This window comes from Tiliqua scincoides, chromosome 1 (assembly GCF_035046505.1).
Source record: "Tiliqua scincoides isolate rTilSci1 chromosome 1, rTilSci1.hap2, whole genome shotgun sequence".
NCBI lineage: Eukaryota > Metazoa > Chordata > Lepidosauria > Squamata > Scincidae > Tiliqua > Tiliqua scincoides.
Window position 1 is genome coordinate 26,206,200 of NC_089821.1, and position 576,716 is coordinate 26,782,915.

General features: G+C 44.2%; 3 protein-coding genes and 6 pseudogenes across 5 annotated transcripts; 2 read left to right on the forward strand and 7 right to left on the reverse strand.

Moving 5' to 3' along the window:
• The first annotated feature begins 79,543 nt into the window (after positions 1-79,543).
• TP53I11 (tumor protein p53 inducible protein 11) lies at positions 79,544-140,071 on the forward strand. The gene is made up of 7 exons (XM_066633017.1): positions 79,544-79,687; positions 120,165-120,328; positions 130,220-130,278; positions 131,845-131,893; positions 132,152-132,248; positions 135,063-135,164; positions 137,274-140,071. Exons 2-7 carry the CDS (start codon positions 120,200-120,202, stop codon positions 137,405-137,407), a joined length of 570 nt encoding a protein of 189 aa, XP_066489114.1. The 5' UTR covers positions 79,544-79,687; positions 120,165-120,199; the 3' UTR covers positions 137,408-140,071.
• A 4,304-nt stretch (positions 140,072-144,375) lies between these two features.
• On the reverse strand, positions 144,376-362,948 carry TSPAN18 (tetraspanin 18). Of its 3 annotated transcripts, XM_066634387.1 has the most exons (11): positions 362,766-362,948; positions 326,382-326,479; positions 268,030-268,208; positions 189,037-189,114; positions 175,982-176,074; positions 174,534-174,728; positions 170,594-170,668; positions 153,878-153,976; positions 150,661-150,822; positions 148,097-148,180; positions 144,376-146,111 (listed from the first exon to the last, which is right to left on the reverse strand). In XM_066634387.1, the coding sequence occupies exons 5-11, from the start codon at positions 176,042-176,044 to the stop codon at positions 146,064-146,066; spliced, it is 726 nt and encodes a 241-aa protein (XP_066490484.1). In that variant the 5' UTR covers positions 176,045-176,074; positions 189,037-189,114; positions 268,030-268,208; positions 326,382-326,479; positions 362,766-362,948; the 3' UTR covers positions 144,376-146,063. The 3 variants fall into 3 exon arrangements, with proteins under 3 accessions (XP_066490484.1, XP_066490494.1, XP_066490502.1); XM_066634397.1 differs by lacking the exon at positions 268,030-268,208; XM_066634405.1 differs by lacking the exons at positions 268,030-268,208; positions 326,382-326,479; positions 362,766-362,948 and adding an exon at positions 194,840-194,901.
• Positions 199,112-203,418, forward strand: LOC136656370 (zinc finger protein 726-like; annotated as a pseudogene).
• On the reverse strand, positions 218,801-218,919 carry LOC136637903 (5S ribosomal RNA; annotated as a pseudogene).
• On the reverse strand, positions 255,930-256,049 carry LOC136637319 (5S ribosomal RNA; annotated as a pseudogene).
• Positions 362,949-380,510: 17,562 nt separating the features above from the next.
• LOC136637086 (5S ribosomal RNA) lies at positions 380,511-380,628 on the reverse strand (annotated as a pseudogene).
• Positions 380,629-395,930: 15,302 nt separating this feature from the next.
• LOC136638119 (5S ribosomal RNA) lies at positions 395,931-396,049 on the reverse strand (annotated as a pseudogene).
• A 72,958-nt stretch (positions 396,050-469,007) lies between these two features.
• LOC136638206 (5S ribosomal RNA) lies at positions 469,008-469,127 on the reverse strand (annotated as a pseudogene).
• An 11,450-nt stretch (positions 469,128-480,577) lies between these two features.
• CD82 (CD82 molecule) lies at positions 480,578-553,028 on the reverse strand. Its single transcript, XM_066631470.1, has 9 exons — positions 552,906-553,028; positions 514,809-514,889; positions 502,092-502,164; positions 498,642-498,766; positions 497,817-497,891; positions 489,266-489,373; positions 485,143-485,316; positions 484,359-484,442; positions 480,578-482,618 (listed from the first exon to the last, which is right to left on the reverse strand). Exons 2-9 carry the CDS (start codon positions 514,869-514,871, stop codon positions 482,541-482,543), a joined length of 780 nt encoding a protein of 259 aa, XP_066487567.1. The 5' UTR covers positions 514,872-514,889; positions 552,906-553,028; the 3' UTR covers positions 480,578-482,540.
• Between the last annotated feature and the right edge of the window lie 23,688 nt (positions 553,029-576,716).

Sequence of the window (576,716 nt, forward strand, 5' to 3'; positions counted from 1 at the left end):
GGGTTGAGAAGCATGGAAGAGCAAATAGGAAGGATCACCACAGACCCTTACTCCTTAAAAAGGAGGCAACATATCATACCAGAGGCTTTTAAACTACCTGGGGGGTTGCACTGGCCTCCGGCAGGCTGTGGAGGACTCACAGCACCCTCTGTGGGCCTCCTGCTGCTTGATAACTGGACGTGAGCTCCAATCAGCTATTGGATCTATTTTCAGCAGCAGGGAGGCCCATAGATGGCTTCCTTTTGACTTCCTTAACAGCTTCAGAACCTCTGGGGGTTCTAGCTGCATGCTATTAGTTTGACATCCCCGGATGTGCTGCTGGTCAGTCTTTGCCCTCTGTCCTTGCTTCAGGCCACTGTGTTCATCATTAGCTGGCTTCAGGGTCTTTGGGCCCTGATGCCGCTTAGGCCTGCCTCCTGTTCTGATCCTCTCTTCTCTCCCCCCCCCCCACATCCAGCTGTAGCATCCCAGTTGCCATGACATCCAGGAGCTATCCTATCCCAACAATTAGTCCATATGTCCTTTCAAGCCTTTTCACATTATTCACCCCATAGTCCATCATTCCACTCTGACTAACCTCCTGCTGCACATGTCCTTTGGGAGTTTATTTCATTCCAATTAGCTGGTTGTCCCTGTAGTTCAGATACCTAAGCAGGGATGTTTGCCTGACATATTTTGAAAAGGATTTCCTATAGAACAGTAGCCCATGCTAGTAGGAAATCCTCAACAACTCCAAGGTCATAAAGCACGTCAGTCAGAAAATTAGTGCACGACATAATCACTGCTGCTCACGGAGCTCAAGTAAAATGTTTTCCTCTAGGCTAAATATATCCTTCATTTTTTGACTTGCCTTAAGTGAGACTCTTTACTAGTCTACCAGATATCCTCTGAATTTGGATTGCTGACATGTATGTTGGCATCTTTCAGTCTCAGAAGACTATGGTATCGCGCTCTGAATAGTGGTTCTGGAACAGTGTCCTCTCCAGTGCGTGAAGCCTGGGTAAAGTAGGTATGGAGGATAGACTGTTACCCATGCAGCAAATCCCCCCTCTCCACATCGCTGAAATGGTCCATTGGAAAGGCAGAGGCCAATACAGTTCGTTCCAGCGGCGTCGGAGGAGTTGCCAGAACGTGACTGTGTTCAGCCATGAACTGCCTCAGGGATTCTGGCTCCGGATTTTGCCTTGAGGTTGACTCCTGAAGCCTTTTCCATAACTGGATGTAGCCACAAGGCAGTGGAGGTTTGGGATCAGAATTTTCCTTCTCTCAGATGAGCTGCCTTCCCAGGCTGACGAGTCCCATCTACCCGGTGAAAACACAGATTGAGACATCTGATTGCTGACAGATTGCTGACAAACTGTAACTAAAATGAAATTCAGGTCAGAATTGGCTCTTCCACTATTGCAAAATGGTATATTTCACCCATCAGTTTGTATTTATTTTTTTTTCAGTCAAGGAATAGGGTGGCTACATTGGGCAATTACACAAATTTTTTTTGGAAGTCTGCACAGTCCATCAGCTGCTGCCAGGTGACAAGTAAATCAGTAAGACAGCCAAAGATTGCACAGTGTAAGTTCACGGGCATCTATGAACAAGGAAGGGTTCACACATGCATGCAGCTGTGATGCCAGCACAAATCCATCCATGCCGTATGACACCCCCTAACAAACACAAAGCAAAGTTCAGCACTTGGAAGTGGTCCAGTGGTGATGACACATCGCTGAATTGCTTCCAGGGTGGCCATTTGCAGTGATTCTGAGTCAGAGGCGGGACGGCCCATCTTCTGCCAAACACAGCATGGGCCTCAACTAAACTGCTGCTTGGGTGGTCACCCCAACACAGCATGTCACCTGGGAAGGACCACCCCTATTCTCACTTGCTGCTCTACTGCATATGTGGCCATCAGTCAATGACAAAAACATCACATGATTACTTACACTATGAAGCACTTATCAAAGATCTAACACCACAGAACAGACCTATCAGATCATCTAACATTTTCAACAGCTGGTACATCACACATTTAGCTACAAGTCATTTTGTGATGATAAACAACAAGTTGCATGCTTAGATGTGTGAATCAGCCTTATGCTGCCTTGCATAAGCATTTTATGTGTCTGCAGCTATACTTGAGTGCCCTTGAGCACAGGAGAAACGTGGGGTATAACTTTTTTTATAATAAATACATAGGTCTTTCCTGTGTGGTCTTGATGTGGTTATCACAAGGCGAGTTGTCTGTATCGCGGGAAATCCACCCATCTCCCAAAGATTTGGAGTCCCAAAAGTTGACACCCAGAGTAAGTACAATTAGGGATCAGTGAATTTAAATACACAAGGTATTTAGAAGTGTTTGTAATCACCTGCTAGAATTTTGCTAAGGTCCATACAATGCTGAAGCCATTCATAAGCCTGCTCGTTATTTTGTTTTCCTTCTTGAATTATTTTTACTTTATCAGCTCCCCTCCCCCATTTCAACCGTTCACTTCTCTGCTGTCAGTTAAACTCAGTCGGAGTTTTGCCTTATCTGGTTTGACTGCTGACTGAATGCTTATTGTATAGGATTGACCTGGGGATTTGGAGCTCCTCCACATAATTGGGATACGTAGAAGCGCTCTCTCTCTCTCTCTCTCTCTCTCTCTCTCTCTCTCTCTCTGTCTTGCTGCTTTTTTGACTTCATGGTGACAATGCAAACCACCAGTTTTGGCCCTGGGAAAAGGTGGATCTGGGGGGAAGAAGGGGGCACTGGTGCACATATCCCACCTACAATCATCTGAAATGCCTATAAAGCATGCCGACTAACTTGCAGAATCATATGCTTTCTGACCAATGAGACATGATCAAAGTGAGCAATCAATCAATCCACTTGCTTGGGATTTTCAAGGAAATGTGCAGCAGGAGGTGAGTCACCTGAAAGTCAGAGTGGAATGATGGATTGTGGGGTGAGTAATGTGAAAAGGCTTGAAAGGACATATGGACTAATGGTTGGGATAGGACAGCTCCTGGATGCCATGGCAACTGGGATGCTACAGCTAGGTGTAGGGGTAGAAAGGAGGGCCGTAACAGGTGGCAGGCATAAGTGGCATCAGGGCTCAAAAGCCCTGAAGCCAGCTAATGATGAACACAGTGGCCTGAAGAAAGGGCAGAGGGCAAGATCTGACCCGCAGCACATCCAGGGATGCCAAACTAATAGGATCAGCTAGAACCCCCAGAGGTTCTGAAGCTGGTAAGGAGGTCAAAAGGAAGCCATCAACGGTCGCTCAGCAATGCTCCCCAATGCCTTAAGGAAGAGTACAAGGGTCTCATGGACTGCCACAACACCCAAAAAGAGGTATCCCACAACTGGTAATACCGGCCCCTGTGCTGCCCAAGGTCAGGACTGCAAAATGCTGTGACACCCCCCCCCCCCAACTAATTGACTTCCTTCCCACCAGGGGCCTTCTGAGTTTTCACCCCCAAACTGGAAGTGTGCTTTAAAGGCCCTCAGAAGTCTCAGAAGTCTCAGAAGTCTTTCGGAAGGTTGTGGAGTCTGTGCGCTGCCTCTCCAGCCCTCCAAAGGCCTTCACACTGAGCAAGGAAGGTGGCCGGGGGGTGATGAAGGTGGCGGGGCCCCTGGAGGCATTTGCCTCCTGACTCCCCTAGGCATGCCAATGTCCCGCCACATATGTGAACAGCCCTCCTATGGCTTCCAATCGATACCAATAAAAGTAGTAGGAATGAAAAGTACAGTGAAAGTGCAATGTTTGGTGAGAAAGAACAGTGAGTGCTAGCTGTGGGCTATGCAGCAGTCAAGGAACAGAAAAGCATCACCTAGTCAGTGTTCAGAATGTGGAGAGAACACGTTTGGGTAGCAAGATCAGTAATGTGAGAACTTGTTGCAGAATTTAATCATTGTAGTACAGAGGGCATCCGAAGCATTCCTTTTGCTCCATATTCTCAGCATATATATATATGAGTATACAAGATTTATCATTCTGAAAGATTTATCATTCTGAGACTGTCCACCACCATTTTTCCAATGAGTGGTAATCTGAGGAGTGCAGAAGGGTGTCATTTTAATTTTTACCCTCACTATTTCTTTCCCCAATCTGCCCATCACGAAAGTGTCTCTTCACCAGTGTTGGTGTAGGTGAGAGATTAGAACTTGGAAATGCCTGTGTGTGTGGGAGGGGGGGTATTTATAACTTGTTTTTAAATTTTGCACTCGGTTCCTTCTGAGGAGTTTATTATTACATTAAAAGCACTGATTGGGCTATAAACGGGAGAATATTTGCTTCTATATTTAAAAAAATAGCAAATGTGACTCCACTGGGGAGCACTGTAACGCTAACTGTGGTTGATACCAAAGGAAGTTCACATATACAAAATCTTTCCCTTCTGCTCTGCATTAATACATTCAGGACAATCGCTTCCTTTGGATTCCATCGTTGGCAATAAGTAACACAAATTAGAAACCCATAGAACCAAATCATATGGGGTATTCTGATGAACGGAGTTGTAAAAAAAAAAAAAGAAGGCACCAAAAGAAGAAGCTATGTTGGGACAGAGTTGGCTTCCCTATTTTGTTGTTGCTTAGCAACTACAAAAGGAAAAAGAGTGGAAAACCCTATGCCCTAATCCCCTGGAGCTTGGCATTCATTCAGGATAATTGACCTGCAAGGTAAGGAGGGGGAAGTGAATGTAGCAGTTTTGTGTGTAGATTTCTATCTGATGGAGAGCTTAGAAGATTTTCCCCATTCCATTTCCACAAGGTGCTATGGGTTCATTCTGCCCTGCGTTCCCTCCTCCTGAATCTGGTTGAACTTCTCTAAACTGAATTCGAGAATTGAAAACACACACACACACAATTCGATACAACCGTCTGTTTATTATGATCTTTTTTCCCTATCCCTGTGCATTTGTCCTATGGAAGTCAGGAAAAACTGCAGCAGTAACAAACCTGGCCTGGATTATAGGAGCCCTTCAGAGACCAAGGTGAAGCAGAAAACTGAAGCAAGGCGCAAAACCTCTCAACTGCCCCCCCCCCCAGAACCATTTACTCCACCACAATGCAGCAAAAGATACAGAGGACATCGGGCAGCCAATCACAGTCAGTGGCATAGCTAGAGGGGGTGCAAAGCCCTAAGTTTTGCAGGGAGCCTCACTGCACAGTGAAAGGGGAACCCTCCCCTTTGCAGTGTATGCCTCCGTTTTGCTCCCCTCCTGCCTGGAATGGCTCTGAAGGAGGGGGAGTGTCTGCTTGCACTGCCGTGAGGCTCCCTACAAAACATAGTGCTTTGCACCCTCTCTAGCTACGCCACTGATCACAGTGTATCTATCCACCCCAGCATATAAACTGCTGTCAGGGGCAGTCCCAGTCAGACCACAAGGCATGGGGCATAGAACAATACCCCTCTCTCAAAGAGGAGCTTTGCTATTGGAAACCATGGCGAAAGGGCACTTGGAGCATAAAGGGGGCACTTTGCAACCTCACATCCCACACAAAACGTTTGACAAGATATTGTGTTAGCCTTTGTCCTCCCAGAATTCTCATCACAAGTATTCTGCCCCTTCAGATCTCCCCATGCAAACAACCAACTGGTATCACCAGCTCAACAAAAGAAAGACAATGCACCCCACAGAGCTCAACAAAGTGGAGGGGAAGGAAGGAATCCCATCCTGTAAATATCAAGGCCAGAGTCCCATCCCATGGCTCCTCAGCACCGCACCCCCCCCCCGCATCACCCAAGGGGTCCCTGCCACAAACACAGTGCCCCCCATGACCAAGAGCAGGAGCCATCTTCTCCCCAGGAACACCTCAGACACCACCCATTGTGTGTTCTGGCAAAACACCCAAACCCCTTTTGATTTTCAGGACTGCAGCATTGCCACTGGGGGCCTGAGTAGTGATCCTCTGCAGAGGGCCACTGCAGCCCCCTACCCAGGAAAAAAAGGTAAGGATCCAAGCCATGATGCCCCCACCCTCCACAGAGCAACCCTGCATGTTCACGTGGCACCACCGGTCCTGGCAAACACTAAGTATGCATTTCAGACCAGAGAAAAGGTGTGACTGATGCTGTTGCCTATTCCATTTCTCTCCTTTCTTCCCAGGAGACAGGTAGCTGTCCTGCAGGTGCAGAATACCCCAAGCAAAGTTTCCAGCTCACCTCTAGTGGGACCCATCTGCCACTCAGCAAGGTTGCTGACTTTCTCATTACAGTCAAGTCCATGTGGCTTTGTCACTTCCACAGCAAACAGTGAACCAGCCAGTGCAGCCAGACCTCACTGGCACCTATTACATGGCTGTCTGTTGAAGCACTTGCAGTGGCATGACAGAGGAGATGGTTGGCAACCCCACCTGTGTATTCCTTTCAGATGCTGCTCTATCACTGATGCAATTCAATAGAAGCTTTGACTTGATCATGTTGTTATCTCTGTTAGCAGATAGGGAACCCTCCAGGGCCCCCTGCCTCAACCAGCCCCCATGTAGGGACTCTGGAGGGAGGGTCATGCAGGTCTCAAGCCTCCTCATCATCCAGGGCCCCAAGGAGGGAGTCCTCACAGGTGTCATGCATCCCTATTCTCTGCTGCTGGGATGCCCAGTGGGAATGTACAGAGGATCAGGGAGGGAGGCTGCACATGGCCATGCTACCAAGTGCTCAAGAGGTTGCCAGAGGGAGCAAGCATAGATGAATGGCTCCATGTGCACCATGGCCAGTGGGGGGCAGGCGTTGGCAGACAACCACTCATACAAGGGCGCAAGTGGACAGGCAGGTCATTGCAGCAGGTGTCCCATGGCACATGAATTCCCACAGGCTGGCTCATGCGGAGCCCATCCAAAAAGACCCAGGCACAGTATGCTGCAATGAGATACCCTGCACTACTACACAGTGGCCACTGCTGGACAACCCCTTATGAAACCTGGGGGAGGAGCTACAAGGGCAGGCTGGGAAAACCAGCAGCAACATGGGGTGAGAGGAAGAGGTCACCAGCTAGCAGCCCCGTGGAGCCAGCCAGCCAGCTCCAAGATACTAGGCAACCAGTAACCCTGAGGAGGCCGCCAGCTGCCTGTAACATGGGCCATGTCACAACTTAGGGGGAGCTCGGAAACTGGAGAGGTGCATCTACCACGTGGCTCTGACATCACCTAGATACCTTCCAGATGACATGAGAGATCAGGCCACCCTGCAGTGTGGTCAAAGGAGCTCGGAACTAGGCTGGTCATCACATGGAGGGGGCATTCCCCGCATCCTAGGCTTGTCCAGCATATGCCTATAAATGGGATGTGCTCATGATGCCTTCTGCATATCTGGTCCTCAGGGATGGTAGCCATCAGGGCGCTGTCCCAGTGGGGCCCAACCTTGATCCAGCTGCTGCTGCTGAGGAAGGGACCCAGACCTTCCATGCACCCAAATGGATGCAGGCCATAATTTAAATGCATTAAATTATGCCTTTAATGTCACATGTAATTTGGCCTTAAGTGTCAGGGGAAAGTGCTATAGAGCTTGCATTGCAAGACCACCCATATTTGTTCCCTCTTTCTGAAACCACCATGCTGCAAGCAAAAAGGGTTACATCTAAATGAGCAGCTCTTTTAGCAGTCGTGCCTCGCTCTGTGCCATGACTTTATGTAATCAGATTGGTAAAAGGAGTTGAGTGTGTTAGCCACAGAAAATTTCATTTTCAAATCCATCATTCCACTCCAGTCCATGCTACCAGCAATTTCAGGCTGTCTTTCTGCCAGCGGCCAGGTGCATTGGGACATATTCGGCCCTTTCCTCATACATTCACCTTCCCAACGTTTCTGTATCAAGGGATTCTGCCGTGCAGTGAGTGTAGAGGTCTATGGGCAGAAAGTCTAGTCAAGAAAGGGCACAAAGAGCAAGGAAGAGTGTTGTGTCCTTTTCCTTCAGTAAGGTAGATGTTTACAAGGTCATTTGCACTGCAGATGTGTTTCGTTCTACCTGAACATGTTCAACAGGAAAGTGAGAAAAGCAGGTCTCAGAGCTGGCTAGAATTTGGCTTGGAAAGGAAGGGTGTTGTGGTGACCTCTGGCAGGTAAGGTCACTGCTCCCTCCATTAGAGAGGTTTATAACCACTTGAGCAATCCACCCCACCCTATGACCTAATCAGGTGGGCAAGGATGCCAATTGGTGGGTTATTATAGGCAGGGGGATATTGTCCTACTGGATCCCAGATGATGGCGTCTCCACTGCAGCAGCTCTGTTTGTGATGTAGTCGAAGACTTCATGGTCAGAGAAGGGTTGTCAACTCTTGAAGGGGAAAATGAGCTGGGCGGGGCCTTAGGAGGGAGTTCAGAATGGGTCTGTAGGAAGAGCCCCACAGTCTCCTGTGGCTTGAAGGGCCCCAGTGAAACTTTTCCCCCTTTGCTTCACTATAACAACAACAGCATTTCCATACTATCTTTCTCACTAACTCTCACAATGCACCAGAGTCTTATAGACTCAGGGCACAATCCTAACCCACTTTCCAGCACTGACATAGCTGTGTGTGCACTGCATCCTGCAATGGGGAGGTAGTCAAGGGGGCCTCCTTAAGCTAAGGGCATGTTTGTGGCCTTACCTTGCAGGCTGCATTGCAGCTAAGCCAGTGCTGGAAAGTTGGTTAGGACTGAACCTTCAAGGCTGTAAGGTTCACATAGTCAGGCTATAGTAAACTCATTTTTTTTTACAAAAGAGTTTTTCTGATCATTGCTCTGTGAGCAATTTGTGGAACCCTTCATTTCCAGGGTGGAAATGGAACCCTTCACAGAGTGGTCATCATTCCTTTTGCTCCGTCTCTCTTCCAAACTTCAAGCAGGAACAGCTGCAGATCACTCAGGCTTTTAATCACTCTTCATGGAAGCTGACTTTCCACACTCCTCCACATTCCTGCAGCACCTTATCGCTGCAAGTCCATCACCCTCTCACAGTGAGGTCAGCAACAGCGACTCTTCCTGGTTCTGTCCTCTCTCAACAGTTTTTATTAGCTTCAGTCTCCCACCCAAGACTCAACCAGGACCGCTCCTGCTTAGCTTTCTTCAGGCAGCCTTCTGCTCAACCACCAGACCATGCCTCCTGCCCATGGCTTCTTAACCCATTTTGCCCAGCCCACAGGTGTACACGGTCCTTGTCACGTATATGCAATGTTGGGCAGAAATTGCTTTAAAAGCTTGGGGGAGGGAGGAGCAACTGAATTTGCCCCTTGCTTTTCTGGCAGCAAAACAAACCAATTTAATAAACAAATAAATAAACACACTTTTTTCTCTCCCCGGCTGGTTGGCAACTCCAGCTCAGAGCAAAATTGAATCATAATGTCAATAAGTCTGTGGGTCAGAAAGAACCAAGCGTATTCCGACAACACTCCATATGGCTTTGCAGCATCTGCCTTCCGCAAATTCTAGGATCTGGAGGCTAGAAATTTATATCTGTAAGAATGGGAAATAGGTTTTGAGCCTGCAAAATCCAGACCCTGTGATTACTCCAGCACCTTTAAGAGTCACACACAGAGCAGCATTGCACCAGGTGCAAGTGACGGGAGATCCCACACCTAGTGGAATATTATGTTCTAGGCAACTCTTCGATCTGCTTCACACTTTGCAGGGCAGTTATTTTTTGGGCGCCATCTGCTTCGGTGTTTTCACATCAGTGTTTCCTACAGTAAACATATGAAGTGTGAAGGGTAGGTGCAAGTTATGTGCAACCCCGCCCCCCCTCCCACCGCTCCCCGTTTGAAATGTATTTAGGCCACTAATCATGTGTTTCCTACAAGAAGGATAAAAAGAGAGCTTTTTAATGTTTGAAATTGGCTTGAAACATGCAGTATTTTTGCATGCATGTTCTCATGCACTTGAGAACTGTAGTGCAGGGCACACAAGTGGCTGCTTAATGCTCTTGCTTGTTTGTTTTACACACCATGTGTTTGTTGCACACCATAAGTCTTAATGCTCTGGCCCCTGACTGCTGGAACATGGAAGAAGAAGAGGGGGCAAAGGCACTGGGAACTCTAGCAGTAGCAGCAGAGTTCTCACTCAGAAGAGTGGACCGATGCCACTTTAAAGCAAGCATCTATCCCAGCAGAGTGCATGCTTCACTCTCCAGCCTTGTCCTACTTTCTATGCAGAAGTGCAGTGCAATGCTGGTCAATGACTGTGTTGGTTTCTGGTGGTTGGTAGAACTGCTAATCACAGGGACAGGGCAGAATTTGGAATGGTGCTGGGAAAACAACACCATGTTTTCCCAAGAACCATGTTGGTCTGGATCAGACCAAAGGCTGTCATTCAGCAGTGATGTTAAGGAGGCAACACTTGAAGCATGTGCTTTGCAGGTGCATTCTTGTTCTTAATTGAAATAACTGGACCAGGGCTCCATAGATTGTGACCATGATGGGGGAGATCAATGCTAGCTTGATCTGGGACCCCTCAACTGCTCTATGCCAAGGTGAAAACAGCTCTTTAATGCCAATGGAAACCCCTGGAAAGAAGCATCTCTCTCTCTCTCTCTCTCTCTCTCTCTCTCTCTCTCTCTCTCTTTCTCATACACACACACACACACTCACAGAAAGAAATGAAAGAAAGAGTAGGGGAGAGCAAGAGAGAGAGCGAGCATGTCTGGTCCAGATCAGGATCATGGTGAGGGAGGGTGATAGGTGGCCCCGGGGGTGGGTGGGCGGGCGGGCAAGGAGAGGGAGGCGGGGCTCGGATCCGGCAGTTATGCCAGATTCCAACCCCCGTCCCCAGGGAGAACAGAGCAGCTTCAAGCAGCTCCACTCTCCTCGGACTTTCACCACCTCAAGAGGTGGCACAAGTCCAAGGAGACCCATTGTGGCCAGCAGCCCTTACCCAGGGGTAAGGGGAAAAGATTCCCCTTGCCTCTGGCTAAGCCGCTGCTGGCCACAATCCTGCGCTGGAAACAGCGCAAGCCTCCTGGCTTGCCTGTTCCAGCGCAAATTAGGATTGTGCCCAAAGTTAATCAAGTTTGGAGCATATATCTGATAAAAGTTGACCACATTGGCTCAAAATCAGGGTGTCAGCTCAAATATGCCTCATTAATTCCAGAGGAAGAATGTCAGGATAAGGATGTCCAATGTATAAAAAAAGTGTATTGTGGGCAGTACAAATTCATATTACGAACCTTTTATTTATTATCTTTGTCAGCATCACTCACAGACATACATTTCTACATGTCTGGACATGCACCTGAGAACCAGTTATGGTTTTCACACTTACTGTGAAAGATGAGTATCACCCAATGGACTTGCAACAAACACTGCTGCTGTTTGAAAACGACAGAGTGGCTTGCAAAGCTAGAGGGCTCATTCATGGTTTGAATTTGGAAACCTCAAAGGCAAGGCCCGGAGCTTTCCCTACAGAAGTCCGATACAACCACTGCACCACCACTGTGGAGGACAATGTTCTTTATAAACAACTCTATTTTTGTTCCAGTGGTTCACCTAATTTACTGCCTTCTATTTATCCACACTTAGACAGAGCAATCGGTTTAGCAAAGGAAAGATAGTAATCTGTTCATTGACTGTTTTTCCATTGCAGCATGTCTTACATCATTAGGCGGAACCTGTACCTCTAAATAATACAAAGTACACACAATCTTTGTATGTGTGAATGGAGCTGTCCAGTGATAATCAATACATCATTTTAACAGCAGTTCTGGTTCATTATCGGGAGTCATTTTGGAGCAGGGGCACTTAGAGAATCAGGTGACACTTTGGTCTACTCTCTCTAATGCTGTAAGCAGTGATTAATGAAAAGCAGTGATTAATGAAACATGAAACACAATTCATAACAAACAAAGGTTCAAATTCTGAAGATTGTGAGTTCAATATACAACCTGAACAAATACAGAGACTGGCTGGTAGCCAATTACTTAAGAACATATGGACGCTCCTGCTGGATCAGACCAAAGGCCATCTAGTTCAGTATCCTGTTTTTCACAGTGATCCACCAGTTGGTTCTGGGAAGCCCCTAAGCAGAAGAGAAGTCATGCTTCCTTCCTGCCATTACTGCCTTCCAGTTAGCATGCAGAAGTATACTACCACTGGATCTGAAGGCAGCACAGCGTCATCATGACTAAAAGCTATTAATAGACATGTCATCAATGAAGTTGTCTAATCCCCTTTTAAATCCATGCAAGCTAGTGGTCATAACCGCATCTTATGGCAACAAATTATGTGCTGTGTGAAGAATCCCTTTGATTTTCTCCATCTTGAATTTCCATCAGCCAGTTTCATTGAATGATCCCTGGTTCTAGTGCTGTGAGACAAGGAGGAAAAACATTTACCTCTCCACATCATGCATAATTTTCTAGGCCTCACTCACGTCCCCCCTTAATCACCTTTTTTTCCCAAGCTAAAAAGTCCTAACCTTGTTGCCTTTCCTCATAAGAAAGCTGATCCATCCCTCTGATCATTTGGGTTGTCCTCTCTCTACCTTTTCCAGCTCTATATCTTTCTTGAGGTGTGGCACCGAGAATTGTGCGCAATATTCTAAATCTGTCCACCTCATAGATTTGTATAGGGGCAATATACATATTAACCCAATTCAAGAAATGTTCGCCACTGAATTTCTTCAATGGCTGAAATACAAGAGTTGCAGTATTCAGGTTCCAAAAAGAACAAACACTTCCTGGATTGTTAAACCCTGAAATACATTCCAGGGTACATTCCCTCAAGGCTTGGCAAAATGTTTCATCATGATCTAAATGTATAAATTTATGAAGGGTGTAGCTTGAGCAAGCTTTGCATCATGGCTTTAGGGGTTTAAATTAAATGCTGTTATTCCCAGAATGTGCTTGGTGAACTTATGAGACACAGTTCATCTTGCCAGCAATTTTGATTAGGATTTTTATTGAACTTGATGGAGCATATACCTGCCAATGAAGTAGGTTATACTGATTGCTGATGCCCTGATGGTTCTTGATCTTGTGGAAGATTTCTTGAGATGGGTGAGTGACCAGGAACCCCTCAATTTCAGTATTTTTTTTCCAGGGAATATGTCCTATGAATTTTCTGCACTCTCAGCAGTCTCAAGGATTTATAGCTGAAACCCTATGCATACTTAGCTGCTGAGAGTAAATCAGTCTGAACACAGTGGGATTTACTTCTGAATAACTCTGTATAGGAATGCATTGTGAGTCCTTGCCTATAGGAAGGGTTGGATTAACATAGTAGCAGCAAATGCAACAGGCCCCACATTTTAAGGGCCCTGCACCCAGGGGCATCACTAGCAGTGGGTTTTGCCATTAAAGGGGAGGAGGCTTCTGAATCAACAAAATGTCCATATTCTGCACAAATAAATGATGAGAGGCACCTTCTTTGGCCTGTTTTTTGTGCTTTACCCTTAAGGTGGGGAGTGGGGACAAATCCACTGAAATCCTATTTATGCCTTCCCAGAATAAGCATTTTGTTGTGTTTTCCTAGCTCCTCCAGCCTTGCTTTCTTCAACAACCCTTACCCTTGCTCTGAAGCTTAACCCTTTACTAAATTCCAGGAAGCAGTAGCCAGTTGATTGAGTATACAGAGGACTACAGTCAGTTATTGAACAAAGAGAGTGCTAGCATATTCTTTAAGTTTAGGGCCCCTTTATATGCTACAGGCTCCTCACTAGCTTAATCTGCCCTGCATATAGGGTGCTATAGAATTCAAGCCGTTTTTCCCCAAAATGTATTTCATCGCTGACTCCATTACAGCTGTTTGGGTGCTATGTTTTATTTCAGTGATATCAGATCATCTTTGTGGCTACTTTAGGTATTTGCATTATGACATTATCCATAGTGGTTCAGTCCTTCAGCTTTGAAAATAATCATAAGGACAACATAAGAACATAAGAAGAGCCCAGTTGGATCAGGCCAGAGGCTCATCTAGTCCGGCTTCCTGTTTCTCATAGTGGCCCACCAGATGCCCCAGGGAGCGTGCAAGACAACAAAGTACCTGCATCCTGGTGCCCTCCCCCGCATCTGGCGTTCTGAGGTAGCCTACTTCTAAAATCAGGAGGTTGCACATACACATCATGGTTTGTAACCTGTGATGGGCTTTTCCTCCAGAAATTTGTCCAATTCCCTTTTAAAGGCATCTAGGCCAGATGTCATCACCACATCCTGTGGCAAGGTGTTCCACAGGCTAATTACACTGGGTAAAGAAATATTTTCTTATGTCACTTCTAACTCTCCCAACACTCAGTTTTAGTGGATGCCCCCTGGTATCTTTGTATTTCAAAGACTTATATTTTTCTTTGCGTAGAAATAAACGGTGCATACTTTCAGATGGAAAAGCGCCAGATCCAATATGCATATATAGGTTGAATTTATACACATTTTATGTAGAAATTTCTTTCCCACAAATGGCAACACAAGGCTTAGGGAAGGCTTTGCCTTTATTTACTTCCTATCTTTCATGCTAGGGTAAGTGTGATTGTAACAGGATTTTGTGCATGTACTTTAGTTTTATCCTTGCAGGGGACCCATAACAACAAAATCCTCTTAATACAGATGGTGTGTTAGAAAGTAGAATACAAACAAATGGTCTTCTTGGTGTGCAGCCAGGCTCTGTAACGAAACATTTCATGCTGTGAAAGTGTCTATTAATAATGTAGCTGCCTGAGAGGCAGATGCCAAATGCTCTGTGTATACAAAAGGGTGCCAATATTATATTTAGTTGAAAGCTGATGATCGGTAAAGGAAAGTTCCTATATAAACTACTTGCATGTGGGCCTAGCAGTGGCCACAATGAATGTTCTTGCATTTTTCGACTCAAGCTTCATACATCCCTGTCGCCCTGCTACTGCTCCCTTGTTTCTATAACATGCCTGAACAGAGCACTGTGTACCACCCCCACCCCCACCCCAGGCACCTCCAGAGAAGATCTGTCATTTATGTACTGGCACAGCCCCGGAAGCCCTGCACCACTGCATATGCATTTTCAAATTAGATTGGCAAAAAGGAAGAGGGGTGAAGGACTCTCATCTACAGAAGATGAGGACCCTCTTTGGTTGTATGGAATATCATTTACAGTCAAGGATTACTCTAGACCTTTTCTCTGTAATTGAAATGACTGTTACCCTGCAGATGCCTGATCTTGTCTGATCTCAGAAGCTAAGCAGGGTCAGGCCTGGTTAGTACTTGGATGGGAGACTGCCAGAGAATACCAGGAGCTGTAGGCTTATACCATAGTCTTTCGAGACTGAAGGTTGCCAACCAACCAATGAAATGACTGGCCGACGCATGCACTCCCAACAATCTAGACACCATGTATGGCCAATTGTGTCTTTTGTGTGTGTTCCTCATCCCTCATTAGATTTGTGACATCAGATTAGTGATGGGTTTTTTTTTTAAAGTTACACCACTGCAGTAGGAGAATTTGATGTGCAGTTGACCTCTACCAGGCACAACTACTCAGGGGTTTGAAAAACCACAACTGAACATGGCCCCCCTTTTATGATTTATCTGGCTACTTTTGCCATTTTTTGACCACTGTAAGTCACATCTATAATGCTGAAGTCTTTCTATGGCCTGGGGGTTCCGGTTTTGGCTCCTAAAAGTTATATGTTGGGTGCTTCATCTTTGTGTCTCTCAGTGACAGAGAGGGGTTTGTTGTGCAACTTGTAGCTGACTGCTTTGCATTTGTATCTCAGGAACGAAAACTGCTATGAAGCCAATTTTATTGTGAACTGTGGTGATTCATGGGAGGAAGTAAAATGATGGCAGAAAATTCAAAAACACGAGTGCCCCTTACAGTGCAGACAGTTAAACATCTGACTTTAAATTGCGGCAAAGCAGTAGTCAAAATAGATACAATTACCATTGCCTGTCAAAAAATAGGATCTGTTTCAAAGAAGCTCTTTCAGGACAATCAGCTGCAGGAATTTATAAAGAGTAATTTTCAAAATTAAAGATTAAAGGGAGAAAAACACATGGGAATTCATACTCCTTTCAATGTTGTGGCAAGGTACAGCAGCCTGAAGCAGTTTAAAGTATCCCTGCTTCTGACCTCCACAATGTTGCATGGCAGAGAGTACTGGGTTTAGATGTGCAAGAGAAACTCAGGATTGCCATTCATTCACAATCCTGAGCAATTCTCAGCTGAGAGCCCCATCCTATCCAATTTTCCAGGGCCGGTGCAGCTATATCAATGGGGTGTGTGCTGCACCCTGCAGTGGGGGGACAGTCACATAGGCCTCCTCAAGGTATAGGGGCATTTGTTCCCTTACCTCAGGGCTGCATTGCGACTGCACTGGCGCTGGAAAGTTGGATAGGATTGGGCCCTGAATCTGCTATGAAAGAGAGGTTAGAAAATAGGTTAGATAAAGAAATTGAAAGCACTTAGTTTTCTGGAAAATGCTGTAGAGAAGAACAATTTAAGAATTCCTAATTATCTTAATTCTTAGTATAGTGTTGCCATTGTGTTACTCAAGCATCTCAGGACCATTCATATCTTTAATTTCCACAGTATCTCTTTTCCTATGCACAATTAATTGCAAAAATGCAGATTTTTTCCAAGCTTTTTGTAACAGGCAGCTGAAAAAAGCGGTGAGGGGAAAGGTGTTCAACAGTTGCCTGAATATTAATGGTGGTTAATATTTCTCTTTTCCCATAGTTGGCATCCTTCAGTCTCGGAAGACTATGGTGTCATGCTCTGAATGGTGGTTCTGGAACAGAGTGTCCTCTCCAGTGCGCAAAGCCTGGGTAAAGTAGGTATGGAGGATAGGCTGTTACCCATGCAGCAAATCCCCCCTCTCCACGTCGCTGAAATGGTCCAATGGAAAGGCAGAGGCCAATACGGTTGGTTCCAGCGGCGTCGCAGGAGTTGCCAGAACGTGACTGTGTTCAGCCATGAACTGCCTCAGGGACTCCGGCTCCGGATTTTGCCTGGAGGTTGACTCCTGAAGCCTTTTCCATAACTGGATGTAGCCACAAGGCAGTGGAGGTTTGGGATCAGAGTTTTCCTTCTCTCAGATGAGCTGCCTTCCCAGGCTGACGAGTCCCATCTACTCGGTTGCTGTTCAGTCGCCTCTTACGACAAGTACAGCCAAACTGAGGGCCTATTCCCATGTGGTCCTACAAAAAAACATTCCTGAATGGACTTCTGGAGAAATCACAGAACAATCTTCTGCCATCCCTTTTTTCCTGTCACTCTTCATCTTCAGGAAACTCACAAGAGTCCTCATTTTTTCTGAGTTGGTGTGATGGTGAGATGGTTTTCTCCTTTCTGTTTTGCAGGCAGAAGTTCCCAGGTTAAATCTGTGGCATCTCCAGGTAAGACTGGAAATAATTTCTGGCCCTGGAGAGCTACTTGGCTTTTCAATGTAGAGAATACTGGCCTATGTGGATCAATGGTCTGACCCTTCATATGTTCAACCATTTCGCTATCTCTACTAAATGAGTCTCGGCATAGAAATCTGAGTGATTTTACCCTGGATTCAGGGTAAAAATTTTCCCCTTTTAAATGTGCCTCTCAAAAACTGTGGGCACAATATTGAAACTGAAGGTAACAACAGATTATTTAACAGACTCCAGCTTGATATACTGTATGAGGCAGATTTTTGTCAAGTTGGATTGGTACATCATTTTGGCTTCTGAGATTCTCAGCTTTCTTTGCCTCCTTTTCAATTAGTACCTTTCTGCTTCTCATGTCCATTTCAGCACATAATCCCAAAAGTATGAGAATCGCCACTGGAAAAGACAGCTGTCTCTCCTCATGGGACACCCCCATGCCAATACTGGGAAGCAAAGTATGTTTATCATACCATTACATCATTGGTTGGTCAAGGATGACATATATAAGTGTGGAGTACCAGCATGAGATGAATGAACTTTGAATATCCAGTGGATGGCAGGGTTACCAAAGTAAGTACCATTCGTTCTTCACTTTGTGAAACCAAATCCTAGCCATGACATTCTGCCAGCCACTTTGAACTCATTCAAATAAATTCAGAACTCTTTCTCTATCGCTCCATGTCAGAGGAGCTAACATGTGGAGCTCTGTGAACCCAGCTCTCCAGTTTATCCTCTGATAAGCCACTTAGCCTTTGTGTCCAGCAGGCGATTACAGTCAATAAGTACTTTAAACATTCTAATTGGCTCAGTGATTCCAGCTGCTGTTTAGAACAGTGATTTTCAACATTTTTCATTACACAGCACACTGGCAAGGCATTAAAATTGTCAAGACACATTGTCGGTTTTTTGACAATTGATAAGGCACACTTTGCTGCTGGTGGGGGGCTTACACAGCCAGTGGCCCGCCTAATGAATGTACCTCCCCAAACTCCCGGAGCACACTTGCTGACCATTCACAGCAAACCAATATGCCGCAGCATAGTGGTTGAAAATATAAAACACAGCAGAGCTGAGCTTAAATCTATCTCATCAGCAACAGCCAAGATGAAAAGTTTCATACTAGCCTTTGGTCCTTTCCTCATTATGGCAAAGGGAAACTTAAAATGACATCGAAACAGCCGCCTCTTACATTGCCTTCCCACTCTTTAGCTTTTGTGCATGTGCAAAGAAATGAAACAGATAAGAGAAAATTAGGCCCTGCAGCTTCTTGCAGTTTTTCTCATGTATGAAATCCATTTATTAGATCTCTGAGTGCTCTGCATGCTAACACCAGCGCCATCAGTTTGCCGCCCCCCAGTGCTCTGTCTCTGTGAGTGACTTATGACCTTTTCTAATTATGTACTAAAAACTAAGACTGAATGACAACAAAAGTACACTGATGTCTGAGAAAATGCCTCCCTTAACAAGCTGATGTTGAATGCTCAGGCTTGATGTCCATGACTACAGAAGAAAAGAAACCTCTGTAATCAGGCTGACATAAATTGGATTTCAATCAAAGCTCAGCGGCTAAGCCCAAACCCACACATTTCTGGGCTGTTTTTGTTCGGAAGGGAGGGGGAGACTGTGGCAGGCAGTGTGCAGGCAGGCAGGACAGATACAGTACCAATTAAATAGACTGGATCAATTCACTGGATTAAAAAGTTGTCCCCACTTAATTCCAGCAGTAGCAAAAGCTATCAGAAAGGGGGTTTCTCCCATTTTTCCTTAAGAAACATAAGAAAAATACAAAGAGAGAGCTGTTCCTCTCCAAATGTGTGGGGTGGAGGATGGGGGGAGAAGCTCTCAGTGTTTTGAGCTTTCTTCCAGAGAAGATAAACGAATTGGAATTTTATAGATGCTTTCCCACCATTGTGAACTCAAGAAAAGAGCCTTTGGGTGTGCGGTTGTGTTTTTAAGTATCATAGATAATGTCAGCAAGAAATATTTGAGTTGGAGAAAATGGAACGGAATGTAAATGTTTTGTCCTTCAGGGATGGGAAAACCCTGCGGGGCTTGACTTGAATCGAGTCTCTGAGTCAACACCCCCCACAACTTGACTCGAAAAAGAATCCTAATGGGGGCACTTGCTGAGTCACCCTTTAGTGACTCTAATGGACTCAAGTCGAGTCGTTCCCCCCTTTAGAAAGTTCACTGTGAAAAAAACAGGGATGCTGCCGGGAAGTGTGTGTGGCGGAGCTCTCTTTGAACACTCCCCTGCTGTCCCAGCCCATCTGTAGAGAGGGGTGAGAGGGAATGAGAGAACCAGGACAGAAGTGACAAGAGGGAGGAGGGTCATGAGCAGTAGCTGGGAGGCTTACCAGGATGACCCAATCTTTGGCTGTCCTACTCAGAAGTAGCCCCACTGTAGCTGGTCATTCAATGAGGGTTGCCCTGCCCCTCCTCCTCCTCCTGCCCTCCCTCAGCCAATGGAAATATGAAAATCCCCATCTTTTGTCCAATGATCATCTGTTCCTTCCTTCCTATCAGAGACAGGAAAAGATAGCCCAGTCCTGCCTCCCCCTCCTGCTCACATTAGCCCTTTCCTGCCTCCCCACTGGAACTTCCCTGCTGCTTGCTGGATTGGAATGCTTGCCCCATGAGGTTTTCCACGCAGCAAAAACAGCAAGCATCCCCAGATACAGGCATACTAGAGTCAGCACACATTGGGACAAGTCAGGGGGCCCTGACTCAAGTCTTTTTCAGAGTCTTCCATGAGCATGCCTCATGAGTCGTGTTGGCATCCTTCAGTCTCAGAAGACTATGGTATCGCGCTCTGAATGGTGGTTCTGGAACAGAGTGTTGTCGAGGCGGGAGTAGCTCCTTATCTGTTTGTCCAGCAGAATGCAGCTTCAAGGACACAGCCCACAAAGTAGAGAGTACACAGACACAAGGAAATCCATGACCACTTCAGTCTGTATTTACAAATTTACAATAGCAGCAGCAGCATAGCAAAGAGTAGACAGCAAATTCACAACACACACGACCACCAACAACCCACACATGAGAGCTCTCACAGTCTCTTATAAAGCTCTGTGCACAAATCAGGATGGGTGGTGTCTCCTCCTCCTGCCACACCCTGTCTCATGATGCATGCCTCATCAGCTGGCTCACACTACACCTGAGTCCTGGTGACTCAGCGTGTTGGCAACCTTCAGTTTCGAAAGACTATGGTATCGCGCTCTGAATGGTGGTTCTGGAACAGCGTCTAGTGTGGCTGAAAAGGCCGATTCGGGAGTGACAATCCCTTCCACACTGGGAGCAAGTGCAGTCTGTCCCTGGTCTGTCTCCCTGGCTATGGGCCTTCCTTCTTTGCCTCTTTGCCTCAGCCTGTTGGCCAAGTGTCTCTTCAAACTGGGAAAGGCCATGCTGCACAGCCTGCCTCCAAGTGGGCCGCTCAGAGGCCAGGGTTTCCCACCTGTTGAGGTCCACTCCTAAGGCCTTCAGATCCCTCTTGCAATGTCCTTGTATCGCAGCTGTGGTCTACCTGTAGGGCGCTTTCCTTGCATGAGTTCTCCATAGAGGAGATCCTTTGGGATCCGGCCATCATCCATTCTCACAACATGACCAAGCCAACGCAGGCGTCTTTGTTTCAGCAGTGCATACATGCTAGGGATTCCAGCTCATTCCAGGACTGTGTTGTTTGGAACTTTGTCCTGCCAGGTGATGCCGAGGATGCGTCGGAGGCAGTGCATGTGGAATGTGTTCAGTTTCCTCTCCTGTTGTGAGCATCCATGACTCACTGCAGTACAGAAGTGTACTCAGGGCGCAAGCTCTGTAGACCTGGATCTTGGTTTCCGTCAGCTTCTTGTTGGACCAGACTCTCTTTGTGAGTCTGGAAAACGTGGTAGCTGCTTTACCAATGCGTTTGTTTAGCTCGGTATCGAGAGAACCGATAAGTGACTCAGCACTTCACAAACATTAGGCCCTACCTTATTCAGGCCTGCAAATTTAACCTGGGTTATGTTCTAACCCTGACAAGTGTCCTCTCCAGTGCACAAAGCCTGGGTAAAGTAGATATGGAGGATAGACTGTTTCCCATGCAGCAAATCCCCCCTCTCCACGTCGCTGGAATGGTCCAATGGAAAGGCAGAAGCCAATACAGTTGATTCCAGCGGTATCACAGGAGTTGCCAGAACGTGACTGTGTTCAGCCATGAACTGCCTCAGGGACTCCAGCTCCGGATTTTGCTTCAAGGTTGACTCCTGAAGCCTTTTCCATAACTGGATGTAGCCACAAGGCAGTGGAGGTTTGGGATCAGAGTTTTCCTTCTCTCAGATGAGCTGCCTTCCCAGGCTAATGAGTCCCAGCTACCTGGTGAATGTTTAGTCACCTCTTATGACAAGCACAGCCAAACTGAGGGCCTATTCTTATCCCCCAGCCCTCAGGGGAAACAATGAGTCGTAATCACCAATAATGCGCAATTTCACAACTTTCTGAGTCACCTGATTCAAGTTTCCATCACTGATGGCCGTGACAAAATCTTTGCAGAGAAATATGCACCCAATCCATCTGCCTTCCACCAAGACATTTGATTTTGCGCCTCATTGTTCCTCCACCCAGCTGCCTGAAGTTCTGCCTGTCAGCCACAAGGTGGTGCATGGACTTTCCCTCCCTATTGTCAGTCTCACCAATGAGGACTGATACAGAGTATAATATAATCTACTGTAATATATATGATAAACTGTGTGTGTATATATATATATAGTATATTAGACTATATATAATAATACTATTATTGTTTGTTGTTCTCAGAGAAGTGACACAAGTGATATATATATATCTCCCCCCCAAGTGGGTATTATCAGGCTGCCCTTAATACTACCACTTATTAAGAACATAAGAACAGCCCCACTGGATCAGGCCATAGGCCCATCTTGTCCAGTTTCTTGTATCTCACAGAGGCCCACCAAATGCCCCAGGGAGCACACCAGATAACAAGAGACCTGAGACCTTTTCTCAGAGAAGTGACACAACAGCGGTTGCTGCTGCCAGTTAAGGAGCTGTCCTCCCCCACACGGTCGGAAACTGTACTAGAAGTACAGTTTAAGACCATGGGGGAGCCTCAGACAGCTTCTCCAGTCGATCCTGGAGCTGCAAGAGGGTCTGTTGTGCTGCAGGTGAGTGGGGAGTGGTGGCTTTGCCCGGGGGGGGGGGGGCACCATTGCAGACCTTTGCCCCGGGGCGCCTTGAAGGCAGGTCTGCTACTGCACTAGCCTGACCTTAGGTGGTCCTGACTGGCCCCTCTTTTTCTCAAGCCACAAGCAAAAGCTGCACTCCCCACTGCCTCTTCCTGCTTGCTTTGCAGGCTCCTGGGAGAGAGCAGGAAATGGAGGTTATGGCAGAGCCTGAACTTCCTGCTAGCCAAAAGAAAGAAGCAGCAGCAGCTATGGAGCCACCAGAATCTGTGGGATGGGTAGGAAAAGAAGGTATCAGCAACTCTGTGGCCACAGTCCCTGCTGCATGTGCTTATCTAGCACAGTGGATCCTAACCTGGGGTATGTGTACCCCCAGGGGTACTTGCAAGGACCTTTAGGGTACTTGAAAAGAACTGAATAATGATGGGAAAAGGCATGTCTGTATTAGAATGCCTTGCAGGGCTAATATGAGGGGTACAGCTTATGGTAATGGGCTGCCAAGGGCTATGCAAATGAATAAACATTGGGAACCACTGAGCTAACAGAAGCTGCAGCTGCTACTGCTTCCACTTCCCACACACTTCCGAGTGCCTGTGAGTGGGAAGTGGCTGCTTGGGTTCTGCAACTTTTCAGTTTGCCCTCTGTCTGGGCCCTGGAGCAAGTTTATTTTCTTCCATAGGTCTTTGGATTTGGAAAGATGACTCAGGCAAAGGTGGGCTCATGCCTACCAGGAACCCAGGCTGAAAAAAACCTTTTCATTCATATGTGAATAGAAATGGTCTTTGTCTTTGCCAAAACTACCTACCAGGCAACACACAGCTCACAGGGAATCCTTGCAGCTTCCAGAATGAAGTCAGCAGAAAGGTGTCTATATAGGGAAATGACTTCTTCTTTGTAAAGGGCTCTTTTTTCCATTCTCTGTGCTTTGTCTCTTGTTCTTGATCCTAAAGGAGGAATAGGAACTTGATCAATATTGCTTTGGAGCGCAAGTCTGTGTTAGCGTTTGGAAGTACTGTTAATCCCACTATGATTAAGGGTCCAATCCTATCCAATTTTCTAGTGTTGGTGCTGCTGTGCCTATGGAATAGGCACTGCTTCCTGTGTTGAGGAGGCAGTCACAGAGGCCTCCTCAAGGTATGGGAACATTTGCTCTCTTACCTTGGGGCTGCATTGCAGCTGCCTCGGTGCTGGACAGTTGGATTTGATTGGGCCCTAAATCCCAGTTTGGTTTGCACAGGATTGCAGCTTCTTTAGTTCAAAGCCACTTGGGGGGGAGGGTCCAGCCTTTATTTTTGGGCAATCATGTACTAGACAGTGGCCAGTGAGTCTATAAACGTGTCTGAAAATGTGAAAGCATTTTAAAAAGTCTACTCCTTTCCCAGGTTTGGCACTCCTGCCCCACCACCAGTAACTGAGAAGTCTCCGCACCATATGATTACCCTTGTATGTAGTTTCACTCTGCATTAGCCAATATGCACCTGTGTAACTTGGATTCCCCACCCCATTCTCCAACAAAGGCTGGAGTGATAAGGGTTGGAAATAGCAAATTGCTTCTTGTCATAGGTGTGGAGTGAATTTGTATCACCTGCATTTTTTAAAATGGCGCCAAAAGATCAGATTAGGGTGGCTTCCCCACTAAAACTAAGCAACGTTGGAGCTTTTTTTGCCCTTGTGAAACCTCTTGTGACCTACGTAGAAGCCTTTCTAATGCAATTGCTAGAAAAGTCTAGCATTTTGGCTTTCAGGCCAAAAGGCACAGCAAGCAAGATTTGGCTGCAGTCAGCTGCTTGACCTTAGAGAACAGGCTGCATCACTCCCTCTCCCTTGCCTACAAAGTAGCCTTTTTTTGCCTAATCATCTTTGAGAGGGCCCAGCCGCCAACCTTAGGAGGGGCTCTAGCCTTCTACTGCCCCCCCAGCCATGACATTGCACAGCTGCTGCAAGGCACCCCTCCCCCCTGTTTGCCAAGCTTGAGCACAGCACAACCAATCTGTTATCTAGGGACTGATAGTTTTGGTTGGGGGAGAGAAGTAGTCCTATATGGCTGTGGTTGAAGAAGACTTTTTGTGGAATTTCCGTAGGAACGATGCCTCACATGCCTTGTGCTGTTTTGTGCCCCCTCAAACAAAATAGGTCACGTTCCCAAGATATCTGCCAAGCCAAGGGAAACAATTGTTCAAGGTGACCTTGGAAAAAGCGTTCATATATATATATATATATATATATATATATATATATATATATTAAAGAAACAGGGAGGGCTGCAACAGTTTCCAACAACCTGTAGTTTGTTTCCTCGTGTGTTTGTGCCCCAACAGACTGGGGGGATTTTTCTTCAGGTTTTCAATGTTATTTTGTTAAGTGTTTCTTAAATTCACTTGAGGCACAAAATGCTTAACCAGAGATGTCAAGACAGAAAGTGTGAAGCTGACAATCTGTGTGTCAATTTTGCTCCTCCTGCATTAAACCTGTGGCTTTTAATTAGTGTTCCATCCATGTTCCTGCTTTTAGTAGCCAAGGAGCTAAATGACTAAGCTGTTTCCTTCCCTGCCTCTTCAACCTTTATGACTTGCAATACCTGATAACATTATGGTTTGATTTATTTTCTCATTTTCACTCTGTGTAAGCCTCTGCGTGAGCATGAGACATTGCTGCAGCCTCTTTCCCACCCTCATCCCCCAAGCAGATTACTCCAGGTAGCCATGTTTTGGAAATGTTCTCCAGTCAGGCAAAGATCCCCACTTTCAATATGAAATGGTAGTAGCAGCACCTTCTCTTCTCCTAAGGTTTTATAACTAGGGCAATGTATGGAGTTAATCAGGATTAAGGGCTATTTATAGATTCCAATTATTTTTGCATCTATCAACAATTTGGGGGGGGGCACAAGCTCTGATGAATACTGACTTATTCACATTTGAGTTTGGTCAACATCAGTGTTGAAGTGGCTTTTTATTTCCCTTTAGAAAATCTAATTAACAAGGTGATCCTTAGCAAGGCAACTCAGGCTGTAATCCTATAATAAACACTTCCCTGAAAGTATATCCTGTTGAACTCAGTTGAACTTACTTCTGAGTAGACATGCCAGGATATTGCTAACAATCAACCAACCCTAACCATACATCATCCTTCAAGATCCGCAAATGAGCTACATATCAACCATATACCATAGCAACTGTTACCCTGCACATGCCTGATCTTGTCTGATCTTGGAAGGTAAGCAGGGTCAGGCCTGGTTAGTACTTGGATGGGAGACTGCCTGGGAATACCGGGTGCTGCAGGCTTATACCACAGTCTTTCAAGACTGAAGGTTTCCAACCAACCATATACCATACACACCAGTGCTTCCCAAACTGCTACAAGGGAGTTGGTAGCACTGTAAATATGTATGGGGGGAGAGGGAGGCATCAACACAATTCCCAGGATTGCATTGCCAAGGATGGAAGGGTTTTTGTTTTTTTTACTTACCTGCAGCCAGTACTACAGTCCTGGGGGGTCTAGGGAGGGTGCAGGGAACCTTCTTCAGGGCTCCCTGTACCTATAAAAGTGTTTAAAAAAGAAAAAAAATGGACACTTCCTGTTTCATCTCAAAAACAGGAAGTGCCTGGTGTTTGTTCCTTTTTTTGTTTGTCTTGCAGGCAAAGACCCCCACCCCTCAGGACTGCAGCACTGGCTGCAGGTAAGTAAAAAAGATCCATTCCCAGCAGCAGTGCTATCCTGGGGATCATGTTTCTGCTTTCCCCCTCCCCACCCCTTAAAGGGGCAGGTGCTTCCCAAGCTGGTGAGTTTGGGAACCACTGCCATACACACTTGCATACGCACCTGTGCATAATACTGTACGTAGATTGGAAACACAAAAAACATTGGTTGAACGTTGTTGTTTTAACTTCATCCACCCACAAAGAGTGGGACAAGTAATAAGATGATGGGGAAAAACAGTATTATTGAAGACTGAAAAGTGAGAAAACAAATAAACATGAGAAAAAGTTCAGAAGCATATTAGAACACAGAAGTAAATGTGGGGGGGGGGGCAGAATTAACCCACTGAAGAAAGGAGGAAAAAAAATTCCTGGTGCTGTTAAGTCAATGCTTTCTTTTCTGGTTCTCCCAATGCTCTGTGGCAGTTCAGCACATTTCTGGGACCGGGTAAAGGAGGTGAGGTATCTGCACCCGCCTGCCACACACCCACCTGTCTGCACGCCCAGTCCAAGCTGGTCCCAATCATCACCTCCTGTTCCCACCCACTCCACAGGTTCTGGGGAAAGAGTAGAACAAAGAAGCAGCAATGGCTCAAACTTCTGCTGCCCAAGAGTTGGCAGATGCAGCACCTCACAGTGGCCTCCTTCTCTTTTTATCCACAAGCTTGGAGGTAGGGTGGTACCCCATGAGCTTGTGAGCTGGTGAAGCCCTGGAAAAGGTTCCTATCTAACTACTTCCCCACTGCTCTCTAGACTTCAGCAAATTCTGGCAAATGCCTACTTTTGCCACTAATTCCATGGTTGTGATTCCAGGGCCCAAACCCCCTTGGTCTGAGAATGAGGTGGAGAAGACTGAGGAGGTGAAAATCCCTTGGAGCGGGAGATCAGAGCCACTCATCTAACCATATCCCTCAGTTCTAGGATGGTGATTGAAGCCTCTGTAAGCCAAGATTTGGCAGGGGCAGCAGCTGTAGATACCCCACCTCCTTTTCCAGCTCATTCTGCAATATCTGGGGCAGGGTGTCACATTCAGGAGTCTGCCACTTCAGCTGCTGAGTTAGCATAGGTGTGTAGTGCCCTGTGCAACCCACTACCTGCCCAACCTCAACTGGTCCCAGCAGGCAACTACTTTTCCTGTTCAGTCCACAGGCTCTAGGGAATAAGAATGAAGAGGAAGTAGCAACTACTGAAGCCTCCAAGCCTTGGCAGGAGCAGAGCCACAGAGCCATTACTGTCTTCCTTTTTGGCTTTCTCCACAGCTTGCTCCACTGGGATAGGGTGGAGAGACGGCATAGGCTTGGCTCAGCCTGGCTGAGGTGCCATCAGCACACCCTGTGTGTGCCCACTCCCTCACTTGGTTTCAGCTGCGACCTGCTCCCACCTCCTTCCCCATTTCCCTCCACAAGTTCTGGGGCAGAGCGTTACACCCATGAGGTCAGGCAAAGTGGCAAGCTCAGGTGGTGGAGTGTGTCTGTGTGTGTGTTGTGGGTTTTAAAATCTCCTTAAATCTGTATCACTACCATGCAGTGAAAGACAGAATGCAAAATAGTTGACATTTCAATCGTTTCTATTCAAATTGAAACAGCAATAGACTATCAACAGAAAAGGCAGGGTGCTCTTAAGCTACAAGAATACTTGAGTGAAGGAGAAGAAGCCCTTGTTGACCATCACTAATCATAGGAAGCCTCTCTCCAGTGAGCAGTTGATTCCTAAATACAAAATAGAGTCTAGATAGTTAATACATCAGCAGTGGAGGATATTGCAGTGGCTGGCATTCAGGATGCCAGGGCCTGTTCTGAAAGGAGACCCCTTTCAGTGCCTCTTCCATAAGTACTGTACACAAACCAGCCATCCAACATGGAAGCAGACAGAAAGCAAGAGGAGAACATGCCAATCTTCCAGTGTTCCAGGCCTGTCCATAGGGTTGCGATAATTGGAATCGCAGTCTATAATTGTCTCATGCGCATGCAAAAGCGACTGTGTTTGGAGAACTACACACATGCATCCACTCAACAGATGGTCAGGGCTCTGAGAGTGCAAATCCCCTTGGAGGGGGGATGATATTAAGGGATAGCCTGAGTCAGTCTCCCACGCACTTTGCGCAAATGATGACTGCTGTCAGAGGCACAAACCATCTGTTGGGGGAAGGGCAAGGGATTGACTGAGCTGGCACCTATTTCTGTATGGACTGCCCAAGGTGTTAGGATCAAGATTTTTTTTTAACCCACCCAGAACAGAATTGTGCCTGCAAGTGACATCCAGCAATGTGGACAATGGATGGAGGAGTCCATGTAGACAACATTCCTTGAAATTGTTGACTTAAAATCTTGCAGTGTTTGCGTAAGAAACCCATTAGCTCAGATTTTCCATGACTAGAGACATTTAAAGTGGAAATGATGGCATTTGTTTTTCTCAGCTCACCCTTGATGATGTGATTGGAGGCTATTTGCTTCTCCCCTCCCGGAGTAATCGAAGTAAGCAGATCAGACACTCTCTGTAACGATGATTAAATCTTGCAGAAGCAGCTTGGTAAGAATCATGCCAAAAATACTTCACCCGAGTCTACGGCATTAATTCATTCCAATGCAAAACCTCCCTGAAAATTATATATTACATTAAGTCATAAAGAGCCCAACAGGACAGACAGTTAAAGTAGACTGGGGATGCTTCTGCACCAAGAGATTATAATCATGATCTGCATGCTACATAACATTCTTGTATGACTCACTTTGTTCTCTTCATTGTTCACACAACAAACAAAAGAAGATCCTGGAATACATTAGTGGTGTTGCTGTTCGTGGAGGGTTGCAAAACAAACCAACTCTTTTCTGCATGGCTTTCCTGCTCTTTTATTCGATGCTAAAATGAACTGGAACCATGGAGAAGGTCCCATGCAGTGGTGTCACTATGGACATGCAGGGAGTGTGGGTCGTACAGGGTGGGTCGTACAGGGTGGGTCGTACAGGGTGGGTCGTACACAGGGCCGTGACACCACTACTGGCCAAAAATTTTAAAATCTTAGTACCTTCAAATAATGCTATCATGTTATACGTATATCATTTAATTTGTAATTTCATGCAAAATGCAGTTAAACAAACCACGTGGAAATATCTCTATTCTGTCAAAAGTTATAGCCAAAACACTAGCAGGGGCTGGGCGATGGTGTATTGCCACACCCACTGCCCGGGGCATTGCCCTGCCCACTGCATGGGAGGCGGTGTCTCATGGGGGTGATGCACTGGCCACCCACACCGGGTGACAATACCCTAGTGACGTCATTTGAGAATGAGAATCATCTATTGATTTATTTTGCTACGCAAACTGCTTTGTGAACTTCTTTTGGTTGAAAAGCATTATATCAATACTCTTAATGATACTAATAATACGAATGATAATGAGCACACATTCCTATCTCCATGTGGAGCAAACCGAAGCAGCTTTGTAAGCAGTGGATCTCTGTGTGAAGCAGGTCTGGGGGTTAGCGGCTAGTTTGATGTGATTTCTCCCTTTGTGACTGCCCCAGATAAACTCTGAGTTCCATTCTCCCAGGATATTGTCATGGTACACCCCGATAACTACAGCTCCGCAATTGCTGTCACCTCCATTTTTAATGTTCTCTCAAATAGTTCCATGAGAAGACTACAGGTTGAGACTAATTATTCCTGGGGGTTCCGTTCCAGGCACTCACATGGATGGCCAAAAAATGAACTATAGCAAATCAATTTAAAAAACAAAGTTCCTTTGCTCCGGTGATTTAAAAACAGCCTTGCTGACCTTTGTGATGTAAGATAAGAGTCATTAAGAAGACAATCCATCAATCAGTCCTCCTCAGCTAGCCCCTCCCTTCACCAATGCAAAGTGATCACCTTTCTTTCACTTGCTCAGGGGGAAGGGAGGGGTCCACTGGAGAGAGAAGGATTGATGGATTGTCAGCGCTGCCCTCTCTCTCTCTCTCTCTCTCTCTCTCTCTCTCTCTCATTAAGGAGGCTATTGTTAAAGGACTGTTCAGTTTTTACAACTGATTTTAAAGGGATGCATTTTCCCCCTTCTCCAGGGATCAGCACATTCCTTCTCATTTGCAGGGGCCATTCATGTTGAGTCAAATCAGTGTATAAATAAGCCGGACCTGTACTTGGTGCTCTTGGCTTCCACTCCATACATAAACACTCCTCCATACAAAGCCAACGGATGGAGGGTTTCTAAAGAGATTTAGAAATAAAACAGCAAAGGTGTTTTAATCTCCTCAATATAGGTTACACAATTTACACAATTTGCATTACACTGCATTTTTCACAGCACCAGTTACTTCCTCCTCCATTATTTCAGCTGTTGGATGGGTAATTAAAAGCATCTGAAGAGAAAAGAAAGCAGACTTGGTTCCTCCTCCAAGTTCTCAAGACTTTTTGGCTGTCAGATGTAGGAGTAACTAGCAACGGTTTATACCCCAGAACGTTGGTGGCCCGCAGTGCTGAGTGATGTACCCCCATGGTTTGTTATTTTATAAGCACTAGTCTACATTCTTAAAATGATGGGAAGCAAACAGCTGAGCATATAGCTATCTGCTTTGCCGTAACTATAATCATAACAAAAATTACATGCTAATTTCCCACTTCAGTTTGAACCACACAGAGTCACGGACAAACAGAGCTCCATGTCTCTATGAACTCTTGAGTGGATAACATAATGTACCACAGTCATTTTGGTTTCTAACATTCATGATTCAAAGAGCCCAAAATGTCCACTTGATCTGTGATTCCAAGAGATGAGATTAAACAATGGTGCAATACAAAATTCGACCTCAAGGGTCAAAATTCAGAGCTCTTAGATTTCAGGAGAGGACAGGTGAGTAATATAAAGCTGCACTTGGGAGCAAACTTTTAACTTATTTAGATTTCACAGAAACATATTTCAGCATGGAATGTAATAATTTCATTATTATTGAAAATATGTAACTGAAATTTGAGATTGGCACAATCTTTTTTAAAAATTTGAAATCCTTGAGTTTGAAAAAACTCTATGCAGATATATGCCATTTATGGATGGCAAATGTGTATGTGTGGGGGGGGGGGGAATGGGAGTGTACTGGTTAACCATACCCCTGCAGTGATGCAGTCCCTGCCATTCCTGCATTTAAGAACATAAGAACAGCCCCACTGGATCATACATAGGCCCATCTAGTCCAGCTTCCTGTATCTCACAGCAACCCACCAAATGCCCCAGGGAGCATACCAGATAACAAGAGACCTGCATCCTGGTGCCCTCCCTTGCATCTGGCATAGCCCATTTCTAAAATCAGGAGGTTGCACATACACATCATGGCTTGTAACCCACAATGGATTTTTCCTCCAGAAACTTGTCCAATCCCCTTTTAAAGGCATCCAGTCCAGACACCATCACCACATCCTGTGGCAAGGAGTTCCACAGACCAACCACACGCTGAGTAAAGTAATATTTTCTTTTGTCTGTTCTAACTCTCCTAACACTCAGTTTTAGTAGATGTCCCCTGGTTCTGGTGTTTAGTGCTGATCAGCAGAAGACTGTGTGAAGTGCAGGACAAAGTCTTTCCTGGGATTTAGAACCTGGCTGCCAGACTCTCAGCAGAAAGAATCACTGGAGTGACATGGGGCAGAGAGTATTTACATATATAATATATATTATATAAATATATTTAAATATTATATATTATATAAACTTATATAAATATATGTTTTATTCCACCCTTTCTCCAAGGAGCTCAGGGTGGTGCACTATGGTTCCTTCCCTCTTGTTGTCCTGACAACAACCCTGTGGAAGACACTATCAAGAATGAATAAGGGTTTATGGTGTCCTCAAAATGACTTCTCACACAGTCTCCAAATCCTGTGACATGATCCCCTAGTACAGCAGTTCCCAACCTTTATGTAAAGGTAAAGGAACTACTGATTACCTGCAGGGTCAGCACAGGGGAGTGGAGACTCTGTGGCAATGACACTTCTGTGATTGTGCTTAGAAAAAACGGGGAGTTCTCACTTACCTGGGGACATTATGGTCCTCAAGAGGGTGCTGGGGACCTGTTGTGTAATATTGTTGGGGCCTGTTGTTGTATAATATTCATTTTTTTTCCTTGTGGTTATACTGTTTTAATTTTTTTTTGTAAATGAACTTGGGTGCCTCCATTTTGGGAGGGGACAAATGGGATAAGAAATACTTACAGTTAGATTGTTTTCCTTAAGGATAAAATTTGCATTGAAGCTGTAAGCTGGGTTTCAGCTGATACGAGCTTCTGTGAAAGAAGAGATAATTTGTATAATCCCATTATAAATTTCATTTCTGTTACTGTGGCACTAATTGAGTTATTAGGAATCTTCCCTCGGCTGTTTTGCTGTCCTCTATTCACAGAACGTGAGTTGAAGATCTCTCCCAGGCTGACTGAAGGAATATGAAAACTGGTTTACCTTTTTAAACTACCTTTTTAAAAAAAAATTGCCAGCAGTCGCATGAATTTACTGTGGCTTTATGCTGAATTTGTTAACTGTCCTATTTTAAATTGCGCCTATGTTTTCTGATTTTAAATGGGTGACTGGCAAATGCGTAGCTAAACTTTCAGCTGCCTGGTGTGCTATTATGCCTAAGGGCAGAAACAATAAAATGGAGCTAAATTGAGCCAAAGTCAAAACGGAAACTTACACCTGTGATTGCTCAAGTTTGTGCTCTGCAAGTTCTCAGGGTTTCCCCCGCCCCCCCATGGAGTGTTTGCCCAGCTCCTAAAAGCTGGCTAAGGAACAGTTCTGTTAAAAATGGAACATTCCATCCCAAGCAAAAGACAGCATCATCATGATGAAGACTTATCCCTCCCAAGAGCTAAGCACAGAAATTTCAGCCCTGGTGAGGGGAACCTCAGTAAGATCAATCACATGGAGACAGAGTGATGTTTCACAGTCAGCACATCAGGCACCTTCTTGCTTGGTGTGGCAAAATCCCAATGGTTATTTAGTTAGTCACAGACCACTAGCATAATTGATTCATGCAGGTCATAAGCATCCCACTTTGGGGGCTGTCTGGTTTATTTCCATTAGCTTGTGTTCCTGGGAAGGAAATGTGGGTGGGCTATTTTTATTTTCTGCTTTATTTTTAGAGGGACACTCATCTGTAATGTGTCAGTCTGTTTACTCCCAGGATTCATGCAACCGAAAATGCCAGAGGAATTATGTCTTAGTTTTTCATTTCTCTGAATCCATCATGTCTCATTCTCTTGCCATAGTCACAGGGACCTCAATACTGAATGAGGGATGTAAGAATCCTACTATCCATCATCATGCACAGATTATTTTTTTTTATTGACTGAAGGTTATTGAAGGATACCATTGTATGGCAACACTTAATCCATGTCTATCTTTTGCTCATTTAAACATTATCACTGTTTCTTATTGCACAGTCGGGACAAGAGGCTAGTTGCAAAGCTATCAGTTGTGAATTCAAATGGTTTAGATCTATTCCCCCACCAGCCTAGCAGGTACAGCACCACTGATGGCGCATTGACTGAGCAGGAGACCAGACAGCAAAGGAGAGGTAAGTAAAGAATATTTTTGCTTACCTCTCTATAGGCTGCCTGGTCTCCAGTGGGTCTCCTCAGACCTATCCCAGCACTTTAGATAGTGTACGACTGGGGAGACTCTGAGGGTAAGCCCAGGCTGGAAAGGGGATATAGGATCCCAAGTGAACTCCTGCCACAGAGATCCACTCACGAACCACCCCTGGTCTGAACCACTCCTCATTCCAATCTGTTCATGATCCTTCCCTGAACTGCCCCACTACTGACAGCAGAGGATGGTCAAAGTTCTGCAGGCTGGTGATGCCTGCATTTGACCTCAGGCTTTTTAGGCTGGTGTGCCCAGCCCACAGAACAGTGGAGAAGCTTTCATGCTGTTGGCCCAGGACTTATGGTGGTGGATCATGAGATCCACCACTGTAAGCCCCAAGTAGCATTGGGCTATGAATCCCTTCCCCCTGTAGTTGACTTGTATATCATATGGCTCTTATGCAAATGGTTTAGATCTTATACAAAAGGTCCCAGGGCCAAGCTCCAGATAGGATAAAGGGAAAATTCTTGTCTGAAATCCTAGAGAGCAGCTACCAGACAGCATTTGGCTGAGCTAGAGAAAAATGCAGAGTCTGCCTCAATATAAAGCAGCTTTCTATGTTTGGCACTTGTAAACATCTGTGTGACCTTTGCCAGTAAATTAATTTACAAAGGCCTATTCATTACAACACTAGCTAAGCCTTCAATTCATATTCTTGTGCAAGACCAGCTTCCAAGCTACGATAGAGCTGTCGTTGGGCTTCAGGCTCAGTACAGCTCAGTATGTTTAAGGATAATATCATCTTGGGAGCACAGTAGAACCACAGAGCCCAGTTGCAAGAAGGAACAGGCCAACAGGGATGGAGCCTAGACCCAATGATCAGGGACATGTTTATTTTCCGTGAAAGATTTGAGTCGTTCAACTGTAATCATCTGTCCAAAGCTTTTCAATCACAAGTCTACGCATTAAAAGAATTAGGACAGCCCGTTTATTAATATTCCCCTCCATAAGAGCCGCAGCAATTTAACATCCCGTTCTGCTCTCTTTCCCAATCATTCTATGAGCATTTGGATTCATACTTGTAATCCACGTGCCTCTCTGTTTTAGTTCCATCTCTTTCTCTACCTTCTGTCACTGAATACTAGAACCTTTCATTCTGAGAGGAAGTGTAGGGACCTAGAAAGTTGAGGATTCTGCCCCGTGTGCGGAAAGAAATAAACAAAAACACCAGTGCTGTGTTTTAAAATCTTATATTGCAAAACAAGGACCCAAGTCAGCGGGTGCCTAAAAGGTTTGCGTGCCACCTGTCTCTTTCACCAGTTTTTTTATACATTCAAAAGGTCCATGCAGCACATTCTTAATGTGTTATTTGTACATAGTTACTTATTACTAGTAAATATATCATTAACTATTTTAATTCCTTCCAGGAAGAGGGATTATAGGTTCTCTCTTTTTTTCCCTTAGTAGACTAATAACATCTCCATATCACATATACGTGGGGTCCTTCTGAGGTCTCCCAGGAATGATACCTAAAATCAGTCGATGCCCCTACTTAACTGCTTGATGGACTTAACATGTTTCTTCTTGCAGCCCCTTATATTCTTGCAACACAAAGCTCTTCCCTAAATTTTCCATTGTCTACTCACTGTTTGCTCCCGAGGCAGCAGGAGTCATTCCTTAATTTACTTATTTACCCTTCTCTGGAAGACAAAGGAGGAACAAGGGATTATCCTGCTTTCCAGCCCTTTACCCTTCTACAGTTCTACAGTACTACAGTTCACGATGGGGTCTCTAAAATGTCTAATGACAGAATACATTTCATTCAGTTTGTTTTATAATATACTCTCACTTCACTTTATTTTGAGTTTGTTTGCTTTTTTTTGTTTTTTTTTTACATATTACCTCATACTCCAAAAATAGCAGCAAAGGCTATTTGAAGGAACAAAATGATACATTGTCACTATAATTGGATTTCCTAGCCTGCAAAAGCAGATCAAAATCAGAAATCTGTCAAATATGGTTCCAGAAGAGGTAACCATTTACTCTTTCCCCAGCGGGCTCAAAAGACTGTTATTTTTTATCATCTTTTTTCAAAGCTACTAATTTATTATACAGGTATTTATATACCGCCTTTCTTTGGTCGTCAGATTTCTCCTCAGACTTTAATCCAAGGCGGTTTACATATGAGAGGCATATTTAGCTTGATCATTAGACTGTTCAGCAGAAAAATTCAGCTGTTCAGGTTAGATGCTAGTCCATTTCATTGAAGCTGCAATTCATACACCCTTCCCTGGGTGTATACACCAATCCCATTAAGCTCAGTGGGACTCACTTCTGAGTGGACATGCATAAGATCGCACAATTAATGCTTAAATTCACATGTAGGAGATGGTTTGTTTGTTTTCTGAGACTGCATTCTACCTGACTCTAGTTACAGCCTTAACTTATAAAAAAAAGTTAAGAGTCTTGCAAACAACTCTTGAAAAAAGAGTCAAGACTCAAAATGACTCAAGTTCTGACTCTCTTTAGTGTGTATGTGTTCTTGTTTACTTATATACCCCACCACCACCTTCCTTTTTTTCCATGCATTTTTGCTTAAGGACTCACAACTCATGACTTAAAATGACTCAGGATGCAATCCTAACCAGCACTTATGCTGGCATAAGAGCCCCAGGAGGGTCACAAACGTGCTGTAAAGCATGTTTGCGCCTCTGAGGGAGGAAGCTGCATTTGCGCATCTAGATGCGCCAACGCATGGAGGCCAGCAGAAGCCTCCACGGCGGCTTCCTCCCCACGGCTTGTGCCGGCGCACCCACGCTGACACAAGTGGGGAAGGTAGGCATGGGGGGCATAGAGGAGGCAGGAGGGAGGCGTTTCTGGGCGGGGGGAGGGTGGGCGATGAATGGCCCTGGGGCTGGGCGCACAGGGAGACAGAGGCGGGGCTGGGACCCGGCGGTTATACCAGATCCAAACCCCCATCCCCCAGGAGAATGGAGGGCTTCAAGCCGCTCCGATCTCCTCGGACTTGTGCCACCTCCAGAGGTTGCGCAAGTCCAAGAAGACCCATTGTGGCATGCAGCCCTTACCCTTGCCTCTGGCTGAGCTGCTGCAGCCAACGAACCTGTGTTGGATGCAGTGCAAGTCTCCTGGATTGCCTGCTCCAGCGCAGGTTTGGATTGCACCCTCAGACTCACAACTCAAAGCACTTGAAATTTTTTCAAGTCAAGTCACAATGGGCACATGCTATGACTTGTGAGTAGAGCGATCAGTGACTCACAACTCGAATCACAAAGTGAACTTAGTGACCTGGGCACATCCCTGATGCTTAGCCAGCCACAAAGATGACTATGGGCGCAATCCTAACCCCTTATGTCAGTGCTTTCCAGCACTGACATAAGGGCAATGCAGCTCTGAGGTCAGGGAACAAACATTCCCTTACTTTAAGGAGGCCTCCGTGAGTGACACCCAACTGCAAGATGCAGCACATGTCCCATTGGCACTGCTATGCCAGTGCTGGAAAGCACTGACATAAGGGGTTAGAATTGCACCCTTAGTGACCTGAATCACAACTGACCTCACAGGGTTGATGTGAGGATAAAATACAACGACCATGTATATCACCATGAATTCCTTAGAAAAGGGTGGACTGGAAAAAAATGATAGAAATAACAACTGCAAGTGTGCAGTGAATTTTCCAGAATTCCAGTAGAATTTTCCAGGTAATTCAAAAGGTGTCCCCTTTTTGCCCCGCTGATGAGGGATAAGATGTTGCTGGAAAACAGAACTAATACCAAATACAATTCAGCTGGATGTGACTTGTCAGCTATTTGGAGCCTGCCTTCATCCATGGGCTAAAATCGTACAGCTACAATATACATGCTGATTGTTGGGTAGCAAAATAGCCAGCTGTTTCTCTCATCACCACTGATCCTACAGCACCTACAGTAGTGCTGTCCTAAAAAACGGAAAGCAAAGAAATACCAGGAAATACCAGAGAGGAGAAATACCAGGAAGCCATTGGTTGGTTGGCAACCTTCAGTCTCGAAAGACTATGGTATAAGCCTACAGCACCTGGTATACCCAAGCGGTCTCCCATCCAAGTACTAACCAGGCCTAACCCTGCTTAGCTTCCGAGATCAGACAAGATCAGGCATGAGTAAGACAAAGACAGCCCAGGCCCACTTGCATGCCCCTCCCTCCTCCTCAATGTGGCACTGGGACTCATTAACCAGCCCCTTTATCTATGGACTGTTGCACAAATTAATTTAGATTCATTTAGGAAGGCTGATTTATATCAGCTCAATAGGATTCAAATGCATTACGTCTATTCTGCACCAGTTGAAAACAGCATTGTTATTGTAATTCAGGAGTAGCTCTTTCTTGCACACATCAAACTTTTTTCAAACCTTTTTGTTGGTCCCACTGTGAGGCTGCCAGTACTCATATCTCTTTGTCTTTATTCTAGCAATAATATGGTACTAGCTTCAGCAGTCAGCAGCCATAAACAAAGGAAAGTTGGGTGCTGACTATGTAGGCTGAATTTTGTGTTAAAGGACAATTGGAATTTTAGAAAGATGGAGCTTATCAGGGCAGTGGTACCTGAAATAAATGCAATCTCTTCTGGGAGAATTTGGCATATACTGTGAGATCGCAAAATCTCTGGCAGCCTAGCAGTAGACTTTCCAAATGTCACTCTACCTAAATATTGGCAGAATTCGACTTGCACATAGGTTTTTGTGAATAGCAAAGAAAAAAGAAAATATAAATAGATATATAAACAGAACCCAGTCATGGTAAAAACAGTGTAAACAGAACCCAGTTACAGAACCCAATCACAGTATCCCAGAAAGCTGCGCATTCACTGTTGTATATGAAGAGCACACTTTCCACATAGTGGTGCTGTAAATTGCATTTATGTGAACACTTGGTTTTTGGTAGGCACCCCCTTATATATCTTAATAAGCTTGCTGCTGGATGTCACGTTGCTTTGGTGCGAGATTGGCAAGCATCCGTTTGAAGATTTTTCATTCTCAATATTGGGGCACGTGCTTTTGAACAGTCTCTAGCATTGGTTCAGTCGTGAGGGGGATGCAGAAGCACAGTGATGGGTGAGAGGACTTTCTAGTATCTCAGATTCAAACTACACATGATGCTCAATCATGTGATTCTTTCTGCTCATGGTTTGGGCTGGGAGGGTTTTCTTCTTCTGTTAATGCATAGTTTAAATGCAAAATAGCTTTGGATGTTGGGATCAAGAGTGAAGGGGGAGACAGGAAGAGGAGCTGCTTAACCTTTTCCCTTCCCTCAAGCACAGTTTTTTCGCTTCCCCTAAGTACTGAGCAAACAAACAGCAGGTAAGGAAATGGTGAAGTGGGGTCTTCCACCACAACTTTTCCCACAATTCTTCATAGGCTCCAAGGCTGCAGTACAATTAAAAAAAAAAAAAAATTCAGAGACAAGTGAAAGAATCCTACAACTTAGTGCAGTTTAAATCTCCCCCAGCCAAGAATATTCAGAATAAAATTGGGAATACTGAAGCCCTGATAATAGGAAGCTGCTGTACACCAAATCAGACCATCTGTCTAGCTCAGTATTACCTCCGTTACCTGGAAGCAGCTCACTTGAGCCAACCTGCCACTGCCAAGGATTAACAGCCCAATCCTATCCTCTGCCACCCTATAGCATTCAGCAGCACCAAAAAGGTCCAGGCTGCCTGCTATGGTGGAGTGGTGACATGAAAGGCAAGCTGACGGTAAGTAAAAAAACCAGACATTTTGGTGGCGTACATCCAAAGAGAGAAAAAAGAGCAGTGAGTTTTTAAAAAGAGAAGATAAAATATGGCATGCTCAACTCTTGCCAGATTCGTCCCCTTCCTCCCCAACATGCTCCCCATTCTTCCTCTGAAATGCCCCATTACACTCCCTCCCTGTCCCCAGCCCACGCCCTCTGCCACTTACCAGCTCCAGTGAAGACCTCCAACTGCAGTCATGGGCCTCTACTGGTTCTGTTGCTTTGCAGTAGCAGGTTGGAAATGGCCACCAGTGGATCGGTCCTCATTCATCGGCAGCTGATTTATGACAGCTAGACAGTATCCCGCTGTTGCACATTCAAGGTAAGGATTGGGCTGTGAATCTGGGATTGTGTGCATGCGACGTAGATGCTCTACTGCTGAGCTACAACCACCACCACCTCCAGTCTAAATAACTGGCATGCAGATTCCAAAATTGGCCACGTGGTTTTCACTCCTTTCTTGCCCCCTCCTACTCTTCATCTTATTACTTATCTCCCTGGCCTTAAGCCTCAATATGCAGTAGCCCAATGATGCCATACAACACAAGTATAGAGCTCTGTCATGGCAGGGAGTGAGGTTACCAATGTGGTGCCATACCATGCATGCCCCATTTTCTCTCTTTAAAAAGAGACATCACAGCTGCCTTATGACTCCTTCTATATACACAAGCCAATATCATGCAAATAAGTCCTTCACTGGTAGGCACAGTGGGACTGAGGCATGGATGAACATAAACGTCTCTTCCGCCACAAGGTTCTGTCTAACAGAAGCAAGCCAGCAGATTTTTCTTCTTCTTATATCTAATGTATTTCTGGTGAGCTTAAACACAGCAGGCAAGCCCAGTATGATAAAAGAAATGCATTTGGAACACAGTAGCTTAAATGCATTCTGAGTCTCCAAACAGATCAGAGTCACAGGAATGTTGCTATCACCAGTAGGGAGTGCCTCACCTTAGTAAAATTAAATGGGATGTGCAAAATAGTTCTCTTTTTTAAGACACAGAAATGTTAGTGAGAGTGCCAAGGGTTTGCACAGTGAAGAGTTGCCAAGGACTTTAGCTATCTCAGTTGACTTTTCCACATCCTCCTGTTTCAAACTTGGCCAGAACTTGTTTACTAAGAAAAATTTACAAGATAGTTCATTGTATCAGCTCTGTCCTATAGCCCATTTCCTTTTCTATGTTTGACCTCTCTATTCAGATAAGGGAGCACTTTAAAAGTGCAGTCACATGTCCAATATTTAGAGGGGAAGAATTTCTGAATGGCTGTTGTTAAATCTGCACATGACACTTAGCCTAGCAAGTGCATACATTTGAAAAGCACAAATTGTCTAATGTTAGGCTACTTTAAGTCACATTTACAAGACACTTGGTGGCTAAAGCTTGGGTGCCTCAGTTTGCTCTCTGAATGGTAACTTTGTTACTGCTTGTCTCTTGTTATGGATGTGTTTTTTTTTTCAGTTTGTGCAACCCAAAGATGTGGACAGGTTTTTGGAGGAGTGAGACAACCACTTGCACTTAACCCTTGCCCTTCCTGATGGATAAAGGCGGCTAGATGTAGTTTGGCTATATGGGTAGCAGGGGAGCAGAAAACATAGAATCTTGGAAGGGCATCTACAAGGTCATCTAATCCAACCCACTGCTGGTAGCAGGAAATCCTTCTTGAGCATCTCCAATAGGTGCTTGTCGAACCTCTGCTTGAAGATCTCTAGTGAGGGAGAGTCTACCACCTCCCTCAGCAATCTGTTCCACTTCTTAATAATACATAATAATAATACAGGTTTTTATATACCACCTTTCTTGGTCTTTATTCAAGACTTTATTCAAGGCGGTTTACATAGGCAGGCTGATTAAATCCCCATAGGGATTTTTACAATTGAAAGAAGGTTCTATCTTTCAAGAACCACAACATTCAGGTGTTTCATTCCGATCTGGCTTCACATTCTGGCCTCCATCCTCTCACGCTCAGAGCAGATGGAATAGCTTGACTTCAGCTTGTCAGCTGCTGCAAGGTCGCACGGTGCCAGTGGCCTCGAACTGGCGACCTTGTGGATGTTATCTTCAGGCAAATGGAGGCTCTACCCTCTAGACCAGACCTCCTGCCCTTAACTGCACTTACTGTAGGAATTTCTTCCTGATGATGTCCAGTCGGAATCTCTTCTCTTGCAATTTGCAAAACCTCTTGCAAAATGTCTCCTTATGGGAAAGTGTTTTGGGAAAGTGCTTTCCAGGAAGTTTCAAGGAGGTGTTAGTGGAAAGATTCCTTCTTGAATCCCACCATACTGTATAATTCCCAGCCAGCCTGGGAACATGAAAAAATGTCTTGTTTTCTCATGAAAACCTACTTCATGAGAATCAAACCAAAATATCACACATTTTCCATTTTACTGCAACCGACTGAAGGATAAAAAGACTGGAGCAGAAACAGGGAGAATTCAGTTTTCTCAAAAATCACAGACAATAAAGCAACCCAATTATTTCTTTCCAAGCAGGTTAGGTCAAGGGAAGGTTTAGCCTGTGAGATTCACTGACCTGTGGCATACCAGGCCCAAAACAATTGCTTTAGCTTTTGTCAAGGAAATAAATGAAGTACAAGACAAACCTTGTAATTATATCTCCAGATAAGAGATTTGCCACCTCAGTTAGCAGAGGTCTTTTTAGATTATTTGCTCTTTCCTGAGAGCCCTTAAATATTAATTGAATTGTTTCTCCCTCACATCCCATCTTTCCTGCAAGGCATTCTGTCAGAAGCCTATTTTAATTTCTTGCCCATTGTCTCCTTGACTACCTGGTTTTCTTTTCCTTCTGGGTCCCTGAGTAATGTCTTTTAATACTGTTCAGAGAAGCAACTGATGTTGTGTCCTAATGGTGCTTGACATACCATCTGTTTTTTGAGCAAGTTTAGATTAACCTACTGAAGATGCCCTTGATTCAGAGATCCTTCTAGGACCCACAGAAATCAATATCTTGCTCTCACAAGCAGCTGCGGACATAGCGCTGGGCAAACGGCACATGCCCCAGGCACTGGGTCCGCACGACTCTAGGATTTTGCTTGTGCACCATTACCCAGTTCAGGAGAAACCTTCAGAGAACAAGCCTCTCCAACCAAAGAACCTTCTGCCATACACAGCCAGAGTAATTCAAGCAATTCCTCTGACCCTTTTAAGAGGCTTTGGGCACAATCTTAACCAACTTTCCAACACTGGCATAGCTGTGTCAGTGGGACATGTGATGCAGAAGTCACAGAGGCCTCTTTAAGGTAAGGGAATGTTTGTTTCCTTACTTCAGAGTTGCATTGCCCTTACCTTGGTGCTGGAAAGTTGGTTAGGATTGTGCCCTTTATCATTGAGCTGAGCAACAGAGAGACTTGGGGCACAATCAGAAGTAAGTCCTATTTTGTTCAATAGGGCTTACTCTCAGGAAAGTGTGGTTAGGACTGCAGCCTGTGTCTTTCTGTTTGCAGACTCCCTTTTACCTTTTGCCACCCTTGGCTTAATTGAGGATCTTATACAGTATATTATTATAATTATACACAGTATAATATTTGAAACCACAGAAAGACCTTTGAAATTATTCACAATGAGACAGATATGTGACTTCGGGTGCAATCCTAACTGCGCCGTATGCCGGCCCAAGTCCCTTGGGCTGGCCTGGAAGGGTTGCAAATGTGCCGTAAAGCACATTTGCGCCTCCTTGGTAAGCGCCGGCTCCGTAAAGCACATTTGCGCTCCAAGAAGCGCTGGCCTGCGGAGGCTGACGGAGGCCTCTGCACCAGCTTCCCCCCCCCCCCGCTGAGCCGATGCAAGGACGAAAGGTAGGCATGGAGGGGGGTGGAGAGGAGGAGGGAAGGAGGCATTCCTGGGTGGGCGGAGGAAGGGAGGGTGATGGGCGACCCCGGGAGCAGGCGGGCAGGGAGTTATGCCGGATCCCAACCCCCGTCCCCGGGGAGAATGGAGCGACTTCAAACTGAATAGGATTAGGCCCTAAGTCCATATCAGCAACCATTTATTTACATTTTAAATAGAAAAAATATATGGTTGCATAGATAAAACACAGAGTGATCAAAATATATACAGGTGGGGCCTCAGTGTTCATGAGGGTTCCATTCTTGAACCCCTGCAGATACCAAAAACTGCAGATAAGCAAATCCACGGTTTTCAACCCCTTTTAGGTCTGCTCTAGTCGCCTCTGGAGGGCTTTCTAAAGCCTACAGAGGTCACGTGCATCTGCCAGAGGCCTCTACAGGCTTTCGAATGGCCGAAAAGGCAAAAAAATAATAATAATAAAGCTACTTCCCTTTTTGGAGGAAAACCAGAAGTGATGTTTGTAATGCCTTATAAGGCATTGGGAGGCCCAGGGAAGCCCCCCGTTTAGGCTTCCCCCCCTTTAGGCCATTCTGAAGCCCGCAGAAGCCTGACACGTGAATGTGTGCAACCTCAGAACACCCTCTGGAGCGACCAAAGCACAGCTCCAGTCCCCTTTGGAGGGTTCAGACAGAGCCAAGTCTGGCTCAACATGGGTTCGGGAGACGAGCATTGAGTCAGATCCGCGGATATAAAATGCACAGATTAACAGGCTCCACCTGTACCAAGATTCACAACCCAATCCTACCCTGGACTAAGCCATCGTGTGCAGCAGTGCTCATGCTGGTGCAGCCACCACTGCATGCTATGGGCTGGTTGGGGATCAGCCAATATCTTTGTTGTACTCCATTGTGCCAGGATCCCCAGCTTTTTGGCTGGCATATATCAAAGTGGGTTCGAGGTGTGTGTGTGTGTTGGGGCCAGCCATGGGCATAGGAGGTAGGTGGAGCTGCTGCTACTTGTATCCACGCCAGGCTGCTCTTGTCATGCCCCCAGAACACCCCTAAATGCTCCCTCTGTTGATTTCCCTGCTTTGCTGGAGGCTGGGCACTCTATTGTCACATACCCAGGGCTGCAAGCTATGCATGCTGGTGGCCCCGGCCTGTCATGTCAACATGCCAGTCATTGTACAGACAAAACAGAAGTTCCCTTAGTGTAAGGCCTGGATAGAAGTGAGCCAAAAAATAGGTCTATTAAGGATAATTTTTCACTATTCCAGATAGCAATGTAACCAGTAATGAGCAAAGTTCTCTCAACTTGATTTAGAACTGGTTTAGTACCCAGGTGGTGTCATCCATGCCCATCAAAGGGCCCACCTAGACAGGCCAAGCCCTGTACTCTCAATAACAAAGGCGGTGACAGCATCTAGAACACCATTAGAGTCTGAGCAGGGGTACCACGAGGGCCCAGTGCCATCCATTGCCCCAGAGCTCCCAGGAACCTGGTGCTGGCACTGGTTTTCAATATGTTGTGAGAATGGATGATGGCCGGATCCCAAAGGATCTCATCTATGGAGAATTCGTGCAAAGAAAGCGCCCTACAGGTAGACCACATCTGCGATACAAGGACATCTGCAAGAGGGATCTGAAGGCCTTAGGAGTGGACCTCAACAGGTGGGAAACCCTGGCCTCTGAGCGACCCGCTTGGAGGCAGGCTGTGCAGCATGGCCTTTCCCAGTTTGAAGAGACACTTGGCCAACAGTCTGAGGCTAAGAGGCAAAGAAGGAAGGCCCATAGCCAGGGAGACAGGCCAGGGACAGACTGCACTTGCTCCCGGTGTGGAAGGGATTGTCACTCCCGAATCGGCCTTTTCAGCCACACTAGACGCTGTTCCAGAACCACAATTCAGAGCGCAATACCATAGTCTTTCGAGACTGAAGGTTGCCTACATCCCCCAGCCCACAAGCTCATGGGGTACCACCCTACCTCCAAGCTTGTGGATAAAAAGAGAAGGAGGCCACTGTCAGGTGCTGCATCTGCCAATTCTTGGGCAGCAGAAGTTTGAGCCATTGCTGCTTCTTTGTTCTACTCTTTCCCCAGAACCTGTGGAGTGGGTGGGAACAGGAGGTGATGATTGGGACCAGCTTGGACTGGGCGTGCAGACAGGTGGGTGCGTGGCAGGCAGGTGCAGATACCTCACCTCCTTTACCCGGTCCCAGAAATGTGCTGAATTGCCACAGAGCATTGGGAGAGCCAGAAAAGAAAGCATTGACTTAACAGCACCAGGAATTTTTTTCCCTCCTTTCTTCAGTGGGTTATTTCTGCCCCCCCCCCACATTTACTTCTGTGTTCTAATATACTTCTGAACTGTTTGTTTTCTCATGTTTATTTGTTTTATCACTTTTCAGTCTTCAATAATACTTCTTATTACTTGTCCCACTCTTTGTGGGTGGATGAAATTAAAACAACAGTGTTCAACCCATGTTTTTTTGTGTTTCCAATCTATGTACATTATTATGCACAAGTGTGTATGCAAGTGTGTATGGCACTGGTTCCCAAACTCACCAGCTTGGGAAGCACCTGCCCCTTTAAGGGGTGGGGAGGAGGAAAGCAGAAACATGATCCCCAGGATAGCACTGCTGCTGGGAATGGATCTTTTTTATTTACCTGCAGCCAGTGCTGCAGTCCTGAGGGGGTGGGGTCTTTGCCTGCAAATGTCTAAAAAAAAAAAGGAACAAACACCAAGCACTTCCAGTTTTTGCGATGAAACAGGAGGTGTCCATTTTTTTTCTTTTTTAAACACTTTTATAGGTACAGGGAGCCCTGAAGAAGGTTCCCTGCACCCTCCCTAGACCCCCCAGGACTGTAATACTGGCTGCAGGTAAGTAAAAAAACAACCCTTCCATCCTTGGCAGTGCAATCCTGGGAATTGTGTTGATGCCTCCCTCTCCCTCCATACATATTTACAGTACTACCAACTCCCTTGTGTTGTGTTGGCAACCTTCAGTCTCGAAAGACTATGGTATCGCGCTCTGAAAGGTGGTTCTGGAACAGCGTCTAGTGTGGCTGAAAAGGCCAATTCGGGAGTGACAATCCCTTCCACACTGGGAGCAAGTGCAGTCTGTCCCTGGTCTGTCTCCCTGGCTATGGGCCTTCCTTCTTTGCCTCTTTGCTTCAGTCTGTTGACCAAGTGTCTCTTCAAACTGGGAAAGGCCATGCTGCACAGCCTGCCTCCAAGCGGGCCACTCAGAGGCCAGGGTTTCCCACCTGTTGAGGTCCACTCCTAAGGCCTTCAGATCCCTCTTGCAGATGTCCTTGTATCGCAGCTGGGGTCTACCTGTAGGGCGCTTTCCTTGCACGAGTTCTCCATAGAGGAGATCCTTTGGGATCCGGCCATCATCCATTCTCACAACATGACCGAGCCAACGCAGGCATCTCTGTTTCAGCAGTGCATACATGCTAGGGATTCCAGCATGTTCCAGGACTGTGTTGTTTGGAACTTTGTCCTGCCAGGTGATGCCGAGAATGTGTCGGAGGCAGCGCATGTGGAAAGCGTTCAGTTTCCTCTCCTGTTGTGAGTGAAGAGTCCATGACTTGCTGCAGTACAGAAGTTTACTCAGGACGCAAGCTCTGTAGACCTGGATCTTGGTATGTTCCGTCAGTTTCTTGTTGGACCAGACTTTCTTTGTGAGTCTGGAAAACGTGGTAGCTGCTTTACCGATGCGTTTGTTTAGCTCGGTATCAAGAGAAAGAGTGTCAGAGATAGTTGAGCCAAGGTACACAACATCATGGACAACCTCCAGTTCATGCGCAGAGCTGAGGGAGGTGAGTCCACATCCTGAACCATGACCTGTGTTTTCTTAAGGCTGATCGTCAGTCCAAAATCTTGGCAGGCCTTGCTAAAACAATCCATGAGCTGCTGGAGTTCTTTGGCAGAGTGGGTAGTGACAGCTGCATCGTCGGCAAAGAGGAAGTCACGCAGACATTTCAGCTGGACTTTGGACTTTGCTCTCAGTCTGGAGAGGTTGAAGAGCTTTCTGTCTGATCTGGTCCGGAGATAGATGCCTTCTGTTGCGGTTCCAAAGGCATGCTTCAGCAGAACAGCGAAGAAAATCCCAAACAAGGTTGGCGCAAGAACACAGCCCTGCTTCAAGCTGCTTCGGATGTCAAAGGGGTCTGATGTGGAGCCATCAAAGACAACAGTGCCCTTCATGTCCTTGTGGAAGGATCTGATGATGCTGAGGAGCCTAGGTGGACATCCAATCTTGGGGAGAATCTTGAAGAGGCCATCCCTGCTGACCAGGTCGAAGGCCTTTGTGAGATCTATGAAGGCTATAAAGAGTGGCTGTCGTTGTTCCCTGCATTTCTCCTGCAGTTGTCTAAGGGAGAATACCATATCAGTGGTGGACCTGTTGGCTCGGAATCCACACTGTGATTCTGGCTAAATGCTCTCTGCAAGTACCTGGAGCCTCTTTAGTGCAACTCGGGCAAACAACATTCCTACAACGCTAAGGAAAGAGATGCCACGGTAGTTGTTGCAGTCACCCCTGTCGCCTTTGTTCTTGTACAGCGTGATGATGTTTGCATCCCTCATGTCTTGAGGTACTCCACCTTCTCTCCAGCAGAGACAGAGGATGTCTCCCTTGAACAGGATGGATCCCTTGAACAGGATCCTTGAGAGGATGAACTCCCTTGTAGCAGTTTGGGAAGCACTGGTGTGTATGGTATATGGTTGGTGGGCAATCTTCAGTCTCGAAAGACTATGGTATAAGCCTACAGCACCCGGTATTCCCAAGCGGTCTCCCATCCAAGTACTAACCAGGCCTGACCCTGCTTACCTTCCAAGATCAGACAAGATCAGGCATGTGCAGGGTAACAGTTGCTATGGTATATGGTTGATATGTAGCTCATTTGCGGATCTTGAAGGATGACGTATGGTTAGGGTTGGTTGATTGTTAGCAATATCCTGGCATGTCTACTCAGAAGTAAGTTCAACTGAGTTCAACAGGACATACTTTCAGGGAAGTGTTTATTATAGGATTACAGTCTGAGTTGCCTTGCTAAGGATCACCTTGTTAATTAGATTTTCTAAAGGGAAATAAAAAGCCCCTTCAACACTGATGTTGACCAAACTCAAGTGTGAATAAGTCAGCATTCATCAGAGCTTGTGCCCCCCCCCAAAATTGTTGATAGATGCAAAAATAATTGGAATCTATAAATAGCCCTTAATCCTGATTAACTCCATACATTGCCCTAGTTATAAAACCTTAGGAGAAGAGAAGGTGCTGCTACTACCAGTTCATATTGAAAGTGGGGATCTTTGCCTGACTGGAGAAGATTCACATTTCCAAAACATGGCTACCTGGAGCAATCTGCTTGGGGGATGAGGGTGGGAAAGAGGCTGCAGCAATGTCTCAAGCCCACACAGAGGCTTACACAGAGTGAAAATGAGAAAATAAATCAAACCATAGTGTTATCAGGTATTGCAAGTCATAAAGGTTGAGGAGGCAGCTTAGTCATTTAGCTCCTTGGCTACTAAAAGCAGGAACATGGATGGAACACTAATTAAAAGCCACAGGTTTAATGCAGGAGGAGCAAAATTGACACACAGATTGTCAGCTTCACATTTTCTGTCTTGACATCTCTGGTTAAGCATTTTGTGCCTCAAGTGAATTTAAGAAACACTTTAACAAAATAACATTGAAAACCTGAAGAAAAATCCCCCCAGTCTGTTGGGGCACAAACACACGAGGAAACAAACTACAGGTTGTTGGAAACTGTTGCAGCCCTCCCTGTTTCTTTAAAAAATATATATATATGAATGCTTTTTCCAAGGCCACCTTGAACAATTGTTTCCCTTGGCTTGGCAGATATCTTGGGAACGTGACCTATTTTGTTTGAGGGGGCACAAAACAGCACAAGGCATGTGAGGCATCGTTCCTACGGAAATTCCACAAAAAGTCTTCTTCAACCACAGCCATATAGGACTACTTCTCTCCCCCAACCAAAACGATCAGTCCCTAGATAACAGATTGGTTGTGCTGTGCTCAAGCTTGGCAAACCGGGGGGAGGAGTGCCTTGCAGCAGCTGTGCAATGTCATGGCGGGGGGGCAGTAGAAGGCTAGAGCCCCTCCTAAGGTTGGTGGCTGGGCCCTCTCAAAGATGATTAGGCAAAAAAAGGCTACTTTGTAGGCAAGGGAGAGGGAGTGATGCAGCCTGTTCTCTAAGGTCAAGCAGCTGACTGCAGCCAAATCTTGCTTGCTGTGTCTTTTGGCCTGAAAGCCAAAATGCTAGACTTTTCTAGCAATTGCATTAGAAAGGCTTCTACGTAGGTCACAAGAGGTTTCACAAGGGCAAAAAAAGCTCCAACGTTGCTTAGTTTTAGTGGGGAAGCCACCCTAATCTGATCTTTTGGTGCCATTTTAAAAAATGCAGGTGATACAAATTCACTCCACACCTATGACAAGAAGCAATTTGCTATTTCCAACCCTCATCACTCCAGCCTTTATTGGAGAATGGGGTGGGGAACCCAAGTTACACAGGTGCATATTGGCTAATGCAGAGTGAAACTACATACATGGGTAATCATATGGGGCGGAGACTTCTCAGTTACTGGTGGTGGGGCAGGAGTGCCAAACCTGGGAAAGGGGTAGACTTTTTAAAATGCTTTCACATTTTCAGACATGTTTATAGACTCACTGGCCACTGTCTAGTACATGATCATCCAAAAAGAAAGGCTGGACCCCCCCCCCCCAAGTGCCTTTAAACTAAAGAAGCTGCAGTCCTGTGCAAACCAAACTGGGATTTAGGGCCCAATCAAATCCAACTGTCCAGCACCGAGGCAGCTGCAATGCAGCCCCAAGGTAAGAGAGCAAATGTTCCCATACCTTGAGGAAGCCTCTGTGACTGCCTCCTCAACACAGGAAGCAGTGCCTATTCCATAGGCACAGCAGCACCGACACTAGAAAAATTGGATAGGATTGGACCCTTAATCATAGTGGGATTAACAGTACTTCCAAACCCTAACACAGACTTGCGCTCCAAAGCAATATTGATCAAGTTCCTATTCCTCCTTTAGCATCAAGAACAAGAGACAAAGCACAGAGAATGGAAAAAAGAGCCCTTTACAAAGAAGAAGTCATTTCCCTATATAGACACCTTTCTGCTGACTTCATTCTGGAAACTGCAAGGATTCCCTGTGAGCTGTGTGTTGCCTGGTAGGTAGTTTTGGCAAAGACAAAGACCATTTCGGCCTTTTCAGCCACACTAGACGCTGTTCCAGAACCACCATTCAGAGCGTGATACCATGGTCTTTCGAGACTGAAGGTTGCCAACATATGCTGTCTCTGTGAATATTCAGAAAAGGTTGTTTTCTAAAAGTGCTCTCCTGGTTTGTAGCATAGGTCCACGTGTGCTTGTATTTCTGCGTGCATACGCATTCTTCTATTGCCTCCTGGGAATTGTAGCTTGTTTTCATCCACCTACATGCACCCCCTATCATCAGCCCTGGCAGAGAATTTGGAAATTCAACTCCCCTCCCAATAAGAAAGGGGTTTAGATCCAGATGGAAAGCAACCACTATATAAAATGTTTGCCAGACGCAATCAAGAGAAACAGATTGATCCCGATAGAAAAGTCACTCACCAAACAAAATGTGGGCTGGCTGGCTGGTTCACAGCAAACAGTGAGGGTTTTATCATAAGCTTTAAATGACTTCTGTGCTTGCACAGCTGGTTTTGGAAACCTGGGCTGCTGAGTGCTGGCTGCTCATGTACAGAATTGCATTTTACATTTCCTAGAACTTTTCAGGGAAACGGTGCCTTGCTTGTAACACAATTGAACATTACAAGATGGACAATCAAATAAAACTGTGTCTTTCTAAATTTCAGTGACATTCCTAAATGTAAATGAATCTTCTACAAATAAATTTGTTTTCTCTCTACTGTCCTTATCATCACACAGATAAATTTAGCCACGACTGCATATTCACGCAGCGATCATTCCAACATGGGCAACCATTTCCTATGAAACATGAACTAGCATTCCAGTGACTAGGGACCCAATCCTATGCAGTGCACACCAGGTCACCACCTGCTTGCACTGTCAGAAACATGCTGTAAGGCATGTTTGTGGGCCCCAGCGCTCTTGCTCTGCCAATCCTAGCCCATCGCTGGCCGGTTCTGGGCTAGCAGCAGTGGAGCTCTGCCACTCGGTGGTTGCATGGACCACCGGGCAGTGGAAAGGTAGGTGGGGGCGTGGGGGGAAGTGGCTTTCCGGAGCGGGGGAAGGATGGGGAGGAGGTGTGCCAGGGGAAAAGGAGAGGCGTGGGAGGGAGGCAAGACCGGTGGAGGTTTGCTCCACCGGATACTGAGCCTCCGTTTCGGGCCACCAACCCAACACAGAGGCTCAAAATTCTATGCCAACCCTTGGGCTGAAGTAGAATTGAGTAGCCCCATTGTGGAGTTACTCAGTTTACCCGAGGGAAGGGGACAAGAGTCCCGTTCTCCCAAGGAGCTGCCCGCACTGCCTGCGGAGCATGCAGGATGCAGCGACAGCCTTTTTTCAGCACCACTGCAGTCCTGTGTGCCGGGAGTGCAGGACTGGGCTGCCCAAGTGCTTTCTAGCCATCGCAAATGGCCTTCTGAAACTGTTCAGAGCCTTCTGAAACTGTTCTGGAATGCCAGCGGAGAGGCCAGAGAGGCCCTATGTATGGCATCAGGATATGGGGTGCCCACCAATGAAGGTCAGTCAGCAGGGGAAGGTGGAATGGGGGCAGGGAGGGAGAGAGCAGAATGGGGTGGTGATAGGGCAGGAAGGAAGGTGTATTGGGTCAATAGTGTCTGCTGAATCCAGACCCCCTTCCTGGACTTTATCCTGCAGCCTGGGTCCATACAGACCTGTGCCAGCTATTTCTCTGGTCCTAGCAGACCCGTCCAAGCCTTGGAGGCTTATCCCAGGAACATTCATTCCCCTACCCATGATATAGCATGAGTCTGTTTGGTGAAGTTGCATCAGTGGGGGTAGAATAAGATTGGACTGTTAGGACTGTTTTTTTCTCTGTGTGTGACACAGGTGGGTCTCATAATACATAGAATTCTGAAAAAGACTCCTGTTTGGGGGATAAAATTGTTCTTGGGGGGGGGGGGAGGAGAAAAGGCCAAACATGCTTATTAGGATTGAATTGCCTGTGATTTTGTGTAAATATAATTAATTTAAATTAAAGCAAACTGAAAATGTTCAAGAAAGGAGACTTAGTAGTTTTAAACAAAAATTGGATAGCAGGCATCTTCAACCAAATGAAAATTATTTCATTGATTTACTTGGACTGTTAATGTGTTTTCACCTGGATGATGTAGTGTGAATAAGATTAAACAAACACATGTTAAAAAAAATACATTACAGATTATGAAATACTTAAAGAGCTTGGAATATCCAGTGGCATAGCTAGAGGGGGTGCAAAGCATTTGCAGGGAGCCTCACCAAAGCGTGCAAGGGGCCCTTCTCCTCCATTTCAGAACATTTGCACCCATTTTGCTCCCCTGCCTGGAATGGCTCCGAAGGGGAAAGGAAGGGAACACTTGCATGCTGTGGTTAGGCACCCTGCAAAACTTAGTGCTTTGCACTCCTTCTGGATATGCCACTGGTAATATCCTTCCCCCCGAAAGATGCCCATTAAGAAACTGCATTTGCACATTCTTTTTTCTAATGCTTTATTTTTTATTCTGTGTAAATTTTTTAAAAATGATAGAAAAGGAGCATTGCAAAGATATGTTCTTCTCCAGTCACATATTTGCACATTCAAATTCTGCCTGGTGGCATTTGTACTCCCAGTATTTCCTTATTATAAATGATCACTTCAAGTAAAAGCCTGTGCATTTTTATTCACGGATGCCCATAGCTTGCACTGCACACAGTCCTCAGGATTTATCATCGATTAGGTGTTCTTGATGTGTATGCTCAATTTAACATTGTAATGCAACATCAGCATGCCAGAAATTAAACATTGCTGCAAAAGACTTTGCACATTCTTGTGAGTCATAGGTTGATGATAACGAAATCTGCCACACAGGAGTGAAACTGAAGTAAATTGGAGACTAAATGAGGTGTTTTTAAGTCAGTTTAAATGGAAAAGAGTAATCTTACCACATTATACAAGAACATAATTGAACTAGGAATAAATGTTTTAACAGGTCACTTGCATAACATGAGGATGTCAGAAATCAGCCCCATTTTCTCCGAGAAGCTGCACAAAGCTGCCCTTTTCCTCTACCCCAGCAGCTCCAAGCCGCTTCCTGTACCCCAACTGCTACAAGTTTCTTACCATCTCTCCCCCATTTTATGGATTACATACATGGCACATATATAGAAGCTTCAACAGAACAATCCCAGTACCAACCAGTTCATCAGAGTCCCGCACCTGGTAAGCACACAGCATTTTGTGGTCATTTGCAATGGATGAATAAAGGGAAATTACAATCCTGTATGATGTCGAAAAATATCTGGAAGAGATTAAAGGAAACATCTGAATTCAAGAATAAAGAAACTGTTGCTAACTTTTGGAATTCCAGCTCTTGGGATGCTGATGACTAGGGACTGTCTTTCACAATAAAGATGGTCACCCAGTATCAATCCAAAACAGGGGATCTTGAACAAATTCAAGTCATTATCAAACACTTTCTCTTCTCTCCCACCCCACTTCACCCAGTTTAGAAAAGCAGCCTCTTACCAAAAATCTGACCACCAAAGTAACTGAGCCAGTATAGTCCCATCTTTCTCCTTACTTTCAGCAGTGCTCACCTCAGTCTATAGCACCTTAAAGCACTCACAAATCTACAGTGACAAAAGCTTTCATAGACTAGTAGGGCATTTCTATGCATATCTACTCAGAATCCCACTGAATTCAGTGAAATGCACTCCCAGGTGAGTGTGTATAGGATTGCAGCCTATAATCAATTTTGCTGAAGGAAGGAAGTGCTCACCTTAATTGGCAGGTAAGAAAAAAGGTGCTTCTAAAGTAGGACCAAAAGGGCAAGCAACTGGGAAATGGGATTATTTCCTTGTCAATCGGTAGTTAGTTGTGCAGCCCATTTTAACTTCCATAAAACCCCAACTTCCCTCAAGCTCTGGAGCCCCCCTCCGAAGTACCAGACAAAACAGCTGTCACCTTAGGTCAGTTAGATTGACCTTCCTGTGGATGTTGTTCGCTATCTGAAATTTGGTTAGTAGTGATGCAGGGGAAGGTTTTCTCCATTGTGGGGCACCAATATGTGAAATTCCCTCCCCTTGGTGATTAGATTGTCCCCATCTCTCTCTCTCTCTTTCTCTGTGTATGTGTGTGTGCTTGCATACAAATAAAACTTATTTTATTCTCTTTGGTTTCTTTGATCTTGTTGACACCCCCGCCCCCTTGGTATTGTGTTGATGTTTGTGATTTTCTTTGGATCATTGGGGTTTTTTTTTTGTTGCTGTATTTTTCATAATTCCACTATTTTAATTATGCTGCAAGTCACTTTGGGTGCTTCTGCTGGATGGGGAAAAGCAAAATATATTTAAAAATACTGTCATCTCTTGCTTTGCTAGATTCTAGTATCTGGAAGCAGTGGTTCTTTGCCGAGGCCCCGAAAAGCATTCTCTCCCTCATCTTGCTTGTGCTACAGAAAGAGGGGAGAGTAATGGGTACTTGATTGGAAGCCCATGGCCCCAGAAGTATCTGAAGGAAAACCAACATGAGGAATTATACTAAAGTGTGGTGGAAGGCAACCAGTGTTTTGTTTTTAATTGTACTCGTACACCCCCAACTGACTGCTGGATACACTTAGCAGTACTTACATCACAGTGTGAAAATCATTGCCATAAATGTTTCACAACAATTATTATGAAATATTGTCATGGGTATATGTCTTAAAGAGAGGATAATTTTTCTTTTTGCTTTTGAACAGATATGGCCTGGGTATTAGTTTGTCCTCTATTGTGTAGTATTCTTGTTCTTCATCTCTTCCTCCTCCTCCTCCTCCTCCTTTTCATTATACAGTATTTATATACCACATTTCTCACTGACTCTCATAATGGGCAAGAGTCTTAGGGCACAATCCTGAAGCGCCCATGGGCCAACATAAGTCCCTTGTGCCGGCCCAGGAGGGTTGCAAACGTTCTGTAAGGCACACTTGTGCCTCCTCAGAAGTTAGCCAGGTAGGCATACAAAGGTGCGCCGACACACGGAGGCTGAATCCAGCCTCCACGCTGGCTTCCGATACAAGGCTCTGGGGTAGGAGGGAGGGAGGCAGGAGGAAGGCATTCCTGGGTGGGGGGAGGGTGGGCAGTGGGCAGCCCTAGGGGTGGGTGGGCGGGGAGCAGGAGGCAGGGCTGGGATCCGGCAGTTACGCCAGATCCCAATCCCCGTTCCCGGGAGATCGGAGCAACTTCAAGCTGCTTGCTCTCCCTGGACTTGTGCCACCTCAGGCCCCTTAAGGTAAGGTGCCTTACCCAGGGGTAAGGGGAAAAGTTTTCCCTTGCCTCTGGCTGAGCTGCCTTGGGCCCCTATCCTGCGCTGGATACAGCGCAAGCCTCTTGGGTATAGCGCAAGCCAGCACAGGGTAGGATTGCACCCTTACAGACTCAAGGCCGTTCACATAGGAAGACCAAACCCATTTTTTTTTTTTTTTTACAAATGAGTTTTTAAAATTATTGTTCTTTGAGAAACTGGTAGAACCCTTCATTTCCAGATGAATCCCTTCATGGTGTGGTCATCATTTATTTTTTCCTGGGTATGCCTTCCAAGCTTCCAGCATGAGCAGCTACAAGTCAGCCAGGCTGTTATTCATTCTTGGCTGCTGACCTCCACACTCCTCCACATTCTCATGGCAGCTTATCGCTATGAGTCCTTCACCCTCTCACAATGGGGTCACAGCGACTTCTCCTGGCTCCGTCCTCTCACAGTGGTTTCTTAGCTTCGGTCTCTCTTCCATGGCTTGACCACGTTACTCCTGCTTAGCTTTCTTCAGGCAGAGGACAGCTGAATCAGAACATACCTTCTGCAAGTATCTTGTGAGTTGGTGTTGCCTGCCATTTCTGGGAGCTTTTTAGATTAGCTAGTGCACATAAAATCTGTATTCTGGGAAGAGAAGAGGCTTTTGAAGCTATTAAAACAAAATTACTCTACTCACATTTTATTTTTCTGTTCTCTACAACAAAAAACAAATAATATTTCAATATTTTATTGATGATGACCAATCATAGGTTGCAGTTCCACAAGTATCTGGTCCCTTGGAAAGTCTGAAATTGCTCTCTGTGCCCTCTCTCTGAACACACTTGGCCCTAGTGGAATAGTCTCATTTGGAAAATAAAGTGTATTTCATTTGACAGAAGCTGTCAGAACACCCAGAGACACTGAGAGGCCAGATGCTGGAAGTCCTTTATTTATCCTAATGGGACTAAAAACAGGTTTAGCAGTTTGGCAAAATACACATGGAACTCAACATGCTGGAAAATATGGGAGCTGGCAACCGCAATCTTTTCATCATTAAAAAATTATAAGTGCACTAACAGAATTATTTATAACCCAGAAGAAGAGTGGGGATTTGTGCTTAAGTACTGCCTCATCCTGGCTTTCTTGGAAGGGGTGAATTGCTTTTGGCTCTTTCAATGACACCGCAACAAATCTCCACAGCATTGCAACACTCAGGTAGCTGCTGATGGAATAACTGAATTGCCTACTGGCTTCAATGATTTCTTTAAAAGAGGTAGTGTTAGAAGGGGACATGACACACGTGGCCAATTAAAAATGTGCTGGGGAGAATATAGCATGATAAAATATATACAGCATTCAGCCACCCAGTGAGTGTTGCTAAGAGAGTATGACAACCGAGTGGAATAAATAGAGCAAAGATTCCACGCTGGTACCAAATAGAGGGGGACGTGTGGAGGATGGGAAGATGATAGAATTCCTCCACTGAGAAATGCCAGTCTCTCAGATCCAAGAGAGAGAGAGAATAGTCTTCATCTACCACATACTATGAAAGACCTCCACAGGTATGTTTGGATGGGGATGGTCCAAAGAACAGGCGGGTAGATTACAAAGATAATATCCGTTTGTTCAATATGTTTTTCAATCTCTCGCCCAGCACCATGATGTTGTGCTACATTTTGAAGCGCAGGAGTTTGTCATGACATTTTCTATTGCCACACCCCACTAAGGACCACATGTTACCTAAAAGGCTGTTTTGTTTAGGGGAATTAGTATATTAGCCTTTTGGAAACTCTTAGGATCACAGGCTGGATAGCAAGACAGCGTAAAGCAAAGAGATCCCTTGTTTAGCTTAAAAAGGAGACTGGGAGAAAGGTAACTTTCAATCAAAGGATTATATTTTTATTGCAAAAACACACAAAGGTAAACATAATACACATGGAGAATTGATAAGTATAGATTTCTAGTACTTGTGTCTAGTGTACCTAGCTTATGGTGGCTGCATGTGCTATGTATTTGGGTGCATCCGAAAAGGAATCAGAAACGGATAGGTTGTAGGGAAGTATTTAGGGGTTCTTTAATCTGCTAAACCCAGTTTGCTAACTAAAGATGGGGGAAGAAGGGAGGAATAGATAGGGAAGAAGGGAGGGAGTTTTAAACGCAAGATATATTTACATGTCCAGGGAGCAGTTGGATGGGGAAGAGACCTAGGAAGGTCCATTCCCATGGGAGGGCAGCCAGAGAGAGAGAGAGAGAGAGAGACATGTGCCTGGAGCTTCTCTCTTAAGGGGTTGTGTTTGACCTGGAAGCTGATCTAGAATGACCGGATCCCAGAGCTGTGCACATGCTCAGTACACGCAATGATACACGTGGAGTATGTGATGAACCTGAAGGAAGTCAGCTTACCAGCCAGGCTGACCTTCTGGGGGAGGGAGGAAATTTGCATAAGGTGCTTAAGAGTGTTAAAGCTACAACAAAAGAACAATAGACTTCCTCTAGAGGTGCATGCTTGTTTTGCATAATCAGGAGACATTCCTAGACTGGAGGAGGGGATGTAATCACAACTTGTGACCTTTACCAGGTTTTTGGAAACTGGGCTTGTTTGCTTGGCCTATATGATATCTTAGTCCATAATATATATACAAAATCACAACTTGGAAGGGAAAAGGGGATTTTCACGTAACACACATGCTATCCAAGTTTCCAGCGCTGGTGCAGTCATGCCCACAGGGCATATGCTATGTCCTGTGGTGGAGAGAAGGCATGGAGGCCTCCTCCAGATAAGGGAAGATTTGTTCCCTTTTCTCAGGGATGCATTGCGGTTGCACCAGCACTGGGAAGTTGGATAGGATTCGGGCCCTAAGAGCCCAGTCAGAGTCTACTCAGAAGTAAGTCCCATTAGAGTCAATTGGTCTTACTCCCAGGAAAGTGTGGATAGGATTGGGCTGTAAGACTCTACAACAGTCTTTCTCAACCAGTGGTACGGGTTGTGATGACCCCTGGACACCTGCCGCCTGCCCCTAGACACCTGCCACCCAGCAGTGAGACCAGGAACATGATGCAACAAATGGGTAAGAAGCTTGACTCAGTGGGTAGAACTTCAAAGCATGCTTTTTTGTGCTTGAAAAAGCCCTCCTGTCAACCCTGAGCCTCTTACTGGTGTTTGTTGTGTTGCATCTAGCCTCCCAACCCAGAAGTTACTGCCATCGCCAGTTACTTCCAGTGGTACTTTGAATAGGTGGACCACGTGAAATGGTACGGCAGAGGGCAAACCTTGAGAAACGCTACTCGACAACAAAATGTTAACTTTACATTTCTTCATTAGAATGTCTTCTCCTGCCACTTATTTCTATTTTGAACCTCATCATATTCCTCTAACGATGTCGTTTATTTTATCCCACACTCATGGAGTGGGTTGCAGTAGTTTTAACACATAGTTATAAATGTGAAAAGGTGAGGTTAAAAATAGCAACTAGATATGTAAAAGGTATGTTTGACTGCAATCTTCTGCATGTTTAATCAGAAATAGGTTCCACTTATTTTCACTGCCTGTATTTCTTGGTCCAGCTCTTATCCAATGAGAGGAAGTGAACTAGCCCACTCCCCTTGTAGTTGCATGATCCAGTCTTGCCTTCTCCTTTCCATCAATCCGATGGTCCTGTTTTTATCCCCTCTCTGTGAGTCATCCGTCTGCATCTGGTGCAGGGCATACTGGCACTTACGTCCCTAGGCAAATTTCATAGTTTGCCTCCTGTTGAACCTGACACTTATTTTCTGCGCAGGTTTTTTAAAATAAAGTTTCAAAGGCAGCACCTGGATGTTCTTGCTTGTCACTGCTCCCACTGTAGGGGAAACCCAGCACTATGTTCTGTCCTGCCCTCTTCAGGTTTGGTCCATCCATGAGGCAGATTGAAGAGCCTGCTTTAAGTGACAAACTAGGGCAAGCAGTAAAATTGACAGGGCCCCCTACAAACCTGTTGCCTCTCTTGGCCCACCATTTCTCCATGTACTCCACCTAGCCATTCACTTCCCATCTTCTTTTCGCACTCTCCTTGAAGAGCAAGAGTGAAGAGGATGGAGCATGGCTTACCCCTTCCTTTATTGGCATTGTCAAGCATCATAGTTTTAGAGTTAGAGGAGGAAGTAGCCACTGCTGTGACCCTATCCCTAATTGCTCTTGTGTTTACTTTTCCTGTCCTTTTCCCTACTTCCTTTCCTCACTACCAATTGGCCAAATTCATGGAGGACAGGTCTGTTGATGGCTACTGAGTCATGATGGCTATGCACTACCTCCAGTTTCAGTGGCAGAATGCTTCTCAATAACACTGGCAGAGCAGCAATGGTGGAAGAGATGTATGCCTTTCTCTCCTGCTTGTGGGCTTCCCAGAGGTAGCTGGTGGGCCACTAGAGTGGATCACTGTCCAGGGCACTAGACTTGATTAGCCTTTGGGTGATTCAGCAGATCTTATCCTACATTTTTGTAGAGGGATTTTTGAATGCAAGTAACTAATTTTTGGCTTGGAAACCTAATAGCTCTGTAATTAATGAGATGTCACTATTTTTGGTTTGGCTGTGAAATCAGTGTGATCAGGATCTAGAATATGAAGAGGTTTATTTGAGAAGTTTCATTCTGCTGGGTCTGTTGGTCCCTAGTGGATGCCAAATACTCACAAACTCAAACAGAGAAGGAAAATGGAGTGGCCTTTATCTCAGAAGTCTTTGGATGTCTTCTGCTTCACTTATTTTTTGAGAGGAATGCTAGCATTTTTCCTCTGAAGGAATAATTCATTCTATCAAATCTGTCCAAGGCAATCTGTTCCCTATCACCCTTTGACAACAGAGCATCTTCTCCTTTGCCATGCAGCAAAAGATAGTAGTCTTGCAAAATGTAAAAGAACAAATGTATTTGTTCTGTTATCCAGGATATTTTGGGAGGTTCACTTTGATCCAACAAGGCCAACAATGAATATAATTAATACTTGTGAATATTTTCTTATTATGTTACTGGTTGTCAAATGCTCAGGCATTTTATGGTATTCAGAAATCCCTGACAATGCACAATAATGCTGCTGTTCCACAGCAGGGTGTCACAGGGTTCCATTGAGAGTTACTTTTTGTGTTGGTTGGGGGAGAGACACTCCAAGGACTTGAAAGACTCCTGTTAGATCACAAAAGGACTTGAAGGCTCCTGTTAGATGTAGCTTTCCGGTGACTCTAAGAGAGCAAGACAGAGAACAAAGTAGTTGCCACTGAAAATGAAATGAACTAAGATAGCAAAATGTCAGGATTCAAAGAGCTTGGGTAGTGATGGTGTTTTTTGTTTTTAAAAAGAACACAAGGCAATTTGTTTACTCCAGCTGCATTTTAAAAGAAAATGCAATAAAGCAGCATCTTGCAGATGTGAGCTGTCACATGGCTCCCTGTGGTGTTACAAGATATATAACTGCATAACTCTTGACAGACACCCGTAATTTTCCTCTATCAATTCATTGCATATCTGACACATCACAGCCCAAGCTCCCTGTCGATCAGAGAATGGTAAGAGAACTTAAGTCGTCTCAAACAGCTTGTTTGTCTTTTGGCAGACAGCTTAACCAACTCTGTGCTGATTGTTAAATCTGAGCCCCCTTCTATGTTCCAGTTTCATATGCAATTAAGGGCCCAATCCTATCTAACTTTTCAGCACTGGTGCAGCCATACCAACAGGGTGTGCACTACCTCTTCAGGTGGGGAGGCAGTCATGGAGGCCTTCTGAAGCTAAGGAAGCACTGGTTCCCTTACCTCGGGGCTGCATTGCGGCTGCACCAGCGCTGCAAAATTGGATAGGTTTGGGCCCTAAATTGGTTATATTTAATCATATGCAGGCTTATTGCCTCTATCATTTTCCTCCTGTGCTGTGTTATACATTGAGTGTGCTGAGTGTTGTGTGTTTGTGCGTATACATGTGAGTTTAACATTGCATTGCTTTTGTATTTTTTTATTCCCCTCCCCTACCACTGCGTTTTCACCCCCACACTAATGCTCTTGCTGTAGTATTTTCACCTTCGCCCCCCCTTTCCTTCTCTGCGGAACAACTGAGCTGTGCGGTCCTAGCATGCATATTATATCTCACCCATGTACATGTGTAGCACGTGCTCCAAAAAGCACACCTGGAATCAGCAACTAGGAAATGTTGCAGGGAAGCTCCTAAAGCTAACTTGGATAGATTAATGGTGCAATTCAGTGTAAGGCAGTTTCATGTACATCAGCTCAGATTTGGTGTTCATGTAACTGAGGCAATCTAGAACTCATTTAAGGAAGAGAGGGACTTCCATTAATTTGAACAAGATTTGCTTGACCTGTTCAAGTCCAATAGACGTAATTCAGCAGCTCAGGGTCAATCTATCCATGAGGTCAACTAAAGCGCTTACCTCCTTGACCTTCCACTCGCTGGACTGGAAAAGGAAAAGGGGGGAAAGAGGAAATGCTGAAGGGAACAGAGTGCTGGGCTAGAACATTGGCAAGTGGGAGGAGCATCGGCTGGCACATCGTTGAGTAAGGGGGGGCCAGCATTTTGCTTGTCATCTCAGGCACTAGGAGATCTCAGGCTGACCCTGATGCAGCTAAGAGCCCAGTTCTATCCAATTTTCCAGAGCTGGTGCAGCTGTGCTAATGGGACGTGCACTGCATCCTTTGGTGGGGAGGCAGACACAGAGGTCTCCTCAAGGTAAGGGAACATTTGTTCTCTTATCTTTGGGCTGCATTGCAGCTGCACCAGTGCTGGAAAGTTGGATAGGATTGAGCCCTAACACTCCACCAAAGAAAGCACTTCTTTCTGTCCCTGTCCATACTGGTTAACAGCTATTGGTGTACTATTGGTGTACAGCAGGGGTGGCCAAACATTTTGGCAGGAGGGTCACATCATCTCTCTGACACTGTCGGGGGTCAGGGAATTAATTAAAAAGAATTAATTAAAAAGAATTAATTTACATTTAAAATTTGAATAAATTTACATAAATGAATTTATTAGAGATGGAACTTATATGAATAAATGAAGGTCTTGCAGTAGCACAAGGCCTTGCACAAAGCAAGGCCAGCCTTTCCTTTTCTGCCATTGCTGCATCACAGATGTGAAACAGCAAGTAGTGGAGGGAGCCCTCGTCCCACAGCTCAGGTGTGAAGTCGAACAGTTGTCCTTACGCTGAGAGCAGTTACATTGGGCCAGCATGGGCTCCAGCAAGTCTCTGGAGGGCCAGAGGCTCATTGGAGACTGGGGGCTCCCCAAGGGCCTGATTGGGAGTCCCTGAGGACTGCAAGTGGCCCCCGGGCCGGGGTTTGGGCACCCTTGGTGTACAGCTATTGGTGTACTAAAAAAGTTGTAGGAAGAAGTACTTGGTCCTGGGTCATTACTGTGTGGTAACCTGGCATATTTTTTCCCCCAAACTGTATTATCTTTGTGCTCCATCAATATTTTAACATAAGAAGACCCCCTGCTGTATCAGGCCAAAGGCCCATCTAGTCCAGCTTCCTGTACCTCATACCAGATGCCTCAGAGAGTACACAAGACAGTTATATTTCAAATAACTGTGAAGGACCTTGTTGTTTAACCTTTCTCAGACTGGAGCTGGAATGGGAACTTAGCAGAAAACTGTCAGACTGTGAAAGAAGAGGTGCTTTTGTTTATTCCATCATAAATCCTAAGATCCTAATGAGTAATGTTGGTCCCTTTCCCCATTTTTCAGCAGAAGAAGCAGGCTCAGTTCTGTTCACTGTTTATCACTCTCCCCCCTGGAGAAACAAAATGCTGTTCTCCCAATTTCAATCTGTGATGTGTGTGTGTCCACATTTCTCCATATGTCCAAATGGAAGGGAAAACTGTTTGAAAACAGGGGAGGCAGGAGACAGCTGGGAAAGGGATAGATGGGAATCGGCCAAAATAGCAAACGTGAGGACTAGAAGCAATGGCTATGCCAGACTGACAGCCAGCCCTCCAAAAAAGAACAGTAATTTTGGTTTTTTCGAAGAGAGGTGATGGGTATAATTATGGCCGTTCAGGCATCAGTATCCAGAAAGTCAGCTTCTGGCAGGACTGGCCCATTCATAAGGCCAACTGAGACAGTTGCATGAGGCAGCAGATCGCAGGGAGCACACACCTCTGACTGCCACTTATCTCCACTGCTCTTCCACCTTAAAGTAGAGGAAGACGTTTGGAGGAAAAAGAGAGTGGTGGGTGTCTAGCTCCACAGTTTCCTTTAGATCTTTTCCAGTTCAGGAGGCAGGAGAAGCAGAAGCTGGCATATCACCAGGTAAGGACAGGTAAGCACTGGATAGGTCTCAGGTGTTCAGAGGCTTGGACTGGCCCTGGCTTCTAGCCTCAGGCTAGAGAAAAGATACCCGTGTTTTAATCAGTTTTTAAGGAGGGGAAGCATATCAGAAGGATTAAATAAAGAAGGCAACAAATCTTCCAGATCTCATTTGTAAACGTGTTGAGCTTGTAACACTACTAGGGGCCCAAACCTATTCTTGTCTGGAGCCACGCAGTACAGCCGTGTTGAAATGGCCGCCGCTGTATCCTGCATAGCCAGAGAAGCAGCCAGAGATATCTTTGTACTAAGGAAACATTGGTTCCCTTACCCTGTGTAGAGTTCTGGCAGCCCAGAGGGGTCTCCTTGGATGCAAAACCCTGATGGGTCTCCTCAGCAGCTCCAGTGGGTCTCCTATTTAGCTGACACCAAACCAAGGAAAGCCATGTTGAGGACTTAGGACGGGAGAATAGGATTTGGCAGCAGCTTTTGTTGCTGTGTCCGTCTGGTAACAGGAGCAGTAAAAAAAGCTGGCTGGCCAGCCAGGTTGGTAAACAGTCAGAGAAGTAGCCCAACCTGCTTCTGAGTGATGACCTGAACATAATACATGGAGACAGTTGAGGCAAGTGGGCAAAATGGGTGACTGCCTGGCCCTTTAAAATAGGCACAGTTTGGGGAAGGAGTTTGCAAAGAGAAGTCCCAACTGTGGAGCTTGCAAGCCACTCCTGTGCACAGTGGCTATCTCTGGTGGCAGTGATGGCATTTGTAAAAGTGGCACCTGGAAAAGGTAGTACTGTACTTTGAAAAGTGGTACCTGCAAAAAATAGAAAAGGAAAAGCCTTGTCCTATAGCAAGCACTTTCATTATTGTGTGATGATTGTTTTAAATGTTTTTGTATTTTTGTTTCGTGGTGTGAATGCTATACAGGGCCGATAAGAGGCAGAAACAAATAAGCCACCTATGGCTAGGAGACTTGGCGTGAATTATACCACTGAGACAGAAGGTTTTATAATTAAAAACCATTATATTTCCATAGTATTATGAACATGGGATTGATTTGAAAGTCACTCATGTTAGATAGGTTAAGGATTTGTGCATTAACAGAGGAAAATATTCCAAAGAGAATACATGTGATTTTATTTTTCCAGGTTATTCAGGATCACAAGTCAAGTATGGCCACATTTTACTCAGTTATGGTACATTTTCTTTTCAGCCAGCATCAGAGCCTTTCCTTAGAGCAATTTAGCAGTTGAGGCAGCGAGCAAGGAAAATAATTGAGCTGAAGATCTAGGTGGCCTATATATGCCAGAACCATTATAGTTTGATGTAAGGCTTATGCTGTTGGACTGCACTTCATCTACCAGTAGTTAAAACAGATCCCACTTATCAAGTATAACCAGCATTCCCTGCTACCAGATGTGCATGGCTTCAAGGATTCAGCCAGTAGCATCCTTGCGTGTCAGCTGTATTATCCCAGGAATAGGATGGGACTGTATAATTAAAATGTTAGCCAAAACATTTAACTTTTCAAAAGGAGAACAAGGGCATGGTTTTAAAATGCTGGATTTTACCTTCCCTCCATTTTCAAAATGTACAGCAAATTTGAATTCAGACAGATTCCTAGGTCCAAAATGCTAAATATCACTTCCTTCTTTCTGCACATCTTTTGATCCATCCAATAGCCAAAGAGAGCTATGTTAACATCTAGGCACCAGATTTTTAAACATCAAGGGCACAGAGAGAAGCATTTTCAACAATGCATGAAGTACCTCCCAGAGCTACAACTCTGTGCAGCCAGTTATCTGTTGGCCTGGATTAAGTATTAAAAAAAAGAAAAAAAAGTAAAAAAGTATTACTAGTCAGGCAAAGGTGTTATTTAAATTTGCACTGTGTTAGTTTGTGCTATTTTTAACTAATGCAATAATGCCAGCTTTGAGCCTCAAAGAAAAAGTTTTCCAAATAAGTGTGCATATATTTGTGGATGTTATCCAAACAGCTTTTTCAATGAAGTTGAAAGCCACCGATAACAATACAATCCGGAAACTCACTTCAGTACAATCATGTTGAACAGTTCTAGGTACAAATTCTATCCATGCTTATATACTACATTTTTAATATTCTACTAAAAGAAAACTTACATGTGCGAATTCAGAACAGTCAAAATATATGCTAAGGATGAAGTATGCACATGAATACATTTCTTTTTTCCCCACAACTCTTCTTCAATTTGCCTGCTGTGGTTTTTATTTTTTTTGAGATGGGTAAATTGTTGTCAGATTTTTCTTTGAAGAGTAGTGTGATTGGAGGAAGACTGATATTTATATTGAAGTGAAGGAGGATGGGTATGAGAAGCTAATCTGAGAAGCTGAGTCTGAACCTTCCTGCTCCCCAAAATTACTGTGTTTTGTCAAGTAACCTATATAACATGTCTAAAAATTCATTCAGGGTGGCCTAAGGTGTCTGCCAGTTCAGGCACTGGCCAAATTCCCCACGTGCTTCAGATGGCTAACTGGCCTTGCCACCCCTGCATCCTCAGTTATGGTGGCAGTGGTAGCACAATGCACTATCAAAGGTAGCTGGCGGGTGCCAAGGGGGACAGTGAGGGTTGCCAGCTGTAACTGAAGCTATTCATGGTGATTCCTCCCCCCCAACATGACATAATGTCATTAAGCCAAGGAGGCCCTGTTAAAACCATCTGCAAACCATTGCTTTCAGTAGCCATCTGATGCTGATCCCTGCAGGCTCTAAGCCAATCTTGGAGGGTTGGCAACCCTAAACTCAGTGTGGGGCCACTGAATCCATTAATCTCAGCATATTTTGCATGGGCTCTGCCCATATCCTATCTGATTCCGTCCTGGTTCCACTTCTGGCTATCAAATTCTGACTGGGTCCCATTGCCAGACTTTTAGCCTTTGTCCTGCTTAGTCATTCTGGCTATCAGCTGGCAGGGAGGAACTTTGGAACAAGGCCTGTGTACACACACCAAATTACAAGCACGCCCCAGATACCAGTGGCCCCTGCCCATAACAGCTACTTTGCAGTGGCTGCTAGTCCCCTCCGCATGAACCAATAATCCATGGACTCACATGCCCGATCTCATCTGATCTCAGAAGCGAAGCAGGGTCAGGCCTGGTTAGTACTTGGATGGGAGACCGCCTGGGTATACTGGTTGCTGTAGGCTTATACCACAGTCTTTCGAGACTGAAGGTTGCCAACCATACTTGGCAATGGGTGAAGAGCAGCAGCTAAAGTGAAGGAGATCCTGGCAGGAGATGGGAGAACTCTTTTCTCTTGCCTAGAAAAGTTGGGTGGTGAAAGAGGCAGATAAAGGCTCTCCTTTGCAATGGTTGTTGCTCTTCCCCCCCCCCCATCACTTGGCAAGGCATAGATTGCTTACAAAGGACTGGTAGAGTCTTCAGCGAAGGACATGGGCCCCTTCAAGGGATTTGAGCCACCATATTGCAGGCCCAATGTGTGACATCAGCGCTGGAGATGAGACTCAAAAGCTATACAGATTGCAGTAGAAACTGTTGTAGCTGCAACAAACATCAGGATGCAAGCAAGGATTCCTTGAAACTGTTGTAATCGGAAGCAGCTACACTGGAAATCTGTTCAACCGGAAAGTTCAGGTCCCACCTGGAGTCTGCACAGTGACATTAAAAGTCAGGTTGAAAGCATTTATTGATTTAAACACTGTGGCCACTGATTAAAATCTGTTCCCAAATAACAAGGCAGAACTGCAGGATTCAGGATTGTTAAAGGATCTGTCACCAGGCTGGCCTCCTGCATGCGTTGGCTTCCTTCTCCCTCCTTGAGATTTGGCAAAAACATTGAACAAAGGGTTTTCTTTCTAATTTTTTCTCTCCCGAGCTGACATACAACAACAACAACAACAACAGTATTTATATATCTCTTTCCAACAAAAAGTTCACAAAGCGGTTTAGAGAGAAAAATCCAATAACTAATGGCTTCCTGTCCCAAAAGGGCTCACTGTCTAAAAAGATGCAAAAGAACACCAGCAGACAGCCACTAGAAAAGACATTGCTGGGGTGAGGGTGGGCCAGTTACTCTTCCCCTACTAAATAAAAGAGGAGCACCCACAGCTTGTCTTTCAGAAGAGATTTTATTCTAAGGCTGCAATCTTATATGCACCTCACCTGAGAATAAGCCCCATTGAACAAAATGGGACTCACTTCTGAATAAACATGCATAGGGTTGTGTGTTAGTGTAAGAGTCATGGACAACAGAAGGGGACCATATTAAAGTTGAAATAAGTATCAAAATACTGCTACTTGCTTGTCCTCCACTTCTCTGAGTGGTTTGTGACGTTCCAGGAACTGCAGCAAAATACAGGTTCAGAATTCCTTTGGAAGAGAAAAAATGGAGGCTTGTGGTATCTTTGTAATATTGGTTTATTTACAAATAAATAGAACTGAGCAGTAGATCAAGTGGGCATCTTATAAACCACATCAACATCAGTGACATGAGTGTTCTAAATATGTCAGATGCCCATTCTTCTTTTTGCTTCCATTCCAGCCTCTGCCAAATCAAATCGTAAACCCCTTACCCCCGTCTGCCTTTTCCAGAAGGTTCCAGTTCAAACCAGCCCTATGTTTGTCTCACGAACTCAGAGAAGGGGAGGAATTGTCTGACACCTTAGTCATTCCTTTAAGGCAGCTGTAGTATTTGAAGATCTTGATGGCCCCAATGAAAGCTTCCATTCAGGACCATCAGTAAGTTAAGAACTATTCACTTGCCTCTTGGCTTAATAATTTAACTAGCATTTGTTGATCAGCATTTCTGACCACTGACTGTGACACTATGGTTTGTAACTACATCCTCAAAAGTATTGGTAGACCTTAAATGAACACAATTTTGAAATGTTGTTAAAAGGAGAAATACACGTGTAGGGTTTCTTTTGTTCTTTCTTTTTCTGAAATGTGTTATAATTCAGAGAAGGGTGGAGTAGTTACCAGGGGTAATGCCAGAAGTTGGTCAGGTTTGGCAGTAGCCAAGGGTCTACATGCAACCTGACAAATGGCCCAATTGTATCCCCTGTGGCTGTTGGTGCAACTAGCTTTGCACTGGCAAAGACTGCTTTATGGCAGTTGCAGAGCAGCCTTTATCAACACATACTATGGGACCAAAAAATAGTACAAATGTTTCAAATGGCAATTTCTACTAGCAATTAATGATAGCTTTTATGACTCATGTGTTGGTTAATTTCCATGAAGAAAATATTCCTTGTCCTTCAGGGGACCTTTGTGGAAGCTTTACCATACATATACTACATGTAATTAATACATTCATTAGTTAAATGCCAGACAATTAAGCAACTAGAATTTTTGATTTATCACCTTAATTAAAAGACCCTGAAAATTATTTAAAAATGTGAAGACGTCCACGGCAAGCAATTTGGGTGAGTAAAAACAAAAGCTTCCTAGTCTGATGAATACTGTATGTATTGGCAACCTTCAGTCTCGAAAGACTATGGTATCGCATTCTGAAAGGTGGTTCTGGAACAGCGTCTAGTGTGGCTGAAAAGGCCAATCTGGGAGTGACAATCCCTTCCACACCAGGAGCAAGTGCAGTCTGTCCCTGGTCTGTCTCCCTGGCTATGGGCCTTCCTTCTTTGCCTCTTAGCCTCAGACTGTTGGTCAAGTGTCTCTTCAAACTGGGAAAGGCCATGCTGCACAGCCTGCCTCCAAGCAGGCCGCTCAGAGGCCAGGGTTTCCCACTTGTTGAGGTCCATCCCTAAGGCCTTCAGATCCCTCTTGCAGATGTCCTTGTATCGCAGCTGTGGTCTACCTGTAGGGCGCTTTCCTTGCACGAGTTCTCCATAGAGGAAATCCTTTGGGATCCGCCCATCATTCATTCTCATGACATGAGAATATAAGATGATGAATATAAGAAAGCAAATGGTGCCTCATTAGTAGTTTCTTCAAGGTGATGATTCTGGGCACTTTGGGTAGGGCCTGGAGCAGTCCATGTCTCCATGCTGCCTGAATCCCTTAGTGATTTGTGGTGAGGACCAAGGCTAGGGAGGTACAGCACATGGAGGTATAGCATGTGGAGTGCCCAGGTGACTCATGCCACAAGGCGTTCTGGGGGCTGCCCAGGAGCCCCAACACCTGCACAACCAAAGCAGAGGCTGAGCTCTTGCTGCTGCTGCTGCTGCTGCTGCTTTAGGGCCCAAAATTCTAAGTGGGCTGAACATCGGCACTGAGCTCCAACACCAGTACTAGGTGTCACAAACATGCCGTAAGGCATGTCTGGGGCACCTGGAGAGGAGGGTCTGCCAGCGCTGGGCTGGTGCCAGTTGGCACTGAGCCTCAGTGCTGTGTGGAGGAACAGCCAGTGCTCCTGCAGTGCCTGCTGGCAGTTAATATTTTCAGTGCGGGGGGTGTTGGGGAGTGGGTAGAATGGGGCAGGGGGAGGAACCGGCCCAGGAGGAGGGTAGAACGGCAGAGCCCTACTCTACCTATCTTATCCTCCGTGTCAGGCTAAAAAGCCCAACATGGAGGCTTTCAAGTCTACACTGGCAAAATAGCCAGTGCAGATTTCAGAAGCCCCACTGCAGGGCCTGGGGCTTTCCCCAGGGGGAGGGGAAAAAAGCCCCCTTCTCCAGAGGAGACCTCTGGTGGCCTCAGTGGTGCTGCTAGATGCAATGGCAGCCATTTTGGCACTGCTGCACCTGACTGAGATAAGAATAGGCTGTTAATCTCTCAGGGAGACTGGAACAGTTCCAGGGAGTGTTTTGGATAGACTAGAACTTGTGGCAGCAACAGCTCAGCCTCCCCTGTGACTGCACAACCACTCAGACACTGGGTGGAGTGCATGTGCAATTACAGGGCAATCGGAGCTGACAACTTCTCCTGACCACATGTTCCTGATCCCTTCTAATTTTGCTGTCCCTGTGTGCTTGCCCATCTGCCCACCCCTTGCTTGTCTCCTCTTCTTATCCATGTGGGGGAGGACGAGTATGCATGTACTTATTCAAAGCAGAAGCAGCATGGAGGAGCCACTGGGAAGGGAAGGGAAGGTGGCAGGCTGTTGATCACCCCACCCTGCTCACTTGGTGCTTTGTAAGCACCAGGTGGGCCAGGAGAAGTGATTTGGAGCAATGGCAGCTTTTCCCCCTCTTCTTCCTCCAGCAGCTCTGGAGAATGAAGAGGACTCTTGCTGCCACAATGCTCTTCTGACTTATTCTCTGTGATCTGGAAGAGGATCAGTGCACTGATTGGAGTGGCAGGCTGGAGAAGGTGGCAGACAGAGGGGCAGGGGGTCATCAATTGGCAACCCCTCCCCTTTGTTGCTCCATGTGATGGTTTCGGTTTGCTTCATAGAAAGACGAGCCCATGTCTAGGGCATGAAACGTGCCTCTGGAATGGAACACCCACCTGTAGCAGAGATGGAACACACTCGTGCATGCCAACTAGATCTGGCCAAAGCTGGTTCAGTGCCTGAAGTGGTGCCGAAATTCCTCCCACCTCTCTTTCTTTCTTTTGCACACCCATTGCTACTGCTGTCTTCACTTTCCTACCTCCTCTGCCACCCAGCTGGACAAAGAGGATATTGGGAGCTCATGATCCTCTGTGGAGAGAAGAGCCATTGGGATCAGGATGTCAGTGGCCCCTACCTCCATCTCTTGCATTGCTGATGTGATTTTTCAGGAGGGGCAGTAGAGGAGGAGATGAGCCACCAGTCTCCATCCTCCTCCCTAAGACAATGTGGCAGTGGGCAGGTGGAACAGGTGGAACAGGTGAGCAGTTGGGCTGATGCAAGATGAGTCATGCCCCTGACAGTTTGCCACCTCCTCCATCCTAGTCTGGCCCTGATACGTACCCACTTAGGTAACCACTCCATGCATCTGATGAAGTGCATTTCATGCATCTCTGACTCACAAAAGCTTATTCTACCATAAATTTGCTATTTGCTGCAACAGACTCCCCGGCTGTCCCTTCTAGATCTCTTTGTTGTAACATTTGTTTCTAAGAATGTTTGAAGGCTCAGCATTTTTCATACTCATTTCTTTGGCAAGTAAATGATTTCCTGGCATTCGTGTTTTATATACATTTACAATAATGGCACTGTTTAAAAAAAACAACACCCATTTAAACCATTAATTCAGTGTGTGCGCTTGGAATGTTTTAGATTCATCCTACTTATAATGGGGCTGTATTGTCTAGAGATTTTCAAATCAGGTCAATGTTTCACATGCACCAAGAAGTGAATAAATAATGTATGTACCGTATGCTTGATAGAAAGTATCTGTCAGCAAATGAATGTGAATAATGTCTTCTACCACTCCCCCAACTGGGATTAGGCTATGGGTCTCAGTGGGTGTGACTTTTGAAATTAATAAAGCAGTCATGGAAAGATGAATCGCATTGGATTATAAAGGCAAAGGCACCTGCTGATGTCTTACTTGTGATACAACCATCTCCCCCCCCACCCCACCCACATGAAGAAAATGTCATCCTAACATTGGGAGGATGGAATGTTAGTAATTCTCAGTTATGTTCTTACTTACTGAAGGCCCAGTCCGTAACTAAAGGAAGCACTGTAAAGCGCTACAGCATAAGCAGTAGGCGTGTCGGTAGGAAGGCCAGAGCCTTCCTGCATGCGCGGGTGGATCTACAAAAACCTGCCAGTAAAGGTGAGCCCACACAGGGGCAGGGAGAGAGTGGGGAGGGGGTTGCACAGGGAGGGCAGAACAGGAAGGAGGCAGGGTGTGGTGGGAAGATTGGGCCTGAGAGGGCACTGCTAAATCATTTGGGTAGAATAGATTTTGTAAGCATTGTGGTTCTTCCTGTTGGGATGTCCCAGGTGTGATGCTGGGAGAATCTCCTTTGATGCTTTGGTCATCCACCCCCCTATGCTGTTTACATTTACATGAAATCACTGAATTAGGAAAATGTTATGCTTTATGAACATTTTTAGCATTGCGATATTGGGAGCAAATTAGCTCATTGGATAAGAGCTCATATCATAACACTTACACTCAGTGGCATAGCTAGAAGGGGTGCAAAGCACCATTCTGGGTGGGGGGGGAAGCAAAACAGAGGCATTTAAAATTCTGGCCAATTGCCTACCATAGGATGCTGATTTACTTGGAAGAATCGCCTCTCCTCATATGAGTCTGCCCTTCCTGTGAGGTCACTATGGTTGATTCGATTGTGGTCACCATCACTCAGTAGTGTAGCTGTAAGTCTTGAAGTGTAGAAGCTGGTCATGACCCTTCTCCCCCATAGCCTCACCTAACTAAGGCTGAAATCATATACACATTTTCCTGGAAGTAAATCCTATTGAACACAATGGATTTACATCTGACTAGACATTCCCAGGTTGGTGCTATAAGGCTATATAACAGAAAAATCAACTTCATATTTCTTTGTTAAGGGGGATTCTTCTCCTAACTTATACTCAGTTTAAAGATCTAGCTCATTTTATTCTAAACTCTAGAAATTGTATATTAGAATGTTAACCTCTGTACTGTGTTCAGTAGAACTTACTGTCAAGAAAGTTTGCCAAGGATTACAGCCTTAATGTAGAGCAGCCATTTTCAACCACTGTGCCTTGGCACACTGGTGTGCCGCGAATGGTCTCCAGGTGTGCCGCTGGAATTTGGGAGAGGGTCATTTATCAATAGGACCATTAGGGGATGTGAGCCCCCATTGACAGCACAGTGTGCCTTGTCAAATGTTAAAAAGCTGATGGTGTGCCTTGACCAATTTAGTGCCTTGCCAGTGTGCCACAAGATGAAAAAAGTTGAAAATCACTGATGTAGAGACAGGACGGACTATGTCCTGCCTCTCAGGCAACCTTTTAAAATGAAAATCTAGACATGAACATATGCCCCTAGAAAAATTTCTCTGTTTGCCTATTTCAGAGGCAACGCCTAAGAGTTCCTGCTAATGACAATGATGCTCCTTCTGTAGAGAAACCTTGCTCCTCCTCAGCCTGCTCCCTCCTACTCCTCCTCAGCTAAACCTCTTCCACCACCATTAGACATATGGATAGCGGTGACTCATGACAGGGCCTTTTCTGTCGTGGCACCTATGGAACTTGTTCCTGATTGAAATCAGAACTGCTCCCTCCATGTTGGCAATTCAAAGGGGAGTTAAAAATTTTCTGTTCTGCTGTACTTTAGATCGGGGTGCCCAAACCCTGGCCCTGGGGCCACTTGCGGGCCCTCAAGGACTGGGGCCCTGGGGCCCTTGAGGACTCCCAATGCAGCCCTCAGGGAGCCCCTAGTCTCCAATGAGCCTCTGGCCCTCTGGAGACTTGCTGGAGCCCATGCTGGCCTGACGCAACTGCTCTCAGCGTGACGGCCAACTGTTCGACCTCTCGCATGAACTGTGGGACCAGGGCTCCCTCCACTGCTTGCTGTTTCACATCTGTGATGCAGCAGCAGCAGAGGAAAGGCTGGCCTTGCTTTGTGCAAGGCCTGTTATAGGCCTTGAGCTATTGCAAGACCTTCATTCATTCATAGAAGTTCCATCTCTATTAATTTATGTAAAGTTATTCAAATTTTCTTCTTTCCCCTGGCCCCCTGCACAGTGTCAGAGATATGATGTGGCCCTCCTGCCAAAAAGTTTGGACACCCCTGCTTTAGATGATTGTTGTGTCTTACTCTGTAGATTTACATTGGCTCTAATTGTGGAATAGCAGCCTCTTTGTGTCTTCCACTGTTGTGGATTTTTGTGATGGCATTTTTTTTTTGTATTAGTTACATATTTTTACAGTTGTAGCCATCTGACAGCAGTTGGAAATTCTGCTTATAAATGCTTTCAACAAAATAAATGTATCTATAGTGGTTTAGATTCCTGACAAGGTCACCACAGTTGAAGCTGTCCGACAAAGATTGGCCTATGAGCTGCTTCTGCTCCTTTCACTTCTGTTTCAGAAAGAGAAATTTGCAGTCAGTTTGTCCTTTAATTAATTCCACTTGCAAAACATGGTGGTGGTGCTTACATGTTTGATTACTGATTTATTTTTAGCGAAATATTATAACAAAGAAAGCATATGCTCCTTACATTATCAATGCTTGAGATGCATCTTTAATTCTTGCTTATCTGGTGTCATAAATAATCCATGATCTGAGACATATAATAAAATTAATTTCCCACTTAATTAAAGGCTGGGGATGGAACAATGGGTTACGTGCTTCTCAGGAGGCTGTATGAGTTCTTTTGGGATTGCAAATTAGCATGTATTCTGTCGGGATTGCAAATGTGGTCCATCTATTTAAATTCACCTCATCTTGCACCAGCTGACATCTGTCATAGTTAAGAATTCAGATTGAGTTAACTAAAAATTATCATCCTTTTTTCCCAGTGTTGGCTATCAAGAAATAATCTTTTCAGGGCATTCATAGAAGCAATTAAACACACAGTCTCTGAAAGCTGGTTTAGCAGAGCTAAAAATAAGAATGAAATGATCTTGCCAGTTCAAAAATCCCTCAGTCATGAACTCTATGTACTGGTATATAGCACCAAGGCTGCAGTACAATACACTGGCTTATCTGGGAGAAAATGCCATGCAATTTACTTCTGAGTAGACACACCTAGGATTGTTCTAGAAGAGCATCAGTTGCAAGCCAGAAGACTATGAATTAGTGAGTGGTCCTAAACAAGACATTATGGGCCAGGATGGCATAGTAGTTCTGGCATTACACCTAGGTTCAAATCCCTGCTCAGTCATGAAGCTTCCTGGGTGACTTTGGGCCAGTCACTATCTGCTCAGCCTACCTCACAGGGTTGTTGAGAGGACAAGAGGAGGGAAGGAACCATGTACACCACCCTGAGGTCCTTGGAGAAAGGACCTTGGAGGTACAACATAAAAATGTGAAAAAAATAAATAGCTACTCACACTTTGCCCCTTTGCAGTTTGGGGATAATATTATACCCATTTTACAGTGTTGTTGTAAAGCATCAAGGAAATAATGTATGTGGCAGGCACTGAAAACTAAAAAATTTGCTACTGAAATGCTAAGAACCCTAGCAGAAATTCCAACTCAGTTATAGCTAGTAAGTGGCCTTTGAGCAAGTCAAAATCTTTTATCATCAGTTTTTCCATCTGTAGAATGGGATGGTGATTTACTTTTCAGGCAAATCATGTTTGGTTCTCACTCAGGGATAGCATCTAAGCAGATTGAGTCTCATTATTTTCAAGGGTTCCATTCCAAGAACTCAGGTGGATGGCAAAAAAATGCACTATAGCAAATCAATTTAAAAAACAAAGTTTCTTTGCTCTGGTGATTTAAAAACAGCCTTGCTGACTTTTGTAATGCACACAGAGGCAATCAGTCTTTCTCCAGGAGCTTGGGTTTCACTAGGAGAGAACAGTCCCTCCCTTCACCAGGAGCCCCAAGCAAGGGGGAAAGAATGGAAAAGGTGATAATCACTGCCATTTAGCCTTCTTTCACATGCTCAGGGGGGAGGGAGGAGTGAAGCCTGCAGAGAGAATGACTGATGGATTGTCAGCTGGCTGCCCTCTCAGGGATTATTAAACAACAAGGGCCCTTCTCATCAGCTTTGAGAAAGAAAAATCTGTGGATACTTAGGTTATATCTGTAATCACTTGTATGACTGTCTCTCTGCAACAGTAAAAAGCAGTTTTTTAAACTGTGGTTTTAAAGGGATGCATTTTTCCCCTTCTCCAGGGATCAGCACATTCCTTCTCATTTGCAGGGGCATTTCGCGTTGAGTCAAATCCATGTATAACAAATCTGTGTATAACAAGGCTGAACCTGTATTTTTAACTGTTCTGAAGCAGGATACAGCTGCCCAAGAGACTATTTCCATCCTTCTACTGTTGCTGTAGGTCAGGGGTCTCCAAACCCAGACTCGGGGGCCAAATGCAGCCCGTGGCCAGCCTTTATCAGGCCCACGGCCAGCCTCTGATCCCCTGAGAGCCTCTGGCCCAGTTGACCAAATACAAGCAGAGTTGTGCTTGTGGGGTGGGGGAATGGGGGTCCATTTAAGTGTGTGCTTTGGGCTGTGTTGGTATTTGGAGAAATCCTGGACATTTGAGCCCATTTATTCATTCATCTATGTTCCATCTCTAATGTATTTATTTAAATTTTATATTTAATTTTTTTTCCTGGCCCTTGACACTGTGCCAGATATTTGATGCTGCCCTTTGGCCGAAAAGTTTAGAGACCCCTGCTGTAGGTAAATGAGAGCGTATTGGTGAAGAATGAGAAACAGTGGCTCATCCCATCTCAGTATCTTGGAAAATTTTAAGATATACAGTACTGTCTCTGGATCTGTGAGCCATAAATGAGAGGGTGAATAAGACAGAGAAAAACCTGTATAACTGCCCTTCCCCCCTGCTCTATGCCTAAACAGCTGCACCACAGGCAGATGTTTAACAGATGAAGCTTTCCTAGCTATGCAGTTTCAATGACTGGGAAACTTTCACCTGCTCAATTTTTCCTTCTTGTGCAGCTTTACAGCAAAGAGCCATACCAGGGAAGAGGTGGCAGTGGATAATCTTGCTAATGGGGGGGACGGACCTTAATGTTCCCAAGCCCTTTCTTTCCATGCACTGGAAAAGGAGAGAGTTGTCTTTGAAAATGCAGCAGATAAAGTTTCCATCTGAACGGACACAACATCTCCCTGGAACCCTCTGCCAAAGATTTTACCATTTAAACCAGCTGTTCCCAAACTGTGGGTTGGGACCCACTGGTGGGGAGTGACCAGTGATATTTGATGGGTCCCACAGCAGCCAAGCAGAGCCTCCAATGAAAACACATGTAATGGAAAGATCAGAAAACTAACTGCCACAAGCACTGAGGCTTTTCAGAAATCAGATAGCTGCTAACTACCCTGCAAACAGCTCCTGCAGTTTACAAGCATGTGTAAATATAGGGAGATAAATGTTGGAGCATTTTTTTCCTGGTTATTATTACAGACAAATAAATAAAAATATTATTTCTTTCTAGATTTATTTTTAAAGTCTGGTAAACCCAGGTGGGTCCCTATAGAGTGTCATTTACAAAAGCGGGTCCCAATGCTAAAGTGTTTGACAACCACTGGCTTAAATGATGTATCAATCAACAAGCAAAAGGAGCCTATTTTTTCTGGGCTGTGGAAAATTTCCAAACCTGACCCAGACTGCTGCTCTCACATGTGTCCAGCCTTTCAGAATCAGCCGCTGTAATTAAACCACCACGCAGCTGGGAAGGAGGTGGAAGAAGACCCCTGCTGTATCAGGCCATAGGCACATCTAGTCCAGCTTCCTTTATCTCACAGCGGCCCACCAAATGCCTCAGGGAGCACACAAGACCACAAGAGACCTGAATCCTGGTGCCCTCCCTTGCAGCTGGCATTCTGAGGTAGCCTATTTCTAAAATCAGGAGCTGGCACATCATGGCTTGTAACCTGTGATGGACTTTTCCTGCAGAAATTTGTCCAATCCCCTTTTAAAGGCATCTAGGCCAGATGCCATCACCACATCCTGTGGCAAGGTGTTCCACAGACTAATTACACACTGGATAAAGACATGTTTTCTTTTGTTTGTCCTCAGTCTCCCAACACTCAATTTTAGCGGATGTGCCCTGGTTCTGGTGTTGTGTAAGAGGGAAAAGAGCATCCCTCTATCCATACCATGCATAGTTTTAAGGGAATCTAGGCCAGATGCAATCACCACAGCCGGCAGCAAGGAGTTCCACAGCCTAACTACATGCTGAGCAAAGACACATTTTCTTTTGTCTGTCCTCAGTCTCCCAACACTCAATTTTAGCAGATGTACCCTGGTTCTGGGGTTGTATGAGAGGGAAAAGGCATCCCTCTATCCACTCTATTCATCCCATACATATTTTTAAGGGCATCTAGGCCAGATCACCACATCCTGTGGCAAGGAGTTCCACAGACTAACTACACTTACAGTAAAGAAATATTTTTTTTGTCTGACCTAACTCTCCCAACACTCAATTTTAGTGGGCGTCCCCTGGTTCTGATGTTGTGTGAGAGGGAAAAGAGAATCTCTGTTCATTTTATCAGATGCATAGTTTTAAGGGTGTCTAGGCCAGATGCCATCACCACAGCTGGTGGCAAGGAGTTCGGCAGACCAACCACACACTGAGTAAAGAAATATCTTCTTTTGTCTGTCCTAACTCTCCCAACACTCAATTTTAGCAGATGTCCCCTGGTTCTGGGGTTGTATGAGAGGGAAAAGAGCATCCCTCTATCCCTTGCATAATTTTAAGGGCATCTGAGCCAGGATGCCATCCTGTGGCAAGGAGTTTCACAGCGGATGGGTGGGAAGCCCCCATCGGTGCAGCCTGGAATGAACGGCAGAGCCCCCTCCAGCGCAGGGGCGCCCGGCCCCGTCCCCGCGTCCTGCAGGTGTCGCTCGGCAGCGCCTCGGCAGCGCCGCGTGGGGGGCAGCGGCAGTCCAGGCTCTCCTCCCCGCGCGACTGATTTGAGATGGCAGAGCGGAGGCGGGGCTCCGCCTGGGCTCCTTTTCGCGGGGCGAGCGCGCAGGTTGCACGAAGCGCTGGTGAGCTCCGGCGGCCTCTGATGGGGGCGAGCCTCAGGATGTGAGCTGCGTCTCCAGGCTGGTGCTGCGGATCGCTTGCTGCTCTTGGTCCGGGGAGTCCTCCTCTCTCTCTGGCCCCCAGCGATCCCTTCTCCATCATGCGTTAAGCCTGTGTAAGTTTGATTTCGGTGCGTCTACTTTGTGCCTTGCTACTTTCCAGGCACTCTTGCTCTCCAGATGGACCTTCGTTGTCTCTCCAGCTTGGACTGAGTTGCAGCAGCTGTTGCAGGAACTCCGGGGGGGGGGGAGGCTCCCTGGGTCCTCAGGGGTCCCTGGGAATGGATTTGGCTGGTGTGGGGAGAGCAGGCATGTATGTATGCATGCATCCTCAGCTTCCACCCTAGGACATTGTTGCTTGGAAGCAAGCACCATAGGAATCAGTAGGGTCTGGGTCAAGGATTCCGGTTGTGGGTTTTCATTTTGCCTTCCCAGTGTTGCTGCTGTCTTTATTTTGGACTTGCAAAATGAAGCTGGAAAAATCTGACTCTGAAGTTGAGTGTGATTTGGTAGAGAGAGAACCCACTTCCTGTTTATAGGTAAAAAGTAGCGGAGGGGGGAGTAGGAACATGCAAAACCGGTATGTATTGTTTTGACATGCCTGACTTAAAGATTTTTTTTTTTTTTTTTTTTTTGCACTTGGGAGCTATTTTTGCAGCATTTCTTAGCACAGCCCACAAGAAAAAGAAGAAGAAAAGACTCAGAGAAAACAGTAATTCTGGCTGGGCTTAGAGTAGGCTTTTTGCAGGGGGTGTGTTTCAATGAAGGCAGGCTCTCCATAGAAGCTGAAGATCTAAGGTCGTGCAGTAGCATCCCAGCTGATAACTTGCCCACATATGCAACTGAGACATGTCACCGAGTGCATGCATGCATGCGTGTTGTATTCTGTTTTCGCAGTGTGGTGATTTCTCTGTAATCATTCCTGTAATGATGCCAGGAAGTGTCTAACAGCTTGAAGGGTGGAAGAGGGTGGGGGCTGGGAAGGGGCAGTTCCTTTGTTTGTGTTTCCTCTTTGTGCTTTCCCTGGACCGCTGCACAGCTGTGAAATGGCCTCTTGCTTCCCCCCCAAAGAAAAACTCTCTCCAACACGAATCATCTCTGTTGATGGGTCTGTGTCTCAGCCTACAGTGTCTCCGTCTACAGTATGACTGAGAATTCCCCTCTGATGCTGCCTCAGTGATCATTTCTTTTGCCTGAGGAGCATCCTCCAGTTCCTCATCATCTCATGAGTGGCTCTTCCTAATATTCTGATGCAAAGTTTCCCTTGGAACCAAGTGAGGGAGAGGATTCCCTTGCAGTTCATGCTGAGGCATTGGAACTGAAAAGACAAGCCAGTCTGGCCTTTGTTAGGCAGGGCTTGGTTTGTTTGGCCGTTGACACATCTGTCTTCTCACTTATCTTGAGAAGTTGTTATTATTTTTTATTCTGTCGCTAGGTTTCTATAATGTATGTACAGTATCTGGTTATAAACACACTCGGTTCAGTCCTGTGTGCAGCAGTTCATGCTAATAGGAAGAGACCTAGCTGCCTTTGCACCGCAGCCGTGGTTAGAAGAGCATGAGAACACAGTGTGGTGTTCTGGTTAAGACAGTGGGCAGGAAACAGGTTCAGATCTTATCTCACTGGGTTGTCTCGGCAAACCTCTGTCTTTCAGGCTCAGCCCCCTTTCCCAAGCATGTTGTAGTGGTGATGATAATAGGCTTATCTTTTACATGTATACAGTACTGTAAGAATTGCCTAGATGTACCTGGTGTGTCGGGCATGTTAGCAGAGTCCTGCTATGACTTAGCGTACCATGTGTGAAAGTAAGGCAGATTTTTGCATAGTGCAGGCTGTTGTCATACATGGCACTAAATGGCTGTCAGTTGAGTTTTATGCCACTTTTCTTGACCAAGGCAAGCCAAAGTGGTCACAAACCAATAATAATAAATATTCCTGAACTACTTTTCAACAAAAAGTGTGTAAAAGGTAACTCATAAAATTACAAGTATAAATAAATCCAACTTTAAAAGCGTAATTAACATACGTAAAACAGTAAAACATCTAGTTCCCAAATGCCTTGTGGGCAAAAAAAGTATTGACCTGCTCTCAGACTTTTTGGAGTATGTCCCATGACTATGATGCCATCATAGAAAAAGTCTTGGCAGGTGGCAGTAGTAGCCCTTCAGTGTTGTTCTTGGCTAGCAATATTTCAAAATCAGTTGGAAATTTTGGATTCTAGTAGTGAGTATTATTTGACTTGGGAAAGTTTGGTGCCTTGCATACCTAACTCGGAGCTTGGTGTTTGGTGCCTTGCATACCTAACTCGGAGCTTGTTTAAAAGTGCTCTTTATAATGAATTGAGAAGAGAAACAGTTCGATCTTGTCTGTGCTATTTGCTGTGTCCATCTAGTGCTTTATTGCAGTATTGGCTCAGGCATTGCCTTCAATTAATGTCACAGATCTGGAGGAGAAGAGTGACAGCTGATTGGAAGAAACTGAGTAGAGCAGGAAAATAGATATTTGCAGGGACATGACAGAGTCAACAGCAGAATGATATTCAAGAGAACTAATTCTGGGGAAATCTCTTGGGACAGAATGACATTTTTGCCACAACACAGGGTAGCTACTGCTACAGCTGCTTCGCATGTTGTCTTCTTTCCTGATGGCAGAATGAGTTACCATGTCCTGATGTCATGACATTGGGTGTTTTTGCCTCTGCCAGTGGTAACAAATGGGTGTGAGTGGGGGGGGGGGTGAGCGAACATGCAACGTGTCCTTATGATACAGGGTAAGCAATCCTATGTTTTACTAGGGAGAGGGGAATAAGGCAACATAAAAATGCTGTATTGTTCCACTCAGGTTTGGCTTTAGGGCAATCTGGCTGATTGAGTCTGTTGAGTCTGCACTGGGACAGCAAGTAGAGCACCTGCAGCCAACACCTCACTTTGTAGTTGACACTCCAGCATGGAATCTTCAATGCTAAGGCATTGTCAGGAGAGCATAGCAAGCAGAGTGTTGCTGGTGGACAGCCTGCCTGCCCTGGGTCCAGTCGGCCTGAAATCCCCCCAGAAGCAGTTGTCGGTAACGTCGGCATTGCTTCTGTGCTTCGTACATGGTGTCATCAGCCCCAGACTCACCACTGTTGCTTGTCCTGGTGAGCAGGGTGGGCCCCGTGGGGAGTGGGGCCCCACAAAAATGTTTTACATTGGGCCCCACAGCTCCTAAGGCTGACCCTGACACCCAGACCATATGTGCAGAACCCATGTGGAAACAAGCGTTTTCTGTAGAATAACTCATGCTTAGATGCAAAATCTACAGTGGTTTCCTTATCCGTGAGTGTTTTTCCACAAAATATCCAAGTACCTTTTGCACTTTTTATGCTCGGAGTTTTGAATCTTCCACATGGGTTTTGAATCTGTTTTCGTGCAGTGGCTTTGCAGAGCTTCATGCCGGGCAGCCACTTCTGTTGGGAAATTGGGGTGCGGAGCCTCCTGGGGCGATTGGCAGCGGGAGCAGCTGCCCAGCGCAAAGCTCTGCAAAGTCACAGCATGAAAATGGGTTGCTTTGTGCCAGAACGGTGTGGCTCCAGCACTATCAATACTGCTCCTGGATGCAGTCGTCAGGTGCGCCAGTTTCAGACTGTGGGCTGGAGTTTGGAGACCCTTGGTAGACTGCCATCTCATATCCTCTAAGAAGTCAAAACTCATGGAATGCAAAACACGTGAGGTTTCCTATCATGCATTTAAAACCAATGTGGAAGAGTCAGAACTCTTAGAATAAAAAGTACAAAAGGTACCTGAATATCTTGTCAGAAAACACTGGTGGATAAGGAAATCGCTGTAGGTTTTGCATCTAAACATGTAAAACTGACTGCTTTGTGCTGGAACAGTAAGGCTCTGGCACCATCATAATGAGCCTGGATGTGATTGCCGGGCACACCATGGTCTGCAGTTAGAAGGCAGCTGCTCTGGACTGACTTCCAGTGGAGTCCTCCATCATGAGAGCTTGTCCTCCCATCTCCTTCACCTTGCTTGTGGCCTCTGATTGATCTTTGGCTCTGTGAATCTGATTGAGAGAGCCCTTCTTTTTGGGACAGCCAATAGGGTAAGCCCCTCAGTGCTTCAATACTCTTCCTGCTGGAGGAAGAAGGGGGAGGATTGCCAGCACTGCTGCTTGTTTATAATACGCTATGCGTGTGTATGGGGAAGTGAGTTCCGTTGTGTGAAATGAGTAGAGGTGTCTGTTTCCAGTTGAACACAATAGGCTTATCTTCTGAGTAACGTAAATTGCACCATTTTCAAACATCTCTACAAGTGAGGCTTACTCCCAGGAAAATGTGTATCGGATTGCAGCCCAAGTTGCAGGGAAGGAAGCTCACAATTTATCTTTCAAACTACCACTTCTCCTTTTTCATCTGTCTCTTTTCTGAAAGTGGCTGCATTAAACAGTGGGCTTTCTTCCATCAAGCCAACCAGTTCTCCCCCACCTCTCCTCAGAGGAATTCTGAGGAGTAGTCTTCCAAACCATGGCTAAAGACACAGGAGGGATCTGGGGTGTGTGGTGTTGTGCCCACTCTTGCCTGGCATGTCCTGTTGAGTTTCTTCTTCCATCTTATCCACCCAGAGCTGTATGAATGCCATGAGAGCTCAGCTTCCCCTGTGATCACACAACTACTCAAACTGGGTGGAGCATGTGCCTAATCATAGGAAATCGCATTGCGCATGCGCTCTGCCCAGTTTCTGAGTGGTTGGGCAATCACAAGGGGGGCACTGCGTGGCTGACGAGAACTCAGTCAGCTGACATCAGCTGGTGAGCTGCTGGCGGTAAGAGTGCGAAAAGTGTCCCATCTTCCCCTGGAGCTTCCATGCAGTGGGAATGGGGTGGACTGGAAAGGGTGGGGATATGGGTTGATGTTACCAGTGTTGGTACTTAAGATAGACCATGAGAAGCGGTATATTGGGGAACAAAGGTTGAGAAACACTCTTTGGATTGTTTTTACAACATGCATCTAATTAAAGGGAGGTGTTTCAAAAATAAGCCTTAGAGGAGCATTTTGGATCTTCCCACTGTTCCTCTAAGGATGATTTTCTACTGAACTTTTTTTAGTTGTTGAGAACAAGTGCCAGTGGACATGGTGCAGTGTTGTAGCTGGATGGGGTATTTGAATATATTTTTATTCTATTTTTCTGTATAAAGCACACAAATGGCAAAATCAGAAGCCTTCAGAAATAAATGGGTCTTAACTGTTCCTTGAAAAGGAAGCAAGGCTGGCACCTGATAGACCTTCCTTCCCATAGTCCTACTGGCATGAAAGAAAGTCTACCTTTCATACATCCACTGTACTATCTAATGATGTGAGGGGGACACGGAGCAGGGTGTTCAATTCTCAGCTTAATGTATTTTATTACATCCATTTTTCAGCTTTCTTCATTGGGAAACTCTAGACTGTGTATGTGTGATTCTTAGGCAGTCACCTGCCAAGCACTGACTGTCTCCAGACTGTTTAGCTTCAACAAGGTGGCTGTATCATGGGTGTTACAGTCCATGCTGTCAAACATATTGAGCTGTCTACTACAGAGTATGAACATTTAGTTTGACACTGTCCGCTTTGACTTGCAATGATATTTCCCAGTCTTGCTTCCCAAGCCAGTTTGTCAGACTTGAAATTTTGACTGAAGCTGGAGTATCTGATGTTCAGTGATATGCTCTGTCACTGAGCTGTGTGTCTGCCTCTCCACCTTACCTATACCATTTGGAAACCAGTATACTCCACTAGGAGCAAGGTTGTGTCTTATGGCTAGGAACTTGTTTGCCATGCAGTGTGATCCTGAGCTGCCGTAAGGCACATTTGCGCCTCCTCAAAAGTCAGCAAAGCCGGTGCTCAGTGGCATGCCGGCCTGTGGAGGCTGGCAGAAGCCTCCGCACTGATAGAGGGAGAGAGCCTTGCATCAGCCTCAGGAGATGGCGCAAGTCCGAGAAGACCTGTTGGGACCAGGGCACCTCATCCAGGGATAAGGGGAAAGTTTCCCCTTGCCTCTGGCTGAGCCAGTTGTGGTCCCTATTCTGCTCTGGATACAGTGCAAGCCTCTTGGCTTTCCTGTTCCAGCACAGGATAGGATTGCGCCCTAAGTGTACTTATGAAGAACTATACCAATCCTGCATTATCACCCTGGAAAATATGATCAAGAAGAGCTAAGAAGGCGTTGCCTCCTGAATTGCAGACTTCAGCTAACTATTGCAGGAGAAAAATTATCACCAATGGTCTTCCTAAGGGGAAAGCAGTTCTTTCAAAGCGTTGGCTTCTTGGCTATGTTGCATTAATAAGGAAAACTGTCTGTGTTGCTCAGCTGAGTGCTTAGGCTGTGCTAACCAAATCATTGGATTATGTGAGCCTGCTCTCTAGTGAACCTGCTGAGCTTTGCAAATTTAGCTTCTTTAATCATGGTATGTTTCGCTTTCAATGGCAGAGACAAGAGAGGAAACTATCCTTAAAAAAAAAAAGCAAAATATTAAGCTGAATGGAAAAAAATGCTCTCCTCCATCCTCCCTGTACCCGTTAATTTGAAGTCTTTCTGCTGGGCAAGGAAGATCAAGTTGATTTGCAAGGTTTGCAAGGTTTATCAAGCCTCCTAATTAGAAAAGTATCATATTGCAGCACAGTGTTATCCCATTGCCTGGTGGCTTCATTTTGTAAACTTGCAGCTCAAGAACAACTGAGTGGTGATTTTTAAACATGCCCCTTCGGAAGGCTTTTATTCACCTTCTTAAGCACAATATGACCATCCTCTTTGCATGCCACTCTGATGCTTCTGTCCCCCACCCTCATGCCCTCATTGTGCATTCCAAGGAAAGATGAAATTAATGAGGTAAAATGTAGTCTTCAGGGCAGCCTCCATTCTTTTAATCTTGTTTCTTGGTTTGCTTCTTGCTGCTGCCTTTAGCATACAAACCTTGCACAGGGAACAAGGATGAGTGCCAGCTAGTAAAGATGCGGGCAGTTCCTAACCTTTGCTATGTCTCAGACCACCAGGGTTGTTTCTCACAAAGACGATTCTGGTTGGGTCAATTGTTCTACATATCTGATCAAACTGTACAGGCCAGTTCACTGCATATGTATGTCAGAGGGTGTTTTTTATTTTTATTTTTTTACTTTCTTCCTTTAAAAAAAAATTAAATTGTGCCTGTCTCAAATGGATTGTTGTTCCTATATTTATCAAAGGAACAAAAACAGACCCACCCACAACTTCTCTCTGACTATGCCACTTTTTTGGAATGGACCTTGAATGTAGCTGAGAATAGAACTTTGAAGTAAACTTGCATGGGAGAATCAAAACTTGCATGTCGTCTATCAAGTCAGTGTATTGTCTCATCTAGCTCAGTGCTGTCAGCAACACTGACTCACATGGACTTTCTAAGACAGGGGTGTCAAACATAAGGCCCTTGGGCCAGGTGTGGCCCACGGAAGCTCTTCATCCGGTTCTTGGGCTCCCCCAGGACCACCATCAGCTGCTTTGCTGTGCTGCGATGACCCTGCCAACAGGGTGGCCTGTATGATAACTGGGCTTGAAAATATGATCAAGATTTGCGTATTCTTTTCCGTCATTTGCAGCTAATCAGTTCCTAAGTGAGGCAAAAAAAGGCATTTCTGGTCATGACCTGCTTAATTACATCACTTCCAGCCCTTAGTGGGCATCATGAATGCTCTTTGGCCCTGTGCATGAAACAAGTTTGGTACCCTGTTCTAGTGTGTCTTCTACCACAGAGTTATTGCCTATTTATATGTGTTCATGGCGCATCTTTCAACATTTTATAATGACGAATGGAATGTTCTCTTTCACCCAATAACAGAAAAGAGCCTGTGTGCCTCCACATTGCATGTTCTTGGAGGCCCTTCCCTGCTGTTGTGTTGGACGACAGATTGTGACTTATTTCTTCAACTCCACCATCTCATCCTTTTAAGACTTACTATAAGAATAAATTGAAAAACCTCCGATCTCAGGACAAGTTTCAATGCATTAATATTAATAAAGCTGTGACTTCAGTTTAATCCAAGAGCTTGCACTGTGTCGCTTCATTCCTATGTCCATGTGCAGTGCTGTTGAGGAGATGGTGGATAACTTGCCTCCACCACTTTCCATATCATGGCAAACCCATCCTAGTTTGGAGCTCCAAAGCAGACATCAATTCTCTCCCTCATAGCCCAGGAGTCAAAGACTTGACTGAGTTAGCCAAGATTTTCCTCACTAAAGAACTTAGGTGGGTCAGTCATGTAAGCCCCAAGGGAGTTCTGGTCCCTCACGTTACTGCATCCTGAAAAGTAGATTTAAAAATATATATATATATTGGCTTCAAGTCATTTAACCACATAGATCTCACATCTTGTGGATCTAGCAATCTGATTTAAAAGCAGAGTCTTTCACTTCTAGGTTAAATATTCACTAAAAACACTTAATTGCCTTACGCTGTGGTGGTGTACTTTACAGTTCATTTGTTCTGTGGCTCTAAAAGCAGTCTCTAAAATTGACATTAGTATTTCTTGCGTAAGTGCAACCATACCATACATGTGCATTCAGATTGAACCATACATGTGCATTCAGATCACGATAAGCTTGCTCCTACTGCTCAGAGACTCTACTTCTAGAGCAGGGGTGTCCAAACTTTTTGGCAGGAGGGCCGCATCATCTCTCTAACAGTGTGTTGGGGGCCGAGAAAAAAAGAATTAATTTACTTTTCAAGTTTGAATAAATTTACATAAATGAATATATTGGAGATGGAACTTATATGAATGAACGAAGGACTTGCAATAGCTCAAGGCCTATAAAAGGCCTTGCACAAAGCAAGGCCAGTCTTTCCTTTGTTTTCACTGCTGCATCACAGATGTGAACAGCAAGCAGTAGAGGGAGCCCTTGTCCCACAGCTTACGCAAGAGGTCAAACAGTTGGCCATCGCAGTGAGAGCAGTTGCATCAGGCAAGTGTGGGCTCCAGCAAGTCTCTGGAGGGCCAGGGGCTCATTGGAGACTAGGGGCTCCCTGAGGGCAAGATTGGGAGTCCTCAAGGGCCGCAAGTGGCCCCAGGGCCGGGGTTTGGGCACCCCTGTTCTAGAGGCTCTGGAATGGATAGAGCTAATAACTTAAGAATGGTGACTCTTGTGAGCACTTTTGTTAGCATGCGAATATTATGAAAGCTTCTTCAGACTCTTTCTGAAAAAGCAACATATGAAGCTGTTTACCCATAACATTCTACATATGTTCTGTGTATGTATATTGTGTACAGATTGTTGATCTATATTTGCATATAATTTTTTTCCCCAAGTTCAACACACTTGGCAGTACAAGATGTAACCTTCATTTAAGTGTTCCAGTCTCTGGGTTCACTCTTAAAATGAATACATGTTCAGACACCTGTATGTAGCTAAATCTGCTGTAGCAGTGAAGTGGTCACGTGAGCAATTTGTCATAAGTTGGTAATTTTGGTAAACCCTTTTCAATATACACAAGCAGCCGCATTGTAAACAGCACATGAGATTCATTGTTCATGAGCACAACTTGCTCATGTATGAAAAATGTGCCATCTCCAAGCAACCTGCTTGGAGGCTGGATTGTGGGATGTGACCTCTGAAACTCTCTAGAACCATGGCTGTTTCAGTGCTGCTCATGATACACATGAAGAAAACACTAGCAGACATAGGGCTCCAAAGTGGCAGTAATTTTTCAGTTGCTTTGCTGTGTTAGAGCAGATTTATATGCTGTGGTAGTTGAAACACCAGCCACTGCCAATGCTTGGCCAACATCTGAGCTATCAGATGCGCACAGGAGCCAGTGTCAATGAGCAGTATACAGACAAGACGGCGCTGCTCTTGATTTGTATTATGTTGCAAATGCTCTCAAGCGCTGAGACCTTTATTCTTTTTCTCTTTTTTCCGGCCGTTTTTTAGGATGTTGCAGTGCTTTGATCCTTGAAGTCTACAGTAGTCATACATCACCCAGGCAGTGTAGAAGCAGCTTCCATGCCACTGTGGAAACATACCAATTGGCTCTTGGAAACTTTAACTTTTATTTGCATCCTGAAGTTCCTCAGGCAGCATAACCCTAACTTGTGCTGGAACAGGTGGGCCTGCGGACCTGCGCTGTATCCAGTGCAAATATTAGGCCGACAGACACTCAGCCTGAGGCCAGGGGAGAAAATTCCCCTTACCCTGGCGAGCTGCTTCACACTGCCTGGGAACAGGGCTAGGATCCGGCATAAGTGCTGGATCCTGGCCCCAACTCCCACTTCTTTGACATGGGCCCATCTGCCACCCACCCTCCCCACATCTCCCCACACCCCTGTGCCAGCCAAGCTTGGCTGGCGTGGACGTACCTTTCCCCGTCCGTGCAAAGGCTGGATGCAGCCTCTGTGGGCTGGTGTGCATCCTTGTGGTGGCCCAGCTGACTCAAACAGATGTGACTCTCTGGGTGTGGGGTTTGGATTGCACCCTAAGGAACTCAAGTAATATATTGCGGTTATCCCATTGTTTCACAGCAACCTTGTGAAGTGGCTGGCTCAAGGTCACCTAGTGTCCTTTGTGGCTGACCAGGGCCTTGAACCCAGTTTTCCTTGGTCTAGTTCTGGCACCTGATTTACTGCATCTTGCTGGTACTCCGTGTGCATCTTAATATGACAAGTTTCTTGTTTCATGTGGCCCTTGCAATATTTACCAAGAGTTTTCCTAAAAACATGGTTTTTTTCATGTGATGTTTGCTGTGACATGATACAAACTGGAATTGTCTGGTACATTTCAGACTTTTCCCTTGCACACTGAATTTCCTTAAAAAAACCAAACCCATCCCGTTAACTATTTAAAATTTGGCTTCTAAAGTTAACAGGAAAAAATCTGACTCTTATCCTGAGAAGACTGGGTGTGCATGTACACGTTAGAAAACTTTCTTTGCATTTTAAAATAGTGCTCTTATTCCTTTAGGGAGGGAAGGGATATTCAGTAGTTTTCTAAAATTGTAGTTTTAAAATTGATCAGAAAGTAGCACAAGTTAGACCCAATTGCAATCTGGTGTTTTGGGGGGGAGGTGTAAGCATAAACAGAATGCTAGATTCAGGGAGGTGGCAGCAAGATGCAAGTATCTTGTGGTCTTCCATGTGCTCCCTGAGTCATCTGGTGGGCTGCTATGAGATACAGGAAGCTGGACTAGATGGGCCTTGGGCTGATCCAACAGGGCTCTTCTTATGTTCTTACTCTGAATCAGTTTGAAAGATTAGCAGTAATGCAGTTGGATTTCCAACCTTCTTAGAATACTTTTTTTTTTAAAGATCCTTTCTTTCTCCTTAGTTTTAAAACTTGCATTTAATTGAATTAAGAAGAACTAATTGAACCAGGACTTTGTTAACCTTGTACCATGACATCAGAGATACTAACGAACAAGTATGCCATGAATGGCCTTGGGTGGTCATACATTTTACAGGTTTTGAAGTTTGAGCTGAACCAGAAGAATTCTATGAGGTATGTGGTCAATTTATTGCATTGGTTCTGGTGTTCCTGTACCAGGAAAAAGATCTTATAATTTTAATGATGGATGATGCATTCTCTATACCCCAGTTCATGTTGTACTAGAATGAAAAAAAAAATAAGCTGCTTCTCAGGTGCCACCAGTACCTCACATCCTAACTGTGAAGGAAGGAAACAACTGTGAAAGAGACTGGGCCCTAACACATTTCCCTCTGGCATAAGTGAAATCAACAAATAGACCAACTAAGAAACTAGCAACCCAAGTGTCCCTAGAGCACTCTTCCCAATCCAGTGATTAGACCATGACATTTTATGAACAAGGCAAGGTTTATTAAATAGCCAAACATCATACAATCAAAAAGCTGTACTCAAATAAGATGAATTTTAACAGGGAAAAATACCACCCATAACTTAAAACACTTAATCCTGACCTGACTTCCTCTAGACCAGACTACTTTCCAAAGGGTGCCCAACGAACTCCCAGAACCCATCCCTATAGCAAACTTAAGCTAAAGAAATGTAACCCAGCTGTCCCTTATCCCCCTAACAAACCAAGTTCCCTTAAAGGGAAAAAGGACTGTTCTTCCTAATCCTCTGATCACCACTTCTCATGAAAATGGCCTCTTTCCACAGCTGGATAGCTGCTGCAACTAAGAGGGATGCTTAAAGGAAAGGGGTAGGCAATTGAGGGGAACTGGAGGGCTGGGTTGGAGGGAATGGAGTTTGGGATTGAAGGCTAGTAGGAGAAAGTTAAGCACTCTCCTCATGCTCAGACTTTAATTGGAGCCAAAAAAGTGTCTCCTAATGTTCAGCTCTTCTTTGGGATGTGTGTTGCAGGCTTGTAACCAGATCACGAGGTGGTGAACTTTATTAGTACCTTTTTGTTTTAAAAATTTAACTGAACCAAATGATTGCATTCTCTAGCACTACAAAGTGTAGCATTTCACTACTTATTGAAAGGCACAGAAAAGTGTTTGACTTCTTTTACTCTGCCATGGTGCAGAAGTAGTTTTATACATGATTAGGTCATGGCTTGCTGAACTTAGAAGCCTTTCCATTAGAGCAGTGTTTCTCAAACTGTGGATCGGGACTCACTAGGTGGGTCGCAAGCCCATTTCAGGTGGGTCCCTATTCATTTCAATATTTTATTTTTAATATATTAGACCTGATGCTACAATGGGATGTGACTGCAAGTGGGGAAATGTTACAGACCTGCACATTTAACAAGCTACTGTGCATATTCTTGTAACAATGATAGCCAATGGGACTTATTCCTGAGTAAGTGTTGGTAGGATTGCAGCTGAGGATTTTCCTGCTTGATTATGTCACTTCTGGTCATGACATTACTTTCTGTGGGCCTTGACAGATTCTCATTCTAGAAAGTGGGTCCCTGTGCTAAAAGTGTGAGAACCACTGCATTAGAGAGTCTTATCCGTTGCTCTTTTTATTTTTATTTTCTTCAGTGTTGTGCCCCCCCCACCTGCCATTCAGCCTTCATTCATACATGTGTGCTGTTGAACAGGACTGGTAGCAGCAGTTCATCAAGGGGGCCTGTGGTACAAATTTGTCAATTTGTATTGTGGAGTTTGGTTGCTGAGGGCTTGGTTAATGTGAGGGAGTGTTTACTTTCACGGACTGTTCCTGTTGCTAAACCTAGAGAAATCTGTCATCCTCTTAAAGAGAAAAGTGTTTTGAACTCGGTGACCCAGAGCTAAAAAAGAAAAGGCCCTAAGCAAATGTACGAGGTGTGGCAGTGATTACCAGGGGAAGAGTCTCTCTCACAGTTGAACCATTTTCTGTCATAAAGCTGTCAAGCCTTACAGACACAACCTCATGATACCAGGCCAGCTCAAGAGCAGGTCTTTGAGGAAATTCACAAGACTCCAGGCATTTGTACTGTATTGGTGTCTCTGTAGCTGACATCACTGGCCGCCAAGCAAGAACTAGGTCACGGAGTGTAACCCTAAGGTGTGCTGGTTTGCTGTAACGGCAGTTTGTTAGTTTATTTAACCCATTTTTGCCTGGCCCACACGTGTACACATTTAGTCCCTGTTGCGTATATGCAACGTTGGGCAGAAATGATTTAAATTTTCTATCCTGCTTTCCTCCCATGACATGGAATGTTCGAGGCAGTGCACAAGGATGATTAAAATACAAGAATTAACAATAAAATAGAAAATACAAGAAGTACAGTAAAATAGGAGAGAACTGCAAACTAAAAGCAACAGAACAATATGTAATTAAAAAGTGGTGAAAAACAGCAGAGCAACGAATGAGAAAAACTAGCAACGATGAAATAGCAACTAACATCAAAAAGGCCTGGGAGGGGAGCAGAATGTTGAATGGAAGAGAAATGTCTTTTGCTCCTGCTGGATGGTTAACAGGGAGGGTGCTAATCCTGGCTCAAAAGGGAGAGAGTTCCAAAGTGGAGACGTCAGAGCAGAGAAGACCCTTCCCTGTGTCAGCTCAGCCAAGCATGCTTGATTGGATCTCTTTCTCTGCACATCTCTGTTTCTCTTGGACATTTTCTGGCCATTAACCCAGAGTTCTATATGGCTGTACGAGCCCAAGCAATGCAACCCATTCAGGCAGACTGCGATAGGTAAAGTCAGTGATGTAGACTCGAGTTCCTTGACCCACTCTTGAGTCTTGTCAGTCAGTGACTTGGACTGACTTGGGAGCAGGAGACTCGACTCGGGACTCAAAGGCTTTCTTCATCCGAGATACTGGGTGTTCTTGCTTACTTTACCAGTGCTTCTGAGTAGTGCTGCAAGACCTCCTGAGTGATCTGAAAGCAAGGCACCACCAAAGGATGACAGCAGAGGCGGTAATGGGTAGAAAGTTTTCAGAGTTTTTTTAGACAGACGGAAGGGGATGGATGTAGTTTTTTTAGGTGGGACGGGATGGATGTAGGATGGGGGAATGGTTTGTTTGCAGTATAGAAGAAGGCTTCTGCTCTTTTTGGCTCACTTTTCATTTGGCAACACATGTTCCTCCTGCTTCTGCCCTAACTTCCTAGGGTGGAAGACAACAACTTAAATACATAACTGGTGGCGATGATGACGTGTCTCCAAAAGTGGGGGGTGTCTACCATGCTAAGACATCATTTGCATCACTTGTCCAAAGTTCGCTGCTTTTTAAAGTCTTGTGCAGTTCAGTAGCTGCTTTTTTTTCCTATCGAGGCTATGAGAGCCTGAGGTGCTACTTGGGCTAAAATCGGCAGTTGGGGGGGGGGGGGTGTTATTAGGCATTTTCAGGGCAGACTACATTACACTGGGAGTGGGGTCATCAATTTATTTAGCCAAAGAAAGACTGTGTTGTTGTTGTTAAAAACCAGACTCTCAATCATTTTTCTAAAACGCAGTCTTGATAAATTTGAATGAACAGCACAGCTTTGTTTACATAAATCATGGTTGATGTATGGGACTTCAACCCATTGCTGAGTGAAGTGCAAATGGGAACATTGGGGGGTGTTTTAAAACTCTCCACACACCCTCCACCACTACCTCCTTTTTCTCTGTTAAATTTCTCTTAGGGACTTGAGATTTGACTCAAGACTTGGGGTTAGGAACTTAAGCACATCATTGGGTAAAACCACCTGGCCACTGGTCTCCTTTCTTTCCAAGTATAGCCCATTAACTCTTTGGTCTTTTACCAAAGAGGTATGTTCCCTTTTAATGTTTTAAGTGACTTTCTCTTTCAGCCCACGCGCTGAGTAAAGAAATATTTTCTTTTGTCTGTCCTAACCCGCCCAACACTCAATTTTAGTGGATGTCCCCTGGTTCTGGTATTATGTGAGAGTGTAAAGAGCATCTCCCTATCCACTCTGTCCATCCCCTGCATAATTTTGTATGTCTCAATCATGTCCCCCCTCAGGCGTCTCTTTTCTAGGCTGAAGAGGCCCAAACGCCGTAGCCTTTCCTCATAAGGAAGGTGCCCCAGCCCCGTAATCATCTTAGTCGCTCTCTTTTGCACCTTTTCCATTTCCACTATGTCTTTTTTGAGATGTGGCAACCAGAACTGGACACAATACTCCAGGTGTGGCCTTACCATAGATTTGTACAATGGCATTATAATACTAGCCGTTTTGTTCTCAATACCCTTCCTAATGATCCCAAGCATAGAATTGGCCTTCTTCACTGCCGCTGCACATTGGGTTGACACTTTCATCGACCTGTCCACCACCACCCCAAGATCTCTGTCCTGATCTGTCACAGATAGCTCAGAACCCATCAGCCTATATCTAAAATTTTGTTTTTTTGCCCCAATGTGCATGACTTTACACTTACTGACATTGAAGCGCATCTGCCATTTTGCTGCCCATTCTGCCAGTCTGGACAGATCCTTCTGGAGCTCCTTACAATCACTTCTGGTCTTCACCACTCGGAAAAGTTTGGTGTCGTCTGCAAACTTAGCCACTTCACTGCTCAACCCTGTCTCCAGGTCATTTATGAAGAGGTTGAAAAGCACCGGTCCCAGGACAGATCCTTGGGGCACACCACTTTTCACCTCTCTCCATTGTGAAAATTGCCCATTGACAATGTGAGAATCTGGAGAATCGACCTCTGGGGTCTTTCAGTCTAGCAAGGTCTCCATATGGAGTTTCTATTGTACAAACCCCTTCTCCCTTTATCTGTTTAGGAGCAAAGACCATCTCTGCTCACTCAGAGATGCTGGGGTATCAGTTAAGTGTCCTTGTAGTAGAGAGCAAGCTGCCTCACAATAGGTATATAGCAAAGCCCTCTAAGACTCTTAACTCTGTCCTCTGATTTATTGCATGTGTTGAGTCATTGATGTGCCCTCACCTGTGCTCGCGGTTTGCATCTCATCTTCAGTTATTTTAGTTCCTCCTTCCAGTATCATGAACAGTCCTTAGTAAACTGCATATTTCAATTTTGACATTTGGTGTCTTTTTCCCCTCCCCTAAAATATCTGTTGCCTCCATGCCACAACCAATGGTCAAAGAATCTTTCCCACTCTTTGGAGTGCATGTGTAGACCCACTCCTAAGGCTTCCTGGATAGCTGAACTGGTGGTGGGAAATTGCAGCCTGGAAAAGTCTATCTCATAGGTATTTACAGGAACCCAGCCCTAGTAGTTGTCCTGAGGAAGCTGTCATATACTGATTCAGACTTTTGATCCACCTGTCCCAGTTTTGTCTATTGGTAGTTCTTCTCTAGGATTGAACCTGGGACCTTCTGCATGCTAGGGAGTGAGCGAACACTTATAACTTTTCTGTGGCAGACTATTGGACAGGATTGGAATGTACTGTGTTTATGGTCTCTTCAAAAAAAAAAAAGATTAAAAATAGGTTTGCATTTTAGCTGTTTAGTAATGAAAGTTTTAGTCATCCTGCCCTGATCCTAAGGGCAATATTTTTTTTTTTTATGTTGCTGCAAGTTGAGCATCATGGAAATACTCACATGCCTCAATGGGTACTGTGGCTAGATGGAGAAATCGTTTGTTTCTGTACACAGATAGTGACCTGTCATTAGCTGGATTGTTTTGAATACTGACTTTGCTTTGTGACTTTCCCTAGAGATCCATAATCACTGGGTTGTACTTTGCTATATAGGGTGTGTACTTTTTGAAGTGTCTTTCTTACTGTTAACTCACAACAGCTTGTGAAATGACCACTTTTATTCCCATTTTGTCTATTGTGGTATTTTGTTTGCTGAAGACTGTTCGAAAGACGAACATTTGATGCTACTTATGACTTGGTTGGCTTCCATAGGGCTGGCTCCAAGTTTACTGAGTCCTTGGGAGGGGACTCCTTACTTTAGAGGTATCTCTTTCTGCTGCAATAGTGACACAATGATGCATTGTACCTGTACGTGTCACTTGGTGACCACTACTCCCCATTGCCCCATGATCTCCAACATAGCCAGTAATGCTGCACAGGTTGCGGGTTGCTGGGCAGTAGCTAAACAAATACCCAGTGTACTTCCAATGTCTGCTACCAAAGCGAGGGCCTCCCCATCCAATTGCTGGCTGGGCTCACTCTTCTCTAGTGGAGTAGGAGGGGCATGCACAGTGGGTCCAAGGCACACTGACAGGTGCCTGAGGATGTTGCTTCAAGGCAGTGGACCTGAATTTCCACTTACTAATCTTGCATTTCCTTTACTAAATATCATTACCAATTGTTGGTAGGCAGCTTATTGCCCAACAACACTACAGATGTGATAGCATCAGGGATGTGCAGTTAGGAGAGACAGTCTCACCAGACCCAACAAGTTTAAAAAAAAAAGTATCTTGCGTTTCCGATGTGCTCAGTGAGTTAGTGAGCTAAGCAGTACACATGCTGCAGTGCACAGGGAGGCAACTAGCAACTGATTCACTGCAATCATGGCTACTTCCAATGAAAAATAGGCAGGGAGCTTGTTTCAGTAATTGCTGGGGAGGCAGCAAGCAGAACAGCCTCAGCATGTAGACGTCAATCTCACAGATAAGTCTAGGGCAGGTTCTGAGCAAAAATAATGGAATTTTCTTTGACCCTTGGATAAGTTGGGGGGGGTAGTTAAACTTAGGGAGTGCCTGACTATAGTTTTGTCTGATTTTACCCAAGGCCAGATCCTAAAAAAGACCTACTGGTATTTGTTACCTAAGAACTGTACAGTCTCTTAATTTATTTTTAAAAAATAGTAAAAGATTATAAGACACATTTTTATTAATTTTTTAAATTCTGATCTCTGTGATCTTTTTGTATACACTTTTAGAGTAAGTGCACTGTAAACGACATACCAGTAGAACCGCTAATAAATCCTTCTTACATGTGCCTGGTGTGTTAAACCAGAGGCTCTACATATGACATAGAACATATAAACACATAACTGGGAGTGTGCAGTTTAGTTCACAGCAGAGACACAACAAGGACTGAGTGTGAGCAAGCACAGCTAGGCATAGTTGCAACCTGATTTACGAAAAAGTAGGTGCATTGCTTTCCCTGGGTGTTACTCTTAAGTCATGGTGCACTGAATTGTAGTCTGGGACTTTGTTTCAGATGGAAATGAGGATTACATCCTGGTGTTTTAAAAACCAGATCTTTGCCAAACATTTGCAAAATGGAACAAGGGTGCAGAAGGGCATGATCTTGCTAAGGAGAATGAGGCTTGCTTGCTTGAAATGGAAATGTTGAACCCTGGCTTACTTTTTTCTCAGGAGGAAGGAGTGAAAGGTTTAACTTTGGCTGTAGCTTGCAGAGACTGTTGCCCTGGTTGCTCTGGAGACTAATAGCTCTTTATTATCTCTGCTTTGTCCTCTTGCTCTCCTCTGCCTTCTCCTGGCTGACTGAATAGCCATGACTCCTGAGTGACCTGTGGATAAATCAAGTGTAGATTTATTGGCAGAAATTTCCCAACTTATAGGTGAGTATCTGCAGCAGGCTGCAGTCGTGTCTGACTTTCATTGGGGGGGGGGGAAGCAAGATGGCTGACTTCCAGTGGAAAAAAAAGGCAGGGCTCCTATGCTGGCAGTCACTGGGGAGGCAGCAGGCAGAGCTGCCTCAGATAGCTCCATATATAGTACAATGAAAGGACAGCAGCGGAGAGCCTGAGCAAGCTAGCTTGCTGCTGTATACTGCACCAGGGAAGCAGTTATTGAGCTGCTGCATTGAGAGAGTTTATCTTTTATCTTTGCTCTCTATAGCAGGAGAAGAAGAGATGAGACTTTTAAACTTTATTTCTGGATGGGGGGGAGAGAGATTGAGTGAGTGCATTCATGTGGCTGTGCCTCCCTGGGCCTTCACCTCTCCCCATGTCACTGGACAACACTACTTACTTTGCAGCCACTAATAATCTTAGATTCTGGATTCTGTTTGCATTCCAGATGCGTGTTCAGTTTCAATTTGTTGGCAGAGATAACCTTTTGCTCACAATGTTCCATAGTGTTGGCAGCTTGATTCAAGGTGTTTAAAGTTGCAATAATAAACATGCATGCTTTAGGAGCGAGTCTCTTGAGGTCTGGTGCAACCTACCCAAAGTGTGCTTATTTGGAAGTGACTGAATTCAGTGGAACCTATACTCATGTCGGTGTGTATAGAAGCATATCTAAACCTTATTTCTGCGAAGAGGACAAGGCATTTCCTTTTACTAAAGTTAAAACCTACAAGTTGGGCAAGAATGCTTTTTCAAGCACGTTCAGGTCTTGGGGAGAAAAATGAACAGTGGGCTGCTTCACACTTGGCAAATCTAGATCTGCTCAGTGCCTAGATGGGGGGGGGCGTGCCCTGGGAACCCCATGAATATCGCCTTCAGTGCCATGATGGCAGGCAGATGGGATTCAAGTGTAAAATAGAAAGACACAAATGAACATGCCTGACATAAAGGTGTGGCAACCCTATCCCAAGCAAAGTATTCTAGAATTGCCCCCTTTGATGTATATTGAGCACTAAGCACTTGACAGCCAGACATCTATGTCTTGATTTCCCAAGAAGTCTGCTTTGTTTCCTGGCCAAAGTCTGGAGAAGAGAGGTGACTCAGAGCATGTTGTTAGTAACAAACTACTATGGGAGAAGGCTGGCATCAGAAGGGCACCTAAACTTTGCAGTTGAGGTTTGCTTGGATATTTGCACAGTGTCTTAAAGTCTGCACTATATCTGGAAAAAAATTTGATAAAAATCTGAGCATTGAGTTGTTTAGTAACAGTTCATGGTCTGCCCAGAACCATCTTAATTTTTTACTAAGCACTAAGCACTTGACAGCCAGACATCTATGTCTTGATTTCCCAAGAAGTCTGCTTTGTTTCCTGGCCAAAGTCTGGAGAAGAGAGGTGATTCAGAGCATGTTGTTAGTAACAAACTACTATGGGAGAGGCTGGCATCAGAAGGGCACCTAAACTTTGCAGTTGAGGTTTGCTTGGATATTTGCACAGTGTCTTAAAGTCTGCACTATATCTGGAAAAAAATTTGATAAAAATCTGAGCATTGAGTTGTTTAGTAACAGTCCATGGTCTGCCCAGAACCATCTTAATTTTTTAGTGTGCCTGACTACCTAAAGTTGGCTGCAGAAGAAAGGTGATGGTGGGCAATAGAAATCCTGGATTTACTACTTCAATTGATCTCTAGATATATGAGCAGCAGAATGCTTGGGACATTTGGTAGTGAAGTATCACTTTGTATAAGACTGTGTTTGTCCCTTGTTTCCTGAATAATGAAAGCCTCTCTACATTGCAACTCAAGATGTTCCTAGCCTAACTTCTCCTGTTGGTCGGACTCCCCCATGAAAATGATCAGTCTTTTATACCTTCAGGACCTCTTCTCTCCTTCCCAGCAAATCAATAGTATAATTTTAACTTTTCTATTCATTCTTGGAAAGGAGAAAAATAAAGGCTGCTGTTCTTTCCTATAATATTTCAGGAACTCAGAAGAATGTTCATTTAAACTTGGAAATATTCTAGATGACAAAAAACGACCCTGACAAATCATTTAATGTGAATTCTACCCTAGCTAGATGTTGTTGCCACTTAGTGCAATATAAGGGGCTTGACGTTCTTTCCATCCTTGCCTATGTACATAAGAACATAAGAACAGCCCCACTGGATCAGGCCATAGGCCCATCTAGTCCAGCTTCCTGTATCTCACAGCGGCCCACCAAATGCCCCAGTCTTGGGGCAACATTGGGGCAACAATGTAGGCAGTCTTGGTGCAACATTTGGCCTGCAATCCTATACATGCTTGAAAGCAGTGGAACTTTTGAGTAGACAAGCATAGGATTGGGCTGTTAGACAGTTGTTTGGTTTGAGTTTAGTAACCTGCAGCTTATTTCAGTTTGACATAACCCCTGCTAATTGGGCAAAGAGGCACCTTTTAAAGTGGAGTCCTCTTATATTTAACAGAGGGAGGGCAACTGTCTCTCTTAACCCCAGCATAATGTCTTTTCAGGTGGCTATTGCTGGTGTCTCTTTATCTCTCTGTATTGTGAGCCCTTTGAAGACAGGGAGTCATTTATTGATTTGTTCTGCTGTGTAAACCGCTTTGTGAACTACTTTTTGTTGAAAAATGGTATATAACTATTATTATCAAAGTGAAACCTTGCCTGAAAATCTTAATTGCTACTGACTTGGGGATAACCAAAGTTTGATTATTCACAGTGCTTTCTAAATTTCTGAATGTGTAGCGCATAATAAGCACCTGCACGGTTGTGCATTGTTTGTACTAACTTAATTGCCTTGGATTCTTATGGCTTTTCCAATGGATTCTGAGAACTGAAGTTTGGTGGGGTGCTAAGAATTATTTGCTATATCTTGTGTTGTCTTTGCAGAATGTCAGTTTATATCTCCCTCTAGAGTAAGAAGGACTTCTAACTTAGGTGGTCTGTTTTGTGTAGACATGGGCTTAGAGTTTGAACCAGTTATGTTTTGGCACTGAAAATGCCTGGAAAATTTCAGAAGAAAACATTCCAAGATGATTTTTATTTTTTCCTTTTCCTTGTCCTCTTTCACATGACATTGTGTAAATAGTCCATGAGACCTTCCTTGATGCGCCTATTATTAATATTCCCTTACTTTTTTCTAGCTAGCATGCCTCTTTAATAGAATTTGTAACATTTGGCATTTCCTTAGAAGCATTTCCTTAAAAGCAGTTGATTATTCCCTCTCCCCACATACTTGGCCTCAAGTCTCCTCCTAGTTTTCTTGAAACTTTATTCTTCTCTTGGAAGGATCTAGGTATGGGAGATCTTCTAGCAGTATATATAAAAAATTATTTTGGGAATTTACTATCTTTACCATTTATGTATTCTCCTGAACTGACAACAGCTGCCTGTTGATGCAACTTTGAATGGAATTCAGAAGTTCTTGATTTCTGACTGTTGTGCTGTGTAACTGCCCACATGGCAAGTGCTTACACTTGATTGAGAGTGTGTGTAGAATTTAGCAATGCAAATAAAAGCAAAGTCCACTTTTTTGGTAAGAGATGCGGCATGGGCATTATTGTGGAAATGAGCTGTGCTTATCAAACAGGAGAAAAAACTATTCATAATACCGTAGGTGAATTAACAGTGAATTTGTACTTCCTAGCAGGAAGCTAAGATTGTGCTAAGATGATGTTAATAACTGTGGATGGAAAAACATTCTTTTTGTAGTGGATATACATGGCATGACAACGGAGGCATACCCTGCCCCATCCAATCTTGATAGCATTTAAATCTTGAAGATTGGCCTTGCTTAGAGAGACAAACTCCTAGGCCCATACTTGCTTAACCATTGAAGGCCAAACCAGATGTGGCAAGGCTTTCCTTCACATGTCCACTTTGTCCATATAAAGCAGGGTGGGTTACTTAACAGTAAAAAGGTACTCAGTGAGTGAGTGAGTGAGTGAGTGAGTGAGTCGTGCTGAACCACCTCCTACTGCATATTGTACAGGTTGAGCATGTTTATCCATGCATTTTTCATCTGTGGATCTGGCTCAATGCAGGTCCCCCAGACCCACATTGAACCAGACATGGCTCAACTTTTAATCCTCCAAAAGCGAGAGGAGCTGTGCTCACCTCTGGAGGGTGTTCGGAGCACCAGGGAGACTGTGCATGGTCTCCCTGATGCTCAGAAGCCCTTCTAAGTCCTCTGGGACTCCTGAGAAATCACTTCGGTTTTTTTTTAATTTTAAAAACCAGAAGTGACATTTTAAGGCCTTAAAAGGCCTTCAGAGGGTTTCATTACCTGCGGTTTTCTGTATCTGCAGGGTTTCTGGGAATGGAAATGGCTGGAGCAGTGCCCTGAGAGGAAAGTATGGCATGGAAGGATGCCCTCTTACTTTTACTGTTAAGATTCTCCACCCTCTCAGCCTCTGCTCTATATGTGAGCAGAATGGACACATGACCATTGGCATGCACATAATTGGTTCCCTTCTGCTTTGTTCCTGACAATGCATGTTAAAACAGAACTCTTTTCAGACACTATCAGGGCTTCTATGAGCACGTGGGTAAGCTGGGGGAGGACCCTGCTACCATGATCCTGTCCCTCCCCCATCTGTCTTCCATTGTGTTCCTGTCCTTGAAGGCATCCAAGTGATGATGGTTGTCAAGTCAGAAGAGCTTTGTTGCGCATCGTCTCTTGCTCATCTTGGGAATACATGTCTGATTTTATTTTTTTAGCTTAGATGCTTTCCTCTGTGTTGACTATGACTCAGTTGAAGCCCTAACCAGAAATATCTTTTGAAACAGTTCAGTTGCTTTTCTCCTAGTCATCTTGAATTAAGCATTGCTTCACCTGCTTCTCTTCCTCTCAGTCTGCTGTTAAGGTTTAGCTTCTTCATAAATCTATCCTTCCAGCCCTCCCGCAAACCTGTGCCACCTCTATTTGTATTCATTCTTTTTATGATCATGCAGGCAAGGGGATTCTACACCTAGAACTAATAATAAGTTGTTTGGAATAAGTGCGTTTCCATAGAAACAAAGACAGTGTCAAAAAGATGCAATAGCAACATCATAATTTAGGGATGCGGTACACGCAACTGGGTAGTAGGTTGCGTATATCTCTGCAAAGGAGGAAAGCTGAGTAAGCATCTTAGGCTCCAGAGCTCAAGCAGGGTTTGCTTGGACTGTGCAGAAAGTGGAAGATTTCCCTTAGGGACTGTGTAATACATGCCTGGGGTTTTGCAAGAGGCCATCAGTAACAGGTTCTAAGGCTGCTATTGGAGTGAAGGATCATGTTGAAGCCCCCTGAACAATCTACTAGTGTTGGAGATACACCCCCTAGTCTTTTGAATTGATGTCTTCACTTCCCCACTCAGCAGTTTTCTTTACAGCTCTGTCTGTTCATGGATAAAATATTTTAAATCTTTTCTTTAACGTTTCATGTTTTCAATGGCACAAATACATCTAAACAAAGATGAGTTGCAAATGGACTATAATTACAAACCAAAGATTGATCCTCTCAAAGAAAAGTAGCTCAGCAGGTTCATCCTTTTCAAGAGGTTGCTATGTGCATTGTCTTTGAAGCTCTTTCTGTAAGGGTTAGAGGTGTGTCTCTTGAGATCTAAGGTCCTAGACAGTCAGAATCACAGTGTGGAGTACTTTATAAAATGCAGAGATGGACAAACAGCAGACTGCATTTGGCCAGCTTTATTCAGAGGGCCACATGCATTAATTACATGAGGCTTCCTATAGTCATCATAGCTTGTAACCTGTGATGTACTTTTCTCCATACATCCACAGAGGGGTAACCCCAATATCAAAATAAATGTTATGTCAAAACAATGTGTTTGTCTTGAGTAGTACTAATACAAAAGGCAGCCAGCATTGCATGAGACTACTGCTATGTGCTGCAGTGTTAATCACAATTTTGGTCACCTTGCTGTGTGTGCTTGGTATCTACAGAGGAGAGTGAGAAAGAGATAGCGGTGGAGGAGTTTAAACTACATGCAGAATTTAAACTACATAATAATAATAATAATAATAATAATAATAATAATAACAGGTATTTATATACCGCCTTTCTTGGTCTTTATTCAAGACTTTATTCAAGGCGGTTTACATAGGCAGGCTTTATCTAAATCCCTATTAAATAGGGATTTTTACAATTTCAAAGAAGGTTCTTTCTTTCAAGAACTACTACATTCAAGGTGTTTCATTCCGATCTGGCTTTACATTCTGGCCTCCATCCTCCCACACTCAGAGCAGATGGAATTGCTCGGCTTCAGCTTGTCAGCTGTTCCAAGGTCGCACAGTGCCGGTGGCCTTGAACTGGCGACCTTGTGGATGTTATCTTCAGGCAGACAGACCAGACCTCCTACATGCAGCTGAGTCTTATGATCAGATTGGAAAGTGAGAATTGCAAACAGAGCTTGGCATTTATGTAGCATGTATGTCTTGCTGTGGTTGCTGACACTTTATTAAATCTCCTTTTCCACACCAGAACAGTACAGAGTCAAGCTTATATATTTAACAGCATTCAGAACAACTCTAGTCTGAAATAGCTCTGAAAACGTTGACATAAAAATCAAAAGAGTGATAGGGTTTGGTTATCTGTGTAAACTTTTCAAGCCCTTGCTAAAAAACATATTGTATGCAATAACTATGAGGTGCCCAGTGCTGTAATAGAACCAAATATAAAATCTGAGTTGCAGGGCCTTGATGGAGTGGGGGTGGGAGATAATAGGGTTCTCTGTAGTAACATACTAACCACAAAAAATAAAATAGAATTGCAGCCACAAACATTAGAGGAGAGAGAGAAAGATTGGACCACAAGTTAGATGTGTGTGAGAAATGAAAGATTATAGGTAGGGGTGTTTGAAAATAGTGAATGCAAAATATTGTGAAACACCATGATTTTCACTTCATAAAATGATAAAAAAACAAAATATAAAAATAAAGCACAATACTGTGATTTTACCAACTGCGGGCAAAGCATAGTCTGCTTAAATTGATGCAGGGGATCCCAGGTCAAGAAACAGGAAATCTCAGGTATAAGAGTTTTGGTGAGGCTTGGCAGTCAAGTCTAAAGTCCAGAGTATCCATTTTCAACCACTGTGCCATGGCACATTGGTGTGCTGTGAGTGGTTCAAGGTGTGCCACAGGAATTTGGCACAGGAATTTGGTGTGCCGCAGGAGGGGAGGTCATTTATTCGTAGGGCCAATGGGGGATGTGAGCGTCCCACTGGAGGCATGGTGTGCCTTTTCAATTGTCAAAAACCTGATGGTGTGAGATGAAAAAGGTTGAAAAATCACTGGTCCAGAGGTTAAATCCATAGAGGCACCTGGACTCTGGACTCAGGGAATGGTGAAGTTGGAGTTGCACAGAGCATTTCATATCCTGTATATGTATATATGGAGATCTGCTGCCAGCCTTCCAGAGGCTGAGTACAAAATTTGGGGATCCAAAACTCCCTTTATCCTTGCTGTTGCTAAACATTCCTGGCCTGAACAGACAATGCTCAATTCAGGATATGGTGCTGAGGCCATCTTTCCAACTTGATTGGGGTGGAGATGGGTCTCTGAGGAGAAATAGGTAATGCTTCTGGATGTAGCCTTAAACATTGGTTGAAGATGGGGATGTTGGCTGACATTGGGCATGAAACAAAGATCTGTAATTCTCTGTTGGTGGTATCTTGGTTGGGTTAAGGCAGTGTTTCTCAAACTGTGTCTCAGGACCCACTAGGTGGGATGTGGGCCAATTTCAGTGGGTCCCCATTCATTTCAATATTTTTAATATATTAGACTTGATGCTACCCTGGTATGTGACTGCATTTGGGGAAATGTTACAGACCTGTACTTTTAACAGGCTACTATGTATATGCTTTTAATAAAGGTAGTCAATGGGATTTAATTCTGGGTGTGGGTAGGATTGCAGCCTAGGATTGTTAAAAATTTTCCTGCTTGATGATGTCACTTCCCATCATGACATCACTTCCGGTGGTCCTGACAGATTCTCATTCTAAAAAGTGGGTCTTGATGCTAAATGTGTGAGAACCACTGGGTTTAAGCATTTTTCAAACTTGATCCTTGGAGTGGGTACAGGAGACTCATCTCACTCTTAAGGGGAAACCATAAAGAAATTATGGGTGTGTGATCAGGATCTGGGCAGGCAGTAGACAGAGGGTTTTTTCAAGAAACAGGTTACTATTAGATACTGCCTTTTGCTGTGGTCTGGCTTGAGTTGACTATGACTATTTCGCCAAAGAGGGGGGCTTGGCAACACAGTCTAGGTTGGTACGTTCTTCCATTGCACTTCCTCATTTGCTCAAATCCAGGGAGTTCAGGACCAGAGGAGGGTGTTGAGAGAGATTATAGCAGTGTACTTCCAGTCCTTCAGGTAACTGCCTCTATGGGTCAGTTGACTCCTAAGACATCTCACCCAGCAAGGAAACGCCTGGATAACTGGATCCTGTTCCCCGATTCATGTTTAAAATTGGAGGGGCTTTAATCCGTATCTTCGTAAAGTAGCATAAAGATTCTATTCAAACCAGTACAGCAAGAAGTCCTTTAGCTGCCAGGCTCGTTCTGAGGCTAACTTCAAGGAGCTGGTTTCTACCTGTAAAGTTATCTTGTATCCTGAGCAGGGCAGCGTAGAGAACCCATAAAGCAATGTTTCCCAGCCTGGGGGTTGCAACCCTCCGGGTCAATGAGAAATATAGTCTTCCCCCTTAAGGGGAGTGGTAATCCGGTGACTTGGCAGGATGGCAGCAATGGCATTTCTGAGTTTGCGCCACCACCACAGAAATTAAAAAAAGGGGGGGGGTTCAGACTTACCTGGCATCTATCTGATGTCTGGGGCATTTGTCCCCCTTGCCCCCCCCCCAAGTAGGACACAGATCTGAGCATTGTCTGTCATCGCCCTGGGTGGATGGAATATGATACCATTTGAGATTCACCAGATTTGAGAATCTGGTCTATTTAGATGGGCAATTAAGACTTTTTTGTTGTTGTTGTTTTTGAGCTGGTGTTAAGCTTCCCAAGTGTGATGTAATTAGTTTGGTTTATATTCTTCATGCCACTAAGATAATTATTAAATAATTGATTTAATTTGCATTAATTTTTTTTCTTGGTGTGTGTGTGTGTGTGTGTGTGTGTGTGTGTGTGTGTGTGTGTGTGATCTTAACAGTCTCCACTTTTGAGAAGTTCATGTACTTGTTAGGGCCTTGAAGTGGCATAAAACATGCGGGGAAATATATTTTTCAGTCGACTTTTCTTTGTAACATTTCTGTATTGTATCTGATGCCTCAGACAGTGAGCTCATAGCTGTCTAGTAATGATCAAAGTGATTAAGACTTCACAATAATAACCGTTTTAATCTTTACAGTTTATCAGTGAGCTAAGGAAATGGGGATCGTAGCATTGCTGTGAAGATTTTTGTACCATTTCTTTGCAAGGAGTTCGTCCCAGCCTGATGGAACGCATGGGACAGTGAAGAAATTTATGAGATGTTTGGCATTGGCAGCCCAATCAATTATTAAGGTTATTAACCAAGCTTTAGTGGAGGTTTGAGACAGGGAAATGCAGTTCCCTGAACTGTAAGCACTCCAGTAGCACGGCACTGATGGATTGAGGCAGTCAGTTTGAAGCTAAGGGCTGCCATGTTACCAGACAGAGAAATGGTAAGTGCAGTTTTGGAACTGAACCTACCAAACTAGCCAATGGCTAAAAGACTGATATCTTTTTGATGCTACATTTTAGAATACCATACCATGGTGCTGGTGTATAATGACCAGTGAAACAGAATAGGCTAATTTTTTACTAACAGTCTTGTGATGTAGAAAGGGAGACGCAACTGAGTCACTGAGAGAAGCCGGTTAAAGTGGTGTTAGGCGAGATCAAAGATGCTCATTTCTGATCATCACCTACTTAATGACAACACTTCTCACCCTCAACAGGTGCCATGAATGCTCTTTGGCCCATTGTATGAGACTCATACAATTTATGCATAAGGTCTTAAGCAATTTATGCATAAGACTCTTGCAGACTGGCAAGAGAGAAGTTTTTGTTCTTCCTCTCTCCAGAGTACTAGAAACAGGGGCCATCCAAAGACTTGAATGAAAGTGGACCAAAGGATGGCTCATAACTGGTCTGTGGAATATGTTGCCAAGAGATGTGGCAGTGTCAACTAGCTTGGAAAGCTTTAAAACTCTTGGGGGACAGGTATATGAATGATTATAGTCATGGTGCACTGCCTTGAAGATCAGCAGCAGAGAATCCCTGTGAATTCCAGTTTCAGGGGAGCAAGGCAGAAGAGAAGTATTCCTTTCTTTCCTGCTTGTGAGCTTTCCAGCCGGTTGTTGACCAAAGTGATTCCTGCTTCCAAACTTCTTACCTCTGCTAGAGTTCTGCCTCCCAGCCCAGTGGTTCCCATATCTCATAATGCTGCCTTTGTACAGAATGGATGGATAAGTAGACTAGTGACATAGCTAATGTTTGTAATGCCTGGAAGACTCATAATACACTTGCAGTACAAGGTGAGCATTGTGGCACCTCCAGTTCTTCTCTCCTCGGAATTAAAATCTGCACAAAAGAAGAAACCTTTCCAACTGTTTTCCTGGCTATTGCTATAGCCAAGAGGGAAGTTCTCCATCTCAGTGGTGGAAGTGTTCTATTTCTCTCATTTCCATGGCACTGAATGACAATCCAGATGCCGGGGACAAGGAGAGAGACCTCCCTCCTATTAACATTTCTGCCCAGCCCACAGGTGTACACGTTTGATTCCGGTTGCATTTATGCAACATTGGGCAGAAATGGTTTAAGGCTGGTGGGAAGAAGTGAGCTATCGCCACAACAGTAGCTCTAAAAAGTGAAGGTTCTTTCATCTTGCTCAAAATAATCTGTTCCAGCCGAGTCTGGAACAAATAGACTAAATACTGCTAAAATAGATGTAAAATGGGTGTAATTATATGCAAAACCTGGCAAGTTGGTGTGCATGCTTTTTGGACCACTTTGAAAGCATGAGAGTATATGTGTTTGTATGATGGAGCATGAGTCTGGGGTAGACTATGGATAACAATTGGCACTGTGCGCTATTTAGCATGAAGCGTGAAACATGACCAATCAGATGCAGAAAAAAAAACTTTGTAATTTCAAGACAGAATGCAGACGCCTTCTGTACATTTGGAAGTCCTGTCGCTTCCTTGCAGGGTGCAATTACGAGCCATGTAACAGCGTGGGTGTTGTGTTTAATTATAGCTGATACCTAGGGAGCCCAATAAAATAATTGAGGTGTCTCATTTTTCCATGAAGTGAGAAACCAATTTTTATTTAAAAGTTAAGGACTCTGAACATGAACAGTTTCAAAACAAAAAAGACTCTAGAGGAGACTGCCGTCACCCCACCCCACCCCTCTTATCACCATTATCTGCTGGCTGGCTTTATCAGACTTCCCAGCCATCTGCCCAATTTGTTTACAACTCAGATCACCTAACAGTGAAGTTGCATTGCTGGATCTCCAGATCGAAGCAGGGAGGCTCAACATACTGGGGAGGGTTGAAAGTAACAGAGTGAGATCTGGCAGTATTGAAGCATGGAGACTGCCACGTAGGATCAAGTTGGGTATAGTGATTGTAATTTAGGGACATGTCCTGGATATGGAACATGGGAATTTGCAGAGAATCCCTAGAGGTTTCTTTGAGAGTTCTATGACTCCTAGGAGTGAATTTCTGGAGGGTGAAGGTGGGGGGCTGCTGCCAAAAGGAGGAATCGGGGATATTTTACACACAAGACTTGGAGTGAAATAGGGCCACAATTTATTAAATGATACATGCAGCCAATTGAAGTATATAGTGCAGCAGGTCCTAATTTCTTGCTCTCATAACCCCTCCACCCCTCATTGTGGGGTCCTTACTGGGGAAAGGCAGCCAACTACTGTCTCTTTTTTTTTTTTCCTCCCTTAAATGAGCAATCCCACATTAACTCCAGGCTGCATATTGTTGGTAACAATAACGTTTTCTCAACATCGCCCCTGGAAAGGGGGTCCAGGAAACTGAAGTGCACCCCCTGCCTTAACATTAGCCTTGTTGAGGTTTCCTCTGGTGACTGGTTCTGGGTCTCCCTCTGGCCACTTGCATTCCATTCCTAATCCTAAACACTCCATTCTACTCTACTGCCAGGTGTGACCACCCCAGGTAGATAAGCACCCAGCCTCTTCCACAGACTGGAATATGCAGAAAAACTCCTACCACAAGCCAACCCTGTAGGAGCACTAAATTCTAGTGGCCTCTAAGAGGCGAGCAGCTAGGTTTTAGACTGTTTTCAGGGTGGGACGAAGAATTTTCATTGAGACCATAGAAGAGGATGGATGTTCCATTTTTGGAGGAGCAGTCTCGGAAATCCTGGTCCTCTGACAACTAACCTGATGGCCAATCAGATGACCTCTTTCCCTCTAATGAACCATTTGCATCAAACAAAAATGTAGCTCCTCCTTGGGGGGGAAAAATAGATTTGAAGACTACTTAAATTCAAAATGACTGAATGAACATTGAAAATTAATCCAATGTTGACTTGAGATGATGGATGCTTGTCACACAGATCTCAAAGCCTAGAGAAACCTGCTGATCTGGTGAAGAACTCACCATAATTGCAAGCATTTTGTGTGTCTGCACCCTTGGCAACATTTCCCAACTTTTTTCCTTCTCCTCCTCCTGCATGAATTCAAATTGTTTTTAGGTCTAATCCAGCCCAATTCTGGAATAGTCACAAACCCTTTCAAGCCTGTTCATAACAGTATATCATCTAGAGTCAGGCAACATCAAAACCAAGAGTGAGGGAACCAGTTTGACAGCATTACATAACCTGCTTTTCCAGAATGCAAATATGATTGAGCTAAAATGAAGGGAGGGGGAAAGGTTTTTGGCCAAACCTCGTAACTTCTGCAAATACTGTACCCTTCTCAATTTTTTCCAATCATTCTAAGAAGGTTACATTGGCCTCACTGATTTTATGTTTGAGACATTGCCATGTAATCAAACTTAGCTGCATGACAGCCTAATATCACACTGCTTGTGTGATCCTTGATTAGCTGTGATCATCATGGACTGAAATCCTCCCCGTCTTAAAAAGGGGGAGGGGGCAACTTAAGTGCATGAAAACAGTGCATGAAAAGGATAAGCAAGACAGGATCTCATAAGGCTTTTCTCACTTGTATGTGTCTACTTCTCCCTTTTGTCCGTCCCCCCATTGTTTCTGTTTTGGGTAAATATTCAACATAGCCCTGTCATCCTTGCTGAGACACTTGGGGAAGGAGGACTCTTGGTTGTCTTCTGTGGGACCCTTCTTGCATTTCACAAGGAATTACTGTGGCACAGAGGTCCCAGATTTTTTCTAACTTGCATACTAGGTCTGTATCAGACTATATTTGTAGCATTTGTTATATCACTTGGAAAGGCTAGTGGTGCCATTACTGTTCTGTTTTCTGAAGACTTCTCATGCTGCCTGGGTTAGTCCTCACAACTTATTGCTATAATAATAATAATAATAATAATAATAATACTGGCATTTCTATACCGCCTTTCTTGGTCCTCAGATTTCTCCTTAGACTTTATTCAAGGCGGTTTACATGGGCAGGCAATTTAAATCCCCGTAGGGATTTTTAAAATTTTGAAAGGTTCTATCTTTCAAGAAACCACAACATTCAGATGTTTCTTTCTTGATCTGGTTGCACATTCTGGCCTCCATCCTCCCACGCTCAGAGCAGATGGAATAGCTCGGCTCAGCTTGTCAGCTGCTTCAAGGTTGCACGGTGCCGGTGGCCTTGAACTGGCGACCTTCAGATGTTAATACACCCAATACTATCAATACACCCAGACACATACCAGTTAATGGAAAAGTAGGGGATATGAGACAACTTTCTTTTCTCCTATGTGGGCATACCAAACTTCAGATATAGCAAGGCTTCCAGATGATATGATTTTATCTGTTGTACCTTATCAGTAGTTGTATCTGTGATGTGCTGGAAATAACACCTGTCTGCTTTTCTTTTGAGCTATTTTCATAGGAGCACTGTATCATAGTGGCTTAGAAAACTGTGTCTCAGAAGTGTGTAATTTGTCACATTTTTCTACTGCTCATCCTCTAAGGAGCTCCAAGTGGTATACATGGTTTCCTCCCTCCTTCTGTCTTGCAACAACCCTGTGAGGTAGGTTAGGCTGAGAGCTAGTGAGTGGCCCAATATCCCTTAGGAAACTTCATTGCTTTTTGACTTAATTTCATTACTCCCCTAGGAAGCTTCATTACTTAATTTTATTTAATTTTGTCATATGGGGGTGTTAAAAATTTTCCTGCTTGATGTCACTTTGAGCCACGACATCACTTCCAGGTTAATGACATTCGGTGGGTCCTGACAGATTGTCATTCTAAAAAGTTGGTCCTGGTGCTAAAATGTTTGAGAATTCTAGAAGGGAAGGGAATTCTAGAAGGGTGGGAAAGGAAATGCAGCAGACGAGGAAGCCCCTCCCTTCCTGAACCTCTTCTTCGTATGCTGTCTGAAGACCATATGAGAAGAGGACGGGGTAGGGGTCAGGCTGGGGAGATAGTGAGTGGGCTCAAGTTGAATGACACCCTCTATCAGTTTGTTGCTTCCTCCAAGTGCCCAACTCAAACCAGCTGCCCAAATTGGTGGGGATCTCTTTCAACTAATCTTCGGTATAAAGACAGCACAGTCTGGAATACACTGCTTTTGGTGCCCTAAACAAGTCTACGAAGATATTTGCTAATCTAATACGCAGTGTAGGCAGGTTAATATGTCTGTAGCAGTGGCTTTGTAGTACCCTGAAAGATGGATTCTTAGCCTTTCTTCAGGCGGAAAGTGTTCTGGGGCCTTTGTGACTATGGAACAAACAGCTTTGCCATTTGGGTATTGTGTGTTGTGTTCCTTTTATGTCTGTCACGGAAGTCTCATTGGAGCTCTGTGCAAATCATGGGCAGTGATTTTTTTTCCCCCGACAGAACAAATGATGAAAGCCGACAGGCGCAGATGATGCGCAGTGCCCTCTTCCCCCGCCCCACAAATGGACCTAGGACTCTAGAGCTGGTGGCTGTTCTTGCATTTTTATTTTGGTCTAACTTCATTCCCCTTTACTCTATAAAATTCCAGGGTAGCTTATAACAGGCATTAAAAATCCTAATGAAATATCCTAAAACAATATTAAAGAAGCCATAGAACATAAAAAGAGGCAGTGCAGAATGACAAGAGAGGCACTGGGGATGGATAAAAGCTGGGTAAATCCTAGGATGGGCTTTCAGAAAAAGCCTATATTTCAAATAAGCAGCATCAAAGGCTGTCTTACTCTGGGGGGTGTGCTTAAGCCGCAACTTCTGAAAATGACTCCTTTATCTTATTTCCTTTATAAATATGAGATGTCGGATACAGTTTTCATTGAGAAGCTTATTAAAGGACAATGTTATCCACTACTTTTTTCACCTGTTCTTTTTTATCCCTTTAATGTCCCCTTAATGCCCCTTTGGGATAAACTTTTTAGATAGCTAACAACCCAATCCTGTCCACACTTTCCTGGGAGTAAGCCCCATTGAGTCTAATGGGACTTACTTCTGAGTAGACATGCATAGGATTGGGCTGTAAATCTTTTAAAATATTTATTTCACACAAGAAAATAAGACACTTATAAAGCCAACCAAAATACAAAATTTAAATAGTTCACAAACCAGTATCCACATTAAAAAACAAAAGCAAAAGCTAAATGTTATAGGTCCTCACAAAAAAATTTTTTTTAGTTGCTTAGAGACAAAGACCAGATTCTAAACACCCAGCCAAGGTATATAATTTAAATTGTTTACAGGCAAAACCAGAATAGCATGAACACATTTAAATTTTTTATAAATGAAAAGGAGACATGGTTTGGCATTTAGAACATAATCAAGTCATGAGGACAGCTAAACTGTTACACTGGCAGGATACAAATTTGCGTTCTGAAACATTCAGGTAATTAAATTTGGAAATGTTAAATATAGAGAATGTGTTGAACAGGTGCCTTTAAACAAAACAAAGTAATTGCTAAAGCAATAATATGACACAGACTACGAGATAGATGGAGATGGGTGCCTTCTATTCTTCTGAACCTTGAGGAGGGTGTGCAGAAGACTTTTGGTTTCTCAGGAGTTCTGGACTGTATCTCAGTCACCACATACTCTTGCCTGAGTTTACAATAAAGTTGGTGAGGGAAGCCACTACTTTTGTGCTCACCAACAACTTTGTTGACTTCCGTCAAGAGGCTTCCAGGATGTGACCTTGTTTACAGGCTCAAATCTGCTGAGTCTGCAAAATACCGCTGGTTGTTGGATTTCCCCCCAAAGGCAAGACTTTTCCTAAGTCAGCAAGCAGGGCTGTGGCTGCTCCGAGGAGGCCTGTGGGAATGTATAAGGAAGACTGGTAATATCTGTTCATTGCTTCCAACATCTTGTCTGCAGAAGAACAAAACCAGCGAAGCCACCCCAGGTTGAAGTTTTATTTGACATGCGTCTGCCACACGGACACCTGTGGGTTCGAGAAGAACGTATGCTGGCAGTGCAGTATTGCATTGAAAGTGTGGCTAATGTGCAGACCTGGTCTGATATCAAAGTTGTGTGTGTGTGTGTGTGTGTGTGTGTGTGTGTGTGGGTGGGTGGGTGGGTGGGTGGGTGCCAAACAGACCACAGCTGAACAGCTCTGAACACCCTCATGTTAAAACCATCAACAACACATGGACCAGCAAGCCTTTAACATTTATTCATTAAATTATAGGCAGATGTAAAGTGTCTTGTATAATAAGTGTTATATAATGATAAGTTCACTTACAGTGTTACATAACAATTTAAGCAAGATTTTTAGCATTTAAACAAATGAACTGTAATGTGTGTGTGTATATTTATACACATATATAACTATATATTTGCTATAGTTATGTAAAAGAGAAGGACCTGCATTGACAGATATGACAAAATTTAATCCTAAGGGTATCCTTGCAACCTGTTCCTATGTACCCATGCTTGGCAGTCCCATTTTATTCAATGGAACTTGGCTCCAAGTCACTGTGTGTACTGCAGCCTTAATAACCCTCCTCCAGTCTCCTGTTCATATATCTTTTAATAAGACACAATTAAAAGGAGATAAATTGGTAAGGGTTTTTCTCTTTTTAATTTTGTTTATGGAGCATGTGGCCCAATCCTGTTCTCATAGTCCACCGCCAGAACTGGCATTCTGATAGAAGAACAAACTTTACAGTGCTGTAAAATGCATTCCCGAAATGTGCAGAGCTGTGCGCTTCTGGACTGCTGTCAGTTACGGCAGAGTCCAGGTGCATGGCAGCGGATGTGAAGAAGGCCTGCTGACTTCAGTAAGTTGGCAGAGTAGATGTAATGGGGCAGGTTAGGCAGGCCAGGGAGAAGCTGAGGGGTGTGTCACAGGTGGGAGAGGTTGGCATGCAGTGCAGATGACTAGCTCTAGATCCTATCACCTCTGCTGCCAGCCAGCACACCCCCTCTGAATCAGACGTGCGCCTGCTGAAGAGCTGGTGCAGGTCCAAGGAGACCCATTGGTGGTCAAGGGGCTTACAGGGGGATAAGGCGAAAATATTTTCAGTTTTTCCCTACCAAGCCCACCCTGTCTTGGGTGGCAGCCCCCTGCCACCCAGGCCTCCTGATCAGCACTCTGCCTGGATCAGTCCATTTTGGTGTTGCTGCTGCATATTATGGTGGGAAAAACCATAGGTGTAGGCTTTAAATAACATACTGAGAGGGTTGATGTGATTGAGAGAGATAGCAATGGTTCCAATGAATTTCTGGATTTTATAAAAAAGACCCTAATTGGATCCAGGAAGTCTTTTGGAAGTCCTGTTATTCTCAAAGAACTGTCCAAAGGATTAAGCTGTGGTTCCCAAATGTTTTAGAGGCCCTAGAGGCTGCTGCCTGATTTATAAATGCCAAAGCTATAATGGTGATTGGACAGCATTCTCCCCCTCCCCCCCAAAATAGCAGTTTGTGCAATCCTTAATTCATAGCTTACTCTCCACGGTTAGTTTTGCGACCCAACAAAAATTGGGTCACACCCCATTGGTGAGTCCCAGACATACAGTTTGGGAACTACTGGATTAGTATGTTATCAGATACTGTTTAATTTTGGTATGGTCAGTTTATCAGTTCAAGATAAGGTGGGGAAACATAAGGGCTTTGTGGCTTGTATGAATCTATTATATTTAAGGCAGCCGGATTTGCCATATACTGTATTAGTCTTCAGAATGCAGAAGCTAGTATTTAACTCCTTAAAGGTGTAAACTGCTGATGGAGAACATAGACATTTTGCTTATACTGGGGATGTCCAACCTAAAAGTTTTGTTTCAAAATGTCTGTTCATGTCCTTCCAGTAAGCCTTGTAATATCTTTAACCACCCCTTCTCCCTTTAAGAAATAGGACTGTGAATGTAGTATAAATTGACTTAGTTGTAATGTGATAGTAGACTCTTAGTCTGTAACTAAATATACATCTAAATGGAAGATAGAATATGAAGTAACTAGCCCAAGCTCTTTCACCTCAGCAGCCTTTGCAACAAGATCTTTCTTATATGGGTACCTTCAGTCTTCACTGGGCTTCAATTTTAAGTACTCTTGCCCCAAAATAAGCCCCCACGGAACACAGTGGAAACCTGGTTTTGGATAAATGTATATATAATGAACTGTAAATTCACCGAGCTCTTCTCCCCTCCCCCCATTCTGTTTTAAGATTGCTGATTGGGTCTTCCCCCCTTCATTACACCCGCATGTATTTTGGGTTTTTCTTAATTGTCATTATTTTGAAGAATTGAAAAGTTTTGCCCTCTTATGACCTTCCAGTTTGTTCAAATAAAGATGAATGCTGCAATCGCCTTCTGATGTTTGTTTTTTCCTAGTGGAGTTGAAAAATCCATTCCATGAATGAAAAGTACAGCGCCCCCCCCCTTAGAATGAAAAGTATCTGCTAATTCACTTATCCACAGATTGGGTCCACAGGGCCCCCCTGAGGCGAGGGGAGTAGATCTCCCCTCACCTCCAGGGCATCCTCTGAGCCTAGCAGAGGCTGCGGACATCCGTCTGTGACCTTTGCTGGGCTCAGGCTGAGCCAGACAATAAAAAAAAAAATACAACTTCCAGTTTCTCTGTGAAATTGGAAGAGACATTTTAGTGCCTTAAAAGACATTAGGAGGCCCAAGGAAGCCCCGGAAGACCCTCTGGAGGTGAGCGGGCCTTCCTTGGCATCCGCAGTTTTAGTTAACCATGGCGGGATGGGGACGGGGTTCCAGAATGGAACGCCTGCAGATACCGGAGCAAGCCGGTATTCATTTGTTTAATATTCAAGTATATAATCTAGCTTCTGATTGTGGCAGTATTTGCTTGTTCTGGTTTGCTTATGGCTGTGTATTTAAATCTTTCTCTCTGTTTATACTAAAGCTCAGTATAACACGTCTACGAGGCTATTTGTGAGCCTAGTTCCAGCCCTTTGGCTGTTGTCTGATATAACAGGCATGTTTGAAATTTATATTGACTATCTTTAGAAAAGGGAAGGTTATACAGTAGATTATTTGCTATTTTCCTATCCCTTTATTGACTAAATCTCTTTCTCTAGGTCTTTGCTGTCCTAGTTTACTGCACTATGTTTAATGCCTGAGGGCAGTTGGGCTGTGCTGAACAGTGCAAAAACAACAACAACAAAATCACCCAGCAGTACAGTCAGAAAGTGGTACCCAGAAGCAATAGATTGTAGAACTGTTTCGACAGAAACCAATAAGTTATTCCTCATTAACCCTATGAGTGCTAGTCCTGGTTATGGTATTTTTTCCCCCAAATGGCTGACTGATAGAGATGCATTTCAACAATTGTGTAGGTTTTCTGAAGCAGCAGGCACCAAACCCCAACCTGCAGGCCAGATCCAGTGGCCCCCAAAATGCCTTCCCTACGCTGTGCGGTGCTTACTGTTTGCGCCACAGTGGCTTATCTTTTGAGCCGATCGCCACAGAAAGTCACTCTGGCCAGCTGCTTCCACCAGGAAGTCTGGGCTCATAGCCTGCTGAGGTGCTGGATAGTGGAAGTAGCTGCTTGGTGCAACTTTCTGGGGCCATTGGCTTGAAAGATAAGTTGCTGCGGTGCAGAATGGTACTACGTTGGCAGTCCTGCGGTTTGGAGACTGCAGTACTAGAGCAATGAAGTTGATTTTCAATGGTCCCAACATTGCCTCCAGGTTCGTACAGTTTTTCTCATGTTAGAGACTTTTGCATTGGCAACAGATTTTGGATGGTTTAAACAAAGATGAGGGGGTGATATTGGAAAGTGCACATCATCATTGTCTGAAATGAGATGACTGGTTTCATATGGCTTTTGGTGGCTTCTTGTAACTGTCCTGAAATTGCAAATGAGCTTGCTGTCTGTGATAATCACCCCCTTGCAACGTATGTGCTTACTCTTGGCCGCATAGTCACACCAGTGTGACCAAATGATATCATTTGTTGCCTTCTTAAGAGAGTTTAGAAATGGCTCATTTAGTACTTCTGTTTATCTTGGATACAAAAGCCTCCCCAGTTTTTGTGAGCTGGAGGAAGACAGGCTCCCAGCTGATAACCAAGCTCTCCCACCCACTATAATTAGTGAGAGAAAGGCACACAGAGCAGAAGTTTAATTGGAACAACGGAGAGAAGAAAGTTTGTATACTGAAGCTGCTTGAAATGGACTTTCACTTGTCAGACTTTGGCATTGGAACCTGAAGAAACTGCAGATGCCAAAAAAGATTGATCCATATGGTCAAGACCTGGTTAGGTTCAGGGTTTCTACCACTATATAACTGAAAGTCATTCATCAGGGTGGTTTGTGAAGGTTGTCAAGTTATTTGGGAAGCTATGATACAAAAATACCTGTCTAGCTGAGTTCATGAGTTCCTCCTTACTGCTGTACTCGGGATAAGCCAAAAATTAAAGCATGACACAGAATGGACACTTCTTTTTGCAAGGTGCAACTTGTAATAAAGACCTCCATGCCAAGACCAGTCTGTACTTTTGCTGCTTATTCTCAGCTACAGTACATGAAGAACTAGATACAACAAAGAATCCTGTCCAAGTCAAAAGGACAATGATGTTGGCCATTTCACCTCTGCCAACATTACACTTTTTCTTCTACAGAATTCCAGCTCTTGCTTCACTCCATCCATGAGATGAGGCAGGCTGCCTTGAACAGTGGATGGGCACAAGTGGATGGGCACTTGAACAGTAGATGGGCACAAGTGTCACCTTACCAAGCTCACCTCTTCTGCCCTACTTCCCCAAAAAACAACTTTGAGGAGGGCACATGTGCTAGCATGTGTGCATGCTAATAAGGGAGAAGGGATGACAGAACTTGAAGTAGGGCAGCACAGCAGCTTCAAGTGCCAAATGAGCTTGTTGCCCCTTTTTCGGCTCTGAGGAAGAGGTGACTGCTGCTACCTAAACTCATATGTTATCATCCTTAAAGTGAAGAGCTAAGAATCTTTAGCTCAGCATAAGTCAGGTGAGAATGTCTTCTAGACTTGCTCAGAGTGAACTGGTGCTCACTCTTTTCTTTCTTGTTTGAAGAATTTAACTGATTGGGGTACAAAAGAGCATTATTCTGTATCCTTTCGGGCTTAAAACATAATCTTGCTAAATATAACTAAGTCTAAAGAATGTTTTGTGATGGTTCATCATCTAACCTCTAGTCTCTGTCTCCCTTCAGCTTCTGCCCAACCCAGCAATCGCCCTTGAATCACCATGGCAACCAAGCAGCCACCCCCTCTAATGAAGAAGCACAGCCAGACGGACCTTGTGAGCCGTCTGAAGACACGGAAGATCCTAGGGGTTGGGGGAGAAGATGATGATGGAGAAGTTCATAGGTCAAAGGTAAACAGTTCTTTAATCTTCAGACTGTTCTGGTTGTTTGGGGTTGGGGAGGTGGGTATTAAGTCGAGATGGTGGGATTCTGAGTTGATTAGGACACATCTGCACAAATGCCTTGTGCTCTTGTGTGAATGTTCATGATAAAAGACAGGAGCAGGGGCAAGATAAAACACTCAACTTCAGACCTAAGGCAGGTTATTTCAACACAACCATTGCTCTCTCCAAAGTAACTCACGATTTGTGTTGTGGAGTCAGCCAACAAACAAGATACACATGTCAGCAGTACCATATTTTTATAAAACAATTCAAATACCTGAGGTCTCATGCTATGGAAGAAGGCAAACATACCTTATCACTGGAAAGTACCATGTGATTTGAACTGGGAGACAAATGTATTCATTTCCTCAGGTACGTTAATCAGTTAGAGTTTTTCAGCTTTCTTTCTTAAAACTGCGTATTTTTTCTTAATCAGTGCATATAAGGAGAAAAGGCCATCTAGAATCTGTGTTCAATGCAGGAGATTAAGTTGAGCAAAGACTCTTTTTGACTATGAAAAGTGATTGGGATGCATGCAAAACCAAACCAAAAAGAGAGAGATGGTTTAAGGTTATTAATGGTACAATTAAACTGAGGAATACCCCCCTCCTTTAGGAATAGGGAGGTGTCAACAATAGTCATACTTCCAGGAGAGATCCTCAAATATTTTGGCAGAAAGATACATGCTGGAAATGTTGGAGGCCACAAATGACTAAGACTTTGTTAGTACGTACTGTAACTCAGATTTGGGGAAGAGAACTCCATTTACAGAGAAATCGCCTAGATCAGGGGTGCTCAAACTTTCAACTTTAGGGATGCTGGACCTTTAACAAGTGTATAGAAGAGAGAATTTCAGCAGGTGCAACTTTTCATCCCACAGATGACAAGATGCACCTGCTGAAATTATCTCTCCTACACAATTTTAAAGGTCCAGGATCCCTAAAGTTGAAAGTTTGAGCACCCTTGGCCTAGATAATGGTCATGGGTAGTATAGAGTCCAACAAAGGAGAAGACTTAGGGGAACCTGACTACCGAATCACTGGGGCAGGGGAATTCCACACCCAAATTTAATACAGCGGATGTGGTATAGCCCTCCTGCTCAAAATGCTGAAGGTGATTTTGACTTGGGAGAAAGAAATTCAAATTGATTGGCGGTCTGCAAATGGTTGCTAGTCAAGATACCTATTGCGCTACCTTCAGATTTAGCAACGGTGTATCTCTGATTACCAGTTACAGGGGAGCAATGTCAGGCCTCTGGAAGGCGGTATGCTGGACTAGATGGGCTATTGGCTCAGTCTCCTATGAGTCTCTGGCTCTCTGGAGGCTTGCTGGAGCCCGCACTGGCCCTACACAACTGCTCTCATTCATATAAGTTCAATGTCTAATATATTCATTTATGTAAATATATGTAAATTTATTCAAATTTCAAATGTAAATGCTCCCCCCGCCCCTGACACAATGTCAGAGAGATGATGTGGCCCACCTGCCAAAAAGTTTGGACATCCCTGATCTAAAGCTTGCAAACAAAGACTGGCTTTCCCATCAGAAATAATGAACTGGGTTAGAGGAACTGTTAGTGAGTGCTTACGATGAATGGTGATTATAGTGGAAGCAGGAAAAAAAATACCCTGGCTAGAATTACAAGAAGCCTCTTAGCAGCAGCAACTGATTAGCAGCTAATGGGCCCAGGAGCTTTCTAGTGCACACAACAATAGGAAACTTATCTCATGGGATTCAAAGAGGGCTGGTTAGCAGCCTGTCTGTTCTAATCCTGCCCCTTTGCCTTAAAATAAACACAAACACACACACCCTTCACAAAATGAAAACCTGCTGTGCCAAAAAATCCCCACATCCCTTCTCCTGACAGTTCACTCAATACTTGCAAAACAGAAGGAGATACAGGGAAAGATGGACAGTGGGCCCTCCTTAAACATGGATTAACACAGATGCTGTACCTGTGCTGGACCACCTCAGAGGACTTCTCTGACACAACTGGAAGTGCCTTCCCATCACATCTGGGAGGCTTCTGAAGAGGCCGGAAGGTCAAGTGCAAGCTCTGCAGCCCCCAGATAAGCAGTTATGGCGCCATGCAACCCTCATGGACTTTGGTATATGCAGGGGGTCCTGGAACAGATAACCCGTGGATACTTGGGGGTCAGTGTATAAAACTTTAAGGGTACTCCCCACCACTGCACTCACTATTATTCAGGAGGGAGCAGCAGGCTTTGCATCACAAGCCTTTGCATTAAAGAGGGCTTTAGGAGAGTGAATGATTAACTCATTTTGCTGTCTATACTGGAAGTTAACAAGTCAGTCTCAGTCAGCACAGTAAATGCACAATTTCTAAAAACTAGTCACAGTAATTGCACTTCTGGTATTAATTTTTTCAATCATGCTATTTCAAAAATGGGTAAATTTTTGTGCTCAAAATCAAGACTTACCAGTATTTATTCAGTAAACATTGTATCTTATTGTACTTTTGAATTGATATTGAGTCTCCCAAAGGAAGGCAGATGGAGTAGAATTTTTTTTACATAATATTGAAGCTATAAAAAACTATACAAAAGGTAAGGGATACAAAAGTGTAAATGATGACAAGACAGAGCAACCCATTTGGGAGGCAAAGCAGCAGAGGTATAGCATTTTCCAGTTCTGATCTTGCTTCCATTTTGGGCTACATCTTATTATTTTTGTTGAACGCAACCCTGCTGTCTAGTTCATTGCACCAGCTCTTCTTTCCTTCCCAGTGGCTCTGCTGTAATCTGAATTAATTATAAAATCCTAGTGAGTGAGATGATAGATTCACAGTCGTGGGTAGAATTACTAGGCCTATGGGGGTGGTTGGTTGAAGCTGCTGTTCTCACCTCATTAGAGACATGTCTTTGTAGGTGTAGGAATACCCATAACTGTGTAAACTTGTTGTTCCCTCTAAGAACAGAGAAGCTTGGCTCCTGTGTACTTTATGCATGCTTCTCTTCAGTAATGCCACATGTCTCTTATCTTATCCTGCCCCCCCGCAGTCTGAAAATACCCATAGATTCCCCCCCCAGCTATTTCGTCATGTGCTGCATCCATCCCAGATAAAACTGTGCTCTGTGGCTTTTAAAAACACATGTAACATGCACATACAGGGGGAAGACAGTCCTGTTCAGGGGTCCTGTGTAGTGGCCAATGTCATAGCTGTATAATTCTGTGGGAAAATGACAGGTGAGGGTGATAAGTGCAACAAAAGGATTTATTTTAGTGCTTAAAGGGTTTAAAACTGGGGCCAAGCTGAACTCATGCTTTCAACTAGATGGAGGTTTCTGTGGCTAACATGCATTCGCTATGGAGCCCTAGGGGGAGGATGTTAGAAGGAGGGAAGAGAAACTCTTTAGAAGGAGCAATCTGAGGAGGAGTTTAGGTGGGGTTTCCCAAAGGAACCTGATACAAGGAAGGAAGGGCTTTTGGGGTATCGAAAAGAAGTGAGAACGTTAGTGGAGCAGAAGGAGCCTATCCAGGGGTGTCCAAACATTTTGGCAGGAAAAAAGTAATTTACATTTAAAATTTGAATAAATTTACGTAAATGAATTTATTAGAGATGGAACTTCTATGAATGAATGAAGGTCTTGCAGTAGCTCAAGGCTTATAAAAGGCCTTGCACAAAGCAAGACCAGCCTTTTGTTTGCTGCCACTGCTGCATCACAGACGTGAAACAGCAAGTAGTGGAGGGAGCCCTCGTCCCACAGCTCAGGTGAGAGGTCGAACAGTCGTCCTCATGCTGAGAGCAGTTGAGTCGGGCCGGCACAGGCTCCAGCAAGTCTCTGGCCAGCCAGAGGCTCATTGGAGACTGGGGACTCCCCAAAGGCCGGGTTCGGAGTCCCCAAGGGCCGCAAGTGGCCACTGGGCCAGGGCTTGGGCATCCCTGGTCCAGACCATGGTGAAATACTGTGGCTGGAAGTGGCTCTCTAGACTGAACTGAGGGCTACAGGCAAGGAGTGAGCCTAGACAGTCTGTGAAAGCCACTTGCGGTGTGTGGGGGGGAGGAGCTTCTCCCACGCAATAAGCATGCATAATTATTGCCCCAAGTCTCTGAAGGGAAACTTGAATAAGTTTCCAGCTTGCAGAGTCCTTAGTGTATTAAGGGGGTTTGTTTCAGGAGGAGTTTCCAAGGCTTGTCTTGGGTCTTCACTAAAAATGATGGGAAAAATGGACTAAAAATATGCACACTCACACATGCCACAGCACTCTCTATCATAGAAGAGAAAGCAACAAACACTAAGCCTGCAGCCCAATGCAGCTACCAGAAACTGTGGTTCTGGCCTTTGTTTCTGTTGGAGTGAACCTCTAGATAAGTCACCACAAAGGCAAAGCAGTGGAGACCTTAACTTGACAAATATTGGGACATAACTTTTCATGGGTTTGAGCTAGAAAAACAATTGCTCCACTAGGTTTTATTCCCAGTATGGACAGTGTAGCTCCAGAAGTTTGAACAAGTATTCTGGGTCCTATTCTTGATTCTGCACTCCTGTCTGGAAGGAAGAATTTATAAGTGGCTGAATGCACAAATCTTGGTGCAAGCTGGTCAGAGGAAAAATAATAGATGTGGCTGGATGTGCAATGTCTTGCTAAAGGTGGTAGGATTGAGCTTGGAGAGCTAAAGAGAGATCCCCTAAAATTGACAAGCTTCACCTGCAGAGAAGGGATTTTTCTTTCTGGGAGTTGGGAGAAGTTTCTTTCTTTGCAGCCATTGTACAGGGCCTGGATTATGAGCATTTAGTGCTGAAAATGTAAAATGTGGTGCAGATACCCAGGAAAATTGTACATCCATTTGCCCTGGCTCTCTCTACTGTAAAGCATATCACTTTGCAGAACTGCTCTAGTCAGACTTTTCTTAAATTGGAGCCAGACTACATGTTGCATCAAGCATTCCACTACATGCTTCTTTTGTAGTTTCCTAAAGAGCACGTGGGGTGCTTGATCAGGACTGCAACTGTGGCATGGGATGAGGGAGCTTTAGCTTGATCGGGGTCCCACGCTTGTGGTAGTCTACCCCAGGACGGGAAATTGTCATTGGGGCGGTGTAAGAGGTTAACAGTTGTAGCCCATGCTACAACCATGGCCCAGATCGTCCCTCGTAGCAGTTTATATAGGAGAAAATAATCTGGTACAGAAGAATTGGGTAATTTAGCCTTCAGCATTCATAAGCAAGTTTGATAGTGTAGAGCTCTTATTACACACATACGGATTTGAGTCTTCCTCTGAAAAGTTTTTGTTGGACTCTGGTGACTTTAAAGTCTGCTACAAAATATCTTGGGGGAGACTGAAATGATCCAAACGCAAGCTGGGGGGTTATCCTGTCTTTTCTCTTACGGAAACCAAAAGCAGACCAGTTTTCAACTTGAAACACAACAGGAAATGGGATAAGCAGCCACTCCATCCTGCCCCTCCTCTGCTCTTGATTTTAGCCCCCTGTGGGTTTTTTGTAATGAAAAAGAATTGGTGGGACTGCCTGTTATGTATAGTGTGCCCTGAAGGCTACTCAGACCTTGGAAGAAGGCTGTAAAGGAAAGGGACAAAAAATGGAAGGAAGCTCCAAGAGCGTAGAACTCGGCAAGAAGTTGCTGATGTTGATTCATCATTGAATGAATGCACTTTAATAGGGCCCCAGGGGGAAAAGGCCAGTGTTGCTAGATATTTTTTTCTCTTGATTTGCTTATAAAAATATTTGGAGCACAACTTCTAACTATGGGGAAACGATGGGAAAAATGGACTAAATGGGTGGATGACTACGATCTTATTCTGCTATGCCCAGCTCTGGAATTTGCCAGAAGAATATTTCCCCACCCACCCCTTGTGTATTGGCATGCTTCTCCCACATTTGTGGGAGCGCTGCCTGAAGACAGCATATGAAACCTCCACAGTGTGGCCTAGGTTGAGGTCTCTTGTTATCTGGTGTGCTCCCTGGGGCATTTGGTGGGCCGCTGTGAGATACAGGAAGCTGGACTAGATGGGCCTATGGCCTGATCCAGTGGGGCTGTTCTTATGTTCTTAACTACAATTCCCAGAAAGCCTTGCAGGTCTCTTGTTATCTGGTGTGCTCCCTGGGGCATTTGGTGGGCTGCTGTGAGATACAGGAAGCTGGACTAGATGGGCCTATGGCCTGATCCAGTGGGGCTGTTCTTATGTTCTTAGACCTGTGACTGCCCCTTCTAGGCTGTTTTTTTTTTTCTTTTCTTTTAAAGCAAGGACTGTGCATACTGGTCTGATCTTCATGTCATTTTTGCCTTCTGCTTTGGTTGAGGTGATGGGTTCTTGTATATATGTGACCTTAATGTCAATCACAGTGTAATCACTGAGCCTCTGTGAGATACAGGAAGCTGGACTAGATGGGTCTTTGGCCTGATCCAGTGGGGCTCTGATTGTGTTTTCATGTGCAAGAACACTGCTTGTTAAGCTGCTTTCTTATTAATGAATTTGGCCTTTTAACATTGAACCTAAGCTGTAGCCTAGCAACTCACTTCACAATGGCTTCCTTTGGGTGACTTTTGAGCTGGTGTCATTCATACATCAGATTTATAACACAATTGTTAGTTGGTGTGCTGCACTTATTCTAAAATTGGTTCTATCTATTAAAGGTAACTAAAACTGTAGTTTTCCACCCTTCGTGATTTTTATATGCCATCTATTGGGGATTTCCCCCACCCCCCAAGAAGCATGCCTTTAACTCACATATTATTTCATGCTATTTTATAATTCTTGTCATCATGCTTCCAAACAATTTTCTAAATCCACAAGGACTAGAAACTTAAGCATGAATTTTAAGTAAGACCTGCAAATGTTGACAGCTTGAACATTAGCACTAAGTAAGAAGGGGTTGTTTTACCCACTCCAGGTTAAAATGTATGCCCAGAGGTTAGATCTGAATTAAATGTTGGAGAACAAAAACAGCACATAATTAGTCTGTGGAATTCAGTGCCTCATGGTGTCATGATGGCTTTAAAAGTGAATTGGACAAATTCATAGAGGACATGTCTGTCAGTGGCTGCTACTCATGGTGACTGCACACTACCTCCAAGTTCATCGGTGGTATGTGACTGAGGGTACAGTCCTAACCAGGTCTACTCAGAAGTAAGTCCTATTGTGTTCAATGGGACTTACTCCCTGGAAAGTGAGGTTAGGATTGCAGCCTGAATTACCAATTGCAGGGGAGCCATGGTGGGAGAGAAGTCTGCCTTTATCTCCTGTTTGTGGGCTTCTAGGCACACCTCATGGGCCACTGTGGGAAACAGAACACTGGATCAGATGGGCTCAGTCTGATCCAGCAAAACAGTTCTTGAGTAAAACCTCCGCCATGGAGAAATAAGCCAAAAATGATAAACTGAAATTAGTTCTTATTTCTAATGTTTCTAATTAGTAACTAATTTCTAATTAGTTCTTATTTCTAATGTGGGAAAGTCAAAGAGTTGACTGGTACTGGCCACACCTACTGAAATAAAGCTGTCTCCACATTGCAACTTCTCATAAGCAGGGGTCTCCGGACTTTTCAGGACGAGGGCCACACTGTTTAATTTACAAATACCAACCTTTCCATCCCATCCTATACATACCATCACCTTTACATGTGGACGTGTTAGTAGGTTGCTGGTATTTTGCTTAAGGGAATCCCCGCAGGCGCAGAGCCTTCTGTGGGGATTTTCCATAGAAGCATCTCTCCGGTGAAAGGCTCTGGGTTTACTCAACATGTCAGCAGGTTGCTGTGCGCTGGAATGTTTTCTCTTCCAGCATGCTGCTGGCCAGGTACAATCTTCCAGTGGACCAGATGTGGCCCACAGCAACCTGTGTTGCTCAGGGCATAGTTCGGCCTCAGAACCTCGGCCATAGAACCTCAGGCCATAGTTTGGAGACTCCTTTCATAAAGGAAAGACACACTGAATTGAGCATGACTGACTGACCGACTAGCTCCACATTGGACAGAGTCCACTGCAACAAAAAAATGTTTGCTTGTATCTGCCTGATGGAAGGAGCTTGTCACCATGTTGGATTAAGGTTGCCTTTTGTTTGATACAGCCCACCTGCTCCTAACTGCCCCAGAATAATCCTTTTCTAAACATTCCCTGATCATGGCACTGTAACAGTGTTGTCTTGGCCCGCCCTGTGGCCCCTGAAAGGAGCCAAAGGAAGCAACATTCAGATTGTCTTGCCAGCATTAGAGCTGCCTTTGTGGGGCTGAATGCAGGAAATCACAAGAATGTGCAAATTGCCTTTCTCTCCCCAGCTGGCAGTGTTAAGTTGGAGATGGGCAGGAAGCCACCAAAGACTGTTTAAATCTCTTTTGTTCTCACTTCCTTAGTAAACGACTCTCTTTCCTGTGACTTGTGTGTACTTTGCTGATGTACCTGGAGAGAGTCATTGTTGCCAGTTGTCTTTTTTAGCATGATTATTGCTGAGATCATTTTCTGAAATACCAAACATCTTTGCAATTGGCAACAAAATAGTTTGCTGTTGATCTTGCTGCTCCATTCCTGTCTCTTTTTCTTTTAAAAAAGATCCTTTCTTCCTTTGGCCCTGGTAACATCTTAATAGGGGGGGAAGCTATCGGAGAAGTGGTCCGTCTTATCCTTCCAGTTCCCCACTTCAACATAAGCAGCCTCTGTCACAACCATTTTCAACCACTGTGCCATGGCACACTGGTGTGCCGCGAATTGTCCCAGGTGTGCCACGGGAATTTGGGAGAGGGTCATTTATTAATAGGACCATTGGGGAATTTGAGCCCCCATTGACAGCACAGTGTGCCTTTGTCAATTGTCAAAAAGCTGATGGTGTGCCTTGACCATTTTAGTGTGCGAGATAAAAAAGGTTGAAAATCACTGCTCTATCATGTTTATGCCTGTTAAAATCTCCCTATGAATTTTTATTAGCCTTGAGTTAATTGAGAATGTTCATGTTGGTTGGAATATCATCTGCCCTTTACCTGGCTCCAAAATTATCGTTATGGGGATTTGATTCTGTTTAGACAAGCCTTCTGAGTTCCTGGCCTTTTAAACATCTCTTTAACAACATCTGCTCACAGGCCTGATCCTTTTCTAATTTGCTGCCCTATGCTCTTACCGGATTAGTTTTTATCTGACTACTGTTTTTATGATATGTTATGTTTTTATCTGCTTTTAAATTATGTTGTTGTTTTAACCTTGTTTGTAAGCCACCTTGAGTCCCTTAGGGGAGAAAGGCGGGTTAAAAATAAAGTATAATAATAATAATAATAATAAATAATAATAGTAATAATAGTTCTTTGCACATATAACACAACTCTTTGGGATGGTTTATTCCTGCTCTTTGTAGAATAATACAAGAAGGCTCCTAATTGGAACAAGGAATTCAGACCCCTTTTTTGCCCCCTTTGGTCTGTGTTTTCATAGATGGAAACACAGCCCATTTACTACATCATGGCTGATTAACAACTTGCTGTGTGGCACTTACCACCTGGGGAGTCTGCAAACTGTATCTACCAGCCCTGTGATGAGTTGAACCTGACCATGCCCTCCACTTGCCTGGAGTTCTGGGTGAGGTTGCAGGAGCGTGGCAACACTCTGTTAATAGGTGTTGGTGGTGGTTCCCCTCTACATGTTTAGAGCAACAAATGCCGAGTATTTCAGTGGCCACAATTTCAACCATGGTTCCCATAGACTAGAAAGATCACCCCTGGAAGTGGAGAGTAGCATAACAAGGATTATTGCATGCCTTGTTTCATCTGGGAAGAAGACATGGCTTGTTTGTAGGTCGAGGAATCTTTTCTTATCCTCAAATGTTGTTCTAGTAGGCCATCTCTCCAAGGGGCTTGCTGAATCCGTCACCTAAATTCTTTCACTTGCATTTCAGATCAGTCAAGTCTTGGGCAACGAAATAAAGTTTGCAATGAGGGAACCCTTGGGTCTCAGGTAAGTTTCCAGGCAGAGCCTCTGCTTAGAAGCTTCTTGCTTCTTCCATCTCTTCTTAAATCTTGTCTTCTACACAAGACTTTTACTTTGTCAATGTTAACCATGACTTAGGGGTCTGGGGAAAGTCTCTTCGTAACTTGGTGTTGTGTGTGAAGTTATGTGTGAAGTAGCACGAGGAAGCAGGTCTCTTGTTGTCTTGTGTGCTCCCTGGGGCTTATGGTGGGCTACTGTGAGATACAGGAAGCTGGACTAGATGGGCCTATGGCCTGATCCAGCGGGGCTCTTTTTATGTTCTTAAGTTACACCAGATGCATCTCTCTGCTCTGTAGCTCTTACAGTAGCAGGAACCCACCATACATCTGTACACTGTTCAAGAAGCATCCCATGGATGCTTCCAATATATGACATGGGAGAAGGGCCTTCAGTGTTGGCATGTCCCTACCGTATGTTTCACCAATGCAGCTCAGTGCTCACCTATAAAGAGGAGAGATATGGGACCACCTTCCTTGTTCAACTGTAGAACATGTGGTTCATTTACAGTAACAACACTTTTCCATGAAGTTCTTCATCTGGGAGCTTTGCTTTGATGCCTACCTTGGTACTGGATTTTCAGTGTTGCCATGGTGCGTTATAAAGATTGAGAAAAATTCTGTGTTTAGCTGGAGTGTGAGAGAATCAAAGGGTGTGGTGGGATTATGTGTAAGCTCGGGATGTGCACATTTCTCCAAGTACACTGGGGATGTCCCTTGCTTCTTACATTCACTTTGACGAGCTGATGCAGCCTGTAGACTACTATGAACATTTTTAAACTGTTTCTGCCCAACCTTGCATATATGCAACAGGGATCAAATACGTACACCAGTAGGCTGGGCAAAAATGGGTTAAAAAACCACAATTAAGGGATTGCAAGAAGAATAAGCTGCCTCTTTCTCTTATTTGCAGAGTCTTCTTATGAAACTTTGCAAAGCAAATCAAGCTGGGAAAATTCAGGCAAGGCAGAAGTGTGTGTCCAAAGGGTGTTGTGGCTCTAGTATATGTACTTGCTATCAGCATTCTGTTCTTGGATTAAGAGAGAACTTCTTGGGATGTATTGTTGTGATAGCAGTGAGGACCTTTTCTCTTGAAACAGATCAGCCAGATGGAGAGACACTTCGCTAAGAGAAGTAAAGCTGATGATAACTAAATACATTTAAAATAACGTGTCTTCACTTATTAATTGGCTAATGTCTATCTTTAAGACTTCTCTGAGCCACCAGTGCTCTTATATAACCAGTGTACAAAATGTCCATTCTTTATGAGAACACCTGTTCTCTCTCCTTGTGGTCACTTCAACCTAATGTGTAGCTGAATGATTTTGCAAATGCTTTATAACCATTCAAGAGAAGCCCACTTCCTTTGCTCTTGCCCCTGCCTTTGGGGGGGGGGTGTACTCTACATATTGCTCATTTCAGGGACTGCCATATCGGCCATCCTGGTGGAAACAAACTTTTTAAAATACAAAACTAGCTGAGGGAGAGATTTGTCTTCAGACAATGACAAGCTTTTTGCATTTGATCTTTCTTTCAGGGTTTGGCAGTTTGTGTCAGCCATCATCTTTTCCGGGGTTGCCATCATGGTAAGTTCCCAGTCTGGGGCAGAACCTCTGGGGATCTGAAAGCCTAAGCAGCTGTGCTTGGCATAGCAAATGAACAGACTCCCCTTCCCATTACTATCTGTCGTTGCCAGTTCTTGGTTTTACCCAAGGGCCCCTTTGCTTCCCATTTGTCAGTGTCACACTTGGCACAACTGTGCCTGCTCTTGCTCTGCCGGAGTGAACCAGGCTCAGGCACAGGTGCTGAAGTTTCTCTCCTGCTGCTTTGTTTGCTGTCCTTAGGCTCTCACCTTTCCTGATCAGCTCTACGATGCTGTTTTTGAAGAAGAGTCTGTCAACAGCAAGACGCCTGTCCGTCTGTATGGAGGTGCCTTGCTTAGTGAGTAATGTTCTGTAGCCAAAAGGAGGAGAGGTCTGTGACTAGATTGGGGTGTGTGTGTGTGCAGTGCCACTACATGAAATGACTGTCTAGATTTGGTGTTCCACAGAACATTGTATTGTGGGAGGGGTGCAATGAGGGACAAATAAGGGCAGAAACTGACAACTGGCAAGTTAAGGAAAGATGAAGCTGGGAACCAGATAGAACTAAAAGCAGATTCAGATGAACCACTAAGATAACTGGCATTGGATGAAGCAACAACAACATGACCTTTTTTGGGCCCGGCAATGGCCCTTTGAGTGCTGGAACAAAAGCATGGGGAGAGATTGAGGCTCACTGCTGGTTTCAGAAGGTTGCAGTCTCCATAGTCAGACTGAGTAGTGATCTTGCTGACTAGCTGGAGCATTAAACGACTGTTTCCCCTGGCAGAAAGATTGGCCCATTGCAGATTTGCCATTTTAGTGGCTACCAAAACCGTTCGGACAAACATCAGAAAAGGTAGGAAAATTGCTCCTGACCTTAAGTGTTAGTGAGAATTAAAAAAATAATAATAGTAAGAATATCTTATACACATGTGTGCCTCAGAATCCCCCATGGTAAACTGAAGCCACGGATACCGGTTAATGTCCCCCCACCCTCAGGAGGCGAGGGGAGCTCCACTCCCCTTGCCTCCATAAGGTCCTCTGAGCCCAACAGTTTAAAAAAAATCTACTTCCAGTTTCTCAGCAAAAGCACAAATGGCATTTTTAATGCCTTTAAGGCATTAGGAGGGGCTTCCGGGGCTTCCCTGGGCCTCCTAATGCCTTAAAAGGCATCAAAATATCACTTCTGGTTTCTCCATGAACCCAGAAGTAGCGTGTTTTTTGTTTTTTTTTTTAAACTATTGGGCTCAGTTTGAACCTGTCCATCCACGGACTCTGCTGGGCTCTGAGGCACACCTGCCTGTAGCTTCTGCTGGGCTTAGGGGACACTCCAAAGGTGAGGGGAGCAGAGCTCCCCTTGCCTCTGAAGGGGGCCACGCGGCAACAAACCACAGGTAAGTGAATAGGTGGAGAATCAGTGGAGATTCCCTGTACTGCTTTTTAACAAACAAACAAAAAAATTCATAAAGCAGTTTTTGGAGAAAACCAGAATGGCTCCCTGTCCAAAAGGGCTCACAGTTTTAAAAGATGAAGAACAAACATCAGCAAATAGCTAGTAGAAAGATACTGTGCTGCGATATATAGGGGCAGATACTCTCTCCTGGCTAAGTATAAGAGGAACACCACTTGAAAAAATGCCTCTTTCCTCAGTAAGTAGGGTATAGATTTTCCTTTTAAAAAGCCAAAAAAACAAAAAACAAAACCAAAAACTTTACACCTAGAAAACTAAGCAGCCTTCTCCCTTGCTACTAGTAAGTGCATGGAGTCTTTCATGGGAGAATATTCAGCTATGCCATCTTCTGTTTGGGTGGAAGGACACCCTGACAGGACACCCTGTCTGGTGGGAGAACTTCTTGCTTGCTGCCTAAAATGAATCTGCTTTATGGACAAGTATAGGCTCGAATTTTCAGTTCCAACAGTGTTTAGTAGTTTCAGATTTCCTTGGGTACCTCATTCCCATTATCTTTTAGGGAGTGGTTTGGGGCAAAGCCAGGGTAAAGAGATTGTGCAAAGGGGTGCGGGCATAAGAGGGCAGGTAATGTAATCTTAGGTTTGCAGGGATGGTGGTGGTCAGGCTTGAATTTGGTAGGCACAGAGGGTTATAGTGCCACTAGAAAACTGTTCCTCTGCTTATTCTGTGAGCCTGCAGCGGCACCTGGTGGTACGTGATAGAAGTGCAGCAGTCTGTGGACATAGCTTTTGATACTTTAAACATGAATTACATGAGCAAATACAGGTCAAACCTCCTTATGCGCAAGGGTTTTGTTCTCCAAACCCCCCGCTTATGAAGAAATTTTCGTGTAGCCAAACCAGAAATGACGTTTCTCCAGCAGTGACAGAAATCTGTTATAAAAACATCCATATAATGTTTCTCAACAAAAAATGTGGGTGGGGGGGGAGGAGGAGCTTCACTTACCTCGTGCAGCAAGCTGGTTGATAGTCTCCAGGCGTTCGGGGAACCTATTTCCAGATCGTGCTACCCTCCATTGTGGAAGCTGCCCCATGGAAGGAGCTGCTGCACCTTGTGATTCCTGCTGGTCCGTTGGGATCTCTCTCACACACACACAAGGGTGTGCTTTCCTAAAGCCCTGTGGTCCCCTTCCCCCCTGCTGCTGCAACCACTCTGCGCTACTCATGGGGTTTGCCCCCTCCTCACAATCTGGTCTCAGCTCAGAGGAAAGTTTAAAGAGACACCCCAGCAGTGCTTCTGCGAAGTGACTGGCTGATGTCAGCGAGTCTCCTCGGCTGCCTGCTTGCTTTGGGGCTCACTCGTGTCCCCTTAAGAGCACTGAAACAAGTGGGCTTCGCCTGGTTCTGGTTCTTGGGTTCTGGTTCTGGGTCCTCCTCACCCACAAGTTGGAGCAGCAGCAAGAGCGAGGGGGGGAAAGGGCCGCGGGGCTTTGGGAAAGCACAGCCAGCTGACCGACCAACAGGAAACAGGGTGACTGTGCTGTGAGGTGCTGGGCAGATCTTTTTTCACACCTAGTCCCGGGCAGCACCAGGACCGCTACTAGGTCCCACTCTTAGATCTGCCAGTTCTGAATGTTGGAAGATTTAGAAGCAGAATACATCTTTAGACCAGAATCTATCTTCTGGTCTTGTTGATCTTTTTCTTTGGCTAACTGAAGCAGCTGCATCCTAACCTCTTGCTCTCTTTCATACTTCCCTTTAGGCATCTCCCTCATCATGTGGAATGCCCTGTATACAGCTGAAAAGGTCATCATTCGTTGGACTCTGTTGACAGAAGCATGTTACTTTGGGGTACAGTTCTTGGGTAAGTAGACCTCTTTAGAGACAGAATCAAAGGGAATACATGTGGAAGCTCTTAGAGTTTGTGTGTGTGTGTGAGGGAGAGAGAGTAAAGTAATGCTGGAACTACAGTTTCCTCCCCCCCCCCTGATTTAACTAAACAGTGCATGAAATGGGGTGTCACAAATGTAGAGAAGGGAATGGGCAGAGACTCTAAAGAGAAATGCTCCATTTATTTGATCTCTGGCGCTTGTTGTAGGTACCGAACCCTAAAATACCTTGATTAAAGTGGCTTTACAAGATCTGTTCAGAATGTTTGCTTTTTTTTTTTTTTGTATTTTTCTTTTCAAAAAGCTAGAAAGAAAATGAAGGTGCTGGTGGAAATTTTAGCCTTTGAGATCTTCTGCAATGGTAGTATCTCTCACGAAGACTACAGTTCTTATTGGGCTTTTACCTCTCTTTTCTAAAAGAAGGGGGGGGGAAATCTTTTAAAAAAATCCTGGTGCTGCAGCCTTTAACAGTGGCATGCTGTGACCAGAGCAATGAAGAGATGAGAGAAAAAAGCTCTTTGTTCAAGTGAAGGGTTGTTTAAGGTGGGGTGACAGGTTTGTGGATAGTGCTGGTGAAGTGGGACCAAGATTCTTCAAGCTTCTACTCAGTAGCTGGGTGTCTGTCCCACCTGGGACGGACAGACAGATACACACTCTCTCTCTCTCTCTCTCTCTCTCTCTCTCTCCCTCTCTCTCTCAAAAATTCTGAGTCTGGGGAACTTAGGTAGCATCTCTGCAGGAAAAGCATTTGGGAATCTTTTGCTTAAGGCCTGCCTAGAAGTTCTGCTTTCAATATTTTTTTGCAACAAGAATAGAGCTACATTAAAACCAAGTTTTCAGATGTTTGTTTTGTTCACTGTCAATTACTGAAGAGCACATACCATTTTCAGTATTTTTAAACTCATTTGGTCTCTCAGAAGATGCAGGTCTTGGATGCTAGAAGAAAATATGAAAAGGGCTTTCGGAGCTGGGTTGTTTTTTTTTTTTTTTAAACACACTTCCAGAAGACTGTGCCATTCCTGAACCCAAAGTACATAGAGAGGAAATTGTGTAGCTTTCCTGATTTCAATGAACTAAAGAATTTAGAGTCTTTTCTATATGCTTTAGTGCCTCGACCAATGTGACTGGTAACAGTCCTGGCTTAACTCTGCCACCAGCCCTCCATACAGTCACATGCACTGGGGTGGGACTTGCAGATTATGGTATATAAAGAACTCATGGTATATAAAAATGGTATATAAAGAACAAATGGAACTGTGTACCATTTGATTAGTTGCGCAAGAGGTCACCTGCTGTGAAGAGGCACATTTATATGCACAGCTATGAAAACCTGCGAAAGTTCAGCTCAGTTCTCAACTTGGAATGTTAGTTTGTTAAAATAAATTGAAAGTGAAGATACTTGAGCACAAAGCGAGTACCTTGGGTGTCAACTGAACTCTTCAGTTGCCTGGGACAAAACTTTCTGGTTGCCTTGACATTGTCTCCTTTAAATTGGGCATGTACACTTTATTCCAGCCATGTGCTTGCTTCTAAGAACCCAAACTGTTAGGGGCAGCCCATGTCATTCAGCCTGACCTGAAAATGACATGTTTCTCTGTGTCAGGTAACACAGGCTTACAAAACTGAGGGTCAGAAAAGTTTTCCCCAAACTTTATTGTGGTTTGATATGAATTTGGGGTGCCGATTCAAAAAATGACATCCGTTTTGCCCCATCACATAGTTTTGCCCTCTCTAGTTTTGGAGATAGAGTATAGCCTCATTAATGAATGGTTCAAGCAGCTTTCTCATGAGGAAGCCATGATGTAGGGCAGAATAAATGCCATTTTTTTTTAATCGGCGCCCCAAATATACCCAGGAACTGGTGTAACATTTAAGGAAGCAAAATGTGTGTTGGCCTGTGTAATTGACCAGGACACAGCTTCATATAAGCAATTAATTGCACAGACCAGGGGTGGGGGGAATTTCAGTTTAGTTTTGCTAAGCAATGATGTGAAACAAGCCGCACTGTGTTCTTGTTGCACTTTTGGGGGGGGGGGGATGGCACATGGATCTTTAACTTCCAACCTGTCTTCTTTCTCTTTCAGTGACCACCATCACTCTGGTAGAGACTGGCCAGGTATCCATGGGAGCTGCACTCCTTCTCACCAGCCGGGTTCTCTTTGTACTTATCAGCATTTATTATTATTACCAAGTTGGACGCCGACCCAAGAAAATCTAGTCTCCAAGGCTGCTGACAAAGGGGGGCAGAGGGGCTTTTCCATAAATTTTGCATTCCTTTTGTTAGTTCCTTTTTCCTTTTTCTTTTTGGTCTTAAATACAGACTTTCTCCTTTATTACGGCATGCATCAATGTGTAAATCCTGTGCTGGTGCCATAGCCAAATGAGGTATGGAGAGTTCCAAGCCAGGCTGGCTTCATGAAGCCTGACTGGAGAGGGAAAGAAGACAAGAGTGCAGGGATAAGAAGGGCTAGCAAGATTGAGGGACTGGATGGGAGAGGTGACTTTCTTGTAGCTATTTTTCCTCTGCAGAATTAGACTGTGGTAATGGTCAAGTAGGGAACATTGGAACTGAATTCAAATGACAACAGCAGTGAAGAAAGCGCTTCTGTGAGCAGAGGACCAGTGAGGAGCCTCCCCCATCCCTGGTCCTCTCTCACAGGCTCTCAGTAATACCATTCCAAATGCTGCAACCTGTGTTTTAACTAAGAGAGTGTTTTGCCAGGAATAGGGTTCCCTAAGTTGGATGTCATATTTTGCTAAATTTCTGGGGTGTTTATGAGTAGGTAGCCTTAAGAAATTGAGACTCATTAGTTTTCTAACGAGCATTAACCACAGTAACTTAAGAACTAATTATGGTGGATTTTTGATGGAGGCCTAGTAGAAAACATCTGGACTGTTGATGCTTTTTTGGAATTCTGGGTTTGTCCTCTTTTCCATCCCCACTGTAGTGTTTTTATTCGGTGGTGGCTTATTCTGTTCTTGACTGCTGGGGTACTACTTTTAGTACTAGACATTACAGAAATGCTTTCAGGGGATTCTTATACAGTACAGGATAGCAAGAAAAAAAAAAGAAAAAAAAAGAATACAATATCCTTTTCTGTCCCTCCAATGAATTCATACAATCACTGTTTGTTTTTTGTTTTGTTTTGACAAGGAACACAATATAAGTATGGATCACCAACCTTCTATGTTTGTATAAATTGCTGCCAGGCTCTGAATTCCTGAAAAGCAAACATTGTACTTTTATAAAATATGCTTCTAGGTAGATGAGTAGCCCTGGGAAAAATGTAGGAAAATGCCACCATAAAAATTGATTCTGTGAACACACCAGAGCTGGGACCAGACAGACAGCTGGCAGCTTAATCTATATCCTGGAGCATCTTCAGTGAAATGAAAATTAAGTGGTGCATGCACACCTTGATTCCTGAATTGCAACATTTACTAAATTACTAAGTGTGCATCATAGCTCTAAATCTGTAGAGTACTTGCATGTGGATAGCCTGCATAGACTACGATATAGCCACAAAATCCCCTAACTTGAGCTGCTTGGTTGGGGGATGTTGCTCAAGGTAGGGGCCTTTTGCGCTGCCCTCCCAGGTACAATTGTGTCTCCAGTGTCTGGTAGGAGAAAAGAAGAATGAGGTCAGTGTGCACATCAGAATGTAGGCCAGTAAAGATTTCCCCAAGGAGCACAATCTGTAATGATGTGACTCAGAAGGTAGGTAGAGCAAATACCATGCATAAAACTATGAGGAGTTTGCAAATACTAGTAGGCATATACTCAAATATGCATTCTGAACCCATTGGCCTAAAATCTTCCTACCACCAGCACAATGGCAACACAAACCCTTGAGGCATACTGGCATTGATTTTAAACAAGAATAGATCCTTGTAGTCTGGTCTTAAAATGAAACTTGTGATTGTTACTTCCTCAAACCTGGTAGTATTAATGATGTAAGAAAAGGCTAGTGTTTAGAATAGAAAATAGAGGTGTGTTCCTGTTATAGAGGGGCTGATGCTCTGGGAACCTGTTAGTCTTCCCCAAACTTGAATAGGCAAATGGACCAAAGTGAGAGAGAACTTCCTCCCTCTGGTTGGGACTCTTTGTAGATGCTCAAAATGAAATGATTGAATTCCAGTGAAATGAAGCTTGCTATTGTCAAAACAGACCACAAATAAACATAGATGAAGCCCTGTCATGCATTGCCAAAGGCATCGGGCTCTGTTCTACTATTGTAGCTTTGGATAAACCCGTTGAAGAGTTTCACATTTTCTTCCTCCATTTTAATATACAACTGACAGCAGTATTTTGTTTCTTGCCTTTGAACTGTGGGATTGCATATTTGACATGGATTTCAAGGCCATGTGCCAACACAAAAGACCAGCTGAGATGGACCTGCCCTTCTGAAGTGGATGCAACTACTTTGGAGTAAGAGCATTGGGTTGTGATGCTGAAGCTACAAGGAAATGACAACTATATCAGAATGCCTTTTGAAACTTGAGGCATTAAAAACCATGCATCTTCAGCAACAAGAACATTGGAAAATCAGTGACACCTTGTGGATGGTTGGTGACACGTACTGGCGCTTATCCTGCAACAGTCCTCCAAAGACTTCCTCCTTTACTGTATTCTGGCCTTTATCAAACCTGTGCATGAACTTGGCCGACTGTGTGAGTTGCCCTCAATGGCCGTCCAATGACCATGCATCAAATGGAAGTTCTCAAATTATTTGAACTGATTTTAAAGTACAGATGTTAGATGCCAAGGGAAGCGCCCGGTAGTCCAGTGTGAGGTTAGACTCCTCCACAGGAGCAATTTGGTTAATAATTCTAGTGTCATGCACAGTTATTGGTCTGTGGAAAAGATGATCTGTACACCATGTGAAATAAGTATGGTTTTCAGCAACTGCTGTCTCTGAGCATTTTGTTCCAAGGAGGGTGGGACCTGTGGGTGCATCTTTCTTTTCTGGTTGATTTGTTTTTAAAGCAATAAGTAAACTATAGGAGATTTTTCAGAGTTGCTAACTACTGGATTCCAAGGCAGAGTGTGGAGGGGAAACTTTACGATTGCATTTCAAAGCATGACGTTAGGGAGGTGTTGCACTCTGTTTTAGTTCTTGCGCTAGCTAGATCCCCAGTTTTAATACAGTAATGCTCTGGCATTAGGTGTTTTGTTTTGTTTGTCTTTTGAAAATGGTATAAGTCACTTCCTTTATCTGCACTGCAGTCTTAATCTCAATGTCAAAGCAACAACACATATCAAACAAGATTAGGAGCAAGGCTTGTGGGCACTTAACTCCTCTTCAGGAAAGACACCAGTAGTCTTAAGACAACTTTGCAGGAATAAGCATGCAGCTATGACTAGTTGCTCTTGCTAAGAGCCAAGTTATAAAATAAGTTACCAACTTATTTTAGACCATTTTATCCTGGATCCCAAATACTTCTGCTAGCACAGTAGCTCATAGGATTGAGATACTGGAACTTGGTATAGAGTTGTTGTCATTTTATTTTTGTTGTCAGCAGTGAGCTATTAATCATGATGCTCTGGAAGGGCAAAGCACAACTGAGATGCTGAGCTTGGCAAAGGTAGCCCTGACAACAGTATCAGTGCTTGGTATTTAAATTGCAGAGCAGCCAGGGATACTAACTTTTGCATGAGCTTGAATGAGACCTATTTAACCTGCTCTTTCAAGTATAAATGTGGTTAAGTTTCATTCCAGTTTTCAAAGAGGTAACTATAATTTTACAGCTGTCTGCACAACTGTCCAGGGGTGTTCAGAGTTGTATAACACTCAGGTAACATGGGCTTGAATTTTGAATGGCTTATTTCAGAGCCTTCATTATGACTTTACACTTAATTGAGAGTCTAAATATAAAGGGTACTTGGCAAGATTTCATTCCAATAGGGTATTTCAATGCTAGTACACATTATTTCCATGCAAAAATCCCCCCAGGCTCAATCCCAATCAAGTCGCGCTTGGGAAAGGCAGTTGCCTGAAACTCTAAAGCACATTCCTATGTGTCTAATCAAAAGTAAATCTCATTAGATTCAATGGGGCTTGCTCCCAGGAAAGTGTGTATAGGAGTGAGAACTAGTGCCAGTCAGCATTGAATTTGCTAAGCTAGAGGACCAAAGGTCTGATGTAGGATGCACCTATTTCCTACATAAACCACTGTGATATTGGAATTGGCATTTAAAATATGCAATATACACAACTTCTTGATAAAATCTACACTTCCTGTTTAGTCTGCTTCAATTGGAGAATACGGGCAATTCAGAAAAAGGAGGGTTTTGTAAAACTGGTCTCACTGAACAGGTTTACCAAACAAGTATTCACTTTTTTACAGGGCATAAAATTACGTCCAATTTTACAGGGCGTAATGAAATCCAGTACCGATGTAGGTAACCTTACTCAGTTCTTGTAGTCTTACATTGGTCTAAGAGATGAATGCTTAACAGATGCCAAAGGCTATAATTTTTTTTTTTGTTCAGCCTGAAGAATGAAAATAAGAATGGAACAGCCATAGTTCAATTTTGCATTTTCAGTTCATTATAGAGCCATTGTTCTATTGTGACTTTAATGTAAAGTTCACTTTTAAATTATATTTACACAGCAGCTCTTTTCCAGCGAGACTACACTATTTCAGACTTGTCTCTATGTACAACCCCATGAAAGATGTAAAGTAAAGCCACTCCACTGTCACAGTTTGTTTTATTTTTATTTTTAATTATTTTTTTTAAAAGAAATGCACACAAACTGTGCAGAATGCTTCAGGGTAGTGTTTCTGTTACAAAAAACCCTTTCCATATAAAAAGCATTATAATAAGGAATACAAGATAAATTAGCTCTACCTTTCTAATAAACAAACATTTAAAATCTTAAAATAACTTCAACATTTACTTCACAAGTAGCCTGTTTCCAAGGCACTTGCAACAGTGACGACAACAGACAGTGGAAGGGACTGGATGAATCTGGGTTCACAGAAACAAACAGAAAGTGGGTGGAAATGCAGCATGACCTTTTTCTGCACAAGCCCCATTGGAATGAATATGAGTTGCACTACATTTTAATGTGGGTTGTGCAGGGGACTTCATCTTAGATTGTGTCCCAAGGTGCATCAGCTCTGCCCTTGGTTATTATAGCATTGCAAGCTTAGCAACACGTCTGTTACTCTGCTCCTTTCAGTGCAATCCTATGTATATCTATCCAGAAGCCAGTCCAATTGTGTTCAGTGGGCTTATGAGCGGGAAACTTTATATAGAATTGCAGCCTTAGTTCATTGTTTGAAAGTTTCATTATTTCCAAACCAATATATTCAAGACTGCCATACCACTCCTAAAACCATTATAGCAAATAAATTATTTTGGAGTTAATGGCTATTCTTCCAAGTGTGCTTAGGAGTAGAGTAGGAAAGTTCTAGTTCACAACCTAACCTTAACTAAAACCCACACAGGACGCTATGCTCGTCTTGCTGAAGAGTCCTGATGCCAAACTGTTTCTATTTCCCTAGGAAAATACTAGACTATTTTCATCAGGGAGAGAAAGGGAGGGATGAACCAATAAGTTTACTATTTTAGAATTACGTTCAAGAAAATAACATGGAACACATTCATTACCTTTCCCTTCATGCTTCATTCTCACTATGAGTTGGGACTGGTGGACTTTGCAGTTGTCTATTGTTGCTTCCTTCTCTTGTCACCAAGACCTCTGAGGCCCCAGCCAGTTAGTTAATAACAGGAAGTGTTTATTACTGAAACAATTCCTTTCACTGCAGTAAAACTATTTACCACTCTACTTCCCTGCCCAAGATGAAAGTGGCTTGTCTTTTGGATTATTACGAGTGACTGTTCTAAAACACCATGTCGGGCAAGGCAGGTTAGTGCGAGAAGAGAGCTGAAAATTGAAAAGAAATTGGCAAATTGAGCAGAGACAGATTGCCAAAGAAAGAATTTCCATTAGGCAAGGGACGACAAAGAAAAGGTCACAGGAACTGAGACTCTAAAAGAGCAAGATGATACCAGGAACCTGCAGGCTTCGTACAGTTTTCTCTTCTTCTGCTATGATTGTCAGTTAAAGTGCTGTTATGCCTAATTTCAGGGTGTCTCTTGTCTCCCTCCCTTGTAGGAGAGCCTATATGTAAGTGGCACAGCTCATGCATTGCAGGGGGAGAGCCCAGCTTCAGTTCCTTATATGATCATGGAGAACTGCTGCTAGTCAAAATGTACAATAGTGGATTAGACAGACTAAGGGCACAATCCTAACCAGGTCTACTCAGAAGTAAGTCCTATTGTGTTCAGTGGAACTTACTCCCAGGAGAGTGAGGTTAGGATTGCAGCCTAAGAGTCTGAGTCTGTATGAGGCTGCTTTCAATCACCTTCGCTCTGTATTTACTCAACTGGGAACAGTAATTTCCACAAAATCTTCTTTTATGGGCTCATTAAGGAAGGAAAAGGACAACCCTTTTTCATGTTGCTTGTCTCACGTTATACAACAACAAACCTAGATTTGCCACAAAACACACTCAGGAGGGAGTTACACTTGTCAGAGATGGCAATTGTCTGTATTTTCAAACACCTGTTTGCAAGATTAATGTTTTTAAATGTTTAGTATTATTATATGGAAAGAGATCCTTAGCTGCAGTTGTTTTGGATCAGCAAAACGCACGACCAGTCGATATAAACAACAACTGCTTCGCCAGTATTGCTGAATCTCTTTCTTGCTGTGCAACTGTTCAAAATTTAATGCTAAACACCGTAAAATCCACACTTCTTAATGGGAGATACTGTCAAGGACTAAGTTGACACTTAGTTCTTAGCCGAGAACTAAGGACTTCTAGCCCAATACTGAGCTGCCCGGAGTCTGGGGCTGCTGCGGCATCCTGAGCGCAACTGGGGAGCTGCCGGCAGCTCCTTGGGGAAAAGAGACGTTTGTCCCCTTCTCCCTGGTAAGGAAAGTAGCCCCCCAATGGGGTTACTCGATTTTGCAGCAGCTCTGGAGCTGCCACAGAATCAAAGATTTCTGTGTCAGGTCATACGGCCTGACACAGAGCTTAGGATCCAATGGAGCTGAGCTCCACCAATCCCACCTTTCTCTTGCTCCAATTACACCCCCAGCCCACTTCCTCCCCACTCTTCCCCCATCTCCCCCAGCCCTGGAATGCCTCCTCCCCGCCTTCCCCCACCTATCCCTCTGCCGGCCAGTGCTAAGCCAGTGTGCAGAGCTCAGTATTGGGCTCTTTGTTGAGATTTTTCTCATCACCTGGAATCATTCATTAGTCACATTCATGATTCCTCCCACCCAATTTCCTCACTGCTTGCTCCATTTGCAGCTGAGAGTAATAGTTTCTCCATACCATTGTTTCTGGTGTGTACATTTCTTTTATGTGCTTCCTGTATACCTCATCAATTGGCTTTCACAGATTCTTGTGGCAGGAGGTGGCACCATGTCCTTTTCCTGTCTCTTTGCAGTAGCCTTCCATCTCCTTGGTGCATCATATGATGTTTCTTTCTCATGTTGCACTCTCTGCCCCTTATTCAGTATATTGCTCTTACTACACCCATCATAGTCTCTATGAGCGCAATTCCATAGTCTTTCGAGACTTAAGGTTGCCAACAACATAGTCTCTAGCAAGAAAAGATGTTCTTTAGATTCGGGGATACTCTGCCCATCTTGATGTTTCTGTGCCACTCTGTATCCCTCTTGATCAATGGCCTGTTATCTTAAGTTGCCTTTGTTGAGCTGAATGGATGACAACTAACAGCCAAAATTTGACATCATCAGTACAAAAAAAAAAAAAATCAGTCAGGGTATATCTCATCTGATTCCACTCCTTCACGGAACAAAAGTGGGAATCACATAACACAGACCAAATGCTACAAAGTTCAAACGAAATTGTGCAAAGCACAACTGCAAATATTTCTCATTTTCACAGCTGTTTGGGGGATGTTTCAAATTGCTGAAAAGCAAGCTGAAATCAGAAACTACGAGCTAATCAACTGCTACAAAAGAACAAACTTGACCATATCATGGGGATGACAAGACATTCAGAAGCCTACAAAAACAAAACAAAAAAGTATTCTCTGTAAGGGAGACAGCACCAGCTATTCCATATGAGAACATTTTTTGTTGCTGTTCTTTAAGGTGAGGGAATCAGTAGCAACCAGCATTGCTCTTTTCACGGAACACTAAACAGAAAACCCATTGTGACAAAGAAAAGGTACACACTGAACTTCTACTCTCATCTTGCCCCTCTCTTGGATTTGAAGAGACTGGCCCTCTCCCTATGTTCCAACGTGGTATGCTCAAGCTCTTCTGTGGGACTCCAAGCAAAAGTATTATCCTTCCCAGAGATCCAAAAAAGCTTGCATCTCCCAGATATTTCAAGTGATGGCTGATGGACCATCTTGGCTGATGGACTTGACTAGTCAGCATCAAAACCACACATTTTCCCTAGTTGTCCCTCCTGACCTGTATATATCTATGCAAAACGGTGCTGCATTCAGATGTAGTTTACACAGTGAGTGGACCTCCTTTTCCTTTCCGACTAGCAGATCACTGTCATGACTACGATGTGAATTCCATGCAATGTCTTGTTTCAGCGGGGACCATTAGAATTCACTGCCTCCTTGCAGGCACCTTGAGTCTCTAGTGCAACCCATTCTGCGGGGCTTCTGATGAATGATGGCCCTGGGAGAAGGCAAATAGTGCACAGCACCTCAAAGTTCCAGCCCCTGAAGTACAATCCTTTTGGTCATTCATATATTACAAACCATTTTTTTTCCACATTAACCAAAAATAAAGTTTCTTTTCTTCTCTCTTTCCTTTCATGAAAGCATGTGGTCAGCAAATTGTTAGATACTCATGGAATGCTTTCTATTGGATCCCTCGAAAGAGGCACATGGCAAAGATCATTGCAAATAGCTGTGAAGGAGTCAAAACATAAGATAATGTCAGCCGTGGCTACAACAGGAGGACTTTGTCAGTCTTACTTATAAAGGAAAACTCCCCAAGTAGGCCCAGGATTAAATAAAGGGCACAAAGACAGGTTTAATCAACAAAGAACTAACAGCACAATCCTATGCATGTCTACTCAGAAGTAGGTCTCATTGTGTTCAATGGAGCTTACTCCCAGGCACATGTGTATGGAATTATGGCCTAAGTATACTTTGGTCTCAAAGTAACCCTGCTTCATGTTGTATTGAGCACATAGTCTATTCTATTACAAGGTTATATGCTCCTAAATATATCAAAATTCCTCTGATGTGTTGGGTTCTTTTTTGAGTACGTTTATCTCTGAACAGTTTTAAACCTTACCAGTCTTCATTATGGTAGCTGTGACCAAAACAATCCTACTAAAAGACTTCTCCTAACACCTCTCTACTTTATACCTTTTACTGGTTTCTTGTTACATCAATGTCAACTTTAAGTTTCTAGTTTTTATAATTAGAAAACTACTGCCCTTCCCTCACTTTATCTGGTTTGCCCCTACCCCCTAGTTTCTCACTCCATCTACTGAAAACACACTCATTTATTTTCTGATTCAGGTGCCTCTTTTGTCAACTTCAGAGCAGCAATGAATTTGTGAGCTATTGCAAGTATTACTTTGGTACACCTTGCAAACTGTCTTCATTATTATGTTACACTTCGTATCTTTTTAATATTTGGTAGTCTAGGGTACCTTTAACTGGGACTAAATCTCATTAAAACCCACTTTTGCCCAGCCCACGGGGATACACATTTGGTCCCTGTTGCGTACATGCAGTGTTGGGCAGAAAGGGCTTAAGTACAGTGGGGCTTCCTTCAAAACGGCTAGTATTATAATGCCGTTGTACAAATCTATGGTAAGTCCACACCTGGAGTACTGTGTCCAGTTCTGGTCGTCGCATCTCAAAAAAGACATAGTGGAAATGGAAAAGGTGCAAAAGAGAGCGACTAAGATGATTACGAGGCTGGGGCACCTTCCTTATGAGGAAAGGCTACGGCGTTTGGGCCTCTTCAGCCTAGAAAAGAGATGCCTGGGGGGGACATGATTGAGACATACAAAATTATGCAGGGGATGGACAGAGTGGATAGGGAGATGCTCTTTACACTCTCACATAATACCAGAACCAGGGGACATCCACTAAAATTGAGTGTTGGGCAGGTTAGGACAGACAAAAGAAAATATTTCTTTACTCAGCGTGTGGTCGGTCTGTGGAACTCCTTGCCACAGGATATGGTGCTGGCGTCTAGCCTAGATGCCTTTAAAAAGGGATTGGACAAGTTTCTGGAGGAAAAATCCATTATGGGGTACAAGCCATGATGTGTATGTGCAACCTCCTGATTTTAGAAATGGGCTATGTCAGAATGCCAGATGCAAGGGAGGGCACTAGGATGAGATCTCTTGTTATCTGGTGTGCTCCCTGGGGCATTTGGTGGGCCGCTGTGAGATACAGGAAGCTGGACTAGATGGGCCTATGGCCTGATCCAGTGGGGCTGTTCTTATGTTCTTCCTTATTGAGTGAACATGAATAGGATTGCACTGCAGGGGGCACTGTTGTACAATATGACATATTGGTCAGTATTGCTACTTGGGCCGGGTAAACCTACTGGGCAAATTATTGAACATCAAAACAGTTTGCAAAATGGGAACTTAATTAAAATGAAAAGCATCTGGTCTGATTTCATAATTTCAAATCAATTACTTTCACCAAGGTCTTTTCATCAGATCTCAACTTACAATGCATGTGTAATTGGGCTATTGCTTATGAAGCACCCAACACCAGAGGGCACTGTGGGATAGTTTTTCCCCTCGTGTGCAATTCTTTTACATTACAACTTCAATTTAAGGCCAGAGCAAGACCCTACAAAAAGGCAACTGTATGTTTTTAGTACACCATCACAGGGTAAATCAATTTCCACTATACCTCGATGGCTAAAACACCAATGGCAAGAGCTCCTGCAAGATACACGTACGTCTCAAAGGAGTTAAGTATTACCGTGTAGCAGCCCTAGAAAGAAAGAAACTGCTATGAAACAAACTTTCATTCAAAGTCCGTTTTAGTGCTGTTTTATAAAATGATCTGTAAAGATGCCTTTTCATCTAGGCCACGAGGAAGAAGAGAGCATTAAAAGTTCAGCGTCAACAGCATAGTCCTTAGGGATATAGATTTAAACAGTTAAGCAATAAACCAGGATCTACAGTACTATAGAGCCCTTTGCCCTACAGGATAGATAGATGGATGATTGACTCTGTAGGTAGGTGGATAAACACTGGAATAAATGCACTGCAAGGAAACGGGTTCGGAGAGTTGATTTTAGAGTTGAGTTTTAGACCAAGCTGAGTCAATCTGGAACAACTCAGGGGCAATTCACACATGGACTTCTGAGGAGGAATAGCCCTGACCTGCAAGTGCATCATCTTCAGTTTTCCATGAGAACACATATTTTAATGATACTTCCTCCCTGTGGAAATCATAGAGCTGACCGCATCTGAAGGAAGGTTAAGTATTCAAGTTCTCAGTCTGACTTGCAAAATACTGCAGTTTTCAAGCATTTTCAGAATACATCCATTGAAAGCCTCTGGTCCAGTGTGCCCATCGCATCTGCCCACTGGGTTACTCACCCATTCCTTGTACAAATACAATGACCACTCAGTACTTCTGTTCTTCCTTTGCTTCTGCTGTTTCTGAGCAGCAGAATCAAGCACTCAGATGGCACTAGGAAGGAAGATTCCCTTCCATCAGCTACTGGAGTGAAAATGCTGCCCTAGAAATGCAGCCTGAGGCCACACAGTACTTCATTTTAATTTTATACATCACTTTTCCTCTCAAAGGGCCCTCAAGGCAGCTTCTGTGTCCTGTTATCTTTTTGCCTTTTAGGAAAAAAAGGGGTTATGCTGCATGAAGCTCAAAGTTCATGTAAGGTTCATATTTCTAAGAGTTGACTTGCCTGTTGGAAACCTCCTTGGGTTCATTTCTCTCCTGATGCTATATATTAGGGGTGTCCAAACTTTTTGGCAGGAGGGCCACATCCTCTCTCTGACAATATGTTGGGGGCCAGGGAAAAAAAATTAATTAACATTTCAAATTTGAATAAATTTACATAAATGAATATATTAGAGATGGAACTTATAATAATGAAAGGCCTTGCACAAAGCAAGGCCAGCCTTTCCTTTGCTGCTGCTGCTGCATCACAGATGTGAAACAGCAAGCAGTGGCAGGAACCCTTGTCCCACAGAACATGCAAGAGGTGGAACAGTTGGCAGTCATGCTGAGAGCAGTTGTATCAGGCCAGTGTGGGCTCCAGCAAGTCTCTGGCGGGCCAGAGATTCATTGGAGACTAGGGGCTCCCTGAGGGCTGGATTGGGAGTCCTCGAGGGCCGCAAGTGGCCCCAGGGCCAGGGTTTGGGCACCCCTGCTATAGAGACACTGTGTGGCCTTAGACAAGGCACTATTACTCAGGCCCAGTTCCCCATATAAAAAATGCAGTTAATAGCATCTTGCAGGTCAACCTGAGAGAGCAAATGTCACAAAATACTGCTAGCCAGTTCTGCTCCATCATCCAGTGTAGTGTCCTTCAAAGCACAAATAGAAAAAGATGGAAAAATCAGATAAAGGGTGAGGCAAATTTTGCATTACTACAGACACAGAGAAGCTTCTATAAAATAAAATAATATGGGCAGGAGGTCTGGTCTAGAGGGTAGAGCCTTCGTCTGCCTGAAGATAACATCCACAAGGTCGCCAGTTCGAGGCCACCGGCACCGTGCGACCTTGGAGCAGCTGACAAGCTGAAGCCGAGCAATTCCATCTGCTCGGAGTGTGGGAGGATGGAGGCCAGAATGTGAAGCCAGATCGGAATGAAACACCTGAATGTAGTAGTTCTTGAAAGAAAGAACCTTCTTTGAAATTGTAAAAATCCCTATTTAAATAGGGATTTAGATAAAGCCTGCCTATGTAAACCGCCTTGAATAAAGTCTTGAATAAAGACCAAGAAAGGCGGTATATAAATACCTGTTGTTGTTGTTGTTGTTATTATTATTATTATTATTATATTACCTTCCAAGTGCAGACTCAACACTATATGCCAGGGATGTCAAAAATAAGGCCTGTGGACTGCACTCGGTCTGGGAAAGTTCTTTATCCAGCCCTTTGGCTCTCCAAGCACCACCATCAGCCACTGAGCTCTACTGAGGTGCCGCTGCTAAAAGGGAAGCCTGTGTAATAATTGGGCTCACCCAAATCTTAAAAATACGATCAAGATTTCCGTATTTTCTCTTCTGTCATTCTGAGCTCCTATATGAGAATAAAGTGCTTATTTCCGGTCATGAGCTGCTTAATGACATCACTTCCTGCTTAATGACATCACTTCTGGCCCTCAGAAGGCATCATGAATGCTATTCAGTCCACTGTATGAAACATGTTTGCCATCCCTGCTATATGCTCTTTTACCCCATTGGCTTGAACAGCGAACTCCCATTCAAGTCACATACCTGCCGGTTTTGGTACATGTCCTTTCCCATGAGACAGTCTTCCTCATTGATGACAGCTCCATCGCGGGACTGAAGCGCCCGTCGGCAACAAGCTTCAGGAACTTGTTGGAAATGAGGGGCAGATTCAAAATCTTCTGGACCATTGACACCACAGCAGCCAAACTAGCATATACAAAAGGCAATCACACATTAATATTGTTTTATTGCAAGTTAGGAGATACAGAAAGAATGCAAATATCCATGGATTCTGCATCCACGGTATGGCTCAATGCAGGTCTGCTGGATCCACATGGAGCCAGACTTGACCCCACCAGAGCCCTCTGGAGGCAACTGGAGCTGTGCTCCAGTCACCTTCAGAGGGCTTTCTGAAGCCTGCAGAGAAACCATGTGTCTGCTCACTGCCTCTGCAGGCTTCAGAATGGCCATTTTGGCAGGAAAAAAATGCACATTTTGGTTTCCCAAGGGAAAACCAGAAAGGACGTTTTTATGCCCTATAAGGCATTTTGAGACCTGGGGAAGCCCTCCAGGTTCAGCTCTGGTCCCCTTTGCAGGGCTTAAAGGGGCCAATTGCAGATTCGATTATCTGCAAATTTAAATATCCATGTGGGGGTCTGAGAATGGATCCCCATCGGATACTGAGGCACCACCTGTACAAAAAAACAACAACATGAAAGGCTATGAAGGATATGTGGGAATTGGCCAGGCAAGCAGAAGGCATATGGAAAGCTGAGGGCATTCTGCAGACAAAGAACATATAGGCTGGTATTTAGTTCAAAGGTCCTTATCCTGAGAAACTCAAGCTTTCTTTTCAAAGAGGAGTGTATTTCTAGGCTTCATGGTTGTGCAGGCAAACTTAGATATAATGCCTGCTGAAACAGTCAAAATTGGAGGAGGATTCAGTGGAACTTCCAGTGTTTGAAAAGTGGGATTCAGTTCCCTGCACAGCTCTGTGCTCTTCAGTATAATTAGGAAACAAAAAAGAAAAGCAGATATACACAAGTGTGATTTACAGTGCTTTATAATTCCCCTTTCCTGCAGAATTAGAGTTACTTTGGCACAAAGCATGTGCAGCTCTGAATGTGCGTTTCGATTGACAAATGTGTTTCAATATTAACATTTCAAGAAGACTTTGACTAAAGGGGAGCAATTTCCAGGGAACAGGAGAGAATGAAAAACAACATGAACATCATCTAGTCTGAAATTAACAAGAGATTTCTGATTGTCTTCATCAGCCTTTTGGATAATGTCCAAAGTGATTTACTCTGTGCTGCCCATCAAGCCTGTACAAGAGCTAGCAATAAGGCTGACATCTCCTGTCTGCCTAACTCTCCCCGTAGCCAATGCATCCATCTGGTGCAACCAACTACAATGTATAGAAAAGACTCATCTACATAGCCAAATAATGCTCACATTGTACTATCATTTAGGGAACAAAAAAAATGTATTTACTGTATTTATATTTAAAAATACAGCTCTTCCCCAAACTTCCTGAACAAGCATTAAAGTCAGTCATCTTCCTTCTCAATATAATACTAAAACTTAATTCTATGGCAACAAACTCTCACATGCAACTGCCCAGTGGGGTTAACCAAGTGGGCACTAGCCTATGCCGATGAATGAGCTCCAGCTGGGCAACCCCTGAATCCTCAATGCGAGTGACAGCAGCCAATGCACCATCAAGGTATGGGAGGGGACACCATAAGGGAGCGTAGTGTAGGACTTTGCCAAAGAGTCCCCAACAGCATGGTGCCAGCACTGTTGTCATGCACAGGGACTGAGAACACATTCTGTGTGTGTGTGTGTGTGTGTGTGTGTGTGTGTGTGTGTGTGTGTGTGTGTCTAGCTTGATAAGGAATCATTCAAAAATGGATACTGCATATACAGTTACTCAGCCCAGTCTAGCAGCTGGTGCTTTGTTTATGTTGCCCAGCAAGAAAAGCTAGAACTTACTGATCATCCATTTTTGAATAAACAGAGATAGATTCAATCTACCTTGAGACAATGAATCAAAGGGATTCCAACTTTTTTTTAACAGGGCTACTGTTGAACATGTGCTTTGATGGGCAGTGGCCATTACATTTTATTCTCTGGCTACTATGCCAGGCTATAAATGCTGTATCTATGTCTAATTAGCTGCAAGTATTTCTTAGATGTTACTAGGGATAATGCACTACAGTTCAGTTAAACTATAACAAGTAAATACCGTCTCCATCTAAGCAATTTGTAGCTTGATGCTGCTGTGCCAAAACTCACAAACACAACTTCCCTATTATGCATTATTGGCTCTGGTGACCTTACCCATCAGCATATGCAGAAAAGAAGGCAATGTAAAAGGATGTGAAGAAGATCTGTCCAATTATTTGTATCTCATTCACATAATAATTTTGCCAAAGACCCCAGTGCTGATTTCCAGTACTTGTTGACTTAGACTGCCAACTAGAAATTAATTCTAAAAGGATGATTGGATATTCAGCAACAAACAACTTTTAGGGACTGCTAGCATATCACAGATTCAATACTGTATCTACCTAACTACAAATGACATTAAGGCTGTAATCCTAACTGCACATTCCTGCGAGTAAGCCCCATTGAACAAAATAGGACTTACTTCTGAGCAGACCTGGTTAGGATTGTGCCCTAAATGTGTAGTTTGGCCCTGGTTTTTTGGAACGTTAAATAGCAGCAGCAGCAGCAGTGGAGAATCTGGTTTGGAACTGCAGCATGCAGGGAGGGGGGCATTTAATGCTTTCCCACCCATGGAAACTGCATTTCTGATCATTCTAATATGACCACAAAGGGAGCTTCCACTGATGCCAACAGAAGTTTCCTTTTTGGTATAATAGCTTTGGGAGCAATGATTTTTGTTAGGACTTCAGTGAGTCAAGAAAAAAGTTAGATACCTCCTTCCAGCGTCCTACGAAATCTGTCCCATTATTTAACCAACCCCAGACAGGCAAGACTATTGTAAATTGTAAAGTAGTCCTTTATAGAAGAGAGATCAACATTATACTGGCTGCTTCCAAATGTCCTAAATGACTGGTAGCACAGATACCATACAGCTTTTAACCAGTTTGGACTTCACTGTCAAATCTGTCTCTTGTTCCTAACTCTGCAGTTGTTCAAAGCCATGCTGTATAAATGCTAATCTTAACATATACTGGGTGAATCACTTATGGATGCACTAATTAAGCCACCATGTGGAGATGCTGGTACTCACAGTGATCATGACTGAGTTCCAAGTTGAAGAGAAGACATCAGACTCATTGTTCCTCTGATAGTGTTTCTTCAGCTCCTTGGTAAAGAACTCTCGGGTCAACTACAACACACAATGAAACAAAGACAAAGGATTCCTGTCAGGACTTTCAATTCACAGTGTAGAAACATGGCGGCACACAGTGTCTCCTCACAAGATAATTTCACATTTGTTGAGTCAGATGCTCCTTGATTGCTCCTTGATTGCTTATGTAAGTTATACAAGTTCAACCTTGTTATACACAGATTTTTATACACTGATTTGACTCAACATGAATGGCCACTGCAAATGAAAAGGAATATGCTGATTTCTGAAAAGGGGAAAAATACATTCCTTTAAAATCACAGTTTAAAAAACTGCTTTTCTTACTGTTGTAGAGAGACAGTCATGCAAGCAATTACAGGTATAACCTAATTATCCATGGATTTTTCACCCATGGAAAAATCCATGGATTTTTCTATCTCAACAAATAAGAAGGGCCCTTTAAATTAAACAATTGTTTAACAATAGCCTCATTAATGTGAAAGAGGGCAGCTGCCTGAAAATCCATCAATCATTCTCTCTCCAGGCACTTAGAACTCCAAGGCAAGACTCCAAGGCAAGCAACACCTCCCTTCCTCCTGAGCATGTGAAAGATAATCATAAGCATTTCTAAGCACCTGGAGAGAGACTAATTGCTTTTATGTGCATTATAAAAGGTCAGCAAGGCTGCTTTAAATCAATGAGCAAAAGGACATTTTTTTTTATATGGATGCATTTTTGCATTAATGCAATTTTGTGAGTTCTGGGAAGGGAACCATAAGGGAGCAAATAATGAGACTCAACCTGTATAGCTGACTCAACCTCCTTGCTGAGCTATGAAGAAAGACAGTGACATAATGATGCTTGGACTTTTACTGACTACACATACCCTAATACAGCTTTAGGAAGAGAGCTTCAGGAGGCTCAGAGCCCAATCCTATGCATATCTACTCAGAAGTAAGGTCCATTATAGTCAGTGGGGCTTACTCTGAGGTAAGTGTGGATAGGATTGCAGCTTCAGAGACTTTGCCTGATTAGGTTGCAAGTTGCTCTTCAATTAAGTGACATTCCCAAGGATTTGATGGGATTGTGTAAAAATAGAGTATTATGGACCTCTTTCTCTCTGATGTCTAAGCCCTTTGATGGATTTTCAGAAATTTCCAACAAAACCAGGAACTTTAAAGATGTTAATCTGCAAGGCAATGTCTCCTTTTGAACCTTTTAGCCCCTTGCAGGAAGTCTTGAATTTTGGCCAAGACTTTGAACATTCCCCTGGACAAAATGAGAGGTGAACCCAACGAACATGCTTCTTTTCACTGGATTTCACAGGAAAGGATTAGATTCTAAAACAAATTGATGCTCATCTGTTCCATGCCTTAAACATCAAAATTGCTTTGTGTGTTAGGTTTGAGTAGCAAAGTGGCATTTGAAAGGATCTAAGGCCCAAAGCAGAAATACCCTTAGCATTATCCAGTGTTTTTATTTTTTTCTTTACAATAGAATGGGGTACCCAAAGTAGGGTAAAACTGTGGCATGGGTAGGAGGCATTAGAACTTTGGCCCCACATTGTTCCAATCCAGATTGTGACTCCCCCAACCCTTATACTATTTGTTTAGGAAAAAAATTTCACATTTTATTGAATAGAGTGGCACAGGGAGGTGTGATTGGGATTGGGGGGAAGTGCTTAAGCCCCTACCCCAGTTTCAGGACTATTTTATATCACTGTTAAAAAAAGAAGGAAAACAAAATATTTCTCATAACATGTAGCTTAGCTCTATTACGAAGGTGTTATTTCCTTAAATCATGTGGGGAAGACATGGAGTTGGGTTGTGACATTTTTGCCCTTGATCTTCTCTCCATATTGTTTAAAGCCAGAACACAAAATATCCTCCACATGGCACTAAAATGACACTGCTGAATCTTCATTTCACCGGCTCTCCAATATTAAGGCAATCCTTTTGTTTACATGACACTCTCATTGTGAAGATATTATCAACTGTATCGTTCTTGTCTACAAGGAATGACTATTGCTTATAAAAATAAGATGAAACTTGCTGAAATGTGTATATATCATATGCACATTAATACGCTAATCCAGGATTGTTTCTTGTTTTTCTAGTTAAATTAAAGCTTTTCAAAATGAGTTATGTGTGGAAAAACAAAGGATTGAGAAGGATATTTTAAATGCCTACAACTTATAATGACTTCAGTCTGCTACACCTTCAGAAAGCTCATGTTTCTTCACCATCAGGCCATCAGGCCAGTTCCATCAGGCCAGTTCCAATTGCTCTCCCACTAAAAACAATTTCACACATGAGACAGCAGCAAACCCAGGTTGCAAAGCCACCAGTTAATAACCTATAGCAGTGGTGGTCTCATAGTGGTAGGTCCCAACCCACTGTTGGAACGTAAATGGGTCACTTTCTCCTTAAGGGGAGTGACCCATAAATGGTTATCCAGATGGTGCTGCAGTGATCGCAGTGCTGCAGGCACCCAGGCACAGTTAAACATACCTGGGGAGACTGTGCAGCCTCCTGGAGGGTCCTGGTGGCTCACAGCCCCCTCCTCGAGCCTCCCCTCTGCTGCAGTGAGCTCCGATCTGCAGCCAGAGCTCACTTCTGTTTTCAGAAACTCCGCACTACAGAGCTCTGACCGCAAACTAGAAGTGGGCTCTGACTGCGGATCAGAGCCCAGTGCTGCAGAGGGGAGGCTTGCGGAGGGGACTGTGAGCCTCCAGGATCCTCTAGGAGACTGCAGAGAACCCCCAGGTATGTTTAAATGCACCTGGGTGCCCGTGGTGCCGCAACCGCTGCAGCGCTGTCAGGACATCCTCCCCATCCCAGTCCCTGCCCCTGCAAGCATTTACCCCATGTTCTCAGAGTTTAAGAACCACTGCCCTACAGGCAATTGCACTATTGCCAATTAACTCTGTCTGATAAGTACATCTTTGCAGTTCCCAGGCTTGTCACATTCGTATCATGCATTTTTTATATGTACACATAGAACTGCCATAACTTTTTGGAGCTGTGATGAAGGCCTGCCCATTTTTGATGGCAGACTCTACCACTTGGAACCCCTAGGAAGTTGAACTAACAGAACAAGAATGCTTCACGCAGAACAAAGAGGGCTGCAAGTTGAAAAGGAAGAAGGTCTGTGGGAAGACTCATAAGGGAAGGCGAAGTCAAAATGTGGCCAAGGTGGCTGCAAAATAAGATCATGTGGAGTGTATATATTGACATTCTTAAGTTGCCCATTATTGTATTGGCTGGCTCTTGGGAGTTATTTTTCTAATTACACAGGTGAATATAAAGAAGGTTTAACACTTGAAGTCGCGTATGACTGCTCAGTGAAGTCCGCACATGAAGTTAAAGTCAGGCCTAACACACTACATTATTTCTAACCACAAGACATCAAGCACATGAAAATATTTTGTCCAAATGTATTGGACACTCCAGCAACTTGGCAACAGATAAAAGTTATTGTCCAGCTCAACAATCATCATGAAATATCATGCCTGAATCTGGCGTGACATTGCTGGTGAGCTGGTCAGTTACTGGTAGCTGCACATTTTGTCACTTGCCAGTGACAGAAACACTGTCCACCAGCAGCAGGTGGTGGGAGGGAAGGCGGAGTGAGTGAGAAGAATGGGGCCATTTTTAGGCACTGATGTGGGAGAAACCAGGGGAAGAGAGGTGGTGGGATGGGGTGGATCTGGTGGCAATGGCATATACCAGATTGTGTCCCCTCTTTTGAAAACCTCCCCACCACTTTTCGCTCAGACATATATCACCAAAATAGGTGGCATATGACTGAGCAGACCCAAAGGAAGTCCCGAGACTTCAGCAGAGGTAAGTAAACCTTTTTTAAGTAAACATTATTTTTACTTACCTCCCATTTGCCTCCAGGTTGCTGCCCCCAATAGAATTGTGCTGGGACTTCTCAAGCCCTGGCATCATTTGACCATTCCCTCCCCTGCACTTCAAGGTAGAGGTGGGAAAATTTGAGCAGCCCACTTGCTGCTGGTAGTTGGGAGGCAGGGTGTGCCAGGGTCTGGGTGGGCTTTTCACTCACCCAGCTCAGACTGGTGCGTGCTTTCGAGCCCTGCTTGCCTTCTCTATGTACAGTCTGAGGCTAGCTGGTTGCCTTGCTTTTGGGACAGGGTAGGAATTTTTTGCTTTCACCCTGATTGGCTGTTGGGTGGCAGTTTTTTCACCTACCCCAGATAGGCATTTTGGGTTGGGATTATATTCTCAGTGCTTTTCTTTTTTAGTTGGCAGGTGATGTTTTAGTTTGTTGGGTAGTCAGGAGTGGGCCTGGCATACTTCCTGAGGTAAGCAATGTCAAGGTGTAAGCCAGAACTGCTCTTACAACGCTTGCCCAGGTTAAGAGGCTGGCTGGCTGGCTGGCCCCTTGGCTGATTTGTTACCAAAAAGGGCTGTTATGATTTAAGGGGAATTATTATATTTCCCTTTTGGAAACTTCAGGATCACAGGCTAGATAACAAGGCAGCGTAATGCAAAGAAATTCCCTTTTAGCTTGAAAAGAGACTGGGAGAAAGATAACTTTCAATCAACGATTATATTTTTATTACAAAAACACACAGGTAAACATAATGCACATGGAAAATGGTAAGTATATGTTTCTTGGTTTCTAGTACTTGGATCCTGTGTACCTAGCTCAGGGGTCGGCAACCTGCGGCTCTAGAGCGGCATGTGGCTCTTTCAGCTGTCTGCTGCAGCTCCTCCAGGTGAAAGTGGCAAAAGGGGTAACAGGAGGCATCTGTGTTGGGAGGGCAGGCTGCTTCCCTCAGCCCCCTGAGCTCACTGCCCTCCTCTCCCTTCACTCCCACCTGCCCCGTATTGGTTTCCCTTTTCAATTTTGCCCGCTCTGCAGGCTTAAGCTCCCTGTTTTTCCCTTCCCCAACTCTCCAGCAGGACGCCCTCCTCCTCAGCCATTGCGAACCCTTGCAGGTCCCCACTCAGTGCAAGGAGAGGCTTTTCCTCCACAGCTGAGGAGACATCCTGTGTGCCTACTCAGCAGTAAGCCCCATTACAGAAGATGAAGCTTACTCCCAGGAAAGGGTGCCTAGGATGGCAGCCTTGGAGCCTGCTCCTATGCGTGTCTACTCAGTTGTAAGCCCCATTACAGCGGATGAAGCTTACTCCCAGGAAAGGGTGCCTGCGATGGCAGCCTTTGAGCCTGCTCAAGGCCAAGCGCAAGGACGGGTGAGTGGGAGCCCACGCAGGTCTGTTTGAGAGTAAGCCCAGATGTAGTCCCTGGGCTACTCCCAGGAAGGTGTGGAGGGCTGTAGCCTCAGCCCCCTCCTGTGCAGGTCTACTCACAAGTAGTCAGTGAGGCTTCCTCCCAGGAAATTGTGGAGAGGACTGCAACCTGAGAGCTCCAACCAACTTGTCTGCTCAGAAGTCCCATTGTAGCCAATGGGGCTTACTCCCAGGATAGTGTGGAGAGGGTTGCAGCCTGAGTGAGGGAGGGCGGGCAGGCAGGCAGGGCAGAAGCTGGCCTGTGGCTGCCCCCCCCTCTGGCTTCTTCTCTTCCCCACCTCTGGAGTCTGTGTCCTTTTTCCCTTCCAGCAGGGTGCCTCTGGAAGGTGGGGGGAGTTCTTTAGTATCCATGTAAGATAAGCAGATGTCATAACCGACATATGAATTGGAATCCTGGAAGATCTGGTGAGGAGGTAGATGTGGTGTCAGCAGTGGCCCCTTTAAGGGTAAGGCCTGGGCATCCAGCAGAGTGTGCTGCACAGCTGCAGCCACTTGAAGGCAATAGGGCCCTCAGGGATATAATGGGCACCTGAGGAAGGGGGTGTGGGTTGTAGAAGGAGTGCAGGTTGGAGGTAGGAGAGGAGACTGACTGACTGACTTAGACTGACTTACTTTGGAATCTGACCTTGGACTGTGACTTGGTTTATTGACTTTGGACTCTGCCCTGGATACTCTGACTGACTTTGTGACTAATGGACTGCTGGAGACACTGGAGTTTGAAGTGTGGCTCCTGTGCCCAAGACCTGCTGAGGACCAAGGGTCTGCTGTAGTGGTGGGAGGCTGCTGGCAGGAGAGAGGACCTCTGCAGGTTGAACAGGTGAGGTACCCTGGAGGTGGGGTCCAGCAGGAGTGCAGGGCAGAACCAGGGTCATTTGTTGGGGGAAAGAGGGGGAGCTAATTTGCTTGAAGTGGGCATAATTCTCCAGGCAGAGAATGGCCTTGGAATCAGGCAAAACACCATAGAGGACCAGGCATCTGAAAACACAGGACAAGAATGTATGACAAAACTAACTAAAAGCTACAAGAGGGGGCTACATTATAAAAATGGGACCTATAAGAGCATAAAGGTAAAAAAAAAAACAACTATATATGCAGTGTTATCTTCATTTTAGATGTCAAAAGGGTTTTGTGGCTCCTGGGGTTTTTTTTCCTCCGGAAAACAGGTCCAAATGGCTCTTTGAGTGTTTAAGGTTGCGGACCCCTGACCTAGCTTTATGGTGGTTGCATGTGCAGTGTATTTGGTGCATCCGAAGAAATTAGAAAAGGATAGGTTGTAGGGAAGGATTTTAGGGGTCCCTGGTCTGCATAACCCAGTTGCTAACTAAGATGGGGAGAGAAGGGGAGAAATAGGTAGGATAGAAGGGAGAGAGTTCCAGACACATGATATAGTTACCTGTCCTGAGAAGCAGTCGGGGGGGGGGGAGTGGAGAGTCCTATGGAGGACCTCTGCCTTAAGGGCAGCCGGAGAGAGAGAGCATGTGCTCGGAGCCTCTCTTTTAAAAGGGTTTCTGCTGACCTAGAATGACCCGGATGTATTCCAGAGCTGATCTGGATGCGCATGCTCACTACACACAGTGGGGCACGTGGAATATGTAAAACATTGAAAGGATCAAGAAGTCAGTTATCAGCAAGGACTGGCTTCCTATGTGGGGGAACTCGGCCAACCCCTGGAGGCAGTTTGCATAGGGTACTTAAGAGTGATTGAATCACAACAGAACAATAGACTTCTTCCTCTGGAGGTGCCAGCCGACTTGTTTTGCATACATGGTGAATGGATCAGGAGACACTTTTGCATATAGCTAAGTGGGGGTTGTGCACTCCATGTGCTTGTGGCTTGACTTGATTGTGGCCTGTATGTTGAGGTTTGGCCTACATGATATTTTAGTAACCAGATATAAAATCACAACTTAAAAGGAAAAAGGGGATTTTCACGTAACAGATTCTTGGCAAGGACCAACACATGGCTTCAAGCTGTGCAGGTTTGTGCAAACCAACTCCTCCAACCTTTCAGGGTTGGCAGGAATAGGATAACCCAGCCCACGATTGGGTGATGCCTTGAGCCAGTTTGTGATGCTCATATAGGATATGAGACGGCTAATGCCATTTTCTCCCCCCAAAAATATGAGCATCACATAGTGCCAGCAAGTCGTGGGGGTTTTCAGTCAGAATTTTTCCCTTCTGCAGGTCCGTTTATATTATTTAATAAAATTATTAACCCACAGCCCAATCCTATCCACACTTCCCTGGTAGTAAGCCTCATTGACTCAAATGGGACTTACTTCTGAGTAGACATGCACAGGATTGGGCTGCCAAGCCCCTATCTTGTGTGCTGCTTTGCAGGGTGCCAGAGTAATGCAGCATGCACCTTTCTGGTGCAGCTGAATCAGTGCTTCAGACGGGATAGGATTGGGCTGTAGGTGGTTTTTCAACAAGGCCGGTACTGGATGACAAGTAGATGAATCCAAAGTACTATTCTGAGGGAACAACACAATAATGAGCATGTGTTCCAGATACATTTACACCCATGCTATGAGCTGGGAGAGAACACTTGGAAAATGAGCAAGCATTTTCCCTGAATGTTTGCTGAGAAAACACCAAGCGGAACCTGAACTGAGCTGAGGGAAGTTCATTCATCCAAAGTTACAGGAACTTTTAATTCAACCATTCATAGTTGCTAGAACAAACCTTCCAGATCCCTTGCTTTCATGTCAGAAGAGTAAGAGAACACATTCTAAACAAGGCATTCTAAACAGCATGATATTTCTGTAGGATGGATGCAACGAAATCATGACAACAAAATGAACACCAAGAGTAACAAACTTTCTGTAATTCAGTCCATGTTGAAAGCTTACTGGGAGGCGATGTAGTTTTCGTATTGTTTCCACTACAACTTTATTACTAAAATTAATGAAAATGTTGCGGGCCTCACAGGTTTTGCAAAGGGCTTATTAAAACGACACCTTGAATAGCCTGAAAAGGCCATGCTACCTTTAAATGGAAATGCTTATTAGTCAGACAGGATGGAGAGAGTCCCTTGGGAAATAAGTCTGCACTATCAGGGACCTCTAGGTTAGGAGGTGCCACCACATATGCTCAAGCATTGTATTTCTCTTTCCTTCTTTTGCATAATTTACCCGCCTGGGTTCCCATCCTGCGGAGACAGCCGTCCAGACTTTTTATTGATGCTTGCCTGTTTCCTAAGTGCAGACTTTGAAACTAATATTACAGTTGGTAAGACTCCCAATTGGCTTCCTTTGACCAGTTCTGGAACAAAAGAGTCATTTGAATATAAAGTGAAACCTTTATTTTGACAGGCATGATCCCAAAGGAAATGTTTGAGGTTTGTGTTTGTGATTTTTATGAGATTTGACCTAAAACAAAACCCAGGGAAGGGACTGCGTTTATTTGCCAGAAAAAAAGAAAAGAAAAAAACCCATTTCCTTTCATTGGTATAACATTTTACTCTTTTCCAAATATCTGAACTTCAAAGGAGAAAAAAGGGTTAACGGCTTAGCCACACAGCTCGTTTTCAGTGTTAAAAAATTTTTATAAAACAAAGCCAGATAAAATTACAACATACTATTGACCTTCTATGATTTACCTTCTATGTAATCGACAAGTGTTTGATTAAAATGGCATGTCCCTCTACTGTTGATCCTTAGTGCACTGGCATACCTGGTGGGAGGGGTCAAGTGGTGCAAATGCCCCGGGGCACCAGGTCTGAGGAGGTAGCACTGCCATCCACGCCCCTCAGGCAGCCCCCTGTGGTATTCAGTCAGCACGCCGATATCAGCATGCCAATCTGAGGACCACCCACTAAGGGCTGCCTGCCACAGGACCTCTGAGGGTCAGGGAAGCCACATGCAGCCTCCTTGGCCCTTAGAAGGTCTTCTGGGGGCCAGAAATCATCACTTCTGGTTTTTGGCAAAAAACTAGAAGACACGATTTTCAGCCCCCAGAAGGTCTTACGGGGGGCAGCACCTTCAGGTGGGGGGGGTGGCACACTTGGGGGTGTACCCTGGGCAGGGAAGTGGCTAGGAACGCCACTGCCTTAGCGTACATGCTACTTGGATCAACGCATACAGTGCTTTCCAGTTGTGTTACTGAACTTCACAATTGCCTATTTCAAAGAACAAATTGGGTGTGTTCATAACATGTGCTCTATATTGCAAACCAGGCCCATTTCCCATCCTCAACAGTTCCTCTCTATGAGTTAGGCTGCAATCTGCTGAGGTGTGATTGGGTTATTTATCCTCCCCCCCAAATAGGAGGGCCAAAGGGTGACTTATAATGTGACACTCAACTTGCATCCACTTATCTGGTTCTGACTATAGTGATTGCAGGGAGGGAGGTATAAGCTGCATTTCAAATGTCAAAGTAGGGAGACGGTGAGAAAGAGGAGCCCCAGAGGAACCTCTGGGCTTCTGCTGAAACCCAGAGGCAGGGTAAATTCCCAGCAAGCTAACAGAGAGCTGTAGCATTGTAACTCCTGGGACTATAACTGCCATCTATCGTCCTGCTATTCCCTAGGAGGCCATGACCTAAGAAGTCAGCCTTTTCAATGTCAGAAGGGAAGGGGGGGAATTGAGATAACCGTCTAAAACAGGGGTGTCAAATGTAAGGCCTGCAGGCCAAATGCCTCCCTTGGAAACAATTTATCCAGCCCCTGCTATAAATGGGCTCTCCCATTGTTGACAATTGGGCTCTCTCATATCTTGAAAATATGAACAAGATTTGCGCATTTTCTCTTTTAGTCATTTGCAGCTAATGAGTTTCTATGTGAGTACAAAGTGCTTATTTCTGGCCACCATCTGGCTTAACAATGTCACTTACAGCTTACTGATATCACTTCAGGTCCTCAGCAGGTGCCATGAATACTAACCTGGGCCCTCGCTCTGAAATGTGTTTGACATCCCTAGTCTAAACCTTCAGCCTGCTTGAGAGTGAGCTCTTTCACAATCAGTGAGGGTGCCTTCTGGGGCCCAGCGTCACATTGGGAATGCCAGATAAATGAAGACACAGTGCGTTATGCATCTGTGCGATTTTAGCAATAGAGTGAGGGAGCCAGGGCCACAATCACACCTCTCCCCTTGAAAACAGGAGAATTCCAACTACATTAAGCTCTCTTTGATAAACCCAACCAGTAAATCACCAAAGAGATTCAGAAAGCCAGCAGTAGAGAATTCAGAAAGCCAGCATATATATGACATATAAGTACATATGACTTAATTGCACAGTCATATGTATGCTGATGGGTTCTGAACTGTCTGTGATGAATCAAGAGAGCGATGAAAGTGTCGACCCAGTGTGCAGTGGCAGTGAAGAAGGCCAACTCCATATTCAGGATAATTTAAAATGGAATTGAGAATAAAGCAGCCAATATTATTATGCCGTTACACAAATTGATGGTAAGACCACATCTGGAGTATAGTGTCCTGTTCAAGGAAAGGCTATATGTTTGGGGCTCTTCAGTCTAGAAAAAAGGTACCTGAGTGGGGACATGACTGAATACTGCTTTGTAAGTAGCTGAAATGTCCCATTCCAAAATACAGACAAGGAGAGAGAGAAAGGGAGGGAGGGAGGGAGTGTAATTGTGTCTTGTGGAGGACAGCTACTGTTCTATAAATAGCGATTGCTTCCTGAGGTTCTACTGTACCTTCCTTGTTTTCTAAAATTGTTAGCAGACATACAAAATTATGCATGGGATAGAAAGAATGAGGGAAGGGGGTTGAATTGCTGCATTCTAATTGGAGCACCTCTGTTGGCAGTGGACTGAAGGGAGGCAAGGGGCAGAGGTGGGACACCTCTCTTTCCCCAACTCACCACTCAATACAAGCATCAGAAGAAGCATCAGCCTGGGCCAGCCATGACTGTGGATGATGTTTTGGTTCACTTAGTGAGTGCACTGACTACAATGAGTACTTACAAACACTTTGTACACACACCTTAGGGCACAATCCTAACCCACGCTGGAGCAGGCAAGCCAAAAGGTTTGCACTGCATCCAACGTGGGATTGCAGCGGGCAGTGGCTCAGCCACAGGCAAGGGGAAGCTCTCCCCCTTACCTATGGGTAAGGGCTGCATGCCCCTATGGGTCTCCTCAGACCCGCGCCACCTCCGGAGGTGGCACAAGTCAGAGGAGAGCGGAGTGGCTCGAAGCCACTCTGCTCGCCCTGGGGATGGGGGTTGGGATCTGGCATAACTGCCGGGTCCCAGCCTCATCCCCGGCTCCCTGTGCGCCCGCCCACGGGCCCGCCCTCCCCCTGCCCAGTAACGTCCCTTCCCGCCCCCTCCCCCACACCTACCTTTGCCACTTGTGCCAGCGCGCTCAACATCCATGCATCCGCTTTTGCCTCTGTCCGTGCATCAGCGCATCTGGATGCGCCGATGCGGCTCCCGCCTAAGGAGGTGCAAACGTGCTTTACGGCACGTTTGCGACTCCTCAGGGGCTCTATACCGGCATAAGTGACGGTTAGGATTGCTCCCTCAGCTTATCATTTGACTCTCATCACTGCAAATTGCTCAGGATAACACCTCACACTTGTAGTACAGAGAAAAAACTAGGTTGGCATACCAAATATATCATATACAACATTGTGAAAGTGTTTTCCCCGGCTATGTGTGATGACTTCTCTCCTTGTGCTATAATTAAACAACTTTAGAAAACAAGGAAGGTACTGACCAGACTACAATAGAACTCCAGGAAGCAATGGCTATTTATAGAGCAATAGCTGTTCTCACCATGACACAATTGCTGTCTCTCTCTCTTTCTCCTTGTCTGCAATTTGTAATGGGACATTTCAGCTATTTACAAAGCAGTATTCTTTTGCTTCTATTCAGTTGTGAAGATGACCACCAACAGACAAAGATGGCATTTTTCCTTTCTATCTTTTGCACGTATATATCATCACTTTGCCATCAATTTTCTAAACCTTTTCTTTTTTAAAGGTCTTTTTAAAGTGGAAAAATACAGCCTCTTTGGGATAATTTAAACCCATGTTCGATCCTTGTTAAGCCCGTTGCAAGGTCATTCCATACTTGTACCCTCATTAATTTCTTCTGCATAAAACATGCACAGGAATTAGTGCTGTCAAACCATTAAAACACTTCTTTTAGTTGGCTGCACTTCTTTCAACACATAATTTAACTAACCAACTAAGAGCCCAATCCTGGGCTTCGTGCCGCAGCTCCGTGTTGTGGTGGACTGTCACAAATGTGCTGTAAGGCACGTTTGCAAGCCTCACCGCCAGGCTCCCACCTGTGCTAGCCCATTGCTGACCGGTGCTGGGCTAGCATGGAGTGGTTGCCCAGCCTCCGCGGCTCGATGGTCTCACAGACCACCGAGCCGCAGCACGGTAAGCAGGGGTGGGGAGGAGGCAGGGAGGAGGCATTCCTGGGATGGGGGAGACTGGCAGGGGGTGGAGAGACTGTGGAGGGGGGGAGGTGTGACGCGGAGGTGTGAGACGGGGAGGGGTGCAGGCAGGAGGCATGCCAGAGGAGGGAGGGAGGCGGGTCTGTGAAGCTCCACTCCACAGGATCCAAGGCATTTGTGGAGGGCTCGGCCCCCAACACGAACGCCTTTACTGCCAATCTTTTGGTCAGCAGTAAAGTCAGTAGCCCCATTGCGGGGCTGCTTCCCTTACCTGGGAGAAGGGGATGAAAGTCCCTTTCTCCCGAGGCGTCTCCCGTGGTAGCCCGGGGCATGCAGGATCCGGCGGCAGCCGTTTTCAGTGCCGCCGAAGCTGGGCGTCCCAGGCAGCTCAGGATTGGGCTGCCCGATGTTACAGTGTTTTAATACAGGCAATACTTTGAGGACATACTAGAAAGATATGCAATGGTCCGTCTAAGACCCAGAGACAAAACACACTGTTTACGAAAACAAACACACTGAAACAAGGGATGCGCATCATTTGATCCTGTACCAAACAAACTCTCAGAAGAGAGCTGCAATTATAACCAGATGAAATAATGTTTTTAATTTCTATTTGGGTTAAAAGAACTGATAAATTGGAATGATTAAGAGCTCAATCCTATCCAATTTTCCAGTGCTGATTTAGCCTCAATGCAGCCCCAAGGTAAGGAAAAGAAGCTTCCCTTACATTAAGGATGCCTTTGACACTGCCTCCCCTCCCCAAGACGCAGAGTACAGTCATGCCCCAGTATCTGCAGGTGTTCCGTTTCGAACTCCCCATGGTTAACTGAAACCGAGGATACCAGGGAACACCTCCCACCCTCGCCTCTGAAGGGTCATCTGAGCCCAAGAGAGGCCATGCACATCTGTCCATGTTATCTGCCGGGCTCAGAATGAGCCTTAGAGTAAAGAAAAGACACTTGCAATTTTTCCCTGACTCTCCAAACTCCTTTTATGGGCATTAAAACGTCACTCCCAGTTTTCAGCTATAAATTGGAAGTGACTTTTTTTGGCCAAAAAAGGCCAAGACACAAGACACAGTTAAGTTTCCGTGCATCAATCCACACTGTGAAAATCTTAACATGATAATGTTGGTGGCACAGCAATGGCAGAAAATGTGGCTGATGTCATTCATGATCAAAGAAAGAAATCAAAGTGGGGGGTGGTGGTGGTAAAAGACAATAGACTCCTAAGCTTTTGATCTCGACACAAACACCCCATCTGTAATATGGGGAATACCACCCTACTGTGTAGGGCTGTTGGAAGGAACACTGTGACACTGTAATGAAAGGGCAGGAGCATATGGCCTTTATGGTTTATGTACAGTAAGAACAGAGATGAAAAAGAGCCTTGCTTGATTCAATCTGAAGTTTCATTGAATCCAGAATTCTGTTTCCAACAATACCCAGCAAGGTGTCTTTCAGAAGCTTACACTGAAAGTAACCACAGCACAAATATACAGTGGACAAGCTTCTCAAGTCATGCAGTGGCAATTGATGTCTCAGACCATCAATTTCCTTAAAATGTTGCTGAATAAAAAGCAGACCCAGAGTTTGTTTATATGGCATTGGGTTGCTCTGTGCTAAAATTCCTGTTCACAGATTTCCATATGTGGTTCTCCTCCTTGCTTTTTTCCTGCCTGCTCTGATTTCTACCATTCACATAGTTTTCTTTACATGTTATTCTTTTCCTCTCTCTTTCACAACTCACACTGAAATACTCAATTGCATCAAATTAACTCCAAGGGTCCAAAATTTTTGCCAGAAAGACGCAAAATGAATACAACGCAAAAGACAAGCTAAACAAATTACAGGAAACTCAACTTTCCGCCACACACAAATGGCACAACAAACAAAGGCAGGCCAGGCTACGCAGGCCAAAGAAGGAGTAGACACGCTTTTTAGTGCTTGCTTCCGTTACAGTGGAATAACAGCCCAATCCTGAGCTCTCGTGGCATGCAGCTTCGGTGGCACCGAAAATGGCTGCTGCTGCATCCTGCGCACCTCGGGCTACCGCAGGCGGCACCTTTCATCCCCTTCTCCTGGGTAAGGAAGTACCCCTGCAATGGGCAAGTGAGGTAAAAGCGTTTGTGTAGGGCGCCAATCCCTGCACAAACGCTCTGGATCCGGTGCAGCTTTGCTCCCACCTCCCTCCGTCCGTGCTCCCTCCCTGACATGCCTCCTCTCCGGCCTCTATCAGCCTCCCTCCTCCCCGTCACACCTCCTCCCCGCCCCCTCTCTGGCCTCCACCTGCCTCCCCCCTCCCCGGAATGCCTTCTCCCCGCTTCCCGCCGCCCCTGCTTTCCTTACCGCAGCTCAGTGGTCCATGTGACTGCTGAGCTGCAGAGGCTGGGCGCCCGCCAAGCACTAGCCCAGCTCTGGCCAGCACTGAGCTAGCATGGGTGCTGGCCTGGCATTAGGCCTCGCAAATGTGCTTTACGGCATGTTCGTGACAGTGCGCGTTGGCAGTAGGCAGGTGCATCAAGCTCAGGCTTGGGCTCTAAATGAGTGGATATGTTCAGTGGTAGGTTATTTCTTTATTGGGTCTTAACATTCATGACAGCAACCACACTGAACTTGTGTAACAAGTTATCATGAGAAAACATCCCTTGCCTGAGAAAACTTAGTTGTTTTTTCTTAAATACACTTCTCTGTATACTGAGGCTGACATAGCATGTCACAATCCCCAATCTGATGGAATCTCTAGGTCACACATAGCCTTCCGATTTCAGACACAAATTGGAGTCTCATGACTTCCTGTATCACTAGTAAACAACAGCCTTGGTCAAAACTTAGCTCATTCATTGGTTCAGTTTGCTCTCCTGATTTGGGAGTGGGAAATTTGAACATCAGTTAACAATTCCTCATGTTAACTCCCCGATCCGACAATTAACTCCCTAGGCCTCAGAATGCCATAAAAATGTCACTTCCACTTTCCCTGAGCAACTCAAAGTCACCTTTTTTGTTTTTGGTTTTTTGCCCAAACGGGTATTCTGAGGGTCAGGGAGGCCACATGCGACTTCCTGACCAGAGGGTTTGGGGTGCCCAAAACTGCTGATTTGAACATTCATGGATTTTGGTCTCTTCAGCGTTCCAGGAAGGGAACCGTACAGATTACAAAGGCCCCCTCTATTTATCTCCCGGATTTCCTGATCCAACAGAGGCATCCAACCATCAATGATCTGTCAAGCTTGTGTTTTTGTATGTTATTGTTCATCACAGAGATAACTGTTTTGATAACTGCAAAAATTAAGAAAGAGGGGAAAGCCCAAATGTCAAGAGCTATACTAGTGTTTACTCCCTCCTCCCCATGTATAACTGTTGCAGCCTATATTTGTGCAATTTTGAAAAGAATAATTAGAAAAGAGAAAATCTAATCATTTCTTTTTGGAAAAGAAGGACAAGACAAATATGCCAGCCCTAAAAAGAAACTTACATTTTTTTAATTATTTTGCCCCACCTGAGCTCAGCACCATTGTTAAATCCGATCATATAGGATAAAAGAGTGCAACAGTGCAGATATGGAGGGTCAGAGACATTTTGCAGATTCTTCACACTGTCACCATGCAAACACTTTTACTCTCTTCTATGCTGAATGCTTTTAACCTCACAAAGAATTATTTTGTCCACAAACTGTGAAACTAAAATGAATTCAATTTTAATGAGGATGCGAACCTTTTTTTTTTTTTTTTAAGTTTGGATCTGCATAAGGCACTTAACTCTGAAGTCCTTTCATGTTCTCTCTTCTGCATATAAACCACCTCTTTGACACAAGTTGGGTTTCTTTAGATTCAGTGGGTGGCTGCAAATTCTTCAAAACAGAAGCAGTGATGGGACTTGCTTCAGCAACACTCAAAACAAATCTCTGCCCAACAGGCATGTAAACTATTAGTTTTTAAAATCCACCTGAAACAAAACCTACACTATCTTATAGCATTTCCAATCATGTCAACATCATGATACTTACATTTTCTCTGAAGATAAAAGCCAGAATCGCAGCTGAGAGTTCTGCCAGGAAGATTAGCAAAATAAACATGAAGAACTGAAAGAGAAAAAAAAGAAAAGCGGAGAAATCACTGTGGATCTCCAGCACACAGCTGGGACAGAAACAATAATCAAAAGTGATAAAGAAAGCTGAGCGAGGCATGTTGCCTTTCCACTCATAGAGCAAATCTATATAGCAGAACCAATTTACCAAATCCTTAGATCAGGAAAACACCCATCCAGAAAAACAACATGCTGCAAGAATCAAGAATTTTACTTTATGAACCACTCACACAATTGACCACATAGGGTAGATATTACTCCTCGCTGAACATCTGCCTCCATGTTCATGAGCAATGTGCTCATTGCATAAGTGACTGAACTTCTGAAGGATGCAATCATTTGTGATAACAATCCTGGCATAGTTGACAGACCACAAAGGGACAATTGCAAAGAGTGATTTGCTAAGATTATGCCAATGCTATATTGATAGAGAGGAGGAAATTAGCTCATCACACAGAATGCCTATCCTATAATCACTCAGAGCAAGAGTGAAAAGGAAGGCCTTATAGGGCACTTCCCTACTGCAGCTCAGTTACAGCTCTCACATTGTCATATCCCATGCCTCAATGGTAATGGCTGCATTTGCAAGACACATGGGGCAGGTTAACGACATTGTCACTCCCCAGATCAGCATCACCAGCGGGGTCATTCCTACATCAGTTACCCATCCATAGACAAGAGCTGATTACAGCTCAAGAACTCAAGGCACAGAAATATATATATAATGTACATATTTATGATGAAAATATTTATAATTGACCAAAAGTAGCAATCATCATCACATAAATTATGGTTAAATAATTATGGTTAAATAAACAGGGCATGATGTTGACCTCTCCAAATAATACAAACGTTCCAGCTCTGATAGGGTGCTGTTCAGACACAAGTCTGCGCAGGAGTTCATCTTTTTTTTACGCATTTTAAGAATAGATGCAGGGTTCTCATGTTTGTTGGCATGAGATAATAGAACAAGAGTGGGCAAACATTTTGGCGGGAGGGCCATATCATCTCTCTGACACTGTGCTGGGGGCCAAGAAAAAAAAGAATTAATTTACATTTCACATTTGAATAAATTTACATAAATGAGTACATTAGAGACGGGGTTGATATGAATGAAGTTTACTGAGCTTATTTATAATACACATGAGAACTATAATACAGGTATGTAGAACCACATGAGAATTATGAACTGTTTGCTACACACCTCTTGCCCAGTGAAAACATACAGACCAAGCCAGAAACTCATATCTCCAAGTGTTTAACACAAATAAAAACACATTATTTTAACCCCTTCCCCACATTGCCTCTTATGTTCAGAGGCAATGAGGGGGAGGGGTTAAAATAACGCCCAGGGAAAAGCAGAAAACACATGGAGACTATAAAAAGACTTACTCTAACTCAGCCCACAGCTCACATCTTGTGGTCACAAATGGCAGTTGCGGGCCAGAGGCTCACAATGGCCAGAGGCTCACTGGAGACTTAGGGCTCCCTGCAAGCCGGATTGGGGGTTCCCGAGGGTCGCAAATGGCCCAGGGGCTGGGGCTTGCCCACCCCGTGATAGAATGATCCCCTTTTGTGGTGTGCAGTTCTTCTTCCTTGACAACTTTTTGGAAGAGCTGTAAAATACATCTCTTCCATTCAGCTTTTGCTATGGTGGGGTGGCTCTTTTTGCTTTGGCACCTTCTCTTTTTCTTCTTCTTTTTAAACATGTTCTTATGCACGTATGCCACTGTGAGCTTTGTAAAGAAATGTTAGTGCCACTGTGTGAGTTTGATGCCTTTGGTATGTGTATGAGCATACACACACTTGATAACATGCAGTATTTTTGTCCTACTAATTTCTAATACTATACTATTTCTATACTATATTTCTATACTAATTGGTATATGGGAATAATACATGACATAACCTCTTTACAAACAGGAAGAAGCAGGGAACAGGACTGGAATACACAAGAACATCTGATGAGTACAACACACGAGGATTAAATTCACCCTGAAAAAATTATTTTGTAGACTTGAAGAATGCAAATATCCACGGTGTGCAAGTAGTTACTAAAATGTCTTCAGTTTCTTCCACAGTCGAACTCATTTTTTGAAGTTCTGCAGGCAGCCTGAAGGGTTTTGTTTTCAAATACGCAAACTCCAACTGCTAAGAGAGCTTTAGGGACTTAGAAACATAGCAGCATAGACTGATGCTTGATGCAACACATCAGTTTCAACTGCAACTGCATTTCTTATAAAAATATAACATGAAAAATAATCCTTATACTGAAAGAAACTTGAATTGAGAACTTCCCTTGGGACATGTCTTTCTCTCATATCTCAGCCATACTATATGCTTGCCTCGAGTTTACACGTGAGCTAAAAGCTTCAGGCATTCATTATGTATCATTGTGAAATCTCTCAGGAAGCCTCTGGCTCATCTATTTTTGAAAACTTTGTAAGAGGACTTGGATTTTAATCAGTTCATGAAAACAACACCTTTTCCATAGCCCAGCTACAGTTAACAGCCACTTCATCTAATTAAGAAGAAGAAGAAAAACTTGCCACACCAGTGTTTCCATGACCTATACATGATTTTTGCTTTACATGTGCAGTTCTTTGCCAAAAACTCCTTTTCCGGAAGTCCTTATTCATGAGGAAAAATTCTTAAATAGCTTTTTCCACCTGACACATATAGAATAAAATTTGATGCAAATAATTTAGGAAATGAAAAGTTCAGCCTTTAAACATATCCCAGATGCACGAGGGGGAGGCAAATTAAGGAATGCAGACCCACATACACAAAGTGGCATTAGTACAACCACTATATGGTTTTCTAGTTCAGTGGTTCTCAAACTTTTTGGGAGATTCACTCCCAAAGTCAGTCTTTGTGGGGGAGGGGCAAGGGCAGCAACACAATTCCTAGAATCACGTCACTAAGTGGGGGGCGAGGGGAGTACTTGTACTAACTCAGGGCTGCAGCAAGCTGCAAGAGGTGCAGGGAGCCCCACACAGTATCCCGCAGGACTCCTCGAGGCTTGAAATGTGAAAAAAGCAAGTACAAACCATCTCCTAGTTGTGATGCGAAACTGGAAATGGTTTGTGCTTGCTTTTTCATATTTCAAGCCTCGGGAAGCCCTGTGGACGGCTGCACAGGACTCCCCGCACCTCCTGGAGCCTGCAAGTACCCTCTCGCTCACCCTTAGCGAAGCAGTTCTGGGGATCATGTTGCTGCCCTTGCCTCATCCCTTGCCCCTTAAAGGAACAGGGGAATCTTAGCACGAACCGGTGAGTCAAAACCCACCAGTTTGAGTAGTTCAAATGCTACTGTTGTATCATCCCACTCCCTCCAAGAGGGCAGTTCAACATCAAAGGGGTTGGTTTCCTTTCCCTTTCCAAGAAATGTCAGTGACAATTGGAGATTTTCATCAGTCCAGTTTTTCAGGCCCAACAAAGAAGGAGTTTTGCGGAAGATAAAATGGGGTCTCCTTATCCCACCCCACCCCCATGTTTTTATCACCCTTGTGATATATTAGGCTTTCAGGATGGGCTGAGGAGTTACTTCACTCTTCCTTACACTAATGACTACCGGTCTATTTGAGAGAAAGGGTAGTGGGGTAGCAGATGGCTCTGCCTATCTGGAAGCTTACTAAGAGCCTGTGAGTGACAGATCCTTCCACCTAGAGGAGGGCCACAACTTTTTGTAAATGGTCTGTCTGTAATGAATTGCCATTCGTGCTCAGCTGTTCAAAATAGGCTTCACAAGGCAATAAAATAACATGGCCACCTGCGCTAGGATGACCCAATCTAAGTATTTGGGTAGGAATAAAAGAAAACAAGCAGCAGAGAGAGTAGAGGAAATCAAGCCATACTTACAAAGAGAAGGAGACATTTGTTCTCGCGAATAGCTCCACAACAGCCGAGAAAGCCCAGAAGGAACAACATTGCTCCCATGGCCAGCACAATATATGCTCCCGTGAAGAGCAAAGGATTAGTTGCCACTATCTCTCGAAACCCTGTGGGATCCACTATGACCCAGATTCCAACTCCTAGAAGACATGTACCACCCAGCTGCCATGGACAGAAAGGAGGAAAGAATCAGAATCAAAATGTCCAGCCACATGTAAAGTTCTATTCAGACACAATGACTGCATTTTTGGTCACAGAGCAAATTTCATACCATTTTCTTCCATCATTTTTCAGTACTGGGACTATTTATAGCAGGAAGCACCCATTGTTTTTAATAGTTCACCTCTCCACAGTTATTTATTATCCTTCTCATTTATTGTACAGTTCTCTTCCTTGGTTCCTTGTAAACTTAATCCATTACCTTACAGGCAGGGAAGACCTGCAGGGATCCAGGAAAAGTATGACTTTGGAGGAAGCAATGGGACAGCACCACAACTTTCAGAGTTGTAGGCCCATATTCTCAAAGCTCCTTTTCATGTTGGGATATGAAAAGGGACCCAGTAGGATTGCCAGATGTCCATTAATTTTATGGGGCATTCCTTATACTCTGTTGTCATATCTCCACCAAGTATAATGAGCATTCCTTTTTTAAAGTATGCTTCAGCTATACTGAAGCAGCGCAGATATCCAGTATATATTTTCATAGGATGCTTCCCAGATGGTGGCTTATTCAGCAATAATAGTGCCATCACAGGAAAGTAAACTTCAACTATGACGTACTTCCTAGCATGCGGCTGCCGCACCATATGGTGCTGGGTTTACTGTGACCAATTTGCCCATGCTAATGATGTTATTTCATTTGGCCTACTAATGATCAGCACAGGGACTGGCATGCTTTTTGTATGTTTCATGCTAGAATTGCTGGCTGCCGACAGAGCCAGCGATGGCACGAATGTCACACTAAGGCCACAATCCTAACCAACTTTCCAGTGCTGACATAAGGGCAATGCAACTCTGAGGAAAGGGAACAAACACTGCCTTACCTTGAGGAGGCCTCCATGACTGCCCACAACTGCAGGATGCAGTACATGTCCCACTGGCACAGCTATGCCAGTGCTGGAAAGTTGTTTAGGATTGTGCCCCAAATTTAGAAACCCAATGGCTCAGAACTTCAGTCATGGATCTTACTAGGTGCTATTGCAACAGTATTCTTCCTCCCCCCCCACATCCCATGCCTAGATGTTAACCTTCCTGACATCTTCTGATGAAAGGTGGAACGTACATTCCAGATACTGTTCTATATGAACCTCAAGGGTTCTTCTGTATTTTAGAAGCTGTGCCAGAATACAGGAGAAACTGGCAACATATGAAGAAATGGAAAAAGAGGGAATATGTTAAAAAGAGAGAATACTTACAAATATGAAGAAATTGAAGACAAACATCAGATACTTCATGCAGCTCAAACAATCCCCTTCCATGACTGCAGATGCTGTACAACTTGATTACTCCTGAAAGACACCAAACAGCTCTTCAGCACACCCTCCCTTCACCTGTGCAGCCTTCCACCCATCTCTCTTTCAAGACCCTGTGGAATTCATTAGGCGCAAGGAGCAAATTTTCTACCTGGATGAGGTAGCATAACATAGGTTAATTGGCAGTAATGATCAGTCTCAGTTCCTATCTTGTTCTCTCCCTTGTGCATCAGGACCGGAAGGGAAGGTTGATGAGAACAGGTTAATGATTAATCTTTCTCAAAAGTTAAGAAACACAGCTTTATCCTTTAATGAATGAGTACTCTCTCCTCATTTGAAAGCTCTCCCAGAGTATATTCCTGCACACATCGTATAAGAAACTGAAATTATCCCAAAGGGTTATGTTAACTTTGCCCTAGTAGGGCACTGCTTATTACAATGATTATAGAGGTGGTTGGGAAGGGAACTCTCCACCGCTCCAGTATTTTCTCTAGGTTCCCTTCAATTAAGTACTGCTGCTTAGAATTAGGTCACATAATAGGCCTAGGGAAGATAGGGAGAGCAAGAGCAAATCTGGATAAGTGTTGCTGAGAACTTTCATCCACTGTGTATCCATCCCTAGTTGTCACCTGAAGGCAAAAGAGGTGTGGCACAGATATTTTACCTAAATAATCCAAGTATGGTGCAGCAAGTGCAAACAGTTGAATTGATAGATTAATCATTTATAAATAATCTATAATCAATGATTATAGAACCACCACCCACAGAAGGTCCAAATGATACAGTTCTTGTAATTTTCTGGGGAGGATGTAAACTATGAAAGCCCTGCACTGCTGGTTTTGTAGCACTGCTGCCATAGTGTCCATGGCTTTTAGTTAGGATACTGTTAGAAATAACTTTGGGCCCAATCCTATCCAAACTTTCAGCACTGATGCAGCTGCAGCACAGTCCTGAAGTACCTCGAGGAGGCCTCTGTGACTGCCCCCCCCCACTGCAGGATACAGCACATGCCCCGTTGGTATGGCTGCATCAGTGCTGCAAAGTTGGATAGGATTGGGCTCTGTGTGTTACTTTAGCAAAAGCCAACTCGAACCTTGGAGATGTGGGATACCAATTTTTAAAAGAAAAGATTGTGCATGTCCATTTGGCTTTGTGAAGAACTCTGTGCTACACACTGACTCACCACCTACCTCTAACTCCAAACTTCTGCATTCAATTACATGGTGTATTAACCCCCCCCCTCCCAAATTAATCCTGTTGAAAGCCAAACCACAAAATATCTAAGGGTTTGCAAAGATTTTTTCACAGGCTGTGTGATAAATCCTTTCCTTTCACTTTTTCATTGTTTTTCCTAATCCAAAGCCCTTGGGGGAGGGGGGGCTGCTGTGTGACCATGGTAACCAATCTGTTTCAGCCATGCTCCTTGATGAAGCCTTTGGCAGGTTGAAGTGCTCCCTGAAGAGGGGGGAGAGGTAGTGGTGGCAGGAGGTGGAGGATGCCTCAGGTAAATAACACTGTTCCATAAAACCTTTTGTTTGCTGCACAGCATTTACCTAGTTTCAAAATTAGACTTGGATCTTTATTATGTGTGGAGGGGTAGGCAGCAGAGCCAAGGGACTTTCAAGGCAAACAAAGTCTTGTCTTTGCTGGAAAGAAAGTGGCAGACAGTCACAAAAGCTGACTGACCCTACAATACACAGGTATTCCCCACAATTGCAAACACAATGCAGGGAATCAGACCTGGCATTTCTCCACTGCACAACAGGATTTTCATTCTGTGTTCAGAGGACCTTTCAAAAATCCTTCCTGAGTAGATGTGAGAAAGGAAGAACCAGGACAAATTTTCAACAGTTTTTTTTTTTTTAATGGAAGGCGTTTTTTTAATCTGTGTTACAGAGAGAGATCCTGCATTGCTTTCAACAGGATTAATTTTTTTTTGGAGGGGGGGGGAATACACCGTTTAATTGAATTCCTGCCTAATGCAGGGGGTTGGACTAGATGTCCTATTAGGTCCCTTTGAACTCTATGATTCTATGATTTCTCTTCCCTGTGTAAGGAGGTTTTTGGGAGGAGGAAGGAGAAGGAGATTTAAAAATACATTTTGTTTTATATATCCACACAGGCAGGTCCTCAAAGTGTTGACTGTTATTCCTCCAGGAACTGGCAGTTAAAACCATATAAGAACAGAGAGTTTTCAACATAATGAGAGGAAGAAAAGGAGAAAATAGGAACAGAACACATAGGGCTATAGTTGATCTACTGGCTAAATTTAAAAAAAAATTAATTGATCAAAAAGGTGCTCCCAATTAATTCGGCAACATACATTAAAAAAACAAACCTAGATAATTACTTTAAATGGAGGTCATACAATGATTTTAATAATAGAATAGATATAGCTGCTTCTCTCACAGGGAGGAAGAGAACGCCTCTTCTTTTCTTAGATGGTGCCCACTGCAACACATTTTCTTCAGGGCTGTTTTATTCATATGCAAATACATGCAAATTTGATTGACTAAAATTCATATGATTAATTAAGTCAGATTTCTTTAATCAGGTGGCAGCCCAATTAAAATTCCTTTAAAGCACACTGTTAAGATACAGTGCTGATAGGGTCTTCATAAGCCATAGGCAAGTTAAACAGATTTGCCACCCAGCTGCAGAAAACAAATGATAATTCAGCAGCTGGTAGATCCAGCATTACTTCAAACAATTACATGTGAACTACTCAAAGAACTGTGATGTTGTGACATTTCTCATATTGCATTTTACTACAATACAAGCTGTGTGCGCACTTAATTTGGGATGTCCACAAAGCTTTTTTATGTATTGTAAGAAAGGGGGAGATACAAGAGCAATACACAGATCAACAGTGGACAGTTTTATACCCACTTTTTGTGAGTTCAGCATCTCCATACAACTTTCTAGTGCTAGTATGCAGTGTGTGTGCGTGGGGGGAATTAGTGGGAAAAGAAGTTCCAGTGAGTGCTAAGAGTAGTAAAACCAATGAAAAATCTCATGGCATCTTGAAGATGCCATAAGAGGATGCCATCTAGTAGCATGCCATATGCTTTTGTGGTCTGGAGTCCACCTCACCAGAACCATGTGAAGTGGGCTTTAGTCCATAAAGCTTAATTCCACAAGAAATAACTTAAGACCAAACAATAGACTATGAACTAGTGCATGTGCAGGCCCCTTATTTTGATTATGAATATTTATATACCACTTTTCAACAAGAGTAGTTCACAAAATGGTTTACACAGTAAAATCAAACAATCACAAAGGCTCACAATCCCAAAAGGCTTCCAATCTAACACACACACACACACACAGAAGAGACACTAGCAACAGCCACTGGAAAGGACCTCACGCTGGGGTGAAGAGGGACAGTTGTCCTCCCCCTGCTAAATATAGGAGGACACCACTTTAAAGGTGCCTCTTTGTCCAGTTAGTAGTGGTCTCACTTTTGTTGTTAAAAATGACACACAGGAGGGCACTCAGTCAAAGCAAGATCACTGTGTTTCCATGTGGTAAGTATAGGTGTGTTTTAACACTTTGCTTTGGTGATTCAGATTCAGTAGTAGTAAAAAAGCAGTTAAAAAGTTTCTAAATTCACTTGTAAAAAAGTTTCTATTAGCTTTTAAGAGGAAGGCCTCCAAGTGCCATATGATTCTTTGTTTTGGCTGCCACAGGCTACCATGGCTACCCCTCTGGAAATGGTTAGTGAGCATCACTGTCAGAACTCAGTAAGTTGGGAAGTTGCAGATTATTTGCTGATCAAGTTTAGCAGGTGAAGACTTTCCAGTTCACCTAATGACACCTATCCTTCACTAGCACCTGCAGAGCATGTGCTCTGCCATTGCAAGCTGTTGCAAATGTGCCATAAAGCAGATTGCAACAGTGTAGAAGGTACTGGCACCAATGGGAAGGCCTGTGCGATCCTGGAGGCTCCAGTGTAGGACTTGGTGTGCACCAGTGCAGGCTTTGGTGTACGCCAGAGCAAGTAAACTCCATGCCAGGCTGTCCAGAGGGGCGGGCAGGAAGGGGGTGTAACAGGGTGGGGGATGTGGAGATAGGGCAGATAGGGCCCACGACAGCATGCAACAACACATGCCATATCTTGTCCCCACTTCCCAGCCAACAAGGACCCACCCAGACTTGTGCCAGCAATTTAACAGGCCCAGGTCTGAATAGACCCATTGCAGAGGATGGCATTTACCCTGGGACAGAGGGATGAATGCCCTCTTACCTTGGGGAGCTTGCCAGCATTCCAACAATACCCACAAGATGCAGCAGAGCTGCTGCATCTGCATGGGGGGAGACTGGATAGGATTGGACTGCAAAGTACCAAGCACCTAAGAGGAAGTGCTGATTCACGGCTCTCAGTAAGCTGCGACTGAAGGGTCTTGGGAGAACCAGGCTTTACACTTAAGACAATTCTGCAAACAGAGCTAGCAAAATAAATCTGTAGTAATATGAAATGGAAAGTAAAAACTGACTAGTCCATTTTTAATCTTTGAACATTAGTAAATGTATAAAGATTAAAGCAGGTGATGCATTTTTCCAAAGGTTCCAATCCTACTGTGTTCCAAAACTTCAAAGCCATGATCAGAAGCAGCAGCAGTACAAAGGTCCTATTGAAGAAACCAAGAAACTAAAGACAGACTTGCTATGCATCTCAAGCACTTACTACTGAAGTACAGTCAGCCCACAATGTAAGCAGGAGTTGTGTTCTGAAGTAGGCGTGTACTGACAAATTCCTGTGTAGTAGAAATTTCCTAAAATCCAACTGTTTCTTTAAGAACTAAAATCAGAGAATAAGAGACACACGGAAACTGAGATGACTGAGGGAAAAGCAGCTTCAGTCTCTTCTTTCAGGTTCGCTCTGGGGCATGAACAAAGTAAGTCAAATGGCAAGCAGGATAGCCTCCACTATTTAAACTATTCTTCGGTCTTTACGGGAGGGCAAGCACATATAATTGAATTCATGCAAGTCAATCACGTGTAAGATGTGAACATAAGAACAGCCCCACTGGATCAGGTCAGAGGCCCATCTAGTCCAGTTTCCTGTATCTCACAGCGGCCCACCAAATGCCCCAGGGAGCACACCAGATAACAAGAGACCTCATCCTGGTGCCCTCCCTTGCATCTGGCATATGTATTGGCAACCTTCAGTCTCGAAAGACTATGGTATCGCGCTCTGAAAGGTGGTTCTGGCACAACCCATTTCTAAAATCAGGAGGTTGCGCATACACATCATGGCTTGTAACCCATAATGGATTTTTCCTCCAGAAACTATCCAATCCCCTTTTAAAGGCATCCAGGCCAGATGCCGTCACCACATCCTGTGGCAAGGAGTTCCACAGACCAACCACACACTGAGTAAAGAAATATTTTCTTTTGTCTGTCCTAACTCCCCCAACACTCAATTTTAGTGGATGTCCCCTGGTTCTGGTGTTATGTGAGAGTGTAAAGAGCATCTCTCTATCCACTTTATCCTTCCCATGCATAATTTTGTATGTCTCAAACATTTTCCGCCTCAGGCATCTCTTTTCTAGGCTGAAGAGACCCAATGCCGTAGCCTTTCCTCGCAAGGAAGGTGCCCCAGACCAGCAATCATCTTAGTTGCCCTCTTTTGCACCTTTTCCATTTCCACTATATCCTTTTTGAGATGCGGTGACCAGAACTGGACACAATACTCCAGGTGTGGCCTTACCATAGATTTGTACAATGGCATTATAATATTATAATGGCATTATAATATTAGCTGTTTTGTTCTCAATACCTTTTCTAATGATCCCAAGCATAGAACTGGCCTTCTTTACTGCCGCCACACATTGGGTTGACACTTTCATCGACCTGTCCACCACCACCCCAAGATCTCTCTCCTGATCTCTCTTTCCCTTTTTAAAGATCAGCGTGACATTTGCTATCCTCCAGTCCTCTGGCACTGTGGCCGTTTTGAGGGACAAGTTGCATATTTGAGTAAAGAGATCAGCAACTTCATTCTTCAATTCCTTAATAACTCTAGGGTGGATGCCACGAGGGCCTGGTGACTTATTGATCTTTAATTTATCAATGAGGTCTGAAACATCTTCTCTTTTAACCTCTATCTGACTTAATTCCTTGGTCAGGAGGGGCCGTTTAGGCAGTGGTATCTGCCCAAGGTCTTCTGCCGTGAAGACAGATACAAAGAACTCATTCAATTCCTCTGCCATCTCTAAGTCTCCTTTTATTTCCCCTTTCCCTCCCTCACCATACAGAGGGCCAACTGCTTCTCTGGCGGGTTTCCTGCTTCTAACATATTTGAAGAAGCTTTTATTATTCCCCTTAATGCTGCTGGCCATGCGTTCCTCATAGTCTCTCTTGGCCTCCTGTATCACCTTCTTACATTTCTTTTGCCACAGTTTATGTTCCTTTTTATTCTCCTCATTAGGGCAAGACTTCCATTTACGGAAGGAAGCTTCCTTGCCCTTTATGGCCTCTCTAATTTGGCTGGTAAGCCATACGGGCACCTTCCTGGACTTATTCGAGCCCTTCTTCCTTTGCAATATACACTTCCGTGGGCCTCTATTACTGTTGATTTGAACAACCTCCATGCTCTCTGTAGAGACTGGACTCTTTTTACCTTCCCTTTCAACCTCCTTCTAAACAGCCTCCTCATTTGAGGGAAGTCTGCTTGTCAGAAGTCAAGGGTTTTTGTGAGAGATTTGCCCGGTATTCTTCCCTCAATGTGCATGTCAAAACGGATCACAGCATGATCACTGTTCTACAATGGCTCAGTAACATTGACATCTCTAACCTGGTCCTGAGTACCGTACAATATTAAATCCAGAGTCACCTATCCTCTAGTGGGCTCCATGACTAGCTGCTCTAAGGCACAGTCATTTAGCATGTTAAGGAATCTGGTCTCCTTTTCGTGACTAGAACACAAATTGACCCAGTCCATATGAGGATAATTGCAGTCCCCCATGATTACAACCCTGTCCCTCCTTGTCACCTCCCTGATCTGTTTCCTCATTTCAAGGTCCCCTTCCGGTTTCTGGTCTGGAGGACGATAGTATGCCCCCAGTATTACATCACTCCTCAGGCCTGGTAATTTAACCCATAGAGATTCTATGGAGTCGGACCCACCTTCAATCTCTACTTTGCTGGATTCTATCCCTTCCTTAACATAAAGGGCCACCCCACCTCCAACACGCCCCTGCCTGTCCCTCCTGTAGAGTTTATAGCCCGGGATTGCGGTATCCCACTGATTCTCCGCATTCCACCGGGTTTCTGTTATGCCCACTATGCCCACTATGCCAATGTTTTCCCTTGTCACCAGACATTCCAGTTCCCCCATCTTTGCTCGGAGACTTCGGGCATTTGCATAAAAGCATTTGTACATGGAATGCCCCAGGATGGGCTGCTTATTAGCTCCTTTATCCCTGAATCCTTTCATTGTGCCAAACCGTCTATCACATCCCATCACGCTACCATTCCCAATTTCTTCTCCTACTCTGCCTTTACCTTGTTGTTCTCTAACCTCCCCATCCTTGTCCCATAGGGATGAAGAGTCCCGAACCGGATGCCCCTCGGCTCCTGTCGGCTTTCTCCCAGGGATCAGTTTAAATGATCAGTCAGTCATGTGGCCTGACTATAATGGTTAGATTGTAACGTGGTTGATCTGAAGTACAGAAATGCCCTCTTATTCATGGGGGTTCCATTCCAGAATCCTCCATGGATAGCGGAAACTGTGGATATAGGCAAGTACTCCTCTGGGACCTCCCAGAAACCGAAAGTTGTGTTTTTTTAGCTTCTGAACTTAGTTTGAGATTGGCGGAGGCTGTGGACAGACGTCTGCGGCCTCTACTGAGCTCAGAGGACCCTTTGGAGGTGAGGGGAGTGAACTTCCCCTCACTCTGGAGGGGGACCCCTCGAACCTTTGTGAATAACTGAATTTGTGGATATGGGGACCCCCCTGTATCTGCAAACTTACAATGTGCAAAGACCTCTCTCTCTCTCGTTCTCTCTATCTCTTTCACACACACATACACACAAAATTATATTTCCAAATCTATTATCGTTATATCAGGCAGTTGTTTCCTATAACTCTCAGCCCGACTCACCAATATGCTTCAGAACCTTTGCACACTTCAATCATAGCTGCTTTACATAATTGATGCAAATTAATTAGACACAGTATAAATAGCAAATTTGGCATTTGCTATTTTGCTAGCCAACTTTCAACTCAGCAGGCCTGAACTACACTAACTAGAAAGGCTCATTTCAAGTTCATGTTTGTTGTTTTTGCTGCAACACAGTAAGAACCTTATGGCACCTTAAAAACGAACACATTTGTCGTAACATAACAGGTCTGTAGTTTATATAAAGGTTGCAATAAATCTGTCATATAAGATGGCAGAAGATTTTTGTTGTTGTTTTCACAAATGCTCATGTGATTTCTCCCCACCTCAAGGGATAAAAAATACATCATAAACAAGGACAATAACTCAGTCCTATTGGGCCCTAATGCTGGTGAACAAGCATTCCATCAGCGTTAACTGCCTTATGGCAGTCACAAAACACACTTTGACAGTATGCGGAGGCACGGGCTGCCACAGTGCCAGCAGGAAGGCTACAGCCATCCCATGTATGGTGGTGACTCTATCAGGACCCAATGATAAAAGTATGTTGGCAGGCAGGACAGGTTGAGGGAAGGGAGGAATGGAGTGGAGGCAAAGATCTGGCATCAATGGCATGTATTGGTTCCTGTTCCCTTTTTTCCCAAACCTTCCCATTGCCATCCCTTCCTTCTCCTTCTCCTCTGAGAAGACCCATTGCTGAATGGGAGGCTTACAGACAGGTAAGGGAAAATAATTTTCCCTTCCAAAGCCTCCCAATCCAAACCCCAATTCAAACCTGGATACAGAGCACATCTTTTTGGAGCAGCTGCATTGGCAGGATGAGGAGGTTGGTATTGGGCTCATAAACTGCCCATCCACCTGCTGTGGATAAAGACTGGTTTAACTGTAATGGCTGAATATTGATGGAATTTGCAGTTTTCAGTGGAAAATCACTGACAATAACTTGATGAAATATGACAAATGGCAGTGTGCACGGAGGGCAAATCAAACCCACAAAGGCAATCACTTTCACCTTAACAACTAAAAGCTTCACTTCTCACTCAGTGCACTGACGTCAATGCACTGTACATTATTCGGGATTTCAGACCAATGCAAGAAAGATCAAAGCTTGCCTTGCCTTCATTTCCTTAAATCAGAGAGTTAATTAGGCCTTTAGAGACAGATGAAGGTAATTCACCCCTATTTCATTTGTACAGGGGATATGCAAGAGAGAATATATGCAAGGGTTTTATTTGACAACTTCAAGACATTTGGATTGGGCTGGTAAACAAGAAGCATCAGGTCCTACAGGCTTCAAGGGAGTCCACAACTTTGATCCATCAGAGCTTTGCCCCCCGCCCCCCACTGTAGCTGGTTGGCTTGGGAAAAGGTCTGGCTCAGTTGGTAGAGCTGCCGCCTTGTATGCTTGAAGATCTGAGGCTGCCAGTTCGAAACAACCAGAAGTACCCGAGAACTGACGACACGCTGATATACTGATGAGCTGACCCTCGGTGGCAGAAAGGAGTTGCCGTCAAGTGGAGCGTGGGAGGCGAAGGGCAAGAGAGAGGCCAGACCAGGAAGGAATCCAGCTGGAAGTTCTATGAAACACTAGAACTATTCCATTGTAAAAATCCCTTCGGGGGTTTAGAACAGCCTGCCTATGTAAACCACCTTGGATTAAAGTCTGAGGAGAAATCTGACGACCAAAGAAAGGCGGTATGTAAATACCTGTATGTAGCGAGTCATGGACTCTTCGCTCACAACAGGAGAGGAAACTGAGCGCTTTCCACATGCGCTGCCTCCGACGCATCCTCGGCATCACCTGGCAGGACAAAGTTCCAAACAACACAGTCCTGGAACGTGCTGGAATCCCTAGCATGTATGTACTACTGAAACAGAGACGCCTGCGTTGGCTCGGTCATGTTGTGAGAATGGATGATGGCCGGATCCCAAAGGATCTCCTCTATGGAGAACTCGTGCAAGGAAAGCGCCCTACAGGTAGACCACAGCTGCGATACAAGGACATCTGCAAGAGGGATCTGAAGGCCTTAGGAGTGGACCTCAACAAGTGGGAAACCCTGGCCTCTGAGCGGCCCGCTTGGAGGCAGGCTGTGCAACATGGCCTTTCCCAGTTTGAAGAGACACTTGGCCAACAGTCTGAGGCTAAGAGGCAAAGAAGGAAGGCCCATAGCCAAGGAGAACAGGGAGACAGACCAGGGACAGACTGCACTTGCTCCCAGTGTGGAAGGGATTGTCACTCCCGAATCGGCCTTTTCAGCCACACTAGACGCTGTTCCAGAACCACCTTTCAGAGCGCGATACCATAGTCTTTTGAGACTGAAGGTTGCCAACTATGTATGTATGTATGTATGTATAAATAAATAAAAGCCTATTCTTACTTTCATTCCTTGGAAAATTCAGTGAATGGCTGGACCTTGCTTGAGTAGCACTTTTGAACCTGAAAACAAAAGCCATATACAAGGACTCCCACATTATTCGCGGTGGTTCTGTTCCGGGAAACCCATGGATAATGAAACCCATAGATAAGGAAACCTGTGGATAATGAAACTTGTGGGTTTCAGGGGTAGCCCCTGTCACCTCCAGAGGATGTTCTTATGGCCAGGGGGGCCTCTGGGAGGCCTTAGAATGACTCTTTGGTTTTATGGAAAACAATAAAAGGCCTTAAAACCACAAAAAGTTTCAAGGCCTTAAAAGGCCCTCTGAAGACCAGGGATAGCAGCTCCTGTCACCTCCACAGGGTCCATGTGGGTCTGATCTGCAGGTTTGGGGACCCGCAATTAATGAAATCCATGGATCCCGAATCCCCAAATACAGCAGGCCCACTGTAATGCAAGTATCCTGACTTGGAGCAAACAAAGTTAGTGACACGAAAGAAAGGCCCTGAAGCCTCGCTATCCTCACCAATTTCATGGCCAAATCTAATCAAGAGGTGCATGTGGCCTTGGTCACCATGGCAAATCAAGAGTTCATGGCTGTACCCTTGGTGGTGTGCAAAGCAACATAGAAAAAATTTGAAGTTGGAGATAAGAAACAAAGGGCTATCACACCACAAAAGAATGGTCTTTGATGAGCTCATCCCACAAAAGACAATCCTGTGTGAATTTAGGGTATAACAAGCTGGGTCACAGATGCCTCACACTTTATTTTTTGCCCGCTTACGTGGCAATTGATTGTTTCACCCACAGGTGCTGCATTAAGCACACCCATTCCCTCTACAACCAAAGGACTGCTGTGCATGCCACACCCAGAACAAGCACCAGATCCCTCTCTTCCTTTCCTTCCCCATTTCTCCTCCCTGAGTGCAAGCAAGAAGCCACTGCTCCAGTGCCCAAAGAAAAGCCATCCTTTTTTGTGAGTAGCCTCACAAATTCACCCCTTCCCCTAGGAAACCCACCCTGGTTGACTTGCCTTGCTTCTCTCCTTAGAACTAGGTATGGTTACTGCCTAGCTCCTGGGTTTGTTTTCAAGCCTTTTTCCACCTTGCTATGTCATTCTAAACCAGGAGATTGCTTGATCTTGGCACCCCAATCCCATAATTCCTACAATGGCTCAACTCAAATCAACAGACCCAGATAGGGAAAACACGCTGGCTAGCTGGCTGGCAGGCACAGATAGGGAAACCTTTTTGGCACTCCTGGCTACTGATCTACAAATTCCCCTCTCTCTTTTTGATTCATTCATAGTCACCAACGTGCTTGGTACTCATGTTCAGAAACGATTTCATGATTTCTAAGTCTCTCATTTTTTGCTGAGGAATCAGATTTATTAGTGGGACTACGAACATCTCATTCACAATGAGAATTTCAGAGAGTAAACACAATTTTTTCAGCAGACAGGTAATCTACCATGAGGATGCAAATTATGTTAAATTACATATTAATGTAGGCCCAATCCTATCCAATTTTCTAGCACCAGTGCAGTCACAATGCAGCCCCAAGGTAAGGGGACAAATATTCCATACCTTGAGGAGGCCTCAGTGACTGCTGCTCCACTGGAGAATGCAGTGCACGCCCCATTGGCACAGCAGCACCAGCACTGAAAAACTGGATAGAATTGGGCTCTTAGTCAGGCTTTATATACAGGGATCTAACATAGGGCGGAATCCTAACCCCTAATGTTAGTGCTTTCCAGCACTGACATAAGGGAAATGCAGCTCTGAGGTAAGGGAACAATCATTGCCTTACTTTGAGGAGGCCTCCGTGAGTGACACCCAACTGCAGGATGCAGCACATGTCCCATTGGCACTGCTATGCCAGTGCTGGAAAGTACTGACATAAGGGGTTAGGATTGCGCCCATAGTCTTCCTGGGAACAGGCCTGGGGAGTGGGCTTTTGTATTCCTCAGGAATATTTGAGCTACTTTCTCTGAATTTCATTTTCAATGAAATTAAATAACAACAACAAAAACTATTTTACACTTTTACTTGTGGAACTGTAAGGACTATTGTACAGGTCGCTTGCTGATTGCACACCAAGAGGGAAATCTGCTCCTGCATTGAGCACTGGATTCACATACAAGCACTACACACTTATTATCAAACCTCAGCATGTTTAATATTCAACATAATTAAATAACATCATACATTTTAGGATACCTCTCACCCCCCACCTTAGGCCCACTCTGCAACATTTCTGGCTGTGTACCTGTGTACTTGTATGGGGGGAAAAGTGCTCTAACTCACTGGAGGGTAATACCTTGGTGAATGCCGATTCTCTTAGTAAGAAACACCTTCACACCTCCTTTCCCCATGATGCTTCCCTTAGGGCAGCAGACTGAGTTGGAATATTTGTACATGCAGAAAGAGTAACATTACTGAGAAGGAAAGGTTGAAGAAAAGTCACGCTCTGAATCGTAGAAAGTAATAAGTCTCACCTATGCAGCTCTTGAGATGTCCCTTTTGACCTCTAATGGTTTATATGTCCCATGTATCAGCTACTGGCAAAGCTCGTCCTATAAGAAAAAGATATTCAATTAGTGCGCAAGTCAATAAAACACAATCACATTAAATAAACCATTTGCTAACACACACCACCCTGATGAATACACTTAGTCTAATTGCTTGCTTAATTCGGTGTACATTAGCACTAATGAAAAGCTTTTAGCACCCACTGAAGCATCCATTTCTTCATAACCCGGCTCATCAACCTTTGGGATAGTTCAGACCATACACACCAAACCATATTTCATGCAAACTTTATATTTGCTGTAACTTTCATTTTCCCAGTAAGCAGATAGTAAAGATGCATAAAAATAGATCTACAGAGATGGCTAGATGAAGCACAGTTACAGTGCAATCCTATGCCAGTCAGGCAAGGAAGGTGTGGTCTGGAAGTTGAGCTGTTGCCCTGCCTGAAGAAGCTAAGCAGAATTTACTGCTCCAGATGGAAGACCAAGAGACTGAGAGATGGAGAGACTGGGAGGCTGCCAATGTATCTCTGTGGAGGAGTGTGAAGGAATGCAGAGGAGTCAGCTGGCAAGAAATGGATAACATCTTAATCATCAGTCTGAGGCTTGATTTGCAGTTGCCTGCAAAAGCCTGGAATGTAAGACATGTGCAGTCAGGATGAGACTACACTATGAATGGGAAACATCTGGAGAAATAGAGGGTTCTAAGAATCTCTCTCATGGAACAATACTTGTAAAAACCCCATTGAGAAAATGGAGTTTAAGATCAGCCTGCCTATGCAAACTGCCTTAAATATATGAGAAAGGCGGTATATAAATACAAAATTAAATAAGGGCGCAATCCTAACCCCTTATGTCAGTGCTTTCCAGCCAATGGGACATGTGCTGCAGCCTGCAGTTGGGTGTCACTCATGGAGGTCTCCTCAAAGTAAGGGAATGTTCAGAGCTGTATTGCCCTGATGTCAGTGCTGGAAAGCACTGACATTAGGGGTTAGGATTGTGCCCTAAGTCAAACATATGGCCTGTGGATCAGATACAGCATTCAGAAGCTCTTCAGCAGGTCCACTTGAAGTCGCTTCAGGGGCACACATCCTTGTATTCTTTTCTAAGTCTTCTAGTGCCACGGCCTTTCCCACTGAAGCATCTGAAAGAGGAGCGGTTACTTCTCCACTGAGGCTGTAAATTACCTCTCTCATCTCACACACACAAAAAGCACCTTGCCTGACAGATGCAGATAAAGCCTATAAACTGCACACCATTCAAAACCATTGCCACTGCCAATAAGGACAAGAATGCTCCACATAGCCAATGCTTCTTCCACATAGCCAATACACACAGTTCTCTTCTTCCACTCCTCACTGGAAGTGATAGCAGCCAACTTCTTCCTATAAGAAGACCTACTAGTCACTCTTGACATTGCAACTTTTAAAAAAATAAATGAGAGCAAAATTGTGGCTACATCATTAATTAATAGTCCAGATTAAGAGGCTGAATTTACAAAACTTCAAGAACTATCTTCAGACACATATACTAGCATTATAATACCTGCTTCCAATATTTCCCTAACCATATTGGAAGTGGTTGCATTTGATACATCACAGAATAGCATCTGCCATCTTTGAAGCATCATTAAAAGCGCAGTCCAAACTGCACCCTGTACCATAAGGCACTTCTGTGCCATTGCGGGAGGAGGTACATCGGCGTACGGACATGCACCGGCATCCAGAAGCTAAAACAGGCTCCGCTGCACCACGGGATGGGTATGTGCCAGCCTGCCTTGGCCAGCATGAGGGTTCAGGGAGGGCAGGGGGAGGGGGGAATGGAGGCTTTCTGGAGTGGGAGGGGGGTGGGCGACAGGTGGATCTGTGGCGGCCTGAGCCCAGGAGGACAATGGTGCCAGGATCTGGCATTTAGCCAAATCCTAAACACCCTCCTGGGCAGCCCGGACTAGCACCAGGCTGTTCACATCTGTACCACCTCTTTAGGTGGTGCAGATTCAAGTAGCCCCATTCAGGCCTTTGCCATGTGACACAGGGTAAGGGAAGTGATTCCCCCTGCCCTGGGCTGCACCACAGCCAGCCCCAACCCTGCACTGGATACAGCACAGGTCAGCTGGCCTGCTGTTCCAGCACAGGATAGGACTGGGCTACCTAACTTGCAGTTACTTTATGACTGATCAATATTTGGGTATTTTCTCTTCTGTCATTTGCAGCTTAAAGACATCACTTCCTGTTTAATGATGCCGCTTCTGGCTCTAAGCAGGTGTCATGAATACTATTTGGCCCAGTGTATGAAAAGAGTTTGAAACCACTGGTGTAAGTCTTCACCAAGTATTACTATGCAATTTTAAAGTTCCAAATGAAAGATCGGATAATATAGCTGAGCAAAACAAAACCAAGTTATAAATAATTCCACAAATCAGCCACAGGTTCCCTGAGTGGCCTTGTTCAGTTTAGTATATTACAGTCTGAATTTATTTGTTTTTTTGGTAAATGGAAATTAAATAACTGCCCACGATATAGATATGTGCATAAATGACACAATATCGGGAATTTCTGCAGTGTAAGCTATACTGAAATACCTCAGAGAGTCATTCAGCTGAATGGGGCTTCTGCCAATCCATCGTAAAACTCATTAAATATCAGATTCAGTAATAAGATATGCTAATATATTAGATATGCAAATAAAATAAAATTGACACAATCTAACAGAAATTAATAGAAGTTACACAAGAGCTGCGTAGCACATGTGAGTGAAGGTTTCATAATTACATTTCTACCTTCATTTGTTTCATCCAGCTGACATCATTCAACTCCTGTGCAATTGTTCTAAATTGGTATCTCTAAGCCACAAAAAACCTATTAAGATGTGATCCTACTTCATAATGATTGTTCTAGATTCTAGTGCAAGGTTAACTGTGTTTTCCATAATATGTTTCCCATTCCCACGGGAAAATGATTAGGAGATTAGTCTAATCTCAACATTTGGATAGCAGCCGCGTGCGTCATGTATTCAACTTTGAGCCAAATCCTACCTGTTTCCACCCCACTGATGAAGTGATGTCAAAACGGCTACCATGCATCCCATGGATGGGGGGGTTAGTTGCAGAAGTCTCCTCTGGGTAAGCAAACATTTATTCCCTTATCCAGGGGTAAGCCACTGCAGCGTAGAGGGAACTACTTGAACCTGAGCTAGCAAATATGCTGGTGCAGGATTAAGTTTGGGAAGGGGCTGGGATTAGGTGGCCGCAGTTGCTGTTGAACTCCTCCCCTTCCCACACAATTCACTCTCCCTCATTCCCAGTGCCCCACCATTCCTCTGTCCCCTGGTCCCGTTCCACCTCCCCCCACTCCATCCTGCCTCTCTGTACACTGTTGGCATCCTTCAGTTTCGGAAGACTATGGTATCGCACTCTGAAAAGTGTTCTGGAACAGAGTGTCCTCTCCAATGCACGAAGCCTGGGTAAAGTAGATATGGAGGATAGACTGTTACCCATGCAGCATATCCCCCCTCTCCATGTCGCTGAAATGGAAAGGCAGAAGCCAATACGGTTGGTTCCAGCGACGTCGCAGGAGTTGCCAGAACGTGACTGTGTTCAGCCAAGAACTGCTTCAGGGACTCCGGCTCCGGATTTTGCCTCGAGGTTGACTCCTGAAGCCTTTTCCACAACTGGATGTAGCCACAAGGCAGTGGAGGTTTGGGATCAGAGTTTTCCTTCTCTCAGATGAGCTGCTTTCCCAGGCTAACGAGTCCCATCTACCCGGTGGCTGTTCAGTCACCTCTTACGACAAGTACAGCCAAACTGAGGGCCTATTCTTATCCCCAGCCCTCTGTACACTATACAAAGAGTATTACTGAATGAAACACTAATTCAAACCTCCTCCTCCACTGGTATAACTAGCATTGCGCCGGTGGAGGCTGCTTTATGGATGTCACAAAACAGCCTCTGCTGACATGTGCTGAAGGCCCACCAGTTGGGAGACTGAAGCAGCCCCTGGCATGCCAGCGAGCCCACACCATAGACACCTGCAAGAGCAGGCAAGCTGTGTAGGGATTTGGAGAGAGGCGGGGAGGGGCGAAAGGGGTGAGGGGGTGGAACAGGGCTGTGATGGGGTGGAGAGGAGGTTCATCCAGCCTGGGAGGTGGCAGGATCAGAGGTGGCGGCGGCCTGTTCCACTTGCATAGAGCAACACAGTGGATCGAGCTGGCGCAGGTCCAAGTTGCCCCATTGAAACTGCTGAGGTTTACCCCAGGACAAGGGGACAAATGTCCCCTTACCTCTAGAAGACCACCAGCAGTTGAAAATTCCCCACAGAATGTAGCGGGAGCCATGTTGGCACCATGGCATTGCCACACTGGACTTAGTTAGGATTGGGCTGCTTGATCCTTACACATGAAAACAATCTCTAGATATGGAATACTAACATGAAGCGCAGACTATACAAATTAACAGTGGCACATTACTGAAGCACATGTTGTGGGCTAAATACCATTCAGTGGCTCCAGACTCAGTGGAGCTTGTTACAGAGATATTCGTGGGATGCAATTCTGAGCGTGGGCACACCTTTGCCTGCAGTGTTTATCTATTTCTCACACTGATTGACACTTCTCTCATCTCTGTTGTTTACACAACTCCAGCTTTTGTGCTGCAATGTTTAAAGGCTTAATCTCCTTTCATTTACTACAACGTGTCATGCCGCAAGGACAGAACAGTTGCTGTTTAAAAGCAGGCTTAAATTTTACTGTAGAGATGTAAGTGCTCCATATAAACCTATCATTAGGGAAATAAAGAGACTGATAGGATTCCTGCTCCCACTGTGCGTGTGTGTGAGAGTGCATACAATTATGTTGCTACCACTCCTCAGAGGCTTGCGTGGGAAGAAGGTTTTTCAAAATAATAACTCACAATATTTTGAAGGATTTACTACACTTCTGAGAGGAAGACACTTTGATGCTTCACCAAGCAGCACAGGCGCTGGTGTCAGCAGAGAAGACAGACCTCATTTGATGATGTTGGACAAGATCAATGAATTACTTTCCCTCTGAGGTCTAAACTGAGGAGCAGTACTTGCCAAACAGACTCTCCTTTTTTTGGGGGGGGGGGGGGAAGGAATGAAAAACGATTTAGTCATTAAGGGGAATTATAGTATAAGGGTGCATCTACTGTACCTAATTACAGCTCAATCAGGTTGCTTTCTTTAATTTCACTCTCAAGTGGAAACACACGATATGACAGGAGCTGCCAGCAGGGCCAGATATCACCCGTCTGTAACAATTAACCCCAGTGCCCTTCTCTCTGTTTTTAATCACAGTTTGACCCCTGCTATTCAGACTCTTTCAAACCTAAGGGCACAATCCTAACCAGGTCTACTCAGAAGTAAGTCCTAGTGTGTTCAGTGGGACTTACTCCCAGGAAAGTGAGGTTAGGATTGCAGCCTATATCTCTTAACTCCCTTCTATTACTTAACCCAACTCCTACTTGGCCTTAGTTGATTTACTTTAGAATAAATTCCTTTGGAAGACTCTAAAGACAATCTTTCTTAAAATATTTGCCAATATTTTGACTAGTTATTTGATTATAGCCAACTTACAGCAGCCCATTTCTCTGTTAAAAAATGCCCTTCTTTGTCAGTTGGAAAATTTTCTAAGAGTTTGTGTAAGTAGGTGGCGATTTGGACATAGACCTGGAAGATCTAGATTCAAATCCCCATTCAGCCATGAAGCTTCCTGGGTGACCTTGGGCCAAATGCTATCTCTCCGTCTCACCTACCTTATAGGGTAGTTGTGAGGACAAAAGAAGGGAAGGAACCATGTGCAATGACCTGAGCTCCTTGGCAGTCAAGCAGGATAAAAACCGTGAAAAAAAAAACAAATAATGCTTAGTTCAATATACATACATAGATACATTGATGGTCCATCCTCATTGGCAATCTTTACAATGCGGCCCACACTCACTCCATGTTTTTTGGTCTAACAGAATTTCAATATAAGACCATTGAAATTGCTAATGTTGTGCACATTTGAATTAACATTCAATGACAGAAAAAAACCCTTGGTTTAAGATGAGAGTTAAGGCATCTACAATTGTCACCACCCACTCCCCTTCCCCATAATCCCTTCCCAGCCCTGTTCACTGAAGCCAGATATTCTTGTTAGAGACAGCAGAAAAGGTTGCCATGATGCCTGGCACAAGTGAAAGCTTTGTGACCCCACTGGCGTCCCGACACCAAGGTTGAAGAACACAGATTTAAGAGATACACCTTGAGTTCCATGCCATGGAAGTATAGAAAATATACATCTCACATATTATGTGTACTTCCAGATTAAGCCCTTCACTCACATTGTGCCTTGATCTTTCAGGCTGACATTGGTGGATGCATCCAGGCAGAGATTCTACAGGTACAGTGTCTTCAAGAGTGAAAAAAACCCCTCTAAATAAAATGCTATACCTAAGTATAGCAAGTACAAAAGTACAAAACAAGCAAACTTTTTCCCAACTGGTAACATATTTAAACTGCTGCATCTTGGCCATTTCGGAACAAAACTGTTTTGCAATTTAGATTAAGAGCTCAACATATAGATGCTCCCAGTCAAATTGCAGCCATTTTGACAAATACTCAATAGTCAATGCACACTGACTATACAGACATTCCATGTACAGGTCGTGCCTTGTTATCCAATGGGATAATGTTATCCACTGGGATACTATTATTATTATTTACAGTATTTATATACTCTACTGGGTATTACTGCACCTAGCTGCTGACACTACACAGGCAGGTAGACTTGGGCTCCAAAGCCTATTCTGGCTGTCACCACCCTCCTCTACATTGTTTTGTCCCCACTATGGGGAGGGGACCAAAAGAAACTTTGTTCCCTGATAAAATTCCTCTCAGAGGCCCTGCTCCAGCCCCTCATGAGGAAGTCATTATAAATGGAGACATTACTAGAAAAGAATCTTGCACTTGGCAGCTAACACATAAGAACATAAGAAAAGTCAATCCCCTTTTAAAGGCATCAAGGCCAGATGCCATCACCACATATTGTGGCAATGAGTTCCACAGGCTAATTCCATGCTAGGTAAAGAAATGTTTTCCTGCAGTTGGATGGCACTCATGGAGTAAGGAAATGTTTGTTCCCTTCCCTCGGAGCTGCATTGCCCTTATGCCGGTGCTAGAAAGTGGGTTAGGACTGTGCCCTCGATCATGCCCCCCCTCAGGTACCTCCATGATTCCCTTGCCAGTGTAAAAGTGCTTTGAAACCTATGTTCTGAGAGTTGTCTGTATGCTTTTACTCCACTTTTCCCTCAGAGTTCTTATGTAGCCCACTGTCTAACCTCCCCATAAGACTATAGGTGGCCAGAGAAGTGAGAAAAGGGCAGTTGCTGAGACTGAGGAGGACCAGAGTGAGAACTTATGCTGACAGGTGCAGCCGTGAAGGCGAGCTGCACCTAGAAACACCTGAGGGAGCTCTATAAAAGCAGCCTTACTCCTCAGAGCAGGGGCTGTCTTCAGCCGGGTGCTTCTACCTTCAACAAGCTCCTGTGAGACCTTGTTGGTCTAAGAAAGATACTCTGTCACCTGCTTTTAGGGATAGCGTTTGCCCTAGGAAAGGAAATATTGGCCATTAGAAACTAATAGTGGGGACGGACTGGTATGGACTTTTTGTGCGTACCTTGATGAATCCTGTACCTTTTATCTTTGGTCTTACCTACCCCTATGCCCATTTACCCCTCCTAATGGTTCAATACTAGCCCAGGAATGTCAAACTCGTTTCATACAAAAAGCCTAAGTTAGAATTCATGCTGCCTGCTGAGGGCCTGAAGTGGCATCATTCAGAAAAAAGTGACATCATGAAACAGAAAGTGACAGGAAGCAAAAGATAGCCAGAAATAAGCACTTTGGCCCAATCCTATCCAATTTTCCACTGCTGGTGCAACTGTGACAGTGGGATGTGCATTGCATCCTGTGGTGGAGGGGCAGACACCACTGGGGACTTCTCAACATATGGGAACATGTGTTCCCTTACTGTGAGGCTGCATTGTGGCTACACCGGAGCTTGAAAGTTGGATAGGATTGGGCCCTTTGTTCTCACATCAAAACTCATTTGCTGCAAACTACAAAAGAGAAAATGTGCAAATCTTGTTCATCTTTTCAAGATACGAGAGGGCCCAATTATCAAGTCGGGAGAGCCCAATTATAATAGGGGCTGGAGAAATTGCTTCCGGGGACCCACATTTGGCATGTGGGTCTTTTGTTTGAAACCCCTGATCAGCTGATCAGTTAGTTATCAGCTGTTCACTGGGTGTCCGCGTCCATTTCTTCCTCTGGGAATACTGAAGTTGGGACATGGAGGCTCTGGGTTTTGGTTGTTGTTGACAGAATCCCTATGGGGCAGGGCATTTGTTGACATGAGCAAAGAAAAAATGACAGGTTTGTGTAGGAAAGAAAAGGGAAAGGGATGACCAAATAGCTAGAAAAATGTCTGCTTCTGGTGAGTAAGACAGGATTACAGCCTAAAGCTGTAATTCTAACCACACTTTCCTGAGAGTAAGCCCCATTGAACAAAATGGGACTTACTTCTGAGTAGACCTGGTTAGGCTTGTGCCCTAAGTCTTACTGAACACAATGGGTTTATTTCTGAGTAAGATAAAATAACACCATTTTCAAATACTTCTATGTCAATGGCAGATAGTGTTAATGATGTGTAAGGGGGGGGTTTGCTGGCCCTCCTTGATGGCATCCTTCAGTCTCGGACGACTATGGTGTCACGCTCTGAATGGTGGTTCTGGAACAGAGTGTCCTCTCCAGTGCGCGAAGCCTGGGTAAAGTAGGTATGGAGGATAGGCTGTCACCCATGCAGCAAATCCCCCCTCTCCACGTCGCTGAAATGGTCCAGTGGAAAGGCAGAGGCCAATACGGTTGGTTCCAGCGGCGTCGCAGGAGTTGCCAGAACGTGACTGTGTTCAGCCATGAACTGCCTCAGGGACTCCGGCTCCGGATTTTGCCTCGAGGTTGACTCCTGAAGCCTTTTCCATAACTGGATGTAGCCACAAGGCAGTGGAGGTTTGGGATCAGAGTTTTCCTTCTCTCAGATGAGCTGCCTTCCCAGGCTGACGAGTCCCATCTACCTGGTGGCTGTTTAGTCGCCTCTTACGACAAGTACAGCCAAACTGAGGTCCTATTCTTATCCCCAGCCCCCAGGGGATAGGGCCTAGGGGGACTACATTTCCCAACAGGCCCTACAGTGATCTGGGACTCTGACCCTGAAATGGGGAGGAGGCCTTGCTAGAGGGTTGGGAAAAGGAGGGAATCAGAAGGCTTGAGTCCAGTGAGAGAGGACTAAAGGCCTTTGCCTAGGAGCAAGTGAAGGCCCAGCAAGGACCATAAGTGGCTGGATTGCAGAGACAGAAAGAAATGTAACTGTGGTTGCACAGACTGTGCTAGGGAGGCCTAGAAAAGACAGGTCTACTGGACTCTCCTTCTGCACCTGTGAAGTGAGGCTTAGGCAGCAACAGGCACCTGGTTAAGGACCTTGTGCAGCCTTCATTGGGAGTCCTGTTCCTATGCTCCCCAATTATTTCCAGCCCCCCCCCCCAGCCTTGCATTCCCTATTAACCCATTTCTGCCCAGCCCACAGGTGTACGTTTGATCCCTGTTGCATATATGCAATGTTGGGCAGAAATGGCGTAAACCGTTTTGTAATGAGCCAGGTACTGGGGTGATTGCTAGAATTATTGGGGGGGAGGGTCATCAGGGCTAGTGAAAAGAGACAAAGCTCCTCTCCCAACACTACTCCCAGCTAAGATTGCCTCTACATTTGAAGATAGTTGGCATCTAGCCATCAGGGCGAATGGCCATGATGTTGCTCCCTGAATCTCCCTAACCTGCAGCCATCACTTTCAAAGGTCAAAAGGAATTCAAGCATGTACATGAAGCAGGTATATAGGGTTAAAAAAAATACAACTCAGTTTTCCTTTCTCTTCCTGACAGACAGTAGAAAAACGGAACCAAAGCAAACCAAAATTTGTGGAGCAACAGAAATGGCTGCAGCTCATCCAGGCCAGGTAAGGGAGATTTGCAGGAAAAAGCTTGGGCTTCTCCTCCTGTAGCATTCCCAGCTGTCGCCTTTTCACCTCAGTTTGGACTATCTACCTTCATCCCTTCTACCCCTGCATTTTCTCCATCTCTGCACTTCTCCTTCAAAGGAGTTTCTCTCCACTCTCCTTTTCTCCTCCTTCTAGGAGCTTTCCTTAGGGCTCCATTGTGAGTGCATTTTGGTAGTCTGAGTCCCCCTGTATAGTTTCAGAGTATGTCAGAAAACCCTGTTTTGGTTCTTAAGTACTTTCAGTAAACTCCGGTACGCCTTAATTCTTGCAGAAATATATAGGCTTGCTATTTAACATGGGATCCTTGCACACCATAACTTTCCCTCTTGTGGGTGCATGTTAAATTTGTTTTTTAAAAAAAACACTGCTGGTAACAGTGCAGAGTCTGGAATGGGCAGATACGCACCTGGACAAACATCTGCCGCAACCAGCCCCTGTGATGTAATGTTTTTGAAAGTGGGAAAGGTGATGGGATTCAGAATGCATGAAAGTAGGTACACAATGCACAAAGTTCTCAGTCCTGGGTATGCTTTCCTGGGAATACACCCTGCTGGAAGCAGTAGGGCTCATTTCTGGGCTTCCATTCATAGGATTGTAGTGTCAATTTGAGGACTGGAAGGGAAGGCTTCTCTGAGCCTCCCTTCAGGAAACATGGGAATCTTTACTGGAACTGGAAGTCCAAAAGGTGGGCATGCAAAGTTGAGAGGGAATGTGTGAGAATGGTTTCAAATTTTGAAAAGTTTTGTCATTTCATGGAAACTGGAATGCACTTCTCCCTTTGGATTGCAGTCAAGGTCTAGGCTGACTTGCTAATAGGACATTTTTCTTTTTTCTTTCAGAATCCAATTTCATTCACAGACATAGCTCTTTATTTCAGCAGTGAAGAGTGGGTTCTGCTGAATCCATACCAAAGGCGACTCTATGAAGCAGTCACGATAGACAATTATGAAAATGTGATCTTTGTAGGTAAGGAGGATCCTTTGGCCCTTAATTGATAGATTCCCTGAGTCAGAACCTCTGCTCCAATAGTTATTGTCGAGGGGAGATGGTGGCTAGGCTGCTTGACCTGGGCATGGCTCTTGGTATGTCTGATGGCTCCACATCCTCTCCTTCTGCCCAACCCAGATCTAGGTCTCTTCTTGAAGAGAGTAGCCCCGACTTAGGAACACTGTGCCATCAATTAGCTGGAGGTCCTGGCCTGAGAGTTGGGTGTCCCTGTGAAAGCAGGTTCTATGTTCTGAGCATTGACACTCATGTCCTTTTGAAGCTATACATCCATCTGCCAAAAACAGCAAGGTGCCAATTACAGTGAATTTCGATTACCCCTAAATTGGGCATCCAGAATGTGTCTGATAGTTACCCCAGCGCAGAATGAACTCCATATCCAGTATTCACAGAGTGACCAGATACAATGGAGGACTAAGTGCCTATAGCTCTAACCATTGTACTAGTCTCAGTAAATTAGTTACTTGGAACTGGAGGGCCCCCAAGTGATGTCCTTTTATTCTTATGGTGGTACTTTATTGGTGTGTGCATCACAACCAAAGACTGCAAGACACACGTTTCTATAAATGCCCTGCTGTGAATATGTCTCCAAAGCATGTGTGCTAACAGATTGGTAGAAAATGCACCAGCTATTATTAGTGAATTCCCATGATCTGGCATTGCATAAGCATCCTTTTTGTCTTCAAAAGTGCATATGTCTCCAGAACATGCAATTTAACAGTATCCTATGAGAAAAGAAGATATATACAGGTTGAGCCTCATTATTCACATGGGTTCCGTTCCAAGCACTTACGTGGATGGCAAAAAACGCACTATAGCAAATCAATTTAAAAAACAAAGTTTCTTTGCTCTGGTGATTTAAAAACAGCCTTGCTGACCTTTGTGACATAAGATAAGAGTCATTAAGAAGACAATCCATCATTCAGTCCTCTTCCAAGCGCTTCACTCAGCTCCTCCCTTCACCAATGCAAAGTGATCACCTTTCTTTCACGTGCTCAGGGGGAAGGGAGGGGTCGCCTGGAGAGGGAAGGATTGATGGATTGTCAGCCAACTGCCCTCCCTCTGTCTCATTAAGGAGGCTATTGTTAAAGGACTGTTCAATTCTTAAAACTGATTTTAAAGGGATACATTTTTTCCCTTCTCCAGGGATCAGCACATTCCTTCTCATTTGCAGGGGCCATTCCTGTTGAGTCAAATCCGTATATAAAAAATCTGTGTATAAATAGGCTGGACCTGTAAATCTGAGTTAACAGACACTTGTGTTTTCTGTTCTTTTCTCCTTTGCTCATCTGTCTGCCTTGTTTCTGCTGTAACTGAGAACAAAACAGCTAATATTATAATGCCGTTGTACAAATCGATGGTAAGGCCACACCTGGAGTATTGTGTCCAGTTCTGGTCGCCACATCTCAAAAAGGACATAGTGGAAATGGAAAAGGTGCGAAAGAGAGCAACTAAGATGATTACTGGGCTGGGGCACCTTCCTTATGAGGAAAGGCTATGGTGTTTGGGCCTCTTCCGCCTAGAAAAGAGACGCTTGAGGGGGGACATGATTGAGACATACAAAATTATGCATGGGAAGGATAAAGTGGCTAGAGAGATGCTCTTTACACTCTCACATAACACCAGAACCAGGGGACATCCACTAAAATTGAGTGTTGGGAGGGTTAGGACAGACAAAAGAAAATATTTCTTTACTCAGCATGCGGTCAGCCCGTGGAACTCCTTGCCGCAGGATGTGGTGACGGCATCTGGCCTGGATGCCTTTAAAAGGGGATTGGACAATTTCTGGAGGAAAAATCCATTATGAGTTACAAGCTATGATGTGTATGTGCAACCTCCTGATTTTAGAAATGGGCTATGTCAGAATGCCAGATGCAAGGGAGGACACCAGGATGCAGGTCTCTTGTTATCTGGTGTGCTCCCTGGGGCATTTGGTGGGCCGCTGTGAGATACAGGAAGCTGGACTAGATGGGCCTATGGCCTGATCCAGTGGGGCTGTTCTTATGATCCACTGCTGTCCCATTAAGCTGCTCAACTCTTTTCCTGCCCCATTTCCTGCCTTCTAATCAGGGTTTTTTGACCCAGCTCCCTCTGGGGAAAGCTTCCTTCATCCTTCTCTCCCCCTTCTATTCAGCTTTCATGGTTGTGACAATATACTCCTTTGATCTCCTTTTTAAGGATTTCCTCATCTCTCTTCTCCTCTGTAGATAGCAACCACTTACATTTAGGGCCGAGCTATGTGAACGGCTAAAAGAATTGAATTGCTTTTTGATTTGATTCCCTTTCTTTGCTTTTGAACCATTATTATCATGGTAAAAGTTTGTTTACAACACCTGCCTGCAGTTTCTTCCTTTGGTCTCTAACTGCATTTATTTTCTTATTACAACAGTATCTGTTTGGAACAGGAATGGAAGAAAGAGGAAGCAGACTAATTCTTCACAGCAAAGAGCCCACAGAGTAGAGAGACACTATAAGTGTCAGGAGTGTGGAAAAAGCTTTGGTTGGAGTGGTGATCTTAAGCTCCATGAGAGAACCCACATGGGAGAAACCCTATAAGTGTCAGGAGTGTAGAAAGAGCTTCCGTTGGAGTGGTAATCTTAAGCTCCATGAGCAAACCCACACAGGGCAGAAACCCTATAAGTGTCAGGAGTGTGGAAAAAGCTTTGGTTGGAGTGGTGATCTTAAGCTCCATGAGAGAATCCACACAGGGGAGAAACCCTATAAGTGTCAGGAGTGTAGAAAGAGCTTCCGTTGGAGTGGTAATCTTAAGCTCCATGAGCAAACCCACACAGGGCAGAAACCCTATAAGTGTCAGGAGTGTGGAAAGAGCTTTGGTTGGAGTGGTGATCTTAAGCTCCATGAGAGAATCCACACAGGGGAGAAACCCTTTAAGTGTCAGGAGTGTAGTAAGAGCTTCGGTTGGAGTGGTAATCTTAAACTCCATGAGAGAACCCACACAGGGGAGAAACCCTATAAGTGTCAGGAGTGTGGAAAGAGCTTCAGTCGAAGTGCTGCTCTTAAGCTCCATGAGAGAACCCACACAGGGGAGAAACCCTATAAGTGTCAGGAGTGTGGAAAGAGCTTCAGGCAGAGTAGTGATCTTAAGCTCCATGCGAGAACCCACAAAGGGGGAGAAACCCTATAAGGGACTAGAGTGTGGCAAGAGCTTCAGTTGGCCTGGTAATCTTATTAATCACCAAAGAATTCACTCAGAAATGAAACCTTATACAGCTTAAGAGTGTTAAAATTGATTTTGTGCAGAGTTAGGCAACAAAAGTTGAGTCCCTTGTTTGCCTCAAATTTATTTGTTTGCTTAAAAAATTGTTTGCTTGAAAAATTCATGCAATTTTGCAGTATTCTTTTAAATGCAGATGAAGTACCTTACTTTCTCTTGTTTTTTGAAAAGTAAAATTTGTCATTTCCGAAAGTCTATGAACTGGGCTTTGCTTAGTCATTGTCCAGATTGGGTTTCAGCACCAAACACTAAGATACAGTGAACCCTCAATTTAACAGACCCTGATTACACAGAAATACACACTTCCTGCTCCATTGAAACTGAGGGCGTATTCCTAACCCACTTTCCAGCATCAAGGTAAGGGTAATGCAGCTCCGAGGTAAGGGAACGAGCATTGCCTTACTTTGAGGAGATCTTCATGAGCGCCACCCAACTGCAGGATACAGCACACATTTCATTGGCACCACTATGCCAGTGTTGGAAAGTTGGTTAGGATTTGGGCCTTAGTTGTATACGTTTTGCAAATGTGTGTCTCCATTGACTTCAGTGCATTTGTATTTAATATACTTAGAGTGTAATCCTGCTCAATTGGCAGGTGCAAGTCCCTTGTGCTGGCTGAGAAGTGTTGCAAACATGCTGTAAGGCATGTGCGCCTTAGTTCGAGTCAGGGAGGCTGGCTGCATGCTGGAGATCCGCGCATGATCAAGACCTGGTGGAGGGAGTTTGCACTGCCGGTGGGCCGCTGGTGCAGTGGTTTGGAGACAGTGGGGAGAAGGCATTTTGGGGATATTTCAAAGTAGTGGTAGGGTGGTAAGACCAGCCTCTGGTACTTAGGCCAGACCCTAACCCCCCTCCCAAGCAGCCAGGCATAACTGGCCTGCTCGAATCTACGCCAGCTATTTAGCTGGCGCAGATCCGAGTATCCTCATTTCAGTGGCTGGGGCAGTGCTCGGGGTAAGAGGAAAAATATGCCCTTGCTTCAAGTTGCACTACAGCCACCTGTGTTGGATATAGCACAGGTTAGGAATGGGCTGTTAAAGCATTAACATAACCCCTTCCTATTATTCTGTTAAATTGAGAATTGTTCTCCCAACTTCATATTCCTTTTTAAGCAAGAAAAGTTATAACATCCTAATATTTCTGTAATAACTGCTTGCCTACAATTTCATATTCCACCTTTGGTCCACCCCTGACCAGCTGACACCAGTTGATGGCCAGTCTGCAGAAGGCTGCTAGCGGTATGAGATTCTCTGGAGAAGGTCGAGACAAAAGAATGACCAAGCCAAGAATTCAAACCTGACTAATGGCAAAATCCCTACTGACATTGACATTGTTAATCTTGCTAACATGCAGCAAAAGGACATGTGGTAAATGGTGCCCATGCACATATTTCCAAAACACTGGAAGCAACGGATCCCACTGCATGCCAGGGAACCCAACCCAGCTGACATCAGTGAATTGTGCAAGTCCAAGTCAACTGCTGATCTCACTGTAGGGGATCCTTTGGCAGATTGGGAGGAGGTCCCTGAGATGCCCTGTTCCTAACTGCTTCTTGATAGCTTTCTCCAAAAGGGGGGGTGTCCAAAACCACACACTGCAGTTGTGAGCAAAATGATAACCCATTATGAAAAATATACTTTTATGATTGAAATTCCCAGTGCACAAGGGGAAACTGAACTTGCTGCATGACCAAACCATCTCTGACGTGGCCTCCTGCAAATCATGGGGGTACTATTACGGGCCATGTGTGGTAGAGACTGCTGCAATTGTTCTTTGGCTTGTTGCTCTGCTTACCATGAAAGAGTGTATAGGAGCTCATGGACACTGCTGGGGGACTTCAGCTACTGCAGAAGTAAGTTTTTGATACCCAGAAATTTCCTGGGATCTCAGCTGGAGACCAGGCTGACTGGGAGGCCAGGTAGATCAAGGCTCTGGAAACATATCCAGCTGTTGCCACCCTCCCACTGACTTGTTTCACCCCTCCTTGCCCCCATCCCACCTGCCCCATTGGCCCCCTCCCCTGTTTTTCTCCTCCCCTTTGAGAAGGGACCCAAAAGAAACTTTGTACCTGTCGTACACTTGGTCTCACTCCCAGGGTTTTGGGTGCTCAGAGTTGTTGGTTCTGAACCCTAGAGCCCTCAAAGATCCCTGTTCGGTAGTACTGCCACCACCCTGTAAGAGCCAGTGCCTCAGTCCAGGGAAACCGAGACCCTCTAGGCTTAACTATATCCCTTGTAGGCACTGAGTACTTTCTTTACTTAAAGTCTCAGTCCTCAAGTTTCTAGTCCACAATGAGGATTTTTGGTAGCTTGCTGAATGGCTAGGCAGGATTCTGAACCTTTGTCCCCAACAGCCAATGAACCAACATGGTAAAAAGATTTTTACTTTATTAAGTACATAGGGTTACAAAAAGTTACAAAAGGCAGCAAATGCTAGAGGCATAAAAACTTCTAGGAAACATGTCAGCATAAAACAATAAAGCTAACTGGCTATCTCTATTATTTCCTAACGCTCACCTGGGTCAGCTTCTTTTGTAGATCCTCAGTTACCTATGAGGCCACATGGTCCTGGCTTGGGGCAGGATGTGCACCCACGCCAAAAGACAAAGACCAAAGACATATTCATGACAGTACCCTCTGATAAAATTCCTTTCAGAGGCCCTGGCATGCACTCCTTGTCCAGTTCCACCCCCACATGTGACTAGAACACATGGAGAGGCCCACGGAAGGCAACAAAATGCTCAGGTGCAAGTGACCCAGGGATGCTGCCATGAGGAGCAGTGACTTCCTTGTATCATTCTGTTCCAGACCTGACCCACTCACCCTTTGACAAAGTTCAAGACTCACTGGTTGCCTTTCAGGGGCAGGGAAGGAATTTTTTGCTTCAATTCAGACTGGCATGGAAGTGGGGCTTTTTTTACCTACCCCAGACTGTGTTCATGGGTAGCCAGGTGGATCATGACTGGCAGGTAGTGCTGGATAGTGAAAAGGAGTAGGAATCTGGTGTCTACCCTTAGGCAAGCAAGAGGCGAGGGAAAACCAGAAGTGGCTTCTAGAGTCTCTCTGGCTTGGGAATGCGGGCTGGTAAACTTTCAGGCTTGAATCTGAACTCTGACTGGCTTGGGATGGGGGGACCAGTTTAGCTTCCTTGATCTCGTCACAGAAGTTGGTGCTGATAAACCTGGGAGTGCCTCAAGCCAACCCTAGGTTTGGAGCCAAGGTGGTTTTGCCCAAAGGGGGGCTTTGGCCAAATAGCTGTCTCTTCCAGGTACATGCCTGCACTTGGAGGGATGGAGTGTCCTAGACAGGATGCACTGCATTTATTGACTGACATTGTAATCAATAAACATGGCCCTAGTTTCTACTAAATCCCATTGAGTGCTGCGTGTGGGAGGATACCTGGGCAATTATAAATGGAAATACTTTGGTAGGTCTAGGCCAACTGTGTTTAATCTCTTGCAGGGATGAGACTGTAAACAGTAGCGTAACTGGAGAGGGTGCAAAGAATTAAGTTTTGCAGGGTGCCTCACTGCGGCTTGCCAGTGGCCCCTCCCCTTCCCCTTTAGAGCCTTTCCAGGCTGCCAGAGCAAAAGAGGTATCCGTTTTGGGGAGGGAGAGGGGTTGCTTGCACGTCACAGTGAGGCACCCTGCAAAACTTTGTGCTTTCCCCCCCTCCAACTATGCTACTGACAGTGAAAGAGGTACAGTAGAAATAAGGGTGATGTCAGTTTCCAAATAGCCTTTTTTATTTCTGACAGGTACCCAATCTCGCAGTCCCTTGCCTGAATAGTCCCTTGCCACATACATCAATTACAAATATTTTACAATTTAAAAGTAAATTTGAGGATTGAAACCCGATTTTCAATATTTGAAGCAATAAGCTTCTAGTTTTTTGTTTGTTTTTGAAGCCAGATGGAATACTTTTTGTTCCTCAGCAGTCTTGTGTTTTTGTGTCTGTAATGTTTTTGTTTTGTTATAAAGGAGGTTTAAATGCAGGGTGATTGTAGATGTTTTCAGAAAAAGGTGGCACTCTGAAAGAGCCCTTCTTATATGCTATCTTGTTAGCTGTAGCTTGTGCATAAATAGCTAATGGAGCAGGAACTTTAAAGTGCTTACAGAGAAAAGTCATTGCTGTGACAAGACTACATTATTGCATGTAAATCCAATTAGATTCCAAAGTCATAACTACAATCAGTCCCCACAGGGCACTGGCAACCAAACTACATAAGGCCAGGGATCTGGATACTAAATTATAGTCAATCCAACTTCTCTTTAGCTGTATTAAAATGCTAATGCTACTGCAACAGAGGGTCTATTTGCCGGAACAACAACTTCATCTTGTAATGCAGAAGCCAAGAGAACTTTTTGCACTGCCTGATTGCGTTTAACTGCCCAGAACAGCTTTCTTTTCAATGTCCTTGGGAGCACATGGATATCTTAAAATATTTACCTTCCCACCTGCCAACTTTACACATGTATCTAAGTAAAATCCACTTGTTTCTAAAGTCCTCTCCAGTGCACCTGTTGTAGGAATGATTTTAGCTCAGAACATTTAACTTCAAGTGGTTCTAATCTTGCTGCTGCTACTAGAAAAGAAATATTTTTTTTTATTTATAAGTCAGAGAGAGAGAGAGAGAGAGAGAGAGAGAAGTTTGTAGAAAGGCCTGCACCAAAGTTGGCCCATTCATGAGGCCAACTTAAACAGTCATCTCAGGAACATCCATATCTGTCCACCTGCTTAACTTCACTGCTCCTTCTCGTTCCACTCTCTGGATTGGAAAGAGGAGAACAGAGAGGAAGAGGAAATGAAGAGGGGAAGGGAGTGCTGAGCTAGAACATTGGAAACTGGCAGAGGCTGGCACATTATTGGGTGAGGGCATGTTTCCTAAAGCCTCAACAGACTGGAAAGATTTGCAGTGATACAACAACACTCTTCCATTTCTTCCTTTTCTTCAACAAAGAGCTTTTCATTTGGGATTGTATTTCACATGGTTCTGTTGTTCCAAGCCCTACCACTGATTCAGTTTTTTCTTTGTAGACTAACAGGTGACTATAGAAAACAAGCAGCAATCTCCCCAAATTGCAAGCATATAATGCACAAACTATTTATTCCAATATTTTAATTCATTCCCTGATACATTGCAAGTCATAGAGAGAGGACCTGAAGAAGAGAACAACTAACTTCAAAGCAAACAGGCTGTACAAGTGGGTCATCAACCATTAACCCACCTGCCTAAAGGAGCTACACTGTAGCCCACTGAAATGTCCCACTAAAAAAATTCCTAGGAGCCTAATCCTATGCATGTCTACCCAGAAGTAAGTGCCATTATAGTCAATGGGGCTTATTCCCAGGTACATGTAGATAGGACTGCAACTGAGTGGCCTGATCCTGACTAAGTGACGTGCCAGCAGAATGTGTTCTGCTGCCACGTGCTGTCTTAGACACACCATGAAGTGCTTTGCAACAGTGTAACTAGCTGGTGCACCTGCAGGAAAGTTGGAACCTTCTTGCACAGGCCAACAGAGTGACCTGCTGGGCCAGGTAAGTCCTGCATGGAGTGGAAGTGTGCGGAGCAGGCCTGGGAGGGGATGGGATCAGCGGCACTGTCGCATGCCATATCCTAACCCGGGGGTGTCAAACATAAGGCCTGGGGCCAGATGTGGCTCGCAGAAGCTTTTTATCTGGCCCTCAGGCTCTCAGCTGTTGAGCAGTGCTGAAGTGTTACTGCTGAAAGGGCAGCCCACATGAAAATTGGGCTCTCATATCTTGAAAGATTATTAATATTTGTGTATTTTCTCTTCTGTCATTTGCACTAATGAATTCCTAAGTGAGAAAAAGTGGTGCATATTTTTGGTTATGACCAGTTTCATGACTTCACTTCTTGCCTGATAACATCACTTCCGACCCCCAGAAGGCATCATGACTGCTATTCGGCCCTCTGTATTAAACGAGTGACAGCCCTGTCCTAACCCCCTTTCTGAGGGGGGGTTCTGATCCGCCTGCACAGACTGATGTCATGTTGACCCATTGTGGCTGCTTGGGCTTACCTTGGTGCAAAGGGACAAATGCCCCCTACCCTGAAGAGATCTCCAGCAGCCAAAACTCCCCTGCAAGATACAGGGAGTTAGGATTGGGATGTAAGTTTCATTTTTTCCCTGTAATGCTGGTACTCTGAACTTTGCTTTTTTGCTGCCTCCTTTTTTTTTGGTGGGCTTTTTTCCGGTTACCCAATTAAACAAAGATGTATGCTTGTTCTGGACTTTGGGGAGCAGGACAAGAGTTGTACAGGATAGAATCTTGAACTGATCAAGCCAAAGCTCTTCTTGTGTTTATATGAGCATGAGGGGTGAACATCTTTGCATTAATATATTATTCCAAATGATTTCCATAAAGAAGAGCTGTGGAAAAACTGGAAGAGCTTCTTTTAACCCCAAACCAGAGAAAAACGTGAGACATTACCAAGCCTCTATCGTTCCCTCAAGGCTATTAGTATTAACATTACCAGAACAAATCAATAGTAAGTTATCCTACATTTCGCTGGCTTGACAACATAAGCATTCCACACTAACCAATAACTGATGAGTTCTGCTCTTAACATGCTGAACATTCCTTGGAGTCACTCATGAGGTTGTGAGCTGGAATCACAAAAAGCACTTTTGCAACTTATCAAGTATTGCCAAACAAGATGTGGGAAGCACAAATGTCATGCACATTCTCTTTATCCAGCTTTGCAAAATGCTGCGAGTGTTTCTAAGATGCTAATTTCTATATCTATAAAATTATTATTAATAACTGCTCATGTCTCCAAGTTCAAATTAATTCAGAATATAAAAAGTGAGGCTCTTGCCAGGCTAACCAATGTTCTTGGCTTTGATTTAGTTGTCAGAGGCCAAGCATCTGCTATGTGTCTATGTGGAAGACACTATATGTTGACTAGCAATATCACATTACCATATAACTTCAGTTACTAATGTATTCCTGGAAATGCCAGAATAATTTTTCCATTAATGAGAATCAGGGCCTGAATCATTCATAAACCAGAATGCTGGACTGAAGTCAAAACTGAGAATCACAGATTACTCCACAAATCCCTTTGTTGTTTCTTTGTTTGGAGACTAACATATCAATACTTTCACTCAGTTTGTTGCATTAGAAAGGTTTCAGATTGCACTTTTACTCAAACTGAGCAATGAAGATTAATATCAACACAGATCCTCACCATTCATTGTTGATTCTTACTTGTTAAGGTGGTAAGAAGTGTACTGAAAGTATAGGCTTTATACTGAAATATTATACTTTATAGGTATAATACTGAAAGTATTGGGAAGTTTTCCCTCTAGGTGACGAATGATTATAAGACTGCTTTCACCAGGCCATTATGAATGTATTGGTACCCACTGATTCTCCAAAGAGCTCAGAGCAGTTTAAATATGGTCCACAAACAATCTTCCATCCATGCATTGCTCTCAATCAGATCCACTAAGCTTCCATCGCTTTTTTTATTCTTACAGGGGGGAACGCTGGCCCTCCGGAAGGTGCAGGGAGCCCACAGCCCTATCTGTGGGCATCCCCTTGTCTCCGAACGAGCTCAAAAACATGATCACAACCACTTCTAGTTTTCATCGCAATCACATTTTAGCAGTACTGAGGTGCACCACAGAGGAAGGCCACCCTGCACCCTCTGGAGGGTCGGTGCTGCCCCCTGTAAGGATTTTAAAACACTCTTTTATCACCTGGGGCAGTACGATTGTAGAGGTTCTGATGCTGCCATCACCCCTCCCCCACAAAGAGTTACAGTGATCAAAACTCTACTGGAGAATTTGGGAACCGCTGCCCTAGATTTTTTTTTTTTTAGTACACTTGAAGTACCATACAGCAATTTAGGCCCAAATCCTAACCAACTTTCTAGCACTGGCATAGCGGTGCTAATAGGACGTGTGCTGCATCCTGCAGTTGGGGGGTACTCACAAAGGCCTCCTCAAAGTAAGGGAATGCTTGTTCCTTTACCTCAGAGCTGCATTGCTCTTATGTTGGTTGGAAAGTGGGTTAGGATTGTGTCCATAGGCTACTCAGGCTCAATTCAGATGTCCATCTAAACTATAGTTTGGGGTTCTGAACGTAGAGCTAAACCATTGTTTATCTTTCCATATGAAACAGTACTAGAGGTTGTGGAAGTATAGCACCTGGACTGATCAGAGTATTGGGAAGGATGGATTAAACCAGGGGTGTCAAACATAAGACCCACAGACTGAATGAGGCCCCAGAAAGCAATTTATCTGGCCCCCATTACAACTGAATTCTCCCAGCATGATAATTGGGCTCTCACATTATCTTGAAAATATGAACAAGATTTGCATATTTTCTCTTCTGTCATTTGCAGCTAATGAATTTGTAAGAACAAGGTGTTAATTTCTGGCCATTGTCTCCTTAATGACGTCACTTCCGGCCCTCAGCAGGCACCATGAATGCTAACTTTGGTCCTCTGTATGAAATGAGTTTGACACACCTGGATTAAACTGATTAAACCATTGCGAGAGCTGCTTGTGTGCTCATATTTTCAATTGCTCAGCCCTACTATCCCTATGGCAAACCACAGCCAAGGTTCATAAGCCAAGGTTTGACATGATGTCTGAAATGAGTCCTAGTTAGTCCTGAAGGAAGAGATGGCAGAGAAAATGAATAAATATTACCCAGAAACTAAATGCAGATTGAGGTACATGGTGCATAGTGTATGAGGCCTGGAAGGGACCCTTGCATTGTTTGGACATTTCTGATTGCTACTTTCTACTGAATGTATATCTGAAGCTGTCAAAAAGTATTCTTAAAAATGAGGAATACACAGCACTTCTATGCTGCCTATGGATATGCCAAGTGTTTCTAATTTTCATCTGCGTGCAGGCTTTTTGGACTGGACACAGCCTGAGCTACTGTTGAAACCATTAAATGCATTACACATAAAATCAATATGAGTTTTCTGAAATTGGTATCATTATTGTGAATGCCAAGTAAATTAGTAATGATGAGACACTTAAAAATTAAGAGGATTGATATGCATTTGTAATTATGATCTAAAGAGCAGCAGAGATTGCCAAGAAAGATGGAGACAGAGCTTTGGTATCGGGTTTGTTAATTGGCGGGCTAATAGTTTTAAGTCTTTTGAAATGAAAAAAGACAGTCTCAGTGCATCAAGTATTTATAAAAGTGAAGAATTCTCTGTCTCTCCATTCTAGGTGGCTGTTTCTACAGATAGAAAAGCAGACCAGAAAGGCCAGGCCTTTCTGGCCTGTTGTAGGTTATTACAGATTGGAGTCAGTCCTGAATTTTTGCAAAGCTACATCCTTGATATTTCAAACACTGGCAAAGCAAATTAGGTCTCCCAACCCGCCCAGCCCCCCCACACCTGATGCAAGCAAAGCATTTTCTCTTCATTCACTTTTACACTGAAATAAAAAATTTTAAACAGTGCATTCAAGGCAAGGTTTCGAATGAGATATACACACCACTCTCTCACTAGCAGAGTCAACTGAAATGCAGCACAGGGGCTATGATAAGGATGACAATAGGACAGACAGACTCCCACGAGTAATAATATTAAAATAACCATATTAACTGATTGTACAAACAGCACAATAAACCAATAATACGGCTATTTATTTTATCAGCTATAGAAATGTACAGCATTTTGAGGCTTACTAAAAGTAAGAGACAGTTCCTACCTAGATAAGGTGCTTCTAGGAATTAAGGAACCAATGAGTGGCTAATTAGATTGCTCTTGCATGCACTAACTTGCATTTTGAAACTGAATACAGAATCTAAACTTAAATGAGAGAGTTTACAGGAATGAGGAGAGAAGATACACAGGATGTGCTTCAGGGCTGCTAACCCGAACATAATTAAGCACAAGCAAATCTCAGGAATCTTAAACGAACTTATGCATACATATGTACACAGCTCAAAATTGGAAGTGACAAAAGGAATAGCAAATGAGTTATTCATTGCCATATGCTCGTGAAAATCATCGTTAACGAGATTAATTTTACAATGGATACAAAGAAGGTGAAAGATTTACAATATCTCTTGGAAGAAGAGTGACAATAACAAACATAATCAATAGTAATTGAATGAAACACAAGGTACACAAGTTCTGTTTACATCCAAGGCATGGAAGAATCAATGTCAGCATAAACTGAATCCTTAATCAATTTCTGTCCAGCTTTGTATATACGCGACAGGGACCAAATGTGTATACCTGTGGGCTGGGCGAAAATGGGTCATCACAAATAAAGCAAACATGATCTAAAAATTAAATGAAATTTACTTGAGTCACCTGGGATGAAATCAGAGAAGTACACAGTCTCTATCAGCAATAAGATTCCCTGCAGGTATTCCTAACTCTCATGAAGAGCAGGGACCAAATACTTTGAGAACCATGTCTGAAGTTCACAAACATACTTTAAGAGTTTGCAATTAAAAAAAAAAAATGGGGAGGGAAAATGCCAGAACCCTTTCATCCTGACCGCCTTAACACACAGGAAAACAACCGAAAGTGGCTGGGTTGTTCTATTGGGGAAAAAATCCAAAAGCCAAAGCAGGGTAACAACTAACAGCCCAATCCTGAGTTACCTGGGGCGCCCAGGCTCGGCGGCACCAAGGAGGGCTGCTGCCGAATCCTGCGCCTCCCGTGCTACCGCGGGAAGCACCTTGGGAGAAGGGGACTTTTGTCCCCTTCCCTGAGTAAGGAAAGCAGCCCCGCAATGGGGCTACTCACTTTACCACCGACTAAAAGGTCAGCGGTAAGAAAAAGGCGTTCGTGTAGGACGTGCAGGCCTCCACGAGCGCCCTGGATCGTGCGGATCCATTTTCCATTTTGTTTTGCTTAATGTTGAGCCTGAAGAAGAACTTCTGGAGAACTCAAAAGCTCTGTCATCAAGTCATGATAGAATTTCTCCAAAACTTGACATCAATATCAGATTTTAGTTGACCCAAATGAAGTATTCTTATTTTGGCTCTGTAGGATACAGATCTCAGATCCTGCTCTCCCTCTTCTCAGCTTGATTTCTGAGAGGAACATTTCACTGTTCTAAGAACAGAGAAATGATGTGTTCCAAAGCCACCTCCATGGGCAAATCCTTTGCAATGTAACAGGGGAAAGAAGAAGGTACAAAGTGAAAGTCAATGCTTCTAGTTCACACTTCAGGTGCTTTAGATCCCCTGAAGGTGACAGGTGTTACTGGAATATAAAAGAGATGAGTTTTGATTAATCTAATTTCATGCCTCCATGACACACCATCTTTGCAGCCCTAACTTTGAACATCCTCTTTGTTATATTTTCCATTTGGTTCAGTTCCAGGTTCATTCACATCAACTGAAGAAGCAAAGCAAGTATGACTGGGCCATAAAGTATTTTTTTTAAATGAATGCTCCTCAGAGCACACACAAACAACAAGAAGAGGGGTTATTCTGGAATGCGTCCCAGTTACATCTGTTTCCCCCCCCCCCACAGGCACCTAATGATCAGTCTAATAGCTTCTCGCACTGAAGTTGTAATAAGCTTACAAATGAACTTGCTTGGTGCATATTAAAAAGGAAGAGATGCTCCTATTGATTATAGTCTTTGTGGAAAAATTTGTGATCATTGTTTTGTTGTCGCACAATGGCAATTAGGATGGGCTGCTGGGAGCGCATTCAGCTGACAAGGGCTGTGCATTTCTGGACGCATCTCAGAATGCCATGGTTACAAATTTGCCTCCACTTTTTGAAGCAAAAATCAACAGGGATTCTTGTCAGCATCAAGGCCAGCTGAACACACTCCTGTGTTTCTAGGAATTAAGAAATAAACCTGGGGCTAATTAATCTATTCCTGTAAGAGCCTTGACCACATTTATGAAGTGGACTGACAAGCTGTACACTAGAATGCCATAAATCTAAAAGCAAATGTCAAAGTGAGCATAGAGCTCACCCTTTGTGGTGCTGCCACACAGCTGAGTCTTCAGGGGTCAGAGAGCTCTTTTTTCGGTCTCCATAGTATATTTTGAGTTTCTGCAACAAAGTGGCACTACTTAAGAGAGGGGAAGGTACATATACCCTGAAATAGTCAACCACCATTTGTGCCACAGTTTTGTACTTTCGGGATGACTGGATGAATAAGCAAGGAGATCACTGTTGCAGCCTAGCATACTAGGGAATACCTACGTATCAAGCCTTGAAAAACAGCCAGAAACTATTTTTTTTCCTTCTTGAATATAGTATTTCAAAAAAAGGATCCTTGTACATTCCTTTGTATTTGTGTTTCTTGTCCTCCGAATGACCATTGTCTATTCTGAAATGTTCAAAAATACCAAGATCAATGCAACAATCTACACCAGCGTTAAGAGACAAAGGGCGCAATCCTAACCCCTTATGTCAGTGCTTTCTAGCACTGGCATAGCGGTGCCAAAGGGACGTGTGTTGCATCCTGCAGTTGGGTGTCACTCACGGAGGCCTCCTCAAAGTAAGGAAATGTTTGTTCCCTGATCTCAAAGCTGCATTGCCCTTATGTCAGTGCTGGAAAGCACTGGCATAAGGGGTTAGGATTGCACCCTAAATATGTCTTAGAAGCTTTCACTGGAACATAGCTCTGCCTAAAAAAATAAATTACAGTTACATCTCGCAATCAAAAAAACTAGATCACAGCCCAAGAGTCTGCTAGACTCTTACCTGCCATGGCTAGTGATATTTGGCGGCGGGGGGGGGGGATGGGACTGATCAACTGGGCAGCAAATTCTTCTCTTAGGAAGAGCATGCTTCCAACCTGCCTTCAGGGAGCAGTTGTCCCATCTTCTCCTGATAAAAGCCTTAGTTGAACCCTCCATTGTGGATAATTAACTGCTAGGAAAAGGTACCCAAGTAGGTAGTGTGGTTGCAACTATAGGGATGCATGGATAATATTCATTATCTTGTTTCAATTTGGTTAGGGTTAGGGAAGGAAAATGGCCTTTATCACCCTAGTTCAAGGATTCTCAAATATTTTATCTTTGCAACTTATTATGTCGTCCATGGTGGGTTGAGGGCCCGCCGCGACCAGGAAACTGCAGGGTAATGTGATGCATGACCTGGACGCTACTTCTGGAGTATGCCAACCCATGTCATTGGGCACACTGTACTGTGTCACCTCCACAAGGCATTTGGGGGTGCAATGTGGTGCATAAAGTGATGCAGGCTGTGGGCTGGTGTGACCAGGAAGCAGTTTTTGGCTCGCACACTATATTACCTTGCAGCTTCCTGGTTGCAGCAGGCCTATGAGCCATCAAAAATCAGGTTGTGCCCTAAAGTTTGAGAAATGCTGCCCTAGTTTGTCAAGAACTAGTGCACCCTGTTGGTTCTGCCATTGAATGGCTTTTGACACCAATGACCATGTCATTCTCTTGGAATGTTGGCCAGGATGGGGATTGCGAGCACTCTGTTGTAGTTTGCTTCAGACCTTCCTGGAAGGCAGGATACAGAAGGTGAGAGTGGGAGACTCCCACTCAGTAAAATGGCCATAGGCCTTTGGCACTGCAGAATTAAATGTTGCCCCCAAGTTGTTTAACATCTACATAAAGCCACTGGGGCAGATTACTGGGATTGCTGATCACCAATAGACAGATGATACCACCTAGGTAACTCCATTCCATCTGGTACTAGGGAAACTATGGATGTTCTGACAGGTGACAGGTGCTATTAGTTATGAGATCAGAGACTAGGTTAGAGAGCTAGGTCAGTGGCTCTCAAGCTGGTGGGTCACGACCCACCACTTCGTGTAATACTTCCCCCGTCCCTTTAAGGGACGGGCAAAGGGGAGGGAGGCAGCAACGCAATTTCCAGGATCGCATCACTAAGGGGGGGGCAAGGGGGGTGCTTATGACTTACTTTGTGCAATGTAGGGCTGCAGCAGGCTGTAGGAGGTGTGGGGAGCCCTGAGCAGCCCTCTGCAGTGCTCGCTGATGCTTGGAACTTGCAATAGAAATGGGCGCAAAGCACCTCCTGCAAAATGCAGGAGATTGTGTTACTGCCCTAGCCCCTCCCCCACAAGAACTTACTGAGGGAGTAAAGCTCCCTCAAAGTTTGAAAACCACTGCCCTAGGTTATGGATTGTCATAACCTGCACCTGGGTGATAAAGGCCATTTTCCATCCCTAACCCTAACCAGATTGAAACAACGAAGCAACGAAGTGGAAAATTTTGTTCAGTGGCAAAAGTGTAAAGTGCTGCATTTTGTGGCAAAAACAATCCCAGTTTCACAGAAATGCTGGTGATGTCTGAGTTACTGGTGACTAACCAGGGAAGGTTCAGACTGAGGGAAATTGCATCTCGTTCGATTTCTGGTTTCCTTTGTGAAACCGGAAGTTACGCAAGAGACACGTTTCCCTCAGTCTGAGCTCTGCAGAGCAGAGCAGCTCCTTCCCTGCGGAGGGTCCCGATTGCGTTAGGCGCTGCTTAACAGGGATCGTGGTTCCGATCCCTGTCGTTAAGTGGGGCATGACTAAATAGTCATACTTTAAATAAATCCAACTAGTCAAAATTTAATGCTCCTCAAGCATAAGCTGTTTTTCTTCTGTAGACATTAGAAAGTGAATTATCTGTCAGCCTCCACAGGGAGTGTTTAGAAGAATCAAATGCTCCAGCAGCAAAATTTAGGTCGGAGCGGTGGTTGTTGCAAAAGACCCTGGAGAGAGGGGGTGTTATATGTATGCCAGATGTCTTTGACTTGTTAACATTTCATCATACTGATTACATGCCATCCATGTGAACACAGAGAAGAAGCTACACCAACAGAAGAAGCTACACCAACACCAACGTTTCCCCCATAGGCAATAGATGGTGTCAAGGTCTCAGAGGGGTTAGCAGAGGTGTGAGAGTTCTAAAAGCACTGAAGGTCAAGCACATAATGACTCCTTAAGATTTTGTTTTTAAAAAACGATGAGGCGTGCAACTGCTCCCTTGAGGAATAAACAGCAAACTAGAGGCTTCTACAAAACAACTCACTAAACAGTTATTATTATGGATAAGACCTCTGTGTTTTAAATCTTTACTGTGAAATGCCCTGTTCGCAAAGCAGAAATGTGTTGAGAAGTAAAAGAACAGTATAGATTTTATTTCCATTTCAGACCATGACAGCCTAGCCATTTACAGGTAGCTGTTTAATTAAGTACAAGATATGGTTTTCTGATTCACTCTATTGTTTGGTCCCAATATAGGAGGTTTTGTTCTGCTTCTGTTTCTATCAGACTCTTTGCTACACATTTGGACTCCGGTTTGCTTCCTTCAAAACAGTGGTAATAGAAAGCGTAAGAACTTGATGGAAGGGATCACCTGCTTTCTTTCTTGCATGGTTGGCAACTTTCAGTCTCGAAAGACTATGGTATAAGCCTACAGCACCCGGTATTCCCAGGCGGTCTCCCATCCAAGTACTAACCAGGTCTGACCCCGCTTAGCTTCCAAGATCAGATGAGATTGGGCATGTGCAGGGTACTCACAGAGAAAAAGAGAACCTGCATTGTAGATTTACTGGGGGAAAAAACTTTCTTTCAGAGCGACATGACTGTAGATTGCTTCCTCATTTTTCAAAGATGCCTGCCAATCACCATTTTCATAGACCAATCCTAAACTGTGTGCCAAAACTGGGCCACATGCCACCTGTGGGCTGCACTTTGTCCATTTCAGCTTCTAAGTGTTCCTACTCACTGCAGCTGAACATGTGTAGGTGACAAAGTCAATTTCCAGTCTGTCAATCTGACGAGCGAGCCCGGAGTGCACTGAAGAATGAAGATATCTCATGTTTCTAAGGCGAGTGAGCAATACAGCTTGCGAAAGCCAAGTGCGCTCTTCACTGATGTTTTCCTTAGTTACAGAAGGTTGATCATGAGCTTTCTATTTTTCTACCCACTCCATAGCTTTGGATCTCAATTAATTTCTTGGTCATTTAGTGAATCCTTTTGCTTTTTACTTTTCATAGCATAGTAACGGTAAACTCTTTGAAATAATAATAATAATAAAAATCCTATGCACTATATAAATTCATGTAATCTGTAACATGTAACAGCAGTTCTGACACAAAACAACATCCTTGCTTTGAATCCATAGGATAGTGGATAAGAAAGCTAGGAATCTTAGCACCTATCCAACATTCCTGTCCAACTTTCTAGCACTGCTGCAATTATAATATAACTCCTAGGTTAGGGAACAAACGTCGGGGGGGGCACACCTCCGTGACTATCCCCCAACCTCAGGATGCAGAAGACGCATGTTAAGATGTTAAAAAATGAAACACTGCATGTCAAACTATAGTTTACAGACTACTATATCAAGTAACTGAATCAAATAATACCAAGAAAATCAATCACTGCTTAAGGATACCTTGGCAAATAATAGCAATATTTACCTCAGAGGTTCTCAAACTGGGGCACTGCGATGCCCCAGGAGGGAAGCCCTGTCTCTGCCCCCTTAGGATCAGGGCAATGGTGACAACAGTGTTCCCACACGATTGCAGCACCGCTGGGGACACAAGGATTTTTAAAAAACTTACCAGGGGAGTCACCATGGCCCTCTGGAGGGTGCGGGGAGCCCACAGATCTATTTGCTAGCCTCCCCATGCCTTAAACCTGTGTTAAAAGGCAGTTGTGGCCGATTTCCAGTTTTCATCCCTAGTAAGTTTTTTTAAAAGCAGGAGTGCCATCACTACCCCCTCCCGCACAAGCACTTACTGCTGCTATAGATCAGGTGTGGGCAAACCTTGGCCTGGAGGCCATTTGCAGCCCTCAAGGACCCACAATCTGGTCCCCAGTCTCCAATTAGCCTCTGGGCTGTTGGAGCCCACGCTGGCCCGCGACTGCTGGTCGCGACTGACAGACGCAAGCTGTGAGCCAAGTTAGAGCAAGGCCTTTTATAGTCTCTATGTGTTTTCTGCTTTTCCCTGGGCATTATTTTAACGCACCCGCCCCCCCAACTCTCTCTGAACAATTTATGTCTCCATGTGTTTCTGACTTGGTCTGTATGTTTTCACTGGGCAAGAAGTATGTGGCAAACAGTTCTACATGCCTGTATTATAGTTCTCATGTGTATTAGTCATTCATTCATATAAGTTCCACCGCTAATGTATTCATTATGTAAACCTATGTAAATTTATTCAAATTTGAAATGTAAATTAATTCTTTTTTTTCCTGGCCCCCGACACAGTGTCAGAGAGATGATGTGGCCCTCCTGCTAAAGTGTTTGCCCACCTCTGCTCTAGATTACTGTTTTTAATGTACCTTATTCCTAGAATATTGAAATTCCACTCATCAAATCCCAAAAAACCTCTAATCAATCAAACAAACAAAAAGATGAAAGGGAGATAAACTTATACAGGTTGAGTCTCATTATTTGCAAGGGTTCCATTCCCAGGACTCATGATGGCAAAAAATGCACTAAAGCAAATCAACTTAAAAAACAAAGTCTCTTTGCTCTGGTGATTGAAAAACAGCCTTGCTGACCTTTTGAAATGCACACGGAGGCAATCTGTCTCTCTCCAGGCGCTTAGGCTTCACTAGGAGGCAGCAATCCCTCCCTTCACCAGGAGCTGCAGTGAGGGGGAAAGAATGGAGAAAGTGATAATCACTGCCATTAAGCCTTCTTTCACGTGTTCAGGGGGAAGGGAGGAATGAAGCTGGAGAGAGAATGATTGATGGATTGTCAGCCGGCTGCCCTCTCTCGCATTAAGGAGGCTGTTGTTAAATTACTTTTTTCCTTTAATTTAAAGCAGGGGTGCTCAATAGGTGGATCGCGATCTACCGGTGGATCGCGAGGCAAAATGAATAGATCGTGGAGCCCTGTCTCTCCAAACTGTTAATATGTCAGTTTCGTCTAGTGACTAGACAAAACTGACATATTTAGCTGACATTAAACTGACACTGAAACTGACACTTTAGCTGCTCTTCAGGCATGCAGCAACAAAACTGACGAAACTGACTAGACTCCAGCAGGGGCTCCATACATTAAAGGGGGTGTCTGTCAGACGCTTCCTTCCCCCCTGGTAGATCTCCGGGCCTTGCTGGGTTTCAAAGTAGCTCTTGAGCCAAAAAAGTGTGAGCACCCCTGATTTAAAGGGTACTTCTCATCTCGTTGCGATAGAAAAATCTGTGGATACTTGGGTTATACCTGTAATCACATGCATGACTGTTTCTCTACAATAGTAAAAAGCAGTTTTTTAAACTGTGATTTTAAAGGAGTGCATTTTTTCCCTTCTCTAGGGATCAGCACATTCCTTCTCATTTGCAATGGCCATTCATGTTGAGTCAAATCCATGTATACAAAATCTGTGTATAACAAGGTTAGACCTGTACTGTGCATTTAGCATCTGAAAAGTACACCATGTTACCTAGTCAATCTTTTATTCCGTTATATTTCAAGGTATAGCAAGCACATATATTATATGTTTGGATTGATGACAAGAGACCTCAGATGCACAGGAACCCCAATCTGGCCCACAAGAAGTGCCCAGTCTCCAATGAGCCTCTGGCCTGCCGGACACTTGTTGGAGCCCACTCTGGCCCAATGCGACTGCTGTCAGCAAAAGGGCCGACTGTTCGACCTCTCGTTGTTTGCTCTTTCATGTGTGTGAAGCAGCAGAGGCAGCAAATGGCCGACCTTGCTTTGTGCAAGGCCTTTTATAGGCCTTGAGCTATCGCAAGACCTTTATTCATATAAGTTCCACCTCTAATATATTCATTTATGTACATTTAATCAAATGTTGCAAATCTAAATTACCGCAGACACTCGCCTATAAATCAATCCCACAAATAAGTCGAGGGCAGGTTTTGAGCCAACAATCATGGAATGTTCTATGACCTTCGGATAAGTCAGGGGTTAAACTTAGGGGGTGACTGACTATAGTTTTGTCTAATTTTACCCGAGGCCAGATCCTGAAAAATAACCTACCACTAATTGTTACCTAAGAATTGTACAGTCTCTAATTTATTAAAAACATAGTAAAAGATCATAAGATACATTTTTATTCTTTTTAAATTCTGGTCTTCACCACCTTTTTGTAAACAAGATCAGAGTAAGTGCACTGTAAACAACATACCAGTAAAACAGTGGTTCCCAACCTGGTATTCATGTACTCTCAGGGACACTCAACAGGACCTTTAGGGATACTTGAAAAATAATGGAATAGTGACAGAAAAAGGCAGGTCATGCTCCAGAATGCCTTGCAAGGACCAGCAAGGTAGGAAGGGAGGTAGCTAGTTGGCTGTGAAAGCTCCACCAATAGCTAGTTTTTGGTCATCAATTCATGTATGAACCAGTGATTGAAAACCAGCATAGTAAAAAAGCTGAAACATAATATGGAAAGTGATCAATCACTCAGAATTTCTCAGCACACTTCTGGTGCAAAACAGTGCAAAGGGAGAGTCTTCTGTTCTTCAAACAGATAAAAAGAGAAAGTATGTGATGAATACATGGAGTCTGGGTTTGCATAAAGAGGCGATGAGGGCTTGTATTATTAGAAACATATGAAGGGTACAATTTATGGAAATAGGCTGCCAAAGGGATATGCAAGTGAAAAAGGTTGGCAACCACTGCAGGAGAACCATGAATCAAATCCACCTTTAAGGTGCCTGGTGTGTTAAGCCAGAAGCTCTACATACAACATACAACCCATAACACATAACTGAGAGTGTGCAACTCAATTCACAGCAGAGAGATGCAGCTGCATATATTTGCAGCCCTTTTTACTCAGAAGTAGACCCACTGCTTTCCATGGGTGTTATTCTTAAATAATGGTGCACTGAATTGTAGCCTGGAACTTTGTTTCAGATGGAAAGGAGGATCCCATCCTGATGTTGAAAAAAACAGACCTGATTTGCAAGCATTTGCAAAAGGGAATGAAGGAAGGAGAATAAAAGGTTAACTTTGGCTGGAATTTCCCAGTGAAGTTGCTGTAGAAACAAATGATCTCTGCATTGCTTGCAATGAGGGTGCCTGCCTGCTGCTTGAGAAAGAAACTTTTCAGAGTTGAAAGGCTCTGCCCTCTGATTGACCCAGAGATAAAGCGAAGTGATAATTGGAGCTTGATTATGTGGCAAAAATTTTACATACTATAGGTGACTATCTATGGTAATTCTTTTTTCCCTAGCCCCCGACACAGTGTCAGAGAGATAATGTGGCCCTCCTGGCAAAAAGTCTGAGCACCCCTACTCCACATGTTTAGAAAAGGTATGGAGCATTTGAGAAAAAGTGAGGACGACGACTAATGACTTGTTCCTGTGCAGGGCAAAATTGAATGAAATGTAACAGAAGTGATGGGCTGCATGCATTCTTGAAAACATTCTCTTATATAAGGGTGATTATCTTTTGTATTTCTGAAACAAGTGGAGACACAAAGTTAATATCTGTGGATATGTTTTTCATAGCCAGACTATCACCATAAAGTGGAATATGTTGGAGGTGACTGAACAGGCAGACACTAGCCACCTATTTTGCAATCGCCCTGTAGATAATTGCAGGGTTCCTCATTGATCATAATAGATTCAACCTTTGGAGCAATGTGGAAGCTTTTTATGCACATGTGTGAGTCTGTCAGTTTTAATGAAAGGTCAGTAAATGGTGCATTGCCACAATATCTACTGTTCAAATAAAATACCAGATAGATTTTTAAGCAGCAGCAGTATAAACTAATGATTTCTTAATGGATCTGATTCAAGAGTACAGTATGCAGTCTACCAAGAAGAGGAGAGGACGTAATGGCATAAATAAGGGCAATTGAAATCACTGGTGAATCTTATTATCTCTTTGATAGCTTCCCAAAATAACACCACCTCATATATGGGCGACAGAAAAGACTGAAGTCAGAGTGCATGTGTGAAAATAATTATTAGATGATTACAGGATGTCAGGGGTGACAAAGGGAAGCTACTAGGTGTTTGAACTTAAAAGTGAAAGCTCGGTAGTCTCTGGTCCCATTAACCTCCATTGCATCACTCCCATTTAGTCTAATTAGAGTTAAGAGGAGTTACACACAGACCTGTCTATAATTAATGTCAATGGCCATTGTGAAGACTGATGGAAGAACAGATGATATATTTGCACCTTCAGAGTTAAAGAGCCAATGCTTTATAAGTCTCAGTGTGCAATTTCCCCATCATTTGCCCTGAAATCAATCTCCCAATGAAATCAATAGAGCTTAAATGTGTTCACCTTTGTCTGGTTGAGTTCTCATCCTGCAGTCTGACAAATACTTGAAAACAGGTTATATTAAATTAATAGGATTCACCACCAAGTAACAATTTAGGTTTAGAATGTCATGTCAGCACTGTACCAATTCATATATATGCTGCCAATTCATATACGTATATGCTGCCTCCTATTTTATTGATCTCTGCAGATACACATATGTTCACATACTGCCAAGTAGCATATAAACATCCCAATGCATGCATATACATAGACCCACATACTGGCACAAGCCTACATTTCTAGTGTTTATGGAAGAAAAAAAAAATTTTCAATTAACAAAGAGGGAAGAAAACAAGATTAGTTCAACAACTTCTATTACTCTTATTAATGCAACAACTTCTATTACTCTTATTAAAACTATTATACAACTCTCTTGGTTGATGGCCTATTGTATTCCCAAATCAGTTTTTATTAACAAACCATTAAATCTTTAAATTAGACTGGCAAAATTATCAGGCTTTATCTAAGCAGCAGTAATAATGCACCTTTTATGAGGCTTCTGGCTCCAGCCTAGAGTTCCACGGCAGCAGTTCATTTAAGAGCATTAACCGACAGCTTCCAGCCAGGGGTCATTTATTAGCACAAAGTCAGCCTCTCTGTTTTGCTCCCCCACATCCCCCTCCTCCACCATCTTTGTGCTTTCTTATTTCATCACAAACTGAGAATTTCCATGAAGCTTATGTAATTCTGGAGCTGAACAGTCTTACAAATGTGCTTAAGTCAAGAAAGTATTTCAAATGCCCCAGGGAACGGGACAAGAACTCTGCTGTTCTCCACATGAACCATAGGTATTATTTCAGGGAAATCTTGTGATGTTGAAAACACTGCCAAACATGGACACACAGCTATTCATCAGAAGTCAACAGCATCTGTGATGGCTGAAGTTTATGAGCAGCTAGGGAAACTGGTACTAAAACAACAAAATAGACAATTAAAAAAAACAAAAAACAAATAATTATCACATTGACTTTATCTAGTTGTGTACCTCAACTTGCTCTATTACAATGATGCACTTAGCACTTGATAACCATCATGACAACTAATTGTATTAAGTCATTACACTATTGTATTGACAACCTTCAGTCTCGAAAGACTATGGTATCGCGCTCTGAAAGGTGGTTCTGGCACAGCGTCTAGAGTGGCTGAAAAGGCCAATCCGGGAGTGACAATCCCTTCCACACCGGGAGCAAGTGCAGTCTGTCCCTGGTTTGTCTCCCTGGCTATGGGCCTTCCTTCTTTGCCTCTTTGCCTCAAGTCTGTTGGGCAAGTGTGTCTTCAGACTGGGAAAGGCCATGCTCCACAGCCTGCCTCCAAGCAGGCCGCTCAGAGGCCAGGGTTTCCCACTTTTAAGTCATTACACTATTACTTATACTTATTTCCCTACATTATACTATTTCCCTGCTAACTGGGTAAGAGGCACTTTTTCAAGTGGGTGCTACTCTTTTATTTAGCGGGGGGAGAGTAACTGGCCCTCCTCATCCCAGCAGTGTCTTTTCTAGTGGTTGTCTGCTGGTGTTCTTTTGCATCTTTTTCGATTGTGTGCCCTTTTGGGACAGGGAGCCAATAGCTACTTGATTTTTCTCTGTAAACCGCTTTGTGAACTTTTTGTTGAAAAGCAGTATATAAATACTGTTAATAACAACAACAACAACAACTAATGTGGCCATATTATTTATACATATACATATACACACACACACACACACACACACACACACACACACACATATAAAGAGGAAAGCAGGTGGATGAAATTTGAAATGAATTTATAATTGAAAGTGATAGAAAGAGCAAAGCGATGAAAGGCAAGTGAATGAAAGTCAAGGAATGTCTTCTGGCATATAGCAGACCAGTCCTAAGCCTCCTGGCACCCATGGCTCCAGCGGCACCAAAATGGCGACTGCCGGATCCTGTGGGTGCCAGGATACTGCAGGAGGGCTCCTCAGGGGAAGGGAGTGTTTGCTCAGGCAGGAGATGGAGGCAATGGGTCTCCTTGCCTCTGTGCCCGCTTTTGAATGGGCACAGAGCCGAGGAGATCCGCGTCAGGTTGCCTGGCTCAAGAGGGGAGTTAGGAGTCAACGGGCACTGCCCCCCCTCTTGTCCCCCTCCTGGGCCCTATCCTGCCCACCCTCCACCCTCTCTCTGCCCCATTCCATCCATTCCCTGCCTCCCCCTGCCCTGAGAATGCTCACCACCAGCCAGTGCCGGAAGAGCACCAGCTGCCCATCCACCCAGTGCTGAGGCCCAATGCCAACTGGCACTGGTCCAGTGCTGGCAGCCCCTCCTCTCTGGGTGCTGTAGACATGCTTTACGGAACATTTGCAACACCCAACTCCAGTGCTAGAGCTGGTTAGGATTGGGCACTAAGTGCTGCCATTAAATCAACTTCATCTCTCTCACCTCAGTCTGGAGTTGATATCAATATATATTGGCAAAGTTTCAACATGACATTTTTGTCAATCAAGGACAGGGGAAAATGCATGGCTTGTGAAAGGAAGGTCCATGAGCAAAACTGCAGGTATCTATTATTAAGCTTGCAGATGTTCCCTGCAAAATCTACCTAGATTTATTTACTCTGAAGTAAAACTAACCACCTTTCTTTCTTCACACTTACTGATTCATGGAAAAATACAGAAACCGGTCATGGGGCATGTGCGTGGGAGTATTGCAAACAGCAATTACTTGATGATAAGTAGGGCACAATCCAAACTATATATTATATACAAATATGTGTAATTATAGCCCAGTGCCCCTTTTTTGCAACTTTGGGACATAAGAACATAAGAACAGCCCCACTGGATCAGGCCATAGGCCCATCTAGTCCAGCTTCCTGTATCTCACAGCGGACCACCAAATGCCCCAGGGAGCACTGGGGCCAGTGCTCCCTTTTAGTTGGGAGAAGCCAACTAAAACTGGACTGGCACACAAAGTCCTTTCCCATTTCAAATCCCAGTCCTCACCCCACAGCATTCTGTGTGTCTGAGGGCAGGTTATCAGGATAAGACTCCTCTTGAACCAGAGGATACACAGGCCCAATTCAATTCTGCATATTCAGATCAGTATGTTCTTTGTGCAACAAGAGCACAAGACCCAAATCATTAGTACTGAGAAAGGGCCAGATGAGCTAGGGAGGTTTATCCATGTAAAAGGTGACCCAAGGCAGTCAAATTGGGCAGAGCTTCCTCACCAGGTGGATGCTAGATCCATACTGCCCCTGCATTCTCAGCTGCTGCCATCATTGAACTATTCTTTGTTTCTCCTCCAACCAGCCAGGTGATACAAGAAAAGCTGGTACAATTCAGGCAGTAGTAGAGTTTGCCAGGGGAGAATACCCCCAACCCTCAGAAGTAGTCCAATGGGGGTGTGGCTCCCTCACTGGGAAGCTGTTGGAATAACACCACTTGTGCCATTGTCACCAATATGCCGCTCTTTGCTTCTCATCTCAGCCAGGTGATACAAGGGGGGTGGCGAAGGCAGTTCTGAGGGTGGTGGAGCTTGCCTGGGGGAAAATACCCCCAAACCTTCCCCCAGAAACAGTTAATTGCTTCCTGGGCACCTCCCCAGATCTAAGAGCACTTTGACTCATGCCAAAGGCTCAAGTGTCTAGACAAGCCAGAGGCTTTATACCTGCAAATCAGGCAGGGCACAAATCAAGCTCTCTCAACTCCGATCTCCATCCCGGTGTTTCCAATCTTCTTTAACGTGGCATTGTGTAGTTACAAGCTTAGTGTAGGAAGTTACCAGATCATGCTTTGAATTGGAACCACAGAAGAGAAGGATGGAGCTGTTAACTCGTTATCTCTGCATCCTGCTGTATAAGTCTCTAAGAATCAACAATTTAACCCTAAAATGATACTGAAGCAAACTGAATTTTTATGGTTAAACTGGATGCTTAGAGTGATGATTTGCAATGGGAAAACAGTGTGGTGCTAAAGAGTTAAATACACTTGAGCTCTCTGCTGTGGTCCCAATCCAAACTGGGGTTCCTACACACAAGTAAACCGAAGCCTACAATGACATGGTCTATTGAGTGACACAGTTTGCCCTAAGCTATTCTGTTTGTCTTTGTGTGGCACTGATACGGAGTCTTCCAGCAGCCTTTGGAAGGCAGACTTCTTTGTGTTGCCCTCAACAGTTCCTCCTTTACCAATCCCTGGCCTCTCCTTAGCAGACCTTTGGAAAGAAAACTGGGAGCTGAATAGCTATTAAAACCTCAGCAAAGCTATTTCACTGCTTTGTCAGACAGGCTCCTCTATGTGCCAGGTTCAGTGGAGGCGGGTGGATCAGGAGAACACATGTTTAAAATCCTTCTGGCAAAATAGCATACTAAAGACAATTCACTTTTGAGATAATAGGTTGATCTTGATCGTAATTCTTAGAGCACAGCATTTCTACCTTTGAATAAAAGGAAAATTGGGACATCTTCACTATATTTTTCTTAATTCAAAGCAGAAATTTGCTATTGCATGAAATCTACAGAGTGTATTTGGCATTAACTCCATACTCAAAGAGACCTGCCTCTGTACAGATTCACTATATTTTTCCCCAGCTAACAATAGTCAGAAAACTGCTTCTGGTTTTAAGGTACCATAAAATCGTTTAGTTACAGTCAATCAAACAGAACATAAAAAATTTTCTTTTATCCACCAGAGATGAATGCTTAAGCTGTGTCTTAAATGCAGGAACCATATATTTTCATGGGTCACATACACTACTTTCCACTTCAGGCTAGTTCATTAACTTCAGGCTAACTAAAAGGCTTAAGTTAGATGCCATAGTATCTCCTTCTCTTTTAATATTTGCCCTTCTAAATATAAAGCTCTGTACATATGTTTGGTATTTTAGGGTTTCAGAGCAGGAGTAAACGTTCGGTGGAACGGTTAATCAATAAAACGCCCTTGATGCAAATATTCGTTATTTTGAAAACTTCAATTTCTCTCTAGTAGCACTGCCAGTGCTGGTGCCACCCAAGGTGGGTGTCACTCCCCCCCCCGTGCACACACACTGTACGACACCCACTTACTTACCCAAAGCAATGAGCGACACCTGGAAGTGGCCCAGAGGTGATGCAATGATGTAATTGCATGCACCACGAAAGTGCTTCCGGGGGCTGCAAACTGCAGCCACTCAAAGCCTACGGGGCTGGAGAGCCCACCCACTATCAAATGCGGTATGGGCCTCTGCTTGGCAAGGGCTCAGGTGGCGCGCCCATCACCCCTTTACCCAGTGTGTCACCTGAGGCAGACCACCCCCCACTTGCTACACTACTGTTTCTCTTACAAACATTTACAAATGATACACTTAAAAACCAAAATACAGGTGGGACTTCTGAATGCACAGGGAACCCCTGCAAACACCAAAAACGGCAGATAATGAAATCCACTGTTATGGGCCCTTCTCAGACACGCAGCCTCTGTGGGCTTCAGAAAGCCCTCCAGAGGAAACCAGAGCACAGCTCCAGTGGTCTTCAGAGGGTTCAGGTTGGGCAATGTCTGGCTCAACACATGTCTGGGAGACCTGTGCGGAGACAGATCTGTAGATGAATAATTTGTGGATATGGAGCCCCTCCCCCCCATACAAAAACACAGCCAATGCATCAGAAAACAAAGCAACAGTGAACAGCAAATGTATCCAGAGAACAAACAGTAAATCGGTGAATGACTTCAACTGAAGGCAAAAGTTATATATGGAGGGCAGCAAATGCATGGGCAAGGGAAGGGAGTTCCATAACTCAGTGGTGCCCATAAGAAAGCCTTCTCATGCACTAATGACAGCTGAACAAAAGCCATGACAGCCAGTCTAAAAGATCCGACAGAGAAGACAGATTCGTAAAGAAGAACATGGTTCTTCAGCTACCTTGGAGTGTACACAGCCTCCAACCATATGCTCTGGTAGCCTTTTTATGCAACATCATAGCGGCGCTGCTCTAAGGTCCATACTGTCCATTCTATACCAACAACAAAAAAGCAGGAGTACCACAGAGTGTGCTTTACTAAGCAGTTAACTACTATCTATTTTATAGATTTTTAAGAAATAATTATTTCTATATAGGATGGTCATAAAGTCTTTTGTGCAATTTTAAATTTTAATAAATTTGGATGTACACATGATAGAAGCACACTGTAAAAGGCATACAAAAGCTTAAATCTTAAAGTTTTTTATGTATTAGTGTTGATACACTAATGTTTTAGTGTACATCCATCCACTAGTGTTTACCGAGCTAAACGCATCGGTAAAGCAGCTACCATGTTTTCCAGACTCACAAAGAGAGTCTGGTCCAACAAGAAGATGACGGAACATACCAAGATCCAGGTCTACAGAGCTTGTGTCCTGAGTACACTTCTGTACTGTAGCAAGTCATGGACTCTTCGTTCACAACAGGAGAGGAAACTGAACGCTTTCCACATACGCTGCCTCTGACGCATTCTCGGCATCACCTGGCAGAACAAAGTTCCAAACAACACAGTCCTGGAACATGCTGAAATCCCTAGCATGTATGCACTGCTGAAACAGAGATGCCTGTGTTGGCTCGGTCATGTCGTGGGAATGGATGATGGCCGGATCCCAAAGGATCTCCTCTATCGAGAACTCGTGCAAGGAAAGCGCCCTACAGGTAGACCACAGCTGCGATACAAGGACATCTGCAAGAGGGATCTGAAGGCCTTAGGAGTGGACCTCAACAGATGGGAAACCCTGGCCTCTGAGCCACCCGCTTGGAGGCAGGCTGTGCAGCATGGCCTTTCCCAGTTTGAAGAGACACTTGGCCAACAGTCTGAGGCTAAGAGGCAAAGAAGGAAGGCCCATAGCCAGGGAGACAGACCAGGGACAGACTGCACTTGCCCCCAGTGTGGAAGGGATTGTCACTCCCGAATTGGCCTTTTCAGCCACACTAGACGCTGTTCCAGAACCACCTTTCAGAGCGCGATACCATAGTCTTTCGAGACTGAAGGTTGCCAACAACAAGTGTTGATAATTTGGGGTTAATTAATTTTTATTTCTTTTCAGATCCTTCAGTTGATTGAAATGCCAACAGTAGAAGAAAAGGTCAACTGAGTGTTTTTGCTTGCAGAATTGAAGACCATGACATCTGTGTGAAGATACAGGAAAGCTGCACCACATACGAACTCTGTTAATAATTGGATAAAAAAGTTTAGAAAAACTGGTTCCGTGAATGGCAAACCATGATTTTGAAGGTCATGCACCAGCGATGAGTTGGAAAATCAGTTTGAAAAATGTGTGGCAAATGTTTGTGGTTATGTTGAAGGGTAAAAAAAAACAATATGTATTGCTTTTAAAGTTTAAGATTCTAGCTTTTATATGCCATTTACAGAGTACTTCTAACATGTGTAAATCTAAAGTTAATAAAGTTAAAAGTGGCATAAAGACTTTATAAACACCCTGTACTGTTTCTCACCCACTACAGAATTTTGTTTATAAACAAACAATACAGACTGCCTATACTTAAGTAGGGGACTACCTGCTCTGTAATATTGGAGAAGAATACAGAATATGCTTTTTTAAAAAGCATTTCAACACAACCTCACTGGAGTCAAGGGGCACGAATGGACCATACATGATATGAGAGTGCAGCCCGTATGCACAAAGTGGTATACAGTACTTGAGATGTGCATAAACTCCGTCTGCCCAATAACCTAGACATAACAGTGCATTTACAATGTACCCAAAAGATAACATAATGATCTTGTATTAATGCTGAACAGCAGCAATAGTGTAGAAAAAATGATAAAGCTAGCTAGCTACTCAAACTCTAAGTAATGAGTTGCACAGAGATGCATTTCTGATGAGAGTTTCTTCCCCTTGAGTGCCCAAGGTAATCTGAAAAGAATATATATCAGTATGTACGATATGTTGGTTTGTTCATTGGATGAATGAACGAATTGGATTGGAAAATTGGATGGTTCATTCCACAGAACTCTGTTGCCAACAGGCAGCTAAGATAATAAAAACAGAGGGTGGGGGTGATCAACCAAGAGGAGGAAAAAGCCAATCCAAAGAGGACAATTAACTTTATCATACTATTACACCTCACAGTATGGATGCTATTCAATTAAGCAAACACATCATGCTGCCCAATTCATTCCTCCATTGCTTTTTTAAGAGGGGAAAAAATAAAACATAAATCAATTTCAGTGACACAGACCATATTCGCAGATAACTTCCAGACAGACAGCATTGGGCTGTCATTACAAGGAAAATGAAACTTTTTCACATAAAATCATCACAATTTAGGGCTTGTTTACACAATCAAAGTCCTGTGCAGATGTTTGTTCATACTGTGATTCCACCTATTATGACATTAAAAATGGTCCTGGGACCCACGCACTGACTCCACAACTCTCTCCCTGCTCCCCACATTGTGGATCAGAGGTTCATTCATTATCTTCGCACTGTGAGAAGGATCAATGAACAAGCCTAAGAGTCGCTCTTAAGCTAATCACAAGTATTTTACTGGAGACAGAATACTAACTGAACAAGTCTCAAAATCTAGAGGCTGGGATCCTGAAATGAACAATGAATTCCATAGAATTCTGGTCATTTACTATTAGGAATCATTCAAAAGTCAGTATGTTTCTCATTTGAGGTGTGAACTACACACTAGAAGTAACTACAGGTACTCTCTGGTTTACACCTGGATGATGGGAGGCAATCAAAAGTCCATGATATTCATAGGGATTGCATATTATGCTTTAATTTGATTTAGACTCAGGAATCAAACCTTCTTCATGTCAAGGCTGAATTAGTTCAATAATTAGCACAAGAAAACTGTTAATGTAAAACGGGACTTTATTAAGTAAATGCTGCTAGGAATGGTGTAGTTCAGACCAAGTTCTCATATTTCATTTCAAATATGGAGCCCCAAAGATTTTCCACTGATTTCATTCCATGTGCGAACCTATGTACTCATGTTCTAACACTATGTTACTATGCTTAATATTGCATTGATCTGAAGGAAAACATGTGCATGAGACTGAACCTGCAATAGTTTCCACAGCATAAAAAAGATTAGCCAAAATTACCAGTGCCCTGATCAGTGCTCACTGTGAATCTCCCATTGGCTTTCGCCCTGCCATCTTGGAGTGCAATGAATGTAAACAGATTTTTAGTGAACCACTCTCTTTACTTTCCTCTACTGTGCAAGCTGTTGGCTTACTCTTTCATCTTGCTGTGTCCACTCTGTAAGAGAAGCTCTTCCCTTGTCATATAACTGCTCAGCAGATGGTGCTGGACATCATCAAAAAGCTCTCTGAAAATTGAAGTAAGGAACATCTATCCAATTGTCTCTATCTGAATCTCTTAGAGCCTGCAAAACATACTAAAGAGTTTGGTGAAGGATGCCTAACGTACTGGGGACAAACACAAAGTGGCCATCATCTCTGCACACTGCCCAGATGCACCTAGTTGGCCACCTTTGGAAGCAGAATGCTGGATTATGTGGACCTTGATCTCACTTTGTGGTCTCAGGTGCATCCTGCAAGGGAGTTTTGGCTGCTGGAGGTGTCCTCAGGGTGACTATGGGGCAACTCATTCCTGCACCAACAATATTACTGGTGTAACTCCATGCAAGTGGATCAGGCCCGGGAAGGGGCTTGGGATTTGGTGTGCACCACTGCTGCCATTCCCATTCCCTTCCAAAGTCTGCCTAACTTTGCCCTTCTCTTCCCCATTTCACCCACCCCATGCCCCGTTACAGTCCTTGCACTGAGCTTACTTGCTCTAGTGGGCCTCTTGACTGCTGGTGTGAAGAGAAAGCTCTGGTCTTGCTGCTGGCACACTGGCTGCTTGTGCTGCCGCAAAGCATTTTATGGCTGCTTTGCGGCAGCCTACACAGGCAGAACGCGCATTATGCCGCACACTTTTTAGAAAGGATTGGGCTGTAAGGCTATTCTTGCATAAAACAAGACCCTGGCTTATTCTCTTGTTCCTGGCTTGGCAGCAGCATGTATAAAAAAGATCTAGATTGTCATCGTGGGAAAAAAAGCAAATGCATTGCTGTGCTGCATTAGCAGAAGAACAAAGTCCGGATCGCTAGAAGTAATCACTGCGTTCTATAACATGCTAAGCAGATCTCATATACAATGCCAAGTCCGGTTTAGAGACCCATTTTTAAAGAAGGGCATTGATAAGCTGAAGCAAGCTCAGAGAAGGGCAACCAAAATGGTGAGGGGGCTGGAAAACCATGAGGAACAGTTAAAAGACCTTGTGGTATGTTTAGTCTGGAGAAGAGAAGCTGAAGAGGAGATATGGTAACCATCTTCAGATATCTGAAGGGCTGTCACACAGAAGACAGGGAGGTTTTGCTTTCTGCAGTTCCTGAGGGCAGGACTAGTATCAGTGGGTTGAAATTACAGGAAAGCAAATTTAGGAGAAACATGAGGAAGAATTTCCTAACTGTATGAGCTTTTTTGCATTGCAATATTCTGTGTATGCAATTTTGGGCTCTCCCTCATTAGAGGTTTTCAAGCAGAAGCTGGTTGGCCGTCAGGGATACTGATGTTACCTGCATTGATCTAGGGTTGACTAGATATCCTCAAGGTACACTCCAACTCTACAATTCTATTATTCTTAATGAGCATAGTTAGCTGTAATGCGATCCACTAATACAGTGGTTCTCGAACTTTTCTGGCTCGCGCCTCTCCTGATCCTTGTAGCCATTGGCCCATTTCTAAAATCAGGAGGTTGTACATGCACATCATGGCTTGTAACCCGTCATGGATTTTTCCTCCAGAAACTTGTCCAATCCCTTTTTAAAGACATCCAGGCCAGATGCCGTCACCACATCCTCTAGCAAGGAGTTCCACAGACCAACCACATGCTGAGTAAAGAAATATTTTCTTTATCTGTTCTAACTCTCCCAACACTCAATTTTAGCAGATGTCCCCTGGTTCTGGTGCTATGTGAGAGTATAAAGAGCATCTCTCTATTCACTCTGTCCATCCACTGCATAATTTTGTATGTCTCAATCATGTCCCCCCTCAGGCGCCTCTTTTCTAGGCTGAAGAGGCCCAAACGCCATAGCCTTTCCTCATAAGGAAGGTGCCCCAGCCCAGTAATCAGCTTAGTCGCTCTCTTTTGCACCTTTTCCATTTCCACTATGTCTTTTTTGAGATGCAGCGACCAGAACTGAACACAAAACTCCAGGTGTGGCCTTATCATTGATTTGTACAACAGCATTATAGTATTAGCCGTTTTGTTCTCAATACCTTTTCTAATGATCCCAAGCATAGAACTGGCCTTCTTTACTGCTGCCGCACATTGAGTCAACACTTTCATCGACCTGTCCACCACCACCCCAAGATCTCTCTCCTGATCTATCACAGAACTGAATCAAAGAAGATCTACAATAAATGTTGCAGAGATTTTGCAGTGATGTGTTGCTTGGAGGACCAGTCTAACCTAGATAGGAAGACAATTTTGGAAGTAACCCCAGATGGAATGCTGGAAGTGCTTTGGAGAGACCATATTTATAGCAGCTCTGGTATTTGTATTTTGGTGTGCCAATGCTGAGACATGAACCGTTGGCACACAAAGTCATCAAGCAAACCACCAAGTATGAATGGAAGTCTTGGTGTTGTAAGAAGTTAAGTGAAAGCTAATTTCGGGTTATGGAAGTGGTTTGGAATCTTGCTAATGCTATCCCTGTTGAGTATTGTTCTGAATAAACATGAGTCATACAGCAAACTAAAACCAAACAAAGCAGTTCTTTTAACAGCTAATCTCACTGGGTGGGAAATGAAGATTGTCTTCCTTATATGTGGAGATTTGAAGCTCTTTATCATAATATTGCTTCCTGGCATATTATCCTAAAAGGAGATGGGCACCTATCTCCCAGACCTGGTTACAGGTTTCAGGGGACACCCTCACCACATCCCTAGTGATAACAATGCCCAGTGTGTCAAGAGAAAGGGAGACGGAGCTGGCAGAGAGGCCAGACTCTTCCTCGCTCCATGAACCACAAACGTGCTACAATAATTTTTAAAAATTAAATGGCATCTTCCATTTATCCAGTTCAGTGAAGTTCTTCACTACCACAACCACAACCGTTATGATGCAGAATCTTATAGTGCTATAATGAAAAAAAAACCTCTGTCTGATTTGCAACGTATATTTGGTAATTGTCTTCTGTTTTAGATCCAAAGCTTTCTTTAACCTAAAACTAAATTTAGCAAACGAGGCGGTTATCAGAAAGCCTCTTTCAATAATGGAACTCGACTCAATGAGACTAAACACCCACGTTATTTTATGCTGCTGCATGCCCATGAAGTGGAAAGAGAGCTTTCATGTCTAAGTGGAAAACACTATGCTTTAAATATTCAGAAAGTATGTCCTTCCTTGCATTGTTCTGACAGCATCTCCGATGGAAGGTGGTTTTCAAGCTGTGGTCTGGTGCCAGATTGTCCGCACTCATGAGCAAGTTTGCTTTGCTGCAATTAGAGGGTCTGCTGGCAACAGCAAGAGTCTCAGAAATAGTATTTGAAATTTTTAAAAAAGCTTAATGTGGAGCGAGACCAATCTCTGGGTTTGAAAGTGGAAAAAGGTGTTTCTCCTCTCAGCAAACTTTCAAATGCAGCACAGGGATACCCATCTGTGTTGAAGAGCTAGTGAGGGGAGAAGGAGGGAGAGTTAATAACTGCTGAATAAAAGGAAACTCCAAGCTCACAAGCTACATCAGGTGGGTTTTATGCTCTTGCCTGCAGGTGCATTTCACTTAAATCAGCCACAAATAATTTTTGCATACATTGTTGTCCAGGGGTTGAGGCAGCCTCAAAAGCCAGCCACATTGTATCCAGGCAACAGCTGTGCTGAGTAGTTTGCAACCCAGTCTCAGCAGAATGAGTTAAGGGTGGTCCTTCTGCAGCCCTGGAGTTGTTTGCAGGTAACAGATCATAGAAATAGAAGGAGACCTGCCAGCTCTTCTAGTATGGTCTGGTTCTCCCATTCTCAAACTAACAGATGTTCCACGGTTCCTACAGCAAAACAGCGTTCATATTTTCAAAAGCAAGCTCCAACAGCCAACCAGGAACTTGATTGGCTGCTGGGAACTGAACACTTGCAAAGCCTTTTCCATTTGTTTCCCCATCAGCTGATTACCTCCCTTCCAAGATGCCATATAAATTATTAATCATCATCATCATCATCATCTATATACCGCTTTTCAACAGAAAGTTCACAAAGCGGTTTACAGAGAAAATCAAACAAACAACTATTGGCTCCCTGTCCCAAAAGGACTCACAATCGAAAAAGATGCAAAAGAACACCAGCAGACAGCCACTAGAAAAGACACTGCTGGGGTGAGGAGGGCCAGTTACTCTCCCCCTGCTAAATAAAAGAGGAACACCCACTTAAAAAGTGACTCTTACTTTTTTTAAATAAAACACCATATACATTGCTGATGGTACTTTAAAAATAGAATTGTTTGTTTCGGGTAAGATAGGATTACACCCTAAGTCTTATGGAACACAGTGGGCTTACTTTTGAGTAAAATAAATAGCAGTGTTTTCAAACGCCTCTATTTACGAATAAGAAGAATATGCACAGACCCTCACAACAGAAATGTTCCCCCTTTTGGTTGTCACTATTCTGAGCAGGGTGCTGCACAAGGACCTGAATGACAACATCCACACATACTCACTTTCCTCACTATTGAATCATGCAGACTTCTTTACATCACACAGCAAACTGCAGCACATCTGCTACAGCTGATCTGCCTACAGAAACCAATTTCCATATGCAGGCTGCTATTATTGGACTGGGGCATCTATTTTTATAGGAAAAACACTAAGGAATTTATAAAGAGTATCTGTGGCACAGCGTTTATGCCCAGAAAGGGATGGAAAACATTTCTCAGATGCTAATTTCCAAATCTCAAAACTGTAAAAACCAAAAGATCCTCCATTTGAGTTCATATTTCAAAACTAGACAATTATTTTAATTCTATTTCAGTGTAAATCATCATTTTGGTTTCCCTAATTAAGAAAGGAAACATGAATCACAATGTCAAAGAGAAGTGATGGTCCCTGTTTTGTTTTGAACGGAAGTAGCACAAGTTCTCATTTTGACACATCTGAATAAAACGTAGCAGGATACAGTATTCTGTTTCATGGAATGCTTGTTTGCTGCTTCTTTTGAGTTCCAAGCTTCAGAACAGTCTGGCGTTAACAAGTCTAAAAATTACGGTGACATGACCGTTCCCTTTTCTAATAATCATAATGAATAAACCAAGGATGTTTATAATTCTAGCACTGCATACTTACATTAAAGAGCATTTTAAAGATTGCCCCAGTTGTATCAGATACTTTTTCTCTCTCTTTCTTCTATGTCTTCCTTAGGGACGTCCCGTGTTTCAGCAAGGCTCATTTGAAATGTCTCTCAGAGCCCAATCCTATCACCACCACCCTCTCGCCGATGCAGCCGTGCCAAAAATGGGCATGCTGTATCCAGCAGGGTGAGGTGGATCAAGAGGCTTCAATGGGGAAATGGAATTTACATCCCCTTACACCTCTGTAAGCCTCCCACTCTACAATGGGTTGCCAACAAAATTGCTGGTGCAAGTCCGAGAAGAGAAAGGGAGCGGGGAGGTTGTCGGAAAGGGGGATAGGATTGAGCACACACCATCGCTGCTAGATCTACCCCCTCCTGCAGCCTCCCTGCCTCATTACTCCCCCTTCCTGCCCAGTTCTGCCCCCACCACTGCCTTACCTGTTCAGATTGGTGTAGCTAGCTCTGCTGATTGGGAAGGTTGCTACTTTGTGCAACAGCACTCAGTGTTCCGTCAGTAGCCATTTTATGATAGTCGAACTGCGTTCCATTGTCATAAAGAGTAAGAAGAGCTCTGTTGCATCAGCCCAGAGGTCCATAGTCCAGCTTCCTGTATCTCACAGTGGCTCACCAGATGCCTCATGAAGCACTTAGATAACAAGATGCCTGTATCCTGTTGTCACTTCCTTGCATCAGACCAGTTTTTGATAAGATTGGGTCATCAATGCATCACTCTTACCACTGATCTGCCATTGGACATACTCCTTAATAGTGCAAACCCCAACCCACCACAATAGATCCACCTTCAAAATCCCAGAGATTGACCAGGGTTCCTCTTCTTTCCCTGCCTGTTTCTAGCCAATCAGTGTGTGCCGCTAGCATGACATCCAGCCCCATTTTTATCCCAGGCCAACTGGAAGAAAAAGGGAGTCAGAGAGTGTTGTGACAACAGTGCACTCAAGTCTGAAAGATGAAGAAGGGAAACAGGAAATGAGGCAAGACATGACAAAGATCCAAGATAGTGTCACAGAAGGGGACAGCAGGCAAATGGGTGGGGGACTGAGGGGGTGTCCTGAAGATTGTGGTACAAAGCCAAAGCAAGTCCTCCAAAATCAAAGTACCAGGAGGATTTATCTCATCTAGCACCCTGAGGCCCAGCTCCTGATCAAACATTATAGACTATACTGGTTTCAAACCAGTATAGTCATGCCTGGATCCTGATGCACCTGCTGAATACCTCAGGTGTTGGATTGGTCCTTGAATAGCTTTAGGTTAGCATTAAACTACCACTGAAAGTTCTGTCCATTTCAAGCATTCCAGGAACACACCTGAAAAGGAACCTGGAGACGAAGATAGCTATGGATAACATTTGAGTGTGCTATTCCATTTTTAGTCTCACAATTTAAGTTACAACCTGACCAGTGCTCCCAGTAACCTATGCGGCTGCATAGCTCGAAGTTGAGCTCCATGCAGCTTGGAGCTTGGCTGAACCAGAAGCCCGCGATGTCATATGACATCATAACTGAATGCTGGAAGACAAGCTGGCTCAGGTCTGCAGAGACCATTGGCAATCTAAGGGCTCATGAATGCCCCCAAGCCCTCCAAATAGCATGCAGCTGTTTTGGCATGACTGCAAGCTATGGCGGAAAAAATGACGGATTGGGCACTATCTGCGCGTGCATGTCACAATCGCAAGACAGTACTGATGAATGGTGCATACAAGCACAAAACTTTTTAATTAAATAGGATTTCTTCAAGGGGTGTTCCAGTAAGTCAGGGGTGTCCAAACCCCAGCTTGGGTGCCAAATCTGGCCCTCGGGAGGATTTTATCTGGGTCTGGAATGTAATGCAATGTAATGGAAAGAAATTATTCCATTACATTCAGCACCTTTAGTGGCTGAATGAGATATATATCGATGCTGAGAGACCTGGAATATAAATATAATGTTCATTAAACTTAAAATCAAGCAGAAACTGAGACAAAAAAAAAAGTTAGATTTGCACCATAGGTTGCTTGATGCTTTTTCAAAATCCTTTAACTGTGCAATTTTCCCCTCTGCTCTCCTCCTCCTTTCACCCCCACCCACAATCAAACTCTTAGCACATCGGTCCTCCATACACCATCCATGTATTTATCATTTATTTATTTCGCTGCCCTCAGCATTGTGTCAGATACACGATGTGGCCCTCGTGCCAAAAAGTTTGGACACCCAGATGCATGTAGGCTTAAATTAATTGTCTTTACTTGTAGACTGGCCATTAGTATCCAAAAACACATTAAACATATGAATCACTTCCCTAAAATTTATTTTCCCACTAAACTGTGGCAGCCACATAATTTATATTCTATGGGGGGGGGGGATGCAAATCTGACTTTGAATAAGAGGGAATGTTTTCAAGATCTGTTTGAGACTCCTTCTGCTGAGGAAAGTACACATGTGTACTGCATAAATCCATGCATTTGGGAACCCATTATAAACAAAGAGGATTTCTAGCTATTTTGTTATTGCTTCTTAATCCTAGGAAGGATTCCAGGATTTGGATTTTGTTTGTGTGTATCACAACTTGAAATGTTAAATAAAGTTTGTGTAAACCACATACAAGCTTTAAATAAATCAGGAGAGGTCTAAGAAAGTTTTAAACACTTATACCTCTATCTGCTGTGTCACCTTTCTGTGTTGAGAAGAAGTTATGAAACCCCTGGAGTTCATTAACGCCTTAGTTCTTTTCAGAGTAGTATTGTATAAATACATTAATTGTAGAAAGGCAGAATAAATCTATGCTTTTTATTACAACTCTATCACTAATCCACTGGAAAAACAGGGCACTCTCACTGACCTAAACAGAATCTGCTTTGCTCATGCGGAATGATTAGGCAGAAGAGTGAGTGGCTACTTAATCAGGTCAACTTCATAAGAAGTTGGCAAGAAGACGGTTTGCCACTCGGAGTATGACATTCAATAGCTCTTCATACCTAAGACGTGAAATTTATTCATGCAACACATTTAAAGTAGCTTCCCCTTCTTCCCCAAGAACAGAAACACAAAGGCAAGAGCTTAATTAATGACCAATGAGTAGATTTCTAAAATGAGCTCAAGTCTCGTCTGAAAGTCTGTCCCACCCTAGATCTGGGGGGTCTTCTAATTCCAAATTTATACCATTCTTCACAAGTGAGGTAAAGATACTTTGTACAGAGACATGCTCAAGATCTCAAGATGTACCTGCATTAAGAAAAGGTCCCATGGCGGAATCATAACTCAAATTAGGCCTTGCAATTGACTCATTCAGGAGGGGTACACAATGAGAGAATGACAGTTGGAAAGAAATTGTAGCTTTCTGACTTCCTCTGCAGCCCCATAACTGGAGCTGAAAAATATATGGATGGGACAAGTAGTGCTTTCATGGAAAGCCAGGGGAGATTCTGGCTAATTGGAAGATAAAGATTTTTCACCCAGCTATAGGAAAGGGATATCCACATAGAGCAAGAGCCTACAAAGAAGAAGAAAGACGCTTCCCAGAAAATCATCTCCTAAACGTAGTCACTACCACATAGTTAATGCCAATCTAAGAAGATGCTAAGAGCATGAGTTCAACATAAGAACATAAGAACAGCCCCACTGGATCAGGCCATAGGCCCATCTAGTCCAGCTTCCTGTATCTCACAGCGGCCCACCAAATGCCCCAGGGAGCACACCAGATAACAAGAGACCTCATCCTGGTGCTCTCCCCTACATCTGGCATTCTGACTTAACCCATTCCTAAAATCAGGAGGTTGCGCATACACATCATGGCTTGTACCCCATAATGGATTTTTCCTCCAGAAACTCATCCAATCCCCTTTTAAAGGCGTCTAGGCTAGACGCCAGCACCACATCCTGTGGCAAGGAGTTCCACAGACCGACCACGCGCTGAGTAAAGAAATATTTTCTTTTGTCTGTCCTAACCCGCCCAACACTCAATTTTAGTGGATGTCCCCTGGTTCTGGTATTATGTGAGAGTGTAAAGAGCATCTCCCTATCCACTCTGTCCATCCCCTGCATAATTTTGTATGTCTCAATCATGTCCCCCCTCAAGCGTCTCTTTTCTAGGCTGAAGAGGCCCAAACGCCGTAGCCTTTCCTCATAAGGAAGGTGCCCCAGCCCCGTAATCATCTTAGTCGCTCTCTTTTGCACCTTTTCCATTTCCACTATGTCTTTTTTGAGATGCGGCGACCAGAACTGGACACAATACTCCAGGTGTGGCCTTACCATAGATTTGTACAACGGCATTATAATACTAACCGTTTTGTTCTCAATACCCTTCCTAATGATCCCAAGCATAGAATTGGCCTTCTTCACTGCTGCCGCACATTGGGTCGACACTTTCATCGACCTGTCCACCACCACCCCAAGATCTCTCTCCTGATCTGTCACAGACAGCTCAGAACCCATCAGCCTATATCTAAAGTTTTGATTTTTTGCCCCAATGTGCATGACTTTACACTTACTGACATTGAAGCGCATCTGCCATTTTGCTGCCCATTCTGCCAGTTTGGAGAGATCGTTCTGGAGCTCCTCACAATCACTTCTGGTCTTTACCACTCGGAAAAGTTTGGTGTCGTCTGCAAACTTAGCCACTTCACTGCTCAACCCTGTCTCCAGGTCATTTATGAAGAGGTTGAAAAGCACCGGTCCCAGGACAGATCCTTGGGGCACACCGCTTTTCACCTCTCTCCATTGTGAAAATTGCCCATTGACACCCACTCTCTGCTTCCTGGCCTCCAACCAGTTCTCAATCCATGAGAGGACCTGTCCTCTAATTCCCTGACTGTGGAGTTTTTTCAGTAGTCTTTGGTGAGGGACCGTGTCAAACGCCTTCTGAAAGTCCAGATATATAATGTCCACGGGTTCTCCCGCATCCACATGCCTGTTGACCTTTTCAAAGAATTCTATAAGGTTTGTGAGGCAAGACTTACCCTTACAGAAGCCATGCTGACTCTCCCTCAGCAAGGACTGTTCGTCTATGTGTTTTGAGATCCTATCTTTGATGAGGCATTCCACCATCTTACCCGGTATAGATGTTAGGCTGACCGGCCTATAGTTTCCCGGGTCCCCCCTCTTTCCCTTTTTAAAAATATGCGTGACATTTGCTATCCTCCAATCTTCTGGTACCGTGGCCGTTTTGAGGGACAAGTTGCATACCTTAGTCAAGAGATCTGCAACTTCATTCTTCAATTCCTTAATAACCCTTGGGTGTATGCCATCAGGGCCCGGTGACTTATTGATCTTTAATTTATCAATGAGGTCTGAAACATCTTCTCTTTTAACCTCTATCTGACTTAACTCCTCGGTCAGGAGGGGCCGTTCGGGCAACGGTATCTACCCAAGGTCTTCTGCCGTGAAGACAGATGCAAAGAACTCATTTAATTTCTCTGCCATCTCTAAGTCTCCTTTTATCTCCCCTTTCCCTCCCTCACCATCCAGAGGGCCAACCGCTTCTCTGGCGGGTTTCCTGCTTCTAACATATTTGAAGAAGCTTTTATTATTCCCCTTAATGTTGCCGGCCATGCGTTCCTCATAGTCTCGCTTGGCCTCCCCTATCACCTTCTTACATTTCTTTTGCCACAGTTTATGTTCCTTTTTATTCTCTTCATTAGGGCAAGACTTCCATTTACGGAAGGAAGCTTCCTTGCCCTTCACAGCCTCTCTAACTTGGCTGGTTAGCCATGCGGGCACCCTCCTGGATTTAGTGGAACCCTTCTTTCTTTGCGGTATACACCTCTGCTGGGCCTCTATTACTGTTGTTTTAAGCAGCCTCCATGCACTCTGGAGAGACTGGACTCTTTTTACCCTCCCTTTCAACCTCCTTCTAACCAGCCTCCTCATTTGATGGAAGTCCGCCCGTCGGAAGTCAAGGGTTTTTGTTAGAGATTTGCCTGGTATTCTTCCCCCAACGTGCATGTCGAAACGGATCGCAGCATGATCACTGTTCCCCAATGGCTCAGTAACGTTTACATCTCTAACCAGGTCCTGCGTACCGCACAAAATTAAATCCAGAGTCACCTGTCCTCTGGTGGGCTCCGTGACTAGCTGATCTAAGCCACAGTCATTTAGCACGTCAAGAAATCCGGTTTCCTTATCGTGACCAGAACACAAATTGACCCAGTCAATATGAGGATGATTGAAGTCCCCCATGATTACAACCCTGTCCTTCCTTGTCACCTCCCTGATCTGTTTCCTCATTTCAAGGTCCCCATCAGATTTCTGGTCTGGAGGACGATAGCACCCCCCCAGTATTACATCGCTGCACAAGCCTGGTAATTTAACCCACAGAGATTCTACGGTGGAGTCGGACCCACCTTCAATCTCTACTTTGCTGGATTCTATCCCTTCCTTAACATAAAGGGCCACCCCACCTCCAACACGCCCCTGCCTGTCCCTCCTGTAGAGTTTATAGCCCGGGATTGCGGTATCCCACTGATTCTCCGCATTCCACCAGGTTTCCGTTATGCCCACTATGTCAATATTTTCCCTTGTCACCAGACATTCCAGTTCTCCCACCTTTGCTCGTAGACTTCGGGCATTCACATAAAAGCATTTATACACGGAATGCCCCAGGATGGGCTGCTTATTCGCTCCTTTGTCCCCGCATCCTCTCATTGTGCCAAACCGTCTATCACATCCCATCTCCCTACCTTTCCCAATTTCTTCTCCTACCCTGCCTTTGTCTTGTTGTTCTCTAACCTCCCCATCCTCATCCCATAGGTCAAAAGTCTCTATTCCAAATATCACCTCAGCCATAAAGTCACTACATGGTATTAAATGTACCAGCATCTCTCAGAATGAATGGTCTCGTACAAATGAGGAAGATCACCCATTCAGGTAAACCAAGAGGTGAGTTACTGAAGGCTAGTTAACAGCTGCATATACACACTGCATGTGGCTACATGCTCTTCCACTGCCTTTACAGTAAAGTTAGCTTTGCTGAACATGGATTTGATTTCATATTTTGTCAGAAATTTCTAAGAAACTCTACAGCAGAGATTTTCAACCAGTGTATGCGGCTCATTGGTGTGCCACAAATGATCCCAAGGTGTGCCACAGAAGTTTGGGGGCAGGGTCATTAATAGTAGGGCCATTTGGGGATGTGAGCCCCACCCACCCTCCCCACAGTGTGCCTTGTCAATTGTAAAAAAAACTGATGGTGTGCCTTGACAATTTTGATGCCTTGTCAGCGTGCTGCGAGATGAACACTGTTGAAAATCTACTGCTCTACAGAACATAAGAAGAGCCCCACTGGATCAGGCCAAAGGCCCATCTAGTCCAGCTTCCTGTAACTCACAGTGGCCCACCAGATGCCTCAAAGAGCACACAAGACAAGAGACCTGCACCCTGGTGCCCTCCCTTGCATCTGGCATTCTAACGTAGCATTAGGAGGTTGAACATACACATCATGGCTCGAAACCAGTGATGGGCTTTTCCTCCAGAAATTTGTCCAATCCCCTTTTAAAGACATCTAGGCTGGATGCCATCACCACATCCTGCAGCAAAGCATTCCACAGACTAATTACATGCTGGGTAAAGAAATATTTTCTTTTGTCTGTCCTAACTCTCCAACACTCAATTTTAGTAGGTGTCCTCTGGTTCTGGTGCTGTGTGAAAGGGAAAAGAACATTCTTCTATCCACACTATCCGCTCTACAGGAATCTCATGCCCACACTACACCCGGGACTAATTGCTTATACATAACTATCATGTGAACAAATGCGGGGGGAGGGGAATCAAAAAGTTTTGCAACATCTGAAGGCAAGAGTCAATGTCTGAAAGTCAAGAGTGGAAGATAAAGACTGATTATTTCCAGCAACCTATTCTCACAAACAGTTAGTGTGCTTTGATATATCAGCACTGGACAGCATGTGGAAACATTTGCATGTTCTCCAAGCACACACATCAGGCCTCCCAGCTTAGAGAGATATTTTTAAATGATCCCATGAGGCAGGGAGGCATGAGAGCCCAATCCTGGGCTCAGTGCACCAGCTCACCGCTGGCATGCACAGTTGCAAATGTGCTCACACAGACCGCTGAGCCACGGTAAAGTAAGCTGAGGCATGGAGGGAGGCGGGGAAGAGGCATTCCGGGGAGGGGTGGGCGGAGGGCGGGTCGGGGAAGCGAGGGAAGGGCAGGTGGAAACGTGCTGGGGGAGGGAGCAGGGAGGGAGGGAGGCGGGACCAGTGGAGTTCCGCTCCATCAGATCCCCAGTGTTCGTGCGGGGCTCGCCACCCGACACGAACACTTTTACCTGAATCGAACAGCCCCATTGCAGGGCTACTTCCCTTACCCAGGGTAAGGGGAAAAAAGTCCCCTTCTCTCGAGGTGCCGCCTGTGGCTGCCCGAGGTGTGCAGGATGTGACGGCAGCCGTTTTCAGTGCCACTGAAGTCGAGCACCCCAGGAGCTCAGGATTGGGCTGTGGATCTCTCCTCTAAAATATGCTAAAGCCCTCCCCCCACTACAAACTGGAAGAGTGGCATGTATGTACTGATATATAGGGCTACACCTTTGATAAAATGCACCAGATGAAGGATAAAGGCAGCAGAAGCAAGTTAATGAATGATATCATTAAAAGGTATCTTAAAGCACAGGGGCTTCCAGAGCCTTTCAAGGCAGTTATTATTTTATCTCAGCTGGGAAGAAAGCCTTGCACTCTTCCCCAGGATACAAGGGTTATTAAAGGAAAGAAGAGGGAAAATACTAAACACAATATTTAATGAGTGCTACAAGCACTTGCGGTCTAATCCTGGGAGTGGGAGTTGAGGGCTTTTCATAATAAATCATAAGACAAAGGTCTTATTGGACACAGTAACAAGAGGAAAAACACCAGCAGCAAAGAAAATGATTTCTTAGTAACCTTAGGCTTAAAAATAGGTGTCACTGAAGAAACAACAATAAAAAGTTGTAAATCAAGTTCCCATCTGACATGCTCAAGCGCTCCATCACCATTCAAGCAAATTTCCCTGCAGTCAAAGCAGTAAAATTCATAATATTGCCTTAGTAGGGGAAGGATCTTGTAAATCAGGTCCAAAAGAAAGGAGTGATTACCAAATCTCAAAAGGAGTTATTAAAGAAATAATCTTTTGATCCAAAGAAGAATGAGCACATGGTGATACGCACCTTAATCAATCCTATTAACCATTCAGTACAGAAAGATGCCACCATGAAAATAAATGTGGAACTCCCAAGTGTACGGTGACATTTTCACACAACAGTTAAAATGGAAGACACCAAAACAAAGAGTAGTAAAATTTGGCAACAAGCTTAGTTTTGTTGCTGGCACTGAAAGGGACAGGGAAATGGATCCGCCATTACAGATTCCTGTTTTTATTGCACAAATCTAAAAATGCCCTTTATAACAACACTCATGGTATGTACAAACAGGATGGATTTTGCTTGACTTGGAACTATGGCACCTTGCCCTAATTAACAAGCTGCTTCCTGGTTTCGCCATGTGAAACTCCAGCCATCGTTTTTTTAAAAGCCACAAACTTTTCAACAACATCTCTTATTTGTGCTGGAGCCAAGTCCCATGATGTATCTTAATGGTCTCTCCTCTATTATCAGAATCTTTTCATTTTTTTTCTGCCTCTCACTTCTCTTCTGCTAATCTTTGGAAAGGAAGAGAGCTGCTTATATAAGCATTTGAGAGGAGCAGTGCAGAGATAGCAAAAGGGAACTAAGGACAAAAACAACGTATCAAGGTCTGAACACATCATGAGAGAGAGCACTAAAGAATGAACAGATACTCACTAGATACCCACTACTAACGTAATGAATGCTGTCCTATCAGCAACATGAACACAGCAGAATGCATTGTCTCTTATGACCAGATGAGTTGGCACTGTTACCAAAATCCATAGGTATCCTTTATTGTTATTAACACATGCATATTCCACCTTTCTGTTGCATACAGAGGCATACAAGATAGCTTAACCCTTTTCTGCCCAGCCCACAAGTGTACACATTTGATCCCTGTTGCATATATGCAACATAGGGAAGAAATGGCTTAAAATCAAAATAGTTAAAAACCGCAGCAAAGAAAAAAATGCAATCTAAAATCAACAGCAAAAGAAACTGTTTGGGAAATTACAATCCAATGAGCAACCAAGCACAAAACTTGTCAAAAGAAAACAGTTTTAGCCTGGTGTTTGAACACCACCAAGGAAGGAGTCAAGCAGATATTTCAGGTAGAACGTTTAGGCAACACTACGGCAAGGTAACACTATGGAAGCTACTCCCACGATGGATCTCTTCCCATATCAGACCGTACAGAATAAATTACAATATCGTGTGCGCAGCTTAAATGCAGGAGCATCACTAAGGTTGGTGTCACTCCCATTAATTTTATTTATTTATTTAGATATAAAACAGTACAGGCCACCCAACAAATCTGTAACTCACAAAAAACCAAGCAAGTGTCGCGATGGGTGGTGAGAGGATTGAATGGAAGCAGGGAGGGGGCGTTTTCGAGGAGGGGAGGGAGGGTGGAATGGGGCAGAACAGGCCCAGGAGGGGGTGGGATTGGTGGAGCAGATGTCCACCATATCCTAACCCCTGTCCTAGGTTTGCCAGCTTTACACAGGGCTGCTTGGATTTATGCCTGCTATTTAGCAGGTGTAGATCCGAGTAGCTCCATAGGGCAGGCTGAGGCATTACTTGGCATAATGGGGAAAATATTTCCTTACCCCAAGGAGACCTCCAGCATGCTCCTGATGAGTGCTGCTGCAGCACTAGTCAGGATTGGACTGCAATCTCACAAAACTGAATTCATAAGACCTCCATACAAAGACAGTTCTCGCCCCCAATGTAAGAAAGTAACATGTCAGAGAAAATCCTAGCTTCACCTATTGCTTTTCTTTTGCTATTCTGTTATGTTACCACATTACATGATTTTAATATGTCACACTGTATATTTTCATCACCAACTTATTCTTGGTATGACATTTTATTATGAATTAGGGATATTTTTGTATGGTCTCTGCACCGACACCGACAGTCAGAAAGCTGTACAAGCCAGAAACTGATTTGCCACCTCCTGTGCTGTGAGAACTAGGCCACAGTGATTCATAACCCAGCTTATGCATGGCTATGGATGTTATTTCCCTGTGGCAGTTCACACTAAAGTCACTGAAACAGAATGCTGCAGAGGTCAGGTGAACAGCTGACAGAAGTAGTAACTGTATAAATGAATATACCTGGAATATCACTCAGCACAGAGGTAAATCAGAAGTAACGTTTTAGGTTGCAACCCTATACACACCTGAAAGTAAGTATCATGGAATAAAATGTTATTTATTTCTGAGTAAACATGTAGAGCAGTGTTTCTCAAACTGTGGTTTGGGACCCACGAGGTAGGTTGCTAGCCAAGTTCAGGTGGGTCCCATTCATTTCAATATTTTATTTTTAATCTATTAGACTTGATGCTACCATGGTATGTGACTGCATTTGGGGAAATGTTACACATCTGTACTTTTAACAGGTTACTATGTATATTCTTTTAACAAAGACAGTAAATAGGACTAACTCATGGATAAGTGCAGGTAGGATTGCAGCCTAGGATTGTGAAAAGTTTTCCTGCTTGATGATGTCACTTCCGGTCTTGACATCACTTCCGGGGGGTCCTGACAGATTCTCATTCTAAAAAGTGGGTCGCAGTGCTAAGTGTGTGAGAACCACTAATGTAGAGATTGCACCCTTAGTAAAGTTTGAATCAGCCCACTGCCTCTCTTTTAAACACATGCTTCTGAAGAGGTCTGAAGTACATTTTACATATTTCAGTTCTCTTAGTTCCCATCTCTTGTTAAAGACAACAAAGTGTTCAGCTGCAGACATATAAAAACATTTATGTACACACTAAACTTTAACCCATCTGGTCTAATTGTGATCCTCCTTGGAGAATAATGAATGTGGATTTCCAGACCTCTGTACATTTAAATTCCCCATAAAGTGAAATTAAAATAGAGTTTCTTTTCAAAAAGGAAAAAAAAACAACTTTAATATTATTTATGTTGGGTATTCAATTCTGCCAATGGAATTTCTTAAAACCAGACTGTGGTTCCTATTAGTTCTATGGCAATTTAAGCTCATATTACCAGAGCTAGTGGCTAAATATCAGAACTGCAAACGAGTAACAGGAAAAAGGATGCAAAAATAAATGACAGATTTGGCAAACGATGTTACTTTCCAGTAACATAATCTGCACTCAGAGCCAACTCAGGGCCCGATCCAATCCAATTTTCCAGTGCCAGTGCAGCTGTGCAAATGGGGTGTGCACTGCATCCTGTGGTAGGGAGGCAATCACAGTGAGGTATGGGAACATTTGTTTCCTTGCCTTGGGGCTACATTGCGGCTGCACTGGGCTGGAAATTTGGGTAGGATTGGGCCCTTGGTGGCCAATAATTCAAATTAAATCTACAGCTGAGGCTGCAATCCTATACAGGTTGTTCCTTGTTATCCATGTGTTCTGTTCCAGAACCCCAGAGGGCTAAAAAAATCAGTGGATACTACAAATAAGTGGAAAAATATCCTTAACCCATTTCTGCCCAGCCCACAGGTGTACATATTTGATCCCTGTTGAGTATATGCAACATTGGTCAGAAATGGGCTGAAGACCCACTTCCAGGTTTCTTGCTCTTCCGCTGTTGCCCCAGAATGCATTATGGGGCAACAACGAAGGAGCAAGAAACCTGGAAGTCGGTCTTTAAAGCTATCTTTAACCCCGAAAAGCTTGCAACTAGTGCAGTTTAACAGTGTGAAGACAGGAAATTGGATTTTAGGGCTTTTTTGCTTGTTACAAAGCATTTAAAGGTGGACCCCGGTATCAGTGGTAAGTCAAATCAGTGGATGCCGAGGTCCCACCTGCTCACATTTACCTGGGTGTAAGTATCACTGAATTAAATGCAAATTACTTCTGAATAGACATGCATAGGATTGTGCTGAAAGTTGTAAAGTAAAGCAAAGGTTTCACAGATGGAAATAACAGGAACCATCCTGATCTTTGGCTGATTCTCTGGGTGATTATTTGAACTGATTATGTATCACTGATCTCTTCAGAAGGACTTAGTTGGATTTTATTTCAGCTTAACGTTTAGCCTAGTAAAAAAAAATTCCAAAATACCAAACACAATTTCACAGAAAATACTGTCACAAAAACTTATGCTCACTATAGGTTATCATTAAGTTATTTTACTATGGCTAAAACTGTAATCAGTTCAATGTGGCAAAGGTTAACAGATTTTCCCACAATACTCTATTGACACAGTGGAAAGTTGAAGGTTGCAGCTGGAACACTTTAAACCTCTTTTTTACAACTCACCAGATGCACAAAGGGAAAGGAAGTTATAGTGGCCCTATGAGATTTTGATTGAAGATGTCAAATCTATGGGTCGTGGCAGAAAGAAGGATAGGTCTATCAGTGGTTATTAGCCATGGCTGTTGGAAATTATATGTCCATGTACAGAAAAAATATAACTTTAAAATTACCACATACTGGGGTCAAACAACAAGGGTCCTATCTCCATCATTTCCTGATGGCAGGCATCAGGTTCACGCTGTGACAGAAAGAATGTTATGCTAGATGAAACCTTGGATCCAATACCCAAGAGTGTCACACAGCAAGGCAGTTTCTTAAAAAACAATTGACTCTTGCAATTTTGTTTAATAATCTATTACAAACTAGATTAACGTTGTCAATGCATTCTCGTTACAGAACACCTACTCCCTCTCCCATGAGCGTCTCAGATGCTTGTCATAACCCAGTTTGTAATTACAGTAGTTGCAATTGCTGTTACGTTAATAAACATACACATAACTAAAAATGCTTGCATAATTAATATAGTCTCCTGGTAAGAGACTGACAGCTCAGTCCTAACCAATTCTCCAGTGCTGATGCAGCCATGCCAGCAGAGCACAGGCTGCATTCTGTAATGGGGACACAGTCATGGAGACCTCCTCAAGGTAAGGGAGCATTTGTTTCCTTACTTCGGGGCTGCATTGCAGCAGCAGCTGCACTGGAAAGTTGGTTAGGAAGGGGGTGTGAGGCTGCAATCCTAAATACACTTGCCTAGAAATAAATCCCATTGAATTCAGTAGGACATAACTTCCATTTAGACATGCACAGGACTATCTGAGATTTCAGATTTATGCAGACATAAATGCATCTGATTTATGTCCAGTGGTGTACCATGGATTTTTTTTGTGTGTGCTATCAATATGGACAGCCTAAAGTGGTATTTGCTGAATAACACCACCAAAACACGAAACGGGGCTTCTAAAATGACAAAATGCGAAATCCCACTCAATTAACAAAACAACACCATCATGTACCTATTAAAGTGACTGTGGATCATCCAGAGTGCTTCTGACTGAGTTTCTAAGCCCCAAACTCCCTTCGAGTTCTGCTGCTTTAAATGGCTGAGCAGGCTCAGAATCATACAAAGAAAATGCATGGAGCTCTATGGAAAGTGAAACTGAGCCACAGTCGTGAGTGCCTTGGTCCACTGGAAAGGGCAGACCAAGAGGAATGCAAAACCACTAGAATTGTCCTGATCTGATGAACACGGGCCCCAAAAACACTTGAGAAGGAAGTTCCTTCCTCCAAGCTGATAAATAAATGCATTGCACCCAGTGGAAGACGAAACTGAGCTTACTCACAAGTAAGCAAATGTTTAATAGTTCTTTGGTTTGGTTATTTTTCCCTTGCATTTTAAAACCCGTTAGTCTCCATAGCAATTCAATGCTATGTTCAATTCTGTTGGTTCAAGTTGCTATCGTCTCAATGTTTTAATTTGGCAATGTTTTGATTTTGTTTGGGTTTGGCAGCATTGGGTTCATTATAGCTGTTAACAGAAGTAGCACGCAAATCTTAATTGGCTCCTGTAAGTTTGATTCAAGTAGTTGCCTATGTAGTTCACCACTTTCAGCCTTTTTTGGGTTTTTTTTTTGGGGGGGGGGCGGATAACACTTTCATCCATTAAAAAATAAAACTGTTTTAGACTGCCTCTAGCTATCAGACACAATAGTAATATCCAGAGGTATACCAGAAATGAAACATTATAACCCACATGCTGTGTAGAATTATAATTCCTCTGGTTTACGTCTCTGGAGCTGTACAGCGTGAAAGACAATAATCAGTAGTGCTCCTTTACCATATACAGTACAAACACGTGTAGGCATTACTGTTCCCATAAGAATGGGGAAAACAGCCTTGTTTGCATGAATGAAGCGACAGACTCAATCCCATGCATCTCTAGGTAAAATGACCTCACATGGCAGGGCTAGAAAATATCTGTACCTCAGATCTTGGAGAACTGTTCTGAGTCACAGTATATAGTACTCTAACAGACTTTGCTTAAGGAAGACCTTACGAAGCTCATAAATCCCATATACACAGAAAATGATTTAATATTACATTTCCACACACCCCCAACACCTTTATACAATCATATATTGAGCTGTGGCACTGGGGATTGGGCTGTGACACAGCATGGATAAAGCTGCATCTTTGCAACTGTGCTGGGACATTCTTTCAGTCCTTCACCTGTTGTGTCAGCAATGCAGAACACTCTCACCACTCACTATATTTCTAGGAATATATAATGGAAAACTCGGCATCTAATTATCACCACTGATCGAAGCTCAAATCGCATAGCTGTGAGGTGCGATGCCCAAAGCACAAACCAGTTGAACTGAAGTAATTGGATTTTAAACAATATAGGCTTGCTTTACTAGTGTTAACTCTCCCATTTAAGCACTTGGCTTTGTGTGTTTGTTTTTTATGAATCATTTGCTTGCGTCTCAGGCACGACCCATATTTTGATACATATCAAAGTTTTGCAAATCCCTAGGAAACCTCTAAACCAGCATAAGTGTGATGGTAAATCTTAGGTATAATTGAGACAAGTTCCTTTCTTTCACTCGGAGTGCTTAAAACTCACAAAAGAACAAGACAGCAGTTGCTGCAGCTCTCAGAATATGGAATCCAATGCCTTAATTATCTCTTAGCGAGTTATATCAACTCTGCAGTTTGCCCCAGTATTCTACAGCTTGACAAAAGGCAGCTGTCATTTTACGCGAGCGTATTTTCACTTGTTGAAGTAAATTGCACAGGATATAATCACACATAAAAGAAGATTTTATTAAAAGGATATTTATTTTATTAGCATCAGTGTGTTGGAAACATGATCTTTCTGATAACTTGCAAATTGCTCCATCTTCCTATCTCATGCCCAGAATTACCCATGAAAAAGCAAACAATGGTGGCAGCAGAGGAAGCTGTGGCACGTGCGAGTCTTTCTGACAACAAGTGTAGCACCCAGAAAGGAAGAAATAGTTTATTAAAATGTGTAACCAACAATTCCCTATTCTTATAACTATTCGTAACTATTCTTATTCCCCTAGGGGCTGGGGATAAGAATAGGCCCTCAGTTTGGCTGTACTTGTCGTAAGAAGCGACTAAACAGCCACCGGGCAGATGGGACTCATTAGCCTGGGAAGGCAGCTCATCTGTGAGAAGGAAAACTCTGATCCCAAACCGCCACTGCCTTGTGGCTACATCCAGTTATGGAAGAGGCTTCAGGAGTCAACCTCGAGGCAAAATCCGGAGCCGGAGTCCCTGAGGCAGTTCATGGCTGAACACAGTCACGTTCTGGCAACTCCTGCGACGCAGCTGGAACCAACCGTATTGGCTTCTGCCTTTCCATTGGACCATTCCAGCGACGTGGAGAGGGGGGATTTGCTGCATGGGTAACAGCCTATCCTCCATACCCACTTTACCCAGGCTTCGCGCACTGGAGAGGACACTCTGTCCCAGAACCACCATTCAGAGCGTGACACCATAGTCTTCCGAGACTGAAGGATGCCAACAAACCAACAAAAAACCAACAAAAATAGTATCATTGTAACTGGTAACAGCATCAACTTCCTGTTCCAACAGGACAATGGTTGGCAACCTTCAGTCTCAAAAGACTATGGTATAAGCCTACAGCACCCAGTAGTCCCAGACAGTCTCCCATCCAAGTACTAACCAGGCCTGACCCTGCTTAGCTTCCGAGATCAGATGAGATCGGGCGTGTGCAGGGTAACAGTTGCTGCCAACAGGACAAACATGTCGGTATTTTATTTTGCTGCAAAACAACCTAGGGGAGGTGCTTGCATGTTTATCACTCACATATTTATTGCTGTGTGCTGGTCAAGCGGGTCTCCTGGTGCCTGGTCTTTGCCTAGTCTCTCACGCTACCATTTTCACATAGTCTGTTTGATCTCTCTCTCTCTCTCTCTCTCTCTCTCTCACACACACACACACACACACACACACACACACACCCCTGTACCTTGCTTAGGGATGTTTTTATGATGTAGGTGAGAATTCTTTTTTCCCAAGGAAAAATTGTTCCATGGCTTTTTTACAAACTGATAGCAGCAACTGTTACCCTGCACATGCCTGATCTTGTCTTATCTTGGAAGCTAAGCAGGGTCAGGCCTGGTTAGTACTTGGATGGGAGACCGCCTGGGAATACCGGGTGCTGTAGGCTTATACCAAAGTCTTTCGAGACTGAAGGTTGCCAACCATTTTTTTTAGCACAAGTGGAACTTTACAACTTTAGTTCAGTTGCAATGCCCACCACACTGAAGCTGTATAGTTCCACTTGTCCTGTCGGTTTGTAAATTAGGAAACTCAGGGTACAATCCTAACCAGGTCTACTCAGAAGTCAGTCCTATTTGTTCAATGGGGCTTACTCTCAGGAAAGTGTGGTTAGGATTGCGGCCTTAGGTGCTTCGTTCCTACCATACTGAATTCCGGTAGATATTATACAGTACTGATTCTGAAAAGAGTCAATTTGTTGTAAGGAAAGACAAGTAAAAACCCCTCAGTGTCACTGATGGACAGCCTTTCTGATACAAGATAACTGATTATACTGAAAAGAAAGAACAATAGTGAGAAAAACACTCAAAGGCAAAGACGATGCAAACTTTGAAAGTCAACAACATGCACGTCTTGGTTGTATTGCATGCTACACACTGTAGACGCCCAGATTTTACATTAGGAGTGGCTGGATGGTTTTATATACATGACAATGCAACATCGTTAAAAAATAGAGAAATTAAAAGGAAAAATCTAACAAGCGTATATCACTTAGAAAAAGAGAAAAGAGGAAAGGTGCCAAAAAGCAACCCTGCTTCACACCTTTTTCAACAGAGATTCTGGATGTCAACTTCCCAACCAATATGCATTTAACCTGACAGGTCATCCAAGTGTGGAGCTTCAGACTAGAACAGAGCAATCATCATACAACCTCTGTAACACTGAAAATTTTATTTTTCATATATATTCTTAATAAACACTTGTTTTAATGCTTATAAGACCAGGTCAATGCACACAGCAGGATGAGGTGGAGAACTTCTAAGGGGATAGAATGGATTATAACATTTAAGACTGCAATATGGCTCACAGTATTTGAAATGCCTCAAGTGCCCTAAACTCTTTACAAGTAGAGAAAGGAAACAGGAGAGTGGGCTGGTCTAGAATCCTTCTCCCTGCTGTTTAATTTTTCATTTTTACAAGGATGTGTGTTAGATGTCAAAAGACAAGCCCAAAGGGGTGGAGTGCCTCAGGAATACGGTTGGAGGGATGATTGGTTCCCTCTGGTCCTGCTTTCACAGAATTTTTTCCCCACTGTTTGAAGAAGTAAACTTCCAGTCAGTGATATCATCGTCTAGAAAGACATTTTATTATTTTACAGCAAGCAAAAAAGAGCACCTAAGTTTCCTACTTTACCACACTCTTGCACCCATCACACACCTTCCTTACCCACTGGTCAGGTATGCTGCAGTGCTGACACAGCCAAGATTAGGAGAGTGTAATTGAGTAGGTCTCAGTTAATTCTTTGGGATTCTTCTTTTATTCCATTTAGAGCAGGGGTGCCCAAACCCTGGCCCTGGGGCCACTTGCGGCACTCAAGGCCTCTCAATGTGGCCCTCAGGGAGCCCCAGTCTCCAATGAGCCTCTGGCCCTCTGGAGATTTGTTGGAGTCCACACTGGCCCGACGCAACTGCTCCCAGAGTGAAGACGACTGTTTGACCTCTCGCGTGAGCTGTGGGATGAGGGCTCCCTCCACTGCTTGTTGTTTCACGTCTGTGATGCTGCAGCAGCAGCAAAGGAAAGGCCAGCCTTGCTTTGTGCAAGGCCTTTTATAGGCTATTGCAAGACCTGCATTCATTCATATAAGTTCATCTTATATGAAGATGCAATATGCATCTTATATGAAGATGCAATAAGAGCTACTGCAAGACCTGCATTCATTCATATAAGTTCATCTTTAATGTATTCATTTATGTAAACTTATGTAAATTTATTCAAATTTTAAATGTAAATTAATTCTTTTTTCCCCCCGGCCCCCGACACAATGTCAGAGAGATGATGTGGCCCTCCTGCCAAAAACTTTGGACACCCCTGATCTAGAGCACTGTTTCCCAACCAGTGGTACTTGAGTGGTACTCTGGTGGTACTTGCAGGACCTCTGGACACCTGGTATCCAGTAGCGAGACCAGGAACGCAACACGACAAACAGCACTAGGAGGCTTGGTATAGAGGGCAGAGCTCCAAAGCATGCTTTCCTGTTGGTGTTTGTCTTGTTACATCCGGCCTCCCAACCTAGAAGTAACTGGCAACGATCATCATCAGTTACTTCCAGTGGTACTTTGAATAGGTGGACCATGTGAAGTGGTATGGCAGAGAACAAACCTTGAGAAACACTGGTCTAGACAGTCCTTCCTGGAACCGACCCTCTCTCAGGTGGGCCCCTCCTTCCATGTCACCTGTCACCTGGTCCAGGATGGGTTCTGGACTTATAAATCCCAGGTTGACTTGTTCCTTAAATGACAATGCCCTCTGTATACCCCCCCCCGAGTTCCTCTTTGTCAGCTTGCACTAGATTCCAGGACCATTGCCGCCTCCCCAGCCCCCGCATAGCTTTGGGCTCTGATAAGGCTGTCAACAGGATGCATCTGGTGGAGGTGCCTCAGGTTCATGGGACCTTTTGCTGCTCATTTATATGAGCTGCTGTTAGCAATCAGAGTCTGTGAGTACATCTAAGTTTACCAGTTACGCTGACCCAGCTCCCAACTTCCTTACTCATCTCCAGCCATCTTTCACCATGCTCTGGCACTGACCAGTGCTCCTCTTGCTTGAACAGCAACCCACGTGCATTCCTCATACAGTCCTATAATTTATCTTGTTACTAGCCACGTGCCTTACAGCAGTGATATGAAACATTTTTCCATCTCCCAGAGCACTGACAAGGTGCTAAAACTGTCAAGGCACATCATTGTTTTTTGACAACTGGCAAGGTACACCACACTGTCTGTAAGGGCTCACATCCCCCAATGGCCCTACTAATACATGACCCTCTCCCAAACTCCCAATTTCACTCGAACCTATGGATCATTCACGGCACACCAATGTGCCATGGCATACTGGTTAAAAATCACTACCTAAAAGAGCAGTTAACTGAAAAGAGTAGTTAGCAAAATATGGGGCAAAGGTAATGACTTTTACACAGATCTTCTTCCAAGACACCTTTTTAGGTGTTTTTTGTCTGTTTTCAACACAGAAAAGCATTTAAATTTTATCTTCATTTCATTTCACCTTTATTGGCATAAACAGTCCATCAAGTAAACAAAATTAAAACATCCAAGGTTGCAACCAGTCATTGCTCAGGATCAGTGTGTGAGGGAATAGAAATACAGAGGAATTTATGCCTTGACAGCAATGCAAATAAATATTTTGCAACATTTATTGAGCGACACTCATTTCTCCCATGTAGCAAGTACCGAACCAAGTCCGTATCCAAACCATGAAAGTTTTCCAGAAATGGGAACATAAATCGATGGCATAAATCAATATAGTGGGGACTCCTCGGCTTCAATTGCTTTATCCATATCTTTTTTCTGAGGCAAAAGCCCTCTAAGCTTTTCAAATTACTTCTTTCAGACTTGAGAAGCATCCATCGCTGTGGAAATGTCAGATAAGTTAATGATTTTGAGTGTCTGTTCAAACACTTCAAAGTTTGAAGCCAGGCTGCAAAGGGAAGCGGCAGAGCCACACAGAAAGATCTGAGGACGGTCCTCATCTCAAACCTCCTCATATTCAAGTGGAAGCCTGAGTGTTCACTCAGTTACACCATCAAAATCAGCAGCAGGTACCACATCAGATGAGAGTGAAAGGGATGGACCAAGGCTCTTTATCATATTTGAAAAATGATTTACTTTTTTATTTGCAAGACATTCATCCATGTCTATCTACCATAAGAAAATAATATAAGAACATATATATTCTACTATATTTGTTCCATTTTCTGGTAGCTCTAAGGGCAGGAGAGTGCATGCAGAGAGAGAAGCAGCGGAAGCCTATAATACTTCCATCTACAAGCTAGACATTCTCCATCAGTTATGAACAAAAGCAGGGATACACGCCTTTAAGCAACATACACACACTCAAACCTCTCTTATCCAACTGTGCTAACTTCGGTAAAAGAGGAAGCATTCTGCTCCTTAAAGAACCCATATTAAAGCTTTCTTTACTAGGAACATAGAAAAAGTCATGCTGAATCAGGCCAAAGGTCCATCCAATCCAGCATTCTGTTTTCCACAGTGCCCCACCAGTTGTCTCTGGAAGGCTCACAAGCAGGAAAGAAAGGACTAATTCTCTCTCATCATTGTTCTTCTGAAGCATATTATTGCTGGATCTGGAGGTAAAGCATAGCCATGAGTAGTAGCTACTGCTAGACCCGTCATCCAAGAAATTGGCCAATGTTACATCAAAGCCATCAAAGCCAGTAGCCATTGCACTTTGTGGCAATGAATTCCACAGATTAATTCTATGCTGTGCAAATGAGGACCTCCTTTTGTTTGTCCTCAGTCCCTTGCCAATCAGATGGTCCGGTTCTAGTATTCTGAGAGAGGAAGAAAAACTTCTCTCTCTCCACTTTCTTCAAATTTCACATAATATTATATGTCTCAATCATGTCCCCCTCCCACCCTCATAACTGACATTCTCCTAAGCCAAGAAAGCATCAAATAATGGAGCTTTTCCATATGAAGAGGGCTTTCCAGGCATCTGATCATTTTGGATGCCTTCTGCATGTTTTTCAGCTCAACCATACTTTTGGGGTATGATTACCAAACCTATACACATTATCTCAGATGTGACCATACCATAGATTTGTATAGGGATATTATAAAATTCCCAGTCGTATTCTCTTGCCTAATGCCCTCTACCATACAATTTGCCTTCTTCAGAGATGCCTCATTTTCAACATTTTCACTGAGCTACACACAACACAAGATCTTTCTCTTGGTTCTGTCACAGACAGCTCAAACTTCATTAGTGAAGCTGAAGTTCCAATTTTTTATGTCCTGCTGTTTATAACCTTACATATATTTACCCTGAAGAAGTTCACAACTAGTCCTATAATGGAACAGTGATTCAAACTGCAGGGAATCTTAAAGGAGTCCAAGAAAGAGAGATTTGTAGAGTAAATTTTTTTCTGTCCATTACCCTGGGATTTCACAAAAGTGACTTTTAGTAGTGCTATACTCTGTTTTACTTAGCATAAAAGTTAATTAATAGTCAGTAGTTAATTCATTCTGACATAGCGGCATCTACTGCTGCAGCAAATTTTGGTTTCTTCATGAAAAATATGAAAAACTATACACCAGATGATCCTGCTTATCCATCCTACTATTTGTTCATCTTCTTAATGCAAGAAAAATGGTAAGGAGATCAATCCTCTCAAGACAGAAACAGCCAGTTTACTGTAGGAGCTTTTGTACTTGCTCTTAATAAAGTACCTAAGTTATAATGCCTTCTATTCCGTGGAGTTTATTCAAGCAGAGTTATTAGTTTATAAAGCTTAATTAATCTGCCCTTAAGCCCCATGAGGATACTTTTATTTTTGGTTAATTAAAAGTTGCTAATTTTAACTATTTGCTTTTAATTTTGCTTAACTTAGCAAGGGCACTTTTAATCTGATACAACTCATTTACTTTGCACGTGTACGTGTTGAGTTTGTATAAAACTTCACCACCTACATAAGCCTTTAAGAAGTCCCCAATTTACAGTCTGTACTTGAGATTCATCCAAAATAAATGAGAATGGGAACACAGCTTGAAGTCAAACTACAAGCCCACCTGAAACCTGTTAGGCATGCTGGAGACACTTTCTTATACACAGTGATGTTTGTTACCCTTCCCTTGTCTGATACTATGCCAACTAATTCAACTGTTGTGAATTCAACCTTGTAGAGATACAATAAGCTATATGTGAAGAACATACCCCAAGCCATGTCAGGGACAAACCTTCAACTAATAGCTTAGGCTTAATAGGAAAGTCACAAAAATGTACGCAAAAGACTACTACAATAAGGCACAAAAATGTATTAATCCAAGAGAACAAATCTGTTCTCACTTGTGTTCTGGGCTAACAGTCTTTCTTCAGTTAAACTTCTGATTTCAATTGCAGCAACTTACAAGGATAATTCAAATAAACATAGCTGCATTAAATTTAAAAGAGTCTCTCTGATTCTCAATAGCAGAAGTCAACAGCAAGTTAATGGACAGATGGAATTCAGCAGGGGTGAGGCAAGCTTTAGAGTAAGTTTGATTTTATCTGGTTTTAATGCATTATATACAGTCAGTTCTCATTATCCACTAGGGTTACCCTAGTGGATAGTGAATTTGCAGATAACAAACCACTGATCTTAAGGGATCAATGGGGTTAGGTACAAGGGGGGAAAAGGGGTACCCTCTCTGTCATCGGAAGAAACCAGCAGAGACCCTCAGGAAGCCAGCAGAGTGCAGCAGGAAGTGCCAAAATGTCTCTGAATGCAGAGATATTTGAGCAGGAGGTCTGGCTTAGAGTGTAGAACCACCATTAAGCCCGAAGATATCATCCAAAGGTCACCAGTTTGGGATCACCAGAATGTTCCATGAACAGTGAAACCTTGAGAAGTGACTGACAAGCTAAGCTGAGCTATTCCACTTGCTCTTTGGTAAGAGCAAAGAAGCCGTCTCCGCTGTCCTTCAGTGAGAGAGAAGGAGCTGTTTGTCAGCCAGCATGGAGGCAACCATGGCCAGAAGTGATACCAGACTGTGAAAGATCCATCTGGAATGTTGTTGTTCTTGAAAGATTAGAAACAGAATCTCGTATTATTCTTGTATCAAAGAAGCAACGCAATGGCCAATAAAGGCCACTTGGTTATTATTGTTATTACGTTGCAGAGACCTTCTGGAGATTCAGGGAAACTTCCACCAGCCATTTTAAAGGGGTCCCTGCTAGTCACAGGTGCCATTCTGAAGGTCCCTGCAGCCTCCAGAAGGTCTTTGCATAGCAGATAATGAGAACAACCGACACAGTTAGACTTAATCAACATAATTCTGTCCACAGGCTTAGTAAATGCTGTTTTAATAAGTATAAGCGTTATAAAAATAATTCACACACATACACTGTCTTTGCCTGTAACGTTTGGTCTTAGTAGTTGGCAACCTTCAGTCTCGAAAGACTATGGTATTGCGCTCTGAATGGTGGTTCTTGAACAGCGTCTACGTGTGGCTGAAAAGGTCGATTCGGGAGTGACAATCCCTTCCACACTGGGAGCAAGTGCAGTCTGTCCCTGGTCTGTCTCCCTGGCTATGGGCCTTCCTTCTTTGCCTCTTTGCCTCAGTCTGTTGGTCAAGTGCCTCTTCAAACTGAAAGAGGCCATGCTGCACAGTCTGCCTCCAAGCGGGCCACTCAGAGGCCAGGGTTTCCCACTTGTTGAGGTCCATCCCTAAGGCCTTCAGATCCCTCTTGCAGATGCCCTTGTATCGCAGATGTGGTCTACCTGTAGGGCGCTTTCCTTGCACGAGTTCTCCATAGAGGAGATCCTTTGGGATCCAGCCATCATCCATTCTCACAACATGACCAAGCCAACGCAGGCATCTCTGTTTCAGCAGTGCATACATGCTAGGGATTCCAGCACGTTCCAGGACTGTGTTGTTTGGAACTTTGTCCTGCCAGGTGATGCCGAGGATGCGTCGGAGGCAGCGCATGTGGAAAGCGTTCAGTTTCCTCTCTTGTTGTGAGCGAAGAATCCATGACTCGCTGCAGTACAGAAGTGTACTCAAGACGCAAGCTCTGTAGACCTGGATCTTGGTATGTTCCGTCAGCTTCTTGTTGGACCAGACTCTCTTTGTGAGTCTGGAAAGTTTGGTCTTAATGGTGTTAGAATTTTGGTTATGTTTAAACATGTGCAGATTGAGCAATCCAGCTACTGAAAATTAGACTTGCCTCTCCACAAAATTCTTTCATTTCATCATGGGGGGGGGGGGCCTTCCCTTGCCTGAGAAAAGCAGCAGTATCATTTCCCCACAGAATGTGTCCCATTGCAGCACTGTCAGGAAAAATCCTCAATTGGAGCACCCAAAGTTACCAAAGTATCTGCCCCTGTTTAAATGTTGTAAAGTGCCCTCAGGCTGGGAGGGGAGAGGAGACAGAAGCAGACAGAAGCAGATTGGAGCACCCAACCACTGCTGGCTACCCTCCCCTCCTTGTTCCAAGCAAACATAAGAACATAAGAACATAAGAACAGCCCCACTGGATCAGGCCATAGGCCCATCTAGTCCAGCTTCCTGTATCTCACAGCGGCCCACCAAATGCCCCAGGGAGCACACCAGATAACAAGAGACCTCATCCTGGTGCTCTCCCCTACATCTGGCATTCTGACTTAACCCATTCCTAAAATCAGGAGGTTGCGCATACACATCATGGCTTGTACCCCATAATGGATTTTTCCTCCAGAAACTCGTCCAATCCCCTTTTAAAGGCGTCTAGGCTAGACGCCAGCACCACATCCTGTGGCAAGGAGTTCCACAGACCGACCACGCGCTGAGTAAAGAAATATTTTCTTTTGTCTGTCCTAACCCGTCCAACACTCAATTTTAGTGGATGTCCCCTGGTTCTGGTATTATGTGAGAGTGTAAAGAGCATCTCCCTATCCACTCTGTCCATCCCCTGCATAATTTTGTATGTCTCAATCATGTCCCCCCTCAAGCGTCTCTTTTCTAGGCTGAAGAGGCCCAAACGCCGTAGCCTTTCCTCATAAGGAAGGTGCCCCAGCCCCGTAATCATCTTAGTCGCTCTCTTTTGCACCTTGCGCTGAGTAAAGAAATATTTTCTTTTGTCTGTCCTAACCCGCCCAACACTCAATTTTAGTGGATGTCCCCTGGTTCTGGTATTATGTGAGAGTGTAAAGAGCATCTCCCTATCCACTCTGTCCATCCCCTGCATAATTTTGTATGTCTCAATCATGTCCCCCCTCAAGCGTCTCTTTTCTAGGCTGAAGAGGCCCAAACGCCGTAGCCTTTCCTCATAAGGAAGGTGCCCCAGCCCCGTAAATCATCTTAGTCGCTCTCTTTTGCACCTTTTCCATTTCCACTATGTCTTTTTTGAGATGCGGCGACCAGAACTGGACACAATACTCCAGGTGTGGCCTTACCATCGATTTGTACAACGGCATTATAATACTAACCGTTTTGTTCTCAATACCCTTCCTAATGATCCCAAGCATAGAATTGGCCTTCTTCACTGCCACCGCACATTGGGTCGACACTTTCATCGACCTGTCCACCACCACCCCAAGATCTCTCTCCTGATCTGTCACAGACAGCTCAGAACCCATCAGCCTATATCTAAAGTTTTGATTTTTTGCCCCAATGTGCATGACTTTACACTTACTGACATTGAAGCGCATCTGCCATTTTGCTGCCCATTCTGCCAGTCATGGGTGTCTTAGGGAGCAAAGCTTGAGTGCTTGAGTGCTTTCAGGCAGTTGTGAGCATTTGATCCAAATACTTGCAAAAACTCATGGATTTGTGCACATTACAATGCAGCCAAGTCTCCAAATTCTTTTTGTATCAAGCTCAGGAATGACTGTGCAACCTTAACCAAAAGTGTTTAACATTGACTGGATTGAACCTTATCAATGGAACTGCCCGACAGTGCTGTCTGGTTTCAGAGTACTGTCATTATCTAAATGTGCAAAATAGTATGGGCTCTTTTGAGGCTTTTTGAAATTCTATTTTTTATGGGTACCAGTGAAATCTCAAGGAGAATTCAGAGGCTCTTCAGTTGGTAAGGGTTATTAAAAAACTTCGGAGTGGCTGATTTTTCTGTTCTCACCTAACTTGTTTGTCAAGTCCTGCCATTAAATATAGCCAAAGGCCACATCAGTCACCTAAGGCAGGCCTGAGGCCAAGATATGAATGAGCACTAAGAGATTTTTCAGCAGTGCAAAGACACTAACTTCAAAATAGCCAGCTGTCTCAGATAAAAATGAAAGTGATGGGGAAGGAGGTAATACTCCTCTCCAACTAGAGATAAACTATTCCAGTGTCATCAGTGTGAGAAATACCACTTGCTTTAATACATAGTGATATCATCCTTCCTCTGAGTGTTTGAGGATTTTCCTGCACATTAAACATTCTGTAATTTTAACACTTAAAGTACTCCTAAACATTCAACACATAACCAGTTGCAGTCTCATGTAAACATCAGATTTTTAAAGCACAGAAAAATGCTGCCGTCTCTCTCTCAGCTCAGAAACAGAAGCATTCCTATTATGATACTGGGAGCAAATGCTTAGGTCTACCTGCGGGAGTACCACACAGGGAAAAGGGGAAGTCAAAAATGCAGATATTTTTTGTCAATGAGTAACTTTTATGAAAATTCATCATAACCATAGAAGGATACCCTAAAGAAGGGAATAGGTGATAGAAGTGCTCTTCTCTCCCCCCCCCCAAGATTTTTTCACATTACCAAATTATGTTGGTTAATTTTTTTTTAATACTACCACAAACCACAATTGTGTGACATGCCATCCATGTACAGTAGCTGGTTGGGGAATGGAGAAAAATGCTCTTAGCTGCTGTCTCTCCTTTCTTCATGTAAAACTTTAGGTGCGTGTTCCAGGGCAGGAAATTGCACAACACCCAAAGATGCACGAATGAGAATGCCTTTGAGAGGTAAATGCATCTAGAAAAACCTTATACTTCCGTTTTACAGGGACTCCCTGTTACAGCAAAATGAACGGAACAAGGGGCACCTCTAGCTATCATTCCAAATGACAGATGGCCTTGCTATGCTTTTTCCACAACAGGCTGTCCTGACGAAGCTCATCTTATCGGTTTTGTTATTTTGTTATATCATGGCTTTCCCTCCTTCCCAGAAGGATAACCTCTCTCTTTCCCTGGCAGTGAGAGCCAATCCATGATTGCAAAAAGTTGTGCAAGGAAAGAGAGAGGCAAAGCACATGGTCAGCAGCCCTACATGATTAATCTGTTGCTGGACAGACCACTTCAGACTTGAGGTTGGGAAACTGAGTGCTTGAATTTAAACAACTCTGTTTAAATAAATTTAAAAAAAATACCCTTTCACATTCAAAACCAACATAGGGAGAACTCTGTGAAAGTGCAGAAAGACAAAGCAAAAACTAGAATCCTATGTAACAACTGCTGCTGAAGAAATCCAAATTTTTCAAGTTAATTATAACAGATTGTAGAACACGCTTTCAAAAAGAAATGGGAAAATCTGATCATTTCAATGAAAACTGGGAAATACACAGCAGACAGACCAAATAGCTATGAACCCTGAGGGCAGAAGGAGTAGAGGTTTGATGTGGATGACTTGCATCTTTTAAACTCACACATTACAGCAGGGTGTTTTTTTGTTTTTTTAAGAGAGTGCGAAAAGAAACACTTTCACAGCCCAGTCCTAGCTGGCTTTTCAGCCTCAATGTGGCCATTCCAACAGGGTGTGCGCTGCATCCTGTGGTGGGGGGATGGCAGTTACGGAGACCTCTTCAATTTAAGAGAATGTTTACTTCCTTACCTTTGGGCTGCATTGGCACTGGAAACCTGATTAGGATTAGGTTGCCAGTCTAGTAAGAAGCACATTGAACAAACACAGACTAACCATATATCACAACGGGAACTTTAAAATAACTCATAGGATTAAAAGCACAAGTTGAGTTGCCTTCCTTTACCTCTGTCTTGTGTGGAAGCCCAGGGAACTACTTGTTCTTTTCTTTGAACCACTTGTTCTTTTCTTTGAACTACTTTCAGGGAACTACTTGTTCTTTTCCAGAAGTCAGGCTGAAGTAAATGTGCATTGATCAGGAAGGTGTTGCTTTGGCAACCTACAGGCACTTCTGTGTTTGATGACCTGTTAGGAACAATTGGGAAAGGGGAAAATCACAACAGCCAAAAGGGAGACGAGTATTTATTTATTTTCTAAGCAAATTTTGACATTTTTATAGAGACCAGTCTTTTAATGCAAAACCTCAATAAGAAAAGTTGTATTTCTTTTTCTTCTGAGAGTCTACAAATGGAAAAAAGGAAGTTATGATGTTTATGATGGGAGTAAAAAAGGCAAAAGTGTTTTTTTTTTATCCTATGAATATTTGTTTTGGAAGCCAGCAATACCCCGAGACTCAAGCACAGGAAACACTTACTGCATAAAATCAAGGGATATGAATCCATTCACTTTGTAGACCAACGCTTAGTCAAGTGCAGCACCTCTCAGCATTTGTCCCCTGCTGTACCACTTTTCATGGTCCACCTATTGGAGCACTAGAAGGAACTGGTGATGATGTCATTGCCAGTCACTTCCAGATTCGGAGGCCAGACACAACACAACAAACATCAGCAAAAGGCTCAGGGCAGAGAGGAGAGCTTTTCAAGCATGAGAAAAGCACATCCTGGAGCTCTTCCCACTGAGCCATGCCTCCTACTGCTGCTTGTTGCATTGCATTACTGGCCTTGTTGCAGGGTCTGGGGATCCTGCAAGTACCACCAGACATCACCTCAAGTACCACCAATGGTACAAGTATCACTGGCTGAGAAACACTGGTCTCGTGCTCTGTGGGAATTACTTCACCTGCTTTACCAGAAATGTTGGTAACATCAAAATTGTGCAGATAGGACAAATATTGAGGGCCCATCCCACCTCAATGTATATTCAGCCAATGTTGGGCAAAATCCATGCAATTGGCTCCACCCTCATCCTTCCAGTTTTTGTATATTACTATGGCGAAATGGGAAGATCTCATAGAGAAGTGGCTTGTGCACTGCTGATATATGGAGATATTCACTGTCAGGTCAGCATTCTCCATGCTCTGTAGTGTTTCCCGATGTTCATCGAAAATTCTCTCTTCTCACTTCCCCAATCACCATCTTAGCAGGACCAACAACTTTTCTTTCCATGTAGCTGTAGAAATGAAAACTCTTGTCAATCAATAATCTCACTATTCAGGCATGTGTAGTACCCTGTATAATTTTATCCGGAGTGCTGAACTAGATTTGCTATGACACATCAGGAGAGAGATCTTGGGGTGGTGGTGGACAAGTCGATGAAAGTGTCGACTCAATGTGCGGCAGCAGTAAAGAAGGCCAATTCTGTGCTTGGGATCATTAGAAAAGGTATTGAGAACAAAACAGCTAATATTATAATGCCGTTGTACAAATCGATGGTAAGGCCACACCTGGAGTATTGTGTCCAGTTCTGGTCGCCACATCTCAAAAAGGACATAGTGCAAATGGAAAATGTGCAAAAGAGAGCGACTAAGATGATTACTGGGCTGGGGCACCTTCCTTATGAGGAAAGGCTACAATGTTTGGGCCTCTTCAGCCTAGAAAAGAGACACCTGAGGGGGGACATGATTGAGACACACAAAATTATGCATGGGAAGGATAAAGTGGATAGAGAAATGCTCTTTACACTCTCACATAACACCAGAACCAGGGGACATCCACTAAAATTGAGTGTTGGGAGAGTAAGGCCAGACAAAAGAAAATATTTCTTTACTCAGTGTGTGGTCAGTCTGTGGAACTCCTTGCCACAGGATGTGGTGACGGCATCTGGCCTGGATGCCTTTAAAATGGGATTGGACAAGTTTCTGGAAGAAAAACCCATTACGGGTTACAAGCCATGATGTGTATGTGCAACCTCCTGATTTTAGAAATGAGCTATGTCAGAATGCCAGATGCAAGGGAGGGCACCAGGATGCAGGTCTCTTGTTATCTGGTGTGCTCCCTGGGGCATTTGGTGGGCCGCTGTGAGATACAGGAAGCTGGACTAGATGGGCCTATGGCCTGATCCAGTGGGGCTGTTCTTATGTTCTTATTTCAATTGACAACTGACCTCAGTCATGCACCTCTATGATCACTCCTTTTGTAATCTCTTTAAAACATTAAGGCAAAGGAACAACAACAAGCTGTTGTGCTTGTCCATTGCTACCACATCACTTCTCTCCATGGTCAGTCAGGTGAAAATATCATTTAACACTGAAACAAGCTGGCAAGCGTTAATAAGATGCCAGAGAGTATTAAATTAGATTTCTATTCTGCATGCTGGTTAAAAGTATTGTTTCCCTCTGTAACCATGAAATGCCTTCCTTTCCTCCAGAAATATGATGCAGCATTTCAGAACATTCAAATGGCAAAATATGGGACAGAACATTGAAACCATTCAGCCTGATAGAAAAGTTTGCAACTCTCTCCACATTAAGTTATTCCAACATTCATAAGAGGAAAACTATCGGCTACTATTTAGCTCAAGGGTGCAAAGGTACGGTTCAGTGTTCTTGCATCTGGTATCACCCATGTGCATGAGAATCTGGGCAAAATCAATGCCAAAGAAAACTGATTTTCATGATTTGAAGACAGTGTGTGGGTAGGGATATGAAGCACGGAGAATAATGGCAAGGGTTAGGCAAAGCATTTCTGATTATGCGGAAAACATATTATTTTCACTGACAGTGGGCATTTTTCCTGTCCATTAAGAAGGAACAATGCTTTTTATATAACTGTCCTTAGCCTATGACTCTCTTAACTGATGCACCATTGTAATTATGGTCACTAATGGAACTTTCTGAACAGCAATTGCAGACATTCAAAGAAGGAAGTTTATATTCCATACCTTCTATCATACTCCAAATACAGCAGTCAGAAAGGAAGCTTTCACAGAGTTTTAATTTTGGCCAATACAACTTTGCTCGCTTCTTTAATATTTCCCCAAATTTTGTTCAATCCATTTCTAAGGGTTTATTTGGATGAGCGCCCCCCTTCCCATTAGTACTCTCCTGGCGAAGAAATCAGGAGCAGGACTTTGGTAAGCTCCATGCCAGGCAGTGGAGGGTTGTGGGGGGAGGGGTGTGTAACGGGTGGGGAAGAGGGTGTGGAGGGGCATAATGGGATGGGCAGAATTAGTGGCACTGGTGTGCACAGTATCATATTACCCTTCCTGGACAAGATATGCTGACATAGATCCACTTGGACTTGCGCCAGCGATTGAGCAGGCACAGATCTGAGTAGATCTGTCGTCATGGCTCTCCCCAGGGCAAGGAGACAAACGTCCTTTTACCTTGAGGACACCCTCCAGCCTGCAAAATTCCTCCACTGAATGCAGCACAAGCCACACTGGAACCTCTGTATCTGCATGGAAGAATTTCATTAAGATCAGGCTGAAAGCGTTAAGCATACTTGCTATAATCGTTTTCTTTCTTTATACTTCATATGATCTACAACAATTTTATTAACACAAGACAAATTCTGTCTTATACCAAACCCAGATGAAACAGGGATTTGCAATTTTAGGACGGGTCCATATGTTTTAGTTCACATTGCTTCTGTCATGCACAATCCTATGCATCTATGCTCAAAAGTAGATCCCACTCTATTCAGTGAGAATTCCCAGAGCAGCACATAATTACTTTATGCACTAGGCTAGGAGTAAGTCCAACTCAACTCAATAAGCCTTATATCTAACTACAGATCCAGCCTTGTTATACAGGGATTTGACTCAACACAAATGGCCCCTGGAAATGAGAAAGAATGTGCTGATCCCTGGAGAAGGGAAAAAATGGACCCCTTTAAAATCACAGTTTTAAAAACTGCTTTTTACTGTTGCATAGAGACATGCAAGTGATTACAGGTATAACCTAATTATCCACAAATTTTTCTATCACAAAGCTGATAAGAAGAGCCCTTTAAATTAAAGGAAAACAGTCTAATAATGCCAGAGAGGGCAGCTGGCTGACAATCCATCAATCAGTCTCTCTGCAGGTTTCACCCCTCCCTTCACTGTGAGCATGTGAAAGAAGGCTGAATGGCAGGATTATCACCTTCTCCATTCTTTCCCCCTTGCTGGGGCTCCTGGTGAAGGGAGGGATTGCTGCCGCCTAGTGAAGCCTAAGCACCTGGAGAGAGACTGATTGTCTCTGTGTGCATTATAAAGGTCAGCAAGGCTGTTTTTAAATCACTGGAGGAAAGAGACTTTGTTTTTTAAATTGATTTGCTATAGTGCATTTTTTGCCATCCATTTTTTGTGAGTTCTCGGAACAGAGCCCTTGAGAATAATGAGTCTCAACCTGTAGATGTACATAAGATCAGGTCACAATGTAAAGTCAGGAACAACCTTATGCTTCACTTGCACCAACAAAGGACAATCCCTTTTCAACCAGAGTAGATCATAGAGTAGATCACAAAGCAGTTTACATAATAAAATCAATCAGTGGTTATCTGTCCCCAATGGGTTGGCATTCTTAATACACACACACACACACACACACACACACACACACACACACACACACACACACACACACACACACACACGACATCAGCAACAACCACTAAAAAAGACACTATGCTGGGCCAAAGATGGAAAGTTGCTCTTATCCTCTAAATCAGGGGTGCCCAAACCCCGGCCCGGGGGCCACTTGCGGCCCTTGGGGGTTCCCATCAGGCCCTCGGGGAGCCCCCAGTCTCCAATGAGCCTCTGGCCCTCCAGAGACTTGCTGGAGCCCATGCTGGCCTGATGCAACTGCTCTCAGCATGAGGACAACTGTTCGACCTCTCACCAGAGCTGTGGGACGAGGGCTCCTTCCTCTACTTGCTGTTTCACATCTGTGATGCAGCAGTGGCAGAGAAGGAAAGACTGGCCTTGCTTTGTGCAAGACCTTTTATAGGCCTTGAGCTACTGCAAGACCTTCATTCATTCATATAAATTCAATCTCTAATAAATTCATGTATGTAAACTTATTCAAATTTTAAATGTAAATTAACATAAGAACATAAGAACAGCCCCACTGGATCAGGCCATAGGCCCATCTAGTCCAGCTTCCTGTATCTCACAGCGGCCCACCAAATGCCCCAGGGAGCACACCAAATAACAAGAGACCTCATCTTGGTGCCCTCCCTTGCATCTGGCATTCTGACATAACCCATTTCTAAAATCAGGAGGTTACGCATACACATCATGGCTTGTACCCCATAATGGACTTTTCCTCCAGAAACTTGTCCAATCCCCTTTTAAAGGCGTCTAGGCTAGACGCCAGCACCACATCCTGTGGCAAGGAGTTCCACAGACCGACCACACGCTGAGTAAAGAAATATTTTCTTTTGTCTGTCCTAACCCGCCCAACACTCAATTTTAGTGGATGTCCCCTGGTTCTGGTATTATGTGAGAATGTAAAGAGCATCTCCCTATCCACTCTGTCCATCCCCTGCATAATTTTGTATGTCTCAATCATGTCCCTCCTCAGGCGTCTCTTTTCTAGGCTGAAGAGGGCCAAACACCGTAGCCTTTCCTCATAAGGAAGGTGCCCCAGCCCTGTAATCATCTTAGTTGCTCTCTTTTGCACCTTTTCCATTTCCACTATGTCTTTTTTGAGATGCGGCGACCAGAACTGGACACAATACTCCAGGTGTGGCCTTACCATAGATTTGTACAACGGCATTATAATACTAGCCGTTTTGTTCTCAATACCCTTCCTAATGATCCCAAGCATAGAATTGGCCTTCTTCACTGCCGCCGCACATTGGGTCGATACTTTCATTGACCTGTCCACCACCACCCCAAGATCTCTCTCCTGATCTGTCACAGACAGTTCAGTACACAATGTCAGACAGATGATGTGGCCCTCCTGCCGAAAAGTTTGGACACCCCTGTTCTAAATATAAGACACTACTTTTAAAAGTTTTAAAACTGCCTAAAAATTAAAGCAGTGGAGGGAGCCCTCATCCCACAGCTCACGGGAGAGGTCAAACAGTCGCCCTCACGCTGGGAGCAGTTGCGTCGGGCCAGTGTGGACTCCCAACAAATCTCCTGAGGGCCAGAGGCTCACTGGAGACTGGGGGCTCCCTGAGGGCCGCATTGAAAGGCCTCAAGAGCCGCAAGTGGCCCCAGGGCCAGGGTTTGGGCACCCCTGGTGTAGAGCTTTGAAAGAACATAAAGTAACAGGGGTTGAACCAGGAGTACCTAACTCAGGCGGAGAGAGCTATTTCTTTGGTGCTATTTCCCAACAACTATTTCCAAAGAAGTAGCGTGTATTTACACAGGCTCTTCCAATCATAAGCAAAACAAATGAAAAAAAAAAGAGTGCAAGAAGTCACCATCCAGCCTTACACTGGAATTTAAAAGCAAGTTCAAAAACTTAGGACCAAAGCAGCTCACAGCAGGTCATTCATCCTGTCAAGAAAAGGGACAACAGCAATTGGTATAAGCAAGTTCTTAAGGAATCCATACAGAATCTTTTCTTTCTCCCCCTTCCTATCTCCTGCCCTGCACTTTCAGAATTTCTATTAGATATGCATCACGGTCTATATCATTAATTAGAAAGGCTCAAAAGCCCAATCAAAAATTCTTTGAAAAGGGCATATACGAAAGATTCCCTTCTTCCAGGCAGAAGCCTCCCTAGAGAATCTATTTTCCACCTGTCACATCAAGGAGACTGTGTATGACAAGCACCCCCAATATTCAATACAGTGCTTGATACACTTAATTGCAGGACATTAATGCTGACCTGACCAATTAAAACTGTGTTGTGGCACACGTTTTCCTGTAGCAGATGTTTCAAATATTACCTGCATGTTATCAATCAACACAGTTAATACACCCACCATATGAGATAATTATTTTGCAATTACTTTGAAACAAATGATATTTCTTGCAAAAGGTTCCACTAATTATCCAGGCTTGCCAAAGGGTAGGAATAATGGGATATTTTTTCCTCGATGGCTGCCTCTCATCAATCCTAACACCCTCCTGGCCCCAGAGCTGAAAAGGGGGAGGAGAGAAATTGTCAGCACTTTTAGAGCAATAGAATTGCGCTATCTGAAGAGGCAGGTTCCATAACGGAGTTGCTGTACAAGCAATGGCAAACATCCAGATCATTTTGCATCATCCTTTCTTAAAGAACATTTCTACTACTTTCATTTTTAAAAGAATCTCAACTGTATAAACCACACACAATTATTTTCTCTGTTATAACTTTTTTCTTTTAGATGCAATTCCTTTTTTGCTTGGCCGGGAAATCAAGATTTTTATCTGCCTATACGTGATTTGTATAATATCTACAGCTGCAAACCATAACTGAGAAATGTGTATATGTTGCCACCATCATTTCAGATAAATATGCTGATATCAAATCTTTCCCAATTTCACTTGACTAAAAAAAAAAGTCAAATGCTTCTAGTTTTTTTAAACAGAAAAATCCAACGCATAAAAATTTGGCCCAGTTCTGAAAAAACAGAAATTAAGGGTCCAATCCTATCCAATTTTTCAGTGCCAATGCAACCATAACACAGTCCACAGGTAAGGGAACAAACATTACCTTAGCTTGAGGAGGCTCTCCATGATTCTTCCCCACCAAAGGATGCAGCACATGCCCTGTTGGCATGACTGCATCAGTGCTGGAAAGTTGGATAAGATTGGACCCTAAGTCAGTTAATAACAGTGTACCTAAACATTCCCAATTAGTACATAAGAACATAAAACAGCCCTGCTGGATCAGGCCATAGGCCCATCTCGTCCAGCTTCCTGTATCTCACAGCAGCCCACCAAATGCCCCAGGGAGCACACCAGATAACAAGAGACCTGCATCCTGGTGCCCTCCCTTGCACTGGTATTCTGACATAGCCCATTTCTAAAATCAGGAGGTTGCACATACACATCATGGCTTGTAACCCATAATGGATTTTTCCTCCAGAAACTTGTCCAATCCCCTTTTAAAGGCTTCCAGGCCAGATGCCATCACCACATCCTGCAGCAAGGAGTTCCACAGACCGACCACACACTGAGTAAAGAAATATTTTCTTTTGTCTGTTCTAACTCTTCCAACACTCAATTTTAGTGGATGTCCCCTGGTTCTGGTGTTATGTGAGAGTGTAAAGAGCATCTCTCTATCCACTCTGTTCATCCCCTGCATAGAGGTGTTTCTTTCTGGTGAGTAAGATAGGATTACAGCCTAAGGGCCCAATCCTATCCAACTTTTCAGCACCGGTGCAACCACAGGACCTTGAGAAGGCCTCTGTGACTGCCTGCCCACCACAGGATGCAGTGCATGCCCCACTGGCATGGCTGAACAGGCACTGGAAAATTGGAAAGAATTGGGTTTCAAGTTTCATTGAACACAATGGGCTTACTTTTGAGTAAAATAAATATCACTCTTTTCAAACATCTCTAGCTTTCTCATTTTTTGAACTCTAGCACCTCATACAGTAAATACTTCCAATTGCTCCAAAACCATTTGTCCAGCTGTCTTCACTCTCTCATTCTTTATCGGTCTGCTTGATCATATGAGTAGTAGGTTTTCTCTTGGACAGTTCTCTCATATTTCTTTCATATCCCAAAAAGATGAGGTTATGATGATACATGCATTTGCTTACAACTTAATTACTCAATCAGCTATCAAGTTAAGAGAGAGATCGTTCATCATCAACAGTGAAAAATCTAACTATGAATAACTAATATATTCTGTAGGTTTTCCCCCTGTTCTCCTTTACTTTCTCATGTCAGGTTTTGAGAATTTTTACAGATTTTAAATCCTTTTGTTCCATTCCCATTACCTAGGTGGCTTATATTGTTTTACTTTCCCTTCCTTTCTTGCTCTTCTTTTCTTCCCCACTCTCACATCTTATTTTCTCAAATCCCACAGAACAGCTTCATCTTAATTAAGTTGTAGTTGTGCACTGCCTGCACTGGCAGAGCTTGGACTCTATGTATTTGAAGGTGTCTTACAACTCTATGATTGTATAGACCCTTTTAATACTTGCTGGCTGAAATCCTATACACAGAATCACAACAGTCTAAAGTAGGAATTTTCAACCAGTGTGCCATGGCACATTGGTGTGCTGTAAATGGTATGCAGGTGTGCCACAGGAGTTTGAGACAGGGTCATTTATTAAGAGGGACAGTGGGGAAGTGAGCCCCCTTCTGGTAGCATGGTGTGCCTTCTCAAAAAACCGATGGCGTTCCTTGACCATTTTAGTGCCTTGTCAGTGTGCCATGAGATGAAAAAGGTTAAAAATCACTACTCTAAAGGGACCTAATCTCTCTCTCTCATTTGGAAGTCTCATTGAACTCAATGGTCCTTGCTTCTGAATAGACATGGATAGGATAGTACGTTGGGATTTTTTTTTATTGAGGAGCAAAATGAATTCCACCAAAGGTGGAACCAAAGGTGGTTATCAGGATTCTGAACCTGCACAGTGGGCAGTTCAAGGCATCAGTTCAAATAGCTTGTTGGGGTGCATACAACATACACTCAAATGCTCTCACTCTCCATCGCCTGAAAACTGCAGGTCAATGGAAGCTTCTCCTGAAACTTCCCACAAATTGGGCATTTCATGATGCTGTTATCGGAATTGTCTCAAAACTGCACATGCAGACGATGCCACGTAGCCTGAACATTTAAAAGGAGAGAGCTGAATTTCGTGGAGCTTTTAAGTTTCCTGCCTTCTGTAGAACTAGGAGTTTATATCCCTGGCTCCTATATACTATATTAACTCTTTTTGTAAACTAACTCCAGTGTTCAACCACACAAAATATCTACCTAAGATAAAACAATTTTATTTTAAAATAAATCAGGGAATGATAATTTTGAAGAACTTAACTTTTCTTTGGACATCATTGCTAACCGCAAATGAGCCTAAAGTCATTAACAATATTTATGGATCGGGAACAGAGGACTGTGCTATTGTCCTCTAGAAATGGAAAGTCAAATCTTGTGAAATTCCTTCCCAGTCCCTTGGATGCAATCTAAACTCTTGCGACCACAACAAACACAGCTATTGCATATTGTGTGTTTTGGCAATTTCATCATCCCCAACATCTCAGACTTGGCTCACCACCATCTCAAAAGAGTTCACAGCTCCAGACTAATGAATTTTGCGGTGAGTGCATTGAAATGAGAATGCCAACTGGGAAAGGAAATCATTTCCTAAGGCAACACATAAAATAAATATTCCTGTGTTATTCCATGAGCAAACCTTTCTACTCCATCTACTTACATTTTAACCATCAAGCTATGGCTTCTCAGTGGTAGCTTCCAAGCCACAAAATGGTTTACATAGCAAAAGGAAGGGGAAGATGGACTCAGTCCCAAAAGTGTTCTTCGAGATACAAGAGACACAACAGCAGACAACCTGGGTTGAACAGAGACAGTTGCTCTTCCTTTGAAAAATACACAAGAGCTATCACTTTAAAAGATGTTTGCCTACTTTCAGTAGAAGTTCAAAGATTGCTTGTTTTAGAGCCAGGGCAGTGTAGTGGTTTGAGAGGTGGACTTAGTGGAAGATCCAGGTTCAAATCCCCCCTCAGCCATGAAGCTTCCTGAGTGACCTTGGGTCAGTCACTTTCTCTCAGCCTCACCTACCTCACAGGGTTGTTGTGAAGATAAAAGGAGGGGAGCAACTGTGTACACCACCCTGAGCTCTTTGAAGGAAGGGTGGAATAATATAAATAGGGGGAGTGGAGAAGGAGTTGCCAATAAATCACATCAAATTCTGCTTCTTGTTCACTGTCTATCTACCAAATGCAAATTCTTCATGAGGCTGTTACAGTTCAGATTAGTACTTTGTTTTCCCAGTTTTGCTCAAAATGCTAATTTTCAAAGCATCTCAAATTTTATGCTAAAAGTAACACACACACACACACTATGGAGGCTGAGGCTTTGTCAGGGCTGCACAGCTGTTCATAACAAACAATACTTGCCTTTTAATTTGACAAGAAGCCAATTTTGAAGCTGACAATATTATGAAACTGACCATCTTTTGTCTGGTTTATTTATTCTTTTTAAGTTTCAATTTCTGAAAGCTGAAAGCTATGATTGAATAATTCAAAGCCCCACTTCCTTTTTTATTCATATTGTGGGGAGAAAGCTCACATGTGACTGCTATGCCATCAGCCCAGAAAGACCCCACCCTTCACCCCCAAATATGTTGAAACACTTTAACTTGGGGATTTGACTTGTGATTGTTGGATGTTTTGGGTGGATGTTTGCGGCTTGGGAAAGGAATTCTTATGAACGCAAAACAACATCATATTTATTGCACTCATACATCACTATTTGGTTTGCAGAACTCTCAGAGCAGCTAAAAACTAACAAGATCAGCACAATACTAAAACCTTCACAAGAACAAAAGTTATTAAAGCAATGAAACCCATTAAAAACCCAGCTTATATGACATGCTGGAAGCTCTGAGCAAATTAAAAGATAATCACCTAGCACTGAAAAGGCATTAGGGCTTGGCACCAGACCCTGGGGAGAGGATCCCATATGTAACACCACCATTGAAAAGGTTCACTCTCAGTCATCACCCTAAATCCAGAGAAAGGATGAGACTCACAGAGGAGTCTTTGTAGGCAATGATAACATTCAGGCATGCTCATGGGAGGTGAGACTTTTTTGTTACACTAGGATTTGCATAACCCGGTACAAGAGCTCATTGCGTTATACTTAGGATGGACCTCCTCTGGTACCAGACCAAACAGAATAAGCTACAATATCATAAGCACAACCTACATACAGTAGCATCACTAGGGTTGGGGTAACCCCCATTAACTTTATTTATTTTGACATACAACAGCACAGGTAACCTATCAGTAACCAACAAAAAAACCAGTGGCTAACTTGATAGCACTCACACAACTGAATAAGAGTTCTAGTATTAGTTCTGAGACGTGGAAATGAGAGCTGACTCATACCAACACTTTACTGGTTCCCTTCTGTGTCATAACACCACCTCATTGGCTCTCAGAACAATCAGTTTCATTGGTCAGTTTTGAGTTTAAAAAATCCACCTTTTGTTACATAAGGCAGTTGTCTTTTCCTTTTCTGGTTACTTGGTCATAAATTTTGATAGAACAGGTAGTGCTTCCTTATCCACAGCGATACTGTTCCTGGATTCCCTGCAGATGTCGAAAACTGTGGATAATCAAATTCGCTGTTTTTGGGGCCCACTGGAGCTCCGAATGTGACCAAAGTTCTGGTTGCGCCTTGAGCCATTCTGAGCCTTTTTACAGTGACTTCCAGTTTTCATGAAAACTGAAAGCTGCCATTAAAAGGCTCCGGGCGGCATTCTGCGCTTCAGAAATCCTCCCATCCACGACCTGAACAGACATGCACAGGACCTGAACAAGGGCGGTTCTGTGCATGTCTTCAACAATGGGTTAGGAGAGTATCTAGGATACCTTAATGAGGGTAAATTGACATCTTATGGTTACCATGCTGTAAATTGTTCTTGGTGAGAGGTTCCCAAACTGTGGAATGGGACCCACTTGTGGGTCGTGGCCTGATTTTTGGTGGGTCCCCAAAGGATGAGGGAAAGATCAGATAACTAATCTGAACAAGCCCTGTTCAAAAAACAGATATGGTAGCTGCTAATTACCCTGCAAAGAGCTCAGCTCCTGCAGTTTGCAAGTATGTGTAAATATAGGGAGATAAACGTTTGAGGGTCTTCTTCTGATTATTTATTTATTTTATTTATTTATAAATAAATATAACATAAGTATAATATAAAATATGAGTAAATAAATAAAAACATATTTATTTATTTATAAGCAAATATAAAAAAAATATAAATATAAAAATATTATTTCTTTTTAGATCTCTTTTTAAAGTCTGGTAAAGCTAGGTGGGTTCTGATAAGAGTGTTATTTTAAAAAGTGGGCCCCGGTGCTAAAAAGTTTGGGAACCACTGTTCTAGGCAGCCGCTGTTACGTGGTAAGCCATTCATGTGGAATGTTTTACCATGAAGTTTACCTCAAAATGCCAGATGCAGGGGAGGGCACCAGGACACAGATTGTGTTTTGTTTTCTTGGATGCTCCCTGAAGCGCTTAGTGGGCCACTGTGAGATACAGGAAGTTGGACTAGACGGGCCTTTGGCCTGATCCAGCAGGACTCTCCTTATGTTCTTATGAAGTTAGGGTGCCTTATTCAACAGTGGCACAAAATCTCCTTTTTAGGACATTTTTCAATCGAGATGAAGAAAACTGCTTCAACTACATAGTCAGCCAGTGAGCATAAACAGATTATAGAATGCTAACAATCACAAAAAGCAGCAATCTACAGTGGCCGCCGTGTAGGAGACAGGATGAGTTAACAGCTATGATGTACAAATCACAGATGCAATCAAGAGGTTCACAGAAGTTCCAATCAGTGGTGGTGCAAGTCACAGCTCGGCAGCATCGTGACCTTGCCCAGACAAAGTCCGTAGCTCTAGTGAATCTCCATATTTTACCTTACTACGCTAGGAAGAAGAGGTGACACTTGCAGTAGTGTAGATTAAACAGACTGCATGTCCCGAATTGAACCTGATTCTCCATCAGCCATGATGGAACAGACTGAGTTTGTAATTAAAATGCCATACCTGACTTTTTTTTTTACCAGGCTATCCACAAAACCATCATCATCATCATCATCACCATCACCCAATGGGACACTACCTTGTAGTGGTGGTGGGGCTTGCATGCTTCAGTGAGGCAGGGGGCTAAGCTGGACAGGGCCACCCAAACCAGACAGGCCTCTGCTAAGAAGTCAGACAAAGGGTGCAATCCTAACCCCTTATGTCAGTGCTTTCCATCACTGGTATAGCGGTGCCAATGGGACGTGTGCTGCATCCTGCAGTTGGGTGGTACTCACAGAGGCCTTCTCAAAGTAAGGGAATGATTGTTCCCTTAACTTGGAGCTTCATTGCCCTTATGTCAGTGCTAGGAAGCACTGACATAGGGGTTAGGATTGTGCCCTAAATGCATCCCAAACCCATTCCTAGTATGGTGCAAAAAATGAACAGAAAGTCTATACCAGCTCGCTTGTTGCCCGGATCAACAAGGACCGAGCCAGGTGCTGGAGTTCCTGGGCACCTGGTGATAAGTGGGCTATGGGACTCAGGATCTCCAGCTGAGCAACCAGAACTAGAGACTGCAGGGCTTAAGCGAAAAAGCCCTGCAAAAAATCAGCTTAAGCAGAAAAAATTCACAAGAAACATCAACAAAGAAGTAATAATACCATCCACAAACTACACAAAACAGTTTTACTGGGAACAGTTACATCTTGCGACAATATTTTTAACAGCAAAATAGGATAAAAACCAGGCATCCCTCGTCCTTGAGGATGTCTGGATAAAACAAACCAGTCAATAACATCTACCTGACTGTGCAAAAATATAACAATAATAATATAACCTGCCTGCTAACCATGTTTAAATTATTAACTGGTAAAGTAGCAGATGAAATAATGCAACACCTGTTAATCAATAAGCAGCTCCCAAATGAGCAGAAGGGAAATTGCCCAAACACCAGAGGCACGAAAGATGAATTGCTGATTGACAAAATGATTTTAGGAAATAGCTAAAAGAGAAAAACAAATCTGAATGTTGCATGGATTGATTACAAGAAGGCCTTCGACCTCATTGCCTCATGCATGGATATTGAAATGTTTAGAAATAACAGGTGTCAGCAATAACATTCAGGCAGTTGTAAAAAAGGGCAATGAGCATGTGGAGTACATAGTTAAAAATCAATGGAGAACTCTTCGTCAAGTAAACATCAGAAGAGGCGTCTTCCAAGAGGACTCACTGTCGCCTCCGCTGTTCATTATTGCCACCACTTTCACAAATATTAAATAAAACAGGCCTCAGATGCCAAACATCAAATAAAATAAATCATCTGCTCTACATGGACAATCTGAAGTTATATGCAAAGTCCCAGTCTAAAATAGAATCATGAATAAACACCGTTTGTATATATAGTAATGATGCAATGGAGTTTGGACTACATAAGTGTGCTGCCTTAATAATGAATAGAGGAAAAATAATAAAAACTGAAGGAACAGAATCGCCCAATGGAATAAATATTAATAAGTTGGATGAGAAAGAACATTATAAATATCTGGGCATACTTCAGGCAGATGACATCAAGCATACTAAAGTTAAAAGAAAAATTGAAAGCGAGTACATCAGGAGAGTCAGAAAATTCTAAAGTCCAAACTTAACGGTGGGAAAACTATACAAGCCATAGGGCACAATCCTAACCAACTTTCCAGCACTGACGAAGCTGTGCAAATGTGGCATGCACTGCATCCTGCAGTGGGGGGGCAGTCAAAGGGGCCTCCTCAAGGTAAGGGCATGTTTATTGCTTTACCTTGGGGCTGCACTGCAGCTAGCTCAGTGCTGGAAAGTTGGTTAGGAGTACACCCATAAGCACCTGGACTATATGCATCATTAGATACACTGCAGGAATAGTACACAGGCACAGTAAGAGACATTAGATGGTAAGACCAGGAAAATAATGACCATCAACCATGCTCTTCAGACTCCCAGTGATGTGGTCAGACTGTATCTTCCTCGCATTCATGTGGAAGAGGAATGCTGCAAGTCAACAGTAGAGGGGGGGAAAAGAGGCCTTGAAGAATATATAAAGGATAGCCCAGAAGATGCACTTAAAATGGTTAACAAGAAATTATTAAATACCAACAAAACAAAGCAGGCTTATGAAAAAGAACAAATAAAAAACCAAGCGGAAAAGTGGAAAAATAAGCCACTAAATGGACAATATTTGCGAGACATGACTGGAAAAACAAACACCACCAAGACTTGGCAGTGGCTCAAAAAAGGCAACCTGAAGAAAAAAAATAAGAGGGTCTAATAATGGCTGCACAAGAACAGGCATTCAGAACAAATGCAATAAAAGCAAAAACTCCACAGTCAGGGAATTAGAGGACAGGTCCTCTCGTGGATTGAGAACTGGTTGGAGGCCAGGAAGCAGAGAGTGGGTGTCAATGGGCAATTTTCACAATGGAGAGAGGTGAAAAGCGGTGTGCCCCAAGGATCTGTCCTGGGACCGGTGCTTTTCAACCTCTTCATAAATGACCTGGAGACAGGGTTGAGCAGTGAAGTGGCAAAGTTTGCAGACGACACCAAACTTTTCCGAGTGGTAAAGACCAGAAGTGATTGTGAGGAGCTCCAGAAGGATCTCTCCAGACTGGCAGAATGGGCAGCAAAATGGCAGATGCGCTTCAATGTCAGTAAGTGTAAAGTCATGCACATTGGGGCAAAAAATCAAAACTTTAGATATAGGCTGATGGGTTCTGAGCTGTCTGTGACAGATCAGGAGAGAGATCTTGGGGTGGTGGTGGACAGGTCGATGAAAGTGTCGACCCAATGTGCGGCGGCAGTGAAGAAGGCCAATTCTATGCTTGGGATCATTAGGAAGGGTATTGAGAACAAAACGGTTAGTATTATAATGCCGTTGTACAAATCGATGGTAAGGCCACACCTGCAGTATTGTGTCCAGTTCTGGTCGCCGCATCTCAAAAAAGACATAGTGGAAATGGAAAAGGTGCAAAAGAGAGCGACTAAGATGATTACGGGGCTGGGGCACCTTCCTTATGAGGAAAGGCTACGGCGTTTGGGCCTCTTCAGCCTAGAAAAGAGACGCTTGAGGGGGGACATGATTGAGACATACAAAATTATGCAGGGGATGGACAGAGTGGATAGGGAGATGCTCTTTACACTCTCACATAATACCAGAACCAGGGGACATCCACTAAAATTGAGTGTTGGGCGGGTTAGGACAGACAAAAGAAAATATTTCTTTACTCAGCGCGTGGTCGGTCTGTGGAACTCCTTGCCACAGGATGTGGTGCTGGCGTCTAGCCTAGACGCCTTTAAAAGGGGATTGGATGAGTTTCTGGAGGAAAAATCCATTATGGGGTACAAGCCATGATGTGTATGCGCAACCTCCTGATTTTAGGAATGGGTTAAGTCAGAATGCCAGATGTAGGGGAGAGCACCAGGATGAGGTCTCTTGTTATCTGGTGTGCTCCCTGGGGCATTTGGTGGGCCGCTGTGAGATACAGGAAGCTGGACTAGATGGGCCTATGGCCTGATCCAGTGGGGCTGTTCTTATGTTCTTATGTTCTTAAAAGTAGAAAAAATAACACCAAACAGCAAGTGCCGTCTCTGTAAAGAAACAGATGAAACAGTGGACCACCTCAATAGTTGGTGTAAAAAGATGGCACAAACAGACTCCAAGCAAAGGCATGACAAAGCAGCAACAATGATACACTGGAACATCTGTTAAAAATACAAGCTACCTGCAGCTAGACACTGGTGGGACCACAAAATTGAATGAGTCGTTGCAAATGAAGACGCCAAAATATTATGGGATTTCCAACTACAGACAGACAAACATCTATTGCACAACACACCAGACATAACGGCAGTCAAAAGAAAGAAAAAGAAAGAAAAATCATCAATAGAGCAATACCAGGGGATAGCAGAGCGGAAGAAAGAGAGCTGGAAAAAAATAACAAAATGCAAAGATTTACAAATAGAAATTAAGAGGCTGCTGCAGAAGAAGACCAAAGTGATCCCAGTGCTGATTGGCCCCTTCGGTGCTATTCCAAAACACCTTGAAGAGCACCTGAACAGGGCCACTGAAATTTCCATTAATCAACGGCAAACAGCAGCATTATTATTAATTATTATTATTAACAGTATTCATATAGCACTTTTCAACGGAAAGTTCACAAAGCGGTTTACAGAGAAAATCAAACAAACAACTAATGGCTCCCTGTCCCAAAAGGGCTCACAATCTAAAAGGATACAAAAGAACACCAGCAAACAGCCACTAGAAAAGACAGTGCTAGGGTGGGATAAGTTCCCAATAAGTTCCCAATGAGCATTATTGGGAACAGCTTACATTTTGTGATGGTATTTATAAGATAAAAACCAGGCAGCCCAGGTCCTTGGGAAGGACTCAATGTTTGGATAAAACAAACCAGCCAAAATACCTGCCTGTGCAAAAATCTAATAATAATAATAATAATAATAATAATAATAATAATAATAATAATAATAATAATTATTATTATTATTATTATTATTATTATTATTATTATTATTATTATTATTATTATTATTATTATTATTATTATTTTTGGCAGCTATTTTTGGTGCATGATGAGATCCAGAACCAGGCATGTAAGAAAAAAATTATTTAAGCAAACTTTCATTTTTAAAAAGGATTGCAGCAACTGTTTTTGGTGGAGATAACTATACAAGTCCTTCCATAAAGATGGGCAACATTCAAGAAAATTATATGAGATTTTTAACAGGGAGACTTATGCACACAGTTGTATACTTATACAAGTATGGACTTGTATACAAGTCCATTCACTATTCAGAAAACCTACAATCCCTATTTCCTAAAACACTGCCCTGGAAAGTCATCCAATTATATACAGATCTGGGTTTCTGCCAAGTCACAATATTTCACTCCCTCATATTTGGGAGGGAGGGGGAGGGACGGGACACAACAACTTTCCAGAATCCATATGTTTCTGCTGGATTCTGGATGATTCCCTCTACACCTCCACACTCCCTACAGTAAACTTTATGTTGGCTCTGGATATTTTTATACACACGTTGTTTATAGTTGCATTACATCATGGGCTTTGTAGTTTACAATCGCAGTATACACACTGTAGTTTTCATTCACAGTTTCATAAAAATTGCAGAAAGGAGAAGGGATGGAATCCAAGCAAATAGATGGAATCTAATTAGGCGAAAGGATTTTCAATAGAAATCCATGACACCTGTCCAGATAAACAGATTTCATTATCAGTAAAATTATCGGGGGGGGGGGGTTGGCAAGCTACATCTTGCTAATGTGGTTCTCAATCCAATTATTTATTTATATTCCATCACCACTGTACTGAGAGGCGGTGGCGTAGCTGAAGGGGGGTGGAGCACTCAGCCTCCTCCCTTCAGAGCCATTCCCAGTGGGGGGGGAAACAAAGCCCCCCCCCCCATGTACAGGACTACACTGTTAATCTATTACTGTCCAAAAGGCTTCCATAATTGTCTGACTCAATACCGTATAGATTCCAGCTTTGACCAGATCCTGGTATAAGAACACAAGGTGAACTCCACACAACACCCTTCAGGCTCTGAGTTCAGGACCTGCTCTGACAATTGGGCAAGCGAGAAGTAAGTAATTGGAATCTGTTTTGCAACTCAGAGTATGAGAAGGTCAAGCGTACTGAATGAAGAAAATTCCACCTGGTGTGTACCTTCAACAACTGTTGTACAGGCGTGCCCCAGTATCTTCAGGGGTGGGGGGGTTCTGTTCTGGAATCCCCCCTCCCACACACACACACACAGTTAACTAAAACCACGGATACTGGAAACTTCTCGCTTCCAGAAGATCTCCTGAAGCCTGCAGAGGCCACAACTGTCCACCCACAGCCTCTGAGGGCCTCAGAAGAACCTTCAGAGATGTGGGGAGGCCCGCATCTGCGGATACAGGATTCATTGATACACCCCTCTGCCCCGTACGAGTTTTTTAACACTGCCCTTCATTCTGTAAGCAATGCGGAAACTTTCAGAAGTTTCTTACTACTAAAACAGCATGACTGAAGCGAACTATAAAAAGAAACCTCCTCCACACATACTTCTTTAAAGTTTTGAAAACTCAGAACTCCCAATGGCACCTGTGGTTTTGTCATAATAATAAGTATCATTATTGTGTCATAACCACAATCACCATTGGAGGGTTTTAAAGTCTAAATCACTCACTCATCCAGAAAAAAGTACTTAAAGCCCAATTCTATGCCTGAGATAAACTAGTGCATCTCCATGGATGCCAGAGCATTAACAGGACAACCGGTGTAGAAGCCCACCCACTGATGGCACTGACCCACTGACGGCATCTGGCCTGGACACCTTTAAAAAGGGATTGGACAAGTTTCTGGAGGAAAAATCCATTATGGGGTACAAGCCATGATGTGTATGTGCAACCTCCTGATTTTAGAAATGGGCTATGTCAGAAGGTCAGATGCAAGGGAGGGCACCAGGATGAGGTCTCTTGTTATCTGGTGTGCTCCCTGGGGCATTTGGTGGGCCGCTGTGAGATACAAGGAAGCTGGACTAGATGGGCCTATGGCCTGATCCAGTGAGGCTGTTTTTATGTTCTTATGATGGATGCACCCTGGACGTCAGCACAATGCCAGAGAACACGGACATAGATCAGATGACACTTGGAAATCAGACCAACTCCACTGGCAGAGAGGCCATAAGAGAGATGAGACTGGGGAGTGACATGGGAGTGATGCACCCAACACAGGTAAGCAAAGGGGAAGAGGCAATGTATTGATGCTGCATCTCTGTCTCATGTCTCTGCCCCCCCCCTTCAGAATAATCAAATCCATCTCTGCTAGCAAACATGCTGCCCAACCATCCCTTTCTTTTGTAACAGCTAAGAACTGGGAGTGTCTGCTCCCTTTCCGGATTGCCAGAGACTCTAACCAATGACACTGCTGGTCAAACACTTATCTGAACCCTTTTTGTTTTTCAGGACTGTTTTTCCTCATTGATATAGGGCACTGCTTTTCACACATTTAGCACCCACTTTTTAGAATGAGAATCTGTCACCAGAAGTGATGTCATGACGTCATCATCAAGCAGGAAAATTTTTAACAATCCTAGGCTGCAATCCTACCCACGCTTACCCAGGAGTCAATCCCATTTACTATCATTGTTAAAAGCATATACATAATAGCCTGTTAAAAGTACAGATCTGTAACATGTCCCCAAATGCAGTCACATACAATGGTAGCATCAAGTCTAGTATATTAAAAATAAAAAATTGAAATGAATGAGGACCCACCTGAAATTAGCTCAGGACTACCTAGAGGATGGGCGGCAGGCATTTCCAGGGTGGGGAACAGGAGGCGGGATCAGGATCCAGCGGTTATGCCCGATCCTGACCCTGGGCAGCCTGGGCCAGCCCTGGGTTGCTCAGATTTGTGCCACCGATTGAGGTGGTCCAAATCTGAGTAGCCCCATTGGGTCTGCTGCCACTTTACCCAGGTTAAGGGGAAGCGATTCCCCTTGCCCCTGGCTGAGCCACTTTCAGCCCCAATCCTGCCTTAGATGCAGCGCAGGCCTGCCAGCTCCAGAGCAGGTTAGGATTGCGCTGAACTGCATTTATCTTTTAAAAAAGATGGGTTAATGGGTTAATGAATATTTTAATTATTTTATAGTTCTAAAATTCATAACCTGTCCTGTACTATGAAGAGGAAATGCATGGGACAGAATCCAGGGGCGATGAAGCCGTGCCAATGGGGCATGCACTGCAACCTGTGTTGGGGAGGCAGTCAGAGCTATGGCAACATTTGTTCCTTTATCTTGGGGCTGAATTGCAGTTGCACCTGTGTGGGAAAGTTGGATAAGATTAGATACTAATTCCGCTATTCATTTGAAAGAGCAGCAATTGGCTCAGGGCTCCAAACAAAGACTATATGAACTGTGCAAAGCACGACATGTAGAAAATTCTTGAGATCTGTTCCACCATCTCTTACTAGTACCCTCTGCTTACCATTCTGTTCCTAAAAACCAACAAGAATTTTAACACACCAGTTATCTGCGAGACTGAATGTTTCTAGTTTCTCAAGGCAGAAGCTGGAGATACTTCAAGGGGAATTGTAACCTCATTGGCTTCTTCTGGTTCATGAACTTCTTTGTTTTCATAGCATTTCAGCTTTGCAGGTAATTCCTGAGTTTTGTTTTTATTCAGAAGACTTTGCATTCCCTGACTTGACTGAAATTACAGCTCTTTGCCGTGCAGGAGGGTGAACACCACTCAAATCTGCTGAGTAAACATGTGCTTAGATTTATGAGAACAAGTCATGCAGGAAAAGGCACTGTGCTACTTCTTTTCAAGTTACAGCTAGCAGGCTTTCATCAACACAAGATCCACTAGCTGCAGTAGATAGTTATCCTATTTCCTGTCCAATGGTTCCACCCATCACAGGCTCACGACATCTTTATAGTTTTGCCACCAGTTACATTCTATTTAACTTTGATGATAGGAGAAAAAGAAACCACAGCAGCATTTCAACTTGATTATGAATTTTAAACACTGTTAAAAAGAAGCGGCATTTCTGCTAGACTTGGCATGCAACTTTACCTACCTCCCAATACAACTTAATAGACATAGCAATCGCACTAGCAAAGATACTTTAGCATGAATTACAACTAACTTCTTGTAAAATGATCTTTTCCCCAGTCAGCCATGGATAATACCTTGCCTTAACTTGGGCTAACCAGGGGAGATAAAGACTTTAGGGAGGATGGATTAAACAGCTCCTCACAAGCGCATAAACGTAAAAAAACTAAGTGTGTGAAGAAGCCTAATACCTCTGGAATTGGAAGACAGAGAAAAGTAACTGAAAAGGAATTGCCTGAAAATATATTCTGCATGGTGAACACAGTACCCAATGGTTTGGAAGGGGCTCTCTCATGGTCACGCTAGTTAAGAGTAATCACATTACACTCCATGCTTAGTTGCACACTTAGCGTACGCTTTTCTCTTCCTGTTGGGGTCACCAATCAAAGGTGACCCAGACACTGGCTGTCTCCTTTGAGGTTTTATTTAAATAGAAATCTTTGGACAAAAGAGGGATATCATCTCACACTGGTGTCTAGCTGACTTCCCACACTTGTAGTACACAATTATAAGACTCAAGAAGGCACAAATCAGACTTGAACCTGGAAATTAAACTGTTTTCTTTCACAGCCAGTCAGATTCTTCAAACTCCTTCTTTTAACTTCCTTCTTCAACCCAGCTGCTGCATAATGTCCAGCTGCAAACATTGTGTAGTAGTAGTAGTAAGTTAACCTTTATTGGCATTATAATATTACAGCAAACAACTGACAACAAAGTGGAACAATACAACCGTTATCCACTAGACTAGTTCAAACATTGTGTTGAATTTCCCTTCAGAACCTTCCAACGGGTCTGCCTAGTCTGTCCCAAGAGTACTATCATAACATTTTCAGCCCAAAACAAACTTGGCTCTCCCTGAGAGTGCTCCCTGCTATACGCTTCCCAGAAAAAAGCATACATCGATTTTAGTTTCATCGATGTCCAAATCCCGGCCTGGGGGCCACTTGTGGCCCTCGGGGAGCCCCCAGTCTCCAATGAGCTTCTGGCCCTCTGGAGACTTGCTGGAGCCCGTGCTGGCCCAACGCAACTGCTCTCAGCATGAGGATGACTGTTTGACCTCTCACCAGAGCTGTGGGACGACGGCTCCCTCCACTACTTGCTGTTTCACATCTGTGATGCAGCAGTGGCAGCGAAGGAAAGGCTGACCTTGCTTTGTGCAAGGTCTTTTACAGGCCTTGAGCTATTGCATGACCTTCATTCATTCATATAAGTTCTACCTCTAATAAATTCATTTATGTAAATTTATTCAAATTTTAAATGCAAATTAATTCTTTTTTTTCCAGGCCCCCAACACAGTGTCAAAGAGACGATGTGGCCCTCGTGCCAAACTGTTTGGACACCCCTATTCTAGAGTGACATGTTTATAGTCCCATTACTCAGATGGTGCCACAAGACTACCATACAAGAGGGGTTTATTCCAAAGTTTATACAAAAATGACCATAGAATGGCAGGAAAAAGTCTGGTAGGTGAGGTTCCCTGCATGCCCAAACTCATAATGCCCCTTTGCTTTTCTCATTTATCCTGTCATGGGAAGGAAGAACCTTAATCCCAGACCCTGAAAGCCCTTGAAAGTACACAACTTGGACTATGGGTAGCTCTCCTTCCTTTCTCCCACAGCAGAGAGTACTCCAAGCCTTGGTCTGTAAAGATTCATTAGCATATTAAGAATTTGCTTGTGGCACTTGAAAGTAATTAGCTCTCATTGATCTAACACACCACCTAGGAAAAAGCATTAGGAAGTTCAATTGTAGCAATCCAACAAGGAACTTCAATTAAGACAATGTAAGCACTGTGATAGGGAGAAGCAGAACAGGCTTGCACTGATTTCTACATTCAGTTTTAATTCACATTTTTAATGGAAACAAGGTTAACTTCTACTTCTTGCTACAGGCTGGTATAATTGCAGCGCTTTTAAGGCCCCTAAATTCAGAGTTCTTTTCTACAATATGCCTTGGGCAACACATCAGCACTCCTTTTTATTCTGATCTCAGATTCTTCTTGCAATTCTTTCCTAGGCAAACTCTTTCACTGACGCGCCTTTTTATTCAGTCAATGACAAGGCGAGATCCTCAGCCCAGTTGACTTGCTACTTGAGCCATTCCAAAATTCGATAAGAAGGTCCAATGAATCAGCATGAGGGGGTCAGCATCTCAGGAGCAGTCCCAGACATGCCTGAACAGGGCGCTCCTGTGCATACAGATGTAGTTGGAGGCAAATCCTGACATGCCCTTTCCACATATTCATTCTACATGCATTAACAGATAAAAGAACTTTGCTAAATTGACACTCTCTCTCTCTCTCTCTCTCTCTCTCTCTCTCTGAGTAGTCATCCACTAGTTTGCATAGTCCTCAATCAATGGCCAACTAGAGAAAAACATAAAACATCTTTCAAAGTGCACAGGAAAAACACACAAGATTTAGAAACAATCAACCCTTCTCTCCACTCCCCAGATCACTCTACGAAGAAGAAATCTGAAGATGCTAATACAACTCTGTTAGCCAACTCCCTGTTGGCCTCTTTAAGAAAGCAAAATGAATAATGAAAACGTATGAGCTCCTTTCATTAGTGACACTAAGCTCTCACTTCCTGCCTGGTATTTAAACATCAAAAATGAGCTCCCTCATCCTTCCCTTGTGCAGAGTGATTGGTGCTTCTGTGCAATTCCCTGCAGACTGAAAGAGGCACCTAATGCATGTATTATGTCATGGTCACTATCAAGCATTCTTTTCAAAATGTGATAATCTCCTCCACACGGTATTGAATTTCCCAGTAGATTCCTTTGCAGTAGGGTTAATAACCCTTATATTATGTAGACAGAGAGGGAGAGATTAAGAGGGATTGCACTTAATCCAAGTGTATAGTATTCTGCCTGCTTCAAACTTTATTCTCTCGTGGATTCTTTCAATCTCCATTTGCTACTGGAGGATTAAACCAAATTGATACAGCTCCTGAAAGGTTAGAGAGGTTAGTTTCTGCCCCCAACAGCCTGTTCACTGCTGTACATGCCTTGCTTTTCAGAGATGTATGGAACTTAGTACCTAGTCCTAGCTGTTTGCATTTTTTAAATTGTCTCCATTCTCCTGCTGAGACATTACTAGTGACTTCTCCTGGGTTGTCAAATGTTTTGGAGTCTGTCAAATTTTTCTCAAACTCAACTTTTTTTTTAATCCATTGCTAACAAACCTCAAACATGCCTTCATATCATTCATGGAATTTGAAACAAGGGGTCTCTGGCTTCTTTGTCTTTGATTGGTTAATAAACCCTGGCTCCCTGCTAAATTCCCAAAGGAACTATTTGTCCATCTGAAGGTCGCCTCAAATAGTTGGAAAATGTGATGCAATTCGTGAGCCCTTCTGTGGAATGGATCATCAATACATCACATCTCCAGAAATCAGAGTTTTCACAGTATCCATAGCATTTCATTAATAAACTAACATCCCAATCCTACTTAGCTCCCCACATGGCAATGCAATGGCACTGCGACATATGCTATACCCCACAGGGGGGTTTCAGCTTCTGCAGACCACTTCAAGTTAAGGGAACATTTGTTCCCTTGCATTGGGGTAAGTCTGCAGAATTCAACTTTTTATAGGTGGATGAGTTTGATGTTCAGCATCAGCAGTCTTCACAACTAAGTAACCGATGGAGTTTTTTGTATATTTTCTCAAGTATATTGTTGGCATCCTTCAGTCTTGGAAGACTATGGTGTCACACTCTGAATGGTGGTTCTGGAACAGAGTGTCCTCTCCAGTGCGCGAAGCCTGGGTAAAGTAGGTATGGAGGATAGGCTGATACCCATGCAGCAAATCCCCCCTCCCCACGTCGCTGAAATGGTCCAATGGAAAGGCAGAGGCCAATACGGTTGGTTCCAGCGGCGTCGCAGGAGTTGCCAGAACGTGACTGTGTTCAGCCGTGAACTGCCTCAGGGACTCCGGCTCCGGATTTTGCCTCGAGGTTGACTCCTGAAGCCTTTTCCATAACTGGATGTAGCCACAAGGCAGTGGAGGTTTGGGATCAGAGTTTTCCTTCTCTCAGATGAGCTGCCTTCCCAGGCTGACGAGTCCCATCTACCCGGTGGCTGTTTAGTCGCCTCTTACAAGTACAGCCAAACTGAGGGCCTATTCTTATGGGGGCCCGCATATCTGCAGATCCTGTATCCTCGAATCCACTTACCTGTGGATTAGGTTCAGGCCCCCTACTGCATGCACCTCCATGCGCACCCCCACCAGAGGCAAGGGGAGCTTCCAGAAGGGCTTCTGAGTTCAGCAGAGGCTGAGGACATCCGTCCCCGACCTCTGCCGAGCTCAGACTGATGAGCTCTGAAGGTAAAGAAGTGTCTTCCAGTTTCTCTGTGAAGCCAGAAGTTTTTTTTTTAATTTTTTACACCTTCAAGGCTCAGTCCGAGCTCAGCAGAGGTTGGGGACAGACATCCTCAGCCTCTGCTGAGCTCAGAAGCCCCTCCAGAGGCAGAACCACCCCTCGCTTCCAGGGGTGGCTCGCCTACAGGGATGAGCATTCACCCCATCTGCAGTTTCGGCTATCTGCAGGGGGTGGTGGTTCACGGAATGGAACCTTGGTGGATAAGGGGACATGCACGTATTCTGTAGTAGGAATCTATAGGACACATCTTAACCAGTATGGTGATTTTTAAGACCAAGCCTTGTCTTTTGGAAGAATTTGTGTTAAATCAATAAAAGTTTGGAGGACTGTGAAAAATGAACTTGAAAAGGCAGGCTGCTGGGTGTACCTTTCAATAATCAGAGAATAAAACTGAAGCACAGATGAAAAATTAGGTATTGGTTTTTCAGTGAAACCATTTGCCTTACTTTCCAGTGCTCACTCTTGTTGAACACATTCTACAAGAATCTTTGTGTCTGGCTGGAACACTTGTACCTCCAGACACTGGCAGTAATCACAGGCTAATTCACCACAGAACAAAATCAATTTAACACAGAAAAGGGGAAACAGACGGAAGGGGCTGGGTCTGAAATTCTACACTGCTTTGGTCTAACAAGAGTAGGATTCCACAAAAAAAGCATCTACAAACCTGCTTTCAATCATGAACATGTGTGAGCAGGGAGAGTAACAGCGCTAATTCTGTAGCAGGTGGCTTCACCTATAACAGATACTCCCTTGAGAGCAGCAGTGTATCGGTTATGGAATTTTTAAAGCATATCGGCTTCAAAATGAAACACCATTGTGCTTACCCAAATGTTCATGTCACATCATGTTCTCCTGTGACTGAGGACAAAAGCCTTGACTGGCTTGGTGCTTTTTAGTGAGACAGTAACTAGACAAGGAAGGGGAGTGAATGTGATGTAAAGATTGTATACTGTTGCCATGAGGTTGAGGAAGATATTGTAAATAAAGGCTCAAGGGATGACAAAGTATTAACAGCACCCTCAGATGGGTCCTTTCGACCCTGCTCTGCTCATCATCACCCCCCAGTAATATACAGATGCCCTGTTCCCCCCCCCCCCGAAAAAACCCCTCAGAAACAAGTACACTCTTCCCTCTACTTATAAAGGACTTATTTACACTCTGCTTATAAAGAGTACTTTTGCTATATAGACTTCCACTTATACATACAGGCATAGCCCCCCCCCCCAATCTGTGGGGTTTCCATTCTAGATCTCTCGCAGATACCACAAATCAGTGAACGCACTTTAAAAACGTCAGAAAGTAAAGAAAAAAGGCAAAAATAGCTTTGTCTACCGCTGCACAGTGAATGCTACATTTTAAGGGCTCCAGGCAGTCATTTGAGGTGCCTGCAGCCTCTTCCTGGTCACGCAGAGGCTCGTCCATCTGCCCAAGGTCGCCCCTGAATTCATTGTGATATCCTTAACTTTGTTCCCTATGGTCTTTTCTTTAACATTACTCATTCTCATGCATATGCCTGCATGTGGTGCTGCAACGTACAGTCAAAGAGGTGCTCCTGGATTCAGCAGCCAGTTGCTTCCGTAGGTAAACCTCCTGACTCTACACTGCAGGACTAGAATCTGATATTTTAACATTAGCAGAGCAGAAGTTAGATTTGTATGACATACTGAAATATACAGATTTGTGTTACCAACCTCCAAATGTACCAATTTCCTAAGTAGCCAGAATGCGTACATTCTGACATTCGGGCTTCTACAATTGTTCAGAGACTCGGTGCTGGACTCCAGTCCCATGGGAGTGCTGGCTTGTTAACACTATTAATTGCTCTCAGTCCTACAATAAGGAGATACTTTCCCACACAATAAAAAAAGTAGATTCATGTTCACCTAACCAATGTTGGAGGATATGCCTCCTAAAGCCATTTAAAGGTGTCAGAATCCAGCTTTTAACACTTGTTTTTAGGGAAGGAGAATTTCTAAAGTATCTATGCTTTATAGTGGCAACTACATTGTCACAAGTCTCACTGTGTCACAGAGAGGACGATTTTAAGCTCTTTTCCCACAGTGTGCATCTCCAGAAAAGTAACTAAATGTTCTCACATATAGATCTCAAATCAAACATTTTAACTTATTGTTGAGCATGTGAATGGATTCCAGAAAACCAAAAGCTTATTCACTGTTCACACATCTAAAATAGTTTGTTTAAACACTTGGATCTCTTAGATTGCAGGAAAGCAAAAGAGAGCTGGAAGTGTCTGACTAGGAGAGTGAAATCCTAGACCAAAAGACACTTTCTTCTCTCTTTTTCTGCAAGGAAACATTCTCAGATCTAGGGTACACACTCTTCATTTGAAAATCTGATAAGGAATTCCCTACAGTTTTGAGGTACCAAAACTCATAAATGTCAAAGCTATTATTGCCAGCAGGGTTGGGATTAATCACTCAGTCATGCACCCTACCAGAGGGAAGAATTATTCTCTTGAGGTCTCCCTCAACACAACGGTGTAAAAAGAAGGGAAGCCCCCCCCCCACAGTCCCATTTTTCCCCTGTAATTGCACAGAATCTGCAATTCAACAGGGGTATGGAGAAGAGTGATAGAACAGCAAAGGTGAAACAGATATTCCATTTTAGATTTTCCATCATGCTAAAGAAACATGTACATTTGTGCAGATACAGGCTGCACATAATCAAATAATCAATAATCAAGCATGATTATTTGACTGCATGTGAACTTTGGTTATTTTCTCTTAAAACAATTTTCTCCCTTTGTACTATGCAAAGTAACACCAGTCCCCAATAAGACTGGTTCAAGTGCAAATTTAGAAATGCTTTCTATTGAAATGCAGTCCCATCTCAAAATATGCCCAGGAAACAACTAAAAATGCCACAGACAGTTTTATTAGCTTTCTGAGAAGTGCCTCAAATAAATCACCAACAGTCAGAGACCTAGCACAGAAAATTTTATGGAGACTGTGCTACAGACATGTCTTGCCTTCTTCATACTGCTGACATCGTCACCTCCCATAAACCTCAGCATTAATTCTATTTTTGTAAGATTCTGTTTTCCAAAGACTCCAACAGCACATAAAACAGGACAAATTGAACAAACCGCCCCAATAACAAAATATGCTCAATTTCCAGTGCTGCGTAACTTTAAATATGCTTAAATGTAAATTCTTGCCAGTAGCTATGCCATTTATAAAACAGACTGGAAAAATAAGAAGCAGAAAGTGATAGCAGGGAATGTGACTACAAGGTGTTTCTCATTAAAAAAAAAAAGGAATTGGATAAGAAATTCTATATGATTTGATAAATCATTGCATTAAGTCATGTAATGAGAAAGGAAACCACTAGGTCTATTACACCCTTAACTCATGTGAGCTCAACACAATGCAGATTCATGCAATTAAGTTGCAACTATCTTAAAAGAGATCTGGAAAGAGGAAGACAGCATCACCCTGGCCAGTAAACAATGATTTAAGATGGATTACACTTCTCTGCTTTAAAGGAGGATGAAAGGCAGGTGTCCTGATCTTTCAGAGAGCAGCACCAAAAAGGAAGAAGCAAACCACATCTAAAAAAGTGGGTGCAAAAATGTTTTGAGACAGAACGAAACATGTTGCAGCTCAATATATTTCAAGAGTAATTATTTTCTCAGGAGCAACTTGGAAACAAAATTTAAAAATAAATACACATTCTCTATATAAAGAGAGACATTATTTTTGTACAAAGACTGTAAGCAGACTTTAATCTTCTTGCCCCACTTCTTCCTTCCTTGAAAGTCAGCCAGAGAAAAACCTTTGGTGCTCTAAGCACTCTGGCTTCTGTCAGCCAGGCTGGAGTGCACACTTCCCACTGGCCATCCAGTTCAGAGGGTGGGATGGAGCTTGGTTGGGCATGCATCTTCCCAACCGAGCTCAGTCCAGGGAGCTGCAGCCTCCCTCTGTCCCGCCCTTTGCACAGTCTGAAGACTAGCTGGTTGCTTTTCGGGAACTGGGTAGGAATTTTTGCTGTCATCCTAATTGGCCTTGGCTGGCAGTTTTTTGCCTATAACAGTCGGATGTTTGGGCCGGGATGGTGTCCCCTGTTAAATAGGTTGTTTCATCGGTCACTTAGAGTGAAGCATGCAGGGTAAGGGTAGGTAGGAACATCTTGGTGTTTACGCAAGGGACAGTACTGGGGAGTGGCCAGTACTGCTCTATGATGCCTGACCAGCTCAAAGAGGCAGGCTGGCTAGTCCCCTGGCTGTACACATGAGGCTTGACAAGGTTCGTCCTGAAAGCTTAGCCTTCCTGCTGCCTTGACCCTTTGGGGGCAATGTGTCGGACTTAGGGCTGAAGGCAGCCTTGAGATGGTTGGTTTCACCCTTGAGTAAAGATCAAGGGAGGTAGACGATTAGGATCATTTTCCTCTGTGGAGGACCCTGCACGCTTGGGGGTGGGGTTCAATGGTGACATACCCCATGTACCCTGTTGCAGTTATGTTAATAAAAGTGGCCCAGTTAACTTCCAAACCTCCAGTGTGGTGTCTTATTTGGAGGGTGCTAGGGTAAAAAACCATTAGTGCAGTAACACACGTACCTTCCTGTACAGAGTCCATATTCATCTGCTGTTCACACACAAAGACTTCATTTGCACATCCATTATTGTCAGTTCAATGCAAGTAGATTCACTCAGTACGTAGTAAATAACGCAGCAGTTCCCAATCTTCTCCATGCCGTTACCCACCTCATCTTCTGTGGTGGGTCACAATGTGGGAATGACTTACAGGAAAGGTGGAGAGGCCTCTTCTGGGTCATGCCAGGCCAACAATCCCTCTACTGGCCTCTACAGGCCTCAGAATGGCCTGCAGACACCTTGGAATAACACATCTGGTTTTCAGAAGCAAACTGGAAGTGGTTTTCTGAAAACCACAGCAAAGGCGGCTGGGAGGACCCAGGTCACGACCCACTGCATGGGAAACCTTAGCTTAACTACTTCATGATAAGTGTGGTTATCAGTGTTCAGCTTTAGAACCTTTTGTCAGCAAATGTGCCAAGGGCAAGCATGATTCCCTCGACCAATTATCTCCCCAAAAATCTACAGTATTCATCCAAGTATTAGGGGCCCCAGCAATTTTCAATCTGGATTCAGAATAGTTTCCAATATCCTAGTTTCTGAGCTTCTGGACACTGAGGACATTTCATAGTAGTAGAGACAACAAATACAAGTCATGCCAGATTAGTCTTTATCCAGCAGTGCTTGATTGTACACGGTTTCAATAGTAAAAACTCTTTACCCCAGGCTCCATTATCCTATTGGCCACCCAATATCCTAAGGTATAACAACACTTTTTTGTGCTAGAAATAACTTTGTGTTGTTTGCTTCAAAAACTCTCAATCTGTTTAATAAATTAGCTCAACACCTTTTACATTCCAACAAAGAACATTGATTATCTTGGAATCAATGTCTGAATAAGAAAAGATTGAGAGAAAGAATCCAGCCCATTATTGTATGGACTTAAAATAATTGGTATTCTACCTTTCTTCTACTGCAAGGTGGTTCACAACGTATTTTAAAAAATTAATCAAAATAAAATCAATTTAGGAAGCCAAACAAAAAATACACGTTAAAGAGAATATGGGAGAGGACCAAATAGTGTAATGACAAGGAGACAAAACAAATCAATATAAAATTGGGCCACAAAAGGATAAATGGAATGGAAATGATTTGAGTTGCCACTAAAAATTGAAAATGGAATCCACTGAACTGAAAGTCTGCTCACGTGTCAGGGGACAAAACCGAACCCTTTGGGACACCAAAGGCCAACAGCCATGGAATCAAGCAAAAGTACCGCCTTTTAGACTCTACACATGGTGATCAGATGTCACTGAAACAAAATGCACTCAAGTCCCATCCTGGCCAGTTGTTTCAGAAGGATAACTTGGTCATTAGTACTGAAAGGTGCTGAGAGGTTCAGCTAAATCAATAGGAGTGAATTCCTCTTCTCTAATTCTTGATGCAGGACATGTGGGTGGTATTCTGGCTTAATATAATTCTCAATATTTAAAGGAGTCAAGTATTAGGGCAATTCAGAAATTAATGGATTCTAAAAGGGAAATTTTCTCAGTTAAAGGTGTTCCCAGATTTAGAACACAGGTACAGATTCAATTCTTCATACAGGTAGATTACAAAAACACAACTTAAATAAATAAAGACAGGAGGTTCCATCTAAAGTTCTGATTGCTTTTGATAAGCTAGTCACAATATGGGTTATTTCTGTAGTGAGTGCTATAGCAGGTAGAGCATGTGTAGAGAGACACAGGGAGCAATCCTATCCTGGGCTGGAACAGGCAAAGTCAGGAGGCTTGTGCTATATCCAGCACAGGACAATGGCCATAAAGAGCTTAACCAGAGGCAAGGGAAAACTTTTCCCCTTACCCTTGGGTAAGGGCTGCTGGCCTCAATGGGTCTCGTCGGACTTGCGCCACCTCTGGAGGTGGCACAAGTCCAAGGAGAGCAGAGCGGCTTGAAGCTGCTCCATTCTCCCTGGGAACAGGGGTTGGGATCCGGCATAACTGCTGGATCCCAGACCCGCCTCCCACTCCCCACCTGCCCGCCCCTGGAGTCACCCATCGCCCACCCTTCCCCCACCCAGGAACGCCTCCCTCCCTTCTCCTCCCTGCCTCCCCCCGCCCACCTTTTCCACTTGTGTAGGTCTAGCGGAGCCAACACAAGCATCTGAGTGGACACTAGTGCGGAGGCTTATGTCAGCTTCCACAGGCTGGCGCTTTTCAGAGCACCAACCCAGCTTCCCCTTGAGGAGGTGCAAATGTGCTTTATGGCAAGTTTGTGACCCTCCCAGGCCGGCCCAAGGGACTTGGGCTGGCCTAACTACTACTTAGGATTGTGCCCACAGAGAGAGAAACAGAACTAGCAGAGTTACCCAAGGGAAGGTAAACTGCATTGCATGCCCCTGTGTTTATCTACTTTATCCAGACTGTTGCTGAAAGTTTTGTCTAAGGTAATTTGGGATGAGAACTGGTTATAAAATAAATAGCATCATTTCTATAGTTTCCTGAAGTTTTCATTTGATGTTTTAAATCTTGTTTACCAAAAATGTGCCTAATAGCTCTAAGGAAGGCACACAGAGATACAGCTAGAAATACGTTTGGTGTATTAGCAACAATAGCTAAATGCAGGTAATGTGAATTACCTAGGAAGAAGCTGTTTGAATGCACAAATAATTCATTAGCTTTGAGAGCAGAAAGCAAGGGGGAGGGTGGGAAGCAAAAACAAAGCTCCAGCTGATTGTGTTGATGATTCTCAGCAAGGAATCAATAAAAAATATAGGATGGGGCTTTGAAACAGCACGAGCGATGATGAGAGCAGAGTCTAATGCTGCCCAGCTGTATATTCCCAACTACATGTTAGGTCGGAATGGGCACATTTCACTGATTCTAATTGGAAGTGATAAGCTCAAGGCAGTTTTTCCTCTCTGCTGTTGAACAAAGGGCCAGACCAAGGTCCAGCAGCCACCTGTGTTATAATCAAAGGTGTTAATACAAGCACAATGGTAAAAAATAGAGAGAACAACAAATCAAAATGCAAGAACTAGAAAATGAACACCAAATATGTAAGGAGTCCAGAGCGCTGTGGGTCAGGTTAGTATGGCTAGGTTTTTCAAACTGATGGCAAATGTTATTAAAAGGAAAACACAATTAATTAGATTACAGACATTAGAAAATACTCCCATTCTTGTGTATGGCACAAGAGTCACAGAATAACTATGCAAAGGAAGGATGAACCTTTCTTCCTAGACATACAGGGACTACAAACAGAAATATAGGGGTGCATAGCTTAACAACCTTCCACTTAACGCTGTACAACGCTGGTCAAAGTACAACAAAGAGGCTCTTAATGTGGCAGTCAGGACTCCCATAGATTGCAGCAAAGTATCTGTTTACACAACAAAGAGGCTCTTAATGCAAAGAAAAGGCAATCTATCTCCAGTAGCCTGTGCAGCCAGCTAGTGTCTGGCAGGGAGTGTCTGTTTACACAACAAAGGCACTAGATTGGACTGAATGTTTGCTTAATGACCGGATCGCATAACAACGGGACCAGAGAACATATCCCTGTCACCAGGGCCTAGGAGAGGGGGGTAAAGGGGGTAATTTGTACCCAGGCCCAGGGTCAGAAAGGGGGCCCAGAAATTTCCTGGGATCTTACAATTTCCTATCTACTCAGATTTGTCACCCACACAGGATGCTGGGGACACTACCATAACTAGGGATGCTGGGGACACTACTGATGCCACATGGATTGGTAGGCCTGGGCTCCAAAGACTTTTCCACCTGTCTCTACCCTCCCCCCACACCATTTTTCCCCTCCCTGCCCCTATTCTGCTTGCCCATCACCACCCTTTCTTGCTCTGTTTCACTCCTCCCCCTTTGCAAAGGGGCCCAAAAGAAACTTTGTACTCCCTGATAAAATTCCTCTCAGAGGCCCTGCCCGTCACACCTGCAGTTGGATACCCTCTTCAGGACACAGGACATAATGGATACATATTTTTCCTATTAAATATAATGCAATGGCATCTCGCCATGCATGCAATGGCACTTCCTTGGGCAAACTCAGTACAGATTCACAAAAAAGTGGGATACGATGCAAAACTGGTCAGGAAGCCAAGAGACATATCCAGTCAAGCTAACTGTGCAAAGCCAATGCTCTTGTTAAAGTCCAAGCCTTTTAAGTTTCTTAATTCTACTGGCTTTCTGCCAGGAGTGCAGAGTATCTTATATTCCTTTAACCAGAAATGAATTTTGGTTGTTTACTAGGCACTCAGAAGACAGAAATGAGCAATGCAAAAGCCACCTGCTTCTTCAAGCCTTGGATGAAAATATGAATTTGTGCAACTCAGTTGAGAACAGGCTTGTTAGAGGGAAAAAAGGAAAACAATGCTGAATGTATGGTTTCCACAGACAATATATAAATGGGGAAACAAATGCTTCAATCACAGCAGTTCAAACAGAAAGAATTAGACTGTTTTAGAATTTGAAATTAATGTGATATATTCCATACCAGGAACCAGGGGAAATATTCTTGTAACATGACAAGTGGGTTCAACATTTAGCCTTACAATGCACTTTACAAAACATGAAGGGAACAGAATGCATTTCTTCCCTTTTCTCCTCTTGTTGGGTATCACAAATCTCCCTTGAAGAAAATTACATGGGCACTATACATTACGGCATCTTATGCTTCACACCATGGTAGAAGTGCACCTCGAATATTAGGCTGAAAGTAGGCAATTCATGTTCTCTTCTTCCTAGCCCTATATTCGTAATACAGTTGGCCTTCATCATATGAGAGGGCTGTGTTCCAGAGCCGGCACATAAAACTAAAATTGCGCATAGAGGCATGCCACCTTATCTGCAGGGGATCTGTTCCAAAACCATCCCCCCTAATAGCTGAAACCACGAATATGGGCAAATGCCTGTCCCCATGGCCTGGACCCTCCGAAGGTGAGGGGAGCCTGGTTCCCCTCCCCCTCAGAAGGGTTTCTGAGCTCAGAAGAGGCCTAAGACGCCCATCCACAGCCTCTGCGGGGCTCAGACTGAGCTCAGCAGCTGAAAACACCTTACTTCCAGTTTCACGGAGAAAGTGGAAGTGACGTTTTTAATGCCTTATAAGGCATTGGGAAGCCTTGGCCCAGTATTGGGAGGCCCAGGGAAGCCTGAGCCCATCAGAGGCCATGGACAGGTATCATGGTCTCTGCTGAGCTCAGAAACCCCACTGGAGGAGAGGACAGCAGAACTACTCTTGCCTCCAGAGGGAGCTTGTGGGGGGACGTGGACCCAACTGGTGGATAACTGAATGCGTGGATACGGGGCCCCCCAGTACTCAAAATTGCCTTGAAAATCTCTTACATCAGAAAAATATGTACTCTCTTTTTAAAAACTATAAGAGGCAAGGAGAAACTGAGACTGATTGAAGGGGAACAGCTACTTCATTCTCTGATCTCAAGCTCACTCCAGGGCATATATTTAGTAAGCATAATGGTGGGTGAAATTGCATGCATTATTTGAATTGTTGATTTTGTTGGGGGTTTTTTTCTCTTTTAAAAAAAATTGTTTTGTTAAGAGTAAGTAGTTGAAGGCGCGCAAGTAAAGTTAGGATAAGATGTGGGCTGACTGTATATTTTTTACTGAGTTCATGTTGAACACAACTGCACTGTGATTTTTGTTCCTCTAAAACTGGCCTTTGATTCAATAAAATAGACCTACATATGGAATATTAGTCATGAGCACAAAAGTTAACTCCCATTTATTTATTTAATCAATCAATTCTGCATTTTTTTTTAGAATTAGGTTTTTTTTACATTGAAAATCCTAGAAAACTCCTCAAAGCTATTATAATGTACAAGATATAAACAGAAACTCGCTAAAAATATATTGCTGCATCAGTAATATTTTATTATAACATTGGATTTTTAGTGACACGCAGAAATGCTTGACAGTAGCAAATCTTGTCAAAACATTATGTGTAATAAAACTCCCACACATGGAGTGTTTACAAGACACCAGCAACAGTTTCGTCTCCAAGACTGGCACACTAACTGCTTCTGAAAGGTTGCTCCAAGTGCTTTCATAGAAGTGCGTTCATTTTTTTCCCCTCTTTTAAACACTGCTCCCTTTCATTTAGGATTCATTCAGGTCCTCCCCATTTCTTTCAGGATCCACGTAGAGGGTCCCAATTCTTTCCTTTATCATATTCGTATCACAATTACACCTTTTTAAGAACATAAGAACAGCCCCACTGGATCAGGCCATAGGCCCATCTAGTCCAGCTTCCTGTATCTCACAGCGGCCCACCAAATGCCCCAGGGAGCACACCAGATAACAAGAGACCTCATCCTGGTGCCCTCCCCTACATCTGGCATTCTGACATAACCCATTTCTAAAATCAGGAGGTTGCGCATACACATCATGGCTTGTACCCCATAATGGATTTTTCCTCCAGAAACTTGTCCAATCCCCTTTTAAAGGTGTCTAGGCTAGACGCCAGCACCACATCCTGTGGCAAGGAGTTCCACAGACCAACCACACGCTGAGTAAAGAAATATTTTCTTCTGTCTTTCCTAACCCGCCGAACACTCAATTTTAGTGGATGTCCCCTGGTTCTGGTACTATATGAGAGTGTAAAGAGCATCTCCCTATCCACTCTGTCCATTCCCTGCATAATTTTGTATGCCTCAATCATGTCCCCCCTCAGACGTCTCTTTTCTAGGCTGAAGAGGCCCAAACGCCGTAGCCTTTCCTCATAAGGAAGGTGCCCCAGCCCTGTAATCATCTTAGTCACTCTCTTTTGCACCTTTTCCATTTCCACTATGTCTTTTTTGAGATGCGGCGACCAGAACTGGACACAATACTGCAGGTGTGGCCTTACCATAGATTTGTACAACGGCATTATAATACTAGCTGTTTTGTTCTCAATACCCTTCCTAATGATCCCAAGCATAGAATTGGCCTTCTTCACTGCCGCCGCACATTGGGTCGACACTTTCATCGACCTGTCCACCACCACCCCAAGATCTCTCTCCTGATCTGTCACAGACAGCTCAGAACCCATCAGCCTATATCTAAAGTTTTGATTTTTTGCCCCAATGTGCATGACTTTACACTTACTGACATTGAAGCGCATCTGCCATTTTGCTGCCCATTCTGCCAGTCTGGAAAGATCCTTCTGGAGCTCCTCACAATCACTTCTGGTCTTTACTACTCGGAAAAGTTTGGTGTCGTCTGCAAACTTAGCCACTTCACTGCTCAACCCTGTCTCCAGGTCATTTATGAAGAGGTTGAAAAGCACCGGTCCCAGGACAGATCCTTGGGGCACACCGCTTTTCACCTCTCTCCATTGTGAAAATTGCCCATTGATACCCACTCTCTGCTTCCTGGCCTCCAACCAGTTCTCAATCCACGAGAGGACCTGTCCCTGACTGTGGAGTTTTTTCAGTAGCCTTTGGTGAGGGACCGTGTCAAACGCCTTCTGAAACTTTTCTTGCTTGCAAGTGTAATTTCCACCACTACTTGCAAGAACGGCAGCAGAAGTTCCAATGTGAAAGTTCTTCTATCCTGAAAACGCATAACTGCATTGAGACAAAGCATCATACGGGACAGCAGTGGGGGGGAGAAGAATTGGTTGCCTCCATTAAAAAATGGTAGCTATCAGTCAGAGCCTCCGAGAGGAATTTTATCAGGGGGTACAAAGTTTCTTTTTGGCCCTTCCCAAAGAGGGAGGGGGTGAAACGGAGTGGGAGGTGGCAGTAGGGGTGGGCAGAATGGGAGCAAAACAGGCAGGGGGGAAGTAGCAACAGCTGGAGGTTGGTATCATTGTACTTAGGCTCACACTAGAATGGAAAGTGTCCTGTGTACACCAAAACCAACTTCTGCAACAGATGCATTCCCACAGCTGTGTCCCGGAGCTCCTCTACACTCCTTCATGGTTAGTGGATCCACAAGTCAAAGAGCTACTGTAGTAGGTCAGTTTCCTTCCAGATGTGATACTGTAAAGGAATGTATGCATTCCTGGGCCTGGTATATATGGCTTGTGGCAGTAGTCGCAGTCATGTGCCTATGGTAATGCCCTCAGCATCCTGTGTGGGCAGTGAGTCTGGGTGAGACTGGAAAATGTAAGATCCCAGGAAATTTCTGGGCCCCCTTCTTTGGCTGCTGGGCCCCCTTTCTGACCCTGGGCCCGGGTACAAATTACCCTCTTTACCCCCCTCTCCTAGGCCCTGCCATCAGCATAGCAACAGATTTGTAGCAACATAAATGGCAAAACACAGTTTACAGTAAGAGAGTTTTTTTAAAAAATACAAAATGTGCAACAAACCAGCTTCTGAAAACAAACCCTGTCCATACCCATTCAGGTGCAATAATGTTTATTTCAGAACAAATGATACTGAAATGGAATGTGTCACATCACATGCAGGTCCTATCTGTTCCAAAAAACACACTTGGGCCCCTTTACTTAAGCAGGAATTGCCCTATTTCTAGCCCCTGCCAGGTGTCCTGCTGCTCTCTCTTGCTCTTCACCTCTAAGAAGTTGCAAGAAGGTTATTTCATATATGGGACTCCCCTCAAATCTGCAGGTTCCATATTTGTGGCTCTCAAACCCCCCTCATGCTCATGATTCACCTCTCTTCTTTGCAAATGCTTTTCAAAAGGAAGATTTTTCTTCCTTTCGCTTTGTAGCAGGAATCCAACAGTGGGCACCTAAACTCATAGCTGCTAGTGGGAACTCTAACAAGAAGTCCTCTATCACCTCCTGTAGTGCTCCTCTAGCAGCTATAGTCTAGGTCAGCAATTTCCAACCACTGTGTCATGGCACACTGGTGTGCCACGAATTGTCTGAAGGTGCGCCACAGGAGTGTGGGGGACAGTTATTTATTAGTAGGGCCATTAGAGGATGTGAGCCCCCACCAACAGCATGGTGTGCCTTGTCAGTTGTCAAAAGACCGATGGTGCGCCTTGACAATTACAGTACCTTGTCAGTGTGCCATAAAATGAAAAACGTTGAAAATCACTGGACTAGGTTCCCACTGTTTGCTTCCTGCTTCCAAAACTAAAGGAAGAAAAATCTCCCTTTTGCAAGAAGTTTGAAAAGTTGAGTCATGAGCACAATGAGGGAATCTGAGTAGGGTTTTGCTGCTATCCACGGTTTCAGGGATGCATGGTAGCAGCAGGTACCTATTCCCACAGATACAGGGGAACACTTATATGTGAGAAAGAATGGCTGCCTGTGCTTCTTGGACAATGGCTAAGCCAAACGTACTTGCCAATGAGCAAATGGCAGTTAATACCACTTCTGCGAAAGCAGGGCAGGGCAGGAGGCAGAGGTGTCCCCAGAAGGCCCGGAGCAACTCAACCAGTGCCGAGCCCCCCCTAAGATGCCATATATAGTGGTGCTCCAATATCTGCAGAGGTTCCATTCCACAGATATTGGCAACCTCAGATACACAGGACTCCTTTCCCCCATGCCTTTGGTCCTCACAATGGCTTTTAAAGGCATAAAAGGCATCTGGTTTTGCAAAAACAACAACACAGAAGTGACTTTTCCCCCTTCTAACAGTCCTTCTGAACCCCACAGAGGCTGCGAGCGAATGCGGGCTGTCTCCGCTGGGCCCAGAAGAGCCTCTGGGGATTAGGGGAGCTGTGCCCCTCTCACCTCCAGAGGCTACACGGGGGGCCCCACATCTGCGGAACCACAGATAAGTGAAATTGCAAATATGAGATCCGTGGATGCAGGGCCCCCCTATTGATCATCAAAGTGCAGGGTCCAGGGCAGCTATCTCACTAGCTCTATCCCAAGGATGGCTCCGGCAGGAGGAGATGGACAACACTGCATGCTGCCTAGGCTACTATTTCATGGTGAACAGCTGCATGGTACTCATGAAAACAGTCAAGGGGATTGCACTAGAGTCCCTCAATTCAAGGAGGTTGCTGCTTCCCAGCCCAGCCCTGATCTGAGATGCGTGTGTTAGGATAAAGAATAAGAGCTGCCCTTTCCACTGACCCTATTCATTGCCTCAAATGAGGAGAGTCTTTCAAGGGTTTCAAAAAAGCCCACATAACATAACCTCAGAGTAAAAAGGCACCTATTCTTTCCAGTCTCAACAGTGCCCACTAATTAAAACACAAAGTAACCAAGGCCTTGGGATTAATAGACATGGCTTTTTCTTTTCAAGTTCCACTTGCTGGCAGTTTGCTTCATTCCTTCTCTACTCTCGAACCTTTTAAAAAAATATAGCTTGCTTATCTTTCAGTGTGAGGTTGCCGTGGAAACCGCATCCCCCCATGTGATGCTCTGTCATAACATTTCAGCGCTGTACAGCTTAAAGACCCAGTATCCTCCACACCGAAGCCTTACAATCAGCCTCAGTATGTACAGATAGGAAGCTGATGGAGCTGCCTTAGGGCCCAATCCTATCCAATTTTCCAGTGCCAGTGCAGCCATGCCAATGGGGTGTGCTCTGCATCCTGCAATGGAGAGGCAGTCAAAGAGGCTTCCTCAAGGTATGGGACCATTTGTTCCCTTTCCTTGGGGCTGCGTTGTGGCTGCACCAGTGCTGAAAAGTTGGATAGGATTGGACCCTAAGACAGCAGAAGGAGAAGAAACAGGTGGCACCGAGAGATTCCATGCCCATCTACTCTGCAGAAACTTGTTGCTGCTTTTCTTGATACATTCTGAACAGCCTGAAACTGCCTTTTCAGCTCAGCACAATAAATTTGTATATTGCCTTATCTGGTGTGCATCTGGCTTTATCTGGTGTGCTCCCTGAGGTATTTGGTGGGCCACTATGAGATACAGGAAGCTGGACTAGATGGGCCTATGGCCTGATCCAGTGGGGGTCTTCTTATGTTCTTATGGCTTCCTAAAAGGAAGAAAGTGGGCAAATACACCCCAATATGACAATAACAGCAAGTTTAATTTCAGATCTCCTCTCATAAAGTTCTACTTTCTTAGCTCAGTCCAAAGGAAATAAGAGGTAGCCATAATGGAAATTATGCTCCCACAGACTGCTTCTTAATGAGGAGGGGGAGCTTCCAGGCTTTAATCACTAAGAGTCCAGATGGAAGTTCTCCAGGCTCTGTGAGTGACAGAATGTGTTGCTTATTAATTAAACATATGAAGCAATTAGCTTCAAACCTTTATGGTAAAACATCACTGCAGCTGTGTAACATTTGGAAAAGATAAATCAAGGTATGACTTGCCTCACATGTTGCAAAATATTATTTGCAGCATCCAACAAGGATGCAGATAATACTAGGAATAGTATAATTCTCAGGATAGGTAAGGAGAATAGCCCACACTATACAAGACTGCCAGTGATGAAACGGGAAAGATTCACATTGTACAGCAATGTGCAATGTACAGCAAAATGGGAATTTTTCACATATGTTCAAGAGAAGGTGTGTGTCTGCGGTGCAGTAGCAATGGAGATGGCAGAAGAATCTATCACCACTGCATTCCAAGTGTATGTTTCCGAAATAAACCATTTAAAAATATATATTTCAGTTTCCTGAAATATACATAATCAGGAATTACATGTGTCTTAGGAACCACAATTTGATCACCTGTGAAGAACAACTTAAAATAATTTAACCACATCAAGGCGGGGTGCATGACTGCCACTCAGGCTCCACCCTAGTAATGGCAAAGGGGCTGGCAGTTTCATGCCCCCCTTGCAGGGAAGCTTCCCTAGTAGAAGAAATGGTGGTGGGTGCAAAGCCACTGCAGAAAGCACTCCTCTTCTACGGAGAAACTGGAAGTGACATCCTGTGACACATGTCATGTGATATCATGACGTCACTGCCCCAGGCACACTGTGACACCTCCGATAGGGATTGACCAGTAGTAAAGTCAGCTGCTGAGTTCATTTACTAGAAGTTTCAGCTGGTCTGGATTTCTGGTTTCAAGTTATATAAAAAACATGTTGCTGGGAGAGGAGAAAGCTGCTCCTTACCATTCCATCATGGACATCTGTCCATATCAGTCATGGTGCAACAGATCAAAGAACTACCCTATGGAGTTCTAGCTCAGGAGTTAAAAGGATATAGCTGAGTGTTAGGAACAAACAAGTCTGGGAGTTTACTGTTATAGCATTATGTATGTATGTAGGTAGGTAGGTAGGTATGTAGGTATTCTCTCAAGAAATTAAATGCCTTTCAAGTAAAGTGTAACTATTCTTTAAATGAACCATTTATTATTACAGGCTTGTATGAAGAAACTAATCTATCTATGCCTGGCCTAGGCTACTTAGAGCCCAATCCTGGGCTTGGTGCGCTGGCTCACCGCCTGTGTGCACTGTTGCAAACATGCTGTAAGGCACGTTTGCGAGGCTTACCACCAGGTGACAAAGGCAGGCAGAGGGTGGGAGGTGGGGAGGGGGTGGGGAGAGGGAGGGAGGGAGGGAGGGATGCGGGACCGGTAGAACTCTGCTCCACCAATCCTGAGCCACATCTCCCCATTAGGACTACAATCCTATACATTGTATAGGGTGGTATGTTTTTTGCAAAGATTCGGCGGCTCTCCTGGATGGCTTCTGTGGTTCCTCAGAAGCCACGGCTCACAGTTTGGGAACCACTGACTTAAGTAAAATGGATTACTTGGAACACACAATTATTCACAGGAGGGTTAATAGAGAGTGAGCTGTCAGCCAGGATCTAAACTCAGCAATAATTCTTAGAGGGGTTGAATGAGAGATTAAGCAGGTATCTAAAAAGCAGGTATTGAACATGACAGGCAAAAAAAAAAAAGAAATTAAAAAAGCATACAGCTAAACAGTATAGGAAAAAATAGGTTGACAAGACATAAATAAATGTAGCAGGACTTTTGCTTTTTGAAAAGTTGAGATAGTCAACATCTACTTTATGCTATTTTGATTTCTCAGAGAACCATCAATGTGATAGCCTACCTCTTTTCCTTGGTTTCCCCACCACACTGAGTTGAACTCAATGAAGCTTTCTCCTGACTAAACCTATTTACTGTGGAAACATGGACTTTTCATATATTTGTGTTCTGTAAGTTGTAGACAAGCATGTAACATCATAAATAGATCATTTGCAGCATAAATTGCTCCTTGCATTAATTCATAAGAAAAAAATTTGATGCTCTGGTTACTTTTAGCACAAAGCCAAAGCAATGCTAAAACAGTATAATACACACAGAGAGAGAGAGAGAGAGAGAGAGAGCGCAAGTGTATAATTCAACCAAAAAACTCATCTCTGGACTCTCAATTACAAGAAGTTGACAAATGTTAAATCCCTGTGTTTCTGAATGTTCTTATGATGTTCCAGTCAGAAGAGAAAAAGGTTCCAGCTGAGCTTTCCAAGGATGTGCTTAAGTCCATGAGCCCAAGTTGAGTACCAAGTCAGCGACCTTGCAACTCAACTTGACTTGCAAATTGTAAAGTGTGGCCGTTGTAACTCATGAAAAGTTTCAAGTCAAGTCAATTCAAGAAACGAGGCCAAAAAACAACAAAACACTCTTAAACCTTCCTCCTTTCCTCAAATCCCCCCCCCCCCATCTTCACGTTTTTGGGCAAGCCAAGTCAGGTCAGCACGAATCGAGTGCCCATCCCTGCAGCTTTCTGCCACATAGCCGACTTTGTTGTGCCCTTCCCTTCCTTCTTCTACAAAATAATATGAGTAAGCTTTATTATAGTGTTCCATAATTTCATAAGTGTTCTATAATTTTTATTTGCTATTACTAGTTCTTGGTTTATTAAACTGTATGTATGCACGATAAATTATTTTCAACAATATTGAATGTGACCGCTTATACTGTAATTGCATTTGCCTGTTAAATAATATATTTTGGATATAATAATACACTTCAAAAATAGGCAACATCATGCATTCATCAGTTCCTGGCTATGCCGAACCCTTCCCCATAAATAGGGGTGTTTGAAAATGGTTTTATTTTTCACAGATTTTGTAATTTGAAAGACAGAAATGTATTTTTATTCCAAATTCTCATTTGTATTAATTTTGAACACTTTAAAAGTGTACTAGATAGGTGATATAGTATCAGCAGATGTAGCCACTGAATTTTTTCTAACTGGAAAAGTAATATATGTTAATTTCTGGAAAATATCAAACACCAAAATGCTGGGTTTTTTTGTTTGTTTTTGCTTTTAATCTACCCATAAAACATTTTCCAGACACCCAAAAGGCAAGTCCTGCTATTGCCCAGACAAAGACCTAGTGCTGACTACATGTATTTGTATGACAGTTCCAGATCAGGTCAAGAGCAATCAATAGAAGTCCTGGGGCTCTAGTTATGTTGGGCTACAGAAAAGCAACACTGATTCTTTTTTCTCCCTTTTGAAACCAGGAAGCTCCTTCTTCTGCTAGTCCCAGACAAACCCGACCATTGGAGGTTTGGTTTGGTTTCTAACAACAAATTGCTACAATCTGCATTACAATTTGCTTCTATTAGGAAAGGCAAAGAAAGGAAGTAAGAGACTCATACAGAGAAGTAAACATTCCACAAGAGCTGTTGGGAACAGCAGACAAATCCAGAGTTTAAGAAGCAGTCACACATCACCAACTTCAAATAGGTGTAATCCCTGTGCTTCCAAATTCCCACACCTCCGAACAACAAATAATCCTAAAATATGCAGGATGTACTGAGCTTCCCAGGGATAAGTACTCATTATTCCAGCAACTCAGAGCATAAGCACATCAGAGGGGTTTCAAATTTAAGCTTAGTGGAGTTATAGTCTAGGATCTGCTTACTGTCACATGAAATTGTGTGAAGAGTTTTACAGCATTCCAAATAAACTTCTGGAGTTGCTGAAGGTAGAAGGCAAGGAATGTGTTTGTTGTCCATTCTCTATAAACTCTTGAGCTTACAATTTATAAACACAGCCCAAGTGTCCAAGTTTCAAGGCACTGACACCATCTGCTTGTAACTCCTTTGAGCATACTATATATGGATTTCATCAGAGAAGAGGGATATTCTACAATCTGGTGCTTCTAGGTTTTCCTATAGACTTAGAGCCCAATCCTATTCTCCACTGATGCAGTGGCTCCAAAATAGCTACCACTGCATTATGTGTGTGTGTGGGGGGGGGGGGGACAATCAAGCTTCCCTTTAGTGTGTGTGTGTGGGGGGGATCTTAACCAGACCTATGCTAGCTAGCTTGTGCAGGTCCATGTGAACCCACACCTTGGGAACAGGGTTAGGATTTGGGGGCACTGCTGCTGTTGCCAAACCTGCTCCCTTCCCAGACATCATCTGCCCTCCCACTGCCCCCACAGCAGCCTCATTTTGCCCTCCCCACCCCGTTCCACCCACATGCCCTCCCTCCCACCTCACCCACCTTATCTTCAATGGCTGGTGGCTCCAGATCTGTGGGTGCAGATAGAATGGCTCTGGCCTTCCCAGCAGCATCCTGGCAGCATGCTACTGATCATACTCTCGGAGCACCTTTTACAATTGGCGCTGGCAACTTTACAGGAGTCAGCACCAGCAGGTGATCTGACAATGGCTGGCCCCTTTAGGACTGGGCTGTAAGCTAAACTTATACCTATGCATGTAAAAAGAGCTTCTTGCTTGGTTTACAAAACAGATGATGATTTGTCATGAACATTGCTAGGCAATCCATGTTCCTTCTACAAAAGGAGCACCAAACTATTTAAATGCAAGATCATCTTTGATGGCAACTTAACAGCAACACTGGATTTTCATTTTTCTTATTTCAAAGTTAACGTTAACAATAATCAGAGATACAATTGTGGATGCAATCCCCTGACAGAGTTAGCTGTAGCAGCAGTACGACATACATTAAAAATTATTCTGTATACGGTGCCAGTTTCTTTGCTATCGATGCCATATGAGCACATCTAATTTTGACATTTCCCCACACTACAGCACTTACACAATTAAAATTTCTAGTGGCTAACAGAGAGGGTGTGCCCACTAGTGGTGGCAGCTCATTGGCCTTACCTCCTGCTCAGTTCACCCTGGTGGCACTTCTCTGGCCACCAGCATTAGAGCTTTGTGGATGGGGCGATTGGTTCCTTGAAAGTCATGCCAACATCGCACCAACATCAGTATGCTACCCCTTGAATAATGGGCTGCATCAGTGTTTCCAGGGATGCTGCTGGCATAACTGGGAGGGTGGCTGCGGTATGGCACTGCCATGACAGGCTTCAGATATAGCGGTCATTGAGCCAGCATCAGGGTGCTATCAATGCAGTGTCTAGATAGTATTAGGCCATTAGAATTTTTAAAGTAATCAAAGCACCTAGATTTGTTTTCAGAAACATCCAGGAGCCAATGCAGCTGGCACAGAGGATTAATTTTGAAAACAGGTAACTTGGGTCAATATCTACTGTACTCAGTAAGTTCAATCATTTCTAAAAAGAAAGCTACGTTGGTCCAGCAATATAGTTTGCATGTGAAACTTCACAGTCTCCAGGGAGGATCTAGTCAATAGCTGGACCAGGAGATAGATTGCTGTAAAATGATCTAAACCAGGGGTGTCAAACTCGTTTCATACAGAGGGCCGAAGCTGGCATTCAGGGCTCCAGCTGAGGGCCGAAAGTGATGTCATTAAGCAGAAAGTGACATCATTAAGCAGCTAATGGCCAGAAATCAGACCCTGTTCTCATATAGAAACTCATTAACTGCAAATTACAGAAGAGAAAGTACGCAAATCTTGATCATAATTCAAGATTTGGAAAAGCCCAATTTTCATGTGGGCTGCCATTTCAGCTGTAATACCTCAGCAGCTGAGAGCCTGAGGGCCAGATAAAAAGCTTCCAGGGGCCACATCTGGCCCCTGGGCCTTATGTTTGACACCCCTGATCTAAACTAAAGAAGTGACACCAAGTTGCAAGGTAAGTAAACAATTCCCTCCCTTCCTCTCATGATTTTATGTGCAACTTTACAACTATTCCATTTCCCTTCTGGATACGGAGCAGGCTTTGCAAATAAATCTCAGCCAGAGCACCTCTTGAATTATTATTTAGCAAGACCGATGTCTTCTGCTACCACTGCAACTTGGCAATTCATCCTCTGTTCACTGAGCAGAATGGCTCACAGGAAGATGAAAAGCATTTGATGGTCTCAAAATCTCTTGCTGCTTTGGCTGAAAGAACAATCGGAAGTCAGGAGAAAGGAAAGCGAAAAACACACTCCCCTCAGATCTGGATGAGGGACACTTCAGTAATGTCACATTTCTCTCCAAATGCACTGAGGGAAACCTAGCTGACACTTTAGTCCTGACAGGTCTTTGATAACCCTTCTGTTCACTTGCTACCAGAGTCCGGTAAATCTTTGTACAGTAGTTGGCAGAAGCAGCAAAAGTATACGTAGCCAGCGGCAGACTACTAAATTGCCGCTCAGTTGTCAGAGCTACAAAACTGAGTCATTTCAACAGATAATTTTGTTGAATAATACTAAATAATTTGCAAGCCAACTGATGATTAAAATGAGATGGTTGCAGAGAGAGGTAATATCACAAATGATTTTGTCAAATCAAATCAGTAGCTATTTAGCACATAACATTAATACCTAGTAAGCAGCACAGAAATAGACGCAATCACCCAGGGCAGAGTTTGGAATTGCTACAACAGCAGAAGCCTAAATGCAATTTGCAAGGCTTGGTTTTTAAATAGCCATTGCGCATAAAGCGGAGGCAGACTTTTGATGTATAAGGTTGGTTTACAGAAAGAGTGAATATTACACTTTCAGCTGCATAATGATGCTGGTTTAATATACATGGATTTTTAATGGAAGGGAGAGCCTGGAAGAACATTAAGGACCAACAGCTGCCAAAAGGACCATCTTGTAAAAGCAGACCTCAAGTCATCAAACTACCGATACAAGATATAAGGTGTAGCATGGCTACAATTGGAAGGCTATTACTTCAATTGGCTATTACCAGTGGCGGCGCAAGCTGGAACACTGCCTGATGCTACCTTGGGTCTGCTACCTTTATACAATAATAGCAGCCACTTACCACACTCCTGGGTCAATTTCCTCAACTGTGGGCATGCAGGACTTGCACATTCTATTTAAGGGGACCGAACAAATGAAGGTACTTCATTGTTCACACAGTCTCTGTAAATCAACGCAGAAGGTCCTGCACTTCCATGTTTGAAGAAATTCTGTAAGGAGCACAGTAAAGAGGAGTAAACTTTCTACTTGCTTTTAGTGGGTAGAAAACAGATCAGTGTGGGTTGCATCCACGGTGGACCAAAAGGAAGCAGTGGTGGTAGCAGATTCACCCTAAAGTGGGTGAAAGGCATCCCAACCTGCTGCCCTCTTGCCCCTTGCCATCTGCTGCTGATGCAATCCAAATCACCTCACCTAATGGATAAGCTGTCCCTGGCTATTACTGACAAACTGTAGTGTAAGACAATTCTCTCGCTGTTGATCCCAGAGTGATGAATGTGAGGTCATCCCCAACCACACATTATGCTTATCACGTGGACAATAAAGTCTTCCCTTTACTTGCATGTAAGAGCTGCAGTTTGGATCAGGTTCGTGGCATTGAGGGAGAAGCTATTTTCCAGCCAAAAGTAATCCACCAAAGCAGCTAATTAATCCTTAAAGGTGCCATTGTCATATCTGCACTGGAAAACTACCAACACGGTAGTCTTTAAACTTTTGTTTTAATCTTTGATCCAACAGATAATTTCTGGCAAACAAGAAGGGATGTATCTGGAGCTAAACACCAGCCATGGGAACATTTGACAGAATGCTTTGTCACTTCTCATTTGGAAATTGCTGCTCTAGGGCCCGATCCTGAGCGGGCAAGCACCAGCACTGGGTGTCACAAATGTGCCATTAAGGCACACCCATGACACCTTGCACTGAGCCAGCACTGGCCCAGTACAAGTTGGCACGGAGCGCAGCACCGGCCACTCACCACCCAGAGTTAGGTAAGAGCTCCGGGCACAGTGAAGGCTTCAGGCGCAGGGGGAGGCATTCCAGACCAGGGAGAGAAACTGAGGCACAAAGGGGCAGGACCGGTGGAGCTCCACTCTGCTGGATCCTGAACTCCATGACAGGTCTCCCAGTCCAACAGAGAGTCTCTCAAGTCTGCACCAGCAAAATAGCACAGACTTGAGTAGCCCAATTGTGGATCTTGGGGTTTTACTTCCCCCGAGGAGACCTCCAGTGGCTGCCACAGTGCTACAGAATGCAGTGGTAGCTGCTTTGGCACTGCTGAACCTGCCAGTGATAGCATCACCTTTAGGACTAGACTGTTAGTTTCTCAAGTTGGACATTGTTCAACCATCTAAGTAAGTTTGATTCTCTCTAAAAAGGAAGATTATAACGAATGTACTTTATAGAAAACTTTCCAAGTCCTTTCCGCTAGAACAGGGGTACCCAAACCCCGGCCCACAGGCCACTTGTGGCCTGCTGCGGGTACCCATCTGGCCCCCAGAGGGTCCCCCCATCTCCTATGGGCACTCGGCCCTCACCCCAGCCCGCGCTGGCCCGCCGCGTGAGCTCCGCGCCTTGCTTTCCCTCGCTGCCGCTGAGCTCAGTGGCAGCGAAGGAAAGACAAGCCCAGTGCATGCAGGGCCTTTTATAGTGGGAAGGTAATGTGAGACTTGCAGGTCTCGCGTTACTTCCCACTATAAAAGACCCTGTGTGTTTGCCGGCTGGTCTCTTCCTGTCTTACCCATGGGCTGGGCTGGGCTCTGCTCGGCTGGGCTTGGCTCCCCTCCCCTCCCCTCCTGCGACATGAGCCAGGGGAGTGCAGGAGAGAGAGAGATCCTCTGGGGGGAGGTCTCTCCTTACCTTGCCCATGGGCTGGGTTCCGCTTGACTGGACTCGGTTCCCCTCCCCTCCGCTACCCTCTCCTCCTGCAACCTGAGGCAGGGGAATGCAGGAGAAAGGGGGGGCCAGCCCGCAGCACATCTCCGAGGAAGGGAGGGCTGGTTGGCTGGCTGGCCAGGAAGGTAGGCAGGCAGGCAGCAGCAGCAGCACATGCTGCTCTAGCTAGCGAGGAAGGGCGGTTAGGTGGACAGGCAGGCAGGCAGCCAAGCAGGCAAGTGGGCAGCCAGGCAGGAGCACATACCGCCCAAGCAAATGAGGGAGGGAAGGAGGGAGGGCGAGGGGGCAGGCGAGTAGGTGGGTGTATGTGTGTGAAAGTGTGGAAGATCTCCCCTCCATTTGTGTGTGTGAATGGGATCATAAACTGGTACAAAGATCTCCCCCCCCTTATTAGGGTGAATGGAATCATAAACTGGCATGAAGATCTCCCCCCCCCCCTTATTAGGGTGAATGGAATCATAAACTGGATTGAATTCATTCATTCATTTTCCGTCTCTAATATTTTCATTTATGTAAATTTATTCAAATTTGAAATGTAAATTAATTCTTTTTTTTTCTGGCCTCTCTAACACATTGTCAGAGAGATGCTGTGGCCCTCCTGCCAAAAGCTTTGAGCACTCCTGCGCTAGAATGAGAAAGATGTCTTTTGCACCAGTATGGGAAACCTAGTATCCAATCCTGTGCTCCAATTCTGAGTTTAATGCATACGGCTGAACAGAAAAAGATGACAAAAAAGTGAAATTTTAAGGGGGGGAAAGCATGGACAAGTAGTAGAATTGTATCAAGTTTCCAAACCCAGCTTCAGCCCCGACCTGACCACAAGTCAGGTCACAAGTTTTCCGCACTGTAATTTTTCCACTCTTTAATTAAAAGAATAAAAATGAAGACTTTCAAAACATATGCCAAAGAATGAACAAACTAAAAACCAAAAGAGGCAATCCCATTTGTCTTTAAAATTTTGTCTTTGCCAAGCTGCTGAAAAATAACAGGAGTGGATTTCAAGCAAAGAAGCAGTGGAAGAGTGATGCTGAATCCTCCTTTTGCCTGCCAGTTTTCCCATGCAGTCCCCTCTCGCCCCACAGCTAGTTTTCTCCTATCCAGGCTTCTAGATCAAGGTAAAGAAAAACAGCATGGGTGGAGAGTATAGGGGTACAGCAGTAGAAAGATCAGCATTCCCTTCCCCCCCAACCGCCATTTCTCAGCTTGAAATTATATTTGCTTGGTAAAGACCTGTTCAGAAACAAGGCCACCAGCATCACATGTAGTTCAGCCCTAAAGACACAGTTCTATGTGCACTTTATCGGCATATGATGTCTTTCTGGGTCAATACATATAGGTCTATCCATTTTCTTGGAGACTATAGATGCAGCTGCATTTCTGGTTGGATTTTTACATGCACTGCAGCAACTGTTACCCTGCACATGCCTGATCTTGTCTGATCTCGGAAGCTAAGCAGGGTCAGGCCTGGTTAGTGCTTGGATGGGAGAACGCCTGGGAATACCGGGTGCTGTAGGCTTATACCATAGTCTTTCGAGACTGAAGGTTGCCAACCATTGAACCAGGGAACACAGTAAATAAAATGATATTCTAAAGCAGGGGTGGCCATACTTGCTTAACATATGAGCCACATATGATTAACTTCAGAGATGTTTGGGACCTGCAATATTTAAGGAGCATTTAAATTATTAAACGTGCTGTATTTACTCACTATGAACATTAAACTTACATTTTAATCCAGTCGATGGGTATAATGATTATTACCTGGTAAATTATAAAGTTTGAACATTTTTAAAGTACATTTTACAGTATATTAATTGTGATTCTCAGACAACGTATTTCTGCGAGTCGCAGATTATATAGTATAATAGAGCTGCATGTGGCTCATGAGCCGCGGTGATTTGGCCGCCCCTGTTCTACAGTTTCAAGTCTGCAAAGGATACAAATATTTGTCACCTCTCAGTGTTTCAGAAACAGACATCTGTACTGAATTTCCTGAGTACCCCTAAAATCAGCTCTAACAACAAGCAAGAACAGGCTACAACAAGTGAAAAAGAAACATCAAGGCAAACATATACCTATCCAATCAGAAAGCTCAGGCAGACAAAAAGGTACATTTTGTTCATGCAGCAGTCTGTCTCGTGAATTAATATTTATCATCATGTGCTTTATATAGCTTGTTGCAGACTATTCCTATTAAAAATACATTAAAAAGCAGACGCAACTAAAAAGGTTGGCTACCACAGTCCAGCTCCACTTGTCTGAACAAACAGCAGCTATTTATTTAGTTAGAAAGTTTCATATATGGGGCTTTATTTATTTATTTAGACAGGGGATTTCTAGAATCCTTTTGGATTAGCCATTCAGCAGCATCCCTGGCATTTGGAATTCAGGTTCATTAGCATCAGCCTTATTCTGACTGCTTGATGCCTACAGTAAACATTTGTGCAGATGAAGGCTAAACAGCTTAGCAGAGCAGGAGCCAGGGTGCTTCCTCTTATTTATTTACAAGCTTATGTCTTGCTAATCATCATTCGAGCATCAGTACACTCAGGAGGCAAAGTCTTTCAGACCCTGCAAAGTTTAGTTGGCCAAAGTTGTATAACTTGCTCGCACAACTGTAACACCAACAAATGGAACACGTATGTAACAAATACATGTGTAACACATCTGCAAAAAGAATTTCCGATTAAAGCGCTTTGTCCCACTGATACAAAGAAGCGATACAGAAATGTGGAAACAGTTTGGTGAGAAGTCTCCGAGACCCCTAGCCCTCCCTCATAGAACTACAGCTCTCAGGGTTGCTGGAAAAATGAAATTACTGTAAAACCAATTTAGATATACACAAGTTGAAAAACGGCTACAAAAATTCCAAAGAAAACAAAAGGTCTGCATGCACATTCAAACATGATCAGTGGAACAGAAAGCCTATACAACCCTTCTTGAATCATATGAGTAAAATTCTGTAGTAGTATCTGCTTTACTAACAAGAATTGGAGCCAAGAACTTGCAACTTGTCTCAAGCAACCCACTGCTTCCAGAACTAGGATTTAAACCTGTCTCCCAATATAAACCAACAGTCTTTTCACTTACGCATACTGGTTCCCAATACAGAACTTAGTCAGACTCGATTAGCCATAAAACTAACCTTCCCAAATAAAACAGTAAATATGTGTAATTTAGGGACTTACTGACCTTCAGAATACCCAGCTGCAGCTCCTTGCAGAAGCAGGAAACCAGAGCTCCAAGAAAAGCTCTCTGTGGGCACAACTAAGACAGTCTCTCATGTAACATGATTAGAGGATAATATAAAACCTAGCTACAAATCAGCAGTAAACACTGAAAATTTCACTTTTTTGTCTCCAAAACCCTTATTTATTTGAAATTTCTGGTTTGTAATTAACACTAGCAAGAACTAACAGTAGCTGCAGTTTCCAAAATATTAATTCAGATTCTTGTGAAAGTTCATGGGACTGCTCAGAAGGAGTCAGTGCAAATACTGCACTTAGGGCACAAGCCTAACCAGGGCTACTCAGAAGTAAGTCCTATTTTGTTCAATGGGGCTTACTCTCAAAGAAGTGTGCAGCCTTAGTGTTCAGATTAATTAGCTAGGCAGGAAAAAATATCCATTCCATTGTTCTGTCCCTGGATACCTCAATACCACATGAGCAATCTACTCTCACTGAAACGCACCTGAAATTCTCAGGTGCAAAGCAAATTCAGGCACTGTCATGTATTTCTGGGGATGAAAACATTTTACTCCTCTTGCCTCAATTTAAATTTGAAATCCTGCAAAGCCCCTGACTCTGGGCCTTTGAAGTCTACAAGAAATTGGAATCGTGAGACCTACATTTCCTAGTTAAAGTATCTCCAGGGAGCCATGAGAGGGTGGGAGTAAAAAACAACTCTCTAGATCTTTATCTCTTCCTAGTTATGTGATTTTTAATTAGAGCAGTAGCTGCAAGAAACATTCATGGGTGTTTTATCACATAAGCATACAAACATCCCCCTCCCCATCTCCCAAGGGAATGTTCACTTTGTGAGTTCTGTAACAAAAAGATTCATCTCATGACAAATGTAAGAAATTCATCTGCAAAACTACACAGAGCAAGCAAAATCTTGGAAGGAAAGGAAAAAATGCAAATGTCATTGCAGAGCTAGTTGAGAAAAGGTATCAAAAGAAGAGCTGCAAAGCAAACAAAATAAAATACTGTAAAATGGAAGCAGCCAACTCAAGCTGGCAAATGGGGCACTTAGGCCAGAGGTCGTGACACCCCAGCCCAAGGGCCCTTGCCTCTGCCCCCTTAAGGGGCGGGGGCAGGAGGGAAGGCAGCGGGGGCAGGGGGAAGGTAGCGACATGTTCCCCAGGATCACACTGCTCAGGGGGGCTGCAGGGATGCACTCACCAGTCCCTGCAGCATGGTCCTGGGGGTGCGGAGAGCCCTGCACGAGCACCTGCAGGGCTTCCCAGCTAGTTCAGTGGAAGTAGAGTGATCACGCTCCTCTTCCAATCCTGTGCGGAAGTGGAGCGCGATCAGGCGTTCACACAGGGCTCCCCACACCCTCAGGACAATGCTGCAGGGACTGGTGAGTGGATCCCAGTTCCTGTAGCCCCCCTGAGCAGCATGATCCTGGGGATTACGTCGCTACCTTCCCCCCTGCCCCCCTCCCCGCCCCCACAAGGACTTACTGTGCTTTTCAAACTCCTGGAGAATTTGAAAACCGCAGACTTAGGCCATAATCCCATTCACACTCCTGGGAGAAAGTCCCATTGACTATAAGGGGACTTGCGTCTGAGTAGACATGGATAGGATTGAGCTCACAGTGCCTTAAGTAATGATTTGAGTTAAATACCAGTTAGAGGCAAGTAATACACAGCCTTCCTTCCCCTGTTTATCCTTCAGCAGAGGGGAAAGTTCTGCCAGGGATAACATACTGGAAGGTTAGTTCCTCATTTGAACTTCAATCCTACCCACAGACAGGCTGCTTGAATTCCAATAAAATCAATGGGATATAGTCAGCCTTGATCTCTTGTTGTCAAATACTAGTTGCGATAAAAGTAAAGCATGTTTTTCCAAGTTGCTTTGCTGAATGCCTACAGCTGGCAATTTATCCATGCTCACCAACAAGCAATCCCTCTTTGAAGATCAGCAGAAGTGTTCTCTGTGTTTATGTTGTCCTAAGGAGGCAGTTGGACACTGTGTTTATTTTAAAATACTTTTATTCCACCTTCCTCTTTTACAAAAAAGGCCAAGTGACTGATAAGTATATTTGACAACAACAAAATATGGAAAAAAAATGCCCAAAGAAAAAAACTGAGTTGCCATGATTCTGAACTATGATGCAAATATTTAGCCATTTCTGTAACACAGGAATTAGATACTACCACTTTCTTACTCTTCTCCCCCTCCCCATCCTCTTCCTTTAGAATGCAGCTACCTCATCAAAATAGGAACTAGATAAAAAGATGTGAAAGGGTTGTGATTGGCAGGCTGGCCAGACAGCAAAAGTAACAAAAGTTAATTGAAGATAGCTGAAGGTTAGATAAAGCGGAACCTGGTCAGTGTAACCAATGAACTCTAAAATGCACAGTCCCTTAACTTGTTAGCATCCTCCTGAAGGAGAAAGAGGCCCCAGTGATCTAGATTAAGGGTCTCCAAACCCCGGCCCAGGGGCCAGATGCGGCCCGTGGAGAGCCTCTATCCAGCCCGCGGCCAGTCTCTGATCCCCTGAGAGCCTCTGACCCTGTTGACCAAACACAACCAGAGTTGCGCTTGTGGGGTGGGGGAATGGGGTTCCTTTAAGTGTGTGTGCTTTATTTCTTGGGCTGTGTTGGCGCTTGGAGAAATCCTGGACATTTTGAGCCCATTCATTCATTCATTTCCAGTCATTCATCTAAGTTCTATCTCTAAAGTATTTATTTAAATTTTATATTTCATTTTTTTCCCCAGCCCTCAACACCATGCCAGATATTTGATACGGCCCTTCGGACAAAACGTTTGGAGACCCCTGATCTAGATGTATCCCATTAAAAGGATATCAGGAATTCAAGGTTGCTTGAAAGGGGAGAAACAGGAGAGCCCCTTAAATTCAGTGCTAGCTGATAAAGAGGAACTCTGATATCTCCTCCAAAAGAAACAAACCAGAGATGGAATTTTCCACTCCTGATAAAGGGTGAGTAACATGCAGTACAGAGGAACCCATCCCAGAAGACAACCCATTCAGGATAAACCAACACAAGGGGTTAGAAGAAAAATCCTGATGAAACTCAGATAGAACTCATCCATTGGATTCTCCCGTTTAGGGTGCTTCAACTCAGCACTGCAACTGTCTGGCCAATGGGTAAGAAAGGTGTGAGAGTGATGAATTGGGGGGCTTAGTAGTAGCTTCCTCTTGCTGTAAATTGATAAAATATATTTCTATTTGATATTGTTGACTGGACCTGAACTCCTCATAACAAGGAGATAAGATCTACACTAAGCAATGGGGCCTTCAGGCTTGATTACCCCATAAGCCCCACTCACCCTTACTATTATTTAGGGACCCATGTAAACTGGCATACCAACACCCAAGAGGACCCTGGTTTGGATTGCACATAATTTGGCTTCTGACATTAAAATGTGAGTCAAATGGTGACAAAAATTATATCAATCATAGCACAGAGAAGGCAGAACTGAATAAAAACAACAAGGAGGGTTTTGTTCTCAATTCAGTGGGGGTGATGGTTCCGTAACTGTGACAACCAGCACACTAAAGGCCTTGTTACTACTAAGAAAGCCTCAGGTAGAGGCTTACCTGACAGATTTAATTTTATCTATAGCAAACCAAATGTTAGACTGTTAAGGGCACACTACAGACTTTGTGTTGGCCCACTCACACTTACCAATAAATTCCACCCAGTGACACAATACCCTGACATCCTATGGTAGGATGGACGGGGCTATTAGGCTCATCTGGTTGTAGGATCCCAGTTTTACTCCACCTTCATGCCCTCCTTCTGTATTTGAAAAGCACCTCGCTACTCACTGAAGGTTCTTAAAGTTATTAAACAACCAAGATCAAATTATATCAAATTGGTGAATCTATATACACACTTTGGGGAATGCCCTGTCAATTTCTGAATAGCTACCAATTACTGTGCACTGAGATTTCAGGATCTCAAAAAAATACTATCTGAAAAATAATTCCAGTAAACTGAGTGTACAGGTCAAGAAGTATTCCAGAATCATAAGGCGATGCAACAACTAAAGAAATTACATAGCTCTTGAGGACTTAGTCTTAGATAAATAACCCTGTAGCCTTTCAATCAGTCAAACAAACCTGCTTGGTCGTCTGCGGGTGCTAATCACTTGGCATTTCCTGTCTTTCACTGGGACCACAAATTCTTTTTTCCTGTATCTGGTTCTTGCCGCTAATTCCTGTGCACAAGGGGGAAAAAAAGAAGTAGAGATAAGAGATTAGATGGGTTTCCAGTACTTTAATCAAAATAGGTTCCTCCTCTTCTACTCCTCCTCTTCCCACCCCTCCCTGCACACTTCTAGGTCTTCAATCAACAAACTTCCCAGACAAAGCCTTGCTTAATGCACCCACTGCTGAATCCTGTTTAATTGGAAACCATTGACACTTCCCTGGTCACAGCAAACAAAGAGTGGGTGCCAGCAATGTACAGATGCGAAAGAAACACATGCTGGAAGTATGGTGGAAAAAGTGGTTGCCTTTTAAGTCTTCATCAAGGTGACACTATTTACCAGTAGAATATAAGCAGAGAGTTCCAGCTTCTTTCCCATCCTCTCCCTCCTTAACATCCAAGTTCATCTCCCACCCCAGTACAGATGGATCCGGGGATTCTTCTTCTGTGGATCCGTCTCAACAAGAGTCTCGCAGACATGCATTGAGCCACACTTGGTCCACCTTAGCCCTTCAGTCCTCTCTGGAGGGCTTTCTGAAGCCTGAAGAGGCAGTATGTGTCCACCTGCTGCATCTGAGGGCTTCAGAATGGTCTGGAGAGGTGGAAAAATGCCACTTCTGGTTTCCCTGGATTGTTTCCCAAGGCCTCAGAATGCCTAATAGGGAGAAAAAACGCCACTTTCAGTTTCCCTCAGTGTCATGAATATGTACATGTTAGGCCTTGGTTAGCATGTGGAGCCTGAACCCAACTAAGTCAGTAATGGAGAAGTTGCTAGCAGTTCCTAGCTGCAAGAATGTGAGTAAACAAACACAAAGATTGTTGTCTGTCCTCTGGTGGTCAGAAAGGACAGACAACAAGAATTACAACCCATTGGAATGTAGCACCTTTGCAGACAGAACGGCACCTTATCAAGCTGATAAAGTGCAGCTGTGGATCTCCAGTTGGGAGGGGTAAGAACTAGGAGGACTAGCAACCAGACCCACTTCGAGAAGGTTCTGTCCTCAAAAGTTTCTGATTGGACAGTCTAAATAAGTATGAAGTCACCTCAGTACTATTAGCATAAGAAGTATAATAATGAGGCCCAAAGGATGGGTCCAGTCCCTTCTTGGACAGAAGTTTTGGCTGCAACATCCTGCACGCTGTGAGCTCCATTTTCCAAAATGGGCATCTGGCCTCACAGGTAGCCTGGAGCTAAAAGATCTATAAGAAGCTGATCCAGGTGAGAGATAAAGATTAATACAGCTAGCCAGCTAGCTTTGTTCTTTTATTGCTGATATGTTTCCTACATGTTTATGCCTCTAGCATTTGCTGCCTTATGTAACCTTATGTAACCTTATGTATTTAATAAACTAAAATCTCTTTTACTAAGTTGTTTCATTGTCTGTTGGGGACAAAGGTTCAGAATCCTGCCTAGCCGTTCAGCAAGCTACCAAGTGCTCATTGAGGTCTAGTAACTTGAGGACTGAGGCTTTAATTGGAGAAAGCGCTCAGTGCCTGCAAGGGATAGAATAAAGCCTAGAGGGTCTCAGTGTCCCTGAATTGAGACACTAGCACGAACAGGGTGGTGGCAGTACTACTGAACAGGGGGTCTTGAGGGCTTTAGGGTTCGAGAACCAAGAACTCTGAGCACCCCAAACCCCCCTTAAGTTTGCGACACTCAGGAAATCGGAAGTGGTGTTTTTTCGTCTCTCCGGGCCATTCTGAAGCACGCAGAGGCAGCAAGTGGACACACACTGCCTCCTCAGGATTCAGAAAGCCCTCCGGAGGGGACCAGAGGGATAAGGTGGAGCCAAGTGTGGCTCAATTGGGTTCCAGGAGACCCTTGTAGAGCCAGAGTCACGGATGAAAAACCAACGGATCAACAGGCTCCACCTGTACTGGGGGAGGGGATAAAGTTGGATGTTAAAGAGGGAGGGAAAGAAGCTGGAGTCCCCTTCGGAGGAAGAAAGGGGCCAAAAATCATGGATTTTATTATTTGCAAATTTCTATATCTGCAGAGGGTCCAAGAATGGATTCCCCCATGGATAGTGAGGCCCCACCTCTATTCCCAACATATCTTCTTGAATATGCAAAGAAGATGGGGAAGAACTGGTTCAACTAAGCTTATAGCCACGATGCATGGCAGTCTAGCTGGCGCTGTCCCATGTGCTCACAGTACTGCACTGTGGTCATGGATAGAAGGCTGCATTCTGCAACCTTGGGAGGGTCAATCCAATGCCAAGCGGTGGGAGTGGGATTTCTGCAAGAACTGAAGAAGCAATCTCAGCGAGCAATTCCACACTTACAGAAAGCACGAAGTAACCTTAATTTATGCTGGGCTCTTATGTTTTGTCGAAAACTAATATTGATATTGGAGATTAACAAAACGTGCAGGAAGAGTTGTGGTTAGACCAAAATGAAAACTGGGACTTATTTGAGTTTAGTCCTGAAATATATTTTCAAAAATAGAGCTAATCTCAAAATATGTCAAACAATAGGAGAGTGTGTGGTTTAAGCCATTTCTGCCCAGTGTTGCATATGCGCAACAGGGACCAAAGGTGTACATCTGTGGGCTGGGCAAAAATGAGTTAAGCAGGTGGAGAGGATCTTCTTACTATACTGAAAGTATGCTTCAAACTGCCATGCTCAGTCTAATGTGCTGCTCCCTTTCTCTGTCATACCCTGCATTGTAGCTGCATCTCCAAAGCCATTTCCAGTTGGCTCAGCAGCAAACTCAGAAGCCATGCTGGATAGGAATTGACCAAGTAGCATTGAATTGTTCCAATAATCCCATTAACCACCCCAGGGCCACTAAAGCCACCAATCAAAGAGGCTTTAGAAACCTACACATTCAAAGATTTGCTGCAACCATTTACCTAAATCTGAAGATTCCAGTTTGTCAATTTGCAGTAAGTAACGTTTGCATTTCTAAAAATCATAGCATACATTAAGTGCCGGAAGACTAAAGTGGAAAACATTACTGTCAAGCATGTATCAGACCTGAGAGCCCAGGTGAGTATCATACATTAAAGAAATTAAAAGGCAGCTCTGGAGATATGAATGCAAAGAATTGCCTTTCAAAGGCTATGGGGTTAAAGCCCCTCAGTATCAAATTCAATTTTTTTATGGGTTTTAAAAGTGCTAACTATATTGAAGGGAAAGCTGCCTGCCTGCAACCCTTGAGAAGATTAGATTATTACCAGCCAACTATGAGACACTTAAATCCAGCATTAATCCTAATTCCCATTGAATCAAATATGCATTGTGCAGGGAAAGCCAGGCACATATAAATTTTTCCCGTGCTCACGTTCTGCTATATGCAGTGATCCATGTCATAAATGCTAAATGCTAAACCTCCTGCATGTGTGACAAATAAAGCCTGACTGTGGCGGTTCGGGTAATGCCAAGAAGATGGGAACAAACTGAGGTAATCCATCCCAGTTTTGAGACAGGCCCAGCAGGATACAAAATAAGAGGGGGGAAAATAAATTCTATTTTACATGAATAATGGAGACAACCATGCTTTGAGGAAAGGTGGTGAATTAATATAATACGTAATGGGCAGGACATAACCTATATCAAAATTGTCCGACTCTTCATATAATTCATACAGAAATTCAGGGATGGCATGATAATAATGAAAGTCTAGATGACTCAAGTCTATAAAATAAATCCCAACTCCTCTCCCTGCGGCACTACTGCTTCTTCAGGCCTCTCTAAAACTGCAGTTCTTACTGTGCAATCCTATACAAATTCACTTGAAAGTCCTCCTGTGTTCAGTGGGGACTTACTCTTAGGCAAGTATGTTTAGGATTGGGGCTTTAATTTTTTCACATTTTTTATAATATATTTTATATTAATATATAAATATGAATTTTTTCACATTTTATATTATTCCTCCAAAGAGCTCAAGGTGGTGTTCACAGCTGCTCCCCTCCTTTTGTCCTCACAACAACCCTGTGAGGTAGATGAGGCTGAGACAAAGTGACTGGCCCAAGGTCACCCAAGAGGCTGAGAGGTAATTTATTTTATTTATACCTTGGCTCAACGATCTCCGACACTTTCTCTCAATACCGAGCTAAACAAACGCATCGGTAAAGCAGCTACCACGTTTTCCAGACTCACAAAGAGAGTCTGGTCCAACAAGAAGCTGACGGAACATACAACAACAACAACAACAGTATTTATATACCACTTTTCAACAAAAAGTTCACAAAGCGGTTTACAGAGAAAATCAAATACCAAGATCCAGGTCTACAGAGCTTGCGTCCTGAGTACACTTCTGTACTGCAGCGAGTCATGGACTCTTCACTCACAACAGGAGAGGAAACTGAATGCTTTCCACATGCGCTGCCTCTGACGTATTCTCGGCATCACCTGGCAGGACAAAGTTCCAAACAACACAGTCCTGGAACGTGCTGGAATCCCTAGCATGTATGCACTACTGAAACAGAGACGCCTGCGTTGGCTCGGTCATGTCGTGAGAATGGATGATGGCCGGATCCCAAAGGATCTCCTCTATGGAGAACTCGTGCAAGGAAAGCGCCCTACAGGTAGACCACAGCTGCAATACAAGGACATCTGCAAGAGGGATCTGAAGGCCTTAGGAGTGGACCTCAACAAGTGGGAAACCTTGGCCTCTGAGCGGCCCGCTTGGAGGCAGGCTGTGCAACATGGCCTTTCCCAGTTTGAAGAGACACTTGGCCAACAGTCTGAGGCTAAAAGGCAAAGAAGGAAGGCCCATAGCCAGGGAGACGGATCAGGGACAGACTGCACTTGCTCCCAGTGTGGAAGGGATTGTCACTCCCGAATTGGCCTTTTCAGCCACACTAGACGCTGTTCCAGAACCACCTTTCAGAGCGCGATACCATAGTCTTTCGAGACTGAAGGTTGCCAACTATGATTTATATATCGCCTTTCTTTGGTCATCAGATTTCTCCTCAGACTTTAATCCAAGGCAGTTTACATAGGCAGGCTGTTCTAAACCCCCGTAGGGATTTTTATAATTGAATAGTTCTAGTCTTTCATAGAACTCCTCGATCCAGCTGGATTCCTTCCCGGTCTGGCCTCTCTCTGGCCCTTTGCCTCCCACGCTCCACTTGACGGCAATTCCTCTCTGCCACTGAGGGTCAGCTCATCAGTATATCAGCGTGTCGTCAGTTCTCCAGTACTTCCGGTTGTTTCGAACTGGTAGCCTCAGATCTTCAGGTATACAAGGCGGCAGTTCTACCAACTGAGCCAGACCTCTTCCAGGTCTAAGTCCACCTCCCACTACACTACTCTAGCTCTCTTTAAAGTGCCTAATAGATCATCAGATGTTGGTAATGTCATGTAAATCCCTGATTTTAGATGTTGGTTTATGACATGGCAAAAACTAACATGGAGCCAAGCTTATCCAACTCAAATTTATCACATTTTTATACCACCCTTCCTCCAAGCAGCTCAGGGTGATGTACATAGCTCCTCACCTCCTTTTGCCCTTACAACAACCCTGTGAGGTAGGCAAGGTTGAGAGAGAAAGACAGTGTGACTGGCCCAAGGTCACCCAGGAAGCTTCATGGCTAAGTGGGGATTTGAACCTGGATCTTCCAGGCCTAAATCCAACTCCCAAACCACTAGACTAGGGGTCTCCAAACCCCAGCCTGGGGGCCAGATCTGTCTCTGTCTGGCTCACAGTCAGCCTCTTGTCCCCTGAGAGCCTCTGGCCCACTCAAATGAACACAACTGGAGCTATGCTCTGGTTGTGTCCGGAGGGTGTTCTGAGAGCCAGGGAGGTTGAATGAATGAGCCCATTCATTCATTTATTCACTCTTCTAAGTTCCTTCTCTAATTTATTTATTTAAATTTTATATTTAAATTTTTTTTTCCAGCCCTCAACACTGCACCAGATATTTGATGCGGCCCTCTGGCCAAAAAGTTTGGAGACCCCTGCACTAGACCATCTTAGCTCTTGAATCCTGTACAGGCTCTCAAATCCTGAAAGCTTGCACAGAACAGTCCCAGGGAGAGGTGGTCGATGTAAAAGTGAAAAAAAATTAACAACCCTGATTGAACAGGAACTTTGCAAACTCTTTTACAAATACTGATCCAATAAATGCAGTTTCTCCCTCTCATCCCCAGAGATCTACGTGGCAACAAGACTGGACACCACATCACATCATTCCACAAAATGATTGTTTCTCATTACTTGTAAATGCAACTCATTTGGCCATCAAAGATCAAGCTTCTCTTTCTCTCTCTCTCTCTCTCTCTCTCACACACACACACACACACACACACACACACACACGTCTCCCACATACATTAAATTAGGGCAAAATGACAACACTCTGGTAAACTTGAGAGTGGAAAAACAAGTGTGGAAGACTGAAATAGGCAAAAAATAGTAAAGCAGCTGCTGCAAATCTACATCTGGCGGTAAAAGTGGTTTCTAAAATGTACTTGGAAGACCTGATGGTGAACACAACCCTCCAGCCTGCAACTATGTGATTCACAATGTCCCATAGAGTCTGAAATTTCCTTGCTGTGCATAATTAAAGGTAAATACAGGCAGCTCCATTATTCCAGGATATTTCACAGAAGGATAATGGGATGACAATCTCAGATGCCTATTACCACTACAATCTTACTGTTGTTGATATTTTAAGGAGGATGGAAGTATGTAGTTCACTACAAAAGCCAATATAATAAGATCTTTAAAAAAAAAATAATCATGAGATGCGTCCAAAGGAACAACAACAGAAATTAGAAATGGTAGCAAACAGAAGTTGATGCAAAATGACTGCCATAAAGCTTCTTACTCAATAAATAATGAACGTATAAGAACAGCTCAATTTCCTTTTCAATTACATCTCAGATACTTTCATCCTTTAGATCAGGACTTTCCAAACGCCAACCCAGGGGCCAGATCCAAGGTATGGGGAAAGCTTTCCACTCCATGAAGTGGAGCTTACCATTCAGCCTCCACGCTGCTTGACCGCCATGTTGATCTGGACACAGGGATGCCCTGGGCAGTTGCATTTGCCCTGACATCCTGTTGCACAGCCTTCTGGGATGCCACGCAACAGACACGACTGCCCAGGGCATCCCTTTGCCGAGATCTACATGGCAGTGATGCAGCACAGAGGTGGAACAGTCCAAATGGTCCAAATGGGTACCAAATGGGTTTTGCAGTGCACAGTGGTTGCAAGTTTGGTGACAGCTTGTTTAGATGATTACAGGTCCAGCCTATTTATACACGGATTTGACTCAACACAAATAGCCACTGCAAATGAGAAGGAATGTGCTGATCCCTGGAGAAGGGGAAAAATGCATCCCTTTAAAATCAGTTTAAAAAACTGAACAGTCCTTTAACAATAGCCTCCTTAATGAGAGGGGGGGCAGATGGCTGACAATCCATCAATTCTTCTCTCTCCAGGCAAGCTCTCCCTTCCCCCTGAGCACGTGAAAGAAAGGTGATCACTTTGCATTGGTGAAGGGAGGGGCTGAGTGAAGCTCCTTTCTAAGCTCTTGGGAGGATGACTGATTGATGGATTGTCTTCTTAATGACTCTGTCTTAACATCACAAAAGTCAGCAAGACTGTTTTTAAATCACCAGAGCAAAGAAATATTGTTTTTTAAATTGATTTGCTCTAGTGCATTTTTTGCCATCCAAAAAAACTTGGATGTGCTTAGAACAGAACCCTCTCAAATAATGAGGCTCAACCTATAGTTGCAAATTTTGCCAATTAATTGATAGTTAAAGTCATAGGTCAAAAAGTTCCTCACAGCATTTTAAGGCAGTGCTATTCAAACTTTGTATCTTATATACACTTACATAGGAGTAAGTTTTGCTGAACTTAATGAGACTTACTTCTGAGTAGACACACATAGGCTTGCACTGTAAGACTGCAATCCTGTACATGGGGTTGCATGGTAGGGTTGCAATTCTAAGCACACTTAGGGCCAAAATAGAGATGATTTGGCAATCAACAGAATTTAACTGTCCAGGTAAAACATTCTCCCCTTGACAGCACATCATCTGATGGTTCAAGACCTGAGGCACCTGTTCAGAAGCTCACTCAGCAGGTCCAGTCTTTAAACTCAGGACTTGCAAGGCAATCTGCAGTGCATTCATTTCAAACCACACTCACTTAAATCACTCCACACAACGCAAAACATCAAAGTTCACATTGTATTAATTGTGAGAAGATGTAATGGAAGATCAGAAGATCATCAGGTGGATGATATGGTGTTGACAGCGATTCCCTGTTTTGACAGCTGGTTGACAGCTCTGGGAAGGGCAGGGCTGGCTCCACAGCTGTAATCAATCAAAGCCAATGAAGACCTGGTTGGACACCTGAGCTTCATTTGACCTTGATGGGACCCAAGCTAACGAGGTAGCTCACAGCTGAGCTGCATTTGGACTTAACAAGGGGCTGTAGGATAAAAGGCAGCTTCAGCAGGAGCAAAGGGCTGACTAGAGCGGGATGCTAACCCAGCCAGGAGTGGGACGCTGACCCAGAGGAACACCTGGACGGACTCACACTGGGAGAAGGGGACTGCCAGAACTCTGCTGGAGGACACACAGAGGAGAGGACTGCCAGGACCCTGCTGGAGGAGATACTCTTCTGGAGATGATAGAGGAAGGGACTGCTGAGACTCTGCTGGACACACACTGCTGCACTGGACTGCTACTGGGAAGATTGGACTGGGAATACTGGACTGGGAAGATTGGACTGCTTTGGAGATTAAACTGTGGACTTGGACTGAAGGCGTCAGACCTTCACCCACTGAGTTAAGTGGAGTTTTGGGGAGGGAAAGCCTCTGGACAAGAGGACTTGCAGGGAGTGTCTGTGTTTATAGCAATAAATTTGGTTAGTTGCTATAGATAAGGAGTTCTGTATTCATTTCTTTGCACACTGCAGCTGTTGTTCTTGGAAAAGGAGGGTGTTAATTAGCCAAAAAGCGGGCATTAGAAGGGAGTTGGGATATTTGGACGGGACAAATTGGCGTAGTCGGCAGGATAGGACAAATTGGGACAGGACACAAATTAAGGACACTTAATTTGCAGCCTAGGTTTGAAAGTATGAAGTTTTCCATCATATGAAGCAAACGTGGGGAGAATTTGACCACATTATATAAGGTGCATTACTCTAGCGGTATATTTATGTGCCATCAAACTTGCAGGGCCTCCTATGGACAGGTTAACAGCATGACAAAACCAAGGACAGGTCAACAACGGTGTGGCTGCGCAGTGTGAGGGTAGCTTACTCCAATTCACTCCTTTACAATCAGAGTCAAGCTCACCCACCCATATTCATTTGTTTTGCACTTCATAAAAAATAGCTGCGGGAGACTCCTAATATCGCCAGTTTCATGATGAGTACAAGTGCACTAAAGTTTTCCCAAAACTACACTATTAAATTAAATGTTTACAAAACACCAAACATATTAAGAAATAAGGGAGAGTATGTTGAAGGTTAAGGCAGCAAAACCATTAGCATTTTGATAGCTTTCAACAACACATAAAAGAAACGAGTCTTTAAAATTCATTGCCCAAAGATTAATCCTTCCTGTACAGCATTTCCTCCTCGGCTGGAGGCAGTTATCAAGCTTTCTATTCTTTAATACCTTGATTTTTAAAAATGCTCCAGGAGTCTGGTAAAGCTGGAAAGCTCAAGTCACTCAGGAGCTGGTGCCTATAATTCTGGACAGAAAGGGTGTCTCCTGCTATAACCAACACACTTGCCACAAGTAGGGCTTCATTAATAAACAACAGGCTGATCATCTACAAATTCCTTGAAGAGAATATGGTTTCCACAGACAGAACATCATCTTTAGAAATTCATGAGCCCCTGGAGCGTCTATTATTGACTTGAAAATAAAATTGCAGATTTACTGTGCTCAACATATTTGTTGTCGGGGGGTGGGAACCAACAATAGACCCAGATTATGATTGTGAAAGATACAGAAGATAGCAATTAGAAAATATATTTGTGATCTCTATGCGTTATGCATGGTTTAAAATAGTTTCCGTTGCATTTTTAGGCTGATCTTAATGGGCTTACTTCCAAGTAAACATGTCCAGAATTGGGCTGCAGGCATTACATTGACATGTTGGCATCCTTCAGTCTTGGAAGACCACGGTATCGCACTCTGAATGGTGGTTCTGGAACAGAGTGTCCTCTCCAGTGCGCAAAGCCTGGGTAAAGTAGATATGGAGGATAGACTGTTACCCATGCAGCAAATCCCCCCTCTCCATGTCGCTGAAATGGTCCAATGGAAAGGCAGAAGCCAATACGGTTGGTTCCAGCAGTGTCGCAGGAGTTGCCAGAATGTGACTGTGTTCAGCCATGAACTGCCTCAGGGACTCCGGCTCCGGATTTTGCCTCGAGGTTGACTCCTGAAGCCTTTTCCATAACTGGATGTAGCCACAAGGCAGTGGAGGTTTGGGATCAGAGTTTTCCTTCTCTCAGATGAGCTGCCTTCCCAGGCTATCGAGTCCCATCTACCCGGTCATTGACATAACAGCAAGATATTAAACAAGTTGAACTTCCAATGGTGAGTTTTCCATTCACTGCTGAGTGGCCATCAAATGAAAACTGAGAAATAATATATGATTTTGCCTCCTCACCCCCACCCCGAGATGGAACTAATGAAGGAGTACAAAACCTTATACCTCAGATTTGTGAATGCATTAAGTTGGGGGTGTCAAACAAACATAAGGCCTGCAGCTGGATGTGGCCCCAGAACCTATTTATCTGGCCCCCATTATAAGTGGGCTCTCCCAGCATGATAATTGGACTCTCATATCTTGAAATTATGAACAAGATTTGCACATTTTCTCTTCTGTCATTTGCAACTAAAAGTTGAATGTCCCTTATGCAAACTGCTTGGTATGGGACAGTGTCTGAATTCTGGAATAATTGGGCATAAAATGCTCATTTCGCTATTACCCGTATGGGTGTCTGCTAACCTCTTTGACATTTTTCAGCAATGTCTGTACAGATAGGTACCACATAGCAAAGAACAGAACTAACAGCCTGTACCTGCACTGGTTGTGGGAATGTGCACAAGACCTTCTAGTTGTTCACAGTACAGAATTTTTTTTTTTTAATCTTGGACAAAAATGTTTGGATTTTGGAATAGTCCAGATGTCCAGATAAGGAGTTATCTACCAATAATGAGTTTCTCTGTGAGAACAAAGAACTAATTTCTGGCCTGCATCTGTTTAATGTCACTTCCTGCTTAATGATGTCACTTCCAACTCTAGTGGGTGCCATGAATGCGATTTGGCCCACTACATGAAATGAGTTTCATACCCCTGTATTAAGTATATAGGTTGCACCCAGGTCTGAAAATTTGTTCCTTCACTAGCCACTATAGAATCAATGTAGGTTAAATTACCAGCCCAAGGAATGATGTGATAGTGGGGGCATGCTTAGTGTCCTCCAGATCAAAAATCTGAAGGTGACCTTGAGATGAGGAGGCAGTTCTAGGAGCCATCAATGAGAGATAGGATTGTAATTAAGGAAGGAACTTCAATTATCCTCATATCGACTGGGTCAATTCATGCTCTGGTAACGAAAGAGACCAGATTTCTGGATATGTTAAATGATTTTGCCTTAGAGCAGCTAGTCATGGAGCCTACCACAGGACAGGTGACTCTGGATTTGCAATTGTGTGGTACTCAGGATCTGGTTAGGGATGTAAACGTTACCAAGCCATTGGGAAACAGTGACCATGTGGTCATCTGTTTCGCCATACATGTTGGGGAAAGAGGGTCAAGCAAATCTGACACAAGAACCTTTGACTTCCAAAAGGTAGACTTTCATCAAATGAGGAGATTAGTTAGAATGAAGAGGAAAGGGAAGTTAAAGAGTCCAATCATTCCAAGGCCCATGAAAGTGGTGGCAGGGTGCATGAAGGCTGTTTAAAACAACAGTACTGTCAGCCTGTAGTATTCACAGGGGATCCATTCCTGGATCTCATGCAGGAAACCGTGCATCACAATACCCTGGGACATACAGAAGGCACTCACTGGGTCACTGTGGGATGCCCACCACCCAGAAGAGGAACCATGACGCAACCCTGAAAATGGTGGCAGGAGGCTCAGCATGGCAAGCAGAGCTCCTACGCATGGATTTCATGCACTTAGAAAAGCCCTCCACCCACTCAGAACTTCTTTGTAGGGTTACTGCAGGCCTCTGACCCTGTTAGTATTGGCCACATCTTCACGTGACATGAAATTCATCATTTCCATTTACCTTCACATTCTGAGCACTGGGGAAGGGTGTCACCAGCTGGGTAAGTTTGGGAAGCACTACTACAAGGGTTTGAACTTCACCTGATAAAAGTAGTAAAAATACTTGAAAACCACCCAAAATTTACACATCAGATGCTTGGTACGGTAAAAAGAAAAAAAAAATAAAAGACTTCCAAAAGGGACTTCTCAACTTTATTTCAGGTATACCACCTGAATCCTCCCAAGTTGTTCAGAGCAGAAGCAGCCAAACTGACTTCCATGCTTAATGAAACTTTTAAGGTATTTGTCCAGTGGGCAATGCAAACCCTGCCTCAAGGTCGAGGAACACATTTGCTATGGTAGTTTATTTTCCACCTGTGATTGCTTTTCTGGCTGGCACAGGTTGATTGCTTAGGTGATGAACCTGTCCTTACAGTACTTAATCACAGGCAAAGTTTCCAGTGTGTCACAATAATCAATGAGGAATCATTTGTCACAGTGCATGAAACTGGGAACTGTGGCAGATCATTTAGCTGACTACCTTACCACCTCAAGAGTCTATCAAATGTACCAAGAAATAAAGATGCCATGGATGTAAAATAAATGGTCACATGAACTGGTGAGGTCTAGGTAAGAAGGTACCGCTGTGATCAAAGCAGGCGGTTACTGCATCATGGGAGACTCATCTTTCAAAACATGAGTTCCGATGATGGGTTCTCTTCCACCGGCAGGACGTGACCGCTTCTGATTCCTGCCCAGACAGTTCATCTAACTGTACTGTGCCATTTCATTACTACCAGCCACACTTTGATTTATGTCCAGGGGTTTATACCCAGCAACAAATGCTGCTAATAAATTGAATCCTCTTTAGAATGCATTTAGAGAGTTATTGGAAGAGCCAGAAAATTACTGTATCATCAGCTTACAATTGATGCATCTGTTTCGCCTCCTCTTTACTAAGCAATTCAAAGTCTAGACAGATTATAGTTTTACTACAAGTCATAATTCCTCTCTATAAAAAAAGTTCAGAGCCAGAAAAGCAAATGAGAAAACTAGAAAACCAATGTTTTATTTCAGAAGGTCTGGGAACGTTCAAATGTACATCCCCATTTATTACACTGGAATTTTATTTTTTTACTCATTTGAGAAGTTCAGAATAGCATACATGGGCTCCCAGGTATGAACAAAGCTGAAACTTGCTTAGCATTAACAAATGGGTGGGTTTAGTTACATAATGAACCACCAAAGTTTTGTGCTACAGGAATGCATCTTAGAGAACTGTAGGCTACCAGGTTTCCCGTTCCTCTTCTTTTGCATACAAGAAGAAGAGAGTGAACACTTTTGTTTTCAGTTTGAATTACACCCACAGTTCTACATAATATATAAACTTAGACGAATATGGTTTAGTTCAATCCATGGTTAGTTAAGGAACCAGGACCTGAAACCATGGTTTCAGATTCTGGTTCTTTATCTCACTCTAGCTTGAACTAAACCACAGTTTCCCAAGTTCAGACACAACACAGAACTGTGGTTTACTTCAAACTGAAAACAAAAATGTTAACACTCCTCATGCATGAAAGAGGAGTTTGTGAGCCAGCAAGTCTTCTCAGTTCATTCACATAGTGGGAAACCATGCTTTTTCTTTATGCCTGAGCGAAGTTGAAGTAACAGCACCGTTGTCCTCTAGGCCCTCGCAAAAACATATCAGCAAAATGCTGCACAAGCCCACAGAGTATGCAAGAGAGAGAAATATACACGCACTGTGCTCCATTTTGGTGGTCAGAGACAACAGTAGTAGTAGTGGCATTTCAACATCAGCGACAGAGAAGGGGGCAATAGGGGTGTGCTCTAGAGAAAATGGCACTACAGAGTGAGAAGGACAGTAGTACCTTATGTCAAATGGCTGATCATTAAAGGACAGTCAATACTTGCACTAGGCAAGAGGTATATAGTATAGCAAGAGAATGCAGACATAGACAAAGTTACACCCTACAACTCTTTGTAAATCGTTTACATCCAGGCTTGCATGTTCCTCACTTTTATGTACCAAATCTCCTATGTCTCAGAATATACTTGCAGTAAACCTGTTGTGGTTTATCTTTTAATCCAAATGGGGCTTTTTCCTGCTTAAACTGAGCATGTGCCTAAGAAATAGATCATACCTTTCAGCCGCTATGACCACAAATCACCAGGTTGTGCAGCAGAAACTGGAGGCTAGAGAATGCACACAGGCAGATTGTCATGACCACTGACTCACAAGATCCATTTCCCAAACATATTCATTCCACACAGGAAAAAAGGGTGGTACTGAGTGAAATAAAGTCTAACTTTTATTTTAATATGTACTGAAGGGGAAAAAAACCTAGAAAAATAGAAGATTGAAAGCACTCTTCTGAAAACAAAAACAAGCTCTCTGTGGTTTAAATATACTTTGCTACAGAGAAAGAGGAATTGCTATTACTTAACTCAATTACATAGCAACAGCTTGAAATACTTTGTCTTTAAAAGGACTGTTTTGTTTTAGCTTCTACAATCTGCAATTTAAAACCACCAAGCACATTTTTGTTCATCTTTCCAAAAAGGGGTGTGTGGAATTTTGGTCCGTGCACAGTTCAAGTCAATGCCCAGTGTTCACAGTACAGCTTCAGGGTTACTGCAAACGACGTGTGAAAGGATTCTCCTGAGCCAAGAAAAATGTTTAATGTCAACTGCTCAAGTGGCTTCCATACAAGCTATGGGATCAGGACTCAGCTTACAGAATCATTCTGGCTCCCAGGTTAGCACAGCAACCTGGAATTATACTTGAGAGCAAGGGTCCCCAAACTACGGCACATATGAAAATTCATAGTTGTAGTCAATAATATATATAGATTTTATGCGTAACTGACCCACTGCACTCCACCCTAATAGCAAGACTGAGTGATATGACCCTAACAGCTGAAAGTCAGAGAACCCCTACTCTAGAGTAAGATCTTCTTGGTATTGTAGGAGACTCCTATGTGCTTGAGAACTTGTGCTGGCTCCCTCTCTCCCAAACTCTGACACTGGAAAAATAAAAACAAGGCAACTATTTGTTCTTATAAAAAGGCAGGGAAGAGGAGTGGAAGATGACTTCACCGCTTATCCTGATTTGTTAACATAGCAACTCATCCCATCTTTTTTAAACTGTCCAAACACACCAAGAACTCTGCTAGCCTTCCCACCCCACCCATCAACTGTTGGGAAGTCCCACTTTACACTTTTGAGAATACAGGTCGGACCTTGTTTTCGGTGGATTCGACTCAACACGTGTCCCCTGACCTGCACTGAGGCCTGACTTCAGTTGAGTTGAGTTCAGAGGTTGAGTTCAGAGGTCATGGATTTGATTATTCACAATTTTCAGCATCAAAGGCGTTCCGAGAATGGAACCCCTGCAGATACTGAGGCACGAATGTATTGCACCTGGACACAAAACCACTACCCTATTGGATATTGGTTACAGAGAATAGCAATCCTTGACTATACCCTGAATGTGTAAGCAAATCAGAGACTGAAGTGCTAAATCTCCCAAATCAGCTCTGTTTCACCAAAGTTAAGCAACTGTTTAATGGTACGCCATTTGTCATTTCTGGTGGGCAGAGTTCATTGTTCCATAAAGAGCTATACTGAGAGTTAAAGCATATAAGCAAAGTATCCTGGAGAGCCTAACCCTACTGAAAACTATACAGCAATGCAGCAACACTGGCATGACGTCCACTCCATCCCATAGGGGAGTTTTGACTGCTGGAGGTCTCCCCCTGCCCCCAATAAGCGGACATTTGTTCCCTTGCTCCTGGGTAAGCCCCAGCAGTTGCTATGGATCAACCTGAATGTGCACCAGGTCCGTGTTGATCCATGCAGGCTAATGGTTCCCAAACTGTGAGCCGTGGCTCCCCAGGGAGCAGTGGAAGCCAGTCAGGGGAGTCCTGGAATTCTTGCAAAAATCCTGCAACCCTATACAGAGCCCTAATGGGGAGTCATGGCCAACAGCTCAGTAGGTCAACGGGAGCCACCAGTCAAAAAAGTTTGGGAACCACTGATGCAAGCAGATCAGGCCTAGGAAAGGGGTGTGGATTCAGTGGATGCTGCCACTGAAGCCCACCCTCCCAGGCTTGATCTGTCCATCTCTTCCCCAGCTCCCCCCCATTCCTCCCCCTGTGCCAGGCTTACCTGCTACAGCAGGCCTCCCAGCGTCTGCAGGTGCACATGGGTAGCCCGTAGTCAGTGTGCCAGCAACTTGCACAGCCACAAATTGCTGTACATCTGCTTTGTAGCAGCCTGCACTGGTGGAACATGCATTCTGCCATTGCTAGTCTTAGATATGATTGGGCTGTTATTCATATAACCCTGCTACACCCCCTGCTGCAGGCAGGGGGTTGCACTAGATGACCTTTTAGGTTACTTCCAACTCTACGATTGTATGATTCATATTATGGCTCCTGACTAGATGGTGCTGCAAACAGAATATCAACAAGATCATAGCACAATCCTGGCAGCAGCTGGCATGGAAGCTTTCCTTGCAATGCCTAAGATCTACATGGTGAGCACTGCCACACACTAGAAACTTATTGTGGAATAGCTACAATATAGAAGCATTTTTCTGGAATTTCCATGAGCCACAGCTCACAGATCAGCCCTTAAATAGGAGATGCAATCACAACTTTTGAATTTCTGATGGCATAAACCTGCAGTTTTCAAACTGTCAGGGAGTTTGAGGAACACAGTAAGTCCTTGCAGGGGAGGGAGGCAGTGGGGGAGGGGGGAAGGCAGTGATGCGATCCCCAGGATCGCGTTGCTAAGGGGGGCTGCAGGGACTGGGATGCACTCACCAGTCCCTGCAGCAGCCTGTCGGGGTGCGGGGAGCACTGCGCAAGTGTCTGCAGGGCTTCCTGATGTTCGAAAAGTGAAAGTGGAGCGATCGCGCTCCACTTCCACAAAACGGGGTGGGGAATGCGATCGCTCCACTTTCACTTTTAGAAGGCTGGGGTGCCCTGCAGATGTTCGCACAGGGCACCCCGCACTCCTGACAGGCTGCTGCAGGGACTGGCGAGTGCATCCCAGTTCCTGCAGTCCCCCTTAGCGACATGATCATGGGGATCGCGTCAATACCTTCCCCCTGCCCCCAACCCTAAGGGGGCAGAGGCCAGAGCTGTCAGGCTGGGGTGTCGCAACACCCCAGTTTGAATAGCTTTGGCATAAAGTATCCTATAGCAACTTACTGAATCATCTTTTCTTGTTTTATGACATTTTACCTTATGTGCACATGTACTTATTCTCAGCCAGACACTTTCACCATCAACAGAAATGAGAGAAGGAAAAACCACAGCACGACACTCAACACTCCCATTTTGTCTCCGTTTTTTTTTTAATCCACACTACTAAAACCGTAGGATTTGTGAGCAAAATGCTTATGCAATCCAAAAGCACATGTAAATTTACTCTGGATTCTGACCTATTCACTCTGCAGAGTCCATTTTTTATTTTGAGGAAAATGTGGGTTACCTCCAGGACCGCCTGCATTATCACGGAGGCTGGAGACCTTAGGAGTAACGCCATTGGATGCTGAATATATGACAGTCTAGATCAGGGGTGTCAAATTTGTTTCATACAGAGGGCCGAATAGCATTCATGATGTCTTCTGAGGGCCAGAAGTGATGTCATTAAACTGGTCATAACCAAAAATATGCACCACTTTTTCTCACTTAGGAATTCAATAGTTGCAAATTACAGAAGAGAAAATACACAAATCTTGATAATCTCTCAAGATAAGGGAAAGCCCAATTTTCATGTGGGCTGCCCTTTCAACAGTAACACCTTCGCACTGCTCAGCAGCTGAGAGCCTGATAAAAAGCTTCCGCGGGCCGCATCTTTCCCCCGGGCCTTATGTTTGACACCCCTGGTCTAGATTGCTAGTAAAACATACCTGTAATGCAACTTACATTTTCTTAGTTCTATATGTGATTCAGCTGCATACAGAGCTCATAAAATACTGCACAGTGTCATCACACAACTACATATGTTTAGTACTCTAGGCTGCCTCAACTCTGCAGGCACAGAACATCCCTGGTGGGCTTTTGTCATGGGCTCCCAATATATGTCCTACAAGTTACCTGGAGGACCACCTTTCACCAGATGATTCTGATCACTCCAACACCTTCAGAAGCGCTGCTCTACGTGCCTCTGTCTTCAGAAGTTGAATTGCCAAGGATGAACTGCTAAGGTCTTTTGTAACTAACTTCCCAGAGGTGCCCAGCTAGTCCCTTCCCTTGATTTTCTGACACATGGCCAAAATGTTTTGTGAGGCATTTGGTTTGGGATGATGGTTTTGTCCCCAACACAAATTTCAAAGATTTGCTGCTTTAATGATCTACTTTGGTGTGGTTTTAATCGTTATTCTGCTTGAATAATAGTTTATAATTTTGTCTTCTGTTACTTTCACAATTGATTTTGAGAGAGTAAAAGGTACTTAAAACACATGACAGTATTTATACATGGCAGATCACAATGGGCTACCGACAGGCACAGTGATTTCAAGCAGCCCCACACAGTGGGTCAAGATGATTTCACTAAACCATAATTTCAGAGTCTACTCTGCAGCACAGGGGGTTTCTGCTGGTCCTATCCCCAAATAGTGATATAATTTCTTGCTTGTCACATCTCCATCTGTTACAATAGAGTCACAATCATAAGATTATAGTAATTACACTGAAGCATAGGTGAATTTAAGGTACAAAGAAAAATGTTCTCCAAAAAAAGGAAACCTTTTCTTTTTTTTCCTTTTTGTTTATATTTTCTCTCTCAAGCTTCAATCATGCTCCTGACATGACTGTTCAAAATGCAAAGCTTTAAAAGCTTCTGATCCTTTCACTACTGTGAAGAAAAACTCTCAAGACTTTCAGACTCTGATAACCTGTTGCTCCTTAATCTCTTCAGACTCCATCACTCACAACTGGCAGGCCACTTTGTACAACTTGAAAGCAAAAGTATCATCTTTAATTGGCCAGGTATTACAGAGCACACTTTCCATCACTGTTCATTTGGAAAACTTATTTCAAGACTGCAAGTTCAGAATAAGGCATCTTATTAGAAAGACGTCCAAGGTTATGGAACAAAATCAAATGGCTACCATACACTAATTTGGAAAAAACAATTCATCAGTATCCGCTAATGAAGACAAGGACTAAGAAATTAATTTTGAGCATTTAATTTTAAACAGCAGTGCAGTTATCAAGGCAGTTCCATACTCTTGCTATAATACTACCAGCCATATACACAACCAGTCAAGTCAAAGCATTTGGATTCAAACAGGATGGGATAGCTTTTTCAAAGAGCTGAAGGTGGTGTGAAAAAATAGCTGTTCATGTGCACACATTGATCTCACTTTTGCTTCTTGTAACTAGGTTTCAAACCTACACAAATTAGATTATCTGTTAGACCAGAAAGACCCCAGCACGGGGGCTGGATCAGGGGCTTGGGGAAAGCCTTCTACTCCGTAAGCAGAGCTTATCATTCCATGTCTGCACTGCATGTATTTCCAGTAGATCTGGGCACTGGGACGCTCTGGGCAGTCACGTCTGCCCAGACGTCCTGTGGCACAGCCTTCTAGGACACCAGGCAACAGACACAACTGCCCAGAGCATCCCAGTGCCCAGATAAACTGGAAATACATGTGGTATGGAGGCAGAATGGTAAGCTCCTGTCAACACAGGGACTGCATTTTCATCAGACAACAATTGCGAGTTTGGCAACCTCTGTGTTAGAGTATCAGAGGCAATGGTGGGACAAAAAAAAATGTGGATACCCTATGGAAAGTGATGAGTATCATGAGGTCCAAACTCCACATAACATTAGTAAAGAATAACACTGCAAGAATGCCAGACCTATTTTCTTTCATAAACAGCAGCACATGAGTGAGGAACTGACCCAGATCAGGTCTGCAGCAGGATAGGAAAGGGGGAAATGGTAGCACTTTGGTCCTGCTATAGTGTCAATCAGAATATCACTCACACCACCCCTATGGGTGTTTACCAAAGAAAATGGCCCAGGCATGTTTGCAATGACAATAACACCACCACATGTAACTTGGGCCCTCAAACCGCTTTCAGCTTCTTAAACAACGTCTCTAGTTGAAAATGCAAGAGCAGCTTGTCTCTTTGAGCAATGGGAACTGTCAGCTACAGCAAAAGTTTCCAAAGCAACTTTTGCTCTGTGCATTTTCAGCACATGTTCATGTGGCCTTTTCAGTTGCAGTACCCATGTTATGGAACTCAACTCCCAGAAGGCCCACAAGCACCAATGGTTTTCTGGCACCTGATGAAAACATGTTTGTTTCATCAAGCATTTGGTGTGGATTGCTTATAACCCCCCACTCCAGCTGGATCTTGTGCTCCTGTGCAGTATCTTGGCTAATGACTGTTTAGATTAGAACTAGAACCCAATGGGTACAAACTGCCAGAGAGATTTCAATTGGACATCAGGAAAAAAATTCCTGGCGGTCAGGGCCGAGAGAGGTGGTGGACCCTCCCTCACTAGAGATATTCAAACAGAGGCTTGACAAGCACCTGTTAGAGATGCTCAAGAGGATTTCCTGCCTAAGGTAGGGGGTTGGACTAGATGACCTATCAGGCCCCTTCCAACTCTATGATTCTATAATTGCTACTTTTATTCTAGTTTGGTTTAATTTTATATAGTAAATTATAATGGTTGCAAACCATCTTGCTTTTTGTATGTGCATGTATGACTGAAAGGTGTATAAAAATAAAAATGTATTTTTACAGAAATTTATAGAAATAAAACTACATTAGATAATGATCTTTATCTTCCTGATTCTCTGACCAATCCATATTGTATGTGATGTGTTATATTTACCTTCACTCACAATTTTTTTTATATTTTATAAGGGAACAAAGATGATGCCTCACTCTTCTCACATCCCACAGTTGAACCTTTGGTTATAATTTTTTTTTTTACCCAGTAATGGTTGACTTCAGAACTTGGGTTGAAAAGAAGCAGTAGCATACCAAGGGAGGGTCAGGGCGTAGTCCACCCTGGGTACATGCCATTAAGGGTAACAGCATGCCTATGCCTTCGAAAGCTGGGTAGACCTAGCCTCATCTGTGAGGAACCTCAAAGTGGCAGTACCCGCTCCGAGTACCAGTGGCACTAGGGTTGTCACTGCAAGGAAGCCAAATTATGGATGCCTTACATCAGCTTAAGGAATTGATCTGAGAAGGGCACATCAATTTTTCTTAAACATAGAAAGTGTCTGCCTCAACAGGGGCAATTCTCCTAACTGATTCAGCTGAGAAATTGATTTAATAAGTCAATACAATTTTCTTATGCTGACAAGTTCTAGGAGGAAAAATACATTCCAGTTCCAATGTAAAGACCTCTGGTTCAAGGGAGAAAGCACTGATGCTTTTTCAGATAACTAATTGCTAGCTGCTTTCCACATCTCACAAAGCACTCCCCTATTACTTTTTCCTTGTTCCACAACTGCTGTGCAGCAATGCAGCTTAAATACAAATGGAGTTAACTTTTATTTACATATATGTTCTCAAAGCAAGGTACATAAGTACTTAATTAAAACATTAGGGGGGGGGAAAAAGAAGCTAGCAACTTACAAGAGTAAATGAGAACCAACAGGAGTCAGCAATATACAAGCTCTATTTTCCAAAGGCTCAGCAGAATCAAACACTTTTATGCATTTCTGAAAGGAGAAAGATTAGGTAGGAAAGCAGGCCGCCCAAGGGAAGACATTCCTCAACTCCAGGACCACCACAGAGGGATTGTTTGTCTCCGCACATCATTCCACACACATGCTCACACTGCAAGTGCTAAAATGGGGGTGTTCCTTTACCTCCCCACCAAGTGGCCATTTGCTTGGGACAAAGGTAGCAGACAAAAAGAAACTTTCAAAAGGAGCATGGGTCAGCAATTTGGAAAGAGAAAATCTGTTGCACAACAAGCTACACCAACCCTAGATTAATACTTGGCGTTCCTCCCAGTTTTTTGGACTCTTGCCATTGCCTGTCTACCCACTTCTCAACTGCAACATACGGTTTCTGCTGTCCTCGGTCAGGTGTAACATTATCAGACCCTTTTTCTAGCTGACCCCATTAATTCCTCAAATGCCTAGTAGTCCAATCCTCTTCCTTCTACAGCTGGACCATCTTCCCACTTAGCTCCCAGTCCTCAACTTCTCCAACACGGTCTTGCCCCAATTTCCTTCTACTGATCCATTTCATATAAAAACAAGACAGAATGGAGAGGTGGGTTTGATTTGATCTAGAAAATCATCGCACATGCCAAAATCAGAGTTCCATGAAACCAGGACGTTGACTATGTCTGCAATGCATTCGTTTTCCACGGGATTCTGCAATCTGCTGCTGAAGTGGTAGAAGGTATGAAGGAGGGTAATTTTGATCAAGTTGTTACATGTAATGTTTTATAGCCCTGTCTCATCTGTTGGATTTTACATTGCCCTTCACACACCACAATCTCATGCATTTTGACAGCTATTATAGAAATAGTAACTGTGTCTTTTTTCCCCTCAAAAAATAACATTTCACACTTCTGAGAAACTTTAGAAGTAGTAGGAGAAACACTGTCTGAACACATCTAAATTATATTACTTATTAAAATCACAGCATGGCAGCACTCCAGCTCCTAAAATGGGGCTCTCTCAAAGGTACAAAAGTGAAATGTGCTGTTTGTCTTCGTAACCTATGTACATATTGGTTGCTTTGCCTAAAGAAAGACAACAAGATCCATCTTGTGAGCTCTTAAGGGCTAGTGACTAACAGTCTAATCCTATGCTCCACCACTCCACAACATGCAGTTGCACAACATGCAGTGCACTGCATGCTATTGGGGGTGGTGACTGGATGGCCAGTGATAGGCAAATAAAAGTAAAAAACGTTTTTACATAGGTCACCTGATCACCTAGGGGAGTCCTTGGACCCACCCCACCTATTTTGCTATCATGGGTCCAAGGAGAGGAAATGGGAGGAGTATGTTGGAAAAATAGGGACAAGATCTGGTGTACACTTTTGCTGCTGGAATCCACCCCTGCCCTGGCCTGAACCTCCTTGTCTCTGCCCACAACCCACCCTTCGGCCTCCTTACTTGCTCCACTGCAGCTTAGGTGGGCCACAGGTATGCAGGAGGAGCTGCCGGTCATTTCCGCAGGCATCTCCCTCATGCAGGGCAGCAGTACATGCCACATGCATGGTGGCACTGCCCCATTTATGACATCAGAATGGGTTTCCACTATTGTACCTTCAAAATAGGATTGGGCTGTTAAGGTGCAATTCTAAACACATTTACAAGGCGGTGAGTCCCGTTGTTACTTCTTAGTAAAAATGCATAGGATTGCATTGTAAAGCCTGCTGGCAAAATTTACACAGAGGCTGAGCACTAACAGATCACACACACCCAGTGGCGTAGCTGGAGGGAGTGCAGAGCGCTCAGCCTGGAGGGGAGGCTCAGCAGGGCGGGCAAACAGCCCCTCCCTTCGGAGCCATTCCCGGCGAGGGGAGCAAAAGAGTGTGATGCCACAACTTGAGTTTCACTAACCTCCAAGGCAGAGATGGCCACATAAATTTAGCATTATTTAATCATATTACTTATATACTACAGTTTTTCAGTCGGACAAACTTCAAACAAGGCAGTTTACACAAAAGGATACAAAACCACCAAACAGCAGCAAAGTATTTTTTTTTTAAAGGGATTAAAAACATCAACATTTAAAAAAAATTTCCTAAACTAAAAGTTGCCTTCAGTTGCAGTTGAACTTCAGCTGAAGTTCTCTACACATGTCCCTGGGAGTAAGCCCCAAGGGACTGTGCATGAGTAGATATGCATAGGATTGTGCTGTAAATGTTACAGCATTAACACTACTATTATTTGTAACACCGCCACCAATGTAGAAGGCAGGCACTACCTTTCAGACTGCAAGCAGAGTAGAGCAGCAAGAACACACACTTCCATCCATGTTCACTGGGTAAATAATCTTTTTTCTTTTTGGCTGCAACTCTAAGTATGCTTACTTGGGAGTAAGTCCCCTGAATTCAATGGGAACCTTCTTCCAAGTAAACATGAATAGGATTGTACTTTTTAACCCATTTCTGCCCAGCTCACAGGTGTACACACTTGATCCCTGTTGTCAAGTCAAGTCAACCTTTATTAGGCATAAACATTAGGTAGGTGAAGACTCTGTACGGAAACTGTAGAGAGAATATAAACCTAAGTAATACACAAGTATATGTATATGTGCACACCTCCGTGTACACACAGATACAAACGTACAATACATTTTACATACAAACATGTATTATTAAAAAACAAAAACAAAAAAACAATCAGTTTGATCCCTGTTGTATATAAGCAACACTGGGCAGAAATGGTATAAATGACCATATAATTCTGTGTTGATGAGTACAGTATAGCTAGCACTAACAAAAAATGCAATTTATGTATCCTTTCTGGAACGACTGAGCATATTTAATGCCTATTAAATGTCAATGTATACATAGAATATTTGTTCAATAATTCATATTGAAGATGAATACTTTCAAACCACAACAGAACAATTGAAAATACTGCAGGAAATGAGGAAAAGAATGGAGAACCTATCTTAGGACAGGCGGACTAGAAGGAATGACTAAAGGACGGAAAGGAAAGTTCAGAATTGAACTATTGAGGTTCTCTGCTACATCTATAAAAAGGATTGAACTCACTAGCAAAAAATACTAAGCTGAATACAAAAAAGATAATTAGAGAATAATAGTAAGCCAATAATGAGACAATACATCCCATTTGTTCAACATGAGATAATAATTGGCCTGAGGGTACTATGGTCAAACAAGGGCCATTCAAACCTAAACTGAAATGTAGCCATTCTGAGGAGGCCAAGCAGAAAGGAATGTGGTTCTAGGGATCTACTGAAATTTGCACACAAAAAGCTAAGTTTGTGTTAATTTTTTACAGCCCTCCCTCAAAAGAAGACCAACAGGAGCCAGCAACACCCCCAATGACTGAACAATTCTAGTGTTCCCTCTGGGTATGTAAGGTAGCAATAACTGAACAAGTGCTTTTCATTAATCAAAAGTACAGATATGCATAAATGGTAACTTATAGGTAGTATGTTCATTCACTTATTCAGAGATGTGTCTCACTATACCCCCAAAGCACCAAGCAGCTTGCAATACACAAATACAGTACCCACATTTTATGGGGTATTGGGAAGAAGAAATTGATGTTTTGCCAAAATATTTCAAAAGTGCTCTTTGGCTAGCAGTCATACCCAAAGTTTCAAATATGCTGTTTGATCTACCAGTTGCCAGAGAAAATGGTCTTTTAAGTTTACAACATTTTGAACATTACAACACTACATTGGCCATTTTCAACCACTGGGCCATGGCACACCAGTGTGCCATGAATGGTCTGCAGGTGTGCCGCAGATGTTTGGGGAAGGGTCATTTATTAGTAGGGTCATTGGGGGATAGGAGCCCCCCACCAACAGCATGGTGTGCCTTGTCAATTGTTCAAAAACTGATGGTGTGCCTTGACTCTCTTAATACCTTGTCGGTGTGCCATAAGACAAAAAAGGTTGAAAATCACTGCTCTATGTAGATTATCCACCTTCTATCCTTTACTCTATTTAAGCCCACCGTAAAGGACTCTGCAACAATAATACTCAAGCACCTGACCTCAGTGATAACTATAGAGAAGAGCTGCAAGGCCTATAAGAGCAACCATTTATGGCCCAAACACAGCTCTACCCATTTTCCTACAACAAGTTAAGAATACACAAGACAAAATATAATGAAATAAAACCAAATATGACTATTTATTTTAAACTAAAAGGATCTTTTTTGAGAGATAGATCTTTATTTGAGGCAAATCTGTTCGCTATTTATCAGCTTAAACTCGTTATCTGCACATATGGTCTTCAAAATACGTATTTTTTTTTAAATTGGGCAAGTACTTGCTGGTGAAATGTCATTCATCTGAGAGCCAGAAACTGGGAGGAGGAGAAGGGAGGGTAGAATATGTTTTGTTTTTAATGGCCTCATGTGAAGAGCTACCACAAGGCAAGTCAATATACACTGCTCAAAACAATAAAGGGAACACTTAAACAACACATCCGAGATCTGAATGAACAAAACATTCCTATTAAATACTTTATTCCTGACATAGTTGAATGTGCTGACAACAAAATCACACAACAATCATCAATGGAAATCACATATATCAACCCATGGAGGTCTGGGTTTGCTGTCATACTCAAAATTGAAGTGGAAAAACACACTACAGGCTGATCCAACTTCGATGTAATGTCCATAAAGCAAGTCAAAATGAGGCTCAGTAGTGTGTGTGGCCTCCACGTGCCTGTATGACCTCCCTACAACGCCTGGGCATGCTCCTGATGAGGTGGCGGATAGTCTCCTGAGGGATCACCTCCCAGACCTGGACTAAAGCATCCGCCAACTCCTGGACAGTCTGTGGTGCAACGTGGCGCTGGTGGATGAAGTGAGACATGATGTCCCAGATGTGCTCAATTGGATTCAGGTCTGGGGAACGGGCGGGCCAGTCCATAGCATCAATGCCTTCATCTTGCAGGAACTGCTGACACACTCCAGCCACATGAGGTCTAGCATTGTCTTGCATTAGGAGGAACCCAGGGCCAACCACGCCAGCAAATGGTCTCACAAGGGGTCTGAGGATCTCACCTCGGTACCTAATGGCAGTCAGGCTACCTCTGGCGAGCACATGGAGGGCTGTGCGGCCCCCCAAAGAAATGCCACCCCACACCATTACTGACCCACTGCCAAACCGGTCATGCTGGAGGATGTTGCAGGCAGCAGAACGTTCTCCCTGCCGTCTCCAGACTCTGTCACGTCTGTCACATGTGCTCAATGTGAACCTGCTTTCATCTGTGAAGAGCACAGGGCGCCAGTGGCAAGGTTGCCAATCTTGGTGTTCTCTAGCAAATGCCAAACGTCCTGCACGGTGTCAGGCTGTCAGCACAACCCCCACCTGTGGACGTCGGGCCCTCATACCACCCTCAAGGAGTCTGTTTCTGACCGTTTGAGCAGACACATGCACATTTGTGGCCTGCTGGAGGTCATTTTGCAGGGCTCTGGCAGTGCTCCTCCTGTTCCTCCTGGCACGAAGGCGGAGGTAGCGGTCCTGATGCTGGGTTGTTGCCCTCCTACGGCCTCCTCCACGTCTCCTGGTGTACTGGCCTGTCTCCTGGTAGCGCCTCCATGCTCTGGACACTACACTGACAGACACAGCAAACCTTCTTGCCACAGCTCGCGTTGATGTGCCATCCTGGATGAGCTGCACTACCTGAGCCACTTGTGTGGGTTGCAGACTCCGCCTCATGCTGCCACTAGAGTGACAGAACCACCAGCATTCAAAGGTCACCCAAACATCAGCCAGAAAGCATAGGGACTGCGAAGTGGTCTGTGGTCACCACCTGCAGAACCACTCCTTTATTGGGGGTGTCTTGTTACTTGCCTATGATTTCCACCTGTTGTCTACTCCATTTGTGCAACAGCATGTGAACTTGATTGTCAATCGGTGTGGCTTCCTAGGTGGACAGTTTGATTTCACAGAAGTGTGATTGGCTTGGAGTGACATTGTGTTGTTTAAGTGTTCCCTTTATTGTTTTGAGCAGTGTAGTATAACCATGGAAGAATTCGGTCTCAGGCAACAAGAAGAGAAGACTGATCACATATTGACGAGAGAGGAAGAGAAGAAATTCATTAGCATAAATGGAAAATGGTGTAATACATTTTTTTCCATTCTCTTGATCCATAAAAGTTAGGGCAGATGGGTTACACATATGAGAACCACTGTTAGCTCTGTATGCATATTAAGCATCCTAAAGTGTGGATTACTAGTACAGAAATCTCATCAGCAGGGATGGGCCAATACTCTGATGACTCTGACTCAAGTTCCCAGCATGCTTCACCCAACTTCTGTTTAAAGCAGCAAAGCAGGAACCAGCAGGTGGTAAAGTTCAAAGTAAAGGGAGTAGGAAGGTTGTTCTGCTTCTGTCTCCTTCTTGTCCACCCAGGCAAAGAAACACAGGAAATAAATCAATTCTATCTGGATTGCTCTCCTTCTTTCTCCACCACCACCATCATGACTTCTTACAGCAGACATGCTGGAGAAAGAAGTGGATTGTTACTGTCCCAATCCTTTTCTGACTCATTTTCAGCAAGCAAGAAGAGGATTGATGCTCATGCTGAAGTGGCTGGGTGGCAGTTCAGCCACCTTCAGCAGTTCACCACCTCCTCCAGCCTGCTGAGCCATTTCAGTCTCTGCCTCATTGCTGGACCGACTCTGGATGTAATCCATGTAACAGAAATGCAAATACAAGCATCCCCTAGTATCTGGTACCCGCAGATTCAGTTATCTGTGGGTACAGGCCCTTCCCTGTGCATCCATTAATGCTGTTTAGAGGCTTACTAGTGAAGTGTCTCTTCTTTTTACAGGTTACTATAAGCATGAAAGCAGCCTGAATGCTTGAAGAGACTAGATGGAGCATTAACATAAAGTTAACTGCATCCCGTTAAAGTCTCTTCAAGCATTCAGCCTGCCTGCCTGCCTGCATTATAAAGTTTGTATGTTTATTGCAACCTGAAAAAAAACAACACTTGGCCAGTAAACCTCTAAACAATGTTAATGGTTGCGGGGTGCTGCAGAGATAGGATTCCCCATATCCGTGGCTTCTATATTCGCAGGGGGTCATGGAATGGATTCCTGAAGATACAGGATGCCTGTATTCATCATTTGGTGAGTAGGTAGAAATGAAAGTATTATTAACTTTTGTCATCTGAAATTACCAATAAAACACTCAATAATGAATGTTTCAATAATAATAGTGACTGAATAATAATGAATTCAGTAAGGAGTTAAACGAAACTATTACCAAAAGACTACATCAAAGTATGGCATGGCTTTATTTTCCTCATCTCCAATATATATACTAAAAACTTAATTTGATAGTTTGATTGGAAAAAAAAAAATGCTAACTCTGGCAGGACTAAGGGCCCAGAAGCTCACTAAGAAAAGCTATGATGGAAAGCCAGAATGCCAGCTTTTTCTGCTGCAAGAGTAATAGTAAATTGGCAAGGCAGAATGACAGAACTACAAAAATGCAAAAATCAACCATCATCATCTGTTACCAGGACTAGTTCCATGAACTAATCCTATTTCAAACCCTTTTCTGCTATCTACTGACCTATTTTAATAGTGAACATGGAAAAAGACATTATTGATCTTATGCAATTAACAGTTCAGCAAGTGAGAAGGCAGAAGGTTTGTTGCTGATCTTAAGTGTAACTCTCTGAACAGTCTATAACTATTCCAAGAGAAAGCAAGCAAAATAACAATGACACATGCTGATGTAGGCCCAGTCATTCCTTTCAGTTCCTAAAATGGAGATAAAGTATAGTGTGCATTAAATGTTTTCAACTTAAACACACACAGATACAAAACTTGGCAGGAAATTTAGAACTCATCAGCAGTTTCACAACCACATTTAAAGTCTCCTTTTCCTTCCCTTCTCCCCACCCCAAACACTGTAAAACCAAACAAGCCAACAATGATATCATCTTGGGATAAAAATGTCAGAGAGGCAGCAAAACAAAAAGAGGCAAATCCTCAGTACCAACACTTCCAAATATTTAAAAAGTCATATTTCAATCCTGCCCGTTAAAATTACAGTTGATATTTTCAGATATCAGATAAAATGGGCGAGAGTGCAGGGGGCTCTTTTCATACATTTTATTTAGCCTGAGCCAAAATTGCTCTCACATTCTCAATTTCACTGTTTACTTTCCCCCTAATTGCCCCTTTTCCAGGCTATTTTGGTGGCTCATCTGAAATGCATTTTGTCCAATCAATGCTGCAGCATTTGCCTGCACTGAGCAGAGGGTTGGGCTAGATCAGGGGTGTCTAACATAAGGCCTGCAGGTTGAATGCAGACCCTGGAAGCAATTTATCCGCGCCCCCCATACTTGGCTCTCCCAGTATGATAATTGGGCTCTCTCATATCTTGAAAATATGAACAAGATTTGCACATCTTCTCTTCTGTCATTTGCAGCTGAGTGTCTATGTGATGTGAGAACAAAGTGCTTATTTCTGGCCGTCATCTGCTTAATGATGTCATTTTTTGCTTAATGATGTCACTTCCGAACTTCAGCAGGCACCATGAATGCCAACTTCTGCCCTTTGTATGAAACGAGTTTGAAATTTATCTAGCTCAGTTACGTCAAGGTCCCTTCCAAGACTAACATTCTATGATTCTATGTACTGTATTTTCAATGATGGCACTTCATAGTTAAAGTTCCTTTTTCTGTGCAGCTTTAGAGTCTTGCGTTGCATGGGCCATGGTGACAGAGCAGCCAAGTTAAGGAAGTCTCCCCAAGTAAAGCAAAGTCTCAAGGCAGAAAGAGGGCTGTGAAGCAAGCCCTTAAATGCAAAGTAGACTAGAGAAGTGGTTTCCAAACTTCTCCTCGAAAGCTTTGGAAACATAAGGGCCCAATCCTAACCAATTTTCCAACACTGATGCAGCCATAATGCAGCCCCAAGATAAGGGAACAAACATTCCTTTACCTTGAGGAGGCCTCCATGATTGCTCCCCAACCACAGGATACAGCACATGCCCTGTTGGCACAGCTGCATCAGTGCTGGGAAGTTGGATAGGATTGGGCCCCAAGTCTTTGCCAGGGCAGGGAGAAGGCAATGACGTGATCCTCCGGATTGTGAAGTGGTTTCCAATTGCTATTTTAAACTTGAGGAACCCTGCAGAGGAGTCTGTGGGGCTCCCTGCACCCCTACCCTGGAGCCCAGCAAAGGCAGTTACCCCCCCCCCCGTCCCCTACAGGGGTGCGATCCTGGGGATCGCGTCACTGCCTTCTCTCCCATCCCTGCTCATTAAGGGGCCAGGATCAAGCTCTTCCCAGGCTGGTGAGTCATGACCCATCAGTTTGAGAACCACTGACCTAGAGAGAACCAGGACATAAGAACATAAGCCCTGCTGGATCAGGCCAAAGGCCCATCTAATCCAGCTTCCTATTATGTCACAGCAGTCTAGCAGATGCCTCAGGGAGCACACAAGACAACAGAGACCTGCATCCTGGTGCCTTCCTCCCTTGCACCTGGCATTCTGAGAGGAAGAGAGCCACACTGCCTTCCTGGAGGGAAGGAGCATGGCAAGATGTGACCCACAAGAGTTAGCTGACCAGCCTGTGCTTGCTCAACAGCTTCAGTTATGCCTGAGGAGAAAGAGAAAAGAGTGAGCAGGATGTTAACCAGTCCTTCCGGGGTGCCAGCTAGTATACTGGTTCTTGGATGCTGGCTAGAATGGGGGTGACTTAACACAGAACCAGCAAATTAACAACACAGCGGGTCAGAGTAGGGAATGAACAAGGCTCTGAAGACCACGGTTTTGTATTTATTTTTGTTCCATAGACTCCAGGATGGTATCCAAAGGTGCTGTGCAGTATGTGTGTCACTATAACTTTTGTCTGTTTTTCACCAATTAGTGGTGAAAAAAATCCCCCCCCCCAATTCCTCTAACCAGTGTACCTAGAATTCCACAATAAGAAAAATCTTCCTTGCTGATTATGAGGCTTGGTGTATCAGTTAAGAGCAGGGGTGTCATTCATGGTGTCTGCTAAGGGCTGGAAGTGATGTCATTATGCATGTCATGATCAGAAGCAAGCACTTTTTTCTCACCTAGAACTCATTAGCTGCAAACAACAAAAGAGAAAATACATAAATCTTGATCATATCTTCAAGATATGGGAGAGCCCAATCAGATGGGCTGCCTATAATTGTATTCTTTGTACAATTTGTACAATTGTACTCTTTGTACAATTATAGACACCCCCCCCCCAATGGATTGCCCAGTGTGTCCCCATACCGCCTTCACCAGACTGCTGAAATCATCATCACCCACCAGTCCTATTAGGTACCAGCATGACTTCAAAAGATGTCAATAGCTTGGTTTTACGTATATATGGATAGCCATGAGCAGGCTATCCATATTCAATTTGTATTGATAATGGTGAAAGTAAATATAACAACATTGTTCGGAGATCAAGTGCCATACCCCCATCGTTTGGCTTCCATAACCCCAAGGTGTGTGGATAACCCTGGTTAAAAATCCCTGGTCTAGGCCTCACTCCTTGCCAGTAGTCTGGTTCAGACTACAGAGACCTGTCTGTGGCCATGGTCTTTCATCACTGACTGGAGCTTAAGATCTTCCTCCTTTCTTCCCCAGTAACCTCCCAAATTTATCCTCTTTTCAACCTTCCCTATACCTCAAAACTCTTTCTTCCTTCCCTCATTTCCTCTGGGAAACTCATCTCTTACATGCCTTCCCCCCCCCATTTCCCTTCTAACTCTTCCCCTTCTTCTTCTAAGGAGTTCCTCTCTCCTCCCCTTTCCTTATCTTGCCTCCTCAACCTGCTATGGATCCACAGAAAGTGAGTGTTAGGCATAGAATTCCCCATAATCACTTAAAGTGTGAGTTAGTTCAGCCAAGCCCCAGGTTTTAATCTTCCTTTTTAACTAGAATAAATCCTTTTTTCACTTTTCCATTACCCTTTCCATGCTGAATTATACATCTGTGTTAGCTACCACACAGGATCCCTGAACATGTTTCTTTTTTCTCATGTGCACATGTTACATGCATTTTAAAAAACACTATTAATACAGTAACAGGGTGCTGAATTTAAAATGGTTCTTATCATCTTAACCAAGTATCCACCTGGAGAAAAAAGAGAAAAATTTCAGTTCTCCAGAACTGAAATTCTACCATCTTCCCAATGTAGGTTTCAAAATCAAAAGTTTCACAAAAGTTCTTCCTTTCTCTTTTTCTGTTAATAGTACAGTAATTGTGTTGCACAGTATGTCAGCAATGTCCAAAATAAACACCACTTTTAGCTGCAAAACATGCTGAAATATTAACTGTCTCCCAGGGACTGTCAAACATTTTAATAATTATCAGGAGAACAAATATACTCAGAAGAAAACTAAGCAGAAAGATCTGTAGAGCAAAGTGCATATACTGGACTGTATAGTCTTCCAGCACACAAAAAATTAAAAACTGCAATATCAGGGCCAGTTTGGTGTAGTCCTTGACAATTTCAAATGATTCCTTAGATCAGTGTGCCCTATGCAGACATAATACCAAAACACTGCACTTGAAGATTCAAACCAAGATTGAAGATTAACTGCAAATGGGATATGAAATACTCATGGATTTCCAAACCATGGTTAAGGATTACATGTGCATCAAAAAAGCCAAAGATGATTATTTTCTTGCCTTTTCAGCCTCTCTGCTCACAAGGTGACAAGCGGTGACTGCTGCCTACCTATACATGCCAGCTTGGAACAAAGTTTAGTACTGTATAACAAAATAAACCATGGTTTCAGTGTGCATCTTTACTAGGGTAACAGCAAAAAAAAAAAAAAAAAAAAGGGTTCGAATGAATTGCAATTAAATGACTAGGGTCAATAAAACTACAACAGATGTTAGCCAAATCCTGCTTCTAAAATTCTCCAGAATTGAAATTCTGCCATCTTCCCAATGTAGGTTTCAATAATTCAGTGTCTATCAATCACACTATTTTCTTTTGACTCAGTTTGCCTAATATTTCTAGAATTGCAGAACAAAAAAATACTCCATGACCAAATACCAAGTCAAATGTACAGAAAAATGTACAAAGTGGCCCCTCTTATATATAACTTCTACAACCATCAGAAATTGCATAAACAGTCCACTGAAACAAACTTTGTACATGGGAAGCCAGCATAAGGAGAGAAATAGGCTGACACCCTTTGACATGCTAAGCAGATCCAGTGAGATGGTTTAAAAAGAAAAAATACAAATTTTTTAAAAATGGGAGACTATTCAACACGTGGTTAGAGAGCAATCTGAAGCAGTACAACCTAATTAAGGAACTATACCACAAGACATTTCTGCATGCTTGAAATCGTTCCCAGCCAGAATGTATAGTACAGAATAGTTTTTCTTATATATATATATATATATAAGTTAATACTCCAAATATCAAGTCGCTATGAAATGTGCTATGGTAGCAAATTTCCACACAGCATTTTACTAAAATAAAGCATTAGCAGCTGGAGGTCTTGCTAAAACAATGGTTTGGATTGCTATATGCTAGCAGTATAGAAGACATTATTTTCAAGTGATTGTAACAGCTATTTCTTTGCACATTAATAAAGAGTAAATGACAGTCCATAAACAAGTCCTATCAGACATCTAGGCAGTTTTGCCCCTAGATCAGCAGAAACCTTCCAAGTTACAATGTGCCCCAGACTGAGAGTAGGAACACCTGTAACAAAATGTTCCAGCCACCTAGTAACTAAGGGAACAATAAATTAAGTTCCTTCCCATGCTGTTAGAGACAAAACAACAAAGAGGTACACCACACAAAGCAGTGTTAAAGGAGATCATTAAATGTGACAACTCACTAAATGGATATTGGAAGATAATGCAACAGACCAAGTTCAACAAGGGAATGGATGGAGCTTCATACTCTCAGAAAGGAGATCACCCACTGATATGCTAATCTTGAAGTTGTGTTTTATTACCAGCTGCGAGCTGAGTTTGAATTGTATTTAGAGGTTTTGGATAATCAACTTCTTTCATGCTGTATTTAAACAGAAAAAAATAACTGGCAACTGAAAGTAATATGGGGGGATAAGAAATACTACATCTTCCTGAAATTCCACATCCAAAGAAGTCCTTCCTCTCCTCCCCTAAATGAACATGGAACAGATCACTCCAGAAAGACACACACTTTCAAACACCATCTAGGGAAAAGGACAGTCTCACATTTCTCTCCTGCTTATACCTCTCAACACTGGTTGTAAACATCTTACTGATACAGAAGTAGGCTAGTGGAATGAAATACACAGCTGGGAAATAACAGAACTGGGAAGGGTGATGATGGGGAAGGAGACTGGTACAAAAAAACTGCCAGAATGGATTCAGGACTGATCAGTCCCCTCATGGTGGACAGAGGAAAAGGGAAGAAGAACAGGTTGGCTACAGATGCTGCAGGTTTTTGGTCAGGCAGGTCTTTGGAGGAAAGAGAGCCCAACTTCATGCTTGGGCAAGTTTGGTGATGACCAAGGTAAGCAGCATCCCAGAGATGGGGGGAGGGAAGAATGTAGATATTGGGGGACTTCAAAAAGTGCAGTCACAGGACATTTTATGGGGGAACAAAGTCCAAAAGGGATTTACTCCAGCGGGGCAGTAAAGGGTGTCAGAGGAAAGGGAAAGAACACCCATATTTGGACCAGACTTTGGTCAACCGTGACAACCGAACCCCAACATTTGGAATAAGAAGGGCAGGAACATCCACTGTGGAGGGCTGATCTGACATGTCTGCAGCAGATCTTAACTAGAATAGAGAAGAGCCTGGAAGGAAAGCAGCATCCTTGGGCATGGAGAAGGTTGGAAGGGGCACAGGAGACCCCCGGGGGCGTTGAGGGAAAGAGCCGGAGGAGCATAAGTTGGAACTCTCTGCGACATGAGCCCTAAGAAGGCGAGGGGGACTCGCTGTCACCCAGTGGGGGTAGAAAGTCCAGGGGACCCCAGGCAGGCGGCAGAAGCCACTCTCCAGCGAGAAGGCTGAGGGTTGGGAACCCAATCCTATGCATATCTACCCAGAAGCACATCCCATTAGAGTCAACGAGGCTTACTCCCAGGAAAGTGGGGGCAGGATAGCAGCCTTTGAGCCCCATCCTATGCCCATCTACTCAGAAGTAAGTTCCATGAGCATCAGCGAGGCTTACGCCTAGGAAAGTGTGGATAGGATTGCAGTCTCTGAGCTCCATCCTATGCATGTCTGCTCAGGAGAAATTCCCGCGCGCATCAGCGAGGCTTACTCCCAGGAAAGTGGGGCTAGCAGGGCAGCCTGGGTGGCTTGCCTGGGGCGGAGGAACGCGTCCCCCCACCAGCCAGCCAGCCAGCCAGCCACGCGGAGCCAGGGGGCGCACGAGCCGGGCTTACCCGTCGGGAGGCGACCCCGGCGCTGTTGCAGCTCCTCTCCTCCTCCTCGGCAGCAACAGCGGCTTCCCCCAAGAACTTTGCCGGAGGGCGAGGGCTGGGCAGAGGCAGGGGCGCCCCTCTGCAGGCGGAGAAGTTGCGGGAGAGCGAGCTGCGTCGCAGGCGCTCCCTGGCTGAGCGTGCGGCTGCCTTTGCCCAGCACTGGACTCGCCAGCGCCTGCTCCACTCCACGCCCCTCCGCCGGTGCGCCTCCCCTCGCCTCCCTCCCCTCGGCGACATTGTTCCCCGCGCGCACTCGCTCCCTCGCGGTGCAGACGCGTCCTGCCCTCGCTCGCCCCTCTGGCGCCCCTCCCCTCCCCTCCCCAGCTCGCTCCTCTCGGAAAACTCCTTCTAGGTAGACCCAATCCTAGACCGGTCTACTCAGAAGCAAGTTCCACTGTAGTCAATGGAGCTTACTCCCAGGAAAGTGTGGGTAGGATTGCAACCTTAGAGAGAAAGGGGGGGGCAGAGGCACCTGGCACTAGAGGGGGTGGGGGACCCGAGGGGAGCCATCCTCGTCTTGACCCGCCCCAGGAAGGATGAGCAGAGGCAGTGGTGTAGCTAGAGGGGGTGCCAAGCACTCGGTTTTGCAGTAAGCCTCCCCCAAGGTGACCAGACGTCCTCTTTTTCCTGTGGATTCAGAACTGCTTGCCACAGGATGTGGTGACGGCATCTCGCCTGGACGCCTTTTAAGAGGGGATCGGACAAATTTCAGGGGGAAAAGTCCATCACAGGTTACAAGTCATGATAGGTATGTGCAAGCTCCTGATTTTAGAAGTAAGCTACCTCAGAATGCCAGATGCAGGGGAGGACACCAGAACACAAGTGCCTTGTTTCTTGTGTACTCCCTGAAGCACTTGGTGGGCTACTGTGAGATACAGGAAGCTGGACTAGATGAGCCTTTGGTCTGATCCAGTGGGGCTCTTCTTACGTTCTTATGCCATGTTCTCTTTTTTTAGCCTGGAAAAGAACTTAAATGTCTCCTTTTCCCTATGAGCAGGCAGCACAGAGCCTTCTTGTAATTAATAAATTATATGTGTAATAAAGTTTTAAGTTTAACAGGGTTACAAGCCATGATGTGTATGTGCAACCTCCTGATTTTAGAAATGGGCTATGTCAGAATGCCAGATGCAAGGGAGGGCACCAGGATGCAGGTCTCTTGTTATCTGGTGTGCTCCCTGGGGCATTTGGTGGGCCGCTGTGAGATACAGGAAGCTGGACTAGATGGGCCTATGGCCTGATCCAGTGGGGCTGTTCTTATGTTCTTAATATAGTGCTTAAATGAACCCCATGAAATCAATAGACTAGTGTTTTTAGCTTTTATTTTGCATGTCCTACATTTTCTTGGATGTCCTACATTTTAGATGGCCTTATCCTCTTTTGCGGTCATGACATCTGGTCACCCTGGCCTCAGGTGGGGAGCATACACCTCCATTTACTCCCCCTGCCCAGAATGGCTCCAAAAAGGCCCCTTGTACACTGCCCTTGCAGGTGAGGCTCCCTGCAAAACTTAGTACTTTGTGCCCCCCTCTAGCTACGCCACTGGTCAGACGTTCCTTCTTCCATGAAAACATCTCTGTGCTTGATAGATATGAACAGACACCAATCCTGAAGGGGCCTGAGCTGTGTACCTGCTCAGCAGGCAGAATGTCCCAAATTCAGGGCCAATCCAGCTTTCCAGCTTCCTATAGGAGGCCTCCCCACCAAAGGATGCAGCACATGCCCACTGGTACAGCTGCACCAGCTCTGGAAAATTGGATAGGATTGGGCCCTCAGTCCCTGGCTGGTAGGATGGGAAAGATCCTTCTCTGCAACCCTGGAGGGTGTCACAATATTGAAGCGGTTAGAACACACAAATCCTACTTAGTGGGAAGCAGCTGTCTACACCATTCCTTATTCATTCATTTGATGTAGCAAAACACAGCAAAAGTGTCTTATGACACCTTAAAGGGGCACACATTTGTTGTGACATAAGCTTTTGGGAGTCAGACGCAGAGACATCCAGGAATGGAAACAGCAGATCGCTGGACCGAAGTTGGAAGGGCAGAGCCAGTCCACAGATTTCCTGGTTTGCTGTACCAGAAGGGTAGGAAAATCTCAAGAGAACTGGGCCAGCCCAGTCACGAGGTAGACTGAAGCAGGAACCTGGAGATGGGGATTGCTCCAGGAATGCTGCACAGCCCCCTCCTTGCTTAGCCTGATTTAAAGAAACCAAGGAGGAGGACACAAAAAAAAAGGGAGGGGGGGTTCAAGCAATGCTTCAACTCAGGCCAGACCTGCATGTGAACTGGTGAAATGGACAAGCATCTTTAGTATGAATTAGAAGTCCCAGGTTAGGATTGTAGACTTCCTCCTCACCCTGCAAACTTTAATACAGGAATAAGCATTGCTTTTGCTGCTTGGGAGGCAATGTATTTATTTATTGAAGAAATTTAGATTTTACTGTCAGAGACTTTCAGTGGCTGTCACTGAGTGCTTTGGGGCCACTGGCACAAATAACTGGAGGCCCCAGATGCTTCATCAGAGCTTACAATGTTTAAAAGACAAGAGTGCATACTTTGTTGGCATCCTTCAGTCTTGGAAGACCACGGTATCGCGCTCTGAATGGTGGTTCTGGAACAGAGTGTCCTCTCCAGTGTGTGAAGCCTGGGTACAGTAGGTATGGAGGATAGGCTGTTACCCATGCAGCAAATCCCCCCTCTCCACGTTGCTGAAATGGTCCAATGGAAAGGCAGAAGCCAATATGGTTGGTTCCAGCTGCGTCGCAGGAGTTGCCAGAACGTGACTGTGTTCAGCCATGAACTGCCTCAGGGACTCCGGCTCTGGATTTTGCCTTGAGGTTGACTCCTTTTCCACAACTGGATGTAGCCACAAGGCAGTGGAGCTTTGGATCAGAGTTTTCCTTCTCTCAGATGAGCTGCCTTCCCAGGCTAACGAGTCCCATCTACCTGGTGGCTGTTTAGTCACCTCTTATGGTAACAAAGTAATTAGCAAAAGAGCAGCATAAAAAAAGAGACTGGCAGACCAATCCTACCCAGGTCTTTTAGTGTTGGAGCTTGCAATCCACCACCAGACATCCCAGAGTGGCACCACAGAAACCATTGTGTGCTGCCATTGTGTGCTTTGGGGCCACTGCCACAAATAGCTAGAGGCCTTAGATGCCCCACCAGAGTAGGTATGGCAGCAGTGGAAGCCATTGAGAGAATTGTGGGTGATTCGGGGTAGGAAGCAGGCCAGGCGGGGGGAGGTTCAGTGGTGGATCTTGGTGGCAGTAGCACATGCCAAGATCCCATCCCCCTTTCCCCAAGTCAATCTGCCCCTCTGAGCCAACAAAATAGGTGGCATAGGTACGAGGAGATCCAGTGGAGGCCAGACCATACACTGGACACCTATCCCATGAAGGCTCCTGAATTTTTGATCCTGAAAATCATACTTCAGTTGGTGATGGAACCCTCAGAAGAGTACAGTATATGTATAATTTTGGACCTTGCACAAGTACAGTATATGTCCTAATTTTGGACAGTCAATGATATACTATAGACACTGTTAAGTCCTAGTTAAGAGGCTCATGAAATTTCACTGGTGTTCAGAGACAGGGGAGGCTCTAGCAATTTTCCCTGCCACTTTTTTTATCCACTGGTATATTCCACACTCTGCACCCTCACTTTTCATGTTTCCCACCCGGCATCCAAAGTACTGCCCCAAAACCACGTATCATAAGCGGGGATGGACAAACCAGTTCTACATGTCCAATTCTGAATTACTGTTTAAAAATCTAATTAATTCAGTGGCTGTCCACTGAAAACATCTGGGAATTAGGGAAACACTTTTCACTGTGAGTTTTGTTGGCAACACCATCTGCATTCAACAGAGTTGCAGGGAAAGCCAAAAGAGCTAGAACACATGGAGAGAATCAGAGACTTTGCTAGAATATGAGGGCCAGAAGGCAGCCTAAAATTTAGGTTCAGTTTAGGGACACTTGACAGGCATAGGCAGTACAATTTCTCACACTCCTCTTATTTGTGCAAATTCACTCTGGCATTCAGACACAAGGGAAGGTGACGGGAAGAGTATTAGTTCAAACTCATTCATCATATAACAACCCCTACACACAAAGTCTTCATACATTGACTAATAAGAAAAATGTAGGGTTTCTAGATTCACCCTCTGCTACAGAGTGTGTTATTTAGTACTCTGCTTACAGGAATGTGCAATGTTTAGCTTCCCATAAAAATGTGTATGCACTATCAATCACCATGCCAAGCAGTGTGGGAACAAAAAACCCAAAGGTGATGGGAACAGGGTTATAAGTTTGCAGATCAGTCAATGACTACAAATTGCCACAGCTGACAGAGACATTAAGACCAGAAGGGATCTCTGTGACCATACAGCACTAACCAGAAGTTTCCATTTTTATTTTTTTTAATGAAAAGGTTTCAATGTGTTTTTTTTTCCTTCTCAGCATAATGATTATAATTTTTCTGGTCCATCACTGCCTATGTTAATTGTAAGCAACACCCTCAAGCATCCCACATTGATGTGAACAGTCTTCACTCATTGCACAAGAAGGGAGATACTTACAGTGGCCTAGGTCAGTGTTTGTCTTCCACCGTACTACTTCACATGGTTCCACTTCATTGCCAGTCACTTCTGGGTTGGGAGGCCAGGCGCAATGTAGAACATCAGTAAAACCCAAATCCTAACCAACTTTCCAGCACTGACATAGCTGTGCCAGTGGGGCATGTGCTGCATCCCACAGGTGGGTGGCAGTCACAGAGGCCTCCTCAAGGTAAGCGAATGTTTGCTCCCTTACCTCAGAGCTGCATTGCCCTTACCTTGGTGCTGGAAAGTTGGTTAGGATTGTGCCCTAAGAGGCTCAGCGTGGACAGGAGGGCTTTTTTGAGTGCAGAAAAGCATGCTTTGGAGCTCTGCCCACCGAGGCAAGCCTCCGACTGCTGTTAGTTGTGTTGTATTCCTGATCTTGCTGCTTGGGTGGCAGGTGTCCAGAGGTACCACAAGTACCACCAGGCATCACCTCAAGTACCTCTGGTACCATTGGTTTAAAAACACTGGCCTAGGTGCAAAATTCTTTCTGCAGTGCCTGTGCATATAAGCAACCCATATCTAATAGATGCATCCACATTCTGACAATGATGTAGACATGAATGTCAGCTTAGATGTTTTGCAGGAAGAGGATGGGAAGCACTGAGCATGCTGCCACCTGAGAGGAAGTCTCAGTGATTTTTGAACCTCAAAGAGGCTTTAAGGATAAACCTTCAAATGGAGGAGACTACAGCTCTGACCTGCAGTAACTCCTCCCTGCCCACACTAGTTTTTCACCAGAAGTTGGTCTGGAGGTTTACAAACCCAAGAAGATTAGAAGTCAAATCCTAGGCATGTCTACTCAGAAGTAAGTACCATTATAGTCAATGAGGCTTACTCCAGGTGAGTGCAGACAGGATTGCAGCCTAGGTGCAGAAGTCAGTCTTGGCAATAATTTCTTATACAGAGGATGTTAGTATTTGCACAATGCATGCTAGATTCAGATTAATTCCTTGCAGGAAAATGTAACAATTGGTATTTGAAAACAATAAGGTTTATCAACTACATGGTAGTATTAGTGCTTAGTGTGCATTATGGTAGTTGAATTAATTTCTGATGGGATGGAGTCAGACACTTCTCTAAAAATATAATTTTTAGACTTCCTCCCCAATAGCAACTGAGCCCCCCCCCATCATGCTCAGTGCATTTTTACTGAGCATAGCTTATCATATTTTACATTTCCCTGATAACAAATTTATTTAAAAATCAACATAATGATACTATGTATCTGAATACATACACAATGTGTCACTTATAAGTACTTCATTCTGGAATCAGGTTATTCCATTTTATATCACAATTCTTCCTTTGGGTCAATAGGAAAAGATATTATGGCCTGGCTTTCCAGGAGAATGAGCAGACATTTTTGTGCTACTTCTTGCAAGGTCAATCATTTTTAATCTCACTCCCATTCTGCTTAGCGTCCCTCAAATATGTCAGCATCAAGCAGCCACACATCATATGCTAATAGAACCCTCAGTATTTTCCAGATGTTTTTCTTGATTCCCATTCACTGCTGTCACCATTTTGTAATAATTTTGGGAAAATATAAATAGCCTCCCACACTCCTCCATTTGCGGATTCAGATTCTTGTTTCCTTTCCTTACCATCATGCATTCAGAAGACATGCATAGGGACACTGACAGCTGCTTCAGGAAGACAGAAGCAGCAAGTGCTCTGCAATCTGATACAGACTCAACTGTTTAGATTCTAGAAAGTTGCCCAGCAGTTTGTAAATGGGCAGCAAATAATGATCACTTCCAAAGGGATTATGTCAGGACAGTAATTCCCAGGAGAAGGCAGGTTGACTCAAGTAGTAGTGCCTAGTGGTTAGCGTGTGTGCCTAGTGGTTAGTTTGCCTTCTGGCTTCCCACTTTTCTTTTAATGGACCAGCAACTGAATGGGGCAAAAATCTGCTAGACTGTCTCTGCTGCCACCATCTCAGGCCATGGAGACCAGGCGGGGGAGAGGGCGGCATCTGGGGAAAATTCCCTTTCCCGTGGGCTTGGAAATTTATACGTAACTTAGCTGTAATGATGTCATCAGGTTACTTGATTGGAGGAGTGGAAAATACCTGGTCATTCCATCCCACTACTTGGAGACAAATTTGCTGTCAGGTTTGCCACCCAATTGCTAAGTGCATGCCAATCTCAGTAGGGGACTAGCTTATTTACAGCTCAATCTTATCCATTCCTTTCCTCCATTGATGCACTGGCACCCAAATGGCAACCGCTACATCCTGTGGTGCAGAGGTGTCCTCTAGGTAAGGGAAAAAGTGTTCCCTTACCTGGAGGTAAGCCTCTATGGCACATAGGGATCTACTCAGACCTACAACAGCTATTTTGTTGTCACAAGTCCATGTTGGCCCACGCCGCAGGATTGAACCTGAGAAGAAGTTTAGGATATAGGTGCAGCTGGCTGCATCAATTCTGCTGCCCTCCAGGGACCCAATCTGCTCACTCTGCTGGTAGAGGGGAAGAGGAGCCAAATACACAACCCCACGTGCTCTCTCTCCCTAGTAATGGAGTTTCATACAGAGAACAAAGGCAGCTTGCAAAGTATAGCCTAGAAGCTGAATGGCACAGAAGCCTCTTGGGAGTTAAAAGTGTCCAAAAAATAGGCTGAAAATAGGGGGACAAAAGAAAACACAGGGGATTCATCACAAATGGGATTTGCCAAGTTTTCCACAATTAAATAAATGGCTGTTGCAAATCCATCCAAGAGTCTGAAATTAGTTTTGCATTAGTTCATGGCATTTCTATGCCAAATATTCTAAATTCTTGGTCCAACTAAAATCAAAATAATAGCTATAAGATGATAGTTAGGGATGCATGAGATCATTTTTCTAGGACTAGATCAATCTGCTTAGAGATCCTTCCGAGGTATTAAATCCACTCTTGGCCAATGGGTATGTCAACCAGCTTGGAACCCAATTCTGAGATGGAGAGGTCCTTAGAAGAACCATTGGTGTTGCATACTCTCAAAGAAGAGGTCAGAGCCCCATCTGCAATTGTTGCTGAGTCCACTTACACAATGCCACCTGGTTTTCCAAGAGGTAAGGGCATAGCTTATTGGCAAAGCAGATGTTTTACATGCAGAAGGTAACATGTTCAATCCCCGGCCCCTTCGTATAAGGCAGGGGTGTCCAAAGTTTTTGGCAGGAGGGCCACATCATCTTTCTGACACTGTGTAGGGGAAAAAAGAATTAATTTACATTTAAAATTTGAATAAATTTACATAAGTTTACATAAATGAATAGATTAAAGATGAACTTACATGAATGAATGAAGGTCTTACAATATCTCAAGGCCTATAAAAGGCCTTGCACAAAGCAAGGCTAGCCTTTCCTTAGCTGCTGCTACTGCATTACAGACGTGAAACAACAAGCAGTGGAGGGAGCCCTCATTCCACAGCTCACGCAAGAGATCAAACAGTTGCCCTCACGCTGAGAGCAGTTGCATCGGGCCAGTGCAGACTTCAACAAATTGCCAGAGAGGCTCATTGGAGACTGGGGGCTCCCTGGAGGCCGCATTGAGAGGCTTCGAGGGCCGCAAGTGGTCCCAAGGCCAGGGTTTGGGCACCCCTGATATAAGGCATGGAAAAGCTTTCTTCTGAAAACCTGCCAAGCTTCTGCCAGTCAGCTAGATCAACCAATGGTCTGTCTCAATAGAAGTCACTTTCATATGTTCACTTCTGTCTATTGAAATGCAGTTGTTTCACCATTATTGAAATTTATTCATCTATTTTTAAGAAGATTTCTATACCGCTTTTCCCAGGCTACAAGAAATGGGACCCTGGACTCTTACTCCTCTTGTCCCATCCTCTGGCCCCATACAAACTCACCACACTCTTCTTCTCCCTTTCCTTGCCATTCTTATCTTTACCACTGCACTCTACTGCCTGACTGACTCTTTCACTGAGAGATGGAAGGAAAACTCCTCAACTTCTCAATGACAAAATTATCCTTAGTCATTTCAGGTGACCAAAATGAGCACTTCCTGTGCTAGAAGACAGATAAGTGCCTCCAAAGGGCTTGGAGACAAAACTTCTTCAAAGCTGAAGTGATATAACAAAGATGGGGGCTACAGGAATAATTGATTGTATGGTGTTCGCTAAGGGTCTTGGGATATAGGCAATGGTCACTTTCGTCCAAGGTCACTTTCCTTCAGTTCTGCTCTGTACTGCACTTGTTTAAAACAGACACACATGCAAGATGAGAGATGTTCGAGGAAACTAAGGGCCCAATCCTATCCAATTTTCCAGTGCTGGGGCAGTTGTGCCAATGGGGTGTGCACTGCATCCTGTGGTGGAGGGGCAGTCACTGTGGCCTTCTCATGGCATGGGAACATGTGTTCTCTTACCACAGGGCTGCACTGTGGCTACGCCAGAGGTGGAAAGTTGGATAGAATTGGGCCTAAATCTTTTCCACCCCAAGTCACTTATGTGCCTTCTTTTTTACTACAGTTTGAAATAACTCAAGCTCATTGAATTCCCACTTGCACAAGTATTTGTTCTTCTCACTTCTTGCACCATGTTCATATTACATGAATACTTCTACTTATCTAATACCTTTCCTAGCAAACCGTTTTTGATAGCTAGAATTATTCATTTCTGTTGTCTTGGGATGAATTTTGCCATAAAATGGTCCTATTTCCCTGCTTAACAGCCCAATCCTATCCAACCGCCCCCACGCCAATGGAACTATGTCCAGCAAGGGTTGTGCTGCATCTTACGAGGGTAGCTGGAACACTGGTGGGCTTCTCAAGGTAAGGGGACACTTGTTCCAAGAAAGCCCCAGCTGCCAACTTGAACCTGTGCCTGATAAATCACTGGTGCGGGTCCACATTGTCTCTTGTTGGCGTATCTGGCCTGGGAAATGGGGATAGGCTACAGCATGAACTACCACAACCAGGCCCAATCCACCCACTTCTGCCCCATTACCACCCTCCCCGACCTGATTCCATCCCCCCCCCCCGCACACACCCTTCTGCTGCTCAGAATGGAACTTACCTGCTCCAGTGCATGTTGCAATCTGCACTGGTGCTGGCAGGATGGCGCAGGCTGTCCTACCAGCACTACAATTTTCTGCGCTGTTACAACATGCTTTACAGCATGTTCTCAACAGACTGCATCAGCCAAGCACATGCTCCACCACCGCAAGTGGGGGTTTGGATTGGGCCATAAGTTCTGTACTTTACATGCAACTGAAACGATCACAATATTTTTTACTCTCCGTTTTCCCCCACTGACCCCTTCTCTCTCATTTTTTTTTAAAAACTGGTTACTGCCTGCACTTCTTTGTCTTATCTAACTTCTCTATATTCTTTGAATTAGCTCTCCTATTTTATATTTCCCTTCCTTATTGGCATTCATGTCCTTTCTAAATGAACAAATATCAAGTGACCCAACAACAGACTAGCTTGGCTCTAATTCCTTTCCCCCCCCCCCCCACTTGTACTTGTTCAGTGCCTAGACAGATGGGCAGAAAGAAGCACCCTGGGTACTGTTTGCTGGAACCTAAATGCTAGTCTTTTTCCAGATAGATGTGGGAAGATCCAAGAGCAATCTGTGCTCTTTGGAAATAAAATATGTTAAGTGGTTACAATAATGTATGCTGTGACTTCTCATGGAGCACATAAAAAAGATGATCCCTTAAAAACTGAGCCCAGCATTATAAATGTAGGTCTTAAATGGAGAACCTAAACCCATATTAAAGCACCACTTAAGTGACCTAATTTTCAGAGTGCCAGCAGCTCTGTCTGTAGTTGCGCTGATTAGTAATCTACTCAGTTTCCCCAGATCTTGGCAGAGAAAACAGACACAGGGAAATCAGAGTAAAATGTGTATGATATATGGGTTGCAGGGAGGCTATTAAAAAAAAAACTTCATGTTATTACATTTACAATTAAACAATGCAATTGGCCTCTTTCGTTTTCCCAGGATCAGCTTTACAACTCTCCCACCCCATGTGTGTGATACCCACCACACACAGTGTCAGCACAAAGTTGCTGGGCCCTGATGCAAACCCTGCCCTAGGTTCTCCATGGCATCCCCTGCCCACCCTCTGATAGTGCATTGAATGCTACTGCTCCCACTGGTACAAAGGCCATCTTGGCCCAGCCTAGGATCATCACATAGACCAGTGGTTTTCAAACTCTCATGGAGAGTTTGAGCCACTGTAAGTGCTTGCGGGGGTGGCGGGGGAGGCAGCGGGGGCAGGGGGAATCTCAGGGAGCTGCAGGAGGCTTGGGTGCACTTACCCAAGCCTCCTGCAGCTTCCCGGGGGTGCGGGGAGCCCAGTGCGACCTTCAGCAGGGCTCCCCTCAGCAGTGAAAGTGAAAGCAGAGCAATTGCACTCCACTTCCGCTTTAGCAGAGGTGGGGCGTGATCGCTCCACTTTTACTTTCACTGCTGCGGGGAGCCCTGCGGAAGATCATGCTGGGCTCCCCGCACCCCCGGGAGGCTGCAGGAGGCTAGGGTAAGTGCACCCAAGCCCCTGCATCCTCCTGAACGGCACGATCCTAGGGATCACGCCACTGCCTCATCCTTGCCTCCAGGCTGCCCCCACCTCTTAATGGGGCAGAGGCCAGGGCCCACAGACTGGGGCATCGCGACGCCCCAGTTGGAAAAGCCCTGACATTGACACACACTGTACTTATTTTTTGAACCCCACTTTACAGATGGAAAATGGACGTTTTTGCAGAGCTATCACCTTTTGCAGTTACATAGTGAGCCTCTGCCATAGCCTCCTCAAGTGCAGTGAAGTGCCATTATCACAAGATAGTCTTCCATTTCATAGTCTAGTGTTTCATGACAACTGACATCATAAAACCATAGAAGGCCCAAACACATCTTGTTATAGTTTAATGTCTATCCCGTACAGCAAAAGGGAGAGACGTTAAAGTTTTTGAGCTTTTGGAATTTCCTTCTCAGTGAGAGGCTTCAAACCAAATAGCACTTCATTAGACAATTTAGAGATTTTCACAGGTGGTTTCGACAGTAAACAACATTAAGGGAAAGCTCAAAGTGCTCTGTTACCCACAGGGAAAATAAGGACTACTGGAGTGAAAGAAAACTGTTGTAAACTTGACTTTTCTTCATAGAATCAGTGAGACTGTGCCACTACAATTTATGTCAGCACAGCCACTTGTGCTGATGTAGGTCCCTATGCTCTTGCTGAGAGATCTGGCACTTTCCAATGAGAAGCAACTCAACAGCCCCCTACTTTACCCCACCTCTGACCCTTCGTAACAGTCCATCACAAAGTGGCCACACAGAGTTCAAGCAACATGTTTATTCCATCCAGTCTGCAAAGGATAACTTACAGGTTTTCCTTTCTCTATTTCTTCCTCATGAGTCCAGTTTCGTCACATACTCAATGCAGACACCAGGCCACTGGAATCGTATTGCAAAGCCTGCAATGTGCCTCCCATGCTATCACCTGTGAGGAGTAGGTCCCAGTTTCAGATTCATTAAAACATTCTCTAATGTGACCTTAAGGATATGTGAGAAATCAGTTTTAGTATTTCAGCAGCAGCAGAGTTATTCCAGCATGTTATTAATGAATCATGGTCAGAAATTCCAGGAATGAAAAACCTTACTGATGACATCATTGTACATGGCAGACTTATAAAAAAAAGAACATGCCTCTTAATTAAAAGCAAATGAGAGAGCAAAACACCACTTTTAATGACAGCAAATGTGACTTCAGCACTGAATTTCTACAGATCTTTCGATATGTGTTGTCACAGTATGGGAGCTTAGCAATCCCAAAGAAAATACCAGCTGTTCAAACCACAAGCACACACCTTGCCTAGGTGTGCAAGTGAGAAAAGAAACCTGTTGGGACTAATTCACTGTGACTGTTCTATCCTAGTGCTGTCACTTGTAATCACAGGTTCAGGCCTATAATGAAGCAAACTAATGCAATCCTCTCAGAAGGCAGATATCAAGGGGTGCTGAAGCAATGGGTGCCTTCACCACCACACCTGCTGCCCCCTGCTGCCCCCTGGATCAGTAGTATGAGAGCAACCGCAGGCCCACCCACCATCATTGCCACCTTGCTTGAGGATTTGAAAAGGAGTAATGCTTGGAGTGGAAGAGGCACAAGACGGGAAGAGAATGGAAAGTCCCCACCCATTGTTTCCTTTTTCTCCACTGCCTTGTCTTCTCTGTCCGTCCCCCCGTCCCCGTGTCCCCCCCCAAAAAAAAACTTTTCAAATCCAGCTTTGGAAGAGAAATGGCTCTTTGTGCCAGCAGACAGGGGACACTCTAGACCAGGGGTGTCAAACTCATTTCATGAAGCGAGATGAATAGCATTCATGGTGCCTGCTGATGGCCAGAAGGGACATCATTAATCAGGAAGTGACATCATTAAGCACATGATGGACAGAAATATGCACTTTGTTCTCACATTGAAACTCATTAGCCACAAATGACAGAAGAGAAAATGTGCAAATCTTGTTCAGAATTTCAAGGGATGATAGAACCCAATTAGCACGCTGGGAGAGCCCAATTATAATGGGGACCAGATAAATTGCTTCCAGGGGTTACATGCGGCCCGCGGGCCTTATGTTTGACACTCCTGTTCTAGACTACCACTCAGCTCTTGTCCCCAGTCACAACTTCCATTTTCATTTGAATTCCCCCTCCTTTTTGAATACAAGTGAGTGACAGGGGTAAGGAAGGAACAGGTCTGGTCTAGAGGGTAGAGCCTCCGTTTGCCTGAAGATAACATCCGAAAGGTCGCCAGTTCGAGGCCACCAGCACCGTGAACAGCGAGACCTTGAAGCAGCTGACAAGCCTAGCCGAGTTATGCTGAGTTATTCCACCTGCTCTTTGGCCGCTGTCAGCCTGTGTGGGAGGAAAATGGAGGCCAGAATGTGATACCAAATCATTAAAGATCCATCTGAAATGTTGTGGTTCTTGAAAGACAGAACCTTCTTCAATTGTAAAAATCCCTGTTGGGATTTAGTATTGCCTGCCTATGTAAACCACCTTGAATTAAAGTCTGAGGAGAAATCTGATGACCAAGAAAGGCGGTATATAAATACCTGTATTAATTATTATTATTATTATTATTATTATTATTATTATTATTATGTGTACTGCTGCAGCCAAGTTATGCAGCAGCAGTCACCAGAGAGGAAGTGATCATGCACCCCCTATATCCAGCAAGGCTGATCTCTGCCATTTGGGGTGTTAAGGAGACTACTGCCAAATGGAGAATATGGGAGAATAGTATATATTCTTCCATATAATCCTTATTCCACTGATATTCCAAACTATGGATCCTTTCTCTCATGTATGTTCTGGGCCCTAAAGACCTATGTACAGTATAGGCAGGAAAATTCAGAGGACCACACATCAGTTTTGGTACCTGGCACCGAATAGCTGGAGATTTTGTCACTGCCTTTCATGTGTTTCATTTGCACTACTGCCAGGTTGCTATGGTTACATTCAACCTTCATCTGGAAACCAGAGCAACTCTCCCTGCTCCTGTAGATTCACAGCTAGCATGGACACCACAGGTGGGAGCCAAGTTGAATGGATGCAGCCATGGGAGGCCTCAAGCCAGTTCTACAAAAGTCACACGCTATGAACTACCCACTGAACTTAGAGGTGGTAGAGATAACACATTTGCTCCCTCTTTGGATGCCTTTTGCATTATGTGAGCTTATACCACAGGCAGGAGACCCCTTGGAACCACAGAGCCATATATTTGCTTTAAGCATCTATACAAGTTGCTTTTCCAAAAACAGTTCAAAGAAGCATTCGATGTATAAAGCCAATCACAGTTACATGACAGCAATAGTTGAAAAATACTTTCAAAAAGGCACTACCAGCACCTTAGTGGGAGGAGTTAAAAGAAGAAGAAGAAGAAGAAAAAAGACTTTACCACCTTTTTTGGTAAGGTGTCCAAAAAAGCACCTTACCCAGAATTAAACTCAAATTAGGGAAATAAGCAACAGATACAGAGTAAGAGGTCAACTTTGCAGTGTCTTACAGTTTTGGAATTGTTGATATGAATAGCAGAGCAAAATGTCTACAATTAGGCTACAGCAGTGTTTCTCAACCAGTGGCAAAGGTACAACCAGCGGTATTTAAAGTGGTGTCTGGTGGTATGCATGGGACCCCTGGACATCTGCTACCCAACAGTGAGACCAGTGATGCTACATGACACAGTGATTGGAGGCTTGGCATGGTGGATGGAGCTACAAAGCGTGCTTTTCACATAATCAAAATAGCCCTCCCATTCATCCTGAGCCTCTTACTAGTGCTTGTTGCATCGCAGTTGACCTCCCAACCCAGAAGTTACTGATGATGACATCATCACCAGCTACTTCTGCTGGTACTGCCAATAGGTGGACCATGAAAAGTGGGGAACACCTGACTACAGGATCCCTGAGACTGAGCTTTCAAAGAAAATACAGTTTAGTAAGCAATACAGATAATAAGAAAATGGCACGTTCACTTGAATGATCAGTTACACAGAAACTTAAGAGGTTGAGGGAGAACAAGTATGTTTAAATAGCTCCTTTTTGTATAGGCATGGGAAATGAAAGAAGGAAGGAGCAAGAGTGAAAGTCAGGTTTCCAGCTGCAGGCTGCCACAAGCAAAGGAGAAAATTAGCTGAAGGTTTAAAGCAAACACTAGAAAGTGGAGGCTTTGGGGAAGGAGGAGACACTGTTACAAAGGTTAGAGGGAGAAATTACCTATCCTTAATCTGATGAGTATACTGGAGGTCTCCACCAAATGGTGAAAATCTCTACTGGGGACAAGGCCACCAAATGGACCACAGGAGCACCTTTTCAGCCAGAAAGCTGACACGGTTCTGCTTTCAGAGCAGGAGTAGTTATAGAAGTTTAGACAAAAGAGAAAACATTCTGTGTGGACAATAGTTTTTGGAACATCTCCTAGGTGTGGAAGTAGTTTCCTAGACTTGATTAAGATGTGTCCTTTTCAGAAGGGTAGAAAAGCTTGATTGCACCTCAATCAAGGAGGTTCCTGAGGGACACATAGGTTCCTGTCCCTGTGTGTGTGCTGTTCCCATGCTCAGACAGCTGGTGGGAGAAGCTTCCAAGAGAAGGAATTTGAAAAGACTGTCCAGTAGGCCTGGTCCACCAGCCCACCTGGGTCTTGTGCAAAGCACTTTACCGCACTTTTGCAACAGTGCCGCTTGCAGAATGCACTTTCTGCCAGTGCAGGCCCTCATTAGGATTGCGCTGTAAGTCATTTTTGAGAATAGTCCCATTCAGAGCATGTTACAAAAGTCAAATCTGAACATTACAAACCATTGATCTGCATGATGAGAGATCTTTCTAATTCTTCAGCAGAGGATTCAGCCTACACAGCGCTGCTCTAGGCACTGAAGTTGCCTACTTATCAAAGAGTGCATCCAGCTGCTAGATGATACGAGAGCTATGAACCAACATTGATGGGGCAACAACCACCCATCAATTTCATGCATATCAATACCTCTGGTTTGGACCAGTCTAACATTCTCTTTCCACTGGACACCTGAAAGTAGGGCAATATTAGGACAACAGAAAGAGCAACCTTATAACATCTGTCTTTTAAAAGACAGATGTGCCTGGAAGTCACTACGGAAATGAAGCAACTAATAATGCTACATGGGTGATAAAATAATAGAATGCAAAAGAGGAGAATTAACAGTGTTAGTTACACAAGCACAAATAAATGGAGAAGCCCCAGAATGGTTGATCCCCTCCTACACAGGCACCCCTCTATTTCAGGAAGGTAACCAAGGAAAGAATGAACTCTTTATCACACTGTATCCGTGCAAGGAGAAGCCTTCCACTTTGCTTTGAGCAGGGTAAAGTGCAGCCTATGTGTGACTCACTAAAGAGCCTTCACCCTTCATCAGTCAGGCTAAGCAGAGCTCTCTGTGCAGTGGGGCCTGCAGAGAAAGGAGGGAGGTAAGCTATTAAGGATAAAGCCTAATGGCCCCTTGAGAGCAGCAGCAGCAGCAATGGTGAAAGAGAAGAGGGGACAAAAAGGACAGTTGGGGAAAAAATCTAAAACATCTTCAACTGAATTTTAAGCATAGCCAGGGGACAACATGAGTTTTAATACAAAATATTACACAGCTGCTTTGCTACATGAGATAAACTTGTGTCACAGGATGAATAAAAATATACTCCCATTCCATGTTTCACGCTGTCCCCAGGCGCTCGGAAGAATGGCGCGGAATATAGAACGAAGCGCCGGAAAGGCTTTTAAGCGCTCGGCAAGCCACCAAATCAGAGCAGGTCTCTCAGAGAAATGTTCTTCCGCATTTCTCCATAAATAATTAACTTTTAGCTGCCATGATCAGCGACAAATCTACATTTCCCCATAGACGAGATCTGATAGGTCTTAAATTAATACATCTGCAAAGTAAAGATTAGCTGACAAATCTTTGAAAGCAGGCAACGGATTGTGGGCTCCCTCGGTTTTGTTCATTCAGAAGCCTGGGCACATTTCTGTTTTGTGTGTGTGTTGTCTGTGTGAAGGGTGGCTTGCTTTTGCAACTGTAGTTTGGAAGGTCTCCCAGTTGTACACGACAGTTGTTTGACTTTTAACAGCATGCAATAAGAATGTTCCCAGGAATTAAGGGAAGAGAGTGTGTTAAGGGTGAAGAGAAGAGCCACTCAAAAGTACAAAACTGTCCAAATGGTCTGAGTGGAAGAGAAGCAGCTGAAAAGAAGAGATCATTTCCTTATCATGCAGTTCTCTTCTTCAGGCACTTTCACAAATCACATTTTTACATGTAAAAATACAGACTCAAGGTATATGTTGCATGGCCTTACGTATTCGTCCTCTGCAGTTTTTCAAAAGCCAAAACCAGACTGGGCAAGTTGCATGTTGGAGTGGAGGAAGAGTGGGCAGATTGAGTTGCTTAAAATCTTTTCTCTTCCACTTAGGTTGAGATTCAATCCAACTGCTTTTCTATTTGTGGGAGAAAAGATGCCAGGTCCCTGTATCCTCCTCCTCTTTTCCCTCACAGGTAAAACCAAGTAGTCTAGGGATGGTGACTTTAAACTGAATAAATGACCAGTGAGAAAGATGGTTGGCAACCTTCAGTCTCGAAAGACTATGGTATAAGCCTGCAGCATCCAGTATTCCCAGGTGGTCTCCCATCCAAGTACTAACCAGGCCTGACCCTGCTTAGCTTCCAAGATCAGATGAGATCAGGCATGTGCAGGGTAACAGTTGCTGCCAGTGAGAAAGATTATCAGCCCAATCCAATGCAATGTCCCTGGCACCGATGCAGCTGTGCCAATGGGGAGCGAGCTGCAACCCATAGGGGAGTTTCAGGTCCTGGAGACCTTCTCAAGGTAAGGGAATGTTTGTTCCCTTGCCCAAGGGCAAGCCTTTGCTGCCCCAATGGGTCTACTTGGACCTGCTCCAGTGATTTGCTGGCACAGGTCGGGCAGCCCAATTCTGAGCTTCCCAGCAAGCTCAGAACTGTCACTAAATCCGCCCCCTTCTCAGTTACAATCCAACCTCTGTCCAACCTCTGCCACCACCACATTCCATCCGCACCCCACCCGACCGCATTCAAACCCCCCCCCCCCCCACCTTCCTCCAACTCCCTGTAGCAGCTTACCCAGGCTGGCAGATCTTCAGCCATCTGCTAATGCACAGGGAGGCCATTTTAGCCTCCCTGCCAGAGGCGCACTCCCTGTGGCGCACACCAGCAGTTTTGTGACTGCCATGAAGCAGCCTCTGTGGGTGCAACACCAGTTATTTCGGCAGCCACAGGGGATAGGATTGGGACATTGATTTTTTTTTTTTTTTTAGTCTGGGGGAGAAGTAATTATTTTTCTGCCCTGTATGTCCTCCTGTCTTCCTGTGTAGAAAAGATCAGTGCCAAGAAGGCTACACTTGGTCTTCCCTCAAAGGCAGAAAGCAAAATTTACTGCAACTGGAACAGACTGCAATTGTCTACCTCAATCCCTTTCTACGGATTTATTTACAGTATTACACAAAATAGCAGAACAAGCTGCCATAGCGCTGGCTCTGACATCTCTGTTGTAAGACGTAGGATAGCATGGATGCTATGAGCACCAGGATGGTTAAATTCAAGGACTGTGTCACTACCAGGTGCAGTGGAGCTCATGTGCTTCAGATCTCCTTTCTTAGGATGTCAGCTTAAATAAAGTCATTTTTGGGAAGGAAAAAAAGAACTTACCATAGCTATAGTTATCACTCCAGCACTCCTGAAATACAGATGTTTTCTGCTTCACAATATTTGCTTTTGCAAGACAAAATCAATCACATCAAGAAGGTGTTCTTTCTGCTGCATGGCAGCACAATTGCCCTGAGCCTTGAGGATATGTCCATGCACTCTGGCATCAGATCCCAACAGGCATGGATCCATATGCAGAGTCTGCACAGATAGCACAAATGACCTGTGAAATATTGGAGCCATTTTGTCATGCAAAAGATGAGCAACGATGCTCATCTCACATTCAATGATATACAGTATATATACAGGGAAGCAATGATAAAAGACCAGCTTTGGCTGCCACTGATCCCATGGATCTACCGAAGTGCTTATCCCTTCTTATTTTTTTCCTTTCCAAAGCCCAAGGGCCAGAGATGGATGTGGGATTTTCCAGCAAGCTATAATTTTGACAGCTGAGTTTCATCAGGCAGGGGGGATAATCTTGCCACTTTCAGCCCCAGAACCTGTCAAAGCAATCATGGATTTCTATTATGGGGAAGCAATTAGAGACTCCCCGTGGCTCCTCACACTGCTTCTCTTTTGTAGGACAACACATCAAGCTTGCTCTGTGCTATCCATGTAGGCAAAGCTGGCCTCGCCTGGAGCTAGTGGAGGCTGTTAAAATAGAGGTTACTGGGGCAGATGAGACATCCTCCTGCAGAATGCACGTAGCGATGCAGATTTCGCCCTTCCATTTTGCCAGCAGCAAGCTCCAGCAGACAAATGAAAAGATTTCTCTATTGATTTTCAAACTAATGAACACAGCTTTAGCCTCTGTGCACAGCACTCATGTTCTCACTATGGTATCTGGCTTGTTGAGCCCCCTTCTTGTCTCTCCTCTGTCTGTGCTAATGTATATAGTTCATTTGAAAACATAAGAATTGCCGTATTGGATGAGACCAAAGGTTTATCTAGTCCAACACTCTGTTCTGCTCAGCACTGTGGCCAAATAGATACTTCCATGATGCTTCTGTGAGGAATAACAATGGTTGCTCTCTCTTGTTGTTTGTTTCCCTTGTCAGCATTTGGTAGTCAGAGTTATACCGACTCTGATGGAGGTTTCATTCATAGGATTAATGCCTTAATACAGCGTTTCTCAAACTGTGGGTTGTGAGCCAATTTCAGGTGGGTCCCCGTTCATTTCAATGTGTATTTTATTTTTAATATATTAGACTTGATGCTAGCATGGTATGTGATTGTTTCTGGGGAAATGTTACAGATCTGTACTTTAACATGCTACTATGTACTGTATATGTTGTATATGTAATGATAGTCAGTGGGGCTTACTCCCAGATAAGAGTGGATAGGATTGCAGCCTTTGGGATGTTTGAGGAATATTTTTTTTAATGGATCAGAGCCTGGGAGGGTTAGGAGGGTTCTTTATTTTAAATACGTTTTTTAACTTATGCTTATTGTAAACTTTTAATTTACTTACTTAATTAGATTTTGTTGTTAAAAATTTTCCTGCTGTGATGACACTTCCAGCCATGACATCACTTCCAGGTTAATGACATCACTTCTAGTGGGTCCCGACATCCAAGACAGGGTTGAGGTCAAAAGTGGTGCAACCAGGGGCAAGGGGAATTGTTCCCTTTACCCCGTGTCATGCTGCAGCAGCCCTAATGGGGCTACTCGAATCTGTGCCAACTAAATCCAGTGGTGCAGATCCAAGCAGCCCAGAGCTTCCCCAGGCTGCTCAGGAATGGGGATAGGATCCAGCATAAGTGCTGGATCCTGGCCCCTCCCCCTGCACACCCACTGCCTGCCCATGGGCGTGCCTACAGCCCACCCTCCCCTGCCCTGAAACACCTCCTTTCTACCCTCCCCATGTCCCCTCCCCAGACCCCAGCATCAGCTGAGCTCAGTCTGCACAGGCTTACCTTTCAGGCCAGCTGAGTGGGACTCAAGTCTGCCTACCTCCTCCAGAGATGGCACGAAAGTGCTTTATGGCACTTTTGTGACCATCATGGGCTAGCGCAAGCAACTTGCATCTGCCCATGGGATTCTCTGACTGTATGTCTCAGAGGAGTTGCCGATGATAGTGGCCTTCGTGACATTCTATCACAACGAAGCCTATAAGTGCATTTCACAAAAAAGTACTTCCTTTAGTTTAGATCAGGGGTGTCCAAACCCCGGCCCTGGGGCCACTTGCGGCCCTCAAGACCTCTCAATGTGGCCCTCAGGGAGCCCCCAGTCTCCAATGAACCTCTGGCCCTCTGGAGATTTGTTTGAGCCCACACTAGCTCGATGCAACTGCTCTCAGCGTGAGGGCGACTGTTTGACCTCTCACGTGAGCAGTGAGATGAGGGCTTCCTCTACTGCTTGTTGTTTCATGTCTGTGATGCAGTAGTGGCAGCAAAGGAAAGGCCAGCCTTGCTTTGCGCAAGGCCTTTTATAGGCCTTGAGCTATTGCAAGACCTTCATTCATTCATATAAGTTCATCTTTAATATATTCATTTATGTAAACTTATGTACATTTATTCAAATTTGAAACGTAAATTAATTATTTTTTCCCCAACACAGTGTCAGAGAGACGATGTGGCCCTCCTGCCCAAAACTTTGGACACCCCTGGTTTAGATCAAACATCAAAATGTCAATTTTCTTCTGGATCACCTCTACCTGCCTGTGGTTTTTGTATTTAAAAGCATCAAAGGGCTGGTTTGGATCATATCTGCTGGCCACTGTACAAAGAGAAGGGTGTGCCTATGTGCTCCCTTCTCCCACACTGTTATGTACGGAACCCTAACTGCAACATTGAGACCCTATTTGTGCACGAAGGGCGGTTCAGCTGTTTCACTTCTATGCAGGAATGGAGCAGCACACCAGGTAAGGGAGACGTGTATGTTACTCACACAATTGAGTTTCTGGTATTGTTGAAACTGATCCCTAAACATTTAAGAAGCCTTGCTGATTCTTCCTCAGCAAAGCATTTTGTTTTATATGTTCAACAATTCTAGCTTTATCAATGATTTCTACACGTTTTCCCCCATGACTGTTGCATTGGTCACCTTCCATTTTTGTGGTGTTTGCCATTTCTGCTGAAGGCTTCAAAAACCAGACACAGAAAATGCTTGAGATGATCTGTGAATTGAGAGCTTTTCCACTTTTCATGTCATGATGCCAAGAATTCATACTTTCACCACTGACAGTGGGGTGGTGAATAAATGAGACCCTCACCATTCAGTCCAGAATAAGCTTGTCCAGCTCCTGAATGTTTACATTCTCCCTCTGTTTAGTCCATTCCTCCAACATATGCTGAGCCTTGCCTATAGCTGAGAGGTCACTGTGCCACCTGACAATCTGGGCTGACATGCAGCCTTAGACAAACACACATGGAAGAAATTATGGAGGTGATGGAGCTGGGAATTCAAGCAGAACCCCCTCAGGGCCATTGCATTAATCCTTCCAGCTGAGCAGGAGAAGAAGCTTGAAGACCCAGAGACTTGATTGCTGCAGACTCCAGTTCAATATGGAATACAAACAATGGATCAGTGATTCACGGCTTCCTCATAGCTAATATGTCATTGCCTTTATGGGAATGGAAACATGAGGGTACAAAAGGCTATTTTATATGTCAATCAGCAGTTCATCAGCTCAGAAGGGGAGAAATACATCATCTACTCACCACTTTAGTCACAAACACACACACACACCCAAGTTAGTACTTGCTGTATAGCATTTCTTTGGCCACAAAAATGCACAGAAGACTGGTGCTTAGTTCATGCTGGTCCCTCCCAGGATTATACAGCAAATAGGAAGAAATGTGGAGCCAACATAGACAGCATAGACAAATAATACAATGCCAGGAGTAATACTGCTTTGGAAGTTCTCCCATCCCTATTCAGGGGAAAGAACCTTCAACAGAAAAAAAAAAAAAATTACAAGCTGAAAGGCATCAGAGGAAGTAGCTCAATGAAGCACAGGAAAATCAGTGTAGTTCCACAACCCCCATATCTCTTTATGGCTATCCCCCACAGTTTCCTCTTTTCCTAGCCAGAAATGACTATTCTCTTTTAGGTGCCATAGCCAAAGCAGCCTGTAGAGACATCCCTGGTTTTAACAATAGGTGACAAGGGGGTTAAACCGGGATCCAAGAAATTAATCAGGATGGTTGGCAAATGCAACACTTCTCTGATGTACTGGACTGAAATAGATACGCAATTTTTTTTCTTCCTGTATAGCAATAGATCTATTTTAGACAAGCTCAGATCTGCTTTCCCGACCATGCTGAACCATAATCGTAATGTCTTCTCATCCCTCTGTGATAATATGTTCAGGAGGGCAGGAGGTCCGGTCTAGAGGGTAGAGCCTCCGTCTGCCTGAAGATAACATCCACAAGGTCGCCAGTTCGAGGCCACCGGCACCGTGCGACCTTGAAGCAGCTGACAAGCTGAAGCTGAGCTATTCCATCTGATCTGAGCGTGGGAGGATGGAGGCCAGAATGTGAAGCCAGATCGGAATGAAACACCTGAATGTAGTGGTTCTTGAAAGAAAGAACCTTCTTTCAAATTGTAAAAATCCCTATTTAATAAGGGATTTAGATAAAGCCTGCCTATGTAAACCGCCTTAAATAAAGTCTTGAATAAAGACCAAGAAAGGCGGTATATAAATACCTGTTGTTGTTGTTGTTGTTGTTGTTGTTGTTGTTGTTGTTGTTGTTGTTGTTATTAATGTTACCATAAAGCAGGTGATTGTGATCCTGTTTAAATGAGACACCTGTGCAGTGGGACAGCCATCTCACAGTGTTGCTCTGTTTTTAACTGATGAAAAACATGATGAGCCCTCACTCATAGGGCTGCAGCCCTTTAAACATTGGCGCAATGCCATGGGCTGAACCTGTGGGAAAGGCCTCCAGTGCTACACCTGTATTGTTTAAAGAGGCTTCAGCAGGCTAGGAAAAATATAGACACCCAACATCACCATCATAAGAATTTGTAAATCAAGCAATCAACTCCAAAAGATGGGGACTCTTCAAAGTGGAAACCCACCTCTTAGCAAAGGTAACACTCATACTTATGCACTAACTAGACAACTGGTTCTCCCAGCTAAATGGGATACCAAACATTTTAATCAGCAGGTCACAGTCATCAAGAACTGTCATCTCCAATTCTCTTTTTTCATATGGCACCCTCTTTAAATGTCATTTATTTATTTACTGAAAGCCCAATCCTATGCATGTCTACTCAGAAGAAAGTTCCATTCGAGTCGATGGAGCTAACTCCTAGGAAAGTGTGGATAGGATTGGGCTGTCACTTATTTATTTATTTTCTGTCTTGCCTTTCCCCTTCCCACTAGAAGGAGCCTGAGACAGTTTACAGGATTCCTCCCCCCCCCCCCACCAATAGTAGTAGGCTGGTCCTCAAATGGTGTGTGTGCTCAGAAAGAACACTACATATATGATATCAAAGCCATAATTCTCCTCCCCCATCTCACAAGAACGTTGATGTTCCTGTGTTTCTGTCCCAAAGACCATTCTATTTTAACACCAGGAGCATGCCTTCATTTCATAACTAATGAAAAATTGAACTGAAGCAGGCTCCTTCATTTCATTAGTGTCTAATAACTAAATGAAAGCCAGTGCCTCCAATCAGCTCCAAATAGCATTGGTTCATTAGTGCCAATATTTATCTGGGATAGGATCAGAGTGCAAGCAGAAACCAATCTTTTTTTTCTGATATGTGTTAGCACTTGGGGCCACTGGATTATACACAAGCTGTGGCAGCTACAGTTAGTTTGCTTCTACCATAATAAACGGGGACTGAAATGCAGTGAATGGATTAATGCGTAGGGTGTAAGCCTGTGGGCTGGATCTTGTCACTGTTAATGTAATGTTTATGCAGTGCCTTGTTTTTCAGACTTTTGAAAATAAATATTATTATTAATGCACTAATCGTGTATGTATATGTGATTTAAAGCCTGCTTTTCAAAGCCAGCCTTTTCTCCTACAAGAGTACAGAAGACATTCTTATAAACAATTTAGACAATGTGTTTAAAGGAAAGTATGCTGTGGGGTGCCCTAAGGATCTGCTATGGATCTGGTGCTAAGTAACATGTTTATAAGCAATTTGGACTCAGAAGTGCACAGCAAGGCAGTCTGCTTTAGAAATACCACCAAATAATTCAGATGACAAAATCCCAAGAGCCCTGTCTAGAGCTCTCATAGGAACTCTTCCTGGTCGGGTGATTCAGGCGGCAATCCTAACCTGACTTTCCTGGGAGTAAGTCCCATTGAACACAATAGGACTTACTTCTGAGTAGACCTGGTTAGGATTGTGCCCTTAGTTACAGAATGGCAAATGGAAAAAAAGTGCAAGTGATACACATTAGGACAAAAATTCCTAACATTAAACTGATGCAGTCTAAATTGGCAACAGGGTTGCCTTTCTGGTCATTGCCACATGACCAGGTTCTTGAAGGGCGATAGGAGGAAGTGATGTAAACACAGAAGCTCAAGATAGATCAAATGGAAGCTCTCATTCCCCACCTCTTCAGCCCACCATTTGTCTTGGCTAGAATCTCCTTGGTCCCTCCAGAGTGGGGTCAACACTGCTATTGCCATGTGGTCTAACCCCAGAGGCTAGTCCCATAATCCACCCATCTTCCTCCACCACACTTAGGCTACATTCTTTTTTTAGTTTCTAGTGCTAGAAGCACTAGATATTTTTTTGTTTTTAGGTTCCAGCACTTTCAGGTCACATTCTTTTTTTAGGTTCTAGCATGCTAGACACATTAGAAATTCTTAAGCGAGATCAGAGCTAGAAAGATGGCTGCTTCTATGCTTACATCACTTCCTCCTATTTTCCTATCTAAAGAATGGAGGAACCTATCAAAAACATGGCGGTCCCCACAGTGTACGGAGTGTATGGAAACAACATGGTGATTGCCATACAATTGACTTCAATAAGGAGACACAATTTTATTGTTTTTAAATTAAGCACATTGGAAGCATACTAGTAGCATGTTGGAAATGTCACTTATGCCAATTCTCCTATCTAAAAAAGGAACACAGCCTTACTCTGAGCTTTCAGCTGCTGTTATCCTGCCTGTTCCTCCACCTTCATTCTCTCTCTCTCTCTCTCTCTCTCTCTCTCTCTCTCTCTCTCTCAGCAGGCCTCAGCATATTGTTTTGGAGAGGTGGTTGAGCACCCAGCTTCCTCCTCCACTGGCCATGGCTGGGTCTGTTCCTGGCCTAGGGGCCGTGGTTTTGCCATTTTGGGCAGATTGCAGGGTAGTGTCTCCACATGCCTGAGGAGCCCTGACACCAAGGTAGGTTCCTTTGGCACACTGGAGCTGGTCACCTGCAGGCCATCCTTGAGTCCTGGGATTCCACAGAGGGATGTCAGTTGAAGTCCAACGCTGGACGTAGCGATTGGTTCCTTGGACATAGATGTCACACTGATGATGTGCCAACATGACAATGAGAATGCAAAGGCATTGTGTTAATATTGCACCAATGATATCTGGCTATTGATCTGTGGTAACGTTTCTGTTGGTGTTTCCATGGGCGCTGGGATGTTACTGGAAAGGACTGCGGCAGCATTACTTTGCCAGGACAGACTTGAGATATGACTGATGTCACATTACTGGCTTGTGAATAGGATCGGACTGTAAGGATTATTATAGAAAGCTCACTCAGAACATGGCGGAAAGTCTGAATAGAAAGAAATTATTTTCTCTTTCTACACATTAGAACAGTGTTTCTCAAGCTGTGGGTCGGGACCCACTAGGTGGGTTGTGAGCCAATTTCAAGTGGGTCCCCATTCATTTCAATATTTTATTTTTATTATACTTGATGCTACCATGGTGTTTGACGATGGGGAAATGTTACAGATCTTTAACAGGCTACTCTATACGTTTTTAACAATTATAGTAAATGGGACTTACGCCTGGTTAAATGTGGGTAGGATTGCAGCCTAGGACTGTTAAAAGTTTTCATGCTTGATGATGTCACTGCTGGTCATGACATCACTTCCGGTGGGTCCTGACAGATTCTCATTCTAAAAAGTGGGTCCTGGTGCTAAAAATTTGAGAACCACTGCATTAGAAGATGGAGACACCCACTGAAGCAAATTGCTAGTAAATTCAGAACAAATGAGTGTTTTTTCTTCATGTAGTGTAAAAATGATGGCATTCATTGCTATAAGATGCAATCATGGCCACTACCATCAAAGGCTTTAAATTATTAAATAAATTTAAGGAGGATAGGGTTGTCAAAGACTGTTAGTCCAGATAAACACTAATAGAACATCTCTGATGGGAAGCAGCAGGTCTCTGATTACCAAATGCCGAAGACAAACAAGGGGTTGTTTGTCCATTAATGAATCCCCATTAAGCCTGACTTGTGATCCTATGGAAGTCAAAGTACAGAGCTAGATGAGCTATTGGTGTGACAGTTCTTGGCATGGCAGGACAGTTCTTGTGTTAGGATTCTCCAAACTAAGGATACATTCTGGTCAAAATTAAGCACAATTTTAAAACTCGTTTAAGTCAACGGGAGAGATTTAAGCACATGGCTAATTTAATTTTATCCTTGAAACCGACAAAATTTAAATAACTGTTTTAACTTTTCTTGGTTCCATACCCAGTGTTTTGTTTATGTTATTAAGGGTCCAATCCTGTCCAAACTTCCAGCACTGATGCAGTCGTGCCAATGGGGTGTGCACAACATTCTGCAGGGGAAGGGCACGGAGACCTCCTGAAGGAAAAGGAATATTTGTTCCCTTATGTCAGGGCTCCATTATGGCTACATTGGTGCTACAAATTTGGATAGAACTGGACCCTTAGAGCCCAATCCTGTGCTGCCCGGTGCCCAGGGCTGCAGTGGCACTGAAAATGACTGCCACTGCATCCTGAGCACAACCTGGAAAGCATCAGGAGCACCTGGGGAGAAGGGGGCTTTCTTCCCCTTCTCCTGGGTAAGGCAAGAAGCTCTGCAATAGGACTACTCAATTTATGGCAACCCAGGGATCGGCATAGAATCAAGAGCCTCTATTTCGGGCCAGCAGTCATAAGAACATAAGAACAGCCCCACTGGATCAGGCCATAGGCCCATCTAGTCCAGCTTCCTGTATCTCACAGTGGCCCACCAAATGCCCCAGGGAGCACACCAGATAACAAGAGACTTCATTCTGGTGCCCTCCCTTGCATAGAATCTGATGGAGCTTTGCTCTACCAGTCCCATCTTCCTCCTGCCCTGCTCCCTCCCCCAGCACACCTCCTCCCTATCCTCTCCCTGCCCTCCCTTTGCCTTCCTACACCCTGAAACACCTCCTCCCTGCCTCCCCCTACGCCCCCACCTCTCTCCCCACCACCCAGTGGTCTGCGCAACTGCAGAGTGGTGGAGCAGCCGCAGTCAACAGGTTCTAACCCAGCACCAGCTGGCGTTGAGCTAGCACCGGTGCTGGACCGGCGCTGAGAGCCGCAGACATGCCTTACGGCACATTTGCAACAGTGCGCACCAGTGGTAAGCCGGAGTGCACTGTATAAGATTAGGCCCTTAGTTAGGAAAAAGAACACCTACGTAAAGACAGGCACCATCACATTTATAGAATCAATGAAATGATTGACCAAAAGTCTTCACTACCCTATTTGCAATACCCTCAATACATCTCTACCCCGGTGTTGAGAGACATGCTACCGGCATTGCCAATTGACAGGCAGAAATACCAAGGCTGTATTTTAGCAATGTATCTGTGATGCCCAATGAATCTAATTAGCTGTGATCTTCCCTGAAATTTTGCCTAAAGGGCTAGATTGATTTTCATTTGGCTCTCTGAGTGTTGTCCTTAGAGTTCCAACTCATCCATTTGATGCGGCACATTCCAACTCTGGGAACTTTGCACCACATTGTCTCTCCTAGAATGCCCATTTGATGGAAAATAGTTGTGGGCTTACTGGTTGTATAATCAGAATGGCTGCCTTCCCACTTTGAGACAGAGGGTATCTTGCAGGGAAAGGATCTCCTTCCTCTTGAGAAACTAACTGCATTTCGTTGTCCACCCAAGATTGCAGAGTGCTGCTGTCTAAACATGCCCTCAGTTAAATTGATTTATGGTCTTAGAAGTAAATACTAATGGAGCTTTTGCTGACTCCCCTGCACTATGCCTTTTGCCAGCAGTTAAAGGCATTCTTGTTTTCTGAGACATTTTCAGTTCACTGCAGACCTGTTTTTTTTACCCCAAACTTGATAAGTAGAAAACTGGCTTCTCTCTACTGCTTCATCAATTGTTCTATAATTTTTTTTAATGCACCTTTTATTGTAGTGGTTTTAAAGTTGCTATACATCATTTTGAGTGCCCTAAATGGGTTCAAAATGCAACATGGACAGGTGTGTGCTGCTTCAATAAGGAGACTACAGATCCCAGTATACAACCCTTATACAACCTGCTCCTTAGTATGGGTTTTATCATGCACTTAATACAGTGACTTGAAGAAGATCCCTTCTAGCACTTCCTCATTCTGAAGAACATACAATACATTGGCCAAACTTTCAGATAGCTTCTAAAATGGAAAGGATGTGTTTGGTGATGGAATGGAAAATATCAAAGAGACTATTCCCCCTCTCCCCCCCCCCAAGAACATTGTTTATTTTTTTCCTCCTGAGCTGTGTAATGATGATCAGCTGCTAAAGGGATCATTAAAAATAGGACAGTGCTCAGGAAGGAACAAGGAACAAGGCATTTCTTGTGGCTTTCTTATGTTCCTAGGCAAATGTATATTGGAAATGCTCTCTCTGCATTTTGCTAGAATGGAAAGATTCATGAGCAGTGTTACTGCCTTTTTATTCTGCCCTTTCTGCAAGGAGTTCAAGATGATACACATGGCTCTTGTCCATTTTATCCTAACAATTCTGAGGCATTGTGTGAATGAGCATGCACATGCATCCCTCAGGCTGACCCAGTGAACTTCATGGCTGAGTGGGGATTACTGTCTTTTTCCCCGTCCTGGTGCAATGCACTAACCGCTACATATCACCATTGGTGCACTCTTTCCAAATGCCTGAGGGCTTTCTCACCAACACTGGCAAAAACCTGTGCATCCTTGTGACAACATTAGAAAAATCAAGTTATCTGTACATATTTATAGGTGATGGGAGAGCAGGGAGAGCATCAATATGTCTAAACCCTTGCCCTGAGCTAGGGAAAAGCACGAGAGATCCTTTACATCTTGCTCTTTACATTTTGCCAGAGAATTATTATCCAATTGTTACAATTGCCACTCAAATAGTATTGAGCACTTGCATAATTGGATCAGAGAGCCACTTTTTCATGGGAAAATAGTAGAGATCCTTGGATGAAACAGAGCAGCACAGCCTAAATTTGCTATACTGCTAGAGAAAACCAGCAGAAAGGCAGGGAGCAGAAAAGATGAAGTAGGTAGGCAGTCATAGGAAGCACCGTAGCAATCGTTCTTTCCTAGATTCTGAACAAGATTTATTTTCTTTGTTTCAATTACCTGATAGGTTTCCTAAAATCCCTAGTGCATGGTGGTCTTCTTGAATGAAGAGTCATGGATGAGCCTAATGAGTACATCTCAGTGCACCCTCCTCTGCCTGCTGAACATGTCCATGTTCAATCTTATGCTTCAATCTTAGGGCACAATCTTATGCTTCCCAGAGCCCAGGGCTGCAGTGGAGCCAAAATGGCTACGGCTGCATCCAATGGGACTGCAAAGCAGTGCGGAGTCTACTCTGTGTAACTCCAGGCAGCCCCAATGGGTCTCCTTGGATCTGCATCCACTCTTGAGCGGGTGCAGATTCAAGGAGACCTGTGTTGGGTCAAGGTATGGCAGTAGGACCTGCTGACAGCTCCACCCCCTCCCTCCACTGCCACGCCTTCTCCCCACCCTCCCCCTTCCCTGGAACACCCCCCCCCCCACATGCCCTTCTCCACTAGCCAGCCTCCCACTGGAGCCTGCCCTGTGTGGGTTCACGCTGAATTAGTTGCAGCGCTGGGCTGGCGCTAAGTCCCACAAATATGCTTTATGGTACTTTTGCAACAGTGTGTGCTGGCAGTGAGCCAGTGCACTTTTCTGGATTTGCGCTATAAGGTTACAATCCTATCCACAATGGAGCAAGCCCCATTCACTATAATGGGACTCACTTCTGAATAGGCATGCATAGGCTTAGGCTCTAAATGGCCAGCGCTACACAGCTTCTGCAAATCCCTACAATGAACAATGTTCTTTGCCTGTTATCTTAGGTTTATTCTCCTATCTCCACTGCCATTTGAATATGAGATCACTGAGGAACATCCCCAAGATCCTCCTTGCTGTAAATTATATCAGATAGAAAAATAATAGTAGAAGAAATTCATTATTTCTGCAAAATTATCAGCTGCCTTCTCTGAACAGTCATTGTATTATCTCATCAATTTTTACCCTTTGGCCAGTAAACTGAATAATTGTTCCTGAACACAGTCTGTATATCTGAAACTGGATGCTGTTCTTACTCTTGTTTCCTGCCATTCATCTTGCCATTGTAACACAGATACAGCTTGAATTCCACCTAGGGTACCACAATCAGCTTTCCACTCCCTCTCACCTACAGAAGTATCCTTCCTTTCCTAATTAAAAAAAGAGAGGTGTGCAGAGCCAACCAACTCAAAGCCTCCCAGCACCCAAGGAGCAATCAAATGCTACCTTCCTTACCTGGTGATGTGCCAGCCTCTGGTCCTCCCACTTCCTGATTTGGAAAAGGAGGTGGGGTGGAGTGGAAGACAACATGTCAGAGATGATCTAGCTCAGGGGTGCTCAAACTTTCAACTTTAGGGATGCTGGACCTTTAACAAGTGTATAGAAGAGAGAATTCCAGCAGGTGCAACTTGTCATCCCACAGATGGCAAGCTACACCTACTGAAATTCTCTCTTCTGTACACTTGTTAAAGGTCCAGCATCCCTAAAGTTGAAAGTTTGAGCACCCCTGAGCTAGCCCTCTGCTCTTTCCTCCTCCATGCTTTCACCTCTTCCCCTGCCACTCCCCTCTTCCTATTCCAAGCCAGAGAATGGAGGAAGGCCCAGTGGTGGCAAGTAGAAGCACCGAGGTAGATGCTCCCTGTCAAACTGCTGCCTGAGACAACCATCTCAATCAGTCTCATGAATGGGATTGGCTCTGGAGCAATGTCAGGGAGAGGAAGGGGAAGCTGGAGTACAGAAATAAACAGTGCTTCATTCATGGTCAAGTGCCATTGGGCTTACATAAGAATCTGCTTGTTCATAGCAAGCAAACTGTTCATCTGGACCACAACAGGCATAGGTTTTCCTCTTCTAAGCAGCTTGTTCTTGGCTTGCTCAAGTTGTTATATGGCCCATATCTATACTGGTTCTGGTTGCCAGTAAACATTCTTTACAATGCGAAAAAGTTAAGCAAACGCACCTGGACAAAACACAAATGCCGGTCAAAAAGGTGGGCCTGTGACTCTCTTATTCTCCTCTTCTCTACTGAGGCTTTGTGTCTCCAGCTTCTGATTTTTCCTGCTCCACTTGAAGGGGAAAGCCTCTTAGGGTAGTTATACATGTTCATTTCTCATCCCAGCAAACAAAGAGTTTCCAGTGGTTACGAGTATGAAGTAAGCCTGGTGCTTCCTTGACAAGAGACATCAGAATGACCTTAATCAGGCTTGAATACCCACTTCAAATATTCCCCAATCACTTCAGAGCCATGTTCTCTGTGCATTAGTGAGGTAAGCTGGACTCGCTGTAGTTCCAGTCCAAGATACTTGTTAATTACCGGACTTGACTACATAATTCGCAATAACATACTTAATAAGGAGATTTTGGGCAGAGTTGCACATGATTGCTAGGAGTCATTACATTAAATATGTTCCATTATTCTATATAGTTGCTTTTCTTAGAATTCAAATACAGGCAGGCCAAATCACATGACATGCTTCCAAGTGTATCCAATTCTTTTTCTACACATTATTTCCAACAATCATCCTATATCTGGAAATGATGGTCCATGCTTTTGTCCTTGGTTTCTAGAAGTATAGTCAAAAATGGTATAAGATTCATTTGAATTTTCACCAAATTTGCAGCACAATCTTACCTAACTTCTCCTGTGCTAATGCAATCACACCAGTGGGGCAAGCACTGCATCCCACAGGGATGCAGGCCCCAGAGGTCACATCTGGAAAACCAATCATTTGTCCCTTTGCCCAGGGTACGCCTCTGTCACCTGCATGGGTCTATTCAGATTTTCACCAGCTACTTTGCTGATGAATTCTGAATGGACCTGGAAAGGAATGAGGCCAGAAATGGTTGGCAACCTTCAGTCTCGAAAGACTATGTAGGTATAAGCCTACAGCACCCAGTATTCCCAGGTGGTCTCCCATCCAAGTACTAACCAGGCCTGACCCTGCTTAGCTTCCAAGATCAGACAAGATTGGGCATGTGCAGGGTAATAGGGGGATAGGATATTGGTAGCTGCCAATACCACCCCCTTCCCAGCCTTGATCTGCTCCCATTCTAGCCCCAATCCATTATGCCCGCCCCTGCCCCATACCTCGCTGGTCTTACCTCGCTGGGTTTGGCAGCAGTCCTCCTGTGCTGTCTGTTTGCAGCAGCACTTCTAAAATAGCCACCGCCAGTGTGAGGCTTGCACTGCTGGAACCCATCTTATGATAGCAGAGCAGTATCCCACTGTCCTTACATGCACCACATCAGTCATGGATAGGATTGGGCCATTAGTGAAGGAATCACAAACTATCAGGTGTTGAGAAATAAGATTTTGTTTTTTACCTCTTACTTGACAAATAGCCTTTATAATGTATGTATGTCTTGATGCAGGTCTGCTTTTAATAAAAAAATCTAGTCCAGTAAGAATACAGTACCATGTTCCTGATCTTCATTTTCAAATGCAGAGAACTTTTCCTTATTCTATTATTTAATAAAATCTTCTAACATTCCAATAGAAGGAACAAGGCAGCTCCATACTTGGAAAGAGCGCAATAGCAGGAAATCTTTAGAAAATCTAGCCAACAGTATCTTACAGGATAGATCACTTGAAAAAGATATTCATAAGTCATGTAGTCCATAATTTTTTTATGTGGCAAATGACCTAATCATTAAAAATGCAGCCATCTGCAAGGGCTTACCTATAGAATTTTAATGAATGCACCACAGAATTAGGCACTGCATGACTGTTAGCATTATAAAATATTATAACATGGCAAATATCGGGGTATAATTATACCAGTAACATATAGAAAACTCACCATACCCTCCTTTCCTTGGTTCTTTTTTCAATAACAGATGGTTGTACATAAATGATTTTTTTAACTATTATACTGATTTCAACAATGAATACATGCAAAAATTCCAAAGCAACACATTAGATTTTGCCTAACAAGTCTATTGATATGACATGTACAATACTGTGCAAAGCCTTTATTGCTTACTTATTGTTTATATATCTATATGCTACCTTTCTCATAGACTCAAGGCAGTTTACAAAGGCTGGCTGAACATAAACCCCATTTTCCAATGGGATTTTTACAAGTATTATTCCATGAGACAATCTCATAGAACCTCAATTTCTCTAGGTGTTTCCCTTCATCCTGACTGCTGACTCCTGCACTTTCCAAGCTCTCACAAGCAGTTGAAAGAAGTTTCAGATTGGTTTCTCAAATATGTTATTTTTTTACTAGCTCACTCATCCACAGAGATATGCCAATGCCTCTCAGAGCTCAATCCTGGCGTTAGAGCTTGTAAATGTACCTTATGGTACGTTTGCAACAGTGTGTGCTAGCAGTAAGTCAGCTCGTCGAGCTCAGGATTGGGCTCTCAGTCTCTCGCTCTCCCATCCAATAGTTCAGTGGTTCTCACCCTTTTTAACCTGGGAACCACTTCTGAGAATGACAATCTGTCTGGGGCCCACTGGAAGTGATGTCAGCAACCTGGAAGTGATGTCATAGCCAGAAATGACATCATCAAACAGAAAGTGACATCACTGTGATGTCAGAGCCGGAAGGGATGTAATCAAGCAGAAAGTTTCTGCCTAGAAACTCTAACTGTAAATGACAAGAGACAGTATTCCAGCTCAGAAGCTTCTTCCAATTCTCCCTGCCCTCGCTACCATTGCTATCAAGCAAAAAATAAAACTACATCTGGAACAAAATATTTCTGTATTTATTTACTACTGTTTTTATTTCTGTCTTTATTTACAAAATCTCAAGCTACTTCTTGTATTGCGCTTGAAACTAACAAACATTGATGTGGCTATTGATACTGTGCACAGCACTAGCCAGAAACAAGTGCACCCTACTCATGCACCTCAAGACAAGAAGTAGCTGGAGCTTTTGTAAATAAAGGAAATAAAAACAGTAGTATCCCCCTCAGAAGGAAGATAAGCAGGGACGCTTCCCCTCATCTCCTCCAAGCCTAAGCACGTCTACTCAGAACGGACTCCCATTATTAGCAATGGGGCTTACTCCCAGGTAAGAGTAGACAGAATTGCAGCCTAAGAGAGAAGTAAGAAGAGGGGAAGGGTGCACATCAGAGAAGTGGCTGGGGGAGCAGCAGTCTCCCTGGGTGCTCCCCCCGCCACATGCCAGGCTTGTCCTCCCTCCTCCCCCCCTCCTGGGTGCTCTCTTGGCAGCCAGGCAACCAGGGATCCCCCCTCACCCCAGCAAAGGTATAAAGAGAGGACGTGCTAGTCAGGACAGGAAAGGATCATGGCTTCCAGGTGATTTCAGAGAGGGAGAGAGGTTGTGATGCAGAGAACGAGAATACCAGTGGGGTGGCGGCGGTGGTGATGCTGCTTTCAAGGCAGGCTCACAAGAGGGGAGATCATGCAGGTCTGCCTCTACTCACCCAAGCCCTGTGTTCAGGTCTCTGCCTACACTCTCCAGCCCAGTCCAGCTGCAGGAGGGGGGGAGCTGCTCTGTCTTGCAACCCCAAGGCAGTCCATCCCATCAAGGCAGCCAAGTTCACAAAGGTTGGTGAGGAGAAGCCTGGCTGGTTTGTTCATGTCTCTCCCGGTCCTTCTTTGCCTGCAATCCAAGCCTGCACTCCGCGATTGGCCCCCCTGAGGGAAGCCTCCAAGTGCAGAGGGAGGTCCAGCTGGAAGGCAGCAGCACGCTTTCTGGGGAAAAGTGGCACCCTGCTTTCTTTGCACATGTTCAAGTCGCTCTTAGTTATGTCTCAATGCCGGGAAGCTTAAAATGGCGACGCCCAGGCTTTGCCCACTTCCAAAATGGCACCGCCTAGGTAATTTGCCATCTTCCAACGTGGCTGCCGTCAGCTTCTCATGACCCACCAGAAATCAGATCACGACCCACCAAGTGGGTCTCGATCAACAGTTTGAGAACCACTGCAATAGTTGATCCTGCTTATCTTTTTCAGGCAAGGCAGCAGCTCATCCTCCACTTGAACCTCTTCTTGGGATGGAATTTAGGGTGACCACCTTAAATTCCAGTTTCTGTGCTTTTTGGAACAGGACTGAAAACTGAAAGCATCTAAAATGCTTAGACCAAAAGTGTTTTGATGTTTGAACATTACAGCATGTATACTGTGTTGTCCAAAAATGTTTAGATAGGACTTGCATGCAGAGATAGAAATTTCTTATGCAATGAATTGGAACTATCAGGAGCGAAGGAACTCACCAGTTGGGGATAATTTGGTAATGTGGGAGAATGAAGGACAAAATTGCCTTTATAGTAAATGTAAATTCAAATTAATAAAAGGTAGGGGCCCTGCCTCAATTGCAGTGCTCAAAAAGCAACTCGGGTTGCTACAGTACCAGATATGCCTTGTGCTTCTTTAAAATGTGAATTTACTACAAGCACACTGAAGTGTTTTTAATGGGTGGAAGTACATTAATCCAGAAAGGAGATGAAAATTTCCATGAACATCCTTATTGTCAAAATCAAACAATTCCCATAAATCTTGTCTAGCTAAGGATGCTTCATTCCCCTTTAAAAATAAACTTTTCTTTTTTTGGTTAAGGTAGCGAACTTATAAGAAAGTAGGCCAATTATATGCCTTCAATCATTCATCTCTGAATTAAAATTATAACATGGAACTTCTTGTTTTTAAAACCCAATACTCAACTTTATAGCTTTGATAAAAGTTGGAAGCATTAATTTTCCTGTGAATTCTTCCTATTCCAATACATGATCATTTTTTCATTCTGTCATCCACAAAATAAATCATAGCATTATCACTGCTGCCATGTCTTGACAATGGCCGTCAATTTGCATGCTAGCATTATATTCCATATCTCTTTGTACCATTCTTCAATTGGCTGGCTTTTTAAATCACACTTTCCATTTTTTGCAAGAAGCATTCTTGTTCCAGCTAATAAAATTACCAACTGGTGTCCTAGGCTACCTTTTCACACAATTTCATTTCAATAGTACCAACTCTGATGTGTGGTCTAGCACAGACAAGGATGCTTCATTTTCAGCCCATGGCTCTATGTCAAGGTTTTTCATGTCCCCATAGGGGCTATGCTTACATCTGCTGCTAAAATTTGATCAAACTTAAGGACATTGTTTGGACTACTACCAGAGCAGCAATTATGTTCTTTTCCTTTCTTTTATAGTCTCCTTTAAGGCCTTTGCTTTAATATGTCACTTCAAAGCTGTAAATCATGATCACTCTTGGATTCTTGCTCAGTCCCTTAGCGAATTACATCAGTTTTTGGTATTTTCTAATCAACTTGTTCTGTACCTATTGCTCAACTCCACATATCTAAACGATGCAGAATCTTTGGATGTTTTTAAGTGATAGCACTCATACCAGTGGCCATTTGTTCTTTCTTAGCACGCTAAAACGGAGAGACAGAAGAAGGCAGTTCAACCAGTTTTTTTCTATGCACAGACATAGATGATGAACAAAACCAGAGGAAAAATATCTCATTAATTGATTCTAGAAAAGCTGTGTTTTAAAAGTGCACACAAAGGAAACAAAGAAAGCAACCAATGGAAAGTAAAGGAGATGGTTGCAAAGCAGGTCCCTGTATATTGAAACCAAGCCCAATGCATTTTGGGAAGGAAATATAATCAATAGGGGATACCATACTCTGAAAAGCATTGCAAATGTGGGCAGGGTGCAGAAACAATATCCCATATGCTTTTAGACTGTTCACTTTATGAGGAGATGTGCACGAGTTTTTAGGCTCGATCTGGGCCGACATGGGTGGTCGGTCAGACCAGGAAAAGGTTCGATTTGCTCTTTCCACAGAGGCAGCTGATGTAGTCAAGCTGCCTTTCTAATAGACCTCGTAAAGAGCTGGACTATTGAACAACAATGATGTTGTATTCAGGGTACTTGTGGATTATGTGGATTTCATGTAGTTTTTTAATCATTATTATTATTAACAGTAATAATGCCATTATGCCAGTATCATTATGACAATAAAGGTTCCTAAAGGTTAAAAGTCATTTTGGGAAGGAAATTTAACAGAGCATTTATATGGACCAAACTAACAGCATAGTCAAACCGCATGCCTTCAGAAATGTTCTGACTGATTTCACCATTGATCAGATGATTCCCCACCACACTAATCTAGTCTAGCAGAATAAGTGAAGCTGGATGGTGAACCCTTTCCAAAATCTGATAAGAGCTGATGTAGAGTGGAAGTAGCTCCAGGAAGCTGCAATTTGGAACATGTCACATGGAGAAGGGGAGTACTTAACTCTTTCCCTGTGGGCCATTTCTTTCCCTACAGAAAAATGGTTTTTCTTCTGCTTTTCATCCTGAAGAAGTTAAATGTCCCATCACTGCACTGCAGTCTTCTGCTTCAGACCGCGATCCTTGCAGTTTCTTTTTGCGGAAAGTTAGGAAAAGCGTACAGATTCAGAAATATATCCTGACTTTAACCAGGTCCAGAAGTAGTTGTAGCAGCAGCAGCCACCAACACAGAAACAGACAAGATAACAGTTCAAAGAGCTGCACTACTCAGAACTTCTAACATTATATGGTGATACCTCAGCAGTCAATTTTCAACCTTTTCCACCTCATGGCACACAAAGAAGGCACAAAAAATTGTCAAGGCACACCTTCTGTTTTTTGACAATTGCACACTGCACTGCTGGCCTGGGGCTCACATCCCCCAATGACCCTACTAATATATAACTCTCCTCCAAATTCCTGCAGCATACCTGCAAACCATTTGTAGCGCACCAATGTGCTGTGGCGCACTGGTTGAAAATAACTTCCTTAAACTCTTGGGTAGATTTCAAATTAATGAGCACCCAAACATTCAGGTCTAAACAACTGGTGGGCTGTGAAACCACAGTATAAATTTAATAAATAATAATAAATCCCTTGAAATACTGACTATTCCCAACTATTTGAAGAGTTTGGGTTACCCAAAGATGTAATCTCAAGCTTCCAGAAGAATATTTTGAAACACGCAAGGAAGGAGTGGGGGCCTGAACTGAAAAATTAATTTGAAGAAGGGCAGTGAGTTTAAACACCACACTTCCTTTGTTACCCTAACTAAAGTAAATGGCATTTTGAAGCAAATGAAATGAGATAAGGCAATGAGTTAAGCAAGCCCATGAGCCAGCCTGGAACAATTAGGACAGCTAGGTCCTGGCACAAAGTATACCAGCCAAAGTCACCATCTGCTGCTTCAAGCAGTGGAGGTGCACAACCTCCTGGGCAAAAAGCCATTGCTAGTATTTATCCAAATCTCAAAATGAACACCTGCCAAAGACAATAAATCAGAGGAACCTGGCTTGCATTGAGTTGATTTCTTGGCCTGACTGCCACAATGACTAGCAAAAAGCAACCTGATTTAGCCAAATTGCACAACCACATCCAGTGCATCTAGATCAGGGGTGCCCAAACCCTGGCCCTGGGGCCACTTGCGGCCCTCGAGGACTCCCAATCCGGCCCTCAGGGAGCCCCCAGTCTCCAATGAATCTCTGGCCCTCCAGAGACTTGCTGGAGCCCACACTGGCCTGATGCAACTGTTCTCAGCGTGACTGCCAACTGTTCCACCTCTCGCATGTGCTGTGCGACGAGGGTTCCCTCCACTGCTTGCTTTTTCACATCTGTGATGCTGCAGCAGCAGCAAAGGAAAGGCTGGCCTTGCTTTGTGCCTTTCATAGGCTTTGAGCTGTTGCAAGACCTTCATTCATTATTATAAGTTCCATCTCGAATATATTCATTTATGTAGATTTATTCAAATTTGAAATGTAAATTAATTTTTTTCCCTGGTCCCCAATACAGTGTCAGAGAGAGGATGTGGCCCTCCTGCCAAAGCGTTTGGACATCCCTGATCTAGATGAACATGGACAGAAGTTGACATAACTTACATTTAGGGCGCAATCCAAACCAACTTTCCAGCACTGGCATAGCTGTGTCAGTGGGGTACGTGCTGCATCCTGCAGTTGGGGCACAGAGACTTCCTCAAAGTAAGGCAATGTCTGTTCCCTTAGCTGAATTGCCCTTACTTTGGTGCTGGAAAGTTGGTTAGGATTGCACCCTCAGGGACAAAAGGCAAGATTCGGAAGAGCCAGGAGTTCTACAAGGCACTTAAGGCACTGATATGTGTTGCCATGGGGAACCAGATTCAAGGCCCTCGGTTGCTGATGAGCCTTGCTATGGTATTAAAAGTGCATATAAAAGGTCCATAAAATCCAGAATTTCTTAGGACAATAATGTTGAGTGATAAATATTTGGGCGAGTAATTTCTGATGCAGGACATAGTGTGAGCAGCAAAGCCTTCACCTCCCCAGTGAGTCTCTGTAATAACTATATTTAGAAGAAGCTGGAATTGAAAGTAGACTCATTATCTGCAAATATTTACAGCACAGGATGAGTCACTCAACTTTACCAAGACTTAATGACTGTTTTGATTGCTCCAATTATAGGGCTGATTCTGCTGTATTTACCCCATCACTCTAAAACAATATCAATAATTTCAACAATAGACCTGCTGATTTTTCTTCTTGCTCAACACTTGGCCAGTAATCCAGACAATTTTTTTTTGTTTGTGCAGTGGTTTCTGGAAAATAGGATGGCACTATGCCAAGGCCCGGGAGTGGGGGGAAAACATAACCCATTGTCTGAAGGAGAATGATTTCAAGAGAGATGCAGTGCTTGTGGATTGATCATTACGTCTTTGGATATTTATTGGAACTATGGAGGTAAGCTATGCCTTTAAATTTGCATACATCTATTTGAAAATGATCTATCTTTATCTGAGAGATCCATCATTGTGAAACAAGATCCATCACTCCATACTGACTCTAGCTTTATTAAAACATGTTATTAGCTATGGCTTGTATCTGAACCACCACTAGTGTGAGGAAGCTCATGGAAGGCAATTTACCCACACCGCCTCCCCACAGAAGCTCCTGCATGCCCCCTTTGGGCTCCCTCAAAGAGGAGGTGGGATGAGGTGTGAGGAGTGAAATTTCTGAAAACACATAGAGCAGTGGTTCTCAAACTTTTTAGCACCAGGAACCACTTTTTAGAATTACAATCTGTTGGGACCCACCAGAAATGATATCATTAAACTGGAAGTGATATCATGACCAGAAGCGACACCATCAATTTAGGTTTCAAACCTAAACCACAATCAACCAAAAGTCTGATTACACAGTGTGCCCGTGCTGTTATTTTGCCGATCTCAGATTTCAAACATTCCGGCTCAGAAGTCAAATCAGCAGACTTGGATCCTCCTCCAACCACACAGACCTCCCCCCTTTCCAGGGCAAGAGGAAAGCCACCTAAATATAGTTATTACAGAGACTCACTGGGGAGGTGAAGGCTTTGCTGCTCACACTATGTTATAACTCTTTACCACTGGGAGCCCATCCCGCTCAGCAGCTCTATATTTTCAGCTCTGCATTTTCAGTGGTGGCTGAGCTAGGTGCTATGTGACCCATCTGAAACTGGCTCATGACCCACCTAGTATGTCCTAACCCACAGTCTGAGAAAAACTGACATAGAGGCATCTTGAGCATGTGTGCATTCAATAGGCAGCCCTGTACTAAGTCCTTTTAGGAGAACTTGGCTTTTGGGAATAGAGTTAAAATGAGCCCCTTTCATGAAACATTTCTATTCCTTACACATTTGGAAACATGTTCCTGCACAAGATATATATGTTTATACTGTTATATCTGTTTTTTCTCTCTGTCTTTTGTGTGTTTAATATCCAGGATACAGTATTGTTAAAATGCAATGTTCTCATTTACCTTGGGAACAAAGTATGACAGTATGAGATAGTATAGGAGCTTGAGGAGAAGGGTGGTTTCTCATTACTAGAGATGCATCTTTGTTTATTTCCAAAAATCTGCTGAGGTTGGTTTTAAGCAACCCTTCACCTGGCATCTGTCATGACTGCCCACAATGAACAGCAGTTTGGATCTCAACAAGGAGAGATCTGCATTGATCAGAAAGATCAACACCAGACTCAGATCCCAACACCAGACTAGAGATTGAGTTTGCCAGCCATGAGACCCTGGAACAGGAGCCCCCATACCTCTTGAGCCAAATTCCCCCTAACAACCAGCTCTAACCACACCAGTAGCCTTGTGTACCTTGATGGAGAGGAGAAGGAGGGCGCAGCTCCAGACCAGAGCTTAACCAGAGCTGCCATCATTAACTTTCCATTTACCACACATTATGGAAGGGAGTAACAGCTTGGATGGAGTAGACTGGCAGTACAAATCCTTTGTACTTCTTACAAAGAAGTAAGTCCCATTTTGTCCAGTGGAGCTTACTCCTAGGTAAGTGTGCATGGGATTGCACTATGAATCTAGAGACACGTAAGGCATAGATCGAACTGTGGGGTTTGGGTTGGATCAAGTTGTTCACTCAGAGTTCTATAAGGTCCTGCAAATTTGGTCTCAGTTGCTGCATTCCAGATGCCTACAAGGTGCTTTGTGAGTTTCTACTTGTGAACAGCTCAGGGCCAGACAACACAACACTGATTCATTTCAAAAGATAAGTGCTACATTTTAGATAGACATGCTATATTGGCATCCTTCAGTCTCGGAAGACTATGGTGTCATGCTCTGAATGGTGGTTCTGGAACAGAGTGTCCTCTCCAGTGCACGAAGCCTGGGTAAAGTAGGTATGGAGGATAGGCTGTTACCCATGCAGCAAATCCCCCCTCTCCACGTCACTGAAATGGTCCAATGGAAAGGCAGAGGCCAATACGGTTGGTTCCAGCGGCGTCGCAGGAGTTGCCAGAATGTGACTGTGTTCAGCCATGAACTGCCTCAGGGACTCCGGCTCCGGATTTTGCCTCAAGGTTGACTCCTGAAGCCTTTTCCATAACTGGATGTAGCCACAAGGCAGTGAAGGTTTGGGATCAGAGTTTTCCTTCTCTCAGATGAGCTGCCTTCCCAGGCTGACGAGTCCCATCTACCCGGGGGGGCTGTTTAGTTGCCTCTTACAACAAGTACAGCCAAACCGAGGGCCTATTCTTATCCCCAGCCCCAGGGATATTTGGATAGAATGTTGGTAGAAAACATTAATGCAGCTTCCAGAAATGGTAACCCTAATTTAGAGCATATTCCAGCATTGCTGGCTACTAGTGTGTGCGCATTGCATAGAACTCCTTGGCAGAATTTCTCAGCATCAAATCCCACCTTTTTCAACCAAGAGTAGAGAGTGCTTTCCATAGCCTTCTGGGGCAAGCCACAAGGCCTTATAGGAAGGATGGCCCAGACAAAGATATGGCATAGATGTGGCATGTGCATGTACCAATTTCCTCATTTGCTTACATGACTAAAATAGCTAAATTCAATTCCCAACCCTACAGCTGGTTCAAATTGAAAGCAGACCAAGGCGAGTGTGTCTTCTCCAATTTCTTTAGCTAGTTAAAAGCTTTTCATGCGTTCCCCTTTTAACTCTCTCCCCTCTCCTGCATTTCATGTTGAAGTTTATCTGCTGTGGTGTTGCTTTTCTCTTAAATTATACAGTGTGTTACTCCATAGGTTGGTGGGAAATAGCCTGCCTTTCAATGGAGCTGGGCTAATACAGAAAGACTGAAAGGACCTCTGTGACTATGGGAGTTATTCTGATCTGAGACATTCTGCTACGTGCATGTCACTGCACATTTCGCTTCAGCTAGAGAGCAACTGTTAATAAAATATAATGCGAGGATTAAGAAGTAGGACAAAACTCCTATCTATCCTTCCCCCTGCCCCATCTTTAGCAATCATGCTTCCTGTGCCAAATACATAAATCCATTTCATCTATCTTCATTTCAGTACTGCAGTTTATTTGCATGCTGAGATGCTGGTTCTATAATAATAATAATAATAATAATAATAATAATAATAATAATAATAATAATAATAATAACAATAATACAGGTATTTCCATACCGCCTTTCTTGGTCCTCAGATTTCTCCTTAGACTTTATTCAAGGTGGTTTACATAGGCAGGCAATTTTTAAACCCCCGTAGGGATTTTTACAATTTGAAAGAAGGTTTCTATCTTTCAAGAAACCACAACATTCAGGTGTTTCTTTCTTGATCTGGTTTCACATTCTGGCCTCCATCCTCCCACGCTCAGAGCAGATGGACTAGCTCGGCTCAGCTTGTCAGCTGCTTCAAGGTTGCACGGTGCCGGTGGCCTCGAACTGGCAACCTTCGGATGTTATCTTCAGGCAAATGGAGGCTCAACCCTCTAGACCAGACCTCCTGCCCTATGAAGTCTTAGATGCCTGGAACAGACAGAAGATGACCCTCACCTTCATGCCCTGTTTTGTGAGCCCCTAGAGCAGTGATTTCCAACCTTTTTCATCTCATGGCACACTGAGAAGGTGCTAAAATTGCCAAGACACACCATCAGTTTTTGGACAATTGACAAGGCACAAAGCACTGCTGGTCAGGGGCTCACACTCCCCAATGGCTCCACTAAAATAGGTCCTTCCCTAAACTCCTTGGCACATCTGCAGATGATTCACTGCGCACCAATGTGCCATGGCACAGTAGTTGAAAACTGCTGCCCTAGAGTCTTCCAGCTGGCTATTATTGGAAAAAAAAAAAAAAAAGAATATGGACTTGGATGGAATGGACTATTTTCTATTCCTTATAGAGCTTTAATTTTCTGTTCTTCCTTGTTTGTGTTAAAGTACTCAACAAGAATTGTGCACAGAAAAAAAAAGCTTGTTGAGGTAGACACAGGCCTTATATAGTGAATCCACCCACTTGCGCATGAATGCGCATACACCCCTTTTGAACCATAATAGCCTTGGATTGCAATACTGAGTTGGAGAAATTTGGATGGATAAATTAAAAGCAAGAAACCAGTTCTTAGCATACTCTATTCTAAATACTGTCAAAAGCTATCTTGTAGCAGCACAGATATGCATGGCAGGTGCTTCAATTTAGCACTGATGCATGGGGAAAGCACTACTGCAAGGAGACCTGGAACAGCCTAAGGCAGAAGCTGGAAGGGAGGAATTTTGTTTGCTGATCAAAGCTGATAAAATCTGGAAACAAAAAGACTTAAGGTTCAGCTCAGCTTGGAGTCATTCCTTTCCACAATGACTTGGGATTGTGTACATGGTGTTATTAATAGACATTTGCCTTCTATGGGCTTCCAAGGCTATTTCCTCCCATTCTTCTGCTGTTTAAATTCAAGGCAATGGAGGCCTGGTTTACAAAAACCTCACTTGCTCTCCCATTTGTTATCTTTCCTTCCACTCCATGTCCTGTCAAAACTTAAAGCTGGAAAAAATCCAGAAATCTCTTTGTGTCTTTGTGATTGCTGAAATACTTAAAAAAAGAAAAGAAAGAAAATTAAAACAAAATTTAACCTAGGGAGACAATGGAATGCAATGGACTCTTTCAGAGATGAGAGTCTGCCAGTTTGCAAGACAGAAAGGCTGAGTTTGTGTTGCCAGATCCTTGCCCAGCTATGGTGTCTAGACATTTAAATGTCCCAGAGCACAAACAAGGCTCAGTTGCTGCACCAGCTATCCTGTTCCTTCATCTGTTTCCTTGCCCTCCTTTACTGTCTGCCACAGGCGTAAAACTAGGCCTGGTTCTTATGCTATGTTTCCCTGTGGCTCTCTCCCACATCACTGTCAATAATGCAAGAATGTATAACCAGTGGGAGGAGGGGCAGGCAGGGCCTCATGGTATGAAACTCTCCTTCCAACCCCAATATAAGCATTGTTCTTTCAATGAGATCCTGCTCCTTCCACATCGCATCTACATTTTATGTTACCAGGGGTGGTGCAGGAAGAAGCCACAAAGGATCAGCAAGCATTCTGCTCTGGTATTGTATGAACTGGGCCTTAATAGTTCTACTGTACACAGCAACTAGGACAGCATAGGAGAAACAATGACCGTAATCATTACAGTGTAATGTCAACTGATAGTTAAAGGGTAAGCAACATCTTCAGGCAAAGAGCCAGCGATCCTACTCAAAATGTCTGTTCTTGTCGGTATATGTAACCCAATTGACTTTGAACAATTCACTTTCTCAAAGTTTGATACCACACCTGGAATATCTAATGAGTTTATTATAACTTCTTTTTCCTTCTTTTTTTTACAAATAACTTCATGCTTATGGAATTTTATTTTGCCTCGAGGTTGACTCCTGAAACCTTTTCCACAACTGGATGTAGCCACAAGGCAGTGGAGGTTTGAGGTCAGAGTTTCCTTCTCTTAGATGAGCTGCCTTCCTAGGCTGGCGAGACTCACAAAGAGAGTCTGGTCCAACAAGAAGCTGACGGAACATACCAAGATCCAGGTCTACAGAGCTTGCGTCCTGAGTACACTTCGGTACTGCAGCGAGTCATGGACTCTTCGCTCACAACAGGAGAGGAAACTGAGCGCTTTCAACATGCGCTGCCTCCGACACATCCTCGGCATCACCTGGCAGGACAAAGTTCCAAACAACACAGTCCTGGAACGTGCTGGAATCCCTAGCATGTATTCACTGCTGAAACAGAGACCCCTGCATTGGCTCGGTCATGTTGTGAGAATGGATGATGGCCGGATCCCAAAGGATCTCCTCTATGGAGAACTCGTGCAAGGAAAGTGCCCTACAGGTAGATCACAGCTGCGATACAAGGACATCTGCAAGAGGGATCTGAAGGCCTTAGGAGTGGACCTCAACAGGTGGGAAACCCTGGCCTCTGAGCGGCCCGCTTGGAGGCAGGCTGTGCAGAATGGCCTTTCCCAGTTTGAAGAGACACTTGGCCAACAGTCTGAGGCTAAGAGGCAAAGAAGGAAGGCCCATAGCCAGGGAGACAGACCAGTGACAGACTGCACTTGCTCCCAGTGTGGAAGGGATTGTCACTCCCGAATCGGCCTTTTCAGCCACACTAGACGCTGTTCCAGAACCACCATTCAGAGCGCGATACCATAGTCTTTCGAGACTGAAGGTTGCCAACATGTCATGTCTGTCTATGGGATTTTATGACCAAAACCAGCCTTCTGTCAAGACCCAGAAGGGTAGCTTGTTGATTTGACTGTATACATTTACCATCTACATTTTTTGATGGTAAATATACATCATATACACTGTATTTACAAATATACAGATATACACTTTGCATATCTGATTAAGTAGGGTGTTGCCTATGAAAGCTGATCATGTCACAAATAAAGCCGTAGACTTTGCAGAAATCCATCGGCTCTTCTGCCTTGCATTAGTCACGCTGAAAAATCTCATTTCTTCCATTTTAAATAATTCTTGTTCTGCTTCTAGAATTACAAGCATACAAGCTCAGCAAATGTACTTATAAGGCCAAGCGCAGCAAGCCTGCTTAAGCGCAGCAAAAACGTTAGACGAAGCATCAGCAGTATAACAGAAGTGTATAAAAGCTTGCCAAATGGAATGACAAATTTCTCTGTGGTTGCCTTTTTTGCTGATAGCTACACAAACAGCTGTCCTTTATCCATTCCTCATGCTGAGAGTCAAGGATATCTGCCTTTCGAGAGCTTCTCAACAAGGATGGGAATCCTTTTATACACTTTAACCATGCCACTGTATTTACAATTAAGGTTATTAAAAGTGACCAGTGGTGGATTTTCTCATCTGTTTAATCCAGGTAGTGACTATGAGATCTGGCATTGGCCAAGGGCCCACGACCATCAGAGCGGCCATCTGGCTGGCCAGTCCCTGAAGCCTCACTGCCAGCAAAAATGGCAGTGCCTAGTGCATTGTCAGGAAGCAGTACAAAATGTTGCCCTTTTGTCTCCATCATTCTGGCATGGTCCAGCACTGTGTGCCCCAGAAGAGATTTCTTGTTATACTCCTCCCAATAACTGCAGCTGATCTTCAGGTGTCTTCATGCTAACCCCAGGCAGTCTGTATCATCCATTCTATATCATGGGATTCTGATCCAGACCCCCACTGACCTGATTTCTTCCCAGGGTAGTATCATAAGAATCAAGAGCAAGTCAGTCAAAAGAGGTGAAGTGCTCACCTGCCTGCGAAACTTGTCACCCCACCCACTGAATACAGTAGTATGAGCAAGAGCAGAACAGGACTGCTTGCCTTTGGGTGAAGCTATGGCATGTATTGACCAGAAGCACTAAACATAAAATCTTAAGAAGGGCCCAGCTGGATGGGGCCAAAGGTCAATATTGTCCAGCTTCCTGTATCTCATAGTGGCCCACCAGATGCCTCAGGGAGCACACAAGACCACAAGAGAACTGCATCCTGGTGCCCTCCCTTGTACCTGGCATTCTGAAGTAGCCTACTAAAACCAGGAGGTTGCACATACACATCATGGCTTGTAACCTGTGGTGGACTTTTCCTCCAGAAATCTGTCCAATCTCCTTTTAAAGGCATCCAGGCCAGATGCCATCACCACATCCTGTGGCAAGGAGTCCCACAGACAAATTACACGCTGGGTAAAGAAATATTTTCTTTTCTCTGTTCCAACTCTCCCAACACTTAATTTGAGTGAATGTCCCCTGGCTCTGGTGTTGTGTGAGAGGGAAAAGAACATCCTTCTCTCCACTCTATCTCCTGCATAGTTTTGTATGTCTTAGGGTGCAATCCTAACCCGCGCTGGAGCAGAAAAGCCAGGAGGCTTGCGCTGCATCCAACATGGGATTGTAGCGAGCAGCGGCTCAGCCACGGGCAAGGGGAAGCTCTTTCCCTTACCTGTGGTTAAGGGCTGTGCGCCCCTATGGGTCTCCTCAGACCTGTGCCACCTCCGGAGGTGGCGCAGGTCCGAGGAAAGCGGAGTGGCTTGAAACCGCTCCACTCACCCCAGGGATGGGGGTTGGGATCCAGCATAACTGCTGGGTCCCAGCCCTGCCCCCCCCTTGTTTAACTTCTTTCCTGCTGAATTCCTTGCTGGTCTATCTGCTTCTCAGTAGTCTATCCAGGGAAGACCTAGTCAATCTCTCCACATGCAACGAGGTACAAATTCTCTGCATGGGATAATATATCATTACTGTACACTCTTCAATGTCATGGGTTTTCATGCATTTCAGTGGCTAATCAAATTCTCATTTGTATACAGACTTCAACACTCCAATCCTTACAATCATGTTTCATCAGTTCTTCCAGGGAAGTTCAGCTTCCTTCCCTCAGGACAGTTTTTCTACATTAATCAGTGTGCTGTCAAAATGTGCATGTGTGCAATCATAACTAACAGTTCTATTCTATGCGCATGTCCTCTAAAGGAAATTCCACTGTGTTCAGTGGGGCATGTCCCCAGGTCAGCATGCACAGGACTGCAGTCTAAATTAACCAACTGTATTTCACTCAAGCCAGATAATAGGTTATTTAACACTTCTGTGGCACACAGTATATAAACTTCTGAACTACTTAATATTGCAACGTGCAATATTCCACCAAGAACTACAGAATATTTAAACAAACTGGAATCTGTATCCTGTTTACATAATATTAGAATGATTTTTTTTTTAAATATCCCAAAAAAGCATCATACAAAAGGCTTCAGTGTGATATAAAGGATATAAAGGAAGAAACACAAAATAGCAAATCGGTTGGGGGTGCGAATAGGTCAGGATAGATTATGTTCTTGTGTGATTATCAAGAGCCTGCAATCATGGATCACCCCATAAAACAGCTGGTAGCAAGGCACTCATCTTAATGAACGCACTAGCAGAACATCAATGTGGAATGTGCAAAAAAAACAACAACTAGAGGAAGTTTCACTTCATGTTCCCAGCTCCTAGTAAACTAGAAAAGAGATACAGAAATGTAGCATTTCCCCATGAGATCCCAATGACCAATGCGGCTAAAAGTAGCGCTACCAATGAGATTATAAGAACACAGATTCAACACTGATGGCACCTTTCCAGTAAGCTGTTATGAAAACTCTACTTCTGTACAAAGCTAATTACACCATTCCCAGGTGTCAAGGAAGGGGTGAAAGATGACCAGGAAATTTACAAAAGCATATGCTTCCAAGGATGAGGAAATTATCTATGCTGGTCCCTCTCCTCTGGGAAAAATAACACACACCTTTGACAATCACATTCCATCCCTTTTTGCAAAACGCGAATCCTACCAGATCCGCACCTCCAGACCCACACTCCAACTCTTGAATACACAGATTTGGGAGAAACAATGATACTCATGGGGACGCTAGCTGGTGGATGGCACTTTAAAATTTTAGTGAATACTGCCTATTTTTACATCTGTTTGAGTGCTGTGTGAAAATTAATGGATGGATGGCTTTGATCGTTAACAATGACAGGAATTGCAGAGAATGCTGTTGCTGCTGCTGTGTTCCCCTTGACTGTGGCTCTCTTTCAAGCTGCAATCCCACCCCAGTTCACACTGTCTACATAAGCTCAGGGGTCAGCAACCTTTGCAACAAAGGCACTGGGCATGGAATCATCACGAGGATGTCTTCAGGTCATCACTGAACTTCCAGGTTACCAAGCTCCTGGAAGTGAAAGTGTGGAGCTTGGCTTAGGAAGTAAATCCTCCTGCCCAATTTGCCACATGCCAGACAAGGAATGGCAGAGCTGCCTGCCCAGGCTTACACGGTTGTGCCACACAGCTCTGGGCAATGCTGCCACTTCCTGTCCAGTGTATGGCAAACAGGGTGGCAGACTTTGTCTTCCAAGCTGAGCCCTGCACAGGCTGGATGACTTTGGGTGGCAGGCTGGATGTAGTTTGTAGGTTACATCCGGATAGGTTGCTGACCACTGATGTAGGTCATACTTGTGTATCCATTCTATATCAGCTAGATACATTTGACAGGTCTGGAAGACGGGCATGTGTCAAATCCAGTGTATGCTCTTTTAAAATTCAGAAACAATTTCCAGGCATTTGCAGGTCATTGAATGGGCCAGGTTGCTGGGGGTCCTGCACTGGGCCCAGTGTGGTGTTCTATACCACCCCCTGATGGCACGCTGGGTGCTACCATTGCCACTGGTACTAAGGGTTTAAGGCAGGGGTGTCCAAACATTTTGGCAGGAGGGCCACATCAGCTCTCTGACACTGTGTTGGGGGCCGGGAAAGAAAAAGAATTAATTTACATTTAAAATTTGAATAAATTTACATAAATGAATATATTAGAGATGGAACTTGTATGAATGAATGGTTCTTGCAGTAGCTCAAGGCCTCTAAAAGGCCTTGCACAAAGCAAGGCTGGTCTTTCCTTCGCTGCCACTGCTGCATCACATACATGAAACAGCAAGTAGTGGAGGTAGCCCTCATCCCACAGCTCGCGTGAGAGGTTGAATAGTCACCCTCACATTGAGAACGGTTGCATCGGGCCAGCACAGGCTCCAGCAAGTCTCCAGAGGGCCAGAGGCTCACTGAAGACTGGGGACTCCCTGAGGGCCAGATTGGGAGTGCCTGAAGGCTGCAAGTGGCCCCTGGGCCGGGGTTTGGGCACCCTGGTTTAAGGGATCAGCCTGGCCAGCACATGGGTCCTCAGGAAATGCCCAACCTGGCTGACCCAACACTGTCTCTGTCATAGTTTCTATTATTATATTGCAACTGATTTTTATGCATGAGTGCTCTTTAAATTTACTACAGATATCCATACCTTAATATGAACTGGAGCCCATACCAGTTAGGATTCTGGGAACCCTGATCAGTCAGCAAGTAACCTGGAGTCTGCGATGTACCCTGGGCTATAGAAGGAGAGACTCTACCTAAGCAGTCTGGCATCCTCATAAGCAGGGCAGAAAATGAGAAGGGAGACGTCACCCCAGGGACAAACCCTCCCTTGTTTTTGTTCATTCTGTGTCAGGCTAAATAAACAGCAAGCTACCCCAGTATCTGCAGTGGTATGTCACTGGCATTCTCCAGCCCCCTGGAGGTGCAGGCCCCCCCCCCCCTGGGTAGTGGAAACAGAGATGAAAGTATCCTAGCGTTTAACGCTGCTTACAAGGAAGCTTCCAAGGATATAAACAATCAGAATTCATATTATTAACATAATAAAACCTAATCATTAAACAATAAATACAACTACAGTAAAATAGCAGACTCAAATAAAACAAAGGCAGTATCAACAGCTCTGGGGATCACAGAACCCCATTATTTCTGTACTGCCAAAACCTCTCTTTTTTCTGCATTCACTGGGAGCAGAATTAAAATTGCTGCATGGTGCTTGATGGAGTCCTGCATACTCCATAAAAATTTAGTAGTGTGCGACAGGCAAGGTTTGACTATATCTTTACTAAGAAGTCCCATTCAGCCAAGGTCCCACATCTCCCGACTGCTGTCTTTTTATTTAATATTTTTCCCAGTTTTCATTTCTTTTAAAGTGGCTTCTACCACTTTAGTTAATTGCCTCCTGATCACTGTTAAGATACTAGCATATCTAACTGGTAAGTTCTTAGACAGCTCTTGTTCCCTGCCAGTGGAATAGACTACACTTGCTTACCCCCCCTCGAATGAGCAATTGTTCTTTATTTTTTCATTAAATCATTAAATAACCTCAAAGGCATGTTGGCAGGACACATTATTAAAATTATTTATTTTTTCTTTAAAAATATTACCACAGCACAAATCAGATCTGAATAAATGTTAAAGAGAAAAAAAAATATGGAAAATATTGCAATGCAAGAGGTTGGTAATTATGCCTCCTTCAAAACAGATTGCACAATTCTATGTTTACTCAGATGTAACTTTCACGATATTCAGTGGGGCTTACTCACAGGAACGTGTGTATAGAATTGAAGCCTGAATAATCGCCATTGCAGACTACACAGCTTGAGAGGAAGTAACCTAGAGAGGGATTAATTTCTTTCCCTGTAAAATGTATTTTTTATTTCAATGTCATCATTTCAATTATTAGTTTTTACTCCAAATTATTCCCCAAGCCCTTTAATTACTTAAATTATCTAGAATACAAGTCCACTGAGAACAGAAATAAGTGTGGGTTTTTTGTCACAATTATGCTTACCCTGCTGAGCCCAGAGGGCAAGAGCAAGCTATAAATTTATATAAAGTAAGAAAATAGTAGGGTGGAAAAGAATGAATGGAACACTCAATATTTTTATATTCAATCTCATCGGAATATAATTTCAAGATAGAAAGAACAACAACAAGAATGTACATAAATATGTGAAGATTTCAACATGGACAACAGATGTGTTCAAGATAAGACAATAGTCTCCGTTTCTGCAAAGGAAGATGATGTTCATTGTCATAGAACAGCCATTTTCAACCACAGTGCTGTGGCACACTGGTGTGCCACAAATGGTCTGTAGGTATGCTGTAGGAGTTTGGGGGGAGGGCCATTTGTTTGTAGGGCCATTGGTGGATGTGAGCCCCACACTAGCATGGTGTGCCTTGTCAATTGTCAAAAAACTGATGGTGTGCCTTGACTATTTTAAGACTTTGTCAATTTGCTGTTGGATGAAAAAGATTGAAAATCACTGTGATAGAAAGCGGAGCACTGCATTTTGGGTGGTTCATTTCAGATTAAGAGGACACAATCTAAGGTAGAGTTAGGCATGCTTAAACCCATTGATTTCATCAAGGTTGAGCACATTGCACTGGAACTCTCTCTTTTGACCCAAATTGGAACAGAGCAAAAAAAAAAAGCACTTGGAGATCATTTTGGGTTCTTTTGACCAACTATCCTTGCAGGTTAAGAAAGTCAGTTCTTTGATGGACTACAAGTTCTACCAAACTGCTAACTCATTTATCAAACCTCTTTCGTTTTCTCATGGTTTTTTCTCCTCTGTTGCTCGATCATGAAGCATGTAGATGGCATTAACTGACCCCTCTGACCTTCCCAGAATATCTGGATTGCTGGAACAAAAACCAAACCAGTAATTGTGAAGCAGAAGGCAGAACAAGTTGTTTGTGCAGAGTTGGAAGAGCCAATATGAACCAGTCAATATATACTTCTGGCTCTGCCTTATCTGAAAAGGGATGTGTTCCATTGCAGATCTCAGATCTGTATAGCAAGAGTTCCCTCTAATTTTTCACCTACATCGACCTTCTGTAACAAGGATTTTAGAGGAGAGAGGAATGCTAATGTGAAGAAAAAGAGAAAGGATGAACAGTTTTGTTCTTCTCCACACTGGTGCAGAGTATAAAGCTGAAATCTTAATTATACAAGATAAACCTATTTGTATCTCCAGTTATTTGCATTTGATTATTAAGGACCCCACATCTAGTGTGATTTGCACAATATCTGTGCATGTGACTGGGTGCATTTTTAAAAACCTCACAGCACAATCCTAGACAAGTCTACTCAGGAGTCCCATTGAATTCAGTGAGACTTACCAGGGATGGGTACTAGCACGGCTTGATTCAAGGCAAGTCCGCCCCTGCAACTCGACTCAAAAATGAGTCCTAATAGGTGGACTTTCCAAGTTGCCCAGAGCAGTTTCAGGACTCGAAAAGACTTGAGTCTTGAGTCTTTCCCCTTTCAAAAACCAGCCATGGTTCTACAGAAAAACAGGCTGCTGTCACTCCCCTTAATATCATGGGCACAGGTGAACCTACAGGGAGGGAGGATGCATCCCAGCTTGACAAGATGGCACTTTTCCAGCTTGTGAGCAAGCGACACAATAGGCATGCAAGCTGTGGATTTTTCTATAGCTCTAGGAACTGCCTCCCTCCAGCTTCCCCCCACCTCCTTCAGTCCCTCCTGCTTGTAAAACCCACTTGTCCCTATGGTGAAAAAATGGCTCCTCTTCTCCCCCTCCCTCTCCCAGAGACATATCCTAAGTCCAATGGATGGTTCAGGGGACAAGAAGAAGCACATCCTTCCCCTGTTCTGTACACATGTAGGACCCTTACATGAAGTACCCAGCCAGCTAAAAATGATACTTTTTGCAAAAGTTACAAGTTCTACAACCCAAGATCCTGCAAGTTTTAAGCCCAAACAAAAAAAAGTTAACCGCTCCACCCTCCCCCAGCTCCTGTCTCAGAACATAACGTATACTGCTGCTTGCACATGCAAAGCCTGGCTACTAGATTGATGCAGAAGTTTTTTAGGCGGGGCAGATGCAACACAACCCTAAGCAGTTTGTGGATGACTGAGTCACCCAAACCTATGGCAATTCCTGAGTCAGGAGTCCCAGACTCAGGTGTTGTCCAAGTCTTTGACATGCCTGACTTGAGTCTGCATGAGTCAGCAAAAACAGTGCTGTTAAGCAAACTAGAGTTCCCATCTCTGGGACTTACTCCCAGATAAGTTTGTATAGGATGGCAGTTTCAATCGGGCCATGAATTGACAAACAAGTTGCTAGCTTGCTCAGGAACACAGTACTGTGATCATGTAAGCAGTCATAAACCTTCCAAGGACAGGTTGAATAGTGGTGAGAAAAACCACAATTTGTGCATGCAACAAAGTCAGGGGACCTATTTGCTACAGCTCAGCGCACTCAAGGCATAATAAAAGTCTAGTGGCTGTGAGAGTTGGCTCCGTGCCCCATCATCTGTGAAGTAACCCTGGGAGGTGGGACATGCATTTTGATTACCATCTTCTGACATGCTGTTTGCTTTCTGTGGTCAAAGTTTATTTGTATAACAGCCATAAAGTGTGACTAATGTTTGTATGCAATGTGCAGTGACTTTATGGAAAACATACGTCATGCCAGGTCTTTAAGGCCGAAGAATGCATCATTTCACTCACCACATGAAGGAGCATTAGAACATGGTGACAAAACGGTGGCAATGACAGCTGTCACTCCAGTCCTATCCCGCACAGCTTAGTCTCCATACATGCAACCTAAAAGAGGAATGAAAAGTTAAGAGACACCTCTGTGACCTTTTAAATAGGGCCAACCCACATACCCTGCCCTGCAGTACAATCCCATGCATATGTGTATGTATTAAGCAATTGTGAGTGGGACCAATCATTTAGGTCTTTCCTAGCTGATTGGTACTAAAAATGGGAAGATAATGACCAGAAGGGAAAGATCCATGCCATTTCCCCTCTTATGCAAAGTCCCATGAGAACACTGTGACAGACATTGTTTCTCAGCTTATTCACCATTGACTATAACACAAAAAGGCACCAAATTACCTTTGAAGAAGAAAAAGCACACCAAAGAGTGTTTTTTCTTATTGAAATAATTACATCTGCAAATCTATTCTTTTATAGTGCACACCTAGGTCATAAAGGTTTTTATTTCTTCAAAGCATACTCTGCAGGCACACAAAGAAAATAGGGGGAAAATGTATCTCATTCCTCTAGCTTTTATTGCATACTACCACCTTGGTGAAAAGGCATCCCTATGACTTCGAAGTACCAACCAAGCCACTGCGCAATTCACCGAAAGCAGAATTTGACTTCAATATTGTGAATTCAGTAAATCCAGAAGTCCACAAGTCCCTAGATATTGCTGCAGACATGTGGGGCAGTATCCATAAGAGGCGGAAACCTTGGGAAATGTGATTTCCAGGTACTTTAGTTTCCTAGTACAGTAGTTCCCATGATCCCTGATGGACATAGACTCTGCTGTGTACATTTTTGGTGGTGTCTAGTTCCTAGCAGAAATTCCACTCACCGCAGGTAACCACAGATAAGTCAGTCCCACAGATAAGTCAAGGGCAGGCTTTGAGCTAAGAATCATGGAATTTTCTATGACCCTTAGATAAGTTGGGTTTTAAACTTAGGAGGGTGTCTGACTATAGTTTTGTCTAATTTTGTTTAATTGGATCGTGCAGACCTGGCCACGGTGATCCATGCCTCGGTGACATCCAGGTTAGATTACTGTAACGTGCTCTATGTGGGGCTGCCCTTGAAGACTGTTTGGAAACTGCAACTAGTGCAGAATGCGACGGCCCGTGTCGTTACTGGAGGTAGGCGGTTCGACCCTGTCAGTCCGCTTCTCCAGCGACTGCATTGGCTGCCCATTCGTTTCCAGGCCCAATTCAAGGTGCTGGTTTTGACCTTTAAAGCCCTATACTGCTCTAGGCCAGGGTATCTTAGAGATTGCCTACTCCCGTACAATCCGGTTCATCCTCTTAGGTCATCAGAGAAGGCCTTTTTACAAGTGCTGCCGCCTAGGGAGGTACATGGGGCGGCGGCAAGAAATAGGGCCTTCTCAGTAGTGGCACCGCTATGGAACTCCCTTCCCCTTGACTTAAGAATGACTCCCTCTCTTGAGACTTTTCGGTGAGGCCTGAAGACCCTTCTGTTTAAACAAGCCTTCTGAGTTCTCTGCCTTTTTAACATCTTTTAATATTTTTTACAGGCCTGATTCTTTTATGATTTGCTGCTGCTCTATGCTCTTTTTACCTGACTATTTTTTATCTGACTGCTGTTTTTATGATATGTGTTAATATGTTTTTATTTGTTTTAAATTATGTTTTTAATCTGTTTAACCTGTTGTAAGCTGTCTTGAGTCCCTTCTGGGAGAAAGGTGGGTAAAAATAAAGTTGTTGTTGTTGTTGTTGTTGTTGTTGTTGTTAATTTTACCTGAGGCCAGATCCTGAAAAATAACCTACCACTAATTGTTACCTAAGAACTGTAGTCTCTAATTTATTAAAAACATAGTAAAAGATCATAAGACACATTTTTATTCTTTTTAAATTCTGGTCTTCACCACCTTTTTGTAAACACTATCAGAGTAAGTGCACTGTAAACAACATACCAGTAAAACAGTGGTTCCCAACCTGGTATTCATGTACTCCCAGGGACACTCAACAGGACCTTTAGGAGTACTTGAAAAAGAATGGCAGAAAAAGGCAGGCCGTGCTCCAGAATGCCTTGCAAGGACCAGCAAGACAGGAAGGGAGGTAGCTAGTTGGCTGTGAAAGCCCCACCAATAGCTAGTTTTTGGTCATCAATTCATGTATGAACCAGTGATTGAAAGCCAGCACAGTAAAAAAGCTGAAACATAATATGGAAAGTGATCAATCACTCGGAATTTCTCAGCACCCTTTTGGTGCAAAACAGTGCAAAGAAGAGAGTCTTCTGTTCTTCAAACAGATTAAAAGAGAAAATATGTGATAAATACATGAAGTCTGGGTTTGCATAGAGAGGAGATGAGGGCTTGTATTATTACAAACATTTTGCTAATATGAAGGGTACAATTTATGGAAATGGGCTGCCAAGGGATATGCAAGTGAAAAAGGTTGGGAACCCCTGCAGGAGAACCATGAATAAAATCCACCTTTAAGGTGTCCGGTGTGTTAAGCCAGAAGCTCTACCTGCAACATACAACACATAACACATAACTGGGAGTGTGCAATTCAATTTACAGCAGAGATGTGCAGCTGCATATATTTGCAACCCTTTTTACTCAGAAGTAGACCCACTGCGTTCCATGGGAGTTATTCTTAAATAATGGTGCACTGAATTGTAGCCTAGGACTTTATTTCAAATGGAAAGCAAGATCCCATCCTGGTTTTGAAAAAAAAAAAACCTCTGCCAAATGCACACATTCGCAGAAAGGAACCAGGTTGCAGCAGCATTTGCAAAATTCTCTGGAGGAGAATAAAAGGTTAACTTTGGCTGGAATTTCCCAGAAAAGTTACTATAGAAACTGAGGAGGTGCCTGCCTGAGCAGAGAAACTAAACTGCTCAGAGTTGAAAGGCTCTGCCCTCTGATTTACCCGGAGATAAGGCGAAGTGAGAATTGGAGCTTGATTTCTTGGCAAAAATTTCACGTGCTATAGGCGAGTATCTACAGTACTCTTTTTCTTGCTACCATCAGGTAAATCTGAGAAAGGGGGTGCTCATGGGTAATTAGCATGCTTGTGACAGAGAATGGAGATGCCCCCAGACCCAGGCATGCTCCTGCTGACATAATCCAAAATGTAATAGAACCTAATTCAGAATGGACTTTAAATTTAAACCAGTCTCACCTCTAAGCTGCAACAACAACAATGTGCAACACTGCAGAACTTTCATAAGCCATTCTCCTTACCACGGGCTGCATAACCTGCAATATGACCAAGATGGGCTGCACTGTTCTGCAGTGCTGGTTTTAAAATGGTTAAAAACTAAAAAGCAACAGTACAATGCAAATAATATCTGAATTGGAAAGAGCCCGAGTTCTGTCTTTGCCGCTATGTTGGGGGTAGGGGTGATGCTGGAAAGAGATACTGCTACCTAATCACAGCTATGCTAAAAATCTTGTATTGCATGGGCAGCCCTCCATTTCCCAAGCGGGAAAACAAAATAGCTTGAAGCACAAGAACCCATGTCTTTGCTTCTGTGTTCCTGGTGGCAGAGTGGAAGGGGAGGGTGGCAGGAGGCTTCCAGAGAATATGGAAAGTGTCTTGAGAGTCTGGTTATTACAAGTTTATGGCATGCCTGGGGTTTGATTGATACAAACTTGCCTTTCTGCCACCAGAGCTCTGCTCTCCTGAAGACCTTAGCAAAGGAGATGTAGCAACAGGCTCATGTGTACTCTGCCTGTTTACTTCTAGCATTTAAAGTTATTTTGTTTTAGGAACTAGAAAGAGGAATGTCATATGACTTCTTGTGAGTCTCCAAGTTAGTTCAGTCTTTCAGCTGCCTGCAGCTACAAACTCCAGACTGTTAGCCCCGGATTTGAATGCTACCATGATTTCAGTATCCACAGAAGCTGAGCCTATGGCTGGAGGACCTCAGAGGACCTCCCAGACATGACCAAAGTGCCCCCCAGAGGTGTTCGGAAGGCAATTGTGGTATGCGTTGGAGACTTTTGGTCACACGGCACCTCAGAACACCTCCTGGACACAACCGGAAGGTCCCAAGGGAGTCCACTGAGGCCCAACCCAGATTTAATTATTCATGGAATTTGGCATCAAGGTGTGGGGGACTATCCTGGAACAGATCCCCTGCAGATGCCAATGGCCCACTGTATGGGATTGCAAGCTCAGAATGCTTCCTTTAGTTTTTATTTAGCATTTGAGTATTTCTATTTCACACTGATTTAACATCCTTCCTTTAAGGAGCATGTTTTTATTGTAAACTGCCTTGAGGCCTTTTAACAACAATATATTATTGTTATTATTATTAATGTTATTACAAATAGACACATGCAACCAGTGGCGTAGCTAGAGGGGGTGCAAAGCACTAAGTTTTGCAGGGAGCCTCACTGCAAGCAAGGGACCCCTCCCCCATCCCTTTGAAGCCATGCCTCTGTTTTGATCCCACCGCCTGGAATGACTTGGGGGGGAGGGGCCCTTTGCACACTTCGGTGAGGCTCCTTGCAAAACATAGTGCTTTGCACTCCTTCTAGCTATGCCACTGCATGCAATATTCGCAAGACAAGGCTAATGGACCATTGCCTTACTACAAAACAGCATTGGGAGACAACAATTTGGAATGGCAATGGAGTGAGGTGATGCTTAGACCCCAATTTACACCTCAATTTGCATAATTTGCATATCTGCATAATACGTAGATTACAGTGCCCAGTTTTGGTAAACTGGAAAATGGCAACTATACCTGCACAACCAAATGTATTCATTGCTAATGTTATATAGAAATTAGTGTGTCATAAAACATTTTTGGTGGCAAATCACAATGTTATTATCAGGCTGGTCTTTAAAAAAAAGAACAAAGAACATTTAACAAATTTACCAAATTAAATCAATGTGAGAAACTAGTTCTAGTTGAAGCAGCAAAAATTAATTGAATGAATTTCCCAGGGGTTGTTAGTGCACTGGTGCAATGCAAACTCCATGGCACCCAGTACTGGATGCATGAATCCATGGCATCCAATACTGTGTACAACTGCCCATTCAGCCTACCACTTTTAATGTGGAAATTATTAATTATGTGCTGAATTCACATGGAGTTGACTTAAGCCTACAGTCTAGATATACACACTTACCCAGGAGCAACTTCACTAAACTCAATGGTGCTTACTTATGAGTAGACACACTTAGGACGAAATCCTAACCCCTCTGCAACTGTTTATTTCTTTAGTGCCGTGACTGGTAAAAGCTAGAGGTTTCGGTGAACCTCTGAATTTTCTTCCTATGATGGTCTCATAGAACTGCAGCTAAAGATCATTGCACATGCATTTAAACATAGTAGATGGTGTGATATAAATGCGCTCTTGACACACAATGATTCTACGTGAAACCTAAAAATTGTTTCCTTTGCCATATTTCAATACAAGACAAGAGAGCAGAAAAAGATGGAAACTAGAAACAGTGTTTTGAAAAAGTCATATATTTTGCCCTTCGAAAAACAGAAATCTTGAGAAAAGTCTTGTGAGAAATGCTTAAAAATGGTACAGGGATGAAGTCCTACAGAGTGAGATCTCGAAAGGACCATGGGCACAAACTCTTAAGTCCAATTAAAATAGGACTACAGGGGAAATAGAGCCAGCTCCATTAGCCTCCATAAAGGCAGGGAGCTGGCTGTGAAGACAGACAGGGGCAGGTGAGAAAAACAGGCAGGATGGCTGGAGTTCTATGGTAATTGACTTGGCAAGCATATGACGGATGAGCTATTATGCCATTAAACAAAAAGAGACTAGACAGAATTTTGTTTACAAAAAGCAACAGAACAAAGCCTTGTATTTGGCATCAAGAGTGGCTAGAAAAAGGGCTTGGAGAGAGAGGGCTACTGACCCAGCTGCATTAACCACTACCGAGGAAGAAGAGAGAAAAAAAAAACACGAGGCTTTATTAATCCTGCTTTCTGGTCTGCATTTCTTCTTTACAGGCATATAAAGAGAAATGAAAAGGAACAGAAAAGGATGCTGGGCAGACTAATCCTTTAAGGCCACTTCAGCTTTCATGGCTGGAGGAAAAGTTGCATCCAACTACCCACGTGGTTGGCTTGCTAGCCATTATCTAAGGGCACTACACAATGGGGTATAGCGGCCTCCCCTCCTTTAGTCTGTCTAAACTTTTTGATTGCAAAAACAGAAGTACATCTATCTTGGTCTCTGCATCAAGTTGCTGTACATTTTCCCTGCAGGCTGCGGCTCACAATTAGGGGGCAATTCTGTCACTATCAAACAAGGAGGCAACGTGATTATGGATGAGCCAAAATGAAGGTGCAAGTTTGGACGAAAAATGTTGCCTTCTGTTAAATGCAACTCTCCATTTTGGCACATTACAGGGCAGGCGGCTGTGAGATGGAGCAAAAAATGTGAGAGCGGCAAGCATTGCACTTACTGTGATTTTGCTTTGTAACTGTCACACAGCAGGTTCTGATTGACTATGTGAGGCTTTTAGGAAGTCTGCTCTGAGCAAGGGCAATGCATGCTACCTGGACTCAGATTTGGCTTTGTGACATGGTGTAGCCAAATTTGATTAGATGCATGATCACAGAATATCACCATGTTGCCTTAGTAATTGTTGAATGGCTGAGATCACCCAAAAGAAGTTGCTTATTTAAAAACATGGTATTGAAGCTGCAGATTGGGGAAAGAAGCAGGTGCAGACAGGGGTAAACAGCACATTCAAAAGGTAGCAGAGTTTCATGAAGTTTTCACCTGCTGAAGCCTACCCCAGTTGCGGGCCTACCGTAGGGTGAGATAGGGCAAAAGTCCCAGGTGCCAGCCGCTAGGACTCTGCAGAGGCTCCTGACGGGGGCGGAAACTATGCTTCCAGTTTGCCAGAAGCACAGTTTATAGTGCCGGGGAACCTCACAGATATTTCTCCTGTGTGGTTGGAGGTCGCGTGAGGCTCCATGAGCCTCTGGTGAGAGGGGGGGGCGGATATCTGCGTGGGGGGCAGTGATAGCCCACGGGGGGCACCATCGTGGTGGTTTGCAGAGGTCCATGTCTAGCCTACCCTTTTGATGTCCCCATTGTTAAAAAAAAATCAGGCATTTTAAAATACATTGAAATTGAGAGAGAAAACTCAAGGGCACCTATTTTCAAAGAGGGAAATGAAGAATTTTCCATTCTGCTTCTCTCCCCATATTATAACTGCATTTGAAAGGGGAGCTGGTGGATCAGGTTGTTGAGGTCCATTTGCTCTTTCCAATCTTCCAAAAGCATGCACTGCAGACTGATTGGGTGGAATTTCTTGGTAGTTTTCTTGCTGAAAATTTACACAGAAAAGTTATATACTGTCACCAAAGACATCCAAAGCTCACGTCACCATTTCTGGTTTTCTCACCAAGGAAACTATTGCACTGCTGAGCTCTCTACAAGAATTCTATTGCCCCACACAGAAAGAAAAAAATAGATTTCAAGTGAGATTATACCTAGATTGACAAGGATATAAAATATAGCTGAGTTTTAACTCACATATTCCTGTGTTTGGGAAAAGGACAATGGATGAAAAAAGAGGCTAGAAGTACCTTTGATGATGGGTTTTGCTGATAACAGGCCATCTGGGCTCACTTTGAGGACAGGTGGTACGGAAGAGCCATGTTGACCTTGCTCAAGGCTCTTTGATCTTGTGGTCCATCCAGCACTGATCGATTAGCCAAGGGACCAAAGTGTAGAGTTCAGAGGTCACCAATTAACCTAAAAATATTGAAGTGATATTCTTGCAAGTGGTTGAGCTGCTTGGGGAACACAGCAGAAAGAAAACAAGTTTTAGTATGTATGCTCTGAAAAGTATAGCATTGTAAGGTTGCTAGAACAGTGGTTCTCAAAATTATTAACATGGAGACCTTTTTAAAATTACACTCTGTTGAAACCCACCTAACTTTATAAGACTAAAAAAAAGTTCCAATTTACTAGCTGCTCAAGCCTCTGTTGTTCTATGGGGGGGGGGGGGGAATACCTTTTAGTGCGTTTGGTGATTGGGACCATACTGGTGGGATTGTGTTTCCCTCAGTCTGTCCTTTGACGTGGACCAAGGCAATGCACCTACTCACACGTAAATGTGCACATGCTGCTCTGCTTTGGTTCAATCAATCAATCAATCAATCAACAGTATTTATATACTGCTTTTCAACTAGAAGTTCACAAAGCGGTTTACAGAGAAAAATCAAATAACTAAATGGCTCCCTGTCCCAAAAGGGCTCACAATCTAAAAAGATGCAAATGAATACCAGCAGACAGCCACTAGAACAGACAGTGCTGGGGTGAGGTGGGCCAGTTACTCTCCCCCTGCTAAAAAGAGGAGCACCCACTTGAAAAAGTGCCTCTTGCCCAATTAGCAGGGGTCCAATTAGCTTTGGTTTCCATTGACCTCAATATATATTCCTTGCCAGCTATCAGGTTGTCAGTTCTATGACCCACCAAAAATCAGGTCCCAACCCACAGTTTGAGAACCACTGTTCTATAACTTTCTGAGAAGCATAGCATCTAAAAGTACAGATCTTCTAAAATGGTATGTAACAAAGCTGACCTCCACTCCCATTTTTACTTATTATGAAATGTACTTATTGCTGCTTTGCACAGACAGACCTTTTAAAGAAAGCAGCAGGGCAGCTGTGAATGGTTCTCCATGAGTTCTTTCAGTTCTTTCAGGATGTAGTTCTTTCAGAAACATAAGAACAGCCCCACTGGATCAGGCCATAGGCCCATCTAGTCCAGCTTCCTGTATCTCACAGCGGCCCACCAAATGCCCCAGGGAGCACACCAGATAACAAGAGACCTGCATCCTGGTGCCCTCCCTTGCATCTGGCATTCTGACATAGCCCATTTCTAAAATCAGGAGGTTGCACCATCATGGCTTGTAACCTGTAATGGATTTTTCCTCCAGAAAATTATTAGCACTGAGACCTTCTTTTTAAAATTACACTATGTTGGAACCCACCTAACTTTATAAGACTAAAAAAAGTTCCAATTTACTAGCTGCTCAAACAGATCACCCCTGGCTTTTATTTTGAAGCCAGATCCGTTTATGCCTCTCCATGACAGAGTCATTGGACTGCTCCTTAGGTTCTTGGTAAAAAAGAAACCTGGTGGCACTGAATTGAGTACAGATATGTCATTTTGTGTTGACAGAAAAAGAATTACTATTGTAAAAGCGTTGCAGCCCGGGAACTTCCCAACACTGAAGAAAGTGGAGCATGTAAAATACACAGGTGTAACTAACTAGTAATATTACCTAGTGCTAACAGAGTTAAAGGTTTGTTCACTTGAATTAACTAGTGTTTAATCTGTTCATATTAACTAATGCTTAATCTGCAGTCTCCAGTATTTGTCCGGTAAAAATAGGCACACCGTATTCTATTTTGTGTGGAAAAAGTAGCGCATCAAAGCCAAGAGATATGAATGCAAACTATATGATAAGATCCTTTTGGTAGGACAAGCCCATTGGTTCTACCTACGTGCCTGGGGCCTTGAGAATGAATAATTTGACACCTGTGACACCTCACACCTTGGTGATCAAATGGAGCATTTGCCCACAGTTGACATAGGCACTAAATTACACTTTCCAGAGCAGGCATGTGAAGGAAACATTTGAACACTGAGAAGATGTCATTTCTACTAGGTGGCTCTCAAAGTTCTTGACTTAGGGCCCAATCCTATCCAACATTCTAGCACTGGTGTAGCCACAATGCAACCCCGAGGTAAGGGAACAAATGTTCCCATACCTTGAGGAGGCCTCTGTGACTGCCTCTCCACTGCAGGATGGAGCACACACCCCATTGGAATGGCTGCACAGGCACTGGAAAATTGGATAGGATTTGGCCCTAAGTCTTGGGGTGCGCTTGAGGGAGAGCAGGGGGGTAGACTCTGGAACTTCTACAGAAGGAGCAGTGACCTCATCAGCAGGAACACTCAGATGCTTCCTTTGAAATTTAAATCAAAAGATTCAGAGAAGAATTATCAGGATCAGCAGGAGGCAGACTGAGAAATTTACCTAGAGGCATGTGTTAATGTCTAGAGGTCATCTCAGGGCTACCTCAAAGACAGTATATAGCTCATGCTATATTAAAGCTGCACTCCTATGCAAACTTACACAAAAGGAAGTCCTGCTGCATACAGTGGGACTTACTAAACATACCTAGTTTACCGCACATACACACATAAGAATATACATACTGGTATTTACTCAGAAGTCCCGCTATATTTAGCATTGTAGCCTAAATCCTTTTATATTTATCTGGGATAATTTAAAAATTGGATTTAAAAGTTTATACTTTTAAAAAAAAAAAATGAGGCTGTGCCATATCTCTGAAACTAAGGCTGCAATCCTAACCACATTTTTCTGAGAGTAAGCCCCATTGAACAAAATAGGACTTACTTCTGAGTAGACCTGGTTAGGATTGTGCCCTAAATGTAATGGGGCAAAACTGGTGCCATTTTTGTATTCAGCACCTCAATATAGCCAGGATTGGGTCTCACTTTTAAGGCATCAAAAGGTGTATCAGACAAAAATTAACAGAAGTTGTTAGTACTGGTTTCTCCTTGCTTTTCTCCCTGGAAATCTATTTGGAATCCTCAAATAGTTTTCTTTGGGTGAACAGACAAGGACATACTCAATGAATCTCTGTTCAGGTGGTCAGAACTAAATGCTCCCCATTGTGGCATGATCTGCACAGAGTACCTGGTGTCCTGGATATACACTTTTGAACAAAGTTTGCACACCCACAGAATCAGGTATGTAAAATTTCACACATACAAGAAGAGAGTTCCCATTCCAAGCAGAAATTAGGTCACTTGGTGCAGAAAATAAGACTGCCTAATTTATTTCCACTTCCAGAAACTTGGCATAAAAAAATGCTCCTAGTCCTTTGTGTTAGAGTTGGTAACACTTGGTGAGTATCCCCCTGGTTTCTTCATTAATAGGACACCAGTGTGTCTAAGGGACAGATCCATTACATCCACTTTTACAGCAACTCACAGTAAGGCCACACATCCCCTCCTTCATGCCAACAGCATCCCTATATTCTGTATGTATGTGAGTCTTGGCAGTGGAAGAACTAATGTGCAAGTATCGGATCATTTCCCAGCATTTGGGGGCAGTTAAGGCTAAAGCAGGCGGAAACTGAAATTATTAATTTTAATTCAGAAGAACAATAGAGTTGGCAGGAGAGAATTTCAGAGGCCCAAGGAAAGCCAGCAAATCAAAGGCATGAGGATGACTTTGTATTTGTAAACAAGAATACTACACAAGCTAAATACACTTTGCAGGAGTGGACCTGAATTACTTACTCCTTACTTAGGGCCCAATCCTATCCAATTTTTCAGTGCCAGTGCAGCTGTGCCAATGGGGGCATGCACTGCATCCTGTGGTGGGAAGGCAGTCACAGAGGGCTCCTCAAGATATGGGAACATTTGTTTTCTTACCTTGGAGCTGCATTGCAGCTACACTGGTGCTGGAAATTTGGATAGAATTGGGACCTTACTTACCTACTCCTAAATATGGTTGCTTCAGGAAAAGCACTGAGAGTGGGGTTGTTAAAAGGAATATGGATTTTCAAGGCTGTCAAGTTGTCCTCGTAAGAATTATTTTAAGCAAAATTTCAGAAATTTGAAGAAGGAGCATGTCTTCATTGGCATTTCATTTCATGCTGCCCTACTTCCAGGTATGCTCTAAGTGGGTAGGTGAATGTGCCTGGGCAAAGCACCTTCCATTTATTCATATTATCTGTGGGGATAGCTATTGCCCCATCATCCCAATCTGGTTGGCGAAGAGGAAGCACAAACAGCTCTACCACTTTGTTCTACTACTTCCTCCATGTGGTTCTAAGAAGAGTGTCAAATATCCTGTTTGAGTGCCGATGTTTGGATCAGTACTCAGACCCAGAGACCCTTGTCAGCAGTAGCAGCAGCAGTTCAAGACCTAGGGTGCAGAATGTCCCAAGGCAGAATACAAGAGTCTCTAGGCTTCCTTCACTCACACAAGTGATCACAGCCCAGGCTTGCACTTCAGTGCTGAGAAAGCATAATGCTTTAATAATGAATAGCTCTGTGTGTCTGCTTTACTTAACACTGAAGCTCTGTGCAGATCCACAGTACTTTATTTTGATCCCACTGGGAGTGTCACTGCAGCCAGCATCTTGCTCAGCTGTAATGGAATCATAACATTAACGCAATTTCAATTAGTCATGCACATTATAACACGCACAAATGGGTGAGAGCAGGCAATAACTGTAGCAGTTATTGGGACTCTTGTCTCTGTTCAGCAATTATAGTATCTCCTCTCCTTGGGGGAATTCACCACAGCTCAGGTCTGAATATCTTTTGGACAGGTGCATGAAGCTAAAAAAACTGGGAGGAGTAGATTCGGATTTCGGAGGTGATGGGAGAGAAGGAAAACATCTGAGGCCCTATTTAGGACACACAAATGCCAGCATGGGACTGACTCTGATGAACCGCTAGGATAAAAGATTTCCCCCATATAGGTGTAAGGATAGTTATGTTTCTACAGGACCAGCTCTCGCTACTTCTAAGACATCCAGTAGCGAGAAGTAGTTCTCACTATTTCTAAGACATAAGACAGAGTGTGTAAACCTATGCCTATGGTAGAGTTTTACTCCTGAACTGCACAAAAAGCAAGAAACCAATACTGTGTAGCTCTCTGTAAGATATATCTCATAAAATGACTGCTGTTCTTGGTGACTGAATCTAATCTATTGACATGGCTTCCAGCCATTCAGACACCAGTGAGCAACCCTTATTACAATCTATCTGAGGTTTGAAGAGGTCTGTTCAATTTTGATTTGATTCATTTGAGGCCCCTCTCCATTCATATCTCAGTTGGAGTGTGCCTGTTTGTCAATTTTGATGTGACCCCCTTCACATCTGAAATTCTGGACAATCAAACCCCTAAAGAAGGGCCTGGCCTTGTTGGTTCTCTGCCAGTGTGAATCCAGTTGATCTTGTGCAATATTAGAAGAACTTGCCCTTCTTTTCCCCCAACCCCAAATTTTCTGCTTCCTATCGTTCAGTTTGACACAGTTTTCTCCTTTACCTTTGGCTACCTGTCAAGAGTGTCCTCTTGGGCATTCACTGCTCATCCAAGTGGAACATTGTCTTGAATCATCTCCAGACTAGGAACTCCAGTACTGCCATGCTGAATCAGTGCTTGACAAGTGCTTTGGAATACAGTTTTAGTTCACGTCATACAGTTCACAAAGCTACTGTAACTAGACAGAACAAAAGACATATTGATCACATTTGGGATGGCATGAATCAAAACCAGTCTATTCTATCTAGATCACTGGTTCTCATCCTGTAGTCCACAAGATCCTGAGAAGCGGTCTGTGAGGTCTCTGGGGAAAAAAGGATTGTCTTTGATCACTTCCAGTTTCTTGCTGAGCAAGTGCTTCCCCACAGACTACCAGGGCAGAGAATGGACCATCTGTAGCCCCAGCCAGCAAAAAAGGCAGGAACCCACAAAATTTCTCTATAAATAATAAATCTATTAAATATCTAAAACATGTCTAATAAATCTTCTCTAATTATTACAAATGTAATTGTATTTCTTCTGTGCAGGGGGGTGGGAGTGTTGCATGAGGTCCACGAGGATTCTAATTTTTGCCTCAGTGGTCCACAGGCTCCTAAAGATTGGGAACAACTGATTTAGATATATCTATATCTATCTATCTATATAGATATAGACACACACACACACACACACACACACACACACACACACCCTCATATTCCCTCTTGTATGGACCTGCATACTAAGCAGAGTCCTGTAATTTACAAATGGATATGTAATGCATATTATTCCAAGAGATATTAACAGAAGATTTTTTCCCTTAAAGTCCTAAACCGAACTGGTGGGATCTCTGAAATGACTTACAGTATGTAAAAATGAAGGCAGAACCAGGCCAAAAATCCAGTGCTGATTACACATATATTATTGCTGCAATGGGCAAATTTCTAACTAGTACATATTTTACAGTGATAAAATTCAGATACTATGTTAGAGAGCAAGCTTAGCACATCCCAAATTGGTCAATGTATTCCCTAGTGCGTGTTTGAGTATCTTCTCTGCAGCCCTTTCCATCAATGACACTTGATGTTTCCTAGTGAATATGAGGATGTGCCACCTAATTTATTCTATACAACTTCTAATACAGTAAGAACTCAGAAACTTATGCTATGGTCATAATTAATAATGAGATGTAGTTTGAACCAGTGATGAGCTTCTACAATTGCAGTAAGTCTTATAGCTGCTATTTGTGACTACTTGATTATTTCAACGTCTTAATCAGGGAACAGCCAGATGAAAAGCAGGAGATATTATTACATTATTTTTAAAAGCCTCTCCAGCAGTTTTTTCAAAGGCTAAATGCATCAACTGGGGGGACCCATCGAAATCAAGATTGTGGTACCTTTCTGTTTGTGTCATTTCCCAGACTGAATCATACTGTGCTGGTATTTTTTATTTTTTTTGCTCTGAAGCAGGGCTCCCCAAACCCTGGCCCATGGGCCAGATCCAGAGTTTGGAAAAACCCACGTCCCCATGCGCAGCAATTACCATTCTGTATCCTTGTGCCCAGAGCAGCTTGAAAGAAATGTAGCGCCGTGGCAGAACTGTAAGCATTACTCGGGACAGGGAGGGCTTTTTCAGAACACAGCGATTTCCAGTTTGGAGACCTCTGCTCTAAAACAGCAGTCTCCATACCGCAGATGGCTGAATAGTGAAACAGCCTTCTCTGTCCTGCGTGGCGCATACTGCCCTGCTGCCTCTTATCTTACTAGATAATCTTGTCAGTGCTCCGGGCAGCCATGTCCACCCTAAAAACAGGGCACAGAGTCTGCTGGGGAGAAGGGAAGTGAAAGAGGCAGCAATGTAGAACAGTATGTGTCGCACAGGATGGGAAGACTTTTTCCAGGCACTGGATCTGGCCTGCCTTCGCCTTAAAGACAAACAGCAGCTCTCACTAGGGCAGTTTAATTCAGGAAAATGACATGAGAAAGGAGGGTTAAATTCCAGCTCCACAGTCCCAGTACAGGTGGAGGTATCCAATCAAGTATTTAGCCATTGGATTTCTGCATCCCCCTCCCATCACAGTTCACATCTAGTTTCTTCCTCAGTCTTGATGAAAAGCTCTGTTTTCTGCTAGCTTCTGAAAGAAAAGTTTGGCAATCTAAGTTCACCAGGTCATGCTGCCTGCCACTGCAATTTTTGCTTATTATCAAAAACTGATCCTTAGTATGTTGGGCTCTACTTACTAGCAATAGGAGGGAGAGAGTAGAGTTTGTGTGCTTCTGAAACAGGTGTCTGCTGTAGAAATGCCCCCATGCACTTCATGGCATGCAAAACTTCTGCTGGAGCTGCTAAAACGTCCTCCTCTTCCTCCACACTTCAACAGACAATCATTGGCCAGGGTATTAGGACTCGTGACAAAACAACAAACAGTAGCATATGGGATTTTGTTGTTGCTTGCTCATCCTCATGCCATGGTTTCCAAGCAGCACCGGGAGATCGTGCATGCACCGAAACATTAAGATCTAATTTAGAACTCCAGTAAGAGAAAAGTTATTTTTTTAATTGGTCATGGAGGCAGTTTCCAATTAGCCAAATTTGACTCAAGCAGAGGAGGGTTAACAAACATCACTACTAATCATATACAGCCTACGAGTAGAACATCTGCTAAACATTTGACACCACAATCCATGTAATCACATTTACAGGTCAGTGAACATTTGTGGCCCAAAGCTAACTACACTATATAGAATAACCCAACTATAAAACTCCCTACATCTGCTCTACATTTTGTATGTGTACAATTGTTGATCTTTCTGGATGCAGACAAAAACTGAGCCACTCTTCTGGTGACTACATTCAACAAAGACTGTCCCTTTTTAAAGTGCTATAGACAAGAGTCCTTGCTAGGTTCTTTAAACTCATTAAATTCTAAAGAAGAACACAGTCTACTATTGTATTCCTCTGAATGCATCTATACTGGGATTGTACATCTAATTAGGAGTGGCTATTGCATTCAATGCAATAGCCTTTCTAATAAGATAGAAGACTGCCAATGTTTGAAAAAAATCAGGACATGTGAGGTGCGTACCTCTCTAAAAAGTGGTTAATAACTCAAGATTAATAAATTAATAAATAACTTAGAGCCCAATCCTGTGCTCGGCAGCATGGCTCTGTGCCACCAAGCACTGTCGCAAACGTGCCGGAATTCTTCCATAAGGCAGTATGTGCACAAGGACCAGTACAGCTTTGAACCTGATAAAACTGGTCTATTGGGTCAGAAGGACTCCAGGGATTATTTGTGCTATTACAAATTAGTCACACTCTTTCCTATTCCAGTCAACTGACAACGATAAAGTTTTTGATAGGATGGAATACAAATATTTGGATACTTGAGAGCCAGGATGGTGTAGTTAGTAGGTTCCAGTGTTAGACCTGGAAGATCCGGGTTCAAATCCCCATTCAGCTATGAAGTGTCCTAGGTGATCTTAGGCCAGTTACTATCTCTCAGCCTAACCTAAATCACAGAGTTGGTGTGAGGAATCATGTACACCACCCTGGCTGCTGGGAGGATGGACAGTATAAAAATGTGATAGTTAAATAAATACCTTGATAGCACATTGGGGGTTGGAACTCATCTTCTGGAAGACTATACATTCCCTTTATTTTTGTTCATAACAATAGCAACATCAATGGAGCATTCTCTTTAAACTCAGCAGGGGTATGAAACAGGGACACCCAATTTTCACAGTTCTGTTCACTCTCTCATCAGGATCCCTAGCTGTTTCTTGCATGGAAACCCCATAACTCACAAGGTTTCATTTTAAAGATTAATGCATGAATTGGAACTATGGGCAGGCAGGCAGCATGATTTTTTTTTTTTAATATTTCTTGCCCAGACACTTCATTGGTATCTAAGTTGCAGCTCTAGATAACCTCCTGTCAGATCATCTGTGGTCTGGAGATTTGTCATGCAAAGTAAGAGGCACAATTTCTATTTCAGAGGCACAGTTTAAAATGATCTACATCAGAATCAAAGTTCTGTGGCATCAAATTTATTTCAGACTCTAATACATCATACAGAAACTATATCCTCCTAATGGTACATTTTTAGTTTTTAACTGCAGTTAACATTGATGCTTTCCCTGCAAAACGGATGCTTTTCATGGTAATTGTGAAAATGGTACTGTCCTGATTTAGTTTTCTCTCTTACGTATTTCTACTATATGTTATACCGTCTCACAGATGAAGTGCTTCTGATCTCCTAGGTGAGTACATTCCAGACACCAGGCACCACAACAAAGAAGGCCCTGTCATGACTTACCATCAACCATACTTATCCAGAACCTCTCTGGATATCCTCATAAGATGGTAGGTTCAGATAGTCCTTCAAGTTTTTGGGTTCTGAACCATTAAGTACTTCATAGGTTATCACCAGCACTTTGAATTGTGCCCCAAAATGTATAAGTAGCTGATAAATATCTTACAACAGGAGTGTGACATGGCCACTTGTTAGATTAATATCTTTGCACTGAAAAGGCTTTACACTGTCTGCTGACATTTTCCATAGGTCCTTTGGAGGAGCCTAGGTTAAAAAACCAGAGCTTCACATTCTATTAAAATATATTATAATAAGTAACAGAGATCCAATTCAGATGCAACAGTAGCTCTCACACACAAGGATCTCAGGAGCACATGGAGTTGCCATGGGGTTGGTGACTTAGTACCACACCTATGGAGGCACTGTGGGTGAAAAGGCATTCATTTAGTGGCTGTTGAATGGGTGCTGTAATTTGTGAGCTCAGAAAAAGGTCACAATGATTGCATAAATCCTGGATACTAAATACATGGAGATATATTCCACCTGAAGGCTCCAGAAATATAGCACCTCTGCATGAGAATGCTATTAGGCCACAAGACGGAGAGAGTTACTGAGATGCCCATTAGGTATGAACCAGGCCGGAAAATGCAGATAAAACTGTATTCCTTTCAGACCCTGCAAGCATCATAAAGGGATCAGATGCGAGAGCACAAACATGAGATAGAAAATTCCACTAGCTCTAAAGCTCTCAGTGCCTAACCTCAAACATTTCGTAGGCTATTAATTTAACCCCCACCTCCAGGTCCCACCCAATTAACCTCAAGGCTCAAGAAGGGCTGAGGTTATCACCTCATTTAAGAAGCAGCTTGTGGAGAAAAACAGCTGGATATATCCAGCTGTTTTTAAAAATGAAGGAAATGGCCAATTAAAGAAAACCTGCTGTGGTTCTTTTTTTGAAAAAGAGTAGGGAGTAGCAAGAAATGAGACAGAGAGAGGTTAACTGAGAAGGGAAAGCACTTTCTGGAGGAAGTGTCTTAAAACAAATGTTTGTTTTATAGGAGTTAGAGTAAGCAAACTAGCCTAGAGAGAGGTTGTCCTATGGGGGGGGGGAGTGAGGGAACATGATCGGAAAGCGCATCAAGGAAAGATACAGGGGCTGTTCACAATGCAGTCACGTATGGATGTTGTAAGGCTTGTGGGAGGTTGTCTGTTCAGAACTTAAAATGGCAAAGATTAAGAATTAGCAGCCAAGAGCACTATGAATTACATGCGTGGAGAGTTGAGTCTATATCTGCCACAGCAGAAATTTGGAGCTGGTGTTTTTTAGGGTTAGGAGTACCTTTGCAAGATAGGGGTAGGCAAGAACCTTTGCCTTTCCACCCTCAATCCTAGATGTCTTCTGCTAATGTTCTCCTCATTGTTTTCCCATCAGCATGAATATAAATAAACATATGACACTACTTTATATTGAGTCAGACCATTGGTACATATAGCCCATTTTCTTCTACCCTGGCTTGCTGTAACTCTCCAGAGTCTCAGGAAGAGGTGCTACCAGAAGTGCTACCTTGGAGATGCCAGAAACTGAGCCAGGGACCTTCTGCATTCAAATTACATCCTTGACAGGGGTATAGTTGATGGAGTCAAGCTCCAGGATTTTTCCGATAACATGAGCAGTGAGATCATCAACCGGAGCACTCAAGTCCTGCCTTTCAAACTTTTTTTTTTTAACCTAAGAACCTTAACTAAAAAGCAGTATCAGACTCAGCAGTATGCTAAGTGAGACTTTTACCTAAGGGTATGATGTCCAGGCCAGCAGTTCTTAAACTTTTTGGTCTCTGGAACAAGGCCACTGAGAGAATTTTACTAGGGGGTACAAAGTTTCTTTTGGGCCCCTTCCCAAAGAGGGAGGGGGTGAAACAGTGTGATGGGGTGGGCAGATTGGGGGCAAAACAGGCAGGGAAAAAGTGGCAACAGCCAGAATAGTCTTTGGACCCCAGGTCTACCAGTCATCCCAATGCAGAGCTCAGGTCTACCTGCCTACCTGGCATTGGCACCTAGATACAGTAATACAGAAAACCAAACATACTCCTAAGTCTCTCTAAAATCTTTCAAATATAGAAAATAATTGCAGGAGGTTAGCATTTCATTTAGGCTCACACTAGAATGGAAAGTAATGTGTGAACCAAAATGTACTTCTGCAGCAGCTGCAATCCCACAGCTATGTTGCTGAGCTCCTATGCACTCCTTCTTGGTAAGCGGATCCACAAGCCAAAGAACTACTGTAACAGGTCATTTTCCTCCCAACTGTGACACTGTTAAGGAATGTATGCATTCCTGGGCCTGGTGTGTTTGGCTTGTGGCAGTAGTTGCCATCATGTGCCCATGGTAATGCCCCCAGCATCCCACATAGGTGAGATTGGAAAATGGAAGATCTCAGGAAATTTCTGGGCCCCCTCCTTTGGCTCCTGGGCCCCCTTTCTGACCCTGGGCCCGGGTACAAATTACTCCCTTTACCCCCCTATCCTGGGCCCTGCTCTGGAGCCCTTTATGCTACTAAAAGGAGTTTTGGACAGCCCCACAAACACATGTGGCGCATCCTTGGGATTCCCACAACACTGGTGTCTGTGCAATATCAAATACCAAAAGAACTGGAGGGGAATGAGGAAGGAGAGCCACGAACAGAGGAGGCAGGAAGGACAAATGAACATACAGGACTGGGGACAGATGGCAGCCACTTATGATCTGTTCATGAAGCTCTTGAGGGGGGTCTCAGGGAGCCTCAGGGCTCCTAGGAGCATACTTTGAGAAATGCTGGTCTAGGCCACCAACATTCCCAAGAGCTGCCTTCGAAACAGTATGTAGCTCATGTTAAAGGCAGTAGATTTTCAACCATTTTCATCTCATGGCACATGGATAAGGTGCTAAAATTGTCAAGGTACCACTTCAGTTTTTTTTTTTTTTTAAATAATTGATAAGATACACCACACTGCTGGCAGGGGGCTCACATCCCCCAATGGCCCTATGAATAAATGACCTTCCTCCAAACTCCTGCGGCACACCTACAGACCACTCATGGCACACCAATGTGTGATGGAAGAGTGACCTCACAAGTTTCCTGGAAATGTTGTTTAGGCTAGTAATCTTTCCATTTTCAGAAATTCTAAAGATGTTCTGCAAGGTTTGGATAGAAGATAAATAGAGGTTAACACTGTTGCTATCTTCGATGAAGGCCGTGAGTCTTTGCTCATATTTGGAGAATCATTTCTATTGGTCTCACTCTCTTCCTTTTAGCTAAATATGGTCTGGAAGTGCCCAGAGCTAACCAGACATCAGAAGCAGAAGGTATAAAGTTACTGCTGCAGAAGAAAAGGCACATCTAAATAAAAAGCAGGGATGAAATCAGAGGGCAAACAAACCTGCATCTCCCCTTTAAAGACTAGTGTTAAACTTCACATAAGGGCCTAACCACAGCAAACCCATTTGGCCTCTTAGGGTTTGTTACCTTTACTGCTGGAAAGTAAACACAGTGGGAAGCATTTTGCGACAAGGGCTAATATACACATGAAAGCCTTTCTTATTCTTACCATATAATCTTGGGCATGGGCAAGAGCATTCCTCTGCACCTTTCTCACAGAAATGAAGAGCAACCACTCTCTTATGTAGGAAGATGAGAAGTTACAGTGAAGGGATGAATGCCCTCCATGCTCAAGACTCAGTGGCCTGGCTCCTTTGAACAGGGATTCCACAGCAGGTTAAACCAGGAGTGTCGAACTCATTTCATACAGTGGGCCAAATAGCATTCATGAGGCCTGCTGAGGGCCAGAAGTGATGTCATTAGGCAGGAAGTGATGTCATCAAACAGGTCATAATGGAAAAAAACTACTTTTTCTCACTTAGAAACTCATTAACTGCAAATGACAGAAGAGAAAAATACACAAACCTTGATCATATTTCAAGTTATGGGAAAGTCCAATTTTCATGTGGGCTGCCCTTTCAGCAGTAATACCTCAGCCCTACTCAGCAGCTGAGAGCATGAGGGCCAGATAAAAAGCTGTCTGGCCCCTGGGCATTATGTTTGCCACCCCTGGTTTAAACAGACTCTCTGTGCCTCTCAGGGCCCAAACCTATGTAATTTTCCAGTGCTGGTGCAGCTGTGCCAGTGGGATGTGCACTGCATCCTATGGTGGGGAGGCAGGCACAGAGGGATCCTCAAGATTTGGGAACATTTGTTCCCTTACCTCAGGGCTGCATTGTGGTTGCAGAGGTGCTGGAAAGTTGGATAGGACTTGGCCCTCACACATTCAGGGAAACCCACAATATATTGGGACAGGATTATCAGCTCCTGGGGCCAACTCACACACCATGGGGGAGCAAGCGCATGCATTTCTCTCATCCGGCACACTACTCCCCACATATGCACAAAGGGGTGGAATGCCCAGACTGTCCCTGGTTTAATTTATGCGTGTTTACATTTGTATCTTGTTGAAAATGTCAGTCAAAAGAAATTTAAGGTTTGTTTTTTTTATTATATTAACAGGCCTTTCCTCTTTATCTACCATGCGTAGCATAAGAACAGGTGCTTTGTTAGTGTGTAACTTTGCGGGTCAGAATTTCCTTTAAAAAGATGGAAGAATGGCTTTTCTTTTCAAAACAAGCTGAACACAGTCAAGGGAAGCACTGGTAAAATTCCTGTGACAGGGAGGGGCCCTCTTGGAATTTTCTTAGAAATTTCTTCTCCTTACAGCTGCTGATTGCAACAGGAGAAAAAAAAAAAAACAACCCAGCACACTCAGCAAGTATTACCCCCTAAAGGGATAAAAATATTCTGGAATTACCGAGCTGGAAATCACAGTTATAATAAAGTGGAAATGATCCCTTCGGGTGAGACAGGCCAGCTGTGTCATTAGCAGGCCTTGGCTGAATCCTCAGAGAGGCCATTATGCCATCAGCTGAGCAATTACAAGAGCCCTCACGGCAAATGCCATAATCACAACTCTTAACCGGGGCCCTGGTCCGCAGGAGAGTCTGAGTTGCAGCCTTCAAAGAAACGCTGGGTGAACAAATGCCGACCTGTCCCTGCTTGACAAAGGAAAGTAGTTACTCTTCGTGATCATTTCACTTTTTCATTTCCTATGTTCTATGAGGAAGAATGAGCATGAGGGAATATTACACTTCTATATATACACTGCATAGCAGCACAATTCTTTCAAAGGAGAAAACATCTCAAAGTGTCACCACTGCAGATGAGTAGCTGGAGGGGGTGCAAAACACTAAGTTTTGCAGGGAGCCAGCCCCTTCTCCCATTCCAGACAGTGGCGCAAAATGGAGGCCTACTCCTCCGTTTTACTCTCACCACACAGAATGGCTCTTGCACGCTGCGGTGAGGCTCCCTACAAAACTTAGTGCTTTGTACCCCCTCTAGCTACACCACTGTTCTGTGCATGTCTGGATAGGAGATATTGTCCAGTTCCTCTGCCTCCCCCATGCTGTGACACTGACCAAGCTGGAGTTGTGCCATACATACTCCAGTGCCCACTGTATGAGCAGCTGACAGGGACAATTTTGTACCGTTCTTTTTTGACCCTTCTGTATAGGGCTATGATTTGTAGCTTCTTGTGAGATAGGGATGTATATTTTGCATATGGGGTGCACAGTTGTTGTGGCAGCAAAATATGCAGGCAAATGTTCTGGATGAGCTGTCTTTTTAGAATGTGAGCCCTCTGTGGACAAGGAGCCATTTATTTAAACTGCAAACTGGTTTGTGAACTAGTTTTTTTTTTTTTTTTTGTGAAAAATGGTATATAAATATTCTTGATCAAGTCATCACTTGTACAGGTGGTTTCTTCAGGTAATGCACCTAGTTGGTTCTCTGCTTTACTTGATGCAACTCACATTCAAAGAATTAACCATCACCCGAACATACCTTAACTTGAACGACCAACATCAAGTTTCAACAGGAGAAACAATTTGTTCTCTCTTACAAATTTCCATAGGAGAACAAATCCTTGCTTTTCACATTGTAGTTAGAAATGTCACAAGCATCTGAGAAGTGGAACTTGCAAAGCCAACAACCCTTCCCAGATGCCTGCAGGCAGAATCAAAGAAAGCTTTGAGAAGGTGAGGAAATTGGTGCTCACATTAATTCTGTGAGTTCCCACCATCACCACCTCGTCTCCCCTGCCCCTAAACCCAAGTAACTACCACTGGGACTGTGAAATAGGAAGGTGGTAGCAGAAGTGGGCTTCTAAAGCTCCAGCAGTCCATCCTCCCCATGTGGGCTGAGTCAACCAGCCCCAGAGTCCTTGGCAGGGAACTTACATATCTGCAGCATTTCCACAAGGGAAAGGGCCCTATGAGGGTCATTTTTGATAGAAATGGCACCAGTTTCCTATTGAGGATTCTGGGTCACCCAGTCTCAGCCCTGGCAGGAAAGGAAAGGCCTCTGGGGCCTTTAGAGTGATGCCAGGGCATTCTCATCCTTCTCCAGCACTATTGTACACAGAACCCAAAGGTACATGGGCTTGGGGGGGGGGGTGGAGGAAGGTGAAGGAAAGCAGAGGTCTCTCTTTGTGCAATTGTTCAGTCTGTCACTGGGTTTATCAGAGCACATTGCTTCACAAGGTGGGAATGTGGGTGGCATTTTGTTGCATGTAAGAAGTGCTACTCCGATTGATTAATCCAATAAGAAATTGTGATTTGTCCAAACCATGCATTTCTCTCTTGCTTCTCTAAAAAAAAGGGGTGGGTGGGTGAAATAGCAGGAAATATGAAAATAGCAGATTTGTAAATCCCTGGATCACTAGGGAGAGAGGAGGTGAGAAGATCAAACCGATGAAGGCTTGGCAACAGCTTTTGTTTTTGGCCAAACTGATGTATGCTCTGAAACACACAGCCCCCTTCTAGTGTATCAGCAGTTTAGGAAAGAAGAAACCCTGTGAGACAACACCATGGCAATAGTGCAATTGTCTCTCCACATTATTGTGGCTATTGTTTTCTCTTGACTACGCTGAAGAGGGCCCTTATCTCCCATTCCCCATCTCATCAACAAACATTGCTTTCCTTCCTGCTCAGCTGGTGTGCTGGTCCCCTCCTGCCATGCAATATGGCAGCATTGTAGCAGACTGCTTTTTGGAGTGCTTCTATTTGACTTGGCCTGGAAGAGGCTGTGGCTCTGCAAGCAGGGCCAGAGGAGACTTGCTGATTCATCCCAGCTGTTTAAATAATCCTCTCACCTTGTTCTCTCCTTTCCTTCCCAAAAGCCTACTCAGCCATTCAAGAGTGGCCACTTGCTTTCCTTGCATCTGAGCAGGACAGCATCAGTTACCGTGAATTCTTTGGCAGCCCTCTTTCCAGCTGATATCCTCCACCTTTTAGGAGCGATATGGAGTTCAGGAGCTGAACGGCACAGCTTCTTTCTCCAGCTTCAGGAATGGGCCACCAAGCCTTCTCAGACAAGCTTGCCGATAGATGGGCACATTACAGTATTATTAAGAATACGTGTATATTTAATCTTTCAACCAGAGTAGTTCACAACACGGTTTACATAATAAAAATCAATCAATAGTTCCCTGTCCTCAAACAGTTCACAACCTTAGTAAATACAAAAGAGACACCAGCAACCACCACTGGAAAAGACACCATGCTGGGACAAAGGGGAGAGTTGTTGTTCCCCTGCTAAACAGAAAAGGACACCACTTTAAGAAGTGCCTTTTTGCCTAGTTAGCAGGCAAAACATCCATTTTCTAACCAGGGATGTGCCAATCCACCGTGGAGAGACTCGAGTTTAATTTCAAGTCCACACATGACTCATGCACGAGTCTTAATGGGTGGCCTTTGCAACTTGGCCAGAGCCTTTTTGGGACTCTGATTCGAGTCAGAGTCTTTCGATAAATGAGACCAGCACAGCTGCACAGAAGTAAACGGAGCTGCTGGTGGTGTGTGTGTGTACACTCCCCCTGTTTTCCCCATCCCATCTGAAAACAAAAGCTCTGCTCTTCTTAGAGTTAGTACAGCAGCAAAGTTTCCAAGTCTCCACTTGTTCCTGACAAACTCCAGAGGCCCGAGTCTTTTCCAGTTTCAAAATACATGTGCCTTGAATCAGCACAAGTCTAGGAAACACATGTTTGGTGACTTGAGTCTGAGTCTTATGAGTTGAGTTGACCATCCCTGTTTCTTACTGTGAATAATTAACACAAAATGGCTTTTTGTTGCTGAAAAATGAGATTTAAGGGATAAGTGATGACGATGACGATGATGATGACGATGATGACGATGATGATGATGATGATGATGATGAAGGGCATTATTATTGGCATTATTGGCATGGGATAAGTGAGGAAATGACAAAATCTATGGAAACAAAGTTGAGAAAGTCATCCAGGCCTCTTAGTGAATTGCTGGACACAAATGTTGTGCTATATGCAATAAATACATTTCCAGTGGCCACTACCCACTGCAATGTTCATCAGATCTTTGTTTAGTGATGGAAGCCTATTTGGTTTCCTACACTCTCACTACTACAATATACTTGGCCTAACACATACCCTATAACTGAATCTCATAAACAAAAACTTAACTGTTACAATAAACCAAAATCTATAGGAAGTAGAATCAACATATAGTCCAGAACAGAGTCCACGACTGTTATGTCTCACCCGCAGTTACTGGTGAGGAAGAAAAATTTGCCACCTCTTGGATCACTTAGCCAAAGATCCAAGCTATTAAGACTTTCTTTTTTCTCTTCCCCCCCCCCCCAACAGAGCCCACAAAACAGGAAAGAAGCTGCCCAGAGGGAATGCATTAGTTGTTGCTCCTGGGACTAATCACATTTTGCCAAGGACATCACGAATTTTGTTGACTGTCTTTAAGTGATATTTTGGCAGCACTTGGTATTTCTATCTTGGGGGAAAAAAATTGTCATCAAAACCAGGAAGGAAGAGGCCTCACTCTCTCAAATGTCAATAATGGAAGAAAAGGTCCACTTTGTAAGAGGCCACTTCATAACTTACAAACCCTAACCCTGAGCCAAATACTTTGGCAGTGAATGTCAGAGAATCCACAGCTGCATACAAATATATATTGAGTGGGCAAGCTGATGTGGAAGCACACCGACTATACCAGGGATGTCAAACTCGTTTCATACAGAGGGCCAAAGTTAGCATTCCTGGTGCCTGCTGAAGGCAGAAGTGACATCATTAAGCAGATGATGGCCAGAAATAAGCACTTTGCTCTCACATGGAAACTCATTAGCTGCAAATGACAAGAGAAAATGTGCAAATGTGCTCATATTCTCAAGATACAAGAGAGCCCAATTATCAAGCTGGGAGAGCCCAATTATAATTGGGGCCAGAAAATGGCTTTGGGGGGCCACATTCAGCCCGCGGGCCTTACGTTTGACACCCTGTTTTGCCAGATCTGCAGTCCAAGCTTCGGCTAGAGAACTTATGCCCACTTTAAGCTAATTAGCTCCCCTGTGTTCCCCAACAATGGCCCTAGTTCTGCCCTGCAACACTGCTGGACCCCACTACCAGGGTAGCTCACCTGTTCAACCTGTAGAAGTCCTCCTCCCTCCCCTTTCCTGGAGCAGCTACTACAGCAACACCTTGGTCCTCAGCAGGTCTTGGGTGTAGCAGCAACACACCAATCTCCAGTGTCTCCAGCAGTCTCCAAAGTTCATTCACCATCTGACCTTTAGTCAGTTAGTCCATTTATTGTTCAGTTCAGTTTCCTTCCTTCCTCCAAGCTTTCCTCCTACTACTACCCATGCCCCTTTTCCTTCTTTGCAGGTTCTGCTTTTAACCCTGAGGACCTTTCTGTCTCCAAGTGGCTTCAGCTGTGCAGCACACTCACTGCCATCTAAGACCCTGGTGTTCCACTCTTGGCTGCCAGAGCAAGGGGCCACTGTTGACATCACACCCTATCTCCTCTAGGGATCTTACACATTTCCATTACACACCCTTGCACTATACTGTGTTCAGAATACAAATTCTTCTCAAGGATTGTATTCCAGAAAAATTGTATCAAAATTGTATCAAAAATTGTCTCAAGGATTGTATTCCAGAAAAATCAATTTGTAGCAAATCGTGGCAGTTTGTAGCAAAAGCTGGCTCTGAAATGCTGATTGGTTGGTATGGATGATGTCCGAAAGAAACCTACAGCATTTTTCTTTAATGTGCAGAGCAGTTTTGAAACACTTAAAACCAATCCCCCCCTTTTAACTAAAAGCAACCATCAAGTATTCAAATAGTTCAAAGGGCTATTGAAATATTTTTTAGAAGATAAACAGCCTACCTGAAACATGCAAAGGGTGGGGTTAGCAGGGGGAGAATGTAAACCAGACAGCTGAATTGGCATTTGAGCAACAAATAAAGGACATCTGTCCAATGCATTGTGAAGGCAAGAGGAATCTGGACTCGCTCTGTGAGATGAAAAAAAAATCATAGCAAATCTTCTTTCAAAGCGATGTTTTTATGCACCCTACATAATAATGAGGGAGCAGGAATGTTTCCAAAGTCAAAATCAGAATGGGCAAAGCCTGGGGGATTACTGTTAAGGCTGCTGAAATCCAGAACAGAAATATTTTACTAACTCAAGCATGAAAACATGTTGTATACATCTTTGTTCCAGAAACTAATTTTTCTAGAAGAAAAGGATTCCCTAACTAGGTTATGGTTTCACACCTCCCCAGCAATGCAAAACAGATCAATAAAAAGATTCCCCTTCCCACACGTCTTGTTGTTTCAAAAGTTGTTTCAGTGACGGACAATGGAAATCACGCATAGCGGTTCATAGCAGTGAGAACACTTTCAGCTGCAAAGTGGGGGAAGGTATTTATGGGACCAACTGAGCTCTAAAAATGGTTGCACTGGACTACATGTTCTTTGTCAAGCACAAGTGTTTAAAGCAAAACACAAACAATAAAACTCAAAAGGTTGCACAGCCAGGCTGTTGACTAACCCACCTTTATCATTGCTCTTCAGAACAAAACGGAGCAGGCAGACAGGGATACCATTCATTTCAGACAAGATTCATGGCAGAAGGCAAATGCTTCTGACACATTCTAATTAAGGTATACTGGGATTTTTTGCAACTTAAAGAATGTTTGCTCAGCTTGTTGCGGTTACTTTTTAAACTACTTCTGGCAACCAAGTGCTCCTGTAAAATAAATTGCATGTGCTTGGAAGCCCTGAGAGAGACTTTTGCCCTTCACCAACCTTTCAGGAAGGTTCCAGCACAATCCATTTATGTTCTTCATAGATTGTAGTCCTCAATGTACAGTTCTCAAAGCATGTGCATTGAAGCTAAGAGGCAATGGAGCACTTTCATCATCTGCAAGTACGTGATCTCCATACTTGCAGGACACACACTTCAGATGCAACAATACATACTTTTTTTCTACGTGAGGAAATGGTAATGTTTAAAACAGCCCTATGCTAACTGGACTGCAAATAGCTCGCTGTAGAAATCGAGTTATGGCTCTCCGCCATTGACTCCAAGCCAAAGCAGCCAAATGTTTCAGCAAGAAATAGCCCCTGTAATTCAGCAGACAAAGGCTGAAGTCCTAGCCTGTGAAGCCGCAGTTTACCACATGCTTAAACTCAAAATCCACTGAAATCAGTGAGATTAAGCTGCTTAATGTAGGATTGTGGTCCTAGGAATTTTGTCCATCTTCAATATGATTTGAGTTCCAGAAGTCTCTAATGCAGTATAACATACTGTAACTAAATTCTATACAGTGGCGTAGCTATTGGGGGTACAAAGCACTAAGTTTTGCAGGGATCCTCACTGCAGCATGCAAGCAGCCCCCCTCCCCTTTGGAGCCATTCCAGGTGGTTTGCTCCCACCTCCTGGAATGGATCTGAAGGGGGGAGGGGCCACTAGCACACCATGGTGAGGCTCCCTGCAAAACTTAATGCTTTGCACCCCTTCTAGCTATGACACTGATTCTATACCTTAGTTTAGCTATGTAAACTTGCTTGGTGGACTACTTTTTGTTGAAAAGCAGTATAGAAATATTCTTATGAATAATAAGAAAAAACAATCCAGTCATTATATTGGTAAAGCTGGAGAAAGATATTCATCATTAACATCAAGAACAGAATCCAGTTGAGACTGATACCATTATCTCTTTGGTTGAAGTCCCCTCTCACAGAGTTAATGGGGGCTCTGACCCCTTTTCACTTCCATAGCTTTCGTTTCATGAATGTTCACACAGGCAAAGCAATATGTTTTGAGTCATGATTGCAAATTGTACATGGACATGTTGGATTCTTTCTAGTAGAAGAAATATTCTAGTTTCCAAAAATGGGAAGGTCAGACAGGATCCTCAATCCAAGCCAGCAGCCCATTTTCCAGTCCCAGAAACCAGCCATCGCCTGTGAATTTCTGGTTTGGGAAATATTCTCTGGCCGACTTGGCTTCTTTCCCTTCATCCTGACATGGAAAAGGAAAGTAAGTTGGAAGCAGAACTCTTCTGTACAGGAAACAGGCCAGCAGCTGCTGGGTCTGGAGGAAATAAAATTAGATGACAGAACCAAGAAGCTATGTGGGAGATCCTCCCGTACGTAAACAGGAGGCAGGGACCACCCAAAAGCTGGACATCACTGTCATTTTTGCAGCTCCGCACCGACCTCAAGGATGGTGCATTTTTTTGCATCTCCTCCAAGCATTATTCAACCTGCAGGAGGTGTTTGTTTGGGACCAAAGAGCCTTACAATTGTGCTAGTCAGCATTTCAAAATCAGAGCATTTGTGACGCAAGACTTTCTGTGGCAATTTTTGTTTTAAAGCAGAAGCAATTCTGAGGTAGAAAGTGCTTTTTAAGAGACTGTACGTTTTGCAAGTAATACAGGTGGGACTTCAGTGTCTGCAGAAATCGGTGGTTTTTGGCACTTTAATAAGCTGGAACGTCCCCAGCTCTCCTAATTCCTTTTAAAGTCATAAAAACCTGGAAACTGGAATTTTTCACATTTTTTTCCATGCTACGGGGTCATTCTAAAGCCTGCTGAGGCCGCAGGCAGACACGGGCCCTCTGCAGGCTTCAGAAAGCCCTCTGGAGGGGACCAGAGCTCAGCTCCGGTCCCCTTTGGAGAGTTCAGGTGGAACTAAGTCTGGCTCAGCGTGGGTCGGATGGACCACCTGTAGTTCAAAATTCAGAATGGATGTTAGCTCAGATGTGGCTCTGTCTTTAAGGGAAGTGATTTTCAGCTGTTTGCTTCTCATGGCACACTGACTTCTATGGACTTCTCTGTGGTCTGTGCCTCTTGTGATGCCACTTCTGGGAGACTCTTCTTGTTCTGTGGCTCTAGAGCAGGGGTGCCCAAACCCCGGCCCGGGGGCCACTTGCGGCCCTCAAGGCCTCTCTATGTGGCCCTCAGGGAGCCCCTAGCCTCCAATGAGCCTCTGGCCCTCCAGAGATTTGTTGGACCCCACACTGGCCCGATGCAACTGCCCTCAGCATGAGGGCAACTGTTTGGCCTCTCGAGTGAGCTGTAGGATGAGGGCTCCCTCCACTGCTTGTTGTTTCACGTCTGTGATGCAGTAGCAGCAGGAAAGGAAAGGCCAGCCTTGCTTTGTGCAAGGCCTTTTATAGGCCTTGAACTACTGCAAGACCTTCATTCATTCATATAAGTTCATCTTTAATATATTCATTTAATGGTTGGCAACCTTCAGTCTCGAAAGACTATGGTATAAGCGTACAGCACCCAATATTCCCAGGCAGTCTCCCATCCAAGTACTAACCGGGCCTGACCCTGCTTAGCTTCCGAGATCAGATGAGATCAAGCACGTGCAGGGTAACAGTTTTATTCAAATTTGAAATGTAAATTAATTTGGCCCCCAACACGGTGTCAGAGAGATGATGTGGCCCTCCTGCCAAAAACTTTGGACACCCCTGCTCTAGAGCAACAGTCTGTAGTAATGAATAGTCTGTCCTTCTTCCTCTGCCTCCTTCCTTAAAGCCCCCACCAAGAACCAGATAAATTTAAGTATGGCTGTGGAGTTTCAAGGGTGTTGCCGACATTCCAAGTTCTCACTGCTCCGACAGACTCTTCCTGCCAAAGAACTGCCTGCTGCTGTCCAACATCAGCCATCACCAATGTTCCTCACCATCGTAATCCACAGCTCATGTGCTTTTGCTATGTTCGACTGCAATGTAAAGATGCTATTTTGCTGGCACACCTGACTTGCTGACAAGACTCCAAATAAGAGACCATTAGAAAGGAACATGTTGTTCTAACAGCTGGAATTTATGACATGAACTTTGGTGTCTACTTTGCACCTAACTCTCGGTACCCCAATTGTTCCTTTCTAGTTATGCGTCTGATCATCATTAGTCACCAGAAGCGGGAGAAACAAAATTTGATATTAAAAACATTTTATTGTCCCTTATCATTCTAAGAAGGTTAGAAGGTAAGGAAGTCATAACTGCAACTGATAAATATAAAATATCTTATTAAAACTGCAGATACAACAGCACAGAGAAATAGCAGGTGCAGATTAAACATTAAAAAGCTGGGATAAACAAAAAAAAGTCCTCACCCATGTTACAAATAGCTCATATATATCACACACAAAAGTGCACTGGGATATTATTTCTTAAGATCTAAGAGCCCGATCCTGAGTTCCGTGGCGCAGCTCCGCGCCGCAGACCTCAGTCACAAACGTGCTGTAAGGCACGTTTGCAGGGCTTACCGCCACAGCTAGCCCAGCGCTGGCTGGAGCTGGGCTGGCGCACTGTGGGAGCCTGGGTTCCGCGGCTCGGCAGTCCCCCGGACCACCAGGCTGCAGAATGGTTGGTGGGGGCGTGGCCAGGGGCCTGGGGAGGTGTTCCTGGGAGGGGGAGATGTGTCGGGGGCATGGGGGAGGCATGTCGGGGGTGGGGGAGAGGCAGATCCATGGAGCCAAGCTCTGCAGGATCCTAGGTGCTCGTGCAGGGCTGCTAGCCCTACACGAGCGCCTTTACTTTAGCGGCAACCTTTTGGTCACCGCTAAAGTGAGTAGCCCCATTACAGAGCTGCTTCCCTTACTTGGGGGAAGGGGACGAACATCCCCTTCTCCTGAGGAGCCTCCCGCGGTAGCGCAGGAGGCGCAGGATCCGGCGGCAGTCCTCTGTGCTCAGGATTTGAACATTCTTACACACTTTGAGAAATGGTAAGAAATAGCATCCTTTTGTCTTGTCACTGCAGGTGCAAAAATATCTAAGGCCAGCAGATTGCCTTTGAACTGAGATGTGAAGGATGCAATTGGCTCTTCAGCTTGGATTTTAACCAGCAAGAATACAATATGTGATAGTTTCATAGGTGCTGCCTTTAAAGGCTTTCACTTTGGCCTCTCTTAACCAGCACTAGACTTCATTTGTGGTTTTGCACATTGGTTTTGAGGAACTCTCATCAACAAGGCAATTTCTCCTCACCACAAGTCTGTGGTTTTTGTTTCCTGATAACACTTCTTACAAATAGCACATCCTCCAGAACAGTAAGACAGCCCCAAATGGACAATCAAGTAGGAACATTATCCCAACTAAGTGTACACTACACTTTAGCAGAATGGAAAGCTGATATCAGCTGTGGTTGGGCCAGAGGCTTATGTTAATAAAATCCAGCACTTCTTTGGGTACAGGAGAAAGTTCAGCATCCCACCACCACATCCCACAAACTGCTAAACTGGGAGGGCTTGAATTTCTTCCAGTGCTAACAATGTCAAATTTGCTCTACATGCAGTGGCTCCAATAAGCTGCTTGTTTTGTTGTGATGTAATTGTTTACAGGGATGGGGACTCGTGACTTGTGGGAAGGGAGACTCATGCTTTTCATGACTCATGGGAACTTAAGTCATGTGTGTCACTGGCTTGAAACTCGAGGTTTTTACACAGAGTCAAAGACTCATAGATGCATGAGTCACAAACACTCATCATTTTGGGCACAAGACTTGTGCATGTGCTATTTTATAACTATTTTTTTTGTCACGTCCATGTTACTCCAGAAGTCCTTGTGGATGATCCATAAGCCAGCATCCAAACCAGCACAAACAACAGACTTGGTGGGAAGAGGGTAGGTTGGCTCCAGGAGGTGGAAACTGAAGGGTGCAGGGGAGGAGGGAGGCTGCATGAGGCTGGGGGAAGGAACCAGAAAAAGGCAGAGGCAGCAAGGATGGGGGGGGGGAGTGATCTTGTCCATCTAGGAAGAAATGGGGCAGGTTCAGCCCCTCCTGCTTGTCCCCAGGCTACCTGTGTGCCTTTGTTCTGTGCTAGTTCTTCACCCCTGTGTGCTGTAGACTGCAATGAATGAATGAATGAATGAATGAATGAATGAATGAATGAATGGACAAATTTCTGGAGGAAAAGTTCATTACGGGTTACAAGTCATAGTAGATATATGCAAGCTCTTGGTTTGAGAGGCAGGCTGCCTCTGATTGCCAGATGCAAGGGACACAGGTTGTGTCTGTTGTCTTGTGCGCTCCCTGTGGCATTTGGTAGGCCACTGTGAGATACAGGAAGCTGGACTAGATGGACCTTTGGCCTGATCCAATGGGGTCTTCTTATCCTCCACCACAGTTACCTGGGCGGAAGCCCATTGACTGCAATGGAACTTCTGAGTAGAGCTGCTGCAAAGGACTTCAGCACATCGCAGGAAGAGCAGTGGAGGCAGGTTGGGTGGCAGAGATGGGTGCCCCTCCCAACAATCTGCTGAGACAAGTGCTTCAAGTGGGCCTCATGGTCTTGTGTATAGGACACCATAAGAAGCACATCATCTCATTGACATCACCAGTTCAAAAGACTAGTGGCGTCATTAGGGTTTGCGTCACTTGGTGCAAGAGGCCAGCATGTCATCTTCATGATGGACCTCCTCCCATGCAGTGGGCAGGGCAATGCCCTGGGCAGTGGGCATGGTGATGCTCCATGGCCTCACCTCTACTGGTTTTTTGGCTATAACATTTGATAGAATATAGATATTTCAATACAGTTTATTCAGTTGCAGTCTGTATGAAAATACACATCAAATGATGTATAACAGGATGGTATTATTCTAGAATACAAAGATTTCAAGAATTTTGACCAGTAGTGGTGTCACACATACACCCCCCATATCGTCACTTGGTGCAGCCCGCCCCCTAGTAACACTACTGCAAAGATCTTGGATGCAGGTCTGGGAAAGACCTCCATCAGAAATGGCTGTTGCCAGCACTGGACCAGATGAACAGATGATCCAACCCCTAGCAGTTTTATATGTCCATGGACCAGAAAAGTCAATCTCTCTGACTGTGGACAATTAAACATCAAGATACTGTATTGTTTTCCCAGGAATAAACTCTTTGCCAAGACCAGTCAAACAGTCAGTAAACAAAAAAAGACATAGGGTTGCCAAAACAGCAGTCCTGATAATGGACTTGCCTTTAATTCAGGAAATGTGACCAACAGCAGGGATTGCTGATCCACGCAAAGAACTACTGGCCGGTCACTAGCCCATCCATGCTTCTGTCATCATCTCAGTCTCAAGGACATGGGACAGCAGCAGCCAGGCACTCTCTCTCTCACACACACACCCCATGTTGCTGCAAAATTTCCATGTTGCTGCAATCCTGTAAAGGAAGAGTGGGGGGCGGGGGTGACTATCACCAAAGCCACAAGATTTTGATTCCCACTGTAGGCAGAGACACTTGATTGGTTGAATCTTAAATACTTTCCTTTTAAATTGATCTATGGATTAGGCTACTAATGACACTGGAGGAAAGGGGACTTTTAAGGAGGTTTCTGGTTTCTTCTGCCTTAAGACTGCATGCCAAAACCAGCAGGATTTTCTTTATTCTGTCTGCTTTCCTAACTGTTGCTGAGAGGATGGTAATGGCCAAGGCTAATTTGAGCCCCTCCCCTTTCCTGCCAGTCTCTCTAAGTTAATTTCCCATGCTTTGATTTACTAATTAGCTACTTCCCCCTTAAGCTGCTTCCCTTTGCGTGAGCCACAACTCCTGACTGCTTTGTTTTTATCTCAGCTCAGTTTGTTGACAAGAAATTACACCCTGGGGCAGATAGAGTCCAATGGAAATGCTAGAACTACGGAACATTTTTTAACAAGGCAGGAAGAGGTAGGTAAGAGATGGGTGGCACCACGAGGTGGCCTTTACTTGAAGATGCTTCCTTTTTTTGGAGCGTATCACTGTATGCAATCATTTCTCCATGCAACCATCTGCCATCAACAGATAGTCCTATCTCTACTTACAGTAAAACAGTGCCTCAAAAATGTAAGTTCAGTGATGGTACTTAATATTAAGGTTGTCAGCTTCTTCCCTTCTCCTTGCACCTGGCAGGGCTCTTATGCTTATAATAGCTGCAAGACAGGTGGAAATTTAGCTGGTGAAGAATTCCTAGAAAGCAGAGGAAATTATGACTGGGGGGGGGAGCTTCACCTTCTAGATTGCTGACCATTAAGCAGGTGCCTACCAAAGGCAAAGATGGCCCAACCAAGAAAAGGCAAAATATGCCATCCCTCCAAGTTCTCAGATTCCCTAGGTCAGTAGTTCCCTAACTTTTAGCACCGGGACCCACTTTTTAAAACACTTTATTGGGACCCACTTCCTGTGTATCAGGAAGTTGAAAAGGGAGCAGTGGTGAGGCAGATGGGATGCAGGGGGAGGGGCACGAGAGGGGTTTGTGGCTATCAGGAAGTTGAATAGGGAGACACTTAAGAGAAGGAAAACTCTGATTCCAAACCTCCACTGCCTTGTGGCTACATCCAGTTGTGGAAAAGGCTTCAGGAGTCAACCTCGAGGCAAAATCAGGAGCCGGAGTCCCTCAGGCAGTTCGTGGCTGCACACAGTCACGTTCTGGCAACTCCTGCGACGCCGCTGGAACCAACCCTATTGGTTTCTGCCTTTCCATTGGATCATTCCAGCGACGTGGAGAGGGGGGATTTGCTGCATGGGTAACAGCCTATCCTCCATACCTTCTTTACCCAGGCTTCGCGCACTGGAGAGGACACTCCAACTTCGCCATACGGCGTCGGCACAACACGGGAAGCAGCAGTTACCGGTTATAAGTCTTTGCTCGATTGGCGTAGGGCATGACGCCAGGGGCTGCTTCCAACGGTGGGAGAGATCATTGCATCTCATTGGGCAGCTACCGCCTGCCTTAAGCTGGGCAGTCCCCAGCCAGTAAGGTGTTGCCTCGCCACGGTCCGTTAACCTCACGGGGTGCGTGGGGTTTAGGGTGAAAACCGACAAGCGGATCGACAACTCTGCACCATGCAATAGAAAACAGAAAACTCCTGCCCTAAAGCTGGGCACCTGGAACGTAAGGACAATGACACCTGGCTTCTCTGATGACCTGCAAGCAATAGACGATGCACGCAAAACAGCTGTCATCGACATGGAGCTGAGCAGACTGCAGATGGACATCGTTGCCCTTCAAGAGACAAGGCTGCCAGATTCCGGATCTGTCAAGGAGCAAAATTTCTCATTTTTCTGGCAGGGAAAACCACCAAACAAAACCAGGGAACATGGCGTTGGCTTTGCGGTCAGAAATACCCTGCTGAAATCCATCATCCCACCTACTGTGGGAAGTGAAATAATTTTGTCCCTGCAGCTCCAGTCATCAGCAGGACCTGTCACTCTCATCAGTGCTTATGCACCGACTCTGTCGTCTCCAGCAGAAGCCAAAGACAAATTTTATGATGACCTGGCCACCACTATCAAGAAGATCCCTGTAAAAGAGCCATTGTTCATCCTCAGCGACTTCAATGCTAGAGTTGGTGCTGATAACAGTTCGTGGCCCACTTGCTTAGGTCAGTTCGGCACTGGGAAGATGAACGAAAATGGCCAACGCCTGCTAGAGTTTTGCTGTCATCACGGTCTCTGTGTCAGCAACACGTTCTTCAACACGAAGCCCCAACATAGAGTCTCTTGGAGACACCCAAGATCAAAGCACTGGCACCAGCTCGACCTGATTCTCACCAGATGCTCCAGCCTTCCCAGCATCAAGATCACACGCAGCTATCAGGGTGCTGCCTGTGACACCGACCACTCGCTGGTGTGCAGCAGAGTGAAACTGCAAACAAAGCGACTGTATCACACGAAAAGGGAAGGAAGACCTCGCATTGATACGAGCAAGACCCGGGATCAGAGAAAAGTGGAGGAATTTGCACGAGCGCTTGAGGAATCTCTTCCAGGCCCGGTCGATGCAAACGCATCCAACAGATGGGAACATTTCAAGAATGCCGTTTACAACACCGCCTTGTCCATATTTGGCAAGAAGACCAACAAGACAGCAGACTGGTTTGAAGCCCACTCTGAGGAATTGACACCAGTCATTGAGGAAAAGAGGAGAGCTCAAGCAGCATACAAGGCCTGTCCCAGTGAGCGCAACCTGCAGGTCCTCCGAGGCGGGAGGGAGGCGGCACCAATGGAGTTTTCCTCCACCAGATCCTGGGCCTCCCTGTCGGGCCACCCACCGGAGGCTCTTCATTCCACACTGACCTTTCGGTCGTCGTAGAATTGAATAGACCCATTGTGGGGCTACTCACTTTATCCAAGGAAAGGGGACAAAAAGTTCCCTTCTCCCAAGGAGGTGGTGACGGCTGCCTGGGGTGCGCTGGATACAGTGGCAGCCATTTTTTGCGCCGCTGCAGCCCTGCATGCCAGGCAGCTCAGGACTGGGCTGAAAAAAATATTTTTTTATTGTTATTGTCAAATGTTATTTGACCTTTCCATCACCCTTTGGTGAACCACTAAAAGTCAGGTTGTGACCCACCAGTGGGTTGCAGCCCCAATTTGGGTACCACTGCCCTAGGTATCTATATTCAGGGTCCCTGACACTGACTAAAGCATTCCTATAGCCCATGAGTTTGAAGTGTTTCAATGCAGTAAGTCTAGCAAGTCTGCCAATTTTAATCTAATAAATTATGGACCATCCAGTCATTCAATTGGGCCAACGAGTTGGACATCAAAGAGGCTAATTGCACCAAATGGAGTCTCTAGATATCTGGGTCACTTTGTTTTATTTTAATCATCAGATACAAGTTTGGAAAACATCTTAGTAATAACGCATAATGGTTATTAAAAGCCCTTATTCTTGCACAACGATTTTAGTTTTCAACGTAGGGTTGACAACAAGGGCAAACGTCCACAGCACTAAGCTTTCTTTTTGAGAAAAGTGGGCAATGTGCTCACAAAAATGAATCACACACACACACACACACACACAAGTTTTGAGAAATTACTTAAGAAAGACATTCTTCTGCTCCCTTCGTTATACTCTCAGGCTTTTGGGTGCTGAATGCTGAAGACTCTTTCTCGTACTCAAGTCAGCGTCTTTGGCTGCCACTTGGTGGATTTGGACCCCTCTTCTCCCACCAGCTGGTCCCAGACATCAAACGGTCATTCCTCCTGCCAAAATATTTGAACACTGATTCTAACAACTGGAGGGGGGGGGCGGTTATCAGGAAGCAGCCAAATGAGCAGGAACCATGATACATAGCAGTGCTGAGTGACTTCTTTAGCTGATAAGCCCTCTCCTCTCTGGTGTAACAGCAGCATTTGCAGGATATTGATGGACGGCCAGGAACAGAGAAACAAGGCTTCATCAGGCTCTCATAAGAAACCATTGTTCCTATTTCAATACTTCGGTTGACTCATTTAGCATAGCTAGACAGCGATACCTTGTACTTTCGTTTGGTTAGGGACCAGAACATGGATGAAAGTAAAAAAATGGATGACTAACAAAGCATAGCCTTATTTAGCTTGCGAATTTATTTTGGCTGGCAAAACACGTGAATTATTGTCAGTTCAATTCTATCCTGCACTGGAACAGGCAAACCAAATGGCCTGCGCTTTATCGAGTGCAGGGTTGGGGCTGGCTGTGGAGCAACCCAGGGTAAGGGAAATAACTTCCCCTTACCCACTGTCACACGGCAGCGGCCTGAACATGGCTACTCGGATCTGTGCCACCTAAAGAGGTGGCGCAGGTCCAAGCTGACCAGTACTATGTGGGGCTGCCCAGGATGGGGATTAGTATCCAGCCTAAGTGCCAGATCTTGGCACCACCCCCCTGCTGGGTTGGTCTGCCCATGTGCCTTTCCACTGCCCACCCTCCTTCACTCCAGAATGCCCCCATTCTGTCCTCCCCAAACTCTTGCGCCGGCCGAGGCAGGCCGGCGCATACTTACCTGTACACCAGCATAGCGGGGCCCAATTCAGCCTCTGGAGGCTGGTGCACAGATGTGCCCCAGCCTACCTCCCCCCACAATGGTGCAGAAGTGACTTACAGCACTTTTGCGACACTCAGAGGCTGGAACAAGGGACCTATGCCAGCCTGGGTTACAGTTTGGATTGCGCCCTGTATAACACATGTGAATGTGTGTGAAACCTAAAAAAAGAAGTAAAAGAAAAACATAAAAATGTTGACACGCATTGTGGAAGGTTGGATGAAATCAGATGAAAGAGGAAAGCACGTGGATGAAATTCAAAATGTGGTTATAACTGAAAATGGCTAAAAGAGCAAAGCGATGAAAGTGGATGAAAGTGAAGGTGTTGCTGTAATTTATCTACTGTTACTGATGTTCTGAATATCACTGTATTTCTCTCTTAATGTATATACATTATGGGATGGATGTACCCTTCCATCCCATAACCCAGGGGCCCCACAACTTGCAGCTGGCAGGGTCATATAGCTCAGTCTTGCTTTTATAGTAGGTCAGAGAGAGAGAGAGAGAGAGAGAGTCAATTATAGAAATATATACAACTGCATGACCCTAAGAATTTTCATAAAAGAAGAAAAACATTTGCAGCTAGGAGCTCTCTCTCCCTCTCTCTCTCTCTCTCTCAGTGAAAGTGACACAGTCCATTAGTCACTTGATCCAGCATGGTGCGAGAAAAAAGGAAGAAATATGTGTGTGTGGGCATTGTGGACACCTGGAAATTGGAAAGAGAGATGTGTGAGTGAAACAGAAGATGCGGGGGGGGGGGGGAGGGCATTGTGGGCACCTGGAAATTGGAAAGAGAGATGTGTGAGTGAAACGGAAGATGCAGGGGGGGCATTGTGGGCATGTGGAAATGGGACAAGGCCTGTCCCAGTGAGCGCAACCTGCAGGTCCTCAGAGCTGCTCGCAGCAAAGTCCAGCAGACTGCCAGGAGATGTGCTAACGACTACTGGCTTCAGCTCTACTCCCAGATACAGATAGCAGCTGACACTGGCAACATCAAGGGGATGTATGACGGTATCAAGCAGGCCCTAGGTCCAACACAGAAGAAAATTGCCCCTCTGAAGTCTGCCACAGGCGAGGTCATCCAGGATCGGGCGCAGCAGATGGAACGCTGGGTGCAGCACTACTCTGAGCTATATTCCAGAGAAAATGTAGTCACCGAAGAAGTGCTGAACAACATTGAGTGCCTGCCTTTGCTGGAGAGCTTGACAGTGAACCAACCCTAGAAGAACTTCACGTGGCCCTGAACTCCCTTGCCTTTGGCAAGGCACCTGGAAAAGACAGCATCCCTGCTGAAGTCCTAAAGTGCTGCAAAGCGATAATCGCCACTGAGCTGCATGAAATCCTCTGTCTCTGCTGGAGAGAAGGTGAAGTACCTCAAGACATGAGGGATGCAAACATCATCATGCTGTCAAAGGTGACAGGGGTGACTGCAACAACTACCGCGGCATCTCTCTCCTTAGCGTTGTAGGAAAGTTGTTTGCCCGAGTTGCACTAAAGAGACTCCAGGTACTTGCAGAGAGCATTTATCCAGAATCACAGTGCGGATTCCGAGCCAGCAGGTCCACCACTGATATGGTATTCTCCCTTAGACAACTGCAGGAGAAATGCAGGGAACAACGACAGCCACTCTTTATAGCCTTCATAGATCTCACAAAGGCTTTCGACCTGGTCAGCAGGGACGGCCTCTTCAAGATTCTCCCCAAGATTGGATGTCCACCCAGGCTCCTCAGCATCATCAGATCCTTCCACAAGGACATGAAGGGCACTGTTGTCTTCGATGGCTCCACATCAGACCCCTTTGACATCCGAAGCGGCGTGAAGCAGGGCTGTGTTCTTGCACCAACCTTGTTTGGGATTTTCTTCTCTGTCCTGCTGAAGCAGGCCTTTGGAACTGCAACAGAAGGCATCTATCTCCGGACCAGATCAGATGGAAAGCTCTTCAACCTCTCCAGACTGAGAGCAAAGTCCAAAGTCCAGCTGAAATGTCTGCGTGACTTCCTCTTTGCCGACGATGCAGCTGTCACTACCCACTCTGCCAAAGATCTCCAGCAGTTCATGGATCGTTTTAGCAAGGCCTGCCAAGATTTTGGACTGACGATCAGCCTAAAGAAAACACAGGTCATGGTTCAGGATGTGGACTCACCTCCCTGCATTACAATCTCTGCGCATGAACTGGAGGTTGTCCATGACTTTGTGTACCTTGGCTCAACGATCTCCGACACTCTATCTCTCAATACTGAGCTAAACAAACGCATCGGTAAAGCAGCTACCACGTTTTCCAGACTCACAAAGAGAGTCTGGTCCAACAAGAAGCTGACAGAACATACCAAGATCCAGGTCTACAGAGCTTGCGTCCTGAGTACACTTCTGTACTGCAGCGAGTCATGGACTCTCCGCTCACAACAGGAGAGGAAGCTGAACGCTTTCCACATGCGCTGCCTCCGGCGCATTCTTGGCATCACCTGGCAGGACAAAGTTCCTAACAACACAGTCCTGGAACATGCTGGAATCCCTAGCATGTATGCACTTCTGAAACAGAGACGCCTGCGTTGGCTCGGTCATGTTGTGAGAATGGATGATGGCCGGATTCCAAAGGATCTCCTCTATGGAGAACTCGTGCAAGGAAAACACCCTACAGGTAGACCCCAGCTGCGATACAAGGACAACTGCAAGAGGGATCTGAAGGCCTTAGGGATGGACCTCAACAAGTGGGAAACCCTGGCCTCTGAGTGGCCCACTTGGAGGCAGGCTGTGCAGCATGGCCTTTCCCAGTTTAAAGAGACACTTTGCCAACAGTTTGAGGCAAAGAGGCAAAGAAGGAAGGCCCATAGCCAGGGAGACAGACCAGGGACAGACTGCACTTCCTCCCGGTGTGGAAGGGATTGTCACTCCCAGATTGACCTTTTCAGCCACACTAGACGCTGTGCCAGAACCACCTTTCAGAGCGCGATACCATAGTCTCTTGAGACTGAAGGTTGCCAATACAATGTGTGTGTGGGAGGCATATAATTAGAATTCCACTGGACTCAGCGGGCTAGTCAAAATGATTTGGTGAGCCTGAAGTGGTCTGCAGGTGGTAGGTTGGGGACTTCTGCCATAACCCTTTGCTCCCACTCATTGCCTCCTCCCCTTTCTGTATCCCTACCTGTATACATGACTGTCATCTGAGGATACCTGATGCACCCATGAAAGTGGACTATAGTCCATAAAAACTTGTGCTGAACTACACTGGTTAGTCTTTCAGATGCTACAGGACACTGTTTTTGTGGAAACAGGCTAAGAGCCCAGTCCTATCCAACTTTCCGGTGCCGATGTAGCTGCAATATAGCCCTGAAGTATGGGAACAAACATTCCTTTTCCTTGAGGAGGCTTCAGTGACTGCCTCCCCACCACAGGATGCAGTGCATGCCCCATTGCTGCATCGGCACTGGAAAGTTGGATAGGATTGGGCCCTTAAATAGCTATCCCTGTTCCTCTGAAAGGAAAGCAAAAGCAAATATTGAATTTGGCCAGTAGGAATTCCAAATGATACATCCAAACCTTTTTTTATTGATCTTCTGAATTAGCAGTTTGGTTTATACCGTACTTCACCCAAAAATGGGTCTGGGTGGCTTTTTAAGCAAAATTGCTCAGATATGAATTAGGAAAGCTGGAAAAGAAAGGATTTTGGGTGTCACAGTTACAAAGGAATGCATGACGTAAGTTATTGTTCATCTACTACTACGCAGATCAGTCCTATGACTAATGAGATGACTGAAGGGTTGTAATATGAAGAAGGAGAGACAGAGGGGGAGACTGATATTAAGAGATATGTAAATGAAATTCTGTCTCAGTCTCCACACACACCACAATTGCTCCTTTCTTTTCTTAGACAATCCAGCAAGCAGTTTCTTTTCAAGTCTGCACCACAACTCCAGACACTGGTTCCCAGAGTGAAGTCCTCGCAGCACAAGATCTGCAAATATCTTTAACAGGGCAAGTAGTTCTACAGCCACATGAAGCAAGGAAGGAATCCGTGAGCTAACAGAAGGCAAGAGCCTAATTTGAAGAGATCTACTCTCTGGGGAAACCCTTTCTCCCAACAGATATTTCCCACAATTAAAAAAAAAGCCAAGAGTATTGCAACAAAACTATTTACTGTCATTTTTACGTGAGCATCTGGTGTCACTTGGCTCTTGCTCTCACAGCTGTGAACTTTCTCTGACCTGCTCAGTCCTACAAGGTCCAATCTTAAGTACCACATAGAGCCTTGGCTAAGCAACACAACCCAACCTCACCATCCTGTCACAGTGAGAAACATCTTTCCCATCAACCCTGACACTAAAAGCAATAAAAAATGGCAGCATTCTTCTGAGGTCAGAGCATTCCAAGCGTGCATCAATCTAGTACTGTACATTCAGCTCTTGACCATGTTTGAAGTCAGAAAGAGTACTAAAATGTGAATATATATTCTGGAGGGACTCCCATGGTTCACACAAGCAATACATCAACAAGTGAAGCTTTCGTAACAATGAAATTTGGGGTGAGAAAAACAACTGGATCTCTGCTTTCCATTCAACTGTTAAAGGCATGGGATCATGGTCAGAAAAGAAAGCTGGGGCATAGGAGCCCTCCCAACCCATGCACAAATGACTTGCTGCAAGGACAACCATTTCACAGTTAGTACATGACTGATACTTCCCGTCAAGAAAGTAGCACCAAGACAAAATCTGCTCTGCATCTTGCCTGTGGGTGTGAAACCTGATGGGATCACCTGGCATTTTTTCCTCTATTTATAAGGCAGCTGTAAGGTGCTTTGTCTGGATTGGAGAAACAAAATGATGTAGGAGTGGGTTTAACCCTTTCTCCAGGTCTGTGTCTCTGAACTAAATTACACCCCCCCCCAAGCTACTGTTATATCTAAAGCAGTTGCCTATATTTTTCTCTCTCTCACCTCTAAAAATGGGTTCTGGGGAGCCATATAGATGAAAAATGTGCCAAGGGTTTCACTCCCCCCCCATCACTCTTCTGGTCCAAATTGATGTTGCAACCACCCACTTTAAAGTGAACACAAGGCAAAGGCCATGGGACATGTGGTCAGGTTTTGTAGCGGCAAAGGAGGTGTGCCTACATTCCTGTTTTCCCTCTCATACATTGGTTCTTCATATGTGCATAACATATGAGGATTGGGGTCAGCACAAGCTGTATATCATCACTTGATAGTAAGTGAACTAATTCAATAGTCAATCTTTCCATAGTCCATAGTCAATCTTTCTCTCCTATTTGTACTCACTCTCCTCCTTTTCAGTATTACCCATTGTACAATGGGTCTTGTACAGCACAAGACTTACAATAGACATGGTCAGCTAAAAGAGAGGGGCAGGAGATTGTTCCAGCCATACTGCAAGCACATTTAAGCATCACTTAAAAGGATCACTCCCACCAGTGCTTACTCTCCCACCAGGGAGAGTAAGCATGATTTTGCTGTGCGGTGCATGCAGGTGAGATAGCTCTTGGGCAAACTGTCATGCTATGCGCAAAAATTGCATTCATTACACATCTTTGATTTCCGCACCTGCTGTCTACTACCAATTTCTGAGACCCTGAGCAACTTCAAATAACCTCTATTTCTTGCAAAGCAGCTCCCAGTAAATTACATTGGCTTTACACACCAAGAATGATCAGTATTTGCTCCTCCCCCCATGCAAGGAAGGTGCTTGATCTGACCTTTTGTGGCCTAGTGTGTTTCAAATAAGGAACATCAGAAAGAGAGGGATCACTCTCTCTTTCCCCAGTCATGTCAGGCACCTGTTATTAGAAATTACGGGTCATGATGTAGCAGAGGTTGTGCATAAAATCTATTCTCATTGAGAGAGGTTTTGAAGGTTTCCAATGGCACCGTTATGTGCTAGTGCTTCTTTATTTGCAAATGTTGCAGAATAACATGATTGGGGTTTAGTAAAGCATTGCAAATGTATTTTGGGACTTTGGAAAATGTACCTAATCCTTTCTAATAACAAGCTAATAACTAGTGGCTATTATAGGCCAGTGAGGTGACAACACATCACTCTGGTATAATTGCAGACATTTTAGCTGCTTCCTTAGAGTTAGGGTTGCAATCTGTTTTTCCCAATAGGATGTGTGTCTTTAAAGGCCGAGCAGGCAGAAAGTCAATAGGTGAAGCTTGCATCGCCATACTGGGAAGTTTCATTTGTGGAATTGTTGCTTACTCTGCAGCTATTTAAATGCACAGAAATGACAGGCAGCAATCTGACTAGAAGCAGCCCCAAATGATAATGCTTTGGCATGGCAGGGAACTCAGTGGTATGTGTTCACATCACACAAGACATTTGCTACTTTTCTGCACAGCATTAAATCCTTTTTAAAGGACGCCCATGTGGTACAGTGGATGGTGTGCTCTGCTTGAACTAGAGTTTAGCATCCCTGCTCAGTCATAATAGAAGCTCCCCAGCTGGCTCTGGGACTACAAATGATGATGGATGACCCTCCCACTGAAGGCCATTGAATGAAAGGTATTCCCTGTGTGTTCCTCTGGACTGGTTCATTGTACTGCATTTTCTGCACTCGACAGTCATCCCAGCTGCACGCCTGTTTTGTACTTACCAGCTTCTGTACCAGCACCTTCGTAAACCAGCGAGCTTGCCAAGTTCCAACAAAGGCTTTATTTCAGCCCGGGGCCACAATTCCCAATGTGCTCCTGGAAAAGGAGAACTTTTGACTTGGAACATTAGGCAAGCTGTAGAAAAGGTCTCAGCAGAGAAAGGAAAACATATTGGGAGGATAATGAGACCACCGTTTAGGCTAAATGAGAACCCAAGTCAAAACTGCACTTGGAAAAGTGGTGGCTCCAGGAAAGCTGTGGAGTCTGGAGACAGCATTCAAATGTTGCTCTGGGGAAGGAAAGGAAAAACAAAACCTCTCCAAAATCAGTCAGCTGGTGAGCAAAAGACAGCCAAGTGTGAACTGCCATCATCTGCTAGACCCAATCTTAATAGCAGGCAACAGCAGCAGGACTCAAGAGAAGGCTGACCACCTGCCACTTGCAATTACTGTTGCCTTCACAGTAAGCAAGCTGACTAGCTAAACAAACTACACCTTTGCATGGAAATCAGGGGTGTCAACACTTTTTTCCTAGCTTTAATACCATCGTGGCCTCTCTTCCATGGCAGAAGGAAGAGCTAACAGCTGAAATTCCAGATTTCTGACCTTATCTGAAAAAGAAAGAAATGGCCTAAGAAACAAAGGAAAGGCAGCTTCCTGGGTGTAAGCAGAAGCATGGCAGAAAGAACAACACAGGCACTAGGAGAACAATGAGTAAATGTATTTCGTTGGGTTGGATGGGACCTACAAAATCACGGAGTTCATCTCCTGCCAATCCACAACTTACAACATCCCTGATCAATGGCTATCCAGCCTCTGTTTAAAGGCTTTCAATCATGGATAGTCTATTTCAATCCAAGGCAAATTGTTCCACTGCTGAACAGTTCTTACCACTGGGAAGTTCTTCCTAACATTTAATCAAAATTCCCCTTTGTAGCATTTTAAACCCATTTGTTCTGGACCTACCCTCTGGAGCAAATGAGTGTAAATCTGCTCCACCTTCCACATGTCAACCTCTCAGATATTTTTAGACAGTTATGTCACCTTTTAATAACCTTCTCCAAATCAAACATGCCCAAACATGTCTTTCCTCACAAGACATGGTCTCCCACCCCCTTGCCCTCCTAGACAATTCCTCTAGAACCATTATAGTTTGTTAATATTCCCTCTTAAACTGTGGTGCCCAGAACTGGACAAAATATTCCAGATGGGGTACTATACTTTGCCACTGCCCTACAGTACTGGCTCATATTTAGCGTGCAGTCTGCAGACAACTAGATCTTTATCACACAGAATTCCAGGTTGCTTTTGCAGGCATTCTGGGGGCCATGGGGTCTAATGGAGTGGGTCATGGGGCTGACACAACCTGGAAGAGGCCTCTAGAGGGTCCCAGGAGTGCTTTGCAGTGTGACACTGAGCATTGCATCATGACACTCCACGGAGTACAAGCTGGGACGCAGCACTAAAAAGTTTGGGAACCCCTGGCATAGACCATGGATCAAGGAAACCAAATCCTTCTCATTAACATCATCTGTGCAGCCAGCCATTCACGTCTAGTGTTCTTCATTCCCTTTGCCCACCATGACCCTTCCATGGAAGTACCAAAAAAAACCACAACCTGGGCACCAAATTCTTTCACCTTCTGGACAGGAGCCTCATATTCAGTGTTCCCTCTAAGGCAGGGGCGTCCAAAGTTTTTGGCAGGAGGGCCACATCATCTCTCTGACACTGTGACTGGGGGGCCGGGGGAAAAAAAGAATTAATTTACATTTAAATTTGAATAATTTTACATAAGTTTACATAAATGAATATATTAAAGATGAGCTTATATGAATGAATGAAGGTCTTGAACTAGCTCAAGGCCTTGCACAAAGCAAGGCTAGCCTTTCCTTTGCTGCTGCTACTGCATCAGACATGAAACAACAAGCAGTGGAGGGAGCCCTCATTCCACAGCTTGCGCGAGGGGTCAAACAGTCGTTCTCACGCTGAGAGCAGTTGTGTCGGGCCAGTGTGGGCTTCAACAAATCTCCGGAGGGCCAGAGGCTCATTGGAGACTGGGGGTTCCCTGAGGGCCGCATTGAGAGGCCTCGAGGGTCGCAAGTGTTCTCAGGGCCCGGTGCTCTAAGACATGCAGCTCAGCACCTCTCAGCTGAGTCCTGCATAGTGGGACTAACAGTATATATAATGGTATAACTTAACTTTTGGAGGCAGAGTAGGGACAATGCTGTCCAGCTGCAAATGGAGTCCCTGCACTGGCTCAAAACCTTTACAGGGCACAGAGCTCATACTCCTTTACAGTCTGTGTCTGTCAGGGTTATTTGTTCCCACGTGCATTGGCAGGAAAGGGTAACCATTGCTGGGCCTGATGAGCTTGGCAACCTTTTGGCAGATCTCCAATTTCTGCCCTAGGATGACAGCACGCTGGAACTTTCTCTAATCATGCCCCTAGACTATGAGTCTAAGGTAGAGTAAGAGAAGAGGATTGGCATAGCCAGCCACAAAAACAAGCAATCTTCATATCACGTGACGTTATTAGGTCCACATCTCCCTCTGTGGGTAAGGTCAAAGGTCAGCGTTTTAGAGCTACTGACCTCTGATATGTGCCCTATTTTACATTTGCCCCTGCTGTTTTACACAGTGTGGGACGTGTTAAATCCAGCAACAAATGTTCCATGCAGCAAAGAATTGTGGTGACGAGTCAGCACTTTCCAACAGTTTTAATAAAAGGAAGGGTCAGAAAATAGCACCTCCAACAGATTATGCCTTGGAAGGTGAACATACCATCACATTTCTATTGAATGCTCCTTCCTTGCCTCCCCACCATTGCTAGAACAACCACCATTTCACTGGACCCTGCTCCTGTGCCTTACGCTGCAAATTAAAGCAGGTGAAACTGCTCACAAAGCTCAGCAGCTTTTTTTTTTTTTTTAAACCACTGTTCTGCAGTGTTCACAAAACTACAGAGTTCACAAAGCTCAGAGCAGGTCACACTTTTTTAAAGAGGTGGCAGCCCTACTCACTGTTCTAAGCTCCCTTGGCAATGAGAATGGGTTAAGCCTGGAGAGCTCCAATGAGGAGCAATCCTGCCGCAAGCAGCGGTACATCAAATCACACTAGAGACCTTAAACCAAGTTACAACTCTGGAGCATCACATACTAGTGACCATCTGGTCCATTCAGCCTCTCTTCTGCTGTCCATCAACACAGCACAACTCTCTGTAATCTAGTGTTTAGGATCTAGTTTGCATAAGAACGTAAGAACAGTCCTGATGGATCAGGCCATAGGCCCATCTAGTCCAGCTTCCTGTATCTCACAGTGACCCACCAGATGCATCAGGGGGCACACAAGTAACAAGAGACCTGCATCCTGGTGCAACTCCCTTGCACCTGGCATTCTGAGGTAGTCTAGTTCTAAAACCAGGATAGGTTGCCATCATGGCTTGTGGTGAATTTTTCCTCCTGAAATCTGTCCAATCCCCTTTTAAAGGCATCTAGGCCAGATGCCATCACCACATCCTGTGGCAAGGAGCCACAGACTAACTACACACTGAGTAAAGAACTATTTTCTTTATAGGATCATTTTGTTGCTCATGCTCTTGTTGTCAATGTGGCATGTACCAAGACAGTACTTCACTCACTTTCTCACCCAGCCCTTCTCAGCTTTTTTGAACCACACTATGGTGGTCTCATGACACCACAGGCAGTACTGGATAAGGAAGACATGACATTATACAAAGCAGTTAGTTTGCACAAGCACACAGCTTAAGCAATTCCAGTTGCTGCACTCCTAGAAATAGCTGCTGTAGGAACTTGAGCATGTGCTAAATCTCTTCCTTTCCACCCTGAAGAAGAAAAAAGGATCCAAATTTACACATTGTGGTTTAAAGCCCCAGTTCACACATTAAACTTCTCCATGTGCTTCACAATAATAGAATGACACTATGTAGACAGCCCTTCCTGTCAAGAAACTGGGGACACCTGGTGGCAAAAGCAGAGAAATGCAAGGGACAAACAGGAAGGGGAAATAGCACTCCCCCCCCCCCCACATTTCCTATTCCTTTTTCTAATCCAGAGAGTGGCAGGAGAAGGAGGAGGCAAGTAGGTGGACAGAGAGGGGTGCCTCCCACCAATCTGGTGCCTGATGTGGTTTACATCAGTTGGCCTCATAATGGTTGGTTGGCAACCTTCAGTCTCGAAAGACTATGGTATAAGCTTACAGCACCCGGTATTCCCAGGCGGTCTCCCATCCAAGTACTAACCAGGCCTGACCCTGCTTAGCTTCTGAGATCAGATGAGATCGGGCATGTGCAGGGTAACAGTTGCTGCAGTTGGCCTCATGGATGCCCCCCATTGGGACCCAGTGACATGGTTTTGCGGGCAATGGGAGGCAGCATCTGGGGGCTCAATCTTATCCAATTTTCCAGAGCCGGTGCAGCCATGCTGTTGGGGCATGTACAGCATCCTGTGGTGGGGACGCAGTCAAAGAGGCCACCTTAAGGTATGGGAACATTTGTTCCCTTACCTTGGGGTTGCATTGAGGCTACACTGGTGCTGGAAAATTGGATTGGGCCCTAAATTTTAGCTGTAATCTGCGATTTACCTTTGTTTCTCTTCTTCACGCCCATGAGAATTTCCTCTATGTATTTGGAATATCATCCAAAACACTCGGGGGAATCTACATACATTTCTGCTGTTTAAAACCAACAGCAGTGAAAGCTTCAGAGAAGTAGGAGCTCTGGATAATGTACTACATGAGGAATAGGTCAGCCTGCGAAATCCCTTCCCTTTCCTTCCCAACAGTTCCCTCTCCGGTACAGTTAACGCTGTGTGGAGTTGAAAATCTATTCTCCAGGCCTTACTCCTGACTTGGAGTTCAGTCCGTTATTCCAGTGTACACCCACTACCAACGTGTTGTTTTTATCTTTTACATTTTTGTTGTTGGTAAGCGATGCGGTGTGGTTTAAATTTTCACAGCTGGAGAATGCGGATCTACTGGCTCTTCACACCCAGTAGATTCTTCCAGTTTTCACAGTTGCCCCTTCCTCTGACTTTCTCATACGCGAGCTTTCATAAAGGACTTGAAAAGGTGCAGTTGCACTGGCAAGCAAAAAGAAAACATGTTTTGTTCTTGGAAAATTGGTTCTGTGAGCGTCTCTCCTAATTGTATCATTTGCTGAAAAGGAACAATGACTTGCATAACCCCTCTACCAGATTATTCTTTGTGTAGGTATAAATCTGGTATTTGGTCCTTTTAAGTTTAAAAAATGGGGGCGGGGGGGCGGGATGTGTAACCTGGACTCATGCATGCTCCATGGGGTCTTCCTTTTTCTTAGGGCTTGCTGATTCTATTTTTGCACCAGTGGTGATAAGACACCCTTTGCCTGCCCGAAGGACAACCCAGAAAGTGACATTATCTTGTAGAATATTTTAAAACCTTGAGCACCCATTTGGCCACCTTCTGCTCTAGTATTATGTACAAAATTGGAACATACACAAGTCAGCTGTTTAGCATACAGTAACAATTTGTTACTGCATCCATTATATGAAGACATTAAAGGGTCTGTGTGAGTTTCTGGAAACAATTATTAGAGATACGATTCATCACTAGAGCTCATTATGTTCTCAGTTTCTCACAAGAAGCCCAAGAAAAGTGCTTCTCAGAACAACTTTTGGCAATGGCAAAGTGTTATCAGATTGTGACCCAGCTCCACCCCTGCTTGGTGACCTCCTAGGGCAAACCACTACCCATTTTCTACTGGAGATCTTCCATGAATCTACATATGCTTCCAGCTGACAGCACACAATCTGAAGTTGGACTTTTTTTTAATTTCTTGAAGCCTGTGCAAGACAACGAATTGGGGTGATCCTGGTGAGTAAAGCTACAGCTATATCACCAGCAAACAAGGTCTCCAGCATGCAAGCACCTGGCAACAACACTACAATGAGGTTACATCCTGGAGTTAATCCTTCATATTCTCTGTTAGGAACCTGCATGCATCCTGGGGAAGGAAACAGCTGCGGAACAAAGCCCAGAGAACAGACAAAACAGGAAAGGGACCAACACTGAAGACCACAGCTATAGAAGTGGCCTTCAGCTATCAGCATTATTGAGTGGTGCTGTTTCCCCTTCCTGTTTGTCCCCTGCACTTCTCTGCTTTTGCCAGCAGGTGTCCCCAGTTTCTTGACCTGGCACATCATTGGCAGGAGAGGACAGCATGTGGCATGCTGACTGAGGTTTCTGGAGATCATGGGCTGGCCCTGGCCCTAATTAAAAAAAAAAAATTCAATGAGCCACAAGGAGGAGGAGTTTAGAGCAGCAGAGGACCATTTAAACTCCGTCCTCTATATTGCTGTTCCCTCTAATGTAGCATTCGTTACAAAGTTTTAGCATCAGGATTCAGGTGAATCCTGATGCTGTTTGCATTGAATTCTGTTTGCATGTAATGTAGGCCCCTGAAGACACCATTGCCTGAAGTTTACTGACAGTTTTAAAATCAGCTTGGGACACACAGAACATGGTGAACTTCAGCACCTAGAGCAGCTCTTTATTTTTTCCTGGCAGAGCTTCATATATTCAGAAAGTCAACAGGTGCAGTTTTGGGCAGCATAGTGATGCAGCAAACTAGTGATGCAGGGATGGGAACTTGAGTCTCAGGACACAGGTCACAAAAACACATTTTCTGCTGACTCCACTCTCTCTTCTTGCCACTCTCATGCAGTCCATCTCACCCCCTCCCACCTTGCCAAGCTCAGGTGCATCCCAGTCCCTGTAGCTCCGTGCCCTGATGTGACTTCTGAAGGTGTGATGTGAACTGGGGGGGGGGGGGGAAGGTGTTTTGTTGCTGGGACTCATCAGGAACCAATTGGCAGTTTTTGCGCTGCTGCCTTCACTCGAAGAACAGCAGAGCTTTTTTTTATTGATGGGATGGGTAGAAAGACAAGGGGAGTGATTAATGAGAACTCTGACACACACACACCCCACTAGCAGCTCTGTTTTTTTTCCTGTGGAGTTGCACCTGACATAGGTAACGAAAAGACTTCTGACTCATAAGAACAGCCCCACCGGATCAGCCCATAGGCCCATCTAGTCCAGCCTCCTGTATCTCACAGTGGCCCACCAAATGCCCCAGGGAGCACACCAGATAACAAGAGACCTGCATCCTGGTGCCCTCCCTTGCATCTGGCCTTCTGACATAGCCCATTTCTAAAATCAGGAGGTTGCACATACACATCATGGCTTGTAAACCATAATGGATTTTTCCTCCAGAAATTCATCCAATTCCCTTTTAAAGGCATCTAGGCCAGATGCTATCACCACATCCTGTAGCAAGGAGTTCCACAGACCAACCATATGCTGTGTAAAGAAATATTTTCTTTTGTCTGTCCTAACTCTCCCAACACTCAATTTTAGTGGATGTGCCCTGGTTCTGGTGTTATGTGAGAATGTAAAGAGCATCTCTCTATCCACTTTATCCTTCCCATGCATAATTTTGTATGTCTCAAATCATGTCCCCCCTCAGGCGCCTCTTTTCTAGGCTGAAGATGCCCAAACGCTGTAGCCTTTCCTCATAAGGAAGGTGCCCCAACCCCGTAATCATCTTAGTCACACTCTTTTGCACCTTTTCCATTTCCACTATGTCCTTTTTGAGATGTGGCAACCAGAACTGGACACAATACTCCAGGTGTGGCCTTACCATCGATTTGTACAATGGCATTATAATATTAACCGTTTTATTCTCAATGCCTTTTCTAATGATCCCAAGCATAGAATTGGCCTTCTTTACTGCCACTGCACATTGGGTTGACATTTTCATCGACTTGTCCACCACCACCCCAAGATCTCTCGCCTGATCTGTCACAGACAACTCAGAACCCATTAGCCTATATGTGAAGTTTTGATTTTTTTACCCCAATGTGCATGACTTTACAGTTACTTACATTGAAACGCATCTGCCATTTTGCTGCCCATTCTGCCAGTTTGGAGAGATCCTTCTGGAGCTTCTCACAATTACTTCTGATCTTCACTACTCAGAAAAGTTTGGTGTCATCTGCAAACTTTGCCAGCTCACTGCCCACCCCTGTCTCCAGGTCATTTATGAAGAGGAAGAGCACCGGTCCCAGGACAGATCCTTGGGGCACACCGCTTTTCACCTCTCTCCATTGTGAAAATTGCCCATTGACACCCACTCACTGTTTCCTGGTCTTCAACCAGTTGTCAGTCTATGAGAGGACCTGTCCTCTAATTCAGGGGTGCCCAAACCCCGGCCTGGGGGCCACTTCGGCCCTTGAGGCCTCTCAATGCGGCCCTCAGGGAGCCCCCACTCTCCAATGAGCCTCTGGCCCTCCGGAGATTTGTTGAAGCCCGCACAGGCCCAACGCAACTTCTCTCAGCGTGAGGGTGACTGTTTGACCTCTCGTGTGAGCTGTGGGATGAGAGCTCCCTCCACTGCTTGCTGTTTCGCATCTGTGATGCAACAGTGGCAGCAAAGGAAAGGCCAGCCTTGCTTTGTGCAAGGCCTTTTATAGGCCTTGAGCTATTGCAAGACCTTCATTCATTCATATAAGTTCATCTTTAATACATTCATTTATGTAAACTTATGTAAATTTATTCAAATATTAAATGTAAAGTGATTCTTTTTTTGCCCTGGCCCCCGACACAGTGTCAGAGAGCTGATGTGGCCCTCCTGCCAAAAACTTTGGACACCCCTGCTCTAATTCACTGACTGTGGAGTTTTCTCAGTGGCCTTTGGTGAGGGCCATGTCAAACACCTTCTGAAAGTCCAGATATATAATGTCCATGGGTTCTCCTGCATCCACGTGCCTGTTGACATTTTCAAAGAATTCTAAAAGGTTTGTGAGGCAAGACTTACCCTTACAGAAGCCATGCTGATTCTCTCTCAGCAAGCTTTGTTCATCTATGTGTTTTGAGATTCTTTGATGAGGCAGTCCACCATCTTACCTGGAATAGTTAGGCTGACTGGCCTATAGTTTCCCAGGTCCCCCCTCTTTCCCTTTTTAAAGATAGGCGTGACATTTGCTATCCTCCAATCTTCTGGCACCGTGGCCATCTTAAGAGACAAGTTGCATATTTTAGAGATCAGCAACTTCATTCTTTAATTCCTTAATAGCTCTTGGGTGGATGCCATCAGGGCCTGGTGACTTATTGATCTTTAATTTGTCAATTAAGTCTGAAATATTTTTTCTCTTAACCTCTGACTTAATTCCTTTGTCAGAAGGGCCATTCGGGCAGCAGTATCTGCCTGAGGTATTCTACCGTGACAAAAGATGCAAAGAACTCATTTAATTTCTCTGCCATTTCTAAGTCTCCTTTTATCTCCCCTTTCCCTCCCTGACCATCCAGAGGGCCAACCACTTCTCTGGCGGGTTTCCTGCTTCTAACATTTTTGAAGATTTTATTATTCCCCTTAATGCTGCTGGCCATGTGTTCCTCATAGTCTCTCTTGCCCTCCCGTATCACCGTCTTACATTTTTTTTGCCACAGTTTATGTTCCTTTTTATTCTCCTCATTATCAATCAGATCAAGATCAGATCAAGTCAAAGGGCACGGAATTCGTGACCCAATTTGAGTCTAGCTGCAGTGGAAGGAAGAGTAACCATAAGGGGAAAAGAATATCCCAAGGTATATTTTGCAGACAGATGCCAAAACTCTCAGGTGGCTCCTCTTTTCCAGGGCAAAGTCCTCCTGCTGTCAAGATGAGAAGCACAAAGAAAGCAAACTTGTTTGCTAAAGAACAGCATGAACTATAACACTGCCTTTCACTCACAACATAAAGCCCTTTCTTGTGAGATCAATTTCATCTTATCCCCTTGAAAGTGAAAGTTCAGGCTCCAGCACCACTCCTGACTTCTCTCTCTGCCAAAGCAAACTTCTGCAGAGCTTCCCTGCTGAAAGCTGCCTGGCAGTTTCTGATTCTGGCAGTGGCAGTGGCCAGGGCTACAAGAATAGAGCTGATGGCCTCATGCTGTTGGAACTGGAGCTGGTGAGCAGCTGTCTCTTGCAGAAGCCAGGATCCTTTTAGTTCATGCCAAGCCATTAAGGAAGTTCATAAACTTTGACTAAGAACAAGTGATGACATGAGGAACTCAAGGGGCAGTGGAAGCTGGCAGACATTTTGGAGAGAGAGTAGATGGCCCCTTGACAAGCATGAGGAAAACACCCCACATCTCCTCCCATGAAAGTGAGCCTTGGAAAACACAGTGAAAAGGAACAGTGCTGCACAAGAATTAGAACCCATGATGTCAAGACCGGCGCCTCTTTCATATCAAAGTAGCTGCTTGAAAGAGCTTTGATGTGCCTTCCAAAGCTTAATGTAATTAGAGATCAGAGAGAAAGAGACCAGCTTGGGGAAAGAAACTCAAGGGACAGGCTACCTAAACACTTAACACCAGACTTTGCATGTAAGTGAGGACTCATAACATTAAACGCCCCTCTGCATGCTTAAAGGTCTGTAGTGACTTGGGACCAGATTACCTGCAGGGCTACCTTTTCCCATAGGCACCCAACCATATGGCAGCTAAGAGCTACAGGGAGCCACGCTGGTGCATCCCACTAGCGTCAGAAGTATGCCTGTTTGGGACCCAGGACAGAGCCTTCTCCGTTATCATGCCAAGGCTCCAGAAGTCATTTTCTCAGGAGGTGCGTCTGTTTCTCACATACCTTGCAGTAGGGTGGAAGAAAATGTTTATAATGAATATATCTTGATCTATATGGAGAGATGAACTGTGGGCTTTAATTATGATGCTGTTGCTGCTTATTCTTTGATGGTTGTAATTGACTTGAGCTGCCCAGGGTGCTCTTTTTGGGGATAGTAAGGCAGGGTGGTTGGCAACCTTCAGTCTCGAAAGACTATGATATAAGCCTACAGCACCTGGTATTCCCATGCGGTCTCCCATCCAAGTACTAACCAGGTCTGACCCTGCGGCAGGATATGCATTTATAAAACAGAGCTAGTGATAAGTGCAACCCCTCCCCCTCCCACACACCATACAGCCCTGCTTCCCAGTTCAGATGCACCAGTTAACTGGTTAACTTCAGTTAAGTTGATGCACCAGGGATTATCCCGGGACTTTGTGCCTGCAGAACATAGACTCTACCACTGAGTTTTGAGGAAAATCTCCAGCATGGTTTCAAATCATGTGATCGTCTCTCAAGAGTAAGAAAAGCTGTAAAACATATGACAATTGACATTCAGAGCGAAGCAATAAATTCAAGCTACATAATCTGTGCACCAACACACCAGACTGAGCTTTTCAACCGATAAAGAAAACAGCCCACCCATCATCTTAGTGGGTGGTCAGCGCTACACTGGGCGATTATAGAAATACAAATTCAATTGATTATTAACATATTTGAAATATATCTGTTTAATCCATAGCAGCACACAATGTGATCCATACTAGATCTTCTCCAAAACATTCAGGCTACCATCCTATGGTTTATAGATTTCCTTGAGAGGAAATCTCATTGAATTCAGTGGCATTTCCAATTATGTATAACAATTGATGATAGATGCTTTAGGAATGCTGGTCTTTCCCCTGTTCTCAGCATATTCTCCCTCAAATGCTTGAACCTAATCAATGCATACACGAACATGTAGTGCTTGTATTTTAATGGTTTATTTTAACTGCCTTGGGAATCTTTGATGATCAATCAAGTATTCAATCAGGCAGCAACTACTTTAAATAAATAAAATTTCCTTTTACTTGAGAGCCAGAGGCAGGAGGTTGTCCCATGTGAGTTGCTCAGAAAGCTGTATAAAACCTGCCTGAGATCTGGGCAAAACTTCATACTTCCTCTTGAGCACACCAAGTAGTGTTGCTATCAGGGATCTTGCCATCTTCTTAGTGGGTGGTCAAGGATAAAGTAGTTGGGGGGGGGGAGTTCTCCAGTTCCTACCTTGAGCATCAAATGGTGAGGTGGGATGACCTAGCTCATAACTGAACACTTCCTATGGTTGCAGTGTTGTGTGCATATGTAGTAAGCACACCATCGAACAAATCCAGTGGGCCTACCAGCATCCCTGGGGGAGAGGGAATGGTAAGTACTGCAAGCACCACAACACACCATATAAACTGCCCCTCCCACTTGCCATCTGAGCCATTCTGGGTAGTGACAACAACACACAAGAGACACTGTTTGGTTGGGCAAGCACCTGTGCACTGCTGTCACTGCCTAGAATGGCTCCGACAGCAAGTGCAAGGGGCTGCTTACTTGATGTGTTCAGCATCTGCCACAGTTACTGTTTTACCTCCCCCCCAGCTATGCTACTGAGTGGGCTTACTGAAGAAGAGTGGCAATGCCTGCTTGTTCTAATGAAAACAAGTGTGTGGATTTGCAGATACAAGAGCATGTACCACTTTCAAGCCCAGGAAGTTCATCTGAGGATGCCAACAGCAATGAGGGGGTGTTGGCTTGCATCCTTCACACGCTAGGAGCAGCAACTGTTATCCTGATCTTGGAAGCTAAGCAGGGTCAGGCCTGGTTAGTACTTGGATGGGAGACCGCCTGGGAATACCGGGTGCTGTAGGCTTATACCATAGTCTTTCGAGACTGAAGGTTGCCAACCACTCACCTAAGAGCTGCTCATTCTCTTTTTAAATGCATAAACCAGAACTTCCCAAACTTACCTCTGTTACACTCTCCATGCTGCAAACACAGCATTCAGAACCCAGAAGTGGTAGTGATACATGTGATGTTGTCATCACATTTTCTGGTAAGAGTAAACAACCCTGCAAACAGTGGTAAAAGGCTCAAGGCAGGTGGGCAGCCTCCTACTGCTGTTTGTAGGGTCACGTTGCAGTCTCGCTGCCAGGCAGTGGGCATCCCATGACACCCTGGTGTGTGCGTTACGAAGCCCTGGAGTGTTGCAACACGCACTTTGGGAACCTCTGGTTTCTGAATGAGAAATACTGACTTGCTGTTTCATATAGAATACAGTGGCCTTCTTGATGCACTGAAGGCATAAAAGGACTTAAGTGTAAACATTCAGATTTTTCAGTTAAAACATTTCAAATTTTTCCAGAAATCTCTTTTCCAGGCATTACACCACCCAGGTTGAAACTCATCAAGCCCAGGATCAGTGTAGAGGCTCTGGAGATTCTGCATTGTAGAGCAAGGTCATGGGCAATTTAGTTAGGCAGAGCAAAGGCCATAACTAGTTTTTGTTTAAGACCATCATACCAGACTGGAGAGGAGACTGGAGAAAAAAAGAAATCCTATTTTTAACTGATTGAGTATCCAAGGCAGCTCTCCTCCCAACTCCAGAGACATAATGGGATATTATGTCATCGCTAGACATCATGACCAAAGCTGAACCCACTCAATCATCTGGATGCGTTTATTCTACAGGATTAGGAGTGCAGGCTTGCTATGAAATAAATCAGGAATTTGAAATCACACTGCATTTCATAACTCAAGCCATTAAACAATTTATCACACAAATCTAGAAATGTTAGAGAATGTGTGCACACCGGAGGGAGACGGAATGTTTAGTTCTCAAACTAGAAATCCATCTTGACACACTTCTCTGCGTCCATGCATGTGGTACGCAAAGAAAGTCAAGCCACATCAGCCTGCCTCAGATGGTGGATAGGAAACTGGATTGCAGAAGTAACTGAAGGTTTTTATGGATAAACTGCATGACTGAAAATATGCAGAGAACAGGTGCTGGCTTTCCTTGTATGCTGCAGTCATTTCCTGCTCCTGGCAGCTTGACAGAGGTTGCTTGCAGGAACCTTTTGCAGCTATGATTATAGAGAACTGGCTAATTTAGCTGAGAAACAACTAATTTAATATGGTACAGAAAGGGCTGCCGTGAAAAAGCCAGTAGTCAGCATGGCACATTATGGTCTGGAACTACAAACAAGGCATTTGATGGTGGCGTTGCAGTGTTTTTGGATTGCTTTCGAGTCCATGCAGTACTTGCAAGCTGTAAACCGTGAGCCGTATGCCCACAACACTGTCTGCAGGGAAAGATATGCAGAATCATTGTGCATAAATGGCAGTTTACCACACTGAAAAGCTGCGCAAAATTCCTGCATTCAGAGCCATGTCGTGAGCTCAACAAACCGGTGTGTGTAGATTCAACTTCTAGCAAAAATACAATACAGAACATTTTTTCTATGGCTGCCATACACCTATTCAGCCCATTCCTGGCCTGTTCAGCCCGTTCTTTTAATTCTAAAGTCTAAGCCTAGGCTAGCCGTCTCTAAAGTGGAGACCACTGCGCTTTGGTAAAGTCGTCCCCAGCGCAGACAGAGCTTACCATTTCAACCAGGGGCTTCTCTTCATGCTGCAGATAGCCCCCGACCTTTGTGCTGTCCAGCCACACATGTCCAGAAATCCAGGCATGAAGCCAGCTGGGGCAAAAGACCCCAGTAGCAGCTGCTGAGCGCAGAGCTCAGGGGTGATCTGCAGCACGAAAGGAAGGCTTCCCCATGGAATTGTAAGTGCAGTGCACGCAGGGGAAGGATTAGGCAGGGAACTGGATTGGGCTCATGGGCTGGAGATTGGAAAGCTCTGGCCTAGAACCACCATGGTACTAAAAACAGGAGTACCTAGAGTCAGTGTGAGAGATCTTGTTTAAAGATCCCCAATGCTTCCTTCACATTAAAGGTGAGAGAAGACTTTTAAAACTAGTTGTTAGATGGATTAAAAGTTAAATGGAGGAAATTCATCCTCCTTATTCTGTACATTCCTACGACGATATGAACTTGCAGTGCCCAGGAAAAACAAACTAATTCCAGTTTAAGAACAATAGGACACAGCTGCCTATTCTACCGTGTGGTCAGGATTTCCATGTGCCATCAGCACCCTCCAGTGGTCAAGAAGAATGAGTATTCTAGAAGCAAGCTAGAGATGGCTGCAGAGTTGCTTGACTCCCCAAGAATGGCAGTTTTTTAAAAAAATTTAAGTATTCACTCACACCAGATGCAAGGAAAACAATGTTGCTTCAGTGTAAGGGATGCATGAAAGGTGAAATTCCAACAGGAGTAGGTCATACTACTGAGTGCTATCTGAACAGTGCTACAGGAGAAATCACTGAAATCATTGAAGAAAAAGAAAATGAAATCATTGAAGTAAACTGGCATGGACTGGCCAGAACATGCTGCTTCCATTGGCTATAACAACTGTCAATCAACCCTGCATGAAGAGTGGCTCTAGCAAAACAGCATTATTGGAGTTATTACTGTATATGTTTGGACAAAGTTCCAAACAACACAGTCCTGGAACGTGCTGGAATCCCTAGCATGTATGCACTGCTGAAACAGAGACGCCTGCATTGGCTCGGTCATGTGAGAATGGATGATGGCCGGATCCCAAAGGATCTCCTCTATGGAGAACTCATGCAAGGAAAGCACCCTACAGGTAGACCACAGCTGCGATACAAGGACATCTGCAAGAGGGATCTGAAGGCCTTAGGAGTAGACCTCAACAAGTGGGAAACCCTGGCCTCTGAGCAGCCCGCTTCGAGCCAGGCTGTGCAGCATGGCCTTTCCCAGTTTGAAGAGACAGTTGGCCAACAGTCTGAGGCAAAGAGGCAAAGAAGGAAGGCCCATAGCCAGGGAGACAGACCAGGGACAGACTGCACTTGCTCCCAGTGTGGAAGGGACTTTCACTCCCGAATTGGCCTTTTCAGCCACACTAGACGCTGTTCCAGAACCACCTTTCAGAGCGCGATACCATAGTCTTTCGAGACTGAAGGTTGCCAACAATAATACTGTATATGAATACTCAGACAGACATTGAATGTACCGGTATTTGAAATTTTTTAAGCAAATGTTTTTATTACTGAAATACCCACCAATTATTTGTTTAAATCTGTACATGCACTTCTTCCATTTTGGAAGAGGTTTCTAAAAATAAAGGAAGAATCCAGAAGGGGCTCAGCTTTTTTTTTTTTCTCTCCAAGCTGAATCCAAGAGAACAAGATCCTTAGCATAAACAACTTATCAACAAAGTGGCTTATCAATTGAAGCACAAAAGGTGAATATAAAACCTAGCTTTACAACCAGTTCAGAAAGCAAACGTTGGGCTGAGAACCCATGAGAAAAAAAAATTAAGAAATCAATCTCAGGAAATTCAGTAATTTCCCCCTTTGCAAACTTTTAATTTGGAAGGATCACAGAACATCACTAATTATCCAGCCGTCTCAGTTACAGCTGAAAGTGAAAGCACAGAAAGTAACCAAAATTGCTAGTCAAAGCAAAATTTTAGCCAGCCCCTCCCATGTTTGTTATTAACAGTGTTCCCTTAGGAAATATATGTATCCTGGGATTGCAGGGGAGATACAAGATACTCCTTACAGAGGTGGATGTTTGCTTGAAACTAATTGCCTAAAGCCCATTCAATTCTCCCTTCGGGACAACAGTTTTAAGTCCTTGATTTGTTGATGCTCTCATCCATGAAGTTTCCTATGCTTTCCTGGATCACAGCAATGCTACACAGGCTCATTTGCAGGCCCACAATGCAACAATCAGTGTAATGTGGCTCAGGTGCAAGTACTGATCTAAATGTGATCACCATTTGGTACCAACCTTGCTCTCTCCCCAACCCGAAGTGAAGGATTCCATTGCTCTCCATGCTCTCTCTCAGAGAACAGAATTGCAGGTATGGCTATTGGAAAGTTAAATTCCTCCCAATGGAACCACTATACAGAAGCCCTCCCTTTACACAAACCTCATGATTCAGGTAGCAATCTTAGAGACTCCAAGGTCACATGGCTAAAAGTATGTGGCCAGTCACATGGCCAGCAAGTAACAGGAAGGCGTTGCTGCTTTCTTCAATTCATGCCGCTCATGGCCAGAACAAGTGGTAGTGGAGCTTTCTCTCCCCCCCCCCCACATTGGTATGGAAAATAATCAGTCTTCGATACCATTCTCTCCGTAACAAAACACAATTACAGAAGATACACACTGGAAAAAAAAAAAATAGTCTCAGCCCTTACCACTATGAATGTTGGCAACCCAAGAACATATTCCATAGAGCCTCACCCATGATACATACAGTCTTTAAAGTGCCTCCAAGCTAAAAGAAATCCAGGCACAGCATGAAAGAGGAGAGAGGACATCAACTCTCCCAAGCCATACATCCCTGTCTAGAGAGAAACTGGTGAAATCATAAGCTTGTGGCTGGACCAAAGCTGATGGAGGTCATCAATGATCGAGCAGTGAGTGAAGAGGAAATCACTTCTTTTGCATGTTCGTGGGGGGGGGGGGGAATATAACAATTTGTACAACAGACAATTCATTAGGTTTGAGGAAACAACGTTGTGAAAGGCAGAGGTGTCTAATTAGAGAAAGGATGTTCCTTTCGACAGCATGTGTTTAAAAAAAAGAGAGGCCCCACCACCAACAGCAGCCAAAGCCCTGAAGATTCTTCCTAGCTGAGCAGAATACATGGGTTATGTACACACAGCAATGGTAGTTGAGGACTGCAAGAAGATAATCTAAGCCTAATCACAACTGGTCAGGAGTAGATAAAAATAAGAAAAAGGCTTGTGACTAGCATGGTGCTGGTGATGCGCAAAGAGAGGAAGACTTAAGTGGCCTGCTTCATAGAAGAACAGTCAAGAAGGGGCTGCCCAAGCCCTTGATCCCTCAAAAGCATTCCTAGCTGCAATGCAGCTGCCTTGATCCACAGCAACATTTGATGTCACAAGAGGAATGGTAAGTGATGGAGTCAGTTCCATTTGCTCTGGGGCAGCTTCCGAGGCCAGCAGTCTCAGTATTTGGGCACTTTGGTGTAGTCTTCAGTGTGTACGTTCTTCCAGAGGCAACAGGAGAGCACCATTCCCAGGAGCTACAAGAGGAAAAAAAGGCTGGTCAGAAGGGCAGTCCATGACAAGCATTGGTGGGCAGGTGGCAGGGGCGGGGGTAGAAAAGAATAGAATAAGATGAGAAAAAAAATCCCTGCTCAAAATTGACATCTTTGTTGAAGAGTTTAGCTTAATCCACAGTCCCTTACCCATATATAGCCCAGGTCTTGGTTCAGTGGATTTGCTAAAGTTATCTTCACTTCTGTTGTCCATGTACACAAATCAAGATTACAAGCTCCCCAGGCAACAGTCTGTCTTGAGTTTATACTGTTCTACAAGTCCCTATGTATTCTGATGGTATTATGTAATTTATTCTTTTCAAGGTAACATAACCCTAATGGATCAGGCCAAGGGCCTAACTCAGCTTCCTGTATCTCACAGTGGCTACCAAACCACTTTATTATGTAAAATTATTACATATCATTATAAAGATAATTATATTTTTCTATAACTCCATGTAGCAAGACATAAAGCAAAATTTGTAATGATCATTCTAGAAATTTTCATATTAAAAACATAATTATCAATCAGGAACCACAAAGTCTACTGAAGTTAGTCTCGACTGCCCAGCAGAATGTAAGCAAACATGGTATCAGACAAATCTGGAAGGATGTTTCGTAATTTAGACAGCAAAATAGAATAAGAGACCCACTTCTTATGCCCACCCATGACACATCTAATAGCAGCAGGCAAGGATACAATTCAACATAAATAATATTTCAGCACCTGGGAGGTCCAAGTGAGGAGAAATATTTCTGTTAAAATGTTAAGACTTGGACCTCAGTTCCGGTAAAACAACTTCAATCATTGGCTCATAGTTAGCTGCCAGGCAGCCCAATCCTAAGCTGCCCGTTGCACTGGGACTGCCACAGCATCTTGTGTGCAACAGGGCAGCCGCTGCTGGCTCCTCAGGTGAAAAGGACTTTCGTCCCCTTCCCCCGGGGAAGGGAAGTAGCCCCACAATGGGGCTTCTTGATCCTGTGGCTGCCATAGAATCAACAGCCTCTGTGTCAGGCCATGCAGCCCAACACAGAGCTCAGGATCTGGTGGAGCAGAGCTCCACTGGTTCCGCCTCCCTCCCCCCAGCATGCTTTCTCTCCACCCTCTATTTTAAAATATACATACGTGGGGCCTCTGCATCTGTGGCGGTTCCATTCCTGAAACACCCGTGGATACCGAAGCCCACGGATTTCATAGTTTGGGCACCTGAAATCTTCCAAAAGCGACTGAAGCTATGCTCTGGTTGCGTCTGGAAGATCTGTGGACCAGGAAGGCAGGAGGCCTTCCAAGGCCTCTGGAAGGCTGAAAGTCACAACGTCCAGTTTTTGTGTTGTGATTTTCAGCCTTCTGGAGGTCCCAGAAGGCCTTCCGATGCCTGTGGAGGCTTTGTACAGCCTCCACGGACCTCAGAACACTTTCTGGAGGCCACACTAGAGCACAGCTCTAATTGCCCTGGGAGGGTTCAGTTTGGATCCCTGTGGGTTTGGGACCCATGGATAGTGAGATCTGTGGGTCTGAATCCACAGATACAGTGGGCCAACCTGGGATCTCTTCAGGGATTTCTGACATATCAAGTCCTCCGAAGCTGTCTGGTACATGCAAGTAGAGAGAAGTCACGGAGCCACGAATAGCGCTGTTTCTGCATGATATTAACACTGTTTGCCTTTTAAGTACATAAGTGAGAGCTCAGATATTTTCCATAAAGGGCAGGGATAGACACTTACCTCAATGACAGCAACCCCTGCACAGACTCCAAAAATGATGCCAAGGTTCTCCTTAAACCAGCCTTCTACACCTTTCATGCACCCCTGAGAGGGGAAAAGGGGGGAGGGGAAAAGCACAAGAAACCACATTACTAGGTATGTAAGGTCCCCAAAGAGAAAGTGCTGGAGAGCAAGAACTTGAGACAGGACCTCATCTCTCACAAGCAAGAGCTGGTTGTTTCAGATGAAAGACGTATTGTTTTTACAAGGAATTGAGCAGATTCGGGCCAACACCCCCCCCCCCCGAAAAGATGCATTTGATGATAATTAATATCTATGCTAATACAAACTGCACTACTGGATCAGACCAAACATCCATCCACTCTAGCATCTTGTTTCCAAAAAGCAGCGAGCTGGATACATCCTGGAAGTTTTCTAAGCAGGGCATGAAGTCAGTGACCATCCCTGGTCATCTGCCCCATAACATCCAATACTCTGAGCTGCAATGGGTTCCAATGTGAAGCTTTCAAGTAATACATGTATCTCCTTTTAAGGATTTCAAATTCTCTTTTTGTTTCTTTCTATAACTGGCAATTTATTTGAAATTTGAAAGCTGGCAATTTTCCAGGTTTATTTTCCATCTCAAAAGTTGGGACTCATCTCAAAAGTCCTTTGCTTCAGAAACAAAAGGGATTTCTTCACCCTAATGCAATTTAACAAACTTAATTCCATCTTCTGCAAACAATCATCAAATATAATCAAATCATGTTGCTCAAGACATTTTATTAGATACAAATGTACTAACCTGCTGTCTGATTGGCTGGTCTTGAATTGTTGCATTGGCAGGAATAGCCAAATTGCAGAAGCCCTCATCTTTCTCAGGGTTCTCCATGCAAGAGCAAGGAAAGGTCTGATTGTTATCCAGGAGGACGGTGTTGTTCTCCCAATTTTCTGGTCCAGTCCAGCCACAGCAACTCAGCTAAATTGAAAAGGAAATAACACATCCATTCAGTTCCTGCTTAAGTTCATTTTGCTTGAGGGGTTTGCTTCCAGGTTTGTCTCATCTGTGCAACACCTGATTGTAAAGCCACCAACACTGGAAGGACATTATCAGGACTATCTGCCATGTTCTATCTGTTCAATTAAAAGTGTAGAGCAGTGGTTCCCAAACTGGAAGGTTGCGACCCACCAGGGGAACCAGAAATGGGCCATTCCCCCTTAAGGGGAGTCACCCAGGAATTGGATCACAGCACCATAGTGATCATGGTGCCATGGGGACCCTGGGACATTCTAACATACCTGGGGGGCTCCTGATGTCTCCATGAGGGTCCTGAAAGTTCACAGTCCCCTCTGCGAGCCTCTGTGCAGCTGCCCTGAGCTCCAATCATCTATTAGAGCTGAAGGCAGCTGCATGGAGACTCACAGAAGGGACTGCGAGCCTCCAGGTCCCTCATGGAGGCTTCAGGAGCACTCTAGGCATGTTAGAATGTCCCCGGGTCCCCGCGATGCCGTTGTGGCTGACTACCCCGCTCCCACCACTACTTAAAAGGTTCTTAACTCCCTAGGAGGAGTTTGGGAACCTCTGATGTAGAAGGAGAAAAAAAAAAAAAGAGAGCAAATAGTGACAGGGCTCCTAGATGTAGCTTAGGTGTAATTCTCACAGAGGTGGTAAACCTGCATTTCGGTAGTACCACTTCATATGAGTCAACTGCATGCTCGCTCATTAAAAATCAGTGTCGATTTACTAAGTTAGTTGAAAGGTATAAGAAAAATAGTGTGTGAACATGTATCATACTAAAGCATGTATCATACTAAAGCAGGTCCATGTTCCTGGTTCCAAGCCAGTTAAGGTTTACAAATTTTATGCTGGAGATATTTTATGCTGGAGATATTCCATTAATAGAGTATGTATTTATTCCACCCTTTATATTGACTTGGGGCACGATCCTAACCAGGTCTACTCAGAAGTAAGTCCTATTTTGTTCAATGGGGCTTACTCTTAGAAAAGTGTGGTTGGGATTGCAGCTTTGGATATTAACTGCTACTTGTTTAAACTATTTGGGAGGCAACACAGAAGTTGCTCACTCAATACTGCTTCCAACCAGTTTCTAAGCACTCTAGAGCAGTGGCTGTCACACATTTAGAACTGGGACCCACTTTTTAGAATGAGAATCTGTTGGGACACACTGGAAGTGATGTCATGACCGGAAGTGACATCATCAAGTAGCAACATTTTTCACAATCCCAGGCTGCAATTCTACCCACACTTACCCAGGAGTAAGCCTCATTTGCTATCATTGAATATACACAGTAGCTTGTTCAAAGTACAGGTCTGTAACATTTCTCCAAATGCAGTTACATACCATAATAGCATCAAGTCTAATTTATTTAAAATATTGAAATGAATGGGGACCCGCCTGAAATTGGCTCGCGACCCACCTAGTGGGTCCTAACCCACAGTTTGAGAAACACTGCTCTAGAGACAATAACCAAAAGTCACCAAAAGGTGGAGCCATTCTACTATTATCTCCCCTCAGTACTGGCTGAAACAAGCTTAGCTATGGAGAAAACTAGGAACTCTAAATCAAAACGAAGGGGGAAAAACCCACAGCTAAAATGGGCCTTAGTTAAATTATGACAAAAGTAGCCTAGACAATGGTAAGAGCCTGTTACCTACTGGCAACAGAATGTAAATCTAATCTGCAAGAATTGGCAAGTCTCTTTTTTACTGTCAAGCAGCAGCAGTGGCAGAAAACAAATATTGCCAGTATACCGACTGCAAGGACTGGTGTTTGAACCGGACCCAGTAACCAAAACCACTTTGACAGCTTGAGCACATTCCCTCATCCAGCTTAAGTTGTCTTCCTCACTTCCTGGTTCGTGCAAACTACAGTTTGCCTACAAACCAGAACTGGAAGCCACTGCTTGAAGTGGGATTCCAATTCTGCTTTGGAGGCAAAGTTTAGAAGCAAAGAACAAAACATGAAGCCAAACATCAGGAAGTGATGGAGAAAAATTTGAGGAAGAAACGCATGAGCAAGCACCTTCGGAATCTGCCCTTAATCAACACAGCTAAAGCCCTGCTTGGACATTCCAAAACTGTGAAGAAAACTGCGGACAGCCCGTCAGATCATGCAGTATTAACACAGCCTTCTTGAGGGACAGGTAGGGGTTACTGCAGAGCAATCCTAGGCTGTCTTCCACACATTTTTCTCTGTAATTTTGGAACATCTGAAGAGAGCTTGAATATGTTTAGTTGTTGGTGTTTTTTTTTTTTTTTTTTCTTTTAAGGCAAAAGCTGTTAAAGCTATAGTAAACTTGTTTATTTGGGAGCAGGACTGTATTTTAAATCATTTATGCCCTATAGAATATTTGAATTGCAAAATTCCTGCATAGACCAACACTTATCAAGCAGAAGGATGGTTTCTGGTTTTCTGCTCAGAACCAGTATTTGACATTTAATGGTTAGAAATCACCACAGCCTCCAATGCACCTATATTCCCAGGAGGAAGTGAACAACGTTCTAAGAAGTTTACAGACTTCAGCAATGGTAGGAAACTAAATGGCAGCTTCACACATAGACCAGTTTAGTTCTTAGTAATCAAGAAACTGGGGGAAGATATATACTAGCCATCAGCACCATGAAGTACAGTCACTGAATTCACAGCTCAGAAGAGCTTAAGCAGAGGCACGACTTGTTAGAAACAGAAAACTCTACCTGGGAGCTGGATAAATGGATGTGGTGATTTTTTTTAAAAAAATTATTATGAACAAATACAGTGGCTCAAATGGAGGCTGTCACAACTGTGCAACTTGATCAGTCTTGCAGGCCACAAGTTTAGTGGTTCATATACTTGCGATCTGACATGCCTGTTTGGAGCTGTTGGTTAATGTGAACTGCTATTCCCCCAGTTTAAAATGGGGAATAGTGGCGACTAAGCAGTAAGCACTAAGTAAGCACTAAGCAGTCAGTGGTGCTAACTGTCTAAGACTGAAAACTCAAGCAAGCAAATCTAGAAGTTGAGCTCATTCCAGCAATGAATGCATCTATGCAAATTCTGGTCTTCAGCCCTGCGCATTACTGTTAGTGCTCAGGAATGAACGCTTGAGCAACTCCCCTACAGTTTTTTGTTCTGCTCTGATATCCAAGAGGAACTTCATATACACTACATCTCGGAAAACAGATGCCTGCGTAATCTTCACATGTGACCAGGTGTAAATATAGACCGTTACTGGGGGAGGGAGGAAAAATTAACAATGTAACCAAGGGCCACTTCACACATCTTTTATAGCAGCAGTGGCGTAGCTAAGGGGGGGCAATTTTCTCAAGTGCCATGCCTAGGGGGTGCTGGGGGTGCGTTTCCATGCCCTCTGAGGCCTAGGGAGGCTATGGGTGGCCTCCATGAGTCTCAGAAGGTCTGCTGGGGGCCTTAGAAAGGCACTTTCATTTTTTGCTGAAAACCAGAAGTGCCTTCCTAAGGCTTGGATGTGGGTTTGTTAAGATTTTGCTCGTCCAGGTGCCAGATAGTGTAGCTATGCCGCCGAACAGCAGCACACACAAGGAAGCAAAACATCATTGCCAGAGGTTGATAAAGAGGTCCACTAAAGTCAATTGCAACATGATGTTTCATAGGTGGTAGCCTACTTTATCAATTGCACAAAACTGGTTTGGAGTGCTGTGGCGGTGGCACTGTGACAGAGGGCTACAAAACACCTCAAGTGGGGCAAATTGAAGAGCGCAACTCTAACCTCTCTGCTTGTAGCTAGTCTCTAATAGCACCATGAATGTTCATCACTACCCCTGGCAGCACTGCTCTAGTACCAGCACTATTAAAACAAGAATGACCAACATGCCTGCCGCAAAGCATTGTAAATGAACTGCAAATCCTTGCTTCACCCTCTCTTCCCATGCAAGAGAAGAAACTCACTTGTCTCTGGACGTAGTCCCACGCATTCTCAACGTTCCTATTGGCTTCATCATAAGGGTCATAGTTCTGGATGAGGTTACCGACGATTCTAGACATTTCATCTTTGAGCTGGCAAAGTGGACACAAAAAGTTAAGCAGTGACCTAAGGATGAAGTTTGTCCTTCAGATTTTAAAAAATGAAAAGTAATTTAATGCAGATGAACTTCAGTAATAAGTAAGTCCTTGTATTTGTCACAGGCAATAACAAAATTAAAAAACATATGTATAGAAGCATCACCTTAAACACAGAGATAAATAATCTACACAGGACAGAATGAAAAGGATAACGTTACTTACTTGGATCCAAATTTCCAATCAAGCACACAAGCATTAGCCAAGTTTGATTATGTTTTAGCAAGCACTACAAGCATAGGTTAAAAAGTAGTGTGTGATATGCAAACAGGATTGCTAGGTCCTGACCAAAAGCTCCATCCACACCTACTAGCAATAGCAGGGGACCGGTTTTCCTGTGGCTTCTCCCCATGCTGCTCTAGGACTATTCAGATACAAAGATCAGGGACAATGATCAGGTGGGGTAGAGTGGGACAGCCTGAGCACACGGTCCCAGTACCCAGATGATCCTAGTGCAACATGACAAATAGCCCAGAGGACTTGCTCTGACATGCTTACTCTACCTGTAAGACTAATGCTACAAGAACCTCCTACTATTCCGCTCCACCACCGCCTCTAGCTTTGGTGCATCTTTCCCCTTTCATCTAGTGTCACCGGATTTGAGGAGGATGAATGAACCTAGAGTACTGGAGATTATTGTACACGTGCTGGCCAAAAAGGCAGCCTTTTGGATTTTTTTGGTTTGGTTTAAAAGTTCTCGCCTCTGACTGGTAAGCAAGCATTGACTCATGAGTGGCTACCTCTAGTTCTTGAAGAGCATTCACTTTCGGGGGGGAAAAAAACCCATGGAAAAATGGCCTGGGGATGTGTCCTACAACCACTCCCCTCCCCCTCCTCTAAATGCAGCAGTACGTGACTCCCTCATCACTAGGAGAACCAAACAGGCACTGTCAGAAGGTGGGGAGCAAGGTTGTGGCTGTTGCTTTGGTTGCTTCCACATGTATGCACACCTGTCCTCATCTTCAACTATTTGTAGGATATTCATGTATAGTTGGAAGGGAGTTGGGACACCCTTGTTCATGGAATAACCACAGGAAGAATGCATTTAGGCCTATGGTTATGTTTCAAGTACAGTGTAGATTTGATCTGGGCAGCTGCAGTGTGCAAACCTCAACTTCCACAGCTGATGAGACCTGCTGGTTGGCACTAATGCTCCTTTAGGTCACGGAGGCATTCAACTAAGAGGCCAGTTCGGATCAGGGTTGAACAGAATTGAATGGAGAACTGTGTCAATTCAAAATTGCATGATTGGCCTTCACACCAAGAACTGGCAGTGAATGATGAGTTTTCTTCTTTTGCCTACAAAGCTAGTGGGTCATGGGCTTCCTTACAATTGCAACTCTGCCAGAAAACTGATCTTCCTCCATGAACCTTATGCCAGTTCCTGAGCTCATTAAGAGGACTGGCCTAATACATTGCTCTTAGATGTACAGCCAGTCTGTCCTTTTAAATCTATTTAAAAAGGAAGATCACCATCCAACTCCCCCCCCCCCCCAAAAAAAAAAAAATATCCAGCAGCCAAGTACGAGAGCACCATCAGAAAGTCAGGCTGGGGCTTGTTGGCACCTGAAGCCGTTGTAAGAGGCTTTCAGCTATTACATTTCCAGGGCAAACAAGCCATTGTGACCTGTCAGCCACATATCCCGTTTCTCATATACGCTGACCACACGCAGCTCTGATAATGCTTGCACTTTGGTCAGGCATATAACTCAGCAGTGCTATTTCCTGTAGCAGCTACAGACAGACAGCCTCAATGCAAAGCTGCTCTGAAGCAGGCAGCTTCATCTGCTCCTAAATTCCTATTGGCCATGCAAGTGAGATGGAAGGAAATCAGGCTGCCTTTCCCATCCTCCTCCCCACCACCCCAGCTGACGTCTAATCTAACCTACTGTTACTCAATTACACGGCCAAATTCCCCCTCCCCCCCCACCAGGGTGGGATTCAGGAGAAGCAAAGCAACTTGACCTGGTTCCTGCAGCTAATGTGATTGGTCCTGGCTGCCTTTGCTCTAAGCCCGACAAAGCAAGAAGCTTGTGTGCCTTTGTTGGTGGTAAGAGAAATCTGCTTTTGCGTGCAAGTGACTCAAAATCTAGCAATCAAGGCGCCATTTCCATTATAGTAACAATGGATACACACACACACACACACACACACACACACACACACCAGATTAAGTACAAATTAAGTCCTTCTAAGCTTGCTTAGAAGTTATCCCCAACTCTTCATCAACAGCAAACACACCCCTTACACAACAGCCAGTAATATGCAGGGTAAAAGAAAAGATTTTTTTTTTCCAAAAAAAGCATGACACACTTTTCACACATTATACTATTCCCTCCTCCTCATTAGGAATCCTTCCACATTTGGAGAAGGGCCATAGCTCAATAGTAGAGCACATGCTTTGCAAACAGTCAGCACTAGGTCCAATCCCTGGCATTTTCAGCTATAGCTAGGGAAGATTGCCACCCAAAATCTTGGAGACAGGCTGCCAGTCAGTGTTGACATTACTGACCAAGATGGAGGAGTGCTTTGACTCACATAAAGACAGTTTCTTTAAGCATTCATTCCTATTTTGCTACTTCAAATGGCATCCGAGCTGTGCTTTAGAGTTGCTTTCATTGAAATTAGGGCAAGAGATCACAGCAACAAATATACAGCACCGGGGGGGGGGGATTTATGCTTTCATCAGTGGGATACATCATTTGATGGGTTGCTTTGAAGGAGTGATATGCTAGCCATGTGGATATGCAGGAAATGGAGCACAGAAATTTGACCTCAGGTAATGAAAAGAGCACACATCTAATTCTTAGAACAGAGCAGTAACCACTAAAGGGATAACAGGAACAAAGAAGAAGACAGGCATATTAATGCAAAGCACCTATCCCTCAGGGTATGTCCTGGTGACACTTCCACCAATAGGGTAGATCCAAGAGTGATAAGAGATGCCTAAGCAATTGAAAACAATGCAGAGGACTACAGGACCCTTTCAACAGCTGGAGGTTTTAGAAGGGTAGCCATCTATGCCCTCCTCCCAGTTCACATTAACAGCAGAGGATTCCTGCTGTGTGAGCCCAGGAAGGGTCAAGCTGGCAAAATGAAGGCTCACCTCCTGAACTACAAGCACATGGACTGCTGTCTGGTAGCACCAATTATGAGGTCAACCAGGATGGAGTGTTTCACAATTTCCCCTTGATGAGCATTTGTGCACTATGGAATGTAATAGAGAGGTCAAAAGTTTCCTCATTTCAAAACTACCACACTACTATGAGTCAGACTCCAGAAACGGAGAAGGTTACTTCCACCTTTCATATTCCTACTACTAGTGTTAAGATAAGGATCCACAGAGGGCAAAATGTGAACTGGAATAATGATCCATTTCAAAAAATACCAAAAACTGCCAAAATAATGTACAGTAGAACCTCCAAAGTTGACCACCTCTCTATATTGACCACCTCCTTAAGTTGACCTAATTTTCACACTATGGACAGACACTGCATACACACTATGAGAGACCAACCTCTCTATATTGATCACCTCCGTAAGTTGTATCCTGACCACTTCGACCATTGCACAGAGTATTAATTTACCCTCCGTAAGTTGCCCACTGAATGCGATACTGTGGGCCTGTGTTTTGTCTGGTTTGTCCCATCTTGGAAAAGCAAGAAGCCATGCAACAATCCTTCCCCTATATCTGCTAGCACACGTGAGAAAGGGTTTTTATAGGTTGGCACACTGCACATAGCCGACAGACCCGCGCCAGCTGCCTATTGTACCTGGACATGTACCAAGTTGTGAGGGACATGAGGTTGCTTGTGCATAGTGAAGCCACTGTCCTTTCACTTTGGTTCCCATCACCAGTGCATTACTTTGCACTTATATTGAAACACAACTGCTATTTTGCTGCCTATTCTCTGGGTTTGGAGAGATCCTTCTGGAGCACTTCACAATCCCTTCTGGTCTTCACCATTCAGAAAAGTTTAGTGTCATCCACAAACTTGTCCACCTCCCTGCTTATCCCCATTTCCAAGTCATTTATGAAGATGTTGAAAAGCACCAGTCCCAGGACAGATCCTTGAGGCACTTCACTTTCCACCTCCCTCCACTTTTTTTGTCAATTGCCCATTGACACCCACTCTCTGTTTCCTGGTCCTCAAGCAGTTCCCAATCCATGAGAGGACCTGTCCTCTTATTCCCTGACTGTGGAGTTTTCTCAACAGCTTTTAGTGAGGGACTGTATCAAACACCTCCTGGCATTTAAGTTAAAAAAGTGTTGTTTTTTACCTGTTGGGGCTATGTAACATGCTTACTTGCTATGGGCTGGCAAGGGATAGCATTGGTCTGCCTGTCTGCTATGAAACCAAGTTTTTTTTTTAAACTTACAATTTTTTTTTAAGCTTATGAATTTTCAGGGTTTTTGTTAAACACTGATTGTGGACTGTTTATTCTCTGTCTCTTGATATAGATATAGATGATATAAATAGTAAGCATCACAAGAGGATCAATTCTCATTGATATTTGCAATAAAACTTTTTAAAAATCCAATCTAAATAATAACTTGGCCTTGCATTTGTTGTCCTGGGAGCTAAACACGACAATATTTAAATGCCTTTTACCCCATATGTTGACCACCTCCCTATGTTAACCAATTTCCTCCAGTTCCTTGGGTGGTCAATTTAAAGAGGTTCTACTGTAGTTTCTTGTAATTTCAAAAGATGGGACTTCTCAAAAATGAAATGACTAGCAAAAAGGAAACTGAAAGAAAAAGGAAAGAGGATCAGATCTCTCCATAATACATAGCCATTGTTAAAATGGCAGCAGAAGCTCAGCTAGAATTAATATCAAAGTAGGAAAAGTGTCACCGGATGCCAGCATGGCTAATGAGTGATGAAAGCTATAAAAGACAAGTAGGCTTCCTTAAGATAGAAGAGGAGACTAAGACAAGGCATACATTTCTTTTGCCAGAGATTAAGTTGGGGGAAAGGGAATGCAAAAAAAGAGTCTGAGGAGTGAATGATCAAAAATTCCAACACAAACAATAGGAACATATTTAAATATATCAGAAACAGGAAACCTGCTGGGAAAGAGGTTGGATTATTCAGCAATGGGGGAGTGAAAGGGTTGTTTAAAGAGATATGGAGAGAAGCTGCCTTCATCAGGCAACACATAATTAGAACTGGAATTCACTATCACAAGTTGTGGTGATGGTACACAATGTGAAAAGGGGATTAGACAAATTCAAGGAGAACAGGTCTGAGCCTGACATAGAAAGGGCTTGCACTGGGCTGGCCTACTAAAACTTATGGATGAACGCTAGAATTCAATTCTAGTGCAAACAAAGGGAACTTTTTTTTCCTCCATTAGAAACTCAACTGTGGGATACTGTGAGTCAGACTGTGGTGGCGTGGTGGGGGGTCTTTTTCCAGCAGCCTGATTCCAACTGGACGAAGGCCACCTTCATTACTAAACACGGACAGAGAAGAGGCTGGTGTGCCAGCCTCTTCCTGCCATAAAGAATCTTGCATTATTGCCAAAGATGTACTCCACCCCCACATGCAGAAGAAAGAGGAGAAAAGAGACTTCATGACCAACCTTTGTTGCTAGGGTAACCCTGCAAGGACAACATCTTCAAACACAGGCCTCCATCTTTATCACTTGGAAGCAAATATATGTCAGGCCAAAACCAAACCAAGCAAGGAGTCACAGAAGGCATTTAAAACTACTACTACATCCCAGAAAACCAAAGTTTGGAGGCACAAAAAGTCTCGCTCAACAGACAGAGAGTAACAAAGGAGAGTTCCTTACGTAAAGGAAAAAGGCATTGCTGCTTGATGGAATAGTATATACTAAGGAAAACACAGTATTTTGCTCCTCTGATACTGAAAATATCTAGCAGAACTTAACAAGACTTATAGGCAGCTAAGGCCAAGTTATTGGGCATACCACGAAAAACAAAAATGGGAGTACAGTATCAAACAACCAGGTAAAAATTACACAACAAATTCAACCAAATTCAAATGCCGCCTTGAGTGCCCTTTACTGGGATAGAAAGGCAAGATATAAATGCTATAAACAAACAAACCACAGGAGGAAATCATCAAGCTGACCGCCCTGATGGCACCAGTGGGTGGAGCATCAGGAACTGCACCAGTCTCCTCCATGTCTCTTCCAGACAGGCAGGAAGTTGCCATGATGGATGAGGCATCTCATCTGGGGTTTGGGGGAGGTGGGCAGGAGCAAATGGGGCCTGGTAAGCCAATGCAATGAGCAACGAGGCTTAAAAGCTCGCCACTAGCCAATGAGAAGGAGTCTGAACAGTGGGAAGCCAAGGGGCTTAACTAAGGCCTTGGGCAGGGTGGGCCCAGAGTGGCGGACCCACCTGGCGGGGGATGAGGATGACTAACGTGGCTTGCTAACCCCTCCCTTCAATTTCACGTGTCATGGCTGTGCCAGCAGCCCAGGGAACACCACCCCACACTGTGGCCCCCACCGAAAGTTCCAGCCTTGTCTACTTAGACCTTGGGGTCTCCTTCTTGCATCCCTTCTTTCAGGGTGCAACATTTGGTAATAATTCCACCAAGCCCAAGCCACAATATATCTTGCATTATAAGAAGGAAAGCAGTTAGGATGCCATATTCACAAGCTTCCTGTTTATACTTTGTGTGTGATGGGGGGGCATAGACTATTCCACCATGTGAAATACATACAGAATTGCAGACTAATTATACATTTCCATCTAGATTCTCACATAAGCACAACTGCTCCTAGGCTGAAAGGCCACTAGCCAGTATCTGGATTCTTGGCCAATTAAGAATGAGTTACTTAAAAAAAAAATCCACAACAACCTGTCCTACACTCTTTAAATAGTTCCATTGTTTTCATTATCTCCTCCAAACCACCAAATTCAAAATGCCTGAAAAATCAACTGCTTTAGTCACAAGCCAGTTTCAGTTATGACCAATGTTTTCTTCATTGCTGAACATTTGTTTCCACAAATTGATGGTCTCAGCTGATATCATTATCTAATTAAGCTGTTTCCACCATGGGTGGGTGGAACCACCCACTGGAGTCAGAACACTTGGGGCTTAATGTTTGGTTCCAACCACACACACACACCTTTTAGATCTCAACCAAAAAGACTCAAGAGAGATCAAACAGAAGCTACCTCAGAGCAGTTAAGAGAAAGTACAGCAGACTGGCAGAATCTCCCTACAGCACTTCTTGCCAGAGCTGTTTAGCAGGGATGAGCAGAACACCCCCCCCCCCCCCGAAAGGACACTTGTCTTACAGAAGCTCACTCTATTCCTATTTTAAAAGTTCTCAGAAGTTTCTCTTGGGGAAGAACGCTGAAGTTTGTTTGAACTGTAAGAGTAAAGTATGATGGATTAAAGGCCACTAACAGAAACATATTTCTATGACACAACCAACAGTTATATAGAACTTGGTATGCATGATGGAATGAAAACTGAAACACACAAGGGTAAGTGTGAAGACAATTTTTTTTAGTAAATGCCACGAGGAGGTTTCATTTCTCCCCAATATGTGGCATGTGTTTTTTATAAATTACACCTTTGCATAGTGAAGATGCAAGCAAAAGAAATACTGTACTATAGTGTTCACACAGAGAAAAACCAACACGTATGTGTTAGTGCTGTGATGTTATAGGTGCAAGAGAAATATGTAGCTTGCAAAAAGTTTAAAGTGTGAATTCATTTGCTTTTAAAGACTATATGCATAGAGCAGCGATCTCCATAAGAACATAAGAATAGCCCCACTGGATCAGGCCATAGGCCCATCTAGTCCAGCTTCCTGTATCTCAGAGCGGCCCACCAAATGCCCCAGGGAGCACACCACATAACAAGAGACCTCATTCTGGCGCCCTCCCTTGTATCTGGCATTCTGACATAGCCCATTTCTAAAATCAGGAGGTTGCACATACACATCATGGCTTGGAGACCGCATCGCAACAGGAAAGGTGCTTACTGTTCACCTGGGGAACCTTCCTTTCCTGCTACCAATCTCCCCCAAACTGCACCCTGGCCGTCTGCATCTGCCAGGAAGTCTGGGAGCAGTAGCTGCTGGGGCAACAGAATTTGGAAGCTGAGGGCCGGAGCACAGTTTGGGGGAGATTACCAGCAGGGAAGGAAGTCTCCTTGACAGAACAGTAAGTGCTGTTCACACAGAGGAGGGAAAAGTCAAGGCACTGGATCTGGCATGTGGGTTGGAGTCTGGAGAGGTCTGGCATAAAGCTTACTTGAAAAATCTACTTGGACAGGGCATATCTGAACAGGAGTGCAGCAAACAAGAAGAACACAGTGTGAGTCTTTGGAAAGAGCAGCTCAATAAAAACAAACAAAAGAAAAAAAAAACAGGAGACACTTACTGTATTCTGGTTAAGGAAGATGAGCAGGCCAGCAGCTATCTGGGCTATGAGAATCAGCAACAGGCAGGTGAAGTACTAAAATGGAAAAACACAAACACACACAGAATGTCACTAACATTTGATTGTCCATTGCTGTGGACATCAGCCTCAGAGTTTAAGGCAGCAGTAAAAACTTCAAATGGGATTCTATGGAATTGGGAATTACAATGTTAGAGTCAGTTTTCCCTTCCATATCACAGAATCCCTTTGTCAAAGGTCTTTCATATTAGGGAGATTAAGGCTATTTTTTGTTTTCGCCTGATGACCAAGAACAAGCAAGAATCTGTTAAGTAGGCTTCCACCTGGTAGTTCTAACACAAACCTGGCTCAGATTTACACAGAATGCACTCTGCAGATTGGTATCGGTACAAGAGCCTCCAACCCTTCTCAGCCTGGCCTGTATTAATTGCAGTACACTTCAGAGGCATTCTTAACACTGTAGGAGAAGCTATTTGACTTTGCACAGGGAAGGGTGGGCATCTGTGAGCCTCGAACAAAAGACAGATGACAATGAGAAACCTTTTGTAGTTGCACACCAACCAAACAGTATGTAGATAGATCTCTCTTGTAACCCTTGGGCCTCAGGTTGCCCAGGAAAGAAGCAAATGACAAGCCAAGTGTACCGGCCTTTCCCAAGTTCTGAAATGCTTCTCTGTCACTTGGGGTGGTAAAGTATTCCTATGTACAGTGTGCTGGAGACCAACTGCAGCCTGGAAGGCACTGGGGCAGCAGCAGTAGCAGCAACAAAAAGGGAAGTAATTTAAAAGTTCTGTTTGCATTACTCACCAGCCCCAAGAGACACCGAATCTCATTGACAGCTCCAATACAGCCCAGGAAGCCCATCAACATTGTGACAGAACCAACTCCAACGAGAATGTATGCCCCAGTCTTTAACAAATTTGAGGAGGTCTCTGTGGGAACCAGGAAATATGTAATATTAGCCACCAGACAAAGGAAACCATTTTGTGCATTCACTGCTTCCAGGAAAGTGAGAAGACTGAGCATACTCTGTGCTTTGAGAGAGTCACAGATATATTGGAAAGATGGCAACCCTGGATCAGTGCAGCAGATAGAAGGGAAACACCATAGGGTTTGGTGGGAGGAAAGCAAGCAAGGATTTGCAAGGAAAGGGGACATGCACTTATTGCTTCACTGCATCTGTTCACATTCTTAGAACCTTGTTTCTTACTCTACATGGGGGTCTTTCGAACTGCAGGTAAGGGGTTATTCCTCCTTCAAGTTAAAAGAACAACAGGATGCCAGACATGAAATTGACTTTGATGGTTATATATAGCCTTAGGTATGCATCTTCCAGGTCAAACTCTGAGTGTGTGTGAATGGGTGCCTGATTCGAAGGGTGGAAAACAAACTTGTGAAAGGGGCTTCTGCTTAAAATGAGTTGTGTCGGCAGAGAAGAGGGGGAGAAAGACTAGCCTAATGTTGCACTTGCATCCTAATGACCTTCAACAAGACACATGCATACAAACTGAAGTTCTCCCACAAGTCCACAGTTCTTGCCTCCAGCAGATCAGCAGTGGAAGCTGACCCCAGAGCAGTGTCCCTGCAGCAACACCTGGGAAGGTTTTTCACAGCTCCTCTAACTCAGCCAAGTGCTTCTCAGTTCAAACAGATGAGCCGCGATAGCTGTTCCCAGAACTAGCTCCAGAGAAACAGAAAACTTGGGCAAAGAAAGAGATCCTAAGGCTGCAATTCTATACATGCTTTCCTGACAGCCCCACTATTCAGTCAATGGGACTTGCTTCTGACATGAAAGAGGAGAGATTTACATCTCAATCTTGGGCATTCAGATTTGGGGGGGGGCAGGACTCCTGTTTCTCTTATAATGCTAGCGTACAGGACATTGAAGCCCTGCTTCCAGCTTCTGGAAGTCTGCCTGGAAATATTCTGAGACATTTCTGAGACATTCTGAGACATTGCCCAGAACTGCACACAAGAGCACAGCTTGACAGCCTTAAGGTTGAGATCTAGTTTAGTTATTTGATTTTTCTCTGTAAACCGCTTTGTGAACTTTTAGTTGAAAAGCAGTATATAAATACTGTTATTATTATTATTATTATTATTATTATTATTATTATTATTAATAATAATAATAATAATAATAATAATAATCTTGCTCTTTTTTATGAATGAAATCCAAGATTCTGAAGGTAGATTTGGCAGTTGATATCCCATTGTACACTTTTATGACACTCCTACAGAACTGCAGTGCTTGATTCTAGAACTTGACTCTAGATCACAGAAAGGACAGATGTACCAAACAGATTCACATGCAACTCTAATGTATTCACCCCCCCCCCACAAGATGCTGTGGGGAAAGTCGGGGAGCTGACTCCCAAGCCAGAACACAGACTTGGGGTGCAATCCTAACCACGCTTTCTTGAGAGTAAGCCCCATTGAACAAAATAAGGACTTCTGAGTAGACCTGGTTAGGACTGTACCCTTACTTGCCTTCATAGTGGGTCCCTGGAGCTTCAGCAGGACACCAGCTGTAAGCTTTGGGACAACCTGCCAAGGGCAGTCACGGGAAGTACAACAAGATATTCCCAGGCTGTTTGGCACACCTCCTCTAAGCTTGCCCAACACCACATTTTAAAAGGGAACTTCTACAGTAAATCTCTGCAAAAAGTCAGCTGTTAAGCCAATGTCACCAGCTTCAGAATTTTACTGGTCTTCCCCGAGCCTACTTGAAATGTCACATGTCACAGCAGCTCAGCTCACTTGTCGTACACTGAGCAGAACCTTCAAGGTATCACAGCAGAAAGACAGGGCCAGGATGCAGCCTACAGTCTGCTGTGCATCTTGGATTTTCAAAGAAAGCTCTGCAAACCTTGTTGGCAAAAGACATCCAGTTTCTATTCCACCCTGCACCATCTTTCTGACTTTTCTGGGAAAAAAGCCAAATGAGCAGAAAGAGAGGCAGGCAGGCCTCTCTGGCAGCCCATTGGAATGCCCCGCTGTGTAAAGTTCCTTCCCAGGCAGATTCTATTAAGGTTAGCAAAGCAAAAGGGGAGGAGGAAGAAACAAAAGGAGGAGAGAAAAGGGATTCTTCTGGAAAGCTCAAGGAAGGAAGGAAGCAAGTGAACAAGCAAGCAGAAATCAAATGGTGCATGCAGAGGATTACAAGTCTGGGCTAAAACAGTTGACATACTGAAAGGCTCCAAGCCTTTGGCAGCAAGAGCAGTTAGTAGTGCCACCAGAGCGGTGCCTCTCTGGTAAGAGTGACTAGGGGAAGGCGTTTGAACTATTCAGGCCATTCACAGACTGATCCAGGGCAATGGACTGGCAACAGCTGTCATGAAAGTGCCATAAGGCACTTCACTACTGGCGGGCAATGCGCAGCGCAGGCAGAGAGGCCAGCACCAGTTGCCGCCTGGCATCTGTGCTGGAGGGATGCCACAGAGGAGCACAGAGTGGTAAGTGTTGCTGATTGGCAGGGAAGTGTTTTGGGGTAGGGAAATGTGGGGAATGGGGGATATGAGGTGGTGGCTGTGGCAGCCACCAAACCCTATCCCCCCCCTCTCCAGTTGCAAAGCCCAACACAGGTCTCCTTGGGGCCACCAGAATTCTACACAGGATAAGAGATATCACATTCCCTTATTACACATAAGGGAAATAACATTGCCTTACACCATGGAGACTTCTGGCTGCTGCTCTGGCCCTGCAGGATACAGCAGCGGTTGTTTCAGCACTGCTGTTCTGCGTGGCGCTGCCAGAGCATAGAATTGGGCCGCAAGCTATCAGTTTTTATTCCAGACCATAGGTGGCAAAGCAGGCAATAACTCAAGCCCTGAACTGATCCAAATAAGAACAGCTGAAAGTGCCAGTATGGAAAGCATCAACAGGACATATGGGGGGAGGAGAGGAGGGGTTGGGGATGTTTTGCAAGATGCAATAGCTTGGCAACTTCCAGTTACCAAGTGCACCCTCGGACTTCTGTTGAAGACAGCTGAAGTTACCCTACAGCAGAGAATTTTTCAGAGCCAAGGCAGTCAGCCTGACCTGACATAGCCTCGCAAAAAGAGAGAAAGCTGATTAACCACTGAAGGCTATTCTAAATCTAGCAGGAAGTCACATCTGCTTAGAAGTAAGATCTGAAGATGGGCTGCTCTTCAGATGGACTTCCCTTTGCAATCTTGCAGACATGGTGTCTGCTCTCGTATGGAAAGCCACGCAGGAAAACCCAGGAACAAATAGAGAAGAGAAATATTGTCTTACGTAGAACTGAGATGAAGCTGTTTTTGTCAACCAAAATCCATATCCCGAAACCCAGGATCACGGCACCTAGGATCTGGAAAACAAGTTTGGTTACTTGAAAGATAAAAGTTATGTCATCTTGTTTCAAGTATTGACACACCACTCTTCTACTAGTAGTGCTCCATAGCAGTGTACAACACGACAGACAAATGTTGCAATCCTAACAAAAAAAGTCACTCCTACCCCCCACCCCCACCGAGCTAAATCAGAAGCACTTTCAGTAAGGAAAAGAACTGGTTGGCTGTGCGGCAGCCTGGTGTGAAATTAAGAGTGGAATGGCAAACCTGTATTTCAGTGTAATGAGCAGATACAGCATACTGAAGAGAGTCAGAATTTAGATACATGAAGTGACCAATGAGTTAACCAAGCTCTGGTTTATTCATATACTAAACAGGCTAACAAGGGAAGCCAACCAAAAGTTGATCACTGGCCAAGCTTCCAAATAACCATAACCACAACATTTAACTAAGTTTTCTTGCTACAGCGGACTCAGGGCCCAATCCTATGCAGTGTGTGCTGGCTCACTGCCGGTGGGCACTGTTGCAAATGTGCCGTAAGGATTTAGCGCTGACTGAGCACCAGAGCTAGCCCAGCATCAGCAGGGATAGCGCCAGGGGAGAGCTGGTGTTCTACCACTCGGCGATTGCTCAAACTGCCGGGTGGCGAAGAGCTAGTTGGGGACATGGGGGGAGGAGGAGGCTCTGGGGCAGGAAGGGGCTGGCAGAGAGCAGGTGGAGGTAGCTCAGCTCCACCGGATCCTGAGCTTTGTGTTGGGCCGCATGGCCACACTGCGGGGCTACTTTCCTTACCCAGGGGAAGGGGACAAACGTCCCCTTCTCCCGAGGAGCTGCCAGCAGCTGCCTGGGTGTGAGATGAATGCTGCGGCAACCATTTTCGATATTGCAGCAGTCCCACGCTCCAGGCAGCTCAAGATTGGGCTGTCAGAAAGTTTGCTTCCAGAATTTCATTCTGTTAGAGATCTGTCTGTTAGAGATCTGAAAGTTCAAAAGCATGGTGTAAAAGTACCAGTCACCCTGTTTGTCCCCAGGATTTGTTAAGCACTGAAGTGTCACTGAATCATCATGACTAATAGATATATCCTATTTTGAGGATAGTTTTCCCGTGACCTGTTCCTGAGAAAAACACAGCCTAATCACTTAGATTAAACTGACCAATATAAAACAAGAGTTTCCCTAATGATTAAGCTGTCCCAAGAACAGAGTCTACTAGATAACAGCAGCAAAGTTGCACAGAGGGCCATTGCTTAGCTGTTTTACAAGCCAATTTGAGTAAGTCCACTGTTTCAGGTTGTAAATTAAACAAAAGATAAGGCTTCCTTCAGCTGCTAAGAGTAGGTCTTGTAAGCATGCATTAAGTTATTTCATATTTAGCAGTTGCCTAGGCTAGAACACTGAGCTAAAGTTGACACATGTCAGCACAAGCCAACGTCATTTATTAGGAATACAGTTAGAAATCAGTGCAAATATCAATACACGAGTTCTGGTTTTCTTGGCTTCATCACCATGGGTCAAACAGTGTGGGAAGAATCAAAGGCTGCAATCGTATGCTCACTTACATGGAAGTAAGTCCCACAAAATTCAGTGGGACTCTGTTCCAAATCACTGTGCATGAGATTAGGCCTTACCAGCCAGCTTTAGAGAAGGGAGGCTACAAGCATGGCACTTCTCAAGCTTGAAGGCCTAATTAAAAGAATAGTTCAAAATCTTAAGCTACGTTGGTACCTAGAATAAGAAGCGGGCGACAGGAAGTTTCAATTCATTAAATAAAGTATAGATAAACATAACCTTATCGCCAAGGTGGTAAACCTGCTTCTAAACTGTACTTCTTCAAGCTGCAGGCAGACATGCAAAGTTGCCTCATATCAGATTCAGACCAAAGGCCCATGTAGCCCACTATTGTCTATACCAGCAGTTCTCAAACTTTTAGCACCGGGACCCACTTTATAGAATGAGAATCTGTTAGGACCCACTGGAAGTGACAGCATTAACCTGGAAATGATGTCATGACAGGAAGTGACACCATTAAGCAGGAAAATTTTAACAATCCTAGGCTGCAATTCTACCCACACTTACCCAGGAGTAAGTTCCATTTACTATCATTGCTTAAAGCATAAACAAAGTAGCCTGTTCAAACTACAGATATGTAACATTTCCCCAGCTGCAGTCACGTAACATGCTAGCATCAAGTCTAACGTACTGAAAATAGAATATTGAAATGAATGGGGACCCACCTGAAATCAGTTTGCAACCCACAGCTTGAGAAACACTGGTCTACACTTTGTTTGTGTACCCCCCAATGAACACTCGAGACAACACACCTGGGAGAAAGGGCCACTTTATTAGCGGTTATAATATAGGAAGAGAGGCTGAGACCTACAGTTGCTGTGGCAGCAAAGCCCCTGTGGTGCAGAGGCTGGCAGAATCACATCTGGCCCCCAGGCTGGGTGTGCACCTGACTCCAAGCCTTGCCCCTTTCTCAGGCGGTGCAGCTCATCCAGGTCTATCCGGTAAGGGGGAGGCAGCCGGACCGCGGGCTGTGCCACCTTGAGCCGCTGAGGTGGACCCTGTGGTCCTGGCCAGGGCCCCGTCTATGTCTTCATACCGCTGAGCCCCTGAGGACTGCAAGTGGATTCTGTCAGTACTGTGCCCACATGCAAAAGGAGGAAGAGGGCTGGATGCTGGTGGCTTTAGAGCCCTCTGAGACCGCCCAGCTCCAGCCCCTCTCCAGTCCCCCCACAGGGGAGGAGACTCTTGTGTTCCAGGCTGGGCCAAACAAACCCTGATCCCTCTGCCTACTTTGAGTGATCGGCAGACTGTCAGTGACTCCCCAGGGTATCAGTTTCCTAACCCTGTGGAGATGCCCAAATTAAACCTGTGATGTTTTGCATACAAAGCTTGTTTGTTCTCTTCCCCCCCCCCCGTCCCATTCCTAGTAAAGGAAGACTTTGATATTCCTATACAGAACACACAATACCAGCTGTAGATAAAGATGACAGCGAAGAGTTCGGAACTACTCTTCTCTAAGACTGCTGTTTTTCTGGGTGTAGAGATACATGTATTCATGGATGTGTTCATAGACGAGACTCAAAGTAATGGAGTTCCTTATTGCTTTTGAGTTTCTTATAAAATTCACTGAGTTTCTAAGTTGGAAAATTTTTTCCACCAAGTGCATTGGACCACCCATTCTGCTAACACACCACCATTATCTCCCAGTTTCAAACCCTCGATTGGTATGCTTGTAGGAGACAATACAGTGAGACTAGACCAGTGATTTTCAACCACTGTGCCATGGCACACTGGTGTGCCATGAATGGTCCCTAGGTGTGCCATAGAAGTTGGGTGACTGTATTTATTAAATAAATATCGTTCATTAATAGGGCCATTGAGGAATGTGAACTCTCTACCAACAGCATGGTGTGCCTTGTCAATTGTCAAAAGACTGATGGTGTGCCTTGACAATTTTAGTGCATTGTCACTGTGTCGTGAGATAAAAAAAGGTTGAAAATCGCTGGACTAGACTGTTGGCATAAAATGGCTGTTAGGAAACAGCTGCACAGAGGCTTTTATCAGGTCTAGAATGCATGACTGCACTCTCAACCAAAAAAAGAGGAAGCCAGTTCCATCATGCAACCTCCTCAATCAACATGCAGACTAAAGGTTTGTCTACAAAAGCCACAAGTCATGCAACATTCACACAGCAGCAAAAGCTGTGGCCCAGAGCCATGACCTGGCAAGCGGGCTGCACACACATGGCAGCCCAGCAGTGTTCCACAGACTCTGCCAGCTGGCAACCCTCATCAGGAGACTGCACAGACAATGGGCAAGTTATTTTAGCACTGCAATCCAGCTAACCACAAAGCCTAACCAGGACAATAAAGTTTCCCTACACACCTATGCAACACCAGAGTTTTTCAATAATGAAATTGTTAGGGTGAGCTCTAAGCCCTACAGCTAGATCTTCTCAACTCTATTACAAGAGGAAAATAAAGCCCATTCGGGAATTTGGTGGTACAGGTTTCCTTTCCTGTTCTTCCTTTCATCCCCCTGCCAGTTAGCTACAGGCACAGGTGTTTCACCTGGGAACTCAGGTGTCATACTTACATTCTCGGATCCTATCCAGAAAGTCATCCTCCCAGCTATACATGCAATCCTTGACATTACTCCTCCTGGAAGCCATGGAGGTTAAGACCATAAGACAGACAGTGGAGGGAGCTAGACACACTGAAGCCTGTCACAAAATGTCAAAGACAAGCAAGTTAAACTAGACTGTAGACGTGAACGCCTAGATCTCTACATGGTTATATTTCCCAAAGGAGCGATGTTTGAATTCTCCTGACTGAAGAACTGCAAGGAAAGGATGCTCAAGTCTAGTCACTCATCTGGACATCTGGGTACAAGGCACGTGTGGCCTTGCTTCTACTGACATTTAGACATTGACCCCACAGGGCACCCACAATGTTGTGCTGCCCCCGACAAAAGCAAAATCTCCTGCTGAGTTGAATTCCTGGAAGGCTTGTTTGTCGTCAAGCAAGCCTTTTTGCACTTATGTTCTAGTAGGGCAACATTCTACATTTGGCAGTATCTACAAAAAAAAACACCCCTCAAAACATACCAAACTAAGTTACAGCAAAAGATTACATTTGACTTGAGCGAGATCCGCAACCTCCTTCTGCTGGTAGGTTTTTCTAAAGAAATTCAACACAATGCTGCAGCTTATTATCTCGAAGTCAGCCCATGCCTTTTCACCCTCCCAAGAGCTGCAGACCCATCCTGCACAGTTCCACCAATCCACCCACATGTATTGACAAGGTATACTAAATGAAAGGTAGGCTACAGGAAAAAGAACTGGCTTTTAGTAAAAGTTACCAGCAAGGGTACACTTGCTAGTGGATGAAATGGGACAAAGTTTCATATGAAACACAAACCTCCAATAAAAATGTAGAAGGGGTGGGACAACAGCTCCAATTTCACCCATTGCCCAGAACAATACCAGGAAGTTTTGTGCCTCTAATGGAACAGAACCTTGTGTGTAAAAGCTCAGAAACCAAATGCCAAAACAGCAAGCAGTCACATGCTCTATGCAGAATAACCAGCTTGTCTGGATAACCCTTTGAAACCCTTTGGATCAGCTCTGGCTTCCCTAACGACAGCAGCCAACATAGCTCACAAGGCTCGCAGGAGCAGGTTTTAAGTTAGAGCTGGTTCCCCAAGTTAGACATGGTTCCCCAAACAAATGTAAAGTGGAAACGGAGCATTTTCTAAGAGACTTGGGTGTCCTGCCAAGCAGTGATAATAAATGCACTTCAACAGTACCTTTATGTAGACATAAATTTCAAAGCCATGATGAGCCAAGCAGAACAAATCTAGGGACATTTATTAAAAGCTGCAAGGTCTCACAAAACCTTAGGGCAGGGTCCAAGATGCTCTGTCACTAGATCAGAAACAGCCAAGCATTCAACACAAGGATTCCTGAGCTTTTACTCATTGGGTTTAAAAGAAGGGGGGCATTCTTGCACCCGGCATTCTGTTTATCCTCACACCCCCAATGAAGACACCAGAATGCACTGGGGTTTAAGTTGGGCCACTAATAAAGTGACCAATTTTTAAAACATGAAACCTACTGAATACATCCTCATCAGTCTGGGGTAGTCAACAAAACAGCCATCCACGGCCAATTTGGATGACAGAAAAAAAAAATTCCTACTTGGCCCTCATGATGAGCAACCAGCTAATCTCAGACTGTACATACCCATCATAGCTTGTAACCTGTGATGGAGTTTACCCTTAGAAATCTATCCCGTTTCCTTTTAAAGGCATGTAGGCCAGACACCACTACCACATTCGGTGGCAAGGAGTTCCACAAACTAATTTACATGGTGGATAAAGAAATATTTTATTTTGTCTGTCCTGACTCTCCAGACACTCAATTTTAGTGAATGTCCCCTGGTTCTGGTGTCATGTGAGAGGGAAAAGAGCATCCTGCTATCCACCCCCTGCATAATTTTGTATGTCTCAATTATGTTCTCTCCCCACCCAGCACCTTTTCTCTAGACTTCAGAGACTCAAATGCTGTAGCTTTTCCTCAAAAAGGAGGTGCAAAAGAAAGGCCCAGTAATCATTTTGGTCATTCTCTTCTGTACCTTTTCCATTTCCACTATGTCCTTTCTGAGATGTAGTGACCAGAACTGGACATAATACTCCAGATGTGGCCTTATCTATTTGTACAATGGCATTATAATATTGGTAGTTTTATTCTCAATTCCCTTTTTTAATGATCCCAAGTATGGAATTTGCCTTCTTTACTGCCACTGCACACTTGCGTCAAGCTGTCCACCAACATTCCAAGATCTCTCTTCCGAGTTGTCACAGACTTAAGTCTTCAACACTTTATAGGCAAGCACTCCTTTCCTTGGGAAAGCCTTTGCAAGCAAGGAATTAAGGCGCAGGGAACAACAGTCTTGTTTCTTTCAAACAAAAGCTGTATTAGCCCCTCTTGGGAAGCTTCGTCTGTATATTTTAGAACTAGCGGATGCATTACAGCATCCAAGTAGCAGCTGTTTACATGAAGTAGCTCACCATAGAGTGAAATTTCATTTCATGATAGCATCTTTATCCAAAGAGGAAGGCCAAGGCCAGCATGGAGAAAGAAGCACTTTGTAGAGACAGCTCAGTAAGAGCTAAGCAACATACCCCCTTGAGCATCCTATAATACAATCACCACATGTACTGTGGCAATTATGGACTAGCATTGAGCTCAGGGCTTTGGTCCGGATTCTCACAGGGTTGGAGATGCAAAGAAATTGTGTAAAATGTAGTTTTTTCTCTTTGGGGCAACAAGCTACTGGTATGCCACTGTGGAAGATACTACTGAAACACACACACACACACACACACACACACACACACACACAAACCACCATCTCTCTTCAGCTGTGACCCAGGCCAAAGGAAGGCTAGAATCTTCAAAAAAAAAAGTCTATCAGAAAATGAATCCAGCAGCCTAGCCCGGCGAACTTCCTTTCCTCATCATTTGCTTCCTTCTTCAGTCAGCCATCCCCCTCTAGAGACCTTCTCCTCCTCTGTGCAAAATGTGGGAAAATACTTTTCTGCTCAGATCTGGGTTTATTCAGCCGAACAGCTTGGATCCACCTCCTGAAAGCTCAGAGACATCCCATCAGGGCTTCGAGGGAGCACATACTTGGCTTTCCAATCTCGAGATGGGGGAAGGGGAGGGGACAACTGGAATGGATTGAAACAGAAAAATACCCACTTTAGGAACAGGAAGATGAGCAGGGACACTGTAGGTAAAGCTTTTCTGCTAACCACAGAGGATGCTTAACTTCTTTCATCACCCCATGCAGATTAAGTTTCCTTTCATGCTTCTCACCTTTTGTCTTCTTCTGCTGGTGTCTAAGTTGTCATAGAGCAGTGATTTTCAAACTTTTCCATCTCAGGGCACACTGACAAGGTACTAAAATGGTCAAGGCACACCACCAGGTTTTTGACAATTGACAAGGCACATCATTGTCCTGTGGGGGGGGAGGGAGAGGCTCACATCTCCCATTGGCCCTACTAATAAACAACCTCCCCATAAATTCCTGTGGCACACCTGAGGACCACTCGTGGCACAACGGTGTGCCATGGCACAGTGGTTGAAAATGGCTGCCATAGAGTTTCCCCTGCACTGCCCGAAGTTGTCCCTGGAACCCCCAATGAAGGCCAATTCACACTTTATGTGTTAAATTGCACATGCTCAACTAAGGGCACAATCCTAACCAGGTCTACTCAGAAGTAAGTCCTATTTTGTTCCATGGGGCTTACTCTCAGGAAAGCGTGGTTAGGATTGCAGCCTAAACCACCAACTAAACTACAATGCAGACTTAACTCTGCATTACAGGGGATGTATGGTTGCCAGATCTCCCACTTCTCACCAGTAGGTGCTTAGGCAAGATATTCTGCAGGAAATCATAGTGAGCAACATTTATACCTGCCTTGTTTCATGCCCATGGCTTCCAGATGCTAATGAGGCAAAGGAGGAAAGTTGGTTTCTCAGAATTCACAATACATCACTGAGAGTGAGCTGCTGGGGAAACTCAACAGCAGTGGTGCAACCAGAGGAACCCAAACTGTTTATGTGTAAACTTGTGCAGTGTTTTCCAAATACAGGAGTCGTGTCCCCCCCATATCCAAGGTGGTTCTGTTCCAGGACTGCCCCCCCCCCACGGATACAGAAACAAATATGGAAAAACCCTATCTCTGCCCCCCACACCCATTAATGTTTATTTGCTTACTGGAGCAAAAATGTTCTTCCTTTTACAGGTTGCTATAAGCACACAAGCTTATAGCGTTGAACAGGCAGGCTGTAGGCAGCCTGAATGCTTGAAAAGACTATTGAACTCTAAAAGGAAACAGTTAATTTCCTGCCTCCTGTTAGCATTTGATCTAGTTGTTTCAAGCATTCAGGCTGCCAGCCTATTTTTGCCCAGGTAAGCAAATAAACTTAATAGGTACCAATGGGAGGGTGCAGCATTCCCCTTGATCCCCAGATAAGTGAAACCACAGGTATTGGATCTGTGGATACGGGGGGGGGGGCACCTTACTTTGTTTAAAATGCAGACACACTTAAAATGTGGACCCTGCTACCTAATAAGGAGAGGGAGTTGTGGTTCCACAAGGAGAAGTAGGTGCTGAAAGGCAAGGAGATGGAGGGTGGGGAAAAAGCACGAAGGAGGTCTATCCAAAATTGCAAGGCATACATAGTTAGTCATCTATTCATAAGTCTTCCCATGAGAGTGGGAAATTGCCTCCTCATTTTAAAAACACGGCAGCTACTAGGCAGAGGCCATGGTGCATTTCATCATCCATGACAAAACACTTCTACACCCCTGGATATATTAACATATTATGAAGTGTCAATAGAAGCAGTTAGTGTAGCCCATTATTGCAGTGGCTCTTTAAGATTATTTCCTTTCTATGCTAAATCCATCCATGACCTTTGGTCCCTGGCAGCCTTAAGTGGAATGCTGATTTCTCAGAGATGGAAACAAAGCATAAGGGGGGGGGGGAAACACAGTTGAGAAAGCAAAATTGAAAACCAGTTCCAGATGTGTCCCAGATGCACCATCTGGGCCAGCTTTCCTGCATGCAAAGTCTACATGGCACATAATGAGAAAGTGGCAGAGAAAGGGAGAAGCCATACATTCACCAGCTTGGGAAAGCAAAGCTTTCATTATGCGATATAGAGGGTCTGAATGAGAGCAACTGAGCAATAAAGGGAGCCGCAGTTTGTGTCGCTGGCATCACTTTGCTGGTTACTAATGGTCGCCAACATACCCAGTGTGAAAGTCACCTGCACAATATGCAGGAAAAAATCTGCACTTCTCCCCTATGACAAAGTACAGAGCAGGGGAGTCAAACATAGGGCCCAGGGGCCAGATGAGGCCCATGGAAGCTTTTTATCCAGGCCTCGGGCTCTCAGCTGCTGAGCAGCGTTGAGGTGTTACTGCTGAAAGGGCGGCCCACGCGATAATTGGGCTCTCCTATCCCTTGTAATATGATCAAGATTTGCATATTTTCTCTTCTGTCATTTGCAGCTAATGTGTTCCTAAGTGAGAAAAAAGTGCTTATTTCTGGTTGGGACCTATTTAATGACATCACTTCTTTCCTAATGACATCACTTCCAGCCCTCTGCAGGCATCATAAATGCTATTCAGCCCATGAGTTTGACACTCCTGGTATAGAATCTAAATGCATTTGGAAGTTGCATCTTTGGACTATATCTATTCACGTGGAAAATCACGTGTACATTGGATAGTCTTATTACATGTGAAGAAGCCACTCTAAGGCAGGAGTACCATGGCAATGTTCACTTTTATCTTCAACAGAAAGACAAAAGAAGGGGAAAGACTCTCCAAGCAGCAGTAACTGCTTAAGCTTTTACAGGTATACCATGGCAAGGTATAATCCCAGAGGCAGCAAAATCAAGAGTAAAATATAGGATCCAATGGAATTTGTCCAGGACAGCAAAACGTAAATGGAATAGAGGGCTGTTCCACTGCCCTTTAACACCAGGTGTTGAACATATAGTCAGGTGGAAGTTCTCCCTTTTGGGAGAACCGAAGTCAATAAGAAGCTTTTATCTTGAAAGGAAAAAAAAAATTCAAAAAGTACTTTTCTGGGAGGCACATCAAGGCCAGAACAAAGTTTTACCAGTACAATCCTCTCATTCCAAACCAGATGACATGGCATAGGAGAACAGTCACTTGAGAAGTTTATGTTCGCATATCCCTTTCAAACATGCATGAAACAAAGTGAGTTTTAAGTCATGATGGTTCTTTAGAGACTCCCAGTTTTAGAGGAAGGCAGGAAAGCGGAAGTTTCCCAGTCAGCACTTACATCTGTGACTTCACTGGCCTGAAACACTCGGCAGATGCTCCAGATGTGAGAGTGAGAGGGACATACCATATGGGCAGATTCCAAGGGGGCAGTTGTGTCGCTGCCATCAAGTAGGTGAGCATTTGCAATTAGAAGCTTTAGAATACAAAGTTTATCAAAGGAAAAGTGAAAAATACTTGAGTCCACAGATTCAGTAAAACTCACAATTAACCATTCGTTCATGAAGATGTTTTTTTAGTCGGTCACTGAGAACATACACTGCTATAACCAAGATTACATCAGGCCTGACCTGAACAGGGGTCATTATCTGATACATAAAAGGAACATATATGCATGTACCCACATCTTCATGCCCTGGTTATCTCTCATTGTGACTACATGTATAGCATTCCCCTCCATTCTGGTCTTCCAGTGGCTCACCTTGTCCACCTACACCGAACATTCTGCCACCAAAATAATTTACCTCTCTGGTTACTCACATTACAACATGCCTCTCCTCAAATTCTTGCATGGCCTTCCTGTCAGCTCCCAGATCCAGAGTAGTATCTGGTCCTTATTTTCTACTTGCCTCTTTTTATCTCTCCACTTTTGTACCTTGCTATACTCTTGTCCATGATTCTTTCTCCCCCAACTTCAACACCTGCAGCCTTCTCATGGTCTCTTGTTCTCAGACTGATTCCCATGCTACCCCATAAGCCTGATCATCTGAGGAATACCCCTTCCCTTACTTCTTTCAAAACACCACTTCTTCAATGAAGTATTCAGTATAATCCTACTTCCTCCCCCTTACTGCAACTTAGCCTAAATACATGTACATGGAAATCACCTATTCTTTCTCAAGTTTTCCTGGCACCATTCCCCTCTGTTTTTCTTGTATCAATTCTGTGCCTTTCAGATCAGGGATCTTTCTTTCTTCTATTTTAAGCCACCAGCATGTTGATGGTGCCATATATAAATTATTCAGAAATAGAACCATTATTAACAGTTCAGCGATCTTTTAGGAAGTCAGCACGCTCCCTCCCCATAGATTAGAACTATGTGCCACTAGGCCAGCCATTTTCAACCTTTTTCAGTTCACGGCACACTGCCAAGGCACTAAAATTGTCAAGGCATATTCCCAGTTTTTTTTTTACTTACATTAAATTACTACATTGCAATTAATTTTTAATATAATTAATACAATTAAATCATTACATGACAAAGGGCACGCTCCTAACCTAGTCTACTCAGAAGTAAGTACTATTTTGTTCAATGCGGCTTACTCTCAGGAAAGGGTGGTTAGGATTGCAGCCAGAGACTGGGGGGGGGACAGACATTGGGGAGGAATGTGCCTGTGGGACTTACTTCTGAGTAGACATGCCTAGGATTGGACTTTTGGTTGCACTCTTTTTTCTCAAATACAGGAGCAGGCAACTGGCACCTCTCTCTCCTTCTCTCCCCCACCCACCGGCAGATTCCCCCCCATCTCATAATTGCAGTTAGCACCTCTCCTACTGTCCCTCCCCTCACTTGTCTGCACCGTCCAAAGGTCCAGGATCACTTGCCTCATATTCTCCCCCCTCCCCATTGCCTGCTCCTGTATTTCAGAAAAAAGTGTGACCAAAGCCCAATCCTAGGCATGTCGACACGGAAGTAAGTCCCATTATAGTCAATGGGGCTTACTCCCAGGAAAGTGTGGATAGGATTGTGGCCCAGTGCCCTTCCTCTGAAAGGCAAGGCAGGGAGGGTCACTTTGGGGAGCTGCAGGGAACTGTGGCAAGGAAAAGGGACTTCGTGGACCCTCAGCCAGCCCATTCTTAGGCTGGTGGCCTCAGCAGACTCGCTGGCTCCCTCCTTCTCACTCACTCCGCTCAGACCTCCTCCAGGCTTTTCCGGTTGCCCAATCAGCACGCAGGGCAGACAGCAACAACTATACCCAATCCTAGGCGTGTCTACTCAGAAGTAAGCCCCATAATAGTCAATGGGGCTTACTCCCAGGTAAATGAGGATTGGGTTGCAGCCTTCCTCTTGTTCAGCAGCCAGAGATGCAAAGCTGCTGCTCCTTTTTCGCAGCTGCCAAGTGAGGGTCAAAGCAGCTGCTTCTCCTGCCTGCAGCTGCTGCCTGCCTCCTCTGGCCCCGCAGCACACCTGAGGCTGCCTCGCGGCACTCCAGTTGAAAAATGCTGCACTAGGCAATTCTAGCATACCTGGAGAGGCTACATTCTCTTCCACCCATGCTTAACAAACACCAGAGACATCCCAGACTCTATACCCAAATACTTACAAAGAAGAGAAGGTTGAAGAGGAAAAGGAAGTACTTTGTGACCTTCAGGCAACCAGATCCCATTTTCTCTTTCTACAGAACCTGAGTGGAAAACAAAAAGAAGAGACACAACCACATGAGCATGCATTGTTCACACCAACACCACTCAGCAATGGTGAGGAAATCCAAATTACCCTTTGACCAGAATCTTTCCTCCCATCCCCCTCAGAAATGCAAGCACTGGAAAGATCACTTTTCTAACCGACTGTCATTTCGGTGGAAAGAACATTCAGTATTTGACTCAGTCTTGTTACAAGAACTGGTGCTATTCTGTGGAGGCACAATCCTTCCCAGGAGAGCATATCCTTCCCACATAGGCCTACGAAACAAACTATGCTGTATGTCTCAAAAAGAGACTATACGGAGACTGTCTCAGCACCTGGAGCAGACTAACTATACAGTGTACCAGTGGAGCGTCTGTTTGTACATGCGCAAAGTGGAGCGCAATCCAGAGGGCATGAAGCTTGTTTAAGGCTTTCAGAGAAGAGGCAGCAAGAGCTCAGGAAGGTTGTGTTTTAGGTACAACCCATGAAGATAGTAGTATTCAGGTTTCTCATGCATTTCGACCTGCAGTGCTGTCCCACCACCAAAATGTGATGCATCTCTCAGTTAAACTGGCAGACTCAAGTTTGCAGGAGACTGCAGCATTGAGGGCTTGTGAAGATACCAGGGTATCCTATGTTGAAGAGGACACATGAGGAAAAAAATGAGAAGCAGCAGTTCAAGAGCTGCTGTGTACAGACATCTCTCACCTACTCAACTGTGAGAAACTTTCACTTTTTCTCAACAAGTCATTGCCTCCTCTAGTACAGGAAGCAAGCTGGCAATTCTCATGAATTACATTCGACAACACAACATGGACAACATCCTTAATAGGCTTATCTAGCAGTGCAACAGGAAATAGACAAAGACATCAAGAGCAGCCAATTTTTAAAAAGTACAGAAGTTCTGCTCACAGGTTCCTTCCACCGGACTGGATTCGGCAAGGGCAATGGAACAAAAGCAAGTTATTCAATTCTAGTCTAAAAGCCGACTCTAATCCTATTAGAATATTTAGGTCAAAACCAAGGTCAGTGTGGAATTGGAGCATCGTTCTAATTGGATCACTCTCTCGCCAACCAGCAGGTTACAAAAATACACTAGCTTTGTTAGTGGGAGAAAAAAAGACAATACTTCAATTTTAAGAGGAAATTACAGCACAGTCCTATATATATTTATTCAGAATTAAGTCCCACTGTGTTCAGTGAATCTCGCTCCCAAGCAAGTATGTACAGGACTGCAGCATTAGAATATTTAGTTCAACTGTTTTCAGATTGAGAAATATGTACAGATCTGGTGGGAGAAGCAATAGGATTTCACAAGACTGCTGAAGTCTACCATTACTAGCATGCTATGCCTAGAGCAGTGGTTCCCAAACTTTTTAGCACTGGGACCCACTTTTAAAACAATATTCTTAATCAAGAGCCACTTAGTTTCACCAGCCTAAAAAAAGTGTTTCACTTTACTAGTCCCTCAAGCCTCTGTTATTATCCTTTTAACTGGGGTGGTGGTGATGGTGGACAGACATCCTTCTGGAATGTTTGTTGAACTGCACTTCCATTGCATCAGGACCTTTCTGGTGGCCTTGCATTCCCCCTCGCCTGGCATGTCACCTACAGACTGCTTTTGCCTGATTTATGAATGCCAAGGGGTGTGGCTATAATGATGATTTGGCAGCAGTGCTCCACCCCCCCCCCCAAACAGCTTGTTTAAGTCCTTGATGCACATTGGCTACTCTGCCTTGTTAGTTTCATGACTCACCAAAAACTGGGCTGCAACCCACTGGTGGGTCCCGGTCCCCAATTTGGAAACTGCTAGTTTAGAGTAAACCTCTGAGCTGAATCAGTGCCTTCTACACAACACAGAAGAGTTTTCTTTGTAAGAGGCACAGATTTAATAAACAGCTCAAAATGAAGAAAATATTCTAAGTTAAGAAAATCAACCGAATTGAAGAGGCAGGAAAAATTGTATTTCTATTCAGTCTCTGAACAAAAATAGGAGAGGATGAGACCAATCTGAAAGCTTAAGGACCCTCTGTACTATAGGGATAATTTATGAGAGTTAAGAAAGAATAAAGTTTTAAGATCCATCTAAGGATTTTGGGGATGAGAGGCTGTTGTAAATGTGAGATGTTCACAACATTAACAACTGTCCAGTTTAATGAAATACGCTGTGCATTGCTTTTATATAGAACTTTTACATTTTTTTTGCAATTAATATTCCCAGGGAATTGCAACTTGCTTGCAATACAAAACCTGCAAAGTAACAGGTCCTAAAATTAGTAAAAAACAAAACAAAAACACCAAAACAAAATATCCCTTCCTATATAGCGTAAATACTTTATTTTGTTGTAAATTAACATGATTTAGTGGTCGGATTTGCACACTTGTTTACAGAATATATGAAATATTAATGGGACACTCAATTCAAGTCAGCTTTTTCTTCTTGCCAATTTAAAAACTAATCCACTGGATTTAATCCTAAAAATCCACAAACACAGGAAGGGGGAGGCATACAATACTGAGGAGGCGCAGTCATTTTTATTTTTACAAAGAGCACCTTGATCACTCTACTTTGCATGATCTCAAAGAGCTCCATTCTGAAAAATGATTTGTGCTGGAAAATGCAATCTTTCAGCTGGATTTTGAAATCCAAGCAAAAACACAACCAAAGTAAACTCATATTAGCAAGTACTGTAGTCAGTTCTGGGCCACCCTCATGAGATTTACCACTATTAGACTGTCACTTGATCAGAGGATGATAATGGGCAACAGGACTCACTGCCTGGGCAGCAAGGCTTGCATGTGTACTGCCCAGGCAAATGGTTGGTTGGCAACCTTCAGTCTCGAAAGACTATGGTATAAGCCTACAGCACTCTGTATTCCCAAGCTGTCTCCCATCCAAGTACTAACCAGGCCTGACCCTGCTTAGCTTCCGAGATCAGACAAGATCGGGCATGTGCCGGGTAACAGTTGCACAGCCACTGCAAACATGCCTGCACCACTTGTTGCTGGGCCTCCGCTTTGGCAGCAGGAGCAGCTTGAGCGCCCAATGGCAAATGTCCAGGTGAGCTACCAGGAGGAATTTCTCAGTGGGGAGGGGGGAAGTGGGGAAGGGGTGTTTCTGAGCAGGGGTAGGGCAGCCTGCCAGGTGGTTCAGACCCAGAAGGAGGGCAGCAGCAGAGACTGCCACTGAATCTTATCCCCAATTCCATGTCTGAAAGCTTGAATCTGCACCAGTGAAATCACTGGTGCAGATCTGAGTAGATCCATAGGGGCTGCAAGGGCTAGGCAGAGGGTAAGGGAAGCTCTGGCCGCTTCTCCTGTCCTGCATGATATAGCAGGATTGGGCCCTTAAGAGTTTAAAATATGGGGAAGGTACCTTTGGAAAGAGATAAGTGAAGGAATTGTATATTTTAAGTCAGAGATAATTGTGAACACATACTGATTACAGCCTACTACTGCCACCTGCTTTTGCCCGAGAGTCTTCATGATAGAAGGGATAGCCAAAGGCAGAGTACCCACTAGCTTTGGCTACTATCTAAAAGTCATCATTTGATGGTTTTTCCATCAAACTTGGCAGAGATACGAAGGTGCCATCATGTCTGTGAAGCTTGCCTGCCCCTCTCTGCACCAATAATTAAAGCAGCGGGCATGTATTCATCTGTGATCAAAGCTTTAATCCATCTACTGATCAGTTAAGCAGTCTGAAACCCTGGAAGAGCATAAATCAACCCATCTTGCCTGTACAGGTATTTCCCAACACACAATGTTTCAGGAAAGCTCTTCTTCCATCCATCCAAGAACATAAACAACAGAAGACGGAAGACTGGGAAAACCTGTTTTTTTCCCTAGCAAGGATCGTTTTCATAAACATTCTGCCTCCATTCTGTTTGTAGCATGACTAAGGGTTTGCTACTTCTATAAGGAGTAGAATAAGCTTGAAGTGGGGGAGAATGAGGAAAAAGAGCAATGTTTCAAATGGAGATTTGATTTATTCTGGTGATTTCGCAAGCCCAGGCTCCAGAATTATCATATGTCAAAAGGAGACACCACCACCCCACCCAATAGTTGTTTGTTGAGAACAGGCATGGGTCAGGATCACTTAAAAGAATTCAGGTTCAGGCTCTTCACAGGTTCCTCTCAACATCCTGGGAAAGGATCATTAAATGCAGTGAACCCAATTCCTGGAAATTCACATAATTAAAAACAGGGTCTGGTGAAGAAATAAAAAGGGAACAAAAAACAAAAAGAGAGGTGTTGGTGGTAGTGATGCAAACTCATGTAGCTTAGCCCGATAACATGAATCCAGATGAACTGCCCTTTCATGGGAAGACACCCAAATTTAAACAATTTCTGCCCAATGTTGCATATATGCAACAGGGATCAAATGTGTACACCTGTGGGCTGGGCAAAAATGGGTTAAAAAGGGGGGGCAGAAAACCATATTTCACACTACATTTCAAAAAAAAGTCTAGCGAAGATCTGCAAGGAGACACTATAGAAGAAAGAAGGACACGATCAAGTTTGTAATAAGGAGAGCATAGTTTTCAAGAAGGCTCTACTGAATCTGTCCTCACAAGTCTTTTAAGGACAACTCAAAGCCTCAGTAAGTTTGAAATAGCAGTGTATCAGCAATCCCATCCTATTTTTCCCCCCCGACATCTCATTCATCCACCACACCCACCTTACATAGGAACTAACAGAAGCGGTCTCACATCAAGAACATATGTGCCACCAAAGACTAAGTGTTATAAGAAAGACTAGCATAGTAAGAGAGGACATTTTCCTAACATGCCACTATCTAACATGGTCAAATTCAGCACAGTGTCTTATGGAATTACAAGGCCAAGAAATGGTTTCCCACCATCCCCAGTAATACTCATCTCTTATGTTGAAGAAAAGTACAAATCCATTACTTGGCAAACTATTCACCACAGCCACCAAGAATATGAAATGGCTGATCTTCTCTAACCACTCATGGTTTACGATTGCATACACAAAAAAGGGGTTCTACCAACCATGCTAAAGCACAGAGTTACAGTATGTTGGAAGTGTAGAACTTACTGGTTGGGGATATTGTCAAAAGGTACTTCTCTAATCCATGCTAGCACCACCCAGGACCAGTTCAAGACCTCCTGACACCTAAGGCAGGATGCCAAATTCTGCCCACTCCTTACCTGGAGGAGTGGTGTAAGTGAGTAGCCAAACAGAGGTGGAGCCCTCTCCCATTCTCCTGAAATCTCCCAATCCTGAACTCTTTAGTGTTGCCGAGACAAGCGTACCACGGGTGCTGGGTGTCACAAATGTACCATAAGGCATGTCTGCGGCACATGGAGATGAGGGGCTGCTGACAGTGGGCCAGTGCCTGTGAGCACCGAGACTCAGCGTTGCTCAGAGGGCCAGCCAGCGCTCCAGTAGCGCTGGCCGACAGTAAGTAGTATCAGGGTGGAGGAAGGGAGTGTGGGGAACAGGGCAGGAGGTAGAACCAGCAGAGCTCTGCTCCACCAAATCCTGATTTCTATGTTGGGCTAAAAGTCCTGACATGGAGCAAGACAGCCAGCACAAACTTGAGAAGCCCCATTGTGGGGCTTGGGAGTTTCCCTGGGGGAAGGGGATGGAAGTCCCCTTCCCCGTGGAGCTCTCAGGCAGCTACCACATGGTTGCAGCATGTAGTGGTAGCCGCTTTGGCACCACTGCACCTAGCAGTGCCTTTAGGATTGGGTTGTCTAGTTACTGCCTCAGTTAGCTTCATGATTTGGCCATCCCTGATGCTACCATTCAACATAGAACAATGCCCATGTGGAGCTCAGAAAACTAGAAGTCTTTGCATTATTTTACTGTGAGGCATTCAGGAGCACTTACACCTAGAGAGAGTATGCGCGCAATCAGATTTAACTTGTTTTTCCTCTTGCCAAATTGGAAGAAGTGCCATATTTTGACAGGCAAAATTTGCAGCGCCTCAAGGAATTGAGAACTAAGTTTTGGGAAACTTTAAATCGCACTAACATACATAATGCATTACTATTTTATTTTCATTTTCAACATGGTGCCTTTTTTGTCATAGACTGTTTGTGGTTAAATTTTGAATTGTTTTTAAATTCACTACTAAAATACTTCAGTAATATTTGCAGTTTCTCCCTTCTATAATGGGTCCCTCACGACTCTAGTACAGAAGCACGGTTCTTATTTACCATTATATCTACTTATATAGAAAAGATGCTGCTGCTGCCTCCATTAGTAGTAACATCCTTAAAGATCGCCCATTTCAGGGCAATATGCTAACATACGATGCACAGGACCCAGTCTAAGCTTTCAAAGCTTGCAACCGCCAGTAAGATATAGCCCACCAGGTACACCCACACTAGACCCAGGCAGTGTCCCCATATCCATGTGAGTTCCATTCTGTCCCCCCTTCCGAACATGGAAATCACAGATACGGAAGGACCCTGCACACTAACTGGGAGCAGAAACTCCCTGTTACTTGCCCTCTAGCATGAGGGCTGATTGCCAGCACGTTTGGCTCTTCAGTTAAGCAAGATTGCTAAAACAAGAAGCATCCATGCTGCGAGTGCTGCTACAATAAAACAAAAAGGTAATGCTTTTACAAATATGTTTGTAAATAGGTGTGCAAGGGGGGTTTTGCAGGGGGGGTATTCCCGGATCTGCAGCTAACTGAATCAATGGATCCAGGGACTCACCTATACTCAATCTCTTGCAATCCCAGGCAGGCAAGATCTCTTGCAATCCCAGGGGACTGGAGGTTGATTGATCCTTCCCACGGATTGTCATACATGTCTTATTAATAAGCTGTATTTGATTTGTGAATGAGTCACTAGAAGTTTTCATAGTCCTATGAAAAACTAAATCACAGGACAGGAAGCTGCACTGCAAAGCAAGTCAGACCGCTGCCCTGCATTCTTGGGTGTCATTCCTCAATGGTTTGGGTGGTTTCAAGTCAGTTGGGTCATAGAGTATTTACGACTTCAAGGAACCAGCGGCCTAATATATACCCAGAGACTCAGGCAGTATTACTCAGCAAGTCTTCGCTTTCTGCTACTGTAATTTCTGCACTGGACTAGGCATGACGGAATGAGTCAGAGAACACACCTTAGCTTTGCAGGGTGTATTGGCTTATGGCTAATTCCAGTGTCAGAAATAGGATACAGAAGCTTAAATCCCTTCATGGTCAGACTACTGGCCTCCTTCCTTTGGCCTCTGCTTAACTCGGGTCAGAAATCTCCAACACCACTTTGGATTGGATTCAAGGCATTGTTAGATAACTGCTTCAGGAGGACACCTCCCCACACCATTAGTTTCCTTCATTAGCCTTGATGCTCATCCTCTCCCATCTCTTCTGCCTTTCAGATACTTCAAGACCAGCGATTACCCCAAAACTATGGAGAAACTCCACTGAGTTCAAATGGGGCTTATTCCCATTCAACAAATTACAATCCTTTTCCACCTTCACTTTTGCCCAGCAGGGAAAAGAAGAAAACTGCACTGCCACCAGCCCACTCTACCACCTGGTTCTTAGTAGTTGTGACTTCTTGGCCATGAAGCCATTTGTCACACAACAACTGCTCTTCACAAGGACTGCTGCCAATATAGAATTCTGCTCCTTTGTCATGACTGCTACAAGTAACCAGCAACCACTGCCAGGAGAGAGCAGAAGACGGTCCTGATCAGAGTGACATGCGATTAAACAGGTGTAACTTATTTCCACAGACATGTGCAATGGGTTCCCACCCACAAGCACAATTCATTAAGTTCCCAACCTATCTACCAGTTTCAGTCTGGAGATCTGTACAGAAGTTGGAACATACGTACCTTGGAACAGAATGTTTCTGTAATCCCAGCAATTTCACATTTGTGCAAAAGTGCTACTAAGGACATACTATGTCTGCACAAAAGCAAAGACGCAGCCATCCATAACGTGAGCCAGTTTAAGATTTTGTATACAGGTGGAGCCTATTAATCCGCAGATTTGGCCAAATGTGGGTGCCCCAGACCACTGTTAGGTCAGACTCTGCCCCAACTGAATCCTCCAAAGAGGACTACAGCAGTGGTCCAGTCCCCTCCAGGGGCTTCCCCAAGCCTCAGAATGCACTATATGGCATAAAAACACCAGTCCACTTTCCCTTGGGAAACTGGAGGGTTTTTTTTTAGTCAAAACAGCCATTCTAAAGTCCACAGAGGTGACAGGTGGAAACATGTACATCTGTGAGCTTCAGAAAGTCCTCCAGAGGCAATTGAAGCACAGCTGCAGTCCCTTTCAGGGGGCTTAAGGGGCCAAAGATCACCAATTTGATTATCTGCCACTTTCAGTATGGGGGGGGGAGTGAGAACAGATTCCCCATGGATACCAAGACCCCACCTGTAACTACAAGATGCACTGACTGCACCTAGAGATGCTGAAAGCCAGTAAGTTCTCTCAGTTCCCTTGGAACCACAATAAAAATACTGACACATCATTTTGCGCCAATACAACAAGATTCATCCTATTTTTAAAAAGTTAATTAACCCTGACCACAAGTGCAACACCGGTTACAGTTCTAAAGATAAGCAGAAAATCACAAGGGAGCCCATGGGGACATGGCTCAAGAGGCAGCATACCAGGTGTCTGGTTGCAGCAGTTTTACCCACCAAGCTCTACAATCCAAGACCATTTTTTTTTTTTAAACCTAGGAAAAGAACACACCAAAGAGCCAGGTATGCCACTCTTCTGTACAAGCACATTACACTATCGTACACCTGCAAGTGAGCTAATGAGCAGTGGCAGAATTAATGACCCTTTTGTTTACTAAACAGAAGTCAGCACATTCCCTGAAGGCAGTGATCCATGAAGACTCCACTTACCAATCCGATTAAATCTGAAGCATACACCCAGCTAGGTGTGCACAGCTGAGAAATAAGTTATCCAAGGGCAGTGGTTGTACACACTGTCTAAACCCATCACCATCTTGCAATTAAGTGTACCCTGCCAGAGTTATTTCACCGTCCAACATCACGGAACGCAACGACACTCAGCAACACATATCGTTCAAACATGATTCGAGACAGTTCAGGAGTCTAGAACTCTGTCAGAAGCCGGAGTTTTTTCTAAACTGCAATATTTTAATGGGAGAGTTAGCCAGCTTTTAATCTTCAATCAAATATCAAAGGACAGGAAGGAGGTATGCTATATATATTAACCACTTCTATACCTATTATGGTTAGTTTGCAAGATGGATTGCCTGCCAAACACCGGGAGGAAAGAGGTAAAGATCAGAGCCAGCTAATCCAATGATTACCAGATGCCCCTTTAGTTCAGACCACAGCAGCTGCTGAGTGCCTTCATTTTGGCCACTTATTTATCATATATCATTGCACGACTCAGTTTCCCTTTAGGGATGATTCAGCAAGCCAGCCATCTTGGGGACACACAGTTCTGATCTCACTTAATGCTGGCAGTCACGTGTAACCGAGAACTTCATGGTTTCTCACATGTGCATTCATCTAAGGCAGTGGTTCTCAAACATTTAGCATCAGGACCCACTTTTTAGAATGAGAATCTGTCAGGACCCACTGGAAGTGATGTCATGACCGGAAGTGACATCATCAAGCAGGACAATTTTTAACAATCTTAGGTTGCAATCCTACCCATGCTTACCTAGAAGTCCCATTTACTATCACTGGTAAAAGCATATACATCCTAGCTTGTTAAAAGTAAGAGTTGTAACATTTTCCCCAGATGCAGTCACATGGTAACATCAAGCCTAATATATTAATGTGAGGGGTGCCCCAAAGGGGAGTCTCTGGGGTCACCCAGCAGGGTGCTGAGGGTTGGCTGGATGGTCTCTTGGGATCCCTGGGTCCCCTGGGTCCCCTGGGTCCCTGGGGTTCCTTGCAGGGGAAGCCTCAGACCAAGCCAGGGGGAGGGGGTTCAAGGCACCCTTGTCCTCCTCCCTGGAGGCAGGACCTGAGGCCCTTGGTCTTCAGGCAGGGGCTCCAGCCTCCTGCCTTCCCTCTCCAGAACTGCCTGTCATCACAGGCTTCCTTGCTTTTATCCTCCCCAGCCACACCCTCGGCTCCTCTCCCTTCTCCCTCTCTAGGCTTAAAGGGGCCCTGACCCTAGCCTGCTTCCCTCTTCTCTGGTGGTTAATGGTGGCCCAGCCCTGCTCAGGTCAGGTGAGCTCTGGGGGGGGCAGTCTTTCCCACCCAGCTGCCCTACATCTTGCCTGGTCAGCTGGAGAGGCGGTGGTGGTGGCTCTGTGGCCAAGCAGTTCTGCCCCTGGCCTGCAGCCAGGTAAGGCAGGGGTTGGACAAGGGCTCGACCCGTGACAATTAAAAATAAAATATTGAAATGAATGGGGACTCACCCGACATTGGCTCACGACCCACCTAGTGGGTCCCAACCTACAGTTTGAGAAACACTGACCTAAGGCAATTAACTGTGCCAATGTTCTTAGAACTCCACTTGACAGGTTCTGATGTGGAGCCATCGAAGACAACAGTGCCCTTCATGTCCTTGTGGAAGGATCTGATGATGCTGAGGAGCCTGGGTGGACATCCAATCTTGGGGAGAATCTTGAAGAGGCCGTCTCTGCTGACCAGGTCGAAAGCCTTTGTGAGATCTATGAAGGCTATAAAGAGTGGCTGTCGTTGTTCCCTGCATTTCTCCTGCAGTTGTCTAAGGGAGAATACCATATCAGTGGTGGACCTGTTGGCTCGGAATCCACACTGCGATTCTGGATAGACGCTCTCTGCAAGTACCTGGAGCCTCTTTAGTACAACTCGGGCAAACAGCTTTCCTACAACGCTAAGGAGAGAGATGCCGCGGTAGTTGTTGCAGTCACCCCTGTCACCTTTGTTCTTGTACAGCGTGATGATGTTTGCATCCCTCATGTCTTGAGGTACTCCACCTTCTCTCCAGCAGAGACAGAGGATTTCATGCAGCTCAGTGACGATGATCTCTTTGCAGCATTTTAGGACTTCAGCAGGGATGCTGTCTTTTCCAGGTGCCTTGCCAAAGGCAAGGGAGTCCAGGGCCACGTGAAGTTCTTCTAGGGTTGGTTCACTGTCAAGCTCTTCCAGCACAGGCAGGCACTCAATGTTGTTCAGTGCTTCTTCGGTGACTACATTTTCTCTGGAATATAGCTCAGAGTAGTGCTGCACCCAGCGTTCCATCTGCTGCGCCCGATCCTGGATGACCATCCGAAGCGGAGTGAAGCAGGGCTGTGTTCTTGCACCAACCTTGTTTGGGATTTTCTTCGCTGTCCTGCTGAAGCAGGCCTTTGGAACTGCAACAGAAGGCATCTATCTCCGGACCAGATCAGACGGAAAGCTCTTCAACCTCTCCAGACTGAGAGCAAAATCCAAAGTCCAGCTGAAATGTCTGCGTGACTTCCTCTTTGCCGACGATGCAGCTGTCACTACCCACTCTGCCAAAGATCTCCAGCAGCTCATGGATCGTTTTAGCAAGGCCTGCCAAGATTTTGGACTGACAATCAGCCTGAAGAAAACACAGGTCATGGTTCAGGATGTGGACTCACCTCCCTGCATTACAATCTCTGAGCATGAACTGGAGGTTGTCCATGACTTTGTGTACCTTGGCTCAACGATCTCCGACACTCATTCTCTCGATGCCGAGCTAAACAGGCGCATCGGTAAAGCAGCTACCACGTTTTCCAGACTCACAAAGAGAGTCTGGTCCAACAAGAAGCTGACGGAACATACCAAGATCCAGGTCTACAGAGCTTGCGTCCTGAGTACACTTCTGTACTGCAGCGAGTCATGGACTCTTCGCCCACAACAGGAGAGGAAACTGAGCGCTTTCCACATGCGCTGCCTCCGACGCATCCTCGGCATCACCTGGCAGGACAAAGTTCCAAACAACACAGTCCTGGAACGTGCTGGAATCCCTAGCATGTATTCACTGCTGAAACAGAGACGCCTGCGTTGGCTTGGTCATGTCGTGAGAATGGATGATGGCCGGATCCCAAAGGATCTCCTCTATGGAGAACTCGTGCAAGGAAAGCGCCCTACAGGTAGACCACAGCTGCGATACAAGGACATCTGCAAGAGGGATCTGAAGGCCTTAGGGATGGACCTCAACAAGTGGGAAACCCTGGTCTCTGAGCGGCCCGCTTGGAGGCAGGCTGTGCAGCATGGCCTTTCCCAGTTTGAAGAGACACTTTGCCAACAGTCTGAGGCTAAGAGGCAAAGAAGGAAGGCCCATAGCCAGGGAGACAGACCAGGGACAGACTGCACTTGCTCCCGGTGTGGAAGGGATTGTCACTCCCGGATTGGCCTTTTCAGCCACACTAGACGCTGTGCCAGAACCACCTTTCAGAGCGCGATACCGTGGTCTTTCGAGACTGAAGGTTGCCAATACAATACTTGACAGGTTACTGAAGTTGGACTTGAGATGTGTTAAGTCTGACACATTGTGAACTAGTTACACAGCTATTGTATGTTAACTACATTTTAATTCAGTGTCGTCGTCATCACCACCATTGCCATCTCCCACCCCCTCCCAAGAAACCTACTAAAATGGTTATGCAAAAAAAAAAAAAAATCAAAGGTGTATGATTTCCATATATGTTTGTAACTCCCTTGGTTACTCAGTGTGTAATGCAATTTTAAAGAGATACATACTGGAGCTGTTGTGCCTGAAATGGTGGTGGCTGGCAACCTTCAGTCTCGAAAGACTATGGTATAAGCATACAGCACTTGGTATTCCCAGGCAGTCTCCCATCCAAGTACTAACCAGGCCTGACCCTGCTTAGCTTCCAAGATCAGGCATGTGCTACAGAAATGCAACAAAGATAGCAAACTGGTGCTAATTTCAGAACAATTCTATTTCATCTCCAGTGTCCATACTGAGCTTTATTCAAGGCATGGTAAAATATTTGTGCAACATCATGTGCTTGGAGAAGGAGTCATGGATTTTCATGTATTACTGCAGTGCCACTTTGTGCTCCTTTGGAAAGGCGAACGAACATCCACTACTTTTCTCCCGAGGATTCTTTCAAGGAGAGCATGCATTTCTCAGTCTGTCCACCCCAAAGACCTCACATTGCCCAAGCACATGCACACCACACCTGTGAAGATTGCCGCCAAGGTATTTCACTTTATCATATTTAGCTGGAACACCCATAAACAGGTGTTACTTGCCTGGGCTAGAGGCTGCATGAACCACCCAAGAAGTTGGCTATCCACTGTAAAACAAAAGAGGCATCCACTCAGAATATGCATTCTCAAATTCCCATTTCACCAATATAAAAAAGGGAAGGGATGCTTTAAGTTTGGCAAAACAGACTTAGATTAGAGGATGGTAGTCAATTATCCTCTTAAGTCTAGACATACTAGCCAGAGTGCATACACATACAATACTCTTGGAGTAATTTAGTTCTCTTCTTTACATGTATCTCACTGGATCACAGCACAACACAGTCCCACAGTCGTAACAACCCACAATGTATTGTATTGGCTAGGTCCCAGCTGCTAGGAGATGCGATTCACTTCTAATACACAGAGGCTTATCAGGGCAGCTCTTTCCCTCACTAAGATTTTTTCCCACTTCTTCAACCCTCCTTGCTTCAATAGCAAAGGACATCTGGCATCCCTAACCGTACACAACTAGCTCCGTGAGCCAATTCACTGTCTCAAGGTTCCAGAGTGTCTCAAAAATGACACAAATCCCACTGCAAAGTTTAGAATTGCATATTAAAAGGCCATCCCTGTTCTTTGCTCAATGTGGCTAAGTATTTATACAGTCGCTCTAGTGAAGCTTTCTCTGAAATAGTCAAGCCATGACAGCGTCAGGCCAAACCACTGGAGCTGTCACTTCAGGAGATACAGGCGGGTGTTCAATCCAGCAGACAGAGCCACAGATAGGCTCTCTCTTTATATGAGTGCCCACAAGGGTATCAGGACTTATCCAGACTATGTTTCGGTTTTTATATGTTTATCTAGTCCAGTTTGTTAGATATGAAAAAAATTGTGCAAGACTTGTTGAAGAAAGGTACCTACAAAAGGCTTTTTTAAAAAAAGGTATCAGTTTATCAGACTTCTGGACTGTGAATATTTGTTGTTCTTAATTGCTTCTTGCTCCTGTCCATCTAACTTCTATTGATCCATCCCACCCATTGGCCACAGCTGAAAAGTCCCTGCCTTCTACTAAAACCCAATCATCAAGATTTGCGCCAAGCCCAGTTCTTTTGAGCATGTTATGCTCAGGGCAAATTAAGACCAAATTAATTCATTGCAAATCTTATTTCATTGCAAGCGCCAGATCTTTGACAAGGCAAGTCCTATCAGCAAAGCTTATTTTAAGGGAAAATGATCCACGTATTCACTACCCTCCAGATTAAGAACAGTGCTGTACATGGGTACCAGGTAGGTGGTTGATTCTAGCCGAGTTAACTGGAGCAACATGAAAACATTAGTCACTTACAGATCCGCCAGGCCTCACACTGAGCCCTGCCACTTACAATCTACATCACTCCACTCTCCCTCCCTTTCTCTACTCTGTGATCAAACAGTCATAAGAAAGCTAATTCATCATTTTGACCAGAAGAGTCAGTGCAGAAGGAGTTCTGGGGAGGCTGCTACACGCCAAGGGGGGGAACATACATATGGGATATGTTCCACAGGAATTTGGCAGCTGAAGAAGAGGCAGAGAGGACTGGATTCATTTCAGGAGGTGGGGGAAGGGATTCCCAAATCTCCAGACTTTCATACGTGGTGTTCTGTTTCAGCAGCTGGTTGTTTCTGGTTAACCCACTTCCAGACTAAGACAGGCCAATCTGAATCATCTTGAGCACTAAGTTCATATAATGGAGAATAGAGTGGAACCAAAGCCTGCCGGGCTAGGTCCACGGGACAGCTGCTAAAAATAGACATAAGATGCTGGATTATGCAAGCCATTACTCAAGGACTGCTATCTTGAAATTTTACAGCCACTGCTCTGTTTAGATGAGCAAAGGGGCCAGTTCAGGGTAAGAAAGCAGAGTGCTCCAGGAGGATCTAGGGTTCTTTGATTGCTTTCCCTCAAATAAGCAATTACAGATACTTGTAGAGGATTAAAATCCCTGCTGGAAGAGCAAGTGGGTGTCCATGGCATAATGCTTCCAGGGCCCATAAAGTGCCCCTTTCAGAACATCATTATCTGTTCAGTGGAATCTGTTGGTTCTCAAGTGATCCTTTTAGCTCAATCATCCAAATTATGGATGAAGCAGGAACAGCACTCATGTAGCTGAAGGCAGGGGAGGAAATGTCACATAGTAGTGGACAAAGAGCAGTCTGGAATGTCTGGATGTAGACATAGGGAAAGTTTTGACCCCTCCAAATCAAGGGACGTAGGTAAAAAGGACAGATGGCATCCATCAGAAAAGAGCACTTAGCAATGATAGACTGAAGAGCAGGGCACAATGATTGCAAGGAAAGTCTGTGCTACTCTGTGGGTAGCAGAGAGGCTTTAACACAAGTGTGAATTGTATGTGGCTAGTCCAAGTAGATAGTGGTACAAGCACTATCTGGCGCACACAGGTATGCACAGATGATTTACAGTCTGAATAGTCACTCTATACACATAAATAGCAACAACATTTTGATCTCATACATAGGATGATTGAAACGCACTTTTATGAGTACAGAAAGGATGGCCAACGTGCATCAAAAGGCAATTCATCTTCATGACAAATTACACAGCAAGAATATACACTGGGCAAGCGATTCACAAGTATATATGGATTACTGCCTACCTTTCAGCAGAGGCGCTTGCCACGAGATAATTATGACCACCTACAAAGCAAAGGCTTGCTTAATACAGAAGGATTTAAAGAACTGGAAGGTGCAGGAAGAAGCCACAGCATGAACTTCATGACTATGTACTCTTATATGCATTGCAAGTACTCAGTGATCCAAGAGACCCGAGTAGAACGGATGTTATGCCTAAATGAATTTGAGATGTCTTACTTAGAAGGGCTCCCTCCCAAGTCTACAATTGTGTAACTGCTATCCTATATGAACCTGTCTGTTGAAATTATTGCAAACAAGCAATTCCCAGTTCCGCTGAACTAAAAAAAAAGTATATTCATAGGATGTATTAGCAGAAATTTAAAGTGCATTTCCCACACATGCACCAGGTTTTAGCCTATGTCATGCTCATGCAACAGTGCATAGTGTCTTCCCTATCCTTGCCCTCCGAGGCATGCTCCCCAAGCCATATGAAAAAACCCAAACAGTGGCGTAGCTAATGATCATGTAGCCCGGTGCCAAGCTCAAAATGATGTCTCACAAGTGATGTCACAACCAGAAGTAACGTCACGCCCAGGCTTCTAAAAAAATGAAAATTGGGAGGACCTGCCCTCTCCCCCAGCAGCTTGCCACCCAATTGGTCTGCTGCCTCCCTCCAGCCAGTGGCATGGCTATGGCACCTATCCGCTACCTGGGGTCAAAGAAGATATTGTAGCCCCCCCTCCCCCCATGACAAAGTCAAATTTAATTAACAGATAAAATTGTGCCCCTTATTGGTTAGAGACACTGTGGTGGGGTGAAGAGAGGTGGTTATTATCTTCCTGCTACAGGTGTGCATCACTTAACAATGGGGATACATTGTACAGGAGGAACACCACTTGAAAAAGTGCCTCTTTACCCAGTTAGCAGGGGTAACTGTATTATACTACATGGACGCGATAGCCGACTCATTTTAACACCTGAGTGGTTAACGCTGGATCATAACATTTCATTGCCTCTCAGAACAATCAGTCTTACAGGTCGGTTCTGTGTTAACGAAATCCACTTTTTGTTCCATAAGGCAGCTGTGTTTTCATTTTCTGGTTAATTGGCCATAACATTTGACAGAATACAGATATTCCAATAGTGTTTGTTTCATTGCATTCTGCATTAAAGTACCTTTCTAATGATATATAACATGATGGGTATTATTTGTATATACCAATGACTTCACAATTTTGGCCACTAATGTCAAGCTTAACTTGTTGTCTGCCTTAATAATAATAATAATAATAATAATAATAATACAGGTATTTATATACCGCCTTTCTTGGTCTTTATTCAAGACTTTATTCAAGGCGGTTTACATAGGCAGGCTTTTTTAAATCCCCGTAGGGATTTTTATAATTGAAAGAAAGTTCTATCTTTCAAGAGCCACAACAATTCAGATGTTTCATTCTGATCTGGCCTCCATCCTGGCCTCCATCTTCCCATGCTCAGAGCAGATGGACTAGCTCGGCTTCAGCTTGTCAGCTGCTTCAAGGTCACACGGGGCCGGTGGCCTCGAACTGGCGACCTTGTGGATGTTATCTTCAGGCAAATGGAGGCTCTACCCTCTAGACCAGACCTCCTGCCCCTTAAGCTGCCTTAAGCTTGTTCCCTGGTGCATTTGCTACCCCCCTGCACCCCCTTAGCTGCGCCACTGGATGCAACGTTGGCAGAAATTGTTTAAATAGCCAATTGTGTGGCTCTCTTGTCAGTTAATGAAAACACAACTTGAAATGTCTCAGTGATGCATTTAGCGTCATGCTTTCCAGTGCCGGCTCTTGGACACAAACCTTAATAATTTACCCAAAGGCTAGCTCTGGCTATTTAAAATTGTAAGAGACAGCTTTCTTGCAAACAATGACGCACAAAGAAGAAGGCCAGTTAAGTGATGTAGTGCATGAATAGAAAGCCTACAAACTTTTCCAGGATTGACGTTTTGTTAATTTATACAATTTTGTTTTCAGAGTCTCTATTAAAATTTAAAAAAACAACAAAGTAGTGGGGCGGCAACTGTGGTAGAATGGGGAAGGGGATATGGGTGGCAAGGAAGTCAAGCAAGCTTTTCACTTCTCATATTAACAGGTCATGTAGAATCATTATCTATGCCCGTGAGCATCTGGGTGATATTTTTGAGGCTTGATCTCATGTATAACCACAATGTGAATGACGGCTTGTGTACACCTTCCAGCATTGTGAATATGATAGCTAACAAAGCTGCATACCGGTAATGATCGTCTTTTTCCAACCTTTCCTACTTTGTGATTTTGTCCCCAATATTGACATGGGAGGGGAAGAGACACACATTTCAAATATTTGCATTGCATATCATTCCAGCCCTCTTAGATCAGCCAATTTCCCCAATATATAGCAATTTGCTCCCCCCTCCCTCCCTCCCCTCAATGAGGAATAACTGTACTGGTGAGAAAACAGCTACCTCATCTCCAGAGACTGCATCCCACAATACTACACTATTGTTACATAGCAGAAGTTTCTTAGTGATCTAGGAGCAAGGGTGTTACGTGAAAATCCCCGTTTCCCTTAGTTGTGATTTTATATCTGGTTATATCTGGTTATGTTACTAAAACATCATGCGGGCCACACTTCTCCCAGCACACTTTTCCAAAAAACTCTGGTCAAGTCACAAACTTCACCTCCCTAGGAAAAAGTCTGGCATAGCAAATCATTGTTTAAGTCATTGTATTGTTTTAACTCAATCACTGTTCAAGCACCGTATGCAAAATTTGAACTGCCTTCCTGGGTTGCCCATTCATGGTATTGTTTGAGTTCCCCCAGCTAGGAAGCCAGCCATTAGACCCCCACTGAATTTTGCTGATAAGGGACATCCTGACTCCAAAAACCCTGCTGGTGGTAGTAAGCAAGCTGCCTGCTGTCGGGCTCAAGACAGCCAGCAAACCCCTTTTTAAAAGAGGGCTTCTGCCACATGCTCTCTCTCTCTGGCTCCCCCTCCAAGGACACAACACATCTGTGTTGTGTCAGAGGGTCCTCTACACAGGACTCCCCCCCCCACTGCTCTACAGGACAGGTAACTATCTGGCACCTGCAACTCTTTCCCTTCTTTCCCCCCCTTTTTTCTCCCCTTCTCTCCCCATCTTTAGTCAGCAACTGGGTTGGCAGATCAGGAACCCCTAAAATCCTTCCCTACAACCTATCCTTTTCTGATTTCCTCGGATGCACCAAATACTTTTCACATGCAACCACCATAAAGCTAGGTACACTAGATGCAAGTACTAGGAACCAAGAAACATATACTTACCATTTTCCATGTGCATTATGTTTACCTGTGTGTTTTTTGCAATAAAAATATAATCCTATTGAAAGTTCTCCCAGTCTCTTTTCAAGCTAGAAAGGAATTTCTTTGCATTACGCTGTCTTGTTATCTAGCCTGCGATCCTGAAGTTTCCAATGAGGGCACTGTAATAATTCCCCTTAAAACATAACAGCCCTTTTTGGTAACACAGGGACCCCTAAAATCCTTCCCTACAATCTTTCCTTTTCCAATTTCCTCGGATGCACCAAATACTTTTTACATGCAACCACCATGAAAGCGAGGTACACTAGATTCAAGTACTAGGACCAAGGAACATATATTTATCATTTTTCCATGTGCATTATGTTTACCTTTGTGCTTTTGTAATAAAGCTATAATCTTTTATTAAAAGTTACCTTTCTCCCAGTCTCCTCTTTAAGCTAAAGGGAATTTCTCTGCATTAAGCTGTCTTATTATCCAGCCTGCAATCCTGAGGTTCCAGTAGTGTACTAATTAGTAGTGTACTAATTCCCCTAAACAAAACAGCCCTTTTGGTAACAAGGGAGGCTGACTTTCAGGAAAAAGCGGATGTGTCTACCTCTGCAGGGTCTCTACATTCCCTTACTCCTGCTCCTTTTTTCCCCACCCTGTGAAATGTCATGGCCTTGCACACCAGGATTGCTCTCTCAAGCTCCAATTATTTCCTTGCTTCTCAGACTCCCATACACAATTTCCATTCAGGGCTTATTCACAGGGTATAATTGCAACAGCAAAACCAGGAAGCAAGAAATGGGAGGAGCTGCCAACATCACATGCTATTTATTAAGCAAGGGGTTATTTCCCAGTGTAATCCCTGGAATCGGCAATTGCCCAACACTAACGCCACAATGCAATGAAGGAAAAGAATGCCAGTACTTTGGGTTGCAAGACCAACATTACTCTCCAAGGTTGTCCAGCTGGGACTGCACATTTATTGGATGCTCTTTGAAAGGCTTTCGATCCAGTGAAATAACTTGCAATTGTCATGGACAATTCTCAGATATGAAAGTGAAACTCTTTCCATTGCCTCTGCCCATCTTTCTCCTGTGTCCCAAAAATAATGGCCAGAAGAGAAGGGTATAGTTGGTTTGCAGACTGTTGTCAAGCCCTCTAGAGACTCAACCTGAAACTTTAGTGAAGACAGTCACAGTGCCTTCATCAAAAGACAAGAAGCATTCCCACTTTTAAAGAAAGCTATTCTCTTCATTGTTTGAAAGCAAAGAGGTTATTTGCCAAGAACCAAGTTGTACTTCTACACACAGAGGAGATCTCTACTAATTTGTTTCTAGGACTGTGGTGCAATAACCCATGCAATAGGGGGGAAAGGAGAAAGCTCAATCAAACTGCAAAGCAAGGCTAAGTGGAAAGAGGCAGCTGTGAAGTACTTTACAGGGAGTGCACTTAATTGAGAGGCTCCTGGACGGATTTCATAAGTGCCAGTTTAAGTGCTTTTCACTCTTTCCTTCACTGTAGGTGTTTGGGAGAAAGAGACACAGCTTTTAAAAAAAAAAAATCACTAGGTGGCCATGGATTTATAATCTCACTTTTTCGCATTTTTGTCCCCTATGAATGGATATGTTCTACCCAAGGTGCCTTTAGTCTTCCACTAATTTGTCCATACCCTGCCTCTTATTTCAAGATCTCCTTTCTGTAGAAAACTGGTTGGGGGGAGGCGTGTGACCCAAGATCTTAAGAAAACTTGTCCCCGGCACCTTCAAAGCCTTAGTATGTGCAGGAACACTGTAAAAGACACTGACATGGATCAAATGAACTTGACAAGCCTTCACTGGAGAGAGTAGAAGGGTGGGACAAAATAAACCATATGCAAGTCCAGTTATAAGCATCAGTACGGTTCAGCATCCAGGGTGGTGAGAAAAGAAAAGCAGCTTCACCCACACTAGGTAACACTTAAATCAGGGAAAGCTTAACCTGGATGAACAGTGGCAACGGACATTAACTGAACTGGACATAGGGGGTTCTCCTATGTTCACTGAAGTGCCTTAAGATGCATATGCTATTTCTGCCAGAGTCTTCCACTTGAAGATCAGTTCATAACACAACTAAGGAGGTGGTGTTTCATTTCTGGAAGCCATCTGTTTAAGTCTGGTCAGAACATGCTGGGAGTTTTTAACCATGCCCAATGCAGGGCTGAGGGAAGGAAGGGTGAAACGTGACCAAGATGCTCCTGGTAAGGGGTAGAGGCATATCAGCTGCGCCCTTTCTTATTAAAAGTGACTGCTGTGATATTTTTAGGATGTTTTATTGTCTATATTGTAAATCATATGATTTTATGGTTCTGTAAGCCTCTTTGTGTACCCTTTGGGGAGAAAAAGAGGAATACAAAATGAGTAAAATAAATTAGAGCCCATCAACCATAAGTTCATATCCTCCCCCAACCCCCACCCCCAAAAAAGGCAGACAGCCAGTTGTGCAAGTTTTGGCCCTGATAGTCAGCTCAGCAGGGGTTACAGAGAGACAAGCCTTTTGTTTGGAGGACATGTGTCATGTTTTCTGAGCTTCTCGATGCCATGGCACTCTTCACTTCACCTATATCAGAGAATTTCACACCAGATCTGTGTATAATTAGCAGGTGGGAGGAAACGTATGTTCCAAAGATTTGAGAAGTAGTGTCTAAAATTCCAGGAGTTCATTTGCCTTGATAGAAGCATAGTAGAAAGGAAGAGTCCAGTGTACAAGCTCCTTGCCCTGTTGGTTGGCAACCTTCAGTCTCGAAAGACTATGGTATAAGCCTACAGCACCCAGTATTCCCAGGCGGTCTCCCATCCAAGTACTAACCAGGCCTGACCCTGCTTAGCGTCCAAGATCAGACAAGATCAGGCATGTGCAGGGTAACAGTTGATGTGCACATATATCTTTGATAAGCATCTCAGACATCCAAAACAAACAAACTGGAAAGTATGACTCTTGAGACATTATTTACAAAAGGAGAGGCTGCACCCACAAGGCCAATGCAATATACAGGAATCTACATTCCAATCTGAGATAGGCCGACTCTGGTGTGTCTATATGGACAGCAGCCCAACTAGAGCTCAAAGAGGGGCGGGATGCCATCAAAACATTTTTCAGGTGGACTTGAAACCATCCCGTTTCTTTTCAACAGATGTAATTGAGTCTGGTCTAAATCTGCATTGAAAGCATTCCAGTTCAAAATGCTGAGTTCAGACGTAATTAGAGGGAATGAACAATCCTTAATTACAGTTCCTAATTGTTCAAAACAAACAAAAAAGCCACCATAACTGTAATTGCTTTAATACAACACTTTGCACACTCAAAAGTGCTTCATGTGTACTCTCCTAGTGTTACCTTACAGGGTGGTTGTAAGGTCAAGTACAGTATTCTTATTCCTGTACTGCAGCTGGAGAGCTGAGCTGGGTGGGATTGGTTTCATGACAAATGAGGATCAGAATTTGACTGGTTCGAAGGTCAGTCTCTCTTCACCAATATTCTACATAAGCTTTGAAAATGTAGGTCTGTCCAAGGATAGGAAATATCATTATAATGGGGGGGTGGTGGTGGAGGGGTGTGCTAAGTTACCAGAGAAGATTACGTTTGTTCTCTCTTTACTGCACTGTGTTTATTAAGAATTAGCCTGCTCAGTCACACAGTGCAATACTAGTTCAGAAACTGAGATCAGTTCAGCTTGGGGCAAATTTGCCCAAGTCAGAGGTTCTCATTAGCTATAAGAGACTGCATGACATTATCACAGGCAACAAGCTAACTGTCAGCCTAGTCTGTGACAACCTGAGAATTCTAAACCTTGACTTAAGACAGACATAGGCAACTTGATTTGCAGCTGTTATGATTCTTGCATATTATAGGAGCACAACAGGAGCCGACAAAAGTTTGAGTGAAATGGGTGTCGGGAGAAGCATGAAATGCCAGTCAAACACCAGTGTTTCCCACCCCATGGCTATGTGCCACATATCCCCTCTACTTTTTGTTTTGGAAGGAAGGAAACACACACACACACACACACACACACACACACACACACACACACAGATTGATCATGACATCACAGTGCTACATGTCCAGTCAGATTTGGTTACACGATCCCACAAAGCAAACAATGCGCTGGTGGAAGAGCTGGGGGAGTACACTGTAGCATGCACTGGAAGCATGCTACATTTGGAAGCATGCATGGACGCATGCATTTGTCATCCACCAGTGCAGCAAGACAAGGAACGCTGGCCCAAATGGTTTAACGATAAGCAATATTCCCACTTATTCTCTTCACATCAAACACTTTGCGGCCCTTCACGCTTTGCAAAGTTGACAAGGGCAGAACTATTGTGTATAAAGATATTCAGCCCCGATCATGAAAACAAGCAAGTCGGTGAGTAACCAAGTCAGGTATAATTCTGCAGAAGAACAGGAAAAAGGAGCCGGTGTTCAGCAGGATCATTTTTCTTCCAGTGCACTATTCAGAGGGTCAGATTCTATTCACGTAGCTCCGCCACCAAACTCTTCTGGGTACCGATCAGATGATGTGCTTTGAAAGCAGCTAGCAGATTTGGGATTCTGCACCTTCCCGCAACACTCCAACTCAGATGCATCACCAGGTGTGATATACAAAAAGTTTTGGAAGTTTACTAAATACATCAAGCTAACTTCAATTGGTGCATCCAATTTACCTATTATGCAGAAGGACCACAAGTTCCTTTCATTCTCAAAATGATGCTCCAAGCCTGGCACATGCATACCCAAGGATCAGTCGCACTGAAACAAGTGGTACTTACTGCTAAGCAAGCATAGACAGGATTGGCCACTAAGGGCCCAATCCAGACTCAAAGCGCCAGCTTACCACTAGTGTGCACTGGGCTTGCATTCCACTGCCTGATGCTCACCCAGACTGCCAAGTGACAGAGAGGTGAGTGGGGGCAGGGGGAAGGACTGATGGAGCTCAGCTCCACTGGAACTTGAGCCCCATGGCCCAACATAGGACTCTTCAATTCTGCGCCGCTCAAGACCTGGTGCAGAATCGAATGGCCCCATTGCTACTTTGCTACTGGGTTAGGGCTACTTCCTTTACCCAGGGAAGGGGATGAATGTCCCCTTCCCTCGAGGAGCTGCTACAGGCTGCCATTGGATGCCATGATCACCATATTGAAACTTCAGCAGCCTCTTGTGCCAGGCAGCTCAGGACTGGGCTGTAAGATCCCCAAAACTGAATGCCTTCACCATGCCCAATTTGGAGGGGACACCTTCTCCCATTGGTAGATAAAATGAAGCATTGGGTTCTTTCTGTATAAATACAGAAAAAGGTTGCTTATCCATCAGTACAAATAAAATTAACGAGGTGACAGCCTTGTATTGGCAACCTTCAGTCTCGAAAGACTATGGTATCGCGCTCTGAAAGGTGGTTCTGGCACAGCGTCTAGTGTGGCTGAAAAGGCCAATCCGGGAGTGACAATCCCTTCCACACCGGGAGCAAGTGCAGTCTGTCCCTGGTCTGTCTCCCTGGCTATGGGCCTTCCTTCTTTGCCTCTTAGCCTCAGACTGTTGGCAAAGTGTCTCTTCAAACTGGGAAAGGCCATGCTGCACAGCCTGCCTCCAAGCGGGCCGCTCAGAGGCCAGGGTTTCCCACTTGCTGAGGTCCATCCCTAAGGCCTTCAGATCCCTCTTGCAGATGTCCTTGTATCGCAGCTGTGGTCTACCTGTAGGGCGCTTTCCTTGCACGAGTTCTCCATAGAGGAGATCCTTTGGAATCCGGCCATCATCCATTCTCACGACATGACCAAGCCACAAGACTATATATTAATGCATACTGCACATACACAGGCAGCTGGATTTTAGTGCGTGGAAGGGCTTCCGACCACAGCCGAGCAAATAAGGTACAAATCTGCAAGTAAACAGTTTTGAAACAGCTAACTAATTTCATGTCTTCGTTAGCAACTCACAATCTAGGGCAGGCTCATGAGGATTGAAAATGAAAAATAGCACACTGAAAATGAAGCCATCTAGAGAAAGCTTGAAGTAGCCAGTATCCATATCATCCCACCCACAGAAGTCTTCATTCACTAAATCTATACCTCTGATTAGCTCAAACACTAGCTTTCCAAGCTAGTCAATCTCAGTACCTCTTTACACATAATCAGCATCTCCTTTGGAGGTAGCCTATGTAACCCCCTTGAAGCTCCAGAGAAGGAACCAAATGTATGAGTACACACAGCATTGGCAGGGGACAAAAAGATAGTGTCTTGTGGGTCAAGCTTCTGCTAGCAACCAGATGGGCAGGAAGATACCACCAAGTTATTTTAGGTACTACCACTGAGTAGTAAAGGCAGAGCCAGTAATTTGCAAGTCAAGAAACCACCTTTCATCTCTGTGCACAGAGGACTCTTTTCTCCAACTCCTTTGGGCCTTCTGACCTTCAGCAAGAACAACCAGTTCAGACAGACTCAAGAAGTTGCGATTCTAAAAATTCCTGTTGCAACACACGTTTCATTCGTTTAGCCACTGCAGCTTGCTAAGCAGCCACTGTTGCCTGTCCACAAATGCCTCTCCTTTGCCTTGGGAGGTAATTGCCCACTCTAAACCCGTTAATGCAATGCCTACCACTACACTACCTTGCAGGCATTTCAGTTGATGGCTGGCTACAACTGGGGACTTTAACATCAAGACTGGACAGGTCGCAAACCTACTGATATTTAGTGCCTGGTCTCAGTGCTCAAGAGGCCCAAGAAGGACAGGGGAAGAAAGCAGGTTGATTAAAGCAGCAGTCTCCTCTCTCTTCCCAGTCCTTGCATCATAACTCTCCCCCAGCAAGGTGTATTCTGCTCTAATCCATTGAGGAGCAAAAGTGATTGCACTTGGAGCACTGAACTTGGAGCACTGAACTATACATTTATCTTGTCCGTCCTACAGTCATTGGCTCACACAGTGCTTATGCTCATGCGACCCCACTTAACAGCCAATAAAAGTGGAAAGCAAGACACCCCTTGGCAACAAAATCTGAGAGAGTCAAGCAACAGCAAAACGGAGAAACACTGGCAACCCCGCTCCCCCGTATCCGCAGATCTCATGTCCACAGTTTCAGGGAAGATTTGCATGCAGACAGGTGGCAGAAGCAGTTGTTTGGAGAGGGAGAGCAAAAATAAAAGGAAAACGAAACTACATCTATACCAAACCTTGACAAGCTTGAGTGGTGCATTTGAAGTATATGTAGACAATGGACAAAGCTGACTCCCATGTTGATACATGAGAGGCAATATATCTGCATCACCACAAACTGCATTTCAATATGTATTCTGGCAATTTCCAGGATTAGCTATGCTTTCCAGCTTACATAGTTTAAGGCAGATGAAGTAAAACTGTTCAGTGCAATGATATTACCAGAGCATTTTAAAAGGGATTTTCAGAATCAGAGATCATCAGGATTTTACCCCTTTCTCCCCCCCCCCCCAGGGCAGGAAGCAAAAAGGTGGTTGGACATGGAGGAAAAATACTAGAACAAAGAGTATCTGGCACTGGGAAGCTTCCCATTCCTGTCTCTGCTCTACAACATTGCTCACATGGCTTCCCTATGCTACTGATCTACGCACCTAATTAGAGGAAGGTTTATTTTTTTTCCTGTGTTAAACCTTTCTGCAAGTTTCCCCATATCTTTGGTTCTCTATTGCTGGTTTCCCATTCTCTGTATCCTCCCCTCTATGTGGTCTGGAGTACATGCCTGTGGAATCTTGATCAAGCTCAATTTAAGGCTCCCGTCTGGAAAAGCCTGGAGTGAGTGACGTGGCATCCCTATTAATGACCCCCTGCTTTGTGCAACCCACATTAATGGACCTTAGCAACAGGGCTTGCTACAGTAAGGCCTTCCTATACCAAGGAACTCCATTCTTACTCATTGCTTCCTCTTCAACCCTAATTTGGAAAGTATAAGTAAGCCAAAAATCTGGGAGTTATTACATAAATTAGCAGCGGCTAAAATTGTGCAGTAGTGTTCTCCAGCAGGCAGAGGAGAAAACCATTTTACACACCCAACTATCTCTTCACACACATCTTTCAGTTATTGCCATATGGAATCCTCCTTCCTGCATGCTCTGAATTAGAGGCATATATCACTAAGACATTGAAGAACACAGTTTATTAGCCTTGGCCCAGAAATTCCACAGTACCAATTATGGACCAAAAAAGTCAAACTTGAGATTGCTAAATGATCATATAAAATTATGCAAAGGCTTTTCTCATTACCCATGCATATACCACTTCTCTCAGGCCTCATCTTAAACTTGCTGAAGACATACTGAAATAAAGACATGCAGGAACTAAAGTTATTACAATACCAATTACAAAAATTCATTTGAGACAAACTATTTTGACAGATGCTGCGAACATCCTCAATTCCAAAAAAAAAAAAAAAGAAAAGAGGAATGAGTTCTACAAATACAAAACTCTAAACTTTTCAAGTGGAAAAAGGCATTCAGACTAGCCATGTGCATGTCTATTTTGACTTTATTTTTGGCAGGCTTCAGAATTCACTTTTTCCATAAGAGACAGGGAAAGGGGGTGGGTGGGTTGAGACAAGGAGGAGAAAAGATCTACAAAGACTAGAAGGCAATACTTAGAATAATATATTTCAGAGTACAAATAGCCCAGTAGAAGGCACTCCAGCAATAATTTTAGTGCAACTGCCAGGATTAGCTGAGTGATACCTACACCAGTGTTTCTCAAACTGGTGGGTTGTGACCCACCACTCTGAGAACTCCTGCTGTTGCCCCTTTAAGGGGCAGGGAAAGGAGGAAGACAGTGATGCGATCCCCAGGATTATACCCACTGCAGGGGACATAGGGGCTTTTTAAAACATACATCAGTCCCTGCTGGCATTTGAGAGGAGGGTTGCAGGGAGCCCCGGGGAACCCTGTGCAGGTCTCTACATGCCTCTAAACACTCACACTCACAATTGTGACCCACTTCTGAGTTGCAATCACTAAACTGGAAGTGGGTCACGATCACATTTTTTCAGTGCTTAGAGACGCAAAGAGACTTGCAGAGGGCTCCACAGGGTTCCCCCCCCCCACACACACACCCAAATGCAGGCAGGGACTGTGGTACGTTTTTAAAAAGCCCCTATGTCCCTACAGCAGTGCGAGATCCTGGGGATCCCATCACTGCTTTCCACCCCTTCCCCGCAAAGACTTATCATGCTTCTCAAACTCCAGGAGAGTTTGAGAAGCGTTGGCCTACACCATATCGTTGCATGTCAGTGCAAGGATCAGGATACAGAACTTGTGGAGTTCAACATTTCTCCCTTGTTTCCCAGCCTGTCCCATTCCTGAGGGCCAACACTTCATTCTTCCTTGCTGCAAGTACTTGATAAATACCTGCAGAAACTGAATAATCAGAATTCAGAAGCTTCCTACACACATGCAACTTGCATGTTATTTCAGAGCACAAAACTGTGCTTTCTTGGGGCAGAATATGTAAGAATAGCCAGTTTAACGTTCTTGGTTTGGCCTTTGTCACCAGGTCAAAGGAGCTGACACTTTGCAGAGGACATCAGACACAAATCATGCTTTTCCCATTCAAAAGAAAACAGCAGATAGGAGGGAGAGAGTATGTCTAACCACTGCTCTGTCAAGGCACTCCAGCACACTGCAAATTAGCAGTGGCTAATCAGCCCCACATCCCTTTCCTGCTCATGAGGAAGAAAGAAAAGAGTAGGACTTTTTTGTTTGGTCCAGGCTCTCTAAAAAGGATGACTTGGTAGCAGAGCATCCACACTATATCACGCCCACGATTCCCTGCCAAAGGGATCATCAGCATCTTTCAGGACAATCCCTGATCACATCAAAGACTGGGAGGAATGCTCATCATACAGTAGCACCATGGCAAGCAAAATCATGGAAGTCTGTATGTAGGGTACAGAATTTGTCAAAAGGGGGCTTCGTTATAATATACTTGACAGTCATGAACACATGCCAGGTCCAAAGCATTCAGGATTCTCCCAACATAACCACCCAAAATTGTACACATACAATTTACTGGAAGGCATGCACATCCTGGAGTATGGGCATCACACAGGTATGAGTTCATCTTCATAAGGTAAGCACATCCTAAATATGCACTCTGATGGTACATCTTATAAGGGCTATAGAGTAGGGATGTGCTGATGCTCCCCAAGGACAAAGAATAAGCAGAATAATTCCTCAAGAATGCTCAGCATTCTTTGCCATTTGATAGCATTTGAATGCCATCAAATTTGCTCCCAAGACTGAGACAAGGTATAATTTCTCTTACCAAATAGGAACAAAACATTTACCAGGACAAGGTAAGGTGGAAGAAAGAGAGCTAGATTCTTTCCCCCAGTACGGTATTCGAAATTGGGGAGATAGTGTTCTCATCGCCTCTGTTTTGGACATACAGTCACCAAAAACTCACTTGGATGAAAAACAAAACACTGAGGACAGCCATAAACCATCATAATAGCAACCATATAAAGCCATCGTGCAGCATCTTAGCTATAATGAGCTTCTGCAGGCAAAGTGCCTTTGTCCAAGGTGAAGCTTTTATTTACTGGGCCTGATCTTGCAAGAACAGTCTTGGAGATGCCAGGATTCTCAGAGTCCCAATAGTTCTTAGCTATACAACTAATGGCTCCATATACTTCCACATGTTACTCTACACCCAGAGGTAATGATTTTGATACAAAATTATAGAACTAAGTTGGGAACACTAGTTGGGAAATGAAGGTGCTCTACTTAGAAAAGAGCACACCAGGAAGAATTCCTATTAGAAGCTCCCTTGATAACCCACAACTGCACTTCAGGCAGGTCCAGCTGTGAAGGAGGTTTAGCTGAGAGAGCCTGTTATGCTATCTTATAGGACCAATTCTCCTATAGAGCAGAACTAGCTCTGTTTACAGTACTTCCTTGTACTCAACAAGCTTATTTGTATGACACCAGTATACAGGTGAAGCCTATTTATCCACTTTAGTTCCATTCCATGACTCAGCACGATTAACAAAAAACACGTTGTGCTAAATTCCACAAGCATGCTGCAGCCTGACACTTCCGGATGGAAGGACACTAAGGCAGCTGTTATCAATCCCCTCCCCTCCATACTCAGCCCTCCCGTTGCCAGCCATCCTGCTGAGCTTTTAAGAGTCCAGCCCTAAAGCTTGCTTGGGAAGGCTTGCTGGAGCAGGAGAGGTGGAATTCAGCAAACACTCCCTGGGTTTTTTAAAGCAATCCGCTCCTGCCTCCCCCCTCCTGAGCCCGCCCCTTTGCCAGCTGCCCAGTTTCTTTCACAGTTGGAATGCTAAGCTTTTAAGAGTCCATCCCTATGTGTTTCTACTCATAAGTAAGTCCCATTCCAGTCAATGGGGCTTACTCCCAGGAAAGTGTGGAGAGGATTATAGGCTAAATCTCATGCTTTGCTTGGTGGGAAGGCTTGCTTGTGTCGCACCTGCACCATCTGGGGGAAAATTTGGCAAACACTCCCTGGGTTTTTTAAAGCAATCCCCTCTGTTGCTACCACACCTGCCCATATGTGTGAGTGAGAGCTCCACCTCACTGCACGTGTTCTGCTTACACCCTTACACTGCTTAAGTGTTCTGGTTTTCCACCCACCTCTTCACCCTTGGCTGGCTCAGGGACTCAAGGAATGTTACTGTTCCTTGCAAGGGGAACCTCTTCCATGGGGCCAGCCCAGTGTTTTGCACTGCCTGGAAACAGAGCAAGACGCCAGCCAGTGCAGGGCAAAGGAGGCAAAGGTGTGTGTGACTTTCTGTACCCCTACCCCATTTGTGTTGAGACAAATCTCAAAAAATCCATGGATAAATAGGCTGCACCTGTACACAGCACTTTACAGAGGAAAAGCAATTTAGTTATTTGATTTTTCTCTGTGAACCGCTTTGTGAACTTTTAGTTGAATAGCGGTATATAAATACTGTTAATAATAAAATTAATAATGTTAATAAAAGCAAGCTAAGTGACAGGTCCTTACTCAAACAGCTTATGCTAAATTTCAACAGGGGAGAGAAAGAACAAACAAAGAATAGATACAAGTGGAAGAACATGCAGAAATGTAGTTGTAGGTATTTAGCACTTCAGTACGGAAGGATAATTAAGGAATTAAGCTATAAGCATCCTGAAAGGATGGGGTGCTTGAAGTCTTTTGCACAAAAACAGACAAGCTCCTTCAACCTCTGAACAATCACCACCTTGCTGTTAAAAATAGAGAAGCTCCCTTCCAGCCAATACCCTTAAATTGTTGATCTAAGTCAGAGAACTGAATACACAGGAAATGTTTATGGATTTTATTAGGTATAGCCTTGGCTGGCCTTCAGAGGGCTCAGCACACAATAGTCAGAGCAGCAGCCAAAGCCAGCTTGAGTTCTGACCCTAAAAGGGCTGAGATGATCTCTGGTTTCATTCCCAGGACAATTTTTCTATGTAGTGGAAGTCAGATATGCCACCCTTGAAAACACAGGAATAGGAGAGGTAATGGACACACAGTTTGAGGAAACCTTTGGCTGGCCTTCCGTGGAACATTTGCCTACAATGCAGCTGGGCCTCATTCATGCAACATCCTAAAACTAAACTGCAGTTCACATGCCAGAGATAACAGAACAGTGGATGAGCATTTGCCACCTCATCTCACAACGCTGATAATCTGCATTGAAATCACAGAGGATCAGAGGAAACATAGACAATAAAACCACAGACGCTATATCACCATCTCTTACATACCACCTACAGAGCTCTCTACTTCACACAGATGCAGCACGGAAGTGGGGCTCTGCTTCAAGAAGAAAAACAAGCACTGCAATGTTGAATTAATCTTTTCACTGTGCATCAGTAATTCAAAGGACATCCCAGTGGATCCCACAGCATGTACTCAACCCCTTCAGTTGACACCCAGAAAAAGTGTACAATATTGGATCTTCCCAATGTTGTAGAATTGTGAAGTAGCCTATACCTTCAGATCTATTATTTCTGAATTCAAGGAGGACTCAGCATGCACATATGCCCAGGGACAAAGAAAGGAGGTACGGCTGGAGAGGAAAATATATATATATATACATACACCATATATGTATATATTTGAGCAGTTTGTCCCCTTCTCATTTCACATGATGAGTTTTACCCACTGTACTCCTCACACATTCTGTAGTAGCAATGTCAACTGTTCCTTCCTTTATCCTGCAATGTAGTTCTAAAACTGGTGTGGACATCATACTTTCACCCACAGTCTCAGAAAAGGTTGAAATGGTCAGTTTGGATCTAGGATCTAAGATTTGGGTCCAAGTATGTTTCAAAAGGTTCATCCCATCCTCTCATTACCCATTCCTTTGCTGTAGTGAGGCCACCCCTTCCAGGGCCAGTGATATTTACTGCATACCAAGCACACTTCACAGTTTGAAAAGGCACATTATGCGTTGTCTAAGGCAGCTTTCTTTGTTCCACATCATTCCACTGACCCCACCATTTGTCTTTCATACTTTTTTCCCCCCAATGATGGTATTTTGTGAAGATGATGATTATTACCGAGTCAGCATCTCAGGCACCACCAGACCCCTCCTCTAGATTGGGGGGGGGGGGTAAAAGAAATGAGAGTAGATACAGAAGATTGAAAAGAAGAAGAGACAAGGAGGGCAAATGCCCAAGAGTCACTGGACTATATGCTTCAGGTAGCAGCATTTCCACACCTGAACCAGAATCCTGACTGCTGTGCTCAATCATTGGAGACAGAAAATAAAGCATGTCACAGGGTAAAAGCCAATTGCCTTCTAAGCAGGATGCCAGGTGCTTAATGAGACTTAGAAGCTGTGCAAGGCCCAAATACCTTTTGTGATCAGGGCACATCCCACAATATGACTTTTGAACCTTGATGAGGTGAAAGTGAAATAGAAAATAGTTATATGAACAATTGCGTGAACTAGGCCTGTGTTAACTGGAGCATAATTGTTTGTTGTGGCACACACATGTTGATTTACACTGCACAATAAAAAAAAGAAATATCCAAATCAAATGTTCAGGTATATTAAGAAATACTTCCCAGGATCCTTGGGCCACTCTACATTCATGTGAATTCTTGACATCAAAATGTCAAGAGTTTACCTCCTCTCTCCTCTCCCAAATAAGAGGAAAAAAAATCTGTTCACACTGATATTTCTAATATTAGTAACTATTATTACCTAGTATTAATAGTAACTGGGCTAGAAACAGCAACTCATTTTCTGTTTAATGACACACGCAACACTCCAGAAGTACTATGGATCCCTTTCTCTTCTCAGACATGAGGAAAAAGTTCAAACTGTAAATGAAGTAGCTCTTGAGAGATCACCAGCTTTTGCACTCAGAATTGGCTTGAAGCTGCATCTGATATTAACATAGCCATAGGGGTGTTACTTTTCATGTTGCTTCCCTCTTCCCCCCCCCCCGCCTGTTAAAACGCATCTGCTACAACTGCTACTGCTGTCAAGTCCAAGTTCAACTTCTCCACTGGGCTCTGAACCAGCTTAACGCATCTCTCTGCATGCATATAGATAACCTAATCTCGGGCTAACATTCTGACTAGCTAGATGGACTAGTGTTTTGTTGTTGATGAATTTATGGTGATTTATAGGGACTATCCTGGAGTTTATTGTAACAATTTGTGTCCATTAAGTACTCCACCTAATGAACATTTCCAAAGTAGTACAAAGAGGATATCCGTCAAAACTGTATTTGCAATTCAAGCTGCATTATTGGGGGGGAGACCCAACACACACTACTACTGTAATAGGGAGGCCTTTTGAAGCATCCAGCCAGTGTCCAAGCAAGAATATACAATGGTGCAGACCGCCAGCCGTTAGTTCTAGACATTTCGACTTCAGCTTTGTTACTGTGCACACCAAGTTCTCAGCAAAGTATCAGGATATACAATATCAAAAAATGAGAAGTAGAGGAAGTTCTTCATTCAAATCCAAGCTAACGTTCCACTTGTACAAGTCAGTTCAAACCTACATAACACAGTGCAAGATGTCAAATCAGATACAATGCAACGTGTTACAAACATAACACATGGTGAAAGATTAACTGAATGAGAGACAGATAACAGCCTAGTATGTTCAAGGTTCAGACAACTGTAGAAGAAAACACATAAATTCACGAAATGGAGAGTGTAAGCTAGCAAGGAAGTAAGATGGTATTTACCCCTGGCCTAGATGGTATAGAACCCTGGACTAGAACAGGGGTCTCCAAACTTTTTGACCAGAGGGCCACATCAAATATCTGTCATGGTGTCAAGGACTAGAAAAAATATTTTTCAATATATAATTTAAATAAATACATTAGAGATGGAACTTAGATGAACAAATGGGTTTAAATTTCCAGGATTTCTCCAAGAACCAACACACACCACAGAAGTAAAGCGCATAGTCAAACGGACCCCCGTTCCCCCACCTCTCAAGCAGCTTACTAAATTCCTCAGAACCAGCACATCACAGGAAGCACCTGGAGTGTGTTCTGACGGCCACCTTCTAAGGTCTTCAGTGGGCACAAAAAGTTACTTCCAGTTGTTTTGGGGAAAACTAGGAACTGATGATTTTAGGCCTTCAGAAGGCATTCTGAGAAGGCCCTCAGAACACCCTCTGGATGTGACTGGAGCACAGCTCCAGTTGAGTTCAGTTGAATGGGCCAGAGGCTCTCAGGGGATCAGAGGCTGGCCACAGGCTGGATAGATGCTCACCACAGGCTGCATCTGGCCCATGGGCCAGGGTTTGGAGACCCCTGAACTAGAAGAACACATGCAACTTAAACAGTGCTTGGAATCCAAACAGCCATGTCTTCTACTCATTGGAATCGCAATCTGCCATACTCACAACACTCCCATCATCACATATTATCTGGAATTACAATACACCACAAGCGAGAGGCTGATGGAACTAGACATGCTTTATTAAAGATGCTAAAGTGTATTCATTGAGCAAGAGTCAAAACAAAAACAAAACAAAACTAGGAGTAGCCTAAGCTGCAATCCTGTATAACTGTGGTTCCCAAACTGGGTGTCACAAAGCCAAAGGGTGCCATGGTAAACTCACAGGGGCGCTGTGGGATATCCACGGCAGCATCTTCTCACCAGCTTTCCCAGGTGCTGCCATCTTGAATCATGTGCAATCTCATGTGATTTGAGATGGCAGCCTCTGAGAGAGCCAGGCAATGGTGCCACCATGACTGCAGGGTGTTGTGACCACGGGACAAGTTTGGGAACAACTGCTATATACCCTTTTCCTGCAACACGACACTTACTTCTAAGTAGACAGGCACAGGATTACACTGCTAGGAAAGTAAACCTCTCCCTATTACATACTGAACCAGCACAAAAAACTGAAGAACTATGTAGTTTGCCAGACAACTCCTTTTCCACTCCAAATTCTACTTATCAAGAGATTCCCACTACAAAATATTTCAACAAGAATTCTCCTAATTATACTAGCACCAGTACATCCTTATGTCCCCAGCAGAGTCACACATGGACAATTCCCATAAGTAACTGGAAGGCACTGGGTATCAACCTTGACCAGCAATAACCACCAGACAATTCGGATTGGTAGATGAAGGAACTGTATTTTGACTTCCTGGCACACTGGTCTGTATGTTTGTCTGACCAGATGAGGCATGGCACTGTCACTTACCATCCTTTAGCACACTCCGAGAGAGGGGTGTGTGTGTGTGTGTGTGTGTGTGTGTGTGTGTGTGTGTGTGTGTGTGTGTGTCAGTCAGTCATCCCTGGGCCCAGGATCAAAAGGGGGCCTGGGAGCCAAATTCACATTTGAAGGAAGAATGAAAAGGGCCTAAGAGAAACTTTGTAACCCTGATGAAGTTCCTCTCAGTGGTTCTGGGACAAGGACTAGAGCACAAAAGGCCCAATTCTATTCAACTTTCCAGCACTGATGCAGCTGTGCCAACAGGGCATGCACTGCTTTCTGCAGTGAAGGGGCAGTTATGGAAATCTCTGCAAGGTAAGGGAACAATTGTTTCACTGGTGTTGGCATTAGCAAAGTTGGACAGGATTGGGCCCTGTCCATAAGTTAGACAATGACAAAAAATTGATTCTGTAGACTTCTCCCTCTAACTAGCTTCTGGGATCCAATGGTGATGTTCACATGCCCATAGCACAGCCTGATGCTAGAGACTTGGCAACACATTGATTGCAGCTGTTGCATTCCTACACAAGACAGCCTTCTGAACCAGCTACAGAATGTACACAGTGCTCCTTTTCCATGACAAATCCCAATAAGCTTAAGTTTCTCTTGCTGTGCGCGTCACACATACGAACCCACAGCATGCGCCAAGTATCACCCATCACCGGGGCTGTCACTGAAGCCACTTAATCACCGAGGCACGGTTTATGGATAAAACCATTCATCACTGTGGCAGTCGTTTAACTGCTGCTATGTGCAGTCTTGGAAGCAAAGCACTACAAGTTGGCAAGTGCAGTAAAAAAAAATGCACAACTGGCTTCTACTGCTTTCAGATGGGTTCTGCTTTATACATCTCTCCTCTTTAGTCTGCTACAAAGAATGCCTACAATGCCTCTTTTGAGGTTTATTCCCCATCTCCAAGAAAGAGCTTGCAGGAAACCAGTTGTCACCTTATGCGCAGAGCTTTTCTCCATGCCAAGTGCTAGGTCCTCTACTTTGCAGTCTTGAGGACACCAACAACACAGCTGCGCTATTCCCCTCGCCTCATCTGCATCTGACAGCTGGCACACACATAACCTCAAGACAGGGATGACGTCTTTCCATTCATCTTTGGAGAAGCCCACATTTCGGCATCAGTGGGCCAGAATTAGCCTGGCCCACATGCTGGACTGCATGCAGCCTTCTGACTAAAGAGCCACATTTTTGTGTGTGTGTCACAGCAATCCGTGCTTTGACAACAGCCACAGCCACAGCCACACACCATAGTCAAGACTAATGTGCAGACTGAATGCAACTGCAGTATTAAAGGGAAACTCACTGTATTCCATGTGGGAGGGGGAACTTTGTTTCTGGTTGGAGTGCGGAAGTCTTCCTCTGCTTTTAAGCCAACAGCCTCTACCTGGAAAGCCCCTTTCCCCTCCCTTCCCTATACTGGAAAGAAAACCTTCACCTATTGAACTTCTGCCTGTTATACAGCTGTTAAAAGAAGCAATATCTCTATCCCACATGCAGTCCCACCCCCCAAATGCAAATCTCCTTGAAGGGCACCAGAAAGCCTTTGCCCCCAGCCAATGCCAAAGTGAAGATGGGGGGGGGGGGAGAAGAGATGGTGATGATGATGATGATTTGGTTATGGGAGGACAGGACAGAGATTGATAAAAAGAAAGCCAGCAGAGGCCAGAGGCAAGTTTTACATGATTGCTACTCAGAAATGGGTCCGTCCCCCCCATTTTCAGCTTCTGGGGCAGCACACATTTCCTTTTTCAGATGTCTATAGGGAAGCAAGCAAATCCTTAACAGCATCTGGATTGGGGAGAAATGCAGGCAAAGGAAACCGGGGGGGGGGAATCAGCCAGGGCGGCCCCCCCGACCCATATGAGCCTGCCGCCGCCTTGCTACTGCGCCAGGATTCAACAGGATCTGAACCAAGGGAAGGGGGGGGGCAAACCCAATCCGGAGCGACGAAAGAAAAAGATCCCAGTCCTATATATAGATCTACTCAGAAGTAAGCCCCATTAGAGTCAATAGGGCTTACTCCCAGGAAAGCTTGGATAGGATTGGGCTGTCAGGTTGCAATCCTATGTACACTTTCCTGGGAGTAAGCACCACTGAACACAGTGGGAGTTACTTCTGAGTAGACAGGCTTGTGCCAGGAAGGGGGAAGGAGAGAGGTTTACTCCAGAGCAGCCCCCAAGGGGGAAAAGCAACAGCCAAGCGCCCCCACCAGTGCAACTCATTCCCCCCCCCCTCCGATCGCCCCCCAAGCGGAGCGGAGCGCATCGCTGGGTTACCTGCAAGGGGAGCCCTTCCAGCCCTTCGCAGAGCTCGGTCGCGAGGCGTGCGTGGTCCGGAGAATGCAGTCGATGTGGCTGGGGCTTGGCTTGGCTTCCCAGGCTCAGCTGCTACCGCTGCTTTCTGCGCCGATCGGGAGGAGTCAGCAGCGGCCACGGCCAACCCCCTGGGGCAGCCCAGAGACGCCTTGCCCGCTTAACCCTTGCCTGCCCGACGCCGAGAGGCAGCGCTGCCCAAGCTACCAGCAGCAGAAGAGGAGGAGGCTTTGCATCTTCTGGTCCCTCCTCCGCTTTCAGTGCTGCAGATCCGGAGTGAGCAACCCCCTCCCTTCTTAAACCCACTTCTGCCCAACCCACAGGTGCACGCATTTGATCCCTGTTGCGTATACGCAACGTTGGGTGGAAATGGCTTCAATCAGGTTCTTCCAGGCTTTCCCTTGGAGTAATGAACACTGAACGACTGCAGGTGTACAGGTATGACTCCTGCTGTCCTATCCAGTGCATGCTCACTTCCAAGGAGGTCTACCTTCCAAGGAAGCGCCCCCTGCGACTGCGATCCTGGCAGCCCGGTCCCATGCTCAGTTGTTCGGTGCATGTATTCAGAGCAGTGTTTTCTGCAGCCTTCGAGCCCAATCCTGTGCATGTCTACTCAGAAGTAAGCCCCATTAAACTCAATGGGGCTTACACCCAGGAAAGTGTGGACAGGATTGCAGCCTTTGAGCCCAATCCTATGCATGTCTACTCAGAAGTCCCATCATAGTCAATGGGGCTTACTCCCAGGAAAGTGTGGGTAGGATTACAGCCTTTGAGCCCAATCCTATGCATGTCTACTCAGAAGTAAGTCCCATTAGAGTAAATGGGGTTTACTCCCAGGTAAGGGTGGATAGGATTACAGCCTTTGAGCCCAATCCTAGGCATGTCTACTCACAAGTAAGTCTCATTATAGTCAATGGGACTTACTGCCAGGTAAGGGTGGATAGGATTGTAGCCTCAGAGTCCAATCCTATGCATGTCTACTCAGAAGTAAGTGCCAGTTTAGTCAATGGGCTTACTCCCAGGAAAGTGGGGATAGGGTTGTAGCCACAAGAACTCCACATAGGACTATCATGCTGGTAAATGCACGTTTAAAAATGTCAGGCTGTACCTGAATTCAACCCTACAAACGTTCTAATGAATGCATGTAAATGGGGTGGAGCTGCCTCACCTGCAAACGAGGTGAGCTTGGAGCTGTGATCCCACACTTTCCAAAGTGACATTACTGACAGCCCAATCCTATCAAATTCTCCCCACCAATGCAGCCATGCCACCTGTGCGCATGCTGCATTGCAAAGGTCTCTTCCGAGTAAGGGAACATTTGTTCTCTGCAATAGCATAGCTGGGGGGGGGACAGTAAGTACTGCAGGCGCTGCAACAGGCCTGTGTAAGTGTCCCCTCACACTCTCCAGTGGAGCCATTCTGGACAGTGACAGCAACATGCAGGAAATGCAGTGTGGGTCATCCACTGCTTGTGCATTGCCATCACTGCCAGGAATGGCTCTGTTGGAAATCGGGAGGGGCCACTTACATAGGTCCATTGCAGCACCTGCAGTACTTACTGTTTTGCCCCCCTCTAGCTACACTACTTGTTATCTGGCCTGGGGATCAATCCCTGGCCTGCATGGGTCTTCTCATACTTGCTGCAGCGATTTAGCTGGCAGGAGTTCAAGGAGTTCAAGGCAGTTCAAGTGAACCTGAGAAGGTGGATTGGGAAGGGGGATAGGATATTGGCAGTGCTGCTGCCCCCTTCCTGGCCCCAATTTGATCTTCTCCCCATTCTGCCCATCCCTGCCTCTCTACCTCCTACCCCCTTTGCTGACTTACCAGCACCTAGTCTGTTTTCCAGGCTACTGGCATGCAGCTGCATCCACTCGCTGCTTTTCGCAGCAGCCTGGCCACAATGAATGGCATGTCGTATTTTGTGACAGCCATAAAGAACCCTGCACTGCCAGAACATCAGAACAATTTATTGGGCCATAGCTCTTATGGTGGGCTGGAGTGACAGAAAATAATATCAACGTTTTGTACATAACTGTTGAGAATTCTCACTGTAGGAGGGGTGTATTTGCTGCTTGCTGTCTCTTTCTCTCAGGCGGGATCTCGGTGAGAGTGGCCTAGGCCAGGGATCACTTCGTACAGCAGGAGGAAGAAGTGCTTGGTGGTGGACGGGCCAGTGGGTGGGGATGGTGGCAGAACAAGAAGAATCATTGTAATGCCACTAGACCCAATGGTCCAGCCAGACGGTCAGCTCTGTCCTTTGGCTGCTGCAAGACTCTTAGGGATAAGGGGGCATTTCTGCTTACCCTGGTTAAGCCCCAACAGTCACTATGGGTCAACTTGGACGTGCACCAGCTTGATCACTGGTGCAAGACCACATCAAGCCAGGAAGGTGGATCAAACCTGGGAAGGGTGTTGGGATACAGGTGCGTCACCACCACCAATCCTGCCCTCCTTCCTGCCCCCATTCTGCCCAGCCCTCCCCTGTTGCACTCTTCTCCAGACTGTTCGACTCCCCTGCACGGGCTTACCTTCTCCGGTGGGTCTCTATCAATCTGCGGGTGCACGTTTTCCCACCGGCACACATGATCCCGCAGGAACTCTGCCAGAGCATGTTTTACAGTTGCTTTGTGACAGCCAGCATGTTACATGCATTCCACTGGCGGGGCAGCCCATTAGAAATGGTCTGTGTGTTGGTGGGCTAAATGTGGTCTGTAGGCCTGAATTTGGTAACACATTGTTGGCAACCTTCAGTCTTGAAAGACTATATCTCAAAAGACTATGGTATCGCGCTCTGAAAGGTGGTTCTGGAACAGCGTCTAGTGTGGCTGAAAAGGCCAATTCGGGAGTGACAATCCCTTCCACACCAGGAGCAAGTGCAGTCTGTCCCTGGTCTGTCTCCCTAGCTATGGGCCTTCCTTCTTTGCCTCAGTCTGTTGGCCAAGTGTCTCTTCAAACCGGGAAAGGCCATGCTGCACAGCCTGCCTCCAAGTGGGCCGCTCAGAGGCCAGGGTTTCCCACCTGTTGAGGTTCACTCCTAAGGCCTTCAGATCCCTCTTGCAGATGTCCTTGTATCGCAGCTGTGGTCCACCTGTAGGACGATTTCCTTGCACGAGTTCTCCATAGAGGAGATCCTTTGGGATCCGGCCATCATCCGTTCTCACAACATGACCGAGCCAATGCAGGCGTCTCTGTTTCAGCAGTGCATACATGCTAGGGATTCCAGCACGTTCCAGGACTGTGTTGTTTGGAACTTTGTCCTGCCAGGTGATGCCGAGAATGCATTGGAGGCAGCGCATGTGGAAAGCATTCGGTTTCCTCTCCACATAGGTATAACATTAATAGGTGAAACTGGACTGGCTGAAAGTCCAGCCCTTTTCAGGCATTTTTGTTCTGGTGGTTTTGTCAGCCACTTTAGACACCTCCAACTGGAGTTGGGAAGTGAGACATACATTTAAAAAAATTAATAAATAACTGATCACCTTGGGTGGGGGGAATTTTATAAAAGCTCTTCTAAAGTATGCCCATTCTTTTCAAGTGAACCTTATTAAACTGTTCTTTTTTCCAAAAGCCTTCAAATGTTCTTATGATTGGCGGGGGGGGGGGGGGGGACCTGGCACTGTGATGCTACCCCCCCCCATTTAACTGTAATAGAATATCTTCTTGAGGTTGTTTGGCTTATATGTCCAACTGGTCCCACCCACCAAATAATGAGGAAGTGAATGTACTTGTTTCACAGAATATCATGGAATGTAGATTGAACCATATTTCACACACAGAGAGATCAGTTTGCACACCACACAATTATGCAGAAGCCTTGCCTGCTACCCTCATCACATGGTGAGTGGGCTGGTTGGAGGTATCATCTGATACTCATGCGTACATGTGCTGACACACTTGACCTTATTTTGACTTCAGAGCTATCTATGCTTTGAGTGGAGGAGGAACAAAGTCACAGCAGTGGTCTCTATCCCTGACCTCTTTGCATCCATCCGTTTGTCTTTATTATGCTTGCACAACTGTATATACATTGACAGTCACATAGACCATGGAGGAATGGTTCTGTAAATACATTTGTGCATACATAGGCACATTAAACACATGCCACAGAACCTGCAGAGGGTCAGAACCTGTCATATAAATGACTGTGCCTTACAGCAACTAGTCATGGAGCCCACCAGAGGACAGGTGACTCTGGATTTAATATTGTGCGGTACTCAGGACCTGGTTAGAGATGTCAATGTAACTGAGCCATTGGGGAACAGTGATCATGCTGCGATCCGTTTCAACATGCGTGTCGGGGGAAGAATACTGGGACACTCACAAAAACCCTTGACTTCCGATGAGCAGACTTCCCTCAAATGAGGAGGCTGGTTAGAAGGAGGTTGAAAGGGAAGGTCCAACGCCTTCAGCATGGCTTCTGTAAAGGGTAAGTCTTGCCTCACAAACCTTATAGAATTCTTTGAAAAGGTCAACAGGCATGTGGATACGGGAGAACCCATGGACATTATATATCTGAACTTTCAGAAGGCATTTGACCCGGTCCCTCACCAAAGGCCACTGAGAAAACTCCACAGTCAGGGAATTAGAGCGCAGGTCCTCTCCTGGATTGAGACCTGGTTGAAGACCAGGAAATAGAGAGTGGGTGTCAATGGGCAATTTTCACAATGGAGAGAAGTGAAAAGCGGTGTGCCCCAAGTATCTGTCCTGGGACTGGTGCTTTCCAACCTCTTCATAAATCACCTGGAGACAGGGTTGAGCAGTGAGGTGGCTAAGTTTGCGGACAACACCAAACTTTTCCAAGTGGTGAAGACCAGAAGTGATTGTGAGGAGCTCCAGAAGGATCTCTCCAGACTGGCAGAATGGGCAGCAAAATGGCAGATGCGTTTCAATGTAAGTAAGTGTAAAGTCATGCACATTGGGGCAAAAAACCAAAACTTCACATATAGGCTAATGGGTTCTGAGGTGTCTGTGACAGATCAGGAGAGAGATCTTGGGGTGGTGGTGGACAGGTCAATGAAAGTGTCGACCCAATGTGCGGCGGCAGTAAAGGCCAATTCTATGCTTGGGATCATTAGAAAAGGTATTGAGAACAAAACGGCTAATATTATAATGCAGTTGTAAAAATCAATGGTAAGGCCACACCTGGAGTATTGTGTTAAGTTCTGGTCACCACATCTCAAACAGGACATAGTGGAAATGGAAAAGTTGCAAAAGAGAGCAACTAGAAAAGAGACGCCTGAGGGGGGACATTTACTCATCTTGTACAAAGAAGTCTCTAAAAGTGATATATTCCAGCCTAGTGTTAGCACCACTTGTTTTAAATCACATCATTTTGATTTGGTTTGACTCTGTCGAGCCGTTGCTCCAGCGGCCACAATGGCTGCCAGTTCTGTTCTGGGCCAAATTCAAGGTGCTAGTTTTGACTTTTAAAGCCCTCTATGGCTCGGGTCCGGGGTATTTGAGGGACCGCCTCCTTCCCTACAATCCTGCCTGTGCTCTTAGATCATTTGGGGGGGCCCTTTTGACTGTGCCACCACTAAGAGATGTGAGAGGGGCGGCGGCCAGGAAGAGGGCCTTCTCGGTGGTGACCCCCGAACTGTGGAATACCCTCCCCTTAGAACTGAGAACTGCTCCCTCGTTGCTAACGTTTCGGCGTGGACTGAAGACCTTTTTATTTCAAAAAGCTTTTAATTGTTGACAGGCTGGCTGGCGTTCTTGCTTTTATATGAAAATCCATGGGGTTTGTTTGTTTTTAGATTTTTTTAACTATGTAAATTGCTGTTAATTGTTTTTAATGTTGTATTTTTTAAAATGTTGTAAGCCGCCTTGTGTGCCCGTCGGGCAAAAAGGCGGGGTACAAATTAATAAAATAATAATAATAATAATAATAATAATAATAATAATAATAATAATAATTTTTGAATAAATTTGCATGAATGAATATATTAGAGATGGAGCTTATTTGAATAAATAAATAAATAAATAAATAAATAAACAGCCCAAGGCCTATAAAAGGCCATGCACAAAGCAAGGCTGGCCTTTCCTTCGCTGCTGCTGCTGCATCACAGAGGTGAAACAGCAAGCAGTGGAGGGAGCCATCCTCCCATAGCTCATGCAAGAGATCGAACAGTTGCCCTCATGCTGAAAGCAGTTGCATCGGGCCACCATGGGCTCCAGCAAGTCTCTGAAGGGCCAGAGGCTCATTGAAGACTGGGGACTCCCTGTGGGCTGGAGTCCCTGAGGTTCGCAAGTGGCCCCCAGCCTGACGTTTGGGCACCCCTGTTCAAAACCATTGGAGCGCATGAAGGCTGTCATTTTCACTCAGTCCCAGTGACTTCCATCTACTTCTGCCCAGTGTTTACATTGGTGTTACACTGGCTATCATCTAGTCCTCTGGCACAGAAATTGATTTAAAGGACAAGTTACATATTGTTGTCTGAAGTTCATCAATTTCACATTTTTGAGTTCCTTGGGTGGGTGCCACCTGGAACCTACAATTTTTTTTCATTTTTAGTATGCTCTGGAACCTCATGCCCTGTCAATTCTAGCTTGACTCAGGCTACAATCATATACACACTTTCATGGGAGTCAGCCTACTTCCTCTGAGTATCCATTGTGCTGAGTAGAGGATTGTGCTGCCAGTTCTTCAGACTCCCACCCTAAGAAGGTCAGGCTGCAGTATCTGCCCTATGTCTTCTGTAGAGAACACAGATTCAAATAATTCATTCAGCTTCTCTGAAATCACATATCCTATTTCCTTGTTATCTAATGATTCAAATGTCTGCCTGGCAGCTTTTGAAATTTCTACTGTTTGCCTTGCTATTTTAGTTATGTGCTCTGTTTTTTTTTCCTACTCCTTATTGTCAGCTTACAATCTTTTGTCACACTCTGGTTTCTTTTTGGTTTTCCTCATTTGGACAAGGCTTCCATTTTCTGAAGGAATTCTTCTTGCCATTGACAGTGTCCTTGTGAGCCATGCTGGCATCCAGGTCTGGTTTTTAGGCAATTGGGGAGATTTCACCCAATTGGACCCCGCACATGGTGGGGGCCCCACACTGCCTTTCCAACCACTGCTACTTCCAATTGGCCTGAAATTGGGTCACTTCAGAAGCAGTTCCCACCCACCACTGCTTCTAGTTGACCCAAAATTGGTGCCATGCACCACGTTTCCTGCCCTCACACCTCCTGGCACCGTCCTCTTCCCCGTCTCACTCCAGAGCAGGCTGCTGTGGATGGGGCAGCAACTGGCAAGAGTTGGGGAGCGGTACGGGCTGGGTTCCGGCTCCCTCCTCCCTCTGGCTGATTTTCCAGTGCCTATTCTGCACAACCATTAAAGGTACAGGAGTCTACCCACTTGTACAGAAGTAACAGACTTTTTTTCTTGGTCTGACTCCATTCAAGCGAAGAGCTAAAAAAATTAGTAGAGGGCCCCCCGCAAAATTAGAGGGGGGCCTGCAAAAGTGTTTCCAATTGGGCCCTGCATCTTCTATGCCCCGCTGGCATCCTCCTGGACCTAGTGGTGACGTTCCGATTTTGTGGCATACTTTCTAGTTGAGCATCTGTTATCGTGGATTTAAATAAAATGCATGCACACTGGAGAGATTTGACCCTCTTCACTTTCCCTTTCATAAGTAAATATAAGTCCTACAGACACTGGATGCAATCCAAATGATGCTACATTCCATTGATTTCAGTGGAAGAAAAGAGTTATGAGTGTGCTTGATTTTTGTCTTTGGTACAAAACTGGGCTATTAGAATGTCTATTACTTATTAATAATTATAACAGAAATTCCAATAATATGTCTCCTGGATCTCTCATAAAAAAATAGAGGAAGCAGTTGAGTTAAGCCAGTTGTTTGGAAAGGACATAAAGTCAAGGTTAATGTTTTTGCCAAATTCAAGCACCAATCTTTATTTTTCATCTTTCCTCCCTATTTGGCTTCAGTATCTAGATTCCCTTTCCTGCTTTAAAGTTATTGTACAGTACTCCCTTTTTGGTGTTGTCTCATCCTAGAGATGTTGATGCAAAGCATCATTGCTTGAATATTTTATCCTGATGTAGTCCCATTTACTTCAAAAGGCATACCCCAGAGTAAATGATGACATTTCTGGCCACATAACTTACAGCGCCATCCTAACTGGGACTCTGCCAGTGCAGAGTGTCACAGCACTTTTGCGACTACTCTAGAGCAAGCAGCACTGGTGGAAAGGCCTGCACTGGCCCGTTGGTTCTGCATCTGGATCTTCGGCTGCCAGTAGAGGTGAATACTTTGCCAAGCAGCTCAGGGGTTTGGGGAAGGTGGAAGAGAGGTGGGGAGGAGGTTTTTAATGTGCATGGGGAGGGTGAAATGGGGGTGGGCCTGGGAGCAGGTGGGATCAATGGAAGACACCTCCATGTATCCTAATCCCCTTTCTGGCCCTGGCAGCTTTCTATAGAGCTGCTCTGATTTGCACCAGTAATTTAGCTGGCACAATTCTGAGTAGCCCCATTGAGAAGGCTGGAGCTTTACATGGGGTAAAGGAAAAAAATATCCCCTTACCCCAAGTAAACCTCCAGCTTCCTCCTAACTGGTACTGGATACAGTGCAGGCCGTGTGGCCCAGGTTGGGCTTCCCCTGCTGTTAATTTATACAAATACAGGTAATAAGGTTGTAGTCACGCTCACTTATTTGGAAATCAGCCCCACTGAATTCAGTAGGACATATTACTGGATAAACATAAATAGGACTGGACTCCATATGATAGAAATATCTTTTCTCAAACCAACCCATTGAAAGCTGTAGCTTTCAAAACCCCAAAGAACTGTCCAGAGCAAAATTAAAACAGATTTGTGTATGGTCTGTTCAAGTCAATGATTTATCCAGCTTGTTACACTGCTCTATTGCCAACATTCTCCTCTTGGAAAAATGCTTCTGTTGGACATTGTCCTTAAGTAAAATCCTCAGACCCTCTATGGCCAGTGTGTGTTGGGGGGTCCATGACATTATGGCTGGGGGAGCCCTAGTGGAAGGGTCTGACCCTATACAAAGCAGTTGCCATTGCCTATCCCTGCTCTAAGTTGTTTCTTTTGCTTTTTAAATTACCTATAATATATCCTACTTGTAATAGTAGTTTATGGGGGATTTTCTTCTGAGGATCAAACCATAAATAGGTTAATAGTAATCTCTAAAAATCTATCTAAGCCAGGGGGACTTTTTGATAGACACAGGCTGCAATCCTATGTACAGGGAGGTGCATTTTCTAGGAGCTAGCCCAACTTAACACAATGGGGATTTACTTCTGAGTAGACATGCATAGGATTGGGCTGACAGACAGAGCGGTGTGTGGGTATGCATGTCAGGTGGGTGAAGGGTAGAGCACTACCACTTTCAACCTCCATGGATTTTTGTTCCCTATTCTTAAAATAGACTTTGTTCCAAAGTCCAGCTGAAATGTCTGCGTGACTTCCTCTTTGCCGACGATGCAGCTGTCACTACCCACTCTGCCAAAGATCTCCAGCAGCTCATGGATCGTTTTAGCAAGGCCTGCCAAGATTTTGGACTGACAATCAGCCTGAAGAAAACACAGGTCATGGTTCAGGATGTGGACTCACCTCCCTGCATTACAATCTCTGAGCATGAACTGGAGGTTGTCCATGACTTTGTGTACCTTGGCTCAACGATCTCCGACACTCATTCTCTCGATACCGAGCTAAACAAGCGCATCGGTAAAGCAGCTACCACGTTTTCCAGACTCACAAAGAGAGTCTGGTCCAACAAGAAGCTGACGGATCATACCAAGATCCAGGTCTACAGAGCTTGCGTCCTGAGTACACTTCTGTACTGCAGCGAGTCATGGACTCTTCACTCACAACAGGAGAGGAAACTGAGCGCTTTCCACATGCGCTGCCTCCGACGCATCCTCGGCATCACCTGGCAGGACAAAGTTCCAAACAACACAGTCCTGGAACGTGCTGGAATCCCTAGCATGTATTCACTGCTGAAACAGAGACGCCTGCGTTGGCTTGGTCATGTCGTGAGAATGGATGATGGCCGGATCCCAAAGGATCTCCTCTATGGAGAACTCGTGCAAGGAAAGCGCCCTACAGGCAGACCACAGCTGCGATACAAGGACATCTGCAAGAGGGATCTGAAGGCCTTAGGGATGGACCTCAACAAGTGGGAAACCCTGGCCTCTGAGCGGCCCGCTTGGAGGCAGGCTGTGCAGCATGGCCTTTCCCAGTTTGAAGAGACACTTTGCCAACAGTCTGAGGCTAAGAGGCAAAGAAGGAAGGCCCATAGTCAGGGAGACAGACCAGGGACAGACTGCACTTGCTCCCGGTGTGGAAGGGATTGTCACTCCCGGATTGGCCTTTTCAGCCACACTAGACGCTGTGCCAGAACCACCATTCAGAGCGCGATACCATAGTCTTTCGAGACTGAAGGTTGCCAATACAATTCTTAAAAAAAGGATTTATTCTTGAACATGAAATAAGAACATAAGAACAGCCCCACTGGATCAGGCCATAGGCCCATCTAGTCCAGCTTCCTGTATCTCACAGTGGCCCACCAAATGCCCCAGGGAGTACACCAGATAACAAGAGACCTCATCCTGGTGCCCTCCCTTGCATCTGGCATTCTGGCATAACCCATTTCTAAAATCAGGAGGTTGCGCATACACATCATGGCTTGTACCCCGTAATGGATTTTTCCTCCAGAAACCTGTCCAATCCCCTTTTAAAGGCGTCCAGGCTAGATGCCATCACCACATCCTGTGGCAAAGAGTTCCACAGACCAACCGCACGCTGAGTAAAGAAATATTTTCTTTTGTCTGTTCTAACTCTCCCAACACTCAATTTTAGTGGATGTCCCCTGGTTCTGGTGTTATGTGAGAGTGTAAAGAGCATCTCCCTATCCACTCTGAAATATCCAAATGAAAGCAGTCGTTTCAGAAATTAATTATAAAAAATATAAGGGGAAGCTATCTCACCCTGCAGGTGGAGTTTTGTACCCTCTGGTCCAGCTGTAACCGAAATCTTGATTCTGGTGGTTTGATTTTGTGCTCCTCTTCTTGTTTTTATGACAAATTCACTCAAGAAAGGCAGGTGTAAAATGCAAACCTTTCCCCCTGCTTGTCAAACAGCCTATAGCCCTGAACAAATTACAGATGTGGGTAAAGTGATTTTGCTTACTCTTTTCTTCGTTCCCCAATGTGCAGACACCTCTTTTTAATGCAAAAAAGTATTCTCGTTATGCAGTCATCATTTATGTATTTGGGTTTTAATGTTGAGGCACATCACTTTTTAAATGTTATGTTTTTAGTTTATAATATTGTACCTTGCTTTTGGAGAAAGAAAATTCGTTTTAAAAGTTCGTGTCAAAAAAGGGGGGAAGGAAATGTGGTTAACAGCCCAATCCTAATGTGGATTTGAGTTGGCGCAAGCCCCCTGTGCCGGTTCCCAAGTGTCACAAATTCTGAGGCTTGATAGGGCTGGATCCAGCCCCTGTGCCAACAGAGGAGGTGGGAGAGGTGGTAGGAGGACCTTCCAGGGTGGAGAGGGGCATTTTTGGGCAAGGGAGGCCAGCACGGGGAAGGATTGGGCTTGGGGAGTGGAATCAGCCACAGCAGTGCACACAACAGCCTAACCCTAGCCTAACGGGCTATTTGGATCTGCCCATCTAAATAGCTGTCACAGATCCAAATAGGGCAGGCTGGGGCTCAACATGGGGTAAGGGGAAAAATATCTCCTTATCTTGAGGTGACCTCCAGCAGGCTCCTAACCTGTGCTGGATACAGCAGAGGCCACTGTGGTCTGGCTGTACTGGCGCAGGTTAGGGTTGCCCCCTAAGCTGAATCTGTTCTCGAAGCTCTGTTTTTAAAGACAGTAGAACTTTCACAGAGCACCAGTTTAGGAACAAAAGAAACAGATTCATTATTATACTCTATATGGTGATATACTACAAGCCATCATGAATGCTATTTTTGACAGAGACGTGATAATTATTTTCTCAAAGCTTTCATGTTTCATCCTTAAAATTTCAGGTTTAGAGATCCTTTATACTCTCAGATCCATGGCCCAAGAATGGTACCACAGTATGCCAACATTCTCATGGCAAATCTTGGACAGTAGCAGTCATTTAACTCTGCTGATTTACTTCAGTTGGCAGCCCAATTCTATCCAACTTTCCAGTGCCAAGACAGCCACAGTGCAGCTCTAGGTAAGAGAACAAATGCAGCCCCAAGGTAAGGGAACCCCACTGACATGGCTGCATCAGGAAAGTTAGTTAGAATTGGGCTGTAAGTTGAATATATGTTCACTATTTGGGCCACAATGTCCAATCTCACAAAACAAAACAAAAAAATTGCAAAGATTTCATTGCCTTCCAATCCATTGTATAATCAACCTGTGCCTCAATTATTCCACCAAGTTCATGTACATTCTGCGTACTATGGTTAAGTGGCATGAAGGATGATTAAAGACCACCTCATACTAGAAAGCAATTATCACTGTACCTACTGCCATGCTACTAGATATCAAGTGTAACAATTATGAGGTATGTTGTGGACAGCAGTCTATGATGACGCTTGAATATGATTAATACATAGAGGTGTTTGTTTCTGGTGAATAAGACAGGATTACTGCCTAAGTCTTACTGAACACAATGGGCTTACTTCTGGGTAAAGTAAATAATATGGTTTTCAAACACCTCTACCAATACTATTACCACAGCCAATTATTTTTCTTTCTCATAAACTATAGATGGATGCCGCTCAGAACTTGAAAAAGGACAGTCATCAGCCTGTTTGTGGATTGTGCTATGTGAAGCTAGGTGTGGTGTCTCAAATAATTCAATATTGGTCCACACATAAAATAATGCCCACATGTTGAGGGATGTGCGACTCAATTCGAGGACTCGGATTCAAGATGCAAAAACATGTGCCCATTTTACAACTTGTGGGGACTCGAGTCATGTGTGTCACTGACTCAAGATTTGACTCGAGACTCGGAGCTGTGACTCTGGCACATCCCTGACATGTTGTAGAAAGACTTGCATGCAAGCTAGAGAGAAGCCTGGCCTAGAAGTTTCTTCCCTGGATTTTGTGTTTGTTTGAGGAGTATAACATCATGTGAGCTGCCTTGTGAAACGGTTTGGTTCAAAAACAGGTTTAGCTCCACATCAGTGGCTTATAGCAGATAATTAGGGAAGATGACTAATAATTTCTTTTCTAACTTTAAGCAAAAAGTTTCAGGGGATGGAAACCCTCTATTTATAAACATACATGCCTGGCTTTGGTGGGGTAGCAGTAACAGTGCCTGGTATGTATAGAGTTGTGGATTTGTTCCTTGCTGGGGATTATAGCAAAACATTTGCAGGAAATATGTCAAGGCTTAGAATCATGTTTCCACCACAGAATTTGCATTCAACCCAGGGGACTAGTTAGATGTGCAGTGAAAACTTATGAATCCACACAGGCAAAACAGCAAAGAATAAAAAACCTTAGAGGTTGCTCTTTCTTCTTTGCTTCTGCTTTTGGGTTGATATGTCTCCCAGGTAAGGATCTATAACCATGGTTTGTTTTCCTTCACTGTGGTTAGAGAACCATAGCAGGGAAACAGGACTGTTACCTCTGTTTCCTGTTACCTCTGAACTGGGCCAATATATAGTAAATATTCTTTGTAATGCCCTTTTCAATTGGACAGATTTCTGGAACAAAAGTCCGTCACAGGTTACAAGTCATGATGGGTAGTACAACTTCCTGGTTTTAGAAGTCAGCTACCTTGGAATGCCAGATGCAAGGAAATGGTAACAGGATGCAAGTTTCTTGTGTGCAACCCAACAGTGTTGCTAGGGAGGTGCGGGCCGCACCAGGTGACACGCCAGGGGGGTCCCATCATGACATACACTGTTGGATGCAGAATGTCCAGCGGAATGCAATGCAAAAAACGGAATTGAAATAGCTCCTTTCCTTCAAAAGTTATGGCCAAAAAACCGGAAAGAAAAAATGAATGGAACCCTATGGAAAGTGAAAGTGAGCCGTATCGCACGTTTATTTGTGAGTAGATGTACTTGCCATACTCCATCCGAAAGGGCAGGCTGAGAGGAATCCAACAACACCAGAATGGTCCCGATCCAATGAATGCAGCTCCCAAAAAACACGGAGAAGATCCCTCCCTCCCAGCTGCGAGTCTATTGAGCCTGAAACAAAGCCACGTGGCCGTGTTTACTCACGAGTAGGTGAACTGCCAGAAAGGGCAGGCTGAGAGGAATCCAAGGACCTCAGCATGGTCCTGATCCAATGAATGCAGCCCCCAAAAACACCTGAGAAGGAGGTGTGCACCTCCCTCCCAGCTGCGAGTCTATTGAGCCCTATGGAAAGCGGAATAGGCAGATGTGCCTTGGCTGGTGGTCAGGCCAGGCAAAGGGGAATGTGAGGACACCAGATTGGTCCTGATCCAATGGAGCTGGAGTGCAACAAATGCTCCAGAAGGCAGCCTCCCCCTCCCCTAAAAAGGACAAAAAAAGAGGCTTGAACTGGTAAGGGGAATGTTTTCTATTTTGCACTTGCAAAGCCAGGAGCGTCTTTATCTTGATATGCCTGAAACAGAAGAACTTTAAACTGGGCACTGGGGAGGGCTGGAAATCTCACTGATTCTTTTTTTTTGGGGGGGGGGGTGTTATTGCTGGCAGGCTACAGAGTAAGCTCCATTGACCACTATGGGACTTACTTCTGAGAAGACATGCATAGGCTTGAGCTCACAGGCTGCAATCCTACCCACACTTTCCTGAGAGTAAGCCCCATTGACCACTATGGGACTTACTTCAGAGTAGACATGCATAGAATTGGGCTCACAGGCTGCAATTCTACCCACACTTTCCTGAGAGTAAGCCCCATTGACCACAATAGGACTTACTTCAGAGTAGATGCACTTGATGGAACAGGACTGGCTCCCCCTTATTTAATTATTTTTTATTTTAATTTAATTTTTTATAATTATTTATTTTAATTTGCTTGATGATGTTACTTCTGGCCATGACATCACTTCCAGTGGGTACTGGACAGATTGTCATTCTAAAAAGTAGGTCCCAGAGCTAAAAGTTTGAGATCTGCTGCAATAAGGTGTTAGTAAGTTGACACTTACTAACTTGTGTGTGTGTGTGAGACTCAGCAAATTTTCAAAATCACTAAAATCGGAATTTGGAGGAATAATATCATCATGTTATATATCAATCAATGTGTAATTTCATGCAGGATGCAATGAAACAAACCACATTGAAATATCTGTGTTCTATCAAAAGGTACAGCCAAAAACCAGTGGGGGCAGGGCAATGGTACATCACCATGCCCACCTGGGGTGTTGCCCCGCCCACTGCATGGGGTGACATGCAGGCCTCCCGCACCGGGTGACGCAAATCCTAGTGACGCCACTGGTGCAACCTGAGGCATTTGGTGGGCCACTGTGAACTACAGGAAGCTGGACTAGATGGCCCTTTCGCCTGATCCAGCGGGGCTCTTCTTATGTTCTGATAGCAACTTACAGTGAAACAGTTTTATTGGACTGTATCCAAAGGAAGTTGCAATTCATGCAATCCTAGCGTCTACTAAAAAATAAGTCCAATTGAATTCAACTCCTAGATAAGTGCCTCTAGGATTTCAGGTGTACTTCCCATTGAAATTAATGGGATAACTAAGAGCCTAATTCTGTCTGACATGTGTCAGCCCATTGCCGGTGTGCATTGTTGCAAACGTGCCGTAAAGCAAGCTTGTGGCAGTCAGTGCCGGCTCAGCACCAGAGCAGGCTTGGCATGAGCTTGCACTGGGCCAATGCTAGTCAGAGGCTGGCTGGGCAGCAGAGAGGTGAGTGGTGGCGTTTGGGGAGGCATTCCAGGGCAGGGGGAGGGAGCAGGGCGGGAGGCAGTGGGACTGGCAGAGCTCAGCTCCTCCAGATCTGAAATCCCACATCAGGCCTTCTGGCCCGACACAGGACTACTTTACTCTGTGCCGGCTAAATAGCATTAACATTGCAGGGTCGCTTCCCTTACTTGAGGGAAGGAGACGAATGTCCCCTTCCCCCGAGTAGTCGTCGGCAGTTGCCTGGTGCGCTCAGGATGTCGCGGCAGCCATTTCAGGATTGGGCAGTAACTTGTCTCAATAACTTCAACGGTGCTTAGTCATGACTGACTTTCTTTGGATATGATCCAGTTTTTGCGCAAGTGGTTCCCGCTACTGGCTGTACTTCTATGAGTGACTTGAAGAAAAACAACTCCAGGAAAATGATGTGTGTCGCTAATTGCGCAGGTAGCCAGTTATACCTGAATGTGAATTAGTCTGCAAGTATGCCGAACATGATTAAATGTGGCAGTGAGTTTGCTGAGGCAAAGGAAATGTGATTTGCAGAGATAGTGAGCAAAGGACTAAATATTTATCAGAGAAGATGCTGGGCAGAACTGCAGCATGGGTTTCTCTGATAACAGATTCCTGGAAGTCTGTGCACACTGACCTAGAAGTAAGCCTATTGAACACAGCTGTCCTTACTCCTGAGTAAACATGCCTAGGATTATGCTGCTTGGTATTCGTATGCCTGGAATTATAAAACCACGCTTCCATAAATTCATGGTTTCAGAGAAAAAGGTCAGAAACAGACAGAAAATCAAACATATGCATTTTAATGCCTTCATTACTTTTCAGGCTTCTCGATATTAAACATTAAACCAATTCCATTCATTTTAGAGGCTTAACTTGTAGTTTTTGCCAGTCGACAGTGGACGGAAAGTATACGTGGCACCAGGCTTTCCAAGAAATGTACAAGCCAAACCGATTCTAGGCAGTAAACATGGACATTAACCACTCGCAGATTGTAAATGAAAAGTTTAAATATAGCTCTCTTTAAGTCGGCAAGGCAACGCATAATTCATAGAGCAGTACTATGCATGTTTCGTTGCAGCCCCCATTCCATGCTTTGGCTCCACTGCCAGAACTAGCATTTTGGCGGCAGAAAGTGCATTACGGTGTTGTAAACACTGTTTTGGAAGTGCATAGCCATGTGTTTCTGGGTCGCCAATGCTGAGGAGCAACCAAGTACAGCAACAGCCAGGCCCCACCAATGTTGGTACGTTGGCAATGTGGGCAGAACAAGGTGGATTGGGAGAGAAAAGAGGGCATGTCGGAAGTGGGAGGGGGTGTATCCTGGCACAAGTGACTCATGCCAGGATACTATCTCCTCTGGAACTTCCTGACCTCTTTGTCTCCTCAGGCTTGTGCCAGCTGGATAGCTGATGCAGGTCTGAGGAGACCCATTGCTGATTGAGAGGTTTATGGAAAGGCAAGGAAAAATATTTTCCCTTACCTCTTCCAAGCCTCCCAATTACCCAATCGCGCAACCACATGCTATGGTGGAGGAAAGGATGGGATTGTGCTTTTAGGAGTATCTCCCACTTTGTTCAGTGGGGCTTCCTCCCTAGAGTTAGAATTGCAGCTTTAGTGGATACAGTGCTTCTGTGATGGAAATTTGCAAAGCTCAATGTGTGAAATGTAAGCTATGAGGTTTATTTATAATGTCTAGTAAGCTAAATAACAGGTTTTAGTAAAGAGAGAGAGAGAGAGAGAGAGAGAGAGAGAGAGAGAGAGAGAGAAACTGGTTGAAAGTTAAATCCCCTGAGATTTTTGTTTCATGTATGAGAAAATTCTGAATTTTTGGAAGCCAAAATTCAATCCATAATTCATAATTCAAATCCATAATTCACATGGAATTATGCAGATGGTACTGGATGCACTTAATGAATTCTGGTGGGACTCATTGGCTGACATAGCTTACTTAAGGACCACCAGTGTGTCATGATCTGAATATCAGTCTTTTACATTATATTAGATTATGGAAGTTTGGGATGAGACGGACTCAGAGCCCAATTCTGAAGGGCTCACAGCAGCATGCCTATGATAGTCAGCACTGACCCAGCACTGGAACTGGCCCAGCACAAGCCTGATGCCTAGTGGTCCATGTGAGTGCCGAATGGTGGAATGGTAAGTTGGGGTGGGGGGAGGTATTCCGGGGTGGGGGGGAAGGCATGGCGGGGGAGTGATTTGGGCAGGAGGGGGTGGAGATGGAGGCAGGCTCTGCCACCATAGCCAATTACCCCCCCCCCCCGGCCCGGAAGACCTGACACATATCTCCTCGAATCTGTTCCTGCTCAGTAGCAGACGCGGATCCAAGGAGACCCATTGGGGCTACCCGGTCGCTACACGAGATAAGGGAACATAAGTTCCTTTACGCCAAGTAGCCCCAGTGCTGCTTCCCAGTCCCATGGGATGCAGCCGTAGCCATTTTGGCGTCGCTGCAGCTCTGGGCACTGGCAAGTTCAGGATTGGGCTGCCCAAGTGCAAGCTAAGGCATGTCTACTCAGAAGTAAGTCCCATACTGTTCAGTGTGGCTTACTCCCAGGGAAGTATATGTAGGATTGCCACCTGAGTGAATTTCAATCCCCACAACTACTCACAATCCCTCATTAGGAAAGGATTCTGCTCACTTTCTGACTCTACAAACATGCCAAGTTTTGCAAAAAAAAAAAAAAAAAAAAAGTTTACTGACATTTGGGAGACACAAGAGTTCAGAGTAGTTGGATAAATAGTCAGCCAGGAGGAGCTACAAATGGTTGCCAAAGTTTTGTTTTTAGGAAAGCTGTAACTGTTTTGTGTCATAATAGATGCCATAAATATATTTTTTATTGCTTGGTGTATGCTCTTGACATGCTCTGAATCTTCTGTAAATTAGTGCATGTGTGGGATCATTCCTGGCCTTGCACATGTTGTTGTTTCCCATAATTGTTGCAACTCACGCAAACCTTCAGTTGCCATTTCTACACCCTAAGAGGGCTCCTATAGTGAGAATTTTTCCTAGTATACATTTTCCTGTCACATCAGTGTAATGGTCTGAGACATGGCACCTGATAGAATATCCCTTCTTATGTCTCATAAAAGAACAAAATCCTTTGGGGTCTCAGCCTGGCAAACCTACGGAAACTGCATTGTGTGTCTTGTATTCTCTGGAACAAATATCTTATTACTAGCTACCAAAAACCATGTTGCAATGAGATAATGTCTCAGTGTCCCAATGTGGCAGGCAACCACATACATTTGGGGGGCTGGGCTAGCCACGCATCACTATTATTCTATTCAAGCACTGCACTACTAGTCAAACACTGGATCGGTTCTATTCAAACACTGCACCAACGTTGCACAGATGGCAGTGCAGCATCTGTCATCTCCCACACCCAACCCAGCAATGCCACAATGATGGCATGCAGATGCTGGCACAACAAGGGCAAAGTGCCAAGCTTGTCCTGGTAAAGCAATGTGAGCACAACCCTTTCCGGTAACACCTGCAGTGTCCAGGAACTCTGGTACAGCCTGTTATCCATGGAAAAATATCCTGATGTCAGTGTGTCACCCGTGTGATGTCCATGTGTCAATGAAGTGATGTCCAAGGAGCCAATCACTGCACACAATCGGCCCCACCACTGCCAGCCAGAAAAGCATCACAAGGGTGAACTGAGCAGGAGGCAGGGGCATGTGCAGAGCCAATGAATGGCCAAGGATAAAGCCTGATCCCAGTCTGCATTGTGAGGGGGGATAATGGGACATAAGCCCTGGGTCAGGGATTCCAAGTGTTTCTTTGCTTTTGCTCCTTTGCCACAATAGCTTCTGTAGGGCGCATCTGCACATGTGCACCCTCCCCCTTTTCACATCACCCTGACAGCACTTCTCCAACTGCTGGCATTGGGGCTGGGTGGATGCTTTGATTGGCTCTTTGGATGTTGCAATGATGGCGCAATTACGACGCACCTATGGCGCACCAACATCAGTATGTCATGGGTGACAAAATGTGTTGGGGTTTCCATGGATGCTCTTGACATTACTGTGCCAGTGTGGCATTGCTTGGATGGGCTTAGGATACAGCGGAGGTTGTGCTGGCATTGATGCAGCATCTGAATAGGTTCGGACCTTGTGACCCTGTCTGTAAATAGTATGGCATAATTACACAGTGCAGTTCTATGGGAATGTATCACTGCTGACAGTAGGTGTGGAAGAGGAGAGGAAAGGCTGTAGTAGGTTTAAAAAAATGCTCCAACATTTATAACACACACACACACACACACACACAGAGAGAGAGAGAGAGAGAGAGAGAGAGAGAGAGAGAGAGAGAGAGAGAGAGATCAAATTTATGTGCTTCTTTTCTGTGTTAGGGACTTTTTACATGAGGAAGCAATAAGAATGCAGTTCTCCTTCTGCAGTCTGAACTAAAGATAGTATCTTTATATAGAACATTTCAAGGGTCCAAAGCACTTCCCCAAAATTGTCTCAGTGATTCTCGTAAGACAAGGCTGTATTACGCCCAGCTTGTCGATGTGGAGTTTTGAAGCAAAGAGAATAACTGCTTGATTGAAGGGCACTGAATGACTTCAGGACTGGTGTAATCTGAGCCAGGGACTTCCTGGCTAATCGCTCACACTTGCAGTCACCACATGCCACCCATTTTTGATGCCACAGCACCAGCTGAATTGGTGTGGCCCCCATGGAGCTGAGTCTAGTAATTAGCCTGAATGTGTAAATCAGCTCCAGTTGGTTTATTATCTTCACAGACAACAGCTTGCTTTGTTCAAGGCATGGGAGCTGATGAAGAAATTAGTAGGCATTTGTGTTCTGTCCAGTAAGTAAACAGGACCACCTAGTGGTCAGATGTGTATCTGCACACATGTTATAATGTCTTCTACGGGTGTGCTGCTGGATTTTAGGTTAGAAGAAAACATTTATTGTATTTCTTCGACCTGAACAACCACATAACTAAAGAGAAAGGATATTGCAATCCCATGCTGAGAATTGTATACACCAGCATTTTTTCTTGCCAATCAGGGCTAGGCAAATACTGTAGTATTTTTAGCATCAGTGCCACAATTACAGTGATCAGTGCTCGTCCCCATTAGCCAGAGCAGTACCTGAGGGGCTGCCACCAGTCTGTACATGATCAGAAGCAAGAGCAGGGGCTCTGCAGATCATCACGAGCATTTACAAAAGAACATAAGAACATAAGAACAGCCCCACTGGATCAGGCCATAGGCCCATCTAGTCCAGCTTCCTGTATCTCACAGCGGCCCACCAAATGCCCCAGGGAGCACACCAGATAACAAGAGACCTCATCCTGGTGTCCTCCCTTGCATCTGGCATTCTGACATAACCCATTTCTAAAATCAGGAGGTTGCGCATACACATCATGGCTTGTACCCCGTAATGGATTTTTCCTCCAGAAACTTGTCCAACCCCCTTTTAAAGGCATCCAGGCTAGACACCATCACCACATCCTGTGGCAAGGAGTTCCACAGACTGACCACATGCTGAGTAAAGAAATATTTTCTTTTGTCTGTCTCTCCCAACACTCCATTTTAGTGGATGTCCCCTGGTTCTGGTTGTTATGTGAGAGTGTAAAGAGCATCTCTCTATCCACTCTGTCCATCCCCTGCATAATTTTGTATGTCTCAATCATGTCCCCCCTTAGGCATCTCTTTTCTAGGCTGAAGAGGCCCAAACGCCATAGCCTTTCCTCATAAGGAAGGTGCCTCAGCCCCGTAATCATCTTAGTTGCTCTCTTTTGCACCTTTTCCATTTCCACAAGATCTTTTTTGAGATGCGGCAACCAGAACTGGACACAATACTCCAGGTTTGGCCTTACCATAGATTTGTACAACGGCATTATAATACTAGCCGTTTTGTTCTCAATACCCTTCCTAATGATCCCAAGCATAGAATTGGCCTTCTTTACTGCCACCGCACATTGGGTCGACACTTTCATCGACCTGTCCACCACCACCCCAAGATCTCTCTCCTGATCTGTCACAGACAGCTCAGAACCCATCAGCCTATATCTAAAGTTTTGATTTTTTGCCCCAATGTGCATGACTTTACACTTACTGACACTGAAGCGCATCTGCCATTTTACTGCCCATTCTGCCGGTCTGGAGAGATCCTTCTGGAGCTCCTCACAATCACTTCTGGTCTACACCACTCAGAAAAGTTTGGTGTCATCTGCAAACTTTGCAACCTCACTGCTCAACCCTGTCTCCAGGTCATTTATGAAGGGGTTGAAAAGCACCGGTCCCAGGACAGATCCTTGGGGCACACTTCTCTCCATTGTGAAAATTGCCCATTGACACCCATTCTCTGTTTTCTGGCCTTCAACCAGTTCTCAATCCATGAGAGGACCTGTCCTCTAATTCCCTGACTGTGGAGTTTTTTCAGTAGCCTTTGGTGAGGGACCGTGTCGAACGCCTTCTGAAAGTCCAGATATATAATGTCTATGGGTTCTCCCGCATCCACATGCCTGTTGACCTTTTCAAAGAATTCTATAAGGTTCGTGAGGCAAGACTTACCCTTACAGAAGCCATGCTAACTTTCCCTCAGCAAGGCCTGTTCGTCTATGTGTTTTGAGATCCTATCTTTGATGAGCCATTCCACCATCTTACCCGGTATAGATGTTAGGCTGACCGGCCTATAGTTTCCCGGGTCCCCCCTCTTTCCCTTTTTAAAGATAGGCATGACATTTGCTATCCTCCAATCTTCTGGCACCGTGGCCGTTTTGAGGAACAAGTTGCGTATCTTAGTCAAGAGATCTGCAACTTCATTCTTCAATTCCTTAATAACTCTTGGGTGGATGCCATCAGGACCCAGTGACTTATTGATCTTTAATTTATCAATGAGGTCTGAAACATCTTCTCTTTTAACCTCTATCTGACTTAACTCCTCGGTCAGGAGGGGCCGTTCGGGCAGCGGTATCTGCCCGAGGTCTTCTGCCCTGAAGACAGATGCAAGGAACTCATTTAATTTCTCTGCCATCTCTAAGTCTCCTTTTATCTCCCCTTTCCCTCCCTCACCATCCAGAGGGCCAACCGCTTCTCTTGTGGGTTTCCTGCTTCTAACATATTTGAAGAAGCTTTTATTATTCCCCTTAATGCTGCTGGCCATGTGTTCCTCATAGTCTCTCTTGGCCTCCCATATCACCTTCTTACATTTCTTTTGCCACAGTTTATGTTCCTTTTTATTCTCCTCATTAGGGCAAGACTTCCATTTACGGAAGGAAGCTTCCTTGCCCTTCACAGCCTTCATTTGCTCTTCTGCCCTTTTAATTAGCCACTTTTGACAAGCTGAGAGTTTCAAAACAACAGCTGATGATGTGCCACATATGTTCATGGTGGTATACAGAGTGGAAGAAGTCAATGTCCTGCCTTGCCAAGATTGCAGTGTAGCATTTGACACAGGGAATACAACAGACAATGGGGTCATCAGGGGGAGAATATGCAATGGTGATGGTAATTAGCCTGTACTTGCTGTACTGTGTCATGAGGACTAAGGAGGCCGTGCCAAACTCTTCATGGAAAAGCTGGGGCTTGATGAAGGATCTGATGAAGGTAAAAGAAGAGGCATTGTACAGCAGTTTCCCTGGGCAGTTTCAGGCATCAGAGGTGGCAAGGGAGAAAGGGCTGAGTCACAGGCATCCATGGGGTGGGTGCCACCAGGTGCCATGCTTACTTGGAGGAGCTCGGCATTCTAGAAGTTTGGAGGTGACATGATGTAATCACATTGCCCCCGATCTTAGGTGCTGTCACATTGCATTTAATACGAAAATTCCACCTTTGGACTGCCTCCATCTGGCATTCTTCGGCCACTCTGGGCCTAGTTGCTTTGTGTTCTTGATGGCAAGTGATGAAAACACCATCATCAGCAAGAGTGCAAGGCAGCTGGGCCCAGAGT

Bases quoted from the DNA above. Each gene is read 5' to 3' on its own strand.
- TP53I11 (XM_066633017.1), top strand. From the start codon at position 120,200: ATGGCAACCAAGCAGCCACCCCCTCTAATGAAGAAGCACAGCCAGACG. The intron at 130,279-131,844 runs GTAAGTTTCCAG...TCTTTCTTTCAG, and splicing joins AGGGAACCCTTGGGTCTCAG to GGTTTGGCAGTTTGTGTCAG. The intron at 135,165-137,273 runs GTAAGTAGACCT...TTTCTCTTTCAG, and splicing joins CTTTGGGGTACAGTTCTTGG to TGACCACCATCACTCTGGTA.
- TSPAN18 (XM_066634397.1), bottom strand. From the start codon at position 176,044: ATGGAAGGGGATTGTTTGAGCTGCATGAAGTATCTGATGTTTGTCTTC. The intron at 170,669-174,533 runs GTAAGTATGGCT...TTTCTCTTTCAG, and splicing joins ACAAATGTCTCCTTCTCTTT to TTCTTCATGTTTATTTTGCT. The intron at 146,112-148,096 runs GTATAGTGGAAA...ACTCCTTCACAG, and splicing joins TTGGTGTTTTAGCCATCGAG to CTATTTGCAATGATCTTTGC.
- CD82 (XM_066631470.1), bottom strand. From the start codon at position 514,871: ATGGGATCTGGTTGCCTGAAGGTCACAAAGTACTTCCTTTTCCTCTTC. The intron at 489,374-497,816 runs GTAAGTGTCTCC...CCACTTTGCCAG, and splicing joins TCTTCCTTAACCAGAATACA to CTCAAAGATGAAATGTCTAG. The intron at 482,619-484,358 runs GTAAGTGTCTAT...TTCCTCTTGTAG, and splicing joins CAGGGGTTGCTGTCATTGAG to CTCCTGGGAATGGTGCTCTC.